Source organism: Schistocerca americana, chromosome 1 (genome assembly GCF_021461395.2).
Source record: "Schistocerca americana isolate TAMUIC-IGC-003095 chromosome 1, iqSchAmer2.1, whole genome shotgun sequence".
In the NCBI taxonomy this organism is placed as follows: Eukaryota; Metazoa; Arthropoda; class Insecta; order Orthoptera; family Acrididae; genus Schistocerca; species Schistocerca americana.
In genome coordinates this window covers 1251185040-1251761755 of record NC_060119.1, presented here as the reverse complement: position 1 = coordinate 1251761755, position 576716 = coordinate 1251185040, and the positions used below count along the sequence as shown (strand labels likewise).

The 576716-nt window shown below is 44.8% G+C and overlaps 1 protein-coding gene and 1 non-coding gene across 4 annotated transcripts; both read left to right on the top strand.

Annotated features, from left to right (window-relative positions):
• Positions 1–60152: 60152 nt before the first annotated feature.
• Positions 60153–60225, top strand: Trnaa-ugc. Its single transcript has one exon. It is a non-coding gene; the product is annotated as a tRNA-Ala (tRNA).
• A 107264-nt stretch (positions 60226–167489) lies between these two features.
• Positions 167490–431051, top strand: LOC124620099 (paired box protein Pax-5-like). Of its 3 annotated transcripts, none has more exons than XM_047146771.1 (9): positions 167490–167590; positions 263781–263946; positions 313515–313712; positions 376705–377057; positions 406963–407048; positions 411490–411766; positions 416246–416341; positions 425710–425826; positions 428815–431051. In XM_047146771.1, the coding sequence occupies exons 1-9, from the start codon at positions 167536–167538 to the stop codon at positions 429126–429128; spliced, it is 1662 nt and encodes a 553-aa protein (XP_047002727.1). In that variant the 5' UTR covers positions 167490–167535; the 3' UTR covers positions 429129–431051. The 3 variants fall into 3 exon arrangements, with proteins under 3 accessions (XP_047002727.1, XP_047002735.1, XP_047002741.1); XM_047146779.1 differs by having other exon boundaries at positions 425710–425837; positions 428815–428945; XM_047146785.1 differs by having other exon boundaries at positions 425710–425837; positions 428818–428936.
• The last annotated feature ends 145665 nt before the right edge of the window (positions 431052–576716 follow it).

The window sequence follows — 576716 nt, the reverse complement described above, 5'->3', positions numbered from 1 at the left end:
CGAAAAAAGGTGCCCCAAATTTTGGTGTTATCATGAGCAGATCGAAATATAAATAGTGAACGAAAGGAACAGGAAAAGAAGAAAGATCCATGTTGTGAGGGCAGGTTGAGGAAAAACAAGAGCTGCTAAGTAATGCTCTGTTTACGAATATACAATGCATCGCTTCCGAAACATAAGTTCATCGCCGGCCGTTGTGGCCGAGCGGTTCTAGGCGCTTCAGTGCGGAACCCCGCTTCTGCTAGGGTCGCAGGTTCGAATCCTGCCTCGGGCATGGATGTGTGTGGTGTCCTTAGGTTAGTTAGGTTTAAGTAGTTGTAAGTCTAGGGGACTGATGACCTCTGGTGTTAAGCCTCATAGTGCTCAGAGCCATTTCATAAGTTCATCAGTGTCGACAGTCCTCAGGAAGCTGTGTTAAATTTCCTGTTATCCAATTGTGACGTCTCTGTTTGTTGACTTAACAAAGGAACTCAACGACGCCGTTGCTTCTGTCTTGGAGAAGAACGGCAGTAGCTGCGAAGCGTAGTGGTACACCGGGGGCCGCTGCTGCGGCTGAGATGCCACCCAGGCGACAGCAGCGGTTCCCACGCCACGCGCATGCGCATACCCAATGACGGATAGACGCCCGCGCTGGCGCGAGATGCAAATCGACGGCGGCGGCGGCGGCGGCGGGGGCGGCGGGGGCGACGCGCCATTGTGGCCGGCCGCGCGCTCCCCGCATACCCAATGGCCTTATCAGCGGCGAGGCGGCGCGCCGCGGCCGCGGCCGCACAGCAGGTCCCACGTCCCCGCTCCCCGCGGTCTGCCATATTAATCGCCGGCGCTGCCAATCTTAATATGCTCGCAGCACGGCTCTGCTAGTTAGCGACTGCTTGGCAAGGGCCAGCGTGTGAGCGCCTTCCAGCCCAGTCGCGCGGGGCACAACCGAAACGAAACTGGTGGCTGCTGGCTGCAGGTCGCAAAGCAGTTCCAGTTGCCCAGCTGCGGAAGTGCCGTTCGTGAAGCCAATACTCGATACAACTGCGTAGGTGGGCAGCATGCAGTCAAACGGCACCAGAAGTTAAATCTTGGGCAGAGTCCGTCACCGACCAATGGCTAATCAGCTGCGTTACTAAATACGTAAAGACTATTCGTAGTATTTAAAAAAAAATTGTTAAATATTAACTTATACCGAAGAAGGTTATTCATTAAGCAGTTCATTATTTCGCACAAATTTTTGATTATCAGCCTGATGTTTCGGAGATTTATTGCAATCCCACCGTTTTGCCGATGACTATGGAGCAACTAATTACTTCCTTGGTGTGCGAATCTAGAGCAATGATGGGTGGGCAGGAGAACTTACGCGAATCGAGAACCTGATTCTCAAGAACCAAAAGGAATGGAACGCACGTCCGAGAACATTTACCACTTAACGAGTAAGCCTAGCTACTAGGGGCACAAGACGCTTCAGCAACGTAGTCGGTTGTACTCGTCAAGTTCTCAGTTCTATCGCCTACTTTCTAGCGTGCATGCATCCGTAGTGTGTGATTTCGTGTCACCTAGTGCACTCTTAAAGTAACTAGCTTTATGTAAATGAAGCAAAGCAATGTCCGTTTCTGAAGTTATTTTTTCGGATAATATTTTACTTTTTCGATGAGCTCATGTTGATACAATTGTAATGTATGAGCGAGCCAATATTGCTTTTTTTTATGAATCTTTCAATGTAACATTCTTTTTCACATATCACTTGAAGCCGTTTCATCAATTCCCGTAGTAACAGATAGCAAACGGTTACGAATACGCTTGCGAGAACCTGTAGGAGGACAACCAAAAACTAATCTCGTGCTCCCTGTAGCAGTTAATGCAAAATGTGGTATTGAAATACTAGACCTCGGTTCTCGGAAAAAGGTACAAGAACACGTTGGAAAAAAATATTCATCGTTCTTTGTTCTCGGATTGCCCAATACTCTTTTTTTAAAATCTCATTTTGTTCGCTTCATCTGCTACGGGCGGACGTCGTAAGACGTCCGTTTAGGTTCGTTGTTGATCGATTAACCCAATTTTTTTTTATTACAGAGCGCAGCTAACCCTCTGACCGAACACGCTGAGCTACCGTGCCGGCAGTATTAGTCTGGACACAGGTCACAAATCAGTTGAGATCGGAAGTCGTCAGTGCCTGCCATACTTCGAAGCAAGGGTGAACTTTTCCCCCGTACGGGTACCAAACACTGAACACGACTTTTTCGGTAACCGTGCTCTGGCAGTCTACATATCACCGACGAAATGAGGCTGAATGTAGATTGCTCGACGTTGTTGGACAAGAATAATCACAAGCAATGATGTACGGCATGCATACGTAATAGAAGTGAATGGTGTATTTTTAACGGAAAACGGTACGGATTTCACGACATGGGAAACCAGGATAACAGATGTGAAAAAAAAGTCCTTGTTTGACTCTGGTCTGGGTCCCAACGTAGAGGTCAATATCGGACTTCCACTAATGCACATTTTGCACCTGTTATTCATGCTGCCTAAAAAACTGTTGAGGAGTCATTGAGGCATATTGTGCCACTCCTCTCGTAAGTTGGTTTTCAGTTCATGTACGTTCCAGGAAGGGGTATTCGTTGAGAAAGATGTCTGCCAAGAGCATCTCAGGCACGCTCCAGAGTGTTTAGCGCTGATGATTACGCAGGCCGTTCCATACGTTCAATATCTTCGCTTTCCAGTGTGTCCGATAACTCAGCAGTCCTGCAACGACGGGCATTGTCGTCCGTTAACAAAAGGTCGGGACCTATCGCACCCCTAAACAGACGGACTTGATCAAGACTAATGTCCCTGCAATACTGCTGTGTTGTAATGGTACCTCGCGCTTAGATATGCAGCAACATTCCACTGTGCACAGTGCCTTCCCGTAGTGCCTAGGCCGTACCGATGACGTTCACGCACAATTTGCGATGTGTAACGTGTTCTCCACTCTCTCCGCATTAACGCGCCACTGTGACGGGGGATTCGTCAAGAACATAATTTTGGATGACTGTAGCTGAACCCACGATCACTTTCTGTTCGACGACGTGGTTGAGTGCGATGCATTTGACAGGCTTCCGAGCATACAGACCAGTCTGATTCAGTCGTCGCGAAATGGTTCTGGAAGAGACACGTGTACCGGTCGGCAGTGGCTTCAGTGTCTACAGCGACCTGCCTAGGCGTGAGATGACTGGTCCTTTTCGTCACTATGGCTACGTACCGATCCTCTGGCGGCGAGATGGTCCGTCTACGTCCAACCGTATACTTCCGTATAGCATTTCTATCACGAGTGGCCTTTTTTAATTACGAGAGGACACTTTTGGACACACCCATTGCTATCACCAGCAGTAGTGACACTTTGACCAGCTTGAGCCGTCCAACTGCTCTTCCACGAACGAAAGCACTCAAATGATGTCTTGCGGACATGTTACCGTATTACGCGGAATATTGCACTAATCGGATCCACAACTACGTTCGTCAAACATCGTACTGCGTGAACTGCCGAATGCATACAGAGCGTTCGTATACAGGCTTCGCTGGAATCAACACGTCCCGCCATCTACATTCCTTTTAGTATTGTTGGTCGGGTGTTCCGGAGCAATTGGCTGTTGTTCCCTAGCAACTGTCATTTGTTACTTAGCAACTGTGAAGCAGTGTAAATTGAAGAAATATCTAAGTACGAGTTAATAAAATCTCTAATTTAAAACTGTGAACTGTGGTCGGGGAACTTTCGAAATTATTTTAGAAACGCGTATGTATCCGTTCTGTGGAACAGCGAAACTGGAGTTAAGAATAGGCATCTGTGTGGTTCGTGTCCGTGGGCTGCGGCTACAAATACGCCACCTTGGTGCGCCCAGGACGACCGAAGCATACTGCTAATAAACACCGAGATGACGCGTGACGTCAGAGTGGAGGCGCCGAAGAGAAGCGTGGCGGCTGCTGTATCTTTCCATCGCTGCCAGTATTATTATGAAGTAAACTAGGAATATTTGTCAGACTGTCGAAGGATCCAAACAAAGACTGCATTGAACAAATTCCTTGGCGTTTCATTACTAGCGCTTGTTTTAGTGACCAGCGAGATAATCGGTTCGACTATAAATCAGACTTTTTTTTCAAATGCATTGCCCCGAATTTATTTCTAACCGATGTGTGTGGAATACTTGGCAGTCGGGGGCAGTGAGGGGATGAACGCTCTTGCTTCACTCGAAAGAAATACAAAAATCTTGCGGCGCGAAGTGGCCGCGTGGTTTGAGGCACCATGTCACGGATTACACGGCCTCTCCCGCCGGAGGTTCGGGTCCTCCCACTAGTCCTAACTTATCTTAAATTAGTTTAAATAATGTGTAAGTCTAGGGAGGAATTCACACTCACACATTCTACAAAAGTCTTGAAGAAACTGAAATGGCATTTTCTGAGGAAAGCCTGCATTTTGGTACCGCTGGGACAGAATCTGGAAAATTTTTTCACTGTTTCAGTTGGTTCTGCTTCTCTGATCAGGAACCATTATTGTAGCCAAAAATGGTTCAAATGGCTCTAAGCACTATGGGTCTTAACATCTGAGGTCATCAGTCCCCTAGACTTAGAACTACTTAAACCCAACTAACGTAAGGACATCACACACATCCATGCCCGAGGCAGGCTTCGAACCTGCGACTGTAGCAGCCGCGTGGTTCCGGACTGAAGCGCGTAGAACCGCTCGGCCACCGCGGCCGAATTATTGTCACCAGAGGAGCGGTTGTAATCAGTTATGAGATTATGAGACGTACCCTATCTCCGAATGATATATTTTTTATTATGTTTTTATGTTTTGCGTTTGAGGCGGATATGGATAGTCGCAAAAAGCATTGTTTATCGTCTATTATGAATTCAAATTGGAATCCTCGTCTTATAATAACATAGTTCTGTGAATTCACCGCCAGACATGTTCTTCTTTGAGTCGTCTTTCAACTCCGCCGAAATGGATTAGTTTCGAAGAATCTCTCCCCTGTGTCTCCTGGGGAAGTTGGAAAATCACTCCATTGAATAAGCTGGCTCTAAATTATCTATTCGCTTACTTAATGGTTTTAGTAAAAACAAAACTGAATGAACTGCTGGAGGTGGTATAACTTCTTTAGGTGATGATATCAGTGTAATCTCTCTATGTAATGGACGATAGACAGTTGGAACGTACACGCTTGAAAGCATTTTATACTTGATTGTGCCGCTCTACTTTTATTCTGATCTGTTCTATTGGCATATGACGTTTGTATGTTTCGCAAAACAGTCACCAAACGATAAATAGGTTTCTATAAAATTAAACCTCCAAGAGGCTGAGCACTGATCATCTGGGTCCAGGTCGTAGCGTCTGAAGGTGCTCGTTGTTGGGAAGCCGAAAACCGAAGCGCGCCTGAAACGCAAAAAGCAGGCGGGCACGCTGCGCGCGGTGTCCGGTGGAGGCATACGCCACCTGGGGGCAGGGAGCCGAGCCGACGGCGCGCCGGCCGCGGTGGGTTTTTCGAAGCGCAGCCGCGGCGGATCAGGTTTGCGCTGTGGGCGGAGGAAGCGGCCGGAGCAGTGGCCGGGCCGAAGGCTGTGCGGCCGCCGGAAGCGGCAAGTGTTTCCCTGTCCGCGACACGGACTGCCACTCTGCCGCCGCGCGGCGCGTCACCTGCCCCACGCACGCCAGCCGGTGGACTCACCCGCAGTCAGGTGCCACGTGAAGCTAAGTACTGTAAACCCTCTCTACGTGGGAACAGGACTCAGCTCTGCCGTTTTAAACACTTTCCTTTTGTATAAATTTTTATGTTAGTGTCAACTGATGCCCACAGAAAAAGAAACAACCTAAACGTCACCTAACTAATCTTACAGTCCGTTCTAGTTACACAACTCCAAACTGAACACACCAACGTTCACAACTTGCAGCTACCAAAAAGTAGGTGGATGAGTGACGTTATTTGGAAAACTCTTCCTCTCACCATAACTACTGCACCCGAGACCTTTTTCAAATGCTTACTGTATTTAAGTCCTCATTTCTTACACAGTTTCTACTCCTGATACTTCCATCCATGGTTCAGGATGTGCTGCATTAACCTATCCATTGTTTTAACAAGTTTTTCCATAAAGTTCGCTTCTCCCCAATACGACTCAGTACCTCCTCATTAGTTGTTCGATCTAAGAGCATTTCTCTGTGGTACCTCTTTTTACAAGCTTCTATTCTCTTCCTCCCTGAACTGCTTATCGTCAACATTTCACTTCCGTACAAGGCTGCACTCTGTTATTGCCAGAATTAAAATTATATCTTCTTTACTTTTCTCGCTGTCAGTTATTGTGCTGCCGAAACAAGAAAACTAGCCTACCACTTTTAATGTCTTCTTCTTTTTTCTTCGGGTGTAACTTGGTCTATATATTCACGTTTCCCCTATTTGTCTCTAATTTATGATTATTTTGGGTACTCCGTTTTCAGCCTTTAGTGTGTCACTTCCTAATCTAATTCTGTCGGCTTCACCTGCTTGTATTCGACGGCATCCCCATTACCTTTGTTTAACTTTTGGCGATATTCAACTTATTTGTCATGCCGTTTGGAGTCTACGACAGTTTTACAATGCCATCGGCAAAACTTAAAAGTTTTTACTTCTTCTCACTTTAAAAATGTCTCCTTAGCTTCTTGTACTTTTTAGTCAGTGGCTGGATTGAATAACGTGGGGTGTAGACTACAACCGTGACTCCTTTTTGTGTCCTAAGTCTCCCAGTACGGGATTCTGATTTCTGTGCAAGTAGTAGGGCCTTTTGCTACCCGTATTAATAAATCATTAATTGGAAAAAGATTAATAAGTAACAAGTTCCTATCGGGTCCGTTAGTTTTGTTAAGTACTGCCTTTCAGCTAGTCTATATTCACCGTGTAATGTGTGTGAATAAATTAACTGCTGAAAGTTACTGACATATCTCACCCAGGTTTTACAGCAGCTACCAATTGTTGACACGTTGGCTTACATTCAGTCACGTACCAATACCTATGAAACACGTAATTAACTCCGTCTTAGCAAGGAGTCCGTGAACGTATCGAGGAACGAGAATATTTAAATTTTCTCAAGACAAAACCACTTGAAATGTAACTCTTTCGCTCCCGAAATGCCTAATCGCGGTTCGGACACGTGTAGCTCTTGATGCCCTGCTGTTGCTCTCCACCAGTGTCCTCGGCCGTCTCGTGTTGAGGCCCGCAGCATCCAAGAGGGAGGAGAGAGGGGGGGGGGGGGTGAGGAGGACGAGTAATTGACAGTCAGTAGTAGTAGGTGTAGGTGAGTGGAGTGATTGGCTAAGTGAGCGCCTGTACGACAGTAAGTGACAACATTGCTTACAGGCGGTGGTAGGCCATTTATGTTTTGTGAAAGATTTGGAAGCCGTTCCGGATCGAAGATAAAGCGGAATGTTACATTTTCTTAAAACTAATGTTCTGTCATAATTTTCATTTTTTTCAGATATATGTATGTCCAAAGTATCTGTCAATCGCCAACTGCTCTTTAATTATTCCGATTATTTCTCTTACTGACTATCTTTTTGTGAAGTGTCATTTTCCGATGCAGTGACAGGGATTGGGGAAAAGTACAGGTGGAAAGAACGAAAATGATTCTTGCCAGCGGAGCGGAGTTCGTGCTAGTGGTAAGACAAATTGCGAACCAAGTCTCAGTACAAACGACTCGATGTTCTAGTCCATGTGTTGTCTGCGCAATCAGAAGTGAAGGAAATCGCACAGTGGCAGACGTTGATTGCGAAATGCTTGTACAATTCATACTTCGATGTAAGGAAACGCACCCCAAGTAAAAACAAACTGAATGACAAGTCGCATAGATAGCCTCCTTGGTTATGGCAAAAAATAAAAATTACCACCCGTCGCAACATCTGCAGGGTGGATTAGGTTTAGACAGGTACTTTCTCCCGTGTAACAGGCCACAGTCAGGAGGCTGGAAGTTAAGTGAGTACCTCTCTCTCGGAGCAGTCGCCGCGAGTCCGTCGCGGGGTGGGTGCGGTGTGGGCGGTCGCGCGCTGTGACGGCCGCTTCCTGCCGTCGCGTCGCATAGCCCACGAGCGCGGCCGGTAAAAAGGCGGCGCCCGCCACCGCCCGCGCCTCTCGGCTTATAAATCGGTTAATCGCGGCGGCGGCCGGGGCCGCTGACGGGGCCGGGCGCCGTGTTCATCACTGTCCGCTTGTCCGCCGGCTGCCCGCCGGTGATGCATCGCCCGCGCCGCCGCTGCCCGCCTCCGCTACAGCTTTTTTGCCTCTGCAAACGCAGCCGGCTGCTGCACTCGCCGTCCTTCACATCTCGTCTCGTATAAAGCGCAAAGTTACTGTCCGCGCGTGACAGCTGCTCTGCCACCACATAACGATCTCGGTATTATCGCCTATTAAAAATCTCATTTCGGGGCCTACTCTTTCAATTGATTTCAGAGCGGAGTTGTTTTCACAGTTCTCTGACAGGATATGACGGAATTTCGTCAGTTTTTGTTCACCGTGGCTGACCGTCCAGTAGACTTGAGCAGTTTCATGATTCTCATGCGCCGGCTATCTCATACCTTTCACAGTCTGCTATTCCTTAGACTCTCTCAAGCTACAAGAAACATTTTTCTCTCGAAAGATATTCTTCTGCTAGCCATCTCATTCACAAAATACGGTGATCCGAAAAGTGTTCATAAATATTATACAGTCAGGCAAACTGTTTTACGGTCTGTCTGGAATACTTGTTCATTAGATTTACCCATCAGCCATCTGCAAGAATAACGCCATATTATTCTAATGTTCAAATGTGTGTGAAATCTAATGGGACTTAACTGCTAAGGTCATCAGCCGTTAAGCTTACACACTACTTAAATTCTAAGGACAAACACACACACCCATGCCCGAGGGAGGACTCGAACCTCCGCCGCAACCAGCCGCACAGTACATGACTGCAGCGCCTTAGACCACTCTCTTCAAATGGTTCAAATGGTTCTGAGCACTATAGGACTTAACTTCTGAGGTCATCAGTCCCCTAGAACTTAGAACTACTTAAACCTAGCTAACCTAAAGACATCACACAGATCCGTGCCCCAGGCAGGATACGGACCTGCGATCGTAACGGTCGCGCGGTTCCAGACTGTAACGCCTAGAACCGCTCGGCCACTCCCGCCGGCAGACCACTCGGCTAATCCCGCGCGGCTATTATACTAATTACTGTTGTGCAAATTTTCTGAGCATTTCCGGAACGCTTGTGCGCAAAATTAACCAGTTAATTCTACATCTGCCTCATACACCTTTCAAAGAACTGTGAAGTGCTTGGTAGAGAGTACGTAGAGTGGTACTTCATGTCTGTGGATTCCATCCTTCAATTGGCCCCGACAAGAGGGTCCGGAGCGCAGTAGAAATTCAGTTATCGAAAGAAATTTCCGCCGTTTGACTTAGATTTGTATTTCAGTAATGATTTCGGCTTTGTAGCAATTCTCAAGTGCAATTTGTATCCTCAAAAGATGCCCGACCTGCCTAAATGACACGTCAGCATCAAAATAACATTTATCTGGTCTCATAAACGATGATATGTAATTTGAGGTATCAATTTGCACTTGGGAATGGCTATCAAGCTGAAATCATGATTGAGTGAAATCTATAGTCAAATGGCGTAAATTTCTTTGAAAAAATTGTGCGTCACTATGGTCCTCCAGAAGGAGAAATGTGTAGAAAATCTAGTGGTTAGAATGGCCAAGTTACAAAGAACGCACATGAGACAACATTTAAAACTACAGATTGTTTTTGAATGAGAGGGGGGTAAGAAATGAGGTGACATGTCGTAGCTTATTGATGGACAAATATGTGAACGCTTTGTCGTGAACTGAAGCTGGTCACGGCTCGTTAATAATGCAGGAACAGAGTCTGTAGCGGTAAAGTGTGCGACTTTGCCCTTCTGAAGCGTCCTCAACCTGCGTGGCTCCGCTCGGTGGAGACGCTAGCTTCCCACGGCGACGGCTGGCTCTCCAGTAGGCAGAGCAGCTGTGTTTGAGCGACACGAGGGCCTCGGTGCGGCAGATCCGGCTGTTTGCAGAGCGCGGCGGACCTGCCGGCCGCAACATTCCAGGTGGAGCGGGCGGCGCGGCGCAAAACACGGCTAATAATAGCGCTGCCCGCCGCTGCCGCTGCAGCCAGGCAGTCTGGCCGCGGCCGCGGAATGCGGTGATTCAGCGCGCCCTCAAAACCAAGGCCACGGCCGCCTCCTGCCCACAACACGCATCTGCGCACTTGCGACGCATTCGCTTTCCTGGTCCGCTGTATGCCTCTGTACTGGCCCTAATCTGCCAGTCCTAACGCGACACGAACGTCGAAGGCAGCAGAATTCTCTATAGTCTGCAACAAATACTTGTTTGCTTAAGAGCCTCAATAGCGTTTTTCAAACATATCGCCTTCTTCCCTCCAAATACTCCCATCTATGCCCCTGGATCTTTTCCGTAACACCCTTGTACAACAAAACTGTTGAGGGTTTCGTGGCTGTTAGCTTCTGTCTCCGGATCTTCGGCCAATCTTTTTTTTGGCGATTTTCGTAACGTTTCGTCAGCACGAGTGGCTCGCACTATCAAAGATTCAGCCTATGTTGCTGGTGGTGGAACACAGTCGAGACCCTTGCTGAAGATTATACGTAGGCCTACCTGTCGCGCCAACGTCGGATGGCCTCTCCCTGATGGAAACAACCGGTAAAGAATTTAACAGTACCACTCTGGATTACTCCGATGTCTACCTTTAATACCACCTGCTAGGGATCCCAAACACTCAAAACAGTACTTGGGAATGGGTCACACAACCGTTTTGTACGTAGTTTGCTTTACGGGCGCTACTCTTGCCCAGGCGTTTCCCAGTAAACCGTAGCCGACCATTCGCTTTCCCTACAGCTAATCTCATGTGCTCGTTCCATTCCACATCATTTCGCAGCGATACGCCTATATACTTAATCGTATAACACCGAAGGGGGGAAACGTTACATTGCTACTACACCATGGTAAATATTACTACTCCAAATTTTCTTCAGAGGAAGAATTAATTTGTAGGTTATGCATTAGTTAATTACAATTATTAGATGCCCAGTGGTACGTTACATACCAAATATCCTATTTTATACCCTGCTCAATGGTAAATTTTACGAGTGTTTAGCAACCTAGATTTAATCAGATATTGCGCTCGAACATTACAGGTATATTTCTCGTACTCATCGCCAGTAATGTGCCTTTGTAAAATTTGTGAAATGTGGAGCAGTGGATGCAGCGTTCCGGATGCACGCCTCCAACCGATGGCCCTTACCGCTCGACCACACTCGCTGTAGGACGTCATGCAGCACTGAGACGACGACTGTTGCGATCAGTATCTCTGAACGATCTGTTGTTAATGTGCTGCTTCCTCCCGGGGCACCCTACGAGACGCAGGAGTGGTTAGCTCACTGGACCCTGGAAGTCAGGAGCAGCGCTATTCTAAAGCCCCCCCCCCCCCCCCCCCCCCGCCATCCATATTTAATATTTCTGTGGTGGGAGACAAAATCTTAGAAATAAGGAGCTAGACAATTATTTCCATAATTAGCATACAAAACGTAATGTCATGATTTAATTGCAGTAGTTAACCACTCTTTAAAACTGTAAGAGCGATCAATCTGTTATTCAGGTTAGTACGATGGGCAGGCAAGTGTGGCATCCGGTCAACTTGACTGCACTTACTTATAGTCGTGGCCACAGAGATCGCTGGGGTTGGTAATTGATTCCAGACAGTTAGAGAGTCAAACAGTCTTGTTAAATAACTCCATGAAGCAGGCCTGACAATGACCATTGTGGAAGATGGCACACGTACTTGGGGTCTGGCGAATCGGGATGCTTTGTACTGTTTGCTGCCATAACAGAATCAATAGTATGATAAAAGAACCAATACTGCAGGATGTGTCCACTCCTCTGCAGACGTATTTGCTTCGCAAATAACTGTTTCATTTTGATTGCCTCGCGTGTGGGCAGGCCTTCCGACTCCGTGGAACGATTCCGTAATCCACTGGCCGTTGCTCACTTGGGCGCTGCCGCTCAAGAATAAGGGACTACTGCGATTTATTGTGAGTGTTCACTAAGGTGGCTTTTCCCAGCAAAAAGCGTTGCTGACCGACTTAGCGCTTCCTTCCGGTCTGTTGGAGCAACATATTCGTCCCTTTGCTCCGCGCACTGTATAACGCTGAGATTGGAGTGATATTTCATAACCGAGTATTCGTGCAGAAAAGGCAATATTACGCCTAGACAGCTGAGACTGCACACAACATGTTTTCGAACACCAGTACTATATTCAGATACTTCCGACAGGAAAGACTGTGAAATAATATCATCTACATCGAGGTCAGTACTCCGCAAGCCAAGTGACAGTGAATGGCAGAGAGTACTTGTGGCACCACTCATTCCACCTACCAATTCCAATTGCGTGGGAAAAATAATTCACGGTAAACCTCTGTATTAGCTCTAATTTCTCGAGTTTTCCTTCTGTGGTCACTACGCGAGGCGTTTGTGGGAAGAAGTTATGTTTTTTCTGGAAAGCATTCTCTGGGGTTTCAGTAGTAAATCACTCCTCTTGTAACGCCTGCCACTGAACTTCGGTGAGCATCTCCAATGACAGGCTCTACAAGTGAGGCATCGTGCATCACGGAGCGATTTACTGTTGAAATTTCGAGAGAATATGAATAGGGAAGAGTCGGGCAAAATCTATCTTACCCCTCCACACGTCTCGCGAAATGACAACGACTAGAAAACTCGAGAAATTAGAGCTAATAGAGGTCTTCACCGATATCAGCGTTTTTCCTGGAGACATGCTGTGCCGAAAGGCGGTGTGACGCAGAACTGGGCGTATTTCTGAGACGGCAGCAGGGCACACGTGTGGATGGGCCGCGGCCATCGCATCGTCGGCGCCGCAGATGGTTATCGGGCGCGGCTGCCGTTGGCCGCAACAGCTGCGGACCGCCGCGAGGCCCGCCGCCGTACGATGCACTATCCGCCAGCAGGGCGCTACACTTGCTGCAAAGGCCTGTGCCGTTGGGAGTGACAGCTGACGACACAGAGCAGTAATCTCGGCGGTGACGTCTGTGGTACACATATACTGAGACACGTCTCGCCCTAAAGAAGAGACGTGAAATGGTAGCACCAACCCATATTTCACTTCCTATATTCTCGCTAAAGAAGGGAAACGAAGCGTTTGAGATGTAGATTCACAGGAGAATGCCGAAAATAAAGTACACTCATGAGATGAGAGATGAGGAAGTTCTCCAAAGACCCATGCCCCAGAAATTTTAGAGCAGGGCTATCCAACGCGATTCCCCCAGGCACCATAGTCCCTGTAAAATGTTCTGCTGCAGCCATTCAAACGTAAATTTCTATACCGACGATTTCTAATATTAAATAAAATTTAGAACAAAGCTGTTTTGTACACACAAAGCAGTACTCATTATTTCCCTGAACAAATGTAAGACATTAATTGTTGGGAATTGTAGGCAGCCACTTTAATCCCAACAAAACTTCGATGCTTGCAATAAGTTCGCTCTTTTTGAACACTGTTATTTGTATCCATAGCTTCTTGCTGTGCAGTTTTTTGGCTCTGTCTGTTATACCTTGAGAACTTCTGAGTCAAAGTTCAGTGATCGATTATTATTAATAAATGGTTCAAATCGCTCTAAGCACTATGGAACTTAACATCTGAGGTCATCAGTCCCCTAGACTTAGAACTACTTAAACCTAACTAACCTAAATACATCACACACATCCATGTCCGAGGCAGGATTTGAACCTGCGACCGTAGCAACAGCGCGGTTCCAGACTGAAGCGCCTAGAACCGCTCGGCCACAGCGGCCGGCATTAAGAACAGCTTGTACGAGTTACACACCAGAGTTTCCAGCAAACTTGCAGTGCCAAACCTCACAATAATTATGTGACTGTAACTCTGGTGTCTGCCCGAACAAATAAGGAAGTTAGACAACACTGTTGTGGAGGAATGCGTGGTATCCCTGAAAGTAGTAGAGCTTGTCTGACAGATGGTATCTCAAACTCGAACCGTCCTCGAATTGTTAGGCATGGAACACTATACGTATTAACGTCAGAATGGTGAGAAACAATACCACTACAAACACTTTTGTGATTAAGCTTCGTGGCGAGCTGGTGAGACACTTCTCTCTAATTTAGGAGGGCGGCGGTTCAAATTTCAGTCTGGCCGCCCACATTTAAACTTGACATCGTTTCTGTAAACTGCTTAAAGCAAATGGCGGGGTAGTCCCATTCAATAGAATACGACCGGTTTCCTTCCTCAATGCGAACTTGTTCTTCGTCTGTAAAGACCTCATGGTTGAAGCGACTTTAAACGCTGGTCTTTGACCACTTCCCTCACTTGCTAAATAACTTTCTTGTTTTGAACGCAGCGAGAACAATTTATTTTAACATTCTAAGGTCTCCAGCTGTTGTAGAGAGGCAGACGAATTCGATTAGCAAAATGTTGATTGTTCATGCATCAAGTACCTTATCACACGAAATAGTGGAAGACAATACTGATGAATTTTAGAGGTTATTAGGGAGTTAGGGGGAAGAGGGAGTTACAGTGGCTTGATATTTGGTAGTTTTAAGATCAGCAGCCTACATCTAGTTCACTTGCGTACATGTTAACGCACACGATTTAACCATAACTACACCACAAGCGTGACAACGTATTCCAATTGCGATAATTATAATTATTATCCAGAATTTGACCTCCATAACATGTAATCAAGTCAAATGATCTTAGTTTTCAGTTCCAGTGCTATTGATTGCTACGGCGGTGGGAAGAACACAGTGAACCTATAACCGTACAATTAATTTAGGCAAAAATTGAACAGTGACGAAATCTGTTAGTTGTGGACACGAATTTTACCAGTAAGACACTGCTCGTGATAAACATTCGTCGTTGGCAGTAAAGATGTGCCTGCTTCTAAAATGTAGCTGGAAGGACTACGAACCGAGTAAAGGGACGGTGGGCTAAAAAAAGTATCTCGAACCGCCACAAGTACATGGCCTGACATAAGCGCGTTTTCATCAGCCGTTCTGAATCAGTAAAGTGGAGTGCGATGGTCTGAGAAAGCCATTCCCTGCTCGTGTAGTTTGCGTTTCCTTGTGGCGATTTCCGTTAAGGAAACAATAGCTGTTGCGTGATGCTCGATGTTAATGGCCGCGCGGAAGACAGGTTCACGCGCCTCGGGGGCAACATCCGAGGGGTTTAAAGGGAGTCGTTGGCGAGCCGGGGAGCGTTAAAACGGCCGCCTTGTTTCATTCGCCAGGAATTTGTCCGTTGCGCCTGCCGGTCGGCCGGAAGTGTTTCGGCGAGGGACGCCATCTGTCGGCAACCGACGCGGCGTGGCGCGGCGCGACAGCAAAGGCGAGCGCACGCGATCTTCCGTAACGACCTCTGTACGAGCGCGGGCTGGCTGCGAAGGCTGCACGTGTTCTCTGTAGTCGCCAGAAGGCGGAGGATGCGGAGGCAGCTGGCTTGTGCAGGTGCTTTCAGCGGCGTAAACACTCATAAGATCTGTATTTTAGTGAGGACAAGATTTGGCAGACGAGACATGAGACCAATACGTGTAGTGGAAGGGTATTGTAAATGTTGGTGACTATTTTTTTTTCATCCTTGTTCTTAGAACCCACGTTAGGCACAGCACAGCGGACAAGTCTTCCCATCGTAAAAAAAAGGGAAATTTCTATTCTATGTTTGTACGTCTCACTTTCTTGCGGTCTTCTTTTTTCATTGCGTCGACTGCTAGTTGAGCATGTCTTGAGAGGGAAGAGAAGTTGTATGTGCCATGTAATGAGGAAACTGGCAGATTTTTCCCGAAACTAGTGCTGTGTTAGTGACTGAGTTTATACTTTGAATTCAACCCTTAGTGATTTGTGTTTAGGCTTATAACATTTCGAATTTTTTCGTTTCCGGATGTGTAAGTCTCAAAAGTAAAAAAATTACAAGTAAAGCGTGAAATTTTGTCTTCCCACAATCCAAACGAACTCGCGTTGATAATCGGTAGATCTTGTACTTCTTCGATGCATTCAGCAATTTCTCCTTTCTCTGCTGCTCCAGGATCGTCAGCATAGTCAAATGCAAAAGTTGCAAGCCACAGCGTGATCAACTATAAACCCCACCGAACATAAATGAAATCCTGGCGCAGTGGCTTACCATGCCTTGCCCTGTGTTACTTACGCATCATATACGAAGTGGCTGACGATGGTGAGCACTTGGGAGAGTAACGCCGCTTTCACACTATACGGTTTTGACCGTACGGCAAAAAGCCGTACGAGTTTTAGCCGTGCCTGTGTTGCTTTCACATTACACGGCTTTTTGACGTGACCAGTTGTTGGTGTCTATTCAGTTTGCTTAATGTGTGTATCAAGATGAACCGTAAACGAGTTGTTGCTTTGTGGTTGCTTCATCGTCGCCGCAAAAGAAAAGGTCGTCTTTTGTGGGTACACCCCATTAACCAGAGAAGAGACGAAGTGGGTTTATTTTATACACTCTTTGAAGATTTGAGGAACGACGGAAATAAATTCTTTAACTATTTCCGAATGTCTATTACCTCGTTTGACGAATTACATAGAAAACTAAAGGATGTGTTACAACGACAAAACACACAATTCCGCAATTGCATCCAACCTGTTCAAATGCTGGCTATCACGTTAAGGTAATTTAATACATAAAAACTAGTTCTGTTTATTTACTTATTTATTTGTGTTTTACATTTTTATTACGCTCAGATTATGAAGTAGAAAAGTCAATATCAATATCAGCAGTTGAAACCAAAGAGTTTGTAGCAGGACTGACTGTACTGTCACTTTGTGGCGACAGGCTCTCTGCAAAAACGTTGTAGAACTGCGTTGTTGATGGTGGGCCTTCATGGCTACTTGTGGAAGGCGAAGGGTATGGTGGTGGCACTTTATTAATTCGTTGATAAGAACTGCGACCTTGAGAAGTCTGTAATGGTTGTTCGAGAAAAGTAGTTGGGTTTGGTGCAGCTGGAGGAGGACGAATCTGATGCGTATGGTAAGAGGATATTGGAGCAGCATTTTCCATAGGTGAATAAGAATAAGCTTGAAATCTATTATTATAGGGCATGGGAGGTGTGTAATGGGTAAATGGAGGAGGTTGAGCTGTCAATATATTTCTCCTTTCATATATATTTTCTATAACTTTGAGGACTCCCATCTGAAACTGAAGATAATCCTGTTCATCAAATTTTTCCAGATGAGGCTTCAGACTAAGTAAAAATGACATTTTGCTGCAAGGTTTGTCTTCTTCCAGAGCTCGTAATATTTTCATTTCGATTGCATCAGGTTTTCTATGTTTTCTGTTTGTATGGCACTCGCTTTTGGATGTTTGTTGTGTGGGTGCTGTATCAAATGGCCCAGAAACATTCTCAGTATTTTCGACGGAGCCCTGCGTTTCTATATCTTCTTCCAGTCTGGCGGTGCGTTCCGATTGAAAACTGTCCTCCGTCTCTCGAGCATCATACAGCTTTTTTAGAAACTGCAGCTGATCAGAATATACATACTTTTTCATTTTCTTTGCTGCTGAGCCACTTTTTTTCGCAGCTTGAATTTTTATGTTTGACTTCACAAAGGAGTCTCGTAGATTGGTCCACCTCCGTATTACTTCTATACCTACATCAAAAGAAAACAAAACTGTATGAAAACATTTTAATTTTGTATAGAAAAAAGCAAAACTGTAACAAAAAATGTCCACTGCAAACTAAATGTCACTGATTTTTTTTCGTTTTGTTCAGGTATCTGGCAAGCGGTTGTTCCTTCACTGACTTACATTTCCAGTACAGAATTGGGATTTCTACAGCAAGTAAAGTGGTTAATGATGTATGCACAGCAATTTGGTCATCACTGCGGGAAGAATGTATACAAAGACCGACCAAAGAGGTATGGGAATCAATAGCGGCTGGATTTGAACGTACTGCTAATTTCCCCCACTGCTTAGGAGCGGTGGATGGAAAACATATCCGTCTTACTGCCCCATTTAATAGCGGATCAATGTACTTCAATTACAAAGAATACTTTTCTGTGGTTCTGATGGCTGTAGCGGATTCCAACTACAGGTTCATTTATGTCGACGTAGGAAGTTATGGCAAAGACTGTGACTCTTCAGTGTTCAGACGGTCCAGTTTATGGAAGTCAATAGAAAGTAATTCCCTGGAATTTCCAGACGTCCAATGTCTGCCTGGTACGGAAGGTCCAAAAGTACCCTACTTCTTCGTGGGAGACGCAGCATTTGGCCTACACACGCATTTGCTCCGGCCTTTTGGGGGAACAAACTTGACAGTTGAGAAACGTGTATTTAATTACCGTTTGTGCAGAGCAAGGAGGTATGTGGAATGTGCTTTTGGCATCCTCACCAATAAGTGGCGGTTGTTTCACCGACCTTTAAATGTTCATCCAGATTTTGCAGTAAAAATGGTTAAAGCTTGCATTGTTTTACACAATTTTGTACGTCAGAGAGATGGATTTATAATTGAAGACACCACATCCTTCACTGGTTTGGAAGACTTAGCCCAAGATGCCAACATAAGAGGAGGACTGACAGCCAACGCCATAAGGAACACTCTTTGTAAATATTTTATGACAAATGCTGGAAGCGTGTCATGGCAGATGTCAAAGATATAAATTAACAAGCCTTTTCCTTTTTGTAGATTGTTTGTGAAAGCCTGCGACTGTATAGTAAATAGTTTTCTTTATAAATAAATTACTGCTACCACTCACGTTTTTAATCGTTTTGTTTATATTTTGTACGACGCGTTTCGGGAAATAATTCCGATCTTCAAGTGCGTTTTTTTCTCTAAGTTTTCATTATGTGTAGTGTTTTTTTATTTGTGAGGTCTTGTGCGTGTTTCTCTTATAAATTACAGTAAAGAAAACAGAATGCAAGACCTGACACATAAAAAGACACCACACATGATGAAAACTTAGAGAAAAACGCACTTAAGGATGGGAATTATTTCCCGAAACGCGTCGTGCAAAATATAAACAAAACAAAAAAAACGTGACTGGTAGCAGTAATTTACTTATAAACAAACGATTTACTTTTAGAATAAAATTTATAACGTTAAATAAAAACTGTTTAAAACGTATTAAATGTAATATTAATATATTAAATAAATACTTACCAAACGCATTTTTATCTTTGTCTTCCATCTCATCAAAATCTTGCTTCAGTGCTACGCAAACTTCCCGCCAAGCATTCTTTGTAGCAATACGATCTCTATACGCATCTAGAGTTTTGTCCCACAGAACAGGTCTTACTTCCACCAAGGTTATCAAAAGTTCAGTATCAATTTCATCCATTCTTCTACACTTTTCAGTAAACAAGAATAAACACAAATGAATAAAACGACACTACAACGAACTAGTCGACGCCGTACGGCTCAAAACCGTCCAGTGTGAAAGCATGCACTTAGTCACGTAGGCCACTGTTGTCGAACTTGCCGTACGGCGACCGTCTGTTGTAGTGGCAAGACACGGCTGCAGCACGGCACGGCAGCGGCATTTTGCCGTCGCCGTATAATGTGAAAGGCGCCATACATTTCTTCACACCTACAGCCGTACGGCTTTTTGCCGTACGGTCAAAACCGTATAGTGTGAAAGCGGCGTAATGGTACGTTCGTGTCGCTGTAGCTTAGTATGAAATTAAATTAAGGGAGAAAGTCTAGTCCAGTGACGGCATATTAGGGTTCCTGGAGGAGCAAGATTCAAATTGGACCCGGCCATCCAGGTTTTCGGTTAAAGCAAACACCAATATTGTTTCTTTTAAGAGCATACAGCCAAATTCCCGCTTGATGCTTGTGCTCTCTCTCCGTGACGTCGTCAAAGACAGGTCGTTAAAATCTAATCTTCCTTTTACTTGTTTTTACCCAGCAAGCTGTCGGCCCTAAGCCCCTGTCCGGCGAAAGGAGCACGTGAGCTCTGTCACAGCCATTCACTCTACTACTTATCACACAGCCTGGCGATCATAAACGGCAAACAGGTACTTGTCCTACCCTTGATGACCGAGCACTGCTAATGCACAGGTAACAGGTAGCAAAGTGGTTGAAATGGCTCTGAGCACTATAACACTGAACATCTGAGGCCATCAGTCCCCTAGAACTTAGAACTACTTAAACCTAACTAACCTAAGGACATCACACACATCCATGCCCGAGGCAGGATTCGAACCTGCAACCGTAGCTAAGAGGTAACATCCAGATCGAATGTTTGTGTCCTGAGGCACGGAAGAGGATCTAAGGCAAAACAATGCGACGTTTCATGTAACGTTCGGTGTATTGACTACTTTCCAGTTTTCACGTATCGGCACTAGCACCAGGCTGGAAAACGTGGAGGAGCTGGAAACACAGGAGAAAGAGAGGGCTCTATGATAGATAACGACGTATCCCTCGCTTCCAGCTAGTGGCTTCACTCAAATCTACGCCGGCCGCGGTGGTCTAGCGGTTCTAGGCACTTCAGTCCGGGACCGCGCAACTGCTACGGTCGCAGGTTCGAATCCTGCCTCGGGCATGGATGTGTGTGATGTCCTTAGGTTAGTTAGGTTTAAGTAGTTCTAAGTTCTAGGGGACTGATCACCTCAGAAGTTAAGTCCCATAGTGCCCAGACCCATTTGAACCATTCAAATCTACGTCTGTATCAGTTCTCCGCAAACCACTGTGAAGTGCACGGCGTAGTGTACTTCTCACTGCACCAGTTCTTAGGACTTCTTCTCGTTCCATTTACGTGTGAAGAGCAAGAAGAGTGACTGTTTAAATGTGACTGTGCGCGCTGTAACTACCCTAAGCTTGTCCTCAGAATCCCTACGGCAGCGGTACGTACATTTCTAAGCATCATCATTTAAAGCTAGTTCTTGAAACTGCGTAAGAACGCTTTCTTGGTATACTTTGCGTCTATCTGCAAGCGTGTGCCAGTTGGGTTCCTGCATCGCTGCGACACCATCCCACGAGTCAAACAAATGTGTGACCACTCGTGCAGCCCTTCAACTTCCCATTTTAATCCTATTTAGTGTGGGTCCCACACACTTGAGCAATATTTTAGGCTGGATCGCACGAGTGATTTGCAAAACTTTTCTTTGTAGACTGAGTGCATTTCCCTATTATTCTACCAATAAACCAAAGTCTGCCATCTGCTTTACCTACGACTGAATCCTTGTGTTCCTTCTGTTTCACATTTCTACGTTGTGTTACACCCAGTATTTGTATGAGTTGTGCGATTCCGTTTGTGACTCGTTGATGATGTAGTACAGAACATTACAGTTTTTCTTTTCTCGAAATGCACACTTTTACGTTTTTGAACATGAAATTAAGTTGCCAATTCTTGCATTACTTCGAAATCTTACAAAGACCTTGCTGAATATTTGTGCAGCATTTTTCAGACAGTACTTCGTCACAGACATCTGCACCATCTGCGGAAAGTCTGAGGTTACTGTTAATATTTTGTGCAAACTCATTAATATACGACACGAACAACAAGGGCTCCCAACACACATCCCTGGCCACACGTGGAGTTTCTTCTATATCTGCAGTGACTCTCCAGCCAAGATAACATGCTGCATCCTCACTACCAAAAAATGCTCCATCCAGTCACAGATTTCGCTCGACGTGAGGCTGGTAGCGGCGGAGAGGCCGCAGCTGGCAGCCTAGTGTGTAGTGTGTAGTGTGTAGCGTGCCTCGGCGTGTGTGGCGGCGCGGGCAGGCGGACGCCGGGGGCCACCGGCGCGCGGGACGTCCTAATGGTGGCGAACTGGCGGGGGCGGCGGGCGCGGGGGCACGCCTTCGTTAGCGGCGAGCGTGCCGGCCCAGGGCAGGACGGGGGCTCTGCCGCCTCCCAGGCCGAGTGGCGCGGCTGCCCGTAAATCAGGCGAATGTGAGAGGCCTGCTCCGTGCTTGTATGTCAGCTGCTTCTTCTCCCACACTGGTGCTTCGCCACTGGTATGTATTTTTACATCTCTTCTCGATTCGACACTGGCAGGTAGCTAAACGCTACAGCTACAGCTGACTGAAGATTTTGACGCGACATCATGTTTATGGGAAGTTAGTTAGTAAAATTCCGAATACAAAAATCGCAAGAAGAAGGAGTTGGCAATCGGAGAGCTGGCCAAAAAATATAAAGATGTTGATGTTGAAAAATTACAGCCGAAACGAGACCCCTCTACAAACAGTCTTCTCTTTTGATCCATTATCATCACTGGAAATGCCGCGATCGCAACAGGGTCAGCCGAATTCAGCAATTATCGAGGAACAAGGCATTCAGGTGTGTACACGAGACAAAGTATATAGACTGTCTTCGTACTGTAGTGTCTATAAACAACCCGTTATAGAAACAATTATGCACAAAAGTAATTCTGCGGTCGGCAACGTTTTTTCCCACAACATCGGAAGTTACATGCCGTAACACTTGAACGCTCCTTGAGACTGACGTTTGAGGTGGCCGAGTGTCGACGTCGGGGAGCCGTCCCCTGAGTGTGGCCAGGCGCGGAGCTGCGTCCGCGGGAGGCGGGACGGCGGCTCCGACAGCGATGATGAGTGCGGCCGTACGTCAGGCGGACGGAGAAATCGAAGGCTGCGGTAAATGGGAGAGAGCTCCGCGCGGCCGGCCCAGCTGCGCGCAGAGCCGGCGGTTCTGAATGCCCGTGCGGCGCCGGGACGCGTGGTGGCTGCCCGGGGGAGCTCTGGCGGCGGCAGCGTCGGAAACACGAGGGCCCGGAGCAGAGTCCGACGAGAACGTGGTGGTAGCATGTGTGGAAATGTCGGCGCTGCGGCGGGCGTCCACCAACTAGCGCCTCAGTCTGCAGTAGGCAGGTGTGAGGCTTGAAGCAGGCACCATCAACACTCTTTGTTTCTTTCCTTTCAGCTTTAGCCTCACTAACTAGGGCTCCTTCTTCAAACTCAGTTTGCATCTTTTACCGAGCGCAGTAGATATTTTTATACGCTCGAGCTTTGTTTTTTCTTTGTAGGAAAGAAAAGTTTCAGATTATTGTAAGCTGGGAACAATGGCACAGACGGAGCTAATGCGATGCTCTAGTGGCGTCTCGCTACGTGTAGGTTCACGTTTCTTCAAAGTTACTTACGTTACATTACATTGCAACTCATGCGTTCCTCTAGTTGATATCTTTTGCAGCATCTCACATACTTCTGGGATCGTAAAAACGCAGCTAGTACAACATACCCTTGTTCTCAAAGAGGACCGTCATAGAGCAAGGGTTGACACACTAAGTGTACAGATGGCACTATCGAACTTTGAATAGTCGTCCAGGCAACACGATGTTTTATATTTTCTCCGAATCTTGTGAGACCAGCGGCTGGACGCTTTCTGTAGAAAGGTCCCAAGTTTCTATAAATGACCACCCGACACATTGCTACATCGATAATGGCCTCGATTCTGCTGACGTTGAAAGAGTGAAACAATTACTTCATTTATACATTTGTGTGTCAGTGTTATGTTGTTTGTGCCAAAAGAGCTGTATGCGATCAGTACAGTAATGTGCATTCTCTGAGTGAAAGAAAAGTTGCGCTGTTGCGAAGGACAATTTTCACTCACGCCAGTACAATAAACACGCTTACTTCTTTCGAAACGGCAGTAGATAAAGTGTTTAAAAAACCTGTAATTCTAAATCCACCAACTGTTTCATGTGTAGAGGGGTGGTATCAAATTTCTTACTGTACCACTGTCTTCTGCGCGAAAGCATTGTATTTACTCTGAGCTGATAAGTCATGGGATACCTCCTAACATAGTGTCGGTCATTCTTTTGCTCAGAGTACAGCAGTAGTCGACGTGGTGCCGACTCAACAAATCGTCGGAAGTCCGCTGCAGAAATTCTGAGCCACGCTACCTCTGTAGCCGTCCATAATTGCGAAATTGTAACCGGTGCAGCATTTTGTGAACTGTCATCTCGGTTATGTCCCATAAATGTTCGATGGGATTCTTGTCAGCCAATTGGGTGATCAGATAATTCGCTCGAATTGTCCAGAATATTCTTCAAACCAACCGCGGACTGTTGTGACCCGTCGTTGTTTGGGAAATGAGCCGGCCGATGTGGCCGAGCGGTTCTAGGCGCTACAGTCTGGAACCGCCAGACCGCTACGGTCGCAGGTTCGAATCCTGCCTCGGGCATGGATGTGTGTGATATCCTTAGGTTAGTTAGGTTTAAGTAGTCCCTCATTAACTTCGGTGGTTATTTCGCGCTGCGTTACTTTGTCTGTTAGCACTGACAGGTCTACACAAACGCCGCGAGTCTCTGTCGATGGTGAAGGCCATCGTCCATTGTGTTGTCAGCGGTGAGAAGTGACTCCCGAAGTTTGGAATTCACGGCACGCTTTTGACACTGTGGATCTCTGAATACTAAATTCCCTAACGATTCCAGAAATGGAATGTCCTATGGGTCCATCTCCAACTACAGTTCCTGAGTGCAAATGACAGCTCCGCCAATGCACTGCCCTTTCCCATACTGTGTACGCGGTGTTACCGCCATCTGTATATATGCATATCGCTTATCTGGTGACTTTTGCCACCTCAGTGTACTAACGATATCGAGTAATGTACAAAGTAGCTGACGTGCGGACCGCGCGTCTGATTCCTCACTAGCTTGTGTGAACGCTGTAGCGTATGAAAGATCAAGGCGTTACGTCGCGGGGTCTGTACTACTTTTGCCCCATAACGTGGTATGCTCGTAGTGTGCGCCGCATCTCGCCAGACATTCCTCAGCCTCGTTAAAGCACCTCGCGGCGACCTCACATTCGCACGGCCCGCCTAACAAGCTGGCGGTGACGCCTAAATAATGCGGGCTGCCGATGCCAGATAGCGGCTATTTGCACTCGGCATTCATTTGCGAGTCGGAACCAGGGCCGCCGGCATGTAGACACACTGTTCACTGACGCGTAATTACTCCGCCACACAGGCAGGCTACGTACACCTCCCGGCCGGGCGCGCCCGCAGGCCTAGGCCCCGTGCAGCTTCCACAGTGGGACGGGGAAGGAGCGTATCAGTAGCACACTGAGCAGTAAACACGGTGCAGTCGATCACGGTCAGAGTATCTTTGTACCACTTACTAATTTTGTTTCAAATGGCTACTTGCACTATTTTCTTCTAAAAGTAACAGTTTTATTAACTCTGTGGTTTCCAGCTAATATTTCAGTGTTCTTTCCACATTCTTACACCCTCTAAAGCTTGTGAGTATCTTTTATTGGCGTTGGCTATGAAGAGAGCTTCTGACGACAGTGTTTTAAACTGAACAATACGAGGTCTGTACAAATGTCTTGATAATGTCAAAGTACACCTGCAATACTGAATTAACACTGTTTGTTTTTACTATTAACACCGGTTTTCTTCCGGCATGATCTAAATTTACCCAGAGCATTAGATATAAGATAAATACTTTGTTCTGTAACAGTGCTCTAAAATTATCCTAAACGACAGCTAACATTATACCTTTACTAAAATAGAAATTTTACTTTTACAGGGCGTAGTTAGTATAAATATTCACTTTCTCAAGCTCTCAGTATATATAGGTGCAAAATGTTTAAATTTCTCCCGTAATGTGAAACTTATTTTGTGTCTAGTATTTTCAAAAAATGGAAAAAAGTGGTACCAAGTTGTTTCGATTGACTGTACTTCTTATGAAGCCGTGCTCATTCCGTCAAGGATTCTCTGCTGCACGAAACATAATGATACATCAAATTTCAGCGATGAGTTGGCGATGCAGACCGAATCTTTGCTTTCCAAAGGGTTCGTTCTTCTAAATGAGCCGTCCCACTACGCTTAACAGGCAGTTATTTTATGTTGTTGTAACTCCCAGAATTCGCTTTACTTTCTAATGCAGAAAAAAGTTAATCAATCATTCGTTCTTTTTCTCTGTTATTACCCACAATTTTTTCCACAAAGCCATTGCGAATTTATCACTTTCTCTGCCGTAGTACCTAGTTCTCCGAGTTCTGATTTTACGTTGGATTCGTGGAAGGACGCTATTTTTCGGCGTGAAACCTTTACAAGATCTGCAAAGAGCCGAAAAGGTATTAATCATTCAAAAAAAGAGTAAAGTATGCACCAGTGTAGATGCGACGTCCTGCCTCTATGCCCTACAGCTCCACCATATCCTTTTTCCTCTCATTCTGCTCCATATATTATCAATGTCACCATGCCCTTTTACCATATTAAAACCTGGACTCCTTCATGGGCATTTGTAAATTATAATCGATGTTAGGTCGTTTCGTGAAATCGAAACTTTATGCTTGTAGTCAGTGCATTAATTAGAAAGGAAAAATAAGCTCCAGTCTTTTTATCCTTTGATCGAATGTAGACTTTGCAGATACCATCTTGCCATCGGGTAGAACACGCAAATAGCGAATTTGGTCTCTCTAGATAAGTTTCTACAAGTGGAGAAGATGTTATGACTTTGTTTCTGTTTCAAGGAGATGTATTTTCACCGATGATTTCCTACTTTGGCAGTGTCTATCTGGTATTGAAAGCGTTCGATAACAACGTCTATTCCTGAACCTATCAAAATTAGTCGTTTTCCTTTGGAGTAACGCAGTGGAGAGCACATCAAGTGAGTACTGGCTCTGAGCACTATGGAACTCAACTGCCGTGGTCATCAGTCCCCTAGAACTTAGAACTACTTAAACCTAACTAACCTAAGGACATCACACACGTCCATGCCCGAGGCAGGATTCGAACCTGTGACCGTAGCAGTCGTACGGTTCCGGACTGCGCGCCTAGAACCGCGAGACCACCGCGGCCGGCAAGTGAGTACTACAAGATGAGTACCGTTTGGGGTGTGTGTAACGGACCTTCTGTGATGCCGGAAGCCTCACGAGTCTTTCCGCTGACGGAAGTGTGGAGCCTAAACCGAAGGCAAGACACTCTATTGAATGGTCACGTATTTGACAGTCAATGTAAACAGTAACAACCGTCAAGCGTGGTCGATTGTACGCCCGGAAGGGTTAAAGGAGTTAATTGCAGTAAGGGCAGTTGGGAGTACTGAGATTCATCCGAAAAATCTTACGGAAATGTAATTCATCCTTGAAAGAAGCGATTTACAAACACTTGTATGACCGTATGTTGAATACTGCTGTACAATGTGTGTCTCTTACTGGGCAGAATTAAGAGGGGAAATCGAGAAAAAAAACCGGAGTGTTTTGTGACAGGTTAGCTTAGTGATCGCCAGAACGTTACGAAGGTGCTAAGTAAAACGTAGTGGCACTCACTGCAAGAGAGGCGCTGTGCAGGAGAGTCAGAAAACATCTTACGCTTAGTCCCACGTACATTTCCCTCAATGATCACGAAGGTCAAATTTGAGCTTGCACAGAGGGCTATGGGTAGCAACACCTCTCCTGTATTATTAGCAAATCTGGAGGTGGTGTAGATATTAAATAATACTTCCGTTAAGACAAGTACTTTCCCTGCGGTACGAAAATCCTTTCTCTGTATGTGGCGCAGAGATGAGCAGTAAATAGAGATGCGAACGTGAGCTGTGCTGTGGGGTCTCGTAATAGCAGCCAGCCCCGCACCGCCCCGCTTTGTTTCTGTCTGCGAAACCCTCAGGCGGTCCGCGAGATTTAGGACTCCATTGTGAGTGGCCGCCTGTTCCCCGTTAGCTACCCTCTATCGTTCCAAATACTGATGCTCGCTATTAATAACTGGTCTGCAAAACAGTACTCGCCATGAATTCGTTTAGGCCAGACTGCACCCACAACTAACGAGACTTGATGACATGCCGAAGCAGGGAATTAAGATCCTCGTAAAAATTGTGTCCCACGTAATCCGTCTGGAGGCTTTCAGACTGTTGTCTGGGACAGTCTATGAGTCTATCTTGAAGTCCACTTGTGTAACATCCCTGCTGCAAATTAACCTGAGTGTGTCACCTTCGGCAGACAAAGCGTGTGTGTATGAAACGTCTTAAGTCGTTTCCCTGGTGCCCTCCTCTGTAATGTCTGGTTGAATGAATATAACCACCACATCTAACATAACATTTCCTAGATAGGCACCGTAGGATTTGCACTCTTCGTCGCCTTATTTATAGCGTTATTTAGAATTTAGTTCTTACTGGACACACACACACACACACACACACACACACACACACACACACACACACACACACACATGGCGCCTAGTGCCTTCCTGCATCCCCGTCTTCCTCCGTTCCTGTCTTCCTCCTTATCCCTCAGCCAGCGACGTGAGGCAGTGGTCAGTACACTTGATTGGCATTAGGGAGGTCGATGGCTTAAATCCCAATCCGGTCAACCAGATTTAGGTTTTCCGTGATTTCCCCAAATCGCTTAAGTCAAATGCTCAGGTGGTTCGGTTGTAAAGAGCTTGATCGATTGCCTTCCCCATCCTTCCCCTGCCCGAGCTCGTTGTCGACGGGACGTTAAGCTCTAATCTTTTTTCCTTCCTTTTCGTTCTTCCTCCCTTCCTCCCATTCTCTGTCTTTCTCATGATGGCCGGCCGGAGTGGCCGTGCGGTTCTAGGCGCTGCAGTCTGGAGCCGAGCGACCGCTACGGTCGCAGGTTCGAATCCTGCCTCGCGGTCGCAGGTTCGAATCCTGCCTCGCGGTCGCAGGTTCGAATCCTGCCTCGGGCATGGATGTGTGTAATATCCTCAGGTTAGTTCGGTTTAAGTAGTTCTAAGTTCTAGGCGACTGATGACCTCAGAAGTTAAGTCGCATAGTGTTTCAGAGCCATTTGAACCATTTTTTTCTCCCGACGGCAGCAAATGGTTTGCTGCGTCTCTAAGTATGTGTTCTTCGAAATCTGGCGTATTTATAAACAGAATACTGCGTAGATCGTCGGCCTTTCTTTCTAAATTATGAAATTAACTTATATTACTTGTTTTGTATGATGTTATTTTTTTCACCTAGCTCCAGATCTGTTGTACTGATCTGAACAATGGATTACGCCATCTTGCTGGAAGTAAACTGTAAAGGGTCCAGATAAAGTTAAAAACAAATGGTGCATGGTGCGAGGTGTGTGCAACTGTTATGCAAACAGCCTTCTCAAGTAGCGTTTCGTAAATGCGACTTCTAGTATCACGTTTACAGAGAACGGAAGCAACAGAGCGGAAACTGAGAGCTAATCTTGCAAGAACTCATAAAGGAGTGGAAAACTGGTATTATAAAGCGATACTGGTCTGTTCTGAGATCGGATAATATCTTTGTAAGTGGTTGTCTTTTTGCTGCTATGTAACTTAAAATTATGTATGTGATAGTGCAGTTAAAATGTCTAACTCCTTGAAGGGTCAACACTACATACTATTCCTATTGTTCGCTTTTGTGCAACGAGTAATTTCTTTCTAAGTGATGAGTTACTCCTGAAAACTACTCCATAGAACATTATTTAGTGGAAATATGCAAAATACATCAGGAGGTTGATTCGATTGTTTCCAAGAATAGCAATTATACGAAGAGGAAAAGTAGCTGAAAGTGACAGTTTGCGCAGCTCAGTAATATGCTTCTCCCAGTTCAAGTTTTCGTCCACAGGTACACCCAAAAATTTGGAGCATTCTGCTGTGTTCATGTGCTACGTCAGTCGTTAGTAGGTCTGTTTTTTTGTACAGAATTGAACATGGTGTGTTTTCTCAAAATTAAGGGAGAGTCCATCTTCGGAGAACCACTTAAAATTCTTTGAAAAATATTTTTGACAGTCTCAGCTGTTGCTTTCCCTCTAATGAAATTTATTGTCACAATAATTTCGTCTGCAGAAAGCACTAATTCTGCTTGTTGAGTGTTCCTTGGATTGTGATTCTCATACCATATAAGAAATAGGAGTGGGCGCAAAATTGAACCTTGTGGGACTTTCTTTGTGATTTCTCCCGAGTGCAAAATTTTCTCTCTTTCCAAGATTGAATTTTTCCATTCTGTTTGTTAAGTATGTTTCAAAGAAGATACGTAAAGTCATCAATTTCATAAAACATTCTAATAGATTATCATGATTACGCAATCAGATGTCTTGGAGAGATCACAAAGAAACCAGCTGGCGAGATTTAATTATTTAAGGCTTGCAATATTTGGTGAGTGAATATATAAATAACGTTCTCAGTCAAGCAACGCTTCTGGAGTCCGAACTGTGGTGTATTAAGTAAGTACATCCAGAAGAAACGTTGGTTTCAACAGTGATAGGTTATTCATAGTATGACGCGGTACCATACTTACTAAACTTTCACGTTATTTGACCGTATTTCGCCATGATTGCTGTTGATGAATTAAGGGTGAATTTCGGATGTGATTCGACCAAAATGAAGGAGTGTTTGTTTTTTCAAGTTTTATATTGAACGTGGTGGTAGCCGGCCGGAATGGCCGAGCGGTTCAGGGTGCTACCGTCTGGAACTGCGCGACCGCTACGGTCGCAGGTTCGAATCCTGCCTCGGGCATGGATGTGTGTGATGTCTTAGGTTAGGTTAGGTTTAAGTAGTTCTAAGTTCTAGGGGACTGATGACCTTAGATGTTAAGTCCCATTGTGCTCAGAGCCATTTGAACCATTTGAACGTGGTGGCATATGTCTGCCCTTTTGTCGAGACGTAGACATTAGGAGCAATCGCGAGCTTGACGGTGTGTCTTGCAGGATGTGTTCGTTTGTTGAGAACAGGTGACTTGGATATGATCAGCTGACAACTTGTTGGTGGAAGGATCGCGATTAGAGCCTGATTGGCCAGAGCGAAGCTCAGGTTCCTAGTCGATCAGCATGGCGTGGGAAGTGTGTCGGTTTTCGCTTCCGATTCGTTTCTCACTTCTCATGAGAATCCGCTGAATCTCTTACTACACGACTGTAATAGACAACAGTTTAACTGCTGACAGTGATAATATTCCTAATCCTGGCTGGTGGAATCGTTTAATCCGCATTTCCCGATTGGCAACCCGTGTGGCGTAACTTACGAGAGATCGGAACAACGCTTGGAATCAACAGGCGTGCACCACTAGCAACAAGAGCTGTCGTGCTGACACCTTGTCGGCGACGCGCAAGCACCGTGTGTCCCGGCTCGTTACCCGGCTGCAGGTGGTCGTGAGCGGCGGTCACGCCCCCGGGGCGCCCGCGGCCGGCCTCGCCCTTTGTGGCCGGGGAGGACTCTGGCCTCGCCTTTCGGCGACAGGCCGGCTGTCACTGGCCGCGCGCGGATAGATGCGGCTTGTTTCGCGGCACAATGCGGCCATTACGCGCACAAAGGCGCGCGCGGCGTGTCCGGCCGCGGCCGCGGCCGCCGTCGCAGTCGCGCTCTCTGTCGCGATGCTATCGGCGGCGGCCGGCGAGCCGGGCCGATCGGCCGGCCGGCCGGCAGGCCGCTATCTGCGGCAGCCATCTGGCTGCGTCTTCATCGGCCGAGGCGCTGCGCTGCGCTGAGGCCGGCCCACACCTGGAGCTGGCGCCCTGCCTGTGCTGGGGCCGCTGCCACCGACAGCGGCTCGGCTGGCCTGCGCTATTTTCCTCTTGGCTCGAATATCCTTTTTCAAATACTGAAACTATCTGGGTAAGATCAGTACACGTAGTCGTAAATGGAAGTTAATCGTGCACGATAAACAGCAGAGAACACAGATTTTGATACGTGGTGCTTCAAAGGCTGACGAATATTTGGTTTGCAGGTCTAGTAACTTCAGGAGGTACACTGAATGGACCTTAATAAAAAGATCCTAATGATACGATTTGTAGTTAGAAGGGATAGGTTCGTCGGGCACTTCCTGAGGTAGTGGAGGGTATGAAAACTGAAGAGGGAGGCCAACGTTCGACTGCATAAATGAGATTCAAGTGGTTGAAGTACTTATTCAGAGGGAGATTTCGCTTTCGTTGACAACGATCATGAAATCCTGTAGACATTTAAATCAATGTGACCTATATCTTTTTTTTTTTTTTTTTTTTTTAATTTCGCTCTAACATCTTTCCACTTACTTCCAGAGTTCCACCCATTTACAAAGTAAATAATATTCCAGTAATCGTGTTTCTTTTCCCCTAAAAATATTTAAAGGTGTTGTACTTTTCAAGATACGATCACTGTTACAAGTCTCGTGCGTTAATTCGAATATCTCCGTATATTTTCAATTTGTCAGAGGCAGCCGAATAGGCTTTCTGTGAACTAGCTGGAAACAGTTGGTAGTGTTTATGGTATTTTTGGAACGTTACTGGAAAGATCTTGTATTTTTCTCTATCTTAATAGGGTCATAATTATTCTTAGTGGGCTCACTTGAGCAATCTGTTTCCTAGATTCACACACGGCTCCTCATTTGTCTTCCCCACAAGCTATTGTTTACTAATTTTGGTCCTTACCGTCAATAACTTTGCATTGAATACAGAGCTGTTTCAAGGACGTAAAAATTCTTCATGGTACTTGTCGTTGTAAAACATCGTGTTTCGCCTAGTTATTTAAATTTATCCCTTTGAAAAACGTGATGTAGTTTATGGCACTCTGTAAAAAAATGTAGTTGCATGAACAGAACTAAAAATGTATTCATTGATGTTAACACTAATCATATACAGGGTTATTACAAATGATTGAAGCGATTTCACAGGTCTACAATAACTTTATTATTTGAGATATTTTCACAATGCTTTTCACACACATACAAAAACTCAAAAAGTTTTTTTAGGCATTCACAAATGTTCGATATGTGCCCCTTTAGTGATTCGGCAGACATCAAGCCGATAATCAAGTTCCTCCCACACTCGGCGCAGCATGTCCCCATCAATGAGTTCGAAAGCATTGTTGATGCGAGCTCGCAGTTCTGGCACGTTTCTTGGTAGAGGAGGTTTAAACACTGAATCTTTCACATCACTATGCGTGAAACTTGCCCTCACGCGTTCAACCGTTTCTTCGTTCACTGCAGGCCGACCCGTTGATTTCCCCTTACAGAGGCATCCAGAAACTTTAAACTGCGCATACCATCGCCGAATGGAGTTAGCAGTTGGTGGATCTTTGTTGAACTTCGTCCTGAAGTGTCGTTGCACTGTTATGACTGACTGAAGTGAGTGCATTTCAAGCACGACATACGCTTTCTCGGCTCCTGTCGCCATTTTGTCTCACTGCGGTCTCGAGCGCTCTGGCGGCAGAAACCTGAAGTGCGGCTTCAGCCGAACAAAACTTTATGAGTTTTTCTACGTTTCTGTAGTGTGTCGTGACCATATGTCAATGAATGGAGCTATAGTGAATTTATGAAATCGCTTCAATCATTTGTAATAGCCCTGTATATAGGTCTACATATCCTGTAAACTGAGTAGTCCCACATCATTTCGATAAAAGAATCGTTGGTATGATGTATGGAACCTACAGCTAACATAGACGACATTTTTCTGCCATAATTATCTCCTCTCGGAGAAAATTTTGCAGAAAAATTCATAAGATGATTTCCACATTGGTTTTCGCTAGTTGTCCACAGTTTCGTGAAGAGTAGGCTTGCCATTAGCGGATAATTTCTTCTTTCATACAACGAAACGTCTCCTATTTTCTCTCATTCACCTAGTGCAAGTCTTTTTCCTCGCTTAGAATAGAATATTTCCCGTCTTTCTCCAGTTAGCTTATGGCTGCTGAACATTTACCCGAAAAAATTTGCTTTAGTTTTTTTTTTCTTATCTCTCTTAGTTTGAAATGATTTAGTTTTTTAATAGGTGGTGTCTGATGGCTTCTAATTATTTATTGAAACTCACACTGATCTATCACCAACTGCTATGGTGAATCCCATTGTATAACCAGGCCTGTTTCAGTTATGTCAGGTCATCATTGGAAACGAAAATGTTTTATAGCATGAACGTTTGTGCTGCATTCAAGTCGTGATGAGTGTATTCATACACAAATGGTGCTTAATGAATGTTATTGGTGGCAGAGGAATGTCTGTTAGACTGAAACTAGTTGCACAACTAAAGTGATTCGTCGAAACAACTGCAGATTCAGTATGTTTTTCGAAAGACTATTTTATCATAGATACTTTTTTATATCGGTAGACTAATCTAATGTTGAAATGTGTGTGAATTCCTAAGGTACCAAACTGCTGTGGTCATCGGTCCCTAAACTTACACACTACTTAAACTAACTTATGCTAAGAACAAAACACACACCCATGCCCGAGGGAGGACTCGAACCTTCGTCGGGAGGGGCCGCGCAATCTGTAACATTGCGCCTCAAACCACGCGGCCACTCCGCTCGGCTGTCGATAATCCATTTCACCATCTACGTATCTCCTTTCTCCTACCTCTGTAGAATTAAATTAAAATTTGTCGAGTGTTTGTGGTTTCATTTAAAGTTTTAATTTCCGTTTTATGATATGACAACAGTGAATGTCTGTGCCCCTTTGCCCTCTTCCTTTTGTGTAATTTTTATTTTGCTTTTCGTAGTTTTAAATATATGGTTTCACATTCAGTATTTTAATTTTTTCCGATACACAGAGACAGGGTATAACCATAATGGCTCCATTTTGGATGTGTGGTGTGATACAAGTACTGTAAAAAATTCAGTGATGTTGTTTCCACCTTTCGGCATGTATCGGGATTCGATTTCCCTTCTATCGCATTTACATTTGTTGCCGTTCCACTGGCGCTGTTTCCGCCCAGTGGGCGGCCTGGCGGCACCTGTTGGTCGCCGCTGCCACTCGTGGCTGCAGAGCAGGCTCGCCGTCGCCAGTGAGTGGCCTCAGGTGGGACGGCGCTGCTAATTGCAGCAGCAGAGGACTGGACAGGGACAGCTATCGGCTGACGGGCGGCACACCTGCTGCCCGCCGGCCGACTCCCACAGACCATTCTCACGGGAACCCAGACACAGGGTCACGCCAAATCAGCCGCCCCCACCCTGCAGAACGGCTCCTGCCGCCGCTGGTGCCGCATTCCTGCAGAGCAGCGAGCAATTTGTAGCGCTGCTGCAACCAGCGGCTACGCGAGATCCATGTTGTCACTACTCCACGAAATAGGGAAATCGCACGCTCTAAGGAAATAGCGGTTCGTATTCTTCATAGACCATGCAGTGAGTGTCACACACGAACGTATAGAAAGTTGTGGCACGATGCGGGAGAAAGTACTTTTGAGGGATAACTTACAGATTTAGAATGGAATAACTGAGTGCAAAGTACAAGTTAGGTGAAACGGAACTGTTAGTGAAAAAAGGAGCGTCCGGTGTATTGGACCAGATTTGTGACGATTTAGTATTTCTACTCAGAAAGAATGCAACACGTCTTCCTTTTTACCATTATGATTGGATATATATATATATATATATATATATATATATATATATATATATATATATATATAGGATCAGCATGGGAAGCAGCATCGGGCGCTTCAGGGGATATGACGTTATACATAGTAAAACTGCAGCGCGAGAAAACTGTATCGAAATGCAAATACACCTGCAGAGGACTGATTAATGGTGCATGGAGTGGCTGTTGACCTGAACGTTAATGAATGTAATACATTGCGTATAAATAGGCAGAGAGACCTGTTACTATGCAATGACACTATTGGTGATAAATAAATAAAACGGTAACAACCGTAAAATATCGAGGAATCAACGTCCAGTGTGACCTAATGTGGAACGAGCACAAGAAACTAATTGTAGGGAAAGCTGATACTAGGCAGATATTTATTGGAGGGATGGTAAGAAAAAGTAACTGATCCACAAAAGACGTGGCTTACAAAATAGTCGTTAGATCGATTCTTCAGCATTGCTCGTCATTGGCGGAACGTTAGCAGTTAAGATAAACAGAGCATATAGGAAGATCGGAAAAGATTGGTGTCTTTCTTGCCTGGCTCCGGCAGCAGTCGTCAGAGCATTACGATGGTGCGCATGAAAGTCCTGTGGCAGACGCTGCAAGAGAGATTTGCGCATCAAGCTGTTGTTTGCTGTTAAAATTCGAGAACGTATTTCGCAAGAATCATCAGACAATATATTAATTTCGCCTATATACACTTTGACAAATGAACACGTCTGAAAGATGAGACAAATTAGAGGTGAAAAGCAGAATAGTCCTTCCCAACAGTATTCGCGAACAGAATAGGGAAGTGGGAGAATGATAGCGGTGCTAGAAGCACCCGCAGGGAGACAGAGTAAGGCAGCTCGCCGAGTACATAACGTGCAGCCGATGCATCCAGAAGGTGAGATAATCGTGAACGCTGCTCCTACGGACGACATTACTGACTGTATCTTGATTAGCACGTGGAATGGCAGAGAGCTGGGACAGCTGCCTGGGACTCTTGAGCAGCCGAGATTCACAGCGCGGCCGGTGACTGACGACTGCAACGGGAGGTCCGCGGAGCGTGAAACGCGCCGTCCACGCCGTGCCCTCGGCAGACTTTCCTCGCTTTTCACGGAACGGAAGGGAAGTGGCCAGTCACGGCCGCATTGAGCGGCGCCGGCCGCCGGCCGTTCCCATCGCCGATTCAGGGAGGCCGCGCCTCGCCTTGCCTCCCTCCCTCCCTCCCTCCCTCATTCTGCCCATTGACTGCCCAGTGCCCGGGATGCTCTGGCCGGCACCTGCTGCTCAGCTGCGGCTCCACCGTGGCCCTCGCTGCGGAATGCCCAAGTGCTGACTGTGGCGTCAGTCAAAACAGGCAGGAACATACACGTTCCAACGATGCAATAGCCTGTGTGTGGTTACAAACTGCCACTGACTTAACCACGAAGTATTGCCCCGGTTAGCACAAAAGCAGGCACCACCTGCAGGGGGACAGCGACCGTTAGAAATGAAAATTACAGAGCAGCCACAAGAGGTAACTTTCCAGTCTAAAATAAAACAGCCTGTTGTAATACGAAAACACAATAAGAGCAATAAATTGAGACAGATATACGCCATTTTTATGGACATTAACAGACACAAGTCCAAAATTCATAACAGGTAACTAAAACAAATTTAAAACGACAGAGTAAAATTATAAATTGATATTATAACCCCCGCTATTACGGGCGTTAATGTATACATATGTCATGTGTGCAACACGTTATTAATGCCATTAAAATTAGAGCGCAATATATAGAAAGAAAGAGATTTAAAACATACGTTATTTATTTGCCACGTAAAGAAATTTTCGTCTACCTACGAACGTAATAAATTTCAAATTGCAAGAAACTTTCATATTTAAGCAAGACGGCAAATAGTACGACCGTCTTAGCAGTGCGGACGTCATAAATATGGTCAAGAGTCGTCGCTTTTTCAGCTGCGTTATGAAGGACATTGTAATCTTCCAGTGCTTTACGGTTGGAATGCAGACGACCATATTTTAGGTGAGATTCAAGATAGCATCAGTTATTCTCACCGCAGATTAGGACTCAACGTTGAATGTATTGGAAAAATTAGAAATCTTCATAGAAACGAAGAGGAACCCACACAATTTGTTCAGCGATCACAACGAGTTTAACGGTTGTTCGATGATGTATTATAGAAAAGCGGTTCTCACCTACTCATTAGCTAACGCTGTAGTGCTGTAACTATTATACATACACCGTCCGCCCCGGAATGAATATTACCCATCATTTCACAGTGAATAACTTTTAACTGCCTCCTTTTATACCCATATACATGTACGATTAATTGTGTACTTATTACTCTTGTCTGTCTGATGAATGTTCTTCGCATATATCGTTTGTTTGTAAATAGTATACAACGCACTGTATTTGTCGCATGTCATCTATGTTTACACGCTGACATTATTTGATGTTTAATAAGCATTGTGCTGCACTGTATCATAATGGGAACAAATTATTCCAGCTTGTATATAACCACCACCTCGAGCTAATAATAGTGAATCAGATCTGATATCATTGAAAAGAATGACGGTTATGATTTTCTCAGTGCTGCCAAGACTGCTATTAGTATCTTCCCGCATCAACGCCTGTGAAGGCGGCAGTTACAATTTTATTTTATTCTATTTTATTTTTTTACTATTTGCCTTCTTGTTAAAGCATGAAAGTTCAATGCGAATTGAAATTTATTCTTCATAAGTTCACGATATACGTATATTATAAATACCTCCCCTGCCAAAACCCACGCTTACTTACAATACAGATCAATTGAATTGGTATAAGTAACCTGTTACACACATTAGATATGTATATTAACATCCTTAAAAACGGAGATTACAATTTCCATCTGTAATTTTACTATATATCACAAAACGTTTTGCAACACACCGGTTCCCAGAACTCCTGAAGATAGACGTTGACTGTCGATATTGTATCACAGACACAGTTCGAAGATGTCACTAAAACGCGCCCAAAGATGTAAACAACCATGCATGAGCAGCGCCTATTAGACGGGGTTTGACACCTGATCATTTTCACTCATTCCACCAGGAAGGAGGTACACGGCTCGTGTTGTTGTCTGTAGTTCAACCATACCTAAACGGTCAATACAGCGGTTCCATCGCGTCCGCATTGTTACTTTGTGCCAGGAAGGGCTGTCAACAAGGCAAGTGTCTAGGCGTATCGGAGTGAACCAAAGCGATTTTCTTCGCGCGTGGAGGAGATACAGAGAGACAGGAACTGTTGATGACATGCCTCGCTCAGGCCGCCCAAGGGCTACAGGTTGCATGATGCGCAGCTTCACTCCCGACGTCCATGGCGTGGTCCATCTCTGCAACCATGACACCATGCAGCGCGGTACAGATAGGCCCAACAACATGCCAAATGGACCGCTCAGAATTGGCATCACATACTCCTCACCGATGAGTGTCGCACATGCCTTCAATCAGACAATCGTCGAAGACGTGTTTGGAGGCAATCCGGCTGGGCTGAACGCCTTAGACATACTGTCCAGCGAGTGGAGCACGGTGGAGGTTCCCTGCTGTGTTTGGGGTGGCATTATGCGAGGCCGACGTACGCCGCTGGTGGTCATGGCACCGTAATGGCAGTGCGATAAATGAAAGCCATCCTCCGACCAATAGTGCAACCATATCGGCAGCATATTGGCGAGGCATTCGTCATCACTGACGATAATTTACGCGTTCATCGTGCACATCTTGTGAATGACTTCCTTCAGGATAACGACATCACTCGACTAGGATGGCCAGCATGTTCTCCAGATATGGACCCTATTGAACATTCTTGGTATAGACTGAACAGGGCTGTTTATGGACCACATGACCCACCAACCACTCTGAGGTATCTACGCCGAATCGCCGTTGAGTAGTGGGACAATCTGGACCAGCAGTACTTTGATGAACTTGTGGATAGTATGCCACGACGAATACAGTCGTGCACCAATGCAAGAGGACGTGCTACTGAGTATTGGAAGTACTGGTGTGTACAGCAATGTGGACCACCACCTGTGAAGGTCTCGCTGTATGGTGGTACAACACGCAATGTGTGGCTTTCATGATCAATAGAAATGGCGGAAATGATGTTCATGTTGATCTCTATTCCAATTTTCTGTACAGGCTCCGGAACTTTCGGAACCGAGGTGATGCAAAAGTTTTTTTTTTTTTTAATTTTTATTACATATATATTACTCGGGTGATCATTCGCGCCGCGCGGAAAGGCCGCGTGGTTGAAGGCGCCATGTCACGAATTGCGCAGCTTCTCCTACCAGAGGTTCGTCCCTCGGGTGTGGGTGTTGTCCTTAGCATAAGTTACTTTTTAGTAGTGTGTAAGTCTAGGGAACGGTGAACTCAGCAGTTTGGTCCCTTAGGAATTCACACACATTTGAACATTTGATTATTCATGGATACAGGAGTCGCAGTGTTCGTATTGAAGGCACTTTGGAACGTCGGGACGGTCATCTGAGACTCGGTCCAGCTCACTGGAAGGCTGTGTAGTTACTGCCATTGCGTCGAGCGCCTCAACTGTTTGTCGGCGCCAGGGGTTTCATACAGTTGTGTCTCGATTTGCTCGGGGAGAGGATACATGAGAGTGGTGACGACTCGCCCGTGCAATTCTCTCATCCATGGCGCTTAGGCAACGACCTAGTGGTTTGTTTGTCAGCAGCTAGCTGTTAACACTTTCAAGAACTTTTAATACATTTGTCGGATGTCTTTCATTATGTTGACACTGAATTTATCTGTTTCTGTGTCTTCTGTTTGCAGTTCAACAGTAATACGCCTGAGCAAGAACGTAACGCGAAGTTCAAGCGTGCAGTATAGCACAGTAATAACTATTTGAGTATTTCGTTCCATAAGTAACCGCATCGTGAGGGCTGTGACTGCTGATAAATAGAACAGTTTAATGCGTCAGTCATTTGTCAATTGTCCTATTACGCGTTTCGACAGTTCACACAATCATCGTCTGTGCTCTGCACTAAAAACAGAATTGTAAAAACACATTTCTCTGCCTGAATTATCGAAACGCTTATTGGGACAATAAATGACTTTGACGCAGTTTTTAAATCGTGTCGTATTTGTAGTAGCCTCACGTTCTCAGCACGCTAACGAGACAGAGTGAACGGTGGCGCGTCCAAAGCTGTACCATGTTGACAGAGAAGAGCCGCACGAGGAATATGCGTGTTCTGTGTTAATTTGCAAGAGCAGCAGTCCTTTTTTCATGTTTTCAGTCCTTTACTGCTGGCTAATTTATATTTCACATTACAGTCCGAATGCAATCGGTTGCGAGGTACATTAATTAGACTGGACATATCGATTGCCAAAACGGACGAGGCATCATCTCCTTCGTAATGGGTATTTAGCTACAAATGTCAAAATTTTATCGGCGTACGGAAAACAAGTGGCATGAGATATCACTTTTGCAGTCAGACTATCAGAGAATTTAAGTAGTATTACTTACGCAGTCCTAGGCATTTTAATGGTTCGAGCTGTAGTCCTTGCAGGTTTTAGCAATGTAAATGGCTGCTTCTTCTTCTTCTCTCCTTTGGAACAAGTACAGCTAACAGATTTTTCATTTCAGTGGCAGTATTTCCTGATTTTAACGCGGCTGTGTGACTGTCGGCTCCTTTATTTCTAGACAAGTGCCCAATCGAGCGAGACACGGCTACAGCGCGGTGGATAATTACTGTTTACTGTTGCTGAAAGGTCTGGAGTGGGTGCTGCAGTGACGCCGCACTGGTGGAGAGTCCGACACGCGGCGCGCCCGCAGTCGCGTGTAAGCCGGTGGCGGCGGGGCAGGCCGCTTTCAATTACAGCGTCTGCCCCGGCCGCGGCTCTCGCCGGTCACGAAATGCATAGCGCGGTGCGGGCCGCGGGCTGTGTGGAGTGTGGAAGCGCCGCCCATTACCGGCCTTCACGCCGCCCGACAGCTCGCTCTGACGTAATTTACACGATATTTGTCGACGCCCCGGCCGATCGCGCCCGCGTCAGGCGTCAGGCAGGGGTCCGGCACCGCGCCAGCTGCGCCGCCGCCGGCGGCTGCGGAGAAACGCGTCGGCCCTCGCTCGATACCATCGCCGAGAACAGCGGCCGTAAGGCAGGGCTCGCACAGCTGAGCTGCCACAATCCCTCCCACACTGAAGTTGTCGTCTCACGTATCTCGTCCTGCTCTTTGAAACCGTTTTGTAATCTCGAGGAGGCTAAATGCTACCTGTGATTACTCCCTGCCCTCACTCCTATTCCAGACTTCTAAATGGGTCTCGAGGTATTTCGTATCACTAACGTAATGTTTACGCGATGCGTACATAGTGGAGAAAAGTAACCTTGTAAATTGTTCTATAAACACAGATTTTTCAGAATTTCTGAAGTAGTTGTTCACGCGGTGTTCGATATCTTCTTAACACACCCTTCTAACGGACATTGTTGAAAGTCCATGTGACGCTTGCAAACCTGAAATGGACAGGAAAAAATATTATGGGGGGCTGAATTCCTAGTTTACGGCCGGCCGGTGTGGCCGTGCGGTTCTAGGCGCTTCGGTCTGGAACCACGTGACCGTTACGGTCGCAGGTTCGAATCCTGTCTCCGGCATGGATGTGTGTGTTGTTCTTAGGTTAGTTAGGTTTAAGTAGTTCTAAGTTCTAGGGGACTCATGACCTCAGATGTTAAGTCCCATAGTGCTCAGAGCCAACGCAGTGTGTATTACTGATTACGGTGATCGATAGGCAACTCTGGTTTCAATTAGTGGCTCAGAACTGCGACTGTCACTGTCCCACAAAACGAAGTGAATTTATCCTGCCACACGTTCCTCACTACCAAATTAACAGGCCGGCCGGAGTGGCCGAGCGGTTAAAGGCGCTACAGTCTGGAACCGCACGACCGCTACGGTCGCAGGTTCGAATCCTGCCTCGGGCATGGATGTGTGTGATGTCCTTAGGTTAGTTAGGTTTAAGTAGTTCTAAGTTCTAGGGGACTTATGACCACAGCAGTTGAGTCCCATAGTGCTCAGAACCATTTGAACCACCACCAAATTAACAGAGGTCATCAGTCCCCTAGAACTTAGAACTACTTAAACCTAACCAACCTAAGAACAACACACACATCCATGCCGGAGGCAGGATTCGAACCTGCGACCGTAGTGGTCGCGCGGTTCCAGGCTCCTTTTCATCACTTCCCCACATTGTCTTCGTCTTTTCCGTCATCGAATTTAGCGACTACCAAGTACTATTGTTGTCCGAAAAGTTTAGTTATCGAATTCTGTTTCCATATTTTGTGATGCGCCTTTCGCTGCCATGTGGTACGTGGTATCGATATTTATTTACAGTCTCATGCTGCATATTCTTCCATACGTTATGTGTTTGTTCGATATTGACCGTCGGCAACTTGGTCATCGGCAAAAAATTACGTACAGTATCGTTCTTCAACTTGACTTTACTTAGACGGGCAGAGCTGCATAAGTTAGCCGATTTCCTCTAATAAAGATGATAAAACGATCGACGAGGCCTGTTTAGGAACAGTACACTCTACAGGATTTTAGCAAGTCGCTTTGTCTTCTCTAGCGTCGTCATGTGCTACTCGCTGAAAGTTACTGCTAGTTTGCGGGGGAAGGTATACTGGGACATAAGTAACCGCCGTCGCGCCAGGTGGCGCACATTTTAAAGTGCGACGTGGTTTGAAGAAACGTGACGATATAAAAGTGCCACTCCAGCAGAGTCCATGCGACGAGACAGGAGAGCGGCTGGAGTGCTAGCAGATGGCGCGGCAGCTGCGACCGAGTCCGCTCCATTTAGCGAGTTCCGTCACAAAGCTGGCGCCAGTCAGCTGCGCCGCCCTCAATCAGTCACCGGCACACGTTCGTCTGGCAACGGAAGACCTCGCCTCAGCCATTACAACCTGGCGGGCACAAAAGCTGCCCATAATATTTTCCTCTTGACTTCTATGGCCAGTACTAGTCGAGAACGTTAAGGGGTTGTCAGGCATAGACCTTTCAGTTCGCAGATTCAAAAATCATTGTCATCTCTTCGATCGTGATGGCTCAATGGCCGTGCCGCGGTGGACACACCGGCTCCCGTCAGATCGCCGAAGTTGAACATCGTCAGACGTGACTGGCACTTGGATGGTGACAATCAGGGCCTCCAGGTGCTGTTGACTTGCAGGGGTGCACGGAGCCTCCTGATGCCAACTGAGGAGTTGCTTGGCAGGATCACGAAAACTGACAACGCTCGGGAGAACGGTGTGCCGAATCGACGCCCCTCAGTATCCGCATCCAATGTCGTCAGTAGGTTGAGTATGGGATGGCGGTTGGGCAGTACCGTTGGGTCTTCCGAAACCTGTCGACTGAGGTTAAGTTTTTAGTTACATATGATTTTACGGCCTGGGCATCCTCAGTTTAGATACCTGATAGAAACAGCTAATCGGACTGCCAAACGTTTTTTAGAAGATTTAGTTTTTAAAATTTTTAAAAATATTTCCACTTTTTAATTAGTTTGATCATGATGCCTCCCATGGATTGTGTAAACACCCAGTTGCGAGGAATTTCAGTGTTGCTGTCAGTCTCTCGTGAGCGGATGTGGATTTTCTCGTCACAGTATCCTTTTCTTAGGCTGCGCGGATTACAGTAGACAATAACTTTAAGTACACCCTCTCTCATCCATACTCAGAAACATTTACAACCCTTTGGCTCTCTACTGATGTTATTTAACAGGTTGATGTAGGCGTAGTGTCTGCTTTTCAGAAGCCACTTTTTACAGCACTTCTAGCGTTTATGCTGTAGAGTTTGTTTCGGGTTTTTAAAGCAAGTAATTAGTCTGCTCAGCCACCACGTCTGCTTCAGTCGAAGCCGTGTTCAGAATTGGAGTGAAGTTGTCTGTGCAGCGCATGTGCGCAGCTACACCGGGACGCGACTGGTTTGGCTGCGAGTCCGTGTGAGACAAGAGTTGTGTCTTGTGAGACGTTCATTGGGCGGGCGGGCAGCCTACGCGGCAGGGGCCCGCGTGATGGACGGCCGACCGAGGCTACACGAGCCCTCATTACGGGCGGGCGACAGCAGCAGCGCAGCCCACCGGCCCGGCCCGCGGCTCCGGCCGGCTCATTGCTGCGACAGGTCAATCCCAGGCGTGCTGGCTCTTTGTTACTCGGTGCCCGTTCCCTGTGACGACGAATAGAAGCACTCATTCTCTTTCTGTGCAATGAGCAAAGATCTGTTATGTGCCGTCTGTGAATACTATTTTCTCTGTACAAAAGGCGCAGTCCATATAGCAGTAAGTCACAGTGTGACAAGTTCTATCACTGACGTGTGTAATGTACTAGCGTGCGCAACGTAGTACACTGATATTCGGCTGCTCCTCTCCGCTGAAATATACTGTGCAGTATTGAAATAGCACCTTAGCATTGAAAGAAATGAGGATAACCCTGCCTGTACCTTCATCCTGTATTCATTATTATGTCTCTGAAACATATAACTTCATCTAATTAATTTCTTTTTCTTTTCAGGTAAGTGCCATACAGTTTGCTTCTCTTCGTGAGGTAAGTGTGGAGCTGTTTGTTAGTTTGGAAATACGTATGGAGAGAGATATTTTGAGTGTCTTAAAAACAAATGGCAGGGAGGAGACTCACATCATACCGTGCAACATGATAGGTCTCGTTCGGTCGATTTTTCGCCAGCATCGATTTGAAAATACTTTGGCCCAGTAACAGGCAGCTTTTAGCACCGGAGGCTCTTAAAGAACTATGTGGGCGTAAAAAAATTAGGTCCCTTCGAGGTCCTGCCTGTACGTCAACCAGTGGTGTCCCCCCACCCCCACCCCCACCCCTTACAGGGGCTGTCAGTAAGGCCAGACCCTACGCCTTACCTGGCAGCACGTATTATAGAGTTATGGCTGTATTACTTAAGTATTAACATCAAATCTGCAGAGAAAATAAAACTCAGTTTTGAAAGCGGGATATTTTAAATTTCTAGATCTTCTGTCACTTTGTTTGAAACAGAACTACCAAAGCAAATTTTTTCTGTTTTACCTCCTGCTAAAGAAAAGACAATATTTTAAAGCTACACGACTCTGCATTTTGTGATTTAAAAGAAGACAGCCAATTAAAAGCTATAACTGTGGACGTATTTTTGGAAGAATGTGAAGCGAGCCACAACGCTGTTGTTGTTACTGGCTCATTTTCGGGAATACCTCTGGCTGAGACAGTCGCAGTTTCCCCCTCGTTGTTACATCATTAAATATGTCGCGCGGCCTGTCTAGAACCAATATATTTCCGAAGATGACTTTTCTCGTATTTTCCCGAACGTGTCAGGGCACAGTGGCGGCCCCCGCTCGCAGTTTTGCTGACGCGCCCTTGGGTGTTTACAGGGAATGGAGGTGTGAGTGTTTTGGGAGCTCCTTTGTTCCGGCCGGCCGGACAGACAGGCGGCGAGCAGACGCAGGCAGGCAGGCAGGCAGGATGCGCCTCGGCCGTGGGAGAGGCGAGGCGCGGCGCGGCTTGCCCAATGTACTGTGGGGAAGCGGAGCCAGACTTAATGTGAGAGCGGCCTTGCGTGCCTCGGCCAGCCAGCCAGCCAGACAGGGCCCGGCCGCAGCCGCGGAAGCGGCGTCTCCCTCCTGTCCGTGTAAACACTGCTGCGGGAACGACTCTGCCAGTGTACGGTCCACCTAAACTCTCTGCCGCATTTCAGTGTTTAGTGTGGTGTCAGCTTGCAGTTTGCTTTTGAGAACTTTGGCTAAAATGAGGAAAGTGATTTTCTTTTAAGGAAATGAAGTACTGGACTGATCAGGCAGTTAGTTCGTTCACGGAGTACAATAATGCTCCAGCAATAATCGTGTCTCACTATTTCGAACACTGCACATGATCTTACATGTGAAGGTGTGTAATAAAACAGTTTTGGACGGACAGATATTTTAAAATATCTGTCCTTGAACAATCTCATCCTCGTCCTCCTCTCACTACTTACCAGTTAATTGACACTCGTAAGGGAATCGTTGTTTCTCTTGTAAGTAAATCGCTGTTTCTTTTGATTAAAAATTTTACGAAGGTACTGACAGCCTCACATCATCTTGCCGACTGCTTTATAGACACTATTCAAGTGAAGCAACTGATACCGAAAATCCGATATTTTATGGAGGCATTAAAATTGATTCTGGGCCAACATGTGAAAAGGGTAGAGTAAATGGCTCCGAAATTCCATTTCCGACTACCGGAAGTTTATCGCATGTGAACGTGGTGAGTGTTAAAGTTACAACTATCGGAGAAGAGAATGACAACGCCAACAATTTGTAAATAAAGAAATGGAAGGTTTACGAAGGTCAGTGTATACTTTCGCTAAGATTTATGTCCAAATGTAAATTACTTAAGCTACGCGTTATTACTCTAATTTTTGACACTTATGTCGCATGGTGGGTCTGCCCACACGTGTCACAACACAAATCGAGGTGGCTATCGTCAGTCTGTCTTCGGATTCTTCTGTAAGCGTCACCTCTGGCACTACCTTGTGTTTCTAGCTGCACCAGCGGCGCTCTGTAAAAAAACTAAATGGAACAGTTATCAGGTCGAAAGAAGTCAGGTACACTTATTCCTTCCTATCACTGTTACTAGACCATGGATTTGGTGTTCAGACCACTTTTTAAGTTGATATCTTGTTTAATTAGAGTTAATGCTTAGTTGTGGAGTTCTAAAAATTCACAGCTTTCACACGAACTATAAAATACAGAAAACACGTTGTCGCTGAATATCCTTCCATATTTCCTATTTAGTGGAGGATTTTTTCTGTTTTAAAGAAACTGAAAGGACTATATCATAGAGCGGTTACTGGGAAGAAATGGATAGAAACTCAGGATTATCGACAGAAAATGTACTCGTAATGTCACCTCCTTAGCCGCAGACATTTCGCGAATGACATATTTAGAACTAAGTGGTCTATTCTGAAATGAAGTTTCAGCATCTCAACACGGCAGCTGTGTGGAGTGCTCAGCGGTTTTACCTTCTCCGCCTCTCGCCCCCCCCCCCCCCCTCCTTTTCTGACGCGCGTGTGTGTGTGTGTGTGTGTGTGTGTGTGTGTGTGTGTGTGTGTGTGTGTGTGGAGGAGAGCGGCGTCATTAGTCGTATGACTAGTATCACGCGTCCCGCAACGATCTCCTCTTGTGCCAAACTTTTCTTTTCGTGGTACCCCCCGCGCCCAACGCCCTTTCCATATCATTAAGTATAGCACGTCCTGTAACCCGTCGGGTCGAAGCGTATTGCGATCTGGCTTCAAATGGCTCTGAGCACTATGGGATTTAACATCTGAGGTCATCAGTCCCCTAGAACTTAGAACTACTTAAACCTAACTAACCTAAGGACATCACAAACTTCCATGCCCGAGGCAGGATTCGAACCTGCGACCGTAGTGCGATCTGGGGTCTAACAGATATCTTAGTTCATAACCAGTTATAGGGCGGCCGAAGTAAAACTGGCCGGAGAAGTGATTTCGTCACTTTGTGACACCGTAACTTAAGCAGCAGAGAGATCACTGGAAATCGGGACGGACACGGCTGAATGTGATAGGATGCATAGACACGTGACAGCAACAGATTGTTTGTGTGGGAGCTGTCAGGCCAATTTTTGTTTCGATTACACTGTACAGGCACCAAGTAGGAATACCTATGGAGTGCGCATGACCTATTGCTCACGTCGCAAACATCAGACCGGAATTGTCAAATGGTTCAAATGGCTCTGAGCACTATGGGACTCAACTGCTGAGGTCATAAGTCCCCTAGAACTTAGAACTACTTAAACCTAACTAACCTAAGGACAACACACACATCCATGCCCGAGGCAGGATTCGAACCTGCGACCGTAGCGGTCGCGCGGTTCCAGACTGTAGCGCCAGAACCGCTCGGCCACCAGCGGCCGGCTGGTCGTCCAGAATTGTCACGTGATTTTATTATAACGCTATTTACCTTTTTGAACTATGTACGAAACATTAGTATTTGATGTGTTTGTACAGTTTATACACTCATATTTACATGTAGCAGGATTGTCGAATAATTGTTGCTGCCACGGACGGAAATCTGAGTACCTGAAACAGGAACATTTAGTTCTCATAGGTTAAAGCATCACGTAGTCAACTGAGCTGGAAGGCAGTGTACGTCGACGACAGAGATGGTGCTCTGCATATCTAAATGCTCGATCCATAGATATTCTTACTGTGTGAGTGTAAGTGTATCAGGGACCTTGTGGAAGTGGCAGCCACTGATACGAAGCAAACTTCCGGTGAAAATTTGGCCGCAAGCTCTCCGCGTAGTACGGGGTTCCTTGACAGCAGACGAGAGCGGCCGTGTGTGCGGACAATGGGAGAGGCAGGCGGCCCATCGGTATTATACGGCCGGCCGGACGCTGCCGGAAAATCGCCGGCCTCGCACGGCACGCGATGGCGGCCGGATAGCGGCGCGTGATTGGCGCTGCGTGCACCGGTCTGCTCTTCCTAGCCTTCCCTTCCCAGCAGTGCCGCTGCCGCTGCAGAAACCGGGCCGCGGCCCATTGTCTTCCTGCAGGGCGTGGCGGCCCTGTCCAATGTGTCGATACATCCCGCCAACACCCGAACAACTCGCGCGCTCCAGCTGGAAATCGCCTCCGGCTCCCACATTTCGAGTTGAGTGCCTTGCGCATGAGGCACACGTTTTTCGTCCGACCATGTACGTTGAGTGTCTCGCATAACCTGGACGCTCTTGTCCGTTTGTAAGCGCTCGCAGATCTCGAAAAGGGGCACTCCATTTGTGATGGTACGCTGAGAGGGCCAAAATTTTAACTTCTTCTTCTTTTTTTGTTCTAATGTACGAGGCTCGCCCTTAAAGCAACGCACCTCATTTTTTTTTGTCAGCCGAAAACAATGCTACTAATGCGAAACGTTATTTATGTATTATTTAGGTCTCCTGAGTGAGCGCACCAAGTTTCCGTCACTTCCGGCAATAGCGTAGCTGCAGGACAGTTTCTACAATGTGATGTACGTTACAAGCCACGTGGCATCATTGAATTTCTCGCTGCAGAGAAAGAAACTGTGGGGCACATTCAAAAAATGGTTCAAATGGCTCTGAGCACTATGGGGCTCAACATCTGTGGTCATCAGTCCCCTAGAACTTAGAACTACTTAAACCTAACTAACCTAAGGACATCACACACATCCATGCCCGAGGCAGGATTCGAACCTGCGACCGTAGCGGGCACGCGGTTCCAGACTGACGCGCCTAGAACCGCACGGCCACACCGGCCGACTGGGGAACATTGACTAACGCTTGTGCAAAGTCTACGGAACATCTGCTGTCAACAGAAGAAGCACAGTCAGTCGCTGGGCACGGAGGGCGAGGTCATCAGCAGGCGGTACGGCGGAGCTCCACGATCTGCAGCGGTCGGGGAGACCAACCACGGCCCTCACACCTGACACACCTCCCGCTGACTTCCACTCGTTTGGGCCATTAAAGGATGCCATTCGTGGAAGACTTTTTGAGGACAATGAGGAGGTGATTCACGTAGTGAAGCACTGGCTCCTCCAGCAGGACTAGGATTGGTACTGACGGGGCACCAGACGCCCTGGTTTCGCAGTGGAGGAAAGCCAAAGGACGGGATGGAGATTACGTGGAAAAATAGGGTGCATAGATAAAACACCATGCCTTCGTGTGTGTAATTCTCATCATGTTCAGTACAGAATTGTTGAAGAAAAAAATGCTACAGTGCATTTCTTTCTGGGCAACCCTCGTACTATAAACCTATTTTAATGGAATTATTGAATTTTGATGGAATTCGAGAACACTGAAAAAGGATTGCACAGTGATATGGCTCCTTTTCCACTTCCAGTGAATGTTTTGGCAAAAAATGGTATAAACGAAAGTGGGTCCGCAGCTCGTGGTCGTGTGGTAGCGTTCTCGCTTCCCGCGCCCGGGTTCCCAGGTTCGATTCCCGGCGGGGTCGGGGATTTTCTGTGCCTCATGATGACTGGGTATTCTGTGATGTCATTAGCTTAGTTAGGTTTAAGTAGTTCTAAGTTCTAGGGGACTGATGACCGTAGATGTTAAGTCCCATAGTGCTCAGAGCCACGAAAGTGGAGACCACCATCGCGGCACAGGTGCCGGACCGTTACCAGATGTCTGCTGACAGGCCGGGCGAGCCTACACAGTACCTTGGCATTAAGCATATTCCTTGACACTTCTCCGACAAGTTTTATTACAAGCTATAATAAATATCACATCACTGTATTGCTCTTCCCAAGGTCTCTAGAATTCCTCTAAAAAAATTAACGTAGATCGTTTGATTTTGTATCTCGCTTGTTGTCCGTTCAGAAAAATACTTGCAGTTTGCTTGCAGTCACTAACTAAACAGCTTTCTTCGACGTCTCGAAGAGTGTATGAAGTATTAGGGACACCATGTTCAAAAGAAAAGGTGCGAAGGAACACTGTGAGAATAATTGAAGTCTTTATTCAAAAGTAATCACCAGAATCCTGAATCCAACTATGTTACTGTTTCACGAGTCGAAGGATTCCCTTTTTCCAGAATTCCTGTGTCCTTTAGTTCGTCGCACGAGTTGAAGCGTTTCCCCTTGACATCTTCTTTTAGCGAGCCAAACACGGTCGTGGCGGGACTGTGGAACGGATGCTCAAGCTCCCTCCACTTGAACACTTGGTGTTGCCTCGGACGTGTGCCGACGCGCGTTATCGTGGAGCAGAATCATTCCCTCCGCGAGCAGCCCAGGCCGTTTGCTCTTGATGGACTTGCGTAGGCTGTGGAGTGTCTCACAGTACACGTCATGTTAATGGTTTTTCCGTGTTCGAGGAAGTTGATGAGTATCGGACCTCGGACGTCGAAAAAGACGGTGAGCATTACCTTGCTTGCTGAGGGCACAGCTTTGAACTTCGCAGGGGGAAGTGACGACACCGGTCACTAATCTCGCATGTCTAGATGTTCCCCCAAAGCGGCATTTGCAGATTTCAACCGGTTTGCTTGGTACGACGTTAAGTGCCTTTGCATTTGAAAACTCCTTACATACTTCTAGAAGGAAGCCGCACTGCACGCATACCCAATGTCGAGATCATTCTGAAGCACTGCAAGCATCGCTTTACTATGCTGGTCTTTTTTTTTTATGCACAGAAAATGTGAAATTCGATCAATTCTGTACGTTTGATTACACTGGTTCGTTTTGAGATTTTTAATTATATTTGTTGTAAAGCGATATTTCAGTCTTGTTATCTATGGTTCGGAATTTTTTGTAAACATGAAATACAGCAGCAGTAAAATTGCCTGCAGCCAGTCGCAACTTTTAAAAACATCAATACAGTGTCAAGTAAGTAAGCAGGTATGCGAGAGCTTCTGTGAATATTGAAAGGCAGGACAGGTCGTGGGTCGTGTCTGGATACCTCCAGCGCTAAGAACATCGACAGCGAAAGGCAAAGTTCTGGGTCCGAGTGTTGGCCCGGTACACGGTTTTAATCTTCCAGTACGTTGCAAGCGGTCTGGCTGAAAGATAATGATGAAGAGCACAAGCTACAAGTGCCTGACCTAATGTTATGTGTTGGTAAACAATAAACAGCTGGCGTGTGGCTTCCACACTGATGCCTTTCGATTTCACGCCGTTTCAACGGGTTGTACATCAATTTAAGTGCTTGTTTACTCAACTATCTTTTCATTCGGACTGATGAAATAGCGCGGCACTGGTTCCAGGCTTTCTACGGCAGAAATATACAAGGTGGTCACACGGAGTCGAACCCAAGACGTCTGCGTCAGTAGACAGCAATACCAAACAGTTAACACTGGAAGCACTCCGCAGAACGTTGAAACCTACGGTGTATGTAGTATTTGCGATATTTGTACAGGAAACAGTAAAGCTTGTGAAAGTTCTTTGTTCTATACATAGCTTTCTTGTAAGCTGTTACAACCTGTCACTCCCAAGCTACGCCTGTCGTTTACGATTGTAGCGAAGGACGTTAGTGTGCTACAGCAAACGATTCTAATTATGTATATCAGCGTTCTACAAGAGATTCTCTCACTCACACAGTTCATCCCTTATATGTTTGACGTCAACATTCTACGTCATTTATTGCGTCAACTGGAAGTTTCCAATAGTACTTTACCTCGGCTCAAGTGTTTAATATAACGCTAGCAACAAAATTAATATCCGCACAAGAGGCCTGGGCGGTAAATGCAGTATTCCACTTACAGAGAAGTGGTCGTAATGACTGGTACAAGGTACGCCGGCGCTCATAATGTTCGCTTCAGCATTACCGCGGCGGTCATAACTGTCGAGGGGCTGACAGTGGCGTAGTATTTTCTTGTCGAGAACGACACCGCCCTCTAATGATGCTGTAAAAGATACACGCTCGTAATTAAAAGTGTAAGCGGTATTGCGCCGATTCAATATCGCAGGTGGCATTAGGCAGGGGCAGGGCGGCCATCGGACGTAATTGGCCGGCGGTCCATCTACATACGGCGCGCGGTCGTGCCGCGTCTGCGCGGAACATAATGGAATGTTTGTGCCGGTGTCAGACTGGGACTTGTAACTTAATTATCGGGAGGGCACGGGACGGGGCGGGAGGGCGCAGCGGTTATTATATTTAATGACGGCGCTGCAGGCCAGCTCATTAAGCGCCGCCATTGTCTCTGGCCTGCTATCGGCGCGTCATCGCCGCTCGCCGCCAGGTAGTCGCCGGGCCCGTCTCTGGCTGCGATTAGCGGCTTCTGGCAGTCATCCGCTGGCGAGCTGGTTTCAACGGCGTAACTTGGCAGTTTTTGTTACACAAAACATTGTCGTATTGACTGGTAGAGAAGACTCGGGGCTCTATTAGAAATCGAGCCCCGTACTTTTGAATTAGCAACCTCATTCTTAACCTGCTGACTCAGGACCGTTTCTATAAATATTTTAAGCCGGACGGCGGCTTGTGACTCCTAACACCACCCTTCCGATAACCGGGAAGGTTGTTGCAGTGTTAGCACACTGGACTCGTATCCTGGAGGATGGTAGTTCAGGTCCCATTCCGACAGTCCGTGGTTTCCAAATCACGTAAGGCAAGTGTCGGGATCGTTCCTTTGAAAATGGTAGTGTCAAATACCTTCCCCATCCATCCGCGTTGTGCTACATCTCTATTTAGTGTTGCTGACAGGAAGTTTAGCCAGAAGATTTATTTTTCTTCTCTTAATAAAACATTTAGCCCTCCTGGAACCACCGATGTATTGCCTCGGTGCCAACTATGTAGCGTCAGTGAGACGTTAAACGCTTGGCTGGGACCTTAGAGATTGTATCGTAATTAATACCGAAAATTGAGTGAAAGTGTACAACAATAAAAGTAAAAACGTTTCAGTAAATGTGTGTACATAAACGAGCGAATATTTGGTTACGAGCCGGTACTGACTTAAATAGATATGATTGTCCTATCAGTACAGACGTACCTGAAACGTATACTTTCCGTTATAGTTCCCTTCTGATTGGGCTCAAATTTCACCAGTCTCGTACCTGTTAAAGGAGGCGTTCCATGTGTCGCCCTCACATTTGGATGCGACGCTGCACTCTTCTCTGCAGTACGTTTCTCCAGCAGAAAGATGCAGAGAATTGAGAGCAGGTGATCGTGGAGGCCAAGGTTCCAATCCTGCCTCAACCATCAATTACGGCGGATATTGGTGTTTTAAAAGTTGATATACATCAGCAAAATGTGCCGGTATCTAAGTATATATGTGTCATATTTTCTAGCCCTGGATGATGGGTGACATTTGAGCTCAGTAAGATGGGAAATTAATCGAAAAGTTAATGTTAAAAATACATTTGTACTTACTGGGATAATATTTCGTTCTTGAATCCGATTCGTAATCACACATTCACAATTATCTCTCAGAGAGTTCTTTTGAGAAAGCATGTACACTATACTAGCTATACTAAGACGCTTTTGCTTCTGTATATACCTTCACCCTTGTTCGTCTTCGTGTTTTTTGTGGTACAAGCGTCTAGTTAAAATTTACTCTCTTAATTATGGAAGTAGTATGCTTTTCATTAAACACTGACATTTTATCTTGACACTGTCCTTGGTAATGCTCTGAAGTAACTGCGCCCAAAAGCGACAGTTTTCGACGATTTCATTTCACCTTCAATAACTCATTTGTAAAAGGAAGGATGAAATGGTTCAAATGGCTCTGAGCACTATGGGACTCAGCATCTTAGGTCATAAGTCCCCTAGAACTTAGAACTACTTAAACCTGACTAACCTAAGGACATCACACAGACCCATGCCCGAGGCAGGATTCGAAACTGCGACCGTAGCAGTCCCGCGGTTCCGGACTGCAGCGCCAGAACCGCACGGCCACCGCGGCCGGCGAAGGATGAAAGTTTGTTGCGAACAAAAGTCGTTACGTGAACTCACACTTTTCTACTTAAAGGATTTTAACCGTGTTCTGAAATGGCATCGTATCTCAGAGAGAATTCGATGGTAAGTGACTAATTACACTACATAGTGCAATGTGCGGCGCACTGCGTATGAAGCAGTGCTGGTTTTGAAGTATGTGCTGACGTAATACGAAGACTTTTGTGTTCGGTGCTGCTGCGATGTTTGGGGCGGCCGCACTTTCCGCGGAGAGAGGGAGTGCCGGCCTGTCGCACTCCAGATCTGGCCGGGATCTGTTCTATTCCTGGAGTCGCGCGTGGCTGGAACGCGCCGGGTGCCGAAACCTGTCCGGGCGGGCGGGAGGTCGCCTGTATAAACAGGGAGGCGATTTCACGGGCCATTTGTTTCAATAAGCGGCGCGCGCTCCGCGTGTCCGCACACGGCCGGCGTGCGCTACCCGCGTTTCTCCCGCGTCGCGGGGTCAGCCGGAACGTTCAGCGCCGCGTTGTGTCCGAGCGGCTGCGCGCCGGGTCCGCTCATACTGGCGGGCCAGCCGCTGTCCGCGAGCTGCGCTGCTCACTGCCGCTCCTGTGGACAGTACCCGCGCAAACACTGCGCAAATGAGAAGACCCTGCGCATGTCCGGAGTCTTTATGAAAATCCTCCTTACTACACGAGCCTCTCCGGTTACTGTTCTCGAGGTGGTCTATCTTCGTTTTTGGGTATCTACATTCCGAGTGATTAACTTTCACAAAGATATTAACTAGATACAGGTCGATATCTTTACAAGTCCAGAAAGGCAGAATTAACCAAACCAATATTTTATACATTTGTAGTGAAATGACGTGAATGATGATACCAAATGAAACACGAGAAAAATAAATTAAATAGACTCCTTTCAAACTCCATTACACACCTTTCGAATTATTCGAGAGTACAGCAGCCTGCCGTTAATTTTGATTCCAGCAATTGTTTCAAGGAGCTCCCTGATCTAAGAAGACGGTGACCTACAGACATCATAAAATGATTGTGACAGACGCAGAGTTCGGAAAACTGTCTGTGCCAGTTTCTGGCCATCGAGTTTTGAAACGACATTCGACATCCTCGCCTAGAGTGTGTACATGCCTTCACATTATACATGAGAAACTGAACGCGAATGACTAAAGGTTTCAAATGAAACTTCACTTATTACGTGTTTTGTTGATATTTTCCACTTTGAAACAGAATTGTGAATTTTCCTAGGATCAACAATTCTGTGTAGATAATGTTTAGTAGATTCAGCTTTATGTGAAATAAAAACACTGGCCGTAAAATCCTGTTGCAGATCTTCAGTAATTTACTGGTAGTCTAACTACTACACGGTGTGCTCATACACTGCATAATCCGGAGAGTTTCACAATACTTCGATATACAGGGTACATTACATTCACGTCTGTTCATTAACACACCCAAAAAGCTTCTGTCTTGTTAAGATTACACGTCACACCATCGCAGAAAACCACAGGTATCAGCTAGATGCTTACATTTTGACGTCCGTACGTAAGCGAATTGGTTCAAATGGCTCTGAGCACTATGGGACTTCACATCTGATGTCATCAGTCCCCTAGAACTTAGAACTATTTAAACCTAACTAACCTAAGGACATCACACACATCCATGCCCGACGCAGGATTCGAACCTGCGACCGTAGCGGTCCTGCGGTTCCCGACTGTAGCGCCTAGAACCGTTCGGCCACTCAGGCCGGCTAAGCTAACTGAAAGGTACAATATTTATGATACAACGTATCAGACGGCGGTATTTCCTACGAACTAATTCAATACTTATATAATCATCGTTTTTATATGGAAACATTATCGTTGTTTTTGCGTTTGCAAGTACTGGTAATTTGAACTCGGAAGCTGTTCTAACAGTTTGCTAAGTAGATAAATATTTCAGACTATGTTTTCCCCTGGAAGAGGTTTTTTGAACGTCGGGCATTCTGTTATTTGTGCAATAATACAAAAGGAGTAGTGGTGTTAACAACTTAACAGCTGAAATATGTTTTGTAAGTTAGAATAACCATGCATTTTAATTGTTTGTGTTTCAATGTTAACTCAGTCCAACAAATTTGAAAAAATGTGAAATGTATTCCCGATATTCCGTCTCCTGAGTTTCCTCACGAGATATAATTATTATAAAGGTAATTACTTTTTGTAAAAAGTAACTCTGCAGATTCGATATTTCGTCAGTTTGCTTTCCATTTCTAATGTGTGTAATTTAGATCGTCATTTACGAGTTTCGGTAATGATCAGACTAGAGTGAGTGCCATTGTGATTTAAACTGCGCCCTAATCTGTTAGTTTTGGATTATTGGGTATTTTTAAACATGGCAGTAATACTGTTATGCCAACAAACATTGCTAACTGAGGGAATATAAGATGAATGTTATTATATTAAGTAAGAATAGTTACCGGAAGTAGTGTACAGAACATTATCATTTCAGTTGTAAGTGTTATTTGTTAAATTAGAGCGTAAAAATGTCAACTGAAGACATCGATACCCAGTAACTAGTGACTCGGTGCTCGACAAAAAGACCACAAGACTTAGTGAATCGACCGTTACCTGGACTAAAGCATTACAGTATATCGGGCAGTGAAACAAGGAGAATGAGTTCTACATTGCCAAAAGGTACATCGAGAAATTGATGAAAGGTGCGGGGATAAGCTCGGTGGAGCACGTTAAGAGGAGTACTTATTGCTGTTAGAGGACCACTGCTCGCTGAGCAACAAAGCCAAAACGCGGTGCGACTGGAAGACCGTGACGACATCACGCTAATCGCTGCTCACTACTAGCCGAGGATGTTTGGCTGACCTGGGTCACACTAATACCGTGGTGAGGGGAAGAGGTAGTGGGACATTGTAGAGCTTTTGTGACTTATGAGCCGGGTACATTATTATTCTGTAGCCAGTTACTCTGCTGATGTGGTTTGTTCTGAACAGACACTTCTGGTCGTCACAAGAAAATTTCTAAGGCTAACAAGTGTCGGTAAGCAAATGCATCGGACGTCGACAGCCTTAGCCATTTGCATGTGAACGTTGAGGCAAACGAATTTCCTCGGAATATTAGCCGCTTGAATGCAAGGACCGCCCATAAGTCAAAAGATGTGATGGCGGAACACGGTTTTCGAGTATGCCGGTCAGATTTTATGGCAGCCTTCTGGTTCAAAAGCCAACATTTGATATTACCTGGGCGCTCGCTGAGCGTTAACAGCCTGCGGGTCAGCAGTAGCTGCGATGTGATGGACGGGACGTGTGGTCGCCGCCGAGGCGCTGGTGATGGGCGCGATTAGGAGTAGTCGCCTGTCGCCACGACGGGCCGCGTGTTCGCTGCCTTCCCAGGCTTCCGCCGGTAACTGACTTAGGAATTCTGGCGCAGAGCTTTCACGAATGGGCGATGCGCCAGGGCGCATCCGAGCGGCAAGTCTCGTTATAAATTCTCGTCCCAGGCTGGCCATTACAACAGAGTGTGAATGCCGAATACGATAATGTCTGCCGGGAGCGGATAATTTATGCAGAGCGCGTCGCCGCTGTTGGCCGAGGGATTAAGAAGGGCGCGCGCTCGCTTGTCGGAACATGCGCCGGCGTCATTTGCAGCGCGCGTGCTGTGTACCTTGTAGCGTGTAGCGCGTAGCGTGCTCAGCCGCCGCCAATTACCGTCTACTGCGGGCAGACTAGGTGTGCTGCAGGTTAGGGCATGTGGAGCCTATCCCGTAAGACGAAATGTCTTGTTCTGCGATGTTCAAAAGGAAGAAGTTAACACACTGGCCCAACCTTCAAGCTATTCTGCCTTCCTCGCTGAGAAGGCGTAGCGCCATAAACATAAGCTGGGACAGTGCAATTTTAGATTGTATTGTAAATATAGGTTGTCGAACTACTAAAGCCACTTCAGTTACTTATCGCTGTCAAGTGCGACCAGCTGTGGCATTTTAAAATATTCCAAAATTCGAATGTATTGGATGATGTTAAAGCTACATAACTTCTGTTCGAACAAGATGAGACACGATTGAGACATCTTCTATTTGCCGATAGATATTATACGAGTATAAAATTACGATTATGCGTGTAAGCTGAAGGAAGAGCGGCACGTTTTATTACAGGTTCATTAAGTAACCGCAGAGCGTTACGGAGGTGCCCAGCCAACTCCAGTGGCCTTCCTAGAAGAGTCTCCGCGCATATAGCGAAAAGACCACCAACATAAAATTAGAGAGTTCCGAGCCCACACAGACGCTTACCAGAATCGTTCTTCCAGCGAACCATACGCTGGTGGAACAGAAAAAGTGGTAACTGGCACTGGTACGCAGACTGTCCTCCGCCACACAGAGTGAGGTGACTCGCAGAGATGTAGATCAGAGGCGCATCGCGTACTCTTGTTGGGGGAGTAATCCTTCCGTTGTTCTTTTCTGAATAACCACCGAGGCGTTTGTCTTTTTCAACTTCTAAAAATTTTTTTCTATTGCCATTTGGTGTTAATCGTTTAACTAGAGAAGTGACAAATTACAGATTTGGTATAATATTTCGTGTTTACAACATAGACATTGGAAATTACATTAAGACCAGTTAAAATTCATGGTACACTTTGTACACTCATACATCCAACACAGTTCGGATATAACATCTCACGTCGGATCCTTTGTATCTGACTTATAAATGAATGTCCGCTTCTTGTAGAAACATGACAATAGTGACATAGTTCGTTGCGAACATCTGCCGAAACAGGTCCGACTTCGATGTAGGGTAGGGAATTCCATCTCTGATCAAGGCCCTGAGAAACTTGCGGCACTAGCACCCCATCATGTGGTTGAGGTCTGCATCTCAGATGGGTGGACTTCGCAGTACAGAGGTGACTTAACTTTCATGCTATGAAGATGTGAAGGATAGAAGCCGTGACTCAGCGGGTGCGCTTTATAGTAGTTCTATGACGTCGAAAGAAATTGATTTGCGAGAACTAGACTTTTTGCTGAATGTAGCTTAATGTCTTCCTCTGGACTGTTGTGAGATCTGTCACGTCATTCTTGAAGAACGTGTTTCTTTACGCCGACAATAAAATCTGTACGTGGAAGACAACCGTAGTTAGGTTGGCCATCAATCACACTTTGTTTCGACAGGTGGTCCGCCAGCTCGTTACATGTAATACCGGAGCGTCCTTGGTCCTTAATAACTGGACATGTTGACTTTCACTCTGGCCGATTAACTGGCAGTTAGTATTGGAGTCCCCACTGCTGCTTTTCTAGGTGTCCCAGGGCACTCCTCGAATCTGTGACAATGAGGTGTCGTCGATTTGATTTACCCCATAACGTAGGGCCTCTTTGTTTGTTAGAACTTGGGCAGTGAAGGTGCTGTGACTGGCGCAACGCCGCGACGCACTACGCAATATGTGAAGACTCTTACGGTAATCGGTAGATTGGCTGCCGCGAGTAATGAGTATAGTGGGCAGTGGCACTGCAAATGTAGTGTGTGGACAGCAAGTTGGAAATGCGGGTCTCACGGGGAGCGTGTCAGAAATAAGTCCCTGCAGTCGCACTTTCCTCTGTCTCCTCGATGGCTCATTCGGTAGAGCGTCTGCCGTGCAAGCAGGAGATCCTGGGTTCGAGTCCCGGTCGGGGCACACGTTTTCAATTGCCCCCGTTGATATTTATCAACGCCTGAGAGCAGCTAAATGTCTGGATTTCTACAGTGTGGGTGGCTTTGTTGTTAATATCTATCTATCAGTTTCCACTGCGTAGGCAACGAAAACCTCGTAACTCTATTTTGTTAAATTTTCCAGGTGAAGCAAATTTTTTCTTAGAAATAATATAAAGTTATACAGAAAGTTGCTGTAACTGTGTAGTGGAAGCCTAATTACCGGCAGATTAGCGAAATCGTTTCACTTTCAAATCTGTCTTTAATTATCGAGTATCGGTTACTGGTTACGAGTTTTCACAGACAGATGGAGTTACGAAGTTTTCATTGCCTACCGTGTATATATACTGTAGATACAAAATCTCGCCAGCATCCAGCATGTGCTGTACAACTGTTGCTTGTTACAATGATCGTCATATGAAGATATTACATAATTTGCTCAGAGACTTTGTTTGTTTTTGTTTTGCATGGGATTAAGTCGGTGTATGGGCAGATGCTTTAGACAAAAGTGGTGTTAACATGAATGCCCAAAAATGAAATAAGTGAACAAAATACTACAAGCATAAAGTTAAAATGATCTAGTGTCTTACTTCAATTTTACGTTAACACATAATACAGCCATTGCACGGGCAAATACTTTTAATGAAAACTGCCATTAAAATGAATGCCCAGAAGTGAAATAAAATAAATTATAGTGTTCGCAGAGAACTGCATCTGTCTGTATGGTCATGAGCTTTACAGTTAAAAACAACAAGAAAATAAATTAAAATGAACAGCTGATTTTTTCTTTTCTTCCATTAACTCGATGTGGAATGTTACTTAAAGCAGATTCTGCTTATTGCAGGAAATATGTATAGAGGTATTGATTTATTTTAACAGTAGAAGGCTTGAACATTTAGACGTATGGTACAGGATTTAAGCTGCGGTAGAATATTTACATTGACATCAATTTAGTTATGAATGAGGGTGATAGAGGGGGGGGGGAGGGTGCATTGATGAGGTGGGGGTTGGTTGACTTGGTTCAAATGGCTCTGAGCAGTATGGCACTTAACATCTGAGGTCATCAGTCCCCTAGAACTTAGAACTACTTAAACCTAACTAACCTAAGGACATCACACTCATCCATGCCCGAGGCAGGATTCGAACCTGCGACCGTAGCGGTCGCGCTGTTCCGGACTGTAGCGCCTAGAACCACTCGGCCACACTTGCCGGCGTTGGTTGACTCATTAGCTGTTTTGAACTGGTCAGTCTTCGAAATTCTGAAAAAAAAATTGCTTCTCAATTCAGTTTCTTTATTTAATATGTAGCCAGATGCTCTATTTTTATTGATAAAGATTTCAGTTTCTTCATGGTCCGGTGTCATACCTTTGTTAGTGTGATGAAGTATTTAGAAGTTCTGTTCAATGCTGTTTGCAGAATGATTGTGCTGGGCAAGATGTTGACAAAGCTGGATTTGTCCAGTATAGAAGCTTGATTTTGCCTACTCATTAACAAACATTGCCAGGTGGGAAAGAAATAGCAATCGCAGATAACAATCTTAAACGAAATATATTTTTGTGATTTTCTTCGCCCCACAGAATTCTCGATTAAGTGTTTATCCAAGGTAAATTGCTTGGAGAATGCATCACCTACGTGTGCCACTTTACTTTGTAATAAAGTCTGAGATATTACACTACGTATGTTTCGGAAACATTCTTGCTTTTTGCAAGTGATGGGCAGAAGATCTAAGCACCTCCTATAACGATCCTGTGTTTGTAGTTCGTTCTTCTTAAACGTTTCGTATGCCAAATACGCACGAATCTTGGACAGAATCTGTGTTGCAAGCTACGCCTTTCAACTTATGGGTAGTACGTGCCTGGCCTTTTAGCACTTAACTGCCGATCACACTGCAACGTTCGTGACATGCATACCACCACTCGCTGAGGCGTTTCAGAAACAGCGGCTGAAACTTGCGCAGAGAATCGCCAACGGTTCCTCTGGCGCTGTTGTTGAATCCATCCACGTGGCAGGTGTTCACGCTTAGCACTGGCGGCTGCACAAACGCAGGCGAGAGTGTTGGCAGAGTTAGAGTGTTGTGTCGCGCGAGGGAGATGCGTTCGGTGGGCCCATTCTCACGGCTGCCGCAGACCGAGTGGCGCAGTTCCCCCGCTCATTAGCCGTGTCAAGGCCGGCGCGGCCGCTCCGGAGACCAGAGCAGCGCGCGGCAGGCACCGCCAGTAGACAATGAGCCGCGTTGACAGCCGGCCGGCTGTGCTCTGCTGTTGCGCCACCCGCCGCCGCCGCATAACACAATGGCGCATTAAGAACCGAGTGCCGGCGCAGCGCATGCGCACTGGAGCGGCCTGCGCCACGCACTGCGCGACGAAATGTAGCGCCAGCGGCTGGCGATGGGAGGAAGCCGGTTCAGAATCCACATTTTGGTTCCTGTTGTTTCCCCTCCATCTGTTGAGGCGAATGACGAAATTGTTCCTTTAAAAGGAAGCGGCTGAGTCTCTTCGATATAAGATGTGTTCTCGTCATTGACTGAAAGTTTAACTCGGTCATCTCTCTTTCATATGACCATTTCGAGCCACGCAAGTTGTATTATCTCAGGAGAGAATCTCAGCTGTATCAGGAATGATTAACACCAAATGTTCAAATGTGTGTGAAATCTTATGGGACTTAACTGCTAAGGTCATCAGTCCCTAAGCTTACACACTACTTAGCCTAAATTATCCTAAGGACAAACACACACATCCAAGTCCGAGGGAGGACTCGAACCTCCGCCGGGACCAGCCGCACAGTCCATCATGACTGCAGCGCCTCAGACCGCTCGGCTAGTCCTGCGCGGCACCATTTCGCAGTTCTGTAGAAGTCGTTATACGATAGGTGAAGAGTTGCTGAGTGAGATTTTGTGTTCACCACTTACGTAGTTATCCTATAGAAAATCATAATCCAGTTCCTCAAGTAACGTAAATAATGAGGGCAGTAAAGAATCTGGTGGTGGGTCTATGAATACTGGTAGGCTTTAGAGTGCGTTCAGTCGTGAGCAGCTTGCAGCCTCAACCACATCTGAGACTCGTCTCGTTCAGCTTGAGATGAACCGAATAGCTATGGCCTGTTGGCCGGACAACAAAATAACTCATGTTATTAGACTGACTAGTTACGTGAAAACGTTTTACGAAATATGCCGGTGTATAATAACTCAGGTCCAAAATTTTCTGCAGTTCGAATAAGTGGCTGAATCATTGTACTCAATAATATCTTCTGGGTAGGCCTACTGTAAGATGGTTTGCTGATGCCTTCCTCTGACCAATCAGTTAAGTGTGACTTGAATATCTGAGACATAAAAGGAAAGGAAAACTTGTTGGACGCCCTGACCCCATGAGACACTGCGCAGAGGTTCCAGACCTACACCAGGACCCTTGCGCAAAGTCTGGCGATCGCGAACTGCACCAAACTGAGTCCTTCGCCTTGCCGACTGGATACTGCTGATAAAATTACTTCCGCCACCAGGATTCGAACCAGCTTCCTACAGATCGAGTCTCTCGCACTCGGCGTGCGTTGACATCTACGGCCACGAAAGCGTGCCTGCAACGTACGATACATAACGACAGAGGCGACGTAGTGGTGACACACACGAGCCGCGTTCAGGGGTGCACTGGTCGAGTCACTCAGATCCAAGTGTTCTACGGTTCCCCTCCATCGTGTAAGCCAGATAGTGGTACCGTTCCTTTGACAACAGCACACGGCTGATTTCCTCCTCGATCTCTGTCCAATTCGAGGTTGTGCTCCGTCTCTGGCGATCTTAAACCGAAATATTGCGTTCTTGTCCTTCGGTACGTGTGCTAGCGGGACGTAGGTTCCCTCTCACTCCTATGGATGTGACTACACGGTAGCGACGTCAGATACAGCAAGCGCGGTGGTTTTCTGGAGAGGAGGAGGCAGCCGTGAGCTGCAGGCCGGCGAGCAGCGAGGCCGCCCGAACCTGGGCCAAGCGGAAGCCGCGCCCGCTTAATGGCAGTTGATGCGCCGTGACGTCACCCCATCCGCCCGCCGCCGCGCGTGCTCCCAATAGCTGCCGTGCGACTGGCTAAGTTTGCGCTGTGTGTGACAAAACTGCGTGCAAGACCGTGACTCGAACCTGCTTACCTACTTTCCCGGACAGTGCTCTACGCCGTACGGACTGCCGCGAAGTTCCGAGTCGGGATAGCTCATATGGAAAACGACACGGCCCATTTCCTTGACAATCACAGATTGCTCTCTGTCTCTAATGATCTCGAGGTGGAAGGAACTTCTTCTTGAAGTGTCGACATCTGGACATTTGCATCAGCCCTGAAACTTGCTGGGACAAGCTGGTACTTGGATTCGAGTCTTGGTCTTTGATAAATACATTGAATACCGCGTATCTTCATCTTAGTTTCGAGCACATTCGTTATCCGTTCAGAGGTAAACGGCCGAATTGCAATGACGCCTATTCACTGTAACTCTCCCAGTATTTCTGACAAGTTCTTTTAACTGGCCTTACAACGTTAGAAAACAAATACTTACACAGACCCTTCCGTTTTGTGCCCTTGTTCGTTTCACCATCACCAGCCGTTACACATCCGCTATTGTATCTCTTCCAGACATATCGAGCTCTAAGCGTTGTTGCCGGCCACGGTGGCCAAGCGGTTCTAGGCGCTACAGCCCGGAACCACACGACTGCTACGGTCGCAGGTTCGAATCCTGCCGCGGGCATGGATGTGAGTGATGTCCCTCGGTTAGTTAGGTTTAAGTAGTTCTAAGTTCTAGGGGACTGATGACCTCAGATGTTAAGTCCCATAGTGCTCAGAGCCATTTGGTTTTTCTAAGCGTTGTTACTCAGCTGATCTTCGTGCGATATCACTCGCTTTCCAATCTGCAACAATCTAAGAACAGTTTTATGCACGTAGCAGCAGCCTCGGAAGGAGCTTATTTCACATTCCCAGATGGTGTGTAATCCAATATTATTTCCTACAGGTATGTGATGCGTACGTTTTGTATATTTACTCCGGTGAGATGAAGAGTGGCATTGGGTAAGGCGCTGTTCTCGTATCTAGTCACTCGTATGTGGGACTGACCTGCTTTTCGTGCACCACTGCTGGCGAACGGCGCTATAATAGTTACAAAAGACCAGCATCAATCATCCCGAATTTATTTCGCAGCTAAGCTAGCAAAGCGCCGTACCGACTGGTGGTTCGTGATTCGGCTGTAACACTCTTTTTGCTCGTCAGACGCGCATGCGTGATACTCACCATTCTGAATCCAAAGTTTATCGACTTTTTCACTTTGGTTTTAGACAGTTGCAGCGAACTTGTGAACATTCCGTGAAAGCCGTGGCTGTTCAGAAACGAGCAGTAATGGTCCTGCGACTGCTCGGACAGGGGGAAGAATGGCCGGAAACGTCCTTTTCAGCGTTAGCGGCGACTTGGGCATCGGCTGCGGAGCACGGCCGTTGTGGGCAATTACACAGATTATGTTAGCGGCGCGCTTTTTACGAGCAGCCGCCATAATTAGGCATAACTGGGCCTCCCTGGCCGGCGGCAGGTCGACGACCTCTTCCGATTCTGTGAGCCGCTTCCTACTTTCACGGTATTAGCCGCACAATGAGATCGGAAACCTCGAGCGTGCATTGCTCCTGCAGCGTCGCTGAAGCCTCTCTGTCGCAAAGAAAGTGGGCTGAAAAATTGCGAATGTGCAGAAAAAGTGCCCGGCCTGTCAGATGCCGGTCGGTTCCGCGAAGGAGGCGCTGTGCGGTTGGCCTAGCTGTAGCGACGCCGGTGTCTGTTTGGCTGACGCTTCATCACGCAGCCTGTGGCCAAGACTAGAATGACAGAGGAGGGTGACGAGGTAGCAGAGAGCTGTGTTTGCTCTGCATTTCACTTCCCGTCTTCAGAATAAACGTCCCGATTCTCAGGCGCACCAAAAACGTTACACACTGCTACACAGGCAGCATTAAAGTTTTTAATCTGATCACATAAAATGTTTTCTACCAATTGCTGCCAGGGAAGATACATCGTGAAATGAATGCACTGAAAGCAGTCAGTGCACTGAAATCACTTCTCTTTCAAGCGTGGACGTGCGTGGTAAGTTACTCTAATTACTTAAGAGACTGATCTCTCGTCAGAATAGTTCTGAGTGGATTGAAATTGTGCAGTCGCACCTCATACTTATCCAGCGGAAAAATTTCGTGTGTTCTGTGTCTGCATCTACGCTCAGGAAGTCACCTTACTGTGTTTGACGAAGGGTATTTCTGGTACCACTATAATTTTGCTCCCTTTCCAATTCTATTCGCCACTCGTGTGGAGGAGGAAAGCATCCGTATCAGGTCTGATTTCTCCATTTTCTCGTCATAGAGACGTGTGTAGAAGGAAGTTATATGTCGGCCTTCCCTTCTTGGAATGCACGCACTCGGAATTTTGTTAATAATCTTTCCGCTGATGCACAGCGCCTCCCTTGTAGCGTCTGCTGCTGGAGACGATCAGCATCTCCCCAACGGTCTCACGCCGAGTAAGCGATCCCGTGACGAAACGCGTTCCTCTTCTAACGGTTTTCTCTATTTGATCAATGAATACTACTGGAAAGGTTCCGAGACCGACGAACAGTACCCAAGAATCGGTCGAATGAATGCTTCGTGAGCCACTTCTTTCGTCATCAGTTCTTCCAATAAATCTAAGCCAAGTAGCTATCTCCTTTTTCTTTTACTAGTTTTAAGAGGCCGCACTACTTATTGAGTAACTTTTAGTGCAACTTGACATATCCCACTAGAGGACCTCCTTAAATAACAACAGATACTGTATCAACACAGCTGGGACCTCCGGTGCTACACATCATGAACAGCAATTGCGCAGACAGAAGTCCACCGCCCTATGGGCTGAGGCTAACCGGGACGTCTGATAATATCGTACAGTTACAGCTGCTATGCCTTCTTTGCATGTATGCTATCGTTAACTAGACAGAAGCACCTACATGGACCGTGGCTGCGCATTGGTAAGACACCGGAGGACGGCGTTTCAAATCCTCGTGTGATCGTCCACTTTTACACTTCCCTGTAACCGTTTAGGGCAATTGCAGAGATGTTACCCTATAGGCCAATTAACCTCATCGTAAATGGGATGTTAAACCCTAAGGTTCCTTACTTTTTGTTGTAATTTCCCTTATAATTATGTAATATTGCGTAACGTAGCGCTCCGTGTGTTGTATTATTATTGAGGCAGAAAAGGACAATATTGAAAGAAGCAACACATGCGCACATTATGAGGCAAGTACTACAAAGTACGACTTCAGCATTTATGTGGTATCAGCTGGGAACCAGGCGTTGCTTGGGCATACCTTCTGTTAGTCCGTCTCGTTCATTTCGCTCTTCTCTTCACCTGTCGCTGCCTAACCATCTCCTGCTTCCCCTTCTCTCTCCATTATTTCTTACCCCCACACTATTTCTTTCCAGACTGTAACTGATATATGTGCCAAACTTGGTTGAAATTGTCCCAGGGGTTTGGGATTCGCTTTTTACCCGTGGTTTTACCCACGTATGCACATGTCGAATATGTTTCACTTATATTTAACATATTTCACACGTATGTGTACACATATTTCACCCGTATCTCCAGCGAATTTCGCCCTGCAGTTTCATTTTCACGCAGCTGAATGTTTATGAAATATCTCCTAAGCTATGTGCTGTACAATAATATAATTTTGCGGGTGCATACAGTGGTATATGTGGCTACTATCTGTGGAATGTGTTGTAAATAGAGTGAGTAGTAAAGAAGTGAAAAATTAAGACGTTATGCATGATGCGACAGTTTCTCATGAATCTCCAGTGTTTGCGGCGTCACGTCTCCTAAACTACATATATATAAATAATTTTTGTAGGTACATTCAGCAGTGGCAGATGTGGATAGTCTCTACGAAAGGTGTTGCGAATTATGGTTGGTAACAACGAAATAATAAATTTAAACGTCTTACATGATGCGACAAATTTTCGTGTATGTTTGTTTAGGACATTATATCTCCTGAACTAAGTGTCGTACAATGACATAAATTTTTGTTGCATTCAGTGGTATATGTGAATACTGTCTGAAAACTGTGTCGCGAATATATTAGTAGTACAGAATTAATAAATTAAAAGCCTTGCTTCATATGGCTAGTTTTACTACTTGAACAGCGAAAATGCAATAAGCGATAAACTTTTTTCCTTTCGCCATTTTGTGGGGGTCGTCAGCGAGAAAAACATTCGTAAAGATTTGAAATTGTGTAAAATTTGTTGCAAATCTGTAAGCGCTTTTATTTTGAAATGCTGGATGACTGAAATACTGTTATTCGGGTTCTTACCGACGCAGCGATAATTACCAGACAGAAACTGATATGTGTGCCAAGTCTGATTGAAATCGGCCCAATGGTTTAGGAGGAGATGCGGATACATACATAGACGTACATCAGTTCTTATAATGCGTATGGCTACAGAACGCGCGGGGTGTATGATCGCTTCGTCATAGTTCTCAGATCAGAAGGGAATGCCAAGGCTGGTGGTCGCGGAGAATCATCAGTGTGCTCTTTCTGACGGAAGTACAGGCCGCGGAAACGATACGAAGTGGAGTCAGAGTGGCGGCCAGGTGAAAATAAATAACACACACCGCGGGAAATATAGCGAGCGGAAAGCCTGGATAAGAACGCACCAGCGTCGCGAATTCGCATCGTGGGGGAAGTCATCAGGCTGGACAGATTTCGGCGAATCGATGGCTGTGGGCAGTGTCTCGCGGTGGAAGTCGGCATAGCCGAGGAACGAACACAGAGCAAGTTACCTAAGAGTCTGCCTATTCCGCAATCGCTTCCACTAGTAAATACGCAAGAGTACTTGGGTAGGGCCAGCTTCGTATTAAACTGTAAGTTACCTTCTCGTTCGTAATCATGCCCAATTGAAGCATTTAGCTGTCGTCTCTTGTATGATACGATTCATAGCACAGCTACAGAAATCCATTCCTCCCACAGTCATCTTGTTGATATTGCAAGTAATACTCTCCGACGAGCCCATGTAAAAGCAAGATTTCACGAAGCAATTGCAGCTGGGTGATTACTAGCAAAGCCTTTGCAACAATCCGTATCCTCCGTCCAAATACGTTGCCAGAGCACCGAATGATACAAGATACTTTTAAAATGTACGAAGACCTACAGATGGCAGCGCTTGATGCCACTGTGTACTGAAGACATGTGATCCTATCAGCCCACTCGGTAGAAAGCCCAACAATTCTGAACATTATATGATATAGGAATATATTCTGAACATTGTCTCATTCCAGAGGGTGTTCCTGGGGCCTCGTTTTGTTTCAAGGGCAGACAGGAAGAATATCCTCACTGCCCTGTTCGTATGTCTTTAGCACAATTTTCTGTTGTTGAGGTCCAATACGCACCCTGTCGTGTAACTTTCTACTCCGAAATACCAATTATCTGAACCTCCATACGCAGTCTCATGTGTTTGGAGAGATTTTTGCTATATAGTTACGAGGCCCTACATTCTTTTTGAGCTGATGATCTGGAATGTGAGACAAACGGGATGTGCGCAAGTTAGAGAAAACTGTATGTAGTGCTGGCATCAACCGCCTTCAGTGTGATGAGCGATAAATCGCTTGTGTTGCTGGGCGGCCCGGAGAGACCAGTTAGATGACGGCGCATTGTCGCAGAGTGTGTCGTACAGAACTGAAACGCCGCCTGACGTATTTATTGGAGGCAGTCGCCGGTGACCGCTGGAGCCTGGCTGGAGGCGGCCGGAGCGACGTTCGCGGGTATCGGTGCGGGCGCATCTCGCCGCTAATGCCCGCCGATGGCCGCTAATAAATTTTGATAGCGGGCTGTGCCGCGCAGTGCTGCGCTTGCGCTGCGGTTCCGCGACCCCGCGCCAGCGCCGGCGGCCGGGTCCCCGCCGCCAGATGAGATGGTATCGCCGCCGCTGATGGTACCCGGCCCGTATAAATCAGCTGCGAGGCACCGTGTAATCCGCGACCATAAATCGCGGCCACGCGCGCCGCTCAGCGCCCCTAATCTCGGGCCGGGCCTGCTCTCTTCTTCCGTAATGCGCGGGTGGCCGCGGCGCCCGCTACGAGAGGACCTCGGGGCGGCCGCCGGCCATAAGCCACGCTGCACATGTCAGCCCAGCCTCCCCCCCCCCCACCCCACTGTGATTTTGTAAATTTCTTAAGCCGCCTTCCGCGAGACCAACATCGTCCCCGTGCAAGTTGGCTGCGCCTGTCTCTGGAATCGTCGGAACGGGTCAATGAGCTTACGACAGAATCATTTCGATGCCTTACTCGAGGAAGATTTACTGAGGATTCTAAGGAGTCGATCAGTAATTAGCAACATATCGTACGACTGCCTACCACGCGGTTTCCTACACTCCTTATTTTCATGAGGCCATTATTTTTCTCACATTTCAAGCAGAATATCTTTCTGTCGGAATGTTTTTAGGGTCGTTTGAAGTTCTTCGCAGTCATGAAGAGGGTACGCGACAGTAACAAAACTGCCACACAGAAATAAAGCGTCCTAGACAGAAATTGGAAGCCTCTAGGTAACGTACGGGGTGGCAGCTCGCTGAATCGTCCATCCTGCATCTGAGGGCAAATTATGCGAGAGCCAGAGAAGGCTGAGGACGGACCACGTGAAGAATTGCAGCTGTGAAGAAATGAATAGCACGGTGTTTACTGCTGCGTGTAGTCTGGTGGCATATTTGATATCTGTTGTGTCCGTCCAACCTTCATTCCTGACGCAATAACGTCAAAGAGCTGCTGATTCTACTGACCCGTATCGTTGGAGCCGGAAAAAAATTTGATGAACAACTAATCGTGAGTGTGATCTTAGACGAATCTTTGGTATTCATAGCTGTGCATTGGTAATGGTGACGGGAGATCAAGCACGGGAAATATCTACATCTCCATCTACCCCGTTCGTTGCCGTAAATGGTGGATCAAAATCAGAAAGTGCGAGATAAAAAAATTCCTTATTTTGCCCTGGAGGTCATTACTCGAGGTACAAGTAGAACGTGATGATACATGCCTTGTACTGGCACGTTGGCTTCCCGAGTTCTGGAAGTAATACACGATGCAGAATGCATAACGTCCGGCCATCTTGATTTAGGTTTTCCGTGATTTCCATAAATCCCTCCAGGCAAATGCCAGGATGGTTCCTTTGAAAGGGCACGGGCGACATCCTTCCCCATCCTTCCCTAAGCCGATGAGACCGATGACCTCGCTGTCTGGTCTCCTCCCCCAAACAACCCAACCCAGAATGCATATATTTTAGTATTTCCGACAAGAATTTGCTGAGAATGTCTGAGACATTCTGAACGGACAAAAGAAACTTACAACAAAGGGCGCATCTTAAGTTTAAATACTCTTTATCTCCCCCACTAATACTATTTAATAAGTGCCCCAAACCGACGAAAAATTTTCCAGAATCGGTTGAACAAGGGCACCTCACTCGAAGGTAAATACTTTTCGTAGAATTTGTAAGCATCCTTCATACTTCCACCCCTAGCGAGGCGAGAGCTCGCAAGAACATCCTTCGGGGGTGGCACAGTATAGGGGAGTGCTGTGCGTAGTCGGATGCCGGATAATGAGGTTCAGGTAGGTGTTTACGTCGTTGACAGTACAATGTGTATGGGTTACTTTTTTTATGTTTTCGAATTTATGTGAACAGAAATGCTAGACAGCAATTAACATAAAATCTTAAATTTGTGAGCGACGTGGTGCAAAAACTTACAGGTGAATGATTTTGGGAACTGTCGCACCAATTACGAGCCTTACCGGTAGGCTAGGGCATAAGTATATGCAGAGAGTTGTGGCCAAATACAGGATTTCAGTCGCCATTGAAAAGAGGAGACAACGAACAAAGCCATAAGTCGCCCATCGTCCGCTTACAAATACACTCCTGGAAATTGAAATAAGAACACCGTGAATTCATTGTCCCAGGAAGGGGAAACTTTATTGACACACTCCTGGGGTCAGATACATCACATGATCACACTGACAGAACCACAGGCACACAGACACAGGCAACAGAGCATGCACAATGTCGGCACTAGTACAGTGTATATCCACCTTTCGCAGCAATGCAGGCTGCTATTCTCCCATGGAGACGATCGTAGAGATGCTGGATGTAGTCCTGTGGAACGGCTTGCCATGCCATTTCCACCTGGCGCCTCAGTTGGACCAGCGTTCGTGCTGGAAGTGCAGACCGCGTGAGACGTCGCTTCATCCAGTCCCAAACATGCTCAATGGGGGACAGATCCGGAGATCTTGCTGGCCAGGGTAGTTGACTTACACCTTCTAGAGCACGTTGGGTGGCACGGGATACATGCGGACGTGCATTGTCCTGTTGGAACAGCAAGTTCCCTTGCCGGTCTAGGAATGGTAGAACGATGGGTTCGATGACGGTTTGGATGTACCGTGCACTATTCAGTGTCCCCTCGACGATCACCAGTGGTGTACGGCCAGTGTAGGAGATCGCTCCCCACACCATGATGCCGGGTGTTGGCCCTGTGTGCCTCGGTCGTATGCAGTCCTGATTGTGGCGCTCACCTGCACGGCGCCAAACACGCATACGACCATCATTGGCAGCAAGGCAGAAGCGACTCTCATCGCTGAAGACGACACGTCTCCATTCGTCCCTCCATTCACGCCTGTCGCGACACCACTGGAGGCGGGCTGCACGATGTTGGGGCGTGAGCGGAAGACGGCCTAACAGTGTGCGGGACCGTAGCCCAGCTTCATGGAGACGGTTGCGAATGGTCCTCGCCGATACCCCAGGAACAACAGTGTACCTAATTTGCTGGGAAGTGGCGGTGCGGTCCCCTACGGCACTGCGTAGGATCCTACGGTCTTGGCGTGCATCCGTGCGTCGCTGCGGTCCGGTCCCTGGTCGACGGGCACGTGCACCTTCCGCCGACCGCTGGCGACAACATCGATGTACTGTGGAGACCTCACGCCCCACGTGTTAAGCAATTCGGCGGTACGTCCACCCGGCCTCCCACATGCCCACTATACGCCCTCGCTCAAAGTCCGTCAACTGCACATACGGTTCACGTCCACGCTGTCGCGGCATGCTACCAGTGTTAAAGACTGCGATGGAGCTCCGTATGCCACGGCAAACTGGCTGACACTGACGGCGGCGGTGCACAAATGCTGCGCAGCTAGCGCCATTCGACGGCCAACACCGCGGTTCCTGGTGTGTCCACTGTGGCGTGCGTGTGATCATTGCTTGTACAGCCCTCTCGCAGTGTCCGGAGCAAGTATGGTGGGTCTGACACACCGGTGTCAATGTGTTCTTTTTTCCATTTCCAGGAGTGTACGTGCGATAAATCAGCCTGGTTCCAGCCTTGCCGATGGCTCTGAGCACTATGGGACTTAACTTCTGAGGTCATCAGTCGCCTAGAACTTAAAACTAATTTAACCTAACTAACCTAAGGACATCACAAACATCCATGCCCGAGGCGGGATTCGAACCTGCGACCGGAGCGGTCGCTCGGGTCCAGACTGTAGCGCGTAGAACCGCACTGCCACTCCGGCCGGCAGCCTTGCCGATGGCCAGATTTGTATCATCTGTCCAGTTTTAAATTTGTAGGCCAGATGATCCTGAAGGGGTTAATGGCTAGACTTGGAAATGAATATTCAGCCGAAACTGTGCTCTAGTGGAAAACACAAAGTAAAAGGATATTCTAAGTTATGACAGCCTGTGCAGTATATTTCTGTCATTCAGTAACTTTATTGCGGACGTGGACCGTGTTTCAACTAAAATATTGCAACCAAAATAACTGGTGGTCGTGCCCGATGCCAGTGACTGATCACCTATCGCCTGTTGCCCAGACAGATCTGCTGTCACATTCGTTTATTGCAAGTTAATCTCACGTGATAACAGGTTTCTCAGCCATGATCTATACACATTGTGCACCAGTAACGCAGTGTTCAAAAAGGCGGTACCTTCCACTCCTCAGGTGTTAATATTCTTATTTGCCCTGGGCTTGTTACCCAGCACTATCGTGGAAATGCCCGCTCTATTCTGATGGCTGCTTAATCCATTCAGTTGTAACACAAACAAACCACTAAAATATCCGAGGTGGACTGAAGGTGTATATGCGATAAGAACGTCCTGTTAAAAATTTACTTTTGTCCCCTTTCAGGAGAGCTTTGCGTACCTAGGAAGGTGACCCAGAAGACGGTCGTCCCTGCTGCAAATGAAGACACGTCCGAGGTATGTGCAGGGGCCAGCCCACAGATATGCGGCCGCAAAAAGGGCGTGACTCACGCCGCTTTAAATAACGAGCCGCGGAGGCTTTTTGCGAGCGGCGAGAGCGTGCGGCGGCCGCCTAACTGTACGGCGCGCCGCGCCATTCTGTGCTGTCCCCCCCGTCCCGTGGCTAGCTGCGCTGTGCTCGCAGCGCCGAGCATGAGGGAATGCGGCGCCGCTGCCGCCTCCAGCTGACCACGTCCCCTTCGTGGGAGTACTCTCCAACTGACGTGCGTGAAGCTGTAAGCTCGTTGTCGAAGTAGTTCACGGTTAAACTGCCGAGCGTCCGTGTGCACCGGGGCACAATATGTTGCCATCATTTACAATATGGCGTCAGCGTGCGCTTTTTTCCCTCGCCTTCTCCCTCTGATCGGCCGCTCCATCGGCTGTCTGCGCCAGCATCCCTGCCCCACTCCACCCGTCGACGTAGTGTTGCGTCCGAGGTTCGCGTGCTGGTGGCACCTCTGCTGTTCTCCCACCTGTTCGTTGTTTGGTATCTCATTACTCTTCTTGACCATTCTAATAGCGGAGTCCCAGGGCTTACTAAGGATGTACCCGCCATCACGATTTATCAGCAGTTCCCTTACTCGAATCTCAATTGATTCCTTCGTGGCACAGTTCCAGAAGTTGGACGTATGTGTCAGAACCTTGGTGGGGTCATAATCCATTCCGTGCAATTCCGTCAGGCAACGCTCTGCCTTTGGCGACTCTGTTGTTTAAGTTGTTGCAATCTGGTGTGCCATTGGCGTTCTCGCCAATGACCTACAGTACAAGTCGTCTGACACGGTATATGATAAACCTCGAATTTCCGTACTCCAAGGTCGTCTATCACGAAGTGTACCCGTTTTTGCTGGTGGGTGGAAGACCTTCTACACTGGGTGTTTCCGGAGAATGCGTCCCATCTTCCCAGATAACGAGCCACAAGAAGGTATAAATGCAATGGCCGCGTTCTCCTGAGTATCTTCTCCTCATTCCGGCGATTGTATAGAGGGTACAGGACGTAGGGCTCTCCGAATTTACCACTCTCTGTAGCCATCCTTCCGGAGTACCGCTCTCGGATGAACAATTTCTTGATTGATGCTTCCGTTGTCAGAGAGGGTGCGAGCCCTATGTACCAAAGTTTTGAGCACGCTGTTCCTCTTGAGTGGACGGTGGCAGCTACTGGAATGTAAGTGCAGGGCCATGTCTTCTTTAGGTACACGCTGTGGCCCAAAGTGCCGCCCGCTCTTCTTTTAACCAGCACGACTTGAAAGGGGAGCACTCTATCCACTTCGACCCCATGCTGAAACTGATATTCTGATGTATCGAATTGTGTGTAAGGAAGTCGCTCAGCTTCTCTCTTCCATGTGGTCATATGACGAAGGATTCCAGGGCTTCCCCGTGAAATATTCCATATACGTATTGCGGACGACTGGTCAAAGTAGATTCCCCCCGGGTACTCCTTCTGCCTGCTCGTAGTAGCCCTCTTCGGAAAGAAAGTATGTCGATATTAAGACGTGTGTACAAAGAATGGTCGTCTCTGAGTCAAATTTCTGGCCAGTAAGTTCTGAGGACTCTCACAAAGGCACTCTGGTAAAAAGAGAGACAATATCGAAACTCACAAGGATGTAGACTTCTTTAAGCTTAGAGATGTTAAGGCGTCTCACAAAATCCACAGAGTTGGGCCCTTCCTCACAACGGAAGTATCAACCACGAAAATGAACGTCTGACAGCGGTTTTCCGGTAGAATGGCTACAAGGAGTGACAGGAGAGCCCAACGTGGTCGTTTGCCGAACTATTGTGCCCGTTGGACACGGACAAACGGCAGTTCACCCGTGAACTCTTTCGACGTGAAGTACGCCGGGAGGAGCTGACGAATCACATGTAAACTCGCTGTTTACCGACTGTTTACGCCAGTGCCACCTATTCCCGCACTTTGTCAAAAGTAGGGAGTGCTATAGTGGTCTCACGTCTGTGGAGCTGTTAAAGGAGATACAGAGAAGAGCAGTGTAGTAAGCGCCAAAGCACCACGGAGTTACCAGCCTAAATCCAGTTGCAGACAACGTAAATGGCGTTGTGGATGACGGTGTGGTTTACTGTTAAATTTCTGAGAGCGTGCATTCATATATATATATATATATATATATATATATATATATATATATGTGTGTGTGTGTGTGTGTGTGTGTGTGTGTGTCAATATTTGAAAATAGCTTTCCTACAAAGTTATTCAGAAAAGCCATTACCATGAAAGATCCAGTAAGCCATAGATAACTGACGGAATTAAAATCTCGTGTAAAAGGAAGAGGGAAATTTCTCGCTTGAGAGAAAGGGGGAAATTTATATAACGGCCAGAAAAAGTAAAGATACGACGTTACTTACATAATATAAAAAATACTATAGTGTTTTGAGGAAAGTCATTAAAATGTTCAGAAGTATGCACGTCCTGACAGAAATAAATAAATAAGATAATAAGTTTAAAACTATATGGGATGTAGTCAGACGGGAGACAGGGACAGCCAGTCAGGCAACCATAACAACTAAACTAAATGACTGTGTTGTGACTAACAATCCATAAGTTGTTTCTAAATGTAGCAGCAAAAAATGGGATTAAGTGGTTCATTTGAAGAAGCAAGAAAAAAATTAAAAATGTCATTCCACGAAACTTCAAGCAACTGGAAGTAATACTAGTATCCTTCACTGAAAATAATGGAATTACAGAAGTTAAAAAAAAAAAAAAAAAAAAACACGAAAGCTCGCATGGGGTGGAGGGAATTTCAAACAGTATTCCGAAAAGTTGTTTTAACTTAATAAGCAACGTCGTTAGTGATGTATCAGAAGCGCAGGGAACTTTTCCAGACATATTAATATATGCAGTTGATAAACCTCTTTACAAGAAAGGTGACAAAGACTTAAAAGTAGTTACCGCCCAATTTCCCTGCCAATATTTTTTCCCAAAATATTCGAAAAAGCAATGTACTCAAGAGTAGGCTCACATTTAAGAAAAAAATAATTTACTTAGCGTATCACAGTTCGCATTCTAGAAGGGCACTCGACGGAGAATGCTATTTATACAATCACCCACCAAATATTATGAGCCTTTAATATTAAAATATCGTCAGTTGGTATTTTTTATGAACTTCCAAGGCATTTGGTCGTGTACATCGTGTTACACGCTTAGAAAAACTAAGTTTTATGTAATTGATAGCTTTACACAATTGGTTTGAATCATACTTAACAAACAGACTGCAAAAAGTTGTAACGAACAATTCAAACTATGATGTATACAAGCAGACTGAAGCGAAGAGTGAAATTTCTTTTGTACCACGGCCAGGATTTGCACCAGGATCTCCTGCTCACTAAACAGATGGGCGAACCACAAGGCCGCTCTGGCACCGTGGCTTCGCATAACTGTGCGGTCTACCCTAGCTCGCCTCCCTCACCAATCCAAATTTCTGTTCACGTCTTAGCTCACGCGGTGTTCCCACTAAACTCTAAAAGCGTTACAAAGTCTCTCGAACTGTATTGGAAGCCACTTTTTGTTTAAAAACTGGTACCGTGGAAACAAACATTGTTTTTAAGTGTAGTTGCATGAGTAGAACTAATGATGGTAGATAACATGTAAGCTGACTTATTCCACACCATTTTGCTTTAAAAAGTCATTCAAGTGATCTGTGGGACATGTAACTAACGAGTCTGGCCATACATCGTGTAGTCCAGATTTCAGCTCGTGGATGCAATTAAGCACTGTCGTGCACGTGTATAGATTTAAAGCGCTACTTAACCGTGAAATCAAATCAGAGCCGCTTAATTACACCCAGTTCCTGTCGCAGCTGGCTCTCCGTGGTGAACGTTAGCGGTGTGGTCTTCATTTAGGGCGCGTGACTCATCCTATTGTTTAATGGTTATGGACACATAGCATATTTAAGGCTTCAAACAGCACATCTTCGGCTCGTGATAGAAAACCTCGAATCGTTATCTGTTCATTTGTGTTCCTGGCTTTCGTTCTCTAAAGAAACATTGACAAAATGCTCGTACATTCTGTGGCATCTTTCACTGTTTCTCTCCTATAATGCTGAATGTGTGCTGAGAAAGTAGAAATTGGGACACAAGATAGCCAAGGACACTTCTACAGGTGTGTTTAAACAATTGAAGTACAGTTATCAACAACATGAAACGAACTCATCCACTTGGTTAGTTGCGAGAAGCAATTTGTCACGAAATATGGGCCACGCAACGTCTTTCCAGTTTTCACAACATTCAGTATTGCCACCGCTGAAACAAACGTTAAACGCCAGGTAAAATCCACAACTCACTCGAGTGCTAAGACTTGGCTGTAGACCCTACCTGGCTACTGAACCAAATAACTGAATAAAACTCTCGTTAGCATATCGTTTCAATATTTCCTGTGCATGCCGCGACGTCGTGTTTCGTCGAATTGCACGGCTACTGTCTCATTTACGGTGTGTCTACTTTCAACGTCAGCCAGCCGAGAGCAAAAACGGCAGAGTTTCTTTGGATTACAAACCGAAAGACGGTCGAAACTGCGACGAGATTGGGAAATTCCTACTGTCTCTCGTTGCTGACTGGCAGCCATTTCTTGTCAAGTTGTGACGGGGCAGAATCTGAGTTACAGTCACACTGCTCCTCTCTCCTGCAACGCTACTTTTGTCCTTTAAATACTATACTCCTATTTTTCAGTAAGTGAAACCTCAGCTTTCTCCAAAAATGTATGACTATTTTCTTTTTTTGTGACGCGCTAATCCACGATGCAAGTATCAACAGGTTTCGTACCACTTGTTTGCTTGACAGTGTACTCTTTTCGTGAGGTGAGGATGATGAATGACAAACTATCATCAACATTTTTTATGATTCTGTACGTCATTTTCTGCAGCGACTGCACCGTAGTCATATTGCCGTCTCTTTGTCAGACCTAAAACTTAATTTGCGTCCGGTGCAAAGAAACTATGAAAGATATCTTTGCCTCACGAAGTATTGAAGGTTTCTAGCTCTGTACTTTCACATCGTAGTTTTTCACTAACGTTTGCTTACTGTAAAGACTTTTAGCAAGGGAAACTATGAAAACTTCGTACTTATCTGTTAGTCTGTGTGGTGTGTAATCGGGCCTGGCTTGATCATAGTGCAACTGAAATGCCTATGTATAAAATGCATGTCTGACTATCGGCTGTTTTTATTTTAAACCCAAATATTAACCGGTTTCAGTCATGGACCATCTTCATGGGTAAGGTGTAAAATATTTTAAGCTACCACATTGCATCTGTCATTACTTAAATAATGTGTAGAGCATATACAAAGCAATGACAAATATAGTGTGGTGGCCTAAAGCATTTTAACCCGTATCCGCGAAGATGGTCCATGAGTGAAACCGGATGACACTCGGGTTAAAAATAAAAACAGCTGATGGTCAAGCATTCATTTTATACTTGACGTCTGTTGCCACTCACATTACCGAACGAGGTGGCGCAGTGGGTAGACAGTGGACTCGCATTCGGGAGGACGACGGTTCAATCGCGCGTCAGGCCATCCTGATTTAGGTTTTCCGTGATTTCCCTAAATCGCTCCAGGCAAATGCCGGGATGGTTCCTTTCAAAGGGCACGGCCGACTTTTTTCCCCGTCCGTCCCTAATCCGATGAGACCGATGACCTCGCTGTCGGGTCTTCTTATCCAAAAACAAAATGGTTCAAATGGCTCTGAGCACTATGGGACTCAACTTCTGAGGTCATTAATCCCCTAGAACTTAGAACTAGTTAAACCTAACTAACCTAAGGACATCACACACATCCATGCCCGAGGCAGGATTCGAACCTGCGACCGTAGCGGTCTCGCGGTTCCAGACTGCAGCGCCAGAACCGCACGGCCACTTCGGCCGGCTCCCCAATAACAACCCAACCCAACCCAACCCCAGTCACATTCCAAAAATGTTTGAAACGCGTATGTTGCAAGACAACCAAATCGGCACGTTCCGGGTTGAAAACAGTTACCATGGATGTTTGCTCATCTCTGTCAGTTTGTGGAATCCCTAGCTGAAGTATTATGGGTTTGCTCTCGTTCTGGTTTACAGTACGGTCACTGATTCTCTCGTAGACCGATCTGATCGCCAGACTTACGCCTGTGCTAGTAAATTAAACTGCTCTATTGTGATACACAGGGTAGTTACAGTTGAACCTTCGCTACTTGAGACGGGCCCCATGGAAAATGAGTGATTGTAGAAGAAAGAAACCTCGTGGAAACATTTGTATGGACATACGGAAGACATATAAAGAATAAACCACATATAAATTTCCACACGAGGGGGTAACATTTGTTAACTGCGTACCTCGTATGCATTCCAGGTTACAAACGTTGTTCATTCTGACAACCATGTGAATGGATGGAAGCCTGGCACCGTACTAGAGATTGCTGTACTGCTGTTCGAAACCATGTTCACTGCTTGAAGTTCGCACATTGCGCCCAGTATTCTGAGTTATGGCAACAGTAACTTTTTGAACAGTTTGTGGCGCAATTGGCCGTCAGCCTCTCCCAGGAACAATTCCCAAGCCGCCAGCTTATTCGAACTTCCGAATCATGTTCTTCAACCTCGGTGCGGAAAGAGGACCTCTCCGTATTACTTTAATGCGTCGATTTTCGCGAAGAGCAGCAGCACTGTTGACGTTGTTTTGATGAAACATCTTTACGAGTAAAGCACGGCCCACCTTGTCCAGATCCATGTTGACACAGTGAGCACGTGTTTCAATCCTACGCTGCTGTGCCAGTCCCGGCGCCAAACGGCAAGTCATGAAACTGACATACTAACATCGCAAGTCCTGCAGCGGACAGCCTGAACATTATTCCTATAAAAGTTTAGTACCCGGCCTTAGAAGATGGCCGGCGGCTCGACAGTGGCTTGATGTCGGCTCTGCGCTGAGACGTCGTTTCCGTGTGGTACAAGTTTTGTTTAACAGCTGGTATTTATTCTCACGTGTGGCAGAAGTGACATTTGACGTAGGACGCGATATTTCGAGGAGATCCAAGGTTCAAATAAGGCGGCTAGAGTGATCAAAGTTCTGAATTTCAATCGGCCGCCTCTGGCTTGGAGGTGTCGCCCCCCTCCTGCGGCGTTCAGCGGGAGCCGCGTCGCGCTACGTCACGCGCCGCGCATCGTCAGCCGAGCTGGGGGAGCAGCGGCGACTCAGCACACGCCGATTACTGCGCTTCGTTGAGTGTGGCTTACCGGCGGCTGTTTTCAGCTATTGTGGCTAGAGGTTCTGGGCCGTCTCTAACGCGAACTTTCAGCGTTTTAAGACAGTTCGATTAGTAACTAAGAATTTGACTGTTAACCACTAAGAACTATCTAGTGGGGGAATCAATAGTTATTTCTGCTACTAATAACGGAAAGAAGTAGTAAGCTGTACAAAAGCCTTAGCTCTGTGTCTGCGTTTAAAAACGAAGCTCCTGGAGCAAACAAGCTGGCGATGCAGACAAATACTGCTGGTGGCGAGAGGTCTGTCCTCGGCTGTAACCTCACAGTCACGTCGCTTGGGCGAGGCGGTTCTGAAACGGCGAGCGGCAGAACAACTGGTGCAACGCACTGTTACATTAGAAGACCTAGTACCAAAACGAGCCAGCATGGAGGCCAAAATTGCACAAGTAGTCCATGACATCGTGGGAGAATTGCAGGACGAGCTCAGATAGAAAATGTTTCGACTGCAAAACGAGCATCTTTCAGAAGCCAGATCCGGTCCTTAGTGGTGTGCAACGTGATTCAAAATGACCAAAACGAAAAGCTTCGAATTAACCACAAATTCAAATGGCTCTGAGCACTTTGGGGCTTAACATCTGAGGTCATCAGTCCCCTAGAACTTAGAACTACGTAAACCTAACTAACCTAAGGACATCACACACATCCGTGTCCGAGGCAGGATTCGAACCTGCGACCGTAGCGGTCGCGCGGTTCCGGACTGAAGCGCCTAGAACCGTCTGCCCACCGCGGCCGGCTAGTTTTCAGTCTGCGCTGGCTCAAGTGGCGAAAGTTTAATAACAACCATCCTGTTTATGTAGTCGAGCGTCCTACTTACAAGTAGATTTTGTTCTTCTGTTGCATCTTGACACACGGCACGGATTTCACATTAATATCGGCAGCTATTGTATGGCAAGTACCAACAGCATATCGTAGAGTTGCCCTCCGTTCATCGAAATAAGTGTGTGTGAGAACTGGACGTAGTTTTCCACCAACTAGCTGCCGTATGTAACTCCATATGAGTGTCATCCTGCCTCAGTATCACTGTGACTGTGAACAGTTTCAACGCGCCATCGAAGTTCACAACATGCGCCACCCAAGTGCGGCTTATGCGGTCACCGAGGTCGCAGCCATCAGCACGAGACTGGCGAGGCATGGGTGCTGCACGCAAGAACAGCTGAGTGTGTGGGGGATGACGTGGCGCGTCTCTCGCGAGCAGCCGTACTGGGGCGGGCGGTCGCTGGAAGCGGCGGCCGCCCGTGAATGGCGCAGCTCTGTGAAGGCCGATGTTCCAGAGCGTGACCGCGCTGGAGCCTCCAGACGGCCAGCTGTGTGCGCGTCGCGAGTGGTCAGCCAACCGGGAACACCGGGAAGATCCCAGCAGACGAGTTCCGTCCAAGACGTTTGTCGGCGGATATGACTTTCGAGAGACGATGTGCTTGCCGTGGCTATAAAAGGATTTACCTGCACGATCGGTTTAGTCCCTAGCAGTCTGCACTACAGATCCCGTCGGAGGTTCGAATCCTCCCTCGGGCATGAGCGTGTGTGTTGTTCTTAGCGTAAGTTGGTTTAATTTAAATTAAGTGGTGCGTAAGCCTAGGTACCGATGACCTCAGCAGTTTGGTCCTATAGTCCTTACCATAAATTTCCAGTTTACTACAGATCCAACCACAATCCGTCCAAACCGTACAATGTGACCTTGGTTTGCTACTTCAAATATTCAGTGTGGACCTCTCCACCAACTGTCTCGAGTGATCCTACTGGACAGAAACGCACGGTACTTACTATGCTGGCTGTCTTAGGGATACACAGTGAGTGCCTTGTAAAGTTGTTTTTATCAGATATTTCCGAAATGGTAGGGAGCTAGGATCTGGGAATGGTAAGATGCTGAGCATAAAGAAAATTATCCTTTCAACGTATTTATTTACCACTGAGACCAAATTTAACATCAACAAGGATGAGTTACACTTGCTCACCACAGAGGCCAAAATTTAAATTACAGTTTCTACAATAGTATAGAGAATTTTAAAACCAAATGCTCCTTGAGCTCTGTAACATTAGAAAATCGCTTCAGAGACACTTACTGGGTCTCTCAGAAAACATGTACTTCTATACAGGCTTTGAAATAAAAGAAGTGTGCATTAGCAAATTAACAAGCATAAGAAATTATTCACAAGAGCAACCAACGACAAATGAAGGGGCTGAAACTCATGAATTCACCAATGTACGGTAACTGGCTTGAGCTCGGTCCGCGGCCCGAACCTTGCTCGATTCAGTACTGACTCTAAAGCACACACAAATAAAATACAATAAATTTACGTGAAGAAACAAAATGGCAAATAGCACACTGGCCTCCAACCATAACAGAGAAGATGAGGGCAGGCTACGGAGTACGATTGTCCTGCAAATAGCAGGGTTACCAGAGTAGAATTGTCGTAACTAAATACATTAGTACACACACGTTGGCCCTGTAACTACCAACGAAAAACGTTAAAGATACCTAAACCCGGAGAGTAAACGCATCAATTGTGCAGTTAAAGGCAAATGTTTCTTAATCATAGTTAACTGACAATCAAAAATTTTAAAGATGCCTAAATCTAGAAAATGGACGCATCAGTAGTGCAGGTAAAAGTAAGTTGTTCTGGACCTCGTACTCACAAGCAGAATAATGTAAAATAGAAGTCCTCTTACAATCGTATAAATGTTTAACTAGGGTACGTTGTTATTACGGGTAAGCTGATCCACGTTAATGGCTTCGGCGAAAACAAGGCCAGCTCTAAGATCCATAACAGATTAGGACAAGAACATCAGTAGCAGGAGCAGAGGAATTTTCACGAACCGCGGCGGACGTTTTACCGCCCACAAGAAATGGTTGTCACTCTTATTCCGGCGTCAGGCCTGGGAGAATGGAGGACAGTTTATGTGGCCATGTCTACCAACCAAAGCAGGAGGAAACAGGCCTTGTCGAGCTTCAGAGTATGGCCCGCTGTCGCACAAGCGGCGACTCACCAGTAGGTTTAGGCACGCTCCTCGGAGTAAACTTCCGCCATGCAAACCCGGCGAGGCGACCACCACGTCCAGCAAGCTCGGAGACTCCTCCTCAGGCAGTCGACCCCAGGAATACCGCAACTCGTGTGAGCTGCACGCGCGCTTAAATCCCGCACCTCCAGAGGGGCCAGAGAAACGCTAGCTAGGTAAGAAGACTTTTCACAAACAAAGGTTTCGATACGAGCACCCGAACGGCTCATTTTCAGTCTTAGACCTCACAAATGGTATCATTATCGGTTTAGACTACAGAGTAACTTGTTAACTGAAGGAGCCTGGAGAAATAACAGAAGTGTAAACATATCTCAGCACATATTTGTTTCTTTTCAGACGTTGTACTCGATGTTTTCTGGTGGAAATCCAGAACGCGTCTGCAGGCACCTGCTCGTCCACTGCCACTGAATTCGCAGGTCTCGATGACAGTGGCTAGAGCGAAAGGGCACATTACACGTTCGGAAAGCAGACGCGTAATAACTGCTGGAAGACCGGCACGTCCTTAGTGAAGCGAGTTGACCCCGTGCCCGTTTTCTCCTTCGCTTTGTTTTTGTAAGTCTTGCAGGATAGGTAGAAAGAGAGCAGTGTGCAGATTGGCTGTCCGGCGGATGACGCAATGATTCCATCCCAGTAAGCTTTCCGGGAGTGAGATGCGGCGAGTGAGTGGGGAAATTAGACGGTTGTGCGGGGAGTCAGCTGCGCGGGTGGCACGCGGCAGCGCTGCAGAGCGGTTAATTCCCGGGCATCGGGTGCGAGACAGCCAGCAGGCAGCAGGCAGCAGGCAGGAGGCTGCGGGGTGTCGGGGGCGTGGCCCCGCCCGGCCCGGCCCGCGGGCAGCGGACCACCCCACAGCGACGCCCGGCCGGCTCCTCTACACTGAGGCTCACTGTGGACCGCGTCAAGCTTCACAGCATTTGGCAGTGATCTTCGCACTCTTATGCACTCAAAGTTGCTCCGTTACTCTTGAGTGGGCTTTGCTTGCGCTTAACGGGCCACCCCCTGTCTTACTTTTGGCTAATTACTCATCAATTTATCCCGTTCGTATCTCTCTCTCTCTCTTTATTATGATCTTTTTAAAAGAAGAAGAAGAAGAAGAAGAGATGTATGCCAAAGTCTTCAATTCCTTTGAAGTAATCTTAGAATCCTGCCCATCTTACGTGAATCGATTACATGTTTTTCTACTTTGCTGTAAATTCTTTTGCTGTTTCTTTTTGCGAATACAGTCCCCATAATCGGTTGTTAGTGTTTCCTCAGGAACATGGTTCCGACTGCATACGAAACTAGTGGTTTTCTAACAGTTCTGTAATAACGTAGCCTGGTGTAGTGAATATTATTTTTAGTTGTAGACTGCTCGCTACGTGTGACAGCCTACTTGGGCTTTTGGAATCTTTCCAAAAGTACTGCCGTGTCCGTACCTTTTATTATCAAGTTCGCCTCTGGGTACTTAAATTTTTCTACTTGGTTCATGTATCTGGATTTTTTCTAGAATTTTACTGGGGAATATTTGCTGTTTCTCATTACCGACGTTTATCTCAAAGAATGTCTGTAAGCCAGTTTGTTCTCCACCTTTTTTTACTATCGTTGTACTTTTCAGTAGTTTAATTTTCTATGTAACTTGCTTGCTACGACTTTTGAAATACTAATGCGACGACATTGTCATCCCATTTTATACGCATAGATCTATAAAAAACTAAAACATTGACAACAAACCAGGGCCATGTATTTGCTCGTAATCGTTCATTCTTATAACATATACCTGTCAGTGAAATGGCAATATTAATTGCACGGTGAAAATGTTTCCCCTACGATATACAATGCGTGGAGCGATTTACGGAGAGCAAATATAGTTAAAGGGATATCATATGGGTGTTTATACATGGCACAAGAACTGAGTACTAGTCCCCTGCATTAAGTCAAGGTTAGTGCCCTTGAATCGAATGCTGAATCAAGTGCTCTCTTTCGACAAGACCTCTTTTCCTTTCACGATTCTCTCCTTTTATAAGTTAATTGCTCCATTTCGCTGTTATAAAAACTCCTGGTTCTAATATAATTATCTGAGAGCACCGAAAGGGATTGTGTAGTCTATTCACGAAGCTCGGTCTTCGTCTCTCCTTTCGGCCGTCCTCAATCCACGGGTCGGTGTTTGCCTTTGTGAGTACGCGAGATCCGGCCTTCGCTGGTGGTGCAGAAAAACGAGTCTCGGAATGCGGGAGAGGGGGCAGAGCCCGTTCCGTTACGTGGGATGTGTCAGGAGGTTAGCTAGAACAACGCGGGGAGAGAAAAGCACCCAGCAGTCGCCGTTCCGTACTTTGTGAGGGGACGCCACTGTGTGTTTCTGCACGACGAGTGCTCCGTCTCGGTGTGATGTGAAATCGCTGACGCGAAACCAGCGCCCACGAGTTCGAGTTTGCCAACGCGATATTATAGCGGTTGAACTCGCTGCCGGGTTGCTGTATGGCCTATGGTCCTACACGTGTGACGTTCTGCAGGAACACGAGAACAGTGACTGACCAACGCGTTATTGCCGCTCTCCTGTGTTGGAATATGAGCGTGAAGCTCGAGGCGCACCGAGCGCAGAGGAACCACAAAAGATAATAGTATAGCCGAGATGGAATTATTTACTAGCGTAAATCTGCAGTGCCGTTGACACCTCATCATTGCAGCATCTTCTCACTTGTTGAAAGAATGTGTAGCAGAAGAAAGTAGCAAAAAATGGTTCAAATGGCTCTGAGCACTATGCGACTTAACTTCTGAGGTCATCAGTCCCCTAGAACTTAGAACTACTCAAATCTAACTACCCTAAGGACATCGCACACATCCATGCCTGAGGCAGGATTCGAACCTGCGACCGTAGTAGTTGCGCGTTTCCGGACTGTAGCGCCTAGAACCTCTCGGCCACCCCGGCCGGCAAGAAAGTAGCAGACGCGAACTCGACTAGATCTGCAGATAATAGACATGTAAACACAAAGATCCACTGTGTAGATATCGGCAGCACTCGTTATATTTAGGCTGACATATATACGATAGTGGTGGACACTAATTGTTTTTTTATGTCGTATAGGTTTGTAACTATTGTTTAACTGGTCTCAATTAACAGAATGTTGTCAGTTGTATTTCGAAGCGAAGGTCTGCACTATCTAGAAGGGGGCAAACAGAAAAGAGCTGTGTGAAGCAGGCTACGCAGGAGGAGCAAACAACAGGCAGCGGGCAGAAGAGGTCCCGTGCCTGGGCTGGCGGCGCGCCGCCGGAAACGCGACCAATTAGGGCGGCCAGCGGAAACCGGCTGATGTATCCTCAGCTATTGGCGAAGAGCAGGCCGCAGCAATTACCTGCCGTGCCGTGCCGTGCCGTGCTGCGCTGCACGCCGGCCGTGCAGTCACCTGATTGCGTTGTCACTCGAGGGGCGAGCGACTGCTGTGTACTCGGCACGTCAGGCGCTGGCGTCTGAGGGACCGGCACAGACAACATCGCAGGTCTCTGTACAGGGGAAACAGCTGTTCCTCTGCGGTCCCACATCCATTCGAGAAGTCCAGGGAAAGGTTACTGTTTCCTCCGCCCAGAATATTTCCATATACATTTCGTGTTGGCTGTGTGCATTACGCGAAAAATACACTAAAGCCACTAAGTATTTTTCCTCCTCTTAACACACTGAATAGTTCTGAGGGAGCAAGTTCGTTCTTCTTCCAGAGATTCCCACTATTCTACCCTCGAAACACCTTTTTATCAATTAAAGTGGGCGGTTGAGATTATCTCAGGTCTTCACTCATACAGACTTAAGGAGTATCGTCCGCTTCGAATCCCGGCTGTGGAAGGAATTTTTATTGGGGAGCAAGGGGAGCTACAGTGTAGGCGTGAAGCATTTGCGTCAATGTCGTGGATTAAACTCTAAAGATCACCGCATGCTATCACGGAGTGTTGGTGTGTCTGTGTGTGTCAGTTCATCCATTGAATGGTGGGAACATTAAGCTCGGCCGCCCCCTTCGTTATGTTCAAGAGGACTAGGTTTTGTGCTGCCACAGGATCTCTTTCTCTCGTTCTCTCTCAGGCGCGCGCTCATCGTCAAAAACGAGACGACATGACTCTAAAACTCCGTCCTAATATTATGCATTTGGTGAAGTTTCTGTTTCTTACACCAACTGAATATAGAGGGTGATTCAAAAGTAACTGCACACACTTGGTGTGTGTGACATAGGCACCAAAATAAGACTAAAATATTACGTAAAGATTTGTCTGCAATTGCTTTATCACCGAGATAGGTGGCAGAGTATGGATCACAAGTGGCGCACAAACAACACAAAAGTACTTCTTGGTGATTCAAAAGTAACTTACAAGCTTCATGAGTGTAATATATCTATCAAAATAAATAAAATGCTAAATACAGTTTTTGCTGAAAGTGTTTTATATCCGAGATATGCAGCAGAGCAGGAATGACAAGCGCATCACGAACAATACGAAATTAAGTCTTCTCATATAGCAACGACACGGAAGGGGCCCGAAATTCTTCACAACTATGTACTATAAATGTACATCAGAACATGTTGAGAATGATGTCCACGTAGACGAAGAAAGTGACGTTCTCAATATGTTATCGCTGTCGGAATGTTGTAGGCCCTGTTCATCTCATTCTGCACAGCTACAAAGCCATTTTCAGTTCGGTGCTGTAGTTGTGCTATGTTCTCAACTGCAACACCGTACACGAGCTCCTTGAGACAGTCCCTCGGGGTTAAGATTCGGAGATCTGGCGGGCCGGGCAACTGGTTCCACTCGACCTATCCACTGATCGGGATAAGCAACATTGAGATACTCTCTTGTCTCCCGCCTGAAGTGTGCAGGGGCGTCGTCGTGCGTAAGCCATACATTGATTCGTTTAGCGAGTTGGACATCATGAAGCAGACACCCAATTTATGTTCCAAAAAACTGTCGATGTACTCTGCGAGTCAAGCGCTACGGAACGACATGCAATCCTAGTAACAGATCGTCCACTGTACCACAACAAATGTTCACTGCAACACGGTATTAGTGTACTGCTGCTGTAGTTAAATGAGGATTCTCAGGTGCATGCTACGATCGTTGATGGTACACGCACGGGTCAAGAGGCTCTCATCCGTAAAAAGTACCCGACGACCTAAGAGTGGGTCAGCAGCATCGCGCTCGCGTGACCAGTGGCTGATATTCTGACGTCTAGAGTAGCCAGCAGGGGTCAGCTCCTGTACCTTCTGCAGGCGAAAAGATGGTAATTGCCGTCTCCGTAACAGGCGCCATACAGTTGATTGGGGGAGCCGTACAGTGGCACTTACACGGCCGACAGTTATGGTCGGATCTTCATCTACCATTTCCAGGATCTTCTCAACACCCATGATGTAATGCCTACCACGAATGACACTATGCATCATAACTCAGAAATAAAGTAATTTCAGACAAATCTTTATTTAACATTTCAGTCTTATTTTGTTGCATAGTTACTTTTGAATCACCCTATATAGTTTAACTAGTTAAGTTTTGCTTAGTTTCTTAGTGACAGTTGCACCCAGTAGGCGTCATCAGCTGAACAGATAAAGATCCTACCACATTTAATCGTCTTTTTCTTTGAAACCTTATGGCAGGTAAACTGTGTGACCCTTAAATTCGCAGGACCAGTGACGTACCTATGTGTCTGTGTTTTGCACCCAAAGCTAAAAGATCTCGGTTGAGTCCCGATCTGAACACAGATTTAATCTGTACGTAGTCCTCATTAAGTCGCACATTGCATTGCAGAGTGCCAAACTCATTGTTGTGCCTTTCTTTCTAATCGACGCTTGGAGTCCAGCTTTATATGACAGGCCACTCTATACAAAGATGCAGCGTTCGTGCCCAAGCATTGCCTCAGACAGGAATAAGCGTGGCGCTGTTAACATTTGGTACGACTCGAAGTTGGCTGGAGAAAGCAAAGTAAGGAACGGCCGCGCTGCCAGACACGACGCGACAGCAGGGGAGCGGCTGTGGGCCGGTGGCGCCCTAGATCCCGGAACGCAACTTCCCCCGGAATTTGTTTCGTTTCGAAATGGCGCCGAATCATTTTTCGCCCCCGCCAGAGATGGTTATCGTGGCGCATGCAGCGGGAGTTGGGAAACGAGTCGGTGGCTAATAGTAATCAGGGGAGCCGGCCGTGCATGAAATCGCCGTGGGTGCCGTGGCCGCACCAGCCACCAGCCTTTCCTCGTCACGGCTCTGTCACCCTGCGAGCCAACGGCTGGCCGGGGGGCGGTGCCGGCAACTGCCCACTGCTGGTCCCTGCGGGAGGCGCTCGAGTGGCCGGACCAGCGCACCAGTTTTAGTTGCTTGGCTTTAGGACGTTCTTTGCAAGTGGACGGACTGACATTTCACAGTATCGCAGAACAGATTCTACCCTAGGCAAGACGCAGTGTATGGCTGGCGTAACGTCTGTTGGCCCGGTATTCCAGCCAGCATCTGAGTAGATTTTAGGCGATTTGCAGTCTTTTTTGTTTATTAAATTTATAGGTTTTTGATTTCAGGGCCATGCAGCCAATTATAATTTATGCATGTTAGTAAAAATTGTCAATTTTGGACCCGCCAGGGTAGCCGAGAGCGCTAACGCGCTGCTTCCTGGACTCAGGTAGGCGCGCCGGCCCCGGGTCGAATCCGCCCGGCGGATTAACGACGAGGGCCGGTGTGCCGGCCAGCCTGGATGTGGTTTTTAGGCGGTTTTCCACTTCCCGCTAGCTGAATACCGGGCTGGTCCCCACGTTCCGCCTCAGTTACATCTGAAAAAAAATAACGAGATCGCACTATTTCACTATTTACACTGGATTCAGACAGCTGGGGTGCACTGATTCCATCCCAGGGGGGTACGGGGTGCCCGGCCACCCATACGACTAACCTTACCAAATCCGTTGTAACCTCGCCGACCCTGCGATCACTGTGGGACTATGGCGTAAGCCAAAGAAAGAAAGAAAGTAAAAATTTTCAATTTTGACTATAATCCGTGCACAGAATTTAAATTCGTTTATAACGGAAGAGAGAAAATTTTTATAAAATTTGTACGTGTAAACTACTCTTAGCGATATACAAAAGATAAATTCAGCCATAGCAAAAGGAGTATCCTTTTTTTATAACTTAAGTGCACACACTGCACTTCGTATGTCCGGTTTGTCTTTTGCCGTATTTGGTTACTGAGAGCGGTTTGCGGTGCCCGTCTAGCCAAACATCGCACCTACAGGCTTCTCCGTTTACTGAAATAAAACCCGAAAACTGCTAGAATGAGAAAGAAATACAGAACGGAGTTGAAACGATTCCTCGAGAGATGCGTACATGAATTTGGGCTAATTTGACGTCAACGTGACTTTGAGAAGACTGGAATGGCGTTTGGCCACAGAAATGTGATGGCAATAGTCTCGGGGCGTCAGAGCTCCATACAGACGGTCCCTCATAAAGCAGGGATATTATGGTAAAAGGATAAGGAGGGAAGTGCAAACTGAATTAGTAGCTCGATTTAGCTATGTCTTGTTTGGGATGTATTTATTGACAGCATCCGAGAATACACCTCTGTTCGTCAGGTATAAATAAAACCTCAGACTTATGTGATGGACAGAGGTGTTCGCTTCCCATGGGCAGAGGTCTCCCGTTTCACGCCCCAGGCACCGTCAGTCTCTCGTAACGTTTTCTGCATCTTTTGTGTAATAGTCGACCAATCGATTGACTCTTGTCTTGATCTTTAACTTCTTACTAAACAGACTGCTAATTGAAAGCTGAGTCTTCAATGGAAGCAAATTTTCCTTCCGTGCCTGTGCTATTCGAATAAAGATAGCAAAGTAGCAAGAGCAGTAAGAAAGATACGCGCTCGATGTTAGCAAAGAGAAACGTCATTGTTTCGTCTGTAAGATATAGTGATGCTGGATCAAGGTAAAGATGAGAAGCAACAAAGTAAAAGCCATCTGTAAAAGAAGAGAAAGAGTGAAGATTAGAGTTTAATGTCTTGTCAGTGACACAGTGCACTAAACGCAGCTATCGAGCGAGGTGGCTTAGTGGTTTGCATTCTCGACTCAAATTCGTGATGACGGTTCAAATCCGCGTCCAACCATCCAGATTTAGATTTTACGTGACTTATCGAAATCCTTCCATGCAAGTTCAGGGTGGTTCCTTTGAAAGTGCACGCCGTTTTCTGTCTCCATCCCGGAAGATTCCGATTTCGTGCTCCGTCTCTGTTGACCTCGATGTCGACGGGACGTTAAACCCTAATCTTCCTTCCAACTAACGCAGCTGGGAAGACTGCAGTAGGGATCGAACTGGTATTGCAAAGGAGACCGTCTAGGCATGCAACGAAATGATTTGTGGAGACACTGGAGAACCAGATTCGGATGGCCGGACTCCGTTCAACTGTTGCGACAGCTTGACCTGCGGCTGGCGTCTTACTCGGTAAGAAGAGAAAGTCGCGTAAAAGAAGCGACTGCGGAATGCCTGAATGAACCGCGGCGCGCGGGAAACGCGCCAGTTTGCTGTACGAGAGGGGGGAGGGGGGGGGGAGAGCTTTCCGGGAGTGGAACGGATCGGATCGCATGGCGACCAAAGAGGCTCGCGGAACCAATCGCAGAGCCGGCACTCCGCCCGCCTGCAGCTCGCTTCGACAAGCGGCGAGCGGCGGGCGACCTTCCCGCCGTGCGGGAAGACTTGCACGGTGCTGTCACTTGATAAAGCAAATAGTGGCTCTCTTCAAATGTGTGTAAATCCAAGATCATGTCTATGACAAGCAGCTAGCCCTAAATGTGGAAAAATGTAAGTTAATACTGGTGAGTAGCAAGATCAAACGTGTAACGTTCGGATACTGTATTGCTAGTGTCCCGCTCGACACGGTCAAGTCGTTTAAATATCAGGGCGTAACGTTGCAAAACGATATGAGATGGAACGAGCACGTGGTAGGGAAGGCGAACGATCGATTACTGTTTCTTAGGAGAACTTTAGGAAAGAGTGGTTCACATGTAAAGGAGACCACATATAGGACGCTGATGCAACCTGTTCTTGAGTACTGGGATCTGCACCAAGTCGGATTGAAGGACGACATCGAAGCAATTCAGAGGCGGGCTGCAAGATTTGTTACTAATAGGGTCGAACAACGTAAGTGCTACGGAGATGCTTCGGGAACTCAAAAGGGAATCCTTGGAGGGAAGGCGACGTTCTGTTCGAGAAACACTATGAGAAAATTTAGAGAACCGGCATTTGAAGCTGACTGCTGAACGATTCTACTGCCGCCAACAGATTTGCGCCTAAGGACCACCAAGATAAGATAAGAGAAATTAAGGCTCATAAGGAGCCATATAGAGAGTCTTTTTTCCCTCGCTCTATTTGCGAGTGGAGCAGGAAAGGAAATGAGTAGTAATGGTACAAGGTACCCTCCGCTACGCACCGTACGGTGACTTGCAGAGTATCTTTGTAGATGTAGATAGTATCCGATTACAAAATTAGTGATCATCTTGACCGTATCATAGCGTTTAAATATTCGAAGCTTATACTAGCCAGCGGTACGAAACGGAACGAACACGAAAAATGAGTGTTATGGAAAACGAATCGAAGATTTAGACTTGTTGAAAGGGTTCTGGGAAAATGCGGTGAACCTGCGAAGAAAATAGCATTCAGTAAGCTAATGTTGCTAATGGCAGAGTACTTCTGCAGCTTTTGTACTTCGTATCAGCCAGATGTGACATTAGTCATGAAGAGGATTCAAAGACGAACTGCAAGTGTAACATGTGGAATAGTTCGTCGCAAGTGTACAACAGGGATGCTTGGGAATCTTTGGATGAAATGCGATTCACTCTCGCGAAAGCTTGTCGTGTAAATTCCGGACGTTCAAATCAGTATTCCCAACACAGCGGGCAGCTGAAGGCTACCATACTGTAAAGTGTAGCTTTTTCTTCGCAACTCGACGAGTGGTGTTCCAAAAACAGTGCTCGACTATCGTTTCTAAGGAGAAAGACTATTACGGAGAGTGACAGAATTGAAAGTAAAGTTTAATTTAAGCGAGAAAATGCGATATGACTTGGTCTTTAAACTGGCGCCGCATTGACAGGGCTGAGATGTTTAGATACGTACGGAGGATATGAGAAGGCTCTTGCAAGTCGAGTCAAGAAGGTGCAAAGACAGAGCGGTGACGTAATGGGTTGACTGCGGAGACTGTCGAGAGCTGGTAATGGGAATGTGTGCTTCGCGAGAGGATGGCCGGGAGGGGAAAGGCGCCGCTGCGGTGCGAGAGGGAGTGGGTCTTATCGCTGGCGGCATCGCGCGATAGCGGCCCAGTTCGAGCCCGGGCGCGGGGCCATACGGCGCGCCTCGTGAGCTTGTTAGCGTGCCGGGCCGCTCCTGACACCGCGGCCCACACTGTGGCCGCGCCTCTGCCAGCGTTCTCTCAATCCCCAGGCTTACTGAAAAATAGCTCCTTACTTGTACCTGCCATGTGGAACATCCGTTCTTGGGAGTGGACCAGTGCCTGCTTGTCTTGTAAGTGCCAAGGACAGAAATACCAACGTCAGTTGTAGCAGCAATCATAATTAATTCTTCAGCTACAGATTTTCATTATGAGTAAAAAACTCTGTCTTACACCCTTCTTAATACGAGCACTTCGTTCTTGATCGTCCACTCTTATTATTCCCTCTTGGTTGTTGTACATATTGTATATGACCCGTCTCTCCCTATAGCTTACCCCTACTTTTTTCAGAATCTCGAACAGCTTGCACCATTTTATATTGTCGAACGCTTTTTCCAGGTCGACAAATCCTATGGAAGTGTCTTGATTTTTCTTTAGCCTTGCTTCCATTATTAGCCGTAACGTCAGAATTGCCTCTCTCGTCCCTTTACTTTTCCTAAAGCCAAACTGATCGTCACCTAGCGCATTCTCAATTTTCTTTTCCATTCTTCTGTATATTATTCTTGTAAGCAGCTTCGATGCATGAGCTGTTAAGCTGATTGTGCGATAATTATCGCACTTGTCAGCTCTTGCCGTCTTAGGAATTGTGTGGATGATGCTTTTCCGAAAGTCATCTTGTACCTTGAAACGTATGAAGGTCTTCTGCCATGGAATACTTGGTATGTACGTATTGAACTGAGTATCTTTAACGTCGTACCACTATTCCCTGTCTTGGAAAGGGAAATTTGTATTAATTGCCAGTAGCTTCTATTTAAAAATGTTTTGAACATAATACATCTACTTAATTTGATTTCCCTTACTGATTCCTGGTGTGTAGTAGAGTACCGAAGCAACACATAGATTATTAAATACAGCATTGTTTCATGGCGCAGAAAACAATGCGACCTGCTGGGATCTTAAACACGAACAGCTAACTTTAGTAGGCGCTACTGGCGCACGTTACCGTCCTTAACAAATGTAGATGTTTGCTTGTGCTGCTCACTCTGACAACAAGAACCCGGAATAATGCACCACAGATAGATCAAGAGACGTGTGTAGCTGGAATACAACGACACAACTTTTGCACGCCGTTCACGTTAGCGTGTCATTTGCTTTCGAAAACAATAATACGTATAGCAAAAGATTCTGTTTAGCTCCACGTTTCTCATTTGCCTCGAGTACACAAACTGCTTCCCACACCGAGCGAGTAGCTGGACTGCAGCATGCACCTCGCTGTACTCTGTCACAATTGCCATTGTGTCCTCTCATGGGTTTTCGTCGCCGAAGGAACTCTCCGTACCCGTAGTGTAACCTGTAGCGTTGATGAGTTGTATTCGTTCTCAGGCGCTGACTGCGATTCTTTACTTTACTTCTCTGCTGACTGGGCCCAGTAAAAAACGCCAGAGCAACTGAAACTAAAAAAAAGACTAGAAAAATATTTTTCCTTGAGAATGATAGAGTTCGACATTCGTGTTTCCTATTTCTCTGTTTGGCTTCGGGGAATATTTCCATTTAAATACATTTATATGCCTCCCCAGCGGAATATGATCGGAATAGGATGTGGCGGCTTGTACTGCATTGTTATACATCCTGTTCTACGCTATGAGTGTATGCCATGCTAGAACAACAACTGTCTGGAGGTGCATTACAGATGATTCGTTTCTATTACTTTGATGATGCATGAAATACACGGACCTGGGGGAAGAAAAATGAATTGAAGAGCATCTGTGTGATACATGGCGAATTTTCTCACAAGGCCTTTCGCTGGAGTTTGTCAATTGTGTGGGTAGCGCATTACTACCCTTCGAATGGGCCCTCTCACAACGCGCGGATACCCCTTGATCTTCTACAGTTTCTTGTGTCATTCCGACTCCACACCGGCTCCGCTTTGTTGCTCACAGTTGATTTGTGTGTCGTGGGAGTGTCTTGAGAGTTACGTCTTTCGTACGACAGCTTAAAGTGGATGGACGAACCGTATTTAACCGTATGGGCTGATCAAACTTGACGGCATAGACCGTATAACGGTGACTGGCTACTTTCACTTCCGTACCCTCGGTCAATTTCTGCTGTCGCCAGCGCTACGCTCGAACTGCTGATGACGAACTTCTGAATGAGCTCGTTACTTGGCGGTCATCGCTTTAGACTCCGCGTTCCAAAACTGCAAAGTGACTCGAGTTACAAATCTGAGGAGCTCACTGTCATGGCTGCTAAACAAACCGTTTGGCGTCGCAGCAGAAGGTCATTCCGACCTACGACTCTCGCAATAAGAGGAAGTTTTCCTGGTGACTGGACAAAATAGCACCATAAATCATTCGGAGTGTTTTCTTACGAGAAACTGTCAAAGTCAAACCCGCCGTGCAGTAGGGCAGAAAAAGTAGAAACGTTCTGTTACTGATTGTAACTCGGCAGGAAAAAAAGTAAAATAAGTGGAGCTGGAGGTGCGACCCAAAGAAGTGGCTGTGAAAGATGTTTGAATCGATCAGGCGTTAAGTGTTCTTGCTGACGTCGCAGCGGCGGCGGCGGTTGTGGCGGCGGCGCAAGAAACCTCAGCTGCTACGTCACGCGGCGGCGAATTATTCTCCTCATAACCAGCCGGACGGGGTAGTCTAGCAGCTGCCCTCTGAGGGTGTCTTCGCCTCGCTCGATGACGTCCTCAGTTTCCTTCTGACTTGCAGCGTTCTTTCATTTCTCGGTCACCAAAAGTTTTGGGCGAAAAGTGCCTCAGATTTCAAGCTCGTTGTTGCCCCCCATCGCCTTAATCCTCTTTACGGAAAGAGGTTCTTAGGTCTACCTACTAGCATTCCTACGTCGCGAATGAAAGGCAACTAGGCTAGAGCTCATTTTCCCGTGCGTAGCGACATCGCTACAGAAGCTGCATTCGCTCGACTGGAAAAGTAATCGGCTGTGGCTTATTCGAAGCCACCGGACAGCCATTCGTCTAAATGGACTCCAGGCGATATAGGAAACGTATATGTTGACGATCGGCCATCGACCTGAAACCATCGCTTCAGTAGCCGATGGTGCACCTTGCTCTGTTGGTGGCAGGACGTCTGGTGAGCCTCTGTTGTGTCGTTGGCTTTCTAGAGGAAAGTTGGGCCTCTGTAATGTGTGCTCCAGTAGCTGTGGCTGTTGACCACCACTGCCGATGCGGTACTCCATTTTTTTCCAGTAGGCTGCGGCACCACGAGATTTCTTCGAGTTGCGTAGTCACTTTTCGGATGTTTGTTAATCTGTTTTTCTTCTTTTTTTTCAAAACTTCTTCAATCTGTACGCGATCTAACCACATAATTAATGGAGCGCTCCTTCTGATGACTACGTTTGAGATTTCCGTATTTTATCTGTGCTGTTTCTACAATATCTGAGCAAAGGTATCCAGACACCTATTACTTGATACAAATAATGGGTGAGTCCTTCCTTCGCCGTTATGACAGCTTGAACTCTGTTGGAAACACTTTCAGTGAGATGTCTGAATATCTGTGCAGGAATGACAGGACATTCTTCCTCGAAGAGCCGTATCGAGAGCAGGTAGTGATGTTGGGCGCTGGGGGTCTCGAGCGCAGTGGAGGTTTAAATTCATCCCAGAGGTTTCCGTATGTCCATCCTTTTGACAGCAGGTCTTGCGGACGCGGTCGTTCACTATTGTAAGAAAATGAAACGCCAACAACTGCCAGTTGATGGTTGTATTGCTGACACCACAATTACAGATAGTCTGCGTAAACCAGTTAATTTGGCCACTGATACGGATCGTGGTAACCCGTTAAGCATCAACTACGGTCTGAAGATGGCGCATTGTAGTGCTGGAACTGGTAGAAACACAGCCGAAACTGGTAGCTACATAATAAATAAGATCATAAGGTCGGCGGTGGGCGTTTCATTTTCTTATATTACAAAGGTGTTCCATTGGGTTCAGGTCAGAATTCTGGGCAGGCCAGTCCATTTCAGAAATGTTATTGTCCACCGACCATTGCCTAACACATGCTGCTTTATGGAGCAGTGCTTTGTCATGCTGATGCAGCCATCATCTCCGGTCTGTCGCATTAAAGTACCCAAGAACAGAATGCTGTACAATGTGTTCATATCCATCCGCATTTAGTGTTTTGTGAAGGTAACCAGTAAGAAGACCCGAAAACTCTAAAACCACTTCCTCCATACTTCACTGTTGGCACTAGACACGGTAACAAATAACGTTCTGCATCCTATCGCCCAATCCAAACTGTTGCAGAGGATGGCCGCGTGATTCATCACTCCAGATCACACATTTCCAGTCATCCACTCTCGCATAGCACTGACTACAGAAATGTGTGACTGTTCGATGACTGTACGCCATTGTTTTTAACTCGCTGCGCACAGCAACTGTGCTAGCTGGACTGGTTACGTAGTAGCACTTTGGACTCGCGAGTGATTCCTGCCGCCCGTTTCATGCGATTAGTTGCAAGCACCGTCCGCAACACTCGGCGGTCCCTGTCCGCCAGTACATCAGACCTGCCTGGTCTCAGTTTAAACGTGGCTGTTTCTTCGCCTTTCCACTCAATCCAATAGTCGACTTAGGCAGCTTTAAAAGCATTGGAACGCCCCTCACGAATTTGTGACTCGGGTGATATCCAGTGAGTAATCCACGTTCGATGTCATTGAGCTGTGAGCTCGACCCATTCTGCTGTTCCCGACAACCCAATACTTCCCACCTCATCTGATGCTTGCGGGTTCCGCTCTCGTGACATATAGTGGTCGGTTGTGTTGTACATAGGTGTCCGGATACTTTTGATCGGATAGTGTAGTGTTCTGCTTCGCACTCGCTCTATGTACAGATATATCTGCACCATGGAAATTACCGTGCTGCGTATGGCGAACGTTACGTAGTTTGCCACTCTCATTCACTCCCCCCACCCCCCTCCCCCTATTCTCCACCCTACTCCGCTCAAGGAAAATACGCAGGAAGAAAGTGCTCCTCTGTATGGGCTCGGATTTCTTTGATATTAACGTCACGGTCATTACGCGGGATGTATGTTGAAGGAAGCAATATTTTTATTGACTTATCTGGAACGTAAGCACTGGGAATTTTTTGAGTAAGGTTGTCCGCGATGCGCATCGTCTTCCTTGTAAAGTCTCCCACTACAGTTTGTGGTCCAATTCATTATAGTGATACTCACTACCGTGACAAAAAATGCATTTCTTCACTGCATCTTCTATCATTGTTTTCTGCTCATATGTCTTGGTAAGAGTTCCAGACACTCGGGCGATGGAGAATCTTTTAAGCGACGTCTTTTGTGCACAAATTGCACCATCTGAGGATCCGTCTAATGACGTACTTATGCTACTGTTTAATATTTCTGCACGTTGTTATTGACATTAATTTAGCTGAATACAGCCGGCCGGGGTGGCCGAGCGGTTCTAGGCTCTACAGTCTGGAACCGCGCGACCGTTACGGATGTGTGTGATGTCCTTAGGTCAGTTAGGTGTCAGTAGTTCTAAGTTCTAGGGGACTGATGACCTGAGAAATTAAATCCCATAGTGCTCAGAGCCATTTAGCTGAATACAGTCACGTTTAATGAGGAGTACATACTATAGTTCGCGTTTGGTGACATGGTAGATAGGATTCTCGAAGATTCCTCCGTTATAACTGGGAGAAAGAGACGCGGTGAACTAGCGGCACCTGACGGGTAACGAGTGAGGGTGTTGCACGTGGGGGCGGTGCGGACGTCCGGCGGAAGGGGCGGCAGGTGGGGCTCGAACGGTCCCACGGGGGCGGCCGCTCGACCGCGACGCCACGCTGCCTTCTGCACACCCCACAATGTTCCCTCATAGCTCGCTCGCGCTGTTACACAACTGGTTAATTTTTTAATGCCCTTTCAGCTGTTTTTACTGACACTTTCGGCCGTTAGGGCATTATCAAAAAACATTAAGTACGAGCAGGCAAGTTCTGAATCTACATCTGCACCACGCAAGTCATCTTATGGTGTGTCGCATAGGGTACTTTGTACACCATTGTCAGTTCTCCCCTTTCCTGTTCCAGTCACGAGTCGTCCGCGGTAAGAACGATTGCTGTTAAGCCTCTGCGTGCGCTCGAGTCTTCCTAACTTTACCCGTACAGTCTTCCCGCGAGCTACACGTATATCAGGCGACTCTTCTGGGAACGTACGCTCTCGGAATTCAAGCGGCAAATAACGCCGTAATGGGCAACGCCTCCATCGTGGATTACGTGTTTCACTATGACGTAACGTCCGAAACTGTAACCAGCAACAAATAAAAGAACCCATCTGTAGAACAATGTAAATTGACACTCGCTGAGAATCCACAGGCACTTTTATTGTGGTCCAGTTACTGCTGACTTTTTTTTTTTTTTTTTTTTTTTTTTTTTTTTTTTTTTTTTTTTACTGCTTGGGAAGCAAAGCAAAACATCACATTCCTGTGGCCAAGGTACGTCCTACAAACTTCAGGCTAGCTATGGAATGGAGGTCTCTTATCAAAAGCTCTTTTTGAAACATTTTAAGTATTCAGTTTCATCATTTCACCAAGTTTTTGGCAAGACGTTGACCGTCGAGTAAAATGCCGCCAACTCCCTACTTTATATTACACTTCCAAATTTTCAAGTTACTGAGCGGAACTGGCAGCTATTCTCACTGTGTAAAAAGTAATGTACGTCATACGGCTCGCATCTGCTCTTGTGTTCCTCTCTTCGTAGTGCTTAGGCCCGCCATTACCACCATCACGCTGCCTAGTAGGCACGGCCTATTTAGAAGTGACGCGCCCTCGGCTTCTTCGACCATGAAACCAACCCATCCTGGCAGTCAGTGGAGCATCTACAGCCAGTGTCGAAAGTGAACGGTGCGGCATGAGATCTTGCACCCACACAAAACCATTGCCAGAGGTGAAACTGATGTCGGGATAAACTTAAGTAGTCACGGGGAATACAACCCCAGACTGCACTTGTATGTACGGTCAAATCTGTCATATAGTAGACACTCGACATAAGCACCGAGTGTTGCTCTTGAAACATCGAGACGGTAGTCCATATCATTCCACATTCGAATCAACAGGTCGATGTTTGTTGACTCGACTGCTTTAACATTCGATTTCTCAGCCATTAAAGAGTAACTGCCGTAGATGGGACAAAGACTCTGTCATTTATACACCCCACAGAAAAAAAATCACGGGTTGTGGGGTCCAGCCATCTTCGTAGCGAAAAGGAGTGAACAAGATATCGTTGCCTACCTCTTCCAGTCCAATGTTGTGAGATGGTGTTTTTAAGAAGTTTTGGCCTTCCCGCCTTGTGGACTTCCGAGGGCTCCGTGTGAACGCATCTCAGATACGCTCAACACTTTCATTAGATGGGCGTGGCCGACCAGTGCTCTCCCCTTTGCATAAGCAACCAATTTGCAAGAATTTTGCACGCCGGTCATAAATCTCCTCGTGCAGAGGCTGCCTCTTGCTGAATCGAGGCGGAATACACGTTGCATTTGAACAATGGGTGACTGACTTCACGCAGTTCCAGCACACTAAATTGGTGTAGTTTCCATGTTGTGTCAGAACTTTGAAACTTCCTGTATCCAATGACACGCGCAACGTGTTTCTGCCTTCTGCAGTTTGTCTGTGATACAACTGAAATCTGTTCTTTCTTTGCCGGCCGCGGTGGTCTAGCGGTTCAGGCGCTCAGTCCGGAACCGCGCGACTACTACGGTCGCAGGTTCGAGTCCTGCCTCGGGCATGGATGTGTGTGATGTCCTTAAATTAGTTAGGTTTAAGTAGTTCTAAGTTCTAGGGGACTGATGACTACAGATGTTAAGTCCCATAGTGCTCAGAGGCATTTTTTTGTTCTTTCTTTTTGAATCACCCAGTATTTCCGTAGTATGCCACAACACTGAAGTAACAATCATTGATTACTGGATTACGTAGGCTCTCCTAACGCTAAAAACATGTTTCCTTCGCGGCCAGACCTTTATATATCTGCGAGTCCGTGGTTCGGGATCTCTGACTTGCCTTCAACTCGCTCATATGGCTCATCCGTCTTTCCTAGGCTCTGTCTCGGCACAGTCATGGTCTGTTGCCTTCTCTTGTCTCGATTTGCACCAGGACGCCATTTGAAGGCGTTCCCCAGACGGGAGGTACCAAATAGAAGCCAGAAATTTCCTGACACCATCTAACGAATAAACTTCCACTGCAGGATGGCTCGATATCCAGTCTGATACTCGGCCGCCTGACAACTTTTCGTGCAAGCCCATAAAGCTCCATTATAACAATTTTGAGGGTTTTGGAAAGAATCAAAGTTTTTCTCTGTAGCCTACGATAGTAAAAGTAACTCTGGCCAGTATATCAGTATGACGTAGATCAGAATAAGCTGCGGAAAAATGTGCTGTGTTGATTGACACTCAAAAATTTTTTGTTGCTGTACTAGTATCTGTGATACAAAGTAATAAATGGGCACGACTGCTGCGTCTTCTGTGCTCAACATTCGCTGGGCACAACGCGAAGATCGTCCTGTCCTTATGCGCAGACTCCCAGGGAGCTGCCTTCTATGCACTGCTCAAATGGCTCTCAGCACTATGCGACTTAACTTCTGAGGTCATCAGTCGCCTAGAACTTAGAACTAATTAAACCTAACTAACGTAAGCACATCACACACACCCACGCCCGAGGCAGGATTCGAACCTGCGACCGTAGCGGTCGCTCGGTTCCAGACCGTAGCGCCGAGAACCGCACGGCCACTACGGCCGGCTACGCACTGTATAGACCAGACTACAGAAGCCGCCGCGCGGCCGCCGGACCTGGGCACTACAGCTGCGCCGCGCATGCGCAGTGCGGCCGCAGCCGCAGCCGCGGAAACCGCTAGCTCACCGCGACCGCCGCTTTTTCCTCTCCCCGTCCTCCTCCACCAAACCTCCCCCGCACAAAACAAAAGAATCTCATTTGCGTCCGGCGTTCCACCGCATTTCACACCACATCCTGCCCTTTATTTTGTCTTTTTTCTGCTGTTCCTTCGCATTTTTCAATCCCTAAACGCTTTGGGGACAAGAGATTGCCCTTATTGGGAAATCTGGACTTAGTAACCTCTGCCCTCAGACATACTGTTCGCACTAAATACCACGTCACTAAGACTACCGTCGCTGACGCGGGCAACGAACTGTGAACAGTGAGAGCTTCGTGAACCAAGTTCGTGCAACGCAGCAAGTTTGAGTGTATTTCGTGTGATATTAAATAGCAGTGGCGGAGCCTGAGACGGTGTTAACCAATCAGGAGCGTATACGTTATTCTGTTAACAAGTACGTCAGCCTGTGGTATAGCAGTTGAAATAATGAAGTGAGGAAGAAATTTACGATGTTACGTTCCGTCGACTACAGCGTCATTAACTAACGAGAAGGAGAATGAGGAAGGAAATCAAACGTGTGTCCTCCTCCAAGAACCACCTCGAAAAAATTCATATGAAAACGTAAATGTGGACGGGTGGACGGCGATTGAAACCACTGTCCTGCCGAATGCTTGCCCAGCGTGCTATCCACTACACAGCAGTCCTGGGTTCTGCAAGTCTGATTTTCAGAGCATTCGCGTACTGAGTCAAAGAACTAACTCTCAAGACCTGATGTGTGGAGAGGTCGGACTTGTTTGGAACGTAGCTTTATCGTCGAAAGTTTCAAATCTCGTGGTTACATCGTGTGACTAATGACGAAGTGATGATTGTGAAGTCCTAATCATCATAAAACATAGAACAACAGCGTATTTTCCGAAGCAAGAAGTACAGTTTCGTTATACTTATTGCCGAAGGAAAAGTAGAATGGAAATGTAAGACTAACCGGAGACTAGTTTCACGATCGCAGAATCTCCGAAAGTGGTTTCGACTTCAAAGGCATGTCCACCCTCATTAGAACAGCGTATGAAGATAAAAGCACTTCCTGATGGCGACAAACCGTCTATGTGGCGTTGGTTCAATTAAAAAAAAAAAAAAACAAGAAGAAACATTTTATCGATCTAACTAAAATTACTCATTGTAGTCTAGCTTTCTGTAGATCCCGAATGCGAACGCCTTAAATCTTTCAGATAACTGTAAAGCAAATACAGACAGGATAGCAGTACAAATGAAGACTGTAACTCTTGCTTTACGGGACGCTGTTAGTTGGTGGTTACGTTACAAATGAAACTGCTCAGCTCGTAAATGTCAACGTTCGGTCAGCTCAGAATAACGAAGTGTATCATTGGACATTAGCATGAGCTGGAAATTATAAACGGTTCAAGAATGAATGAGGTGGGCTGTATTTAATCGCGATCAGATCCGCTCCGTCCGTTATTTAGCGTGGTAAGAAACACTTGCCCGCTGCGCTGTTTTCCCTTCCCGCCAGAAGAGAATGTATGACAAGCACCGACCCCTGGCTGACCCGTGCCGACATTTCACGAGTTTCTGCGCGAAACAGTGAAGCTGCCAGGCGACGCCGCCGTCGCATCGGACACGCGCGCGCCGGGGTGGATCGGCGAGCCGCGGCTCTCCCGGGCTGATCGGCGGACGGTCCGCTTTCTAAAGCGGAGCCACCACAGCCGCGCACAACTGAGACGAATTCCAGCTGTGCACGCTAATGCTGCTGGTAGATATCTGCAGGCGCGCCCAGCTTCGCGTGTTTACCGGTCAACATAATATTGTGAGCGGCCATTCACCGCGAGAAGGAGCACGCCCAGGTCACGTGCAGGTCAGGGCGCGCAGCAGTGCAGGAATTCAGCAACTGCTGTGGAAACGCGGAAACCAGACGAGAGTAGCTTTAGAAGATACAAGTTGAAGAGGCTGACGAATCTCGCAGGACGAGGAAACTGCCTGCGTGGACACCGCGCAGGGAAATGATGTCAGTGAAGTAGGCGTGCAGAGGAAGGCGACCGGTAATGATTAAATAATTTTTGGTGAATGGGAGGCTTCGGTGACTGGACAGTTGAGGCAGGATGTTAGTAGAACTGTTCGCTGCTGACGGCGCAGAGATTTGTCCTAAATGGTCCAGTTACGGTGCGGCGGTTAAGTAGACTTAAAACCGCTGGAATTTCCTGGCTCATCCAAGAGCGCAGAGCTCTGAGGCTAGTCTGCACTATAAAACAAAGTAGGCGCAGTCTTTTGTGTGAACGGTAGCGTAGTAGAATCGTAGCAACGGTACGTACAAAAGGCTAATTAGTAAGATGATGATGTTACCATGACAACAAGTAGCGCAGTGGAAACGAAATCACTAACGTGGGAGGGACAGACTGAAACTCCGTCGCAAAGCAAACATACACACATAAAAAAAAGTTTTGCATCACCTCAGTTCCGAGAGTTCCGGAACCTGTACAGAACACTGGAACAGAGACCAACATAAACATGATTTCCGCCCTTTTTATTGCTCATGAAAACCACGCGTACACACCGGTACCTCTAATACCCAGTAGCACGTCCTCTTGCATTGATGCATGCCTGCATTCGTCGTGTCATACTATCCACAAGTTCATCAAGGCACTGTTGGTCCAGATTGTCCCACTTCTCAACGGCGATTCGGCGTAGATGGCTCAGAGTGGTTGGTGGATCACGTCGTCCATAAACAGCCCTTTTCAATCTATCCCAGGCATGTTCGATAGTGTTCATGTCAGGAGAACATGCTGGCCACTCTTGTCGAGCGATGTCGTTATCCTGAAGGAAGTCATTCACAAGATGTGCACGATGGGGGCGCGAATTGTCGTCCGTGAAGACGAATGCCTCACCAATATGCTTCCGAAATGGTTGCACTATCGGTCGGAGGACGGCATCCACGTATCGTACAGTCGTCACCAGTGGCGTACGTCGGCCCCACATAATGCCACCCCAAAACAGCAGGGAGCCTCCACCCTGCTGCACTCGCTGCACAGTGTGTCTCAGGTGTTCAGCTTCACCGGGTTGCCTCCAAGCACGTTTCCGACGATTGTCTGGTTGAAGGCATATGCGACATCATCAGTGAAGAAAACGTGATGCCAATCCTGAGTGGAAGATTCAGCATGTTGTTGGGTCCACCTGTATCGCGCTGCTTGGTGTCGTGGTTGCAAAGATGGAGCTGCCAAGGATGTCGGGAGTGAAGTTGGGCATCATGCAGCCTATTGCGCAGAGGTTGAATCGTAACACGACATCCTGTGGCTGCACGAAAAGCATTATTCAACATAGTGGCGTTGGTGTCAGGGTTCCTCCGAGCCATAATCCGTAGTTAGCGGTCATCCACTGCAGTAGTAGCCCTTGGGCGGCCTGAGCGATGTATGTCATCGACAGTTCCTGTCTCTCTGTATCTCCTCCATGTCCGAAAAACATCGCTTTGGTTCACTCCGAGACGCCTGGGCACTTCCATTATTGATAGCCCATCCTGGCACACAGAACAACGCGGACGCGACCGAACCGCCGTATTGAACGTCTAGGCACGGTTGAACTACAGACAACACGAGCCGTGCACCTGCTTCCTGGTGGAATGACTGGAACTGATCGGCTGTCGGGCCCCCTCCGTCTGATAAGCGCTCCTCATACCTGGTTGTTTACATCTTTGGGCGGGTGTAGTGACGTCTCTGAACAGTCAAAGGGACTGTGTCTTAGATAGAAGCCTGCCGCTGTGACAGAGCGGTTCTAGGCGCTTTAGTCTGGAACCGCGCGACCGCTACGGTCGCAGGTTCTACTCCTGCCTAGGGCAGGGATGTGTGTGCTGTCCTTAGGTTAGTTAGGTTTAAGTAGTTCTAAGTTCTAGGGGACTAGTGACCTCAAATGTTAAGTCCCATAGTGCTCAGAGCCATTTGAACCATTTTGTGATAGATATCTACAGTCAACGTCTATCTTCAGGAGTTCTGGCAACCGGGGTGATGCAAAATTTTATTTAATGTGTGTAATAACCATGTAATAACGCCGTTGAAGAAACGAAGTACGTGCTGTGAAGGGAAGGCGCTCCTTGGATATCTATCACAAACAAATTATCAGAGATACGTGCCAACTTAAGATACAGATATCGCTATTCTTCCACTGCAGGCATGGCGAGTCGACTTTAACGCTAAAGGTTTCTGTAAAATTGTGCTACCTCGTCCAGTTGTCTTCCACGGCTCTTGAACTCCCAGGCGGCGAAATGAAAGAAGCTTGTCCCAGATTGTGGTGACGATAAATATTAATACGCTTTCCACGAGGAAGAAAACGCCGTTTTTAAACTAGAGTAATTTGTAGCTATTGCCACCATTTTGAGTGACTTATCATTTCCTCTCAAACTAGCGGCAGGGGATAATTTCGTTAATGTTTCAAATTGTGGTTGAATTCTCAAGTAAATCTCGAACTTAGATTTACTGGGAAATTAAGGATGCGTAGGGTACTGAGTTCTGATTGATTGCACATTAATTCTTACGCGGCTCCTTCTTTGTTTACAGCATCGTGCGGCTGCCCACGTGTGAGTCTCGCACGTGGCGGTTGTGGGAATGTTAGTAACAACTGAATCGTATGTTTCTAAGTGCTGTGGATTTATCACGGCGAATTTCATTATATGTAACCCTCGTTTGGTACAAAGCGTAACAGTATTTGTGAGAGCCGGCCGGTGTGGCCGAGCGGTTCTGTGCGCTCCAGTCTGGAACCGCGCGACCACTAATTCCCACATTGCTCAGAGCCATTTGAACTAAGTATTTGTGAGACTTCTTAGGCAAGAGAGAGAATTAGGCTGAGTTGGGTCGGACTGTAAGAGAACTGGCCCATTGTAGTAGGCTAATCTTATCTTGTCAGACAAATCTCCGCGCATTTACTCCACAGTATTGTCACACACTCACTTTGAAGACGGGTTCAAATGGCTCTGAGCACTATGGGACTTAACTGCTGAGGTCATCAGTCCCCTAGAACTTAGGACTACTTAAACCTAACTAACCTAAGGACATCGCACACATGCATGCCCGAGGCAGGATTCGAACCTGCGACCGTAGCGGTCACGCGGTTCCAAACTGACGCGCTTAGAACCGCACGGCCACACCGGCCGGCTCTTTGAAGACGGCTATACGGTCATCAGAGGTGGAACACCGGAAGAAGAGATATTGCTGTACCGGATGCATACCTGAAAGGCGGAATATACTGTCCGCTGGGAAAATTTCGAGAAACACGTGAGAAGTTTTATTTACGCATGTGCGACCAGGTTGAGAATTCCACACGCACAGTGTTTCGCCGACTGGTCTCGTCGTCCTCGCTAAGTGCTCGGAGCGGCGGTCACCGACACTGCGGATACGCCTGCGCGCGCGCGAAATGTTTATTCGTGTGCCCAGTGGAGAAGAGACGCGAGGCTGTGGGGATTTGTGGCAAGCCGAGACACGTGCTGGGCTGCCGGGGGACTGGGCGAGAGCGGGCCGGGGCCGGGGCAGGTCACGACTGCCCGGCTGCCCGGTGAGCATCCGGAGCGAGCGAGGCCCGCGGCCCGCGGCGCTGCCAGCTTTGTCTCTAATTACAGGCGTATCCAAACAAGAGCTGCGACTGCGGCCGCGGCCGCGGCTGTGCCTGCTCCTGCTCCTAAGGCCGGCCCGCACGAACCCACCGCCGGCTTTCGCAACGGCACGCCATCCGCCGCGCAATTAGTAAATGATATTTTACTCGCAGCGCACGAATTTTATGTGGGCCGCTTTCCTTTCCACGGCTCGGCCCAGCCCCGCCCCGCCTGGCTAGAGCACACTGCCGACACTTGCAGTGCGAGCCGAGCGGCTGTTGTCTGGCTGGCGCGGCGGCGCGATGAACCGGCGAGCTAGTGCTAGTGCTCGGAGCAAACTTCTCTCCAGCCCAGCCCTTTAATCGGGTAAAATCTTCAACTTCCTTTCCTGTATTACTTAACAAAAGTCCTCGGTTTGCTTCAGTTTCCTTCTATTTTCTCCCTATGTGCATCATCTGCGAACGTGTGCGATCCGTCTCTTCTGAATGAAGGCTTCTTCTCTCGTCTGCACACGTAACACTGTGAGGTGACAGACACTGCCTTTATAATTGTTATATGGCCAATTGTCATTTTGTTCAAATTACTCTGATCACTATGGGACTTAACTGCTGTGGTCATCAGTCCCCTAGAACTTAGAACTACTTAAACCTAACTAACCTAAGGACATCACACACATCCATGCCCGAGGCAGGATTCGAACCTGCGACCGTAGCGGTCGCGCGGTTCCAGACTGAAGTGCCTAGAACCGCTCGGCCACCCTGGCCGGCGTCATTTTGTTATTTACGCGCAGACGCCAGGAGGGGATAGATGATGCTGAAGGCATTAGCAGTTGACCTTGAGCACAAAGAAATGTAATTTATTGTTAAAAATAGGCGGACACAGCTATTCCTGATCGAGTACACTATTTACGACGCATGACTGTCAACAGCAGCAACCGTACACTGAAGTGATGGAAGCCACGAGATACCTCAAAATATCGTGTCGTACCTTGTTTTGCTCGTCGTAGTGCGACAGCTCGACGTGACATGGACTCCAAAAGTCGTTGAAAGTCCCGTGTAGAAATATTTGCTTATGCTGCCTCTGTAGCAGTCCATACTAGCCGGTGCAGGATTTTGTGCACGAACAGATCTCTCGAATACGTCCCGTAAATGTTCTGTGGGATTCATCTCGGGCGATCTGGGTGAGCAAATTATTCCATCGAATTGTCTAGAATGGTCTTCTAACCAATCGAACACCTTAAAAAGTCGATCGGTGTTTGGTAACAAGTAGCCGAACATAATTATTTCTAGTCAGTGATCGGTACAGTGGGACCAGAGAACCCAGTCAGTTTCATGTGAACACAGCGCACACAGTCGATTCTTGACAGACTGGGTGCCTGGTTTCCTGGGGTCTGCGCCAGACTCGAATTGCATTGCTTCTTTTAAACAAATCTTGTAACGCAACTACCTGTTTGTGTTACATGTGAGCGAGTGATACGTAAGAAGTACCTGCAAAAGATACAAATCCGGGAATGTGGAACTTGTACGAGGTGAACCAACATCTATGGTTGATGTAATTGAATAGTGAAAATTGAAACGAACAGCTGTATTGTAGTTCAAACGTCGTTTATCCAAAAGATGCCACCAGTTTCGGCACGAAAAAGTGTAATCTTCAGCACCAAGGGTAATCTGCCATCAACGCATGACAAAGACCAACGGAGTCTTCAAGTGGAAACAGTACAACTTACGAAGCATGTTACGCCAGCACGTGCAACCCGGAAAGTCGAGTGGAGCGGGGTCAAAATAACTGGATTCCGTAATTTCCAGTAACGAGCCCAACAGTGACGACACGACAACATGCTTAATAAGTTGTACTGTTTTCATTTGAAGACCCCTTTGTTTTTTGTCGTTCTGTGTCGTACGTTGGTCGCAAATTACGCTTGGGACCTGAAGATAATGCTTTGTCGTGTCGAAACTGGTAGTGTGTTTTGAATAAGCGATGTTTGAATTACAATGTAACTGTTGATTTCAATTTTCATCATTCAAGTTCTCTTGTCTGGCTGCTGTCCCACTGTCCTAGATGGACTGCCAGACTTAGTGTCGTTGTGGTCACGAGTGGAGCCGACGAGAGTCGATCCGCAACGTGGAATGGGAGATCTTGTTCTGGGATGTGGTATACGAATACTGGACGTCATTTCTGGCAATCACTGTGGTGACGTTGTAATCTACAACTAGCCAGCCAGCATCCCTGCGGTTTCTGTTTCACTAGGCGGCGGCTCGGACACAGAAGTAGGCGGACGGAGGAGGTAAAGAGCGCGCCGGAAGTGACGCAAGCGGCGTCCCGGGATTACGGCAGTGGCAGCGGCAGGGGCAGGCGTTCCCACAGGTCTGGCGCCTAATCTGTCAGTTCCCAGCGAACAATGGCACCGCGGGCCTCCCACGGCGCTCACAGCGAGCCAGCTGGACGAGGCGGGAAGGCAAGGGAAGGCAAGGGCCACCCGCCACACCGAGCCTCGAAAGCCACCTCCACTCTCCCTTGTAAACGAGGACTGGCCATAAAAGTTTCAGTCATCGCCTCCAACATACAGAGGTACGTTATGTTGTGTTTCTGTTTACAGGTGATGGCTGCAGTCGCAGCAGCACTGCACGCCGCTGCAGGAGAGAAAGTAAAAATGGCTCTGAGCACTATGGGACTCAACTGCTGAGGTCATTAGTCCCCTAGAACTTAGAACTAGTTAAACCTAACTAACCTAAGGACATCACAAACATCCATGCCCGAGGCAGGATTCGAACCTGCGACCGTAGCGGTCCTGCGGTTCCAGACTGCAGCGCCTTTAACCGCACGGCCACTTCGGCCGGCAGAGAAAGTAAAATGACGTTGTCCTCCAGTGCAGCGAAATGCGGTAATTCCTTTTCAGCAGCAGCCGAAATTACAGGGCGTTTCAAAAAGAATATATTTATTAAACTATAAAGATATACAGCTATTTAACTAGGCATACATATTTACGAATTCCTCAAGTTTAGATTACATATGTTCAATATGTCCTCCCCCCAATCACATCGATACTCGAATACCTCCCGTACTCGGGTAAGAAGACCATCGTCACTGGTGTTAATCGCATTGCGGATCCGGTTCTTCAACTCTTCCAGGTTCTCTGGTAGTGTTGGTGCGTAAACGTCGTCCTTAATGAAACCCCACAGGGCGTCAAATCTGGTTATAAGCTCCCGTCCCCTTGGGGATTATATGGGTTCATTAATGATTATTGTGTTACATTCCTCTCGTTTTAGTTGACCGTGTACATCGAGACTTCGTTCATTGTTAAATGCAATGGTGTGGTACTAACTGATGGAGACGCATTAAGAAATGGTAAAATTTAATTTATTTCCTTTATCACACTGCACAAACATAAACACTCTATAACTCAAACTGTGTGCCACTACTATTAAACATAGAGATAAATCCATCGCTACGCACCCGCCTTTGGCTCACGCAGCCTACACCTTCCACAGCCTCTCAACAACTGCATCTGCTTGCGACTCTCTGCGCCACTGGGCATTGTCGCCCTCCAAAGAACAACCACTTACAAATACTACACACCAGTAGCCTCACATGGTGACTGTGGGGGCCAGCTGAGAAGTCGTCGGCTTTTTGAAGACCAACTCAACGGCTCGGTAGAGTTTCATTCAGATATTCACACCCTTGGCGAATCCAGTGTGGGGGTGCCCTGTCTTGTTTGAGATGTGAAGAGTTCCTCGTTCGCCCTCGGAGACAACCAGATTTGTAGCATGGTAAGATACTGCCCACTATTAACCGTGTTTCCATCAAAGAAAAACAGATGAACTTTGGATGAATCTCGTACATGTTCAGTGTGCGCATGTGGCTTCTGAAAGCCACAAGTTCGAACATTGAATTTGTTTACTTCTCCACTAAGGTGCAAAGTCGCTTAATCACTGAACACGATGCGTTGTGCTCGTCAGAAAATGCCACAAGTTTGCGTTTGTCGTCATGTGTGGCTTCATAACCAACCGTCGTCTCAGAACCCGCCAGACTGTTGTTTCAGACAGTTGTAACTCCCGATTGGCACGACCAATTGATTTGGTAGGATTACTTTGGGACGCTGCTGGAATTCCTGCGACATTTTCGCCAGAAATAACAGGACGGCCAGAACCGTTTCCTTATCATACACGTCCTGTGTGCACAAATTATCGATACCATCTGCGAATGTTTCATCCATTCAAAGGGTTTCGTACCTCAACGTGAAACGTCGTTGTTCTGTAGTCACGGAATTACACTTCGCAAAATCGAGAACGCGCAATGATTCCGGCCGCGGAGTAGCCAGTTTGCAACACGTGACGGTAACCAAGCAATCAGAAGGCAACTCATATCGAGTGGCAGTGGATGTAAACTGAACAATGTATTCGTCCCTCCAGTGACAGAGCTGCGGCGCAAACTTTTGACAACACAATACTTTATAATACGAATATTGTTTTTGAGACACCCTCTATTGCAACTGTGTCAGGACAGTCCAGATTGACAAGCAAATCCACTGGTCCTGAATGCGATTTACCGCACGATTCTCCAGTTTGCCAGTGTGCTAGCCGTTTTGTTTTGGCTGCTCTAGCACTGTGCTACTGTACTGTGGTGCAGACTACTCCACCATGTGAGATGGCTGCAGACATGTACCTGCAAACAAGCAAAAAATTAGTTACGTGGCTTTATTTTTTCGAGTTGATAACGAAAATTTTATTCCTACCAGTGGTATCCACATATAGGCAGGCCTGCCTTTGCGACTATTCTCTTACACCTTCCCTTCAGCTACGTTTTTCATTGTTGTTCCGTTGTCTCGTTGCAAGACGTTTCACTCCTTACTCGGTGAATCTCTTTCAAAAAAGTGGTTCAAATGGCTCTGAGCACTATGGGACTTAAGTGCTGAGGTCATCAGTCCTCTAGAACTTAGAACCACTTAAACCTGACTAACCTAAGGACATCACACACATCCATGTCCGAGGCAGAATTCGAATCTCTTTCATCTTCGACAGTCTTCTGCAGCACCTCATTTCAAAGTTTTCACCGATTGTCCGCGTTTCGCGCACTAGCACATGTACACTCAAAGCTTAGCTTTTCGCGTGTCTTCTTCTGTTCTTCAGGTATACACCATATGTTTTGATGTATGCAGCAGTTTGTTTCACAGAAAACCCATTACCTTTGCCGTTACGTCCGTCTTGGATCTTCTCTCTTTTATCTGTTCTGCTTCTTAGCAAAATTCATCGACCTCTTCAGTATCCTTCTGTCCGAGTTTGACATTTAATGTTCCTGCAGGGGAGTTTCTGCTCCGCTGCAGCAATTTTCTTCTGACTGTATAAAAGCCCAAACATTAAACTTATTTTTTTTGTAATATAGGGCTCTTTAACGTCTCACCTACACCGGTGTCGTTTAGCAAAAGCACGGATTGGACAATGGCAAAACTGCTGCGTCAGCTGGTGAACGAGTGTTGACTTCATCTAGGAGGGGTGTAATTCATCACAGGTTTGTCGACGTTCGCCCCAAATCGTTTGAACAAATCATACGAAAATCAGCCGTAGTTATTATTCCGTCGAGAGACACATTTGTTTCCCTGAAAATATATTGCCTATTTAACAGTATCAGATCAGTGTAGACGGTTCTGTTTTCTGTCTTGCTTACACCTTTTTCTGGAGTATGTCAAGTTATTGTGCTTTCTTCTCAAGTGGTGCTTCCCGAGTGAGAAAAGGTGTAGTTATTTATACTTCCAATCCAGGTCGACGGTGTGAGAAGTGGGCAGTGGAGGAAATGAACCTATTGTAGTTGTATTGAACAGTTGCCTAAATGAATTTAGAGAAGCCACGGAAATTCTTTTGTTTGACTCTGCCGGGCACCAGATAAGAAGCCAATGTGTTAACGATTCCCCTCCGTCTCGCTGGAGAAATTACTGTCGTTACAGAGATACCAGTGAGAACTCAGTGAAGTAAGCGTCTCGTACGAAAAAAGAACAATTTAAAATAAACGTAAATAAGCGGTTAAAGTCTCTGTTGATCCTTGCGGTTACGTTAAAAAATATCCACTCCAGTGGTTCTTTTCTTTGGTGTGCTGGATCCTAGTACTAATTGAAAAATAATACGTCCATCTGTACAGAGAATAACGATGCTGCAATGGGGCAGATAGCGCACCATTTGTACGGGTCATCCGGAATCTCCGTCTGGAGAAACAGCATCATTAATTACTGCTGATTTCGTGCAAGAATGTCGAAAAACTGAAACAACATAATTGGCAAAATTGGTTTACCTCTGTGTTTAGGCCGGTCTTCAGCGCCAACAGTTGTGATTATCACCCAAGTAGTTAGGCAATTACATCTGATAGAAAATTATCGCTACACTTGCAATCATCCGCAAACCATTTAAAACTGATTAATCACTGCGTGCCTTTGCAGCGGGGGTCGGCGGTGCCGTAGCGCCGAGTTTCCCAGAAGCGCGGATATTACAGCCCAGTCGGCAATTACTCCGCCGTTGGCTACACTATCATTTCCTCGCGCGTGCGTTTAGTCACGCCTCATTTCTATTCCCGCTGATTTATACCTTTTGTGCGCCAAGTGCACGGCAGTTGACTGGTTCGATCGCGCAGATAACATATTTGAACTGCGATCAAACTGGTGGAGAATTAATCGCGGTTCGGCGCAGATAATTTTTCCGGAGTGTGCGTATCTGCCGTACGTGCCGTTCGGGCGTGGCGCGCTCGTCGCAACGACTACTTAGTTCCGCCTGCGGCCACCAGGATCGCTTTGGGGGGCGTAGAGTGTCATCTAGCGGGCGGCGTGTGAACTCGCACGCCTCCACACTTGACCTGAAGAGCGGCTACGACTGAGCTTTAGGCCGACTGTGTCGCACAATGACAGACTATTAATTTCCGTGCGCCGGGTGCTCTGCCGGGCTATTAATAATAAACAGGGCTCGCTGCCGCTGAATGGAAAAAGGGAGGGGCTAAAAACTGTCGAGAGCTCGCATAAAATGCGAGATAAAAGCATGCAGAAGCGCAAAGTAACTGATTAATGATATCTAGTTGACATAACCCCTTTAAAAAGTTTTCTGCTGCTGAATTACCGGCAATGAATGAATTAATTGAGCAGCTAGGGCTCTATTGTGAATTCATCAGCGATATTCGCTTCCAAATAAGTTCCTGCAGCGCAAAGAAGAACCCTCCCTTGGCGTTTCAGGATCAGCGCGCATTAGTGCGCTTTCCGGGTGTTTCTTCGAAATGTCAGAGGCTGCGTGGCTGAGACAGACGTGCCAGAGTGTAGCGGCCAATTAAACCGATCCTTATACTCAGAACTGTGAAATTAGGCGATCGCCTTTTAATTATACACGCGTGCGAAGTGTTTGATATGAAACGGTAGCAGGTGGCTACAAATAGGGCGCAGTAAATATATTGATGTGAAGGGTATGAAAATCAGAATTGTGATCAGCAAAAGGGAAAACAGTGCTTCTTTTTCAGGTGGTGATTCACCATGGACCAAGCGTTTCTGAAAGCAATGCAGTTTAGAGACTGCTTGTTGTGAAAGGTATAAAGAAAAAAAAGGAGTATCTCGCTTTGGCAGAGATGTGGGAGGAAATCGGGTCTGATATGGTTATGGCAACAACCCTGACATTCGGCTAAGTGGAGGATCTAGGGCAGGGTGATGGGACGAAATGTTGCCCAGTTCGAGTACGATCACATTTAACTGATTATAATTTTAGCAGCCGTTACAGACGTTGTGGGATAGGTTACTTGCTATGGAAATTAGAACATCGTTACTGAAGTGTCAGCGTGGTGTGAAAGCTCGCAGAGGACCCACGGCTGAGGGTTTATTCTCGGTGAGCGGACAGAAACGGACGAGTCTCAGAAGAAGCGAGAAGGTGTGTTACGTAAATGAAGTGATTAGCTTATCTGCGTGTGTAACAGCCGAGACCTGTTCATAGTAATCTGGTGCAAGCCATACAACTTGACGATGAAGACTGTTACTTGCCGTTTAGCTAGCAGTAAATCTAAATTCTTCAATTGAGATAATCAAGTATCTTTTAGAACCAGTGATTAATGAAGTACTTTTTAATATTATTTCGTTGATACGGATTCCTAAATTGTTACTTTATGTTAGATGGGAGGCTGCTGAACTTTCTACTCTGAAACCTAGGAGGGGAACCATAGTCTATCTGAGAACAATTTGTCTTTTGTATTGTAGTTGTACAACTCCAGGTTTACGTGAAACTGATCTGTATCATCAGCAAGGAAAACCAGTAAGGAGTAAATGTACACGGAGTGAGAGTAAGAACTCAAAGTCTTTTAAAGCCTCATTTGCGAAAAGCGTGAGTACCTAATGACGTTCTGCTCCTATAGCGGAGCTTAGGTACCAGTCAACGGCTTCACGACAATGTCAGCTGTTGTGATTTGTGTGTAGGCCAGTGGGTCCCAACCTGGGGGTACTAACTACCCCTCTGATAGGTAAAATGGCGATTTCTGAGGGCTAAAAACAAAAGTGTTCAATTGTGTTTCGATCACGAAATTAAGTTATTTTCTAAAAATCATTACCATTATCACTATTTCGTAAGACTGTAAAACTGATTACATAAGTTATCAATGATTACATTTTTTTTTCCAAATACCATCATTAACGCGTGACAAAATGTGGTGGGGGCAATGGCCTACGAAAGGAAAGTATGAACGTACTCCTCACATGGTGTGAACATATTCCTAACATAGTCTACCCACTACCCATATACTTTGTACGCCGTGCGTCTATGACAGTAAAAGGGCTCTGAGCACTATGCGACTTAACTTCTGAGGTCATCAGTCTATGACAGTGAAGCTGACACATATGCATCATATATGCTTAAATAGACCATGAAAATGCCTCGCAGTAATAAACGAACTAATTGACGGCACAACACAACGGCAACTGTGTAATGGCTACTACATCGCTGTAGGATCTAACAGTTTTATTTTATCATTATTATTACAACTGTTTGTTGTTCCTAGCGACAGTGGTCAAACACAATACTCAGCAGCCTAAAGTGTTCCAATTTCTGCCACTTCAGAAGTGAGGAGTCCGGTAACCAACTGGTTTACATACGATAGATGTAGTGCAGAATTTCAACTTGGTTGTTTTAATTGGGGCAGGGTGTGAGTGAAGAAAGTATCGCTAGGGCGGCGACTGGTGCAGGAGGTGTCTTCCCTCGAAGTGGATAGTTAGTTTCTTTTCTGGGAATGAGTTGTAGGTAGCTCTTACAATGCACTGATAATTGCTTCGTCATCCTAAAAAAAAAAGGCTTGTTAGAAATATGGAGTACAAATAGTCTCTTCGGCTCTTTAGTTCGTGGTTTACTTAAGAAAACTTGTAAAAACTCAATGTCGTTTCATAAATTTAAAAATAAAAGCGTGCAAAGAAAATTATTTTTCACTCTAATGTTTAATTAGGCGCTAATTTTGACGGGGACAGGATGTAGTAGTAAAAATTAGCTTCTAATTGTCTCATGGGAAATGGTCTTAGAAAGGTTGCGAACTACTGGTATAGGCAGTGTGTAACAGGAGTTAACCTTGTTCAGTTTGAGTGTGCTAGGCTTTTTATGTTGCCAGTAATCTTACCGGGCATTCAAATTAGGGAAAATGGGAATAACTTTATAGTATCTTAACTGAACACTTGGAGTGGTTTGAAATAACAAATGCACCATATAAATTTACAAGTGCCTACGTTAAATACGAAGTGCCACAAGACTCTGTCAAAAGCAACTTCCTTTGCAGGATTACGTAATGCATCACGAGATAATGGAAGCGGGGCGGTGCTGCAACAGAGAGAAATGACACGAGTCGCAGTGTGGACGGTGCGAGGGCGCGCCGTCCCGTCCCGCCCCCACAGGCTGCAGGGAGAGTGCGGAGGCGGACTACGTCACCAGCGTCCCAGAGGGCGGCCGCCAAGTTTTCCCATCTCGCGCGGGCCGCCACAGATTAGACGCCGGCGCCGGCGCCGACGCCGACGCTGACGGATGGCGGCACAGTGTTGTGCGGAATTAAAACAAGGCCCGCATTTCACGGGCGGCGCGCGCCGCATGCATCAGCCGCGGCTCCGGGCCGCCGACAGCGCAGCCCCGAGCAGGGGGTTCCGGGGGGTAGGCACAGGTGACGTGTCGCTAACGGAGAAATACGTTTTTCCTTTGTACACGAACTGCATTACAGAAGGTAAATTTATTTCGCAAACCTGGGTAAAAATAGTCTGAAGATGACGAATAGGAAAGTTGTCGAAACGCTGCCGCAGAACGACGCCTTGAATCGGCTGATAACCCGAGAAAACTTAATCATCGACATTCGCTGCGAGAGCCTGCATTCCCGTATAGCAATGGTACAGTTCAACACCCAGTCATCACGAGGCAGAGAAAATCCCTGACCCCGCCGGGAATCGAACCCGGGAACACGGGCGCGGGAAGCGAGAACCCTACCGCACGACATCGAGCTGCGGACTCAGATTAAGTATTAGGACACAGAAGAGCTTCTGAACACAACAAATATAAAAATGACGCCGATTAATATAAGGCAGAATACCTACGTACTGCACATAAAAATTTGGCAAGAAGCATTAGAAGAGAAAACTACGTGGGATGCAAAATTACACTAGAGGAACTCACCATGGTAGGTGTGAGAACGAGAGACAGCCGTTTTTTCGGGACCGCACACAGACTTGTTCTGAAAACTCCTATGGGATTAACCCCTTCAGCCTCAGTGGTTCCTGCCACAACCCAAGTAATTTTGTTTCGAACTACCAGTGCTTTCAGCACGAAACAACCGATGCTACGAAAGCCCCGAATTGAAAACAAACTGAATAAAATGGTGGGGTGTGGCAGAAACAACTGGGGCTCAAAGGGTTAAGGGAGATGTTCTGGAACTGTGCTCTGTAGGGGACAGTGCCGGCCGCTGTGGCCGAGCGGTTCTAGGCGCTTCAGTCTGGTACCACGCGACCGCTACGATCGCAGTTTCGAATGCTACCACGGGCAGGGATGTGTGTGATGTCCTTAGATTAGTTAGGTTTAAGTAGTTCTAAGTTCTAGGGGACTGATGACCTCAGCAGTTAAGTCCCATAGTGCTCAGAGCCATTTGAACCATTTTGTAGGGGACAGCGTGCCGAGTGCGACTCATGATAAAACCGGAAAGAGAGGAACAGCAAGTACCTCTGCACAGGTTGTGCACAGATATCGGTAATGTCTGTGGTAGAGCGTGTAAATGGGGGATGAAGTCTACGGAAAACTGAGGCATTTAAGAGGAGCACTTTGTGTGGACGAACAGTGCACTAGCGGCATAGATAATAATTTGTAACACATATTATCAGCGGTGTTGGGTGTGGCCAGAAAATAGCTTGTAACCGTGCTGCAGGACAGGTTGCACTGAGAAATAACTGTGAAGAAAAACATTCGATACGTTGCGCCCTTTCCGAGTTAATTAGCATTGAAGTTGTTGCGCTTGCAAATTCAAGCGACCCGCCAAACACAGTTGTTATCAGCTGTTCTCATTGCGTAGATGATGGCGCTTGAGGCTGCTCAGCCTTCGATTCGAGTTCTATCTTTACTACTGTCTCATGTCCAATTTCTTCTTCGCTTTCTTGTTCGGTTTTAGGAAGTCAAACAAAGATCGTTTGGAGGAACTGTCTCTGGCGGACCGCTTCAATTAGCGCGTGCAACGCCCTGATTGATTAATTCAACGCTAGTTAACTCGGACACGGCAGAACGTATCGAATTTTTTCCTTAAAAATTATTTCTCAACATGGCCTACCCGGCAAGACCCTTACAAGATATTCAATCTGTTTCTGACTACCCTGTATATCTTCCCTGATCAAAATGGAGATTACGTGGCATCACTTGAAAAGCATCTCTGAAGGGTGCATCATACCTGCTTCCTTTTCTAACGTAATATACGCACTCAGATTATTGCCTTGGCAAAAATTACTACGTTTGCTGGTCTACCATGACGTCTCGCGTTTGAACAGCATTTTATGACTCGACAGAGAGCAACCACTTCTAATTTCATAACGTTCGCTGTTCTTATTCTCCCCCTAAATAAGTAAGCTGTACTATCAGCAGAAGGAACGTGTTTCTATATATTAAAGAGCGTCATTTGAGGTGGGGGGGGGGGGGGGGAGGAAGGCCAATCAGACCAAAATGGAAGTCAGTAGCTCATAAAATTACATAATAGAGTCTCTTCCAGTTCGCCTCGAGCAATTCATAATAAAGTACACGGGCTGTAAACAGAAGCACACAGCTCGCCGTTCATTCGCTGCCGAGAGATAAAGAGAACAGCGGCAGGAGCCAGGGTGATCGCAATGTTACAACTGGATGACCCATCCACTAAACTGTTTGCAACATAATCGACTTGATGAATGAGATATTACAGAGAATAGACGGAAATCGAAGCGCAAATACTTGGGCTCCTGCCTCGCTTTCGCCTTATGCCGCCCCTCCCGCACTGGCACCGCCCGCTTCAGGACTCGCTGGGCGTTATTCAGTCGCTTGCCACGGGTGAGGCTCGCCTGTCAGCGTAGCACCCCTCGGAACACGGCCCGCAGCCGACACCTCGGCCCCAGACGCGGAGGGCGCAGTAAATTCCCGCAGAGTGGCGGTTAGTGCTGCCAGCTGGCGGCCGCGCGCGGAACCACGCACCGGCGCCGCGCTATTCCTGGGCCCGCGTCGCCCCCGGCGTCGCGCCGCCAGCGGGAGAAAGCATCCATAAAACGAGCAGAAAATTGGTTCCGAGCTGTTGGAGCCGCTTGGAGTCGAACCAAGGACCGCACACGCGGTGCCAGGCGCGCTAACTTTAGCCGCGCCGCGCCGCGCTCCACTTAGCACGCGACGTCGGCAGCCTTGTTTATATCGGAGTTCTCTCTTCGCAGAAATAGCGCACCTTCCCGTTTCTTCATTTCTGACGAGTGGCTTCCAAACTGCAAGGTGGCTTTTACTATTATTCGATACTGTACGGTTGCTTTCGAATTGTCTCTCTCACCAGAATGTATCAGATGGTAGACAGATAAACACATTTCAGGGCTGTATGCAGAATGAGATGCCACTTGTTTATTATTTCCTTTGCGACGTTGGCCATGCCTGTCGTGCTTTGTGTTTGGGATCACAGCTTGCCGTTCTGTTTCTACCCCACTGGTAATACCCGCGTCAGAATACAGATCGCCGTGACGTCACGAGACACACCAGTCTTTTCGTTTTAAGTGAGTTACAAGCACTTTATTTGTAAAGAATCTTATCCCGCGATATAAAGTAAAACCCAGTCCACAGCTTACCTGCTGTCATCTGTTTGCTTATGAATGAAACGAAAATTTTGCACTTGATGTTTCCTTCGCAACTGTCAGTACCCATCCTTTCTCTTCGCTTTATTTTAATTTTTTATCTTCATTACGTACACGACAATAAAAAAAAACGTATTTGGTTACAGCATTTGTGGTAGTGTTCTCTGTACATTTATGTATTTGCAGTAGGCACATCAGTTATAAGGATGACTATTATGGTTATCTGGTCAATTTGTCCATTATGTAATGAACGTGGAAAACGATAGCTCGCAACACTGCATGATGATCTGCGGAAGAAACAATCATGTACTGAGATTTTCGCTAACTATGCAGTGGCATTGTATTCTTGTACTCAGCATTGCAACCATTCATTTCCATGTTTCGGTATCTTTAAGAAATGTAATATCAGCCATAAAGTAACAGTGAGAATACATCCTTAATTCTATATAACGACCATGACACAAAGCAATGTAAAAGATAAGACTGTGTTTTCGACATTAAATAGTAGAAAACGAAATATTGTATATTTACCAAAATTTTTGTAAATTGGGAATTGTATTTGTAGGTTGAACTTTATAATTTCAATAAAGTATTGATGAAGGAAAAAAAGGAAAAATTTTTGTGATCAAAATTATGACTGTCCAGAATCCATGTTGACAGTTTCTGTAACAAAAACGATAATCCTGTGTTGTTCTTGTGCAAAAAGAATATTTGTAGCTGCAAAATTTGCATCAGAAATGTACCCTCGAAAGCTATAGCAATTTGCTATCCAATTCTTCCGCTCACACGTCCCCGAGTAATCACCTCCCGACGGTTTGAACACAATTTAACTTCTTGAGTCCTCGTAGATGAAGCCTGTACGTACTAACAAACCTCGTGTCCTGCTTTCACATCATTCTTTGTTTTTATATTTTTAAGCGAGAATGTTTAACACCTGTCGCTGGTTTTTTCCAAGTTGCAGCGGCTCGTACTTCGACGACGGCCTTCTTTGGAGACCTCTTACAGTGTTCGCGTGACGGACGTGTTCCCACCGGCTTGTAGGTGTATCTCTTCATTCTTCCCTCTATGCAGCAATCCTTCCCCATGCTATATTCGACCATCTACTTTCATTTACGGTCTCGTAGTCTCCTTAATTCTGATTTGCTGTATTTCGTACTTGTACGGCGTTTCTAAGAAATCCAGAAATGGACCACATACAGGGAATCCAACGAAGAACCCTGCGATTTCAAGATTATATATCTCGAAAACTAAGATTAGTGTTCTTCACAGATGAAGCATACTTCAACTTGAATAGTTTTGTGAATAAACAAAACTGGCGATTTTGAGATCCCGGAAATCCCCATTTGTTTGAAGCGAAACCACTGTATTCTCCCACAATTACTGTTTGGGCTGCGATATGCAGCAGAGGCACTATTAGCCTTTTTTCATGCGAGAAATGATCACTAGGGAATGTTGAGTTGCAATTTTGGAACAGTTTGTCGCCAAATAACTAAGATTGTGTGATCGACATGACACCGAGTGGTTCATGCAAGATAGGGCCAGACCACACCGCACCGAACAGGTGCGTCACTTTTCTGATGAACGCTTTGGGAATAAATTCACTGCGTTGGATTATTGCAAATTGACGGGCGCAGGGATGGATTGGCCTCCATGTTCGCCCGATCTGACTCCTTGTGACTACTTTCTGTCGGGCACGTTGAAACACACTGTCTACACTCTACAGGAATCATTCCACCACGCTGTACATGTTTGAAGTGGCGACCTATGCGGCATCTGAATGCATTTATGATGAGACACTACAGGATGTGATTACAGATTTCACTGTTCGTTTGCGACGCTTCCGTACTGCGAGTGGTCGACATTTCGAAACGGTTGTGACGTGATTAACACACCCGTTAACTGCAGACATTTGGCTGCAAGTGGTTAATGGAAAGGCTAGTTACGTTTCTAATATTTACTAAAGTTCATATCTAGTCAGTTGTCGACCGTGCACATTTTGTGAGAAAGCAACACTACTCTCTCTAATAATGGTTCTTTTTTCCGTTTTCAGGTAAGTATGCTGATTAGTGGCTGCTACACTGTATTTTCGGTAAGCCGTCGTCTCTCGCCTGGTATGGAGTACGTTGTCCGGACTTGGCGCTGGTTAAGAGGTACAGTACTGCTTACGCATCATTCCGTGATTATGTCGAAGGCTAGTACGGTAGAAGCCTGGCATTTGTTTGAAGCTCCAGCGACGGGAGACTGTTTCATCAGCCAACATTTGTCGGATTTGTTTGTGTAGTCTCTCCTTAAAGTCACCTAATGAAATATGAAATCCGCTGCGTAGAAAAATAAGACTCAGCTGTACTGCCTCGTATCTGTACATCCACCGAAGTAGCCGGAGGGCCTGGGTTCGCTTACCTCTCCGTTGTCCACATGTGTTCGGGGATAAGCAGTTTCTTTATTGCCATGGACTGTGCCTCACAGGTATGCATATGGCAGGAGTTTTGAATTAAAATTGACCAGCTAAGTGTGCTTGGTGTGAAAAGGATCGTAAACTTGTTACATCCAATGTAAATTTTCGGGAAGCTTTGTCACATACAAGAAAAAGTGGTGCAAGGATGTAAAGTCCTGTGGTGTCCTCCATAATCCCTTGGGGTTGTAAAACCACAATAAGACAAAAATGCAGCAAAAACCTAAAGGGTGGCATCAGGATTCGTTCCTTTAGACTGTATAACCATCCTCGTATTTCTGCATCGTGAAATGCCTCTGAACCCGCGTTACCCCCCTTCTCTTTGTCGCAAGGAAATTTTAACTGTAATTTTCTTCCATTCACTTGCCACTGTTGTCTATGTGTATGTCTCATTGCCACATGCTGATTTAATTTTCACGGTCGACGCATGCCGCTCTGTACGATATTCCTTTACATCGCTTTGGCCATTTATTTGTTCTTGGAATTTATAATTGGGATTTTAAGTGCTGATCATATTGGCCGTGTTTATACGCACCCACAAAAATTGCAGTTCATAAGCTTTACTGTACCCCAGACTGAGCTTACGTGATCGTTCCATTCAGTACGTCCACTAATTTTTAATCCACAATGTAGTTGCGTTAAACGCCTAACTTCATTTGAGATTCATCACACCTTTTATCTTTCTTACATCGCGACGATATGTTCCCAGTACTGACATATTGGCTGGTAGATGTCTCGCGACCAAAAATGGGCCAGTTGACGAGGGCAGTGGAGTGCCTTTATCTTCCTTGGAAAACTACTGGAGCTATTCACAAGGTCAAAAAAGTGAAGAACGGTACTGTATACCACGTATAATATTTTACTAGCTGGTTTATTCTCCTTTACTCACGAGGAATACGGCCGAGGAGGTGACAGACGTGATTTAAATGTACTGTGAATTCATGTAGTTCCAAATCGCGACATCGTCCTTCAAGGCACGTGTTTTCCTTGGAGGCGCTTGTACCAGCAGTGTGTTGTTAATGGTATACATAGGTACGAATAACGGTTTCTGTTTTCTACATTACATAATGCGGAAGTGCTGTTAGAAGTATCACGCATTGCGTTAGCGTGATTACTTCAATCGACTGGAGATCTGGAGCATCAGATCATATGCGAAGTGGCACGTTTCGTCACTGATTATTGTTTAGGAAGCGCGAGAACGTTGCGGAAATGTTCATCGAATGCGAGAGAGAGGCTCTTTACATCGACAGCGTACGTCCCAAGGAATGTCTGGCACCTTATTACTTCCTCCGACATGCTTCTCGCGAAATGAGCACGACACCGAAATTAGGTAACTTACAGCGCATACAGAGACTTACCGTGACAACAATCATGGGATGCCTCCTAATACCGAATCGGACCACCTTTTGCCCGGTATAGTACATCTCGACGTGGCGTGGTCTCAACAAGTTATTCGAAGTCCGATGCAGAAATACTAAGCCATCCTGCCTCATTAGCCATCCATAATTGCAGAAGTCTTGCCGGTGCGAGATGTTGTACTCGAACTGACCTCTCGATTATTTTCCATAAATGTCACTTTATGTTAATGTCGTGTGATATGTGTGGCCAAATCGCTCAAACTGTCCATAATGTTCTTCAAACGAATCGTGAACAGGTGGGGTCTGGTGACATTGCGCATTGTCAACCATGAAAATTCCATCGTTGTTTGGAAACATAAAGTCCACGAATGGCTGCAGGTAGTCTCCAGGTAGCCGGACATAGCCATTTCCAGTATATGATTGGTCCAGTTAGACCAGAGGACCCAGTCCATTCTATATAAACGTAGCCCACACCATTATGGAGCCATCACAAGCTTGCACAGTGCCTTGTTGAAGACTTAGGTCGACGGCTTCGTGTGGTCTGCGCCATCAATCGAACGGTTGTTGTTGTTGGTTGTTTTTGGGGAAGGAGACCAGACAGCGAGATCATCGGTCTCATCGGATTGGGGAAGGACGGGGAAGGAAGTCGGCCGTGCCCTTTGAAAGGAACCATCCCGGCATTTGCCTGGAGCGATTTAGGGAAATCACGGAAAACCTAAATCAGGATGGCCGGACGCGGGATTGAACCGTCGTCCTTCCGAATGCGAGTCCAGTGTCTAACCACTGCGCCACCTCGCTCGTTCAATCGAACGCTACCATCAGCTATTACCAACTGAAATTGGGACTCTTCTGACCAGATTGCGGTTTTCCAGTCGGCTGCGGTCCAACCAGTATGATCATGAGCATGAGAAAGCCGCTGAAGGCGATTTCACGCTGTTAGCAAAGGCATTCGCTTCAGTCGTGTGCTGCCAGAGCACATTAAAGCCAAATTTCGCCGCACTATCCTAACGGATATGTTCGTCGTACGTCCTACATTGATTTCTGTGATTATTTCACGCAGTGTTGCATGTCCGTTACCACTGACAACTCTATGCAAACGTCGCTGCTCTCGGTGTTTAAGTGACGGCCATCGCCCATTGCATTGTTGTTGGTGAGAGGTAATGACTGAAATATGGTATTCTCGGCGCACTCTTGACAGGGGGATCTCCGAATATCGAATTCCCAAACAATTTCCGAAATGGAATGTCCCATGCGTCTAGTAGCAGCTACCATTCTGCGTTGAAAGTCTGTTAGTTCCGGTCGCGCGGCCATAATCACGTCGGAAACCTTTCAGCGCCAGTCACAGATGACAGCACCGCCAATGTACTGCCACTTCCTACCTAGTGTACGCTATTTGGACACGTGCATTTGGTATCCCACGACTTTTGTCTCATCGTTGTGGGTTCCACAAGTACTGTCCGCCACACATCCTAAGACGTAACGCAGAAATGTTGTACCGTAGCAGAAACGAAGTTTGATTGATACGTTGTCGTCGGTTGCTGTATTTCCTTGTGAACAAGAAGTTACATTTTCCTTCCTTTGCCTTCAGTAGGCAGTGTTCGTAGCGGCGACACTGCTCTCAACAGATACCAATGTGTCAGCAGTCACAGTTCTGAAAAGGTGCGGCCCGTTTTCGCGTGGCCACGCAGAGTTTGCCGCATCGGGATTCGTGTGACGCCTGCCGGACAGGGAGCAGCGCTTTGATAGCTGGACCCCGCCGCCGTAAACCTGTCGGGTAGCGGCTGACGGGGACTGGAGTGGAGTGGAGTGGAGTGGAGGTGTGGTGTGGCGAGGCGCACGGGCGGCTGCCGAAAAACGCGCCGCGCGGCGGCCCGACCCCACCGCCCATACCAAGCAAGCGGCGCTCACAATGGCGCGCCCTAACGAGCCACTTAAATAATCGCCGTTATGAGGACGCCGTGTCGCGTCGTGTCGCGCCATGTTTACACATGAAGCGGCGCGCTTCTTCTGGCTGCCGCAGGTGTCCGCGCCGGCTTACGCATTCAGATCCCAGGGCACGGCTTACCGAAAAAACGTCGCCGGCGCTTGAAACAGTAAACAGCAGCGATACATCTGTGACTTTGGAGACAGAGGCCAACAGCATTCTGCCTCCAGTATATCCTCCTCACGTGTGTCGACACCCAGCCCCGCACTCCTGCACTCCCCCTTTTCGACATTATCGACTCGTGATGACTGGGTGTTGTGTGATGTCCTTAGGTTAGTGAAGTTTAAGTAGTTCTAAGTTCTAGGGGACTGATGACCATAGATGTTAAGTCCCATAGTGCTCAGAGCCATTTTAACATTATCTGTCATCAACATCTCTGGTGTGGTAGGAGCTATGCAGTAGTGGTAAGGTGGCGGGCTAACATTTAGACACCCTTTAAAACAAATTTATTAACAAACAATTGTTAGTCAAAAGTTATTAAATACATATTGTCCTACCCCTTTTATTTTTTTCTTCTTTTAAAGGGAAGCCATTGCAAGTCTTACTTGTAACTGATAAAATACCGGTGTTACAGTAGTATCAAATTTGAGCCCAAAGCAATTATAACAACAATTAAAAGTCTCCCCTCAAGCTCGGGAACTACTTGTGATTAAAACGTTTAAAATCACGAATGCTATCTTAAAGTGTGTGTAGTAACCCTTACGCAAATTTATAATAACAAACTGACAGCAATTCAAACCTAAAAACAGTATTCAGATAAATCCAAGTTAGCAGAAGCACTTAAAATACACAACAATGAATTATAGCGGGACCCTCTTATCACAAGTTTTGTAGTCACCAGTTTTTCTCGTGCCGCAATTTAAAATTTGCTCATTTACTGTACAGGAGTACCGAACAATTTCAAAACAAGCTTAGGTGCAAAACGTCTTCAGATGATCGCCAAATTAAGAGACGTGAACTATTCAATTAAAAAAGTTAATTACTTAACTCAAGAACAAATCTACAGCATTAGAATTCATACGCTGCTGCCTCCGTGGGTTTACAAAGCCGTATTATTGCAATCTTATTTTATTTCACACGCCAATCTTGCGCACGCTATCTGGCAATGCATTAAAGAAATCATCAAATTGGCGTGATACGATCTGAAACATAAATGAGCTACCACTGGTCACGCACATGCATACAAAATAATGGCCCCACCAGGGAAAAGTCACTGACAACCTTGTAACACGAACAGTTAAAACAAACATAAATAGTGCAATTAATGACGCCCCACTAGACTCGATTACAGTTTCATAAGACGAACAACTAAAACACATAGAGGGGCAAGTACTCAATAACAAAGTTACTCAGTTTCACGCGCAGTTATCGGGTACTCACGTGTAAATGCAAGCAGGGCGCAGCGACAGTATAGCGACGGCTGTACAGACCTCCAGCTGATCTCCTTCGGGCAACACTAGGATTATGCAACCGAAGCGGTCTTGCATGCGAAAGGGGAGCTCCTTTCCAAATTACAGCTTTCCAAACAACGGCTCGCAACCACCACCAGCTGCGGCCAAGTCGTTTTCCGGACCCCTCTCGCCACCTTCTTCGTATCGCTGCTAACTCAAGAATACTTAGCTCTTCGCTACTGCCTCCCTGGTAAAGAGATTCTGCACCACCAGCGATTCCACCAGAGAGGCACAAAGCCGAACAGTACCAAAACTTTACGGAAGGTTTCGACACACGAAACAGTCTCTTCCCTCATATTCCTCCTACTGAGGATAACTTGAAGGACAAGGGGCCTGGGAGTGTAGTATTAACATTCCAAGTCAGAGCCATTATAGAGTGAACGTTTTGGCTGCATGGCACTCCGCAGCTCCCGTACACTTGACAAGCCACAGTTATTATTACTTTCCTATTGCTTTGGCCTACTAAGCACCACATGAAATAAATTACGTCTTCTGTTTCTATCATTTCTCTCTTTCCAGTAGTTCCTCACTCTTCCCCTATGTTTTTCTCTTCTTTCTTCTGTCCACGCTGCGCCTTTTCCTTTCTTTTCCCCTAGATGCTATTGAAACTTTTTACTTTTGTTCTGGCCTTTTCTCTTTCTCCCCTTTCTTCCTTCGTTGTTTCTGTTTCTCTTAGGCCTGCTTTAACCTCTTTTTTATCCTTGTCGTTGATGTTTTCGAGTTCCTGTCAAAAAAATTAAATATTCTTTTGTCTATCCTCTTTTCATCTAGCCGTTTTAGATGTACATAGAATCCAATTCCTCTCTTCCCTATTGTGCTTGATATTGGTTCTATTGTTTCAGTACTTCTTAATTCGTATTTCTCATACTCATATTTGGGTCCCAAGACTTTCCTGATTATTTTTCTTTCCTTCTCTTCTGTGTCACATAGTAGTTTAGCGGTATTTAACGAAAGACAACATTATTGTTATTTTGAAAACAACACCTTTGTAAGATGTCTACAAATTACTGGTTGTTCTAACATCGTCGGGAGCAACCCATTATCAGGAATTTTATGCGGGCACTAACCGCACCCATATTCACGACATGCAGCTTAGCGAATGTCAGCGGTACTTTTGTTAGGGCGAAACTTGAAAAATTTAATAAGGTTGATAGATATTTACGTGTTTATATTTTCCAAGTTTTCCCCGCGAAAAAAGCAGCGGTGACAGTTGGTGGGCAGTATACGTGATGCCAACTCGGATGTGGTTAGTGCCAGTGTAAGATTGTTGACGATGGCCTAGTGGTGATATAGATGTCACAATCGTAAAAGAAAAGGTAGAGAAGGTGTTGGACACTGAAACAATTCCAGACAACTAGAAGATTGCATTAGTTCTTCCACGTCATAAATAAGGTGACATAACAGATATCTATAATTACAAAGGAATTTCATTACCATCCTTAGAATACAAAATCTTATCGAAAGCTCTTCTGAACATGTTAAATCTTGAATTAAACAAACTGAAGATTATCAAGCTGGATTTTTAGGGGTAACAGACCCTTTCCAGAGCGAATTCTAAACGTTAAACAAATAATTAGGTACATGAAAACACCAAATAAAAACTTAATACTAGTATTTGTTGATTTTAAAAAAATCTTATGGGTCGTAGACAGAGACTCCCCTCACCATCACTTTGAAGGAATTTGCAGTACATAGGAAAAGTCTTTTAAGAATATAATCTGAAGTTAAAGCCCTTGGAACAACCTCTAGTCCCTTCCAGATTCTATCAGAAGTCAAAACAATGCGACAGTTTGTCACCTCTTTAGTTCAACTGTCTACTGAAAAACGTTATATGAGAACGAAAGATAGAACAAGAGAAAATAGATAACTACATAAAGCTGTGTAGATGAAAAGAAGCAATAAATTTTTTGGCGTTTGCAGACGATCTCGTAATATTAGATGGAACCTTAGAGAATGCGAAGAAAAGACTAGGTCTTCTGAAGGAGACAGCTAAAATGGCACATCTGCAAATATTGTTTGAAAAGATGTTAAATTAAAGCATTATAATATAGCCTAGGTGTAAAACCAGAAGTCCTCCATGGTTGAAAACACTACTTTTATTTCGATGGAAAATGGCGTTAGGAAATATGAAATACACTGCTGGCCACCGTAAATGCAACACCAAGAAAGACAAGAGGTAGCACAACAAAATTTATTTTGTAGATAACATGTTGACCAAGTATCAAATGATTACGTTTACTGACGTCTGTGACATGTGGTTCCTGAAAGAATCAGTAGCCAGAGTAGCCGCCATTGTTGGAGATCACCGCTGCCACACGTCTCGGCATTGAGTCAAAGAGACGTTGGATGTGTTCCTGGGGTACAGCAGCCCAAGCAGCTTCCACACGTTGCCAAAGATCATCTGGTGTGGCAGCTGGCGATGTAATCTGGGTCACTCGTTGAGCAACCATGGACCACATGTTTTCTATCGGTGAAAGATCCGGAGAGCGAGCCGGCCAGGGAAGCAATTCAATCTGGTTATTGACGAAGAATCTTTGGACAATGCGTGCCACGTGTGGTCGCGCATTATCCTGTTGAAATATGGCTGTGGCCGAGCCCTGAAGGTAAGGAAGGACAACTGGCTCCAGCACCTCGGATATGTAGCGCCAGCTACTTAAAGTACCGGCAATGCGTACTAGAGGCGTGCGAGTGTAATATCCAATACCGCCCCATACCATAATACCCGGTGCAAGACCAGTGTGACGGTGCATAATGCAGCTGTCCAGCATCGTCTCTCCACGGTGTCTCCACACTCGAATCCGACCATCGTGGTGCTGCAGACAGAAGCGTGCCTCGTCAGTAAAGACAACGTCATTCCATTCTGCCGTCCACATCCGTCTGTCATCACACCATTGGTGACGGAGACGTCTGTGGTTCTGCGTCAATGGTAGACGAAGCAACGGACGTCTTGCGGACAGACCACTCTGCTGTAAACGGCGTCGAATGGTACGCGCAGACACTGGATGATGCGTTACAGACGCAATGTGCTGTGCTATGGTTCGGGATGTCACTGAGCGATCCGTCACTGCCATGCGCACAATTTGCCTATCAGCACGTGCAGTGGTGCACCGAGGTGAACGCGATCGACCACGTCGGTCCGTCGTACCCTCCTGCATCCAACGGTCACATATCCGCATTACAGTTGTTTGGTTTCGTCCAACACGACTAGCGATTTCTCTGTATGATAATCCACAATCTCGGTAAGCCACTATCCTTCCTCTGTCGAACTAGGATACTTGATCAAACGATGTTCGCTGTTGTCTACGAGGCATAACTGATCGTCTTGTGAAACAACCACAAGGTAAACACACGTGCCGAACGTGCACTCGTCGAAATCGCCAAGCCTTAAATGGCGCTATGAGGTGGCGCCACAGGCGCGCGTGATGTGCGTCTGCGCTGAAATTCTAATCAGTTGCATATCTCATCGCTGCAAACCCATGGTGTAAATTTCACTTGATTCGGATGCTTCCTTCAGGGTGTTGCATTTACGGTGGCCAGCAGTGTAGATACAATAGAAAGAAGAATCTCGCGAAAATGTTAGGTGCAACCAAGAACAAAGATGGGAATTAGATCTGGAGACAAATAAGGAAATATACTCATTCTGCCCTAAAATAACAGATGATATCACGAAAAGACAGTTTAGACATCTAGAGAGAATGCAGGAAGATTGATTAACGAAGAAGATCCATACATTCCGGCTTTGGAGTAACGTGTGTCATTGAAACCACACAATCTACGGTAGTACAGGGATTTTACAACTGCTCCTCTGAAATACAGATGTCATATCTACAACGACACCGTAATTGCCTAGGTCAGTTTCCGTAGTTTTTCGAAGCACGTCGTAAAAGTTTCCGTGATTTTTCTAAGTACGTCATAATCGTTACTTAACTATTCTAAAGATTCGCCGAGGCAACAAAAGTCATTTTTATGGGGTTTCACTGAACCTTGGTTAACTCGTCGACGAATTATCTCGACGAAACTTTCTGTGGAGCAGAGTTACGAGCGTCGAGAACCAGATCGACGCGACGAGGCTAATTCGGAAGCAAAATGGCGAGATTTAATAAAAGACACTGCGTGACTGGATCACGTCAGAACTGGATCTTGCAGGACGGTTGTTTGAACCTGGCCCTTCCTGAGAACGAGACCGCTGCGCCGAGGACTATCTGTACAAAGTTTCAATAGTGATCACGGGAACATGAAGCAATCTCCAAACACCCCGGCGGTTTTATTGGACGTGAAGCGCTTCAGCTTGGCCAGCCTGTTACGGGGGGACCAGTCCGCTGCCTGTGTTATCGCGGTGCCTGCCTCCCTCCCTCCCTCCCTCCCTCCCTCCAGAGCCCCGCAGCCCCTGCAGTCTGGACAGTCGTGCAGACGGCCACGGCCGCGGGCCCACAATTCACTTGTGGAGCAGACGCTCCGCCCCGCTCGGGCCGGCGCGCGAGATGCAGTCGTAATGATAAACACATCCATTATTTTCCGGCTTAACAGCCGTTCGTAAATACACATCGATTAGTGTTTATAGAGCGGCTTACACCGATGGTGGGCGGCGATAGGCGCGCCTGTTATTAGGGGCTCGCTCTGCCGGCACGGCGGTGCCCGGCCGCTGCGCCGGTGACAGGGGGCGGGCCCGCCTCGCGCTTCGTTTCGTTCCCTCAACGTTGGCGCGCTCGCCGCGCCACGCCGCTCCGAGATTTACATCGCGCGCTCTGTCCAGGCTTCACACTACTTACGTGACGGCAAGCGGGCACTTCCAGAGTAACGAGCGAGATTTCCAGCAAGCTCAGCCTTCTGAGGCGACAGCGCTCTTCACGCTAATTCAGATCTTTTTCTAACGCGGTATTAAACACGATATTTCTACCGAACGAGGTGGGCAGTGGGTAACACAAAAAAAAAGTGGTTCAAATGGCTCTGAGCACTATGGGACTTAACTTCTGAGGTCATCAGTCCCGTATAACTTAGAAGTACGGAAACCTAACTAATCTAAGGACATCACACACATCCACGCCCGAGGCAGGATTCGAACCTGCGACCGTAGCAGCCGCGCGGTTCCAGACTGTAGGGCCTAGAGCCGCTCGGCCACCCCGGCCGGCTGGGTAACACACTACAGTTGCATCTAGGAGGACGGCGGTTCAAATCGCCGTGCGGCCGCCAAAATATGTTTCTTCCGTCGTTTTCGTAAGTCTTTTAAGGCAAACGGGGTGGTTCCTCCCAACTTGTGCTGCGTGTCTAATTACGTCGGCGGGACCTTATCTTCTTTCCTTTCTCCTTCTAAAGACCTCTGTATTTTCTTACTCGCTTCCAGTGAGAAGACGATGTGCACACATTTCGTACTTTAAATTTGTTTCTCTTAAACTAATCTGATAATGGGCAAGTTATTATAACAGTTAGCCCTACCACCTTGTTTCCAACAGTAGTCCATCATGGAAAATTACAAGAAACAGTAATAAAAACGCGGAAAGCGCCCGTATTCGAAAAAATTACAACTTGGTATCAGAAGGGATAACTACGAACCTCAATAAACGATGCAAATCATGCTTATGCATTCCGAGGAGTTTCTTGTACTTGCTAGTAGCTATATACGCTACCTGGCACACGCGCGCTACAAAATATTTACAGCAAAATAACCAGCCGGCCGGAGTGGCCGAGCGGTTCTAGGCGGTATAGTCTGGAACCGCCCGACCGCTACGGTCCCAGGTTCGAATCCTGCCTCGGCCTTGGATATGTGTGATGTACTTAGGATAGTTAGGTTTAAGTAATTCTAAGTTCTAGCGGACTGATGACCTCAGAAGTTAAGTCCCATAATTCTCAGAGCCATTTGAACCATTTTTCAAAAACAACCGTCACTGTTCTCGGTTCACGAAGTGAAAATTAACGTCGTCCATATGATGATCTAACGTTTCGTACTTTACCGTTGGACTTTGCCGGTTGCTGCGTTGGATAATACGTTTTAATGTTTATGGAGCTTTTTCTATGAAAAGAATTCTCCGTTAAAAACCCACTCTCAGTTTCATGTTATTAATATGAGAACTGCACTCCAGCAGGGTCCCCAGTGGAGGAACCTCGGGAATTGTGCCCGTGTCCTCTCCAAAATCGCGCTGCTTGCGTCAAAGTAACAATACTGAGAGTAGTTTCCTTCCAAAACACAGTAACTGTCACAAGTTTAACACACCCTACCGTTCTAAAATTAACCACAACTTTTTAAATTTTAAATTAAGTTCTCTTTAATTAAACGTGATACTGTATTCGATTCTACTGATAGGAGAAAGACCTGAATGTGTCGTAATCGTACTTACAATGCATAAGGGCTGGGAACTTCCGATCTAGACGACTGACAGGTGCAGATGTAACATCTCTGCGTTTGTTTCCCAGTCTCCGACGTCCACCTGCTATGAGAGCGACACCTTACTGCAATGTTCAGAATGGTTCAAAATGGTTCAAATGGCTCTGAGCACTATGGGACTCAACTGCTGTGGTCATCAGTCCCCTAGAACTTAGAACTACGTAAACCTAACTAACCTAAGGACATCACACACATCCATGCCCGAGGCAGGATTCGAACCTGCGACCGCAGCAGTCGCACGGATCCGGACTGCGCGCCTAGAACCGCGAGACCACCGCGGCCGGCAATGTTCAGAATGCATTTCACTTTTTAACTAGGAGGAGCCGCTTTCTGTGCGTGATCTCCAGTCTGACAGTAAGCTCGATGTGGTCCCCCTAGACTGGCAGCCGCCGGCTAATTGGTCATGCACCTCCCCTGGAGTCATCGGCCCGTGCAGCCACAGGAAGCTTATCTGCTGTGCTGTGCTGTGCGCTGTTTCACGCTTACTCGCGCGACACCCTCGCCATGGGAGCGGCCGCTGTCTGCACGCCGCCTGCCCAGGCGTAGCGGCTGCTGTCGGCCGTCAACACCGCCACCATCAGTCAGCACTGCCGCCACATTTGTGACATCACCAGTTGCGAGCTATGCTTCGCCCGGAGGACTGCGCCACGGCGCGTTTCGTTGATCTGACTGCGAACGATACTTCATCTCAATATCCCCTCCATTCTGTTGCATCACATCTGCACTCAGCAAGTCCCCTTGCGGTGGGCGGCAGGGAGTACTTCTGACACCACTATCACTTTGCCGCCATCCTATCCCATTCGCGAATGTTGCGTAATAAGGAAGACCGCCGATAAGCAACCGTCACGGTCATTTCACGAGATGTGGAGGAGGTAATATGTTGCCCGACTCCTTTTAGAAAGTACACTCTCGAAATTTAACACCTCTTCGTGGTGTATAACGGTCTCGCGCTTACTAGATGAACCCGTGATGGGATGCGCCGCTCTTCTTTGGATCGTCTCTATCTCCCCTACTAATCTTACCTCTTAAGGATTCCAAACTGATGAGCAATACTCGAGAGCCCCCAGAGCGCGTGTTCTACATGCCACTTCTTTCATGGATCAATTGCATTTCCTTAGATTTTCCTAATAAATAACAGCCTCTCATATATTAGGTTGGTGCATAAGTTGGCAGCGCTTTTGTTTTGTATGTCTGTATTCCGCTTGCTGTGGGTGTATTTATCGATTGTCATTTTTTTATTTGCAGTTCACTGTTGCTATTTGAGTTTACATATTGTCATTTCTTTAATTTTATCATATTTTGCAGCTTCAAACGTGACTGTACTCAATACACTCGAGGTATGAATTAAAAAACGCCTTCAGTCATAACTTTTCTTGTTTTATTCAGTACACGAGCGTTTCGGACCCTATGGGTCCAATTTCAGGTGTAATTCGTCATAATAAATGCTTTATTTTTTCTTTTGAATGAGATGAAATGCCGGCCGGGGTGGCCGAGCGGTTCTAGGCGCTGCAGTCTGGAACCGCGCGACCGCTACGGTCGCAGGTTCGAATCTTGCTTCGGGCATGGATGTGTGTTAGGTTTTAGTAGTTCTAAGTTCTAGGGGACGAATGACCTCAGAAGTTAAGTCTCATAGTGCTCAGAGCCATTTGAACCATTTGAAGGTTTGATGTTAGCATGTATTAAGAGGAATTACACCTGAAGATGGACCCACAGGGCCCGAAATGCATCGTGTACTGAATAAAACAAGGAAAATTGTGACTGAAGGCGTTTTTTAATTCATACCTCGACTGTGTTGTCATTCTGTCATTTGGAGATAGTGGGTGGAGCTGTGGACGCTAGAAAATGGAGTGTCAAGTGGAAAAATCGGAACATTTCGGACATATTGTTCTGTTTGAGTTCAATAGAGGGGTGACAGCAGCAGAGGCAGCCAAAAACATTTACGCCGTGTCTGGAGATAATGCCACTGGACGGAGCACAGCAAGAAAATGGTTTCTCGTGTTAAGGAGGATCGTTTTGTCATCAGTGACTCTCCTGGTTCAGGAAGACCTTCGAGGTTTGATGAAGGTCGTTTAAAGGCATTAATCCACAATGATACGCATCAGCGTACTCGAGAACTGACAGATGTGGTTAACCGTGATCAACCCACCGTCGTGCGACATTTCTGTGCAATGGGGAAGGTCCAAAAATCGGTTGTATGCCCTAACGCAAAATCACAAAAATCAGTGGTTGGCCATATGTGCATATGTGCTTGCTTGTCATCAATTGACTTGTGAACGACACCGACGAATGATATCCTGTGTTGTTACTGGTGACGAAATGGCGTCTATATGCTAACATAAGCAAAAGAAAGGAATGGCTGAGCACAAGCAAAGCAGCAACTGCCAGTAGAAAGACATGCGTGCATCCATCAAAGATCTGGCGGAACAGCGTCAGTCTGGTGTACTACGCAGTCCCAGAACAACGACCAGGAAGACGGCGTGAAGCAATGCTGCTCCGCGGTATCTCCCGCCCGCATTCTACTAAAGCTAGACTAACAACAAATATTATGCAGGAAGTGGGTTGGGAAGTCATTCTGCACCCACCTTGCTCGCCTGATCTTGAGCCCTCAGATTTTCACCTTTTCCGCCCTGTATCGAACAACCTTCAAGGAATGTCCTTTTCGGATGAAAATGCGCTCCGAACATTGCTGGACGAGCTCTTCGCCTCAAAACCACGTGATTTCTACAGTCGCAGAATTGAAAGTTACCCGGTGTTGGCAGGCTGTTGTAAATAGTGAATATATTATTGATGACTTAGGTCCCTGTTTATGTGTATCTGTTGTGTTTATTAAACTTTCAGAAAAGCCTCGCAAACTTATGCACCAACTCAATATTTCACTTACAACTAACGTGGCATGACCACTGATCTTTAGGTCGCTCTGGACGGTTACTGCTAAGTATTTTACAAGCGTTACCGTGTCCAGCGCTTTATCACCCAAAGTATCATCCAAAAGTAACACCATGTATTTATGCCTATTTGACTATTCCACATGAATTTTTATCTCAAGACATACAGTGACTTATCTTAATGTGCTGTTTATGATGGTACGGTGGCTAAATCGAGATAAGGCAGCAGATATAGAACGTCACTGCTGTGTGGATCGTGACATGTCGACAAAGGTTCAAATGGCTCTAAGCACTATGGGACTTAACATCTGAGGTCATCAGTCCCCTAGACTTAGAACTACTTAAACCTAACTAACCTGAGGACATCACACACATCCATTCCCGGGGCAGGATTCGAACCTGCGACCATATCAGCAGCGCGGTTCTGGACTGGAGCGCCTAGAACCGCTAGGTCGACAAAGGAATCTTGATAGTGACTAAGGGAGCGAAATTAAGTAATCAACAATGAAATAAAAAACAGAATGAGATTTTCTCTCTGCAGCGGACTGTGCGCTGAAATGAAACTTCCTGGCAGATTAAAACTGTGTGCCGGACCGAGACTCGAACTCGGGACCTTTGCCTTTCGCGGGCAAGTGCTCTACCATGAGCACTTGCCCGCGAAAGGCAAAGGTCCCGAGTTAGAGTCTCGGTACGGCACACAGCTTTAATCTGCCAGGAAGTTTCATTTCAGCGCACACTCCGCTGCAGAGTGAAAATCTCATTCTGGAAACCTCCCCCAGGCTGTGGCTAAGCCATGTCTCTGCAATATCCTTTCTTTCAGGAGTGCTAGTTCTGCAGGGTTCGCAGAAGAGCTTCTGTAAAGTTTGGAAGGTAGGAGACGAGGTACTGGCAGGAGTAAAGCTGTGAGGACGGGGTGTGAGTCGTGGTTGGTAGAGCATTTGCCCGCGAAAGGCAAAGTTCACGAGTTCGAGTCTCGGTCCGGCACACAGTTTTAATCTGCCAGGAAGTTTCAAATAAAAAACAACTTCACACAGGGAAACGACTCCTTTCAAGAGCTGTCGACCCAGGTAGACTCTGCATCCATATCCGTGACAGGTCTCGTTGTCGAAGCAATGCTGAATTTTAACCAGAAACGGTGAAAAGTAACAAGAAGCGGGCGGTATAGCTTAGCGCTATGGTCAGAGATATACAAGAATCTACTGTAAAAATTGCTCTGACTTTCCTGCGAAGAGTGAAACCTTTGCAAGTCAGGACTGACTGGAAAGAGCAGAACAGGTAAGGGGAGTCCCAGGCGACGGGTCTGCTCGCCTGCCATTAACCGGCAAATGTCAGCTCCAAGCCGGAGCGGGCGGCCCCCCTGGTGAGTGGCGAGTGCTGTGCCCACCGTGCGAGTGCGGTACTCTCCAGCGTCCAGTTCTTGCCGTCATCCTTCCTGAGGCTAGAAACACGCCTACCGGCAGCTGTTATTTCTGTCTCTGTCAACATGCTTCGACAGTTGACCAACGCTTGTGTGGTCCACAAGTAATGTTACAAGGCCCCAACGCAGTTGGAAGGAGATGGCACAGTGCAGTACTGGAGTAACAGCTCAATTCCATTCTCATACTTTTCATAAGGCTTAGGATTTCGGTAAAGGTGCCAGTAACTAAAGTCTTGTAACGTAAATCGTCGGTGCCGAAAACAGAAGGCGATGGGAATGCGTGAATCCCGCATCGTTCTGTAAGAAAAATCGTGGAGGACGTAGCATTGCTTGCCGTGACTCATTACGGTGGCGTAATGATTAGGACAGTGGACTAGTAGTAGGGAGGATCAAAGTTAGTCCTTATAAACAGTTCCTCCCACAGAAAAGGTGACTGATTTTATATTTGCGGAATCACTATTGCCATATAAGATCTGTTGCAGGAATTAAGTAGCGTGATGCTTCGACTACCTGCCGTTTTAAAAGGAGGAGCGCTGGCATTACAGACTGCTAGTAGTAAACAAGACTGTAACAGTATGTTTTGACTTCGGTCGTGTAAAGAGCAATGGAGCAGCATGCGAACATTGAGTTTTGTTTTAAAGTGGGTAAGAGTGTCACAGAAAAGCTTGAAATGATACAGTGTGTTTATGGTAGTGACGAAATGAGACGTAAAAACCTTTTTAAGTGGAGTACAAGATTTCGTGATGGCAGAGAGAACATTAAAGACGATCGACGTCCAGGAGCAGCAGCTACAATTCGAGTTGATGAAAATGTTCGAAAAGTGGTTGAAATTCTCCGAAATGACTGTTGTGCATCTACCGGTTTAATTGAGGAGCTCACTGGCATTCTAGAAACAACTCTGCATCACAACGTGACGGAAAATTTGAGCAAAAAGATCTGTTGTCGCTTTGTGCTTCACTCACTCACGGAGGTCAAAAACATTGCAGAGTGGAACACTGCAAAGACATGAAACAATCGGTCGATGGGGACCCAGATCTCTTGTCAAGCATTGTAACAGTGTATGAAACATGGTGTTTTCAGTACGAGCCACTCACAAAGCGCCAGAGCTCGGAATGGAAAGGTCCAGAACCTCCGAAACCGAAAAAAGTGCGAATGCAGAAAAGTCGTGTCAAGACATTGCTCACAGTTTCCTTTCATTCCAAAGGCATCATTCATAGAGAATTTGCTCCAGACGGTCAAATCGTGAATGCACATTATTACATGGATGTTCTAACTCGTTTATGGACGATGATTGTTCGGGTGAGACCCGAACACCGCAACCAAGAAGATGGTGTTTGTTGCACGACAATGCTCCGGCGCACAAAAGCGTCATCGTACGCCATTTCTTGGCTTAAAAAGTTATCGTTGCGCTTGACCACCATTCTTATTCGCCTGATTTGACTACGTGCAGCTTCTGGCTATTTCCCAAACTGAAAATGGCGATGAAAGGACGTCGTTTCGACACGATTTCCTATTTGGAGGGGTACTACAACGGCCCTGAAGGCGATTCCAATTGTTGAGTATCAGAATTGTTTTGAACAACTTTTCCAACGCTTCCATTTGTGTATCGACTCACAAGGAGACTATTTTGAATAAAAAAGGCACGTACACCACAAACAGCCAACGTCTTGTATTTTCATGTCATTCACCTTTTCTGTGGGACGGAGTGTGCGTTACTTTGTGAGAATTCACGATGGTTCCTCCACCGTCGATTTGGAACACCATCCGAGTCCAGTTAAAATAGTGCTCCGCCTCAAGATAGAATGACATTGACGTGACAGAAACTCAATCTCTCCATTCTTCTTTCCTTTCTTCCCATATGTTACCGACAACTGTACACAACACTTCTAACAACCTCATTGCTTTGAGCAACATATCAGTAATATTCTAGAGACTCAGCTTCCCTTCGTGAAGGTGTTAGATTGAAAGAAATGCCGATAACTGTGCAATAAATAAAGAAGCAACACCTTCAATCGTATTGAACTCCGCTAGTGGGAGGGCATTTCGAACATCTGTTATCTCTTGCGACATGTCGCAAAACATTCTGATTCATATACATTTGCTTTACGCTGTGCTCCATTCATTGCTGGCGTGTGTAAAAACCGTTATTCATTGCCGGCGTGGCCGGTCCAGTTCCTCTTTGGTGGCAGCAAGGCATTTAAGTACGATTTTCCTTTTTCTTCTTTGTGGCGTTGCACCTCACCTTTCCGTGGTCTCTTCCATTGAAGACGCTCGGCGTATCCGTTTTGGTTGCTAAAAACGACCATGGCGACTCGTGTCGGTCGTTCTTGGAACTCTCGCGAGAGTCTTTGCCTTTGAAACTCTGTAAGAGACACACGCGTTTAAAGAACAGCCCGTTACAACAGATGCTGCAATCTTGTCTGAGACGTCTACTTCGCCTTTCCCTTGCAGTGAGAAATCTTTTGTTTACACTCTGACACACACACACACACACACACACACACACACACACACACACACACATTCTTAAATTTTGTTCGGGCAATCACCAACATTGTTCCAGAAACAATTTTAAAATAGTTCAAACCCCAATTTACGGTTGAGCTTTTCAGGAGGTTTCGTTTGGTTTTCAGATGAATGTTGGAATTACAAATTCCGTCCTAAACATTGTCAACTTTTTAAATTCTACCTGGAGCAATTACCTCAGAAATGTATTAAAAGTAGTTCGAATCCGCAGGTTCCTAGCAATGTTTTCGGGAGATTTACCTTAGTTGTCAGGCGAATGGCAGAATGGAAATTCCGTACCAAATATTAGGAGCTGGAACCCGCTTAATGCACTACCAGCTTGTTACGATGTTTGGCTGAAAAGCTTCTCACATGGGTAGGAAGTTGCAACTTAAAGATGAATCGATCCAACGCTTATTTACAAATATATCAGTTAGCTGTTAACATTCCTGTACAAAGAGTATTTGCACAGGCACGAAGTCAATTGTATACGACGCGTGGCGCAGTAAATTGAATGTTCAGCAGTGATTCCCTCTTTTGGGACAGACGTGCATGATCTAAGTTTCGTTACCAGTAACATTCTCAAGATTGCTTTTTTTTGTGCTCAGCTTCTTTCTGCAGTGTTTGCTACAGACGTTCCAGATTATAATCCGTAACTCGATACCGTCTCACAACTAAAATTTTTACCTTTTCAGTTTAGTTTTAAGCGAGAAATGGAGGTTTTGCACTTAGATTTTCGTAATTCTTCAGCACATCCTTGTTAATTGCAGATATCTATCAATTGTACGAAGACAGTTGATAAATATTATTTCCACGTGTTGTTTTATGACTCGTCATGTCGCGTTATTTCTCTCACGTTTACTGACACATTCCTGACAAAGAATTGTCATGGTTGCAACCATTTAGGATCCTTGTTGAGTGAGAGCGAGACACAGTACTGTAGTTCGATGTCCAGCCCGCACGGATGTCATCAGAGCCTACGTTGTACAGACACGTATCGCAGGAACCACCCCACTGTTATTTACTGAAATTACAGGCTGATCCAGCTCGGCCCTTCCCAGATCAGAGTCTTAACCGCTCCGCCAGGTCTCTCCATTATGTACTGGTGAGTCGCGCTATTCAGTTCCACACAGCTGCTGTCCTCTGGTTAGTGATCCACACGCCCGCTGCCGCCGATGGCAGCGCCCCTGGCGCCAGTAACGAACGCCTTTTGTGGCCGCCACTAGGGCGGAGTGCATCGATTATCAGCAATAAACAAGCGGCCGCCAACATCGAGTTTCAGCGGGCATTAGCCGAATTAAAACCACCCCCGCCCCGCCCCGCCGGTGTGCCCGGCTGTCAGCCGCCGCTCACATCCGTGTGTACAGCGGGCGCGCGCCACTCAAATTCCACCGAAGCCACTTTCTGCTCGTTTCCGGCCGTCCCCGGCAAATTCATTACCGCCGGCATCGGTGTTCGGGGAAACAAGGACGTAAGCCCAGATGCGAGTGGAAGTGTCGGTTGGACTCGCGGCGCAGGCATTCCTATACTAGCGTCTGCAGCAGCCGTCCTAATGGGTATCTAGCGGTCTGCCCCTATTATATTTTCTGGAAGTGAAGACGATTTTCACTTCTGGCAGGGCTTTGCTCAAGGGAAAAACGTAAAGCTGCTTCTTCTTCTTCCGGAGCACAAATTTAGCTTCCCTCTCCTGCCGACTGCTTAAAACAATACACACGTCGGAGCAAAGCAAGGTCTTACCACCTGTAGTGGTATCATTCCTGTTACGGAACTTCGGAGCTCAAACTAATCGTCACGTTGATAATTGCTATATGTACAACTTCAGTCGACTGCCAAAACTGGCAAATGAAACATTAGTTCCGAAGTCTGCCTTGAGCTTCTGTGTAAATAACGTAAACGAATTTATTCGTGAAGCATCTAACACTAATAGTGGTTGCTCCGACTAATTTTGTGCTGTGCGCTATCAAACACTGCGTGCATTCGAAGTGGAAAAAACCTTCAATAATGACTTAGCTATGTAATACACTACAGTTAATATGAAGCAATTGGAATAGTAGCTGCCAGTGTAAGACATTTAGTGCAGCTACTACGTGCCTGTTGGGAATTGAACGGATACAATGAGTTATTCAACGAAGACTGTGTATGTTTTTTTCTGTTCAAGTTTCTAATGTCGTCATTGGTTTGCCCGTGGGATGGTTCTAGAAACTGACCGGTTACAAACATAACTCACTCTTAATTAAATTGTTGTTTTTCGTGTTTATACTGGAGCCACAAAATATAAATGTAGACATCGTATGAGAACTGAAGAGCTTCTCAGTTACAGATATAATCGGGATATAAAAGCGAAAAATGGCACAACCATGTTCTCCGAATGGGCAACGAGCGGTTGCGTAAATATACTACTGAATACCTTTAAAAGAAGTTGTTTTTCCGAGTGGGCTGTTTCTTTATTTTATTACTTGTTTATTTTTTTAAACACCTCATTACTGACGACTACCTTTGTTCGCCCCCTGCACATTTTCAAATTATTTGGTAGTAAAGACTTCAAGTAAAACAAGAAATAGTACAAATATAAGACAGTATTTAAGTACATGTGTCAAGTACATCACACAATAAACTATTTATTCTTGCAGTTTGGGGGAACAAAATCATGTGATAGCGTCCCAAACAGGAGTGCAGCAGAACTGAAGTAAGTACATGATTCCCACTGAAAAAGCTGAATATATGTAAGTCTCGTATAGTATTACCGTCAAATAGCGTAATAACTTACTATTGCAGATGTGAACTTCATGTGTAAAATTTTAAAAAGATGCAACCCGTATGGCAGTTTTGTCGCCGTACCAGCCTATGTAACATATTAAAGCACTTCAGCGTAATTGTTGAACAAGGGGAATATCTTTTTATGCTTTCTTATGTTTTTGTTTTTATTGTTTCTTGTTTTACGGGAAGCGACCCGTAACTTTTGTTTTTGATATTAGCATCACGTAACTAGTTAACGCCCATAAGGTGAAAATAGCTAATCGCAAATCAAGAAATAAAGTGATTATTTCACATAGAAAAGCAGCCTTCTCAGGAAAATAACAACTTCTGAGAAATTTACAGCGGGTGTGGACTCGTATCTTAAAAAGTCTATTGAATATCGATCGACAGGAAAAAAGATGTTTGGGAAGAGCAAGGACTGATGGACCATAATACTCGTAGGCCTGCGTCACGAAATAATCGACGACAGTATATTTTACGTAATTACGTTGTGTTTCTCGATTGAAACTGAACGTCGGAATTTCGTAGATATGTTTTAATTAGGCAGTCGATATGTTCCTCGCACTCCATTACCACACCTACTGCACCATCTATGTGAGAATGTGTTTTTGTCTTGCTCATGCACGGAGCAATATGAACCGCCAGTTCCTTTCATCTAAACTGAAATGATGTAAACTCCCGAACCACTTGTTCCTCATTTGAAGCCAGAGCTACTTGCTGTTGATGTAGTAATCATTATTCCATCTTAGCAATGCGTGCCGTAATGCGTTGCCGTAAGGAGTGCTGAATCTTGTGATGGTGTGGTTTGTGGAAACTGGCAGCAGAATAGCGTCCTTTTCCAAGCGTACAGTGTTGCATCCAGCTGAGTTCTGGATGAAAATTCTACAAATCGTCCGGTAGGAACACGTGGACGACGTCGCTCAAAGGACACCACATATTTGACGTAGGCTACATTGCAGGTTATTTACACAGGTAACCGAGAGTATTTACAGAATTTAAATCATCCCGGTAGAGTTTCTCCGGAAACATTGCTTGCCTGAATGGAAATCGTGAGCACACTGTGGGGCCGCGGGTAATAATCAAATGGTCGTTACTTCGTTATGAGAATATTCTTAAATTGTCTGTGTGTACTTTCCACATACCTTCGCCGTCTAAGGCAGGTGCCTGAAAATTAGTTTTGCTGTCCGCCAGGAAGCGCTGGAGACCATAGTGACCACAATTTCCAGTGTGCAGGTCACATTACTCTTTGTGCTCACTTACTTGCTACTAACTCACCGGGATCAGGAACTATGACTTTAAATAAAAGTTTTGAGTTTTAACTGATTGATATCTTCTGTACAAGTTCACGTGCAAAAAATATGTCCTAGTATTGTAACAAATATCCATATCGCAAACAAAACTATTAACACTTCGGAGGCGACCTCTACGGGAAGTTCCAATGAAATGGCCTATCGCCGTGACTTCTAATCATCAAAAGTGGAAAATAATCTCGCCACTTGCCACGCGGCTCTGTCAGCAAAACAGGCGGAAATGTAAGCGATCCAGGACGGTGGGCAGTCCTCGCGAGCTCACTTCCTACTTTTACCGAAAACGCATTAAGTCTGCCCAGCTCTGATGTCGTCAATGGAGCAAAGCACGCGGGCGTTTGAGTGACGCAGGCAGATAATCTGTGTGGGAAGCGTGTGCTGCCACTGCCTCTCTGGCTGTATTTACTACATTGGGGCGCAGGGACCGCCAACCGAACGTCTGCTGTCAACCGCCCTAGGCACACGTAGCAGTATCTAAATGACCCTTATCTCGGACATGTATTAAGTAATAGCTCGGTCGTTTAACAATTTACAATCTTCTTAATTTTTATATAAATAGAGTTAAGCTTGCTCTAGTTACTGAAAAAGTTTTAGATCGACTGCATTTAAATATTGTCGGCTAGAATTTTTAGAAAGAAATGGACAGCACATCATGGTCTCAAGTGTCTCTTTAATATTCCTTGTAATTATTGTTATTTACAATAAAATCTTGCAACTTGGTACATTTTTTTTTATTTCATGAATGTAACTATGTACTCTAATTAGAACTTTCTATTACAAATACAAATGATCTGCCATGAATAAGTTTTTTTTTGTTCTAAATTTTTTTTCGTAAGTAACTTCAAAACTAATAGAGGTAGCTTATTGGTGTCACATATTTAATAGTTTTACATGAAACTAAGGCTACATACGCATTTTAAGTTTTCTGAATTTAATATTTAGCGGTTTCGATTTTTCGTAAAATTTGGAAAGTTGTGGTAAGATCTTAAGGGACCAAACTGCTGAGGTCATTGGTCCCTAAGCCTACACACTACTTAATGTAACTTAAACTAACTTACGCTACAGAAGGATTACGCCCGAGGGAGGACTCGAAGATCCGACGGGGGGAGGCGCGCGGACCGTGACAAGACGCCTGAGACCGGACGGCTACCTCACGCAGCCCGATTTTTCATGAAAACGCCGATTTTAAACAACCCTCTGATCAAGTTGAGATCTGTCAATTTTAATTGTGACATACATTTGCGTATTCTGAGCAGTTTTAGGTTTCTAGTTTTAATACTAAGCGTCACTTTTTTCTCTTAAGATTGTATGGCTTGCCTAACATATTAATTTCGTGATTCTGAGACTTTACAATACTAACATTAATATACTCAAGCATACACCGACCAAGTTTAGAATAGTTATAATTTTTAATTTCACTCATAAATTGTGGTGCAGTCCTTCGTATGTTAAGCACAGGCGCGTTATGATGACGGGGCGCTGGTAGTAGTGAACCGGGGTAAGCCCCGATAGGCCCGCTCGCCTCTCTACCTCCTACAGTGTTACAGCGCTTGTTTCGCCTCAACACACAACGCCCTGTGTTCCCGTCAAGCAGCCCACGTACAAGCTGTTTGGTTGCTTTTCCTTAAAAACGTTGCGATACACACTCATGTCCTTATTCTGCGGCGGCCGGAGTGGCCGTGCGGTTCTAGGCGCTACAGTCTGGAACCGAGCGACCGCTACGGTCGCAGGTTCGAATCCTGCCTCGGGCATGGATGTCCTTAGGTTAGTTGGGTTTAAGTAGTTCTAAGTTCTAGGCGACTGATGACCTCAGAAGTTAAGTCGCATAGTGCTCAGAGCCGTTTGAACCATTTTAAACCTTATTCTGCACTTGTTGACTCTCAAATAAAACTGCGGTTTTCGGTGGTACTGTAAGTCGCCTCGGAAGTGCGCGGCCGCTGCCCAGCCGCTGGCTCGGTGGCGTGGGCGGGCGCGCCCGGTGTTTGCAGCGGCGCCCTCCTTGCGCCGTGATTAACGAGCCCGGGCCGCGGGTTTGTCGCGTGATTAATACGGCGCCGGCCGTCATAGCCGTCGCGACGCCGACGCCGACGCCGCCTGGGCCGAGCGCCGCGCCGCGCCGCGTATTGATCTGTGTCGCCGCCGCCGCCGCCGATGAAGTGCTAAACTGGCCAGTGGCACGGACACTCGCCAGCCCGCGACACCTGCTGCCCCGTGGCTGCCCCGGCCGCTGCGGAGGGCGCCTGCACCCGAGACCACAGTCCTAGCGGGCTCCGACCGAGTGCAAAACGAGGAGGCCATTGTCGTCTCCTGAGGGTTTTTAAACAAAAGCAATCAAGAAACTTGTACCTCAACCCTCCCCAGACGCGAAGGTGGTCTTGCCGACCCACAGTTACCGTTTCGGCCTGCTACATTTCCACGAAGACCCCGTTACCTGCGTAAACCACACTTGCGGTTACGACTGTGCGGTTTGCTCTATCCTGTGCCTCTTCGTTGATGTGCAGCAAACCGTCGACTTTTAATGTCGTCCACTTCTTCCTTCCACTCCTTTTCCTCACAATCTTTCTTCCGATGGCTCTTCGTTGCAACTAACTCTACGCATCACATTACCTAGCCGTTTTCTTTATTCTGATCATTTCCACTAACTTTCTTTCCTCAGCTCCTCATAGAAGTACATCTTCCTTCCCCAAAAAATGTTCAAATGCGCGTGGAATCTTGCGGGACTTAACTGATAAGGTCATCCGTCGCTAAGCTTACACACTACTTAACCTAAATTAACCTAAGAACAAACACACACACTCATGCCCGAGGGAGGACTCGAACGTCCGCCGGGACCAGCCGCAAAGTCCATGACTGCAGCGCCATAGACCGCTCGGCTAATCCGGCGCGACTTCCTTCCCCATTCTGTCAGTCTTCACGTAGTAGTGTTTTCTCCTTTTAATTATTGACTGTCTGTGATTCACTGCCATACGGTATTACTTCCCAGACCATACACTTGACGAATCTCGTTCTAGCTTCAGTGGGTATCCGTTTTGCTGTCAAAAAACCTGTAACCTTTTCAAAAGCTCTTTCGCCCATATGTATTCTACCTCTTGTTTCCTCCACAGAAATTTCCGCCACTAAAATATTTTCTTGAAAAATCTTTCCAGCCAATGATATTTTGGCGTAAGATTGTCATTCTTCCCTCTTTCGAGCTTATGCTCAGTCTCTAATAAAATAATTGTTGGCGGGAAGTTACACCCAAATTTTTCTTTTTTCTTTTTTTTTTCTACGAATAGCTGTCAAACTGAATGAGGCGCGCCGGCCGGAGTGGCCGTGCGGTTCTAGGCGCTACAGTCTGGAACCGAGCGACCGCTACGGTCGCAGGTTCGAATCCTGTCTCGGGCCTGGATGTGGGTGATTTCCTTAGGTTAGTTAGGTTTAATTAGTTCTAAGTTCTAGGCGACTGATGACCTCAGAAGTTAACTCGCATAGTGCTCAGAGCCATTTTTTTTTTTTTTTTAATAAGGCGCGACAGTTGTCTGAAATGCAAAATGGAACTTTTGGCACTGTTCACGGAATTTGCTATGAAATAAACTTCGTAATAAAAAACTTCCTATCGAACCGGACCGTCCGAGGCATTCTAGTACGTTTCATCTACCAGCGTTCCACAAGACAGAACCTCTTTCCTACATTCGAAACGCCTCGTTTATGTCGTCCTGGTCAAGCATTTCTAGGTCTTGAACTTTTTGCATAATTGCGTATTATATAGAATTTATTCGTTTTGTTTTGTTGACTCAGTGACGACACGACTCACTAAGGCAGCAGGGAAAACTGCCACCGGTGTGCGAAAATAATACGAGATAATTACTGGTCCCTCGGCTGTCGAGGAAATTACAGCATTAGCAGGCTTCGTAGTATAATCGGACCCAGTGCTGACCAGAATGCGAAGCGGTCGAAAAGGAATTACTTACGGGTCGACACGACTCACTGGTAAGCTGAAGCATCGACGAAGGTGCAAATACGCAGTTGGGAGCAGTCAGTTCTAGAATTTTCCTTTCCGAATTAATAATTCAGTGAATAAATATTCCATTCGATTCCATTTCCGGGGCGCGCTAGACTGGGGCTACCCTCTAGACGAATAAAAGCGCGGTCATTTTCAGGCGCCGCCGGCCGCTGTGTCAACAGTGTCCGCGCTCCAGCGGAGCCTGACGGCGGCGAGTGTCGCCGAATGACGAGTGTTTCGTAATAACGGCTCGTCGTCAGTCAAGGCGAAAACGCAACTTATCTGTCTGGAGCGGAAAGCGTTTCTGGACATCTCTTCTGTTGATCTTGACAGCAAATGCCAAAGCGATTGAAACTGTACAGAAGGGGACCATCGGGTGGAGGCGTGGGGGGAGGGGGGGGGGGGGCGTCGCATGTTGTGAGAGTCCTATTGCGCCATACTTTTCACAGCAATTTGTTCTACAAACATTTCATATTAATGAACACAAATGTCATTTGGGAAGCAAGCCCTATGCGATAGGCAGCAAAGACAGAAAAATGCGAACAATAAATGTGTTTACTGTTGATGCAAAGACCTACATTTCATTACTTTTCCAAATAATCACCTACACCGTCGAGGGATTAATTGTAGCATGTAATCGGCATTTTGCACGCGGGAGAAATTGCCTGCCTGTAGCCATAATCAGTTGGTAACAATTTGTTTCACTTGATCGCTGTCAGGAACTGCCATCATAATAAGATTCTGTTTTCTCCAATCACAGCATCATAATTTTCCTCATATTATTCAGTCACTTTTGTTGGTCGACTGCTGCGCTCCATAGCGCGGGTGTTCTCACACCCTCAGCTGAATGTGAAATTCACACCAGCCTATGAGTTCGCCAGTTCGTGAATAGCCCAAATGTTTGCTGATGTTATGTGTGGAACAAACGCTACGACCCTTTAGTTTTTACTCGTTCTTATTAACATCTGTCACTACTCCTATACCTGACAAATCATTGTAAATGGGCGGGTATTCCTAGCTAATCTAATACAACAACGTCTGCATTATGCGCGCGCCATATAGCTGATAGCAAGTTCTGTCAATGCAATTTGTTTTCCAGGTGATTTGTTGCGAATAAAAAGAAAAATCAGTTAATGGACCTTTTTTATGGATCCATTAAAACATCGGGTTTCCATTGTGATGCTATGATTTAGCACTGTAAAATGCGTTTATTAATGTCTAGTTTCTCGCTAACCAAATGACCGATTGGAGCACTACATCTATATCTACGTATGCTCCACAGCCTCTCAACATTGCGGGGTCGAGGGTACTTCGTACTGATATTAGCACTTTTATGTCCTGTTCCATTCGTGAAATGAGGGGAAGATGGTTGTCTATAAATGCCTCAGCTTTCCCCACGTGAGACATATAATTGTTGCAGCGTAAATATTACGCAGTCTTTCTCGAATAATGGTATCCAAAATTTACGCGATAGGGTTGTTTGGGAACAATATCTCCTTTCTTCCAAAGATCCTCATTCTACGTTCGCCGAGCATCACTGTCAAACTTTCAAATGTGTCTTATTGTTAAAGGGCTGTATAAAGTGAGGTAGCCTATCCTCAAGTCATTCAACCTGTACATACAGCAAGTGGAAAAAGAAACCAAGGAAGAATTTAGACAAAAAGTTCAAGTTCTAGGAGAAGAAATAAACACTTTTGAGTTCGCCGAAGGCACTGTAGGCAGAGACGGCAAAGATCTTGGCAGATGGAATTGTTAGTGGCTTGTATAGACGTTGTAAGATGAGCACCAATAAAAGTAAAAATAGATTAATGGAGTGCAGCCAAATTAAACCTGGCGACGCTGAGCGAAGTAGAGTAGGAAATGATTCTCTAAAAGTTGTAGATGAGTTTTGCAGTTTGGGTTGCAAAATAACTGACGATCAAGGGGAAGGCAAGGGAAGAATAGAAGTTTTCGAAGTATGGTGGTACAGTAGTGTGTTAAGGTTACGTGAGAAGATTGGGTGACTAATGAAGAGTCACTCCGTCAGATTGGAGAAGAAATATAGATTTATCGCAAAACTTGACTAAATGAAGGCATAAATTGATGGAGGAATCGTTAATTTGGGAGTGGTGGGAAGTGTGGCAGGTAGAAATTGTAGAGGGAGACCAAGGCTGGAATATAGCATGGAGGCTCTTGTATATGTGATGTGTAGTAGTTACTCAGAGACAATGGCGCTTCCACAGGTTACACTAGCTTCCAAAGCTGTGTCAAACCAATCTTTGGACTGAAAACCGTAAAACGGGAAAAATAAATACATACAATCCGTGTTGTTGCAATCCTAGCGGCGTACCTCTGAATTCGACGTCCGCTGTCATTAGAATTTGATACCCACGCCAGATGCTCGAGTAATAGGGCCTACTCTGTAACTGTTCGACGCAGCTGTTGTGTACGATTTTTATTACAGATGTACCGCACTTTGCTAGAACTTTCCAATGAATCTAAGCGTACCATTCGGCTTCCCTATTACAGAGTTTAATTGTTGCTCCTACTTCACATCGCTTCTCAGTTCAGCCCCCGATACGTGTATAGTGTTAGCTGCTAAAGATGTTCGCCACCGATCTTGTAATAGGATATTAGCAGGTCCTTTCTCTGTCTGTGAACACTGCATTACATTTATCCAGATTTAAAGAAAGCTGCCAGTCACTAAACGAAATGGAAATTTTGTACCGAATCTTTCTGCGTTTCCTTAGATGGGTAGGCGACGATACTTCCGTATAAACACCATCGTTAGCGGACAATCTGGTAGTGCTGCTAAGTTTAACAAATGCTAGATTTGTATAACACGGCTGAATGGGCACTTACTAAAGTGCAGAGAGTCGAAGTCAGCAGTTGCATCAAAATTTGGGGAAATTATGCCTTTATATTTGTTACCTGTCGTTTCGATCAGTACGGAAGTGCTCCGTGTGCTTATGTGAAAACTATTGGGGGGGAAGGAGAAGATCTTTTCACGAAAAGTTATTGAGAAAGTTCAGAGAAACAGCACTTCCGACATAGTGCAGTACGATTCTACTATTTCCAAAGTTCAGCTCTCGTTAACGCCGAAAGGACAAAGTATGGGAGTTAAGAGCTCGTCCGAGGACCTGCAGTCGCTTACCCTTCGCTCCATCTGCGAGTGGGACACGAAAAGGAGTTTTTATCGGCGACACGCAGCACCTTCCGCCGCTGACAGTACGGTGGTTTGCGGAAGGCGGAAGTTCTCGGGGGATATGGAGAGTGTGTCGTCTCGGACCGAAGGCGGGACTTTTCCGCCAGGTTCGGCCGGAAAAGCGGCGGAACGCGGTAGCTCCACCTGTTTTATTCAATGTCTGGCTCGATGCGCGGCGCCGAGACTTCAAAGTCCGCGGGGAGCGGCGCGGGCCGCGGCCGGGCCCGCAACATAATGACGTCTGGTGTGGCGGGGCCGCCGTAATGTACGGCGGCGGCGGCGCTCATTCAAAAGTGGGGATGTTTGTGAGCGCGGGGGAGGCAATAAAGGGCGGGCCCTCAGAGTGGGAGGATTAGCGGCGCAGCCGGCAGCCGGCGCCCCTAAGTGGCTTTCTGGGCGCGGCGCTCCTTAATGCTCCGGCGAGGGGTGGGCGCGCGGAAAACCGGAGCAGCCGCCTGCGGTCGCCGGCGAAGGCAAAGGCACTGGCGGGCAGCGCGCTGCAGCGCTCTGACTCACTCGAGGGGGAATTCTGCACCTATTCTGCTTGGAGCGTGGCGAAGAGGTTTCGCCGGATAAGTGATCTGGTACGTGTCAGCTGCACAAGTTCAACCCACAGCTCTTCCTAACTGGAGGGATCGTGCCACTGGATCTCGCCATCAGAAGAGCTCAGCCTCGATTCAAGAAAAGTTTGACCACCTGGAAGTCTCTGACTGGTGTCCACTAGGTTGCGACGAAATCTATATACCGGCGCCGTTGCCTTGATACTCCGAAAAGCATCTCGTGCGACACTCGTGTCCTGCGCAGTATTACTGGGAGTGGCTTATATAAGTGCGGCGCAGTTGGTTGAGCTAGAACTATAGTGCGCGAACTTGGGGTCACCTATTACTTTTTAGTTTATGAAGAAGCCTCTGAAAGTGAGAGATTGGTATATCTAATTGCCATGCGGAGGGCCCAACTCCGATTCTCGAAATTACTGGAGACTAGGATGCATTCGGCGTTGGGAGGCCAATTGAGGAACTGCTCGAGTGTAAAAGTGCTTCCGAAAGGCGACGACGGCTGGGAGAACAGCCTGTGGGCTTCATGACCCTCCATGCACTGTACAAAAAAACAAACACGCTCGCGCGCGAGCACACACACACACACACACGCACACGCGCACGCACACGCGCACACACACACACACACACACACACACACACACACACACACACACACACACACATGCGCGCGCCGGCCGGTGTGGCCGAGCGGTTCCAGGCGCTTCAGTCTGGAACCGCGCGACCGCTAGGGTCGCAGGTTCGAATCCTGCCATGGGCATGGATGTGTGTGATGTCCTTAGGTTAGTTAGGTTTAAGTAGTTCTAAGTTCTAGGGGACTTATGACCTCAGCAGTTGAGTCCCATAGTGCTCAGAGCCATTTGAACACACGCGCGCACATGGAGAATTCTTATTTTTATCTGAGACAATGGACAACATTACATTTGGGATACACTCTCTCATGAATAGGAATGTACAGGGTGGTCAGAAGCAGTCTGAAAAGCTTGTAAGGATATTGCAGGATATTTTATACCAAGAAATAATTGTTACAAAAAAATTCGATACGCCGCGCCGCTTCCGATTTAATTGCCGTTAGGCGATCAGGTAGTTGCGCGCGTAAATTTAAGCAATTGCACGTGCCAAAATGCTTTAATGCACGGAGTTACCACTTGCTCAAATGCTCATTACCAGCTAAAATATGCCTTTTTCGGAAGTTATAAATTCAAGCTAGATGAGCAAAAGCTATATTTCCTCGGCTGGAGAAAACCGAACGAAGGAAACATTTGGCAACACAATCTCTGACAGGCTGCTCGAGCCGTGCGGTTAAAGGCGCTGCAGTCTGGAACCGCAAGGCCGCTACGGTCGCAGGTTCGAATCCTGCCTCGGGCATGGATGTTTGTGATGTCCTTAGGTTAGTTAGGTTTAACTAGTTCTAAGTTCTAGGGGACTAATGACCTCAGCAGTTGAGTCCCATAGTGCTCAGAGCCATTTGAACCAGGCTGCTCGAATATTCTTAACAATATTTCATAACGCAACCTACCTTGCAACGCTCTCATAAGCTTTCCACATTGTTTCTGACCACCCTGTGTGAATACTACAGTCAGGCACCCAAATGGAAGGAGGAAACAAAATAAGCTTCACACGTTGAGAGGGTATGCAGTGTTATTTCAGCGATTAGAAAATCGAGTTAAATTTACAAAGAACTTGGGAGTTGCACTCACTCTGGCGTCATGCTTCCACTGTTTAGATTGGGAAGGCTGCCTCAAAGTCGTTGTCTCGTTATCACGTGGCCTTGATAGAGACACGTGCCACTTGTGGACGAGCATTTTTCTGTTGAAAAATTGCACCGCGATACTGTAGCATGAGAGGTTACACGTGAGGACGAAGGACGTCCTTGACGTAGGTACCTTCAGAGCTCCATCAGTCATTATCAGGCGTGATCTGATGGCTCCCCATACCACAATGCCAGGAGTAACATCACCGTGCCTCTCAGAACATCGCCAGAATCGGATCACTCCCCAGGTCGCCGCAAACAGGCTGTGATTCGTCGCTGAACACACTGTGACACCATGTAACTATTTCATGTGTACAATCGAAGTTTAACTGAAACACTGCGTAATTTACGAAAGATGTGCTAGTCTGGAGGCGTTAGTTATCGAACTGGTACGTTTAATTAATCTTTAATTTTGTGAGTCAACATATAAGTGGAATTATATCATACCAGGCACCGTACAAGTTTAGACACTCTCATCTGATTCAGATACCTTTCCATAAAGCCCTTCTACACTGCACCATGAAGCACTGTAGGGCCTATGAACGGATCATGACTTCACTGGCCTCTGTATCACAGAGCACTGCAACAGCTGAAGATGCTCTGCGTTTGCGCCTTACGGCCCTGTCAGTTTAACTTTTCCCTGCCTTTCCCGTTGACACAACGGCCGACGTTGTGTAGTCATACAAACTATGCTGCTCAGTTGTGTTGGCTCACTCTGGAGGAACACAAGTCGTGAAACAGTGTGTCTCATGACAGGCTTTAGTAAGCATAGCGTCACCTTTATGCATGTTGTGGGAAATTGTATTGGCTCATTCTAGAGGAACACAAGTCGTGATGTGTACAGAGACTTCAGCAAGCGTAGCGTCACCTTTAAGCATGTTCGACAAAGATGCCAGACCAGCGCCCTGCTGGCATCCAGGCCCCTGGTGCTCGGCCTGCTGCCGCGCTCCAGTCCCTCCTCAACCCCGTCCCATACCCCAGTGGGCTGTGCTGCGGCGGCTGCAGCCGTCCCCTGGGAGCCAGTCTCCTGTCATCCCATCAGCGCCGTAATGGCACGCGCGCGGAATCGAACCGGCGCCCCCTACCGCTGCCGGCCTGGTGCTCCCCAGACCAACCGCTGCTGCACACTCCACTCGCGCTGCACGGACGCTTACTCTCCTAAACGCTGAAGTAACATCCCGCTGCCCACTCGCTTTCCCATCTTCTGCAGCAGTGTCAACAAGTAGTGAAGCTTGCCACGATCCGATTGATGTTCCAACGTATTATAACAGCTTTCGTTGTTTCTTGACATTCAGTCTATGGCCAGAACGGCTAATGTTTAGCTGAAATGTAGCTTTTCGACACAGTTCAGGTATGAGATACTCGGTGCCAAGGGCAGTGAGTAACACGCATCCTCTTTTCCAAATTGCTCACGATGCCAAGCCGGATCAATAACATGTGGGAGATGAAACTCCAAATATTCTGCATCACTGTGCACTCGTTTTATCAGCGCAGTCAGTTTCGTAGCGCTAGTCACACCGTAGTTGGAAAACCACATAAGCCGATTTGAAGTGAGGCAGCCACGCTAGATTTTGATGAGGACTGGTGTGATTCTGAGGCCGCTGGTGTAATGGGAGCTGGCTCCTGGATCCAGTCGCACGGTGTTACACGGGGCCAAATTGAAACTCTAGTTTGTTTTGACAAAAGAGCTGCCAGAATGGTAGGCAGAACTTTGTCATTCAATCATCATTACTCTTGATGAGTGCGTTCGGCAGGTACAAAATTTGTAACAAGCTAATACGGTGCGTCGGGTCGAGATATCGAGCTTGGGTCATCCAAGAGCGACACAGGAATCAGAGCTGGGGCCAGTTGAGACCGACATCCCTGGAAAACGGCTGCAGTTTGAACTGTGTCCCCGGGGCTATTACAGGAATGATGCCGGGAGCGGAGCGTTCGCCCCGTGGCTTGCTAAAGCCGTACCCTAGCCCGTCACTGGGACACCTGTGTGTGCAGGAGTCTGTTACAATCGGCGACTCCATTCGCCCGCCGGCCTGAAAAGCAGCCGCTGAATGGGTCCCGGCCGCGGCCGCAGCCGCTGTCCGTCCCTCCGTACGGCTTGCTCTCGCGGGAAGAATGCGGCTGTGGCTGTGGGTGTGGGCCGTAAATAAGCGGACAAAGGCGGCCTACCTGCCCGCGGCTGACGGATGTGGCGGCAAACCGCCCTCTGTCGTAGGCTGCCTGGACCCACTGTCCGCAGCTCGAAGCCCGACAACCGCTGGGGCCGGCAACTCGCTGCGACCTGGCCCGTCAAACCGAGTAGCTGTCAACTCCAAGACTGACTTGACTGAAGCAGCGGCCATCCTGTTGTACTGTCTGTCTCCAGGCCAAGCATAGCCTTGCGCCACATACTTATACCGTAGTTTCAGATTTATGGAACAGAAGCTTTGGAAGAAAAGTAGATACAGCGTCTGGCTGCAACTGAATTGGCGCCTTGTTGTGATCCATTGCCAAATGGAGGAACCAAGATCCAAAGCGTCAGGGGAACAAGCTACATCTAACAATGTAAAAGCTACAAGGTATATCTCCCCGTGCTTGAAGAAAGAAGAAGGCGTGAAATGTAGTCACATTTGCGAATGTGGACAACCATCTGCTGCATAATGGAATGACGAAAATGAAAATTTTTGCCGGGCCGAGACTCGAACCCAGATTTCCTTCTTATCGCGGGAATGCATGTCTGTGGGAATATTGCATTGTACTTCTGAAAAACACAGCCGGCACCTGCCTTAAGGGAACTAGGAAACATCGGAAAAGCTAAATGTTTATTGCTGTACAGGGATCTGAATGGCAGTGGATCTGAACTACGACCCTACCAGCTCACCATCTCGCCTGGCAGTATTGTTATGACAGTGAGATCATTAGAGGCAGAAAGTTGGATGAGGATGGAGAAGGAAATCGACCAGAGCCTCTTTTTTAGGAACGCATCCCGAGCTGTACCTGATATGATTTAAGGGAACCTCGGGAAAGCTAAACCGAAACGGCAAAGTAAAGACGTTGGTGCTAATGGGCTCGCGAAGTGTTGCAAATGCTTACAGATATATTTCTGCTGTGTTTAGCATGCTATGAGACACTTAATTAAACACAGATGTGAAGCTCTGAAAAGCGGCAGTATCAGCATAGTATTCCATAGCGTCTTAAAGAAATACACATGTCTGTGCTGGTGAAAATATTGCAGTTTGTCAGGTAATCGCCTCTTCCTGACCTATGTATTTTCGATTGTAGCTTTCGAAGCGAAAGGAGGAGTAAAGAGGCCATTTGTAGCATTCCGGGCACTTTACAGAAAGGAAAAGTACCGATGAAGGTGGTCCGGCTGCAGTAAACAGTTTTGCATGTTGTGGACCTGTTGACGTTACCCCATACCGTCGTAGTGCTTGGGACAGCGTGGATAGTGCTGTGTACAGTGCCCGTAGGGCTAAAACGGAAACACTATACGAGGCATCGCCTGCACCGTGCAGAGCAGTGCAGTGTCTATTTCGCATCGGAATTGGATTATCCTCCGCAACTGCCGAGGACGAAACGGTTCCACTGTCTGACTAGTGCGCGGTGCAGCAAGTAGCTGCGAGCTGTCGACAGAGCCAACTGGAACGGTGTCGGCGATGCGCGATTACCGCGGGCAGCGGCAGCGGTCGCGTGCGGCGGAACAGCTGAGCGCCGGCCTCGGAGTGACCGGGCAGCCGTCGGCTGGCCTGCCGCGGTCTCGGGTTGCAGACCGCCCGGTAAGAGTGTCCGTGTGAGATCGCCGGCGCGCCGCCGATCACAGTGGTGTGCCTTACAGCGCGCCCGCGCTCGCGCTCTCACGGCCGCCTCCGCCTCCGCGACAGCCGCGGCCGCACCTGCTCCTCCTTACAGCTTCCCCGTGCTGCCCGCTTACCGAGCCCGCCCAGTGTCGGACCAGTGTTGTAGCCAGGAACGGCTCAGCGCTTCACGCTTAACGGGCCGAACTCGGCAGATATAAAAGGAACTTCGCTAGTACCCCATGGCACTGTTGTAGCGCCATTACTGTTCACTGTACGTACAAACGACCTGGTGGATAACGTCGCGACCTTCGTGACGATCCTTATTGACGATCCTTCAGTATATATATCAAGATAACAACTCCAGTAAACTGTTGCAGAGTCAGGAAGACCTGCAAAGGACCAGTGCGTGCTGCAGGGTCTGACACTTGACCCTCAACGTAAATAAATGTAACGCACAGCGCATGAAGAGGCTGATATCAAAAATGGCTTGGAGCACTATGGGACTTAACTGCTGAGGTCATCAGTCCCCTAGAACTTAGAACTACTTAAACCTAACGTACCTAAGGACATCACACACAACCATGCCCGAGGCAGGATTCGAACCTGCGACCGCAGTGGTCGCGCGGTTCCAGACTGTAGCGCCTAGAACCGCCGGCCACTCCGGCCGGCAGAGGCTGATAGACCCATTACTGTTCGATGGCGCTGTTGACGATACATTACTAAAAAGAAAATGTAATTCATTCTCGAAAGAAGTGACTCGCTGTGCGTCCGGTTCTTGAGTATTGGCCGTCAGTCTGTTACTCTTACCAGGTAGGATTAATGGAGGAGATACGGAACGTCCGATGAAGAGCAGCGCGTTTCTTTACGGATTAGTTTAGTATGCGCTATCATACTGTAGTGGCTGAAGTTAAAAGAGAGACATTGTAGATCACGAAGAGTTTTACTGTTAAAATTCTGAGAGCGTGAGTTCCAGGAAGACGCAGGCGACGTATTACTGCCTCCCACGATCGTGAAAGGACATTCGAGGGAATCAGTGCTCATACGAGGTTTATCGACAGTCGTTTTACCCACGAACCAGGAAGTTGTGGAAGTGAGATTTTTACCAAATCCATCCTCCACCACATAATGTCTTTCGCGGGGTGTAGACGAAGGTGTAGCAATTTTCGGTTGTTAATCTGGTCGAGAGATAAGCTGCTGCGATCAGATCTTGGACGTGGTTCATTTACATTCGCAGCCCTTCATGGCAAGCTTCCTTTTTGTGCAGTGGGAGAGGTACACCATTCAAACTGCTTTTGTTTTAGACGCGGCACAGAGTCAGCATATAGTACTCGAGGAGAGCTCTGAAATGCATCGTATGTTTCGTGTTTTCCATAGTTTCTTAAAATTACATACACCTATTTGAGAGGGCAACCACAGGTCAGAGACACTGTGAACAGCACTACAAAACCCTCGACACTCAATAACTATTTAAATTATTATAAAAATTATAACAAATAGAAAAATAAAAAACGATAAGTTGTTTCCAAAAGCAGCATAGTTTTTATAGGCAGTTTTTTGATTGTTAGTTCTGAGAATTCCCAGCAGTAAACTACTTTTTGTCGTCATCGCCCTTACCATCAATTTTGTGTTTTCATTCACGTCACATGGTATCCGAACGACAAGAATATTCCGATGTAGCAGTCGCATTCATCATAACATCTTCGAAACGACTGATCAGTTAAAAGCCTAGAAACTGTGGTAACGACAGACGAATATAACGCTTCGTAATTACCCCGCGAAAGACACAACTTCATAACTGATGATACTGGGTCAAAGTATACGTATTCGTTTATGGATTTCTTTTTTATCATCCCAAGCGTTTGTGTTTAAGTCATCCAAAGTAGCAACAATAGAGTCCCCCTGCCATCACATTCGCGATTGTGCACTTGTAGGCCAGAAACAGACCGTGAACAAATAATTTATATCGCTATGGAGGACTCGGTGTTTTAGCACTGCGTAGATCTGCGGCGCGCGTGTGTTAATTTAGTACTAAACTATAAGTAACAGGGAACACGTCGTTACTGACGAATAGGAATATTTTCACAATATGGAGCGGCATGGCGTCTCTGTGTGTTGCTCCGATCAGGCTTACTTCACGAAGCATCAACGGACCTGACTCGAGAAACGTTCCTGTCTGCTAGCTTCGGCTACAAAGCATAACGTTCCGCTAGCTGTTCGTTTCTGCGGCTTATTGACGACCAGAAAACAGGTTTATAACATCTTCACTTGATTTACTATTCGCTAGTAGACTCCGTCAGAGGTGATATGACGAATAAGCTAATTACACCCTTTGTCACAAATATTGTCTCTCTAATTAAGGCTCCGAATCCGCATTCTACAGCAAGTAGAGCTTCATCTGGGGCAAGTGGTGCACAGTTTTTGTTGTTTCCGTAAATGTCTATGAACTTCGAAATAAGTCGTCAAACTCTGCGTTGTCCGTAATAATTTCGACAGCTCGATATGCTAACCAAACCAAAGCATATTTGGGTTGCTTTTAGGTGGATGTAATAAAAAGTACATTGATCAGACTAAGTGTTAAACAGAAGGATATTGGGAAGGAAAGTCTAGGGCCAGCACCACTGAAACGAAATCCGTAAAGAGACTCATTAATCTGCTTAAAAAGATGCGTCCGATTATTTTGAAAAATAAGTCCTTATTTTTAACGTTAACAACCTCATTTTATAGTTAATCGTACGGTTTGTGAAACTGACAGTGACGCATGTGGGAATCTTGCGAACTGCTCGAAATGCCCTCTGATTTTCGTACTTTCCGTATCTGTGTTGAAGGAGGCAGCCGTGTTCTGAATGAAGTTTTGTAACGCCAGCGGTGGCGGATGTTGATAAGCGCGAAGTAAGCGGCGAGAATTGCGCGTGATTGACGGCGCAGGTGTGCGTGCAACTGCGGGCCGCTTATTGATCACCGCCACGACTCAACAAGTGCCCCCCTGATACTAAGCCGCCCCCGCCGCTGCCGGCGGCCACCGTGTCGACGCCGACACTTAGCTCCCAACAGCCCTTGCAAGAAGGTATTCTGATCAGGTATCCTTTGCGAGCACCTGTTTATACATCAACTCGCCTCTTCAGCCGCCACTGTGCAAGCTGTAGATCCCTGTGTAAGTAGTGATAGTGGAAGAAATTCATATCTCCAGAATTTGCCTCATTAGGGCCAGGAGAGATGATGGCTTAGGCTACATTTCCTGCTAAGACATACTCTGCATAAGTGTCTAAGATTTTGTCCCAAGGTTAGGGCCTGTGACGCTGTCGTGATTCGTCTGCCGGATGGGTACATTAAGATAGACGAACTCTTCGTGCTTTTGAAGAGAGGCAGACTATGCACCCGTAGCAGCTTTCATACCTGACTTTTGTCATAAATATCACATACATTACACGCTACACAGATAATGATCACAGTCACTGAGGCGACGAAGATAACATGGTTGAGTCGTACTCATATTGCAGAGAAGAACAACCGTACGTCTTACTTCGGCATGTCCCAATAACACCGTTAGAAGGGAACATGAAGCTCAACTTCTACTTCGTTACTAGTGGGGAGGCAATTGTTCAAGTCCGGCAGAAATGTTTCCTAGCGATATAAACGGGCCGACCGTTTTGGCCGAGCGGTTCTAGGCGCTTCAGCCCGGAACCGCGCTGTTGCTACGGCCGCAGGTTCGAATCCTGCCTCGGGCATGGATATGTGTGGTGTCCTCAGGTTTGTTAGGTTTAAGTAGTTCTAAGTGTAGGGGACTGATGGTTCAAATGGCTCTGAGCACTATGGGACTCAACTGCTGAGGTCATTAGTCCCCTAGAACTTAGAACTAGTTAAACCTAACTAACCTAACCGAGGCAGGATTCGAACCTGCGACTGTAGCGGTCTTGCGGTTTCAGACTGCAGCGCCTTTAACCGCACGGCCACTTCGGCCGGCTGGGGACTGATGACCTCAGATGTTAAGTCCCATAGTGCTCAGAGCCATTTGAAACATTTGAATACTCATACTTGCGAAAAATGAGAAAGCAGGAGGAAGCCACCAGAAAAAGAAATTAGGAGACATTCTACATTTATAACTACAGCTCGCAAATACACTGGCGGGATAAAGTGCAACAACTTCAAGGACACGGTCATTTTATTGACAAGTGAGATGGTAGGTATTTTATCTTTGTAGGAGTATATAACAATAAATTCAGACCCAATGAAACACACGTCACAGTAAAGGGTGGCCAAACAGGTACATTAGTGCACAGTGTACCTACCTCTGGCGGCAACGCAGGCGTGTATATTCTCGCGTGTAAACGCTGTTGAAGGTGTGGAATGGCATCCAGCACTAAATTGTCCCAAACATGATTCTTGCAAGCTCGGGAGAGCGAGTAAGTTCCCACTTCATCATGTCCCATACGTGTTCAATTGGCGAGAGATCTGATGATTTTGGTGGTCAGGGCAGCTGATGTATGCTCCCAAGAGCACGTAACGTCACATCAGCCGTATGTGGACGTGCATTGTCCTGCTGAAAAAGCACATAATTTTGTCGAAGAAAGGCAGTAGCATGGGAATAAAGCCTGCGCAATGTAGTGGGCGCTGGTTCCTTTACCCTGAAGCAACATCAAATGTGACCGCGAGTCGTAACTCACGGCCCCCCACACCATAAAGCCTGAGATGGGACCTGTGTGTTGTGGGCGAATACACTCTGGAATAGGCAGCTCAATAAGTCTGTGCCACACACGTTTATGTCCATCATTCGCATACAGACAAAGCCCACTCTCATCACTGAAGACCACAGAGCGCCATTGCAATCTCCGCTGAACTCATTCACAAGACGAGAGTAGCCCTGCTTGGTGGTGTCGTGGTGTCTGTCAGTCGTAGCGTGGCCAGAGGCACGAGTGATCTTAATCCTGCTGCAAACAAACGCTTCCCAGTGATCCTTGACGACGCAGCAGGTCCGGAACGTGCCAAAAGCTGCTCTACAGGTATCGAAATGTTCCACAGACCTCTTTTGAATGCAGCGTCTCACCACCTATACATTCTGCCCAACAAGTTCAGCATTAATGAATCGATACGTTCATCTAGCTTCCTGCAGGCCCACAATGCGATGCCGTTCAAATGGCCGAAGCTGTTACGCAGGACTTGCTACTCATCGGTGGAGCACGTTTGTACCCTAGAATGAATGTTGGAAGCGCTGTTCACCTTTAACGTCTACAGAGTCAAAACGGAGGGTGCACAGACAGGCCTCCTGAGCGCCAACTGATCGCCGATCACCGTGATAAGTAAATCATTATCGTTACAACCGCTCAGTATGCACATATTATACCCTGGTGCCACGAACACAGTCCTCTACCAGTGACTAAGCTGGACGGTTGACCTGCTATCAGCCGAAATAAGCGAAGAAAATATTATACTACCCTAAGTGCATGCTGGAAAGGACGAAATAAATGGTTCAAATGGCTCTGGGCACTATGCGGCCAAACTCCTGTGGTCATCAGTCCCCTAGAACTTACAACTACTTAAACCTAACTAACATAAGCACATCACACACATCCATGCCCGAGGCAGGATTCGAGCCTGCGACCGTAGCGGTCAGGCGGTTCCAGACTGTAGCGCCTAGAACCGCACGGCCACTCCGGCCGACAGGACGAAATAGCTTGTACGTACATCGCAAACGACTGTAGAGTGTATGGTAGAGGGTACTTTGTAGCACTACTAGTTTTCCCTTTTCTGTTGCACTCGCAAGTAGGTAAAGTAAAAATTATTGCCTGTATGCGTCTGTACGGGCCATAAGCGCTCTTATTTTGTCCTCGCGATGGCTACATTGATTACTGGAAAACAGTTTTTGAGAGATTCTCCGAATTGAAAAGCTTCTAATTGTGTGACAAGCGGACAGGGTCGAAAGGTGATGCGACGTTTCCTATACGGAGGACGCAAGCCGCGTTTGACAGGAGCGAGCAGTTAGGTGTCGCAACACGCGCGGGGGTCGAAGCGGGGCCGTCGCCATGACAACCCTGTGTCTGCCGTGGGACGTACGGCGAGGGGGGGTGGGGGGCGGGGCGCCCCCCCACCCAGCGCGGCGTGCCACGTGACGCGATCTTTGGCCGGCGGCGGGCCAATGGCGTCGCCGCAACCCCCGGCCGTGCCGTGTGACGGCGCGCACCCCACCCCACCCTAGCAGAGCCACCCCAGCGCGGAGGGCGCCAGGGCGGGGTTTAGTAAGAGAGGGAGAGAGACGAGACAGAGAGGGGGCGAGGGAATGCGAGAGCGGGTGACACCGCGAGGAGATTACGCTCACGGTGGCGAGGGCGGCTAAAAAGGGAAAAGAACGAAGGAGGAGGAAATATCTGCCGCGGCCGCGGGCGGCGTTTTTTCGTCGGCCGCTGTGAATGTGTGAGTCAAGCGGTGAGACGGAGAGGAAGGAGACGGGCCCGGGGAATCTGTGCTGTGCGGCGCGGCGCGGGGGTCCGGGACCGGCGCTTGGCTTTTATTATTATCTGGCTGCGTGTCGTGTCGCCCGTTCCGCCGCTCCCGCTACTGCCGCCCCCACCACACACTCGCCCTCTCTCTCTCTCTCTGTGTCGCGCTCCCCCCGCGCCCCTTCCCTTCTCTCTCTCTCTGTCCGTCTCGCTCGCTCGCTCGCTCTGCGGTCCTCTCGCTCGGGCCGGCCGGCTTCCGCGCTTGGAGGGGCGCGCCTGGGCCTCTCGAGAGAGTCGCGAACTGAATGCCACCCCGTCAAGTGGCAAAGTGCGAACGCCGCCGCCGCCACGTGCCGGTCGTCGGGCCGCGAGCAGCGCCAGCAGCCAGCGCCAGCGGCAGCGCCAGCAGCCAGTGCGACGCCGGCGACCGCGGCCCCGCGCCGCGGCGCGCCCAGCCACGGCAGACCTGCTGCCCGCCGCCCTGGAGCCCGGCCTCGGCAGCCTGTTCGCGCTGCGCGGGCCCGCCATGGACCTCACCACCGCCTACCGCTACAACCAGAACATGATGGAGTACTACACCTGTAAGCCCAGTGCACCGCGCTCTCACGCTAGCACAGGCCGCGGTCTCACACCAGCGTCGGTCACAGTAGCTCGTTTGTGTGGATACGGACGTGGCACGGTCTGCAATACGCCAAAAACCACAATGTGATACGTAAGCTCTAAACATTCTTCAGAAGACGAATTGACGACACTGGATCTTCCGAAAAATGTATAAATTTCAAAACTTTGAACATAGCTGCTAAGGTTCAGTGACCGTGTCAGAATTATATTGGAACAAATAAGCCCTCGGTCACAAATATTAAGTCAAAATTGACCTGGGTTCGACGCTTCTATGAGCGTCGTCTTCAGAATTAGACTAACTGTTCTAAAACATATTAGGTATACAGTACATTAATAAAATTAAAGTTTGTAATGTACTGACTGGGCCGGCCGAAGTGGCCGTGCGGTTAAAGGCGCTGCAGTCGGGAACCGCAAGACCGCTACGGTCGCAGGTTCGAATCCTGCCTCGGGCATGGATGTTTGTGATGTCCTTAGGTTAGTTAGGTTTAACTAGTTCTAGGTTCTAGGGGACTAATGACCTCAGCAGTTGAGTCCCATAGTGCTCAGAGCCATTTGAACCATTTTTTTTGTACTGACTGGAAAAGATGCAGTACTTACAAGTCACGTATTAAAAAAGATCTGATCCGGAAAGGCTCGCCATCTCACAACTGTCCATGACGTCGCCTTTCCGGCTCAGATCTTTTTTAATATGTGACTTAGCGGCTCGCCATCTCACAATTGTTCATGACGTCACCTTTCCGGCTCAGATCTTTTTTAATATATGACTTGTACGTACTGCATCTTTTCCAGTCAGTACAAACTTTAATTTTATTAATGTACTATATACCTAATACGTTTTAGAACAGTTAGTCTAATTCTGAAGACGACGCTCATAGAAGCGTCGAAACCAGGTCAATTTTGACGTAATATTTGTGACCGAGGGCTTATTTGTTCCAATATGTTTAAATTTTATTTACCACATTGCGATGCTCAGTTTCCTTTTTTTGTCGTTCTGTGGAGTACGGTTGAACGTCATGTGCATGTCCAGACCGGTACTGTACCGTAACTAGGGAACTGCCTATGCCTGACGTTGATGTGTGATAATTGAATGCCAGCAGTAAGAAGGGCTTTTCCTTGCAACGGATGATCATATAATTTTTTCGATTACTATCTGCAAGGTGAGGGGCAGTAGAATCGCGTGTGAAAACACTACATAGTGGATTATTTTCCGCGAATCGAAGCCACAGTTCAGGAGTAGGACCACGCATTGATAGCCTACCCTGGAAGCGATGCGAGAGTCGTCATGGGACGACTAGGCGCAGCTGCAGGTCGTGCGCGTTCGCCGTACGTCTCTTTCCTGGCCTCTCCTTCCTGAAACGTAGCCCCCCCTCCTCCGGCGAAGCTGAACGCGTCACTGTCTATTCGCTTGTCAGTCAAATTACTTCTGCAGCGTGGCGGAACACTTGCTAGTCGTCAGCACCCTCCTATGATTTCAAATGTGTATGAATTCCTAAGGGACCAAACTGCTGAGGTCATCGGTCCCTAGACTTACACACTACTTAAACCAACTTATGCTAAGAACAACAGGCACACTCATGTCCGAGGGAGGACTCGAACCTCCGGCGGGAGGCCCACAATTTCGTTCCTGTTATTTGCCAGCCCCCCCCCCCCCCCCCCCCAATCTCAATCCTGACTGAATTACTTTAATTTTAGATGTGCCACAAATTTTCTTCTGATGCCCGAATCGACTGTTTCCGTACATATTTCATTTATAAAGCGTCCAAACCGCACTGCTGCATGTAAGGTGAGATTCCGTAATTCTTGCGCGAATGAAAACTTTCTTGTGAATTCAAATTCGTTCTCAACACTTTCTCGACAGAGAAATAAATATTGAATCCCAGATCTCATAAGGAAGACAGTGAGATAAGAAGAGAAATTACTGTCCCGTACCTTAGACGTCTTTAGACGCTTTCAAGAGTAAGCGAGGTCCTACTTAACGCAGTACTTCGCCTTGTATTTATTTATTTATTTTTGCTACATCTTCAGTGAAGTGGAGCACGATGGTTCTTGTTAGTCATTGTTTATCATTTTATTTGTATATCCTTTTATCAGTTTATTTGGAAAATATGATGAACCATGTGCTAGGCTCAAGATCTTTTTTCATCTATTCGTACAACATTACATCAATCCAGCGGCTCCTATTACAAATCGTCTCGGTAGACTTTCTTGCGACATGTGAAGAGTGAAAATATGAAACCTTCAAACTGCCAAATTCAAATCTGCGAGAAGAGTCAATAAATAAATAATCTCTTTTTGTACATAACTTACTTACACCAAAAGATGGAGAAGATATTCTCATACCACAGAATTATTCTGCTCGCCTCATCACTGGAAAAAATAACGAAACAAATTAGGAAAACTAATCATTTATTAAGAATGTTCTGTGTGCCATACCTAGGAACTGACTGGTTCTGACAAGTCTCAGAAAGTTTTTGTTTCATCTGCCTTTAATACCGAAGCACTAACGTTCATTTGTGTAATAAAAGTGGGGAAATATAGCAGTAATGTTTTAACTTACAGAACTGTAGTCGACAATAACTAATTGTCATACCTTTAAAAAATTTTCAGGAGAATAACAAAATTAAAAGAAAAATCTTTGAGTATTGAGTTCTGTTTCTTACACAATTCCATTCTTGGGATAAGATATTCGAATGATTACTGTAGAGCTCCGTGCGGTGTTGAGGAAGAAATGGATTTTCATATCAGTTTCCAGACACACACCTATTTTGTGTGTTCACTTTTCTAACTTTATGTACTATTCCTGAATTCCAAATTGTCTCTTTCGATTACTAATATGTATTTATTTCCACAAAGAAAAGCTTGCACGCACTCTGCTTACCAGACAATTGTGCGTCACCTAAATAGAGGAGACCATGACGAGTCTCGCTTAAGAGGGAACCACGGCTCGGCACGAATACCAAGTACCCTCTAATAATCAACGTTTTAAACGTTTTCCCCGTCATTTGATACTTGGAACAAGTCTAGGAAGTTGCAACAGAGTACTGAAAAAATGGTGGTTAGAACGGTTGACGTTTCCACGCTTTATTTATTTCCACGTTATGGGAATTTTGCTATGGTGCTTGTAAAATATAAAAGCATTTTGTGTTCTTGCAAAGTGAATCTAACACTAGTAGCACCACCCGGCCGTTTATCAGAACCGTACTGCAATATACTTGCACCAACAGTGCTTCTTAACGAGACGCTGAGCGCCTGTAACGCGTGCTCAATTTCACTAACGTGGTAACGCTGCCATACCAGCAACAGTGCCTAAAATTGCAGTACTAACTTAGAAGTATTCCGCATATGTGGAAAAGAGAACTAACCAGTAGAGGCGGCTGGAGAAGATGACGTGCTTTGAAACACTGGTTTTACGGTGAACAGCATTACATATAAGTTGCGCTAGAGTAATTTCGGCGTAGCTGTAACCCGCCGTGTCCCTTGTGTACGATGCCGTTTGAACAGTCTTTAAGTAGCTGTCAATCTCTTAATCAATGCTGTTTTTCAAGAGTTTATAGCTGTTCTTCAAGGGAAATGACGGTTTAAAGGTTCGTTATTGCATATGCTATGCGGCATTCAGCAGAAATTGGACCTGGAAAGGGAATAGAATTATTGCGTAAGCGTTCTGAAATAGGCCTACAGTCGTAAATACAAATATTTGTTTCAACCCTTCCGGTTACTGACTAATGGTTTAAAATTTCTGCATCTGAATATATATTTCTCAGAAATCTTTTTTAATGTTTTCTGGAACCAGATACGTAAGTAGGGCAGACGCGAAAATTGAACTTGTTAGTTATGAGTATGTATTCTGTCTTCACAAAATGATTACTTTTCTTGTGTCACGTCTCTTTGTTGAAAGGTCAAGAAAATGTTCGGATAACGAACTTATGGATTGTGTCTTCAGCTGTTACGCGTCAGATTTAATGAACTTTCTGGAAGTAATTTTATGGTTTAAAAAGGAGGAAGAAATTTCTGAACTTGTACACGTGAAATTGCAGCAATGTGTGGCGGTGATACATAGGCCAAAAAATAAGTGGTAAGATAACTCAATGAAATGAGGATGTGTTAGGCAAAACGAAAAAGTAGTCGGTGAGGGATTTCTGATGGAGAAATGGTAAAGACCTATTCTGTGGCTAGCAAGCGGGTAACCAGCTAGCACAGAACGGGGAAAATATGTTATGGGACAACAAACGTTGCACTGTTTGTAGTGGACGCTGGATGTATTGCATCAGAGAGATAGGAAGTTTCGCAGGATACATACGACACTAAATCAATCAAAACGACCATTAATAAAAAGAAATACCGCTACGAGATTGTCATGAAATTGGATTGAGGTTCCAGTACCGACGCCAACGTGTAGACTGCCTCGATATAGTTGTCATCAAACAGTGAAATGAAAATATATCACATAACGTGGTCGACTGCTCAGCTCTCCTACATACTGATAGCTTTTAAATTCGACAAAGTTTATTGTTAATTCGCACTGAAACGGGCAAATAAAACTTGCGTGAATTTGTGGACTTGTAAGTTTATTTGTTTACTCTCGGTGACACCGACTGGCGGTGTTCCATGTGCCAAAATATATAGTGCTCATGCATGTACTACACTTGTAAAATATTCAGACAGTTTACGACAATGCTCGTTAGAATACATCAACGAGGCATGTAGCGCAGTTGTTAGCACCCTAGACAAACCCGTTTGTGGCCATCCTGATTTAGGTTATTCGCCATTTTGCTAAATCGCTTAAGGCCAATGCCGGGATGATTCCTTTGGAACGACACGGCCGATTTCCTTCCGCCTCCTTGACACAGACCGAGCTTGTGCTCCGTCTGTAATTGTCGACGGGGCGTTAAAAACTAATCCCATCCTCAGCATGTCAGATTAAACACATTTCAGCCGTCTAGATTCCTATCTTATTTTATTTAGCAAGCAGTTTCAGCGTTTTTATTGCGCCATCTTCAGGTCCCTGACCGACGTGTAGGAAGGTTCTACCTCGGTTGTCATCAATACAGGGGCCAGCAGTACTGGTCTTGTAGATTTTTGCTATAGCTATTCTCTGCAGCCGAGTTTAAAGTGTGCGGTATTTAGCGTGGATTAAAGACTCTTAGCCGTACATTTACAATTGGAGGGTGCGGCACTTAGCGTCCTCCGTTAAGCGGTTATTGTTCTAACACTATACGATCCGTGTAGAATAGGACACTTCGAGGATATTCCGAAATTTTGAAATGCCGTAATTAATTTTTTTACTTATAATCGGTGACTCTTCGTGCGGTTCCCAATGAAGATTTTTTTAAACATTTCTGCTATAATCTCTCACGATTCAGACAAATTTCACAACCATAACTAAGTGTATGTGTTTGATGGATGCTAATAACTGAATGACACGTAAATCCCTCCTATAGAATCATGTTGCAGGTAACTTTCGAGTATACTTTCGACAAACCGAAGCCTATAGTTTGACAGTTAATATAATTAGATGGATGTGTCTGTTGAATTTTGTATCACGAATCATTGTCGCATACCCGTCATTACAAATTAGAAGCACTGGAGACACTGTACAGGAACATTCTTCGATGCGGATCGAGCACCAGTTTATGCGGACGGGGGTGCTTTAGTCTACGACCCGCGCGCACTCAAACGAGTGAGAAGCGAAATGGATGAACCCGAGACAGTGATTACAATGGTTGCCAAATTTCGGAGCGATTTGTTAGCTGCAGGGATAGCTAATGAAATTAGCGGCTAGGCTAGGCGAGGCGAAGTGAGGCAAGGCCGTGCTAGGCCCGTCCTGGCGGTAAGCACCACGGAGGGCCGCCGCTTTGCAAACAGAATAATGGGCGATTAATCTTGCGGCGGCTCCGGGCGCGCCTGTAATCGCGTCACTCATTAGCGCCGGCCTAATCAATCTTGGCCGACGTCTTGTGCCGACAGCCGGCCGTCGCGCCGCCGCCGTTTTCAGCCAGCAACCCGGGCATTGCTTCCGGACGCATCTTTGTCCAGTCGGAGATGTGACGTTGCCCTACGAGTGACTGAAAGGTAGCATTTGGTTTATATATAGATATTGTATCTCATACACACAAGCAGAACGCTAAGTAACGGTATGTATTCTTCCATTTTTATTCTATTTCCAGTTCCGGTTAAATAATTTTCACAGCACGTACGAAAACTCGAGACGTGTGGCATTGGTTGTGGTGACTGAGTTTCTTTAAGACAACCGCACATGATAGGCCGTGTATTACAATCCCAAGGAAGAAGCACTGTAATTTTTCTAAAACTCGTTATAATTTCTACCATCCTAAACACGACAAACCTGTAAGTAATAGAATTTCCTGGTTACTGGATTGTTCGAAACAAAAATTAATGTAAGGCACGTTTGATAGTCTTATTATCTTTGCTGCCCACTTTCGTTTGAGACAAAAGTTTTAAGCATCTGAAACTCAGAAACAGAAAATTGCAAATTTAAACCACTCGCCGCAGAAACGGATGAAACCAAACGCTGTAGCCGGCCGAAGTGGCCGTGCGGCTAAGGGCGCTGCAGCCTGGAACCGCAAGACCGCTACGGTCGAAGGTTCGAATCCTGCCTCGGGCATGGATGTTTGTGATGTCCTTAGGTTAGTTGGGTTTAACTAGTTCTAAGTTCTAGGGGACTAATGACCTCAGCAGTTGAGTCCCATAGTGCTCAGAGCCATTTGAACCATTTTTTGAACCAAACGCTGTAGCGTCTGCAGACACTTGCTTCATATTTGCTGCTAGGAAGTTCTACCGATGATGCGATCAGGCAGGTACATCTAGTAGATGGAATAGCCAACATATCGGGACTCAAAATACTAACTGAAGGCACAATTTTTTTTACAGATGTACACACATATAAGCACAACAGCAGGACTGAAAAGGTTCCAATATCTCGGAGAAATCATAAAAGAGAACGAATCAGATCATTTATGTTAGATGCGCTGATTAGTAAAACGGACAGTGTAGCTTAGCAAAGGATCTTTGTAGCAAGAAATATACCTCGAGGTATCCAAAATTGTCCGAGTAACGTGCTACTGAAAATACTTTTTACATTTAACATTAAATTAGAGAGGACAGGAAGAAAAATAAAATGAAAAAATGACATGAAACCAGTACAGTAAAACAGATGTGCTATGAAGACGCTTATAGAAGTTGAGAGAATATAGTAGACTGCCCGGTGCTACGATTTCTACAGGATTTGTTAAGACTAGGTTAAAAAGGATTTTTATTGCGACATCCAAAAACTGAGGTGCCGCTTTAGAAGGACTAGTGAATGGTCTAGCGAACACATGCCAGTGAAACGTATCAATATCGAATGATAAATAATACGTTTGCCCATACAAATTGGCACACAATTTTATTGTCTTTACAACGCAAATCACTATTGTGCTCAGTTACAGAGCTTTGATGCTGTGTTAACGTACTACTTTTTCTGATAAGCATTGGTTGAAGAAATCTAATCCGTGAGACTATAAAACGTGCTTCAAACGGCCCTAGTAGTGCGACGAGGTTTTGAGCACCTTAAGGTACGAGGAAATGTAAAAAAAGTATGTCTTTTGAATTTAATCAGAAAAATTGGTAATAGGTTTTTACGGTTGACAATGATTGTCGAGTGTCTTGTCGCCAACTACAAAACAGCACTTCCGTTGAGCAGCTGTAAGATGCAGTACTGTTTACTACTGCCATTCTGAACTGCTGGTAAAGTGCTGTCGTTTACCTCAAAACTGCTATCAGTTGTCGTTTGAAGAGTTTGTATTAAAGTATAATTTACCGGGAGGTATTTACATACAAATACGTAATAAATCATGCTATACCTTTGCGATTTAAACAGTTTGAAAATAATCCCATGTGATAACTAAGTTATCTCGGCAATTTCGCGGAATGTCCATCTTTACGGAGAGAGAAATACGCTTGAGATATAACTGTCTGATGCCAGTACATATGTTTTCCATTTCTCTTGTTTCCCTGGTAGTGCTTTGTCTTAAGTTCCGTTTCAAACGACAAATTTATGGAATTTATTGTTTGGTATGTGTGCCACTGCTTTCTCACCGTTCATGTCTCTAATCGTGCCTCACTTTGTGTGTATAAACATCTGCATTCCTGTAAACACTATATCTTACGAGCTTATTTATGGCAGAGAAATATTGATGTATTGGTACCTTTTTTGGACGATATATTGTTAAAAGAATATGAAGTACTGATACCCGCTAAAGGGTTTGTATTTGAAGTATAATGTATGCTGAATGCAGTCCGGCTCATTGAAAATGATAGTTTATTGAAATTACTGAGCAATGAAAGAAACAGATTATCCCACTTCCTTCTTAATGTTGCACTGATTACTCGAATACTCTGCCACTTTTTTTTTTTTAACTGTAAAAGTTAATACGGCTTTGCAGACCGAGTAATCCTCAGCCAGAAAGATGCTATTTTCCTTTACGTCCACAAATGAGTATTTTTTCATATAAGCGTCATGTGAGTTGCTAAGGCTTTTTTTTCTCAAAGGAACCCTACAAAAATTCCCCTTTGTAATTGGTATTTTCAAAAATGTGCTTAATATGTTAGAATGAATCGGTTACTGATGCTCAATATTATGTCTGTCTTCTGTCGCCGAAATGAAGAAAAGTTAAGAAAGTCCCTATGTCAACTAACGTTAATACGGTAAGTACTATCCCTTTTGTATGATTTCCCTGGACATAGTACCACTTGGATTTCGCTGATACGGTTCCAGGATTCTTTGCATTTTGCTTAACCTTGTGTCTAATACTCTACAGGAGAAGATACCATAAAACCAGAGTAGACTGTACCCAGAAGATGTCGTCAACTCTTCCTGAAAACGCTAAACGAGAACTTTTAGTTGAGGAGTAATAGGTTTTCTACTAATGGACGGCCGTTTCAATCTCTCAAAGCGTATTTAGTTCTCTGTAGATTCAACCGTCCTGATTATTCAGCGAGTGACGATTGATTTGTTAGCACTGATACTTCACGTTAGAAGAACTGGAGCCATAGTTTCTCTTCAGTTACTTCTTGCTACGCGATTATCGTCATCATATCTATAACCATTTCACGAATGGAATACGAGTTCCGGAATCGAAATAAAATTTTCATCCACCTCCATCTGCCCACGCTGTGTTGGTTAAGTCAAACTACCAACACCAGTAAATTTTTTAGGCTTCCTTGGAAGCGATGTCCTAGCCCAATCATTGCTTATGTGTAAACGACGGTTAATGTTTGCAACAAATTCTGTCATACTAATTATAACAGTTGATAAATTAGGATTTTTTTTATTTGTGCTGTGTGATCACGATATTGGTTACAATAGCGTATTGTAAAATTCTAGGATGTTATTATTGCTCTTGCTAAAGATACTTAATGATGTTATGAGAATTAACACTGTTAAACAATACTACTGCAGCCTACATCCACTTTAACTTGCCAATTAAACTCAAACTTTGGTCTCCCTATAGTGTCAAACTGATTATTCTTTGATGCTGCAGGAAGTGTATTGTTAACGTGTTTCTTATTTTAGTTAACTTTTGCTTGTCATAAAGTTGTTTTAAACCCAGCTCGCTTCTCTACTCCTTCATTAGTAACTCGGTGTACCCATCTGATCTTCAGCATTTTCCTGTAGTGGCACGTTTCAAAAGCTTCTGTTGTCTTGTCGCAACTGTTCATCGGCCACGTTTCCGTCCCATAGAAGGCTATACGCCGTACTGATGCTTTCGGAAAATACTTCCGACGCTTCAGTTTATATTTGTTATTAACAGATATCTTTTTTTTTTCATTTTTTTCGATTTGCTGTCTGCATTTTATACAGTATCTGTCTACTTATGCTACCTTTAGTTATTAAATGCGGAAATAGCAAAACTCTTCTCGTACTATTAGTTCGTAATATGATTCCTTCAGCACCACCTGACTTAGACTGACCACTGTCTGTTACCCCTGTTTCACTTTTATTGGTGTTCATCTTATATGTCCTTTCAAGGCATTATTCATTCTAGGTAATACAGTATTGACAAGATTTTCTCGATTGCAGCGTGCGTGAATTTAAAAACAATATTTGTGCTTAGTACGCGAGGATTTTGTATCTTGCGACACCGTTGCAGGTTTAGTCCGCAGCTCGTGGTCGTGCGGTAGCGTTCTCGCTTCCCGCGCCCGGGTTCCCGGGTTCGATTCCCGGCGGGGTCAGGGATTTTCTCTGCCTCGTGATGACTGGGTGTTGTGTGATGTCCTTAGATTAGTTAGGTTTAGGTAGTTCTAAGCTCTAGGGGACTGATGACCATAGATGTTAAGTCCCATAGTGCTCAGAGCCATTTGAACCAACGTTGCAGGTTTGATGAAACCCTAGTTTTCGAAAGCAGTTTTTGTGTTTTCAGGAAAAGACTGCAGCACACAAAAGGTGAACGGTATCATTTAAATACGAAACTGTATTAAACTTCTATTTTAGGGCTAGCCAGAGTTGAATGTATGAATGGTGCAGCAAGTTACAACACTCTCGCCCGCCCACTAGGTCGGCTCATCCATTCCTTAAGTTCAGAGTACGCTTGCTGCTCCTAGCGATGTAAGCACTGTCTCGAACGATCGCCTATATTGCCAGGCGCCCGAATTCTTGTCCTTTCGTTGTGCTGGCACAGCACCTCCTTTATAAGCTGTGGCGACGTCTGAGGAGGCAGTACTTGCACGGGACTGTGAATGGGCTCCGCCGATTCGCCAGCTGGTGGGCAGTGGGTGCCCTTGAGACATCGCTGGCCCGACAAACGGTGCCCTCGCGAGCGGCGGCGATAAATCCGAGACAAAGGGAGCAGCAAGAAGACGGCAGGAAGGCTGACCGCGCGCGGCGGCAGGCTCATTGACGAAAATAAAGCCCCGATGCGCTACGTGCCCGCACTCGCCAATGGCCGCCCGCTGGGAAAAAGCCGGCCCGGGCCGGAGCGGTGCGGCGCGTCGCCTCGCGTCGCACGTGTGTGTGTCTGCCTGCCTGCCTGGCTGCCTGGCTGCAGGGGCAGCGGGAGACGCCGCTCGCCCGCCGCCGCAGACGGCTCCATCCGGCGCGCCGGCCGCCGTCACTCACTGGAGGAGCCTGACCGCGCCCAGCTGCCGCGTTACGGGGTAATGAAAAAGGGGGTGGTGTCAACAACGTGAAGCTAGGTCTGATGGCCGCAGCGCTTTGCTAGGCACGCCTTTGCCTTCTTCCGAACTTTGAACTGTCCTGCGCAGCCAGTTATACGGGAACCTACAGTTTAACGTTCAGGGTGCAACTCGATATTTTCACATTAGCAAACATTCCCTAAGACGATAAAACTAATAAGTGGCAGATCAAAGTTCTAGGGCTGGCGGGCGACCCAAACCGAGACTCTTGGATTTGTAGTTTGACTCTTTACTACTGAGCCACCGACTTACACGAGGGAGGAGTGGAAGAGCAGAAAGACAACGATGGGACAAGACTCTCGGATGATTACAGTGAATCCATTAGGAACAGGAGACCAGAAAATGCTAAATTCGTTCTGTAATAAATTTAAATTAAGAAAGGGCGTGAGGCAGGGATGCAATTTCTTTTTCTCTCCTACTATTCAACGTGTACGTCCAAGAAACAGTGACTGAAATAGAAGGAAGATTCGGGAGTGAGAACAAAATTCAGGGTGAAAATGTATCAATGAAACGATTCGCTGATGATGTTGTTGTCCTCGCTGGAAGTGAGGGTGAATTACAGGACCTACCGAATGGAATAAACAGCCTAATGTTAATAGAATGTGGGTTGGGTGTAAACACGAAAAAGACGAAACTAGCGAGGAGTAGCAGAAATGAGTTTAACGTGAAAAATAATTGGGAACCTTGTTGTAAACAAAACGAATGAATTTTGCTAAGCAAAATGACATATGGTAGATGAAGAAAGTAGGATATCACAGGGGAAGAGAGTATTCCTGATTAAATCAAGTCTAGCAGCAACAAACGTATCTGAGAATGTATAGCAGAAGCAAAGCAGTTCGATGAAAGAGTATCGTGCAGTGTTGGAAAACCGGAAAAGAAGAGAATCGAACCGCTTTAGATGTGTTGCAGCAGATTGTGAAAATTGAGAAGTCGAATAAGATGAGAAATGAGGAGATTCTCCGCGGAATTAACAAGGAAAGCATTACATGGAAAACACCGATTACAAGAAAGGACAGAATGATATGATCTATTTTAAGATCCTCAAGAAGTAACTTCCATGGCACTAGAGGCAGTCGCAAAGGGCAAAAACTGTAGAGGAAGACATAGATGTGAACGTCTGGATGTTAGTCTTGATTCCACGCAACCATATCCAGTCACGGCGGCGTAGACCGAGCGGTTCTAGGCGCTTGAGTCTGGAACTGCGCGACTGCTACGGTCGCAGGTTCGAATCCTCCCACGGGCAAGGATGTGTGTGATGTCCTTAGGTTAGTTAGGTTTAAGTAGTTCTAAGTTCTAGAGGGCTGATGACCATAGATGTTAAGTCCCATAGTGCTCAGAGCCATTTGAATCATTTAAACGTCTCCAACAAATAATAGAGGTCGTTGGGTGGGGGGGAGAAACCGGAGATACGAAATGTAAAGTCGGTATTCCAGAAACACAGCCATCTCACAACGGATACACATTACGCCTGTTCTCAGATTGACGAGCTAGTAATTCGTGCTTATCTTGCAGTCCATATTCTAGAAACCACCACGTGGAAACTCATTGCTGTAAAAAGAATCTCCTGGCACTGTTCACGGTTATTGTCTGCGTAAGAAGACATACGCCATACAGCATTCGCGAACAGTACACTGTTCAGAGAATCTATGATGGTTTCTCTGCGACGCAGACAATTGAGCCCTGTACGGCGGCTCACCGCAGCAGGACGCTGTGAACTGTGCGAAAGACAGAGTAGTCTGGATGTTAGTCTTGATTCTACGCAACCATATCCAGTCACGGCAATGAAACAAGTTGGAAGAACGCATACGTGTGGTGGCTACCCGACGTTCCACGGCCGTAGACACTTAATTACGTGGCGGGTTTGCGGTCACTGGCAAAACCGCGGAGTCGCTTCGTTTATTTGTGCGAGAGCTCAGCTACACGCAAACCCGTCGCCTCATCTTCAAGTGTGAGAATGGATGTGAGCGAATGCCAAGACTTTTAGTTTCGTGGTTGCTTTATTGAGCATTATTTTGTGCCAAAGTGCAAGTGAAAATTTCTTTTCCCTTCCCGGCAATACATTTCTGAAAGTGTATTGCATTCAAGGATCAGTAGTGATACAAACCAAAGTTTTGTGAGCAGATTGAGAAAGTTGCGAAAACTTTTGACAGGTTCTTGCTGTAAAAAGCTGCAGGAGAAGATTTTTGTAAATCAGTTAATTGTTAGAGTAGCCTGTTAATCCTGTCAACAAAGGACAAAAATATTTCTCAAGTACAGTACTGAAACATTACAGAAACTGTGCCTACGTGTACTTTATGCCTGACATAGTACGCACCTTCCAAAATATTGTTTGTGCGGTGAAAAATAGTTAGTTACGGAAATCGTTTTCTGTTTATTTTCCATCGCTCATTTACGCTGCATTAAATCGGATTTGGAGTTAGCTCACGAAATGTTGCAAAAACATAAATTTATCACTCAGTCGGCAAGTTGTTTTACGACGTGGCAACGTCGGTAGGTGATTTATTTCACTGATCGCCGAGAGTTACAAAAATATGAAAATTGCCATAAGTCAAAGCAGTAATTTTATGAAACAGTGACTACTGTGAATTACGTTTCCGCAGCAATAAATAACGGAAGAGATCGGTGTTACGCTAAAAACGGACGGTATAATATCTTCATATTTGTTGCACGAGTTGGTGTCAAGTATCAAAAAATATTATTCGTGTTTTTTTTTCTAAATGAAGCTGAAAATTCACCTATTTTTGTGACCGTCGGTGGACAGACTATTTCTAACAGCGAGCTTTCAGAGAACTGTCCGCATTACGCACACCCTGGAATGTCTGCTAATCCAGTCCCGTATGAATAAGTACAAGAGTTTCGAAATCTATTCAAGCGAACATTGTTCTTCTAGGACAAAACTAACGCATCAAATTAAGCAGCAGCTAAAGGTGTCAGTTTCCAAGTTATTCTTTGCATTCGAAACATTATAAAGCTTAATCACGAACTTGATCTGCAAATCGTTACTATCATTTAATATTTATGTTGCAAACACTTTTGTTTTGCTTCCTTATGCAGCATATCTTATGAGCCTCTTTAGTATGGAATAATCTGCGAATGAATGACATCGTAGAGGGAGATTTGATATTGCATTCTTGCACAGTAAACCATTTGGTATAGTCTCTTCAGTTGTGATATTCGAGGTCATTACTAATAAAAATCTTCTCTAAATCGCGCTCCACAACTTTCATAGAAACACTTTCTCTGTATAGCTACCACAAAGCTGTTGAAATCTGTATTGATCTGCAACTAGCTTCGACTGTATTTCATCGCATGGCAAAGATTAAAATCTCAAAATGATGTATCTCTCACGTTTATAAATTTAAATATCTTTTTAGTGCTATGAATGTAAGTGGACATGGAGTATGGCCTTACATCATCTAGCCCATAGCACAAGTTTCAACATATGTCATACCATGACATACCTAGTTCTGTTTACTTGCGCGATCGGCAGAGGACCGCGCGACTTCATAGTTAAGGCTCTCCATCTGTATCTGTCCTCTGCTACTTCCCTCCAGTTCTCCACGACTCTTGCCTACAGCTTGTCTGTTCTTAATCTATCCACCAATCTCTTCCTTTGTGTTCCTTCTGGTATATTGCCTGATTTTAATTTTAATAATGGCTTTCACGTTTTACGTGCTGCAGGCTTTTCCTAAAATTAAAAAAAAATTGCTCCGGAAAAGAAAGGTTTGACTAAATGTGAAAAATTGTTGTAAGGGACGACATGGTCATTTACTTAGAATCAAATGTTCTATCGAAATGTAAAAGCGTTGCAATCGGGAAAATCCTGTCAGTACTGCATTTCGTCGTCTGTCTACTACACACCATTGTCAGTAAGTGAAACGAAATTAAGCAGAAGTTAACTACATTTTGATTCTGAAGTCACTGAAAAATAACACAAATTTCCATTTCCAAGACAGGTAAAGTTGGTAATACATTAACGAAACTCAGTTAATTTTCAAATATCAAATGTACCATGGCAAAAGACCTTCTGTTTCAATATTGTTCACGTCCGACGAAGTATGGCTTAGCCGTTCACACGACATGTAACTACTTTCAAAAATAAATAGAATTTACTTGCCATTAAAATCTGTAACTGCATAATTAACAGTATATTCCAGTAGCTTTAATAAGTAATACAATACTCAAACGTGTAGAACTCACAGTGTTTTCAAATGCTACAGAAAACAGAACTTCATGTGTGACAACAACAGAAACTGTGGAAAATGGCGGAAACTGCTTATAGAGGTCACCATTGTGAATTCGTTCATTTGATTCTAAAATCGGTCACTAGACTGAAGTACCGACCAAGAAACATCACGTGTTCCCAGTTACACCGCCCTCCAGATACAGTATTCTCCCACCCATATACTTTTGACTTTGTTTCGAACTGTAAATACAGCAAATACTCAGTGTAATATTTTGTATACCAACTGAATAATATGACGTTATTCGAGGTTATTTTGTAGTCTTACTACAGTTATTGGTAATTATAAATGGTAAATTACTTGTAGCGATAACTGCACAACGGTGTCCCACATGCCGCAAACATTGAAATGTCACGCTACCTCGACAACAGGTATGTTGTAATATATGAAATGACGTACGATTTATATCAGGCTCCTGCGTTTGGTTACCTACTACCATGCAGATCATTGATTGGTGAGAAAGTAAAGCAGGGAAAATAGGTATCATACACAAATGAACTTACTCGTTCTTCAAAACAAAATAAATTCCCCAATTTTTGGCAGTATGTTGCGATAACTTATGGAAATTACGTATGAAAACACTTAAGGTTAGTGCACTGGTGGAACTAACATAGCTCCCCAGGGGCGCACAAAGGTGTCCTGTTATCAAGGTTCCTGTTATTCATGAACAAGAGCGCCGCTTTCAATTGTCAAAATTAATGAACAGTGACTGCGTTTCTTTTGGCGCTTGTACTTCACCTTATTCCGTTTTTTGCTACCTAATATATAGTAAACCGTTTTAATAATCTCTTCGAACTAGAATCCACAGCCTGTGATAAAATTACTGTGGCTCGTCCTTTTTCTCAATATTTTGCTGTGTTTAGCAGACAGAAGTCGATATACCTCACAGGGTGAGCTGATTTCGCCCTGTACAGTCATTTCCTAATGGTCAGGTCGTACAGGCAACTCAGAAATATCACGACTACATCTGTATCTGTACAAAAGCGCATCAACTATCCGCACATATTCTGCAATTCGTTTACCAGGAAACAGTGCTTTCCCATGGCTAATCACAGTCAATCACTTGTAAAGAATTGTTGCTGAGGCAGCGTTGGTTGAACCACACCCTACCTTGTTTGAATCATATCGGCCTTCATCTGGAATTGAAAGTAATAGTTTATTTATACAGTAATAATTTTCTTAATAATATTAGATAGGCTATACCAGCTTATTAACAAAGAAAAAATAATGAATAGGTAAGTAATGAATACTTACAGGGATTTAATTACTTACACCTCTAGTTTGACTTAAGTTACGTACATTGCTGTCCGTATGTACTAAGTGGTGGACAATTTAGGATTTCGTCATATGGTTGTTACTGGCTGAAATATTTGAACCATCACTGTATCCTTAATAACATGTCATTGAAAAACTACCTGCTTGAATGAAATATCATGATCATCATGAAGCGCAATATTTTTCAGCATTACTTTGTTCTTTCGTTCTTTCGAAAGCCTTCTCACTTCGTGCTCCTTCAAACTATCTTAATCTCGAAGAGGAAATTACTTTTAGAACGAAGTTTATAGATATTCCGTTTCTTTACATCCGCCTGCTGTGTTTCCAAATATATATTTCTGATTCCAAGTATAATGTTTGACAGAAATAAACCTCTTTCTCATCGCGTTTATGTACTATCTGTCTACTGATAGACTCTCCATTAGGCCCAGAGGGAAAGTCCATCGGCTGAAACATCAGTTGTATTCAGTAAGAGTTATTTTACAGTAAGACGCGGCACCACGCCCAAAAAAGTTTTGTATTAACAGATTCTGGCCGCGGAAGCCTACGAACTGGTACGTTTCACAGCTGTTACTTACTTTTCCAAATTACGATATTTAAACCACGATCATCGAAGGACTATCTCCATATCCTTACCAGCATCCGACTAGAAAAGCGAGTCAGTTGGACATTTTTGCGAGTACCTACGTATAAAAACAGAATTAGAAGAACAAAGGGTCTTGAACTGCTTTAGATACACGTACATACAAGTACTGACAGAGAGCGAAGTCTCGTTAACGGCAGGATGAAATGCGAGGGCCAGCCCAGTACATCTATAATAGATTAGTCGTCAGAAGACTTATATACGAAGGAAACATACATTACAGGGCTTCGGGAGAAAGTAACTTGAAGAAATACAGCAACAAGTTTTTTTTTTTTTTCATTTTTGTTGATGACAAAGCAAATTTTAGACATTCGCTCTTCTTGCCTTGGGTTAATGCAGTTATTTATCATCATTTTGTAGACTGCATTTTGAATTCCATGGCTGCACTATGCGAAATTACCGTTCCCCTAGTTTCCCCGTTTCCTATTCGCATATTAACGTCTAGTTTGCCTGCACGAGTAGATGCTTATTTCCGTAATGCAGTCAAACAACCTTTTAGTCATTTAAGTCTTCTAGTTTCGTCCGGCGTGTTAGTTGATCGAAAAGTCAACGGCTTACTTCCGGTTCCTAGTGTCCAGCGGGTTCATTATTTCGATCAGACATGTCGCCATCATCAGGTGGACTAACGTGAGCACGCACATTTGTATACCAAATGTTAACAGCTTAAGTGGCCGACTTACACGTTTAATTTGCTGCGAAACTGCATCTGATGCAACTTATAATTTTGTTTCTGTCCATAGATTACAGACGAATTCAGTTGCGCATAGAAATTAATACTTAAGGCGGTCATACTTACACCAAGCATGTGTGTAGATAATACGACATGAAGCTATATTTAATCATACTCTTTACATTTGATTTGTGTTACAGTTATGTGTGAGCTATCATAAAGGGAGAACTGAAGCTAATGTTACCAGCGCAGCGATTCCACCACAGTTATTACTTGAGCAGTAAATGAATTTTACATATACTTTGATGACTTTGGGACCGTTATAGAAAAGGCCGAATGACATATTTTACATAGGATTGGCTCATTACACAGGTCAACCGAAGACTAAAACAAGTTGGGGACGAAACGTGATTTAAAGTTGACAGAACTGTTATAGATGACTAGCTTTTACGGGCGAATAACGAAAAATTAAATTAGGAACTTTTCATGGAACAGCTCTATTCGATCACTGAGGATGTGTGCATTTGCGTATGAACGCAAGAATATTCTCCTGGGAGATTTATCGTTCTGCCTTGTTGGCCAGTTCAGAAATGTTGCTCGTTGCTCTATTTCTTGAAACGATTTAATCAGTGGCTTCGGTGCTCGAGTGCCATTACCGTGTACGGAATTACGCTGACGTGAGAAATAGTGAAGTATATCGGGAGTGATAAAATTGTAGGGATGAAATTTGTTATTTCCAGACGGAAAGAAGTAAGTACACAGTGGAAAACGAAGAAAAAAATGAAAATCCCTATCGGAATGAAGCAAATAAAAGCGCGTCTCTCGGAAGGGAAGCTTTCAGTGGGGCAAGGTTGTTGGCGCAGCCTCAGTTGGCTCTCCGACGGAGGAGCCCCGCCGACCCGAAGGTTGCGAGCGACCGGAAGGCAGGAATCAGGGAGCGAATCTCGGTGCCGGATTAAAGAGGAAGGAAGAAAATGTAAATGGCGTCGCAGAGAGCCGCGGCCGGCCGGCGACGTGGCAACCCCGCAGCCTCCTCCCTCCCTCCCCCCCCCCTTCCCCCGTCCACGACATCGACTCTGCCGACATAAAGAAAACCAGCCGCGGCAGATCTAATTTACTGGAACACCAGCCCCAGCCCGCCGTAGCGCGGCGCCTATTGGTATTCTGCAGCAGGCGGCGCCGGCACCCCGGTAATGGAGTGGTGGCGATGGTGCAGCGGCAGCAGGCAGCTGCCGCTGGTGAAGGCGGCGGAGCGGCCCACTTCTCCGGGGTCACACGACGAGCGCGAAGACTCTTGCCTGGCTTTTGAGTGCGCGTGCTCACAGCTCGTTCAGATGGTTCAAGTGGCTCTGAGCACTATGGGACCTACCAGCTGAGGTCATCAGTCCCCTAGAACTTAGAACTACTTAAACCTAACTAACCTAAGGACATCACACACATCCATCCCTGAGGCAGGATTCGACCCTGCGACCGCAGCGGTCGCGCGGTTCCAGACTGAAGCGCCTAGAACCGCTCGGCCACACCGGCCGGCTCACAGTTCGTTCCCGTTAGGCCGTTATTACACTATCAAATTTCTTTGTCAAATATATTTGATGGTGTAATAGGAACTTTGTCAAATGTCGTCCAATATTTGATCAAATCTAGGGCCTCGCTGTAGTTTTGATCAAAGAAGTAGCTTGTCTTCTGTTCACTGCAATGTGACATGTTACCACATGGAGCGCTAGCATCGCTGCAGCGTTCTGTCGCCTGTAGTGTTTTTATAAACATTGCCAGTAAATACAGTTGGTCTGTGCCGACAACTACAAAATTAATAGAGATGTATGAAGCTGATGAGGCGCTTTACAAAGTTAGGCACCCTGAATACAAAAATAACCCTCTCCTGTAGCAAGGAATCGGAGTGTGACAGTGAGCCTGTCTTCTGCAGATGTAGCAGTACTTAAGTGAATATTGTGCTTTGTGATATGAGGATACACTTCACTGAGCACATACAGAAATGTATGCTCATCCGTTCTTAAGTAATTGATGTACGACTTGACGTCTTCCACTGTAAGCTCACGTAACAAGTTTTGTCGAATGCTTTTATCGTGTCGTCATAAAACCCACGGCTTCATCCAGATTAGATTAGTTTTTCGTTCCATAGATCCATGCTGAGGAGATCCTCGTGGATGTGGAACATGCCAATCTTTTTTAAGCTGAAATAACAATACTAATAGTATGAATTAATACAATACATCATTTGTTTCTATTAAAAATTTCGTCAATGGAGTAGGAGTTGGCCACTAGAAAGTCTTTCAGGCTCCTTTTAAACTGATATTTATTTGTAACTAAATTTTTTTTCCTGGTATTGTATGTATGAACTGAGTTGTTTGTTGGAAAAAGAGATATATTATTTAGGACAAATTTCATTAAGGAGTAAATATACTGTTTCATTAAGGAGTAAATATACTGAGAGGCAGTAGTTAGTATACCCAGTTCTTTGAAGAGGTTTCTGCAGGACGTCCATGTATTTACTCCACAAATAATACGTATTACACGCTTTTGGACTCTGAAAATTTTTGTTTGACTTGAAGAGTTACCTCAAAATATTATACCATATGACATTATGAAATGAAAGTTGGCAAAGTATGCAAGCTTTTTCATTTTTATGTCTCGTATGTCTGCAAACACTCGAATTGCAAATACAGATTTGTTAAGGCGTTTCTGCAGTTCTGTGGCGTGCTCCTCCCAACTGAATTTATTATCAAGTTGTAATCCCAGGGATTTAAGACTGTCAACCTCGTAGGTATGTTTCCTTTTTTTCCCCCACTTCTTTTCCGCATGTGCACACAATGCAATTGCTGTACGTGCAACTGCTGCGGTTAATAACAAGTTGTTGTCAGCCATCTTGAACTTCGACGAAAAATTTGATGACAGTGTAATACCCCTTCTAGCGCTACGTCAAAGATCTTTGTCAAATATATTGGACGGAATATTGGATCACATCTTCCATCAAATCTTTGAGAAATTTGATAGTATAATACCGGCCTTAGTAGATAGCTATATTTATATCATGTACTAGATAAGGAACCAATATTCACGAATAGGTATATATTTGTAAGCCAAACGCTGTTTGTTGCTGCATTATCGGTATTCAATTTCTCTGAAGCGTTTCGCCTCGTATATGAAAGATATCTTAAGTGGACGTTAGCTATTTTTGCCTGTCCTGACGAGGTCTATGTTATCTATCATGTAGTCGCAGCTTGAAATATTCACTTCTACTTCACACGTGAGGTAAACACAAGTTCTTGCAGAGAAATCACTACTTAATCTTTATCAGGTTGAGTACCACAGCTGACACTAATTTTGGTGCATCGATATACATTTATTGTGTTAAGACCGGTGACGTTCTTAGAACATCTTCTGGTTGGTGATTTATGCTAAAGACATGATATAAACGGTCTGGTTGTCGTATGCAATGTTTCTGGATTTGGTCTTTGGCATTAATTATGTCAACCAAATCATTTATATCATGACTTTAGCAGAACTCAGAAACTTGAAGACGTTTTAAGAACGAAACCGGTCATAGCACAATAAATCCGTAATAATGCAGCTTAGGTGGTTTTCAACAATCATTAAATAATCATTACAGTTCTCGTGTTTCGTATCGGAACTCGTGGCCAGATCACAAATGAAGTATTCACATCATATAGCAAACGCAGAAAGAAGTCTGGAAAATTAAGAAAGCCGAACATTCCCGCACGAGTACCTGGCGTATATTCGTTAGATGAAGTCGAAGTACATCTTTTACCCTACGACCACATGACAAAAAACACAGAAGACGTCAGTCAGTACAGGCAAAAAAAACAGCTTAACATCCACATATGTTAAATATCGCTACTGACGCGAGAAAAAGCCGTCCAGTAAGAAACCAATTTTTATGTTGCTGCTGCGGAAAATCGCCACGCCAATAAATATTTTCAAAAAATTGGGAAGAATAAATAAATTTAAATGTTTGACATAGTTGGCCTACTGGAAATTGGCTATGCCTCGGGAGCCATTAACATAGGCCAACCCACATGAAAATAACATTACACTTAAGCAAACACGCCTATAAACAGAGATGCACATTCTCCTATTCATAGCCTATCTCTCTTCTTCCATATCGTCTCCTCCTGTAAGGCATGGCTGTGTGCTTTGTGCGGCTGCCAACCATTACCAGTAACAACTTCAGTAGTAGTACATGAAAAATTAATTTTGGCTATCTCTGTGATAGGCTATGAATACAACAAAAGAATCAATGTTGAGGCGTATAAATAAATTAAGAAACTAGATGAAGCTAGGAGAATAATGGATGGACTGTAAGTAACCAGAACTTACCCCACAGAGTTAAGACCAACAGACTGTGGCCCACAATAAGAAGGCATTTTTCGGAAAAAAATAAATTACGTGTACACTAAACCGAATAATGTTTTAATGTAATCAGGCAGTCGAAAAAAAATTGCACTTTAATGGAAAGTTAAAATATTAGAAGAACGATATGGTGATCATATGATTCAAGGAGGTAACCCAAATCGAGGACAAAGATGTTAGCGCGGGCCGTAACGTCTGAGACGTTGATTGATGGACTGATTGCTGAGCTTTCACATATTCGTATACATATGTAACAGCTCAAAAAGGAGCAGCGCATCTCAAAGTCAGTTGCAAATTAGAGACCACAATCAACGGATACTTACGGTGTGTTGGCTGCGGCATCTGCAATCTGTTTTTATTAGTTGAGAATAATATCTGGCCCCCGATCTCTCTCTCTGTATCTGTGGCTTCCCAATATAATTGTAAACTCAAACCTTGTAGCCAAATATGAAACGAGTGCTCCATACCATTCCTATGCAAGTTGTACAAAATGCTGTCTGCAGTAGAGCTCCAGAAGCTTAGTCGGTTTTGTGCTTATCCTTGGCAGAGAGGATGGAAAATGGAGAAGAAGAAAGTGGGTCGGTGGGCTATAGAGATATTAAGCTGATTTGTTTGATTGAATGTGACTTTTTGACACAGATACCTCTTCTCACGCTCTGTATACAACAGCTGATGCTCTGCTGTTGACTCTGTTTTAAATCATTTGCATTTGAAGTAGTTTCTGTTAATCTTACACTTTTTATACTATAGTGCTAGATGTCCAGACATTAAGTCCGATTATTTAAATTTAATTTTAGCGTCGCTTAACTTTGGCATTGATAGATGGATTTATAAAATCGACAACGAATTTCTACATCGACTTAGGTAGCGTTATAGAATCAAAACCACATTGACTTTACTTTCATGCGTGAAAAATCTTCGTAAGGTTTTGAAGTATCAAGCATCTTTTTTTTTTAGCATGTGTTGGTATTATCGGAGGAACAAGTATGTTTTTTTAGTAATTCACGTTCTTTAATTTTGTAAAATGTGTATGTTTAAATTTTCTTTACGACTTCTTGTTTCAAAACTGTACACTTTTCAATATTTAATTTTTTTATTAATGTATTACAAGAATGTAAAATGCAGTGTAGGGAAAAATTGAAAGCATTTATAGATTTGTTCTACGTTTGGACAAGTTCGTAAGACGACTGGGGTGCAAGACTTTATAAAGAGTTACTAGATAATAGATACTGAGATGTGAAACAACCATAAATCACCTCTAGTAGTGTTTACATACCTTAAACCGTTGAGTACCTCACGAAAAATAATGTTTTATTAAAGGACAAGTGTAAAAGAAGACATCCAGGCTTAAACGGAGAAAGGAGTAGTAATTTGAGTGCTTTCACACGGTGCGCCGCAGCTTGATAACACTTTCTTGGAAAATCAAAGCTGTTCCTGAGTTTAGGTTTTTCACAGTTTGAGTACTGTTACTGTTCCTTTTGTATTGTGTATGTTGGCGCAGCATGCGGATACTGCATATCCGGAAACATGATCAAGGAATTTACGCACATTTGCCTGTGTCATAGCAAATGTGCTAGAGGTGTTGTCAGCGGGGAAAGTAGGTTGACTGACCGAGGCTTAAAATTATGTGGTATGCACTTTATATACTTGTGAAGTGACTTCAGTTATCGTGTCTTAAATTTCTGATAGCATTAAGAGAGTTTGTTGTCAAGAATAAGGTGTTACAAGAATGTAAAATACAATGTGGGGAAAAAACTTAAAGGGTTAATAGAACTGGCTTAATTTTCAATTTTACCGATGTATAGAATTACTGATAATTACATGATTGTTATACCTCTGCTGATTGCTGTAAGTAATGACTTAGTGTACATTATGAAGTCGTACCGTTCCATGTGTTTGAACTACTTGGCGGCACTTGCAAACGTTATCAGATATCTCCATCTTGTCAAAACAAATGCAGACAGCGTTTGGCGGTCTCCACAAAGAACAAATATTAATTACATTACAGCTGTTCTAAATATGAAAGAAAATACTTTTAAATGTAACCATATTTACATCTGAATGTGTATGTGAATGTAAAACGACTAGTTCCACGTCATTCCGATTAATCCTACAAATGATTCACGGCACATGAAACTACCAATCAATTCTCTATAACTGAATTTGGGCAAAGTATTATTTGTTTTAAATTTTGTATCTTTGTAGGGACCAAGGTTTCTGGCTTTCATCTTTGATTTTTGTCCAGTTAGTGCTTATCGCAACAAAATCACTAACCTTGTACTTGAAGCCTTTCTTCTGTCATCGGTTGAAGCTAGCTCAGTTTTCTTCTTGCCCCTTATTCGTTTGTAGTTTAGCAATTTCCTCAGTTCACAGCATGATTTAATAATTTCTCTTCTAATAATTTCGTGATGCAATGATTAGCCTGTGTTTGCATCTTAATTCCTGTGAAAAGTTCAATTGGTGTTTCCCCAATATTAAATTCATGACACGTTGAACTAACGGTAGCACTTTGTGCCATTCGGTAGGACTGTCAACACTAAGCTTAACGATGGTCATAGTTGAAATAGAACTGATTATCTAAGTCTGTCTGTTGCTTGTAAAATACCCTTTTCCCAAATCCTGTCAAAACTACGTAGGTATCTTGCAATCTCGGAGCATCCATTGTCTGACAGACATAGCCAATTAGCGTCCTCACAGGTCGTTATTTACTTGAACATTTTTCAATGCAAAGTTGTTAATGCTCTTCGTAACAGCGTTTGCATTGATTGTAGCCGTTTTTTATTCTTCTCCTTCGTGGATTTAGATGAGATATGGTCTAGCTACTTGCAACTGTTCTTGTGGTTGCAATGACTGGGCCTGTGGCCGCTGCCACAGTAGTTGAAACACTTCCAGTTTAGTTTCCAAGCCGTGCTTTTAGTGTTTCTGTTCCTTGAGTCTTTTGCATCTTTGTTATTGGTATTCCCGAAAACTTTATTGTTATAATTTTTGTTATTTCTTTCCAGCAATGAGTTAACAGTAACCCCCCCCCTCCCCCCCCCCCCCCCCCCCCACTCGTCCTTAAACGCTTTCATATTTCCGGCACCATGAAGCCTGATTCGTCTGGAATAACGATTCTTTATCTGTATCAGCATTACGAGAAAATTCTTGGAGAGACTTATTCCATTCCTTCTTTCGTCAGAACAGCAGTTTGTGGATCACTGCACCACTTGTCTTAACGGCGAAATCCTCTTGCAAAGCTTTCTTCAGTGCAGCGCACAATGTAATGCCCTTCGCGTCCCGAATAAAAAGCTCAGCCTAGCCGGAAAGCAATTTTTTGTGAAAACAAACGACTGTAGTTGATTCCAAACCATTAAAAACCCTTTTCCTCGAAGTCCAAGATCCATTTTTAAATGGATATCCGTCGCTGCCGTTAAATGACTCAAGAGCACCTCAACGTCACGAAACGACAGAGAAAATTTATATTGATTCTGTGGATGCGTAAGAAATGTGCTACGCTTCTACAGGCCCTTTCTGCATCGGAATCTTCCTTCGATTTATTTTCCAGTAGACTCACTCTTTTATCACTACCCATTTGGTTTGCATCATGTTCTTCATCGTAGACGCCATCAACACCCCATCACATTCTATGTTGTCACTAATTTTCAACCCAAGCGTGGAATAACTAACAACAAATTTCTGCAATAATTTCGTTTTTTATCCCACTATCTCTAAACAATATATTGCATATTGCTTCCAATCCCGGTTCTCAAAATGACTGTTCAGTTTAAATGACTTTTCATCTTTAAGATGGTTAGCTTTTGATTTAAAAATAAAGCCAGAAAAGTCTCAAGCATTTCCGATTTTTTCTGTAATGGGTAATTGCTTCGAAAAGGCTATTCCCAACGCAAAGCTTGCTTTTCATTTTGCTTTAAGTTAAAATTTTATATTAACTCTGTACTATTAGAACGATAACTAAAGCTAATATGAATAAATAAACAAAAACCGGCTTTAACCGACGCAGAGGTTATATTTTCATCTATTTTATCGATTTCGTCTAACGTCTCTGTTTCTAGATATTTTATCAGCTCCTTTCACTCTTCCCAACGTTCCAAAACTGCCCAAGCATATTTGTAATAAAATCTCTAGTGCCGTACTTAGACCCGTCGTTGCGAGTTCCATCTCGTTTTCACATTATAACTTGTTTCGTCTAACAGTTTTCGTTTCGTCGGAGACTCCTCCTTTCGTCATAGTAAAATTTCTAATTGCGTCGTTCTGCTATTGCTAATCGTTGTTAACACATGGATCCTCGTCGTAGACCCAAAATCCACTTAATTACACGATGCTACGTCGTCACAGCGAGAACGGCGCTCAGAAACGTTCGTCGTCAACAGACGGCTGAAACTGCGTCGTCACTCGTTCACTCGATTGCAGCGGAGTCCCCGAAATTTGTATAAAAAACGATTCCGACTTTAACAAACTCTTAACAAGGAACGGAACAAAAAGACAGTACAATACAAGTCGCGTCTTCTCTTTTACCAAAGCTTCCCCATGAACACACAAAAACTGCTGTCGTCCACTGTGGAAACTGTGTTTTCGAGGTAATCTCAAGTGCGATTCCGACTGATTCTACCATATCTGTGTTCTGATCGGGACTAAGTTCCAGGCCGTTTGAAAAATTTAAAGACGTTGACTCAGAAAAGCAAAGGAGGGAAAAAAAGAAAGAAAGAAAACGAGTTGACACAGGGGAGGAATGTCCCCAATGTGGAACGGTCACCTCGTTTAAATGCTGCACACTGACGCTTGATGAAAAAATAAATTTCGGCAACCGATTTTCGCTGTCATACTTACATGTTAGGCCACTCCAAATATGGATTTTCTGAGCGTCACTTATTTTACAGCAATGGTGTCTAAATCAGCTATACCGATTTCGTAGACACTTTGAACTGATGTCATCTGTACCTTCATAATTTATTTTAATAAAGAGATAATACGATTTACCTAAGCGTGTCTGTTAACTCACAAGGAAGAGAACTAGAAAATCATTCAAGAAGAGATGATAAAAAATTTATGCAAGCCAAATAATGCATTTGAAACTGTTTTACTACACCTGTTTAGATCAGGCGCATCGTGGGAATTGGTGCGAACGGTATTGTAGTTAAAGTGGCTAGATGTCCAAGTGAGTAAAGATGGATCCTGTTATTATCCATAGAAATAAGTTTTGAGACTAGCGCACTACTGTGTATTATCCAGCTGTGCAGGATATAAGCTTGTTAACAGGCTGAATTTATGTGCATTAATCTCTTCTCATCTAATAAAATAATAAAATGGTCTTCTCTTCAGTTCAACGAATAACTTCATGATAAGTCCTATACTTTTTTATTTTCTACACTTATCACCCCTCCGCATCAACCAGCACGTTAAAACCAAAGTGTGAACTCAACAAGCCAGTCACGACTCACATACGGCAGAGTGTTTTCCATGGAGCAAAAATCGATTGTGAGATCTGTAATGCGGCAGCAAAACTCGTATTTCCGTAATCGACATCATTTTACAGGACCAACCGCAAACAGTATTGGGGGAATCGATTTACAAAGAGTGCTAAGCCCAAACAGTATTTGCGAGCCCATATGACCGCCCTATTAATATATTTTGTCATATCGTATAAAATATAATCGACATGCATTTAAGCTGCAAGCCACTGTGGCGTGTAGAGAAGAGGGCATTTCACATTACATCGAATATTAGAGCTTCTACTTGTTCCATTCGCGTCTACTGACTGCTGAAATGCATCTGTGCGCGTTGTAACTAGTCTGTTATTGTCTTCACCGTCTCTGTGGTTACAATATGTACCAGGATGAAGAAAATGTCTAGTTTCTGTACTTAATTACTTCTCCTTTTTGTTACTGTGTAAGTAGATTTCAGCGGGATGGTTGACGTCTTTCTATAAGCGGCTGCCATTTCAAATTTTTCAGTATTTCCGTGCCACTCTTCTTGAGTTAAACAAACCTGTCACCATTCGTACTCCCCGTCTTTGTGTAAGTTTAGTATACCTTTTTAGACCTAATGGGTATTAAATGTCGTGTGACTAGGGCCTCCCGTCGGGTAGACCGTTCTCCCGATTTAACGCCACTTCGGCGACTTGCGCGTCGATGGGGATGAAATGATGATGATCAAGACAACACGACACCCAGTCCCTGAGCGAAGAAAATTTCCGACCCAGCCGGGAATCGAAACCGGGCCCTTAGGATTGACATTCTGTCGCGCTGACCACTCAGCTACCGGGGGCGGACAATGGGTTTTGGCCTCAGATATTAAAACAATATTCTAGGATTGGTAGCTCTCTCGTTTGTAAGCCGCATATTCCCAGAATCCTAGTAGGTGGTTCACATAATTACAGTGGCTACTGAATGCTGCACGCATTCTATTGCTTCGTGTAATAATAAGAAAGTTGAGTGGAATTTTGACAGCTGTAGGTAGTTGGTAGAGTGTTTGAAGTATTAGAAAGAAACACTAAAGCAGTCTCTGCTAGGTGTCGGCGGATGCGTCACTGACGGATTTCGCGGCAGTAATACTCATCTTGGGGAATCTGAGAAAACAGCCACAGACCGCGAGAGTGCGGCATCGACCCGAGTCGACGTTTCCCCCCGTGCTTGTGGCAGAAGGTCCCGCCCCGCCACCAACCCCGTCTCCGCCCCGCCTAGACTCGTCGCGCGCGCCTCCGGCTGAGCCGGGCTGACGCTTTGGTCAGCGGGGGAGGGCAGGGGGCAGGAAGACCGTCGCGTCGCCGTCGATCATTAACGCGTGTCCCCCGGAGCGGCCACCTGCTGCCGAGGCGGAGGCGGAGGCGGAGGCGCAGGCGGTCAGCGCCGGAAGAAACCGCCGCAGCGGCCGCCCCCGCCAGTCTCCGCGCGCCGTCGCCGTCGCCGCCGCCGCCGCATGGACCACAGCCACTACGTCGGCTACCTGCTCGCCCTCCTCAAGATAGGTACTCCGCTCTGCCTCTTCTTCATTTGGTTTTGTCAACCTCATCCGCTATTCTATTTTCTTCTTCTGCTTCTACTACTACTACTACCGCTTCTGCTTTTCTCCATCTTCCTACTTCTTTTTTCTCTGCCTCGTGATGACTGGGTGTTGTGTGATGTCCTTAGGTTAGTTAGGTTTAAGTAGTTCTAAGTTCTAGGGGACTGATGACCATAGATGTTAAGTCCCATAGTGCTCAGAGCCATTTGAACCATTTTCCTACTTCTTCCTCGTCTTGTACGCCGTCTGTAGCATTACTGCTGGCGCCACTGTTAGCCCCTCTTCATCCCGATATCTTCCTTAACTACTAATGTTTTTGTCAGTGAGTCCGTGTTACACCCACACATTTCCAGCTCCCTATTATCTTTGCTAGATGTCATTCTCTGCATTCTTGGGGAAATTTATCTATGTTTTCTTCCAGTTTCGTGTTTTCTGTAAACCAGATCAGTAGTAGTATCTTCATGAAACATTTGTTAGCATAGCCTGCTTTAAATCCGACTTTAAACTAGAAGGACAAAAGTTATAGCATTACTCTGCACTCGATTATGCGATTATCCGCGTTCAGTTCAGTACTGAGGCTCGTTCAGCAACTTTACGTTCTTGCTGTACGTCTGCGCTTACTTGCATGAGAAACAGTCGCGCCACTGATTGCCGCTTCGCTTTTAGGAATCGCTAAACTTTTTGCAGAACGACTGTTCATTTTATCGGTGATACTATTTCGAGCCGCGAGAGTGCCTGTGACGTAAAAAGCCTATGTGATCCGCCTCCCGACAAAGCGTCAGCGATCGCATTATGGGATTCTCGAAGCACCGTCGGAGATGGTCCATAGCAGTAGTAACTTGTATCAGAGGTTGCACTGCCGTGCGGCTCAAAGGGCGGAGTCTCAGGTTCCCAGAATGCTGCGACAAAGCATTGTGACATAGCTGCGTATGTGCAGCAAAGAGGAAATTTTTGCGTGCTGTCGGCGTGTGAATCAAGAGGCGAAGCACATGCTCACGTGCACGAAGGTGTGTATCGACCGCGCGTTGTCATTCTATCTACCGTGCAGTTCGTCAGATGTGGATCAGCACAACAGCAAAAAAGTATTTATGGTGGGCAGATGGGTTTTATCAACGTTGTTTCTTTCTAACGCCACACCCTACCGTCTCGCTTCACAAAATGGAAGAATATTTGAGGAGGAGATCATTATTGGCTTCCAGAATATTTCTAACACTTGTGTAAAATTCATTTTACTTAATTTCCGTGTCTGTCCCCTTAATTGGAACCACAGTAGTTTGGTGGTCACAGATTTCCATTACTTGCTTATTTTCTTTGGTTATGGGTTATAAAGTAAAATCTGAAGCTCTGTCAGCTTTCCCGACTCTTTTAAAAAATGTACTCCACTCGGCTCCTTGTGTTTAGCAGGCGGGTTACCTCTTAAACCCTATTATCGAAAAAAGTGATTAACTACCCACCTATTTTTGTGTTCATTCTGTGGTATAAGTGTTTAATAATATTCTAAGAGGATCTATAACTCTCACTACCAGTCATAAACATTTTAGTTTCATACTCGTGCCGTCGATTATAATGTTGGCCACTCTCCTTGCGACGGAATTAGCTGGTTTTGGCAGGCCTACAAGCAAATGCACCCAAACTCACACATTCCCACAGGCAAAGACTCACGCGCCATTAGAAAAAGTTATTACTTGTAAACATAAAAAGTAATAATTTTAAAAATATTGCGATTATTATTTGTTATGTGTCATAGAGTGAATAACAAAACTGTACTACAGATATCAAGCATAACTTATTTTTCCGTAATTCCATTCTATTTGGTAACTGGAGAAATTATTATTACTGCATGAAGTGCAAAGATTCCGTTCGCATGATCCCCGATCATTTAGATTTAGCACCTGATAAACATTTGTAGTCTAATATTATTATTTGGGGAATTAATTTTTTTAAAGTCCAATCATGTTCCGTCAAGAGAACAGCGCTAGCACATCCATTGACATCATTACTGCATCAGAATAGTTTCAATGTTAGCTATTAATTATGATACAAACTGACTGTTCTCATGTAAAGAAAACAAAGAAATTAACATTTGCAAAAATCCTTCTCCACTGCTCTTTTTTATTCGACCATAACACCAACTCTTGCTTCTAAAGTTTGTGTACCATTATGAATTCAGTTTAGTTTGATTAAACTTTACGTACGATGCCAAGCGATCGAAATATAAATGCGAGGCACGATAACGATTAAAATAATGCAATATTGTAATAGAGATATTTCATAGAATTTGGGAAAATAATTCTGATTCTTTTTACCGCTGTATAATCTAACACGTGGTACGATTTACGTATGTTTGATCCTGGAACTTTGTTTCTGTTTCCAATCTAGATAATATCGACACCTGTAGAAAAAAATTATGCCTTTCAACTCGATATTACGGAGAACTTTTATTAAAAAAAAGTGGCTGTGCCTGAGAAATCGAAGTCAGAATTCAAAGCGCTGAGCACACACCTTGAAATAGTTTGTTGTGCATTGTGCCGGCCAAGTATTTTGTAGGGTATAACGTAAAGGTGGCGGAGATATTTATCTGGTATATTGCATGATTTATAGTTTGATAGTTTCGGGACAACATGTACACCGAGCCTACCGTACGTGATATTCTCAGTAATTATATCAATGTAGTTGTACCACAAGACGCTAGCCCTATTTTTTCATTATAGACTTCTCGAGTAGAATGGTTGTCCTTCCCCCTCCTCCTCCGTATCTTCCTTGTTCCCATCCTCCTTCCCCCTCTCTCTCTCTCACCTCTCCCTCTCCCCCCACCCTCTCTCTCTCTATCTATCTTCAATCCACTGTGGAACGGTTACTCTTCTGTACCTGGCAAGCGAAGATGTAGGCTTAAACAATATTGGATGTAACAGTGTGAGGCATGAAAGGAGCAACTAGAAACTCCACGGTAACGATTTTTTTAGTGTTATTTCACTTTTATTTTCTTGCCATTGTATGTATATTGATATGCGTTTAGTTTTCCGCTCTTATTGCGTATTTCTAAGCAACATATTTCGTTATTCTCGACGTCAACGTTTTTCATTTTCCTGTTGTTCGTTCAATATGACAAAACTGCTTTGGCAATAATGCACTAATGCGATGCGATTTTATGTTTTTGGCGTAAGACCTAATCACTAAAACCGATACCGAATCACGCTTGCATTGATGGATTCTCGTTCATCAATGCCCTGTATATATTAAGTACGAGGTACATCGTTTGTATGCAAACCTATTTTCGTTTACTTTAGATGTTTAATTTTCTGAGTTGTCATTCATTTTCCTGTAATGTACCACTCAGTCAGAATGGAAGTAAACATTTCGTGGTTTGACGTGGACACTTACGAGTGCCGACAGCAGAGTATTTCAAAGTAATTTTTCCGACTGGAGGTATCTGCTTCGAGCACTGTGTATAACATCAAGTTTGCAGTGCTCGACCAGTTGTCCAGCTTTACCTGTGGAGAGACACCCTTCGGTCGCGGCTGAATGGCTGTGGTCGGCGTCGCTCGTTATAATTTTCGTACCAGTCTGCAGCGGGCCCAAGGCCGCCACAAGTAGGCAGGAAGCGACGTTGCGTCAGAAGCGAGGCAGACAATGCCAGCCAGGAGCTCAGAGAAAACCGGTGTCCTTCTCGCTTGCTTAACCTCCTCATGTTTGCTGTCAAGATTTTTCCAACCGAATCTCGCGAGAACTTAATTGAGTCTTTGAGTGCAGTCGCCGAATTTTGAGACATTGAAGAAAGGTGACCACAGAAACTCAAACAGGTAGTTCTAGACGCCTCAGTGAATTGAAGTTCTTTTCTCTGTCTTGTTCTTCCATAGCGATAGAAGAACTGACGACGTAATGTACAGTATACCCTACAGCGAAGAAAAAATTTACAAGTATTTACTCCCGTATTTTGTCTCAGATCAACTGTGCGCAATGGTTTCTTTGTCTTTTTGCGATCGAATTCGCAGTTCTAAGGCTACGAGACACTTTAGCGTGGAGACGGGTATTGTGTGCTTCCGCAAGTATGTTGGCTTATCGTAATCCATTTGCTACTCGGCGAACCACAAATGCTTGTTGTGTCGTCGCGCAGTTATACTGACATGTATGTTGGTTAACATGAGGGTCTAGAAGTAACGTCTGCATTGACAGTCTATAAAGTAGTAGCTGACAAATTAATTAAACATCTGAGGTTCATTGTATTCACTTGCTAAACTGTCTGTTGATATATATATATCTGCCATAATGAAACGTTGGATCTATATGCATCTAAATTTTAATGACATAGCGTGAAATTTATTTATGCCCCCAATATATTTTCTCATGACGTCACAATTCATGTTATTTTATAAACGAATGTATCGTATGTGTAATTCTGAAATTTTAGGTACCACTAAGCAATGGCTTAAAATCTCCTTAAATAAATTGTAAGGCCACTGTTGCCCCGTTTGTTCCTACGTTTCTTTTGAACGGAAAGTGGTCTTTCTCCCCGGTTGGCTATAAAGCTGTATACAAAACAAACTGTTTGGAGTAATCAGCCCCCTTTGTAGCCTGTTTTTCTCAATGTGGGCCTTAATGTATAAAAATTCATTCCGTTATTAAATCTGGAAGATAGATAATGGTCAGTTGCCCTGTTATTTTCGACTGGAGGGGTGAAGCTTACCACAAGGGTAGCCAGCAGCAGATTGACCGGACGCAGAAAATAACAGAAGAGCGTGTGGCGTGGAGACGTGTGGCCTACGTACACTGGTCCAGTCCCGCCATTAGCCGCAAAGTGGCGCGTTAGGCGGAGAGATAGTGATCGCCTTCCGAGTGGCGCGTAGCCTGATGAGGGCTCGAGACCAGCGAGTGTCTGGCTGGCTCCCCTCACATGTGCGGCTTATTAGCCGCTAATGGCGAGAATTACTGCGAGAAGCTGCGGGGCGCCACGCCCGCTTTTTGGAGGGAGGCAGGCAGGCAGCGCAAATCGCGTTACTGTGGCGCCAGTGGCGCGCGCGATGCGATTATGCCGGCTGGCGGCGCGGCGCTAACTCGGGCGTCCACACAGGGGCCTGGCGGCAGCGCGCTCCTCGCGGCACCGCTCTGGGGCCAGTATTACTCTCTGCCAACTGTCTGCACGTGAAAGATGCTCTACACTGTACCAAGCGGCAAGCCCAAAGCATCCGTCCCATAATGCTGCGCAAGGTTCGTCATCCTCCTTATGAGATAGGCCCCTACGTACCAAAGACCTTTATTTGCTTTACAACGAGAAGTCGCGAAGGAGATATGGAATCTCTTGAGCTTTAATCATTTTTTGCAAAAACACGGGCAGACCTGAACAGGAAGGAAACACATGTACCTTAGCGCTGCGTCAACGTCTTTTTGTAACTGCACATAAGGAAGACTCGACACATGGAGTAGGGACTACGCATAAAATCCGGATTGCAGATAGATAAGCAATAACCAAAGTAATAAAGATCAATGTTAGCTGATTCCTCCGACAGCACTTTCCTGTAGTAACAGAACATCAGAAAAGTGTTTCCTATTAATAAAGATTAGTACAAACCAATTTAACAAGTAGCTGAACATCCATTTCGCAGAAGATACAACTGAAGAAATGACAGTGTCTTTGAGACAAGATCGGAAAAGACGAACTGAACAAGAAAGATATGATGAATATTCGGGCGTTCGCAAGGAAAGTTTTACTCAAAAATGGTTCAAATGGCTCTGACCACTTTGGGTCCTAACGTCTGAGATCATCAGTCCCCTAGAACTTAGAACTATTTAAACCTAACCAACCTAAGGACATCACACACATCCAATCCCGAGGCAGGATTCGAACCTGCGACCGTAGCGGTCGCGCGGTTCCAGACTGAAGCGCCTAGAACCGCTCGGCCACACCGGCCGGCCAAAGTTTTACTCGACGAAGGATATCTTCTCCAACATACATGGCCCTCAAATAGAGGAACATATCTATTGAACTACACCTTTGGACTATTATTTGAAATTCTGAAGATAGCAGGGATAAAATACAGGGAGCGAAAAGTTATCTACACATTGCAGTTGTAATAGTGGAAGGACATGAAAGGGAAGCAGTAGTTGAGAAGGGAGTGAGACGGGCTTCCAGTCTATTCCCGAAGGTATTCCAAGAGTACGTTGAGCGAGTTGGCAAGAAATTTGCCAGAAATTTTGAAACGGAACTCAAATTTCACGAAAATGCATAGAAAATCGTTAGGTTTGTCTGTGGCATCATAATTCCGTCAGAGATGTCTAAGGACTTGGATAGCATTTGAACGGAACGGAGAATGTCTTGAAAGTAGAATATAAGATCAACATCAACGAAAGTAAAACAATGGTAGTAGAATATAGGCCTAGTCGAATTAAATCAGGCGATGTCGAACGAATCAGATTAGGTAATGAAACACTAAAAGTAGTGGCTCAGTTTCCGTATTTGGGCAACAAAATAACTGATGATGACCAAAGGAGAGAGGATATGAAATGCAGATTGGATACAGTACGAAAAAATTTTTGACAAAGAGGAATTTATTAACGTCTAATATACATTTTAGTGTTGGGGTCTTTTCTGGAGGTATTTTTGTGTAGGATAGCCTCTCTGGATATTTCAGATAAGAGGAATAGAGAAATTTTCGAAATGTGGTGCTACAGAAGAATACTGTAGATTTGATAGTAGATCGGATAACAAATGATCGCCGGAATGGATCTGTGGAGAAAAATTTATGCGACAAGTTGACTAAATGTAAGGATCCCTTGACAGGATGTATCCTGAGGCATGATTGAATCCTCAGTATGGTAAAGGAGAGTAGTGTTGAGGGGGGGGGGGGTAAAAATAGTAAAGGGAAGCCAAAACTTTACTACAGTAAGCAGGTTCAAAAGAACGCAGGTGGCAGTGGCTGCAGAGGCTCGCACAGGATGATCTAGCATCAAGAGCTGCGTTAAAACAAACCTCGGACTGAAAAGCGTAATGGCAGCAACACGTTTGAAAAGGAGAAAAGTACAGCAATCAAACGTGTGAAGTCGGGAAAAATAGAAAGGAAGAAGCAGGAGCATTTGGGAAATACAAAGCAGTAAACTGGAGTTAAAAGTTAAGCGTGGATGGGAGTGATGTATTAGACAGATGTGAGGTACCGGGAGAAATATTGCTTACATTGGTTGGCGGACAGCGGCAGTACACTGATGACTTTGTAGCTCACCGCTGAAGGAGCAGTGGCGGCGAAAGAACGTTTGCAACTTTTGGATAAAGGCAAAGGTTGGAAGACATAGCATGGCCATAGAGGTCGTTGGGTGTAGCAGATGGAAATAATGGAAAGCGACGAAGAATAGCTAAGTAGCATTGTGAAGAACAGTACTAAACGGAGCTGAACTGGGCGGAAGAGTGGAGCGCGCCAAGACTGGGTAACTCGGATCAGGCAGCGACAGGGGCACACCACGAGTCGCGGATCGCAGAGGGTGGCCTGCGATGGGCGTGAGGAGGCTCTTGTGCCGACGGGGGCCGGCTTGTAATTCTGGCGGCAGGCGGGGCGACGCGACGCGCCGGCGATTATCTGTCGCCGCTTTCCACAAAGGAATGCCTCCGGCAAGTGTCTGCCGTCGCCGTGCCAAGCGGTCTCCAGCTGTCGTCCCGCCATAACAGTTAGTCGCGACTGCTCCGTTCCGTTCTTTTTGCGTAACTCTCATACAAACACTCCTTTTTGCGAATGGGCACCGTTGAATGTAACACAAAATTCTCTTGAACCGCTAGTAAAAGTATATCACGTATATCACGGATTGCCGAAGTATAGTTAAGTCAATACAAAAGACAAAAACCTGGCCAGCGAGAATCCTTATTTATTTATTTTTGCTTTCTAGGGCAAGAGGATATCATGTGTGGTGTAGGGGTAGCGTCTTTGATTAGTAATCAAAACGTTCTCGGTCCCGGATTTGAATCTTGCCACCGCTTACATTCTGAATAAATATCATCAGCAGTTGCGCCCGAAGACGTCCGGCATAAGAAGTCACGCCTGATTCAGCCATCGACCTTGTCAGAGACGGCGGGGGAACGAGCACAGATTCGGAACACTCTGTTACCCTTGGGGTAGGAGAAGGCGGAAGAATCGGCAATGATCAACGTTATGAGGATGCAGAAGGCAATGGAAACCACTGCATTAAAGGCACATAATGTGTATATACGGGACATGTGATCGATAACTGAAAAATGTCGTGATGGTCTCTCCCTTGGCAAATGATTCCGGACTAGTCCCCCATTCGGACCTCCGGGAGGGGAATGCTAAAGGGGAGGTGATCATGAGAAGAAGATTGAATAACTAAGAGTGGACGACCAAGAACGAAGCGCTCGGATTAAGAAAGGTGTAAGACGGGGATGTAGTGTTTCACCCCTTCTGTTCAGTCTATACGTCGAAGAAGCCATGACCGAAATAAAAGAAAGGTTCAAGAGTTGAATTACAATTAAAGGTGAAAGGATGTCAGTGATAAGATTGGCTGATGACACTGCTATCCTCAGTGAAAGTGAAGGAGAATTACAGAATCTACTGAATGGAATGAACAGTCTAGTGAGTACAGAACATGGATTGAGGGTAAATCGAAGAAAGACGGAAGTAATGAGAAGTATCAGAAATGAGAACAGTCAGAAACTAATCATCGGGATTGGTCATCACGAAGTAGATGAAGTTAAGGAACTCTGCTGCCTAGGCAGCACAGTAACTCATGACGGACAGAGAAAGGAGGGCATAAAAAACAACTGGCACTGGCAAAAAGGTCATTGCTGCTCAAGAGAAGTCTATTGGTATCAAACATGTAACTTAATTTTAGGAAGAAATTTCTGAGAATGTACGTCTGGAGAGTACTGCATTAGAAAAGGAATATGTGGAAAACACTGACGTGGAGAAGGATGAAAGGACATCTGCTAAGACATCAGGGAATGACTTTCATGGTACTAGACGGAGCTGTAGAGGGTAAAAGTCGTAGAGGAAGACATAGATTGGAATACATCCAGCAAATAATTGAGGACGTTGGCTGTAGGTGCTACAATCTGATCAGGTTAAATAAATAAATACTCTGAGATGAAGAAGCTGGCACAAGAGAGGAATTCGTGGCGGTCCGTGTCAAACTAGTCAGATGACTCAAAGAAAAAAGGAAAAAAAAAAGGAAGAGTGGCGTCTGACAGCGGTACATTATTATTTAGAGAGAGATTGTAGCCCACACGAAATCCTATCAGCAATCGTTCTTCCGGCGAGCGGATCGCGACTGCAGCAGAAAAAGGGCAGTGGCACTGGTACTCAAAGTATGCTCCGCCACACACCGTAAGGCGGTTTGTGGTGTATAGATGTAGAGCATTTGTGAGAAATATTGGCATACGTTTTTTGTATAATACATATGCACAGGTTTTTAAAATTATAAAAACAATCGGTTGGACATTTCACTTTTAAGTTAAATGTTTCTTTTTAAAAGCATAAGGGGAAAGCTAATGTTGGCTGGATGTATCGGTACAAGCGGGACAGAATACCAGGGCTGAAAATCAGGGATAGAGCGGTAGGGTGGCAGGCGTCACCTTTGTGGAGAGGACATGCGGTGAGGGAGGGCTCTGTAGCTGCTAGGCGCACAGTCCCTAAAAACCTGTAGTTACTGCAAAGAGCAACACCCTGCCGCCATTGGTGAATCTCACCGACCCCATCGGTATTAGCACTGGCCGTATCGGACGAGGCCACAGCACACGGTGCACAGATATTCCACGATCCCGTCTTGACGGTATTGAAAGAACGCTCGGAAGGAAACAGTAAGTAAAGGAGCTGAAGTGTGATTCGAAAGCAGCGCGCGACTTATCTTTTCGGCAGAGCGGTGATGTCATACGCCGCTTTCGAGTGTCTGATGCCGCGCGATTATAGGCGTGCGTGAATGGAGAGTTGTCCATTGTTACGTTAAAGGATTGCCACCGGGTGGGCGCACAGATACTGTCGCGCAGCTTGTGAAGAAATCTGTGTGAAATCTTATGGGACTTAACTGCTAAGGTCATCAGTCCCTAAGCTTACACACTACTTAACCTAAATTATCCTAAGGACAAACAGACATACCCATGCCTGAGGGAGGGCTCGAACCTCCGCCGGGACCAGCCGCACAGTCTATGACTGCAGCGCCCTACCCACACCGCTCGGCTAATCCCACGCGGCCCGCGCAGCTTGTGTCGGCACTGTCACCGTACTGGAACTGCACTTTTATGAGACCGTAATTCACCGTTCAAACGGTTTCGATTCGAGTACGGTACCAGTTCAACAAGTAGCCTTATACGTAGATGATCACTTGTTCCTTCCCATTCGTGTTAGACGTTTTACACTTTCAAATCTTCGGCCAGCCACCTTACTTCAGCTCCGTCGACAAAATCTCGGCGGACTTCCTTGTCCAACTGAGCTAGAGCACTCTGTACTGTGCCCACCCAGACTACCAGTGTTACAATCTCAGGTTCTGTAAATGGCGCCTTCACTTCATTTCCGTGCCGCAATGACACATTCACCAGAATGTAAAGTTTCGCTGAAAAGTGTGAATTTGCGACTTGTTAATGTTCTAAAATTCACTGTTCAACTAATGGTTTGCCTTTTACTGGGATAAACGCAATAACGAGCGTATCGGTTATCGATCCTCCTACAGCTAAGAGAGCGCTGTTTTGGCCACAGACGAGCCAGTTGGGTCTGATCGACCGCCCTGTCATCCTTCAGCCAATGGCGTTAAGGGGATGCGGTATGGAAGAGCGTGAGGTCACGACACTTCCTCTCCCACCAAAGACAGTGCCTGGAGTCGAACATGTGCCTTCGGCATGGCAGTCTGCACTGTCCACTTGGCTATGGAGGCGGACTCCTTCACCAATCACAATGAAAAAGTTATTTTTCATATAGAAAGGCTAATTTTCCGCCACGCGATGCATTTGCTGAATTCTGGCCACATACATCAAAAAAGCTTTTAGGAAGCCTTATGAATTCAGAGTTCACTGGCTGACAAACGCTCTTCATTGTCCAAAACGCTACTTGACAATACATACAGAGATTAAGTTCCTGCAGTGTATACATAACAATATTTCATACAGTGTATGCTACTTTTAGTTAATAACGATATTAACGCACAGTTTCTCTATCTCTTAGTAACTCATACGCTTTTGTGAATAATAATTAATCATTTCCTAATTTTTGGAGCATAATTTAAACTTGATTCATTCTTACACTGTTATACAAAAAATGAAGTCTTACAGTTAAAATAAGTTGAAATTATGGTATATTAGGTAAAATCAAACACATTTGTTTACTCAGGAGGTATACTGCTGTAAATCAGTATAGGTCAAAGTTACAAAGAAGTATTTGCAACATAATCCAAAGTCTTAATGCACAAGGTACCGTGAACTTGTTAATAGCAAATCTTTCTCTGAAATAAAGACCCTCAGTCAAATGCAGCGCAGTAGTCACAAAAACAAATATTACCATCTGATTAAAGAGAATTTTGAAAACATAGCCCAAGAAGTAATTTTTTATTTACTAGTTAGTTTTTGTCCGTAAATTGCATAAAGGACAGGAAGAGCGTTTATTTGCTCTAGGAGAGATCCCTGATTCAGTGCAGATGCTCCTCTCTCCTACGTTTGAGTGGGGAAACTGCATCAGCGTGGCGAGTCGGTCACTTTTAACCGCGGCCCTCTGGGTACAGGTCGAGTGTCTCAGCTGGCGCACCGCTGGCTGGTGTATCGACGAACGCTACCGAGTGTTGCGGGCTGGACATGCGTCATTCTGATGTCCCGACTCAGTGTCCAGTCGCTCACTGCAGTGATCCCACCCAATCTGTGGAGAGCGTATGGAGGATGGGACGTGGGAAAGCGTTAACGAGGTGTGCCAGCGTCACGTGAGGCGCCGATACGTATCGCTTTTCTAATGGCAGCGCGCCCCTTGCGCCTCGCTGCTCCCAAAGGCTTCCCCAGGTGAAAGTGTGGCTCTGGCATCACGAGCACCGCTCCCAACCCGGTCCTGCTGTATTGCCCAATGCTGCTAATGTCTGGCCAGTTCGCTGCGCAGCTCTGCATGTTCAGAAGTCTACAGTATGGATCGGAAATCTCCTGGAGATATTTTCTGAGTATGTTGGTATGAGCGACCCTGGTTTCAGGAGGCTCGTAATGGAGTAATAATGCAATTCTACCAAGAAGAAAAAAAAAAAAATTGAGGAAGGGGGGGGGGGGAGAGTGCTGTAGGAAATCAAATAAATTGGAATTACACTGCCACCAGAGATCACACATCCGTTATCGTTACAGCGATTCTGTAACAAATACGTACGAAAAATCCGCGCGCATAGCCACGGTTTGGGGGAGAGGGGTGGGGGCTTCTTTGGTGCTCGGTTCCTATTCGACCTAGGAGCAAGGGATAAAAGGTTGTTGTTTCTTATAGCCCGGATCATCGGCCGTTTGTGTAGCCATTCGAACACATGTCTTGCTGTTACAGTATGTTAAGCAGGGTTTGTACGAAAAACCGGAACTGGCTCCCAGAGAAATTGTGCGAATCGATTAATTCCTTTTCCAGAAGATTTTAATTGGGCTGAAATTACTGCTCATCTGACGGCGTGATTTGAAAGTGTGCCTTTCGGATTTTACGTGCAAACTCAGCGTTAAATAACTTAGGACGGGGGCAAGACTTATGGCTCAAATTTGGTCCGTCAGTGTATCGGATCTTGTTCTAAGATAAGTTTCAACCGTTTGAAAAAACCTTACCTCGTGTGGATTTTACGTTCAAAAATAAATAAATAAATAAATAAAAAAATAAAACATTATTCTGGGACGTTTCTGAAGCGCGCCGCTTCTATACTTGTACGAATGGGTTCAAGTTCTCCATGAAGGTAGGTTAATGAATAAAGTTAAAAAGATTTTTGTATATCCAATAATCTTTATCAGTCGGGATTTTAAGTGCAGAAAACATGTTTTTCTAAGGAGGTTTCTGAAGCGCGCCACTTCTGTACTTTAAACTGGTACGAATCGGTTCAAACTTTGCACGAACGTAGATGAATGGATAAAGTGAAAATGAAATTATTTTTAACCACTAATCCTTATCCGTTGTCGAGGTACGATGATTTAAAATCGAAGCCAAATGTCGCAAGTGACTTGATTGCGCGGAAACAGTTTAAAGTGAATCAGGTAAATAAAAAGTTGGTTATTACGATAAAACTGAAAATTCGCTTTCGGACATCTAGCTTCATCCGGATTCTACGACCTAAAGAGAATATTTTACCCGCGCCACTTCTGTGTTTCAGACTTTTGCGAATCGGTTCAAATTTCGTACGAAGGTATACAAATACACATATTTAACGGTCGTCATGTTGTTTTGTGAAAGCGTTTTCCTTTGCCACGACATAAGCAACATGTTTGAAAGGCATTAAAAAAACCTATACCGGACCAGTCGCTGACCGGGTCAACAAAAATCTACGAGTACATCGGTTGCCAAGTATGGCAACTAATGTCAGAATTACGGTCGTAGATGTTGTGAACCAGAATAGCACAAAAAAGACGAATATCTCCTGGGCAGAGTTAGGGATGTAAAAGAAGGCAGATAGCTTTTCGACATATCTGGCAGCTTGGAAGGTATTTAAATCATAACAACTTGACCTATTCACGCTTTTTTACGAGTTAACCCTACTTACCCAGCGCAGTGAGCTGTCTTAGCTGCAAGGTTTCGTGCACCTGCATCTTGCAATTTATAAGCTACATTTCCTGGTCCTGTGGCCAAAACGGCAGCCGTAGTAAACAATATAATTGGAATGAGGAATCGAATGCCTGCCTCGAAGTGCGGCATATTTTGTTTACCCTGTATAATATCGGACGGCTGAAGGGCATACATATAATAATTCAAATGGTTCTGAGCACTATGGGACTTAACTTCTGAGGTCATCAGTCCGGTAGAACTTAGAACTACTTAAACCTAACCAACCTAACGACATCACACACATCCATGGCCGAGGCAGGATTCGAACCTGCGACCGCAGCGGCCGCGCGGTTCCAGACTGTAGCGCCTTTAACCGCTTGGCCACCACGGCCGGCCATAATATTTCACAGGGTGGATTTGGTTTCATGTTACTTTACTTGACACGATGCATTATTTTACATTACATGCTTACTAATACTAACAAGTAAAAAATGCGCGAATATGTGGAGATGTGATTTTAATGTCTTTGAAGCTGCCATGTAAATCGAAAAGCTAGTTCTCTTCTTTTACATTCCTAACTCTGCCCAGAATATATGCGCCTTTTTGTGCTGTGATAGTAGAATTTTTCATTTTGGTACCAAAATACTCTGAAAATATCACTGAACAGCGTCCGAAATATTGTAGACGGAGTCAAGTTTCACTCTGTACATCCACACACAAAAAGATAAAAAATTCGTGCACTCGGATTTCACATAGCCGTTCCCTTCATGTTATCGGTTCAAAAATGTTTGTGACAGAATTTCGTTCTGCGCATATGTTTCCGCTGGAAGTCGGACGTCAAAGACGTGAAGAGTAAATCGCGTAACACTCGCCAGAGAGTATGACGGGAGAGCAGCAGACAGCTGTTAGCCCGCAGAGGGCGGGATTAGCGGAGAGCCGCGGCCGGCCGCGGCCGCATGTGACGCGCGCTCTGCGAAGCTGGGCTCGATTCGGAATTTGGGAAACGGCGCGGCGCGGCAGAGCCTTAATTAAGATGACGCGGCAGCGATGGCGCGATACGGCGCGGCAATTATCCGCCGCTAAGTCGGCTGCCTGTGCGCTGCCGCTGCCGCTGCCGCATGATAGATAGATGGCCGGGGCGCCAGATAATTCAAAAGCCCTGCTGCCGCGCCGTGCCGTGCCGTGCGCTGCAGCCGCCGCCGCGGCCGTGTGTGATTGCTGCTGGCCGGCCGAGGCAATCACGCCGCCCGTAAAAGCCGGACGGCCGCGCCGCCGGCCCGGACTGCGCGTAATTTAGTGTCGCCGGGCGGCGCCCTACTAATTGGACTAATTAACTCCGTGACACGTCTGCAGTGCGAGATGACACCGCAGCGGCCGCCGCCTCGCTTTGACACGGCCGGCCTCCGGATGCTGACGTTAAAGCTAACACTAACACTACCGCCGCCGGCGAGTTCTCGGAGTGCCGTGCACGCGTGGCTCGCAGCGCGGGGTAAACGAGGAAAAGGCACGTCCGTTGGCGCTGCCCGTAGCTGGTTGCCGTTTGCTGTCATTACACAAAGGAATCCCAGGTGCTGTCGTTTCTGACCAGCTGTCTGTTGTGGCGTCTTACGAGGAACCACTCGAGTGCGAGGTCGCAAGTTCAATCTTCAAAAATGGTTCAAATGGCTCTGAGCACTATGGGACTTAACATCTGAGGTCATCAGTCCCCTAGAACTTAGAACTACTTAAACCTAACTAAACTAAGGACACCACACACATCCATGCCCGAGGCAGGATTCGAACCTGCGACCGTAGCAGCAGCGCGGTTCCAGGCTGAAGCGCCTAGAACCGCTAGGCCACATTGGCCGGCCTTCAATCTTCAGTAAGGCTATTTTGAGAGTGCTGCGTTAACAATTATGAGAGGAAAAATGTTAGCTGCTTATGATTCACCACGTGCGTCAGGACGACGACAGAAAATGAGTGTCCGCAAGGTGCTGAGATCAAGCTTTTACGGGATATATGTATTACACTTCACAAAATGGACATCGCCGACATTCAAGAAATATTCAGAACTTGCACTATGAACACCGAATAAAAAATAGCACGCCACAGTGATCACAAAAGTTCGCACCATCGAGATCGAAGGCGAACTCCCTGGGAGTTACAAACCGTGCAGGACCTTCAGCTAGGTGTCCACTGTTAAAGAACGCATATAGTGTGACATTGGCGTAAGAGGGTGATGACAACTGGTGGAATGTAAGGTCATGCAACAGAATGCGAAACTCTCTGTCGTGGAAAGATTCGTGAAACTACCTGTCCTTTAATGTGTAGCTGCAGATAGTGCGTTAATATGTTTTATAAGCTCGGAAAAAACAAAAATCGGAAGACTCAATTTATTCAATCGTTCCAGGCGCTATGAACTGCCATATCAGCCGGGGATTAGCCGAGCGGTCTAGGCGGCAGAGGTTCGAGTCCTCCCTCGGGCATGGGTGCATGTGTTTGTCCTCAGGATAATTTAGGTTAAGTAGTGTGTAAGTTTAGGGACTGATGACCTTAGCAGTTAAGTCCCATAAGATTTCACACACATTTGAACGTTTTCGAACTGCCATATCAAACACTTTTCAGAAAAGACAGTATTCTCTAAAGGAGTGTGATATTTATACGAAGGGCAGAAATCAAGCGAAGGCAAGTTATTTTGACCAGCTATTGGCCAAAAGCAGTCCTCACAGCTTACGCCCATTTTCCCACTCTTGCTTGCTGTGACGTAAATATTTCCTTGCGTGTTCCAGTTCTGTAACACTCAACTTACGCAACCATCGACTGCTTCTCTTAAATCACTGTAATCTATATCGCGCGCAATTTGATGTGCATAGCGTAGTAGGTCATTATCATGCACATCCAGTAAATTGCATCGAGCATCCTTGAAACGCGCAACCACCAATTTTTGAAACAAGTGCGCTTTGTCCTCCGTTGAATACACGTAAATTTTCTTATGCACTACGCGGTCATATTTCTGCGGACTTACTCGAAATGTGTTCATAATTGCTTTTTAACTGTGCTGCGGATGATCTTCTATGTACGTAACTATGTTTACTACCCGCTCCTTGGACAACGACTGTCCTTTACTGCGTTTGACTAGAAATAGGATTTGTGGCTCCCTGTCCGACAAGGATGATGAACTACATGGCTCGATATCTCTTTCATTATCACTTTCATTTGTTAATACTCCTCGTGTATATTTCCCGCACAGTCGAGCGTATACGACACCATAAATACCACTGAGTCATGCCGGCCGCGGTGGCCGAGCGGTTCTAGGCGCTTCAGTCCGGAACCGCGCTACTGCTACGGTCGCAGGTTCGAATCCTGCCTCGGGCATGGATGTGTGTGATGTCCTTAGGTTAGTTAGGTTTAAATAGTTCTAAGTTCTAGGGGACTGATGACCTCAGAAGTTAAGTCCCATAGTGCTCAGAGCCGCTCAAGCGGTTCCTTTTCAGCGAGCGACCTGCTACAGTCGTGTTCTTGTGCTTCACCAGAAAATGTTGTGTACGAGATCTGAGAAAAGATAGTGCTGCACCTCGACCCATTTCCGCAATGAGTTCAATTAGTGATTTTCGTCTTCAATGTAGGATTATATGATTTCACATAAATCTGTATTCGTACCTCCTACTGCCCCAAACACTGCTGCAAGTCTTTTTCCCGAGGCTACACAGATTTTGATCGTGTCGAAACATGGTCATCGAAGTGGATGAAACGTAAAATCGAGTTGTTCGCATGCGACTCAGATTGACATAAAATGCTAATTACTACAATTCTGTATCAATCATATTTCCCTCTAAGCGGATGGTGTCACAGTGGGTATGAAATAAATTCTCACTAACGCTTATAAGCCCCTGTTGAGAGCCAGAAATGAAAAGTTATTATCATCTCGCTCCAAATATAGCCCTTGCTTATGCAGTCTGTTATGACATGTTGAACCATCCGTTCAACCGACCAGTGATGACTAATATGAAACACAATCTTATAAGACGGCATACTGCTATAATGGTTAACCAACTGAGCTAGTCGAACACGCCTCACGCTCCGAGAAAGTTACAGCTCGTGGTCGTGCGGTAGCGTTATCGCTTCCCGCGCCCGGGTTCGGTTCCCTGCGGGGTCAGGGATTTTCTCTGCCTCGTGATGGCTGGGTGTTGTGTGATGTCCTTAGGTTAGTTAGGTTTAAGTAGTTCTAAGTTCTAGGGGACTGATGACCATACATGTTAAGTCCCATAGTGCTCAGAGCCAAAGTTACAGCTCATCATCTGTCCAAGTCTTCCGAAATCCATTCCTTAAGGTCTCAATCAACATTCACCAATATAAAATAAAAACAATACTGCAGTGGTGACGGATATGTGATGCGCTTATGTGGAGAATTTCGATGCTCTAACCGCTCACATCACCAGTAAATTTTGGCATAACGGGGAAAATAATGTCTTGTCTAGGAAACAACAGTTCCACTACTGGGGCGTTAATTGTCATACGTTTCTCTTAACTGTCTCAAATCTTCCGGCAGAAAATTTAGCATCATATTTCCGAGTTTCTTGTGCAATAATCTCGTATTCGAGGAACAGTGGACATTAGAACGTTCGCCAGGATCGCGTTTGAAAAAAAATTCCTTCAGTTATTGCTTCAAATGTGCACTGAATATACTTTTCTCTATCGTTCTGTGAAAATTAGTACTGTTCGAGTGATGAACTTAATGAACTATGAAACAATTCGTCTAAGGAGTGCTCGAAATAACATTTTTTAACTTCATCAAAACAAGTGAATTGTTTCTCTCCGTTGTATTAATCAAGAGAAGGCGTTTTCTGTTAATCTCACGTCATTTCATATTGTTCATTTGAGTTTTGACTTTTACGAGGGGACAGTGTTTGGTGTATTTTATGGCCTAAGAGATATTTTTAATATGCTCTCGGTAAAACGGGCAATGAGGTACATTCTAGACACGTTCTACGAGCGGCTCATAGGTAAATGAAATTTCGTGTCATTGTGAATACTCTTAAGACTGTTCTGCGTGGAGTGACAGGAGTTCCAAGACATTGCTGCAACACTTTTCCTTATTCCACAAGACATTGTTTGATTCGCATTGAGATTAGTTTAGACTAACTGAATACACGGAGGATGTCCGAGGCCTCCACAACATGTAGTGGACGTTGGTTAAGCAACAACTTCCCTTTCCGCCTCTTTTTTTTTTTTTTTTTTTTTGAGTAACTGGCAAAGAGAAACGAAAAAGGCAAGCCATCATTAAAGTTTTTCACAAAAATCTATTTCCCGATGAAACTTGACCATGTAATCTAGGAAAGGTACATTCGCCCCTCCGCATGGACTGCCATAAGGACAGACGCAGGGCTGCATTACGTTGAGATAGTGTCTTAAACTGTGTACCGCGCAGACTGCTGTAGACTTTATCCCGCTCCGATATCTGGGGCACGTCAACACGCAGGAGCGCATAGCTGCCTCCTGCCGCTCTTATTAGGCCGGCTGGGACGGCGGGAGAAGAGGCGCGGAGCATTACAGGCAGCGCGCTGCAATTACTTAGGGCCGCCGCCATTAGGCGCGCCGAGCGGCCACCATTAGCCCTATTTACAGAGCGGCCGAAACGACGGCGCTCCGTCCTGCCTCGGGTTCACTTCGTGACTCCCGTGCCGGCCACGGCCGCCGTCGACCAATGTGCGTGGTTTCCCTCCTTCTGGGTTCGTTTCAGCTCGTCCTAATACTGTCTCACATCTGTCTGTTGGATCAAGTATTCCAGCTATGATTTCAAAAGGACGATTGGAGCTGAGGAACAAGTAGGTGTAGGCTACCCTTTTAAAATCTTTGTGATTTCCACGGCTCACAGCTACCTGTACTTAACATGTCTCTAAAGTACCTCCTATCCGTTGGCGAGCAGAAGGCTCCCATATTCGTCCGTTGCAGAGGTTCTCAAACTATGGGACACTCGTGACTGAGAATTAAGTGGAGAAGAGAAGACATGGTTTTCCACGAAGGAGGGAAGACGTCGATCTAAGTCCGAAATGCAATTCCTCTTCAGATACTCATAATTTTTTCTCCAAAAACCTCTGTGATTTAAGAACGAACAGCTCTCCAACGAAAGTAGCCACTTGAAGTATCACACTATGTTTCTCTAAATTCAGGCGAATCCATCGTATTAAAATTTGAGTATGATGTCACGATGAAATGAACGTATTTTCTGTGGTTGAGATTCACACAAATCTTGTATAGGCCTAAGTTCTGGTTAGAACTAAAAACGTCTGTGATCTTCAAAAAACGTTTGTAATATTGTTATTAGTTCTTCAGTTAGTATTCTATTTATTTATTTTAACTGTAATTATGGAAAAAGAAAATCTCAAGTTCTTTAGGACAGACTTTAAAAGAAGGTATCTTGAGATGCTCAGAAATTTGCGAATTGTATAAATCCAGAATAAGACTGTACAGGAAATATTAGATTTCGCCCAGCGTTTTGCGTCTTAAATGTCGTATGCGAGTATTATACTGTCAGTAATTTCATACACTGTTACAATATTTCGTTGTAAACGAATATATTGATTTCATTCACTGTTTCGCAGCTTACGTTTATGTGTTACAAAAGTACATTATCCACTGTTATTAATTTCTCGCAAGCGCACAAACAGAAATGTTGTCGGCTAGAAGAATCTGAAATAAATATGATTCAAAGTGTGAAACACAAAAACCACTTGCTAGCAAATAAATGTAAAATATTAATTTTAAAACGACGCGAGGGTGTTTGAGGGAGTGAGAATGATGATTTTTATGTCATGACACTGGGGGAGGCATGCAGATCCAAATATTTGTGAATCTCTGGGCTAAATGAAAGAGCGTACTGCGTGCTGTTGTTCTTTTTACTTTCACGGTCTCTTCATAGTTTCTGCAGATTCTTTCTGCTTTTTGCTTCCTCATTTACAAGAACTGATTTTAAATAACATAACTGAAAGTTATAATGTTCTGCCATTTATAGCCATGCACATCTATGGAAACTATAGTTCACTCTCCAACAATAAAATATGTTGCTCCCTCACTTATAAAGTGTACTTTTACACTTTCTTTTCTTATTTCCGAAATTTAATGTTTCTGTGTCATCATCATACATAAATTTCTTCATACTGTTCATAATGTAGATGCATTCTACACGGCTATAAATCTCTCCTATTCGTTATCTTCCTTACGATACCGAACAACGTTCCTTATCATGGCAACTGTTCCTACGTTGTTTCGTTCCACTTTCCGTGTCGTTCACATTGTGTTTAGCCTTTTCCGAGACGGTGTTGAAAGGATAAAAGGTCTTTCAGTAAGAGCTTTGTTGATACTCTCTGCGTTTTCTGCGACCCATCGATTCGCGGTGCTTCCCCTCTTCTTCCAAGTTGTCTGACCTGTCAGCTCTCATGCAGTGTTATTGCCAATTTTCCGCAATTTTCACATCGTCCGAAGTTTTTCGTTACTCGCTGCACGTACCTCTCGCATTCCCGTCCCTCTCTTTTTTGACACTGGAGCGTTATTAATTAATTAGTTGTATCAGCTTTAGTATTCTAAATAACTGTATCACCTATGCCTATAAGTTTCTTTGGTAGCAGTAGTTTGTCCTTAGAAACTGAAAATGCAGAGAATCTTTGTCAACTTTTTAGGATGGTCCCACAAAGCCATCTCAGTTCTTGGTACTTTTTTGTGGGTTTGGGTTCTAGGATAGTGTTCGTGTTCTTAAAGCATTACTTGCCTTCCTGCCACAAATAGAAGCCACTACAAGTAAAAAAAAACGGCTTTTTAATTAACATTCGTTTCGTCTTGGACGTTGTATATCGATTAGTTGGTGCTGAGTCTTATTACGATCTGTTCACTTGCTGGCACTCGAGCATTTCATTGTGTGCTATGACTGCAGCCGTGTAATTAGCCACGTTAATGTGAAGGACAGGAAAATAGTGAACAAGTAGCAACGTGGAGTCATACTGTACATCGGTGACCTGTTTTCTGTGTAATATTGCGTGTCTAAATGATTTTCTTTTTCTTTTTGCACTACATGCTGCACGCTGTTAATGGAGCGAGAAGTAGACTTTTACGCATAACGTTCTCCTGTTTTTATGTCTTTCTTGGGAATCCATTGCCATATAATACGAGCACTGAAGCTGCACCAGTGGCACCTGTATTAGCAAGACAGTTGCTGATAAGCGCTGTGCCTGTGACTGACGCGCCCGCCCCTCCCCTCCCCTCGCCTGCAGTGCCGGGCAGCGATCTCGTGTCGCTCTGCCCCTCGGCCAGCCTCGTGCAGGTGCGGCCCTCCACTGCAGCGCTATCGGAGCGCCATCTGTCGCTCAGATAGCAGCTTATTGCCTCTCCAGCGGCCCCCTGCTGCGGTGTGACTGCGCGTAATTCCGGCAGCACCGGCGCTCTTATCGACACCGCCACTCGCCTTCTGCAACTGTTTTCCCACGCACTCTGAAAGCTAATGAAGTCGTCACCGCGCTAGCCGAAGTGCCTGCCGGGCCGATCTAGTTCGGTGGGTCCAGCAATCCCTTGACTTGAGCTCTGTTTATATGTATTTGGGTGTCAAGTCTGCCCTGTTCCCAACAGTTTTGTTTGACAAGCATTGCATTTGTATCTAGTCAAGGTAATTACGCATCCAGCGATCGGGTTTGCCTGAACCAGTGTGGCAAACCGCCTCAAACCCACAGCCACCAACCCTGCGCCCCCCACTGTATCACGCAGTTTGTCGCCGTTACACGACTGGATCACATGAGCGCTCACCGGTCTGTAGTCCGATTAAAATTACTTCACTGTTGTTTACAATTCATGCGCTGGAGCTGATTAGCTCCAATCAGAGCACTCGGTGTCACACCCGAAACGTTCGCCGTCGCCAAACTTCCTTAACAGTTTGTCAGTTCACTTGCAGTTCCTTGTCTGTCATTCTTTCTTGATGTATTTGGATCCCGAATAATCGGTCTGGAACTTTCATTTCGTATTTCATCACACATGATAAACGCACCAAGAGCAACACACACACACACACACACACACACACACACACACACACACACACACACAACGACGCTAAAGGAATACGCACGTTTCATACGCTCAGCACCAACCAAACACTACTAGATATTTCCGCACAAGACGCGATTCAGTGTCACATATATAGCTATCATAATCACATAAAGCGGCTTACATTAGATAAGCTTCGCATGACACTGCGTGAAGCCAAATTATTAAAGGCTGCAATTCATCGTTGCAACTGGATCACTACTCTCGTAAACGTAACTACCTAGTTAATGTTGTCTCGTAGCGCAACAGCATAGAAACCTGCCATATAGAAGGACATAGACTTTTTTATTTCTAGCATTCTTTTTTCGTTTGATATCTGCCTGTGCCGCCTATAATCTCGAACCAAGTGCGAGCGAGGACTGCTCATCGTTTGTTAACGCGCCAGCTCGTGTAGCCATTGAGAGGATAGTTTCAGATAATCAATGAGACCGAGTATGTAGAGTCTTGAGTTTTCTCGCAGAGGTTAGCTTTAATTGCTGTGAATAAAGCGATCGTGATTTTAGTTGTGCCGCTCATTGTTGACCACTGTATTCTCGGATACATTGCGTATCACGAGATTATTGGTTAAGTTACGACACGAATTTAAATCCAGTTCTACAAAAAGCGTCGTCTGCCCTAGTCCAGTCACTGGTCCTTTAAAGTCAACAGTCGACAGAGCATCTCCCATTTCCGACGTACCTCGGGTCGTCGGCTACCGGCGTTGCTCCACGTTACACATAAACATCATTTGTGGTGTGATCCACCGTGTTTGTGTCTCATCTCTAACGAGCGGTAGCCTGCAGCCATTTGACAACACTGTAGTGTAAGTGACAGACATCAGCTACCGAGTAATTTTAATCGGACTATAGGTGTCAGCTGCGTGCTGTTGGAGGAGGTTGTCATACCGCGCCGGCGTGGCCTCGATTTAATTCGGAGACGAGAGCGACGTCTCGGTGACGTTTGCCGGGCAGTAATTGCGAGGAGACGGACGCTTGTTGCGGCCGGTGGGGGCGGGCAGGTAATCTCGGCGTAATGGCCGCGCCGCGCCGCCCCCAGAGGAGGCGGCCCGGCGCAGCCGCTAATTGCTGCCGGCCGCGCTGCCCGCACACTGCTTCGCCGTTGCCGTTACTCGCTTCTGGTGATACGACCGTGCATCTCCGACATCATCATCATCAGCAGCAGCAATTTGATATCCGCTGCTGAACAGTGGCCTCCTCTTCACTTCTGCGTACACAGCGCTCTTCAGCTTTACGCATCCGTCTGTCTCGCGTGCGAGTTCCTCCTGTCATCTACCCGCGTCAGACTAGCTCATCGATTCCGTATTTTCTTGTATTTTTGCACTCCAGCGCAGGACTTCTCTGGTCCATCGAAGAACCATTCGCCTGCCTACCTGTTTCCCACCATTATTACGTCGTCATTTCCAAACTGATCACTGCTCCATTTATCTGTTTTCCTACCCTCCTCTGAAATTCCCAGCAACTTAGGATACTCTAGCACCGGAATAACAATGGGAACTTGTAAACGTGTTCAAATACATGATTAACTGTCGTGATAGGTAGAGTCACGTTTGTTTGATTCTGAATTAGTTCACCATAACGCATTGCTTCTGTGCAATGCACGTTGCGCTGGTGGCCGTCAAACGCACGAGAGGTGCTCCTAACGGAACAAAGTCTACGGATGTAAAGGTTATTTCGGGAGTACCCCAAGGAAGTGTGATAGGGCCGTTACTGTCTGCAGTTATACAAATGATCTAATACAATGCGTCGGAAGATCTTTAAGACTGTTTGCAGATGATGTGGTAGCAACACCAGAAGACGGTAAAGATTTGGAGAATGACCTTCAGGGAACTGATGAGATGTGCGTTGGTTGTCAGTTGACATGCGTAAATACGTCAATAAATGTAACAAACTGCGCTTGGATACGAAAAGAAAGCCACTATTGTGCAACTACGCTATTGTTGGAAAATTACTGGAAACAGCAACTACAGTAAAATATCTAGGAGTATCTATCCGGAGCAATCTTAAGTGGAATGACCACATTAAAAGTAACAGTAGATAGAGCAGATGCTGAAATGAGATTCACAAGAAGAACCTTAAGGAAATGCAATTAATCCACTAAATCAGTGGCTTACAAGGCGCTTGTTTGACCCATTCTGGAGAACTGTTCATGAGTCTGGGATCCCTACTGTGAAGGACTCATAGAAGAGAGAGAGAGAGAGAGAGAGAGAGAGAGAGAGAGAGAGAGAGAGAGAGAGAGGGAGAGAGAGATAGAGAGAGAGAGAGAAGATCCAACGAAGAGCGGCGCCTTTCGTCACGGAATCGTTTAGTCCGCACTAGAACGTTGCGCTACAAGAGAGGCATTTTGCATCACGGGGAGGTTTACCATTCAAATTTCGAGTGAGCACTTTACGGGAAGGATCGGACAACATATTACTACCTCCCACGTACGTCTCGCGAAGTGATCATAAGGAGAACATTCCTGAAAAAAGAACTAATACAGAGCCTTGTCGACAATGTTCTTGCCACGCGCCATTCGCGAATGAAGCAGGGAAGGGGTGAACAGAAGGGTGCCAGAAGTACGCTCCCCTACACGCCATCAGGTGGCATGTGAAGTGGTAATGTACAGTGTGCGCGAGAAGTCCCCCTACCGCCCTGTATCGAATATTAATTGATTTGATTTGTTTTAGAACATGTACGTACTTACGAATTAAGTGTCCAACATATAAGAACGTTCCCCATCATGCTGTAAACACATTTTCATACGCCTTCATATTCTTCTTGAGATATTTTTGAGCATGTGTGATGTTATATTCCGTAATGCATCTTCAGCAGCACTGCTCAGTTCTTCGTTTGTAGCATAGAGACTGGCAGGTACATGCGCGTCAGTGACTCCCCGTAACGAGCTGTCAGGCGTGGTCAGGTCAGGACTTGCTGGTGGCCGTTTCAAGGGAGCTGGTGTTCCTGATCAGCTGACAAGTGTTCATTCGGGAACTCGCACGCTGCAAGAGCGTAGTAAGGAGGTTCTCCGTCTTGCTGCAACCATGTGCGTTCTGTGAGGCCTCTTTCCTCAAGTTGTGGCACTAACCATGTTTGTAACTTGTGTAATTTGCGCCGTTCACAGTCCCTTCAAAAAAGTGCGGTCTCAATAGATATTGTGATGTCATCGCTTCCCGTATTATTACGTGAGACTGTTTCCTTTCAAACACGACTGTGCAATGAGGATTCTCATTGGTCCAAACGACAATATTTGCAGCACGTGAGCTGCGATAAATCGGACATTCATCTCAAAACATAACATCGGCACGGTTCACCGCATTTGGAAACAGAGTTAACAAAGCACGTCATGCTAAGACTCGCTCATACCGGTCTGTATCCGAAACTCGTTTGCGAACTTCATTCGAAAAGGTCTGCCTTTAAGGTCTTTCTTCATGTGATCTCGCATTGTTGTCCTCGGTGTACCGATTTCCGGAGCACGTTTGCATGTCGACTTCATAGGCATCGAAGCAGAGATTCCGGGATATATTTCTTCTCTTATCTTCTTTCTTCCACTCCGCGGCCTGTCTTTAATACTGCTAAATGCAAAAGCACGTCTTTCCCAATGCAAAGGTGTTGCCTTTCGTGGTGCAGCCTTATTAAATATTTCCTGGAATGCTCCCATAATCTGTCTCATTGTCTGCCCTGTGTGTTGCTTGTGCACTCACAACATTCATCACTAAGCGTTCCTAACGACTATATGCTTAACTTTAAATTTGCTCTCTTAAGTTGTTTCCATTAGTTGTTGGTGTTCCATCAACACGTAGTCTTTCTTCATTTTCCCAGCCAAAGCATTCAAAACTTCATCTATAGTTGGAAATGAAGTCCCATGCTTCTTGTCAGAGCATAGGGGAACGACGTGGGAAACCCGCACCACCGTACTAGGCAAGGTCCTAATGCAGTTGGTTTGCCTTTAATTTCCTCCGACCGTAATGGGGATGAATGATGACGATGAAGACGACACAACAACACCCAGTCATCTCGGGGCAGGTGAAAATCCCTGACCCCGCCGGGAATCGAAACCCGGGCCCCGTGTTCGGGAAGCGAGAACGCTACCACGAGACCATGAGCGGCGGACTTTATCTACAGTTACTGAGAAAAATTTGGTGACGTGGTATCACCTTGCCTGACTCCGCTTTCAGATCTGAATTTTGTACTCTCTAATGGAAGCTGTAGCGGTGAGGTATATATAGCTGAGTATACCGACTTGGGTTGAATCAGTACCTTATTTCACAAAAATTATTTGCGCAGATTTTGTTGACACTGAAGCAAAAGCCTACTAAAAATCTATCGATATGAAACAAACTGAATGAACAGCGTGAATCTTAAAAAAGTTACATGGTATCATAATGTTTTATAATATAATATATTCTAAAGGTATCCTCGTAGTATATGCAACTAGTGCTGTAATACTTAGCATTTTCTTGATTGAAAATCGAGGCATATTTTACCCAATTATTTAACAATTACTAAGTAAACTATTCTTAAAAGTGCCCTTGATTACATTAGTATAAAATTTGACACAACCTATCATCGAAGCATAAATCGACCAAAAAATATCAAAATTAAATGGCTGTAGGAAGTGGTATCATTTAGCTACAATATAGCAGGTCAGCAACTGGAAGCAGTTAATTCCATAAATTATCTGGGAGAACGCATTAGGAGTGATTTAAAATGGAATGATCATATGAAGTTGATCGTCGGTAAAGCAGATGCCAGACTGAGATTCATTGGAAGAATCCTAAGGAAATGCAATCCGAAAACAAAGGAAGTAGGTTACAGTACGCTTGTTCGCCCACTGCTTGAATACTGCTCAGCAGTGTGGGATCCGTACCAGATAGGGTTGATAGAAGAGGTAGAGAAGATCCAACGGAGAGCAGCGCTCTTCGTTACAGGATCATTTAGTAATCGCGAAAGCGTTACGGAGATGATAGATATACTCCAGTGGAAGACTCTGCAGGAGAGACACTCAGTAGCTCGGTACGGGCTTTTGTTGAAGTTTAGAGAACATACCTTCACCGAGGAGTCAAGCAGTATATTGCTCCCTCATACGTATATCTCGCGACGAGACCATGAAAATAAAATCAGAGAGATTAGAGCCCACACAGAGGCATATCGACAGTCCTTCTTTCCACGGACAATGCGAGACTCTGGAATAGAAGAGAGAACCGATAGAGGTACTCAAGGTACCGTCCGCCACACACCGTCAGGTGGCTTGCGGAGTGTGGATGTAGATGTAGATGTATATGTAGATGCAGGTACTAGAGGAGCATATTGTAACAAATGGCTTTTAAACTAAATTTTAGAAAAAAATTAATGTAACGTAAGTATGAAAGATTCATCGGCTGGCGCCAATTAATGCATACGTTACGCCACTTTGAAACTGAAACCAATGTTAATGCCCAAAATGATTTTACTTGAGGTGTAAAATGTTTCCAACATTAACAACCGGTTCCAGATAAGAGACAAACTATTATCGATATAACCAGCTGCTGTGTGAGATGTATTCTGTATCGAGATCAACAGTACAGGTCCTATCCTGCGAGTAACGCCGCAGCACAGGAACAAGTTGCTACACGACCAAGAGGAGCGGCACGTGTTGAACTGCCAGTTAAAACACTGCGTGAGTAGTGAGTCGAATATAGGCAACGGATGCACCCTGGGAGTGGTGGCACGGCGACACAGTACGTGTGTGCCGCATGCGCTACGACACATGGCGTGGGGAGACACGTCTGTCCAGCGGAAGCGGTTTATGGCTGGTCGCGCGGCGGCGCGGCGTTTTTCTGTGCGCCCTGGGCAGGCGCCGGAAGCTGGCACGATCGGCGAACTATTTATGCCTGTTAACACGGCCTGGGCCCGCTTTTATGGGCGGCGGGCGCTACGGACACGGGCAGGGTGGTGGATGCGGAGGAACAGAGGGGAAGGACGATCTTTTTGCGAGTGCCGCGCACCCCATGTGTGGCCTACGACACGCCTCCCAGCAGCTCAGCGAGTACAGCTTCCACACAATGAAACTTTCTGCCAGCACTTTTTCTTCAATTTGAGTGGAAAGTACATGCGCTCCTAAGATATGCCAGATCCGGTACACAGATAATTTCTTCCCCTTTTCCGTGTTAGATAGATTGTACTAGGCGCTACAGTTAATGGTAATTAGCTTGACACACAGTTAACCTTTCATAAACGGAAGAGCCATTTAGTCTTCGTCATTAACCGCCCACGGTTACCGCTCGTCGTAGCCTATAAAAACGAAACAGTAAGTTTTGCAGATGTGTACCCGCGCATTGTAAATCACGGTAAGGTATATGTAAGAGGGTACTTTTCGGTCTGCTAGTTATGCCTCCTCCTGTGTCTTTCACGGGAAAAGTGAATAGGAAAATGAATTGCTGGATTTGTGCGCTGTGCGGTTTTCCGAACCTTATCTTAATATCGTTGTAGAAATGGTATGTTGCAGAATTTAAAAGGATGCTCCTCCATCCCTTCCCGGAAATATTTTCTTGAAAATTACCAGTTAATCTGTCTGTTCAGGCATGTGACATTTCTCCGACGTTTTTCGCGCCTTAGAGTTTGTATCATTCGTGATGTTCCTCTTTTGCCGGCCGGAGTGGCCGAGCGGATCTAGGCTCTTTAGTCTGGAACCGCCCGACCGCTACGGTCGCAGGTTCGAATCCTGCCTCGGGCATGGGTGTGTGTGGTGTCCTTAGGTTAGTTAGGTTTAAGTAGTTCTAAATTCTAGGGGACTGATGACCACAGATGTTAAGTCCCATAGTGATCAGAGCCATTTTTTTTATGTTCCTCTTTGTACATTTAGTTTGAGACGATACGCGTAAGTAATTTGTCCCAACGTGTATCACCCAGACGTATTTGAGGAACATGGAATTTCTCAGTTGTCTGCCACATTTTTACTCTGTGTGAGCGTACCATCTGTGTATATAACAGGAAATGTTCTGACTAAACATCGGCCAGGCTAAACTGCTATGGATAGAAACACGAAATTTGGAGGGGGTGTTGAGCTTATACTGTCGACATCGTTTAAGAAGGAATGTTTCGAAATTCCACTACTAAGGCGGTTAAATTTGGGATGAAAGGTATCTTTTGAAAATATGTCGCTATTAAAGCAATTTTGATGCTAGAACCACCAAAATTAGTATTTGATTTCTCGGTCAGAAAAAAAAAAATACATGATTCAGCATTTTTGGAAATTCAAACGTTAAATGGATGAAATAGTGGGTGTATTTTTGAAATAAATCATTATTAAAGAACTACTACAGCATTTTATAAGCTACATCTATGAAAATCGGTATTTGACATCTCGGTTGAAAATATAAAAAAATACAACGTGAAATAGAGGAAAGTTTTATGAAAGTGTTCCAATATGAAAGCATAATCGCTTTTTGGTCAGAAATAAGTTCGGAAAAGACCGTGCTTCTATGGCCTTAAATAGCGTGATAAGTGTAGAAGGTGTTGCAATTTGTGGACTAAATCAAAGAAAGCTATTCAACAGACAGACGTCAGAATTGCATAGAAAAAGAAATGTATCATTAATGCATTAATTTTTCAATTAGGCCTAACATATGTTTTTAAATTTATTTTCGTTGTACAGTAGTTACGACGCCAACTAATCATCACTGGTGACAAAACAGGTACCACGCTTAAATGCGTTAAGATGTCAATGTATATCAGAGTGGAGAGAATTCGGTACCAAGTTTAAGACTGGCGCTGATAACTACAGAACCACTTACCCCGTTTGTCTCTCTCTTTTTTAACTCACTCTATGAAATTAAACTGAACCCACTGGAACGCTTTAATTATGCAGAGACTGCCAGCCACCTAAGGGAACACTAACTCTTTTATAGTGTGTAGATTTACACATGACCAATGGCAATATGCAAATTCGATTAAAGGACAACAAAAAGTAGTCTCTGGAGACTACATAATCTACGCGAGCCATCAGCGGCCGCTAAGCTAATATCACATATATACGGACTCTAATGACTCAGTGACTACGTTTCCTGATTTCTCCACACGTAGAGTGATGTGCTAATATTTGCGTCATGTTAAATGAAGTCCTGCACCCTGATCTGTAAGACTTACGCAGCTGTTTAATCCGTTATTGTGTATTTCGCCTGAGTTAACTTGCAAAGACAGTCGGTCGGTGAACGTCTGAGCGGGATTTTGACGCGGCCCGTTAATCTCAGCTTTTACGGCAGCATGGAGACTGGCAGTGTGCGCCGTAATTTGCCCTCCTGTTTCCTGCGCACCCGCCTCTAACGGCCGCCCTTGTGTTGCGCCACCGCGTCACACAGCTTGAACACAGTTCACTGTCCACCGCTGAGCTTCGCAACTTGTGTCATTAGAGTTCCAGGTGATTTCCTGTAGCCTTACACAACCCAAATTTCATACATTCTCATACGTTACCTCAGTGGGAAGAAGCGGAAACAGCACCCTTTGGTTTGGTTACCCATCTATTACTTTCCATAATCTGATAGATTATTGTACTGCCTGCAGGAATTGCGGGAATACCACCCTTTTATCATCGTAAAAAAAACATGACAACATGTCCAGCAAATAAACTAAAAAGAAATCGCTAGTATCAGACAATATCTCAGACTTCGTAATCTTCATCCTCTGAGAATTCGCGGAGGGCCTCGTTACACACTCACAGTGCACTTTTCGTGTTCACGTATTTCTGAGTAATCTTACATGACGTACTTTGGCTGTTACTGAGAATAAAATCGGTTCTGCACATAACTTGGTAACTGACCAAAAGCCGGCCGGAGTGGCCGTGCGGTTCTAGGCGCTACAGTCTGGATCCGAGCGACCGCTACGGTCGCAGGTTCGAATCCTGCCTCGGGCATGGATGTGTGTGATGTCCTTAGGTTAGTTAGGTTTAATTAGTTCTAAGTTCTAGGCGACTGATGACCTCAGAAGTTAAGTCGCCTAGTGCTCAGAGCCATTTGAACCATTTGAACTGACCAAAACAAGTTTATAGAACTAATCTTACAATTTCCGTTAACATAACATAATTTCCTTTCTTCAAATGGCTCTAAGCACTATGGGACTTAACATCTGTGGTCATCAGTCCCCTAGAACTTAGAACCACTTAAACCCAACTAACCTAAGGACATCACACACATCCATGCCCGAGGCAGGATTCGAACCTGCGACCGTAGCGGTCGCGCGGTTCCAGACTGAAGCGCCTAGAACCGCTCGGCCACACCGTAATTTCCTTTCTGTTTAGTATTCATTTGTATTTAGAATTCCGACAAGTAATACTTGTTGCTTGTCTCCTTTAAATTAGTTCTTCAGACCCAGCAGTGTTTGACTGATATTCAGTGCGCACTTGATCTTGAGAAGTGATAGTTGGCAATCTGTTTGTGCGTTCCAACGACTGCTTAATTTTACTCTGTAAATTTCCCTCTTTTAGAACTGTCCGTAGACTGCAGTCACTCTTTGTGTACGGTGCCTTGCTAAAAGCACTCACGCACTGAGGAAAATTGCACATTCAGTCATCCTCAAAGTTCGGTTAACTCTGAGATGTTTTGTGTTTACGGAAAATCATCGCGTCCCGTTTTCTTCGAATTTTTGCTTGTTGAACCGCAAAAAGCTACTTAAGCTTTTTCAGTTGCATTTTTGGCACTAGAAGCTTAAGAGAGAACGAAGTAATGTTTCTTACTAACAGAAATACAGCTCAGTGACAGGTAACACGTACAGTAGGCTTGTTAATTTTAACCAGACGTCGAGCTCTGCAAGTATATGACGCGGCCACAGGAAAACGTCCCACGTATTTTATTTGAGCGCAGTCTTCGCGAGTGTGCGATATTGGCTGTCGGCCGTTTGCAGCGCAACTTGTCAAACCGGCGGCAGGCTGTCTTTGGCGTTCCGCGCTGGTTGGCAGACCTGGTGACAAATGAGCGGCGGCCACGTACGCGCATCCGATTTACTGCGGCCAGCCGCGCAGCCACTGCTGCCACCTGTTTGAGCTAAATATACCGGCGCGCGTAGCGGCGAAGACGTGGCTGGCTGCCGTCTGAAACCAGCAGCCCGTGAGGCGCGGCGGCAACGGCTGGTTGCAGTAAAGTAGAGCCGCGCGCAACCAGGGGCCGCTGGGACAGGTCAGTCGCGATCACTGTGTGTGCAGGCGACGCGAAAAGCCTCCGATGTGAAGCTACTGCGGGTAGCGCGAACCACATTCCCTAACTGTCTGAGGTGAGGAACAGTAAAGCAGTGGCACCAGAACTGCGGTGGAGTAGCGTTTTGTTAGAACTGTACTGCTCTTTCACGTGCAGGTTGCAGCAGGAGCCTCTCTGTATGACTACGACATAATACTTTTCAGATTCTTTTCTTCATAAATACAGCTGAATAGACTTTATTTACATCATACGCTGCCTTCATGTTCTGAAACTGAATCCCTCTGTTCTCATCAGTTGTTCTTATAGCGTTGCTTTCGTGAGAATTTCACAGCAGAGTTGCCAATTGCTAAGTGACAACCTAAAAATTCACTATTGTTGTGTTCTTTAGTGGGAAGGCTCTTCATGTTGGCCTATCCTCTGCAAGGCTGTTCATCTTCGAGTAACTACTGCAACCTACATCTGTATGAACCTGCTTACTGTAATCATCACTTGCTCTCCCTCTACAATTTTTAGTCCCCCCCACACCTGCACTTCCCTCCATTATCTAAATGACGATTCCTTCATGCCGCAGTGTGCGTTCCGCCATCCGATCCCTCCTGTTAGTGAAGTTCTAACATAAATTTCTTTTTTTCCCAATTCTGTTTAAAGCTTCTATCCTCTTCTTGTATGAACTGCTTATCGCCAACGTTTCACTTCCACGAAAGGCTACACTTAACACCAATTCCTTCAGAAATTCTCTTCTAACTTTTAAATTCATATTACATGTTAACAAACGCCTCTTTCTCAGGTATGGTTTCCGCTCTATAGCCAATCTGCATTTCATACCCTCTCTATTTCGGCTGTCATCAGTTATTTTGTTGCCCAAATACCAAAACTCAGTTACTGCTTTTACTGTGTCATTTCATAGTATAATACACGTAGCATCGCTTGATTTGATTTGACCACATTCCGTTATCCTTGGTTTACTTTTCTTGATATTATCTTCTAATCTTTCTTTCAAAACACTGCGCTCAACTGTTCTTCCAAGTTCTCAGCTGTCTACGACGGAATTACAATGTCATCGCTAAAACTCAAGAGTTTTCATTTCTTCTCCCTGTACTTAAATTCTGTTTCCAAATTTTCCGTGATTTCGTTTACTGCTTGTTCAATGTACAGTCCACAAAAAAAAACTGTTCGCGTGGGAAATGGCTATGTTCCAGATCGGGAATTCTCGTCGAGTACAGCCACGTGTCAAATTGGCGACACTTTCGCTCATCTTGGGCAATAGCGGTAACATTATCGTACCAGTGAGACGTACTATAAACTACACTGGAAATTAGGAACAAATAAACATTATACACGGAATTTAGGATGTGATTTGACCGGCCGCGATTTAGGATCTGATTTGACCGGCAGCGCTGTATGAGGTCCGAAGGAGGTGTTAGCCACGCTCCTACATTATCTCACGGTCGAAGTGCGTGGTCATGACTCGCTGAATCGAAGTTCGGTTTCGCCATGTGGCCAATATATAATGTACTGTCCCCGTCGTGGTAGGTGCCAACGGCCTTTCTATGGTGTACCTTCTTTTGTTTTGACGCGTTCGATACTGGTGCATATTATTTGAAGTCTTTAAGAGCACTGTTGTAATACGAGACAACAAAAACTGAATCACAAAACTCACAAATTTATAAACAAAACTCATCAAAGTTATTTTAAGAGAATTCCTTTTGTAGGAGTGAGAGAATATTAGCGTTTTGAGGAGTAAGTGATTCTAATCGAAGCGGAGTTCCAGCAAAAATGTATCATTTTTCCAAGTTCATGTTTCAAATTTGGGATAGAAAGTAATGATTGTTCAGTTGTTTGACACAAATTAACTAGTAATGATACACCTCTTTCCGACTTACGTCCTCAAATGCAAGCGCCAGGCTCAACAGCAACCACTTTGTCCTTTTATTGGGAAACACGAAATTTCTCCATCGCTTAGAATTTCGAAAACAGTCAGGTCCAAATTAAGTTGCCGAAGACAAAATTTTCTTTCAAAGTCTAAAACTATTCACGGAAGCAGAAGATAGAACGGGGAAGCAGGTGCATCAGAAAAAAGGATTACGATGAAATTGGGTGTGAATAAATGTTTAACGATGAGCTCACGAATTTTGATATCGAAGTAAAATTAGTAATATGCTTGGGAAAATAAGTTCAACTGTTCGGCGTAATGGGTCGTAGTAAGACGTTTAAATTCTGTCAGACTGTAATTATTAAAATCCGGTTCGACGCATATAGCGATCCGATAAGAGATAAGCAAGTAATAAATTGGACGACCTTACAGTTGACAAGACAGGCGTACAATATGGTTTTTGAACGAAAATTATGGATCGTTTCTCCCCACTTTTCAAGTAAAATAGAAGTCACTGATTTCGGTTGCCTACGGGTATGAAACTGTATAAAATGCAGCCTCCCGTGTGCATTTCATGGGACCGTTTAAAACGCTTTATCTCCAAGGAATAGAAACCTTGAGGGAATACACTCAGGCCAAGTAGTTACATCGTTTTCCAAGTAGTTACATCGTTTTTGATAACGAGGTTATTTCGAGCTGTCTTCTTGAGGACAGTGACAATGGAATATGTTTGAAACGGCCTCTGAAGGAAGGGGCTCTTCCCATGTAACAGGCATACACTTGAAGACAATGGCGTTGCAATACATCAGAAGTTCGACACACAAGGTGCAAACAACGGAGTAAATGTGAGTCGACTGGTATCCGACCAGGCCCCACAATCAGCAGGCCGCACCGAGAGCCACCACCCGTTTTAAGACTGGCTCTGTTGCCTGTTGACGTCGTTCCCTGGCTGCTGCGCCACACTGAGTCTTCTGGCTGTGAGCATTCCCTATTAAAGGGGCTCGACGCTGGTCGTAGGTTGTGTTCCAAAACTGAACAGCATAAAGATAGGTGTGATGACACATTCTCCAGGACCTGACCATAGTTTTGTAGGACAATGCTCAAGTACGTACAGTGCAAGATGCTATTGATTTGTCTGACTGATGGGGCTGCTAAGTGCTATACCACCTACTGCACTCCCCTGACTTAAGCCATCGTGAATTCAACACGATTTCTAAACTGAACGAAACACTTCACGACATTCGCTCCAGAACTGCTACAAATTCGTCGGGCAATAGACCGCGCCGCTCGAACTGTCAACACAACTCACACTGCTAAGAGTATCCTACGGCTTTCACATCGCTGGCAACGGGTTATAAACAATGCTGGTGACTACTTTGAAGGTCATTAAGACTTTGATACATGGATCTATTTTGTACGAGCTGTAAATAAATAGTTACCACTATTAAAGTTCCAACCCTCGCAGATAGCCTGTTTCCGTCCAGATATTTAGTAGATTATCGTGTAAAAATTTGAAGCTAATTTATATATTTATACTCTTATTTGTATATTAAAAATATGTCGCTTTCGTCCGTCCGATCGTTTATTACAGTATCGCGTAAAACTCTGAATAGAATCATTCAACAACTGTTAGAGATTTTTGGTAACAACGTTAAACAACGACTTGTGATTGTATAGTAGTATAGGTCTTGTTTGAGTACGTTTCCTGTAAGTGCAATAGAAACATCGTACTTATACTACAGATATAGTCACACATAACACTGTATAATGAATAGACGGGCACCTGTCGACGGCAATAAGCAGCCGAAACACGTAGTTCCAAATGAAATTTTGGTATTAGAATGTGACTGAATCAGGAAACCGTGTTGTTAACAAGTCTGTAAGACAGTCACAGTTCTTAAATAGTTCAAATGGCTCTAAGCACTATGGGACTTAACATCTGAGGTAATCAGTCCCCTAGACTTACAACTACTTAAACCTAACTAACCTAAGGACCTCACACACATCCATGCTCGAGGCAGGATTCGAACCTGCGACCGTATCAGCAGCGCGGTTCCGGACTGCAGCGCCTAGAACCGCTCGGCCACAGTTCTTATCAATTTCTGTACGTGTAATGTATGTTGAGCATAAGACGCCCCTGAAATGGTTAGCTGGCGCCGGTGCTGAGGGTAGAGAGGACTCGGCTGCAAACGTCACCGGCTGCTGAACGCGTGGACAGACGGCGACACACAGGGCGCGCTGGTCCGGAAGGCGGCGCCTGATCGCATTAGGCGCGCAACAACTGCCAGCCAGCTCTGGCGTCGCCGACATCTGCCGCCACTGTGCTACTGCTGCCCTCGCACGTTGACCTCCGAAAGATGCAACACGCTAGGGCAACACGGCCTCCAACAGCGCTAACCATCCTGGGCTCCGAGAGTTTGGCGTGAGTAGAGATAATCCTAGGCAGAGTAGCTTCTGAATATCAGAATCTGGGATCGGGCTGACCACGTCGCATGCTGAACACGTGCCCGCAGAATCCTGATGTCTGCAATCGATATCGTCACCCAACAATCAGTCTGTGCGCCACCTGTAATACATTTAATTAAGAACTTGGAAGTCTTCGACTAACCACGCTGTCTCCAGCGCGGGTTGGTGTTCAATGCATCCATATTTGTTCCCCATACAGCCATCCGTGAATATTATTTACTTACTAGTACCAACAGTTCCATGGCGTGAACGTCTATATTGAACATCAAGATTTAACCTACCTGCTTCCGTTAAACCTCACTGCTAGTCCAGTCACGACATTTACAGGGTGTTTCACAATTCTTATTACAAGCTTGTAGGGTTTGTAGCGGGGACTTAGCGAATAGAGCTTTGGTAATCAAGCCATATCCGGAAGTTTACCGTTTGGATATAAAATACATTTGAAGACGATTGTTTAAACGGCTTAAAAACACCCATGAGCAGTTTGCAAAACTTGCAGTGTCTAACATAATCAGCATTTCAGTACTGGGCACATAGCGATGTGAACCCGAAACTTATGAAAAGCTTTTGGAAAGCATGTGATTTGACGGCGACTGATTAGCCTGAAACCGGTCGTTGCGCTCGAACTAAACGCTATATAGAAACGCGAAATGTGGGTTATTTTCTAATTCTAGCACGGGTAAACCAAAATACATGAAATGAAACTTTCCGAAGAAGCACGCACACTAGTGGCTGCGCTAACTGAAAACGGAAGTGCAGTTTGGGTGACAGGGCGGCCCACAGCTGGCGTCTCAGCCAGCTAATCCACTCCAGGAGGCCGGCTCCTGCAGGGGTGGCGCCGTCGTAGGCGAAAATGGAGAGGAGGAGGAGGAGGAGGCGGGGGCGAGGGCAGGGGCAAACAAATCCCTTCTCCGCGGGTAATTACAGCGCAGCTGCGGTAGTGTTGGTTACGGTCGCCTCCCGGCAGGGCCGTCCTCAAAGGGCTGTCACGTCCTAGCGATGCAGTTACTGGCTCAGTCTCTCAAACACTGGCAAGCTGAGCGTACGTCACGGGTCTGACATTCTCGCTGCAGGCCATGCTTTGGTCTCTCGTGAGGGGAAAAAATTACATGTTTCACACAGATAGCAATTCCAAAGTACGCTGGGGGATATACTGTAAGTGTGTAGGGCCCGCGCCGAAGAAAGGTTAATACCCATCACTGAGTGCAACACAATGAGGTAAGCTAAAACTCCAGGTACTGGGTCAGGCAACGTTGTTTGCCTTTGGTTTAGATGCCGTCGTAAGATCTTTTCTGGGTGTACACCACGGAGATGGTGGTCCAGTCGTGTGTCATAGCGTGGTCGCACCGAAGACCGAGGGTCCTCGTCGCTGGAATATTGGCTACAGAGTTTTGCATTAGTTTATGTACAAGTTATGTATGCAAGAATAATTGAATCAGACTGTGACACTGTCGGAGCTTGAACTGGCAGCCGGCATGTCAGTGGACGCAGGTCGGGCCAGGAACGTAACTCAGTGAATGAGGATCCAGTGATGGATCACAGGCCACGTGGAACACCTTACGTCCAAAGTACGTGGCCCACCATTGGCTTGTTAATGCAGCACAGTTTCTTGTTAGGGGTGGATGTCATAAAATGGGGCAAGGATACGTTATCGAGTTTATGGTAATTCTCGCCGCGGATCAGTCTGTGCACATGATGAAACATACAATGGTACAGTGTAGGGATGTACTATCCTATGGAGTGATCCACTTCTAGCGGGACCACTCACAGGTTCACAGGAATCGAATTGCTCAGCAGTGATTGTCGCAACAGGCTGATGTCGACCTGATCGACTGACCTTTCGAGCGCCGCACACGAATTTCATTGAAAATTTTGGGGTCTAAAGTAAAGCGACACATAAACTTACACAGGAAGACACCTACTCCACGAACACCTGGCCCACTTTGGAACCTAGTGTTGGATACAGCCGGCCCATGTGGCCGGAGCGGTTCTAGGCGCTTCAGTCCGAAACCGCGCTGCTGCTACGGTCGCTGATTCGAATCCTGCCCCGGGCATGGATGTGTGATGTCCTTAGGTTAGTTAGGTTTAAATAGTTCTAAATCTAGGGGACTGATGACCTCAGATGTTAAGTCCCATAGTGCTTAGAGCCCTTTTTTTTATTGGACACATGGGAGACTTTCACGGACGACGAGACATATCTACAGAAGTTGACTGCCTCCATACTCCGTCAGACGAGGCAGGCAATAATTGCCAGTGAAGGGTGGACCTCATTCTACGAGGGTTGGAACTTAAATAGTGGCAACTGTTTATTCACAGCCGATACAAAAGAGTTACATGTTTGCACCTGTTACTGTCCTTCAAAGTAGTCACCGGCGTTGTGTAGAACCCGTTGGCAGCGATGTGGAAGGCGCAGTATACCGTTTGCAGAGCCTGTTCTGTTGATGGTGCGAATGGAGCGGTCTACTGCCTGTCAGTCTCTGGAACAGTTCTGAAGCGAATACCACGAAGTGGTTCCTTCATCTTCGGAATGAAATCAAAGTCACAAGGACTTACGTCCGGGGAGTATGGTGAATAGTACAGTACTGCCCAGTCCCATCGACCGAACAGAGCAGCTCCAGCTTGCGCGTATGCGACCGCGCAGTGTCATGCAAAATGATGGGTGGGTTGCGCAGAAAGTGTCGTCCCTTCTTTCGCAAAGCTTAATGACACTGTCGTGCTGTACGACTTCTGGCACATTCAATCTTGATCCAACTCCGTTGTTCCTGTTCGGAAACATAGTGACACCGCTACGCTAGACCGCTCGCTCACAAGTGATTGTGTTTCCCTCGATTGTGCGCACGCCGGTGACGTGGGACGGGCGAGTCCATTTGCTCGGAGGTAAGGTAGATATGTCAACAACGTGTGCTTATTATACGAGGGCAGCTCAATAAGTAATGCAACACATTTTTTTCTCGGCCAATTTTGGTTGAAAAAACCGGAAATTTCTTGTGGAATATTTTCAAACATTCCCGCTTCGTCTCGTATAGTTTCATTGACTTCCGACAGGTGGCAGCGCTGTACGGAGCTGTTAAAATGGCGTCTGTAACGGATGTGCGTTGCAAACAACGGGCAGTGATCGAGTTTCTTTTGGCGGAAAACCAGGGCATCTCAGATATTCATAGGCGCTTGCAGAATGTCTACGGTGATCTGGCAATGGACAAAAGCACGGTGAGTCGTTGCGCAAAGCGTGTGTCATCATCGCCGCAAGGTCAAGCCAGACTGTCTGATCTCCCGCGTGCGGGCCGGCCGTGCACAGCTGTGACTCCTGCAATGGCGGAGCGTGCGAACACACTCGTTGGAGATGATCGACGGATCACCATCAAACAACTCAGTGCTCAACTTGACATCTCTGCTGGTAGTGCTGTCACAATTGTTCACCAGTTGGGATATTCAAAGGTTTGTTCCCGCTGGGTCCCTCGTTGTCTAACCGAACACCATAAAGAGCAAAGGAGAACCATCTGTGCGGAATTGCTTGCTCGTCATGTGGCTGAGGGTGACAATTTCTTGTCAAAGATTGTTACAGGCGATGAAACATGGGTTCATCACTTCGAACCTGAAACAAAACGGCAATCAATGGAGTGGCGCCACACCCACTCCCCTACCAAGAAAAAGTTTAAAGCCATATCCTCAGCCGGTAAAGTCATGGTTACAGTCTTCTGGGACGCTGAAGGGGTTATTCTGTTCGATGTCCTTCCCCATGGTCAAACGATCAACTCTGAAGTGTATTGTGCTAATCTTCAGAATTTGAAGAAACGACTTCAGCGTGTTCGTAGGCACAAACGCAAGACCTCACACAAGTCTTCGCACCCGAGAGGAGCTCACAAAACTTCAGTGGATTGTTCTTCCTCATGCACCCTACAGCCCCGATTTCGCACCGTCGGATTTCCATATGTTTGGCCCAATGAAGGACGCAATCCGTGGGAGGCACTACGCGGATGATGAAGAAGTTATTGATGCAGTACGACGTTGGCTCCGACATCGACCAGTGGAATGGTACCGTGCAGGCATACAGGCCCTCATTTCAAGGTGGCGTAAGGCCGTAGCATTGAATGGAGATTACGTTGAAAAATAGTGTTGTGTAGCTAAAAGATTGGGGAATAACCTGGTGTATTTCAATGCTGAATAAAACAACCCCTGTTTCAGAAAAAAAATGTGTTGCATTACTTATTGAACTGCCCTCGTATAAAATTTCATTTTTTATAAATTTGTGGTAAGATCTTACGGGACCAAACTGCTTAGGTCATCGCTCTCCAAGCTTACACACTGCGTAATCTAACTTACGCTATGATGGACAACACACACACCCATGCCCGAGGGAGTACTCGAACCTCAGTCGGGGGGGGGGGGGGGGGGGGGGGGGCGTGACAAGACGCCCTAGACCGCGCGGCCCGCGGCCAAAGTGTACTATCAGCGACAATAGTAGATTCCATTGCATAGTGTCTCCACAGCAGTGTTGCCACTATTTATGTTCCAACCTACGTATCTAAATCAACGTAAATTCATTGTATTTTAAGTTTTACATCTACATTTACATATATACTCCGCTAGCCGCCAAGCGGTGTGTGGCAGATCGAGCGAGGGGAAAACGACTGTCCGAACGCGTCAGTACGAGCTCTAATTTCCCATATCTTTGAATGGTCATCATTGCGCGATATGAAAATTGGTGGTAATAATATATGCTGTGCATCCTCGGCGAAGATCGGATTTTGGAATTTAGTGAGCAGACCCTTCCGTTTAGCGAGTCGTACATCAGCAAGTGTGGCCCACTTCAAACTTCCTATGAGATTTGTAACACTCTCGCGATAGCTAAATGTACCAGTCACTAATCTTGCCGCTCTTCTTTGGACCTTGTCAATCTCTTGAATCAGACCCAACTGGTAAGGGTCTCATACAGACGAGTAATACTCTAAGACTGGAAGAACTAAAATATTGTAAGCAGTTTCCTTTGTTGGAGGACTGCATCGCTTCAGGATTCTACCAATAAACCGCAATCTAGAGCTCGCCTTACCCGTTACTTGTGTAATCTGATCGTTCCATTTGAGATCATTTCGAATAGTCACACCCAGATACTTGACGGATGTTACCGCTTCCAAAGACTGGGCATTTATTTTGTAGTCGTACATTAATGGGGATTTGCGCTTTGTTATACGCAGTAAGTTACACTTACTAATATTGAGAGATAACTGCCAGTCATTACACCACGCATTTATTTTCTGCAAATCCTCGTTGATTTGTTAACAAATTTCGTGTGATACTACTTTCCCGTACACTACAGCGTCATCGGCAAACATAGTATTGAATTGGTGCTACTTAACACTCAATACACATAAATTTGAATAGAACACAAACAAGTCAATCTGAATCGAAATAGCAATTGTATCCTAACACGGGACAGTCAAGAAAACAATCTCGAACAGTATAAGAACAGGTAAAGTCTAAAATAATAATAACATTATTCGCAAGCCCAAGGATTTTTCTATATTAGTCTTCAGAGAAACGACCACTGAAGAACGTTCATTCAGTGTATTTATCTTTAGATTGCACGCCTGAAGGATTGTCCTCAGTTAAATTTGTGAAAGAAGAAGTCGTGGGCTGAGCATCAAGACAACGCGCCGGCACATCCCGCATTGTCTGTTAAGAGGTTTCTAGCAAAGTGCACCATCTCACTGTTAGACCGGCCACCTTATTCGCCTGAACTAGCACCACGTTACTTTTGTCTATTCCCCATGGTCAAATCTACATTAAAAGAAACAAGATTTCAATGCGTTGAAGCAGTGAAAAAAAAAAAAAAAAAAAAAAAAAACGCTGCATGTGTCATCAAGGAGTTCGCATGGGAAGGCTTCCAGCACTGCTTCCATCAGTGGAATATTCCTATGGAGCATTGTAGGCATAGAGGAGACGAGTATATCTAAACAAGTATGTTTTTGAGGTAAAATGCTTCCCAGCAATAATCCCATTACTTTGTAGCCAGACTATTTAGTAATTGCGAAGCATTGCCGGGTTAGATAGTGATGAATAATCTCAACATAGGCAGATGGTGATGGTAGCATGCTGCCGAAACGCCTAGCTCCAAATTAAATATGGATATTAAAACGTGAGTTAGAATCAACGTTTGTTGTAAATATATGTAGATACGCATATTTTAATCGTATCGCACCAGGTCACGTAAAGTAGCGTCGCTCGGTTACTAGAACGATTAAATTTGGGAATCACAATAAAGGATATGGCCTAATTAATCTACCTGAATTGTATTTTTCTTTAAAGTATTCAACGCGCATTTGACGGCTTTCTGTACGGTAGATGCAGAGCTGCATCGTTGTTTGGTTTGCACATTAAAATGCCTTACTCTCTAGTTGTGTAAAGCGAAGGACCTGCAACCTTTATTACAGCTACTGCAAAGAAATAGCTAAGCTGATGAAACCAGCCTTAGGTTTGGTGATTTCTGTGGAACATTTAACTGCGAGTAACCGACAATAAAAGTTTGTAAGAGTTGCTGTCATTCTAAATATGCTACAATGCGCGGAACCCTTTAACGAGGAAACTACAGCGAAGTTCAATGAATAAGCAGAGACAGTACGTACACAAAAAGACGGTGTGTAGCTGAAACAGCAGTGAAATGCTTCCACGAGATGGTGGATGATGGACACATTGAGTTGCTGCCTGAGAAGTGGGGAATGAGGTCGGGGTGGGGGGATGGGGATATAGATTCCAATCACCCGTCTGTCGTCGGCATTGTAGCTACTCCGTGGCCAATACGGACAGTGTTCCTTGGAAGGCACGTGCCAAGGAGCTCGTACGATGTCACTACTAATACGATCGTAGACGGACGCTTCACAATATTATAGAAAAGTTTCATTTTATGCTTAGTGGGTATTACATGGAGATCCGTAGGACACCGAGGCTTTGCTATAAACTACTGTTTTTAAACAGCATGTTCGTTGTCTCTGATGTGCGAAACAGCAATTATTGTACAATTTTGGTAAACATTTTTGGAATACAGTGATCAATAGATTATTATATTTTGACTAAAGTTCAGTCTTGATCACACCATTTATGTTTCAATGACATAGGTAACCGGTTTCGTAGCAGCTGAGGAGAGCTCCGCCTACCATCCTAAGGGAGCCATGGGTCTGATGATGGTTGTGTAAAAATAACCGAAACCGGTTACCTATGTTATTGAAACATAAATGGTGTGATCAAGACTGAACTTTAGTCAAAATATAGCAATTATTGTATTGCACATTATGTGAAGCGCTTACAATATTTGTCGTCAGCTGGAATTTAGTGCTTTTGAATGTGTCTGAAAATAATGAACGTACCTTAAAATATTCTTTTAGTATTATAGTACACTGATGTATGTTAAATACTGTCAACACGGGACACAGAAACACGTAATTACAAGTGAATAGAAAAAGGCAAACGAGTAAATGCTTTTTGAAAGTAACCAGTTGAAGTGCTTGTAGATGTATTGCTTTTCGCGTGTTCTGGACTCACCGTGTGACCCAGCTGCGAGTCGAGGTTCCCACACACCTCGAGTGTGGGCTCGTGTCTCTAGAGGTGTAATGGTTATGTCGCTCGGGTGAAACGCCGAATAATGCTGCGAATGCGCAGGCCTCGTGCAGCGCCGCGCACGCCTCGTCGATGTCGCTAGATGGTGTGAGAGATGTGAACATTGTGAAAGCAAACGGAGCCTTTATCTGTCGCGGCCCGATATTGCCACAGACGTTCAGTTGCCCCGCTCTCGATATATCGGACACGACTCGGGAAAATATTTCAATTTTTGGCGAGAGTGAAAGTTTTTCATTAGCGGAATATATCAGAGCGCAGGCGATGCTATCTGCGGTCCTATTTATAAACGGGGGAAGCGGGACCGGCCGCCGCCGGTCGACGCAATTGTTTTCCAAATGGCCGCTCGTTACTCGTCGGCGATTATCTCTACCAAATAATTAGAAAGGGCCGTTAAATTACGGCAATGGCTCGGCGTTTTGTTTTACGCCGACCGAGTGCGAATTCGGTCATTCCCGCGCGAGCTAAATAGTTATTGTAACACGTGAACAACGGGAGCGAGGACGCGGGGTCAGGGGCCGTTCCGACTGCAGTGCAACTGCGATCTAAGCCCCGAGCTGGGCTGCTTGGGGCCGCCTGCGCGGCGAACCGGGGCGTCCAGCCTGGCGTGTTGTTTCCACGTATTAGGCGTCACTGTACGAGGCGAGGTGGCGCTGCGGCGGAGAGTCTGAGGACGTACGGAGGTCGAATCGCCTTCCGTCCACCCTCAGCTAGGTTTCTCGTCTCGTCTAGCACATACTGGCCCCATTTCTTCAACATCGTCACTGCCTGTCTTTCTCTAGATACATCGTTGTCCTCAGCCTCTAATGATCCCCCTGTTAACGGTTAAACATATAGGGATAACGTTAGAAACTACATGAAATTGACGAACACATAAGGTCAGTTGTGCCCACTACAGTTTTAGGAGATGATTCTAGGGAAGCATTGAAACATCCTCTTAGAAAAATTAGTGAATTACTGTGCTCGTAAACCTCTACGTTATTTGATTTTGAAACAGTTGAGCAAAACTGAACGTACTCAGACATTTCTCTCCTTACTTATTCTGATCATCACTAAACTGACAAACCTATACCTTTCATGAATCACTTATCTCGCAAAAATCTTCGTTACTCGAACTACTGCAACACAGCGAGCGCCAATACTGCCCGCTAAATAAAAGATTCTAACTACTAAAGGCACTAACTGCTGATAGGCATAGTTAGCAAATGAAAGATTTTGATAGAGAACAAACATAACTGCGCAACGCTACGCGCTGTTCACATCGAACTGCCCAACACAACAATAGCAAATATTCCAACAATGCCAACCAGCCACAGACGGCACACTGCACAGCCAGTGATTTTCAAACAGAGCGCTGCGTGACGTTACCAACATATAAACCTGAACAGCCTACTTACAGCATGGCGGCCCTGTAAGGGACAACGTGTATAGAACGCTTGTTCGATCAGTTCCTTGTACTGTTGGAATTAACAGTGAACTCGCAAACTGCGATCATGTTTCCGCATCAGCTGTAGAATATGTCGGAACAAATGACAATTTGGAAGATGCGTGCTCACCTAGCCGAAGTTCAGGTAACCGCCCGCGACCAGCAGAAAATACAGGTTCAAGGCCCGGTCCGGCACAGATTTTCATTTCTTTTTAAAAAAATATTATCCTACATCGGATGTGGCATCAAAATCTTAGTTTGCGAGTTCATCGTTAATTGAATGCGGCTGTTGATCGTCAACGCAGTGTTTTGGACACTGCACGGGCAGTACTGTTGGAATGTTTTGAATTCCAGACTGGTGGCATTAAAGGAAGACATCCACGCAGTTCATAAGCTTTCTGCTAGCTTTGGTCATGGTCTTTTGGATCGGTGCGAGAGAGCAACGAAAATACTCCCTGAACTAACATGGGAATCCTTGGAGGGACGACGACGATCTTTCCGCGAAACGCTACTGAAGAAGTTTGCACTGTGTGTGACTGGGGAACATTTCTACTGTTTCGAACGATTATTTCGCATAAGCACCGTAATGACAAATAAAAGCCGGCCGCAGTGGCCGGGCGGTTCTAGGCGCTACAGTCAGGAACCGCGTGCCCGCTACGATCGCAGGTTCGAATCCTGCCTCGGGCATGGATGTGTGTGATGTCCTTAGGTTAGTTAGATTTAAGTAGTTCTAAGTTCTAGGGGACTGATGACCTCATATGTTAAGTCCCATAGTGCTCAGAGCCATTTGAACCATTTGACAAATAAAAGGATATTAGGGCTCATAAAGAGGCATAAGGGCGATTATTTTTCCCCCATTTTCTTCGCAAATACAACAGCAAAGGGAATAACTCCCGGTGGCGCAAAGCACTCTCTAATGTGCACTGTACAGTGACGTCCGAGTATGTGTTGATGCAGAATGAAACGAGAAATTCTACGAAAGGAAAGGCATCTATAGAGTACAAAACTACTTCTCGTTTGGTTCCCCGTACCTTCTTCCACGACACTTTGTAAATCTACGTGTTTGTATTGTGGGCACGAAGTGCATCCATTTCAGACAGCGTCAGTGGCGTAGCGAGGATAGGGGGAGGGGGCAAGGGGATCTATCATATCCCGGGCGCCGCTTGTAGAGGGGCGCCAAATAATCTCCAAGACAAACAGGATTTTTCGTATAATATGTTGTCATTAGAGAAAATTATATATTTGTGTTTCTGAGGTTTGGGGGATGGGGCGATAATGAAATGTAGTGTCGTACACCTGGAGCCGTGGAGGAGAAGGAGGGATAGGAGGGAGGGCAATAAGGCGCCTATTGGCGAGGGGGCGTGGGGAAGCGATAAAGTATTGTTGTCCTGTCGCCAATTATGTTCACTACATCACTTTTCAGTGTACTTCAGCTCATGTGATGTACCTTGGTCAACCCCAGGGAGTAACTAATTTGCAAATATTTGAATACATTGTGTATAAAGCTTAGTAGTGTTAGCGTCCCAAATTCTCATTCAAGTAAAATTTTCATTTATCACGGAGTAACTTTTTTGTTTCTCTCCCTTTTTTTTATGACTGTGTCTGATAGAACAAAATCAGTTTTGTTTCCTATTATGTCCTTTATCACATAGTCAATTCGATCACCAAGGCCAGATTACTCCTAACAGATCAGAGTCGCTTGGTAGTTTACATACCTGAAGTACTTGCACTGCGTTACCGATGTTGCGATGTTCATCAACCGCGAACATTAGGGGGCGCTACTACTACCTTCAGTGGCCCACTTTTGGGGTTTAGTTTCCCTCGATAGCACTATCATCAACCTCAGAGCACTCACTCAGTTGGATATGGTTTAGTTAAACATTACCTGAGTTCAGTATCCTATCCGTGGAGATACAATTAGATAACTTCAAAGAACGAAAATGCAACGAATGAGAATCCAAATAAGGATTCTGCGTAATGAAATAAATGTTAATGAAACACAAAAAGTTTACGTGAGACATAGTGGCAAATTTGCCTCACTTGTGTTTAAAAAGACAGCCCGATTATTATTATTACTTTTCTAAAGATAGACCTACGAACGGCACCATCAGTATCTCATTCGGTACAACGTGACTGTGGCTGTGATCAGAGTGTGTGGCACAGACGGAACGATCGAATGGTGTTATTGATCGGGTGACCCTGTCTGGAGGTTTTCCAGCCTCCTAGTGCATTTTTTTTATTTGATCTACTTTGCCAACAGACGCTTCGATGATGATCAGGACAACAGAACAACAGTCAACCCCCCCCTCCCCCCATATGTAGTGGTACGAGGCGTGTCCAATGGGCGTACACGACTCCACACCAAAACATGACGTAATCATCTTGATAAGGGTGGCGGCCTGCGGTACAATTAAACTTTGTCCTCGTTGACTCCACACACGCATACGAGTGTTGTCGGGGTCTCATCAGAAAAGATCGCATTGTCTCACTGCTGCCTAGTCCAGAAACAGTGGTTCCTTGTTCATGTGCGTTTCTTGTTCATGTGACAAGAGCCCCTCTTCAAACCCGATTCAGAGGAGGAGCCTTTTGAGAAGTCTTCTGGCAATAATCCCTGTTGATGAAGCCCATTTCGTATCGTTTGTGTTGACGCCTGCACTCCTGGAGCTGCTGCCGCAGATATGCAGCATTTTCTAGAGGATTTCTGCTTGCAGTTATACGCGAATGTCGGTCCTGCACACCTGTTGTTCTTCTCCCGCGCCGCTTCTGAGATGATCATGAACTCATCCTATCACCAGAAAATCCGTTTCTAGAGAGATCACTCTAACTCACACCAACATTCGCTGCGACGTGCATCTGTCTCATTCCCTGCACCTATAGACTAACTATACGTAGCTCCTGATCGCAAGTTATTGCTGCGCCATCGTGAAGGAACAGAACTCTCTTAATGACAGATGGCACAAGTACTGCAATGTTTGCAGGTGACGCATTGCATAGACTGCACTTACTGCTCCCTCACGGCAGGGATATGGACTGTTTAGGCTAGAATTACCATTGTATTGACATCATAACGTGTTTTCGAATCGCTACGTTCAGTATTAATGTTTCGACAATATGCAACGTTTATTTTGACCACTGTGTTATCATAACCAAAGTATCTTCTAAAATTGTGCAATTTCATTTAAATTTCAAATATTACTGTACTTAAGTCGAGAGACCGATGCTTAGGAGCATTTATACTGGTAATAGCTGGAGGCGAAAGACGGAAAACGAAAACCGACATGACCGAACCGAGCTGTTCGCTTATTGGAGAGCATCGTGTTACCGAGGTTACTTGGTCCACAGAAGACGCGAGCGGCACAGAGAGAGCGAGCCTGACAAAGGGCAGCGCCGTGACATTTGTGAAGCGTCGCGGCGTCGGCGTCGGCCCCTCCCACGGCGCGTTTTTGCGTCGCGCCAGCCTCGCCGCCCCGCCCACCCACAAATCGCGGCATGACGCACGGGCCGTGACGCGTTCATTACTGGCCGCCAGCGCCGGCCCCGGCCCCATATTGCAGGACGGCGGCGGCGGCGGCGGCCGGCGTTTTTGCCCGCCACACAGCCACTGCTTCAGCTGCTGGCGCGTCTCTGACTGCCGAGTGCTACCGGGCGGCGACTGCTGTAAACACTCTCTCGCAAATGTCCACTAGGGAGTGTATCCTGACAAAACGAGTTCCTCAGAGAAGTAGCTCGTGATGTGGAACGCAGAGCTCTCAAGTGGTGCGCTGATTCCGTCGTTTGTTACAGCGGCGAACAGGAAGATTTGGACGATGCGTTACGTAATCTTCCGTGTAATTCATAATACTGAAGTGAAACACGAGGGCCAGTAATCTCAAACATTGGTGAAGTGTCTTAGAACGAAATTAGTATTTTTAAGGCAAGCAAATACCCACATCAAAAAAGTTTTGCATCACCCCAGTTCCCAGAACTCCTGAAGATAGACGTTGACTGTGGATATTGTATCACAGACACAGTCCTTTTGACTGCTCAGAGATGTCACTAAACCCGCCCAGAGATGTAAACAACCATGCATGAGCAGCGCCTATTAGACGGAGGGGGTCCGACAGCCGATCAGTTCCAGTCATTGCACCAGGAAGGAGGTACACGGCTCGTGTTGTCCGTGGTTCAGCCATGCCTAGACCGTCAGTACCGCAGTTCGATCGCGTCCGCATTGTTACTTTGTGCCAGGAAGGGCTCTCAACAAGGGAAGTGTCCAGGAGTCTCGAAGTGAACCAAAGCGATGTTGTTGGGACATGGAGGAGATACAGAGAGACATGAACTGTCGATGACATTCCTCGCTCAGGTCGCCCAAGGGCTACTACTGCAGTGGATGACCGCTAGCTACATATTGTTGCTCGGAAGAAGCCTGACAGCAGCGACATCATGTTGAGTAATGCTTTTCGTGCAGGCACAGGACGTCGTGTTACGACTCAAACTGTGCGCAATAGGCTGCGTGATGCGCAGCTTCACTCCCGACGTCCATGGCGAGGTCCACGACACCATGCAGCACGTTACAGATGCGCCCAAGAACATGCCGAATGGACGGCTCAGGATTGGCATCACGTTCTCTTCACCGATGAGTGTCGCATATGCCTTCAACCACACAGTCGTCGGAGACGTGTTTGGAGGCAACCCGGTCAGGCTGAACGCCGTAGACACACTGTCCAGCGGGTGCAGCAAGGTGGGGGTTTCCTGCTGTTTTGGGTGGCCGACGTACGCCGCTGGTGGTCATGGAAGGTGCCGTATCGGCTGTACGATACGTGAATGCCATCCTCCGATCGATAGTGTAACCATATAGGTAGCATATTGGCGAGGCATTCGTCTTCATGGACGACAGTTCGCGGCCCCATCGTACACATCTTGTGAATAACTTCCTCCAGGATAACGGCATCGCCCGAGAAGAGTGGCCAGCATCCTCTCCAGACATGAAACCTATCGAACACGCCTGGGATAGATTGCAAACGGCCAACCAGTCTGAGGGATCTATGCCGAATCTCCGTTGAGGAGTGGGAAATCTGCCGGCCGGTGTGGCCGTGCGGTTAAAGGCGCTTCAGTCTGGAACCACGTGACCGCTGCGTCGCAGGTTCGAATCCTGCCTCGGGCATGGATCTGTGTGATGTCCTTAGGTTAGTTAGGTTTAATTAGTTCTAAGTTCTAGGCGACTGATGGCCTCAGAAGTTCAGTCGCATAGTGCTCAGAGCCATTTGAACCATTTTTAGTGGGAAATCTGGACCAAGAGTGCCTTGATGAACTTGTGAAGAGTATGCCACGACGGATACGGGCATGCATCAATGCAACAGGACGTGCTACTGGGTATTAGGGGTACCGGAATGTACAGCAATCTAGACCACCACATCTGGACGTTCGTTGTATGGTGGTACAACATGCAATGTGTGATTTTCATGAGCAATAAAAAGGGCGGAAATGATGTTTATGTTGATCTATATTCCAATTTTCTGTACAAGTTCCGGAACTCTCGACACCGAGGTGATGCTAAACGTTTTTTGGTGTGTGTACTTTGCTCGCGCCAACACTTTGTCAATACAGGGACGAGAATCGGTTTCAAGTAAGTGATCATTCAACATTGGGGTGACTGTTGTAGAGGTATTACCTATCAAATGAGAGCAGAATTCAGCCATCGCCTCGAACCTTCACAGTTCGACGTTGGCTACAGGAATTGGGCATTCGAATGCTGGTGACAGTTTCTAAACTCCTGATTCCTGTCAGTAGCCAGTAGCCTGTTGATAATAATGAAATACAACTTGGACCTTCGTTTTGTTCAGACATCGTCGCCTAGTCCTTTTCTTAATGTAATATAGCATTTCTGGCCACGGGCAGTATAGAACAGAACATGAACTCGCTATTCACTCGTTCTCGCATGCGGAGCAGTAACAAATGTGGCGACCTGCGCGGATCTCAACTTGCTGCGGAGAAATTCAGGAGCACAGAGACGAGCACAATGGAGCACATTTCACCCGCCGTGGAATTTTCCCTTTTCTTTTTTGGCGTGCAGCCTTCCGACTGCCCGTTTCTTCCTGCCGCTTGCCAGCGTCGGATACCGACGCCCGCAGGCCGCGCGGCGCACAACAAAGCGACCTCGGGGAGGCACGCACCTGCTGCGTGGGCGTGGCGCCGTAATGAGGGGCGTCGCGTCGCAGCCCATGAAGCGGCGCAATGGCGCGCGCCGGACCACACGCCTCGCGACGCGGCTAATGACGGCGCGCCACAGAGGGCCACTGTGCAGCGCGCGCTTTCATGTCGCCGCCGCCGCCGCCGCCGCCGCGCTCGCTTATTTCCGACTGCACAACTATGCGGCGCGAGCCCGGCCCGGTGTCGGCAGCTGCCTTCTGCCGGGGGAGCCGCGAGCCGCAGCCGCGGGCCGCGCGGAGAGCACTGCCGGGCGGCGTGTCTGCCCAAGGCGCCGCTGTAGTTCGCGCGGCAGCGCTAATAAACTAACCGGAAATGCTGAAAATGAAACGAACATATGCTACGAACGAAAGGGGTACTAGATGCAGTAAATCAGAGCTCCGCATCTGCTTTGTAATATAGTTGAGAACATTTCGGCGATTGGCGGCCAATTTCACACTTGCTACAGTTTTCGGGTGCAGTCAGAAGCACTTATAGGGAAAGAAAACTGATGCGTAATAGGAAAAGATGGAAACTGTTGAACCAGTGGAAGGACTGAATAGTGTAGAAAAAAGGAAAAAAAGTAAATGATGTGAATGTTTGATGTTGTTTTTGGACATGTATGGAAGAAGAAAATTACCGAACAGTCAGTTTAATAAGCCACAGCTGCAAAATACTAACACGAATTCTTTACAGACGAATGGAAAAACTAGTAGAAGCCGACCTCGGGGAAGATCAGTTTGGATTCCGTAGAAATACTGGAACACGTGAGGCAATACTGACCTTACGACTTATCTTAGAAGAAAGATTAAGGAAAGGCAAACCTACGTTTCTAGCATTTGTAGACTTAGAGAAAGCTTTTGACAATGTTGACTGGAATACTCTCTTTCAGATTCTGAAGGTGGCAGGCGTAAAATACAGGGAGCGAAAGGCTATTTACAATTTGTACAGAAACCAGATGGCAATTATAAGAGTCGAGGGACATGAGAGGGAAGCAGTTGTTGGGAAGGGAGTGAGACAGGGTTGTAGCCTCTCCCCGATGTTATTCAATCTGTATATTGAGCAAGCAGTAAAGGAAACAAAAGAAAAATTCGGAGTAGGTATTAAAATCCATGGAGAAGAAATAAAAACTTTGAGGTTCGCCGATGACATTGTAATTCTGTCAGAACCAGCAAAGGACTTGGAAGAGCATTTGAACGGAATGGATAGCGTCTTGAAAGGAGGATATAAGATGAACGTCAACAAAAGCAAAACAAGGATAATGGAATGTAGTCGAATTAAGTCGGGTGATGCTGAGGGAATTGATTAGGAAATGAGACACTTAAAGTAGTAAATGAGTTTTGCTATTTGGGGAGCGAAATAACTGATGATGGTCGAAGTAGAGAGGATATGAAATGTAGACTGGCAATGGCAAGGAAAGCGTTTCTGAAGAAGAGAAATTTGTTAACATCGAGTATAGATTTAAGTGTCAGGAAGTCATTTCTGAAAGTATGTGTATGGAGTGTAGCCATGTATGGAAGTGAAACATGGACGATAAATAGTTTGGAGAAGAAGAGAATAGAAGCTTTCGAAATGTGGTGCTACAGAAGAATGCTGAAGATTAGATGGGTAGATCACATAACTAATGAGGAGGTGTTGAATAGGATTGGGGAGAAGAGAAGTTTGTGGCACAACTTGACCAGAAGAAGGGATCGGTTGGTAGGACATGTTCTGAGGCATCAACGGATCACCAATTTAGCATTGGAGGGCAGCGTGGAGGGTAAAAGTCGTAGAGGGAGACCAAGAGATGAATACACTAAGCAGATTCAGAAGGATGTAGGTTGCAGTAGGTACTGGGAGATGAAGAAGCTTGCACAGGATAGAGTAGCATGGAGAGCTGCATCAAACCAGTCTCAGGACTGAAGACCACAACAACAACATGGAAGAAGAGACACCACGCGGAGTCCGCAGCTGTGATATATTGCGAAAATTGAAGGTGGAGAGGGGCAGAAAGGAATGGAAAGGGAAGTAACTAACGCTATTAGCTGCATCAGGACTCAAGCGGAATCAGCGCCGACAAGTGAAAATATGGGACTCGAACCCAGAATCACCTACTTACTAGGTAGCTTACTAGGCATTAACCACTGCACCATCCAGAGACAGTGTTTATCGTAAATGCGCGGACTATCTCGGCACATCTGCCACCCATCGACAGTCCTACTCCATGTCTTCCACGTTCGCTAATTGTGCCAGGAGGTAGAACCTAACTGTGCACCCGCACTGAAGGAGGCGAGGAGGATTCATTCCTGAGACAGCAGGTACTACTCATTCATATAACTGATTCAGCTCGATGGGCAATGAATCCGCCACCTTCAACGAGGCGGTCCGCGCATTTCCGATAAACACTGTGAAACAGGAGATCCCGGGTTCCAATCACGGTCCGGCACACATTTTCACGCGTCGCTGCTGATTCCGCTTAAGTCCCGACGCATCTGACCTCTCTTTCCTTTCCGTTCTCCCCCCTCCAACTTCAATTTACACAAAAAAAAGTAAACACAGCATGTATTTGGGCTCGTGCTGCGACAGTGGTGTCATATTTACCATTCACAACTATCAAACCTTAACGTAAGAGGCCCATACGTCCTGCATTCTGGGTCCAGTTTTCATAACTTGACATGTAGTTCATTGTAATATGAGAACCTCATAACAAATTTCAAAGATCAAGTATTTTTGAAGAAGACCTACTGTCATCCTGATCAAAATTTTAAATCAGATTCTAGATAAGAATTAAAAAAAAAAAAAAATGAAAGTAGATAAACTGTGCGATAACGAATCTATGCGTCTTGAAGAAGCAATCCAAACAGGAGAATTGTTACAGGCTACACGTTCGAACCTGGGTTGCATAGTTGTGTTCGTGGTATGTTACCCTGGTGATTCCGAATTAATCGCTGCGTAACGGTTACAGCTATCCGTCTACTATGCCTGCGTACATCTTTCAGTCTGTGTGATGTATCCTTCTGCACATACCTTGGCATATCATACTTATTGACACATGTCAGCTATGCAACAAACTCTTTTTGAGCAGCGTAACGGGTACGTTTTTATTCCCAAGTTCAGTGCGGCTCTGAATTTACTATACAGTTGAACGAAACAGCCAGTGCCGCAGTGAACGCAACGTGTAACTGAAAGTTCAACACTACAGTGTAACCGGAATTCTCTGCAAGAAAAAAAGTAAAATACGAATTTCCATTTTGCACACAAAAAGGAATAATAATGTTGTCTCAGTTGTGTGTGTGTGTGTGTGTGTGTGTGTGTGTTATTTCTCTCTCAACTCGGTACGAGAGATTTAAAGTGAGTGCGCAGTGGTTCTAACTAACGAGGAAGGGCGCCATAGTTTTTATGGAGTTTCAATTTTTGCCCCTGTCTTTGAACAGAATACATCGCTCACAACGGCTACAGCCTTGCTCTGTGATATCCTTTCACCCGGAGTTTCAAAACGATTCCGGAACCCCCCTTTTATGTCATATTTTCTGTCTACCTGTTGACCGACAAAGGAGACAGGGTGTATCCCCGCCTTACGCCCTTTTAATACGAGCGCTTGTCTCTCGGTCTTCCATTCTTCCCTATAGCTTATAGATGTTCTAAGGATTTCGATCATCTTGCACCACATTGAGCAGTCGAACGCGTTTCCTTTCTCAACAGTTCCTACGGATGCGTTTCAGACACAGGTACATTCGACCAGTTTCTCACACTCATCTGTGCACGTAACCCTCACTGATGCTATTGTATATTGACGTGCAACCCAAGGACAGCGGAACCCGTGCATACTGCGGCCTTGGCGAGACGCGACGGCAGGGATCAGCTGGTGCCGTGTCTGGGACACCGCAGCCGCAGCGCCGGTCTCCTCTTGCATAATGTGCGGCGCGTGCAGTTGACACGGCCTGCCCTCCTGCGGCAGCCGGCCCGGCAGACTCCGCGCCGGTTCTCTACTCCCACGGCCGCCGCGCGAGCGAATCGATCCTCCGTGTGAATGGAGCGCCATTGACTGCCGCCGCAGGAATGCCGCCCCCGCCTGCTCCTCCCCCTCCGCCTCCTCCTCCTCCTCTTCTTCTTCTTCTTGCGGTCGGCCACGACCGCCGCAAAAACACCTGCCGGCTACCGCGCCGCAAAAGCCGGCCAGGAAACGCAGGCCCTGTGCGCTCGCCGGCACGGAGCGGGCGGCGGCTGCGGACTGCGGACTGTACCGTCAGTGAGCCGATGGACTGTCCGCGTCGTCTCGAGTGGAGCGCTCGCGACGGAGGTGGCAACGCCGCTCGTCGACACGGCTCACTACGTAAAGGTCAGAGCCGGCCGCGCGCGGGGGAGCGCCACAGCAGAGCAACACTCGTGACGTCGGCAACACCCCCGCTGGTCCGCTACACTTCCACTTCCACGCCTGCTGAACGCCTCCCTAAGCTTTTCTGCTGCATCTTACTCCTGTTTTCTAGCTTTTGGTCTAGTAGGTTAGTGCAGCTGCCTCTAGACAGGGGCCCTGGGCTCGATTCTCGGTCCGATCGGGGATTTTCTCCACTGGGGACTGGCTGTAAGCATTCGCCTCATCTTCTTCCGACGCGCAACTCGACGAAGTGAGACTTGCATCTGGTGTTCGAACAACACCAGACGGAGTCTTTCGGCCAACAGAGCCGCACCATTATTTCATTTTTTTCTGGGGTCTTCTTCATATCTTCTGTTACATCGTCGTGATGCCATCTCTTGGAATCCATCTATTCGCACGCTCACTTCCATTTACTTTCGCTACTGCCACAGTTAAGTGTCCGCCTGCAGTCTGCCAGCTAGTGCATTTGTCTTTCTTCCTGTCTCTTCTAGCAGCTCTTTCAGCAGCCCTCAGTTTTTGAATGATTTTCGCATTAAAAGTCCGTGTTTCATTGTCATAAGACAACTATTGTCATAAGACAATAGTTGTTTTACTCACTTATTAGAAGCTTTCCTTTTGAGGGTCATCACAAGCTTACTTTAGAAAACTATATTTCGTTTACCAAGAGCACTAAGCTCAAAAAAAAGGGGGAGGGGGGGTTCAAATGGCTCTGAGCACTATGAGACCTAATTTCTGAGATCATGTCTCCTAGAACTTAGATCTACTTAGACCTAACTAACCTAAGGACGTCACACACATCCATGCCCGAGGCAGGATTCGAACCTGCTACCGTAGCGGTCGCGCGGTTCCAGACTGTAGCTCCTAGAACCGCTCAGCCACTCCGGCCGGCCACTCAGCTCAATTCGTTCGCCATACACCCTGTCGTTCTAAATATAAAAACTCATCAACTTGCACTATTTTCTTTTCGTTGCGTTGTTTATGTATTAATTTATAACTGATTTGCAGACCTGCTTTCACATTAGAATCCTTTCAGAACACCAAAAACAACTGTCAAACAAAACTGATGTTTCGACCGTCTTTGCAGTGGGTCTCTTCAGGGCGACAAAACTGCCTTACGTACGACCATCTCTCCATCGGCATCTTGACTTTGGAGTGTCCAGTGTTGTACCACTATGGTGATATCGGTCGTCGAGTGCCTACTTCAATAGGACAATATACAGGAGAGACCTTCACCAGACTTGACAGTCCACAGATACTCGAAACGTGTTTTTGCTTATAGTTGCTTTTAGTGTTATTAAATGACGCGGCGCAGTACACGAAGTCGGATATCCAGTGAGTGCGGATTGTGACGGAGTGCGAGTTGCGCCCCTCGGTCCCAGCCCCCGGCTACGGCTGCAGGCAGCCACATTACCATACGGCGGGTCGCTTTCAGAGGGCTGGCTGGCCCTTTCTTGTCGCCCGCCCCCTGCGCCGCCACTCGCTCGCGAGCGGACGGAAAATGATCATCACTTTATCATTCCCTACCCTGCCCTACCCTGGCCTCGCCTACCCCTCGGCGCTGCGCCCCCCTGAATTTTTTCTCCATTCATTAACCGCGCCGAGTGCAGTCGTTTTATGGTAGCTGTGCTGTTACACCGTTAAAGCACTGCCCTAAGCCCGCAGAGGAGAGGATAAGCGCCCAGGCTACAGACCTCAGCAGCCAGAATCTGTCGCAGATGTTTATTTCGCTCGGGGTGCGATCTAACAGCTACCAGCAAGCGCAGCAGGGCTCCCGGGGGCAGTTAATCTCTGAGCGCTGGGGGAGAGTCTGAGGAAGGGGGCGTCAAAAGCTGCCGTATGTGAAGGACCAGCTGAGTGGCACTTTCAGGTTTCTTGTATACAAACGTGTTCCGACAAGAAACAAATAAGTGGGTGAAGATGTTCATGCAATCAAGTTGATGTAATCAAATGCCCAACAACTCAAAACAGAAATACAGTGAAGATGGCGATGTAGAGAAATATGCTGAACAACGGCTCAGCGCTAGTATTACGCACGAATTGGGTGTAATTAAATACGACTGTACGACGATGAACATAGGAGTGGAAGCTTAACAAACAGAAAGGAACGGAGGACCTGGGATGTGTAGCTAAAGCTGTGTTTGTTTTATTTTTCCCTAAAGTTACTTAACTGCGAACATGTTTCCAATCATACACTATTGCACCCATTTACCGCTTACAGCAGGGAAATTAAATGACCCACCCGACACCTATCATAAAACTGCACAGGAGCTGCTTACGAATTCACCCCTTTAAGAAAATCAGGAAAGTTGTAAATCTTGTTAACGGAGGAAAGCGACCTGGTGGTCGCGCTTCTCTGAAGACAATGCTGGAGTTTCTCGGGACTTGGAGAAAAAAAGTAAAAGAAAGTAGACAGTGTCTTTCAGTCGTTTTGGATTGGCTGAGTTTCTTATACGTTACAACACGTTTAGTGAAGGGAATCTGTAAATGTCGCCAACATTTAAATGATTCCTTATTTTCTGATGTGCAAGGCGCGATATACTGGAGCAAGATTTCCTCTAACCGTGGCATCATATATCGGACACGACCGTATGACCTTTCGCAACAACATGAGATGAAAAAAATAACTTAATATTGCAGTGGAGGAGGGAAATGCCATCTGTGCTGATTTTGAAAGTTTCTGGAAACCCTCTGTTCTTATGTAGAATGAAAGTGTTGTTCAGTAATGTTGTTTTTCACTTGGTGTTATGAATGGCAGCTCTACTTTAATGCGGATAAACGCAAGGAAAAGGAACGCGGTGGTACTCAGTTATAACAATTCTGGCGAACATTTGGAGCACGTCACATCGTATAAACGTTTAGGGGCAACACTAATGAATTACATGAAATGGATCGATAACGTAAAATGTTTTAGATTTATTGGAAGAGTTCTTCGAAAGTGCATTGCAGACGTAAAGAAATGGCACAAAAGAGCGTATCGTGACCGATTATAGCAGCATCCTTGAGACCTTACCAGACAGTCACGAACGAACTCAGAGACGTGCCACTAGGATCATAATTAATGGTGTAGTCCATACGGAAATAAAAGGTGATTCTTACAAAGAAGAAACCCATAATTTTATTCAGGGACGGTCTCACAGTGAAAGTTCTCTGCAAAATACCGCACGCAAGTGTAAGAGACATGTTTAGGGAACTGAATGGGGTATGTTCGAAAGAAAGATAGAATTACAAAATTTTGAAAAACACAGCCCTCAGTCGCGAACACTGCAGCAGTGGACACACGGCAGCCCCTAGTGGCTTGCACCTCTCTTGCATTTTATTTTAATTCTGACTATCTGACGCTGTCAGGTATGACCGCAGCTTTCGTATTTTTTGGCACGTTATGCTATAACATTTAGTTTTAATTTTGTCCGAAGAAGGTGTCCCTTATGACACCGAAACCTAGGTTACAAATTAATTGTGTTCGCGACTGAGGGCTGTGTTTTTCAAAATTTTGAATCACTATTCCCTTCGATCAGTGCGCTGATGGAACAGCACATAAAATCACCAATATTGGTAGGAAGTAGTCACGTCACTGCGATAAGAACGTCCATGCGATAGCTATGTGTCGAAGGGGTGGGTTGGGGGGGGGGGGGGGGTGACAGGCGCTTCAGTCCGGCACCGCACTGCTGCTATGGTCGCAGGTTCGAATCCTGCCTCGGGCATGGATGTGTGTGATGTCCTTAGGTTAGTTAGGTTTAAGTAGTTCTTCTAAGTCTAGGGGACTGATGACCTCAGCAGTCAAGTCCCATAATGTTTATAGCCATTTGAACCATTTTGAAGGGGGAGGGGGGGGGGGGGGAGAGAAAGAGCTAGACCTGGGAGTATGGAAAATTTTGAAGATTTTGGAAGACGAGTGGCGACTTGTAAGTTGCCATAAAAATGTTCCAGTTCCGACTCGATTAAAAACCTGCGTAATACCGTCTTTTAAATCATTTTTTTTGCAAGAAAAGGACCTGATTACACTATTTTTTGTTTCATTTCTCAGAGAGCTAGGGGGCAGGGGGCGCCGCCCCCCTCCCCGCCCCCTCCCCTTCTCGTTGGGTATGGACGCCCTTGCACTGCGTAGTATATCTGTAGATGATTATCACTTAGGAATCATCAAGGAAATTGAAAAGGCTCAGATGACGCGTGATTCGTGTCAAAGAGAATGAGTTTGAGTGATATTCAGCAAATTCGAATGGGAGACTCTGTGACAGGGGCATTTCATCACGCACCTCGTAATGGGCTAGTTTCTAAAATCCTAGAGCCTTTCTTCAGAGGCCAGTGACGTGGCGCCGTTGTTGCGGCAGCAAACTAGTTTCGCACGGTAACACAGATGGAAATGCAAAGCCGCAGAATACTTGAAATGTTGCCTGTATCTTCGCAGTATGGAGGCGGCGACCCCTCTGTGCAAAAGCGACGGCTCCTCACAGCCATAGTATTCGAGACGAGCGCTCGGCAGAGTGCCACGGGCGAGACACGGGGCGCGGCGCATATTTCAGCCGAGCCGAGCCGAGCCGCGCTGCGCAGCGCCGCACCACATAATGGCCGCTCTTTTCCCCCGAGATGGAGACGGCGCTCTCTGAGAGCAGCGGTGATTAGCATGCAAAAAATGCGCGCCGCCGGAGCCGGAGCTGGAGGTGGCTGCCTGCTCGAGGCGGGCGCAATTTTTAATTCCGTTTCTGGAGCAGGCTCGCTCTCCTCCGAGGCACCTGCCACGCGGCAGCCGTCTGCAGGCCCGGGCGACCTCCCAGCTCAGACGAGGCGCGCGTGGGCCCGTCTCCTGCCGAGGAAACCGCGTCTCACTGCTGGTGTTTACATCTTACACATCGAGCCGCCTTCTTCATTATTTCCAAATACGAGCTTGTGAAGAAAGATGGCTCCACTAGTTTAGTGATAAACTGTTCTCTGTACAGTGGAAGATGAACGAGTGTCAACACGTAGCTATAATGGTCAAAACAAGTCGACCACAAATGTCAAACGGTTAAGTTCATGCCGACGTATTTATGTCAAACGGTTAAGCTTATTCTGACATATTTTGAAGGTTTAGATTACGGCATCAAGTGATTCTCTATCAAAGAAAATGATAATAAAACAACCACTGGGATTATATTTTATTATTCACGTCGTAGCTTATGATTAGTCCATTACCTCGAATTTTTGAAGACTCGATGATAATTTATGTGATGGCAGCTGGTGGTCAGTGAAAACTATTTATTCAGGCAGCAGCCTGTGCTACAGCTCATGACGTTCTTTAAATTTTTTTACAAGCACAGGTCAACACCTACATAAAAATTGTTGTACTTTTCCGCTGCCTCTCCAGAAGATCGTTTAAAAAAAAGTTCACATTGCAGATGCGCGGGCCCTTCTGGCTGGAGCCATAACGAGCCTAGTCGTTAGCTGGAGAGCTTCATCCGCGTGCCCTTAATGCCTTAAGCCGGCCTGCAGACAGTAATTGCTGCTCTCAGCTCCAGTAACCGCAGCACGAGAGCGTATTCCTCTAGGCTAGACCATCTCTATAAACATCGAACTGCATCAAGTGGTGGAGCGTGTGGAGGATGTCCATGACGGCCAACAACGCGTTCCACTTTTATTCATACGACTTCAGAACTCTTATTGCTAAACGACTCTGTTTCTCTTCCCGCAAGACCAAGTACTGCTCGTCCCCGGGCCTCCTCCAGCTGGCAGCAGCTCGTAATCTGGTGTCCCGAAGATACTGATTCTCTTCCAGATTCGTTCCTCGGACTCTCCTGGCACTTCGTCTGAGAATCTGTGAAATGTATGGTAAGCCGCTGCTCTGTTATACTTTGGCGAAAGTCGACGTCTTTCGCAAGTGTGCGCGCAAGGATTATCTTATTCACTTTATAAAATTATCGTTCTTTATTAGATCTCCGCCTTCGTATTCTTCCTTGCCGTAGAAACAAAGTAAAATCTCAGATATGAGAACACCATTTTTAAGTTTACATGGTTGTCCGTTGAAGCGTAATACGGTTACTGTTATGGTGTCCTGTTAAGAATGGAAACAATGTTGCGAATTTGATAAGGACTAGCGACATAGTCTTTACGCTGATCGAGACCTCAATTAACCTGTCACTTACGGGGAAAGTGCTTCTGAGTGACAGCACTGTCGTGTGCGAAGATGGCGCGTTTGTACACAAACTGGGTTGTACGAGAGAAAAAAAACAAACTGAATGAGGACTGGCCATTCCGCAAAAATATATGAGTGTTGTCTCGTAGTGCAAAAACATGTCATGTTATTAAAATATTTCAGTTGTTTTGTTGTATTTTCAGGGCGTCTTGAGTATTAATACTTGGATGACTTGGCGGTCTAGTGATAAGGCGCGAGCTTCGAGGGCGTAAGATCGCGAGCTCGAATCCTGGTCGGACACTGGAATTTTTCTGTCCACTTTTACGCTGGCTTCCGCCTCTCAGTGATGTGAAGTCGTGCCAAGAACGACAGGTGGTGGGGGTTCCACGTGAAACTGTAGGTCCCTTTTCCCCGGGGTTGGTTAAGGCGTGCGAGTCGCCGAAGTGGCGTCCAATTGAAAGAACTTGCGAACAGCCAGCTGAACATCCCTCTTGAGGGACGTATAGCCAGTGACGCCATGCGAATTTACGTTTACTGTCAAAAGCGGACTATTTTGTTCCACACATAATATTGGCTATAAGGAACATATTGTTGGTTGTCAGAGTATACATAGGGTGACCCAACAGTCTGTTAACATTTGAAAATTCAATACTTAACGGAATAATGGAGTTAGGTAAAAGTTGACATACGTGCGTGAAATGACATAGGATTTATTTTGAAACAAAAAAAAAAAAAACTGAACAAAGTGGCCGACAAATGGCGCTTCATCTGGTACGAAAATAATAATTAGCATAGCAGTTGATTTATAACAAAAAATATGTTCTTTATTTGTATAGGTTCCTCTTGATCCATAAATTCTACAATTCACAATTACAAGTTTCGGCCATGTTCATATTTGTTCCAAATAGAAACCATATCTAGGTGCGTAGTAAGTGTCGGTGATGGTCTGGAAGCGTCCAGTATATGTACAAACAACAGGCCAGTAGAGGGCACTAATGCCATGATACATGGGGAACCAGTACCGTAAGTTCAATACTTAAAATTTAGTTTTCATTGTCACTAATTAAAATTACTTCATGTGGCAAAGAGAATGTCTGACAATAAAATATCATCGGACGTAGAAGATTTGGAAATACTGCTTCGGCTAATTGACACTAGTTTGTTACAACACTTTTTATGGGGATGAGATCGTAAAGATGCTTTAGCAGATCCTTCATTCTCAACTAAAGCTTTGCTACCAGTACAGACTCCTCCTCTCACTACAGCTGATTCTATACAAAATTCTCATGCGGCGTCACTGCCGTCTGTGGGTCGGTTTTTGCCGTCGTTTTTGGTTTTACATTCCAGGCATGTGTGTCAAGTTCTACCTTTACTTAATTTGTTCTGTGAATTAATGCATTTTCAAGTGTTAACGAACTTTTTGGTCATCCTGTGCAACGAATGAGTAATGTAAACATAAAGTTTTAAAAGTCTCTAGGCAGATTTTAGCAAATAAATACTCTGGTTGGGTTGAATGCCGTGCCAAACATTCTGTACTGGGTGGACCGGAAGTGGGGATGGTGAACCATGGGTGGCGGCTGACCAGAGGCGACTTTGGACGGGAAACTCACGTCTTTCACTGCGCTCTCGCAGCTCCAGAGGCTATTTCCTTCAGCTCCCTGAGCGCAACAACTCTCTTTCGTCGTTTTATGTTAATTGCACATAAAATATCACAAATAACTCACATGCTGAGATTAAGATAAACCGAAACTCTCTGGACTCAGGAGAAAAACTGTTCAGAATAATGAAACAAGGCCAGTCAGGCGACTTACAAAAGGTCAGCACTGATAAATTATGTAATAAGGCATGTATTCTGTTCCATTCTATGTTAGCGAACCATTATATTACGTGAAACATAATTTAATTAAATTAAGTAAAGGAGAGAGCCTGTAGCGCTGTCACTTGCCCCCCCCCCCCCTCCTCCCCCAAGTTTTGCATAACACTCTTCAGGAGGCGCAAACCTCCGCTCCAGATTTCCGCGCCTTCCTTGTCTCACGTTCGAGCTTGCGGGTCTAACATCGATTTGCTCCCTGCAGTATTAACAGATATTTTCCTGCACCTTCTTTCATGGATGCTGACCATATGGTTTTTCTTTGCTAGACAGTTTTCAGAAGTGATAGTCGTGGACACGCGTCAAATTACAGTCTTCACCTGTCACCTCATTCGATATCTTCACTGCTCGGAGTCGTTTGTACACACCAGAAGTTTCCCACCCACCACATGAAACAAACTGGAAGCTCGTCTAACTTATGCTGCTTTTGCAGTGCCAATTTATTCACCTCTTCTGCTAGCTCCTTCAATACGAGGAAGTAACGATCGTCTGGATTCAGTAAATTGAATAAGGATTTTTATAATGAAAAACATATATTGAAGTTTATTTTATTTCTGTACAGAAGTCTTCTCCGTTATTTGAGCATTTTTCGTATGTATCCACGGGCATTACAATTCGGTGTCGCCAGTCCATTAAGGGAGTTGTTCACAGATTCTTAACCCCGGCATAACTCCCAGAATGGTTCCCGGCCAGACAGTCTTTTGAGCTTCGTGAAAGGGCCCCTTGTAGCTTTTCGGTTACTTTTTAAACCTTCTGTATTGTGTGGCGAATGTCCAATTAGAGTTTCTTCATCTACATTTGTTCATCCTCTGTTGAACTTTTTTCAGTTCACTTCCTCACTATTCTGTCGTGCATTACCGTATCATCGTACACTTCCTGTACTTGGCTGCACATTTATGCTGGTTTCAATTTCCGAGCACTCAAAAATGGAATGACACATCTACAAGCTCGCAGTCGGCAGGACACAGTTCGTTTCAACCAGTCAGAGAACTCGTTTGGCCTGACGGTCACACAGCGCTGAGATGTCCGCCTCGGACAGAAGCGTGTTATCGGTGTCAGTTCTACATCTACATTTATACTCCGCAAGCCACCCAACGGTGTGTGGCGGAGGGCACTTTACGTGCCACTGTCATTACCTCCCTTTCCTGTTCCACTCGCGTATGGTTCGCGGGAAGAACGACTGTCTGAAAGCCTCTGTGCGCGCTCTAATCTCTCTAATTTTACATTCGTGATCTCCTCGGGAGGTATAAGTAGGGGGAAGCAATACTGTATATTCGATACCTCATCCAGAAACGCACCCTCTCGAAACCTGGCGAGCAAGCTACACCGCGATGCAGAGCGCCTCTCTTTCATAGTCTGCCACTTGAGTTTGTTAAACATCTCCGTAACGCTATCACGGTTACCAAATAACCCTGTGACGAAACGCGCCGCTCTTCTTTGGATCTTCTCTATCTTCTCCGTCAACCCGATCTGGTACGGATCTCACACTGATGAGCAATACTCAAGTATAGGTCGAACGAGTGTTTGGTAAGCCACCTCCTTTGTTGATGGACTACATTTTCTAAGCACTCTCCCAATAAATCTCAACCTGGCACCCGCCTTACCAACAATTAATTTTATATGATCATTCCACTTCAAATCGTTCCGCACGCATACTCCCAGATATTTTACAGAAGTAACTGCTACCAGTGTTTGTTCCGCTATCATATAATCATACAATAAAGGATCCTTCTTTCTATGTATTCGCAATACATTACATTTGTCTATGTTAAGGGACAGTTGCCACACCCTGCACCCAGTGCCTATCCGTTGCAGATCTTCCTGCATTTCGCTACAATTTTCTAATGCTGCAACTTCTCTGTATACTACAGCATCATCCGCGAAAAGCCGCAAGGAACTTGCGACACTATCTACTAGGTCATTTATATATATTTTGTGTGCGGTTAGTCGCCGGCCTACCCGCCGACAGCCGGACTGACTGTGCGCCGTGTGTGTCCGCAGGCCACGGCGGGGTGAACCAGCTGGGCGGCGTCTTCGTGAACGGCCGGCCGCTGCCCGACGTCGTGCGCCAGCGCATCGTCGAGCTGGCCCACAACGGCGTGCGGCCCTGCGACATCTCGCGCCAGCTGCGGGTCTCCCACGGCTGCGTCTCCAAGATACTGTCCAGGTAAGCCGAGCGAGCCCGCCTCTGCGCCCGCACCACCTGCCGTCCGTTTCTCTCTAGTATCGTCATCTCTTGCAGCCCAGCAAATCAGTTCCCTCCCCAGTGTCTCCATCGCTCCCTTCACCCTTCTAATACCGAGTATTTTTTGTTAGACTGAGTACCATTGGGGTCTTTAGCGACCCCAACGGAATTCAATTTTTATTAAGGATAGTTTTAATAATGGTAGGATAAAATGACATTCCTTATTTTTTCCGCAATCTAAAACATGATGTCAATGACATTGCATTAAATTAAAATGCATATTTTTAAAATTATTTATTTCCGTATAATTTACAAACGATTCTCATGAAACTACAAACATTTTTGATTAAATTCCGATTTGACATTTATGACGCATTACACTTACAGCAATAAATTGCAGAGTGGTTTTTACACACATTTTGAACATTTATCGGTGAATTTTCTGTCCTCAGACCTTTTGCAAAACGGACACCTTCTTCTTTTTTTGTCTGTACTGTTGATGGAAGTAGTGGGGAAATAATTTGATCTGGCTTTCTTCCAACGAGCTGCTTTCCTAATTCTATGAGAAATGCCCGTCTCTTGTAGTTGGTACTTTCTGCCCAGTCTGGTGTAAGATGTAGCCATATGATAAATGCATTCAGTGCACTGATATCAATCGTTTTGTAAAATAATACCACTGGCCACCTTCTGCTCATCCTCTTTGTAGTGCACGTTCTAACCAGCTTGTCCATAGTATCTGCTCCTGATTTTGTTTTATTATAATCCGGAATCATTACTGGCTTGCATTCTTCACGATCTTCCACTTCCTTCCTTGAATTCATTGTACTGAGCAAAGTTACAACTTTTCCCTTTTTCAGACAATATGAAACAATTGGAACCCAAAAATAGATGAATATTTGACTCGACTCCTAAGGCTAGTGAAAAAATTGTCAGTTGTTACATTTCTGCCACTGTTTTCTAAGCCTTTCACCATACCTAAAGCAACTCTCTTGCCTTGACAAACTTCACGAGATTGATTTTCTTGTCGACCAGTGTAAACTTGGAGATTGAGAATGTAAGACGTTGCACTATCACATACTGCCCATCATTTCAACCCATATTTCCCTGGTTTTGAAGGAATATATTGCCGAAATGGACATCTGCCACGAAATGCCACAAGCTGTTCATCAATTGTTACGTTGCTGTGAGGAAGATACGCTTCTTGAAATGTGTGTAGCCACACTTCAAATACTTCTCTAATGGGAGCCAGCTTGTCAGGAGCACAGTTGTGACGTCTCACATCTGCGTCATCAAATCAGATGCACCTTGAAATTTGCGTAAAGCGATTTCTAGCTATTGCTTCACTAAAAATGGGTCTACCATCCTCTTTGTTCCACAGATATGTAACTGCTTCATTATGGGCCTTGTAAGCACCTACTAGGATATAGACACCGATAGAGCACTTCACTTCAATGGCATCTACTGGTTTCCATTTACTACTATAAACAAGAGTACCCTCTTTGTTAGTCCACTCTATAATTACATCAACAATGTTTCTCCTAAGAAACAACTGAAAAGCTGATTCTATGGTGTCTACATTTTTCACTGCGAATTTTGTTGGACCTGGCTTTACTCTCATTATGTTCCATCTCTCTTCTCTTCCACATGCTTTTCTCAACTCGTGTCTGTGCCAAAATTCTTTGTTTTTAGACCTACACAAAAGGAAAAAAATACAAAGGGTGTACCTTGGCGCTAGACCCTAACGCACATTTACAAAAATACGATGTGTACTAACATATAACAGTCAGAAATATGTGTTACTTCCTGTTCAGGCTGGACATCTGGGCTGTCCAAATCTTCTTCTGAACTTCCGTCTGATTGAGGAATATTCTCTTCTAAGACGTCAATTTCTCCATCGCTGCATGAGACATCAGAAACTATATCGCTGATATCACTATTTAATTCTCCAGATAGAGGATTATCCTGCAGTAATATTTCAAGCACTTCATCTTCGGAAAGGTGATGAGACATTTTCCACTAAATGCAACACACACAGTAGTAGTATCCACTTGTATGGAACAAATAACTGTCGGCTTATAAGGTATTGGCAACAATCACACGTTACAACAATATTTACAAGAATAAAACGAAGGAAATACAGAAACAGTTATGGATTCAATGCAGCATTATTGGGTAATTATACCACGAGAGAGAAATGGGGTCGCATTTAACCCCAGTGGTATTCAGTGGTTCTCTCTTGATTTTCGGCAAAACTAAATATTTTCAAAACGTTATATTAATATATTACGAACCCATTACTTAATTCAGGAAAAGTCCAAATTTTTCATAATTTTTAGGAATAGCAAACAAGGAATATTTTACAGAAATACATGGCCTGGGGTCATTAAAGACCCCACGGTATTAGAAGGGTTATTAACCTTCAGCGTTTTAAATGCATGTACCACTGCTGAAAATTAAAACAATTTCACCAAAAATGCCTCAGGCCGGATTTATTTACCATAAACATGTTGCAGAACAGTTGTGGACGTCCTACAAATAAAAATTAATAATCTTCTGTTTACTCCTTCTGCCGTCAGACCATTGTTGTCTTCAGCTGCTCTAAATAAAAGCATTCAGTAACTGGTTACATGACTTACTGTCATTTTGTTCAGTTTTATTTTCGGTATGCCGAAGATACCTTATTTAGGTCGTATTATAACTGATTTTCACAAAGACTGGTTCTGTCAAGATCCTGTTACAGTTCACTTGCACTACATGCAAACAATACGATGCCTTCAGCAAAACGTAGATGTTTCAAGCAAGTCTCATTAGCTTGTATCCCTTCTCCTCCTCCTCTTCGCCCGCATCTCGTGGTCGTGCGGTAGCGTTCTCGCTTCCCACGCCCGGGTTCCCGGGTTCGATTCCCGGCGGGGTCAGGGATTTTCTCTGCCTCGTGATGGCTGGGTGTTGTGTGCTGTCCTTAGGTTAGTTAGGTTTAAGTAGTTCTAAGTTCTAGGGGACTTATGACCACAGCAGTTGAGTCCCATAGTGCTCAGAGCCATTTGAACCATTTGAACCTCCTCTTCCTCTTCCTTCTTCTTCTTCTTCTTCTTCTTCTTCCCAGTTTTATGATTACATAAGACGCTTGAAATTTTCACATAAGCCATGTTTGAGAACTTCAGAACCATCAAAATCTCCCATTTTAGATCATAATTTTATTTTCGGTACCAGTGTGGTAAGTGAAAATCTAAAATAACAGCTCTGACTCAAAGTAAACCATAAAATCTTTTGTGCAAGTACAATATGCTATTTTAGAAATTGTGTGTCTGATGCTTCTCATTCACTAATATTAGTCCCAGAAATAAAACAGTTATCTAAGGCAGCAAATTGTGGCGGTTCTTAAGATGTCATTCATTAATTTTATCAATACAGAAAGTAAAATTTGCAAAAACTGAAAAAGAATCTAAAACCAACTTTAATGCACGTAGAAAATCTTTTTCTTGTGGAATTATGCGCTATTTCAAAAGCTTCAGATGTTTTTAGCATTCGTTGGTGACAGTTTTCTGTACGATCATGAAATTTTTCGGTGTTAGGAACGAAATCTTGATAAACATTCCTTATTCCCTTCAAATTGCTATGTATATAAGACGCTATTGAATTCAAAGGTGCTGATGGCTCATGTCAGCCTGAAGGTGCTGTATGAGGACGTATTCTGTGGAACTCCTCCATCTACGACTGATTACATTTAACTACACGTAAGAATGGGCCATAAACATCCAATGCTTGTGTATAAAAGTGAAGCTAGAGTAGGGGAAAGTAGAGTTACCATAGTGGAGCAGAATACATAGGAAAGGATAAGACACCAATACGGGTAGCAAAAACGAAGTGGCTATATTTCGCTAAACGAGAAGACGAATCTTCAGACAGAACTTAAGGCTAAGAGACAGTGTTCGTTCCATAACATTGTTACTCGATGTTTCGTATCCAACACCGGGAGGCATTTTGGTAGGACTGCCAGATTTACGTATCTGCATACAGGATACCACAGACCGTCACGTGATGTCGATAGCGTGATATCTCTGGCTGTCGCCATCGTCATTGATTAAAAGTAATCGATCATCATTCTGCTGGCGCAAATTCGAGATCCGTATCTTATCTAACTTCACACTTTTTCGTTCTCTGTTAAAATTATTGTGGTGTTTGTGAATCTGTACGTCCTCGGTACATATGCACGCGTGACAATGCGTTGTCTTTGCTATAAACGCTCGTCTCATTGAATTTTGTTTCGTGGTTTCAGTCTGGAAAAAAATGCTCTTCTACTGCCGACTTGTCAGAAGGCAGGTTAGTCCGAACATACAGAGATAAACGGCGGCACGGGACTTCACACTGCGGTGACAAAAGTCATGGGATACCTCCTAATACTGCATGGGACCAAAGCCATGGGATACCTCCCAATACCGCATGGGACCTCCTTTTGCCCGCCGTGATGCAGCAGCTCGGTGTGGCTTGGACTTGACAGGCCGCTGGAAGTCTCCTGCGGTCTCTGTAGCGGTCCGTAATTGCGAAATGTTCCCGATGCAGATTTTGTACACGAACTGAGCTCTCGATTATGTCCCACGAGGGTTCGATGTGATTCATGTTTGGCTGCCTGGGTGGCCAGATCATGCGCTCGAATCGTCCACAATGTTCTTCAAACCAGTAGAGAACAATTGTGGCCCAGCGACGTGGCGCATTGTCGTCCATAAAAATGAAGTCCACGAGTGGTTGCAAATGGTCTCCAGGCGGCCGAGTATAATCATTTTCAGTCAATGATCGGTTCAATTTCAGGACAGGACCCAGACCATTCCATGTAAACACCACCATCTTGCACAGTAGCTTGTTGACAACTTGGGTCCTTGGCTTTTTGCGGTCTGCGCCACACTCGAACCCTACCATCAGCTCTTACTAGCTGAAGTCTGGACTCATGTGATCAGGCCACGGGTTTTCAGTCGTCTGGGGTCCAACCGATACGGTCACACGCGCAGGAGGGGCACTGCAGGCGATGTCGTGCTGTTGCCAGAGGGGCTCGCGTCGGCCTTACGCTGCCATAGCCCATCAACGCCAAATTTTGCGGCACTTTCATAACGGGTGCGTTCGTCGTACACTGAGTTCTGCGGTTACTTCGCGCAGTGTTGCTTGTCTGTTAGCACCGACCACTCTGCGGAAACGCCTGTGCTCTCGGTCGTTAAGTGAAGACCGTCGTGGTGAGAGGTAATGCCTGAAATTTGGTATTCTCGGCACGCTCTTGACACTGTGGATCTCGGAGTATTGAATTCCCTAACGATTTCCGAAATCGAACGTTCCATGCGTGTAGCTTCAACTACCATTCCGCGCTGAAAGTGTGTTAATTCACGTTGTGCGGCCATAATTGCACCGGAAACCTTTTCACGTGAATCACCTGAGTACAAATGACAGGTCCGCCAGTGCACTGCGAACGCGATAATACCGCCCTCTGTGTGTGTCCATTTCGGTATTCCACGATTTTTGTAACCTCGGTGTGCTGCATCTTACAGAAGAGGGACGTTGATATTAGGAAAGAACTTTGAGTGGGAGTTGTAGGTGCAACTGTGGATACCTGGCCCCTCGCCGGTGGTTAGTGCACACGTGCGAGCTAAAGTGTGTCGGCACGTAGACGGCGGCTGCGCCTCTGCCTGTTTGCTTTGGCAGGTCGGCCGCGGCTGCCACGATACGCCCAGATGGCCGGCGCAGATGAGTCGGCCTTTGGGTCTGCGCCGCCATTAGGACGGACGGGAATCTGCGGCGTGAGCTAGCGCGGGCGCCCGCGGCCGGCGGGTTTTCGTGGGCGAGAGGAGGCGTAAAATCCCCTAATTGGGCGCCGCCCACGCCTCCCGCGTGCCGAATCGCGGCACACACAGAGCGCCGTGCAAATTGATAAGGCCGCGCCGCGCCAAGCCGAGCCCAGCCGGATGGGCGGGTGGGGTACCTTCGCGTCCGCTCTAGCGGCGCTGCCCCGCTGCTCCTTAGCGCCTCGCTGACAAAGTGTTCTGCCACTTTTATTGAGTAACTTCCTGCCTTACTCAGAAATGCACATTCGTGTAAGCGTAATACTCTTCTGACTGGTTTGATTCGGCCCGCCACCAATTTCTCACCTGTACCCAACTCTTCGCGTCAGGGTAGCGCTTGCAACCTACGTCCTCAGTTATATACAGGACGTTTTTTTGTCTTCCTCTACAGTTTTTAACGTCTGCAGCTCCCTGTAGTACCATGGAAGTTACTCCCTGATGTCTTAACAGATGTACTTTCATCCTGTCCTTTGTTCCTGTCAGTGTTTTCCAAATATTCCTTTCCTCGCCGATTCTGCGGAAAACCACCTCATTCCTTACCTTGTCAGTCCACGTAATTTTCAACATTTTTCTGTAGTAATACATGCTTCGAGCCTTCTCTTTTCCGGTTTTCCCACAGTCCATACAGTACTGTGCTTCAGATGTGCATCCTCAGAAATTTATTCCTCAAATTAGGGCCTATTTTTGATACTAATAGACTTCTCTTGGTCTGGAAAGCACTATTTGCCAGTCTTAGTTTGCATTTGACGTCCTCCTTGCCCCGTCCGTCATTGGTTATTTTGCTGCCTAGAGAGCAGAGTTCCTTAACTTCATCTACGTCGTGATCACCAATTCTGATGTTTAGTTTCTGCCGTTCTCATTTCTGTTACTTCCGGTTACTTTCCCGTTTCTTCGATTAATTCTCAGTCCATATTCTGTACTTATTAGACTGTTCATTCTGTTCAAAAGATTCTGTAATTCTTCCTAACTTTCACTGAGGATAGCAGTGTCATTAGCTAATATTAACACTGATATCCTTTCATCGTGAATTTTAATTCCATTCTTGAACCTTTCTGTGTGTAGATTGAACACCCTTTTTAATCCAATCACTTCGTTTTTGGTCTTCCACTCTTTATTGTTTCCTCTTGGTTCTTGTGCATACTGTTCATTACCCTATAGCTTTCCCCAATTTTTCTCAGAATTTCGAACATCTTGCACCATTTTACACTGACGAGCACTTTTTACAGGTCTACAGATCCTACGAACGTGTCTTGATTTTTCTTTACTCTTGCTCCCACTATCGGCCGGTACGTCAGAACTGCCTCTTTTGTGCCTTTACCGTTCCTAAAGCCAAACTGCATTATAATGGTAAGAACCATAACGTTTATAAATCGAGTCTGATAAGCAGCGCTTGGATAAATTACTGTCGGCTGCTGAGAAAAACGCGTGCGGCAGGAGTATTGCGAGTGCTCTAGAGCAGAAAACTACACGCCATTCCGAAACATCTATACATTATAACTGTGATTGATGTGATCGTGTTGGAGCGAAGCAAATTTACGACATTGTCTCACCTCTCCAGTGCACTGACACTTCTCCAATACCACCTGTCGAATTCTCCGTTTATGTGTATATAGTACTAGTGAGTCGGTACTGGTACTGTATACTCAAATACATTCTTTCTTGACGGGGAACGTTTCGGTTTCGTCAGTTAAAACATCGCCAGTGGTACGGTTGTCTCGTCCGTTTCCTGCTTAAGATACGGGTATGATGTCTGTATGCAGGTTTCACTAAATTTGTGCCTCACGATGATTTTAAGTGATGTAAACAAATTATTATTATTATTATTATTATTTAATGAAAGATGTTTCGGTCACCTTCAATGAAGAATGGTTCAAATTGTTCAAATGGCTCTGAGCACTATGGGACTTAACATCTATGGTCATCAGTCCCCTAGAACTTAGAACTACTTAAACCTAACTAACCTAAGGACAGCACACAACACCCAGTCATCACGAGGCAGAGAAAATCCCTGACCCTGCCGGGAATCGAACCCGGGAACGCGGGCCGGGAATCGAACCCGGGAACGCGGGCGCGGGAAGCGAGAACGCTACCGCACGACCACGAGCTGCAGACCAATGAAGAATCCGCGCCATTACGTTCCAGTGCAGGTTGATTGTCATCTGCATCAACGGAAACTGTATAATACACTTTTTTTCTGTAAGAGCCAACCTATATTTTGTACACAGCCACGGCCTCAAAATGTCAGTTTTTGACAAAATAGCATAGAACAAATGTCAGGTTTTTCTGGTTTCGAGACCTATGCTACTGCTTCAGGAAAGCGTAAATATCTATGGAAACTGTTTGAAATAACTCATTGTTTCAAATAGTTTTACATCAGACCGAGAGCAAGACACTTAAAAAGAAAAGAAAAAAAGTAAAGAAAACTTCTACTGATACCGTCATCAGGATTGTTCTATTCGAAAAATATGTTTGAATTCATCCCAGCATAACAAACATGTATACATAAAAATGAAAGTGCATATCTGCGCGTGAATCTAGAAGTGCTGTAGAATGATGGCATCGTGGTGTGCTGGGCCTGTACTTTTCTACTCACCATTCTGTTAACACTTTGTCAACGTCTTCAGAGGGCGTTATTCATGGAACCTATCCAGTATCTTCGCCGGCCGCGGTGGTCTAGCGGTTCAGGCGCTCAGTCCGGAACCGCGGGACTGCTACGGTCGCAGGTTCAAATCCTGCCTCGGGCATGGATGTGTGTGATGTCATTAGGTTAGTTAGGTTTAAGTAGTTCTAAGTTCTAGGGGACTGATGACCACAGATGTTAAGTCCCATAGTGCTCAGAGCCATTTGAACCATTTTAGCCAATATCTTCTTTTCCTCCATAAACACAACTTTCATGGATACTAATGAAGTTCCTTAGTTTCGGAAATATGTGTATGGGAAGTTGCAGTAAGTTATGGGACGCAGTTGGGTAACGTTCTCAGCAATCGCCCATGTTTCGACGGGACAACTCCCCGTCGTGTCAAGGCATTGTATATGACATGGTCCTCAAATGTTGCAATATCGGCTCTTATGAACGACATCACCCGACTGTCCTCCCACAAATTCTTTAAGCCAGAGAAAGCTCGAGTTTCACAACATTCAGGAGCATTTAAAATAAATAAGAAAACAGTGAAAACTTAGCTATCTCAGTATGATTAGAGAATTCATTAATTCAGTAAACAAAAAAATATCTTGAGGAGAAGATAGTCACAAGTATGACTCGTAGTCATATCCTAAGCACATCACAGACACGACACTCGCTTTACAAATCTGAATTGCAGCTACACTGTTATCAGCAGGAACTGCCCACGTATTGTACTCTGAATAACGAAAGAGGAAATATTGGGGCTAACAGCCGCAGACGCACGGCACACAAGGGGGCTGACCTTAGCAATACCAACGCATTTTTCGTCGCACGCATTACCAAGGAAGCGGGGGGGAGGGAAGGGGGGGAGTACTTTATGCCCACCCCAAAAAAAGTTAAAAAATCCACACTCTTAGCAATATCAGTTCATTTTAAATAACGTATACTATCAAGCTGGCGGGTACCGGTACTACGTTAACACCATAAAATATTTTGAAGCGGCAAATTTCGTTGGCTTTTGTTGTGCAAGTAAGGTCCTAAACCTGAAAATACTGAACAACATCGAATGTGGATAGTGACATCTACTACTTAAACTCAAATTTTTGGTTTCAGTTAACTGAAAAATTTTAAACATTTGCGGAATCCGGTAGAGGAATTAATTGAAAACAATAAACATGTTATTTTGTTCAAAATTTTAAAATATAAAGTAACCAACTAGATACAATAATTTCAAGAGGTAGGCATAATGTAACCCTTCCTTTGGAATCGCGAGGCTTAAGGATCTTCTCCCGCTCTCCGGAGCAGCGGGTTTCAAACCCCTGTTGCAGTTTGCGCGTTCAGAATTTTCAGTCGAATATATGAAGAGGATCGTGGGGTATTTCCTTCAACAAGACTGCTGGTGATTCCTTCCTCTGTCCTAGGACTAAATGAACTGCTGCTACTCCTAAATGCTTAATGTTTCCACAATCATGAAAATATTGTTTCTTATATTTTCCTCTTACTTAAAAAAGTTTCGGTATTGTTGTGTAATTATTAGTGTTTTTTATGTACAAATATGTAATATATGCAAAAGTGTATGCATGCTATGTACGACTATGTGGTCACTGCAGTTCTTTTAATATATCTCTCGCAAAAAGTAAAAGAACGCACTGCTGATAAGGAAATGTTCAACCTAAGCGTATACGATTTTCTTTTCTTACCATGCTGACTTGGAAAACCTATGAAATCATACCATATTTTTGCTGTCTCGTGATTGTCACGTTTCACTACAGACGAAAGTATAGATTTTTCATCCACGGTGGCAGTGAGCGATTCCGTTCCTTCCCATAAAAGAAAGGCGATTCCTCTTCATAAGTTGCGCTATTCCCTGACAGAGGAGGGAAGAAGGAAAGACACGTAATCGTTTGGCTGGGAGGACGGTTCCTCCACGGTGAGACGGGGCCGTGCTATTCTCATAGGTTCCCCTACGCTGAGGTTGGAAGTCGCAGCAGCCTGTTCTCAGGAAAACCGACGCAGCTGCGGTGCTGATCTACACAAGTCCGAAAATAGCCCGGCCCGTGTAGAGGCCCGGGGGAGCCGCTATCGCTGTATCACATTAATCGACAAGAACAAAGAGGAATGGCTATTCAGTTCGTGCCTCTCGTAATTTAGAATCTGCGAACATCGAGTATCTCAGAGCGGCCATCTGCGCCGCCGTATTATTCCAGATGCTGATTACGGCGCGGCTAAATTAATGGCTCGCCAGATTAACACCTATCCCGTCCCATCCCACCCCATCCCATCCGATACTAGCCGTGAGAGGCACGCGCTGGCCGCAGCGGTACAGTCTCTCCGCCGTGGCCGCGGAAAGCGAGCGGCGGGCCGAAGCGAACTGAAGAACCGGTAGCCGTACAGGGAGGGTCGGGCGCTCCTCCTGCCGCCTCACAACGGCCCTGTGTCAGCAGGATTCCTGTGCGTCAATGCGTCTGATTTACTTGACAAGGAGACACCTGGAAGGACGTGGATGTTCTAAACCTCAGAGCAAAGCCTGCTTTGAAGCAGCTGTCTACGGTAGTCTATCCTGCACAAGTCTCTTCATCTCTGCGTAACTGCTACAACCTGTACCCGTACGAAACTGCTTACTACAATGAAGCCTTGGTCTCCCTCTACTACTTTTACCGCTTAAAATCCCCTCAGTTAACATACAAACTCTTTGTGGTCACAGTGTGTCCTACCAACATATCCCGTCTTGTAATCAGTAAGCTATAAAGCTATTTGAAGCTATTTATTCCTCCATTCAATTCAGGACCTCTTCATTACTTATCCGACCTGCCCATCTAGAATCTGCAGTCATGTATAGTACCACTTTTCAAAAGTTATTATTCACTTCTCGAATGTACTTTTACGTTCATCTGTCACCTACAAGAAGGCGACACTCGAGTCAAATACTTTCAGAAAAGGCTTCTTAGCTGTTTAATTTGCATAGGGTTTATCATTTTTCTGTTTTTTTTAGAAAAGTTTTTCTTTCTGTTCGTATCCTCTTTGCTTCTGCCTTAATCAGTTATTTTTCTTAACAAACAGCAAAATTCATGTAATACTTTTAAGGTCTCATTTCCTAATCTAATTGTCTCAGCGTTGCCGGACGCAATTCGACAACATTCCGTTACCATAGCTTTATTTAATTAAAATTCATCGTACTACCTCTTTTCAAGACTATTCTTTTCGTTCAATTGGTCTTCCAACTCCTTTTCCGTCTCTGACAGAATTACGACACCGATTAACATAAAAGTTTTTATTTCTTCTACGTGAACTTTAATTCGCTTCCCGATTCCTCCTTCATTTCCTTTACTACTAGCTCTGCGTAGAGATTGAGTGAAATGAGGGGAGGGGGGGGGGGTATCTTATAGTTCTGTCTCTTGCTTGCTGATTAACTGCCTCCAATTCAATTCCATCGACTCAGTGCCTGCGTCCGGCCATCCTGATTTAGTTTTTCCGTGATTTTCTTAAATGCCGGGATGGTTCCTTTGTAAAGGCATGGCCGACTTCCTTCCCCCATCCTTCACTAATCCGAGCGGATCGATGACCCCGAAATCACCCAACCAACCAAACGACTCATTTGCGCGTAACTGCAGTCTGTCTTCTGTACAAATCGCAGATGCCGTTTCGTTCACTGTATTTTATCCCTAATAACTTCATAATTCCAGGTAGTAAGAGTTATTTGGAGATAAAACAGCGTCTGGCAAAAACAACGGTGACTAACCGAGGCAGATTTCCCTGTTAATAAAAATGGTTCAAATGGCTCTGAGCACTATGGGACTCAACTGCTGAGGTCATCAGTCCCCTAGAACTTAGAACTACTTAAACCTAACTAACCTAAGGACATCACACACATCCATGCCCGAGGCAGGATTCGAACCTGCGACAATAGCAGTCGCGCGGTTCCGGACTGAAGCGCCTAGAACCGTTCGGCCACACCGGCCGGCTTGTCCCTGTTAATATTGGAAACTTGGAGCGCCTCGCTTAACGCGCTGGAGGGTCGGTTACTCGTGGTCAGCCCACAGCGGAGCGGAGCGGTGGGCCAGTTGCGACAGCGCAGGGAGCGTACCCCGGCATAAACAACCGTGGCGAATCGAGCACGGGAAAGGAACACCTCCAGGAAAAAGAGAGAGAGACGGGCGCGCCGCCTCGTTGTCCGGAACGAGCGGTACCCGCCGAGTGTACACAGGCCGGCGTACGCGGGCAATATTTTAATGATGCGCTGCGAGCGCCTCGCCGCCCGCCCGAGACGAATGCCGTGTTGATAGAGCGGCCCGCCCAGCGCTAAATACCTGCCGCTGGAGGACGGCAATTAGGAGGGCCGCGGCTGATTGATTCCGCTGCCGATACCTGCCCCTCTGGCTCTGGCCTGTTACCCCGTCTGCTGCCAGCCGCGGCAACACTCCGCTTACCGGCTGGCAGTAGGCGTGTGCTCGAGAGTGAGAACAGTTGAAGGCATCACGCCGAGCGCTGCGGTTGCAAGTTGAGCGTACATTTCACCAACGCCGTCTGCTATGAACGCAAAAGTCCTTGTACTGGTCAAATATTTACATGAGATAATTGAAGAAAACTGAATGGAAAGTCCTGCCCTAGCTGTAAGAAGACGTAAACTGGAAAGAGCATGGGGAATAACGAAGAATATTTACAAAGTGGAACTGGAACGACTCTACGCATACGCTTGTTGGGTTGCGTTGTTTTGGGGAAGGAGACCAGACAGCGAGGTCATCGGTCTCATCGGATTACGGAAGGACGGGGAAGGAAGTCGGCCGTGCCCTTTGAAAGGAACCATCCCGTCATTTGCCTGGAGCGATTTAGGGAAATCACGGAAAACCTAAATCAGGATGGCCGGACGCGGGATTGAACCGTCGTCCTCCCGAATGCGAGTCCAGTGTTTTACCCACTGCGCCACCTCGCTCGATATACGCTTGTCTAGCACTGTGTAGTAAATAGGACAAACTAGAAGTCTTGAAGAGAGGAGTTATGAGGGACATTTTAGTTTAATAAGATGCACAGGAGCCTGGAAAATAAGCAGCATTGATGAAATATTCGTACTGAAATCATAAGATAAAGAAGACTGATTTTTTTTTTCGACATTCGAGTGTCTCCCGCAGTAAATATTAGCAACTAGCTGGATCTTAAAAGTTAAAAACGATTTACAGATATAGCACATTACAGAAGAAGAAGAAGAAGCCATAGAAAAAAAGTTTTCAGAAGGAAAGCCGTAAAATTAGGTGATCAAGGCAAATTCGATACAGAGGTCTGGAATGATATGATGAAAATAAAGAAACACAGAATGTTGGAGGAATAGGAAACAGCAAATCAAAAATCTTTGAAATTAGCACGTGTATAATACCCCCAGAAGATACAACGTTTGACGACCACATAGTTAAAAGCAGGATACTTTTAGATTAGTGCACACCATTCTAATCTACACTATGTGATCAGAACCATTCGGACACTCCCAAAAACATACGTTTTTCATATTAGGTGCACTTTGCTGCCACCTACTGCCAGGTACTCCATATCAGCGGCCTCAGTACTCATTAGACTTCGTGAGAGGGCAGAATGGGACGCTCCGCGAGAGGGCAGAATGGGACGCTCTGCGGAACTCACGAACTTCGCACGTGGTCAGGTGAACTTTGCACGTGGTCAGGTGAACTTTGCACGTGGTCAGGTGATTGGGTGTCACTGCGTCATACATCTGTAAGCGAGATTTCCACACTCCTAAGCATCCCTAGGTCCACTGTTTCCGATGTGGTATCGCAGTGGAAACGTGATGGGACACGTACAGCACAAAAGCGTTCAGGCCGACCTCGTCTGTTGACTGACACAGACCGGCGATAGTTGAAGAGAGTAGTAATATGTAATAGGCAGGCATCTATCCGGACCATCACACAGGCACTCCAAACTGCATCAGGATCCACTGCAAGTACCATGACAGTTAGGCAGGAGGTGAGAAAACATGGATTTCATGGTCGAGCGGTTACTCACAAGCCACACATCACGCCGGTAAATGCCAAACGACGCCTCGCTTGGTGTAAGGAGCGTAAACGTTGGACGATTGAACAGTGGAAAAACATTGTTTGAAGTGGCGAATCACGGTACACAATGTGGTGATCCGATGGCAGGATTTGGGTATGGCGAATGCCCGGTGAACGTCATCTGACAGCGTGTGCAGTGCCAACAGTAAAATTCGGAGGCGGTGGTGTTATGGTGTGGTCATGTTTTTCATGGAGGGGGCTTGCAGCACTTGTTGGTTTGCGTGGCACTCTCACAGCACAGGCCTACATTGATGTTTTAAGCACCTTCTTGCTTCCCACTGTTGAAGAGCCATTCGGAGATGCCGATTGCGTCTTTCAACACGATCGAGCACCTGTTCATAATGCACGGCCTGTGGCGGAGTGGTTACACGACAATAACATCCCTGTAATGGACTGGCCTGCACAGAGCCTTGACCTAAACCCTATAGAACACTTTTCGGATGTTTTGGAACGCCGACGTCGTGCCAGGCCTCACCAACCGACATCGATACCTCTCCTCTGTGCAGCACTCCGTGAAGAATGGTCTGCCATTCCCCAAGAAACCTTTCAGCACCTGAATGAACGTATGCCTTCGAGAGTGGAAGCTGTTAGTAAGGCTAAGGGTGGGCCAATACCATAGTGAATTCCAGCATTACCGATGGACGGCGCCACGAAGTTGTAAGTCATTTTGAGCCAGGTTTACGGATACTTTTGATCACATAGTGTATATCTTACAGGGCACCCACTCTTATAGTCGTTAATGAATTTGAATTATGCATGCTAAGCAATTGTGAAAGTATGAACGTTACAAAGGCATACTTTCCGGTGAGAATTGCAAAGCTAAGACTACCAGTTGTCAAAGTTAGTCGACGGGTTGGAGTAGTTTAATAATTTGCCTTCTCTGAAATGTATTGTCATCTGACTATATGACGATTGTAGTGACTGTTTGTCTAAATCAAGAACCGAAGAATCCTAAAGATCTGAGGATACATTGACTAACGTGAGATAGTGAAACTTATCATGAATCTCAAGTATAAACTCTTGCTCATCGTATGCCGGAGCTGTAAGTGACGCTCTCCGTAATATTCGTTGTGATAGGAGCAGAGTGGAGACACCACGCTGCGCTGCCGTGAAGTTCGGCGCCACCAACGTATAATATGTTAATATGAGCGTGAAAAGGAGGAAGAAGTTATGTCTCTTGTTGAATGCAAGTCTGTCTTGTGATTTATCTCCTCTGTCAGTCTGTCGTGCTGTTGATGTAAGACAAAGATACACGTGTAACTCAGCTGTTCGTCATGGCTTTTACTACAGCGTGAGCGATAAGGTATGCGAAAATCCATCAGAATCTCCATTATTCCTGCATATTTCTATCTTTAATACAAGGACCTTCAGCATTTTACACTTTGCTCCCTATGCCCATAAGGGAGCGCGTTTACCAGATACAACTGTGTTGGGCGTTAATGGAGCTCATTCTTCGCGACTGGAGCTGTCGAAAGAAACAATTACTGAGGTGAACGGCTGACTGACGCTACTGACTCCACATTGCAGACGGTAATTACGGTTCGGAAATGTAAGCAGATCTATACCTAGAGACTTTGTGGTGATGGTACCAATGCGAAAACGCGCGTCGAACAGATACTTTCAGTTATAACATTTCCGCTTGATTCATTTGACCACTTGAGATTGTTTGGTTCTTCGTTGAATTTACTTCATCGTATACAGTACAACTGAAAATTTCGGCATAATTTTGTTGTAAATGCATCTTCTGACTGCTATTCTGCTCTTCCTGTAGAAGGACTTGTCACTGAGATAATTATGTTTACACTAGGGCGTTAGTAGATATCGCGTATGTTACTTGCGCAAGAAACGATATTGCAACCGTGGAAACGAAATCAGCTTCTGCGAATCTCTTCGAATGACATTCTGTTTACTGCAGGCAGTGATTTTGGGAGTACACATAGCAGGGTTGTGTGGGAGAACACTATAGAAAAGCAGACAGTACACTGTAACCAGTGACAGTTTAATATCGTGTGAAGCCTCTTCAGGTACATGTTTCCTATAACTCGAAAGGAGTCTCTATGAAATAAATTGTGAATGGTTAAAGCGTACAGTCTTGTTTCTACACTGTTTTACACTGTGTATTTACGAATGGTATACTTTAAAGAGGCACTAGGGTTTTTCTGCAGAGGATTGTATCTGGCCACAAAAGAGTGGTGAGGTATCCCGCGCTTGGAATGGGACTGGTGGTACGTGTCAGAGGCCTAAGCAGACACGATACGCTTCTCCGCCTGTATCCGGTTAGCGAGTGTGCTGCCCTGGAATTGGTTTGATTCCAGAGGCGGCAGATTACGGCTCGCATTCTGGGATCCGGACAGCCACTCCAAGTGTAGAGTCCGGCGGCAGAAGTCAGACGGGGCAGCGAGAGGACGGGGGGGTTGGCCCATTGTGAGGGCGGCGCGAGGGTGCGAATGGAGTGAGTCGGGAGGAGTCCATAAGGCAGCGGCCGCACCTGGCCCCGATGTATTGTGCTGGGCCGGCCGGCCGGCACAAAAGCGGCCTCGGCCGCCTTCTGGACGCTGGACGCTCCCCCGCGGCCACTGCGCTTCTGGACACCTGGACGCCGAGGACGCTCTTTCTGCTTGAGCGCTCATCAGTCTCAGGTAATCTGCCAAGGACGACTTCGTCCCGAGCTGGGGATGAGGGACGTAAAGTATGAGATGTAATTGGAACCACGATACTGCATCTCATTGTTCCCATAGACAAACCAACTTGGATGGAAATCGTTCAGGTGCTAGGCTGTCAAGGGATCGAAGCCTGAGCCAGCGTAGTTGTGCCTCCATGGGCACTACGTTACTGAACTGGAATATTTTCGTAAACGAAGCACAGAAAGCTATCGTGGAATTTCTTCTTTTCCTTATTTTTCGATATAGTCACTTGGTACGTGGGCACTGTATGAACAAGTTTCATGGAGCCGTCACGGAGGCAGCCAAGTCCTCACCACCGTCTAGATTTTTACACCGGAGCCGTAATGATGGTCCGGCGCCCGCATCTCGTGGTCGTGCGGTAGCGTTCTCGCTTCCCACGCCCGGGTTCCCGGGTTCGATTCCCGGCGGGGTCAGGGATTTTCTCTGCCTCGTGATGGCTGGGTGTTGTGTGATGTCCTTAGGTTAGTTAGGTTTAAGTATTTCTAAGTTCTAGGGGACTGATGACCTAAGATGTTAAGTCCCATAGTGCTCAGAGCCATTCGATGGTCCGGCCGGCCGCTGAGGGCGAGCGGTTCTAGGCGCTTCAGTCTGGAACCGCGCGACTGCTACGGTCGCAAGTTCGAATCCTGCCTCGGGCATGGATGTGTGTGATGTCCTTAGGTTACGTAGGTTTAAGTAGTTCTAAGTTTTAGGGGACTGATGACCTCAGAAGTTAAGTCCCATAGTGCTCAGAGCCATTTGAACAATTTTTTTCGTAATGATGGTCCTCGGACGCCTTGCTTTATTTTACGAATCACATGACAACCACAGAGCATCCCAATCTTCACTGTGAAGTGGGTGCGTAATTGTCGCGGTTTTCACTGTGCTAAAGGTTCTATTTTGATGTTTAAAAAATTGTGTAGCGAATATTTGTGTTGATACTCCGTGAACTTGCGTTTCGTTTAGGATTCATAATGGTGAGTCGATCTCCCATCTCAAGTCACGTTGTTAAGGGCAGATGGAGCAACACGTTCTGCTGTAAGGGTATCAATGACAAAAGGTTGCTTCGGTAGCAGCTGTACTGGCCGCTTCCCGTTTCTCCTCCTTTTTCACACACTCAGCCAGTGCTGGTCGTGATAATATTAGGTGCGTCAAGTTACGATAAAAGTATACGTAGCTACGGGGAGTTAGCAACAGCCAAGAATGATAATCATTCGTTACGCAGGCGAAAAGTTGTTAATATGTGCGACATTGTTTGCAAGTAAACCGCGTGCCCAATGCTATTACTCGCTGCGCGTAATAAGCGCTATGCTTTGCACGACATAACCATTCGCTCTATGGGAGAAGCCACCAGTACAACACAGCTACGTAACTAAAGAAATTTGTAGGGAACATAGGCTGACATTTGACTGAAAATAATACTTTATGCTTTCAAATGGGTCATTAACCCATTAGTTTATCATATAGGTTCTTTCAGAGGCATTTTTACAAATTTATTTCGTAGTAAGAGTAACCAGATCGGAGCAATACGTATTCTCATCAAAGAAACTATTTCAGTTAATATGCTGTCAAAAACCGATCGGTATAGCTTTCTCTCTTAAATAACATAGATAGTGCTTCTTTATTTATTGAATAAAGCCCGTAATATTTGCAGTTAAGTTGTTGTGGCGTAATGGCGGCTGATGGTCGCTAACCAACAATGCTTTTGGGGCAAAGCTTTGCAAAGCTAGAAAAATTCTTATTATTCAATTCCATATCACAGGAGGGAAGTGAAGGTAAAGGAAACCATGACAACTTGAAATTAACAGTTGACGTATTATCCGAACACGCTTACATGACAGATACTGCTTCGTTTAATGAGATACGCTAGTACAGAGATGCTCTCTCTCTCTCTCTCTCTCTCTCTCTCTCTCTCGCCCAGCAGCCGAATCAGAGCGAACAAAAGTTAACACATTATATTACTTTCGACGTTCTGTGATGTTACTGTCTCTGTCACACGCCCTTTCTTTAGTCCAACACTTTACACTGTATTTCATTCAGTATTTATCGAATTACCAGTGGACGACACACAGAGAGGAGCTGACCTCACACAGTTCGCACCTAAGCGAAAATAGAGATTCACAAGTATTGTAAAGGCAGTACAAAGTCGTGGAGACGTCTCATATTCCTCCTGCCTTTGACCAATGCATCACCTTGCTCGCTACTTGTACGAACAGCAAGTGGGGGTGGTCCGAGAACTGCCCCCCGAGGAACTACGCTATTGTTTTTCTACGAGGGCGATTTGGGGCCACCGTGACACACCACCCGCATCAGTTCTCCTCCTCGGGGATAAAGTGGAGTGTCAGCCAGTGTGGTGCGGCAAATGAAGAAAGCGCGTGGCCGTCTTCGCTCCAGATGTAAATGCGCGGCCGGCCACAAAGGGCGGTGGCGGCGGCTGATGCGAATTGTGTGTCGCGCCACGCGCCGCTCGCCGCTGCCGCTGCCGCCGCCGCTCCCGGGCGCCTCTTTTTAGCCGCGATGATGGATCGGCCATTGTGGGCCACGCGGCCGCCACCCACCCACCCTCTCCCTGCCCGCTCCACTGCAGGCGTGCGGCGGGCCACTCCGGGCGTCGCGTTCCACGAGCTCACTCAAACAGCGGACGCAGTCTGCCTCGTACTACGCTCGGCGGGCCACGTCACGCTGCGTCGCAGGGGGTTCACAGTTCTACAGTATCTTTTTCCCCTTGCTGTTCCATTCGCGTTAAGTGGGAAGGACGAACTCGGGCTCATACAGAGCTGTACCTACTGTCGAGTTTTAGTATCGAGCTCATTACGCGAGGTACTTGTTAGAAGAAGTAATGTGGCCCGTTCCAGTATGTGGAGAGCCTCGGCTCATACAGAGCTGTACCTACTGTCGAGTTTTAGCATCGAGCTCATTACGCGAGGTACTTGTTAGAAGAAGTAATGTGGCCCGTTCCAGTATGTGGAGAGCCTCGGCTCATACAGAGCTGTACCTACTGTCCAGTTTTAACATCGAGCTCATTACGCGAGGTACTTGTTAGAAGAAGTAATGTGGCCCGTTCTAGTATGTGGAGAGTCTCGCTGTTTCGTCTCCGCGATGCACAACGTTGACCTTCTAACGTGTCCCACACTAGCTTGTTGAGTGTATCCGACACTCTCTTCTACTGACAAAACAACTCGTGACGACCGTGTAGCGCCGGACGGTGTGGCCGTGCGGTTCTAGGCGCTACAGTCTCGAACCGCGTAACCGCTACGGTTGCAGGTTCTACTCCTGCCTCGGGCATGGATGTGTGTGGTGTCCTTAGGTTAGTTAGGTTTAATTAGTTCTAAGTTCTAGGGGACTGATGACCACAGATGTTAAGTCCCATAGTTCTCAGAGCCATTTGAACCAGCCGAACCGTGTAGCCATTTTTAGTATCTTGTTTATCTATTTCAAAATGGTTCAAATGGCTCTGAGCACTATGGGACTTAACATCTGAGGTCTTCAGTCCCCTAGAACTTAGAACTACTTAAATCTAACCAACCTAAGGACATCACACACATCCATGCCCGAGGCAGGATTCGAACCTGCGACCATAGCGGTCGCGCGGTTCCAGCTGTAGCGCCTAGAACCGCTCGGCCACTCCGGCCGGCCTTATCTATTTCGTCAGTCAAACTTCTTACTGATCCCACACTGGCGAATAAAACACAGGAATTGTTCGAGCGAGGCATTTAGAACCGACGTTTCTTCTTCCGCTTACGCCATAGACCCGCAGCGAGCGCAGGGGCGGCGTGGTTAGAACGGATTTGGCAAGGTTAGTTTTAGAGGTGGCCGGATGCCCTTCCTGCCACCACCCCGTACCCCTCAGGGATGGAATCAGTGCACCCCAGCTGTCTGCATCTAGAGTAAATCGTGAAATAGTGCGAACATGTTTCAAATGTCTGCGACGCGTGTAACTGAGGCGGAACGTGGGGACCAGCCCGGTATTCACCTAGCGGGATGTGGAAAACCGCCTAAAAACCACATCTAGGCTGGCCGGCACACCGGCCCTCGTCGTTAATCCGCCGGGCGGATTCGATCCGGGGCCGGGGCCGGCGCGCCTACCCGAGTCCAGGAAGCAGCGTGTTAGCGCTCTCGGCTACCCTGGCGGGTATTTATAAGCGACGTTTATAGTGCGTAAATTACTCTTTAGGACTCTTCGGTCTGTCCAGCGACCGATCGCCGGCGTTTCTTTATCTTCAAGGTCAGCTGTTAATGTGTGCATCATTTGCAAATTTCTCTGCATTCTGGAACAAGTTTGTAACGGCGTCACCTCCCTGTTTATAACTGCGTCTTCTGCGATCAGACTCATAGTCCTGTAGCCTTTACCCGCCTGTCACTAAAGGGCATCGTGAAAGGAGTCGGCCCGACTGCTCCGGCGCACATCCGCCGCCTCACCCGCTCGCTGAGCTGCTGTGCCCATCCGCAACTCTTCTGCCTATGACCTCACAAACGGCCGCAACGGACACTCGCTCAGTCGTAGTCAGCTAAGGCTGGGCTCGAAAATTTCCACGACAGATTTCCGCTGTTGGGTCACTCGCACTACACTGCAGAGTTCGCGGTTTCATGTTTTCTGTGCCCCTTATCCCGAAAGCTGATGAGCCAGTCTTTAGGTAACCACATCAAACAGCTTCCTTTTATTACGACGCCAGTAAAAAAATATGAATACGGAGAGACTCCGAACTTCATAGCGTATCTGCTTTACATACCTCGAGATCTGTCTGTGTAAGCGCCACGAGAAAGAAATACTCACTAATTTGTTAACCAGATGTTCCATACACCGCTTGCACGAAATCTACGGTAATTATGTGGAACGTGTCGGTTTACAGGTTTTCGTGTTTGTGATTTGTTTGTCGTTATAACAACATTAAATAACAAAACGGCTTAAATTTCTAAAACACCACTATTAGCCTCTGACGGTATTCGTGTTTCTAGCGAAACACACATATCATCATCATCATCATCACCTGTCTTTGTTACAGCTGCTGCTGAATCCTGCATCTCATTATCTAGTCTTGTTCGTCACTCAGTCACCCGGCTGTAGTCTTCGGGTATTAATTCAAACTTAATAATAAAATAAATAATTTACTCTTATATACTCCATATTACCCATATTAATTAATAGAGATCTGAGACTAGGGTTCTATCAGACATTGCTGGGTAAATTATCAAGGACTTTTAGTGGCTTTCGAGCAGCCGCCGATATTTTTAAATAGTGTGTAATGACGATTGGTTTTTCTCCCAGTCTTTTATCTGTAGACACTGCTATTCATCTATAACCGTAACGCTTTGATAAAGACGCATTTCATCAGCGAATATACAGGATTAGTCGCGTAAAACAAAATACACTTTTTATTCCGTGGACAATTCCAGATATCGAAACCTGTCGAGAACGAGTACACAGATTTCTTCTTTGTTGGGTCATCTGACTTCTGACTGGTTTGATGCGACCCCCACGAGTCCTCTCGTGTGCCGAGCCCACCATCTCAGAGTAGCACTTGCAACCTACGACCTCGGTTATTTGCTGGATGTATTCCAGTCCCTGTTTTCCTCTACAGTTTTCACCCTCTACAGCTCCCTGTAGTACCATGGAAGTTATTCCGTGATTCCTTTACAGATGTCCTGCCATCCTATCTCTTCTTCTTGTCGCTGTTTTCCGTATATTCCTTTCCTCGACGATTCTGAGTAGAACGTCTTCATTACATACCTTGTCAGTCTACCTAATTTTCAACATTCTTCTGTAGCACCACATCTCAGGTGCTTCGATTCTCCTCTTTTTCAGTTTTGCCGCAGTCTTGAGCATAAAAAACAGTGCTCCAAATGTACATTCTCAAGATTTTCTTCCTCAAATTAAGGCTTATGTTTGATACTAGTAGACAGCTATTGACGAGAAATACTCTTTTTGCCAGTGCTAGTCTGCTTTTTATGTCCCCCTTACTCCGTCTGTTATTGGTTATTATGCTGCCTAGGTAGCAGAATTCCTTAACTTCATCTACTTCAAGATCACAATCCGTATGTTCTCATTTCTGCTACTTCTCATTACTTACACTTCGATTTACTCCCAGTCCACATTCTGTACTCATTAGACTGATCGTTCCATTCTGTAATTCTTCTTTACTTTCACTGAGGATAGGTATATCATCAGCGAATCGTTATCATTGATATCATTTCACCTTGAATTTTAATTACACTCTTGAACCTTTCTTTTATTTCCGTAATTGTTTCTGTCGATGTATAGATTGAACGATAGGGGCGAAAGACCACATCCTGTCGTACACCTTTTTTAATATAGCTGTTGATGTGCCGCTTGTTAACGTGAGCGTTGGAACATTTCCAGTCTGAGAGCTTTCGAATGTTGTTAAAAACTACATTAAAAAGTCCTTTTTAAAATCATGTGTTGCTTGAAGAAGAAACGTTGCTGTGCTGGATGCACGCCCGAAAGATGATAGAATGATACGTTTAAAAACATGCAGTGTCTCAGTATCTCGGCTGATATAGTAGATACCGACATAAGAAAATTACGTGCTCCTCTGCGTACTAGTGTCAGTAGCCGGAAACCGTGTGAACTCGCCCACGAAATAAAAGAGCCTTCAGCGTTACGCAGCTGTTCCTGAACTAAACGCGAAGGTGCAGTCGGAATGCATAACTCCTCGAAGAGGCGCCAACAAGATGAGTGTGGCTGCACGGCACGGCTCGCAAAATGTGCTCGCAACATCAGTCTGCTACTACGCTGTAAAGACAGATTTCTTCCTCCCGCTACGTAGTGTACGTCGCCCCCCTCCTCTCAGCCCCCTCCGCTCTCTCTCTCATTCTCTCTCTCCCTCTCCCCCTCTCTGCCTGGGAGGCTGTGTGGGAGGCGGCAGCTCAAAGTTGTAGCAGCTGCTATTGCGGCGCGTCCCCGTGTCCAGCGTTTTGTCTGGAGTCGGCCCCGGGAGCTGCAGCGTCTGATGGCTTAATGATGGAGCGCGCCGAGCCGTGAAACCCGCCGCTGATGGCCTCGTGTCATCATCCCTTGTCATCAATTTTGCGACCCGCCGACAGCGTCCCGACCGCCACGTGAATCATCAAACATACGCACCGCCGCGCTTCCTCTCCACACAATCCGAGTTTATCACTCTCTTCATTACATCACTTGACTCTTTATCTCGAAACAATCTGCTTCTTCCCTAACCGACACTGTACTTTCGAAATTGTGCGACACATTATGAAAGCGTGCACATTACTGATGTAGCAGTTGTACGAAAAACTGTCGTAAGACATACAGAGTGAGAGAATAAAGGAATTGTAAGTGCTACCGAAAAACTGCCTGAACGGTTCTGACGTACTCTTTATTGTTCGACAGCCTGCAACAGTTAGTTGCAATTGAGAGATGAACGTCACAAGTCGCACTGGGTATTGTCCGTTCTGCATCGCTCAATGACTACGTAATTACGATATCATCTGCGTTATGTCGGGAGTATATATAGGTACGATGAGAAAAGGGCGTTTCATTTGCGTAAAAACAGAACCACTTATTGATTTGTGATATTGGCATTAAAGTTTTGTTCCCCATAAAAGGAGCGACATGTGTGCAGAGCAGTTTGGTTTGCCACATTGTCTACTAGGGGTTTGGCTGTCTTTCACCTTGTAGCTGTTAGGATATTCACACTTAAACGGCGATAGACAGGCGAGAAAAACGGGATATTCTGTCACAAATGAAAGTGTAGCGAACATTACGACTAGTTACTCCGCAGTGTCAAATCTGTGGTGAATATTTTTTCTCCTGCTTGCATTGAATAATATAGAGTGAGATTGTTAATGGATTATAGGACGATAATCATATCCCAAAGTTCAGCACGTGACTGGGGAATGGACGCAAACGCCAACGCAACAGCCTCCAGTACAAGGCTCAAGTAATTCACAAAGAATCTATCTTACGATCCAATGTTTTCCTCGACGATCATACACCATCAACACTTGTCCTGCAATGTTACCGTGTGAGTGCTTCATACTGCCTCTGACACAGAAAGAAAGCTTAGAATTTAACGTCTCGTCGACGACGAGATCATTAGAGTCAGCATGCAAGCTCGGTGTGGGGAAGGAAATCGACCGTGTCCTGCAATGGAAGGACCTCAGCATTTCATTTAAGCTGTTTAGAGGGTCCGCGGAAAAGCTAAGCGTTGATGGTCGAACAGCAGGGATTTGGAACCCGTCCTTTCGAGTGCGGATCAGGTGGAGCACCTCGTTTAGGAACAAACGAGTCGTCGTTGAAAGAATTATTTCGGTATTGGCAAAAATACGGAAAATAGAGACTGGTTTACACGTCTCGAGTCCTTGTGGCCCCACTGGGAAAATGCTTGTGCGTTTTCTTGACTTGGAAACCAGCTCGCGCAACAAGTTTCGTAAACGTGCATCCGTAGCGTTTAACTGCTAACTAGAGCTACGGTACCGTTTGGTTTTTGCAACATGTAAACGTAATGGCTAGGGCTGCAAGGCTCCACGAGTGTCAGAGAAACATTTTAGAACTAATTGTTTTTCAAGATTAGTCATTCACCGATTGCTATACGTGTCTTCGGTCCTGTCCGAGGCCGCGTGAGGCTTCATGTTGAGGAGTCCGCCTCCTTGTCGCGCCACTGTCTTTCCGCCGGGTTTGCCTCAGCCAGCTGGAGTGTTGGAGACTCGTCTTTCATTTTTCACCGTCTCCCGTCTGCTAAAGGTCATATAGGGTACGTTGCCCAGGGACCTTCGAGGACAGGCAAGTAGAATTTGCCAGTAGAACTATTGAAATATCGCAGAGGCACTTATCTCCAGGTCAGTGTCCTAACCTCTCCAGCAATGGCCAGGACCTTTGAGACCGTGCCACCCTTAAGCCTGGTGACCACTCGTTCCTTGATAGGAAGTGAACCGAAAGATATCTTGATGTATACCAGTTTCCTTTAGGCCTTCTGGTAGCCAGCTGCTTCGATCCCGAATCTTTGAAATGCTGATCGAGCATTTTATCAATTGAGCAGCATATTTGTCCAAATGTAAATGGTATTTAATACAATTGTGAGCTGCCAAGTGACGCGATACTTGTGTAGCAGCCGATTGGATAGATGTTGATGGGTATATATTGATCTAAATGAGTCCTCTAAGAAGTGGACGCGGCCCAAGTGAGGAGACTGTTACGTGCACTTAGTAAGACCACGAGAATGGAATTAAGTCCAGAGGCTGTGTTTAGGGGGGAGCTGGAGCCCTGTGGCTGCGCAGGCAGTTTGCTCAGTTTGGTGGCGACACGGAGCGCTCCGGAAGCTGGCAGCGGCGCGAGTTGCGGCGGGGCCGGCCGGCAGGGACAGCAGCGGCAGGAAGCCCAGCAGGCCAGGGCCCACAATGGCGCGCGCTTCCGAGACCACTAAACTTGGCCGCCGTCTTACGGCGCTCGAGATTCAGGGCCCGCTGGACACGGAACGCCGCTCGATTTCCCGGCCTTCTGGACTGCGCGGCGCTGCAGGCGACAAGGAGCAAGGCGGAGTCGTGTGCAGGCAGTGAAGCAGTATCTGGTGTGTCCCAAGGCACAGTGTCAGGACCGTTGCTGTTCGTGTTACGCATTGGTGACCTTGCGGGTGGTTTCGGTTGTACGTCAGCTTATTTACTGCCATGAGCAAATTGCATCTGGTAAAAATTCTGGCAGTAATCAGTTAGACTTTGACATAATATCAACCTGATGCGTAAACTCGTAATTACCTCTTCACGAACATAAATGTAAAGCTGTTCATTTCGAAAAACACGTAAGTTGATATCATTTGACTATAGAAGTTCAAAAATGGTTCAAATGGCTCTCAGCACTATGGGACTTAACATTTGAGGTTATCAGTCCCCTAGAACTTAGAACTACTTAAACCTAACTAACCAAAGGACAGCACACACATCCATGCCCGAGACAGGATTCGTACCTGCGACCGTAGCAGTCGCGCGGTTCCGGACTGAAGCGCCTAGAATCGCTCGGTCAATGCGGCCGGCGACTATAGAAGTAATGAGTGACAAATAGAGATGGTCATATCAATGAAGAATATATGAAACATTGTATACGGATATGGAGTGGAACTACGTAGGTCACTTGTATATAAGGCGAATTCACAAGCTTTGATTCATTGGCAGGATGTTGGGAAACTGCTATCCGGTTTGTGTACAAAAGAGATTAGACATAAAACACTTGTGCGGCCCATGCGTGAATATTCTTCTCTTGTGTGGGATACCTGTCACGTGCAGACGGCACGGGAGACCGAGCATAAGTACAGAAGGGTTGTGCGAATGTTGACAGCGTTGTTTGACGGCCCACATCGTGTTAGAGAAATACGCACTCGAAGATGGCGTAGATATTGAGATGTCATCTTTAGAAGGCTTCAAGACTGATCTTTCACGATAGAAACCACGAATAGTCTGCAGCGCCTGGCAGATAAAATTAGGCAAATGAGAGGTTATTAATGTAAGGTGCATTAAGAATACCCTCTGCCACGCATTGGGAAACGTTTGGAAGGTGAAATGCAGATGTAGATTTATCTGCATAAATCGTCTCATTTGCCAGTGTGGTTAAATTATTAAGAGGAATTTGAAGCAAGGAGAGTGCCAGGCTAGAAGGCGCGGTTTCGACAATCACGCGGCAGGAAGGCGTGTGGCGGTGGGTCAGTTGTAGCGTAAGCCGCAGCCGGGAGAAGAGCTGTGCGGCTGGCGGCCGGCCGGGACCCGGCGCCGCCCCCGCCGCCGCCCCCGCCACCCCCCGCCGGCCTTCCTTCCTGCTCCTAACGCAATCACCAGCGCCGGCGGCAGCGCCAGCGCCGGTAATGCTCTTTTTATTCCGGCCGCGGCGCTGAGAGCGCGGACCCCCGCTGGGGGCAGGCGCCCCGGGTCCGCCCCCGCCGCCTCCGCACACGGCCGGAAGCCGCCCGCATTATCGTTATGCTGCTCAATTTGAATAACGCGAATTAATTTTTATAGCGGCAGTGCGCGCCGCTCCGCGCATCTTGGCGACCCCACGGCCGACCGCATGTAAATCATATTTTTATGCGTGCACTTGCTGCTGCCCATAACGCCGGCCCCCGCTCTCTCCTTGCCTTCCCACAATGAGCGCCACTTGTGGCCACCACGAGGCCCGTATTTTTCCTTTTTCCTTCCTCTGCCCCTCGCCGGGTCGCTCTACTCGTCTGGCGCTGTAACTTAACCTCAGCAGAGAGTGTGGCGACGATGCTGTTGTGTTCGCCAGCGGACGAGAAGGCAGAAATGATCGGACACGGCTTCCACTAGGTGCTCTGTGTAAAAATGGGAAACGTAATGTAATGCCCATGACAAAGATTATAAGCCTCGTGGAAAAAGGTTACGATTTTCGTGTGGAATATTTGGAACACGCCACATCGTGTAAGTATTTAGGGGTAAGAACCCATACCAGATGGGACGATCACATAATTTCACTATCAGGGAAGCCGAATGGGTACTTTGATTTGTTGGAAGGTCCCTTTTAAAGTGCAGTTCATCTGTAAACAAAAACTCACGTATACGACACTTGACCCAGCAATTCTAACGTAAGAATATGATTCCAGTGTTTGGAGTCCGTAGGCGTATTCATTACAGGAGACATAAATTCAGAGGCGCGCCGCTATTACGAGAACAGGTCGGTATCACTCTTGCGACAATGTAACAGAAATTCTCGGATAACTTAAATGAGAACCTGTGGAAGGACAGCGGCGTCGTTCTCTTTTAAGAGAAAAACTTCGAGATGAAGAGTGTGCGTCAGTTCTGCCGCATCTATCATACATCTTCCGAAGGTATCGCGACGGTAAGAGAGAGCAGAACGCTTACAGATGCACGTTAACAGTCATTTTTCCTCTGCGCGTATGCAGATGGAGTAGGACAGGTTATCAGTAATGCTGTAGAATGATGTGCGGAGTATGTTTGTAGATGTAGATGTGGCCTTTGTGCTTTCTGTTCGCTTCTCTTCACTTCTCTAGAATAGATAAAAGCGTTGCATAAGAAACGCTCCTACAAAACATCGAAACATTGTTATAAATCTACAGGACACGCCAAGTCTGATACTACAACGAATTACGAAAAGTCGATATAACATATCTGAACTGTTGTTAAAAGAATTCCAGAAGGTTTAGACAAGCTACATAGGTGTAACCCATTCCTAGGCTGCAAATCTCTACTATTCGTCAGAATGGAGGACGAGGAAAACGTGTGGCGACGTCAGATGCAATGAAACGAGATTAAATATTACTTCTCTTATTCCTCAGAACAAATCTTGTCACTGTGTCTTCCGCGGCGGCTGGTGGCTTCGTAATCTAGAGCAGAATCTGCTGAATCCTGAAGCGAACTTAGTGTTGCCGAAGGTCGCTGCATGAGCCCAGAGTGCAGAGCAGTGGCTTGCATTGTGGTGGGTTGCTCGCCCGTTGGTTGAGAAGACGCGTCTCGTCTCTTCGTGTGCTACAGATGAGGTTATAACTGCGGCTTGTGAGTATATGGCTCGTAAGCTGTGTTGAGAGTACTCCGCCCTTCTCAGGTCACCGCCCGTGTTGTCCGCGATGTCGAATGCCTGGCCCGCTGTTGGGTAGGCCGTCTGACTCGAACTGGAACGGTGTCGGTAGACTCGTTGACTGTCCACCGGTGGCAGCTTCTTTACTGGATGCTGGTTCGTGGTCACACGTGGCTATGATTATTGGTAATCGCTTCAGGTGACAAGGGTACAACCAATAATTATCTTGTAGTCGAAGCTCTTTTGTCTGTGTTTGCTTTAACAATACATATGTTTGTGGATGGTTTCCGCCTTTAGCTAAACACAATTTTGTTTCTTATCCCATACATGTTTCACTGCATCCTCTGAGGGCTTTTAGTTTATGGCTTTTTAACCACACGGTATGGTTTTTGCCTGATGTTATTCTTTACAGTGACTGATTTCTTTCACAGTTTGCCATGTTTTCTGTTTTCCTCCTCTTCTCCACTGTGTTATTGAGCTGTCACTGTCACTGTTTCACTGTTCACCAGCCAGGGGGTTGGAGTATTTATAACGCGGAGAAGCGGCTATGCTGTACGACATCATTTGTAATGACCAATTAGGTCTCGCTCACTATGACTCGCCAGTGGTCTTCAGTTTTGCTCTATTGGTGTAGTCAATTTGTTTCAGTATCATAACTGCTTCGTCAAATCATTGATCGGTATTATTGCGTCCTCCCTAGTGTTTCTTACGTAATTTTACGAGTGTAAGGGAGGCAAGTTGGTCTGCACTTGCTTACACTTTTCTGTTGAGCTCGTTCGCACTTGCACATAGAAGTGATTTGTCGCACTCCACTCCTAGTGACCGGCTAACCGTGTCGAAATGTTTACGCCTACCGGCTGGTTCGTGTTAATAGTTCAGTGTGCTTGAGGAATGCCGGGCTGTAGGCACTTAGAAAAATTTCCTCTCTCTCGTGGCCTTACTGAGTTGATGAATAACACCCTCCTGTACTTTAATAAACTTCGTCCCAAACTGTGTTCCTTCCTTGTCCGCTGATTAACTATCTTGCATATTTACATTTATTCCGAACCTTTAGATCCTTCACAACAGAAATCTTTCCGTAGTTTAATATTATTTTCGAAGCTGCCTCTTTGTACGTTATATCCTCTAAAATCTCTTAGTTGCTAGTGCGATTCCATTCCATGGAGATCTTCTTGCATAAGTGATTTAAAGCCTTAGACAAAAGTAAACTATACAAAGAAAAGCTAGCTTCCGATAACAGTAATCGTTGATGCACTGATCATAATGATATTCCGTCTAATTTTCTCTTGATCGTACGTGCTGGAACATTTGATCTAACGAAATTTGAAAAAGTGTGGTTGTGGCATTGGTACTACCATTTTGTATTCCGGTGTTTCGATTTTTCCCAGGAGTTACTGAATTTCACACCATAACTTGTCGGTTCGCACCACCTGAGCTGGGCAAATGATGACTGACCCCTTGATACTAGGGTGAGTTAATACATAAGTCGCAAACGCCAGAATACCGCACACCGTTTTAAATTTCGCGCCTATGTGTGTCTAGAAGGTAGCAGCACATATAGTGCGGAAAGTAGCCGTTACACCTATACCGCGGTCGGACCAAGATGGAAGATGTGTTACGAGTATGTACCCGACTAGAACAACGCGATTTTTGTCCCCAGAGCACGCCCATAGCGAAATTCTTCCTGTACGTGCTTAGAACTTTGTTTCATTGAAATTTGTGTTCAATTGAATTCAGAAAGGACAAAAATAGTCACAAACAAGGAGCGGCCTGGCCGCCCTGGTTATCCAGTGCTGGCACATTCTTTCATCCCATAGGGGTATTTCGCTACCACCAAGACAGATTGATCGTGCGAGTTGCAGCAATTTAAGGAACCAAATAAACCTGCTGCAGCCCGAGAACTCATTCGTTAGATGCGAACGGTGCCCCAAGAATTTTATGCTGCAGACTCTTAACACCTTGTCGAACGATGGGGTAAGTGTTAAAGTTTGTTGAAAAGGAAAATAAATTTCAGGCTAGTACACCCGGCTCTGATATCTCTATCCGTTAGCGACTTATTTATTGACTCACTTCGTAGAATTTTTAAGATCTCTTATTGACGTAGTAACGTGCGAATCCTTTTGTTCTTAAACAAATGATACATTGCTAGTGTGACACTGGAGCCACTTATTAAAAAGCTTTGTTTGACTGGATATGGATGAATTGTGGGACACTGGTATCGAGAGTTTAAATCCGCCACTGGAAAATAAGTTAATATTTATCCTAGTCTGATCTAAACAAATCTTGACCGAAGTAACGCAATAGAAAAATGGCATAGTAGAGGTAGAACGTTCGTAACCCTGTTCGAAATCCTGGTATTGTACTTAACTGTCCATGTGTGGCATGGTGAACTGCTTCCTGTACGCTTTCCAAGTTCCATTCTGGCATCTCCCAAACTTCTGACTAGTTCGCCTAGTAGTCTGGCTACGGCTAGTTTCTCATCATATGTCCTTAAACAATTTTTTGTCTTTCCTAAACCTTTGTTTAGCGTTTCCATCGTTCCTGTCGCACAATGCTTGCAACTAACATTTCCTGTTCCACATTCGTCTACAATGAACGTCATGATGGGGAAATAACTATGCCGAAGGGAACGCGGAAATCTATCCTACTGGTATCACAGACTAGCGAGCCAGGTAGACCTTATTTGCAGCAGTACATCTTCGCTCAATGTATTAGTATATCACGTAAGACTACAAATGTTGTCAAAGTTCAGAGAACACGGAACGTATGTGATTATGTGTTGCTTCCAGTGCCTAGAGAATACTCGATAGATTAGCACATCGCAGACTTTCTTTTAGCAAAGTGGCAATCGAGCCCCGTATTTGTCGGCTTTAGCGCCGCCTGCAGCCTCCTTTCAGAGGCAAGTTGGGGGGGGGGGGTTGGGTGGTAGAAGTGCATTCCCGCCGAACCGAGTCGGGTGGAGTGGAGGAGTTTTTGGAGCGCGGCACACGGACTGGCTTGCGGCCATTGTAGGAGCGGCGGCGGCGACGCACAAAGGCCGTGTTTTGCCAGAGTGCCGGAGCCCCGGCCTGAGTGGATATCGGCGAGATGGCAGGCGCCAACAATCTACGGTTTGTTTGAGCCACGAGGTCGTCGTTAATAATGCAGCGGCCGGCGCCGCCGCCCGCAGTCCAGGGGCCTTCGCACTAGCCTGCTGCAGCCGACTGCCGCAGCGCCGGTTCTTTTGTTGATACCTGTTACGCTTCCAGGTGGCCCCAGTCTGCATGGAATCGCATCACGAGCACCCGCAACTGAGCCAACTCTCTTCCGTTAGAAGCTGCTCGATCTCACAAACATAACGGCATAACGGATGATGGACTGGCGGGGAGGAGGGGGGATGGGGTGGAGACGTGGGGCGTTAGAAGGTTCAAATGGCTCTGAGCACTATGGGACTCAACTTCTGAAGTCATTAGTCCCCTAGAACTTAGAACTGGTTAAACCTAACCAACCTAAGGGTATCACACACATCCATGCCCGAGGCAGGATTCGAACCTGCGACCGTAGCGGTCTCGCGGTTCCAGGCTGCAGCGCCTAGAACCGCACGGCCACTTCGGCCGGCGGCGTTAAAAGGGCTTTGGGGGGGGGGGGGTGTAGGCAGTCTTTTTAACTTTAGTTTTCTGTGAGGCGAAGCACTTAGTGCTAGCAGGGATCCACATCCACACCGAAGGGGGCGCTGGGGCCTCATATTACTGACTGCTAGTGTGTTTTATCCTGTTGTAGCTACTACTGTTTACACTATTTACGTCCTAGTTAACTCCAAATGTTGGATTCAGTGTTAAAAGTAAGATATATCTGTGTTGTCATTTACGTAATATAAAATTTAAAGAATGTCTGGTGGTTACAATCTTGCCAGGCTAAGTCAATCAACACCAAAAATAATCACATAGTGGCAAGCAAATTCTCAGTTTTTGTTTTAGTAATGACGGGATGGACGAAATTAAATAAAAAAAGAGATAGCAACGTGAAAATAGTCGACAATGGCCGCCCACATTTCATTACGTTACAGAACTACATCTACATGATTTCTCTGCAATTCGCAATTAAGTGCCTGGCGGAGGGTCCACCGAACCACGTTTGAGCTACTTCTCTACCGATCCACTCTCGAACAGCGCACCGCAAAAATGAAGTTAAATCTTTACGTGCGAGCTCTGATTTATCTTATCATGATGATCGTTTCTCCCTACGTATGTGGTTGCTAACAGAATATTTTCACTCTCTGAGGAGAAAGTTGGTGATTGAAATTTCATGGGATGTCGTGCCCCAGTGGAAAATGTCTTTGTTTTAATGGCTGCCACCCCATATCGTGTATCATATCTGTGGCATTCTCTCCCTTATTTCGCGATGGTACAAAACAAGCTGTCCCTCTTTAGACTTTTTCGATGCCCTTGTCAATTCTATGTGGTGCGGATCCAAACCGCACGGCAACAATCTAGAAGAGGACGGACAACCGTAGGGTAAGGAGTCCCTTTAGTAGGCCTGTTACATTTTCCAAGTGTTCTGCCAATAAACCGCAGTCTTTGGTTTGTTTTATTCACAACATTATCTACGTGATCACTCCAACTTAAGTTATTCGTAATTGTTATCTGTAAGTACGTAGTTGATTTTACAGCCTTTAGATTTGTGTGATTTATCGTGTAACTGAAATTTAGCGGATTGTTTTTGTGGTCATGTGGATGACCACACTTTTCATGATTTAGAGTAACTGCCACTTTTTGCACCATACCGATATATTGTCTAACTAATTTTGCAATTAGTTTTGATCATCTGATGACGTTACATGACGGTAAATGACAGCATCATCTGTAAACGATCTAAGAGGGTTGCCCAGATCGTCTCCTAAATCGTCTATATAGATCAGGAACAACAGAGGTACTATAACATTTCCTTGTGTAACGCTGGATAATACTTCAGTTTTAATCGGTGACTTTCCGTCAGTTATTACGAACTGTGACCTTTCTGACAGGAAATCGTGAATGCATTCACACATCTGTGACGACACTCCTTAGGCACCCAATTTTATTAGAAGTCGCATGTGAGGAATGGCATCAAGAGTCTCCAGGAAATCTAAAAATATGGAGTCAGTTCGAGGTCCCCTGTCGATAGCACTCATTACGCCATGATTACAAACAGCTAGTTGTGTTTCATAAGAACGATATTTTCTAATTCCTTGTTGGCTATTTGTCAATATATAATTTTCTTCGAGGTGATTCGTAATGTTCGGGCACAGCGTACAGTACAAAATCCTACTGCAAATCGATGTTAGTGGTATGGGTCTGTAATCTATCGGGTTACTCCTATTTCCTTTCTTGGGTATTAGAGTGACCTGTGCAAATTTCCAGTCTCTGGGTACGAATCTTTTTACGAGCGAACGTTTCAATTTGATTGCTGAGTATTGAGCTGTTGTATCAGCATATTCTGAATCGAACGTGAATGGTACACAGTCGGATGTCTTAATTCTCGAACTGATTATCCCTTAAAATCATTCAGTCAAACAAATATGACTAACTACCATGGACCGTTCACTCATAGTTGTCAGCTTGTTTTACATCACAGTATTTAGGGTCGTTTCTTTTAAGGCAGATGTTGCTGCTGTAGACAGCTCAGAAGAATGGCTGCGAGGGATGGGATGGGACGGAAAGGAGGGGGGGGGGGGGGATATTCTCCCATCACTCTCTCCACCCCGCGGCTGTCCACGGCTGTCCGTCTGAAAAATATTGCCTTGCCAGTCATCTTGATTGGCAGCCTTGTTGTGTGTCATTTTTTGCTGATTGTCGTCACACAGTTTCGTTCATTTTATTTCTTTTTTACAGCTCCACTTCCAAAAGGCAGAATTCTGGCGAAACATGAATGCAGAGACAACATCCACGTTATGAGCAAGAAACGGACGAGAAAATCGCACCAGTGGCGATGTTTTGACTGAATAAAATTCAAGAAACACATTCCAGTAGTTGCGTGAAGAGTTCCACTATTAACAAACTGTTGACGCTGTATAGTTACTGATACCATGTTCACAAATGGACAACGACATTATTTCGGAAATATAAGCGCACTGGAGACGTTAGACGGTTCAATATATTTACGTCGGCCAAACCTTTCGTGTCAATCACAATTACAGTTCTCACTCAGTTGCAATCATGAAAAATGTTTTTATAGTAGTTCATAGTATCCTGGTTAGATAGCGTCACTCGACTCGCAATCGCATTCCTGGCGCATTCTTCATAGCCGCAGATAATAATCGTTCATATAGCCCAGTGCACGAAGACCAAATGATATCGTTTGGGGGAAAAATTCGTGTACAGTGGTAGGGGAAGAGGGGTCGCTGGAGTATCATGAACAAAATACTAAAAATCTTGATCGATGGGGTGTCAGCGTTGGGGGGGGGGGGGATAGGGGGTAGAGGAGTATGTAAAGGTCACTTTTTTGTTTTGCCTGTACATCTCGAAACCCGCGGCTTCTGGTGAAAATGTTTTTCAGTACGAAATTAAACTACGTTAAATTTCCTGCAAAAAAAAGATAATTCATTTTTTTCTCTAGGACTAATAGCTTCCACGTTGCAGGTGATGAAAAACTAAACAAAACCATTGCTGAGCTGAAATCAGCAGTTCTGGAGGTTGATCGACAGCATCGATGTTCCGACACTTCAGCGGGTCATGCAGAATTTCGCTATTCATCTGCGCCACATCATCGCCAATGATGGCAGGCATATCGAACAAATCATAACTTAAATCCGAATATATGTAGTGGCGTTTATATGTTGAATAAAGTTTGTGCACTCCGTAGTTTAGAAGTAATTTACTTTTTTTTCATATAGCTCAAAAATTGCCACCCTGTATGTTCATATCACGTATCCGCATAGGTCTCCGCAAATTATCATGACATTTAGTGCCGTGTGGTTTTTCAGCCCTTTGTAAGCTCTGCTTGTGTTGTTTCCTATAACGCACTTTGTATTTGGCAGGCATCATAGTCCGAACCACGAACGATGCCGGTTCGCGCAGGTCGACAAATGGACGGGGCTTGCAATGTTGCCGTTTCCGAGCGACAGTTGCGGTTCGTGCTTAAACGCGGCTTTGCTTTTGATGTAAGCGTGTCTCTCGCAAATTGCGTCTCTCACTTGCTTGTGTAAAATTTGTCGCTGACCGCCACCATCAGCTGTGATAGCTCGCTCCGAATGGAATAAAAATTCACTAAATAACTCGCCACGATCACGTTTAACGCTCGCACTGGACAGGGCGCTAAGAACAATACAGAACGTTCATTGGCTGCCGGAGATGGAAGTGCGAAGAACGAGCCTAAACTCGACCGCCATCGTTTCTGACTCCGACTATAGCGATGCACGAGGGTTGTGTTATAATGCGGCAGTTCGGCTTTAATCGTTTCTTCTTCTGTAATAAAGGAAACATTTCTAATCAGGGCCTATTTGTGGAAATAGTCGATTATTCCTTAGCACGTCCTGTTAATGACTGTTATTATTTCAATTACTGATTTCTACTCTCGGATCACGTTAACTGTACCGAAAGTAGACTTTGTGCGACGTTCAAACTAATTAGCGTGGTGTATATTACAAGTGGGAAGCGGACGGAACTTAGCTTCAGGAATATTTTCCTGGATGTAAACACTCTTTTACTTTAACTCATCATTTCGAAAATTGTATAAGCAAAGAGAGCGTCAAACGCAGTAATAATAAAATTTAAGTTGCGTCTATTGTGGCTGTTCACTAGTCATGATAAGTCGGAAGTTCTCCGAATCATCTCCTGAAATATTCAGTAAGTTCTGGCTCGATCGAACGCCGTGCACTTTACAAGGAAAAGTCAGCCTGTGTCTTGCGCTGTAAAGAAACACCAAACAAGAAGATTCTGCGCTCAGATTCCCCGAAGTTTCTTTTGCCAGCCTCTTGAATATTTCATAAATGCCCGAGATCTCGGTGTTTTGCCAGCATTTTCTTCCGTCGACATTGATCTGCTCTTGATATATATCTGATAAGCAGGAAGTTCCATGTTTTGTGTCCCTTTTTTATTTACGTGCTTCTTCACCACGAATACCTTGTACTTCAGTATCATAACCGTGGTCTTAGAAACCAGTACAAGAGCCGATGCAATCTTCTCTTGCTTTCTTTCAAGTGGCTGCGTGGAAATTCCGCGAAGTTTCAATGAATGTCTTTCTCGTCATCTTCTGGCGAACATGTTATAATTCTTATTCTCGTGGATAAGAAATTTTAGGTGATCGTCGGATAGGCTCATGTACTGCGAGTGAGCCTAGAAAAAGAGCGTAGCAAATATTCACAGCTATCGTGGAGTTCACAGCGTTTGACGGGCAGGTGCAGAAAAACCTTATGGCATGAATAATCACAGAAATCTGGAGTAACTCACATGCGGATGTTAAGACTTTATTCAGAGCTAATAGCCCTTCTATCACATCCAATAATGATTACGTAAGCAACGAACCAGTTTAGGGCATAATGGATAGAATTGCTTGAATGGTGTTCTGGATTCACTGGGTAAACGTCTAAGATGACCCGCCACTCTCTCTCCGTCTCTCTCTCTCTTTCTCTCTCTCTCTCTCTCTCTCTCTCGCTGTCTCTCTTCCTTATCGCACATATCTCTATCTGAACACAGTTGACGCTCCTTGTGCTTTGCTGAACGTCGAAGTTTACCAGTGGACAGCACAGCCTGCTTAACACCCAATAATCTTAGCAGGTGTAAGAATAGATGCTGCCATACCTTTGTACCATATTTATACTTTGTCCATATGCAAACAGTGCTTTGAATGCGGTTTAAGACAGGTAACCGATACGATTGTTCGCTATTTACTGCGGCCTAGGAATCAAACTGATTCGTTGTCGACAAAGTGTTACGTTGGGATGACGAGTGTGAAGTGAGAGCGGCGCCTGAGGTTGGCCGGCGTGTGGTCTCCAGGAAGTGGCCGAGAGAGCAGCGGGTGAATCAGAGTGCGGGCTGCCGGCTGCCGGCTGGTGATGACTCAATGACTGTGCGGAAGCGCCGGAACTGCGGATGCCCGGCTGGACCCCATAAATGGTTGCTGGGGCGGCGAGCAGCGGCGCGCAGGCCGCTCGCAGCCCCCAGTTATAGCCCACAGCTCTCTCGCCGGCCCATGCTCCTTACTGTTTATAAACAACTTGACGAGACATCGCATCTTGTTCTGCGAACTGTGTGCTCTACGCCCACAAGAAGAGCCACTACTTGTACTGAGTTATAGGTCAAGGAGAAAACTTCCATGTAAGGGTAGAATCCCGAGATAATCGTTGGGCTACGAGAGAGACTGTTTGTTCTGTTCCAGCAGAGGAATAGCCTAGTTTCCTGCAACACGTGTCTTATTCACTACGTCCATACAAACATGTCGACATACACTCTCATGAGCAAAAAATTTCCCGGGCAGAAGTTTTCACACGGTGAGAAAGTATTGTACTTACCCATTTAGACGTATAGGTAGGACCTGCTGGTCAACGCCGCATGAGTGATTTACGTGGCATGTAATGACTGTGTGTGAGGTACAGCACCACTGACGCTGCAACAGTGTGGGAGCACTGATTCAGTTCTGCTAGCAGGTCCGACGTTGCTGTGGAGAAAGAGATTTGTCACCAGAAATGTACGATGGGAAAGAGTTGAAAGAATTATTGGTCCACCTAGTGGACATTAGTCACTGAACAGTATACTGGTACGATGACAGACTTCACCAGCGTAATTTACCAAATAAATGGCTGTGACTGGTAGAAGCTGAGGTCCGCCCTAAATTCTAGTTGATTCATTAACCAGCAAAACCTTTCTTGACATTTGTTGAGAACAACCGAACCTCTGCATTTGTGCTTCACAAAACTCTTTACCTAAGTAGCAGAGACTTTGTGCCATCGATATAGTTTACGATAGTCCTGTCAGTTCATGGAAGCTATGCGGCTGTAACGACCGTAGTTACATTCCTCTTCAAGGAATTATCACTTTCATTTCATTACCTTGGTTTCTGTCCGATGTGGCTGTGGAACAGAATGGCATGTTCTGAGAACGACACAAAGTGCTTCGTCGGGCCCTCAATATCTGGCTGTGTGACTCAGCGTGTAAGATACGCAACTAATGTTGGAAAGGAGTGGTCTGCAAATAACAAGCTGCCTGTGATTTCCTAGAGTCACCTCAGGAGCCACCAACGTGGTGTGAGAAAGTGATATGGCATGTGGTGTGACAAGCACACGGCTGTGATGTGACGTGTGTGTGACGACAGTAAAGATGATTTGATATTAGGCTTCTTTTGACGTTGAAGATCTTCTGCGTTTTATGTAAATGAAAGTAGCTACATCCTTCTCTGTACTTATTTTCTCTGTAAAACATACTTTTCACGTAAAAAATTAAAAATAAGAACGCTGTTCCGTGATTCAATATGCAAACTTTCGATCTTAAGGAAACTATTCAATAAAAAATTAAATCTATTACTCCCTATAGTCTTACCTCACAGCTTGCTAATTAACAGGCTCTCTTTTCGTTTTTATGAATATTTATTAAGATACTCTGAAATTAAGTAACCGACCGCACATTCTTCAAAAATCTTGCAGTGAATAATGTAGTCTCTGGCCAGTTCACATTTGATGCATTTTAGGTCATATATTGCTGTGTACAAAATGTAACTAACATATCGAAATTGTTTTCTAAAGCTGGAAGGAGAGCCATACCTCTTTCCAGTCTTGAGTCAGTACGCTGTATGTATAGACAGTGTGTGGTAGCCCGTAGTTGGACTTTAAGACACCATGCTATGTCCAGTGTTTCTATTTCATATGTGTTTTGCGTTGTGGCTAGTGTCTCTATTTCGTATATGTTTCATGAAGTCAGTTACAGTCACACCCTAAATTAACATTGCATTTTTTCGAGATACGTTGTCATCTTCATAGATGAAGATAGTGAACATAACGGAGATACAGGGGTGGACAATAATTTGGAAGCACCAATAGCAAAACGCATTACCATGCCTAACACGCCGTAGGAAAACCGTTGGCATTCAAAATAGCTTCCAGTCGTATCGTGATGCATAAACAGAGATCCTGTGTGTGGTTTTCAAGGGAATCTTATACCACTCTGCCTGCAAACTAACGGCATATCCAGGTAACGATGATGGAGGTGGATAGCGACCATGCACCCTTCTCTTCAAAGTAAACCACAAAGGCTCAGTGATATTGATATCTGGCGACTGGTGGCCAAGGGAGATGTGACAGTCCGCACGAAACCAGTCCTGGACTATGCGAACTGTGTGGACAGGGGCCGTGCCGTCTTGTAAAACAGTACCACCACTAGGGAGCAAACGGTGTACCATGGGATGGATCTGATCAGCCAAAACGGTGGCACAATACTTGCCAGTAATGCGATCTTGCAGAGTAACCATGGGCTCCTATGGCGGCCCGAATCATCACTGAAACTATGTTTCACTATTGGGACGTTAACTTGCCAGAAGTTGGAAACAGTGTCAGGAGACCAAATGACTTTCTTAGATTGGTCCACAGCCCAAGTTCTATGGCTTCGACATGACGTTTTCCTGCTACGGACATTTGGATCACTGATGAGTGGTTTTGGAATTGCAACTCACCCTTCAATTCTCTGTTTACAGAGCTCTCTTCGTGTCGCTTTGTTGCCGACAGTGTTCGCGAGTACGACATTCAGTTCTGCAGTGATTTTGCAGCTGTCGTCCTCTTGTCGTTCGTCACAATCCTCTTCAGTGACCGCCCGTCACGGTGAGTCGACACAGATTTTTGTTCGCGTTGTGACTTAGCGGATGGTGTTTTTCCGCTTTCTCTGTGTGCGATATAAATCGTCGATACGGTGACTCTTGAAACAACGGACACTTCGGCTGCCTTGGTTACAGAAGCACCACCATAAAACCACCAACAATTTGCTCAAGATCGAATTGATGTAACTCCGACGTAATGCTCTCACAGCTGCGAGGAACGCTGTTCAGATCACGACTGATACTTGTAACGTATTGAGGACACTGCACGGTGTCATTCGTGAGCAAGCGCAATAGCGCAGCCTGCAGGTTTGGCTAGCCATCTGCATTTATGTTCAAGCGTACATTTCTGCGGTGTTTCCACTTTTTTGTCTAGTACCTGTAGGTGAGCATGGCCTCACCATCGATAGGCGACAATTTCATAGCATTACTTCATAACAAATTCGTTTCTGTTCCGTGGTACATGAGGCATTCACCCTTCACAGAAACGTAATGAAATCAGTCTCGTGATGTCTATTTACAAATGAGCGAATACTCAATATTAATTTTTAAGAGGACGAAAATCAGCAGAATGCGTATTTGGTACGTTAACATAAAAATTAGAACTATCAATTCACAACTGTGTTGCAACCCTTGGAAAATTGATCTTACCTTTCGAGTTATTTACATGTTACACCAAGTTTTTCCGCTTTGTGACGGGACATTCTCAATACTTCAATGAGGCAATACCGTAATAGGAAATAAAACAAACGATTAATTGCTACCACAACAGCCATCTCCAAGATCTATTAAGGAAAGTCTTTCGACATGTTCCGGAAGTTCTCTCTCATTTCATTTCAACATAGCTACTGCATTCTTTAAACACTTATATGTATAAAATTTTATTTGCAGTGATGTTCCAAATGATGGTTTAGGTGCTTAACTGTTGCCAAGCGCTGAAATAAATTGTTTCTGATAATGATTGATTTTATCAGATGAACCTGTTTTATGATTTCAGTTAGGTCTGAAACTTTACAAATTCTCACAAGTGGTAGCTGTCATTAAGTTCAGTATCATTATCCATTCAAAGCGTGCGGTACCACACTTCACCCGAGAGTAGAAGCAGCAATGCGCTCCTTGGACGTCGCTGCGCGTCACTTCGGAACGCCACCTCTGTGTGTGCTGAACTGTTTGTGAACCCGGGGGCGGCTCGAGACACCACCTCCCCACCACGCCACCTGTTACGTGTACATTGAGGCTAAACTGTGTTGTTTCCGTCGCCCTATAGTCACTCATCTTAGGCACCTTCTCGTCCACCACCACATCATCAGGAAAGAACAGATTTGTGCACCTCCCCCTCCCCCCCCCCTGCCCGGATCATTTATGTAAACAGAAAATAACAGCGGTCCTATTGCACTTCCCTAGGACACCTCTGTGATGAACAAATGGTTCAAATGGCTCTGAGCACTATGGGACTCAACTGCTGAGGTCATTAGTCCCCTAGAACTTAGAACTAGTTAAACCTAACTTACCTAAGGACATCACAAACATCCATGCCCTAGGCAGGATTCGAACCTGCGACCGTAGCGGTCTTGCGGTTCCAGATTGCAGCGCCTTTAACCGCACGGCTCTCTGATGAACACTCGCCGTCGCGGACGACATAATAGGTTGTATTACTGAAGAAGGATGCATGACTGTTGAGGGACAGTGTCAGCCCTCTGCAGTACTTCTACTATGGCCGCTTGATCCTTCTCCGCTCCAAACGTGCTGATGCGTTTGATTGGGGCCACTGAATCTGTTAATGGTTCAAATGGCTCTGAGCACTATGCGACTTAACTTCTGAGGTCATCGGTCGCCTAGAACTTAGAACTAATTAAACCTAACTAACCTAAGGACATCACACAGATCCATGCCCGAGGCAGGATTCGAACCTGTGACCGTAGCGGTCGCCCGGCTCCAGACTGTAGCGCCTAGAACCGAACGGCCAATCCGGCCGGCAATCTGTTAATGCTCAGCTGACACACAGAAACTTTTGTCAGCTTTTGGTAGCATTTAGGACGAACTTCGAGAGCTATAGAGCAGTTTGCGATACCAGCCGTCGGTGTCGCGTCACTTTTTGCAGAACATTTTTAATTTAATTTTTCTGCAGCGTTGTCCGTTGTTATATTTTCTCTCGTAATGTGTATCGTGGTCTCTATAGAAGTTATTTTTAGGATAACGGATAAAGTTTCGTTTGCGGTAAATGTTTATTTTATTGCGTTATGACTAAACACCGGTGTAACAACCCGAGTTGTTTTCCAAAGGACCAAAATCTCGTAATTAAACAAAGCCAAAAACTTGGCGTTTAAGTCTTCGTGTTGGTTGGTTTGTTATAGTCAGATGCGTAGGCGTGTTCGTTACATCAGTGGTGACATAACGAGTACCAGGTTGTTGCTCCAAGCAGTAATTTCCTGCAGGTCTTACCGAATATCGGCCGGGAAACCAGAATCGCGGCGGAGCGAACGGTGCTGCCGTGACAGGTCGGCGCGACCGAGGCGGCACGCGTCCGCCGCGAGAGCCGGCTCGGCTCCTGCTCTCTGCCTCGGCTGGAGAGGACTGGAGAGGACTGGAGTGGAGTGGAGTGCAGTGCACTAATAAGCCCCGTAATGAGGTTGCCGGCGGGCGCGTCCTCCGGGACGCCAGCCCTTTGTTATGAAAATCGGCGCCGCGCTCGGAGTTTGTGTAAAATAATACGGTTTGTAAAGTTGTAATGCGGTTGGTTTCGGGCTGCGGGCTCTCGCGGCGTTTTCGATATTGGGCGGTAGATGGCAGAGCGGACGCGCGCGCCGATTAAGCCGGCTTTGTGGTCCTAACTGCGGCCGCCATTGTCTACCGTGACGTCACAATCAGCGTCGGCTGCGTCCGCGGCGAGCCGCCTGCAGCCGCCAAGTCAAGGGGCGCATTCTGGAGGCCGCCTACGAAGGACCTGAAGCCAGCTCGTCCGCGGTTGTACAGCGATAACGCCTCACAAGGGAAGGCACTGCGGTCTACACCTCGTCGAGGTAGTGAGAGGCAAAAAAGCTGGCTCGTTTGGAGCACATTAGTGAAGGCGAAATGTTTCCTGCGGCTAATGGACTACTAGCGTGTAGCTTTTGTTAGTGGTTGCACCATCTCTCCTCAGAGATTGGTCCACACTTCCCTCAGTCAGTCCTTTGGTGTCCTATCAAAGATTGTGAACTATCCGTGCCTCTCCGTCAGAAAGTTTTAATTGTCATCTCTCGAATCTGTGGTTGTTAAATTTAAACCGTGCGTCCTTGGTGACTTTAGTTTTATGGGCGTTAGGCCACGGTTCAAGTCATATTTTCTACCTAAAGTTCTGTATTCTAATGCTCGAGACATCACCAAAGGCTATAGATGGTACAGTTTCAAACTTAAAAAAGTTCAGCCGAAACGTTCATACGTATCCACGTGACGTTCGGTTCGTGACGTCATCACCGTGCTACCTAAGGATAGCACATTTTCACCGACGTGTGTTATGGAGGCTGTAATGAGGAAGAGATGGCGGTCTTTGCCTTATTTCAGACAAAGGACAAGAAATTTTATTAGCAAACTGATGGTGTTACTATGGGGAACCAATTCAGCGCAGTTGTTTTTATAAGGAAATAATTGAAGAAACAGCCCTTCAGACGGTGAAGAACAACCGTCATGTTCGTTTCGGTACACTTTATATAGCCTCATGGAGAAAAAGATCTCTAAAGAAGATGTAAATTTTCTGAACGATGGTAACTATTTTATAAAGTTCACTATGGAAAAGAGAAAGAAGTCAAATGTCATTTTTGGATGTACAGGCACGTAGAAAATCAGACGGAAATTTAGGGTACAAAGTCTGCAGAAAGCCCACTCAAAGGGATAGATACCTTCGCAGACAGTCCAGTCACCATCCCAAGCAGGAAAGAGGAGGGCTCTAACATTGGTGGACCAGGCTAATAGAGGCTGTGAAACACAATACTTGGGAGGACGAACTCGATAATTTAAGAACTGCTTCCAGAAGAAATGGTTACTCAGATGACGAGATTAATGACGCAGTACTCCCTAAGAGATCCGGAGCTTCAAGTAAAAAGAACTAACAAAAGGAAACCTTTGCTCTCATACATCTCATCGGCAGGATTTTAAGACGACATCAGGTCAAGTATACTTGCCAAGTGCTAGAAGAAGCATTGACACCCGCCTTGAGAAACACAAGAGCAATTGTCGTCAGGAAAACACGGTTGAATCGGCAGTAGCACATCATGCATTGGCGCCAGCAAACCGCCAAATTCATTTCTTCGACGCTATTGTTTCATCAGGATCCAATAATTACTATGCTAAGATTTGCAGAAAGCCAGTAGAAACTCTCAAACACAAAAATATCATTAACAGAAAAGAAGGACATGAATTACGCAAGTCGTGGATCTTAGTGTAAAATAAACCAAACAGTATCAACTCTTGGGGACTGATGACCTCACATGTTAAGTCCCATAAAAAAAATACTCAAATACAAAAGTATCAACTCTTCCCACCTGTAAGGTGCTTAGCACACCACACGTCGGTGTGACTGCGCGATCTCAGGGAGAGCTGTGATGACGTCAGGAACCGACCGTTGCTTGGTTACGTACAAACAGTTCGGGTTGCTGAGCTCGTTTTAAGTTTCTACATCTACATTTAAGTGCCTGGCAGAGGGTTCATCGAACCACCTTCACAATTCTCTATTATTCCAATCTCGTATAGCGCGCGGAAAGAATGAGCGCCTATATCTTTCCGTACGATCTCTGATTTTCCTTATTTTATCATGGTGATCGTTCCTCCCTATGTAGGTCGGCGTCAACAAAATATTTTCGCATTCGGAGGAGAAAGTTGGGGATTGGATTTTCGTGAGAAGATTCCGTCGCAACGAAAAACGCCTTTCTTTTAATGGTTTCCAGCCCAAATCCTGTATCATTTCTGTTACACTCTCTGCCATACTTCGCGATAATACAAAAGTTTGAGACTGCTATCTCCGTCTTAACAGCCTCTGATGATGACACTAGCATTGGAAAACGAAATGTTGAGCAGGGCCGGCCACTGGTGGCCGAGCGGTTATAGGCGCTTCAGTCTGGAACCGCGCGACCACTACGGTCGCAGGTTCGAATCCTGCCTCGGGCATGGATGTGTGTGATGCCCTTAGGTTAGTTAGGTTTAAATAGTTCTAAGTTATAGGGGACTGATGACCTGAGATGTTAAGTCCCATAGTGCTCAGAGCCATTTGAACCATTTTTTTTGTTGAGCAGGTAAATATGCCTTGGACCATGGTCCAATTCCCATTAAACCAAAGTCACGAAGAACGCAAATATTGGCCATGGAAGCCTGCACCGTGTGATTAAACCGTACGCCCTAAACCACATGTGTCCCAAAGGTACAAAGAAAATCTAATCATGTGGCCTCTTGAAATAATACAGTTACTTGAAATGAACTTGAGTTTGTAATACTTTATTTAGAACAGGTTAAATGTCGCCCATGACTCATTAACTGAATCTTAGCTTGTCCACTTTTAAATCCAAAACTACCGTAACTTGAAAGCGTTTATTTTTGCATAATAGAAACGTACAAAATCTCAGTCACGCGTAGAAATACTCTTCAAACTTCTGAGTAACTGTTCAAAGTTGATGACATTCGCACCTGTACTCATTGTGAAGTAATGGCGTATGTTTCGTAATACGGTTTCTGCTCGCTTGTGTTTGTACAAATAGTAATATGTTGCATGAACGCAAAATGAAATGAAATGGTATCGGTTGCACTTACAGATATGTTTATCTTGAGCACTAATATTGTATTAATTTCCTGACTCATTTCGACCACTGGCCATCTTCAGACCGACACCAAGTAAACTCATACAGTGTATCCCGATCAGTGTGGACGGTACAAGCCATTAATGAAAACTTCCTTATGCGTAAATAAGTTCACACTTGTGATTTGTACCGACAACGTCATGAAGATGGCCAGTGGCCGAAACGCATCATGAAATTAATAAAATATTTTGTGGCAAGACAAATACACAATTCACTTAAATTTCAACAAATTCTCATGACGAAAGAAGTATACATTCATGATACTGATAAGCGATACTGCTAAAAATATTCCAAACCATAATCAGCTGCACGCTGCGGCTAATTAGGGACGTTTCTTGTGGAATCTTTCTACCGCGGCCGGTGTGAGCAAATCGATACGACCGTCCACTTGTAACACATTTTCTGCTAGCAACGGAACCACTCCTACTCAGGCAACCCCACATTATCGCCTAGTTTGAGCAATGTTGCTGTATATAGGAACAGTCAACAAACTAGGATCACAGACGACCTGACTATAGGACCAGCGTGACTCTATAAGAGAGTCCTCGTATTTGGATGGGGGGGGGGGGGCGGGGGGGGGGGGCATGTCGTTACCTTACAATAGGTGGTCAGACAGAGCAATATCGCTCCCTAGCAGTTGTAACCGTTGCTACAGAGCCGTAGCAGCCGCCACTTGCGCGGCGCCCCTCTGTGGCTATGGCACCCAGAGCTCGTACATAATTACAGCGAGGAAGCCAGAGGGCGGCGGCAAAAAGCTCTGCGGCCGCCACCAGGGCATCAGGCGTTTCGCTTCCCACACTTCGCTATCGTGGGAACTATTATCGACATCACTCTTCATACCTTAGTGTATGGTGCGGCAGTGTGTTGTCCTCACAGCCCTTGAACGGATAATTACATCTTTCAGTTTTCCACTCAAGTTATCGAAAGTCGACCTATATCTATATTGATGCTCCAGCGTTACCTCTATAACGCTACTAACACGCGAATTTCCACTGTTATTGGCATTCTTATCTCATTTAGTATCTAATTTGAAAATGCTGTTCTCATACGATCAACACCAGAAGTGAAATTTCTGAAGGAAAGAACTAATTAAGCTGAATTGCTGAATACTGACAGTAACCAGATGTTTGGATGCTGCAACCGTGTCCGGCGGTGCAGCTCGTCTCGGGATGTGATTGCAGCAACGTGCCGCTAGAGGTGGCGATTGGGTTTGGAAATCAGCTGCGCCTCCTCAGCTCAGCAGTTCTGTGCTAACCCTCTGCAACGTTCGACAGAACTCGGTATTGAGAAACTGATTTCGTCCAATATTACTCCATGCTTCACGGCGTGCCAGACAAGCCGTGTAGGTCGACATCGAGTTTGACGATGTTGCCTCCTATATTCTTCACTCACTGCTGGGGTTAGGTACACTTATTCAACATCTTCTCAATGGATTTTACAGCGACACTTCCCTGTACAAAAGATAGTATCAAACACCTTCAAATATACAAAAATACCTGCTTCTCAGTCACCTCCCATCTTATTTTCTAGCTCTCTCTTGGCGACAATAACGTAGCGCCTCTATGAATATGGAGACGGAAGCGTTTATTCAAATACAGTTTTGCGAAAACTACCTGTGAATGAAAAAGATGAGAGTGAAATACAAGAAATGGTGTGGAATACAGCGCGCGCAATAGCAATAAAAAGAGATACCCAATAGAGGTGCACAGCTGGACGGATGATGTACGTACAGTCACATACACAAACACTATTCACGAAAAAGTATTCCCAAAACAAGCGAATTTATTCGTGAGTAGTACTTTGCAGATGACATGCAGTCAAAAACAATAAAAAAGCACACAAAAGACGACCAGTAAAAATCAGTTCTCACAAGCCCTTAATTCCGGGTGAGCAATCAAAACAAATTAAACAAAATGTTGTAGTTTACGGAAGTAGGATGGAAAAAACCACGAACTTTGTATGACTTTTTACGGAAATAAATCGAGAGCCTAAGAGGATGACACATAGGTACCAAACATTCCTGGATAAATAAAAAAGAAATACGTTATGTTTTCTGTAAGGCTGACTTTAAAAATCTCAAATTTAACTCGCAAACACGGAAATGATACTAACAGGATCTTCCAGCCCGAGCAAGACGACGGTTGGATTCGCAGATTTCGGCCAAGTCATTTGTGCTTCAGGGTTCTCGATCTCAAATGGTCACATTTTGCCTTCTCTGTTGCTCCTGAAACATTGTACCATCCTGACGGAAGAAGCCAATAAGAAAAGCAGCACGTTTTAAATGCGGGTGTCGCTTGTTGCGCAGGTACTACGAGACGGGCAGCTTCAAGGCGGGCGTCATCGGCGGCAGCAAGCCCAAGGTGGCGACGCCGCTGGTGGTGGACGCGATCGCCAACTACAAGCGCGAGAACCCCACCATGTTCGCCTGGGAGATTCGCGACCGGCTGCTCGCCGAGGGCATCTGCTCGCAGGACAACGTGCCCAGCGTCTCCTCCATCAACCGGTGAGTACTGCACGGCTGGGCGAGCGCTTGCCGTGAATGCAATTGTCCGTGATAGTACACTGTCTGGTAAAATTAAGCGTCTAGAAGGAGAGGGGGAATTTAAATGGGGCTTTGTGTTGACTAGACAAAAGTCAGGTTAAATGAACAGTGAAACTGGTAAGACCAGCACACTGCTGGACCCCTCGCATTAGGATGTTGTGTCCATTCGGGCTTGGATGTATATACCGATTCGATCACTGAGGGTACCATACAGCAGCCGTATTCTGTCCTACAGTTACTTGGCCTTCTTCTCTTGTAACTGGTCTTCGGAATTCTTGATATTAGCATTGAGGTGAAGTTGACGCACAAACTTGTCCAATACATGTTCTGTCAATGATATACTGGACGCTATCTTGTTGCGCAAGAGCGTACCCGATAACGATGCAGGTAGTTCATAGAGACTCGTGCCGTGTGTGGAAAACTGATGACGCGTTGACAAATGGTATCAGCATACTGCATCTTCAGAGGTAGCGTATAAGGACTTAAGATGTTTCGGATGCATGTCTCGTTAGAGTTACAATCACTACCGGATATGACGCAGACTAGTACTAATACCCAATGACTGGCTACACCATGACGTTAGGGTTCAAATGGCTCTGAGCACTATGGGACTTAACTGCTGAGGTCATCAGTCCCCTAGAACTTAGAACTACTTAAACCTAACTAACCTAAGGACATCACGCACATCCATGCCCGAGGCAGGATTCGAACCTGCGACCGTAGTGGACGCGCGGTTCCAGACTGTAGCGTCTAGAACCGCTTGGCCACTCCGGCCGGCTATGACGCTAGGGGCGACACCGATGAGATGCTCCAAAACATTGACAGAATGTGTCCTCTGCGCCATAATGCTCGACGTGTTCAGTTTCTGATAGAGCGGAGTATATGCCTCGACGTCAATATAACAGTTGCTCTATTTTCTTGAATCATCTGATTCTAAAGCTAGCCTTAATAGTGAATCTTCTGTGTATACTCTGTTTAGTGTAAATTTGGGTAGCCCTACGGACGGCTAAAGATGGAGCTATTTAATTTGCACAACAATATGGCCGGCTGAAGATGGAGATATTTAACTCGGAAAATAATAAGATAATGTGAATACGAACATCATAAATGAAGGCAGCTGAGTCAAGTTTTACAAAAACATATTATTGGTGAAATAATGTTTCAGAGGGGACATATTTTTGAAGTACACATATCGCACATGTATGAGGCATGTCATCCGGTACTTTATTTCATAGATCGCGACGGAATGAAATAGAAAAACCATGAAGATACTATATGAGAGTATTGAGTAACAGGCGACATTATTCTAACAAAGCCAATTTGCACCCACCTGTAAGATGTTCCTAGAAGTTTCTCGTCTTCCCGTAACTTCACAAATTTAAATAATTGCAGTCCATTAGTTTCCTTCCAGTGCAGAAGGCGTGAGAGTGCCTGTTGCAACACGTTCATGTATAAGGAACTGTGTAGTCCAAGTTTTGTTGGAGTCACTGTCGGCGTTTATGAACCACGTGTTTATGCTTTCCGCTATGCTGCCCGTAGCACGACATCGATCTCCACCAGAAAACCGCTTGATGTTATCGCGGCACTTTACAGTCTCGGCCCAGCTGAACATGGCGTAGTCTTGCCTTCCTGCTGCCACTGTGTTGACTCAGCCGCAGGTGGGCCTGCAATTGAGCGTGAAATCCGCAGCGCGGTTACTTGGCATTTCACAGAAACGCGGAACATCGACAAATGTGTCGAGTAACCATCAGGCTTAAAGGGAATTGAATTTAAAATTTTTGCACTGTTATGGAGTCGGATATAAAATCATTTTACTGGTATCATCAGCGAAGTAAACATGTATGTAAGCGGGCATTTCGTTCGATGGTCGGCCGTTGATGAATAGCGGGAAACAAAGCGCCAGGGGACAGATACTTACGGCGTTACTTCGGTGCTCTGTGTTAAACTATGTGAGTGGAGAAATGCCTGTTATTGAGTAGCTAATTCAGAAACTTTTTTGCGTGTTGGTCGATAGCTTGAGGAGTAGCCTGGTTAGGTTTTGATGTGGAGAAGTGGGAGGCCCTGACAAGTGCGGGCCGGACCACATGTCGCGGAAACGTGACACCTCTCTTCTCTGTTCTACTCTGCTCTGCGCTATCGCACCGAGGGGATTTATTTTCATGGCTCACGACAGCCGAGCTGCCGCGGAGATAGCGGCGCCTGCAGAACGCGCCGGTCGCTCCGTAAATGGAAATCCGGCGCCCTTATCTGGTGGTGGGGGGAGGAGGAAAGGGTGGCGGGGCGGGAATAAGCCCTTAATCCTGTTAACCGGCCGCTGAGGCGCGCCACGGCGCACTTCAAACGCGCGGCCCGGGCCCGATCGGGCGGCAGGCGGCGGGCAAACAGCGGCGCGCGCGTAATTGGCGTGTGGCGGAGGCCCGGCTCGCATCGGCCAGCCCTGCGCCTCTGCCTGCTGCCGCCAGCCGTCGTATCGGCCATCTCGTCTGCCGGGCCACAGCCGCGCCGCACCGCGCAGCGCAGCGCCGGCCGTTCCGAGTCCTCTGCCGGGGAGAGGAGCGCGTCCTCCTCTAAGGACAGTTCGAGCCACAGGCGCCTTACTTAGCCTGTTATTCCAGGCTGCGGCTTCAGTTTTTGGATCCCTTATCAACTAGGCCACACAACAGTTGTAGTGGTCTTCGCTGTCAAGCCTGCCGTGATGCAACCACCGCTGTAGACTTTCCCGTATGAGTCTCTTAATCTCTGCGTATCTACTGCAACTTACATCCCTTTGAACCTGCATACTAGTACACCTTAGTCTCCATCCCCCGCCCCCACATTTGTGCCCATTACCGAATTTGCCGATACTTTGATGCCTCAGAATTTATCCTATCAACGGATCTTTTCTTTTAGTTAATCGCTGTAAATTTCTGTTCTCGCCTGTTCGATTCAGTACCTCCTTATCTGTTATTCTTTCTGTCCAATCTTCAACTTTCTTGTGTAGCACCACACTTCAAAAGCCTCTTGTCTGTGCAGTACATCATCAGTTATTACGTTGCCAATAGCAAACGTCATCTACTACTTTTTCCTAATGTAGTCCCCTAATCATCGCCTGATTTATTTCGATTACATACAGCTACCCTTGTTTTCATTTTGTTGATGTTCATCGTATAACCTGTTTTCGAGACACTATCCATTCCGTTCAACTGCTTCTCCACGTCCTCAGACTTGCTGTGCTAGGATCGTGACATATCGTTATAGCACTTACAAAGGTGAAACACAGATGCTGCGGGAAGTCAAAACAGATTTTTTGCTTGTAATGGTGTCAGGATCTTGTAATGTATCTTTTTTTACTTGTTACATTATTGACGTGTTCTGCCTAGAGCCGTCATCGGATCCAAACTTAGAATTCGCGAAACAAAATTCAGCGGTATTTCAATAAAACTCGCACTAACCGTTCACACAGCCCTCTGCGACGCATTGTCTCAGATATAAATTAAAATTACTGAGTAAGTCGGTTCAAATATCGGCGGCCGTGCCTGGTAAAGCACTGAGGTGTTCAAGCCATGCAGCTTTACCTTTCCTCTTCTTCTTCTTCTTCTTCACGGATGGATCACTTAGGACCACGCGTAATCAACATTCGTTGGCCTTCCTTTTCGCCAAGTATTCCTTCATACGCAACGAATGGGCTGGCTTTCGTTAAGTAGACCACTTGTGTCGGTTAGTTTTTCTGTCTTCTTCCTCAAAACCCCGTGTGTTTGTGATTTTTCTGATTTCATTTCTGTCATGTAGATTTGGAGGCCCTAATTCTTTCAGGTCTTTTTCCGTCTGTTTGTACTAGTTCGGTCTTGTAGTTTTCTTCTTCGAAAGTGTATGGATTTTGTGCGTTTACCTTTATTTATATAAATTAAAAATAACTCAAATCGCCCTTTGCTATCCGACAGTGGTTCATATTTCGCAACCAGCTCATCAGTGTTGAGGAAAGATCAGAGATACTCGGGCGCCCGCGTAAGGTATCGCCGCCACCACGCGCGCAACACGTGGGCCCGTCCACTGACACGAGAGTGACGGTAAATACTGCGGTCCGACACTTGTCCCGCAGTTCCTCGCTATTTTCTGAAGCCTTCGGTACACGCCGTTTAATATTTAATAGTAAAGTGACTAACCTTGCCTGTGGTTACGTTTTTGACTCCAGTCGCTGCCTGGACTATTTTGAGCGCGCTTAGGACGACTGTCGCTACACTCTGGACTTTACTTCTGGCTAAGTGGTCTCTTTTCGAACTCCGCCGACGTCGACGGTAAGAACTGGCCGTTCTGCCGGTCTCTGCGGTACTCCCAGTGCGGCGGATCATAAACTGTGTTCTACTTACGCAGAATGGCATAGAAAACATTCCCTCCCGACCGCTGTATTCGGAAAGTTTCATGGTCGTAAGACAAATGTCTGAAGTACAATTACACTCCGAAATATTTTCAGTTGTGACTTCCTCTGACTCACTATCAGCTCACCCGGTATTTTGCTACAAGAACTGTACTTACAATGGTTGGGGTTTGAACTGTTCACTCCACCCTTCATTGAAGAGAATAAAACGTAAAAAAAGAGAATAAGACGATTTGGGGGGCGTCCAAGCATTTGTAGAGGTAAAACACGATAAGGAGCCAGTAATAAAAGGTACCATTACATGGATTTGACTCCAGGTGTGGAAGAGGTTTCCGGATTTTTTCAGTTTGTCCGCATCATAACTTTAAATTAATTTAAGCTTTTAAAAATATGCAGGGTTCCTAGTGGTTGCAGCGTTGTGTTGACAGGCAAGTTGCGGAGCTCGGGCAGGGAGATTAGTGGACCTCTCCTCCACCTTTTCTGGGCACAAATTTAACTGGGAGCAGTTTACGAGCCACCAATTAGGACATGCACACTGTCTTTTCTCCGCGATTCATAGACCATCGGCGACTGGGGGACTACGGATGTAGATGCAAATCTCGGCATGTAAACTGAATGTCGAGTACAAGGGCGCGGGACAGACTACGAGGAGACGTAACAGGCTAGGCTGCGCGAGACCAGCTGTGGGCTGCGATGCTATCTGCACCCCCGAGATGGCAATCGGCCCCCGGGCGCTTGTCCATTAGGGGCAGGGGCAGCAAGTGGCGCGATTATTAAAACACGGACAGATGGCGCCCCCCCGGGGGAACGGGCAAGCCAACCCTCCACCCCCACCCAGCAATCTCGGCGGCCCTCGCCAGGGGCCCGTTTGTCCCGCGCTCGCTCTGGGGAAATAACTCTGGCGACGTAATAAGCTCGACGCATATGTGTTGTGTTGTAGCGGCAAGTGCGGGGTCGTCAACCGAGAGAACTTTATAGCGCTCTGTTTTTTTAATTTTTTTCCTATTTAATTTGTATCGGCTTCTGTGAATGCAACGGTATCATGGAACCAAACATGGCTCTAAAATAATATTTCAGAATGAACTGTATTCCAGACTGATTTCTCTTTAGATTGACGATTCGATAACAACTAGAACCCTATGGATGTAAGTAGCAGACGGAAAATTAACACCAAGAGGGATTTAATAACGTAATAGTAATTTTTATCCGAACTATACATAATCAGTTGATGGGTTGAAACATCCCCTTAGGAAAATTTATGTTTTACTGTGATGGAAAACCTCTACATTATTTGATTTTCAAACAGCTGAGCAAAACTGAACGTACTCAGACATTTCTCTCTTTACTTATTCTGATCATCACTGAACTGACCACAATATTTTTAGCGCAACGCAATCAGACTTTCAATAATCCCTACAAAAGAATGGCCCTGACTAACAATAACCTAAACCTTTCATGAATTACTTACCTCACAAAAATCTTCGTTACTCGAACTACTGCAATACAACGAGCGCCAATACTGCCAGCTAAGTAAAGGATACTAACTACTGATAGGCATAGTTAGTAAATGAAAGATTTTGATACAGAGCAAACAATGTATTTACCTTAATAATATTCAAATGTCATCATGTATATATGAGTTTATGGTATACAGTATTACAAATTTACTCTTTCTGATGGGCACACGTCCAGATCGCCCGCTCTCAAAATTCTGCCATCTCTCTCCTCACATCCACCACTGCTGGCGGCTCACCTCCAACTGCACAACGCTACACGCTCTTAACATCCAACTGCCCAACACTACAATAGCGAATATTCCAACAATGCCAACCAGCCACAGACTGCACACAGCACAGCCAGTGATTTTCATACAGAGCGCTACGTGACGTTACCAACATAAAAACCTAAACAGCCAACTTAAGGGTTAAACTTCACCCGATAGGATAACAGTTGCTTGTACTTTCGTAATAAGTAAGGGACAGACGTTGAAAAACATAAAATCATTTTCGCTACTTCTCGCAGCCGCCAGGGAATAAACCCTCAATCTGTTTTACATGAGTAGTTTTCCATCACGGAAACTCAAACGTCATGCGATGTGGATCCTAAAACCAGCCATTCTCTACTAGGGATAAAAACAATCGCTTTCCAGTTACACTGGTTCTCTTCGACTTCATTTTAATTCGACTGTTACAATCGCTCAAAATGAACCGATTGTAGCTTTCCAACTGCTATTACTTCCAGTAAAAAAAGCAGACTTGCAACAAAGACCGAAAAATTCTAGTATGGGTTAAGGAGCAGGAGACCACGTTCGATATGGCATTGAGGCTGCGGTAGAAATCAGTCTTATGGTCTTCAGCAGATTTTGCGAATATGAAGCAGATGGGCGTGGCGACAATGAGAGCGAAAGGTCACAAGTTGATGACTTCCCAGCACCATCACGTTTGGATGGTGTCAATTTCTCACAGTGAAGCAACCCAAAAGTTAAGGGTTCCGTTATTGACCCAAGTCTACTGCACATCAATAAAATATAGGTATGTCATTCAAATTTACCTTCTCTTCCAAGGACCATTGTGGTTGTTTTCTCTTTATGCGATGTCACGAGTTTCTTGCGCCTCCTCCAGTTTTTAACCTTTTGTAGCAAACGGAGCATTGTACTTCACTGCTACCACACTTAGTACAATACTTCCAAACTAGGGATGGTGTTATTCTGCAATACAACTGATGTGCAAGGACGACAACGATAAGCTACTGAATAGACAAGGTGCAGGTAGGTCTTGCACATGCCGCGCGGAGTGCCCGGGTGGTTAGAGGCGTTATGTCACGGATTACACGGTCCCTCCCGCCGGAGGTTCGAGTCCTTCTTCGGGCATGTGTGTGTGTGTTGTTCTTAGTGTAAGTTAATTTAAGTGGTGTGTAATTTTAAGGACCGATGACTTCAGCAGTTTGGTGCCTTAGGAGTTCACACTCATTTGAACAAGTCTTCCACCGTGCACATACTACAGCGCACGGAATAGGTACATTATTGTCTCTGCATTGCTCTATGATCACTTTTCCCAGTTTTCAAATTATCCAGTGTCAACGGCCTTGCCGCAGTGGTAACAGTGGTTCCCAGCAGATCACCAAAGTTAAGCGCTGTCTGCCTTGGCTAGAACTTGTACGGGTGACCTTCCGCATCTGCCAAGCACTGTTAGTAAGTGGGGTGTACTCAGACCTTGTGAGACCAATTGAGGAACTATTTGATTGAGAAATAGCGGTCCAGGTGACGAATATGAGAACGGCTGGGAAGGTGGTGTGTTCACGTTATGCCCTTCCCTATCCGCATCCAGTGTCGCCGATCGGCGTCCATCGGTACCGTTGGGCCTTCCGAGATCTATTCGGACGGAGTTTAGTTTTAAATAATCCAATAACTAATGAGGAGGTATTGAATAGAATTGGGGAGAAGAGGAGTTTGTGGGACAACTTGATAAGAAGAACGGACCGGCTGCTAGGACATGTTCTGAGGCATCAAGGGATCACAAATTTAGCATTGGAGGGCAGCGTGGAGGGTAAAAATCTTAGAGGGAGACCAAGAGATGAATACACTAAGCAGATTCAGAAGGATGTAGGCTGCAGTAGGTACCGGGAGATGAAGAAGCTTGCACAGGATAGAGTAGCATGGAGAGCTGCATCAAACCAGTCTCAGGACTGAAGACAACAACAACAACAACAATCCAATATTTTAGAGCAATGGAAATTATGCGAACAAGCATTACTAATTGTAAAAAAGATTTATCTGAAAAACAAAAATTTAGCGCTGCTGTTATGGCAAACTGACATGCCTGTTATTTTACCAGGTCATTAGAAAAAAATATAAAAAAAACTGTTATAATCGAGATCAAACAAATACCGAAAAATACCGTTTATTCAGAACTAAAATACCGGTAACCGGTCGGTTTCTCCAATTCCTATTCTGTACCAAACAGCCTACTCACCTTCCAAGACAGAAATGAGTAACTAGTAGGAAGCTGGAGGTATTCATAATGCTGTCCGTTTTTCCGAATGATACCACAGTGGCGCTCCATATCGTAGAAATGAATCCTAGGGAACACAAATGGAGTTTCCTTACCTGCATGGTGCTTTATATCGCATTGTCTGACCGATGATTTTATTATCTTTTTGCAGACTATGACACATGAAAGACATTATTTTTACGGAAAAAGCTAAAAGTGACAGTTGTAACAGAAGTTCCGTTCACTGAAGAGCCGTTAAATTATGCCGGTACCCGAGACGACATAATCCCCCCACATGCGTTCGTCTTGTAGCCCGTTATCCAGTCTAATAGTCTAGTGTCAAAACAGCGACTTAGTTTGTTTTAAATTCGTTTTGTTTTCTAGGGTCTAGGAAGAGTACCATATTACCTGTGGTCCTGTTTGCTAAACGCTTCCACCAGTTCATTCCTCGGCGGCAGCAGTTTCGCACGCTTGCTGTTAATTTGCCTACATCGTCGATTTTTCACTTGAATATACTGTCACCAGAAAACCGCTTCCACTCTGTACAAATGTGGACAAATGTAAGGTAGAGGACATAAAGTGAGGTAAGTCCTGCCATCATTCCATTAACAGTGTTACTGATCTGAGTTCCGATCGCATCGTAACGGTTAAATACGTATTGGAACGTCGAATAGCAACTGCAACCTTCATCCTTAATTATTTGCAGGATGTATTCCAATCTCTGTCTTCCTCTACAATTTTTACCGTCTACAACTTCCTCTAGGACCACGGAAATGATTCCCCGATGTCATAACAGATGTCCTATCATCCTGTCACTTCCGCTTGTCAGAATTTTCCGTATATTCCTTTTTTCGCCTCGTCAGTCCACCTAATTTTCAACATTCTTCTGTAGCACCACATTGAAAACGCTTCGATTCTCTTCCGTCTCGGTCTTCCCAAGCGATATTAAACACACATGAGAGAGGGCAAACCGAACCTTTAAAACAGCGGTAACGTATTCTGCATCTGTAAAGGAAAATCCAAACGCGATAATCGTGCGACTTATTCTTCCTGCTGGAATGTTGATTCTTGGACCAACATTTCTATGGAATCTGTCCATCTATTGACATTCACGCACGTCCCGGAGAGAAACGAGTTTATTTATTCTTCGTGACGTCATTCTGCGTGATTAAGACATGACGTAGTTGATGATAAATTTTTATTTAAATTTTTACTTACTTTACACTTATTAGTGTACAATGCCGGAAACCACTCATTTAGAAACCAATCAGAGATCCTAATAATTATCTAGGAAAACCACTTTTTTGAACTCTGCTGGAAAGTGTTTTCGGATTTATTGACAAAATAGTGATAACTCACACACAACACGGTTTTGATGTCAACTGTGACGACTTCCATCATCTTCTGTAAAGAGCAGCGCTTTTTTTGTTAAATCTCGTGTCGGAGTAAGAAACATTCTGTACTTCAGCTTTCCTATATTGGAGTTTCAATTCGTGCGCTTCTTGGAGGAATTAATATTGTTTAAGGTCGTATACACCATAAATAAACTTCAGCAGTTTGACCGAGAACAAGGGTATCGTTAAGAGACACACTGTTACATCGGTACGCAGACACTTTTAAATAACGACATACGCTCATTCAATCCCCCTATCCAGCCCCTGAAAGTCAGTTATCGACTCGCAGTGAGAACAGCCGGTCAGTTATTGGTACAATACGTAAGTGCGATGCAGCTGTACGCCAGAAAACTACTCGAACATGCAATAGTCGGAGAATGTTTAGAATTCCCGAGAGGCCGTGAAGGAAGTTGTTATATTAAGTCCGGTAGATTTAGTCCACTGTGGGAAGTAATGTTAGATGCACCGTCATATTGTTTTATATTCTTACGAGACAATCGCGAAAGCATTTCACAATTCCATAACCGGTTCCTCCTAGTCAGTGGTCATCATCAAACTAAAAGCACTTACACTGGAGAGGTGACGGGACGTTACCGTCGCTTTGTCAACGTAAGAATATCTTAAATATACCCCGTTAGTCCAGAAAGTTTGGAAACGCGATTCATAAAAAAGTGTATCAGGTTTCTACATAGTCTCCCCCAGTCGAACACATCGATCAAAACGTTCATACAACCATGTGAAACTGTCAGGAAAGTCCTTTGGGATGTTGTTCAACCAGCTTGAATGTCTCAACTGGCTTGAATGTCACTTATGTCGTCAAAGCGTTGACCCTTCCTGTGAGTTTTATAACTGTGTCGTTTTGTGGTTGGCTGGAATTGATAACACCAACTCTCGTCAGCCACGATGATTTTTTTCAGAAAAGAATTGTTCGCGTTTCGCATATCACGTAAGTGCCGGTTATTATTCAGGACTTGCGGTGTGCGAACCACACGTTGCACACAGTCCGTGTCGTCTTCAAAGAATTCTGGACTATGTCAGCTTTGTGTTACAAACCGCAGTGGAGATGTATACTTTGTGGTTGACATACTACAGCCGAACGTCCACTACGTAACACTGCACTCTCGCAACTGACTAGTCGAATGCACATCTATTGTTTTCAGTTGCATGTTGGAGCTGAAGTTGCTTAAACGCGCCGGCCGCTGTGGCCGTGCCGTTCTAGGCGCTTCAGGGGACTGATGACCTCAGATGTTAAGTCCCATAGTGCTGAGAGCCATTTGAACCATTTCTTGGAAGTTTTGGGATCGAGTGTGTGTATATGTGTATATGCATACTGATGTTGACAGAGCAACGGGAACTTTCTGGCACCGCTTGCAAGCGTGTACTTTTAGTCCGATGATGATCAGTGACTGGTAGGAACCGATTACGGAATTGTAAATCGCTTTTGCGATTGCGTCATAAGGAAATAAAAGAAGATAATCAGTCAGTCAGGCATCCCCACTGAGAATACGTCATTCCATAGTGGATAACCTAGGTGGTGATTTTCTGAGGAAAGTATTTGGTGAATTTAGGCAACGGGTGTTTCGGAAGAGAAATGTATCGATAAGACAAGTGAGTGAGGGCGTTTATCGAGGCTTTCAGATGCGCGTCATTCTCCCACTGCCTCGGTGGCAGGAGGAACAGAAGGTGCCCCGGTCGCGGCCGGCCGGGCAGCGCGGCGCTGTGGCCGACTCCCGCGCCGTTCCCGCGGCGCCTCCTGGTGGCGTCGGCGTCGGCGTCGCGGCGTGCCGCCATTTTGTGGTCGCGGGGAGGCAAACGAGCGCGACGGCGTCGAGCGGCCGGCGGTGGGGGCGGGAGGCGGCCGCCCGTCCCCTCCCCCCACTCTCCGGCCGCCCCTCTCCCACGGGAGCGGCGGTGGGGGAGGGAGGGGGCCGCCAGGGGAGGGGGAAGGGGAAGGGGAGGGGGAGCGGCGCCGCGGCGCCCCGGAGGGCAGCCGCGCGGCACTCGTCCACGGCTGCAGCGAAACGCAGCGAGAGCGTCAACTGTACAGTGAACAATGCTGGCGCAGGTCCGACCGGGCAGACAACCACTGACCGCGGCAAGGGAGAAGGTGTGTCGTGGAGATCGAGCTGACTAGTTAGTCCACTGTGCAATCTACCTCACACGTTAGTTTGCGGGAGCATGCAGGAAAATTAGCGACGAATGGTGCTAAGTTTGGTGTAACAATGTTTCCTCCGCGCCATAAGGTTCTCCGGTTTCCTGGCGCGTCATTTCGCAGTGACCCTCCGGCGTTTCGGAAGGACACTGTTTCGTGGCATTTTCTTCCGGTGAAGTGCCGGTGTCTGGCATAAGGTCTCTTTGTACAGTCATCGGCGGACATTGAAATCCCTGCAGCCGCTTCCAAAAAGCGCTTCACCGCCATGTATTTACCTAGCCGGCAGCCCGGGCTCGCTGTTCACCGCTGACCCACGGAAGGCGGCGTGGCGTGTCGCGGGTTGCCCACCCCTGTCACAACTCACTAAATTTTGCGTCACACATACTCCGATTACCTTGTGAGTAGCACTGCCTCAGAAACCACTTGTTGTACAGATAACAAAAGAAAAAAAAACAAAAAAAAACAACAAAGAAACGCTACTACTTTTACCATGTCGTGTTAATTATTTGCAGTTTCCTATTGTCCTGCCCATGCACCGTGGCCCGACGCCTTCTCTGCTAATGTTTCCGTACCTCTACGTCGTTGTAACTAGAGAACGATGAAACAAGCAGGCCGTGGGAAAAAGTCGGAGACGGAGCTATGAGATAAGGAAGGCATGGAGCGACGCTGGTGTGCAGTGCAGTGACGGCCAGTGAGCGGCCAGTGCACCGCGCTCCCTACCTCGAGGATGCGCCCACTAGCCGTGGAAAACACCGGTCACTCGTGGGGGGCACTGCTATCGGGTAACAGCCATCAAGTTGGACGCACACGATCACCAAAAGCACCGGGATACTGGTACTATGCGTTTCCTTCCTGGAACTGCTGAAGTACTCAGCTCTGATAGTTGAGGGCGATGTAGCACCTGAGTCGAGATGTCACACAAACGACGGGCAAAGCTGACACAGTTATTCAGACTCGGGAACCTGAACGTCATTATGTGACGACGATTTTCTACATTTGTTGAATTCTTTCGGAAGAAGGGTTCTCGTGATGCGTAGAGACAGGGTACAATCGAATTGACTGTCCGGAGGAATAGGAAATTAGAAACAGAGAATTGCGGTTTGTCTAATATTTGTCCATTACTAACAGGTATTCTGACCTTACGCCGTCTTCGCGTAAGAAATAAATAGTGCACACAAAGAAATAGGTGTCCGTGACATCAAGCCTTGAAACGTAAGAATATTAACCACCGCACAGAATATTTGCTCATTAGGTAAACAGGAAATGCGGTGTATCACCATTACAATCATTCGTGAAATATGCTGCAACCAGTCTGTGGCTTTTATTTACTAGACTGCGTTAGAAGTGCACCCGCTCGGGTAGGCGAGCGTGGTAACGCACCGCTTCCGGGATTCGGAGAGATGAGCCTGCCCCGCCTCGAATCCGTCTCGTGGATTAGCGAAAAGCACTGGTGAGCCGGCCACACTGGATGTGGTCTTCAGGCGACTTCCCACGTCCAACTATATACATACCGGGGCGGTACCGACATACGGCCTCAGGTACACACTACGCAAACTTTTAGGCAACGTTCTCACACTTGAACGTGGGATTTTACTCTAGACCAGGGGTCGTGAAGCTGCAGCCCGCGGACCTCGTGTGGCGCATATAAAATATTCGTGCACTCCGCGACTCTTAGCCGTGTTGTATTATAATGTGCATCTACCGAGCAACAGCCGAATCCGAAAACATCAACTCACGTTAATAGCTTCTAAGAGTGTACTTTTCCTTCTCAGTAACAAACAAGAATTCTTGCAGAGACAGCAATATTCTAAGATGTGCTTAATTTTTACTGGCGACGGTGAATTCGGCCATGAGCTAAGTAAATCTGGCTGCTCACCTCAGGAGCAGAGGGATGAGTAGCGCGGCCAGAGGATGTGAGAAGGGGGAGTGTTTAATTGTTTGTTTTTCAGTACTGACAAGTCACGAGCGAGGGCGGCTCCCACTGATTACCTGCCGTGGTATAAGTTTTTCGCGGCAGTACATGGATTCGTGAATGCGCATAACGGAAGTGGTCATCTTAAAATGTGCTACTTGTTTCTAGCAAGGAACGTGAAATTAATCGAGGCTGCTACAATATAGCGCAACAAGTAGAAGAAAAAATGATATGCAAAACTTTTGGTACAGATTTGTGATCATGTCCCGTACTTCGTAATGCATCTAAATGGAAGTACAATTACTGTTATTAATCAATCATCCGCTCACACAACAACACTTCTACAGGAAATTACAGTGTCGCAAGTTTCGGTTCGCAGCAATATGAGAGAAAAAGAGTCTACACCACGTGTTTCGAATGGTGCCGATTTTTAACGATCAGTATTTGACTAGTGGCCAACGTATCGCGTACTATAGCAACTCTAGGCTCATAACATACTAATTTATGTAGCTTACTAATTAATAACAAGACTGGTTCTTACGCGTCTCGAGATGTCCCCCACGATGTCAGTATAGGCTCTTGGGCAAAAACGTTTGATGACCACTGCTCTAGATGCAAAAAGACAAGTTGCACAGATTGCGTCACGATGTAGGGTCACGAATCACATGCGCCCACCAATTGCCACTACTGTCACTAGCATTGCCAAAACCCATATACCAATGCCGACCCCGTAGACAAACGGGAAACGTCAAAGAAAAAGAATTCGGGTACCAGTGTACAGGGACATAAGAAGGCAGAGGCCATGAAATTACAATGTAAATAATGTTTAACGTACGGTCGACATTTTTCAATACAGAGATCACATGTCTCCTTCTTACGGTAGCCATTATTTACATTGTCATTTTATGGCCACCCTCAATTCATTTCCCCATATACTTGTACCACACTATAGTAAAGCTGCCATATGCTTGCAGGATATTTCACTATTAACACGAGAGATGAGTACTTGAGATCGCGTTTCCTCCGTTACGTCAGGACGAAATGTTCTGCATGGCTGTTAATATCTCCACTTTGAATGTTCTTTTCTTTCGTGCTCACTAGTTTGTTTGTGGACGATACTTATCTGTTACCTGATGATGAGGTAATAATTCGAATACCAGTTAACAACGAACAAATATTACCAGAATAAATCGCAATTAACTTTTGTTTCGCCCTTAAGTATGAAACTGTTCTACTGAGCAGTTACAAAAGAATGTGTTTCCACGAGTGAGAGAACAGTTCTCGTGCAAGTCCAGGGCTGAGGAGTGGGTGGGGGCGCCGGCAGAGTTGGGACGTCCACTGAGGGCCCGGGCGGCGGCGGCCGGCGGCCAGCATGACGCAGCGGCTGCGTGCCATGCAGAGCGCCTTTTTGCCCGCCGCTGTGTAATCGCCACTTCCTGCCGCCGGACAAGAAGTGACTGCCCTGCTTCCTCCTCAAAGTGGCGCGCGTCCTATTTCCACACGGCCCGCGCTCGCCGTAGCCATGGGAACCGCGGGACGTGACCGGCGGCGCCGCGTACCTGCTCGCGTGCTTCGGGACCGCCACTGGGGCCCGGTTCGGCCATCCGCGTCAGTCGCGCACCACTCTAAACACAGAACTGTAGCCGCCTCGGGTTAGAGGGTTGCTTGGAAACAACCTGCCGTAGTGTACCTGGGAGTGACAGCACGTGACTTACTTAGTGGAACGATCACACAAGTTCAATCGTGCAGCTTTGACGTCGTTACTGGGATATTGCGTAATTGTAGTTTCTGTCCGAAAGAGTCTGTACATAAAAATACTTGTTCGACGTCCTTGAAAGTATTTTACGAGTCTGTGTCACCAACACTGATATCAAATAATTGCTGTTATTGCATGGAAATGAGGAGCGGCTGAGCCTATGGAGTTTACATTCCAGAGCCCAATTCACGAATAGAAACAACCTTATTCTTATTGACATGGGAGCATGATAAGCGCTTGCAAGTTGTGTGGGCCTGTTATTTAACGAGGAACAAGTATATATTTAGAAAGTAAGATAATTCACAAATTGGGTTTATTAGATGATAAAATAGGACACAGCATATCTTTTCTCTCTTTTACAAGAGAATTTCGAGAACTGCCTTGCTCGGAGATGCGTTACATGTTATGCTTGTTTCTAAACAATATGCTTGAAATGTGGCCTGTAAATTTTCAGGGGTCGAGTGGTTGAGAGCGGGTTGGGTCTCAAACGGAACGATTTCGTGTACGACCAGAATATCGACTTTAAAAAATACGAAGTCCTTTCTTATCGGAGAATGCTGAATAAAGAGAACGCACGTCAATACACTTGCCGAACAAAATCTGAACTGATGAAATAAGAGTTATTAGTGGACCCGTAATCAGTTCTTCCTGAATGGAGTTTGAATAGGAGAGCGGAGGGGTAAGGGGAGGGGGAGAACTTTTGCCATACGTCAGCTTGAGGCTTGGGGAGGACATACACACGTATACTAGTGGAGCAGATCGCAGGATAATTGATTGTTTAGTAAGTTTCTTGTGACTTAAAGGAAAAAAATACATCTTCTTGCATTGAAGTGTATTTACATAATTTAAAGCAGACCGATGGTTCTGTGTAAGGTTATCCAAGCTAACAGTCTGAAATTTTGTCCAATGTCCGTCTCAATGTGGCTTTTAATACTTTCCGATGACACGAAGGTCTACAAAATTATCAAGAGAAATAGTTTCCATCCAGCGGTGGAGAATAAGCTTTTAATTTAGCATATGCGTCTCACTGAAACCTACCGAATTTTTAATTCTGTTGCACTACACTTACAGTGTTTACGGCTACACGACTGACACTTTGTTGCGGTGTTGATCTAGGTCCGGGCGGTGCTGGACACTGAAAAAGAACCGCGTAAAAGCACCGCTGTACGTAGTCCAATAGGTGTCTCTCTCCCGGAAGGACGACTGATAAATGTGTTGTAACGTAAGGCTGACTATTTATTGGATTATCCGAGAAAGCGGAAAGGCATTGTGTGTTAACAGGCAGAGAGGGAGAGGGAGGGTTGGGGGAGTGGGGTGGGGGGGGGGAGTGGGGAGAGGAATGAAGAAGAGAGAGAATTGTGGTTCACAGACAAGTAGAGGGTGCCTTTTGGCGTTGTGTTGTTGTGGATCGTGGTGGTGGGTAGGATACTCGGTCGCCTCCCCTTTAACGCCGGAGACTGTGTTAAGCAGGGGAACAGCCATGGCCGCGGCGTCTCGGTCGCCCTGGCCGAGCCGATAAACAGGCGAGACCAAGACGCCGAGCCGTGCTCAGCCATGTTGATCAATAAGACGCCGGCCCGGCCCCTGGGGAAGTGAAGTGCGGGGGCGGCGCTCGAGACGATGGGGAGGAAGCGGACGTCGCGCCGCGCCGCGCCGAGCCGCAGGCAAAAACCCCACGAGTGGCGATAAAACCCGCCCACCCGTCTACCCACTCTACCGCTCTCTGCCGCGGCCGTGGCTGCTTGCTCTCTCTCTCTCTCTCTCTCTCTGCCCGAGCTGTCCTCCACCGGGGAGCAAATGGCTGTTCTTCACTTGTCCTATTCTCTGATGTTACGACATCAGCCCTTCTCATACTGTTGTTGGTCTCTTGCTTGTTCCCCACTACATCATTTGCACGATTCCTGTCGACGTGGTACGTAACTATTCAGTTTGGCGTTGTGCGTACGCGTGTACAGATTACTAAATTACACACTCTCTTGGATTTAACGAGAATGGACATACGAGAGGTGATATTAAGTTTTAATAATCACTTCGAACAAACGAAGTTGTTTGATGGCATCTACATCTCCGCCCCACAGCTGTGTAGTAAGCTGCTAGAGGAACGAGCAGATCATTTGCAGTTTGTCAGTGGTTGGCTCTGGGCACTATGGGACTTAACAGCTGTGGTCATCAGTCCCCTAGAACTTAGAACTACTTAAACCTAACTAACCTAAGGACATCACACACATCCATGTCCGAGGCAGGATTCGAACCTGCGACCGTAGCAGTCGCGCGGTTCCGGGCTACGCGCCTAGAACCACGAGACCACCGCGGCCGGCGTTTGTCAGTGGGCTGGTTCTTCTAGCAGCGTGCTACAGCGCCGTGGGGTGCGGATTTCAAAGTGCATGAGCATTGCAGAGATTGTAAGTGCAAACAAACAATTAATTACATGATTATTTTATCAAAGCCGTTATTATAACTTTGCAACTATCCCGCGCACCTCTCTGGTGCTCTGGTAGAAGTCAGTTCTCGTGCGCTCCGTATCATCTATTTGCTTACTTTAAAATCCAGTCAAGTTTATCATCTGCGTAAAATTTGTTGTTTCGTACTTTATCCGTGGATTTAGAAAGCGCCAAGACGCTTCGGAATTTTTATTACTGGTAACAATAATATTGATAAAGCACCTCGCAGCTGCAGCTCGACTATGGATGGGGGGCAAAGGGGCACGACTCTCAGAGACCTGAGCACTAAAAGAACCGAATTCCCGAGTATTAAACAGCTTCAAACATCTTTATAAATCAGTTAATGTGTTAAATAAGCGATGTTAAGCCTATCAGCGATAAAAAGTTTTTAAAAAAGGTTGAAGTTATGTCATAAAATGTAAGCAGCATTCGTCTGCTGTATGTGGTACAGTGTCACATCTGCACAGTGGAGCCGGCCGCTATGGCCAAGCGGTTGTAGGCGCTTCAATCTGGAACCGCGCGACCGCTGCGGTCGGAGGATCGAATCCTGCTTCGGGCATGGATGTGTGTGATGTCCTCAGGTTCGTTAGGTTTAAGTAGTTCTAAATTCTAGGGGACTGATGACCTCAGATGTTAAGTCCCATAGTGCTCAGAGCCATTTCAACCATTCTGCATAGTGGAAGTTTTTAAATGTCAAGCATACATTTTATATTTCCTACAAGAAGACAAAAACTAAGGTTATTGAGTTAAATGGGCATCATGTATAATAAACCTGCTTATATATCTACATCTATTTATCCAAGATGTTTCACAGTTGATGTTATGCATTTATATAAGTTGTAGAGGGAACTTAGCAGAGAAAGTTTCATATAGGAGCCCATGTCCTGAAACTACAGAGCATCGAACTTATACGCGCCGACGCTTGTAAACGTATGTATAGAGAGGGTGACTCCGTGACGATGTTACAAACTTTCAAGGATGATGGAGACGGAAAAATGTGTCAATTTGAGGCACGGAATCCTCGTTCGGAAACGGATGAGTCGAAAGTTACAAGCAAAAATAATTATGAGACCTCTGACAATGGAATACAAGTAGAGATACTGTTGTTGCTAAGAATTTAGGGTTTGCAACCCCCAGAGGTGGTAGTATGGACCAAGGCAAGAAAAAATGTACAGTAAACAAGGGCTCTAAAATGCGTACCTAAGGCGCTATGGCAACCTTTTCATCTTCGCTAGTGTTACTTTTCCAGACCTGGGTTCCTATGTAAAACGTGGTCTAATAAATCCCCTCTACAATCTTTAGAAGTATGTAACATGAATTGTGAGGCACCCTGTATATTTCGCAAGTCACTGTGAAGTGCATGGCGGACGGTATTATCGACATTCTGTACTATTCCATTCGAGTATTGAGCAAGAGAAAAATGACTGTCTCTACGCCTCTGTACGCGGTTGTGATAGTACTCCTACAATTGGTGCTGAAGTCACCACTTCGTCAAGGAAATACGAAAATTTCTAGTGTACACCTGTATCTAAATTTATGATTTACTGGACTGCGGTGTCCACAGCTGCCTTCAAACATCGCAGCGGCGCCTCCGCCGTGTTCCACTTCGCGAGTTGCTTCTCTGACGTTCCTTTTTGCGGCTGGTGATTGTTTTCTGCGCCTGAAGGCCTGCTCATTGTGTTTCGCTACACTACACTTAGACAGATGGAATAAAAACTACTCGTTTTCCACCCATCCTGTTCATTGAGTAGTGACTGAGCTTTTCACCTTTGGCACCAAATATTTAACTTGTTGTAGTCTCCAGTCCGAAGACTCCACGTTAGTCTATTCTGCCCAAGCGTCTTCATTTCTGTATGCCTACTGTAAGCTCCATCCATTTGAGTTTCCGTACTGTAATTGAATCTTGGTCTCCCTGTACTATTTTTGCCCTCTGCGCTTCCCTCCGTTACCAAATTGACTATTGCTTGATCCCTCAGGATGTGCCCTATCAACTGACACTTTCTTTTAGTCAAACTGTGTCATAAATTTATTTTCTCACCAGTTCGGTTGAGTACCTCTTCATTAGTTACCCTGTCTATACATCGTATACATCATTCTTCCATAGAACCACATGTCAAAATCTACTCTCTTCTTGTACGAACTGTTTTTCGTCCATGCTTCACATCCATACAGGCCTGGATTCCAGACCAATGCCTTCAGCAAACAGTTCTTGACGTTTTACTGGGTATACAGTATATACGAGGGCTACTCGAAAAGGAAGATCCGATCGGTCGCGAAATGAAAACCACAATGAAAGGCAGCAGTTTATTTGCGGCAGTTTGCTACACCTTCCAACTACCTCACTGCATAGTCGCTGCCCCGAATTAGACATTTGTCGTGGCGCTGTACCAACGTTCCAACACCCTCACCATAGAAGGCAGCCGCCTGTGTTTTCCACCACATTCCTGCTCTAGTCAGCAGTTCCTTGTCTCTTGCAAAACGTTGTTTTCATAGCCATTGGCTCAATGTGAGCATAGATTAACATCAGAGGGAACCAAGTCCGGGTTCTATGGCACGTAATCACATACTTCCCATCGAAAACGCTGCAGGAGCATCTTCCTTGCCCCTGCAGTGTACGCCTGAGAATTGCCCTAACGACTGTATTATTCCCTCTGCAGAACTCTGAAACCATTCTGAATGCCTCTACTATCGTCTCTTAAGTTTTCGAAACGGATAATATATACAGATTTTTTCGGATTTAGCATCCTCCGTGTCCTCTGTGTGTCGAACGAACGCTCTCGGAATTGTAAGTTTTCCGTGATGCGCAACGTTTCTCTTACGGCTTCTGCCACTGTTTGACGAGCGTTTCCTTAACGCACTAGCTCCTACCAGACCAAACTGTGATGGAACGCTCCTTCTTCTTCTGTCATATCTCCTCTGTTAATTCTAACTGGTTCTGTTTGAAGCTGTAGCTGCTTCTAGTCTGGCCAGCATATGATATATCTTTAAGCACGTTCTACGTTTTGTGCTACATTTTACCTATACTTCCCTGTTTATTGCAAGGCCGTTGTAAAATCTGTAACGAAGTGGTGGCTTCACCGCTAATTATAACGATTTGTCCAGCCGGTTATGTAAGTAGAGTTTTTTTGTAGAGTTTCACATTACTGTCAGCAATAGTAGATTTCATCTTGGTACTTGACAAACAAAATCGGTGTACCTTGCGGTACATGCTACGAGGGCTAGAACTTTAATAATAGCAACTATTTATTTACTGCTGCTACAAAATAGATACGTGTTTCAAAGTTTTACTGACCTCCAAAGTCGTCATCAGCATTGTGTATAACCCGTTGCCAGCGATGTGGAAGTCGTAGCATACTCTTATCAGTCCCAGTTGTGTTGACAGTTCGAGCGGCGCGGTCTGTTGCCCGACGAATTTGTAGCAGTTCTGGAGCGAATGCCGTGAAGTTTTTTCTTCAGTTTAGAAATCGGGTTGAACTCACGAGCGCTTAAGTCAGGGGAGTGCAGTAAGTAGTATAGCACTTAGCAGTCCCATCAGTCAAACAAATCAGTAGCAGCTTGCACTGTACGTGCTTGAGCATTGTCCTGGAAAATGGTGGTCAGGTCTTGCTGTTCATTTTTGGAACACGACCTACGACCAGCTTAGAGACAGGTGTGATGACACTTTCTGCAGGACCTGACCATCGTTTTGCAGGACAATGCTCAAGTATTTATTTGACTGATGGGGCTGCTAAGTGCTATACCACCTACTGCACTCCCCTGACTTAAGCTCTCGTGAGTTCAACTCGATTTCTAAACTGAAGGAAGCAATTCACGGCTTTCACTCCAGAACTGCTACAAATTCGTCGGGCAATAGACCGCGCCGCTCGAACTGTCAACACAACTGGCACTGCTAAGAGTATCCTACGACTTCCACATCGCTGGCAACGTCTTATACAAAATGCTGGTGACAACTTTGAAGGTCAGTAAGACTCTGAAACACGGATCTATTTTGTAAGAGCTGTAAATAAATAGTTGCCACTATTAAAGTTCCAACCCTTGTATATACAGCGTGTTGAGAAATTCTCTTTACAAACGTCTAGGAATCGTGGAGGTGAGTGAGTACACAATATTTTGAAGAGGAACGCATGTCCGGAAACGTCATCCAAAGACGCTGCAGAGCGTCAGAGATATAGGCGCCGGCGTCTGCAAGTGTATTACATTCCGTGATGATGTTACAAATTTTGAAAGATGATAGAGAAGGATAAATATATCAGTTTGAGGTAACGATCCCTGTTCTGAAAACGAACGAGTCGATAGTTATAAGCGAAAATTCTTGTGATACTTTTGGTAGTGCAATAAATATGCCGATACAGTTGTTGCTAATATTGTAGGGTAGGCTACGTTCAGAGGTGGTAGTATGGACCAAAACAAGAAAAAATGATTAGCAAACATTTGCTTTAAAATGGATGCCTCGAAGAGCTATCAGCACTTGGTCAGTAGAGGAGCTGTATTTCACACTAGCGAAGATAAACAAGAGCTCATTGCTCCTCAGGTATGCGTTTTAGAGCTAATGTTTACTAGGCATTTTTTCTTATTGTGGTCCATTCTACCACCTCTGAAAAGTTGCATACCCTACGTTCTTAACAACAACAGTACCGATACATGTATTCCACTGTATGTAAGAATGATCTTCGCTTGTAACTTTCGGCTCATTCGTTTCCTTGTCTCAAATTGGTACATTTATTCTTCTCCGTCATCCTTGAAACTTTGTAACATTGTCACGGAATTATCCTCTAGATACATATATTTACAGGCGCCGATAACTATATCTTTAATGCTCTGTAAGCATCGTTGGATGACGTTTCCGGCCATGGGTTCCTACTCAAAATATTATGTACTCATTCCCCTCTGCAAGTCGTAGAAGTTTATAACGGGGAATCTCCGAACGCCCTGTATACTGACCACATGCTGTCGATCTGTGGCAAATACTACTCGAGAAGAGCTTTGACGAGCAGAGAAGGCGCGCAGGTCAGATAGCGGCCGCCAGGTAAGAGGAGAAGGGCTCGCACACGCTAGTTACGCTGCCATCTCAGATAGCGCCGGCTGCTCCCAAAATAAACACGGGGAAAGCGCACGGCGCCGCGCGGCGCGTTAACAAACGGACCGCTCCAGGGAAAACCCGTGTGTCCGGCCGGGCAGCCGGCGCTGCCGATCGCGCCCCCATCTGCGCGATAGCGGCCGAGCTGAGCTGAGCTGCGGTGCCAGCCGGCGACGGCGCCCGGCCCCCGGCGGCCCACGCATCTCGCAGTCGAGAGCCCGCTGCCGCGGGAATATATGGAATATGCGACAGCTTGACTGCTAACATTGCGTCACTGGCTGATTTTACATGCTGGTCACTGACCAAATTATCATGGGCCAAATTCGAAACATCTTCAACCTGATTGCAACCTTTCCACGAGTTCACTAGTGCCCTTGTTCGGGCTACAGAAAATAGCGTTAGCATTTCAGGATCACAGGAGAGGATACCGTTTGGTATTAACAATGGGGACAGATGAAAGGGGTGCGGTGTACCTTATCGTTTCCTGGTCGCGCATATAGACTAGTCGTGTTCGATACTGCGGTACCTGGGCCAGCTTCCGGTTGCACGGGGAAGGGACTTTTGTTGTTCCTGGAGATGATGGGCCTGTCTTTATTCTGATCCTCGTAAATTGTTGGTGACAGGAATCGGCTAAACTGATGCCAAGGGCGTACGTGTTCGCCGTGACGGCCGGTGCTTCCAAAGTACGTGCAGAGAAACCTCTGCAAGTTCTGACGGGAAGCAGCACCTTACAGAAGTGTATTCTACATCTACATCTACATGATTACTCTGCGTTTCACATTTAAGTGCTTGGCAGAGGGTTCATCGAACCACAATCATACTATCTCCCTACCATTCCACTCCCGAACAGCGCGCGGGAAAAACGAACACCTAAACCTTTCTGTTCGAGCTCTGATTTCTCTAATTTTATTTTGATGATCATTCCTACCTATGTAGGTTGGGCTCAACAAAATATTTTCGCATTCGGAAGAGGAAGTTGGTGACTGAAATTTCGTAAATAGATCTCGCCGCGACGAAAACCGTCTTTGCTTTAATGACTTCCATCCCAACTCGCGTATCATATCTGCCACACTCTCTCCCCTATTACGTGATAATACAAAACGAGCTGCCCCTTTTTGCACCCTTTCGATGTCCTCCGTCAATCCCACCTGGTAAGGATTCCACACCGCGAGGCAATATTCTAACAGAGGACGAACGAGTGTAGTGTAAGCTGTCTCTTTAGTGGACTTGTTGCATCTTCTAAGTGTGCTGCCAATGAAACGCAACCTTTGGCTCGCCTTCCCCACAATATTATCTATGTGATCTTTCCAACTGAAGTTGTTCGTAATTTTTACACCCAGATACTTAGTTGAATTGACAGCCCTGAGAATTGTACTGTTTATCGAGTAATCGAATTCCAACGGATTTCTTTTGGAACTCATGTGGATCACCTCACACTTTTCGTTATTTAGCGTCAACTGCCACCTGCCACAGCATACAGAAATCTTTTCTAAATCGCTTTGCAACTGATACTGGTCTTCCGATGACCTTACTAGACGGTAAATTACAGCATCATCTGCGAACAACCTAAGAGAACTGCTCAGATTGTCACCCAGGTCATTTATATAGATCGGGAACAGCAGAGGTCCTAGGACCCTTCCCTGAGGAACACCTGATATCACTTCAGTTTTACTCGATGATTTGCCGTCTATTACTACGAACTGCGACCTTCCCGACAAGAAATCACGAATCCAGTCGCACAACTGAGACGATACCCCATAGGCCCGCAGCTTCATTTGAAGTCGCTTGTGAGGAACGGTGTCAAAAGCTTTCCGGAAATCTAGAAATACGGAATCAACTTGAGATCCCCTGCGCATGCGTCAAAATTCAAGTTCACAGATGGACCACGCTTCTCGGCGGCAGCGCCCTCGCTGGTAGAACCGCGCAACTCAGCTGTCCTCTGCGTTAGTGGTCGCCGCGGCCTTTAGCGTACTCTCTTGTATTCAATTGGAACAAATGGTGGAGGTGATGGGGTTCCACGCACTGTCCAACTGCTAGCCGCTATCGCATCTCATCAGATTTTCCGCCAGGCGTGTTTCCACGGATTGTTTAACATTGGAGTCCCAAAAAGATATTTCTGTGGTCAGTATCATAGTTCCGTCATACTCCATTGAATGTCCACTGGAAATACAGAGTTCGGTGACAGTGGACTTGCTTGGTTGCAAAAGACGAGTGCAACGTTGATATTCAGTGCAGCCTTCTTTGGATATTCAGTGCAGCCTTCTTCGACAGTGCGTGCGGTCTATCCTATGTAAGCCATACCACACTGACAAGTTATTTTGTAAACTCTGGCCATCCGTAATAACAAGTCGTCGTTCGCTGATAGCTGAAGGTCTGCAATCTTGAAGGATGGGCGGAAAATCACTTTCACCTGAAATTTAAAGAGGGTTCTTGTATTTTAAATGAAATATTGCCCACAAAAGGAAGAAAAGCTAAGGATTTTACCGGCGTGTTCTCCTCTTTACGCGCTTCATGATTCTCGGTTTTAAAAGACAGTGCCTTGTTCATCTGGTGGGTGGAATATCTATTTTTTCTGAACACTGTCTTTAAGTGGGCGATCTCTTTAGGCAAGATATCAACGTCTGAGACAATGTGAGCTCTGTGTATGGTTGTTTTAAGCACGCTCACAGTTTGTGACGGGTGATGACAACTTGACCCTTACAAATACAGCCCATCATGAGTGGGCTAACGATAAACGGAAATCCCCAGAGAACCATCATTCTTTCGTCTAACCAAGGTATCCAAGAAAGGCAGACAACCATTTTTCTCTGTCTCCATACTGAACCGAATATTATTAAGAATGTAGTTGATGTGATGAAGAAACGCTATCAATTTATCTTCTCCATGGGGCCACACTATGGAAGTATCGTCCACGTACCTCCAAAATACAGTTGGCTTAAGGGCAGTTGATTCAGGCGCTCTTTACTCGCAATCTTCCATTAAAAGGTCGGCCATCGAGGGACACAGAAGGCTGCCTACGACGACGCCGTCAGTCTGTTTAAAATGTTCTTGGTTGAACATAAAATAGGTTGAGGATAGAGCATGCGAAATAAAGCAGTGATGTCCACCTGAAATGCCTTGCCGATTATTGCCAAAGAATCTACGAGAGGGATCTTTGTAAAAAGTGTTACCATACTAAAGCTAACCAAATGATCAGAACTGCTTGGACATAGAGCCCCCAGCCTGTTGATAAAGTTAGCTGAGCTACGAATGTGATGTTGGCATTTTAACATCAAAGAGAAGCGAGATGTTTGGCTAAATCACATGTAGGAGCCGCAGTGTTGCTCACTATTGGACGTTATGGAACACTTTCCTTGTGAATTTTTGGAGGGCCATACATTTTTGGTGGTATACAACGATGTGGTCTTACCCTCTTAATAATCTCATAAGGTAAAGAAGAGGAATTCAGTAGTGCAGAAGCTTTGCGTTGCACACGTCCTGTAGAGCCGAAATCAATCTTCCTACAGGTAAAGTCACTTAGCGGACGATACATCTCATCGCCATACACACTACGCGATAGCAAAACGGTTGCATTACCTCTATCAGCCTTCGGTACCACTATATGAGTATCCTCTCGTACCCGTAGTGCAGTCGTTTACAATGTCTTTCTAAAGTGTGTTTCAAAAGCCAGTATTTCGTGGTCCTCAGTCATCAATCAGGATTTTGTTTCCAGTACGGAAAGCCTCCAAGAATAGAAAGTGCGCTCCCATGGATCATAGTGGAATTACGCTCCGGCACTTTCCGGTTCTCTAGGCGAACGTTACCTTTCAGTGAGCGTGAATGTGCTCGATAGGCGGAGCCCTTACATCAGATCGTGAGACCAGTGGTAGCTGGGCGGTGGCGTTTCACTGAACGAAACGGAGTTCGTGAGCTTTAACTAAAGGAAATAAATTCTATTTGGTTCCGTAGAAACTTGAGTGTTGTATTTTGTGAGACGTTTTCGTTTATTGACATGAAGCGGTATTTCAGTTTTGTTATGCGGAGATTACGGCGTGATTTGCTAGCAGCCAGTAGAGGCTATGAGCGAATTGTTAGTGGTGTACATATTCCGGTCCGCTTGTTAGATCTCGGAATATTTCTGAAAGTAGCTGGTTCTTAATTATGTAACTTTTGAGCCACTGAGATCTTTAAAACTTTCATGCGGGTCAAAGGGAGGATGGTGACCCGTACTGGGATTGTCTAGTAGTGGAGAGAATCAATGCAGGTCCGCTAATAAACGCTTCCGAGGAGACATATGCGGAGCAGTATGTCACTTAATTTGTCTCGCATGCCGCACATGGCCGCGAATACATGGATTGGCGCCTCGGCCACGGTGTGATTTCGCGTGACTGTAAGGAGCTCCGCTGTACAGACAGAAGGAGCATTTCAGCTCTTCGGTCGGATCGTTCAGTATGCGAGAGAGCATTACGGAGATGGCACTACAGTGGCAGTGGTAGGCGCTGCGGGAGAGATGTTGCGCATCGCGGATTAACGTAGTGTTCAGATTCAAAGATCGTACACTCCAGGAAGAGTCAGTCAACATAGTACCTCCAATATGCGTCTCGCGAAATTGACATGTTGTTGTAGTTATTTGGACCGCTAACTTATTAGCTACGACCGAAACAAACCTAAATCGTGTCGCACAGATCATTGGTTGGTCTGTAATGGTCATTTGATGACAGAACCTGCTTTGAGTATTGTCAAATGATCGGAACTGCTGCTTTGCGTCTGATAATAGATACTGATGTTGATGTTCGTTGACGTTGCGGGTTCGCGCCAACAGCCTCCTCCCATATCTCTGAAAATGCCCTTCCGTTCTCCTGTCGAGAATGGCTGCCGTAGTAAACAGAATAAATCTTGCGCTGCACAGAAAGAGTTGGAACGGAGAGAAAATTCAGCTGCACCGTATAGCGGTGGCGAGGCTAGTGCAGGACGCTGTTTCGGGAACAGAAACAGCACAAACTGTCGGCACGAGCATCGTGAGAGCTCCCTTTCCCCCGAGGCGTGCTCTGTACGCGCACGGCTGACGCCGACACCGCTTCATATGTTGACCGCTCAGCCAGCGGGGCAGGAGGAAAGAGTCAGATGGAGGCTGCCCAAACTCCTACGATCCCAAGCTCGTCGCGATGCATTCGGCAACCTCGTGATAAGGAAATTCACATTGTAATTGTAGAAAAACTAGTGTGCTGAGCTGAACGCACTTGAATTAAACTTCCGTGTACGACAAAAGTTTGGTTCTTAATATGACTATACCATACTTTGAAAACTGTAATTTATAGGTAGCTTCACGTCGGTACATGACATAGCAAGCTGACCTCATTGGCCAAGGAAAACGTCTGTCGTCAGTGAACAGCAGCAGGGAAATCGCTAAACAGGGAGAGACAGTAATAGTAATAAGCGACAGTTATCGGACCAGCGTATTCCACTCGCTTCGTTCCGATATGTGTCTTGAGATCGCGGCTGCCAACGGGAACGCCTATCGCAACTGCACACAATCTGGCAACCGCCGGCCGCGGCGCTACCCGAAAGATCACTTTCGCCACAAAAGCGGCGGTGGAGTGCGCGTGCCCCCACACACAGCGCCGGCCGGTGTCAGGCCGATAACCATCTGGTGGCGGCGGCGGGAACTGGCCGGCGATCAAACGCGGCCGATCTTTCTGGTGGCTGCCCGCAGTCCCAGGCACGCAGCCGCGCGCGACCGCGCCGCCGGAAGGGTTGCATAACTGCGGGGGTCACGGAGAACGTGCGCCGGGCGCCCAATCTGCGGCGCGTAATTGCCGCATGCGCCACTGACAGGGAGCGCTGCAGCCCTGTGAGGTGGAAACCACATGTTCGGCCACGACAGTTATCATTTACTGACTAGATTAACACGATGCGTTTCGTCAGCGTAACCTGTCCCTCGTATCACATCAACTACTCTTAAGGAACCTGGTATCAGCTACAGCGATAGACGGGAAATGCGTATTTTTTCATGCGGAACCAAGTGGCATGATCAGCACTAATGGAATGATACGAGATGCCAAGGTATGAGTCAGGGCTGCTTATTGCCACCACTAATTTTGTATTGTTGCACTATGAAATGAAATGATCATATGGCATAGATGGCCAGGAGTACCCACCTGAGGAAGTTCAGCCTCCGAGTCTTTTCAGGTGCCGCATTGGTTGACTTGCGTGACGATGATGATGAAATGATGAGAAGGACTTGACAACAACCACTCCCCGAGAGGAGAAAGTCTCCGAACCGGCCAGGAATCGAACCCGGGCCCGCTGTAAGGTAGTCGGACACGCTGACTTCTCAGCTAAGAAGGACTGAAGAACCAACGAAAGAAGGACGTTGGAGTTGTTTGTCATGGATAGACGATCATCATGATATGGCGCTATATCAGTGGTCGCCGGAAGTGATCAGGAATTGCGTTGAGTGATTTATGAAATGGAACGTGTACTAGCTGATGGGTACAATATGCACACAACGAAAGAAAAGTATGCTACAGGTTTTAATAGCACGTGGACAAAGAGTAGACTCTTGAAGAGGTAGATGGGTTTTGCTATCTCTTAAGAAGGACAGATAAAGAGAAAAGATACAATAAAGACATAACAGCAAGGATTACACGAAGCAGAAGAGCCCTCTATCAAATGAAAGAACTGCCAATTTTAAAAGATACAAGCTTGGATACAAGAAAAAGCTTCAATAAAGTGTATGTTTGGAAACAGCTCTGCATGGGAAGACGGAAATTAAATAAATAGAGACCTTTCAAATGTGGTGTTAACCGTAGATCAGAAGAATTAACCGGTAAGGAATGAAAGCGAGGCAACCAGGAAAAATGCCAATAAACAACATAACGAATTCAAGAGACAGAGGGTAGTTGCTGCAAATAGCGTCCTGAATGTTGGAAGGGAAGAGATACAAGGACAGGTCTAGATATAAGGTAGACCATTTTTGACATTGGATGTAACAGTTAAAGCGGAAATCAAGAGGATACCGGCCAGCGGAAGGAGTGGAGAACTGCATCAAACGAACCTTATGGTTTATGATGAGCGAAACAACAATACGACAGATCGTTTTATTCATTTATTGCGTGTGCGCTTATATGCCCCGGAAAGATCCGTAACGTCACGTTGGCGCAAAAGGTCCATTATGGTGTTAGAGTTCGCTCTAATTATCGTATGTTCAAAGCAAGAAAAAGGCTGAATGTTGCGTATAAAAACGTGGGTCACTTGAAGCGAGTCAGAAGCATATAAATCGGATTCCATAAATTACAATTTCAGGTAAGAAAAATATAAGGAATTTATAAATATACTCACACATCCAAAATTGAAATCGAAATCAGTTTCTGCCTGGAAATGACCAACTACGACAACATCTTCTTGCTCCTTGGACAACCTCTCGTGTTCGCAAGAGTCGGTGTAACATAAACACTGACTCAGCTGTTTCGTTGTCGACACCTGTCGACATTCAGTCATTGTTGCCCCTTGTAAGTATCCCTGTTTCATTGGGTCGTACTTCGATTTCCCGACGTCCGTTGGTATCCTGTTCAGTGATCTCCAGGTGGTCCACTCCAAGTTGTGCCTGGCTGGTAAATATTCTGCTATTTGAAAATGACTTCAAAATGGTTCAAATGGCTCTAAGCACTATGGGACTTAACAAATGAGGTCATCAGTCCCCTAGAACTTAGAACTACTTAAACCTAACTAACTTGAGTACATCACACACATCCATGCCTGAGGCAGGATTCGAACCTGCGACCATAGCAGCAGCGCGGTTCCGGACTGAAGCGCCTAGAACCGCTCGGCCATGTCGGCAGGCGAAAATGACTTCTTTTGGCTGTCCAAAGTTATCTCTGGCGGTAACGAACTGCGTAGAGGTTGATTCGTTCAAATGCAGAAGCAGTTGTGATCATCACTTGTCATTAAGAAGATCTTCTTGAAGACCGACTTTGAGCATTTTATCTGTTAATAGAGCGAAATCAGAAACGTTATTATAGAAGTTTAGTACTGTTTTGGTTGAGCGCTAGTGAAGATGGGCCATACGGCAGGCAGGACATTAGGTGATGCGAATACATCGGAATGATTGCTTGCCGGAAAGAGAATTCGACTGAGGAAGTTGTAGAATTTCTTTCATTTCTACATGACATTTTGATATTAGGAGGAGAGTCGCGCGTGCGAAAGTGTTCAAATACCTCATTCCAACTTCAGTGACGGTTCATTTTTTTGCATGTCGCATCCTTTCCAAGTGGAATACGCTACTCTCGCACACAGCACCAGGACCAGTTCGTTCACATTCGTATAAACTCGCTACCACAGGAGAAGCTTCTTTAAAAAATTCAGTGTCGTTATTCTCGTATTTGAACATTAACTACACCAGTAGTGAGAGACTCTCGTGTTTAGATTCTGCACAGCCCTCAATTACAACTTCTTTGTACCTCTCTGAGATTACTGAAGGAAGAGAAACCAGTGCTCTTGTACTGGTCAGCGGCTATTTTGATCTAATACTTCGAACAAAACATTTACGTAATAAAAGAGTCTTGATATGGATTGGACGTGAACTGAACATCAAAGTAAATTGTGTGATACAGGTGTATGGAGAATTTGACATTGTTACTGGTATATATTTGGAAGAATGAAACTGCCCGGGAAATTAAGACTGTGCCCCGAATCGAGAATCGAACCTGGAACCTTGCCATTGGTGGGCCCTTACCGACGGAACTATCCAGGCACGGCCAATGACAGGCCTTCACAGATTCACTTCTGGCCTCCTGCTTTCCAAACTCCACAGAAGCGTTCCTACATACTTCGCTTAACTTGCCCGCTCTACTTACTTCTAAAAGTTGTAAATGTCGGCTAAAATCTCGGAACATATTGACGGTGGTAACACAAATCTTCCCGCAGTTATAGTGGCGACGAAAACGTAAGTTACCTGGCATTACTTTCGCTAGGAAGAAATATTACTGTTGTGTGAGTGCAGTGTACTGAAGGTAAGTTGAGACGGTGTTGTTGACGTGGATAATCTGATGCGGGGCAGGTGTGGGAGAGTTGTAACCTTGCCGGCCTGCGTGGCGCTGCGCTGCTGCGCTTCTCGTTTCGTCTTGCTTCGCCTGGGCGCTAATCCGGCGGCGTTAGCGAGCCGTCTTGGCGGTCGCCCTTTAAGTCTGGCCGGGAGGAGCGTGGCTGTGTGTGTGTGTGCGCGCGCGTGTGTGTGCCGGCTGAGATCAATAGCAGCCGGAGCGGAGCGGAGCGGAGCGGAGCAAGTCGCGCGGCCGCAAGACGCCACGGCAGGCCGCGCACTCCGGGCCGGCGGCGCTGTCAACAGGACACCCGCTCTGCGTACACACTGTGCCCGTTGTGACGTCATACGGTCACGCGTACTGCAGAAGTATGGAGTCAACACTATTTCTCGCAGCTCCCCAACTTTGCAACGTTTTCTTTTTTCCTTGTTTGTCACCAGGCCCCCACGTTTCATGTTCTTCTTAAGTTTTCTCCCTGTACATTCAATATCTTCTCGTCCTTTAGACAGGTGAAACTGAGACTGAAACGGAGCCAGACATTTGATTCGTCACCGTTAAAGTTATTTAATTTATTGGTTCAAAAATGGTTCAAATGGCTCTGAGCACTATGGGACTTAACTGCTGTGGTCATCAGTCCCCTAGAACTTAGAACTACTTAAACCTAACTAACGTAAGGTCACCACACACATCCATGCCCGAGGCAGGATTCGAACCTGCGACCGTAGCGGTCGCGCGTTTCCAGACTGTAGTGCCTAGAACCGCTCGGCCACTCGCCGGCCACTTTATTGGTGTTTTTGCTCATATTTCAAGTAATAAGCGACCAGTGGACCAACGGACAGAATAATCTTATTTCGTCTGTGTAAACGTGCGATTTGGAAACTGCCAGTGTTTATGACGCAAGTGAGAAATTAAAAACAATTATCTGTATCAGTCAGTTTTATTTTCTTTCATGACGCCTTGGGAGAATTACACCCTCATCTAGGTGGATCTGTAGATTATTTGGGAATTTATTCTCATAGGTTAGACAGCTGTTTGCCTTTCTTTTCTTTTCGGAGATTTTCTTCTTCTTCTTCCTCTTCTTCTTCTTCTTCTTCTACTTCTTCTCCCTAGCCTGTTCCCATCTCTCTATGGGGTCGGCACTGTCATATGGGTTTTGGTGATATCTTTCTGAAGCCCTCCCTCCCCCTTCCCCCCTACCCTCCAGGGGAATTTGTCTACTCCATCTGTCTGCGTCTAGAGTGAATCTGATGTTCAGCTGTGAGAACGTTTTCTGAATGTTAGCATAGCTTGTACCTTATGCTGAACGTCGGTACCAGTTTGATATTTACCTAGGTGGCTGTGGGAAACTGACTAAAATGCGCGTCTAGGCTCACCAGCCCTCGTCGTTAATATGCAAGGTAAATTCGATCCGGGGCAGGCTCGGTTTCTCGGATCCCGGAATCGGCGCGTTAACGCGCCCTGCTGTCTGGTTGGGCTACGCTTTATTTAGGAGATCTGAGGTGGTCACAAATGAACACTTGTATCACTGAATAGCAGTGTGATCCACTAAAAACGCATCGTGGATGGAAATAAAAGTGACTAATACAGATAATTTTTTAATTTGTCTTCTATAAAGGACAGAATACTACGTGAAATATGCAGACATACAGAATGTTACAAACACGTTAATTTTCGCTTTTAATTTTATTTCCGTAGGTGCCAGTTTAACGTACATAATATATAACTTTTATGAGCGTATAATGGACCCAGAGTATTAAAATTATTTTCACAAACTTTACAGTTTCAAAGTTCAAAAAAAGCCCAGTTCGATAGTCTTGTGTTAACTAATAAATTAAATCTTGTCATGACATGAAGCGGTACTCCGGATGCTGCAAGATGTTTCTAGTTTTCTGATCGTAAACTGGTTTCTGAAGTCTTGAAACTGAGTTTTCATGAGTCAAAGGGGCAGAAAACGTGTTACCATTCTTCTTACAGTCTCTATTTCTGCTGCCATACCAGCGTAATACTCGGCCTCCTGTCTGCGTGGAATATTTTTCCATACGACGGCTCAAACACAGCAGTTATAGTTGCAATGTTGCCGCTGCCTCCGTGTTGTGTGTATACGTCGGTGTACGACGTACACGTCCGTTGTCGCAATTCCGCCTCTGTACGCAATGGAAGAAGGCGCAGCAGCGATGGTCTGGAAGGACAAATTCACGAAGATTATCCAAGAAGGCAATGGATGACCATTAAATTGCGTTGGAGAAGATCGATCGAGGACTACAACTAGCATCAGACATTGCGACCGACCAAATACTTTGCAGTGAAGCATTCGGAAAACTGCTCAAACAAGCTGCGTCGCTATTACCATCCCACAAGCCCACACAACTGATATAATATACACTTAGAGAGCCTGAGACAGTTATTAAATAAAAAATGGTGTCTTTGTGTCACCGGCTCACCGCGCACTGCAAAATGTGAACAGTGTAGATCGTTACACACTGCTATACGCATATGAGCAACCAACTAAAAAAATGTGGAAATGATATTCAGTTTAATATACGTAACCTCAAATACAGGAAAATGCGTGGTCACTTGATGAATTGCCAGTTGGGTTTTGTTGTGGAATATTCGGCGGGCTTTCGTTAAACGATTTTTCAGACATTTCGCTAGCAACGGAGGGTGAATCTATCAGTCATTCATGCTGACGAAACGTCAGAAAAACCATGAAAAATCACCCACCGAATGTCCAGAGGCGAAGGTCAACAGGCAGTGTAAAATTCCCACTTCCAGTGCAGTGCAGTGCACCAACCCAATATAATCTGCAGGTAGCCGTTATTTAACGATCTTAATCTCTTACTCCTTGAATAGTTCGATGTTAACTGTGGCCAGGATCTTGTATTGAAAGACCTTTTCTCCGAAGGTGTGATGTCTGGGCACACTGAAAATTTGCTCATAAAAACAATTTCTACAAAATAATCTCAAGTGCTTCTCATAATTGCGTATATTATGCTTTCATTTACAACTCGCACATTCCAGTTAACCATTGCTTACAGATTTGAAAGGTACAACATTTTGGAATAGAACTTACAAGGGGAGGCCGCCAATTGTGAAATTCAGATTCGATTCATACTGCGCATAATAAAAGCTCATGGCCAGAGGCGTAATGTGGCAAAGCAACAAGATGCACTTCTCAGCCGTTGTCGAGAAAATCGACAGTTAAAAGAAACCGTAGCCGTGAAATACTCTCTATGCTTAATAATTTTCTACAGCGTCGTGGCGCAGCGGTAAGCGCTCGGGTTCGTAATCCGAAGGTCGCCGGATCGAATCTCGCGCCATGCAACTTTTTTTATTATTATTTTTTTTTAATTCAAATGTACACACACACACACACACACACACACACACACACACATATATATATATATATATATATATATATATATATATATATATATATATATATATATATATATATATATAAATTTTATACTTGAAATAAATCCAATCCATCGTCCACCACCAATTGTCTTCTCCGATTTTTGCCGATATGATACGATACTCGTGGTATGCATAAAACCTGACGAACGATAGAACAATTTTTCAGAATGTCAATCAGGTGTTTCCCAACAGATAATTTAAAAAACAATTGTTCTTGTAAAAACGCATCGTTTATCAGATGTGCTCGATGTCGTACTGTTTTCTGCTTTCCATGTTTCTATGATAACTATCACTCTGGTTCGTGCGATGCTCCAGCTACTTCTGGTCACTAATTGTTAATTATGTGCTAGTATATACCGAACTTTTCAATAAATTGTATCCACTTGAATATTATTTGTGATATTGTGTTTTATTTCAAGTATTATTTTTCCACGACAAACAACTTTCAACAACTTATTATATGCATAATTGTTGCAACTGATTGCCGGGAATATATATATATATATATATATATATATATATATATATATATAATTTGAATTACAAAAAAACAAATAATAAAAAAGTTGCATGGTGAGGGATTGGATCCGGCGACCTTCGGATTACGAACCCGAGCACTTACCGCTGCGCCACGACGCTGTAGAAAACTATTAATCGTAGAGAGTATTTCACCGCAACGGTTTCTTTTAACTGTCGATTTTCTCGACAACGGCTGAGAAGTGCATCTTGGTGCTTTGCCACATTACACCTCTGGCCATGAGCTTTTATTATGCGCAGTATGAATCGAATCTGAATTTCACAATTGGCGGCCTCTCCTTGTTAGCCTCTGTAGCTCGAGATATACAAGAAAATGCCTTCTTCTTTTCGCGTGACGTCGTACCGATTGTCATCCTTTTCTAGAATTTCGTGGTATGGAGTGTATTTCTGAGACAGGACGTCAGCGACACTGAGTAATATCCATCCATCAAGTGCCGCAAATCGCCGATACATAACCAGATGCGCTGCGGCCATCCCCAACCCATGATACATGCATAAAAATGAGAACATTTCCTCACACAGTAGAAGGGCCGAAATGAACTACCTAACAGAGAAAAAGACGGCTAGAGAGACAAAAGGAATAATACATGGTGTTGGGTGAAGTTATATGTCACACCTCAGGACGCCAGGTAGCAACAGTGTACGTACACCCTGACCCGCAATGAAAGAATGCGCCCAGACTGTTTTTTTTTTCATCTTTTTTTAATCTCATTTTGTTCGTTTTCGTTCGTTGCAGCTGCTCGTGGCGGACGTCGCAAGACACCCGTTTCAGTTCGTCGTTGATCCATTAACTCAGGTTTTTTTTTTTTTTATTATTACAGAGGGCAGCTAACCCTCTGACCGAACACGCTGAGTTACCGTGCCGGCAACTGTTCGACACTTACTCTTCTGGCTGGCCCCCGTTAGGCGGTAGTGCACCCCTCGACAAGCTTTTTCCAGCAGCTTCTCTGTTGGCGGCTGGTAATACATTCCGTTTGCTCAAAAGTGTTCCTGTCACTGCCGCGGAGAGGGAGGCGCGCCGGGGGCGTGTCAGCAGCTGGGCGTCAGCGGGCTGACTTAGCGCTGCCGTGTGCAGCCGCCGCGACCGCTGCGAGTTTGTCAGAGCGCTGCGCGCCGACAGCTCGTAAAAGCGCGGCCACGTGGCGGAAGCGCCGCCACACGTGGGTGGCCTTCCTGAAGCTCCCTGTTACCAGTTTTTACCCGCTTACCAGCGAGGCTGGTGACTGAGACCGGAAATCAGTTTGTAGCTACTACTCAGCACTGGAGTACTGCTGAAGCCTTTCTTACCCAAGAATACACGCGTATGTTTGGAATATTCCACACAACTGCCTTTATTTTTGTTATTCATATCGACTTAGAAGGGCTGTATCTCCATCTTCAGGCTGTTCAGTGCGATCGGCCATGGAGTGCATCTACGAAATCAGATATCGCACTCATAGAAGATCCACGCCACAACTTTAGAACCGGATGACTGGAGGAGATGAAACGTCCGCTTAGGAAAATTTATGAATGACTGTGCTGATAAAGCTCTTACATTATTTGCTTTTCTAACAGCTGAGCAAAACTGAACGTTCAAATGGTTCAAATGGCTCTGAGCACTATGGGACTCAACTGCTGTGGTCATAAGTCCCCTAGAACTTAGAACTACTTAAACCTAACTAACCTAAGGACAGCACACAACACCCAGCCATCACGAGGCAGAGAAAATCCCTGACCCCGCCGGGAATCGAACCCGGGAACCCGGGCGTGGGAAGCGAGAACGCTACCGCACGACCACGAGATGCGGGCAAACTGAACGTACTCAGACAGTTTTCTCTTTACTTATTCTGATCAACAATAAACTGACACACAATATTTTTAGCGCAACACAATTTGACTTTTAATAATCCCTACAAAAGAATGGCCCTGACCAACAATAACCTATACCTCTCATGAATCACTTCCCTCACAAAAATCTTCGTTACTCGAACTACTGCAATACAGCGAGCGCCACTACTGCCAGCTAAATAAAAGATTCAAACTACTGAGGGGACTAACTACTGATAGGCATAGTTAGCATATGAAAGATTTTGATAGAGAACAAACAATGTATTTACCTTAATAGTGTTCAAGAGTAATAATATATATATATATCAGTTCATGACATCCAGTCTAACAAATTTACTGTCTCCGATGGACACACGTCCAGATCATCCGCTCTCAAAACTCCGCCATCTCTCTCCCCACATCCACCACTGCTGGCGGCTCACCTCCAACTGCGCAACGCTACGCGCTGTCAACAGCCAACTGCCGAACACTACAATAGCGACCAGCCTCAGACTGCACACAGCACAGCCAGTGATTTTCATGTACAGCGCTACGTGGCGTTACCAACATAAAAACCTAAACAGCCTACTTACAAAGAGACTAGCTAAAGTTACACTGATACGCCTTTGTAAGAGAAACTAACCCTGCCTCGAAAATTTAACTTAGAATCGTCGGAAGAAAGGTGACATTTTTCTCACGAAACCCTGTTGCGTAAATTAAGGGGGACCTCTTTGAGAAAACACTTCTAATGCCTCCAACGTACTTTCTCGCGTAACCATCATGAGAATAACATGAGAGGAATTATGGTGCGTAAGAAGACATACAAAGAGTTTTTCCCGGCACCATGTTCGATTGAAGTACCCTCGCCGGCCGCTGTGGTCGAGCGGTTCTAGGCGCTACATTCTGGAACCGCGCGACCGCTACGGTCGCAGGTTCGAATCCTCCCTCGGGCATGGATGTGTGTGATGTCCTTAGGTTTGTTAGGTTTCAGTAGTTCTAAGTTCTAGGGGACTGGTGACCTCAGACGTTAAGCCCCATAGTGCTCAGAGCCATTTGAACCATTTGAAGTACCCTCCACCTTTAGTTTTCTATGGATTGTGAACTAGCTATGTTTGTACCGATGGGACTATCCTGGACAACTGAGATGTTTAAACTGTGTGAACTATGGAGGTGCGTACTATCGCATTTGTTGATGAACCGAAATCCTGTTTGGAAAAAGGTAACAATACCCTTGAATCAGGGCTGATTCTTTGTGTGTGTGTGTGTGTGTGTGAGAGAGAGAGAGAGAGGGAGAGAGAGAGAGAGAGAGAGAGGAGTGTGGAGTGGAGTGGCGCCGTGTCCAGCACTGCCGGCCCTGGAGCTGGCGACCGCCGCTCCCAGCCGTCCATTTGATGGGGGAGGCAATGGCCGTCATTCCGGCGTCCCGGCCAAGATGGCGGCCGGCCCGCTCGTAAAATCGGGACATAAACCCGGCGGCGGCGGCGGCGGCAGCGGGGGCGGCGAGCTTCTGGCGCCTCACCTCCGGTGTCCGCGTCCCTCGGCCCAGCCCAGCGGGAGAGGAGCGAGCTCGCCCAGTGTCTACTGTGGTCGAGTCGTGACTGTGTACGCAGAACAATGGAAGCGGCGCATTACACCACTCCACTGCTTTTCTTCCTCTTCTCGTCTGCTTCACACCCCCTTCCGGGTCCGCCTTTCCTTTCCTTCACTGTGTATCCGATGTCACCGCTTCTGTCTGCTGTCTGATGGAGCAACAAAGCGAAGTGAGTTAGCTTTACACACTGACTATCCACTGGACAGTCGAAATATCTGTTTGCAGTTGTGACTCGACTGAAGCTGTGGATCATATGCCAGCGTCCCACAATGAGAATTGTTTAGAAATCGGAAAAGGTGGGCTTTTACGCGGAGTCATTTGGTCGTTGTCTAGTTAGTTCGACTAGCTTACTTCTCACAGAGGTGGCTGTCGTCTGGAATTTCCCTTTCGGTAATGACGCTATATGGGGCAAGAAGGCATGTGACGTCGGTGGAGGGTACTGACACATAGGGTGACCTTCGATAGTTCATCCGTTCAGAGATATCATACGGTCCACTATGGGTTCGTATAGTCAATGTGGGAGATGAGCATGCGTTTCCAAAAATGTACATGTGAAATTTCAGCTACAGGTTTTCATGAAAGAGGCTAAGAACGTCTTGGAGGCTCAAACGTAACGTTTCCACAGGAAAGGCGAAGGCAGGATTAGATTAAAAAAAGCTTGCATGAAGGCAAATGGGCGGCGATTTATTTCTGTTATCGGTTTGAGAACGTGAAGTACTCACTGCTGCCCGATTAAAAATTCAGTGTTTTATTCATTTTTATTTCTGTTTATTGAGAAAATCAGCAACCAGTTACACAAAAGAAATTTTATTTTCTTTACCGGTTTCCCGGCTTCTATTGCCCCTTTCAGGAAGTTATAGTTATGGCATTATTTGCGAGTGTCAAAGTCGCAGATAACGCGATAACTGTAACCTTCTGAAGAATGACACTAGGCTCTGTTAAAGGAAATAATCACATTATTTTTTGCTTTCAGTTTAAAATGAATAAACACGTACATCAATCGATCTGCGGGACGAAGCAGTCAGCGTGCCACACGACAGATCTCCTCTTGTTGAGCTGATAGGACAATGGTTCACCCAGCCTCCGCGGACAAATTGGTAACCGCCACAAGTAGAAGAAGCTAGCATTAGTGACCGGAGGTCAGCGCCACCTCCAACAGTATCAGAGGGCGAAGCGCAGGGCCAAAGTCGCACAGTGTATGCAGCACAAAGGAGTTAAGCTGCATTTTAATTATGCGACCTCCGCAGCCATTTGTATGGCGAGGCTACCATGACGGTGTAAACGTACCTGTAGTATCTACGTGTACATACGTACGGCGCAAACCGCTGAACCGTGCGTCACGAAGCTTATCAGTAGCAGCGATTTTCTGACCTGTTCCGTGCGCGCCACAATCTTTGCGATCGTACTTCCGTGATTCCTATACGAGATATGCGATGTTAGCAGTAGAACTGCCGCACAATGTACCTCGAATATGGTTCTGTAAGTGTGTTCTATAGGTTTCGCGAGCACTACGTCGTATTTGTGCGAAAGATTCTAATTTAAGTTCCCCCGTGTTACAGTCTTACATGGCCTATCCAGACCAATGACGATATCAGCAGCGATTTTCTGGATTCTCTAGAAGTGTGTTGTGATGCCTGCATTATATGGATGCCAAACGCTAAAGCAGTACTCCAGAATTGGATGCACAAACATCTTGTATGCGTTTTTGTTTCAGAAGCGTCTTTTTATGAGACTTCCTTTGCAAAAGCACCACACTTTACCAGAATGCTTCCAACAAATCAGAGTTACATTCGTCTTCGCTATTAAATACTGCATGTGACCGCCTCATCTCATATTTGTTCTTCGTATCTCCCCTAAATGCTTTGACCTGTTTCAGGTGTATAGTCTTTTAAGGGGGGTAGGACGTCAAACGGGCCGACTTGGAGCAGGAGAGCCACCACAGGACATTTTAATTCCTACTGTCTATACTTTTACAAATAAATTCATAAAAATTTGTGAGCATGACCAGGAAGGATTCAGGATTCACATTCATAGCAGTGGAAGTTCAAAAACATAACAAAATAATTTTTTTTACATGTGCGATTTCATCATTTTCTCACTTGCTATTGGCTGCATTTGTTGCTATAGGTACACTTCTTCATAAGCGAGAGAGATTCTTCGATGAATTTTCCACAGCATACAAGTCATACTTAGAGGTGTATGAAACTCTAGAATTTTCCAAATCAATTAAAAACTGTGCTAAAAATTGAGATAATTAAGTATAAAATTTCAGTTTTTTCTAAACATGAAGTTTAAAATGTAACGGCTGATTCATTTTTTCATAAATTAAATGAATTCTAGAGTCTCACACACCTGTAAGTATTGTTTGTATGATGTGCAAAATTCATCGAGGAATATCTCTTACTTATGAAGAAAAGTGTACCTATAGCAACAAATGCAGCCAAGTGTAAGTGAAGAAACTGATGAAATTTCACATGTACAAAAAATTTGTTTTGTTATGTTCTTGAACTTCCACTGCTATGAGTGTGAATCCTGATTCCTTCCTGGTCATGCTGACAAATTTTTATGAATTTATTAGTAAAGGTGTAGACAGTGGAAATTAAAATGTCCTGTGGTGCCTCTCCTGCTCCAGGAGACGTCCTACCCACTTTAATCTGAAACTACCAAGTTTTTTCTCCTTCTTATAATTGTCTTGTGTTTATCGACTTTCAAAGACAGCTGCTGTTCCTTACACAACGTGGAAATTTTATCAAATTGTTTTTGTGTCCAGCTACCATACTGTCGTTTAGAGAACTAGAATGTCAGGGAATCATCATAGTGTTGATTGTCCTCTACGGTGGTTGTCAATTTCATTGATGTTGGACTGTCGTCCTCCGGGCTAACGTTCTGGACCCCGTTTTCATCGAGCCAGTCTCATACCTGCGAAGACAGTACTTACGATCGTATCTTGGTTATTTGTCGATCTCTCTTCGGGTATCTAGGAAGACTGAACGTAGAGTCGCGAGGCCCGAGTGAGGCGAGAGTGTGAGAAGCCAGCCCCGGGCCGTGTTTACGCGTTTGCCTGGGGGCAGGGGGAGCGGCAGTGAACGCGGCCCCCCGCGGCCTGATGGAGTGCCGCCACTTCATGCGGCCGCAGCTGCCGGCTGCGTGCGCCACGCTACCCCACGGTCCCCAGCCAGCCAGCCAGCCAGCCAGCCAGCCCTGCCCTGTGCCGCCGTGGCGGGCAGATGCCGCGGCCTCATAACGGCGCGCCGTGCCTGCCGGCCGACCTTCCTGCCCGGTTACACGCCATTCTTCCTACACCTACATCCGCGTATGTACGCAGCAAGGTACAGTGCATGGCACAGGGTACTTTATACCGCCTCAGTTCTACTCGCAAGTGGAGCGAGGGAAACTGACTTCCTATTTCCCGCTGTAAAAGCGCTAGCCTCATTTCTTTTCTCCTGACGGTCCTTAGGCGCGGTGAAAGTACGGGACAGTAAAATCGTCCTGGAATCTGTCGGAAATGCTCGTTCTCCAAACTCCTTCAAATAGTGTATCGCGAGAAGATGGTACCCTTCTTTCGAGGTGTTCTGTCTAAGATCACGGAGATTTTCTCGCTGATCGAGCCCCACAGTAACTTACGTAGCAGGAAACCTCTGAACTGGTCCCATGTCTTCTCTCGATGCACATCGAGGAAGGCTAAGTACATTTTGAGAGGTACAGCGTATAAAACACTGTATCACCTCCAATGGCAGTAGTATTACAGTGGGTACACCGATATCAGGATTGACTAACAGACGAATGCAAGTCGCCGGCCGAAGTGGCCGTGCGGTTCTAGGCGCTACAGTCTGGAGCCGAGCGACGCCTCCGGTCGCAGGTTCGAATCCTGCCTCGGGCATGGATGTGTGTGATGTCCTTAGGTTAGTTAGGTTTAAGTAGTTCTACGTTCTAGGGGACTGATGACCACAGAAGTTAAGTCGCATAGTGCTCAGAGCCATTTGAACCATTTGAATGCAAGTCGTTCTTGTGTGATTGGTTGTTTGATGGCAATGTTGTTTCACTGGTCGAACATCCGAATCGGTAGGCATTTCAAGAAAGACGCGTATCTTTTCGCATAGACTTTGGGTCGCTATAAATCTTTCCTGTACACACCGTGAAGGTAGAAAGCGCCACCCACTGAGCTCTGTTAACGCTCATTTTCCCATCACTCCACTCGTAAGTGTAGCGGTGAGAAAGTTTGACGTAGGACAAAGTAGAAAATACTATCATGTAATTTCGTCTGGTGTAAGTGATAAACCGGGCGATCAAAAAGTCAGTATAAATTTGAAAGCTGAATAAATCACTGAATAATGTAGATAGATAGGTACAAATTGACATACATGCTTGGAATGACATGGGGCTTTATTAGAATTAAAAAAAAATACAAACGTTCAAAAAATGTCCGACAGATGGCGCTTCATCTGATCAGAATAGCAATAATTAGCATAACAAAGTAAGGCAAAGCAAAGATAATGTTCTTTACAGGAAATGCTCAATATGTCCACCATCATTCCTCAACAATAGCTGTAATCGAGGAATAATGTCGTGAATAGCACTCTAAAGCATGTCCGGAGTTATGGTGAGGCATTGGCGTCGGATGTTGTCTTTCAGCATCCCTAGAGACGTCGGTCGATCACGATATACTTGCGACTTCAGGTAACCCCAAAGCCAGTAATCGCACGCACTGAGGTCTGGGGACCTGGGAAGCCAAGCATGACGAAAGTGGCGGCTAAGCACACGATCATCACCAAACGACGCTTGCAAGAGATCTTTCACACGTCTAGCAATACTTTTTTTTTTTTTTTTGGTTCTAATAAAACGCCCATGTCATTCCAAGCATGTGTGTCAATTTGTACCTCTCTATCTACATTATTCCGTGATTTATTCAGTTTTCAAATTTATACTGACTTTTTGATCACCCGGTATATTACCAGAAGTGAAAGATGGAGAAGGAACACCCAAAAAGACGTGACGGAGGAGCACCGTATTTACAACAGACCCTGACGGATAAGGCAGTGATTTAGAGCTCCATTCTTTAGACGCATTAAGTAACGATTAAATCTCTGAGCACAAAATGCACGTTGTTTGACGTGCTGGTTCAAATGGCTCTGAGCACTATGGGACTTAACATCTGAGGTCATCAGTCCCCTAGAACTTAGAATTACTTAAACCTAACTAACCTAAGGACATGACACACATCCATGCCCGAGGCAGGATTCGAACCTGCGACCGTAGCGGTCGCGCCGTTCCAGATCGACGCGCCTAGAACCGCTCGGTCACACCGGCCGGCTTGACGTGCTGGAAAAGAAGTCGATTGTTTCAGGAGCCCTATACTCTCAGTAGTTATTGTACACATTCTAGCGTATAGTAAGTACAGTTCACGCAGAAAACTGAATTAAAGCGATGTCATACAGTGGGCTTTTGTGTGACCGTTGGATCTTGTATGCCGGTGCAGAAACTGTGAGTCTAGTCAAAAAATGGCTCTGAGCACTATGGGACTTAACTTCTGAGGTCATCAGTCCCATAGAACTTAGAACTACTTAAATCTAACTAACGTACGGACATCACACACATCCATGCCCGAGGCAGGATTCGAACCTGCGACCGTAGTGATCGCGCGGTTCCAGACTGTAGCGCCTAGAACCGCTCGGCCACTCCGGCCGGCTGAGTCTAGTCAGCTTGGGGTGTTTACGAGCTCGGTGTGTAGAGTGGGTGAAGTGCGCGCATTACGGGAGAGAGCGCGGTAATGGGATCACGGGATTACGCGCCACGAGGCGAGGCTTAGCTCAAGTGGCTGGCGGGCGGCCCTGGAGCAGGCCGCGGCTGCTGCTGCGGCTGCGGGCCGCTCTGAAAGCCGCGACCCGACCCTCACGAGGGTGGCGCGCCGCGCCGGCACAAAGCGCTTTGTTGACTAACAGTAAGCGATAGGGGAGCCGGCGGCCGGCGAGGGCCCTTTACCTGTGCGGCGCGCGGGCTGCGCACTTCCAGCCGACATCCTCCTCCCTGCTCCGTAAACATGCTGCGTCACACAGGGCACTCACCATTCCCTAGCTACAGCGTCTTTCATGTCTATTACGTCTGGCACAACATTCCCTACGAGCAATGTTACTAACAACTTAACGGCAGCTCACACAGACCAGAGGATATGTCTGTGACGCTCTTGGCAAATTCCGACTGGTTTTTGTGTCGTGCTCGTAATAAAACTGGCGAACACGACAAGTGCTGTAACGTTCATTTACACATTAACGAAAATACTTATCTTTTACTGGATAGTGTTGTCCAGGGTTGAATGTCCTCGCTTTCACTGTTTATAAAATTACTTAGTTAATGAACATTATACTGATGATGTACAGAAACGCTGTCGGTTTCCCCACGTTTGTTTGGTAAACAATAGCCTCATTATCCTTCCAGTTAAAGCGGACATACCGAACTAAGGATATTAAATAAAAAGCCATCAACATACTGCGATTGTAAACTAAATTCCTGTTCCACGAAATTTCGGTCGAATCGCCGGATGTCAATAACTTGCTGCCAGAAGTCGGCAGTTCACCCGAAATTTATGGAATAACCTATTCGCCGTGAAAATTTTAAAATTCTCAGCTTAGTCTCATTTTTACACGTACAACTACATTTCGTACGTCGTGGCGCATTAGCTTCGCGTTTTCGCTTTTATCACCAGAGCGCCGCACGCACTCCTCAAAGACAGACCACGAACGACCGACACTGTGCACCCTTTATGCTTTTACACATTCAGTGGAACTCTTTTGAGAGTGCGAATCATTTATCTCCACACGTCCATACTAGTAGAAACATTCTTTTTTTCTTTTACAGTCTCAGGCTTTCTGTAATTAGTCATCCAAAAAAAGGAAAATGCCTGCAGCACATACGCTTTAGGGATTTTCATATTCCCAAATATTAAACAGTACTCCGTAATATGTGGAAAGAAATTAATCTTTGAAGTCACTTTTGATGACTCTCTTAACTCCCTGAATGCGTCCAAAATACGAAGTAGTCAGCTGATCTCCCATGTTGCGCAAAATAGGTTAGAACACTGTTCCAGAAACAACGGAAAACGCGTGCCAAATTGAAACGAACGCAAAATCTCAAAGACTGGCGATCTCTTACAGAAGTTCGAAATTCAGCGCGTACTTAATGCGAGATGCTTATAATAATTTCCTCAAGGAAACCTCGTCTCGATACCTGGCAGAAAATCCGAAGAGATTCTGGTCGTATGTAAAGTATGCTAGCGGCAAGACACAATCAGTGCCTTCTCTGCGCAATAGCAATGAAAATACCCTATCGATGACAGAGTTACTTAACACAGCCTTATGAAATTCCTTCACCAAAGAAGATGAAGTAAATATTTCAGAATTCGAATCGACAGAAGCTGCCAACCTGAGTGACTTAGATATCCTAGGAATAGTGAAGCAACTTAAATCGCTTAATAAAAGCAAGTCTTCCAGTGCAGACTCGATCAGTTAGGTTCATTTCAGAGTATGCTGATGCAATAGCGTTATACTTATACTCAACAATCATATACAGCCGCTCTCTTGACGAAAGTCGCGTGCACTAAGACTGGAAAGTTGTACAGGTCGCACCAATAGTCAAGAAAGGCAACAGAAGTAATCCAGTAAATTATGGGCCATATCATTATTAAAGTCGATTTGGGAACACACATTATATTCGAATTTCATGAATTACCTCGAAGAGAATGGTCTATTGACACTATTGACACACGGATTTAGAAAACATCGTATTTGTGATACACAACTACCTCTTTATTCACAAGTAGTGTTATGTGCTATCGATAGGGCGTCTCAACTTCATTTCGTATTCCTAGATTTCCAGAAGGCTTTCGACACCGTACCTCACAAGCGGCTTGTAATCAAACTGCGTGCTTATGAAATATGGCCTCAGTTATGCGACTGGGTTCGTGATTTCCTGTCAGAGAGCTCACAGTTCGTAGTCGTTGACGGAAAGTCATCGGGTAAAACAGAAGTGATTTCTGGCGATCCGCAAGGTAGTTTATAAGCGATCTGCTGTTCCTTATCTACATAAACTATTTCGGAGATAAGCTAAGCAGCAGTCTTAGGTTGTTTGCAGGTAACGCTGTCGTTTACCGGCTAGTAAAGTCATCAGAAGATAAAAAAAATAGCAAAACGATTTAGAAAAGGTATCTGTATGGTGCGAAAATTGACAGTTGACCCTAATAACGAAAAGTATGAGGTCATCCACATGAGCGCTAAAAGGAATTCGTTAAACTTAAGTTACACGACAAATCAGTCAAATCTAAAGGCCGTAAATTCAACTAAATATATAAAAATTACGATTACGAACAACTTAAATTGCAAGGAACACATAGAAAATGTTGTGGTGAAGGCGAACAAAAGACTGCGTTTTATTGGCAGAACACTTAGAATATGCATCAGATCTACCAAGGAGATTGCTTACGCTACGCTTATCCGTTCTCTGTTGCCGTTCTGCTGCGCGGTGTGGGATCCTTAGCAGATGGGATTAACGGAGTACACCAAGAAAGTTCGAAGAAGGGCAGCGGTTTTGTATTATTGAGAAAGAAAGGAGAGAGTGTCACGGACATGAGAGAGGATCTGGGATGGACATCATTAAAACAAAGACTTTTTTGTTGTGGCGAGACCTTCTCACGAAATTTTAATCACCAACTGCCTGCCCCGAATGCAAAAATATTTTCTTAACGCCGACCTACATAGGGAGAAACGATCATCATAACGAAAATAAGTGAAGTCAGAGCTCGCACAGACTGTTATAGGTGTTCGTTTTTTCCGCACGCTGTTCGAGAGTGGAATAATAGAGAATTAGTGTGAAGGTAGTCCGATGAACCCTGTGCGAGGCACTTAAGTGTGATTTGCAGAGCATCCGTGTAGATATAGGTGTACACAAGCAACAGATCGCTTAAAAAACTTCGTCCAATTCTGGATTGTTATTCGTTGGTCACGGACCATTGCCAAGTTGAATTATCACAGTCGATAGCAAAGAATCAAAGAAAAATCGCACAATTTGCGACGGGTTTTGTTCAGTCTGCTCGAGAATGGAACGTAGAAGACTAGCTGCAGTGGAAGCCACTGGGAGAAAGAAGGCAGATTGCGATCAAACTTCCACACAAAATTCAGAGAGCACACGTTTCAAACAGAGTTAATGACCTTACTGTTTCATCCAACACACATATCGCGAACTAACCAAGACGCCAGAATTAAGTAAAGTCGGTCTCGTAGTGAAATATACCGTTATCTGCCCCCCGCCCTCCACGCCTTCTGGGTACCACCCGGGAATGGAATAGGAAGAGGTGAAATTTATGCTGACGGTAGTGTACCCTCCGCCACGCAGTGTACGGTAGCCTGCCAAGTACGAATGTAGACGTAGATGTATTCGTCGACATTTAGGCAACGACACAAGTGGAGAGTCCCCGTATGGCCGCCGTCATCGTAGTTCCTTCCCCCCAGGTGCTTCCCGAGTGCGGAGCGAGCGGCTATTGTTTCCGGCGCTGCCGGGAACTGGCGCCGCAAGTTGGCGTCGCCGCCGGCGCCGGCCATAACTCGGCTGTTTACCCGCGGCCCACCAATCACGGCGCCGCCCTAATGTGTCCCCGAGGGGCCCTCCGGGCCAGATTGTTCCGCCGCCAAGTTTTACCTCCCCCTTTCTTTACGATCTCCGCCGCTAGTGCCGCCGCCGTCTTAAACTTTTCGGAGACATTCATTCTACGCCACTTAACATTAATTGCCATTTAGTATTACGCTATCAATTAGAGCGGCGCCCGAGGTGGGCTGCGGAGACCGGAAGCGGAAGACGCGAGTGCGTCTTCCGGCGGACCGCGCCCTGGCCGCGGAAATTTTAAATTAACTTTATTTCCGGCGGGCGATTTCCGTCGCTAATGCGATTTGCCGCCGCGCCGTTGTGTTTTCCGAGAGAATCGCCGGAGTGTCTGTCTGGTGACGAGCCCGCAGTAAACCGAGTCGGCAGTCTGTGTGCAGCAGGTGCCTGTGGGCAGTGCGCAGCGGCTAACGACCAGGCCGCGGCTGCACAGAACACGCAGTGGTCGTGCGTACGACAGATACATGCTGTCTGCACCCACCAGCGGTAACCGAGACTGGCAGAGGTTCTGGCAGGAGCTTACAGCTCTGTCGGCAATACGTTCTCCTAATACTTTTTGGTTCCGTTATACGTATCTCCTGACGCTACCTTTTCACACATTTCGCACACCGCGGCAATGTGCGAAGCAGGTATTCGATTGTTGTTCTCAATATTGGCAAACGAGAAAAGAAAATGACGTAAGTGTTAACACAGAAGCATACTTGAAGGTAAGTGGACTGACGAAATACGATGTGTAGCGTTTCTCCTCAGAGCTGGCCGGGAGAAGAGTGCGAAGGAAACACTAATTAGAAAAAGACACACGGTGATAGGACATCGGGGGAATAACTGAATACTATGGGAAGTTGTAGAAGGCAAATATAGTGAGAAGCAGATGAGCTGAAATTGCAGCGCTCCACATCAAAGCAGCAGAAGACTGATGACTTTATACTGAGGATAAAATGCTATACTCACTTAGTGCCTTAAATAATTTTTCATCGATCGGCATTATGAAAACTCGCATGACGGTGCAGATGAAGCTCCCAAATGAGCTGCAATACTTTACTGCGATGTTTTCTACGTGTCTAATAGGTTTCTTAATACTGTACACGCCGGATGCATGAGGGTGTAGGTACTTGGTAGCACTCTCGTAATGTCAGAGTGATATTCTTATCAACATGGAAGTATTTTTACTTGCGTCACATATCTAAAAGTGTTTGGCGACATGAACCACTCATGCTTATTTTCATTTCATCAAACCTCTTTTATTTTAAGTGGCAGTGGCTCATAAAGTAACTAAATTAATATGATACACTATACGAAAATTCTGTCAGAAGTTAATCAAAGTTTAAAGACGCACAGTTTTATGCTGGGACTTACCTGTATTGTGCACAGTGTATTCTTCAAGATTCTCATTGTTTTTTTTTCCCACGAATGTTCAGAGAGAAGTACTGGGTGAGACGGACCATGTAAAATCGGCTGTGCACGAAGAAAAGAGTCAATGCAAATTACATATTTCTTTTTGGAATATGCTGTAGTGAGTATAGAATTATACTAGTAAATATTTTAGCCGGAAATAGTTTTATTTGTTTATTGATTGAACATGGGCTTTTCTAATGAATTGTTGGTTCTGTTCAAAGTTGCAGGAGTTGGCTTAAGAGTAGTCGGTTTCCAAGTGTAATCTTGGAAGTTTTAGTGGGAGTGGAGTCCGAAATTGTGACAGTGAAGGAATTGGAGTTGTGCAGGTAACTCTGCTCTTTCCATGTGCTGGAATTCACTAGGAATTTTGATGAGTTTCTAAGTTTTTTGGTTGGCCTGTTCGTTAGATTGAGCACTTCCATTTGTTGGCACATGCACATCTTCCGACAAATAAACCTGGTCCGGGACTGCGGCAATATTCAGTGGCATTATTCTACTTGCCTTGAAGTCGCTTCTACCACTTCGAAATTGAAAACGGTTAATTATCTTCGCTAAATTATTTATCAAGGAAGCGCTGCAAGCGTTGTAAAAACAGCTCTTTAGTTATTTGAAAAATGAACCATCCAGGGGCTGCAACCAAACTAGAGGCAGACTCTTTAAAATAGTCCCTTGCTGCGCTGCTAACTCTAAAGTTTCAAAACAGCTTGTACGAGAAGTTTGTCCACAATATACAGGAAATACTTTTCCACCTGCTTTCCTGGGCGTGAAATGGGTTTTTAACCAGAACCAGTTATTAAAAAACCCATGTTATTTAGCACTCCCTCAAAATATAAATTCAACTTCCATTAGCACCTAAACTAAATTTAATTGTGGTCCATTTCTCCCACATGAAAAACACATGGTCCATCTCTCTTGACTTCTGTCTGAACGTAGCGAACTTAGTGGCTGTTTTACGTTAGTTTTTTTTAAAAAAAGAAACTGCATCGATACATCGATATTATGCTAACTAACAATTAAAATTAAAATTACATAACTACACAATAAGACTTTTGGGCTTACCAGAACAGAGAACGTGATTTTGCTCGAGAACTAACACAAAAACCACAGCAACACTTTTGCACCATGTAGGTCCACAAAAGAGCTCCCTCAGAAATAGCGTGAGCTACTCACTAGTGGCGGATTTGTGACATAACGCCGTTGGTCCGTCTCACCCAGTGGTCTAGTTCCCCCCGACTTACCCTGCTGCATTAAGAACGAACGCACATCCGATTCGACTGGACCCAGATGTAGGGGTGGTCGGTTTCTGGGCTTTTCATTTCCTCCTACCGTATCGATTCTGTAACCACACTCGTGACGTGCGTTTGAGTAGCAACGCATTTGATAGCTCCCTCGAAAGTAATTTGCCCCTGTTTGATGTAAACATTACCGGTTTGTTTTCCGATACGATGCGATACGAGACGGGACGAGAGCAGTTAGCTGCGAGATTAGGGCCCCACTCGATGCTGAACGGCAAACCTCTGCCGGAGCAAAACATTCAATTACGGCCGTGATCGGTCCGGGGCGCCTAAATTAACTGCGTCCCGCCGGCAATCACGGCAGAGCCGCCTGCCGGCACTCGAGCCGCCTTATCGGCGGCAGATGCCGATTATCTCTGCCCGCGACAGATGGGCGCGCACCCCGGCCTCTAATGAGCCCGGAGGCTGGCTGCGGTGGCGCGGCGTGAGCCGGCCGAGCTTCCGGCCAGGTCTGTGTCACCGTGCACAGTCCGCAGCTGATGTACACCACACGTAAACTGAAGGTGGAGAGGGGAAGAGAGGTAAGGGGAGGGATCACTGCTGTCAGCTGCACTGGGACATTACGCGGGATCGGCGGCCACGAGTGAAAATGTGTTCCGCACCGGGACTCGAACCCGGGATCTCGTGCTTATTAGGCAGGTGCGGTAGCCACTGCGCCACCCAGGCCAGAGCGTTATCGCCGCTGCACGGACTGCCTCGCGCCAGTCTCCCACCGAGCGCCACCTACCCGCAGCCCCTGCCCATTTCCACCATATTCGCTCTTCAGAGATTCTCACAGGAGGTCGGACGTATTTGTGCATCCGCACTGAAGAAGGTGGATTCATTGGCCAGCTGGGAGAATGAAATTGTATGAATGTGTGGTGTGTGTTCTTTTGGATATGCAAAGCAAATTGTTACTCAAGCTTGAAAGATTACCGTCAAACCTCCTTGCCTAGGGACGTCAGATGAAAGTTGATGTGGTCAAGCCCTGAATGAAAATTGCGCAACGGATAACTGGGGAGGGGAGCTTAAGACCGCTACCTAGAGAGCGTGCCCTATTCTGTACGATACTAGGCAAGGGGCAGGAGGGCTCGCACGCTGATATCTGGGTCCCTGCATTCTATACCTTTTATTTTAAATGAATTCCTTTAATTTGACTTCTTTGTGATTTTTAGGGTATGTTAAAGATTGATGACAATTGATTACCTATTTATTTTAAACATTATCACTCGATTTTACAGCGATTGCAGCAATTGTGCCAGTTTACAGATATTACAATCTTACAACTTATAGCTCGGGTATATTATATACTAATCTGCACGCACATTTCTACGGGAAAGAAGGAATTGCGTTGGCCAAATGTATACCACCAAAGTCTCCCCAATATTTTACATAGGACATCTACTACGTGAGGAGGATAACGGGCAAACTGGGGACCAGATACAGTAATGCAGGGGTCAAATTTCCGAAATTAAACGAGAACATTCATTTCCTTACACAATCCGAAGCTAGAAATAAAAGAATTAGTAAAAATATTCAAATACCTCTCTTCCATGCGTGAACATTGAGACAGACGCACTGAGGGCACGTCTGCTCACTTACCCGTCTTCTGTAACACTCCCAGAATGTGGCGGGCACCCGGAGGTCTCCCTGGGCCCCGGTGGAGGGGGTGGTCGAACCACTTGGCCGTGACCAACCGCTCCACCCCAAATCTTGTGACACTGGAAAGTCTTTGACTTTTACCTGCCTGTGATGTCTCTCTGATCCCCTACCCAGCAGTGAGGTTGGCACTACTATACTACAGAACTACTTCCCAACAAAGATTTGGCCACGCTTTACGGAAAGGTGTGAGGAGGATAAGGAAAGTTCATGTGCAGATTCACATTCACGTACCAGAAATGCATAATACACGATACATGTAAATACGTATTACGTAGCCTGACACATTTCTTTCCACCCGTCCACATGGGTTCTGTTGCACTCGCGGCCGGCCGCGTCGTGTTATAAAATTGGCGGCGGAGCCGCCTCTGTTTGTATTTCCCGGTGCGAGTGAGCAGCAAAACCCGCTGCTTATGGAGCGGAAACTACTGTACCGTTTCAAGCTAACTGAAAATCCTCTTTGGTCCCAAAACGGTTAAATATAAAGGAGGGGAGTTCTCATCAGTTCATTGTCAAGTTAATTCTTCGGTGAAGTGTACATAAGTTTTGTCTGAAGCCTTTTCTTCGTTTCCCCACAGATGGCGCTGGAATCGTAGGAATAGAAACGCCTACACAATCGTAATTTACGACATGCTTCTCGGTGGGTTTCGAATATCCAGTGTCACGTGGGACCCCACCTCGATGCTGCCACGGTACGACAAGCCAGTATTTCGTCGCTTCTAATTGGAAACCCCATTTGCAACGTTGTATTCCTCCGACATATCGAACGGGGGACTACTCGACGCGCCAACGTGGCCGTGTAGCGAACTACGACGTATCGTAACAGGCAGTACACTACAACCGGAGCCAAAGTATTGTGTAGATACAGAACATACAGCGGCTCCAAACATTACAATACAATTATTGTATGCACCCATATTCTGCCGTAACTATTTCCTCGACCCCCTCTCTAAAACCGCATTCCAATCCCCCATGACTATTAGATTTTTATCTCCCTTTATGTAATGAACTACTCGTTTAGTTCCTCATATACGTTTTCCATCTCCCTGTCTTCGGCTTGAGACGTCGGTATATATATCTGACCCGGTAGCGTTCTCGCTTCCCGCGCCCGGGTTCCCGGGTTCGATTCCCGGCGAGGTCAGGGATTTTCTCTGCCTCTTGATGTCTGGGTGTTGTGTGATGTCCTTACGTTAGTTAGGTTTAAGTAATTCTAAATTCTAGGGGACTGATGACCATAGATGTTAAGTCCCATAGTGCTCAGAGCCATATATACCTGACCTGTCGTCGTCGGTGTTGCTTTGTTGTCGATACTGATGAGAACAATCCTATTACGGAACTGTTCACAGTAACACGCTGCCTGCCCTATCTTTCTGCTGATAACGAACCGTACTCCCACCAAACCATTTTCCGCTGCTGTTGATATTACCCTATACTCAACTGACTAGAAATCCTTCTCTTCTTTCCATTTCACTACTGTAACCCCCCACCGTATCTACATTGAACCTTTGCAATTCCCTTTTCAGATTTTCTAGCTTCCCTACCACGTTCAAGTGTCTGACATTCCGTACCCCGACTCGTAGCGCTTTATCCTTTCGTTGGTTATTCAGTCATTTTCTGATGGTCACCTCCCCCTTGGCAGTCCCCTCTCGGAGATCCGAATGGGGACTATTCTAGATTGTTTTGGCAATGAAGACGTCATCACGATGCTTTTTCAGTTACAGGCAACGTGTCCTGCGGTTATAAATTATGTCTTTATTGCTGTACTTTCCATTGCCTTTGCGTGCTCATGACGTTGATCAGTGCCGATTCTTCTGCCTTTAGGGTTACTTTCTCACCGAAAGGGTTAAGAGAGTGCCCTGAACCTCTACCCTCTCCTCCGCCCTCTTTAACAAGGCCGTTGACAGAACGATAGTGACTTCTTATGCTGGATGCCTTCGGCCGCCAATACAGACGATTTTTATTCTAAATTTAACGGGTAGCTGGGTTCGAATTCGGGGCCGAGGAAGATTTGCTTACTAGTCATAGACACTACCCGTAGACCACTAATACGCTTCTGTTATTTATTTATATCTCGTCCACGGATTTTTGTACTAAGGTGTGATTTTGTCTCATAAGTTCACGTACGGCTATGCACGCATTTCTCTACAATTGTTCTTCCTCACATAGAAATAGACCGTGGGACAGAAAAGACAATAACGTCGGGGAACTAGATTCTGTACACGCGGGGTGGGGGGACTGAAGCGATGACACACGCTGCAGCGGTGAACAGAGTGCAGTGCGCACACCGGCCCGACTGTACCAAAGTTTGCAGCGCGCGTTTTTCGCGCACCGCGGGGGAGGCGGCGGTAAACGAGATGGTTGCGCGGCCGTAACATTTTTGGAGCACAAAGCGGCCCCGGGGAGCGCTGCGACTGTCAGGTGCGGGCCGCCGCGCAGTGGAGCGCGTCGCGACGCCGACGCCGACGCCAGCCGGCGGCGCGCATTTCAGGCGCCATTGCGCGCTGCCGTCGCATATTTCGCGGGCCCGCGCCGCTCTGTCCTGCCCTGGCCAGGCCGCCACACTAATGAAAAACCGGCGCCCGCCGCAGCTTCCGTTTGTTCGGGCCTCCCGCGCCCGTTTATATTAGAATCTCATTACGCGGCGACAGTAAAACTGCCCTGCCCGCCTCTCCGCCGCTGGCCCCAAACAACAGCGGGAACAAAAAACAACAACAACGACACAACTGCTGCCGCCCCCACCCTCCCCGCCGAACGGCAGGCGGGCGCGCGCCCGGCTAAATAATATAAAAGCGCGCACTCGTCGCGGCCATTCGTCCGTAATTTATTCGCACATTTCACAATCGGGGCGTTCTCATTACGGACCCCGCGTTTAGTTCGGCGCCGAATATTTAATTATTGGAAACACAACAATGGGCGCGCGTCACGCCGGCCGGCATTAATTATGATCATTGGCGTCGCGTCGCAATGGAAGCGGTGTTTTTGTGCGCTCCCTAATGCGCTGTTTGCCCGCGACAACAAAGTGTTTATGGCGGCGCTTCCTATGCGGCCGCAAACACTGTTTGTCATCCGGCGGTCGCACTGTCAGAGCATCCAGGCCAACGCGTTTCGCGATTGTTATTGTAAATAATTCCGTCAGAAGCGTTCGGCGCGATGTATGCTGGTGAAACAGTGCCCCGCACGCTACTACTGTTGCTTATTTCCTTTATCGCCACCATAATGGAAATGGCGTTTCGTAATGTCCGTGACGATTTTATAAGTGATGACAAGTGAACTGAATTCAGTATACTACACGAATGGGATGAATACCACACGTTTGACACCTTTTTGGCCATCGTAAGGTGCCGTTGCGGCCATTGCCGAGCAGTGGTTGGACGGTGAACCCGTATTTCGGACGAGATGCTACGGTTGTTGGTACTGTGTTTGGATCTATGAGAGCAACATCGCCGTCCACTCAGGTGCTTTTGACTTTTTTATTTCTCTCTTTAAATGGAGGCTACTTCTGATTTCCTTCGTCTTTCTGCTCACATAAAATTAGGGCTTTGCCCCTTGAATAGTTTTTTTTTCTTTGAATATACTTACTTTGTCATAGTGTTTACCAGTCTGGTCATACGTGCGTTGGGACAGTTGCATAGTGTATCACAGAGCATGGCTGCAAGAAAATATTCTCAGCGATACAATGGTCTCACAACTACTTGTTTCTTGCTGCAATCAATATGGATCATGACGTCGATAAGTTCTTGCAACAACTGTCTAAGCCAATAAACGACACGTTCAAGCACTGAAAAATGATACCTCAAGTATAGTATCGTCTGGCTCTAACTTCATCGTGCTAATCGTCACATCTTGCACAACTGATGCACGAGAAACTCTACTAATGTTCAGTCACTGTGGTGTGATAGATTGTGTTCGATAAGTAAATCGAAACTAATGAGCAATCACACGGAGAGAAGGAAGGACGAAGTAGATAGAAGTGCAATAACAGTAGACGTGATGTTTTGTATTTACTTACCTGATTATCATCTTCTGAAACAGTAAAATTTACAGGTTAATCGGTGTCAAAATGCTACTCTTGAATTAATCTACATTTTATTCTATATTCCGCGTTTCATTTTGATGAGTGTGTCTCAGTGTTTTTTTTTCTGTTAATAGCGTGTATTGAAATTTCTCCCTGTTCCGTTTATGAATACAGCCTCTCTGCGAGCTGTTATCTTAACTTTGTATGCACGATTTCTGCGGAAAAAGTGCGTGTGGAGCTGAAGAATATTCGAAATTTATCCCTCTCAAGATGGTTTTTGACATTTACTAAGTAGGTTGTTGCAAAATCTACTGCTTCATTTTTGTAGTGTCTCCATTTTGGATTTTTCGACGCCTTCTCGCCGCTCAAACAAGCCTGCGATCATTCGCGTTGTCCTTCCGTATGTATGCTGGACATTCCCAGTTAATCCGATCTGATGTGGATGTCACATACAACAAAATCTAAAACACCACAATTGTATGTCATTAGGATATTAACAATCCCTTGGGTGGATAGTGATTATAAAAAATGACAAAGATGTGTTGGACTTTGAGCTGTTCGTCATGTTTCAGATGCTGAAAGTTGTGAAGCGTTGTTATAACTAAGAATTGTGAACCACTTGCTTCGGTCTGCCACTTCACTTTTCAGACGTTTCCTGTGTCATAAAGATAGTTCTCTCTCTCTCTCTCTCACTCTCTCTCTGTCTTCTTTGGTCGACTGTCTGCAGCATTATTTGCGTGACGTTACGCGTCCGCTGCTCTGCTGTAAACTGGACAGCGGCCTGGAAGGCTTACCCCTGCGGTAGCCGCGGTGCAGCCAGCGCTACAGTGCTCAGACAGCCGACGCTCCGACCGGATTTGTGCCGTCGCCAGTCAGCTAGTCGGAAGGATTTCTGCTGACTACCTTCTCTTCAGTTACCTGTGCTTCAGGTCTGTCAGTGAGAAAGAACTGGCCCCCTTTGATTACCGATATATGCTCACACAAGTGGTTTCGGCAAAATTCGCATTATCAGTGCTGTATGTGTATGGTTTATTTCCTAGGGTTCTTATCACTTCAGTCATCCTTATGTAAATACGAGTATAATATTAGGTCCAACAATACAATATTCACGAGACAACGTAATGGTTTCGTTAAACGGTATTTATGTAATTAACATCAATATCTACGTAATGTCGATTATTTGCCCTAATGAAGTAAGGTGTCCGTACAGGTAAACATAGAATTTCAGCTCAGCACTTACACAGTGTTTTATGGTAGCTGATATAAAACTAAATATAGCTTCGAAAGATTTTGCAAACGTTCGAGTTCAAGGGCACGTGGAATACACTCTCCTACAGAGAGAGTCACACGTACACACACACACACACACACACACACACACACACACACACACACACACACAAAGTGCGTGCACCGTTCTTGGTTGTCGGCCCATTGGTTTTCGTCCTACTAGGTAGTGGCTCCACCATCATGACTTCAGAAAGGAAATTACGCGGTTTTTCACGGGAATCCGTTCCAGAAACGTGATAGGCCGTAGAGTGAGAAGCTTTTCATGAACTGGAAGGAAACCACGATGCTCCAAACATCTGCTTGATCTGTTATAGAGGCCTCACCACAGACGTCCTTTTGTTTGGCATTCGTGATCAGGAATAGCCAACTTCTGTGGTTAACAGAACTCTTAAAAGCCGAACAACTTCTCAATATTTTTGTTCTATTTGATTAGAAATTTTGAAGTCAGTTGTTTTGTGTTGCACTCGCTTGTTTTTCATCTGTTCTCCTCTTCCTCCCGTAAACGCAAGAATGCTCGAATGGTTAACCGCTGCAGCGAAGGAGAGTCGTAGGTAACCGGTATCGATACCCTACCTGCTCATGCGTGAAGATTTTAGGCGATATTCCTGCTTTGTTACCCTCGGCCGGCAGCTACGCCAAGTAATGGCCAGATGGCGTGGTTTGCATTGCACTTTAAGGAGACTGCAGGGTACCAGAGAGACGTACTACCAGAATTGTCACTGGTCTGTTGAGATCTTCGGAGGGAAGAAGGCGACCTTATCGCTAAACGGTATTCGCGCTTTAGAGAACAAGCATTTGCGACACAGTGCAGAACGATTCTACAGCGTCGAATCTTCGTCTCACCTCACGTAAGCAATGAAAGGAGAACGTACGGCCTGTACAGAGGCTTACAGTCACTCATTTTTCCTGTTGATGTACACTGAAACGATTAAGAAGAAACAAACAAGTTGCGTCTTTCTTCACTTTCCACGTTTTGCTGTTTTAATTCCCGCAAGTCGTCATTCTTGCTTGTGTGGCCGTTTAAGAACTGTTTCAGTATACCAGACCCTGCGCCACGAACAGGAAACAAAAAAATGGTTCAAATGGCTCTGAGCACTATGGGACTTAACATCGGAGGTCATCAGTCCCCTAGAACCTAGAACTACTTAAACCTAACTAACCTAAGGACTTCACACACATCCATGCCCAAGGCAGGATTCGAACCTGCGACTGTAGCAGTCGCACGGTTCCGGACTGAAGAGCCTAGAACCGCTCGGCTACCGCGGCCGGCGAACAGAACACAGGCAGTGTGATTCACAGCTGTGCTAGAACCAGCAGGGCTGCGACACCTGCGGTATTTAACTGTTGTCATGTCCTCCTCCTGTTTCTGTGCGTCACGTCTCGTTCTAAAGAGAGACAAGCGACTTCTAAGTGCTCGATTTTTCTCTTTGTGTAGTGCTCGGCCACTGTCGTTTGAACCTCAAACAGCAGATGCACTGATAACGACAGGCAAACTCCAAATAGTTCAAAGGAAAATATCAAATGAAGAGTCCTGGCGCAGGAGAACCATATTATCCTAGGTACGAGACAGGGACTTTTCTGCTACTGGTTCGTATTTATTTGGATTCAGCTCGAGGTCCGAGTGGAAGCTCGAAGAGTTTCCTCGGCGACACGCACGTGCCTTCCCACACGAGCGTCAATGGGCTGAGCGAACTGCACTGCTGACCGCCGCTGTCCCCGTGTCCTGCCTCGACACGCCGGGCGCCAAAGCGAAACACGCGGCCGCGCCGCCGGCAAACAAGTTGCGAGCTGCTGGCTGCTGCCTGCTGGCCGCTTTGATATTCATTAGGGAAATTGATGATGGATTGGTCGCAGCGCAGGCGCGGCGCTCGTATTAATCACGTCATTACTTAATTGAAGGGTTGCAGCGGTGTCGCGTTGCAGGCGCCGCCGCGCCGCGGCAGCTCCCCGCTCGCGGGTCACGTGACCGACACCCGCCCCGGCGCTCCGCGCGCATGCGCACTCGCCGCGGCGTGGCGAATGTTTTGTGCGGCGCGGCGCGTGGCGCGCACGCCCGCCGGCGTCGCCACAGCACCCTCTGCCACGCTCTGGCCGCAGAATTACTCGCCCTCCCCTAGGCCCTATCTCTTACGAGCTGAGCTTCATTACGTCTTTGTATCAAAGAACTGACAGCTTGTGATCCAACTTGTGCGTCGAATAAGTCATGGAGGAAGTGTAAGCAAATTTCAGAAGACAGATAAAAGTGCAAAGGAAACTGGTTCTGTTCCGAAGGCTCGCAGATGACACGGTCTCTCTTGCTGGATGTCGACAAGTCTTGTTGAACGGATCGAGTAACATTCTTGGCACAAGACATTGCTTAAAAATAAACGATGGAAACATGGAAAAAAATGAAGAGTAGGAGAGTGGCGCACTGATGAAAGGTTTATTTCTTAAAAGAATGCTACTGGTATCAGATATTAGTCTAGAAATCAGGGACGTGTACGTCTGGAGCACAGCATTGTACGGAAGAGAAACTTTGGTCGTCGGAAGTGTGTAGAAGAAGAAACGGCAAGTGTTTGAAATGTAGTGCTGACAGAGATTCTTACAAATAAAGGTAAGGTCAGAAATGAAGAAGTACTAAAGAGATTGGACGTCCTTTACCGGAGAAAGGAACGGGTTAGTCGGACGTCTCCTATGAAATCCGTGGACTTAACGTGGGAAGAATCAGCAGAAGGTGGAAAAATAACAGCTGCAAATAAAGACTGTAATTTGCAATATCCAACTCAGATTATAGGGGAGATCGTGTGCAGAAGTTGGGTGCAGACGAAACCAATGGCATAAGGTAGGAAAACATGGCATGCTGCATCAAACTAGCGTTAAGACTCAGGAGATAAAAATAAATAAAATAAAAAAATGATGAAGAGGTCGTTTGCCATACAATTTACTTCAAGTTTCATGTGGCTGCAACTAGATTCTGTCTTTGTTTATGTATTAAATCAGTCTATTCAGTTTGCAAGTGTTGAACTAAACTGACGTATTATCTATTAAGGTGAAGTCTTCGTAAGGGACAGGTTCGTAAGTGAAATTGTGAGGGCGTTTCGTGAATCGTCCTTGGATGACTACTCAGTCTGTGGAGTACTTGCCGAGAAAGACAGAGATTGGTGTCTCGCTGCGGCACACAGTTTACATCTGCCATCGTTTATCACCGTTTCGTCATCGGTTTTCCAACCCTGGTGATCTTTCAGCGTCCTCAGGAAACACAGAAATAATAAATCCATTCTGTTCTTGTTGCTGATTTTACAATTTATTGGAGTACATGCACTTCAGTTCGTAAAAACCATTTTAAACCAATCGAACCGCATTCACGAGATGCCTCAGTCGGCGTTTAAGCTTTGCTGGTCCTTCGGCGTCGCTACTGTCGTTTTGGATGACAAGAAACGAACTGGAGTGCCGCCGTTGCACGTGTTAGCCTGCCGTGATAGGGTGACGCCGAAGCAAGTTCTCCAGGAAAATTGCGTGGCGGGCGGGCGTGCGGCAGGCGGCAGGCGCGTGGCGGCGCTACCTGCGCACGCGGCCGGAAGTCAACAGGTGCCGCGGGCCACGTGCGCTGCACGTGCCGCGCCGCGCCGCGCCGAGTGGCCGCACTCACCAACAACGTGCTCATTCCTTCCTTTTTCATTAGGAGTTCATTCCATACAGTACTAATCTTTCGAAGAGCAGCTCCCCGTCTTTTTCAACAATTGACGTACATCCACACTATAGTGCGCACATCGAACGTGGCCTTCTTACTGCTAGGAGCGAGCATGGCGGGAAATCGTTACAGCCAAATGTCTTACAACGCTATCCCGAGTCATTATTCTCCCAAGTGGCCCGCACCGAAGGTCTCTGAGTAATGTTCCAGTCTACATCCCAAAGAAATTCCCTAAGATATGAAAACGACATGTGAAACTGTAGGCCGGAGTGTAACTCGAACTCGGATCCCTGCTTTTCGCAGGCAGAGTTGTTTAGCCCATATTACGGTGACGCAACGCACGGGTTGTTGTTGTCGGCTGCTTCTTTTAGCATAGCATGTGGTATCTGGACTTGTAAAACTGATATATTCACGTGCTGAAATGTCTGAAAGTTTGCCTGTTTTCATCTCCTGTATTAAGTATTTTGTACGTATACTGTACAAGTGTTGATACTACGTTTTTGCCCCAATGGCGATCGGGCTACAGTGCTGACAGAGGTCTCGTCTTCTCTTGCAGAATTGTGAGGAACAAGGCGGCGGAGAAGGCGAAGCACGTGCACCAGTCGCAGCAGCAGCAGCAGCAGCAACAGCAGCAGTCGGGGGCGGGGGCGTCGCCGGCGGGCAGCGGCGCGGGGGCGGGCGCGGGCGCGGGCCCCGGCGTGTCGGTGATCGCGCACGCGCCCTCCGCCTCCGCGTCGGCCTCCGCCTCCGCCTCCGCGGCCGCGGCCGCCGCCGCCGCCGCCGCCGCCCACGCGCACGCGCACCACGACGCGTCGCGGCCCGGCGCCTACAGCATCAACGGCATCCTCGGCATCCCGCAGCACGCCGACCAGCCGACCGCCAAGCGGAAGCGCGACCACCACCACGCAGGTACGTGTCCCGACCACCACCACGCAGGTACGTGTCCTGCCACGGTCGCCACTTGTAAGGAGCACTGTGTGCCAGTCGCACGGCCGTTGACGCTGCAGGAAGCTTAGCGTCTACTACTGACTACTGGATGAAAGTCATGTGTGCGAAAACCCGGTAACATTTACCTAAATGGAAACATAGTCGGTGTTCCCGTAGAAGCTTTTATTTCTCACACTGAAGTTGTCTCCGTTTTCAACATTCGACGTTGTAAAATAAATACATAGGAAATCTACATCAGCTTGGTCACCTCATCTCGCAGCTATGTTTATTTAACTGTACAATAACGGCGAGAAGTCCTATATTCGTCATTAATTGTCAAAGTCTTTCAAGAAGTTCATCTTGACGAAACAGGATGTATTGATAATAACGCATGCAATGGAGTAAAACCATGTAATTGTAAGATGGCATCCTGCAACAAAAACCGTACTCCAAAGGTGTTCGCTAAGTATGATCGCATTCATTGACAAGCAACCATCTCACCGTTATTTTCTGCTGGGGGTATCCAGTGCACTCTATTGTCACACTCCTGTCAAGTTGACATTCTTACACCCTAATGACAAGAGAGTTTATACAAGGGCGATGTACTTGAGGACAATATTATGGAAAAGGAAGAGGATGTAGATGAAGATGAAATGGGAGATAAGATACTGCGTGAAGAGTTTGACAGAGCACTGAAAGACCTGAGTCGAAACAAGGCCCCGGGAGTAGACAACATTCCATTAGAACTACTGATGGCCTTGGGAGAGCCAGTCCTGACAAAACTCTACCATCTGGTGAGCAAGATGTACGAGACAGGCGAAATACCCTCAGACGTCAAGAAGAATATAATAATTCCAATCCCAAAGAAAGCAGGTGTTGACAGATGTGAAAATTACCGAACTATCAGTTTAATAAGTCATAGCTGCAAAATACTAACGCGAATTCTTTACAGACGAATGGAGAAACTGGTAGAAGCGGACCTCGGGGAAGATCAGTTTGGATTCCGTAGAAATATTGGAACACGTGAGGCAATACTAACCTTACGACTTATCTTAGAAGAAAGATTAAGAAAAGGCAAGCCTACGTTTCTAGCATTTGTAGACTTAGAGAAAGCTTTTGACAATGTTAACTGGAATACTCTCTTTCAAATTCTGAAGGTGGCAGAGGTAAAATACAGGGAGCGAAAGGCTATTTACAATTTGTACAGAAACCAGATGGCAGTTATAAGAGTCGAGGGGCATGAAAGGGAAGCAGTGGTTGGGAAAGGAGTGAGACAGGGTTGTAGCCTCTCCCCGATGTTATTCAATCTGTATATTGAGCAAGCAGTAAAGGAAACAAAAGAAAAATTCGGAGTAGGTATTAAAATTCATGGAGAAGAAGTAAAAACTTTGAGGTTCGCCGATGACGTTGTAATTCTGTTAGAGACAGCAAAGGACTTGGAAGAGCAATTGAACGGAATGGACAGTGTCTTGAAAGGAGGATATAAGATGAACATCAACAAAAGCAAAACGAGGATAATGGAATGTAGTCAAATTAAATCGGGTGATCGTGAGGGAATTAGATTAGGAAATGAGACACTTAAAGTAGTAAAGGAGTTTTGCTATTTAGGGAGTAAAATAACTGGTGATGGTCGAAGTAGAGAGGATATAAAATGTAGACTGGCAATGGCAAGGAAATCGTTTCTGAAGAAGAGAAATTTGTTAACATCGAGTATAGATTTAAGTGTCAGGAAGTCGTTTCTGAAAGTATTTGTATGGAGTGTAGCCATGTATGGAAGTGAAACATGGACAATAACTAGTTTGGACAAGAAGAGAATAGAAGCTTTCGAAATGTGGTGCTACAGAAGAATGCTGAAAATAACGTGGGTAGATCACGTAACTAATGAGGAGGTATTGAATAGGATTGGGGAGAAGAGAAGTTTGTGGCACAACTTGACTAGAAGAAGGGATCGGTTGGTAGGACATGTTTTGAGGCATCAAGGGATCACAAATTTATTATTGGAGGGCAGCGTGGAGGGTAAAAATCGTAGAGGGAGACCAAGAGATGAATACACTAAGCAGATTCAGAAGGATGTAGGTTGCAGTAAGTACTGGGAGATGAAGAAGCTTGCACAGGACAGAGTAGCATGGAGAGCTGCATCAAACCAGTCTCAGGACTGAAGACCACAACAACAATGACAAGTGTCTCTGTCCTTTCTTTCTCCTCCTTCCTCATTACGCTTGAGCCACACGTTTGCTATGTCAACGAATTCGTTCTGGCTCCCTGTACCACCTGCCTCGTTGACATTCAAGGTGCTAGTTGTCTCTACTGCTTTTCTGTTCTAATGTTCTTCTGAATTATTTTTCTTCTGATAATGGCGTTCCATAGTTTTCTTTCGCGTCGTATCGCACCACCTAATCTCCAGTTTAATATTTTGTGGTTCCGTAACACCTGAAAGTTAAACGTTTCTAGTTTGACTTTTTCACCTCTTCTCGATATTTTCTCTTCTTTGTATTCTCATTCACTTCTAGAACAATGTTGCGAGACTAGCAGATTTACTTTCTAGAAGAAAACTTCCTTTCTCATTCCTGTCTTCGTTTATGTCTCTTCTAATATGACCGCTTAATAGAACCCGCTCTTTCCAATTTTCTCCGAATCTGATACTTACCAGCTTCTGCCTACGTTTCTACGTTATCTTAATCTTTAAATCGAACATTCGTCCAAAAAAACAGCCTTTTCCATTAACATGTCCTGTAAGTTTACACACATTCAGTGGAAAGGACTTGAGACAATTTGGATAATATGAATACAGCGAGCACAATCAACATACTGTCTCGTAACAGGCAAAGAAGGTTATTAAGGTAGTTATCTAAACGTTCTGAAGGGAAAGAAGACCATAACTACCGCATGCCCGAAAAAGCGTGAATTATCTATCATGCTGGGGGAGCCTCAATGATATATTTGGTCTTATAGGTCGCAAACTCATTTGTCAAATTTATTTATCTCGTTCACTGGTGGTATCCATTCGCTTTCTGTTACACTAAGTTGGTAACAGTGACTTTACGATAACAACTTCAGTATCTGGCATAATACGTTTCGTAACGGCAGCTCTAGAGGCTGGCTGAAATTCAGTTGCTAGAACTGAATACTTTTGGAACTTATTCACTGATTAATATTGTGTGCAGCATCAGGACTCGAACTCAGAACCTTTAATTTTTTCCAAATAGCTACTGGTTTCGAACGTGGAAAGTTCATCGTCCAATAGAATTATACATTTTACAGAATGTCTCTTGATTTTTCATTACACTTGCTCAAGATACGTTCTATAAAACGTATAATTCCATTGGACACGTTAATAGGATTTGTCGACCTGGAGAAAGCGTTCGACAGTGCCGAATGGTGCAAGACGTTCGAAATTCTGTGAGAAATAGGTGTAGGGTATACGGAAAAACGGATAATATACAATATGTACAAGAACCCACTAGGGGATAATAAGAGTGGAAAGCCAAGAAAGAAGTGCCCGAATTAAAAAGGATGTAAGACAAGGATGTAGTCTTTCGTCGCTACTGTTCAATCTATACATCGAAGAAGCAATTCAAGGTGAAAGGATATCAGTGATCAGATTCGCTGATGACACTGCTATCCTCAATGAAAGGATGGTTCAAATGGTTCAAATGGCTCTGAGCACTATGGGACTCAACTGCTGAGGACACAAGTCCCCTAGAACTTAAAACTGCTTAAACCTAACTAACCTAAGGACATCACACACATCCATGCCCGAAGCAGGATTCGAACCTGCGATCGTAGCGGTCACGCGGCTCCAGACTGTAGCGCCCAGAACCGCACGGCCACTCCGGCCGGCTTCAATGAAAGGAATAGGATCTGCTAAATGGAATGAACAGTCTAATGAGTAAAGAATATGGATTGAGAGTAAATAGAAGAAAGAGTGAAGTAATAAGAAGCAGCAGAAACGAGAACAACGAGAAAGTTAACATCAGAATTGGTAATTATCAAGTAGATGAAGTTAAGGAATTCTGTAAGCTGAGGATATAAAAAGCGGACTAGTACTGGTAAAAAGAGCATGCTTGACCACGAGAAGTCTACTGCCGCAGTACCAAACATAGGCGTTAATTTGAGGAAGAAATGTCTGAGAAATTGCTGTTGGGGCACATAATTGCATGGCAGTGAAACATGGACAGTGGGAAAACTGGAAAAGAAGAGAATCGAAGCGTATGAGATGTGGTGCTACAGAAAAATATTGAAAATTAGGTGGACTGATGGGTAAGGAATGAGGAGTTTCTCCGGAGAATCGTCGAGGAAAGAAATACAGCGAAAACACTGACAATAAGAAGGGACAGGACGGTAGGACGCCTGTTAAGACGTCAGGGAATAGCTTCCATGGTACTGGAGGGAGCCGTGGAGGGTAAAAACTGTAGAGGAAGCCAGAGATTGGAATACATCCAGGAAATAATTGAGGACGTTGGTCGCAAGTGTTACTCTGAGATGAAGAGGTCGGTATAGGAGAGGAATTCGTAGCGGGCCGCCTCATCTTAAAGAGTAGAGATGGACATCGATAATGTGGAGTAAAAGTTAGCCTCAGACTAGTTCGACATGAACCAGGGTTGCGGCAGATTCTGTCTTCAGAGCTGAACCTGTGGTACCACTAAACAGAAACAGAGATAAGGGAGCCAGTAGTGCGCCGTGTAGTTTGACCGGTGCACCAGAGGAGGTGCTCGCTGGCTGTGGGAGGCGGCAGAGCTGGCTGGCGGCGGCTTCGGTGCGCGGCTAATGAGCGCGCCGTGTGCGCAGCTAATGGTCGGCAGCTGGAGCCGTGGAGCCCCCTGCACTGCGCGCTGTCGAGGCCTGCAGTCTCCAGCGTACACGACCGAGGCAGGAACCACTCAACAGGGACGATGTATTGATTAAAGCTGCGTAGCTAGTTGTGAAAGAAAAACACTAAACATTGGAGAATATGTTCCATTTTTCCACTCATTAACGTCTTGTGGCGTGATTTTTTGGGGTAATTCATCGGTGAGAGAGTACCGATTGCATGAAATGGTGAAATGTTGTTCATCCACGTTTCACTGTCAGCTTGTAGACTCGTCTTCACTATGGGTACATTCGCTAATGATATTTCTTAAATGTAGTCTATTACAATCTGATCAGAATAGCGATGACCACATCATCATCAACACTAAACGATAAAAAAATAAAAAACCTTTATTGCTCAATAGTAAAGCTGTCAGTGGATCAGAAAGAAGTTCGATGTGTAGTCGCAAAAACGGTGTAATCATTTGACAAATAATACAAAATATCTGACAGGCAGAGAAGCAAAGTGAAACATGTAGCATAAATTATTTCTTCTCAACAGCTCGTTCTGTTCCAAAAACCAACTTTTAATTAAAACTGGAAGCACATGTAGCTAAAAAAATGAATAAATAAAAAACTAAATTTAAGTGTTTCACTAAGAAAATGAGTAGTGTTAGTGACATAAATGTTAATTACAGTTCAGTTTAAGCCAGTGTGGTATTTAGTAACTGTAAATTGGCCGTATGTAGCACTACTCGCAGCATATCTTGTGTGTACTACCCATACACTGACTCACACCTTACCAGTTCGATAAAAATCGTGCAAATGACGTACGGAACTGTTCAAAAGAATCTTTGCCTGTCTCAGACATAGGTGATTTGAGTTGTATATTGACGACTGTAGTTTTCTTCACAGGGGCAACAACAAAATGTTATCTGAGTGGCTGTTTTATAATAATTCTCACCGATAGAAAATGATATCGCACTGAAATTATACATTGTTATTAGCGTCATAGTATTACCTATTTTAGCTACATAGCCCCAACTTTCTTATGGACCTGGTAATCTGTGTTATCCTAATTCGTAGTCAGCAAGAAGTTTTTATTCAATCAGCAGCTTATCCTCATGATCATGACGTTCTGTAAATTCTTACAAAATACGAGGAACCATCTATACATATCATGTGATTGATACACATAATAATAATAACAGTAACGTCCAAAAAGTCGTTCGTCGCATGTATATGCCGGTAACAACAGTTGTAGTAGAAGTAGAGCTGTGAAGACGGGTCGTGAATCGTACTTGGGTAGCTCAGTCGGTAGAGCACTTGACAGCGAAAGGCAAAAGTCCAGAGTTGGAGTCTCGGTGCAGCACATAGTTTTAATCTTCCAGCAAGTTTCAACAACAGTTATACTAACAGACGGGAAAAACGCGGTACTTCTTAATCGAGTTGTCAGTCCCGAGAGGTGCGACATTGGGCCATCACGATCTCTAATCTCAGGACTCAGACCAGACTGCCCGTGTCCAGAAATCAGTGACTCACTACACGATAACGTCTCCAGCTGAAACAAAGTCGCTGCCGCTTGGGGCAGAGGTTACTGCGAGAAAGTTGCTACCGAATGCATTGTCACCTGTCACCCGTTCGTTCCACACGGAACTGAGAGCAAGAACCAGGAATCGCTGCAGCTATTTCACCGAGCGGCGTGGGATACTGTCGCGGGAGATGAACAGCAGTGATGTTCCGGACTAGTTCAAGGCGGGATGTTTGGTTGGTTGGTTGATTTGGGGGAGGGGACCAAACAGCGAGGTCATCGGTCCCATTGGATTAGGGAATGATGGGGGAAGGAAGTCGGCAACGCCCTTTCAAATCCCGGCATATGCGCGAAGCGATTTACGGAAATCAAGGGAAACCTAAATCAGGATGGTCGGACGCGGGTTTGAATCGTCGTATTCTCGAATGCGAGTCCAGTGTCTAAACACGGCGCCATCTCGATCGTTGGCGGGATATCTGAAATGAGAGCAGTAATTAAGACGGCATCACCTTTATTTAAGTATGTTCTGGGTGCTGCGACCAATACAACTGAAATGGGGCATAGGCGTACTCGCACGGGTCACGCCGTCGGCCAGCGGAGTACTCGGAACTCGCCGTGAGTCGTGGCTTCTCCTGCGATATCGCCACTAGTATGGACGAAGCGCACTGGCGGCAGAGGAACGCGGCCGCGGCTAGAGCCCGGGCCCTGTGCGCTGGATGCTGGAGGCTCCAGCACGCGGCTAATTGGTGGGCGGCGCCGCCTCAAAGGCCCGCCTCTTAATTGGCCCCCCGCGGCTGCTGCTACGCTGGCCTGCACTACCTGTCCTCCTCCTCCACTGTCCCTCTCACAATGACAGCGCGAGCAGCGAGCACGGTGGGAGGCCGCCTGTCCAACTGTCTCTCCTCTCCTCTCCTCTCCCTCTCAGCTGACCTACCTTGTATGAGGGAAGATCGGAAAGTAACGCACACTAATTTGATTACCAAAAACGTTTAACACGTAACAAAACAAAAAAGTCACCAATGAACTTACATGTTTATCTACTTTTCTACAGTCAACAACGTTCTCAACACATTTCTCCTGTCATGGTACCAATTTCAATATGCCCTGTTCGTAGAAGTACATATGATTGGAGTAGTCATCTGCGGATTGCTGATTTGACAAACGAATCTGTTGCAAAGCAGGAATTTCTGCATGGGACCAAACTGACGAAAGGTCAGACGTTGCGAGGTACGGACTGTATGGTGGACACTGGAGCACCTCCCACCGAAATTTGGCGATTTTCTCACAAACAGGAGCAGCAACTTGAGGGCGAGCATTGTCATGAAGAAGTTTAACGCCGTCAGCATTAATGTTGTGAACAATATCGTACGCCGCACTATTGGAAATGTTGAGCTGCTGCACACGCCGGTCGTTCAAAATTGCTGCCTCAGTGGCTACAGCATTCTGCAAGGTTGCAGCGTGGTGAATCACTAAGGTCCACATCTGCTACCCGGAGCATGGTGAATCACTAAAGTCCACAACTGTTACCTGTATGTGGAGCGTGGTGAATCACTAAGGTCCACAACTGTTACCCACATCCGGAGCGTGGTGAATCACTAAGGTCCACAACTGCTACCCGTATCCGGAGCGTGGTGAATCACTAAGGTCCACAAGGCACTCACCTGGAGACATCGCAACGGTCCATACAGTCGTCCCCATGCATGCCTCTGTGCTGTGAATTTCACTCGGTTTATCCCTTTTAGCCCACAAATATCGAACAACACTTCGTTGCGCTTCACAAGTTGGTGACAGTAACATGTGTGCTATGTTTGTTTAGTAGTTCAGAGCTCTCTCGCAAGAGCTGCACATGTAAACAACGTACCCTCTGTCGCGCAAACATCAAACTAGTCGTGAAATTTCAGCATCCCAGCTGTAAGACCAGAGAAGAAAATAATTGTCGTGCGTTACTTTCCGATCCTCTCTCGTATTAATATCTTTGCTCTCTGCCAGTCCCCACCGCCAGCTGGCGCTGCAGCGACGACGTTACACACTATGTGGGCTAACCTTCTGCAGGGGAAAGAGTTTGATAGGAGAAGGAAACAGCTCTCTGAGGGTACGATATGTCGCACGGAATCCTGGGGCACGAGAGGCACAGAGCCCACTCAAGGAGGCCGAGGCAACGACTTACCTCACCCGTCGGTACGTGCAAGGTTTCTACTAACGCTGGAAGAAAATTACGGTGTGTGTGTGTGTGTGTGTGTGTGTGTGTGTGTGTGTGTGTGTGTGTGTGAGAGCGAGAGAGAGAGAGAGAGAGAGAGAGAGAGAGAGAGAGAGAGAGAGCGTACGCGTACTTGTGCGAGGGAGAGAGAGAGGGGGGGAGGGGGGAGAGAGACAGAGAATACATACGCAACCCTCAACTTTCGTCTTCCGTGTTCATTCTTACCTGGTTACTTTTTCCCAGTGAAGTATCGATCGCTTCCAGCTCACGATTATTACTCGCCAATTTGAATCTCCGCTGTGGCAGTGGAAACTAGCTCGTGGTTGTCATTTGAAGTTTATGACAGTAATTCGGCTATCACACTTAGGACGTTAATCACTTTAAAAATCTTATCGTTGTAAAACTGGCAGGTTTCAGGACATCAAGTTTCATCTTCAGACACAGACACACCAAGGCAGAAATCAGAATAGAAGCTAAAGTTCGTAAACAAAATAAAATGAAACCGAAATGAAGCAGCTGTTGCCAGTAAACGAAGGCAGCTTTCCTCCCCACTTTACCTCCTCAGATTTTTTTCACTTTATCGGATAAAAGCTGCGTGTGAACGCTCTGAAGCAGTGACCGGAGACAAACGCGGAAAGGGAACAGGAGCACAAAGTGATGCGCCTACTTGAGTAGGCGACGCTAATGTGGTATGTCGCAAACTGAAACGTTGATCTCCTATTTTTTTGTGGATCATCAGCAGTCCGACTGATTTTATGCGAGCCGTAACGATTTCTTCTCCACTTCTCATCGCTCCATCTCAGAGTAGCACTTTCACCCAACGTCCACAATTAGTTATTATATGTGCTCTAATATCCCTCTTCTCACACAGTTTTTGTCCTCTACAGGTCTCTCTAGTAACATGGAAGTTATTCCATTGTGTCCTAACACAAGTTTTAAATCATTTGCTGCGTCTTTCCTTAGTTTCATGTCAGTACATATTCAGTTGACAGTAGACATTTCGTTACATTCAGCAGATCTTACAAATCTTCGTCATTTTTGCGGAGATTTGTTATCATTGATATTCAAATAAACCCTGAATTTCTATTGCACTTCCGAACACTTCTTTTATTGATTTCATTCCTGTTTTTAATGGCTCTGAGCACTATGCGACTTAACCGCTGACGTCATTAGTCGCCTAGAACTTAGAACTAATTAAACCTAAGGACATCACACACGTCCATGCCCGAGGCAGGATTCGAACCTGCGACCGTAGCGGTCGCTCGGCTCCAGACTGTACTGTTTTTAATGTACAGCTTCGAAAATAGAGCAGAAATGTTGAATCCTTGTCTTCAGACTTGTTTAATTGGAAAATTTCTCTCATTTTCTGTCATTTCTATTATTCCTTTTGGTTCCAGTAAATATTGATTGTTCTCCGTATTTCGCTATAGCCTGTACCTATTTATCTCAAGTTTTCGAACGTATTGCACGATTTTACGTATTCGAACTATTGTTCCAGGAGACAGATTCTTATGAATGGGTCTTGATTTTTCTAGAGCCGAGATTTCTTCATCAATATAAATGTAAGAACTGCCTCTCCAATGCTTTTATCTTTCTCGATCGTTAACTGAAGGTCTCTATTATGTTCACGGTAAACAAAACCACCACAGTTGTAAAATACTTAATTGACCGAAATCATGCACGACAGAAGTCGCTATATTTTACCTCAGTTTCAGAGTCTGAGCCCCATCATCTGGTGTATCTGAAATCTAGCAGCAGTAGGACGTCGTGTCTATGCTCAAACAACTTGTAGGCAGACATCTGCCGTAGGTGGACCGTCAAACAACATCGCAAATTGTTGTAACTTGGGATTCTTTGCAGCAACAAGTTGGGATGTTTGTCAGTCCACCTACGGCAGATCTTTGCTTGGGCATGGACGTGACGTCCTACTACTGCTAGATTTGAGATACACCTGATAATGGAGCTAAGCCCCCGAAACCGTTGTGTCGTGCATGACTTCGATCAGTAAAGTATTTGAAAACTGAGGCGGATTCGTTTCCCATGAACATGGTACAGAGCAGTTGTGGAAGTCCCTCCAATAAAAATTTATGATCATGTAATAAAGGCCGTTGTTTTGCGTATTGTTGTGGTCAGCAACTTGGATGGACGGTGAGCTGTGAAGGTAGTTGTACGGTAGTTGCTATCCTAGGGATTACGTGGACGGTATCGTGCAAAGCGCCCTCCGCCTCGGTCTACCCGCTAGCGTCGGGCGTGGTGGGAGGCTCTGAGTGCAACTGGGAGTCGCCAGTGTGTGGCGTGGCGCGCGGCTGATAGCGGCCGGGCCAGCCGTGGCCGCAGCGGCCAGCGGGCTGACAGCGCCGGAGCCGGCGGCGGCGCTGATCCCCGGCCGCCGCGTGTGCCCGCCAGATAGCGGCCGCTCCGTGCCGAGCCACGCGTCCTCCCAGGGGACCGCAGGAGCGGACCAGCCGGCCCGGCACAGGCCAGGCCACGGCGACGCGCTGTAACCGCGCGCTCGCCTCGTCCGCTTATCGCTCGCAGGTGCCGCGTTTACACGCCGAAAAACTTTCCGACGGCGAAAACCTAATTTCGGGCACCGTCTTTCGCTTTCGTATTACGTAGTTAGCCCTCTCTGAACGCATGAAAAGCAGGTGATCGTCGAGATTTTCTTTTCCAAGTAAAATAGAAAGTAATTCTAAATCTGACGAAATAGTCTCATTCCTTACGCTATTATTGTTAAGAAATCATATTTGTGCTCACATCGGGCGCTCCAGGAACCGCTGTTCCAGGTCGAAGGATCCCTTGCAGCTGGGAATTAAGGAAGTCCTCTTATTGGACCTGCAACAAAACAACAAAACAATTTTGTATTAGGTATTTTCATTATATTTTCTGCTAACACACATAGGTTAATTGAAAAATATTGAGTTCCAAGACAATGGTGACGTGTTGACACATATTGAATTTTCTTTGCTCAAAAAATCGAGAAAAAAGCTTGTTCCGAAAATCCATTTTTATGAAGATCGCAAAACAGATACGTAAGCTGATAGGGAATACAATTTATAATGCCACCACCAAATTTCGATCAAAATCATGTGCACCGTTCTCAAGTTTTCTTTCCAGAGAATTTGAAAAACACGGTTTCGAGAAAAACGTGTTTAAGGTTTTTGGTTACATTTTTCGTAGTAAAATTAAACCCGTCTCTAGTCAGCGACCCCTGGCCCACACAGCAATCCTTCTAGATCGAAAAGGAGGTCCTCTGTCTTCTTCGTGGCCTTGCTGGTCCTGCAGGCCTCTTCTGTTGTCCGCTGCTCCGATCGCTCGACACACTTTTCGTCCTCCCTTGTGCAGAAGTTCAAACAGGCTAGGCACATTTCAAGTTCGCGCGCGTTCGTTACGCCTGTTAGGCCGTCCTGAAATTAAATGCTGCCACATTGGCCGCGATTTCGCCTATTTTGTCCCCGTTCTGAGTGAGACACTTTTCGCAAATCGCCTTGTAACACGAAAAAAAGAGTTTCTGGTGAACTTGGGATGAACACTGTAATAAAGTACTCATCTCAAGCCGGCCGAAGTGGCCGCGCGGTTACAGGCGCTGCAGTCTGGAACCGCAGGACCGCTACGGTCGCAGGTTCGAATCCTGCCTCGGGCATCGATGTTTGTGATGTCCTTAGGTTAGTTAGGTTTAACTAGTTCTAAGTTCTAGGGGACTAATGACCTCAGCAGTTGAGTCCCATAGTGCTCAGAGCCATACTCATCTCAAAGCACATTTTAATCAAAAAAATTGAGTTTTCAGATCTGTTTTCCGATCGTCAGTTCTGTTATACGGATTGTAAATCAGCTGTTGAGGTATAACATACCATTTCCTGACCGGTACTGTGTACTAATTGCGCTCGCTATTGCGGTTGTTAGAGCTAGTTCCAGGGTTGCAAGGGAAAGAAGTTGTTAGGAGCCAGTTGGAGGCGTATTTGAACTGCTAGCGGCCTACGTATGCCGGACCAGTGGTCGGGTCTCGGAATGTTCCTCAGAGTGGTTAGATTGCTACAGGTTTTTTAAATATTACCTTCGGAATATTGAAAAGTTTAATCCTGTCTCTCGGGGCAAAGCGAGACTGCCGACCCCGTTTAGATTGATTTCACGTTTGTAGCAGGGCAGAGAATTAATCTGGGTCTGCGATTAACTCTCCAGTATGTTGCGTAAGGTGTCATACGTGCCGTACGTGGTCAAGGGTGCGTGGATTCTGGCGCGGCCTCAAATGGATTTCGCGTAGCACCACTGAAGCTCCGAAACACGGACGAAAGGAACGGTTGAACGGTTCACTTGTTTCCGGTTTAATCAGTACAATGACCACTCCTTTTCAGTCAAATACGGGAGGTGGGCAATTTATGTCTCATTCTAGTATTTATGCCTCTACTTCACTGCGCAAGAAGTCACTCCGTACTGGCTAGTGATGTTTTTAAAAATAAGACGGAAGATGACACCTCCAGCACGTTGCAAACATTGTTGAGCTTTTGTAGTTGAGCGAAAATCTATTGTGTAAGAGGAAATGCGACTGCTCGAACCGTTTCCAACATCAGCATTGGAGCGTTTACATGACCAATCCGAGACAGTATTGGCAGTCAGTTAACGTAAACCGGTTTTCGAAGCCCAATGTAATAAACGTAGTAATTGTTGCGCAGAATAACCCTCATCGCCAAGGCGTACAGTGTATAGTTCTGCGGACATCGTATGGTTTAAATCCTGGCGGACAGGTCGTACGTGTCTGACAAGAGTGATTTAAGACTTGCTAATTGGTGAAATTAAGGACAACTTCCTTTAAACACACAACATACTGGCGATAGCAGAAGAAGGAACCCGATTATTTCCCACTACAGTGTTAGTAACAGACGTCTGGATCATATTATGTCTTCCAAATATTTATGTGTCATGCAAAGAAATGGTAGGGAATGGCACGGGCACGTAACATCGGTACTAGTGAATGCGAATAGAAGACGTAGTTTCGTTGAAAGAGGTCTGGACAAGGGCTGTTCACTTGTAAAGGAAATCGCAATGCAATTGACACCGACCTCCTAAGGGAGACGCGATCACCATGATAAAATAAGGGAAATCAGAGCTCTTACGCAAAGATATAGGTGTTCGTTGTTTCCGCGCGCTATACGAGACTGGAACAGTAGAGAATTGTGAAGGTAGTTCGATGAACCCTCTGCCAGACACAGAGTATCCATGTAGATGTAAAGTAATTCAAGAACCCTCAGATACAAAAGTACTGAGATGCGGTTGTAGCAGTTCGGGAACTCATCAGCATAAGAAAGTTGTGCCCTCTTTCGTTGCATTCAGTGAATCCCTTATCGGCCAACTCTTCATCATTAAACCCAGCCATCGTTCTGCTGTGTATCACTGTTGACGCACAGCTAACAATAACGGACAACAAAACCCTAGACAGGACAGAATGCAAACTTGAGGGCAAAGGAGTAAATCGAGTGTTACTGTTGTCAACAGCAGCGCGTACCGTCGACATTTGCACTGTTGTGCACTATTTTTCAGAGTACTACAGATACAGGAAACCGAATGAGACTCTGGATCCACTGTACCAAAATATTTTGGAGGCGTCGCTGAACAACCTCTAAAAGTTTGTCATGGGAGTTCTGGTTCACCCCGCATAAAACTCGCATCAACAATACCATTCATCTGTGTAATACTCGTCAAATTTCCGCAAAACTGAGTAATCTTTATTAAGAACATTAAGCAGTTTGATGAGCCACGCTATATATAAAAGAAGTCGTAAGAGATAATGCTAGGCAGTGAAGGTCGTAAGTTCTTTCACGGTCTGAAAAGAAAAAGGCTGTGTTTCGCACTCTTTGCTGCCGGACAAAGCCTGTCCCCTGCTTCTCAGTACCTTCCGCTACTCATGTTCACCTTACATAACGCTGTTTTCAGTAAGCAAGTAGCTGCGGAACATTTCCACGGTGACTTCCAGACACTGTGCCCCTTCACTGTTTGCGACAGCAACCTGCGTAACATACCGAGAATCCATCGCAATACCCATTCAGAGAAGGACATTTCGCAAGTGAAACTAAAAACTGACGGCGAAGCAACCCGATACAAACGGAAGCCCGACACGCGATACAGGCGGCGAAGGCTGTGTGAAATTCGCGGGCCGACACCTTACACTGGTCGGAGCGCCCGTTGACTGGCTGTCTGGCCGACCCGCCGGCGGATGGAATTCGTCTCGCACTGTGCGAACTTCTGGCTTCTGCGGCCCCACTGGGGCTCTTACAGGCCTACAGCCGTGCCTCCGAGTAATGTGGCAGCGAGCACGCGCACGTCTTGCCCAGCTGCTTCTGATGGCGTAGTTAATGTTTTCGTGCCTCCGAAGAGCCGAGGCAGTGAAGGACACTCGACGCAGTTTCTGTAGAGTCCGTCATTGTTGTTGTTTTGGATCACTGTAATGTTTTAAGGAAACCCATCATGTATTCGGAAACCTTCTTCAATTTTTCAGAGTTTTTCAGTCATTTGTACTTAATGAGAATCCTGGAATACTAGTTACGAACAGTTAGGCAATGCATAGTCACAACATGCAGGAGCATTTTTCCTGAGACATTCCGGGCTCAACTCCCAGAGAGCGTAGCACATATATTTGTGACACAACCGACCTCAGAGAAGCCGCGTGCAAGTTCTGGTGCAGACGATTCCATTTAGGCCAGCTGAAGTAATTGTCTGTGGGACTTTGCTACTGTGGTTTTCACTCCCAGTGTGACGCAGCACTTCCATGCTAATCTATGCTGCGCGAGCTTCTTTATCTTCGCGTAACGACTGCGACGTACATTCATCTGAACTAATTTTAGTCAATCATTGGGCTCCATCTACGCAATGTTTGCTCTCCACACTTCCCTCTGTTATTAAATTAACTATTCCTTCAAGCTTCTGGATGAGTTCCATCAAGAATTAATCAACTAGTCAAGTAGTATCACAAAGCTCTTTTTTGTGTGATTCGATTCAGTACGTCCTAATTAGTAATTTTCCCATCTAATCTTTAGCATTCTTTTACAGCACCAAATATCAATAGCTTCTATTTTCTTCTTGTCTGAAATGTTTATTGTCCGCGTTTCACTTCTGCAGAAGGCTACGCTACCTTCTCTAACGAGATGCTAACACTTAAATATGAGACACTGGGAACCGCAAGTGCCCAAAGCACCGACACTAAGTTAAAAAAAAGTTGTGAAAATCATATTTCTACGAAAACCACCAGTCTCATAGGTTTGACTTTTTTTAACAAGTCTCGACATCCTATACTTCATTTGAAAAAGTAATGTACCGACTTTTTATTATGAGTTTTTAATTAATATTTAGGATTATTACTATTAATGTTAATTCACAAAATTTTCGCATATAGCCTAGTCACAATAGTGTTGTTTTGACAGCTGTGAAGTTTGTAACTTAACGGGAAACTGGAATCAGAACATAAAGAACAGATACTAAATGCAACGCATACAACTAGGATATGTTACAACACTTCATGGAAATGCACCCACTATCGTGTTCATCACTGTCATGTCTACCTAACGCAGCGTGAAAGAGTACTCTGTTTTACACTTTTCTTCAACTACAAGGCTTGCAGGAAATGCATTCTGTAAATTGTAATTCGCGACTTTGTGAAAGTCAGAAAATCTACTTTTTTTTGTCATGAAGATTCGAAAACTGGCACGGTACTTTAACCTTGCATTTACCTCGTTGGCTACATAGGGCATCCACTTCCCTGCTCTTTCCGTCAGATCACTCTGTTTATGACATTCATATACTCTTCAACACTGTTCCTTTTCTGCTTTCTGACATATTTTTTGCAATTCATTTCATCCCTTATGCGTTTTCTTACTACATTTTTTGCCATTTCATTATTAGATATTAACTCTTTTATTCTTTCTGCTATGACTTTCTTGCTATTGCCAGTCTTCATTTTGTATGTTCTTCAACTCTGGCATCATCAGTTATTTTGCTGCTCAATCAGAAAAGCATCTATTATTTGTAATATCTCTTTACCTAATCTAATTTTTTCAGCATCGCCTGATTCAATTCCGCCATATTCGATTACCCTTGTTTTCCTTTTGTTGAAGTTCATCTGATGAACTCTTTACATAACACATGCTATTCCATTCAATCGGTGTTCCGAGTACTTTGCCATCTCAGACAGTCTTACAGTGTCATCGGCCGATTTCAAAATTTTCATTTCTTCGTCCCATTTGAGAAGTTGAAACAAAGGTACGAACTGAGAAAAGAAATTGCGGACATAAAGAAGACTGCGAAGCGACTGAAAACGCGTGTAACGGAGAGTTGCATTCTGAGGCACGTGTTTTGATCTGAGGTAACGGTAACGGAACCGCGCGTTTTCCCTACTGCTCCACGTGGCCCCTCTTCCTCAGCGCACTTCCTCTGGCCGGCCAGTGCTGCGCATCTGTGTAGTATCGTTTCTCCTTGAGCGCCCGGGCCGCCGCCGATGCAGTGCAAGCGCAGCCTTGGGCGGCAGACAAGCAGGGTGGCTGCCTGTGGGCACAATAGGCGGTAGGCGGCCGTGCCTAATGGCCGCCGCTTTCCGGAAGAGCCTTGCGCCGCTCTTGTTCTTGCGGCCGACAACACGCGGCTGCCCAGATCTGGCTGATGGATGGCAGGCGCCGGTCAGCGCCGGCCCGGGACGACCAGACAAAGCCGCTTCCAGAAGCGTCCTCCTCCTCCTCCTCAACTCCCTCGTCTCACACGAAGGGGGAGAGCGCCGCACCGTCACACCCGTGCGCATTACGACGCCCAGCTTAACGAAACTCTACATTTTGATTTGCTAATGTGGCCAACTGGTTTAAAATTGCTAACAGATAACTGCTTACAGGGAGCGAAAGGCTATTTAAAATTTGTACAGAAATCAGATGGCAGTTATAAGAGTCGAGGGACATGAAAGGGAAGCAGTGGTTGGGAAGGGAGTGAGACAGGGTTGTAGCCTCTCCCCGATTTTATTCAGTCTGTATATTGAGCAAACAGTGAAGGAAACAGAAGAAAAATTCGGAGTAGGTATTAAAATCCACGGAGAAGAAATAAAAACTTTGAGGTTCGCCGATGACATTGTAATTCTGTCAGAGACAGCAAAGGACTTGGAAGAGCAGTTGAACGGAATGGATAGTGTCTTGAAAGGAGGGTATAAGATGAACATCAACAAAAGCAAAACGAGGATAATGGAATGTAGTCGATCAAGTCGGGTGATGCTGAGGCTATTAGATTAGGAAATGAGACACTTAAAGTAGTAAAGGAGTTTTGCTATTTGGGGAGCAAAATAACTGATGATGGTCGAAGTAGAGAGGATATAAAATGTAGGCTGGCAATGGCAAGGAAAGCGTTTCTGAAGAAGAGGAATTTGTTAACATCGAGTATAGATTTAAGTGTCAGGAAGTAGTTTCTGAAAGTATGGAGTGTAGCCATGTATGGAAGTGAAACATGACGATAAATAGTTTGGACAAGAAGAGAATACAAGTTTTCGAGATGTTGTGCTACAGAAGAAAGCTGAAGATTAGATGGGTAAATCACATAAGTAATGAGGAGGTATTGAATAGGATTGGGGAGAAGAGGAGTATGTGGCACAACTTGCCAAGAAGAAGGGATCGGTTGGTAGGACATGTTCTGGGGCATCAAGGGATTACCAATTTAGTATTGGCGGGCAGCGTGGAGGGTAAAAATCGTAGAGGGAGACCAAGAGATGAATAAAGTAAGCAGATTGAGAAGGATGTAGGTTGTAGCAGGTACTGGGAGATGAAGAAGCTTGCGCAGGGTAGAGTAGCATGGAGAGCTGCATCAAACCAATCTCAGGACTGAAGACCACAACAACAACAACAACTGCTTACAAAACAATACAGTATACACACTGTCTGTCACTTCCCGCTGCAATTTTTCCAATCGGTATGTTGCTATTCAGTGGGCGCAACGCATCTCGCAGGTTCTCACACGTTCCAAAAGCCTCCCATTTTTCGGCGGTATCACGCGCCGTCCTGTTCTCCGTGAAAATCCTGCCGTCCACTGTCTTCTCGCAGCCGCTGTAGAAGTCACTCGGGAATTCTCATTACAAATTTCTAGGACCGGTGGAGGGCAGTGAATACATAATATTTGGAATAGAAACCTATATCCGGAAACGTTGCCCAATGACGCTAAAAAGCGGCAAAGTTAAAGGAGCCGGCGCCTGTAAATGCACGCATCAAGAAAAGTTTTGCATCACCTCGGTTCCCAGAGTTGCGGAACCTGTACAGTGTACTATACTCCGTGATGACGGCTTGCACGAGCTCCACTGGACGCACGGATGCCCACTTGAATGTTCCCCAGAGCATGTCGGAGCCGCCGCTAGCTTGTCTCCGTCACGCAGTACGACTGTCAAGGAGATCTTCCCCTGGATGACGACGGATTCACGGCCTCTCGTCGGCATGATGGGATTCATCAGACCATGAAACTCTCAGCCACTGCGCCTACGTCCAGTGCCGATAGTCACGCGCCCATTTCGGTCGTAATTGCCGATGTCGTGGTGTTAACATTGGCACATGCGTGGGTCATCGTCTGCGGAGGCACACCGTTGGGAGTTTTAGGTGCACTGTGCGTTCAGACACACCTGTACTCCGCTCAGCATTAAAGTCAGATGTTAGTTCCGCTACACTTCGCCGTCTGGCCTGTATTACCAGTCTGCCCAGCCTGCGACGTCCGTCGTGTGCAATGAGGGCTGGTCGCCCAACCCCACGACGTCTGGACGTGGTTTCACCCTGGTTTCGCCACGTGTTGAAGACTCTCACCACAGCACTCGTCGAACACCCGGTAAGCCGTGTACTTTCCGAAATGCTCGTGCCGAGCCTCCGTGCCATCAAAACCTACCGTCGGTCAAACTCAGATACATCGCGCGCCTTCCACATTGTGCACACGGACCGGCAGTTCACTGATACTGCAGGCACCGTGCGTGTGTCTGACCAGCAGTCATTCCTCTCCAGTTGGTGCTACTGTCGGCTGGACGGGTGTAAGTCGATAGCAGACCGACTGGCTGATCAGTGGGTGCCGCGTAGGTGACCTACCTGGGCCAGTCTCGAAGATTGCTTCTATGTCTTGAAAAATCCGCAGGGAAAAAGAGTGACGTCTCTTGTTTGGATGGGCGGCCCGGCTCCAGGCCAGACAATTGCTGTATCTGCTGCTGTACTTCCACAGGTGCTCTGCGATCCCAAAGCAAATGCGGCACTTGCTGTCAATCGCATTCCTCTATTTCCATTTTGTGCCTACAATTGAGTATGAGGAGATTACATTAATGAATTCTGTATACTGTCAGACTCAGCCGTACGATGGCTCTGTTCTCGGTTCGGATGTGCTGTGAAACAGAATGTATTTTGATCGCGGCGCAAGAAGCGTCGCTAACGCAAGGAACGTCTGTTTCTCCTGTGAGTGACGCCTGGATTCCCACGGTTTCCGCTCCAGCGGATCTCGGCCGCTTCCGTGATCCAGGACACGACGAAGGCAGCCGTCACTTCTGGCTTTGTAGTCCTACGTCGCCAGCGTAAGACGCGATATTCCCCAGCCACTCCACAAGGAGTTAAAAACGAAATACCGACTGTACTAGTTAGTTTCATGCATGCGCGACAGCTACATGTGCACAATGCAAGAAATGGAAGCACGCAACAGCTTGTATTATAAATTAACGGTTCCTTCACTATCATTCGGATAAAGGACATGGAGGAAACAAAACTAGTGTTTTGAACGTAAAAGATACAAAGGCTTTAGAGAGATGGGCGATCATGGTGCAGTTATTCGAGAAAGGGATCGACTAAATCGCACTTGAAGTGTAAATTGAACGTTCCGACAAATTGCTTGATGTGGGTGACATGGTCACTATAAGCGAAACAGCGATCCAGTGTTTCAGAATACGCGGAAACCAAAACAGTCTTTGATCGCAAATTTGTTTTATACATTGCAAATACCTCTTCCGATCGTTACGATCATCATCAAAATTGAAATGAAACAGGCAAATCTGCCATCAAAGACTGTTTTCGTTTCGACGTATTCTCGTTAGATAAGGGGAAAGAAATAATGATTTCAGAGTAAGCTTCCATTGAAAGTACGTTGTAGAGGTATTTGACGCAAACATGGAGGAAACAAAACTAGTATTTTGAACGTAAAAGATACAAAGTCTTTAGATAGATGGGCGATCATGGTGCAATTATTCGACAAAGGGACCGACTACATCGCTCATGAAGTGTAATAGACGGCAAATCATCGAGAAAAACTGAAGTGATATCAGGTGTTCCCCAGGGAAGCGTCCTGGGACCTCTGCTGTTCCTGATCTATATAAATGACCTGGGTGACAATCTGAGCAGTTCTCTTAGGTTGTTCGCAGATGATGCTGTAATTTACCATCTAGTAAGGTCATCCGAAGACCAGTATCAGTTGCAAAGCGATTTAGAAAAGATTGCTGTATGCTGTGGCAGGTGGCAGTTGACGCTAAATAACGAAAAGTGTGAGGTGATCCACATGAGTTCCAAAAGAAATCCGTTGGAATTCGATTACTCGATAAATAGTAAAATTCTCAAGGCTGCTCAATTCAACTAAGTACCTGGGTGTTAAAATTACGAACAACTTCAGTTGGAAAGACCACATAGATAATATTGTGGGGCAGGCGAGCCAAAGGTTGCGTTTCATTGGCAGGACACTTAGAAGATGCAACAAGTCCACTAAAGAGACAACTTACACTACACTCGTTCGTCCTCTGTTAGAATATTGCTGCGCGGTGTGGGATCCTCACCAGGTGGGATTGACGGAGGACATCGAAAGGGTGCAAAAAAGGGCAGGTCGTTTTGTATTATCACGTAATAGGGGAGAGAGTGTGGCAGATATGATACTCGAATTGGGATGGAAGTCATTAAAGCAAAGACGTTTTTCGTCGCGGTGAGATCTATTTACGAAATTTCAGTCACCAACTTTCTCTTCCGAATGCGAAAATATTTTGTTGAGCCCAACCTACATAGGTAGGAATGATCATCAAAATAAAATAAGAGAAATCAGAGCTCGAACAGAAAGGTTTAGGTGTTCGTTTTTCCCGCGCGCTGTTCGGGAGTGGAATGGTAGAGAGATAGTATGATTGTGGTTCGATGAACCCTCTGAGAAGCACTTAAATGTGAAATGCAGAGTAGTCATGTAGATGTAGATGAAACATAGTGCGAGTGTGCACGAAATGTGATTATTTACGTCTTCTCTAATCCGACGACGCGTGATTTACAGTTGCTGTGCGTAAAGAAAGCGCGATCTAGACGTCTCATTGCAGTTACAACAAGGTTAGTGTTTTACGTCCCATTGACGAGGAGGGCATTGGAGACGGAGCAGGGATTTGCAGACAGAGACAGTGCAGGAAACGGACTTTGTCCTTCCCAAAGGAGTCGCCTCGCCATTCGCCCTAAATGGCTGGACATTTATTTATTTATTTCATTAACAGTACAGAGTAATCCAACGCCTTGAAATGTAAGGTGGGTCGGATGCTTCTAAATCTTACTGGTATACAACTGTTAATGCTTTTTAAAAATGGTATAAAGAACATAATATATAAAGATTTCTCTAAGGCTACAGAGATCTGAATGCTTAACAGTTGTTAAAGTTGTTCTATATAATTTGTTTCTGCCTAGTTTATGAGATTATAATTCATATAATGCGAATGTCAAAGAAAAAATGTATTGCAATAAGTGTAGTGAAAAGAAGTTGCAGTACATAGAGGGAAGAGACAGGTGTTTGACATCCTATGCTATCGAATCCGAGTCAATTTGACAATCTGGCTAAGTACCGAAAGAACTCGGCAACGACGATTGCTGGCGTACTTCAGTATGAGACGCAGTTGAGCTAATTCTACTTCCGCAATGTCTTTGGGAGCGATACGTAGGCAGCTGCAGAACATTCATAAAGTCATCACAGAAAGCTGCTTCTAAAAATAGATTTTCTCTAATACCTAGCGTGTTTCTGCGAAAATCTCGTAGTTTAAATTTTTAAACAGTTGTGTGGTTTGGCATTCCGTGGCGCATTTTATACCATACGCTCGATTCCACCATTAATGCAGATTGTTTCGTGTTCTACATGAACTGGCGATATTTCAGCATTGGTTGTACTAGGCCTTTGTAACCACTGTCTGTCGTAGAGTAGCCCCATTCTCGTTCGTATTCCAATGAAAAGTGGCCTTCTCTTTTACCTACCCGCAACCAGATCAACATCTTCATGGTATTTCATATCCCAACACTCTTCATAACGCGATAAATTTTTGGGGTAAACTTGATGAGCTTTATGTAAGTCTACAGGCTTTCGTGGCCGTTGTCACTGAAGTTAAAATCTTCTGGGTTATGAGGCTGCGTCATGTTTCTTCTAAAATGTTCGACGTTTCGATCCCTCTGCTGGGATCTTCCTCAGGATCTTTTGGTGTCCACTACTGCTAGAACACTTTGATTGACATATTTTTCCGTGTCATACAGGGATGGTTTCTTTAAAAGATCACTGTGCTCCATTTCCTGTCCCTCACTTCCGCAAACATAGTTTGCGTCATCGACGTTGTGCCGATCAGTATGCACTAGAGTTGCATTTGGGAGGACGGTGGTTCAAATGCGGTCTACCTAAACCGCTTAGGGGAAATGGCGGTATGGTTCATTACGAAAGGTCACGCTCTATTTCTCTCCGTTCCGTCTACAATGACCTTTTTCTCAGCTGGACGATTAGCCTTAACCTTACATCGTCTTGGACTTGATATGCCGGATCGACAGAGGTTACATATAATAATATCCACCTATTCAATATGTACCATTAGGAGGAGCGATGGTATCGCGTTTGTCTTGTGATACACTGCAGCTACACAGCCGTCTCTTGATGATATTAACGCTCTGCCCTATGTAACAATTCCTGGAGAGCTGTTGTGTTAAGTTGGACACGCCCCACCCGTTGACAGTCCCACACAGAGCCGACGCACTGTTAACGGACCTCTTTGTACTTGCACGAAGTGGTAATTAATACGTAGTCGAGGCGTCAGGGAGCGTTAATTCCAAACAGCGGGCAAGGAAGAAGGGGCGAGTCTTACCTCTGACCACCCGACCCCCTTCCCCACACGCACGCTCACGCACGACGTCAAGACTAATGGAGAAGGGGCACCGTGTAGGCGGACTGAGTGCGGCCTCCTGAGCGGTAGTGCGATTACTGCCTCCTGGCACACTTACTACTCTGCTGGAGCAGGGCAGCACTGTGTGCTGTCAGCCGGTCGCCTGGGCACCTCCGCTCCAGAGGACGCAGCCAGGCACCCTTTGCGGCGTCAGCTCGATTCCATCTAATAACCCCGTGTGACACGCGACCAGCGGCCGCCCCCCTGTTTTTCAGAAACGCCCCCCTTCCCCCTATAAAATCCCACTCGATCATCATCATCGTCGCATATAACACTAGCTCAACACCCGTAATCCAATTCCGCGCCGCTCGGGGATCGGGGTTTCTCCCTCGCGCCAGCCGGGCCGGCAGGCAGCCAGCCGGCATCGCAGCCGGCGCGGCCGCCAACAATCTAATCACAATTTTGCAGGCGGGGGGCGGGCGAGTGGGGCGGCAGCGCTGGTCAATTGAAACGTGTGGGAGGCGGGGGCGGGAGTGGCGAGGGGCGGGCTGGCGGCGGCGGCGGCGGCGGGGGCAGGGGCGCGCGCATTGTGTGTGCCGCTCCCCACACTTGTTCGGCGCATTATTTTAATTGGATCGCCGTCCGCTGGGACGCATTGCAATCTATTGAGGCCGGGATTGGGCGCCGCGATGTGTCCGGCCGGACACCCCCGCAAAACACCCGCTTTGTCTCGTCGTTTTGTCGAGACACCCACACACGTGCGCGCCCGCCCTCTGTCCGCCGCACGGACACACGGACGAGGCCGCGGCTTTAATTATCTTAGTATTAACGAGGACGCGGCCCGATGTCCATCCGGGTGACCTTCTCTAATTAAACGACGATAAGCCGGGGGTGGGCGCGACGCCGACGCCGGCTCGAGCGCCGGCACCCTGGGCGACGCCGATAGCAGCGCGGGATTACGCCGCAAAGTAGGTCGCGGAAAGCCGGCCGTGGCTATCGCAAACCTCATCTGCCGCGGCCTCGCCCGGGCCGCCACTGTCTGCACTGCCGGACAGCCCTTCTTCTTGAACCGTAATATTTTTGCTGCCCTCCCCTGCCTCCTGTGCGTCTCAACAGTGCCGTTTTTTTTATTACCTTATCTGGGATGGCGTCATAGTAGAGTATGGTAGCCAACACGTAAAATTTTACCTGTTTAACAGGTAGTCTTATCTGGAAGAGACATATTCGAAATGAATATGTTTAAAGTCTTACCTGTATTACGCAGTTTTTAAAAATGCAAGAACTACGTCAAAATGCATCAAAATAAAAAAATTCTTTCTTTTATTTTCTTCCACAGACGCTCCCATGTAAGTGCAGAAAATTACATCAGGCATATGCCCACCTCCTTTCTCTCGGCAGCCAATTACTCGGTCTATGAAGTTCGTGAAGACCCTTCCACAAACATCTCTGTTGGTGTCGTTGATGATACGTTGAATTTCTACCTTATTTGAGAACTGTTTGTGGCTTGTTTTCTGTAGACTTTGGACTTCAAAAAACTCCACAGAAAGAAGTCACCTGGAATAAGGTCACAAGTTCTGGGATGCCATTCCAAGTCGCCACAAACTGAGATGACAGACTGAGTGATTTTTTTCATGGTGTAGGGTTGTTGTCTTGCAGAATGTGTGACAAGTAGCCCGGTGCTGCTGAGACGACATATTGGCTGTATCCGTTTCAGCCCGAGAAGGCTAGAAGTTCTTTCTGACCATTTCACGACAACACTCACCGCCAGCACCGTTGCATTACCGTCGAAAACTTCAAAAAAGAATGGGCCGATCACACCACCTGCCCATAGGCCACACCGAACTGTGGTTTGCAGTGGATGCGTGGGGCTCTCTTGGATCACCCCAGGCGTTTATTGACCCCAAATACGGCTGTTTTGTCGGTTAACGAACCCAAACAGATGAAAATGTTCTTCGTCACTGTAGTATATTCTTTTTGCAAAATTGTTATCCTCTTCTTGTTTTTAGAGAATCCACTCGGCGAAATTTCTCCGTCTGAAACGATCTGTGGGTTTAAGATATTGCGTCAGCTGGATCTTGTATGCATGCCTATGTAGATCCTTTTTCAAAATTCTTTCCAAGGAGGCTTCGTAATACCCAGTTTTTGAGAACGACGTTGAAGCGACGTGTGAGGTCTCACAGCCACACTATCCTGCACCAATGCAATGTTTTATTCCATACGAGCCTTACGGTTTCGTCTAGGCGATTTTATAGTTGCAGTGGACCCGGTTTCCTCGAATTTCCTTGTCTACCGTACAACTGTTGATGGTGTAGGAAGATTATGATGTTCGAAGATTCAGCGAAGTCTACGAACTGTCTCTGCATAGTAGCCGCCGGTTATGTAATGTGTTTTCACAACGTTAACTCATTACTCCTTTGTGAAACCTTCCTGAAACACACAAACAACGATTGATCAAGTAATAGGAATGACACTCGATATTAAAAGTAATAAAGACAGTGCTGTAAACTCGATAACACAATTTCACTACTCAATTTAAAAATTTCGTAGTGTATGAAAGACCTTGTAGTAACAAATAACATTTTTATGCCAGTCCGTGAACTGTATATACTGCTCATCGAGCAATCACGTTAACCGTCAGGCTACCTGAGCACGCCTCCGGGTATGACTCAGTCTTTCGACGCCACTGACATGTCCACCTATAATTTCCCTTTATTTAGTAACTAGCCTGTCTTCGCTACTCCCTTCCAATAAGTTCAATGTCCAAGTCGGTGAAGTCTTATCGTTCTCACGTAGCGAGTATTTGTTTCTGAGAAATACGTTCAGGTATCCGCTTTCCTCTTGTAAACGGTTTAAATCATTCTATAGTTGTGCGCTCAAGTATTGGTGGACAGTAAGAAAGAGTCAAGGGCAATTTTACCGTTCTCCTTAGTGATTTGGCTAGATCTGTTTTCACTTTACGTCTGACGTGCATCGCTGCAAAACGTCTTAAACGAGATCGAAGTATTCTTTTCGAGTAAAGTACTTGGGGAAACTCTGAACAAAACTTGTTTGCGGAAGAAACATAAGAAAAATCTGAAGCCGTTTCTACAGAAAAGAAACAAGATATCAAGGAGTGGGTAAGTGTTAAACTACAACCCCGACGATCATGGCTTCAGTTTGTCGTCGGTTTATTATTTTTTTGTGTCACTTTTTACTTCTTTCACCGCTGACAGTACTTTTGATGTGCAAAGAATTCACTGTGGTTCGGTGTCCACCTTAGACTCTAGGTCTCTTCATAACTGGCTGGGTGAGTCACTTCAAACGTCGGAGGAAGATGGGGTTACCTGCTATAGGAGCGTGCGTAGTAACGCACTGCGCTGTTCGAATAATGCTTCAGGCATTATTTTAATGTAAAGTTGCAAGTTAGCTTGTGGTGAGCCTTAATTAGGGCTGACTGATTTACATTCGTCAGTATCAAAAGGAAACAATTTTGATATCCACTATTATCAAGAGGATACGCGTTGATACTGTGGCGCAAAGGCAACCGAATGTTAATGTATTTTGATTCTCGTGCATATCAGTATATGAGGTGCCAAATTTCTCACAAACACAATTCCTAACGAAATTATGTGACAACGCCTCCAAAATACGTGAGCAGGGATAGGAAGTTAATCTATAATCACGAACTTAGAAAACAATGTGCTAAGCTGTAACAAACAGATTTATTACCGCAATGACAAAATTAAAACTTGGATTTTGACATAGAAGCTTACAGTGGGTGAAACTTAGTATTAAGAAAAGAAATCCATCCTCACCGATGAAATTCCTCAGACATGCAGGTACTGTGATCACCGATTCCTGCCAAGTATTCCACAGCAGAAATAAGATGACAACGTGTGAATTATGACTTATTTGTAGTTGAACTACAAAAAGAAAAAAAAACAGATGAAAGGGAAAGGACCTAACGGGCTTTCCAACAAGAGTGGAGGGGCCAAAAGGGCCTGTCACCTTTTGGCGTACTGTACGCGAAAACAGTAAAAAGAGTGGTCGCGGTAGGGGAGAAACAATGGTCGAACACAGGAGAGACTAAGGTTGGTGCAGTAAATAGGCTGCAGCACGTAACGTCACCAGGATACTCCGGCTGTGAGGATGACTGAAGGAAAAGTGACTTCAGAACGGAAGGACGGGGAAACGTCTCCAGCACTTTAGCGCCTCTGCGTTAGGGTGACGACGCGGTCTGGCGCAGGCGGCTGTGCACACCTCTGAGACTGCTCTGGCTCTACTCTCTCTCTCTCTCTCTCTCTCTCTCTCTCTCTCACACACACACACACACACACACACACACACACACACACACACAAAACGTACGCGCTCGCGCTTGTGCCCCTGCAGGAAGTGCAGTTAAGCTGCGCCGCGCCACCGTGTTAGCATAAGTGGACGCAGCAGCGGCGGAGCGGGCCAAGTTGGGACACTTAATCTATCAGGGCGGCGCAACACATGTTGTGAAACAGCGCACAATGCTCCCGCGAGAGCGCAGCACGGCTCCATTAGGCCGGGCTTGGTCGGGGGTTCCCCTGCTCCCCCGGCGGCGCGCCCTGTCCCTACCACTGTTGAGTCACGACCGCTTCTGCGACATCGTTGGCGTAGCCACCAGGCCCCTCGGTTGTTTTGAAAGACCGCCACATTACCGGAACATAATTAAAGAAACCGACGCACAACGGATGATACTGGTAACAGCTATTCTAGTCGGCATAATTCACATCTGAAAGTGGAATAATTCAAGAGAAAGCGGTCACATCGACAAATTATGTGATATAAACCGTCCTTTGTTTAGAGAAAGCAAGACACACAGCCGCCTTTCTACATAAACACATAAAAAACATTGAAAAAATGTAGAGAACACTGATTCATAGGCAATAAAATGACGTTCTAGAAGCATGCCAACTGGTGAGATAGGGTGGTGAGATAGGGTTCTTGGTCGTATGCGGATCGACTTAGATTAACACTGTTTGGTCTCGCACACCTGTGAGCCAGAGTGTGGATTTTAGGCGGTTACTGACAGCGGACTAGGCAAAAAGCTGTTAGTCCATGCAAACCGCTCAGAAATACAACCCACAATTATGATACGACATTTGAGACGTTCATTCCACAAAAGCAAGCAACGAGAATAATATACCTTCGCCCTGAATACGTCCTTCAAGGACTTTGATAATTACAACCTTTCCTTCACAACATGTGTATTCGATACTGAAATTTTTCTTAACTAATTCGTCAGCGACTGATAAAGTCTTGAATATTCAGCCACAAAAACGTTTCATCATTTTAAGAATAACATAAAATATCTGAAAGGTAGCAAAGCAAATTTTAAACGCAGCCTAAAATGATATATCCTCGACAGATAATTGTATTTAATAGTTTTTAATTGAAACTCGTGACGTGTTGTTAAAAAAAAAACCAGTAAATTTAAGTGTATCAGTAGTGACATTAGTAGCGTTAAAGACTAATATGTTCATTCTTATTAAATTGTATACCAATATGCTATTTAATAAAATGTCAGTGGCTAGTTAGTAGCAACACTTACAAAAAAGAGCTTACATAATTTCGATAAACATTGTGCAGATTATGTACGGAACATGAAGATAACTGCGAAAATATGAAGAAAAAACCTTACATGATTCTCGTAGGGATGGCACACACAACATTCCGATTCGCCTTATGTTAGAGTGAAGTGACAATGCGGTGACATGATCGAGATCCTCTCCTATAAATGAAATAAAATGCTACACACGGTATGAGTAACTGTCCAAATCTTGCGTACTGAGAAACAGCGTATGTAAGAGAAAGGAGTAAATAAGAATTTGAGGCTGCTTACCTTCCAACTGAAGGTCTCTCTTCCGATTGCTAGACTTGAACGTCCACTGCGGTCAACGACGTCACTAAGGCCTGATCTCAGCTGCAGTGGCTCCCCAGTGTCTAGCGAGGAACCGTTTTCTGAAGTGCTAGTGTCCAAGAAGGAACCAATTTCTGAAGTGATTTAATGTGGTCCCCCAGTATCCAAGAAGGTACCATTCTGAAGTGATTTAAGGTGTCAATGGTGAACTTCAATCTGGGTGCTATGATCCCAGTCAGTAGACAGCTCTTATGCACTACAGATATTGTGTATTGGAGATTGCACACGCTATCCCGTCTGGTAACACGTACTAGGAGGGGACAGTTTGTGGTGTACTTTTTGTCACGGGTCACAAAGTGTGTGCCGGTGAAGGCTGACGGCGTTTTCTTGTTTCAGACGAGAACCGCGACCTCAACGGACACCCAGATGACGACATCAAGAGGCAGAGGACGCACTACAACGGCGAGCAGCTCTACTCCAACGTGAGTACACGGCGTGCGCTGTGCGCTAGCAGTAAGGCCAGCAGGCCTTGTCCCTGGGTCGTAGCAGCCTCGCCTGACAAGCATCGCCGTCTTTCATAGCATGACGTAGTAGAAGTTCGAGTGAGAAACATTTTAGCCCGTATGACAAAGGCGAAAGTAGTATCGTAACACAGAATTATAGCAGCTAACTCAGGATTTGTTAAATTTTGTGTCATGATACTCTTCGGTGATAACGTAAAATTCGACTAATCACATTGCTAGTTTCGTTTTATTGATTATCATTAGCTGCGTTTTGTCGTAACTTTCAAAACATCGATGGCGATTCTGATCCACTAAGAATAAATTACTCATTAAATTTTTTACTCTTTGTTAAAGCAGACGAGTGGAGAAGCAATCCTAGTTGCTGTCAAACAGTGTTGTGACATATTTTATTGTTCCTGCATTCCATTCCATTTCAGACAGATAAAAAACTAGCAGCGCAAGGAGAAAAGAACTCCAAATGTTCTAGCATCGATTCCTCTGTGCAGTTTATTAATTTCATTGTGCTAACAATTGCAAAAGTGTTTGTAAGGGACCGATATTTTAAAAAAGCATCTACATCTGCATCTATACTCCGCAAGCCACCTGACGGTATGTGGTGGAGGGTACTTTGAGTACCTCTATCGGTTCTCCCTTTTATTCGAGTCTCGTATTGTTTGTGGAATGAAAGATTGTCGGTATGCCTCTGTGTGGGAGCTGATCTCTCTGATTTTATTCTCATGGTCTCTTCGCGAGATATATATGTAGGAGGGAGCAATATATTGCTTGACTCCTCGGTGAAGGTATGTTCTCGAAACTTCAACTAAACCCCTTACCGAGCTACTGAGAGTCTCTCTTGCAGAGCCTTCCACTGGAGTCTATCTATCATCTCCGTAACGCTTTCGCGATTACTAGATGATCCTGTAACGAAGCGCGCTGCTCTCCGTTGGATCTTCTCTATCTTTTCTATCAACCCTATCTGGTACGGATCCCACACCGGTGAGCAGCATTCAAGCAGTGGGCGAACAAATCTACTGTAACCTAATTCCTTTGTGTTCGGACTGCATCTCCTTAGGATTCTTCCAATGAATCTCAATCTGGCATCTGCTTTACCCGTCGGTAAAGATCACTTCTAATGCCTACTCCCAGATAATTTTTCTTTCTTTGTATTCGCAGCACATTACACGTGTCTACATTGAGATTCAATTACCATTCCCTGCATCATGAGTCAATTCGTTGCAGATACTCCTGCTTTTCAGTACAATTTTCCATTGTTACAACCTCTCGATGTACTACAGCATCATCTGCAAAAAGCCTCAGTGAACTTCTGATGTCATCCACAAGGTCATTTAAATATATTTTGAATAGCAACGGTCCTACGACGCTCCCCTGCGGCTCACCTGAAATCACTCTTACTTCGGAAGACTTCTCTCCATTGAGAATGACATGGTCGTAATACGTGGTGTCGTTCAAGCAAGTACGAAGGGTTACACTGAGCCAAACATTAATTTCACCATCTCACTGCATGTAAAAACTTTTTTTAAAATGTAATTCAGTAAAAGGCGACGCATCTGGAAGCGGCTAGGGAAAACTGTTGAAAACCGAGAAGACAGCGGGACGTAGCCAGGTAGAAGTTTGTAGAGGGGAGAGACTTGATCTGAGCCGTCAGGTGTTACGCAAGCAAGGACTGCGACGTGACTGGTGGACGGTTTTTCTTATTTCTTTGCTTTTCTCTTCTTTTCGTGCGCCGAGAAGCGAAATCGATTGTTTGCCGGCGTAACTCTCTCCGCCTGCCGCTGCCGCGGGATGCAGCGCTTCTCGCCAAAAAGTGTGCAGCCGCTGGCGCAGGTACGGTGGGAGTGCCGTGCGACCCTCTGGCCGCGCAAACACTTGCTGCAGTGGCGGGACACCGCCTCCTCTACTGTCCAGTCTACATTAAACGTTCGCTTGGCGCTTCACCCCTCCTCATACTCACATTTTCTCAATTTCTTGCTCGCAGCTCGCAACTAATATTCATTCCTAGACGCAATACCAAAAAAATTCCCGAGTGTTCCTGTATCACTTTAATTGGGATAAAATCAAGTAAAACAGTTCGTTCTAAGTGTTTTTTTGTAGTTATTCAGACATCAGACGAGCACGTCATATTGATAGGGAATTCTGCTTGTCTGTCTTGACATCATCACCTTTTGGACCTCCCGCATTTATATGAAGACACTGCTGCGCTCCTCTGCACCCGAGAACTCAACAGCGCCCATATAATCTCTGCCTTATATTTATTACGAGATGTAAATGTTTCAGGCAGTAAATTATGTGTTAAAATCTGCAGCCGACAATTGCCTTCTACATTTACTCTGGAGGATTCCACGAGAGGCAACGTCTTCTTTCTTCTAATGATTCTTTTCCGTAATTTTCAGTAACATATACGTAACGCAACGGCCCTGATTGAGCCAGCAGGTTTCTTTCGATATATGTTCTAGATAATCTCGTAGGTATTACTTTATCACAGTAGTACTCATAATCGATTTTGTATATATGTCAGCTTAGCCAACAAATTCTTCCAAAATACAGAATTATATGGTGGCGCCATTATCACTGTCGACAGTAATGCTTTCCTTACCCTTCTACAACTTCGAAAGTTCGCTGCAGGATGTTTCACGAATATGTCACAACAGTCAATATTACGCCGTGCCCGACAGCCGCGTTAAATTTTTAGAAACAAGTAATTTTTTTCTATCGAGTTCCGTTGCCGTTTGAAACAAACATTTATTTCATTGTCGAGCAACCTCTCACGAAAATACGTTACATCCTTCTGTTACTAGTACTTCGTTATCCATACAGAAGTGTGAGACGGTCAACATGTAACGGTGTGTAAGATTCCAGCACCCCCTATACTCAGTTAAAGTAGGTCAGCATATATCTTGAAATAAAAGAAAAACACTCGCAACGTTGTCTGTGTCCTACAGTCATATAATGTGAACGTCTACGTGACAAAAAATACAAATGTATTGTCAATGACATCTGGCTTTTTGTAACAGTGTAGCTCATTTTTTGGTGATCTAACAATTTTACAGAGCTACCCGCTCTATCTGATAGCTGATTTGTGAGCAATTAATCACTCAATATCTTGTTTCCTAAATGATTCAATTGACGAAGGCCCTTGTTCGGCAATAGGGTGTACATAAAAGGGCCAAATGTTTGCTGTGTTATTCATAGGAATAAACCAGTCTGCTGAGATACTGACAGAACTTTGCAATGAGATGTTCTGTATTTAATGGTATCAGGAAGCCCATCAAAAGCGGAGTGCCTCATCAGTATTGCTGTGGATCTTTGCGCAAATATAATTCGGAAAAACGACACGAAGATATTGGTTGGTAATGTAGAGCATATGGAGTGCAAAAATCGGGTAAAGAGAGATGGACTGGATAAACCTACACTCTTACGCTAATTTTGAAAGTTATGTCGTGACATTTGTTGACCACGTTTGGGAAAGGTGGAAGGACAGACATTCACAAGGTATTTATGACAGTACAGCTCTTTTCAAGAGCTGTCGAATTTCAAAAAAGATCTTTCCTACTTTCTTGAATCCGGCAGTACTTTTGCGATAGAACGTTTTGTGCAAGGTTGCGAGCGAGGGTGCATCACGTACTCCATTAAATGATCTTTAGCCGTGGTCCATGGGCACTGTCAGATGGTACGTCTATAGACTATGGTTCGCGCTAAGTCACATCAAGACCATCTGAAAATGGTTAGTTTGACGAAGTACATTGCGGGAAAAAATTTGAACACGGTATTCTTACAGTAAATTGGTGAAACACTTGTCGTTTCTTAAATACGGTATGACTTTGTCGTCAACGAAAGAGCAGATATCGAAAGTTACGACTGTTAATTATGCACTAAATATTCCTCCTCTTATGTAACTCATTTGTGAAATATCTTTATGCACACATTATGTGAGATACACTTAGTGTACCTTAAGTCAAAATACGGTTCTGACACGCTTTAGTAACAGCCAACTCTATTAATCATTCTTGTGAATACTTGTCGTCCAGGCTGACTTGTTGGTTCTTGTTCGTGAATAATTGTTTCAGGAAATATTGCATATTGGAGAGTTGGAGAGGATACTTGATATAAATCTGCAGGTTTTCATGGCAGTTGTCGCTGAAGGTAAAATCTTCCAGGTGATTAGAAGTACATACTGGATCTCGTGTACCTGGGTGGCTGATTGTTTACACACTAGAAGGCGCCTGAGGAGGGTCCCAGCGGAGATGCCGAGAGGCCGAGTCTGGAGGAGTTGAAGAGCAGTGTGACGAGGCTCGATCACGCGGAAGATTTTACCTTCAAGGATACTTGTTAGTGAATACTGCGGCCGTGTAGTGTTTCTCGTGTACGAGCGAACAGTGCGTGACCGTCTGACCCTCCGCAGTTGTGGCCGGGCAAGTGGAGCATCAAGGACGAGCACAAGCTGCTGTCGGAACTGGGCAGCAGCGCGGGGTCGCCCTACTACGACGGTGGGGGCGGCGGAGGCGGCGGGGGCGGCGCGGGGGGCGGCCAGGGCAGCCAGGGCTTCGCCGCGGCGGCTGCGGCGGCGGCCGCGGCGGCGGCGGCGGCTGTCGCGACGTCGTCCGCCTCGGCGGCCGACCTGTACGACGGCATCGCCTCCATGACGCAGCAGGCGCCCGTCTACACGCCCTCCCCGCTCGGTGAGTACACGTCCAGGCGTCCAGCCTGCTCCGTCAGGTCTCAGCAGGGGCCACACACCTGCTGGTTCTAAAGCTACCTGACCTGTGCACGGTACACGGACGGGTTGGGTTGAGGTCGTCGTCACTAATTAACGATGTCAGTTTGCCCTGACTGAGACTTCCAAAACTCTCTCACCACCTCACCATCGGAAAGTACATTACGCAAATATTACAACGACGGACAGCGAGTGGTTAACGCAGTGGACTCAGACGTCGGAGAGAAGGGATTGCATCCCCATCGGTCCACTCAGGTTTGGGATTCAGAACTTTCCCTAATTCGATTGAGACGAATAGCTGGGTGGTCCTTTTGAAATCGAGACGGTCGATTCCCTTCCACGTATTTATCTTATGCAAATTTATGCCCCAACTTTGATGGCCTCCTCGTCAAACTTTAGCTTCCTGACGTAGGTATCTCCGTCAGATTCTGTGAACAATATTCGTTTGGACATCACCCAAACGGAAACATCGTGCTTTAAAATAGGATAATTACTGTCGCCCGATATTCGAAAATTTACGTCCTGTCAGGCGCATCGAGAAAACTTGATAAATGATATCTTACTAATTGTCGTAAGAGTTGATAGTTGGTGTGCAGATCTGACAACAGACGGTTTAGGTAAGGTAGTCTGCTTGCACACCTTACCAAGTTCCCATCTAGATGCGCGGCGTTATTTGGTGCGGGAAAGGCAAAATTAATAGCGTCTGGTAGCTTCAGAGGACTAACACTGTCCTGTGGGTTGATAATATCTTCTGTTACACCAGTAAATCCTCTAATATGCAGGGAATTGAATTCCCATGTATAAAAGAGCTTCAAATTTATGATTATTTCACAAATATGAATTAATATATGCGTCTAAGCGAGAAAAGTTAAAAAAAAAGGTTTGAAATTATCTATAAAGTTCGTTGGAAGTCGCTAAGTGCTCTCATTATCAAACACAGCATAAGTACCGTCTGGGTAACTTGTGCTCCGTTTTAAGCAAAACCTAGTTTTTCACGCCGCATCTCAGTGTGTATGACATCGTATCACCCAAATTGTGCGTCGTACAATGATACAATTTTGCAGGTACCTTCATTGGAACATGTGAATACCTCCTTCAAAATTTGTCACGAACAGAGATAGTAGTAAAGAAGCCTGATGCTGTAGTTTTACTGTGTGAACAGCGGAAAGCGATAAACTTTGTTCCTTTCATCATTTTGTGAGAACTGTCAGCGACAAAAGCTCTGGTAAAAGTTTGAGATTATATGTAAAATCTCCTGGAAGTCGCTGAGTTCTGCAATCCTCAGATACTGACTGAATATAAAACCGAGTAGTTTGCGGGGCGCGAGCAATGCTACCTCACAATATACACACAATATCTCACCGTTATACTTATTATGTTAAACCTTTATCATAACATTATTCCCCTTAATGAATGGACTATGGCAGCATTTTGAATTGTGATTCCGGCAGTAATTACCCTGAAATATCGATTATCAAATATTTGTTGGCCTTGGAAGCCGTTTGATAGGCAACTCACAACTGAGGCCGATGAAGCATGAAGCAGGTTAGTTGTTTAGTAATACAGGTAATGTCTACGCCGCAGCGATTTGGGTTCCTGCACGAATTTAGAATTTTGAAGTTGAATAAGCACACGTAAACCAAATGTTTAGCTTAGTGTATACTGGGCAGTGTAATTCATTTTCACCGGTTTCTAACTTGTTTATCGTTCGTCTAGTATATTAGCCCTTTGTTTGTACCATCTCACGCTCGTCTCTGTTGTAGGGAGAGAGTAATTGTCAAAGAATACATCATGTCGCATTTACGAGTCCTACTACACATAAAGAGCGGAACATTCTGTAGTTTTGCAGTAATAGCTGCTCACGTAATGGCCGCCAGGCGAAACCGTACTTTCCCCTTGTAAGCGCAAACTGCCTACCTGCCATTCCATACCAAGAGGTGACCTTTCCTACGTGAAAACGAGTGTTTTACTTCAGCGTGCTGTGTCACTGACCAACGTTATTCCCAGATACTTTTTCATACGTATGTAGAGAACAATTTTCATTCCCTGCTGTGTCTCCTCAAGAACCCTGTAAAGTTGCAATGGTATTACATAACTGGACCGACTGTTCAGCTTATCGCTCAGATTCCTACCTAAGTACATTATACATTTAGTTACTCATGCATTCTGTTTAACGTAGTTTATTATAGCTGATTTGAAAGTTTATTTGTAAACTTTGTGGTAACTTCTTTTTAGTGCACCTTAGTGTAGATGTGAATGAAGATTAGAAATGTTGCATGTAAGCATGGTGGCATTCTTTTTGTCTGACTGATGCAATTGTTTTGTTTTTGGAATGCATAATTATTTTACTATATTTGATTTGTTTACTTTTTATTCGACGCCCACGCAGTGCATCACAGAGTTTGAGACGTTGGCATATTTATCGAAGAATTTACCTGATTAGCTTCTATTTTGGAATCTTAATGCCATACAAACAAGTCGATGGCTATTTCCTCAGACAATTTTTTGCTGATAACGCATGACGAAATGCGCCATGGCTGTATCTGTAAATCAGTGTTCTTGACTGAGAGTACGGAATTACTGCAACGAAATGTATGCAAGAAAATAAACACAGATGCTTCATTTCTGTGTATTGCCTTTGTCCTTGTCGCCATAATATGTAGGTCTTTCCTGATGCATTTGTTTGGAGCTACTATGAGCCACATGAAGGTCTCAGCACCCGCTTATTAAACTTGGAGATGAACCACGAACAGATTAACGCGTTATGCGGAGCTCTCGGAAAACCGAGCAGGCAGTTAGCGTGACGTCATTAAAGCGATTCGCACTGTTTGTTCTCAAGGGAACGGCAGTGGTACCTGTCATGGAGATGTTGAAGATTTCAAAGCGACATTATTTTTGAAAACATTAATCGCAATCATTACACTAAATACCTAGCGTGCTGCGACGTTCGTACGAGTCCTTCATTTTGTTGCTGAGACATTTAGAACATTTTTCATCGAGTAAAAGGGCTCGGTCGTTAAGGAAGGATCTAGGGTTTTAGAGTTCACGTGGCAGTCCGGGCACCAGGTCTTGTGTACTGGGGGTAAGTGTCGAGGTAGCTGCTGGAAAGGACTATCCTTGTCCGCTGGAGCACAGTCTTCCAGCTGTAATGATCTCGATGTTGACTACTCGTTCAAACACAGTCGAGAAAGAACACCGTCCAATTTACGTTTGAGAGTGTGGCTTCAAATCGCTATCGAGCGCTGCAGTAAAGTGAGCGAAGCATTAGTCTCTAATGCAGGACGTAGGCGTTCGAGTTCACGTTACGTCTGGCCGAACAGCCTTCCCCCAGTTCGCGTAGTTCACCAGATGCGAATGGCCAGTATGTGAGGATACGCCGGATTGCGTCATGCAGGTCTTCGGTTGCTCACAGAAAGAGAAGCGCCGAATGTTTTCACTACAAAACCATTTTGGACTCTTTACAGATATCTGTAATCTCACCTGACCTAGGTTTATGGTAACCATGGACAACGAGCCAGAAACCAGTACGCTTACACAACTTGATTAATCACCAAGCCACATTAATGAAATCTGTTTTTTCCTAATCGGACCATCGTGGGATTTCTTCCCCCCAGACTAACAGATCTGTGTGAAACAAATTCACGTCTGACGAGAAATTACGAAGTAAAACTACACTGATTATGGGTATCTTTATGCTGGTGCTGTGCTGCTTCCAATGGCGCGCCGTCTGTAAGTTTGCGCCACTTAACACTCAACTTCTTTGAAAGTGGCATAAACAGCACTTATCGCTTGCTTCAGGAGCGCCAGTTTCCGTGGAGAGCGTAGAAAACTCCCGGGAGGCAGCCATTAGAGGGACCACAGCTACGACATAAAGATACTCAGGGCCAGTTTTATTTTGCTACCCAATTTCCTGTCATACCTACTGAATTTTTCCCACACAGATCTGCTATTCTGGCAAAAGAAAACAGAATCTCATTTAAGGAAACAATGGTGATATCTTTCTCTCGGTGACTAATTAAATCCCGAAAACGCCTTGGTATTTTATCATGAGGGTCTGGTCGCTCTCTGTGCGAATGAAACGAGATTATAAATATATTAAAGAAGTCGAAAGCTGTTTGTCCAGAAAAAGCATACACAAATGACAGGTTGGGGCACCCTTACACCTGACACGTCTTATAAAGGCTTGCTGACACAGGTTAAGGGGGAACATACTACATTGTGAGCAGGGCATAAGTACGGCAGCTGTCGATCGAAGTCGAATCGGATCGTGTACCTGAGTGGCATAGGCGCTGCGGGAAGAGAACAATAGGAAGACGGCTGTAGGTGGCAGGTAGGCCTGCGACGTGTGCACTGCGCGGGCGTCGCGCACGGGCTGTGCTTGTGTGCTGGCGGTAGCTGTCTGTCTGGCAGTAGTTGTGCATCCGGCGTGTTGTGTGTGCGACAGGCGGCTCGCTCACTCCACTGGCGCCCATCACGATGCAGGAGATGAAGCTGTGCCCCAGCGCCGTGCTCGACCCCTCCATGTCTCCGTACCAGCAAGGTGAGTTCGCCTGCCAGTAGCAACTGCTAGTGTACACCAACCAGGCGCGGCACTTGCCGCCCACCAAACAGGTGAGTCAGCCACGACTCCATCAACAGTAATCTAGCCCCATATTGCATAAGACTCTTCCAACGTTTATTATTTCACATTCCAAAATCACAATAATGGACAAAGCAGAATTCGATGAGCAGTTACTGGCCTACTGTAGGACGATTACTTCACATAACAACGTAGACTTATTGCGTTCTAACGTTGTAACTCAGTGGGGTGTGTGAGTAAGAGCAAATTTACGACCGTAGTTGCGATAAAGAATATTTTCGTACATTAAGTATATCCTCTATATCTTTACGAGAAGGCTGCAAAAAAATTGACTAAGTGCTTCCATTACTGTTGAACTATTCGTCGCGTCGTAAAGGACATCAAGAGCAATTACTAAGAATGGATGACTAAGAGAGAAGACGTTGAGGTTGAAAAGAGCTTAAGGCAGAGATGCAGTCTTTCTGTCTGCTGCCGAAACTGTATGTCGAAGAAGCAATTAAGAGTTTAAAGGAAGGATTCAGAAGTAGAATTAAAAGTCAATTTGAAAGGCTATCCGTGACAAGGTTCACAGAAGACATTAGCATCCCCTGTGAAAGCTATGGCGATGGCAAAATTATGCGTGACGGACGAAACAAGAATGACATAAGAAGCAAACTATCACAAGCCAAGAGAGAAATCCTCTCCAAGCGAACTTTGCTATACCGAGTGTAGGACATAATTTTTTTAAATATAGAAATTTTTGACAATAGCCTCTGGAGCACTACACTGCACGGAACGACTAATAGAGTAGACTGATAACAAAATAAAATCAGGTGGTTCGCTGCAGAATCGCTTTCAAAAGTGATTTCTGGAAAACGCTACTCTAAAATCAAAGGCTGGGTGGCAGGACATGTTTCAAAACCCCTGGAAATATTTGTGTTGTTAGAGACAGTCGTTGATGGCAAAAATTGCAAGGAAAGTCAGAAAATTGAATATATCCTACAAATAAGTGAGGAACTCGGTTTGTGTGGTACGTTGAAATAAAGAAATTATCACAGGAGTGTAAATCGTGTCAAGCCTCATCAAACAAGTCAGAAGACAGCTGACCCATATTCCCTTAAAAACCATTTCTTTACGTGTACAGTAAGGAGAGCCAGTTTCGTATGTACGAGTAAAAGAGCTGAAAGTGGATCGGCTTTGGTACCCGCGTACGCGCGGGCCCCTGGGTAGTAGGCAACCGCGCGTGGCACGAATTAAAACGGGCTGCGGCGGGCAGCGAGCGGCGGCAGCGCCCGCCAGAGCCGGCCGGGCCGGGGCGGACGGCCGCATTGTGCGCCTTCTTCCTGCCGGCAGCGCGCCGGACGTCCGCCGAGCCGCCGTCCATCTCCGCCCCAATATGTGGCCGGCCACGTCCATAACCCGCCCCACACGCCGCCTCAAAAAGCCGCCATTCGCCGTCGCATGTAAATTCACCCCCTCCAGCCGCGCCACTCGCCGCGTTTTCCAGCCTCTCTCTCTAGCGCGCGCGCCGTATTTGCATGATATATATACGCGCGCCCGTATTTCCTGCCAGATATATATGTAGTCGCCGGCGGCCAGATTTATTCGGTTTCGCAGATACACGGCTCGGCCGCCATGTTTTGTTAAGCGGCCAACAATTGCCGTTCCATATGCCCGGTCCTCCGCCTGAAATATTCAGCACTTTTATTCCTTTTGATCTGTGCATGTTTCATGTGCTGCCCTGTTCCCTTTGTGCCTGCTCGTTAAGTAATTCCATTATTTATCGCCTAACTGGAGTTTCCCGAAGAGCAGCGCGCGCGGAGAACAGCCAGAACGCACTCGAAAAATTGTTTGTCTGCTGAAAAATTCAGCGGCGCCGCGATTGGCCGCCGTCGTCCGGCCTAATTCTATTCCGCTCGCATTCGCGCTCCGTAACTGAATTAAAACACGGAAAACCAATCCGGCGCTGTCATCCCTCCCGGAGGCTTTTTTTGAAGGCGCGTTCCGAACGCCGCATCGGCTCACCTCCAGGCCGCTGTATCTATTAGCCTGCCTGTCGCGAGTGATTTGCCTAGTCCACGCCGACGGTTTGATTCTCGTATTTTTTGTTGTATTTGCAAATTTAGAAAAAGTTGTTAACAATTCTGATCGGAACACATTTTTTCAGATTCTGAAGTTATTGGCGTTAAAGAGTAGGAGCGAAAGGTTATCTTCAACTTGTACAGATACCAGACTGCAGCTATAAGAGCCGAAGGACACGAGAGGAACTGAGACAGGATTTTAGCCTATTCTCCATGTTAAAAAAATATGTAAATTGAGCAAGGAGCGAAAGGAACCAAGAAGAAATCTTTAAAGGGAATTAAAGTTCAGAGAGACTAAGTAACAAATTTGAGTCGAGCTGATGACATTGTAAGTCTGTGAGAGATGGCAAAAGACTTGGAAGATCAGTTGCACGGAATGGGTAATGTCTTCAAAAGAGACAATAAGGTGAACAACAAGAAAATTAAAACAAGGGTAATGCAGTATAGTCGAATAAAATGAGGCGATGCTGAGTAAGATAGATTACTATTTGGGAATCTTAACAGTAGTGGCCAGCAAAATATTTGACGATAAACAACGCAGGGAAGAGGAGACTAGAACCTTGTGGAACTTGGTGTTCCAGAAGAACGCTGAAAATTAGATGCGTAGATCGAATAACTAACCAACTTGTACTGCATCTTATTGGGGAGAAATGAGCTTAAGGTACAACACGACTAAAAAAACTTCTGAAGTGATTGGTTGACTGAACCTCTACATCTACATCGATACTCCGCAAGTCACTGTACGGCGCGTGGCGGAGGATACTCTGTACCATTAATGATCATTTCCTTTCCTGTTCCATTCGCAAACAGACCGAGGGAAAACGGTCGTCTATATGCCTCCCTATGAGCCTAGTTTCCTGTATCTTATCTTCGTGCCCTTATGTGCAATGTATGTTAGCGGCAGTAGAATCGTTCGGCAGTCAGCTTCGAATGCCGGTTGTCTAAATTTTCTCAATAGTATTTCTCGAAAAGACACATTTGTGTCATCACGTAGTAGTTAATTTTGTGATGTAGGGAAGAATGGGGTGTAAAAATTGTAGAGTGACACCAAGGCTTGGCTACACTAAGCTGCTTGAAATGGGTGTATCTTGCAGTGGTTGTGTAAGAGACTCGTATTGAACAGACTGGCGTGAGAACTGCATCAAACCTTCGGACAGAAGGCCGCAGTAAGACAGAAGCGACATTCAGATTCGTTTTCTGCTGGTAACATGGACATAAATAGGTGTTACATGTTTAGTTCGCAGTTTAGTAATATTTCGAATATTCAAAATGCGGTTGTGTAAAGTTCAATAATATGTAGTTACGGAATGTAAACTCAGATGTGACGAAAACAATTTTGAAAACGTAGCGTTGAATTCACGACAATTTGCCGTTTCAGAAATGCTTCCAACTTTGCCACAATTTATCCGTCTTCAGACCTGCTGTGATGAGGTAATGGATTCACCTGAAGTTTCTTCTGGTTAATAACGTAGACTTTCCTTTGGTTCTTGTGCCATCCAGGATACTAAACTCTGTCTTGTTGCAGACTTTTGTGAAGCCCTTTCCTACTTCCCACATGAAACCATTGAGGGAGGCATTGAATGTGAATGTGAATGTGAATGTGAAATGTAACTCAGGCACTGTTTTCTCCATAAAAAAAAATATCCTGCAGTGACTCTTTGCTTTCCCTTTCATTCCAACTCTGCGCGCTTCGAGGTCGCTCATATCGATACTCGAGGACAAATGCAGGAGAACAGTTTTCCACAAATTACGTGTGCAGAAGTCTCGTTATTAAATCAACAAGAAAGTATTACGTACCGAGTATTTCTGAATGTTTTAAAATAAACACTGGAGCAATGCTGTTAACAGTCGTTAAGTGGTATAGATAATCGATTCCTGAAAATATGAAACAAAATAATATCGGCTGTAGGAGGCCAGATGCTTTACAACAATAAAGCACTTTAACAACTTTTCTCATGTCTTGACCACGCTTTTTATTATTAACGATTGTCATATTGAATGATTTTATTGGCGAACGCTTCACTCCATTGTTATGGAGGAGTAGGGTAGAGGAAGCCCTTCACACCGTAGAACTGTTTGTCACTTCTCACACGTAGTGCACTTTTAGATTCCATTCTTTTGTGTTTCCTCTCCAGTTATCCTCCCATCCTCCCCTTTTATACCAAGAAACAAAATTTCTCTCTTCGAGATTCCACAGTTGTGGTATAGAGTATAACACTCGTGTTCGTCCTTCACATTTTCACACCTTATCTGCAGAAGCTTCGGACGAAACAGCTGACCAGTGCAACAAGTAAGTAAATTAAAATTGATACTTTTACTTATTTGTTAATGATCTATGTGAATTAACAGATTTGTTTTGTAGTACTTTTCGCAGGCTTGTGTATCCTACCAATGCTTGTGTTTTTTGTGTTACTTGTGCTCTGTGTTATTGTGTGTGTATGCCTTGTGCCGTCCGCTACCAGCCGCCATTGCAATTAACGCTTAGTCACAACCCGACTGCGCCGCAGGTTAAGTTTCTCTAGAGTCCGACTGATAACCATCTGGACAGAAACTCAGTCATTGCTTTAAAAGCTGACATTACGAGTACCTTTAATACATTGTGGTGCAGCATACAGACTAACTATGGGCACTGATATTAGCTGCATTTATTTTGTGGGCATCATAGGTTATCTCAGTACGAGTCGATAACCCACGTCAGGAAACTATCGCTTAAATTTCTCTTTACATCACTTGATCTATTCTTCTTATTAAACCAGTGCCCTGCATGTAATTTTTTATTTTCCCTCAGCATGGCCGTGCGTACCTAGGTAGATATTGCATGCTTGGCTTTAATTAAATATTGCTCTGGACTCTCATCCCGAGCAAACAAAATGTATTTGTGGTATTAAGTGCAGGTCGATTGCTTACAAATTTTCTGCCTTATTGATCTCAGTTGTAAAGTTGTAAACGTAAAAGCATAAGCAAAAAACGATCTCGGTGCTTTAAGTGCACCTGTTCTAAGGAAGACTCACGAACTCAAGTCTTACATTGCAAGTACAGTATCTCTCAAAATCATATTTTTCCCCTTCAAAATCAACCTTCTGTGTGCCTCACGTTCTTCATTGACACTTCCAGTCACTAATAAACGCTTGTTCATCTGCTTACTTTATTGTTTTAAAAGATATCTCTGGGTATTTGAGCATAGAGTACTTAATTAATTTCATTCGACACTTCTGAATACTTCTGAGTATCATCACTAGTGCCACTAATCTTACTCTTATGAGATGGGACTAATTTTTGTTTTTCCGATTTTGTGAAGGGGTCTCATATAAATATTCTACGGTTTCTTTCGTAGAATAACTTTACGATCAGTTCGTCGCTCGCAATAGATACTTTTTGTCAGATACTTGTTCTTCCATGACTGCACTATTTATTTGATTTGAGCTACATTTAAAATGTGGCATCAAATTGTGATAAGCATACTGTATCTCCTTACTGGCTGTCACATATGTTTCAATAGAAAGGATATCGAGTGTATCAACGAGGTGATAGTTTCTTAAACATTTAGAAATTCATCGCAACCTCCATACAGTGTAATCAATAAATCAGTATCTTCATGTTCACCAGAAAACTGTTGCACTATAAACTCCGCCGAAACCAGCGATGACCTGACGTGACGTAGTCGACGACAAAATTGGCTGTGCCGAATCGTGTTTCCTCTTGGGCCCTACCAATGCTTCCAACATTTAATCTTATTTAAATGACAAAGGTGCGGTAAAATATTTTTTGCAAAATTGGTCATTGTCCTCCTATAAGTTTTAGTTAACTTCTTCTTCTTTGCGGTAAGCTTTCACTTTAGTTAGTGTCAGCAAATCCTTCCTGGCGCCACAACCTTTTACTTCTGTATGTGTGGAGAACTTGGAGGAGAAGAAAACAGAAAACGAAGCTCTTCGTCTCTTGTCACTTCGCTCTATCTGTTGCTAATCCTGGAGGAATAGTGCTGTTCATTGATTTCCAAGTAAGTGCAGTGTTGCGCAGCTGCCACATTGCCATCACAGCCATAAGGAAAAGGTGTTCTGGATTATGACCTTTCAAGGGCTTGTTACTGAAACTTTGACTGTGTCTCTGAATTTTTCCTCTCTTCCTCCCACCTCTCTCTCTCTCTCTCTCTCTCTCTCTCACACACACACACACGAACTTTTGATGGTAGTTATACGATAGGAACTATTCACTATTTCTTCCCTTTCCCGTCATACAACACCCGATTTTGTCAGACGTAATCGGTTTGTTTCTATTAAAATTCACGAATGTCTCGGATAGATTTATACTTACATCCAAATAAGTCGGTAGATACACAGCGACCTAACGAGTGAACCGTCGTCCAGGCTGTTGGTAGTAAACCCTCCGTGTAAACTAGCCAGTATTCACACCGTCATACCGAGCGAGGTGGCGCAGTGGTTAGACACTGGACTCGCATTCGGAAGGACGACGGTTCAATCCCGCGTCCGGCCATCCTGATTTAGGTTTTCCGTGATTTCCCTAAATCAGTCCAGGCAAATGCCGGGATGGTTCCTCTGAAAGGGCACGGCCGACTTCCTTCCCCATCCTTCCCTAATCCGATGAGACCGATGACCACGCTGTCTGGTCTCCTTCCCCAAACCAACCAACCAACCATTCACACCGTCATCCATACAAGGAGTGAAAGCAGGCTGCACTAATAAGTCGAATAACATGAAAGGGAGGCAGTCATTGAGAAGAGAATGAGACAGGTTTGTAGCCTATCCCACGTTATTCAATATGTACATTGTGCGAGCGATAAAAAATATGAAGTAGGAAATTGAAAAATGAATTTTAGATTAGGGAGAAGAAATAAAAATTAAGATCTGCTGCTGATATCGCAGGTCTGTCAGAGAGGCGAAGGAATTGATGGATCAGTTTGAAGGGAATATATAGTGTCTTGAAAACAGGTTAAAGTATGTGCATCAACAAATGTAAGAGAAGGATAATGGCACGAAGTCGACTTAATTCGGGTGATGCTGAGTGATTGCATGATTCAAACATACATTGCAAATAGTGCACCAGTTTTGCTATTTGGGCAAAAGATGAATGAGAATGGCAAAAGTAAGGAGGATATATTTTTTGATTTGGCAATAGTAAACAAAAACAAATATGAATTTAAGAAGATCCGATGAATATATTGGTTAACTAGCGAATCGAGTTGGACAGAAAACAGCTTTATGACACAACTAAAATAAAAATAAGGGACAGGTTGGTAGGACACATCCTGAGTTGCGAGAGAATGATTAATTTAGTTTGCGCCTCGTAGACAAGCGTGCACAGTTGCAACAAATCATTGTTCGGACTGAAGACCACAAAAGTAGACGTCAGATACAGTATTCTGCTACGGTTGTAGACTGTGTGTGGATCACTCGCTGGCTCATCGTGTGAGACGGAGGATGTGTAGAGGACTGTAGGGCGGCTAGGGAGGCGGCGGCTGGTAGCGGCGCGGCGGGGCGCTGGGACGGCGGACGGCCGCTCACCGCGTGTCCTCTGCGGCGCAGAGAGCGGAGGCGGAGGCGGAGGCGGGGGCTCGTACCCGTCGCCGGGCCCCGGGGGCGGCTCCAGCGCGAGCGCGAGCGCGGGCTCCGAGCCGGTGGGCGCGGGTTCGTCTCCCGGGCTGCCGCTGTCGCTGCCTGCCGACCCGCCGCCCGCGTCGCCGGGCCTGACGGTGCTGCAGCCGGCCGGCGCCGCCCACGCGCACGCCGCCGCCGCCCACGCGCACCACGCGCCGCCCCCGCCGCTGCCCTACGCTGCCGTCCTGCCGGGCTTCGCGCACTACTCCGCAGGCAAGGCACTCACTTTCACGCACTCACCTGGTGACTGCCCACAGTCATGTTGCTCGTAGCTCTGTGCTCGTCGTCCCTGCCCAGTCGACTCTTCCAGTACGTCGTGGCAGCTGAAAATTTGTGCTCGATTGGGATTCAAACGAGGATTTCTGCATTTCGCGAGTTGTCACCTAATCTCTTACGCTGTCTCAGCGGGCTCGGGGCCCGACGCCAACTCTCGTCGTGACTTATATTTCCACCTGTGATTTTTGGGGACTGCACTGCAACCAAAGGTTCTCCCACGGGGTGTCAGGGAATCGGAGCATATTGGGAACTAATCTGATGAATATCCGTGGCTTACCCTGCCACAACGAATGTATATATTCATTTAATTAAATGCAGTGAAATGAAATGAGTGGGTCGTTGCCCATCAAATCATTGTAGATACAGTGACGTGAGACGCTATCAGTGACCCTACTGAGAGGCGCTGGACTGAAATAAAATGAGTATGTTTTGACAAATGAAAATGTGTGGTGTTTGGAAGAAATGCATAGCAATATCAGCGACATTGAAAGCTTGAATCAAGGCTCAAGGAATAACGAGAAAGTCCTGTTATCGAGGAGGCTGTGTGTGTGTGTGTGTGTGTGTGTGTGTGTGTGTGTGTGTTTGTTTTCCAGAAAAGGTCTGGAACGCGTGGAGCAATCTCCACCGTTCGTAGCAAATATATGACTCGCTATATGGAAAAATATATTTAATGGGATAACAAATGCCTAGTACCCGGAACAGTGCAAGTAGGAAGGAAGGGGGTGACATGTAAGCATAGCTGTGGCATACCTGGAGGAAACTCAACAAAACTCCTATCGCATAGTGTCTACTGTCTAATAATAACAGTAATAATGATAATAATAATAACAATTCTATGAGAGGTAGGATACACATAATTGGTGACAGGCAGGCTGCGTGTAACTCGTTACCTCCTTATGAGATTGCAGTGTCCAATTAAACGTGCTTTATCCTTCACGATCAGTGAGTCACAGTGGCAGTGTATTACGTACCGTAAAGTGGGTCTGAGTTCGCCATATTTCTTCCACAAGCAATTGTATGTTGCTTCCTCAAGAATGGGTTCACTCAAAAATTTATTTAGTCTTGCACCTGGAGGGGACATTAGAAATGTTATATGTTACCATATTGTGTATTTAACAATATTACAGTGAATTTGCAAAATATTTCATAGTGTGTTTATGCGCTTAAAACATGTAAATAAACAAAGTGTGTTTTTATTTTATGTGCCAATTTCCTTATTATAGTTGTGTAATGTAGGATTTGGATAAACAAGTTGCTGGTAACTGCGCTTAATGAGCTAGTTGATGCGGGCAGTAAGTAGCGCAGGTTCGAGAACGCAGCCCCGCGGAGCCCCAGTCCCGGTGTGTCGCCTGACGGAAGCCTGTGTGTTTTGTGTCGGCAGTGGGCGCAGGCGGCGGCGCCGGCGTCGTCCCGGTGAGCGATTACTCGTACGGGCCGCCATACTCGCAGTACTCGTCCACGTACGGCTCCTACGGCTACGGCGCCGGCGGGTTACTCAGTAAGTAAACAGTGAGTATTCCACGCTGGCAGCAGCGGCGGCAGCGGTTCTCAGTTTGTCGACGGCGCCTCACACAGCACTCCGCACACAGCACTCTCGCCTGCACCACTCCTTTCTGCCAGCACGACACTCTCACGGTAACTTCTTCACACGTACGAGACTCATTCACTGTATGTGACTTCCTTTCTTTCATCTGGTCTGGTAATATGCGTGGTGTTTCCGTCATGAAGATGATGCACACTTGCAGGGATGGTAAAAAAAATAGGTCCAAAAATGTTGACTCACACGCTATAAGCCAAAGTGAGAAAATTTCAGGTTTACGTTAGTCTTATAACGAAAACGAAAATAACAGTAGACACATTTGTAATACATTCAGAACAGTTGTTAAAAGTGGCGTCATTCACCTCCTTCCGAGGCATAAAGTCGTCACACATTGCTTTGTTAGGCATGATCCTATTGGAGTGACATCCCCTAGCCGTCCTCCGAACTTTCAGTTCACTTACCCAGCCAGTTACAGGGAAACCTGTACTTGTAGCTCAAGGAGGACTCCAAATTACATTTAACCATAATAATTTTTACATATACAATACAAAGGTGAAAGAAGAGAAAAATGACAGAGAAACATTCTTGGACCGAATAAGATTTGAATACAGAACCTATGGAGCTGAAATGCGACACTTACACGTTTATTTACTCATACTGCAACCACAGCACAGGAAATCGCGTGCATTGAACGGTCTATGTCACTTGGTACTTTTGTCGTGTTAGGGCTGGATCGAACATTTTGTGGCAAAAGTTTCGTTTCCTGAAATGACTGATATCATCTGTAGCCATTATAATCTATATTCCAAAGCTTCTCAGAATTTTTGTAGACACTTCCTCTCTTCCCGTAAACTTCTTCTATTTATTTTACTCGTTGTTCAGTGAAACTATGTCGGATGAAAATTCCTGCGTGAATTCACGTGGATGCTGGAGTTCGGTCGTCCAACGAACTGCCTGTGTTTGCTTTATGTTATAACTACTACTACGTTTAGGTTACTTTAAGGGGGGTAGGACTTCAAACGGGCCGACTTGGAGGAGGAGAGTCAGCACAGGACATTTTAATTTCTACTGTCTATACTTTTACAAATAAATTCATAAAACTTTGTCACCATGACCAGGAAGGATTGAGGACTCACACTCATCGCAGTGGAAGTTCAAAAACGTAGCAAAATACCTTTTTTTTACATGTGAAATTTCATCGTTTTTTCACTTATTACTGGCTGCATTTGTTGCTATAGGTACACTTTTCTTCCTAAGTAAGAGAGATTCTTCGATGAATTTTTCATAGCATACAAACAGTAGTTATAGGTGTATGAAACTCTAGAATTTTACTAAACTATTAAAAAACTGTGGAAAAAATTGAGATAATTAACTATAAAACTTGAATTTTTTCTAAACATGAAGTTTAAAATGTAACAGTTCATTAATTTTTTCATAAATTAAATAAATTCTAGAGTTTATTACGCCTGTAACTATGGTTTGTGTGCTGTGCAAAAGTCATCGAAGAATCTCTCTTACTTAAGAAGAAAAGTGTACCTATAGCAACAAATGCAGCCAGTAATAAGTGAAAAAATGATGAAATTTCACATGTAAAAAAAAGTGTTTGTTACGTTTTTGAGCTTCCACTGCTATGAGTATGAATCCTGAATCCTTCCTGCTCATGCTGTTAAAGTTTTATGAATTTATTTGTAAAGGTATAGACAGTGGAAATTAAAATGTCCTGTGGTGCCTCTCCTGCTCCAAGTCGGCCCGTTTGACGTCCTACCCCAATTAAGCTCTTCATCTTCAATATTAAAAATGTCCTTCTTCTTTTTTCGTTATGGTGTAGTAGGGTATCACCGTTCTGAGGCAGTCACTAGTCCAAAGTGTATGCACATATCTTTTCCTGTTTTGGCACTTAAGATAAAGAATACTATCATACATGACACGATGACAAAGTATTTTAAAAACACTGTTCTCCTGCAACTGAGTGGACGTATAGGCTTTAATCCTGAACAAGTACAGCTTTCATTGCCACATGATTTGATCTACAGTTAATAAATTTGTAGGCAACAATATTGTGGCAGAAATGTTTTGAAAGTGGTGTTGATAAAACCGACGCTTCGATCCAACTCTGTAGCCAGTGAGTAGATAAGCCAGCCAGGGCGAGAGCGGCAGCTGTCGGATAGAGGAACCACGGCCCCAGAGGAGGCCTCTGCTAACTGCAGGTCGCGGAGAGCTGAGGCCATGGCCGCTGGATTCTCCGAGAATGGAAGACGTGTTTCTGGGGAGTCGTTGGAAAGATGCAGTCGTAGCAAACACGAGGCGGCAGAAATTACTTTCTAAGACAGGGGAGGTTTTTGGCTATTTTCAGATTGTGGAATAATTCCTTGGGACAAGACGAATCAGAATTCCTTGCCTACTAAGGTTGCAATGTGTGTCCTCTTTGTTTGCGAACGAACCGTTTTATAGCTTTGAACGTTCTCCAATGCATGTACAACTGAGTCACACGTGAAATTTATTATGATGACTAGTTGTGCACCTGATGGGTGCAAACTTCTAGTGCAGCATCTGATGTCATCTGACCTCAGCCCTAACAAGGACATCTTGAATAACACATTCCTAGCACACTGTTATGGCTTTATTAGCACGGTTCCCCTCCAGTTCTGGTAACATGTTCAGCGAAAGACAGTCTTACAAGGCTTACAGGGTGTTGTTCCTTGTACAAACAGCAAATCAACGTGAAAATTTCAGTGTGATTTTTCTCATTTACTTGAGACGATATACAAACAGTATACGTTTCTAATATCCAGTGCTAATAATATTACAACTGTGTTTCAAAAGGCGAAACCCACCTCTGTATATTGCATCATCGTAGGCTTCCGTTTGTAGTTCGTTATAAACTTAGGCGTGTTCTAAAATAAGCCAGTAGGTACCTGTGTCTGAGACAGTGTGTGCTTTCCACAGCAGGCGCTCCCTACTATCCGTACGGTGGCTGCGGCGGAGCCGGCAGCACCAGCAGCAGCTGCAGCAGCAGCAGCAGCAGTGGCAGCGGGGGCGGCAGTGGAGGCTGCGGGGGCGGCGGGGGCGGCTGCGAGCCTCCGCAGCTGCAGCTGCAGGCGCACCTGCTGGCCGCGGGCCGCGCCAGCTGCGCCCACTCCGAATCGCGGTCGCCGCTGGCGGCCACGAGGGCCAGCTCTGGCGCCAGCGCGGCCTCTCCCACAGGCAGCGCCAGCGCCGCCTGCTCCAGGGCCCAGGGGCTGGACCTCCTGCTGGGCTGAGGCGGGAACTCCCAGCCGGTCTGGTCTGAGCCTCTCACCAGCGCCAGGCGGGGTCTCCACCTCCCGGGGCCTGACGCCCTGCCTCTGACCTCACACTGCAGAGCCTTAGTCCATCAGAGGCCGATCGCTGATCTCACACTGCTTCTGGAGGACCCACGTCATCACGGTCACCGTCACCGCTGACGGTCTCGTACCAGTCTCCCCCACCACCTGCCACAGTGCCCCGTACTCTGCGCGCTACCGGACTGCGCCACTGATCTCATCTGCTGCGGTCTTTCTACCGAACGCGAGAAAAGGCTGTCTCGGCACTTGCTGACTACTGGACGACTAGTCAGCACGAGAGGAAGAGAGAGTCGCCTGGTGCTGTACGTACGTCCCACTGCTACCACGATGTCGGTGTTCGGAGTGTGGAGGCATAGGACCTTTGGTGACTGCACGGCAGTTACACTCTGAACTGCGACCTTTCGTGTCTGTGGAGTACACCACTGGGATACACTGTCGATGTGAAGACTACGGCCACAAAGCTATACCTATATACAACCGGAAGTAAAATTATGCGACCATCTTATACATATATAAATATTAAAAGGAAAGTTAGATGATTTTTATTTTTTGTATACAGAACAGCCAAAGACTTGATTTATCATATCCCTTATCATCATAATCCTCTTTTCCATATCATTATATGTACATATTAACGAATGTTTCTTTTTTATATAATATATAAATATTCCTCACAAATCTCGCACTTGCACAAACAGTAATCCTTAATTGTGTCGTTAAGGCCTACTTGCATCCCACCTGGAAGAACCTCTAGGTAAATGTTTCTGAAAAAAAAAAGAATAGCCACCTTCATTAGCTCAGCAGCTTCTCATTTAAACACAGTATGAGGTACTTCAGGGAAAAAACACAATCCGGTACATGTAAACAGCCCAGGAGGTAGTACACCAAAGAAAAATTCTTGAAATTAGTTTGTGGGCTGAGAAATTTTGACAGTAGAGCTCATTGTGATAACAGAACTGCAACCATCGTAATCACCTTACTTCCAACAGGAAAGAGCAAAAATTAATGAGAATCAACAACAAATTTCAGTTTTCCTCCCACAAGAAATGTATGTTACAAAAATTTTGTAGTAATGTTAAATGAAACCAGAACACAGTCTACTGCCTGCAAGTACTTAATTATGTCCTCTAAGGATGTATTTTTTGAACTATTATAGTACATAGCAGGTACTCTATGGTTTCTGAATCATTATAACATTAAAATTAAGGCCCCTAAACGTATACTGAGAAGGTCCTTGCAGGTGGAGATGCAAGTTCGTGCAATTATCAACATTTTTTGTTTTTAATTTGAGCAAACAAAAATAGGCTAAGTGTAAAAACTGTTATACATGAAGTGTTGCGGAATGACAAAAGAAACACTTTTACTAGGCTTTCATTGAGTAAAAACTGAAGCAATTAACATCCCTAGTCAGAGTGTCTGTCCCAAGATACAGTTGCGCCTGCAAGACAAGTGGTTCTTACACACGCCTCTATGTATACATTATTTATTGCTTATTTTCTTAATAAGTAAAACAAAGTGTAATATTTTATTTTTCATTTTTACCAAAGAGATGTTAGCAATATTCCCTTGCACATAATATGCGAGTAAATTTTTATTGATAAAAAACTAAGATTGTGACCTATATCTTTAAAATTAATTTTTATATATCTGAGAAAGAGAAAAATCTTAATTGAATTGTTATTATGTTTTAAGATTGCGATAGTTCCTTTTGCCCCTTTCATATTCCTCGACGATCGGTTGATCTTCGTTTCCAAAAATTTCCTGCTCCCATCTTCCCAATTCCTAAGAGCATCAGTCACTTTATCTGGTATCATTTAGACTAGGTTACATAGCGTACAGTTATTGTAAAGAAATAAAGAAGTTTCTCCCTAAATTGCTTGTTCCACTCATTTTCATATTAATGTGTTTTCTGCATGTACCATTCAACTATTGATATACCAGTATCTCGCGTGAGTTGATGTTTTGAGTTTGAACTGTTACATAGTGTACAAAAGACACTAATATACTAATGAAGTCTGACATAATCACATGGAAGTGTAGAGTCCCATTGCGTAAAATTTGTAGAATTGTTCAAACTCAACTTTTATTGTATTATTACCTTATCCTACAATCCGTTATGGAGATTTTAATTCCAGCATCAGTGTTTTTGTAAAAAAACAATTGAAAACTGAACATTCAGGAAGTGTCATCTAGCAGTCAAACCTATTCAGTTGGCTACACTGCAGGTGTAAGCGCATATTGCTGAAGGTGAGGTTACACAAGTCAGCTGTGTTTTGTCACAGTTTTATTAGGTTTCTACACAATTTAATGTTTCCATCTTAGCCGCACGTTTTTTTATGTTTTGTTTACTAGTTTAGCGAGACATATCTGTTCCCTTTTAGCTGTTTCTCTGATCATGTCTGTTAACGATATTAGCAGTAGTAGTATATGCTATCACAGTCGTTCATCATAGACAAGGGTATCGTCAGGAATGTCCCAGAAAAGTGTCCTAGGACCGCTGTTGTTCTCTGTACACATAAATGATTTGGTGGACATGGTGGGCAGCAATCTGTGGTTGTTTGCTTACGATGCTGTGGTGTATGGTAAGGGGTCGAAGTTGAGTGACTGTAGGAAGATACAAGACAACGTAACAAACTTTCTAGTTGGCGTGATGAGTGGCAGCTAGTATTAAATGTGGAAAAATGTAAGTCAATTCGGACGAGTAGGAAGAACAAACCTGTAATGTCCAGATACCGCATTACTAGCGATTTGCTTGACACAGTTAAGTCGTTTGAATATCTGGGCGTAACGTTACAAAGCAGTATGAGATGGAATGTGCATGTGAGAACTGTGGTAGGGAAGAAGAATGGTCGACTTTGGTTTATTGGGAGAATGTTAGGAAAGCGTGGTTCACCTGTAAATAAGACTGAATGTAGGACGATGGTGCGACCTATTCTTGGGGACTGCTCCAGTGTTTGGGATCTTTACCACGTCGGATTGAAGGGAGACATCGAAGCAACTCGGAGGCGGAATGCTTGATTGTTACCAGTGGGTCTGAACAACATGTGTTTCGGAGATGCTTCGTAAACTCAAATGGAAATCCCTGGAGGAAGGGCGACATTCTTTTCAAGAAACACTGTAGAGAAAATTTAGAGAAACGGCATTACAAGCTGACTGTCAAATGATTTTAGTACCTCATACACTCATGCGATCAAGAGCATCCGGATATCCCAAAAACAAACGTTTTTCAAAGTGGGCGCATTGTGCTGCCACCTACTGCCAGGTACTCCATATCAGCGACCTCAGTAGTCATTTGAGATTGTGAGACAGGTGACTGGGTGTTATCTGTGTTATACGTCTGTACGCGAAATTTCCTTTCTGATGTGATAGTGAAGTGGAGACCTGAAGAGACACGTACAGTACAAAAGCATACAGGCCGACCTCGACTGTTGACTGACAGAAACAACCGACAGCTGAAGAATGTCATAATGGGTAATATGCAGACATCTATTCAGACCATTTCACAGGAATTCCAAACTGCATCAGGATCCACTGTAAGTACTATGACAGTTAGGCGGGAGGTGAGAATAATTGGATATCATGGACGAGCGGCTGCTTTAAGCCACACATCACGCCGGTAAATGCCAAACAACGCCTCGCTTCGTGTAAGGACCGTAAATATTGGACGACTGAACAGTGGCAAAATTTGTGTGGAGTGACGAATCACGGTACACAATGTGGCGATACGATGGCAGGGTGTGGATATGGCGAATGTCCGGTGAACGTCATCTGCCAGCGTGTATAGTGTCAACAGTAAAATCAGAGGCGGTGTTATGGTGTGGTCGTGTTTTTTATGTTTGTTGTTTTGCGTGGCACTAACACGGCACAGGCCTACATTGAAGTTTTAAACACATTCTTGCTTCCCACTGTTGTAGGGCAATTCGGGGACGGCGATTGCATCTTTCAACACGATCGAGCAACTGTTCATAATGTACAGCCCGTGGCGGAGTGGTTACACGACAATAACATCCCTGTAATCGACTAGTGTGCACAGAGTCCTGACCTGAATCCTATTGAACACCTTTGGGATGTTTTGGAACGCCGACTTCGTGCTAGGCCTCACCGACCGCCATCGATACCTCTCCTCAGTGCAGCACTCCGTGAAGAATGGGCTGCCATTTCCCAAGAAGCCTTCCAGCATCTGATAGAGCGTATGCCTGCGAGAGTGGAAGCTCTCATGAAGACTAAGGGTGGGCCAGCACCATATTGAATTTCAGAATTACCGATGGAGGGCGCCACGAACATGTAAGTCATTTTCAGCCAGGTGTCCAGATACTTTGGATCACATAGTGTACATACGAGGCTGAGTCAAATGAAAACCTTAATTTGTAATAACAAATCGAAATTTCGCACCGTTATCCTGTAAGTTGGTAAGCGTGCTACAAACGGCGTGCAGAATGGCCTGTAGGCGGTAGCATAGTGCAGATGCACACATGGCGTCACTGTATCAGTATAAAGATGGCCGCCCCACTTGCGACTTGCACCAGGGAAGAACTGCGGTCTGTTATTCGGTTTTTGCGTATTGAAGGTGCGAAACCTATTGAAATTCATCGACGAATGAAGGTTCAGTATAGTGATGCATGTTTGTCACAGCAGCAAGTCTACGAATGGAGTAGGAAGTTCGCAAATGGTGTGACTTCCGTGGAAGATGCTCCTCGTCCTGGTCAGGCACAACGAGTTGTGACTCCACAGAACATTGCAGCAGTAGAAGCCATAGTGAAGGAAAAGCGCCGAGTGACACTGAATGACATTGCAGCATGTTTACAGATTAGTCATGGGTGAGCGCACCACATTGTGCATGATGTGCTCCAGTTTCACAAAGTGTCTGCAAGATGGGTGCCATGGCAACTGACTCCTGAAATGAGAGAACGACGTGTTGATGCTTGTGAAGAACTTCTTCGGCGCTTTGAACGAGAAGGTGATGGCTTCCTTGCAAGAATCGTTACTGGGGACGAAATCTGTGTTCACTTCCACCAACCGGAAACGAAGAGAGCAAGAAATGGCGCCATTCCTCATCACCAAGTGATTTCCACATGTTTGGACCACTGAAAGATGCAATGGAAGGAAAGAAGTTCCGTTCTGATGAAGAGGTATGCCACGCAGTGCATGAGTGGTTGCGCGGACTACCAAAAGAATTTTTTTCTAGAGGAATTTATGGACTTTATAAGCGCTGGAGGACTTGCATTGAGCGTGGGGGAGATTATGTTGAAAAGTGATACAGTTTTGTACCACTTCTGCATAATAAATAACATTTAAAAAATATTTAAGGTTTTCATTTGACTCACCCTCGCACATTGTCTGTAAGGTCTAAAAAGATAAGAGAAATCAGGGCTCATATGGAGGCATATAGGCGGTCGTTTTTCCCTCGTTCTGTTTGCGAGGGGAACAGGAAAGGAAATGACAAGTAGTGGTATAGGGTACCCTCCGCCACGCACCATACGGTGCCTTGCGGAGTATCGATGTAGTTGTAGAATGCTTTCATTGATAAATCTAAATTTTTTTTTTTACCTTTATAGAGGCACCTGTTGATCTCATAGATCAACTGTCATAAAACAAAGGAAAAAAATTGCGATCAAATACAGTTTTTAGTTCCACTTACAGATTGGAATTTCTCTTTTTTTATTACTTGAAATGTCATTAATGCTGGTACACCATCATACAACCAGAAAAGTTACATTTAAAATCTTATCCCAATTAAGTCATGTTCTTTTGATAGTCTGTGGGTAAAACTGGGAGAGTTACTAGTGTTCTCAAAAGCCACATATCATTTCATTGGATGACACCTGTCGGATCCCCTGTCATAGCACCATCACGAATTTAGGTTTGCTTCTTTTCTCCATTAGGCGGACATTTCAATATGTGAATTCAGATATCATTAATGCATCATTTTTGTCCATTTTCTTCATATTCTCGTAATCAGCGTATAGTTATCTTCATTACCCATTATGATTTTATAAAAGTGTACATTATGCAACCCTTGTTTGGATCTAATTTCTAGCAAAAATTTGGTTTGAGAGAAATTTGTACATTTGGAGACAAGTAACATAGATTCTAAGACAAATTTACTGACTGGAAAGCTACATCTTATGATGAGGCTGAATTCTGTCAATGATTTTACTTTCTCATAGAATGGTAGCAAATCACACTAAAATCTAGTGGCTATGCTATCTATTCATTAACATAGGAGGAATATTCTAAGTTTCTGTGGTTAAATAGTGATAGCTGTTGAAAATTATGAAAGAACATTGTGTGTTTTAGAAAACAATTACATTCAACAATCTTTTAACACAACATTTTGGGGATGGCTGTACATACAAAAATTATGTTTAAAATATCCTACATATTTCAGCTGACTGACATCTTATAGTACTGTATTTTTATTAAATCATAATTTAGGGAACTGGAAGTTCACTGTGCAAAATCAAGAACAATATAGATATGAGTTAATATCTGCACACATCTGCTTAAACAGTTTGTAACACAAGCAGTCTGTTGATAGTCTCTTTGTGGCAGTTGACAGACATCACATGTATGCAATATTAGGTCTTTCAGAGAGTCATTAGTATGAAATAGTGAGACTATGTTAAGGGGTGTACATATTTTTGCCCAAGGAATTTTGAGAAGACTTGAGAAGTGGTCATCTATGTTAACTATAATATTTCATTCATATTCAGTTAGATATGGAAATAATGTACTGGACAACTATTTTAAGGCCATGCAAAAGTGACTTCAGAGTAAAAAAATCCTTTAAAGATGATCCTCTGCAAATTTAGCAGTTCATTCTATTAAAACTGTCCTACTCATATTCAAGAATTATAGAAATCTACAATTCAGACAACTTCAGTTGCAAAGCTGAATCGTTTTCTTTGATATGTTTGTTCCATTGAAATCATGGAATGAAAATTGCAGTGTTACTAAGAAACCTCTAAAGTAATCTAATAGTTAACAAATGTTTAATTTGTTTCGGTTTTTAGTTATTGTGATTGATAGTAATTGACAAAATATGTGAGTTATGTCATCATGGCCTTAGATCAACGGTTTCAGTTAGAGTGATGAGCAGTGGTTAGTTTCTGTTGATGCTATTGGCAGGTGGGATATGGTGAGTCATAGCCCACATCTCAATAGGAGAGAGTAAGAGAAACTGACTGTGCTGGTAGTAGAATATTTAAGGTGATAAACTGCCAGCTATGGGTAAACCATATAAAGCTAGCAACTTTTTTGAGTAAACTCAGATTTACAGCTATATTTATTTAAAAAAATTAAATATAACCGAAAATATAGAGTTTGAAAGTTGTTAAAAAAGGAAAGCTAAAGCAAATATGTTGTATAACGATATCAGAGGGTTAAAAATTAATATTGATGGATTTGTTTAGATGAACTGCAGTCCATAAATCATATAGAAGGCATATATTTGAACATCACATTACAACTGAAATAGATATGTTGAATAAGGCTAGATGTATCTTAGCATTCAGTTTCTGCAAATCAAGTATGGAAAAAAGGAGTTGACTGATACATTCTGAAGGAATAAAAATGTGAATGATTTTGCAATGATCAGCATTTTGAAGTTCTTGCTGCAGAATTAGAAAATTATGGAATGTTGATAGTAATAGCTGCCATATACAGAGCTCCAGTCTACATTTTTAAGGTATTCAAAAAGCAGCCTGAGACAAAAGTTATGAAATGTTCTCAACTTCTGAACAGAATGAGATAATACTAAATGGAGATTTTAATATTTTTTAGAACATGCCTTCTGTATAGTTAGTTAATTTGAGTTCCTGAACTCCTCTTGTAGAACTTGCAACAGGAGTTATGAGTGCCAGTGGCAATGCTATTGACAATATTTTCACTCTGAACTAATACAGCATAAATGTTACAGTTATCTATCTCTCAGATCATGATATTAAAATGGTGATCTTCAGTATAAGAGTATGTGACATGAGTGAAAAAACTGAAAAATTAAATGGGCTATAAATTAAATTAAATTAAGGAATCCAAAAAGTGTTTGTGAAATAGAGGCTGGAAAGTAGTATACAGCACACCTAGTTTCAATGAAAAATACAATGATTCTTAACATAGTCACTGGCTGCTTTGATGTTGTGGTCTTAATAAATTAACATTTGGAAGTAGATTATATGTTCCTAAATCAGAACATCATACAGTATTAAGACAGACTCTACATAGCATTATGGGACATAAACTACAACACAGTCAAACCATATTATAAATTGTATTGTATTGTAAAATTGTAAGTGAAGTTATTTGAGCATTAGTATGTATGTATTTTCAAAACAACTAAGTACTTACAGCAACGAAATAATTATTTGAAATTCAGTAGAAAATGAGAGAAAAAACAAATTAGGAAAATGAGAAAACCTCTTTGCAAGTGTGTAATGGTCTGTTAAAGGACAATCTCACAATTGTAGTAAATGTTAGTAACTCTTTTCTCAGTATCAGACAATTTAAGTCTGAACTGTTCCTTTCCAGATAGCCTACAATTTACTAGAAAAGCATTCCAAAACACATTTTATAAAATTCGACTCCATCCTACATCTCAAAAAAAAGTTTGAACTTTATCAACAGTCTTAAAAATATATGTTAAAATAATTATGATGAAATCAGTAGTAACTTTATCTAATATTCTTCAGCGAAATTTTCTACTATGTTATGTTATGTAATGAATTGTTTGACTGTGGTTTTTTGTGAAACTGACTTGAACATGTGATTGTTAACTCAGTTTACAGAAAAGGAGATTTAACATTAATAAAAATCACTAATGCATCTCATTATTTTCAAAAAAATTACGAGAAGATCATATAAAATAGACTTTACAAAGCCCTGGTATAGAGGAACAAAGTAGCAAAACATATGAATTCAAAAGTGACAGTCAACTGAACAGGCTGTATTTACTGTGACAGGTGATTCACCATAATTAGTAAAATGGAAGTTATTTCCACAGAAGTTTCATGATTTTCATCATATTTGCATGACACAAAGCAGAGATCATCAGTTTCATGTCGATTGCACAGCATCAAACGCTCAGAATTTCAGTCAGTCAGGGTGTACTGCAGAGTTCTATTATGGGTCCTTCGTTGTTTCTGATATGCAAAAATGATCATGCATTTGTATTGCCATGATATGTAAATTATGTTCTTTCTGCAGATAATACAGGAATAAAAAGTACCAGTCCTCTTCTTAAAATAGAAACAAACGAAATATATGAGATTATCTCTGGACTATGAATTGATTTTTACAAGATTCATTATTTCTCATAGACCTCCACAAGCTATAAAAATAATCTACTCAAACAATAAAATACAAGAACCAGAAAGTGTTGAAATACAGGAAATAGTGTTACATTATTGAGTGCACATGTTTGATCACACAAACATATTGATAAACTCATTGCCTGAAATTAATGATGCATCTTGAAACAGTGTTTTGCGGATTAAATACTGTCAAGAGATGCGCGATTCACTGTCTTAAGTGGCCATGATATGGAGTAGGTCTACACTATTTGTGAACTTCAGCAATTTATTCACAAGTAATTAAGAATAGAATCTCAAACAAATGCAATGCAACAGCATCTACATCAATGTCTTCATCTACATGGTTACTCTGCTATTCATAATTAAGTGCCTGGCAGAGGATTCAGGAACCACCTTCAAGCTGTCTTTCTACCGTTCCACTCTCGAACGGCACTCGGGAAAAACGAGCACTTAAATTTTTCTGTGCGAGCCCTGATTTCTCTTATTTTATCGTGATGATCATTCCTCCCTGTGTAGGTGGGTGCCAACAGAATGTTTTCGCAATCGGAGGAAAAAACTGGTGATTGAAATTTCATGAGAAGATCCCATCACAACGAAAAACGCCTTTGTTATAATGATTGCCACTGCAAAGGGTTCAAATGGCTGTAAGCACTATGGGACTTAACATCTCAGCTCATCAGTCCCCTAGACTTAGAACTACTTAAATCTAACTAACTTAAGGACATCACACACATCCATGCCCGAGGCAGGATTCGAACCTGCGACCGTAGCAGCAGCGGGGTTCCGGACTGAAGCTCCTAGAACCACTCGGTCACAGCGGCCGACTTGCCACGGCAACTCACGTATCATGTGTGTGGCACTATCTCCCCTATTTCGCGATAATATAAAACGAGCCGCCTTTCCTTGAACTTTTTCGATGTCATCCGCCAGTCCCACCTGATATGGATCCCACTTCGCACAGCAGCAACACTCCAGAATATTGCAGACAAGTGTAGTATAAGCAATCTCTTTAGTAGATCTGTTGCACCTTCTAAGTGCTCTGACAGTGAATCGCAGTCTTTGATTTGTTCTACCCACAACATTATCTATGTGATGCTTCCAATTTAGGATATTTGTAATTGTAATCCCTAAGTATTTCGTTGAATTTACAGTCTTCACATTTGTGTTTGTTATTACGTAATCGAAATTTAGCTGATTTCTTTTAGTACTCACGTGAATAACTTCACACTTTTCTTTATTCAGGGTCATTGCCACTTTTCGCACCACACAGATACCTCATCTAAATCATTTTGCAATTCGTTTTGGTCATCTGATGACTTTACAAGACGGGAAATGACAGCATCATTTGCAAACAATCTAAGACGGCTATTAAGATTGTCTCCTATATCGCTAATATAGATTAGGAACAATAGAGGGCCTGTAACACTTCCTTGGGGAACGCCGGATATTACTTCTGTTTTACTCGATGACTTTCCGTCTACTACTCTTGTGAGGAACGGTGTCGAAAGCCTTCTGGAAATCTAAAAATATGGGATTAATTTGACATACCCTGTCGATAGCACTCATTACTTCACGATTATAAAGAGCTAGTTGTGTTTCGCAAGAACGATATTTTATTAATCAATGATGACTATGAGTCAATAAATCGTTTTCTTCGAGGTGCTTCATAATATTCGAATACAGTGTGTGTTCCAAAATGCTACTGCAAATCGACGTTAGTGATATGGGAGTGTAATTCAGCGGATTACTCCTACTTCCGTTTTGGGGCATTGGTGTAACTTGAGCAATTTTCCAGTCTTTAGGTACGGATCTTTCTGTGAGCGAGCGCTTGTATATAATTGCTAAATATGGAGCTATAGCATCAGCATACTCTGAAAGGAACCTGACTGGAATACAATCTGGACCGGAGGCCTTGCCTTTATTAAGTGATGTAAGCTGGTTTGGTACACCGAGGATATCTACTTCTATGTTTCTCATCTTCGCAGTTGTTCTTGATTGCAGTTCGGGAATATTTACTTCGTTTTCTTTGGTGTAGGAGTTTCGGAAAACCGTGTTTTATAACTCTGCTTTAGTGGCGCTGTCATCAGTGACTTCACCGTTGTTATCGCGCAGTGATGGTATTAATTGCGTCTTGCCACTGGTGTGCTTTATGTGTGACCAGAATCTCTTTGGGTTTTCTACCAGATTTCGAGACAGAATTACGTAGTGGAAATTATTAAAAGCATCTCGCATTGAAGTACTCGTCATATTTCGAACTTCTGCAAAACTTTGCCAGTCTTGGGGATTTTGAATTCTTTTAAATTTGGCATGCTTTTTTCGTTGCTTCTGCAACAGCGATCTGACCCGTTTTGAGTACCATGGAGGATCAGTATCATCAATTATTAATTTATTTGGTCTATATCTCTCAATTGCTGTCTATACTATTTCTTTGAAATCATTCCACATCTTTTCTACGCTTAAGCGATCAGATCGGAGGAAGTGGAGACTGTCTCTTTAAAAGGCGTTAAGAGGATTTTTATCAGCTTCTTTAATTGCATGTAGTATCATTAGCACACAGTAGCAATAATACAGTTTTTCGTTTATATGTATCTGACGTAATTACAGAATATGGAAACTTTGTTGATAATTATTTTACTTGTGGGACAATAGGGAATGTAAGGTAATGTAAACCCTTTTCAGAGAATGATATTATTATTCCTGTCTATTTTTAATTATAAACAAGTTTCTTTTATTGTACATACTTGTATGTGATTGTAGATAAGCACTTGTTATGAAGAATTTAGTACGATACCTGATATCGTAAGAATTTTAGTGTATTCAAATTTAATGTAGCTTTTAAACATGGCTGCTGCTTCAGGATGTCTCATGTCATAATTCCATGGATGACAGTCGCACCTTCTGAATCTGCCAGACAACGCCAAAGAGAGGGAGTGAGTCTATGATTCACTATTAACGGTACGACTATCTTTGAGCTACCATAGAGGTGGCCAAAAGTTTTGTCTGTAGTTTGATAGTAGTATCATTATAGTCCACACCACCTTGTGATTCATTTCAAGTAAGTCGAGTGGGGTGATGCAAAGATTCTGGCGAAGCAAGTTGCACATTTTTGGTGAGATCCCGAGATGTCTGTGTGTGTAGGATAGTAGTGTAATGCTGGTCTTCTCAATTCATTCACAACGGAAAAGGAGGGCTATGATTTTCATGTACATAATGACATAGAGTTGTGTTTTGTAATTCTTTAGCTTTTGCTTATGACTGTGGTATTTCAACTTCATAGTTTACTTGAGCAGGTTGTGCACATTGGTAATCAAATCTGATCAATTCATTCCTGATTCTGATGGTAGCTTTCTGAAATAATCCTTTTGAAATATGCACGAGGGAATGGGAATCTTTGTGGGCCATGTTTTTCAGGACGCAATCTGCAATGTGCTGATGTTCCCCAAGTCTTAATCTAACAAGCCCTGAGCAAAAAAATGGTTCAAATGGCTCTGAGCACTATGGGACTCAACATCTGCGGTCATCAGTCCCCTAGAATTAGAACTACCTAAACCTAACTAACCTAAGGGCATCACACACATCCATGCACTAGGCAGGATTCGAACCTGCGACCGTAAACGGTCGAGTGGTTCCAGACTGAAGCACCTAGAACCGCTCGGCCACACCGGCCGGCTCAAGCGCTGAGCATGTGCATCCATTTCAGATTCCCTACTGAATGAGTTCTTTGTTTAAGTAATTATCTTTCCGTTGTGTTGATTTATTTCCCCAATATTACAAGTACTTTTTGTACAATCAATCCAAATGTGGAATTTTATTGCAATCTTTTGTGAATGTGTGCAAATGCTTGTGACGTTATAGTATCAGAGTTTATAGCCACGTGCTCTGTCAGTACCACATTTTTAATGATCTGCAGAGAATAAACTTTTTAAATGCCGTTCGAGCTATTCACCCTTGCTTTGATTATGTCTGTCCTTCTCCTGAATGGCAGCATACAGCAGCAACATTTAACACACAGACATATGCAATCTTTCTGCTATGAAAAAGTAACACTTTCGTGCAGTGTAATTAGTCTACAACGACGTAAAACTTCCTTAAACCACGTTCAGTTGCTGTAATCTCAATGTACTTAGGCGATTTTAAAAACCATGAACAGTCACTGCGTACAGCATGATTCTGAATGTTACGTTACACGACTGTAATCAGTACTGGAAAGTGTTGAAACATAGAGCCACACAGGTGGACATGCAGCCAAATTTCAGTTAGTAGTTTTTACATACTGTATTCTTAAATATAAAAATAGTGGAGTGAGCTTGAACTTACGCAGTCAGATAGTGCTACATTTTCTGCTTTATTCAAATATATTTACACTCACGCAAGAGGCAAAAATATTGCACAAGCTGTTCATATATGGAACAACTTTACTACACTAAAGGCTATGTATATAGATTCACTCAACTCACAGTCCTACGTTATTACACTTGACCGATACCAATTAAGGATATGAAATGTTTCAGCTTGTACAGTTTACTTGTTGTTAAAGAATTGTTTAAGTGGTCGGGTGTGTGGTGGGGGTAGCGCCTATGTAGGAATACATGGAGATGGGTAAGGCAGTTTAAAGAAGATGAGGCTACGATAAAACCTCATGTGTTGGCTGGACTTGGCGTGAATCTGTGTTGTGGAATAGTTATGTATCAGGTTGTAGTCCGTTCCAAATGAAACACAAACTGATTGCAGAGTGTATGGTTAAGACGTTTTCCAGAAATATGATTTCTTTACTTAGGAAATTTGCATGCAAAACCGTGAAAGACGATAGTATATGGCGTGAGTTCCAGCACAGGCTATCGTGTAAGGTTTGAATCATTTTCGTATGCCCACATTGAGATTTCGTTGCAGGGAACTTAAAATTTGAACTGAGTAAAGTAGCTTCGATATTTCCTCTTCCATGAACAGATGCTGTGTTATTGCAGTGCGTTTGAGGATGAATAACATGTATATCTTCACAACACTTTTCTGCACAGTGAATACTTTGTGTCCACGTGTTAAATTATGTCGTTGCTTATGGTATTCACGAGTGGAAGTATGCAGAGTAAGCCTGCGATCTCCCCTGAACTCGCCTGTCCCTACATTTTTGAAGGGAGAGGGCGCAAGTAGAACAAGGTTACAGGCGAGAGACGAAAAATGCGTGGTTTTGACAGCCCTGTTATTACTGAGCTGAAGAACAGATATAGCATGTAAAGTATTGAAGAGCAGGAGCCCCCATTCAGCTGTAGATGACAGTGGGGCGTAGTAGGCTATTAAAAATAATTTAAGAGACGATCGAAAATTGAGTTGATGACGATGAGATAGTTGTTTGTTTTCAGGTATCGGTCATTGACGTGGTGTAGGCCAACAGCAGCAGGAAAACCCAGGAACAGGGTCCGACGCATCCAGTATCATAATACAGTGCTGGCGCAGGGCAGGTAATAGGGAATACTGAGGCACTGAGCAGTGGTCTGAGCGAAAACGACCAGGCGTCGATAGTTGAGGGAGGAGGCAAAAGCCTGGCCAAGAACAGAGAATACCGCATTAGAGTCATCTGGAGAAACCAGGTGTACAAACCTCTTACGAAATATGCGAATTGTGGAAATTCTGCGGCGATGCGATCAATCCTGAATGAACTAAGCCGTTAGGCGAGTTAGCCTGTCGGAAAGTAACTGGGTTGCTGCTGACTTGAGATGGGGTCCACACTAGCGCTGTGCCAGTTGCTGCTATTAAGAGGCGGGAGTCACAAGACACGGCCTAAACATCAGGAAGAAGAAAGATAAACTAGCTGAACTGATGGGTAGAAAGGCAGGGGTTGAGGTAGCGGTGAGCGTGGGGTTCGGGGGCAATGTAACCGAATGTAGGACTCCTGTGATTACTGATTCGACGTGTAAACCTCTTTTAGGCTGGATACCTTGTTCAGACTGACTTCCTTAAAAGAGGTCCAGACAAATGCAGTATCCGACACACTCATTTGAATAAGCATGATGTCTCGGATTGTCAGAGGACTGAACTACAAAGTCAATGAACTTCTTATTACCTTAGGCAATTAGAATGTCAAAAAGATGTTGGTGTTTTACTACTGTCTAAGCACATGGATGTACAAGAATCCATAGGACTATAACATAACATAATATAACACACACACCAAAAAAGTTTTACTTTATCCCGGTTCCCAGAACTCCTGAAGATAGACGTTGACTCTGGAAATTGTATCACAGACACATTCCCTTTGACTGTTCAGAGATGTCACTAAATCGGCCCAAAGATGTAAAACACCATGCGTGAACAGCGCCTAATTGGCAAGAAAGCATTAGATTTAAACAATGCGTAACAACGAAAGAAAAGCTGGCAAACTTTCTGAAATACAGCGGACATTTTATCCCTATTTTTTAGATGACAAACACTCAGCCATTGTTTTTTGGCATAATGAAAGCAGTTTGTTATACACCACTGCCCATTAAAAGTGCTAAACCACGAAGATGACGTGCTACAGACGCGAAATTTAACCGAGAGGAAGAAGATGCTGAGATATGCAAATGATTAGCTTTTCAGAGCATTCACACAAGGTTGGCGCCGGTGGCGACACCTACAACGTGCTGACATGAGGAAAGTTTCCAACCGATTTCTCATACACAAACAGCAGTTGACCGGCGTTGCCTGGTGAAACGTTGTTGTGATGCCTCGTGTAAGGAGGACAAATGCGTACCGTCATGTTTCAGACTTCGATAGAGGTCGGATTGTAGCCTATCGCGATTCCGGTTTGTCGTATCGCGACATTGCTGCTCGCGTTGGTCGAGATCCAATAACTGTTAGGAGAATATGGAATCGGTGTGTTCAGGAGGGTAATACGGAACACCGTGCAGGATCCCAACGGCCACGTATCACTAGCAGTCGAGATGACAGGCATCTTACCCGCATGGCTGTAACGGATCGTGCAGCCACGTCTCGATCACTGAGTCAACAGATGGGGACGTTTGCAAGAGAACAACCATCTACACGAACAGTTCGACGACGTTTGCAGCAGTATGGACTATCAGCTCGGAGACCGTGGCTGCGGTTACCCTTGACGCTGCATCACAGACAGGAGCGCCTGCTATGGTGTACTCAACGACGAACCTGGGTGCATGAATGGTAAAACGTCATTTTTTCGGATGAATCCAGGTTATGTTTACAGGATCATGATGGTCCCATCCGTGTTTGCGGTGAACGCACATTATAAGCGTGTATTCGTCATCGTCATACTGGCGTATCACCCGGCGTGATGGTATGGGGTGCCATTGGTTACACGTCTCGGTCACCTCTTGTTCGCATTGACGGCACTTTGAACAGTGGACGTTACATTTCAGATGTTTTACGACCCGTGGCTCTACCCTTCATTCGATCCCTGCGAAACCCTACATTTCAGCAGGATAATACACGACCGCGTCTTGCAGGTCGTGTACGGGCCTTTCTGGATACAGAAAATGTGCGACTGCTGCCCTGGCCAGCATATTCTCCAGATCTCTCACCAACCGAAAACGTCTGGTCAGTGGTGGCCGAGCAACTGGCTCGTCACAATACGCCAGTCAGTACTCTTGATGAACTGTGGTATCGTGTTGAAGCTGCATGGGCAGCTGTACCTGTACACGCCATCCAAGCTCTGTTTGATTGAATGCCCAGGCGTACCAAGGCCGCTATTACGGCCAGAGGTTGTTGTTCTGGGTACTGATTTATCAAGCCCTATGCACCCCAAATTGGGTGAAAATGTAATCACATGTCAGTTCTAGTATAATATATTTGTCCAATGAATACCCGTTTATCATCTGCGTTTCTTCTTGGTGTAGCAATTTTAATGGCTAGTGGTGTATGACGCATAGTTGCGCCATCGTTTCATAAACATCAAATCAGCAGGTGTAGCAGTGGGCTGTGCTCCAAATAACGCAGCGCGAGGTCAAGGGCTTCTGCTGGGTCACTGCGTGGCACCAGTTCTCCTTTGTCGCTTCCGTCAGAGCAGTCCACTTCTTCCTGGTCTTGAGTCACAGCACCAACTAAATCAGCTTCAGTAAGGTTGTCCGCACATGCCCCGTCCGCTACCATCCACTCACCAACGTCTCCTTCACTAGCTTCTTCACATCCAGGGATTGTTTGTATCATTTGTAATAGATTTTCCTCTTCATTGTCAGCTAGGTTGTCCTGAAATTCAAGAGATGTCCGCAGTTTTCTGCACGATTTTCTCACAGTATTTTCTGAAATATTCTGCCGTGCCTGAGCGGGGCAATGAGCAACATCCTTCACATTGGTCTTTTTTATTTTGTCCACTAAAGGAATGCTATCGTCTTGGATCAGCATTCTCAAAATTGTTTTCTGTAAATCAGTTTTAGTGTTTGCAGTACTCTCTTGTCAAAAATGTTCAAATTTGTGTGAAATCTTATGGGCCTTTGCTCCTAAGGTCATCAGTCCCTCAGCTTACAAATTACTTAACCTAAATTATCCTAAGGACAAACACACACACCCATGGGGAGCCCATTGTCCCCAATAGTCGTCAATCTTTTTATGGAAGATTTGGAGGATATGGCGCTGAAGACGGCGTCCTTAAAACCAACCTGTTTCTGGAGGTACGTTGGCGACACGTTTATGGTGTGGCCTCATGGGAGAGAAGCTCTTGACCGCCTCCTAGATCATTTTAATTCCCTGCATCCTAGCATCAAGTTTACCATGGAGGTGGAAAGTGATGGAAAGCTTCCGTTTCTGGATGTTCTGGTGTACAGAAAGGATGATGGGACACTGGGACACAGTGTTTATCGAAAGCCTACGCACACAGACCGTTACCTGCATGCTTCTAGCTGTCATCCATCGCTCCAGCGCACGGGGGTCCTGCGGACGTTGGCGAGAAGAGCTTATGCCATTTCAGATGGAGAAAGCTCGACACAAGAATTGGACCACCTTAAGGTTGTGTTCAAGCAGAAAGGCTATACAGATAAACAGATCCGTCGTGCTTTCCAGTTTGGACCATCGCCTGAACCACCAGAAGATACCTGCAAATCGGTGGCTTTTCTGCTTTTTGCTGGGAGCATTTCCTCGAAGATAGGAAGAATTCTGAAAAGATACCACATCAAAAGTATTTTTCTTCCGCCAGCCAAGATTAGAGCGCTCCTTGGCTCTGTAAAGGATGACTTGGGTTTGAGGAAGCCCGGCGTGTACAAGATCCCTTGCCACTGTGGGAAGGCTTATATTGGTCAGACAATCCGGACCATTGAGGACCGATGTGTTGAGCATCAGCGGCACACACGGCTGCTTCAACCTGAGAAATTCGCATTGGCGGACCACTGTCTCACCGAGGGACACAGAATACTATATGACGCGACACAAATGGTTGCCCCTGCATCTCGCTGTATTTTAAAAGAATCCATAGAGATTCGTTTATCTGACAATCTTATTAATAGAGACAAGGGTTATCTTTTAAGTAAGACTTGGGACCCGGTGTTATCTGACATTAAAAAACAACGGTCTGTGTTTCAATCGCCGGAATAAAAAATTTTTTCTTTTATTTTTGACAGCGATATCTCGATTTCGCCACTTTCCACCACTGGCGGCGCGGTATGTTTACTGCGCTAGAGGGCAGCTACGGCACCTTCTCGCGCACGCGTTGTGGGTCTTCTGCGGCCTATATAGGGGCTGCCGCTTGCGCTGGGAAGTCAGTTCCGGCGAGATTGTGCACCAGAGCTCTCACCTGAAGATGGCGGCCAGTTGGACCGCGGAAATATTGTGTCATGAAGACGTTATGATCCGGCTGCATACCCGAGAAGAATATTATCAATTATTACGCCGGGAAAGCCTTTGTAGTCACGGCTGTAGAAGTGGTGTAACATTCGGCTGCAAGAACTTCGCCACAATTTCTCCATCGCATAATTCCACAGTGCTGGGGTGAGATGGCACGTTATCAATCAAAAGCATTGTCAGTGCTCATGGTTACAAAGCATTGCAAAATAATTAATGTCAAGTGCGATTGGAAACCAGTATTACTGTAATGAAAAGTTTTTCTGTATGGTGTGTATAGTTGCTGATAAAGAAAGGAACAGTTTACGGGCACTACTTTAATCTTTAATAGCAGGAGAGAGTTAATTTGAATCTGGATGTTTTGCTCAATAATCTGAAACGTTACCACTCTGGAATGAATATGAAATGTGTTATTTCAGTGTCATATTATTGCATTTGTGATGTGTATATGAGTGTTAGTCAAATTTGAAATCTTGTCAGGTGTCACTTAGTCTCGTATTGTCTTTGAGAACAATTCTGTGCTGAATTAGTTAAAGGTTGAGGTGATGACTGTAATTAGTAAGGGGAAAGTCTCAGTTATATTTCTGTGACCGATAATTTATGCTGCTGATATCTACAGCTACTCACTGCGTAGTTCGTCTGGCTGATGTAGGTGTTCGTTCCACTTTACTAAGAAAGAATTTATGAAAGTTTCTTTTGCAAGAGAATATACAAATACATTGAGAATAATGTTTGTACATTATTCTGGATAATTGGGCTGACGACCATTTTTTTATTTCATTTACGTAAACTTTTACTACTTTCATTATTTTCAAAATTATAGTCTTTTTTTCTTTCTATTAATTACCACAATACGAAGTTCATGTTCGATACCCTCTATCCGTTAGGTTAATGCACTGTCAAACTTTCATAAATTCGTCCCAGAGGGTAACGCTTAATGCATGTTAACGTCATATTTGGCATTCAACATCACGCAATTGCGTTATACTTGGCTTTCCTATGACAGGACTAGAAGATCGGTTATAAAGAAACAGGTAGCATGCAACGCCAGTAGTGTTATAACTTGACTTGTCTCGTCAATCCCTAACTTCCTTCCTAGCTTCTAATTAATTCTTTCAACCTCAGTCTACACAAGCAGTCTAATCAGTTATCCCTGAAAATATCTGGATCAAAGTACATAGGACAGAATATGACAAAATTGGAGACAGTTGAATAACAGACATAAGAATGACCGCTAACAAAATACTTGTGAGTAATGAAGCACATGTTACCCATTCATTCAAATTTTACTATTCTAGATCATTTTATGCAAGTAGTGATGTGTTGAAACTAGCAGACGATTCTCAATCTACCAGGAAATCAGAGTTACCTATGTTAAAGCAGATGAAGCTAGTAATAATGTGCTGAAACAGCCAGAGGTGTTTCACTCTATTAGAAACGTAAAAGATAATAATTTTAAAATAAATGAAGTATGTACAACTTACAGAGAAATATAGCTCAGAGAAGAAAAAAACTGCAAAGTAGAAAATAATTGTGACACTTCCTTGTAACCTTTTGTGGGGGAAGTAAAAGAATACTAAAAACTAATATCAGAGTACTCCCAGAAGTCTGATTTTAAATTATTTTATTTAACACCCAAGTTTCACAAGGTATGCTCTCTTCATCCACATTACAACAGTTAACTTCCATAACAGTAACAATTCCAAAAAAAAAATGGTTCAAATGGCTCTGAGCACTTGGGACTTAACATCTGAGGTCATCAGTCCCCTAGAACTTAGAACTACTTAAACCTAACTAACCTAAGGACATCACACACATCCATGCCCGAGTCAGGATTCGAACCTGCGACCGTAGCAGTCGCGCGGTTCCGGACTGAAGCGCCTAGAGTGGCACGGCCACCGCCGGCCGGCTAACAATTCCATTTCATTTGATCTCTTTTCTACTTTTGATAAATCCCACATGGCCTTTTACGTTCAATTTTATGTTAATTTGACCTGAAATACATTGTATGACAAGAAAAGACGCACAACGAAGAAAGTATCCAAATGGGACGATAATCGGTACATGTGATGTACATGTTCAGACAAACAAATGGTTTCAGTTTCAGAAAAACTGGATCATTTATTCAAGAGAAGAAGTTTCTCAAATTGAGCAAGCCACCAGTATTGCGTTGGTCCACCTCTACTTCTTATGCAAGCAGTTAGTCCTCCTGAGAGATATCGTGCCAAATTCTGTCCACTTTGAGCTTTAGATGGTCAAAATGCCGAACTGGTTAAGGACCATGCCCATAATGCCCCAAACGTTCTCAATTAAGGAGAGATCTGGCGACCTTTCTGGCCAAGGTAGGGTTTGGCAAGAACGAAGACAGGCAGTTGCGGGTATTATCTTGCTGGAATGCAAGCCCAGGGTGGTTTGCCACGAAGGGCAACATACAGGGCGTAGAATATCGTCGATGTACTGCTGTGCTGTAAGAGGGCCGCAGATGACTGCCAAAGGCGTCCTGCTGTGAAAAGAAATGGCACTCCATAGCCTCACTCCTGGCTGCCAGGCAGTATGGCAGGTGACAGCCAAATTGATATTCCACCGCCGTTCCGGGCGCCTTCACTGGTCATTGGGACTCTGTTCTAAATGGGACTCGTCACTGAAGACATTTCTACTCTAGTCAATGAGATTCCAGTCCGAATGTGACCGACATCAGTGCAGGTGGGCTTGCTGGGTGTACAGAGGTCAATGGTAGTCGACGCAAGGGGCCCTGTGAGTCTGCTATTAACGATTCTTGTGGTCACTGAAGTACCAGCTGCACTTATCGATCATAACTATGAATCCAGAACTCTGAGTGCCTCTCTGGTTATTGCTTGGTCTTCACATTCTGTCGTCTATCTAGCTTGACCGTTTCCTCCTTGACGCTGTTCAGCAACGGTTCACTCACTCCTACGAACATTGTTGAATAGTGACATTGCTCCTGTTCAAATGTGCAGCGACTCATCGATTATTTCAGTCGGCTTGTCTGAGACCAACTACACGTCTTCTCTCAAATACTGACATCTGCATATATTGTTCACGTGCCTGTCTGCGAGGCATAGTTGCTGTCCAGCTGAGTGCACTAGATCAAATTCACAAAGCCTATATGCCCTGGTATTGACATGCCCCCTGTTCACTATCCTTGACAGCTGTACAGTGAAATTGAGCTGCGGTGTCACACACTCATCCATCAGCCGCCAAAGTTTACAGTTTAGCATTTCCTGGCGATACCTGCATGAATATCAGTTTTAGGGCCAGTTTTAACTCATTCGTGGTGCCTCGTCTTTTTTTAATCTTAGTGTGTATGTCAGCCATTTGTTTGAAAAATTGCAATCAAATGGTAATAAATTACAGTCCGCTACAACATTAATTTATCCAATATATAACACATTTAGCTATCTTTCTTCAACCTGGTAACATATCATCATTACAAAACTGATAACTGAAATTCCGAGTACTCTGAACCATCAGGCTCGCAATTACATCACAGAATCATATTTGCATTGACAGATAAAATTATCACAATTGATAGCACAAAATAATCTCATCTATGTTCAAAACATGTACAACAATGAAATAATGAATATGAAACATTATAACTCAGAACACATGAAGTCCCTAACCCATCATCAGCTTAACACCACCATTAACATCAACGTATCTGTTGGAATTATCTTTAGAACCCATTATTTCAAACCTCGTGATACATATCGACGAAAATCATATACAATACCCACATACGATGGCCTCAACATAATGCCTAAGTTACAATGTTGTTCTGACCATAACTTCCATTCCACACTTATGTCCCCACAGTACATACTGCAAAACAAATAACTTTACAAATGACCACATCAACTCGTCTTCAAAATTTCTCACCTAAATATCAGCATAACATATAGCTTTCATAGTATGTTTACTGTTGTAGTCTGATCATTGGAATCATTTCTCTAATGAATGTTCATCGCAAGATGACACAGTGATAAAAAAAAAGAAGAAAAAGAGCTGATACAATCTGAAAGCTGAAATATCTCCATTCTCAACAAGGTTTTTCAGTCACAATTTTAGATGCTTCTACAACAATCACATTTACAGATGACTACACCCACAATGTTACAGTAAAATACCACTGAGTCTAACGTCCCATCTGTTAGCAAGTAGTTCATTAGACAAACAGATTTCATTAAAATGTACAATAGTTCCCTAATCAAGGGCAAATTTGCTGTATATTTACGTTATGAACTCAACTAGTTTTAAAAATATGAAATGCCCACTCTTCATACGATTTGTTCAGAATAGTCACATTCCTTTAAAAGAGCGTAAATATGTTCTAGGATACCTGATATTTCATCGAGATAGCATAATAATTTTGAAATATGGTAAATATTTAATCTTTTTTTTCCTTGAATTCAAATAATTAAAATATAGAGACGGATAAAAATTCTTATGTCATGAAGCAACATTTTCAAACAACCATAACAAAAAACATATTACTTTCCAAAAATAACAGAAAATTTCTCATTAAGGAAAAAGAAAATTTTTGGGTGTGAGGTCCGCCAGTTATGCAAAACACCGTTTTTCTCAGTACCCAAACATGTTTCGGCACCACTGTGCCATCATCAGTGGATTTTCGTTTTCATTTACTCTGCAATGTGAACATTTTTGTTAAATGCTTATAAAATTTTGTGCATTTTTAGTTCAAACAACAGATCATTTCTTTTTGTAAATACGTTTACACTTGGTGTGCATGAATCTTCTGGATCACTTTTGTGTTAATTACTACAGGTAGCTTGTCATCTGCAACAAAACGATATTGATGAGAAAGTTTTTTGCTGGGAGTTAACCTATCTTCTAGAATGTAATTTAGTTTTTCACGATGTTTTCGCGCCTATTTTCGTATTTACTTACGTTTTCGTGTGGCAAGCACTTCCAATCTCCATATCATGCTGAGATGTTGGTATGCATACGTAACTGTAACAAGTATTTTCCACAAATAACGTAGTAAAACACTTTTTCACTACACCAGAACACGGTGTGATTGTGGTTTGTTGTGTCCCAGCCTCAGTGTTCATTTGTTCACCAGAGAGTTCGGCGCCAAATTTGAAGTTTGCTTGCATTTTATCTGTGTGCGTGTGTGTGTGTGTGTGTGTGTGTGTGTGTGTGTGTGTGTGTGTGCGCTTGCTGTGTGCTTCCTTAGCTGTGTGTGTTGTCTTTTATATGGTATTCCTTTCGTGTGTAAATGGTGCGTCTTTGCAGATTTTAATGTATCTATTTTTCTTGTGTGTGTGTTTGTGTGTGTGTGGGTGTGTAGACTTTATCTGTTTGTGCTGTTTTTATTGGTAATGTTCCTTTAATATGTTAAATAGTGTGCCCCTGCAGAGTGTAGTGTTTTCGTTTAAGACCTTTTTTCCTTCAGCTATTGCGTTCTGTATATGGAAGTTTTCCTCAATGGTCAGTTTGTTGTATAGGCTGTGGCTGGGTTTTAGTATTCTTAAGTCTGCTTCTATTGTGGTTGGGTGGTGATTGTTGGCTATAAGGTGGTCAGCAAATGTGCTATGGGAGCTGTTGCTTTTTAAAGCTCTGAGATGTTCCGAACACACACACGCACACACACACACACACAAAGATCAAATGCAAGCAAAATTCAAATTTGGTGCCGAACTCTCTGGGCTGGGACACACCAAACCACAATCACACCGTGTTCTGGTGTAGTGAAAAAGTGTTTTACTACGTTATTTGTGGAAAATAATTACTATAGTTACGTATGCATCACAACATCTCAGCATGTTGTGGACATTGGGAGTGCTTGCCACACGAAAACGGATGTAAATACGAAAATAGGTGCGAAAACATCGTGAAAAACTAAATTGCATTCTAGAAGATAGGTTAACTCCCAGCAAAAAACTTTCTCATCAGTATCGTTTTGTTGCAGATGACAAGCTACCTGTAGTAATTAACACAAAAGTGGTCCAGAAAATTCATGCACACCAAATGTAAACGTATTTACCATTTATCATTTAACAAAAATGTTCACATTGCAGAATAATAAAAACGAAAACCCACTGACGATGGCACAGTGGTGTCGAAACATGTTTGGGTACTGAGAAAAACCGTGTTTTGCATAACTGCCAGACCTAAAAAAAAAAAAAAAAAAAAAAAAAAAAAAAAAAAAAAAAAAAAAAAAGGCTCTAAGCACTATGGGACTTAACTGGTGAGGTCATCAGTCCCCTAGAACTTAGAACTACTTAAACCTAACTAACCTAAGGACATCACACACATCCATGCCCGAGGCAGGATTCGAACATGCGACCGCAACGGTCGCGCAGTTCCAGACTGTAGCGCCTAGAACCGCACGGCTACTCCGGCCGGCGGTGGACCTCACATCCAAAAATTTTTAACTGCAAACACGGCAAATACAAGGAGCTGCAAATCAAAAAGATGGGAACAGAAAGTGTTAATGCCTTCTCCTTCTACTGAGACATTACATTTTATTTCCAACCATTCTTAATTTTTAATAAAATGGTTCTTAAATAATGGAGAGAAGAGAGATTGGCTGTGGAGGGTAACATGTGACTAGGTATGGATAAATAAGAGAATACATGCAGCATGGGAGGGTGAAAATTTCTAAAGTAATGCCACATTGGTTCGAGACCATGGGTTCACCACACTCAAATCATGAACAGGATTCATGATCCTCTGGTGACTGAAATGTTAGTGTACATGCTCTTCAGCATTGTTTTCTACAATACCCGCTTCAACAACTGTCGCCTTTCTGTGTATAAAAGATTGTTTTGTCTCTCCAGTACACAGAATTTTAGCAAAGCACACCAGTGAGGAGCAAAATAGTTTCCCCTTAACAAACTGCCGAGTAAAACTCCAGATAACTACATCACTTGAAACTTTGTCCTTACACACACATCTCTCCACACAAAAGTCGCCAACCTCAAAACAGGCATTCTCAAAATCAGTTAAATTATTCATTGACTTTTTGTTGTACTATCTAGTCAACATCTTGAAACTACCATCACTTTCATAACAAATACATTTGATATGAAGCTCTGCAAATTCTTCATACTTTTGTATAAAACTTTTCGTTGCAGCGTGTTTGTGAATCTTCTTTAACAGTCTCGTATTTTCGGCAAAAGATAAGTCTATTACTGGTGCCAACAAGAACCTTATTGGTGTCATCAAATGTATTTTCTCCTTCAACAACAAAGCAATCACCATAGTCATTGCTATTACTGTTGCATTATAATTTCATCTTAAAGCTTTGCATTTTTCATAACGCCTGTTCCCAACTTTCAGTTATCCTACCTACTTGTTTACTTAACTGTCTCAACAGTTCTACTACCATTAGTGTTTCGTACAAAATTAATTTTACTGCTATTGGCATATTGAAGTGGTTTGAAAGACATATAAATGAAACACCATGTACTAAACTTCACGTGCTTGAAACGATACATCAAGCTGTATAATTTTTTTATTATAAAGGATATTAGGAGCCTGTAATTAAATGACCTTTAGTACACATGGCCAGAGAAGGAAAACTTCATCTACGTCGGTAATTCCGATAAAAATCAATAAAATATTATTCTGACTTGTTCATCACTTGTTTTGAGACATTCTTTTTTGTCTTCTGCTTCAGTTAGTTTACTTTCTTCTGCCTTGGCCATTGCTTATGGAAGCATTTATGATTCTTAGTCAATAATATTTGCATTAACTGAAATGGTGCATATGTGTGTGTTTTTTTAAAAGTGATAATTATCATTCTCACAATTGACCAATCACAGCTTCCAGTTTCTGTAAGTACATCTAACGCTTTCCGGCATAACGGCTTTTCGACGGACAATAATCAACCATTTTCTACATCTGATGCTGATCACTACTAAAGGTAACAAAATTATTCAGATGTCTAAGAGCGAATAAAAATTACGCGTCTGTAATAATCAATATTTACTCGGTCGCGTATTAGAAACTGTGATCTTGTTATCCCAGCAGCGAACAATGAGTCCACATGTCTAGATTCTCAAATAATTTCCTTTACCAATGTAGCTCCTCTTCTTGGTTGGAGAGGGAAAGATGTACCGGCGACTTCGTAAGCAGGACTTGATTTTCATGCTGTACACGTTGCAATTATTTCGTTGTTTTCTGTTCAATATGAGCATTGAACTCTGTAAAAAGCAAAAAATCTGGGAAGAAAAGAACAACAGTTACAAATTTATTATCTTAATCACGGTTGACCTATAGCTGCACCAATAGGTGAAGAGAACAGAATCAACTTACTGCTTTTAAATTCGGTACATCCATTTCAGTAGAAACAAATTTCGTGGGCTTTCAGACTTGTTTTTATACATTTAGTTAGGTTTGTTGTAATTAAATTACAGTATGTAGGAATTGCACAAGATGGCTTATCCACATAATGAAGTGTGTTTCGCTGTTTAGCGGTGATCGGCTTCTGTTGCCAAAGGTAGACGACTTTGCGACGTGTACTAAGGAGCGGCAGGCATTACCTCTCTAATATTTTTCGTTGTATTACGTGAAAGTGGTAACGTTTTAGAAAGTTGCTACGCCTTGTGATGATGTTATTGCTGAAAATGGCACAGACTAATATTGTAAATGAGAATAATCTAACGGTTCACGGCGGGTCCGTTGATGTAAACACAAGGCGAGCACTGTAAGGTGGCCAGGTGGAACTGACGTGTGTATAGAGTCCAGTATTATGACCTCCGATGCTATTTCTGAAGTTAATACTATGAATTTTAATCCAGTAATTGACCAGACGCAGATTTATAATCCCATTGTCGGAGTAGATAAAATAACATTAGCCCTCACGACTAACTCTGTTACCACAGCACAAAATTCTCCTGCACTGATTTTGCAAAAAATAGAATGCATCTCTAATGACTTTTCAACACTAAAACCACGACAAGAGACCATGAATCAAAAATAACAAACTGTGAATAGTAACCTATTCTCTATGAGCTATAAGCAAGACATCGATTCTAATGATTTTCCTCCTTTAAACAACAAGAGGAGCAAGTCAGTGAACAAGTTGAGAATCAAACCGGACTGTTAAAAATGGCTAAACACGTAACAGTAATGTTAAGATGCGACTTGGATCACATAAATACCGAAATATCAGGTTCGCAGGTTCGCAGGAAACCATCAAGGGCTTTATTGCAAAGGTAAAAGACTTGTCCGAAAGTTTTGACACTTTGCAACTAGTGTTAAATAGCCTGGAGCTCACAGTGAAACAAGTAATGTCGCGCATAGAAAATTTATGTGCTGAGACTGAAAGCAAAATAGAGAAATTTTTAAAAGAAAAGGTTACTTAAATTACTGAAAAGTTTTAAACTGAGGTAAGGATAGCGATAGTTCAGACTGTCACTGAGGCAGGTGCTGAACAGGGCACCACAGGCAAAATATCAACAGCAATCTTGGTGTCGTGAGGAAAACGTTGACTCACGATCTGCTAAAATGGCAACAAGAGGTTCTAGGTAAATTAACAAGTCAAGGTCATCGTCTGGAGGAGGAATTACATACTGTGAAAGGTCAGATTGGTGATAACACATCACACAAAACTCAAGCAGATGGAACCAGTGACCACCATCATAGTCCGCTATCGCATGACGTATCCTCAGGTAGATAATTGCCGCAAAACTATACCAGTAGGAGTTTTGTGGAAGGACCCATCTTCACATCTGTTTTGTTGGAGTAATGTCTCTTCAAACACAGACAACTGAAGGTTCTTTAAGATTTTGAATGACCTCCGCTGTTCATATCAGAAAAGAAAACTGTGCATTCTGTTATTTTCATTAAATCTTTTAGAAATGTACTGCCCAAAACGTGGTCTGACCCACAAAAGATTCAGTTCATCGCAGGATTTGCTCAGGGCAATGCTGCCCTACGGGCTATCGCGACTGCAGGACGTTGTCACTTTTAGAACAATTTTAAAACAGCCTTTTTGACAAAATATTGGTCAAAATGCGACCGAGAAAAGTTGAGAAAGGAACTCGTTAATCCAGTACTATACAAGACTAGTCAAGGAAACACAAGAAAGCAACGTGAAAACTAGTTGAACAAGACTCGCTTCTGGGATGAACCTATATCAGATAAAGATGTGTTACGTATTCTGAAAGGAAAATTGCTGATTGGCGTTAAGGAAAAGCTAGTACAGGTACCTGAACCCAATTTGGAATACTCTTTGTCTCTACTAGACCCCAATGATTTAACAAGTGAAGATGCAAGGGCTAGTAATAATGGAAAAGATGTTAGGAATGGGAATGAAGTGGAACAAGACAACAGCGGCGCGTCAGCAGTGTGGCAACAATCATGACCGATCAGCTACGCTCGGCCAGATTTGTTGTCCCACCGCCTCAGATGGTGGTGAGTACGTAAATACTGAATCTCCAAATCAAAAGAGAAGGAGGAGGGCCGATGGCAGCCATTATCAGTGCTATTCCAATGCTCGAAACACACCACAGTTCAGTACAACACAAAGTAATTCAAACAACCAGTAGCATTCCAGTCAGAAGAATCAAATGTCATTTAATGCAAACAGTAACACTCAGCCGCAACAAAATGTTGAAGTAAATCGTGATGTTGACACTCGTTGGCGTAGTCAAAATCCCACAGTGATATTGTCGACGTCATACATGAGACTCGTCCTGTAGTGACTAGTTCAACAAACTAGCGTTGACCACATTCATCCCTTCGATGTTGACCATAGGATGGATTGGAGGGGTTAAATGTATGTTGGCTTATATTGCCTATTCGTCTACCCGACTACGAAGAAAAATAAATGTCTTTACTCTCGTCATGAATTGAAGAATTATTTTCAATAAGTGTATCAATTTAGTGACTGAGCCCATAAATTAAGATGCACATAGGCTTCAGTAATGCGCCTGCGCTACTTACAGTGAGCATAGTATTCATATTAGTTAATAATAATGTTAAGAATTTGAGAAATAAATTACCATGACTCATTAATTTTAGTTTATGAAGAGAAAATGCCTTGGTTGCAACTATATCAGAATGTATATCTAATTCTCATGCAAATGTTATTGGTGTATCAACAGTAGCTAGGACATAGACGGATAATTTATTATTTGATTAAAACATGCAATTGATGTGTCAGAGGATGAGCACTGCAACCTTAAGTATTGATTAACGGCATCGGAGTAATGGGCATGACAAGTTTAGTATGTAATTAAAAACACTTTTGTTCATAAGTCTACTGGTTAAGATAGGATGAAAAATTAATGGTTCTCTAGAAGGTATGAAAATGTTTTATATAACATTTGAACGAGTATATGTAAGATCTTCACACACAATATGGATAGTCAGCCAAATGCTACATCCTTAAAATATAATCAACCAAAGGACTAAGTGTTAGTAATCAGAAAGTTTAGGCTAAAGACGATACAAGCATATCTGCCATCTGTAGCTAAGGTCTAATGTAAATGAGTTAGTGTATAATTTAAGGATTTTATTTAACCATCATGTACCTGAATCTGAGTCAGTGAGTGCTCTGTCTGCGTTGTAGAACGAGTTTTCTGTCATGCGATTTTGAGTTTGATGAGCAAAATGTGATAAGTATTGCATGATGTGTGGAATATGAGTATCTAAAGTGAGCAATAATTATGCTCAAGCGAGCCTTGATAGTGAAGACTTCTAGTGACGAAATGGCTGTCATCGAAGTAAATGTCGAAGGAATGTTTCTGTAATGGACGATAAGGAGATAATTTCACTTTCTTGCTTTCATGAAATTCATGTAGTAAAGACTTTTATGGCTATAAGATGGTCAAACGATATGAGGAAAGCGTAATACCTAAATGATTATTAAGTAAAATTTGCTAACCGCGTGGGGATGAGTGAGACTACGAAGAAAATTAACAGTACTACCAATAACGGTAGAACACAGAATATCACTGCAATGTTGGAATAACCACATAACCCGCCAGGGCAGTCGACAGTGCTAATGCGCTGCTTCCTGGTCTCGGGTAAACGCGCCAGCCCCGGATCGATTCAAGTCTGCCAGCCGGCCTGGATGTGGTTTTTAGGCGGTTTTCCACATTCCTCTAGGTGAATGCTGGGTTAGTCCCACGTTCAGCCTATGAAAACCACTAGCTCTGGACGTCGATGCAACTTCCTGCAGGCCCACATAAAGAGACCTGGAATTGCCCAACTCTATTGTCCTGAAAAAGTCTCCTGGAGCTTCCTGGTTCAGACGACCGGTCCTTGGTCGTTCCGAACTGTAGTGAGATTCGTCGTTTCTGATCTCACGTTTACCACAAGCATCACTTCAATCCAATATGAATGAACTACAATTTAACTCAAAAATGATAAAGTGATAATCTAACAACTTTTTCTTCTTTCTAGAAAAGTATTGGAATTTTTTTGTAATTTTGTATTATATGTTAAGTGAAAGACTAAAGTCGAATAAAATGTGTGAAGTCGATGTGTGATCAGTACAAAAATGACTTAAAGTATGAAATACATGTCCTACAAAGACACTCCTAGCAGTGAGGGGAACATCTGATTTCATCGAGTAATATTATAAAGAAAATTCCTAGCCTCAGTTAGAGGGGGCAATGAAACGATACATGAAGTGGTATATATTTTTTTTTATCACAAATGATATTAGGAATCTGTAATTAAATGACCTTTTATACACATGACCAGAGTAGGTAAACTTAATATATGTCAGTAATTGCGACAAAAAGCAGCAAAACATTATTCATGCATTTTTGTAAGTTGTTCTTCACTGTCATAGACCAAGCAAAGTTTCCAGTTTCTGTAATTACTTGTGACGCTTTCCGGAGTAATGGGTTGTCGACTGACAATAATCAACCATTCTCATGCATATCGCTACTAATGGTAGAAAACTTTTTCACAGGACGCAGCTATTATTTCATTACAAACTCCGACGTACAAGCTCGAATAAAATTTTCCGCTCTTATAATAATTAATTTTAACTAGTTCACGGATTAGAAATTGCGAGGCTGTTATCCGGACAGCGGACAATGAGTCTACTTACCTACATTCTCAAATAATTTCCTTTACCAGCGTAACTCTTCTTCTCGATCTGGTTGGGAAAGTTTGCTCCTGTCCAGTTCAAAATTGTTTTTCGACAGTGTCGTCCTATTCTCAGTTCTTCCATAAATTAATTACGTTAAAAATCAGTCAATCTTATGCATTTGGCGTCCTATGTTTTATGTACACTGTGGACGGTAATTATATATGTCGCTGGAAAACACAATAACAATTTTTCATGTAGAAAACCACCAAAGTTGCGAATTTCAGTTCTTTTTATTTAACTGATGACCTGTTTTAGGAATCAGATCCCATTCCCAAACAAATAAAAAATGGTGTATTCCGTGATAGCATACAAACCATGTAATATTGTACACACTTGTGTCTAAGTCACATTTTTCATTGGCCATTGGCAGGACAAAGATTTCGTTCGGAAGACCTGAGAATGGATTCTGGTACCCGAAACCGGTCAGCAATTAAATAAAAAGAACTGAATTTCGCAACTTTTGCTGTTTTCTACATCAAACTGGTTAATGCAAGTTGTTGTCCTATTATTAACCCGGCATACTGGGAATCAAACATTTTATAATTATTGTAACAGTAAAATATTTTCTGATCCCACGTGATGTCAATAATTCTAACGACCGACTACCGTAAGCTCGCTGGTGAAGTTAATAATTGTCTTTGAAACTGCAATTTAATGTGTAATATTAAAAGTAGCTCCATAGTAGCGGTGGTGGAAAGTAACGTTAATTTACTTATTTTCCTCCTACAGCAGCAGTCTAGGCTCAGCAAAATTTCCTTCAAACCTTCTCAAATTTATGACAGGGCTTTTTTTCAGCTGAAACACATTTTTCAGTTTTCATATCTATTAATGGGAAGCTTACTTGCATACCACTTCGGTAAATAAGTTCTTTATCACAAACAAAAGATTCACACATTATGTATCTCATCTCTGACACAATTTTCACACAGTTTCATCAGTAGTAAACAATAATCTCTTACACCAAAGCTGATATTACGACTGACTTATAACCAAAACTATTCGCGTCACATGGTGCCTACTGAAGACCAAAGAGAACTGTATTGCTAAGCCGCATTTCGACAACCTTACAACGATTTAACTATAACCTGTGAAGTACACAGTGCACATTAAAGAATAGTAATTGCTGTGTTCCTATTAATTTTTATAAATTCATTTTGTGTTTGTTATTGTGCTTAAATTAACCGTATACACTGATCAGCCAGAACATTATGACGACAATTACCCTAAATGCCTGTATGTGCACCTCTGGCACGGATAACAGCGGCGAAGCGCCGTGGCATGGAAGGAGTGAGGCCCTGCTAGGTCTCTGGAGGGCATCACATCTGCACAACAGGTCATATAATTCCCGTAAATTCTGAGGAAGGGGGCGGTGAGCTTTGACGCCACGTTCAGTCACATCCCAGATGTGTTCGATCTCGTTCGAATATGGCGATTTGGAGAGCCATCACGTCAACTGGAACTCGACACGGTGTTCCTCGAACCTCTCCGTCACACTCCCGGCCTTGTGCCATGGCGCACCATTCCGCTGAAAAGTGCCAGTACCGTCGAGAAACATGATCGTCATGAAGAGGTGTAAGTAGTCTGCAACCAGTAGTCGACACACCTTGGCCGCCATGGTGCCTTGCACCGGCTCAGCTGGACCCATCGATGCCAGCGTAAATGTTCCCCAAAGCACAGTGGGGGCGACGCCAGCTTGTCTCGGTCCCGCAGCACAGGTGTCAGGGAGCTGTTCAGCTGCAAGACGACGGATTCACACCCTCTCGTCATCTTGAAGAAGGTATGGGGATACATCAGGCAATGCAACGCTCTGCGACTGCCCCAACGTCCAGTGCCGATAGTCACGCACCCATTTCACTCGTAGTTGCCGATGTCGCGGCGTCGATATTGGCACGCTCATGGGTCGTCGCTTGCGGAGGCCCATCGTCAGGAGATTTCGGCGCACTGTGTGTTCGGACGCACTTGTACTCTGAGCAGCATTAAAGTCTGATGCTAGTCCCGCCACAGTTCGCCGCCTGTCCTGTTCTCCCCCTCTACCCAGCCTACGACGTCGGACATCTGTAAAGAGGGGTGGCCGCCCAGCCCCACGAAATCTGGGCGTCGTCTTACCTCGGTTTCGCCACGCGTTGAAGACACTCACCCCAACACTCCTGGAACACCCGACAAGCCTAGCAGTTTCCGAAATGCTTGTGCCCAGCTTCCCTGCCATAACAATCTGCCCTCGGTCTAACTTCCCCCTTCTAACACGGATAGCACACTCACTGATACTACATGCACCGTGCGTGGGTCTGACCAGCAGTCATTCCTCGCGAGGTGACGCTGCTGTCGCCTGCATGGGTTTATATCGATAGTAGTTCCGTCGTCGTAATGTTCTGATCAACGTTATGTTCCACATCTCCTCCTAAAACACTGGACCGATATCAGTCAGACTTTTTACACATATCATTTAATGTCTGCAAGGAATCGCTGTGGGGCTGAGAACCACCCACCTATCGAAGCAGTGTGGGTGGGGGTGAGAAAACAGTGTAGCCAAAGACGAGAGAATACCTATAATTTAGTTATCCAGTATTTGAGAATGAGAGCGCTTAGATACTTGTAACAAACTTTACACATAATTTCAAACTCTAACTAAACCTTTTCTGCCTGATGACCACCACAGAATGATGCTCTTCGTGCAGGAAACTCCGTGACTTGACTTACTTGACTTAATTCCTTTGGACCCTATGGGGGCATAGGGCATCCAGGAGAACTCGCCATCCGTCTCTGTCTTTGGCCATTTGCCTCAATCCTGCCCAGGTCTTGCCAACTCTTTTTGCTTCCCCTTCCACTGTCCTCTTCCATGTGCCCCTTGGTCTTCCTCTCTTCCTTGTTCCCCGGGGGTTTCCATTCCAATGCTTTTTTCTCGATGGCTCCATCTGGTTTTCTTTAGGTGTGACCCAACCATCCCCACTTTCTCTCTCGTATCTGGTCTTCTATAGGTATCTGGTTTGTTATTCGCCAGAGCTCCTCATTACATATTTTTTCTGCCCACCAGATATTCATGATGCGTCGAAGACATCTATTTATGAAGCTTTGTAACTGGGATGTTATCTTTTTATCCATTTTCCAGCTTTCACTGGCGTACAGAAGGACAGACTTCACATTTGTATTAAAGATACGGATTTTTCTTTTATACGTGATATTTCTATTTTTCCATGTTGGATGCAATTGTATGAAGGCAGCATTTGCCTTTTTAATGCAGTTTTTCACATCATCTCCAGCTCCACCATCTTCCGCCACTATACTACCCAGATGCAGGAATGAGTTGACAGTCTCCACCCGCTGCTCACCTATTAACAATGGCGCCTCCATGTTCCCTGAATTTACTCTCATTTCCTTTGTTTTACCTATATTTATCTTGAGGCCAGCAGTCTCTGCTTCTTCTTTCAGCAAGTTTAATTTAGCTTGCATATCAGTCAGCCTTGGAGCTAGTAAAACTATGTCGTCTGCAAAATCCAAATCCTCCAGACGTTCGTGGATCCCCCACTGGATTCCTCGTCTCCTGCCTGCTGTGACTCTTCTCATAACAGAGTCTAGAACGAGTAGATAAAGTGACGTTTGACTTTATTACTTCTTTACTGCAAAACGTTTTCGTGACACATTTTGCAGACAGTTTTCACATATATCACTGAATGTACCAGAAAAATTACATCTTCGTACGACGCTTAACTCAGGAGTATGATGTGGCAAACACTGAATGTGTCAAAAGCTACCGCACCATGCAAGCTTTTTGAATTTTGTTAATTCGTTGTTATTAACTAGATTCGCAACACTTTTCGCAAACGGTTTCCACATTTGCACTTGAACGTACCTAGAAAAATAGGGGAGGGGGGTGGAGGAGATGAACAGGGAGAGCGAGTGGTGGGGATCAACAGAGGGAGGGAAGGAGAAGATGGATTAGTGAATTAGTAGAAGACTGGAATAAATACATACCTGGGCAACGCCAGGTACTCAGCTAGTGGATAGGCCGGCCGGTGTGGCCGAGCGGTTCTACTCGCTTCAGTTTGGAACCGCGCGACCGCTATGGGCGCAGGTTCGAGTCCTGCCTCGGGCATGGATGTGTGTGATGTCCTTAGGTTAGGTAGGTTTAAATAGTTCTAAGCTCTATGGGACCGATTACCTCAGAAGTTAACTCCCATAGTGCTCAGAGCCATTTGAACCACTTTTTTTTTCAGCTAGTGGATAAACAAAATCTGGGAATTCGTGTGTAGTGAGCTACACTTGTTTTGCTCTTCACCTCCGCCCCTTTGATAGGTTCGTCGTTATTAACTCAGCGATTCTTTGCTGGAACTAAGTTACATGTGTACGAAGTTTGGTTAGAATCGCTCCAGTGGTTTAGGAGACATGGAACATACACGCATTTTTATAATATGTATGGATTTGAGCAGATCCACGTTATCTATTCCAACTGTCTTGTCTTTGTTCACAATCACACTGCTGTTTCATTGATAGTCTTCTTCACATATAAGTCGTGGTTTCATGTTAAAATACCACACGTCTTAGTTTTGTTGACGGTAGGTGATCACACATTTTCGTTTGTAATAAAATTTCCAACAAAATGTTGAACTATATCCGGATCCGTAATGTAATTGTCATTTACATGGATTTTCTGCAATACTCCAGCATACTGATCCACTTGCACATAAGAACCTCGTTTATCCGGCTCTCGTTAAACCAGATTTTTAGTTTAGCCGGATTCATTTTTTTTGTTACGTTTTCCACTATTTTTTAAAGCGAAAATGTGCGATTGCAGCTGGTACGGTACGGTAATGAACAGTTGTTATGTTGGCAGCACAGGTAGCATAGACATTGCCAGTGCTTCGTTTCCAGCTACCATTACAAAGGTCAGTGTGGATCTCTTCCTTACAGAGTTAAGAATCTGTACCGTTATTGTTCTTATGTTCCTGTGTCTTGAGTATGAGTGAGTGAAACGGCTGCGAAGCTAAAGAAAGTGGTTATTTTGCGGACAAAAGCTTGGAAGCACTAAAGAGAACAGACAAAGGAGAACTGCTGAAACACATAGCTGCAGAATACCGTGTAAGGACATCAACTGATAGACTGGAAGAAGAACCGAAATAAATGGAAGACTTCTGCTTCGAAAAAGATGGCTAAAAACGGATTGCAGGACTGCGGTACAACAAAGAAAGCAAGAAATGGAACACTGGATGAAGCACTATTCGTTTGGTTCAACGAAGAGAGAGAGCATGGTGCCCGGATATCCCGTCAAATCCGCAGGAGAAGGCGCTAAACTTAAAACAGCAAGCTATCTGAAGGCGATCCCGTCTGTCAAGGTCAGTTGGAAAAATGGAAAGCTCGTCATGGCATACGCCAACTATCAGTGATAGGGTAGATTTTTTTCGGGAGATACGGTGGCTGCAGACTTCAAAAAGGAATTTGAAGACGTTATTTCACCTCTGAATTCCTTGAAATGTTTGCAAGCATTCCTGGTTGCTTGGATACAGACGAAGTGACACAGAAGCCTGTTTGCCGAGTAACAGTATGCTGGTTACGACGAAATTTGTTCAAATGGTTCAAATGGCTCTGAGCACTATGGGACTTAACATCTGTGGTCATCAGTCCCCTAAAACTTAGAACTACTTAAACCTAACTAACCTAAGGACATCACACACATCCATGCCCGAGGCAGGATTCGAACCTGCGACCGTAGCGGTCACGCGGTTCCAGACTGAAGCGCCTTTAACCGCACGGCCACACCGGGCGGCACGAAATTTGTATTGCAACATATTGTACTGCAGAGAACGACAGTGATGGCGAATTGTACAACGCAAGTGGCGTCAGGGGAAGAAATATTGCTTAATACGGAGCTAATGGTACAGCTGGAAAAACTAATGGTCCGTCTGTATCATCAGCCGAACTGTTATTAGTGAAACTTCTACGCAATCGTGCTCCTATCAACCGACACACAAGTTGCAGTCGACTACAATAATGATAGAGTTTAAGTGGCAAGAAAGTGTTTCTCTTTAGTGCCAAAATAAAAGCATGTGTATTATGATACGTATAAGAGTTTTTGTGTTTAGTAGAATATTTCTCGATTATCCATATTTTCGGTAAACCTGGTATGGTTAAATAAGGTTCTTGAGTACAGAATTTTTGACGCCAGCCCATCGCTATTTATATTGTACAGCAACAGGATATTTAAATTTCCATGCTCAGCCGTTAGGGGTAAAACCCAATGGGACTCGGGGCAAGTAAGGCTAGCAACCTGCTTCCCTGGTACTTTAAATATGATGCTGGCAACAATCAGAGCAAAATGCCTCGGACCTTGGAGGTGACGGAGTCCCACCGCTAACTGACAGGAACGGGCAGCAACTCTTGGATTTCTGTGCCAGTATGGGCTTAGTAATCACAAATTCCTTTTTTAAACATAAGAACATTCACCGGTATACTTGGGAAAGCAGGGGAACCAGATCTGTCATTGACTATATAATAACAGATCAGGAATTCAGGAAGGCTGTGAGGGACACACGTGTATTCAGGGGATTCTTTGATGACACTGATCATTATTTAATCTGCAGTGAAATTGGGATTGCGAGGCCGAAAGTGCAGGAGGTCAGGTCCATATGTAGGAGGATAAGAGTGGAGAAACTTCAGGATAAGGAAATCAGGCACAAGTACATAACAGCGATCTCAGAAAGGTACCAGTTAGTTGAATGTAGTCAATTACAGTCATTGGAAAAGGAATGGACAAGGTACAGGGACACAGTACTAGAAGTGGCTAAAGAATGTCTTGGAACAGTAGTGTGTAAAAGTAGGAGGAAGCAAACAGCTTGGTGGAATGACACAGTCAAGGCAGCCTGTAAAAGGAAAAAGAAGGCGTATCAAAAATGGCTACATACTAGAACTCAGGTAGACAGAGAAAGTTATGTTGAAGAAAGAAACAAAGCCAAACAGATAATTGCAGCATCCAAGAAGAAATCTTGGGAAGACTTTGGAAACAGGTTGGAGACATTGGGTCAAGCTGCTGGAAAACCATTCTGGAGTGTAATTAGCAGTCTTCGAAAAGGAGGTAAGAAGGAAATGACAAGTATTCTGGACAGGTCAGGAAAACTGCTGGTGAATCCTGTGGATGCCTTGGGCAGATGGAGGGAATATTTTGAAGAGTTGCTCAATGTAGGTGAAAATACGATCAGTAATGTTTCAGATTTCGAGGTAGAATGGGACAGGAATGATGATGGAAATAGGATCACGTTTGAGGAAGTGGAGAAAATGGTCAATAGATTGCAGTGCAATAAAGCAGCTGGGGTGGATGAAATTAAGTCGGAACTCATCAAGTACAGTGGAATGTCAGGTCTTAAATGGCTACACAGGATAATTGAAATGGCCTGGGAGTCGGGACAGGTTCCATCAGACTGGACAAAAGCAGTAATCACACCAATCTTTAAACATGGAAACAGAAAAGATTGTAACAACTATAGAGGTATCTCTTTAATCAGCGTTGTGGGTAAAATCTTCTCAGGTATTGTTGAAAGGAAAGTGCGAGTATTAGTTGAGGACCAATTGGATGAAAATCAGTGTGGGTTTAGGCCTCTTAGAGGTTGTCAGGACCAGATCTTTAGCTTACGACAAATAATGGAGAAGTGTTATGAGTGGAACAGGGAATTGTATCTATGCTTTATAGATCTAGAAAAGGCATATGACCGGGTTCCTAGGAGGAAGTTATTGTCTGTTCTACGAGATTATGGAATAGGAGGCAAACTTTTGCAAGCAATTAAAGGTCTTTACATGGATAGTCAGGCAGCAGTTAGAGTTGACAGTAAACTGAGTTCATGGTTCAGAGTAGTTTCAGGGGTAAGACAAAGCTGCAACCTGTCTCCACTGTTGTTCATATTATTTTTGGATCATATGTTGAAAACAATAGACTGGCTGGGTGAGATTAAGATATGTGAACACAAAATAAGCAGTCTTGCATATGCGGATGACTTAGTTGTGATGGCAGATTCGATTGAAAGTTTGCAGAGTAATATTTCAGAGCTAGATCAGAAATGTAAGGACTATGGTATGAAGATTAGCATCTCCAAAACGAAAGTAATGTCAGTGGGAAAGAAATATAAACGGATTGAGTGCCAAATAGGAGGAACAAAGTTAGAACAGGTGGACGGTTTCAAGTACTTAGGATGCATATTCTCACAGGATGGCAACATAGTGAAAGAACTGGAAGCGAGGTGTAGCAAGGCTAATGCAGTGAGCGCTCAGCTACGATCTACTCTCTTCTGCAAGAAGGAAGTCAGTACCAAGACTAAGTTATCTGTGCACCGTTCAATCTTTCGACCAACTTTGTTGTATGGGAGCGAAAGCTGGGTGGATTCAGGTTACCTTATCAATAAGGTTGAGGTTACGGATATGAAAGTAGCTAGGATGATTGCAGGTACTAGTAGATGGGAACAATGGCAGGAGGGTGTCCACAATGAGGAAATCAAAGAAAAACTGGGAATGAACTCTATAGATGTAGCAATCAGGGCGAACAGGCTTAGATGGTGGGGTCATGTTACACGCATGGGAGAAGCAAGGTTACCCAAGAGACTCATGGGTTCAACAGTAGAGGGTAGGAGGAGTCGGGGCAGACCAAGGAGAAGGTACCTGGATTCGGTTAAGAATGATTTTGAAGTAATAGGTTTAACATCAGAAGAGGCACCAATGTTAGCACTGAATAGGGGATCATGGAGGAATTTTATAAGGGGGGCTATGCTCCAGACTGAACGCTGAAAGGCATAATTAGTCTTAAATGATGATGATGATGATGATGATGATGATGAAGTGGTTTCTGATGCTTCCCTGGCGATTTTCTCTGGTATTCCTCTTGATATGACGTTGTCCTGCGTAGTTTCGTCTTGATGTTGTGTCTTGCAGGGACGAACGCGGTGAATTTGCGACATACAGGGTTGTAAGAGGTCCATGATTAAGGAATTTGTTGCTAGCGCATTCGAGCATTTGTAATTTCGATGGATTGCTCACGCGCTGCCTGCGATATGTAAGCTATAAGAGTGTCTCAGACCAGAGAGCAGTGTTGACTGCAGTAGGAACTGTGTAGCAGTAGGAGTAAGTAGTTGCTAGCGAGCAGTCTGGTGTGTGGAGTTGGCTGGGCCGGTCGTGGGAGCGATGGCGGTGCCTGAGCAATGTAGTGTAAGGTAAAAGCAGCCTTGCGCATATGTAGTATTGTTATATCAAGTCCCATGTAAATGCTTTTAAAAAGAAATCTCTTAATAATAATCTTTCTTATAAAAAGTAAGTTTTGGCAATCATTCAACTCAATTTAAAGAACTTACTAATTTCTCCAATCCCTGGTCACTCCGATTATTGTAAAGAAAAATCAGTTGTTTCTTTTTTTACATGACAAATCTATCGGCCAGTATTGCACCGAGCTGTGCCAGGAAAATTTCTTATAGGAGCAGATATATACGCGTTATCCGGCGACCTTATTGAGGTAAGAATTTTCAATTTATTCAGAATGATCTTTCAGGGCCATGACGCAGCGCTGCTGACGCCCAAAATTTACCGGTTTAAATACACAGTCATTACTGAAAGGTTATAAGTGAGCGACAATTTTATTGAGAGGTTAGTCACATTGTATTATTGGTAGGTTACGGAATCTATTTATTGGGAGGTTACGCTAAATGTCAATGTTATAGTTATATTTTTTACTGTTGGGAGGTTTCCGAACTTTTCTGTTGGGAGGTTACACTAAATGTGAATATTATTTATAGTATTTTATTGTGGGGAGGTTACAGGGTGGTCGGAAATTCCCGTTACAAGCTTCTAGGGCATGTGGAGGGTAGTGAGTACATAACATTTTGAATAGGAACCCATGTCTGGAATCGTATCGTTTCCGCTCTACGACAGTTTCAGTTCAGATGTGTACCTCGGCAACGTCTGCCTAGGGCAAGAGAAACGTCTCAGAGTTCCCTGTCCTGGTATGCGACAGGGTAGACACGATGACGTGTACTACGTGAAGCGATCCCCAGATGTCACTTATTGTCCGCTTTGCTGTGAGACCGAGTCAATACCCGTGCATCACCGATAGGGGAAACATTGTGCAGTACACGTTTGCAGAGTACACAGACGTGCTCCTTCTGTATGGCGAAGCTGGAGGTAACGGAAGAAGAGCTGCTAGTCGGCTGTATCACGAACGTTTTCTACACCGTCCCACTCCATCGCACAAACTGTTTGCCCAAGTTACACAACGGCTACGAGAAACTGGTACCTTCACCGTGAGGAGGTTGGACTGTGGTGCTCCACGGCGACGCCGCACTCCCGAATTTGAAGAAAGTGTACTGCGTCGCACTGGAGAGAGCTCGTCAACGAGTTCGCGAACAATCGCGCGTGCAATGGCTGATAGTCACAGTACCGTCTTGGACGTCCTGCATGAGCAACAATTACATCCGTACCACTGACAAAGAGTACACCCTATGGGTCCAGCAGACTTTCCACAACGCGTCGCCTTCAGCACATGGTTCCTGCACCGTTGCATCGACGCGCCTCGGTTTCCGCGCCGAGTTCTCTTCACAGGTGAATGTAGGTTCAAAAGGGATTGTGTTCTGAATGCCTGAAATAGCCATGTCTGGGCGGATGAAAACCCTCATGCCACGCAAGTTCAGGGACTTCAAGACAGGTTTGGAATTAACGCGTGGGCAGGTATTCTGGTTGGTCACGTGATTGGACCGTACCTCCTTCCATCCAAGCTCACGGGTCCCGCATACTTAGTCTACCTACGACACGTACTGGACGCGTTCTTGGAAGCCGTGCCATTGAATGTCCGTCAGGAAATGTGGTTTCAGCATGATGGAGCTCCACCTCACTTTTCACTGGCTGTCCGGAGACATCTGAACAGACGATATGGTGAAAGATGGTTAGGCTGTGGTGGTCCAACCGCGTGGCCGCCACGATCGCCGGATTTAACCTCCATGGACTACTTCTTGTGGGGTCGTATGAAGAGTCTAATTTATGGGACACCTGTAGAGACAGAGGAAGATCTGCTGGCACGAGTTCTGGCCACTGCACAAGACACTGAAGAGACACCAGGTGGGATGGAGAGAGTGTACCAGAACATGCTTCGCAGGTACAAGATGTGTAACAACATTGGTGGTCGCCACATCGAGCCGCTGTTGTAATGCATCGGTACGTTGCGGCTGGTGCCGTAGATGCTGGGTTCTTGTTGTTGTCGACTAATGTAAACCATAAGGTGTAACAACTTGACTAGAAGAAGGGATCGGTTGGTAGGACATTTTCTTTGGCATCAAGGGATCACCAATTTAGTATTGGAGGGCAGCGTGGAGGGTAAAAATCATAGACGGAGACCAAGAGATGAATACACTAAGCAGATTCAGAAGGATGTTGGTTGCAGTAGTTACTGGGAGATAAAGAAGCTTGCACAGGATAGAGTAGCATGGAGAGCTGCATCAAACCAGTCTCAGGACTGAAGACTACAACAACAACAACAACAACAAGGTGTAAGTTGTAATGCAAATCCTTAAGTAAAAACGGAACTAGTCAGTATTCTTTTCAAATCGATTGCAACAATTGTACTGGGTCACGCCTAAGTACATTCCTCACGTGGGTGGGGATGAGATAATCATCTGCGTTGAAACTGTCGTAGAACGGAAACGATACATTTCCGGATATGGGTTCCTATTCAAAATGTTATGTACTTACTACCCTCTACATGTCCTAGAAGTTTGTAACGGAAATTTCCGACCGCCCTGTATATAAGTGTTAAATGCACCATGCATTTCCTTCTATAACACTGTAGACAGTTTCTTCTCTAGTTGTTCTTGGCAGTCCACTAGTATACAGCTGCTCTTTCTGGCACCAAACTGATTTGTGGTGCCTACATCTCTATGACATGAAAAATAAGACACATGCCAGTTTGAACACATCAGCAAGCCATGACCTGTCTGAGACCTGGCTAGCTAAGCATGCATAAACATCTTGGCACCGTACCTGATGTCTCACGCTTGTGGCGAGGAGGGTGGTGGAGGTGACGTCACAGTGCACTGACGTGTGCCCACGAGAAAGTTTTAGGTCTTCCTCACCTAAAGAACAAGGTATTACTAGATTGGAAGCTAAAATTTATAGCTACAGAATGGGTGTTGTGTTTGACCTTATGGAAGACCGTCTAAGTATATTAAATGTCAACAAACAGTATTTAGTATGTACTCTGCCGTACTCTGTGCCAATTGCTCCAGTGTGGTGTAAACTATCATACATCGGAGTACTCGCAGAAAATGTTCGATCCAAGGACATTTTCTACATTAGAGAATATATGAAAAACCTATTTATTAACCTACATTCGAGCTTGGATAACCTTAAAAAGGTTGGTTACATTGTGTCTAAATGTGGTTGTCTCAATATTGTTCATATAGGAACAAAAAAAGCGATATGGGGGGTTTAAAACTTATTAAATAAGCGTATTTCACAACCATTTCTTTACTAACGTAGCAAACGTAAGTTTGTATGGACAAATTCCGCTAAAATGTGGGGCGGAGTCTGCGGCGTTTATGAGTTTGTATGACGACGCAGTGATGTTTTCGTGACGTCATAGATCTGCAATTATACTGAGTGTACAACGTGGAGAAATGCAGCAGTTAGTTGAGAGTGGCAGTGATCTTCATGCCGTTACAAGTGGTTAGAGACATTGCCTTATGTGGAGTAACTAGTAATAAGGCCCGTACGATGTATTCAGTTAACTGTACCTACTGGAGAAGTAAAGAAGCCTATTAAATATTATGTTACCTGTTGACAGTTGTATCACATCTTTCTGATTATTCCTGGTGTGAGCATTTACTTGCTGATTGGCGCAGGCTTTTTTAATAAATTCAAAATGAAGTTGCATTTTGATTAAGATTTGCTGTTATAGAAAAGAGAGGAAAGTTACTGTACCATTTTCTAGAAAAAATAAATAGACAACTGAGGAAGGGACAATATTCGTATAAGATATTGTAGAAAAAAGGACGGGGCTCGAAGGTGAAGAAATGGGCATGGATCCACCGGAATTAGGAGTGGTCAACAGGAAACTAGAGGTAAAAGAACACATAAAATTGCGGTTCACAAATCAGTCATACACAACATCCTAGATCAGTTCAGAATCAGAGAGGATCCCTACAATAACCTTGAAAGCAGGACACAAAAGACACACAATCAGCAATGCACATCACCGACAAACGATCACAAGAGACGTCGAAGACTTTCAGGAAGACATGGAAGAAATAACACACAAAATACCATAAAGACATGTTAAAATTGTATTAGGAGACTTCAGTGCATAACTAGACCAAGAGAAGATGTACCAGTAAATCACAGGCCCCAACACAGCACACGAATCCACCAACAAGAATGGGAAACATAAACTTTAAAGTCATAATTTTAACTTAAAAATAATGTCAACCCAGTTTCAAAATCCAAGACGAAAACTCACTAACATGGAAAACGCGCAAAATCATTTGGGAAGAATTCCAAACAGATCACGTAGCCATAACCATCAAAAATATAAGAGAAATTCTAAACGTGAGAACATGCAAAGTATTCTTCGAGTCCGACCATCGGTTGCTACAAGTAAAAATTAGGCCAAGACCAACAAACAGAAATACAAGAAAGAACAAAATTATTAGATAGTACCCAGAATATTTGAAGATTAACAAAGGCAAACTTATTGAAAAAATTAATCAAAGTTCAATAGAAAATTGGGCAGCCTTCTCGTGAAGACAGTTCAGAATGCAATGAGCTGGGCCAGTCTCCTAGGAAACGAAAACCTAGATGGTGGACTCCAACTTGTGATCAGGCCACTGAACGTAGAATCCAGGCCTGGAAGAAATTTATCAGTAACAGAACAACAGAGACATGGCTGGTTTTTTACAAAGTCCAGAAACAGTCTTCGATAGATATTAGAAGAGTGGAAGAACTTACGGCAAAAATAGATTAAATAAAATGGAATTTAAAGAGGAATACCACGAGAAATTTCCAAAGAATATTCACAGAAGATGTAATGGGTTATCAGCCTCTAAATATCTGCGGAAAAAGAAGAGACGAACCTCTGGAAATAAATAGTAAATGAAACTGTAAAATTCTGAAAAACGAGGAAACTGTAAAATTCTGAAAGAAAACCTACTTTAATAACTCCTCAACTGCTAGAAGCCTGGAATACACAGAACCGCGACACTTATAAAACAGACACCTTCAGAAACCAAAACCAAAATAAAATGTATGGAGAAATCTCAGGCCCATCCGAGATACATACAGGGAGCAGAAAAGGGTGATCGTCTCTCACAACATGCTCTTGGGCAAAATTATAAAAAATGGGAAGAAAAAGTGAAAGGAATTCTGTTAGGAACAGCGTACGCAAACAAGAAGATCATAAAATGCCTGGAATTTGCAGATGACATGGAAATACTCAGCAACAGTAGGCAAGAAGCACAAGAACCAGTGGAATAAACCAGTGGAATACGTACAAGACGTCTCTGCCAAAACAGCTGTCCAGATGTAATCACGCGAGAAAACACAATACATGGAAAGAAAGAACAACAACAACTAAGCCATTTACATGAAAAATGGAAAACTTAACAGAGTGGAAAAATTCAAATATTTTTGGGAATGTATGCAAATTGGAGGATTAAACAAGGAATCTGACATAGAAATAAAAGCAAACTTCAGGAAACGTACAAACTGACATGGACGCACTACCATAAAAGAAATATTTCAAGACAGCCCAAAATCAGGCACTACAATACAGTCGTACTGCCAGAAGCACTTTACGTATCACAAATGTCCACAATCAGAGCATCAGGCAAAACAGAGACAGAAAAAATAGAACATCAAAACCTCAAAAAAATTTTAAATCAATACACAGAGATGGTTTGTGGATGAAGAGACCAACCAAAGAATTATACGAAAGCACAGACAGACTCACAAACATTATTAGAAAACACCGACTAGCATTCTAGGGATACATGCATAAAATGAAGAACAACAGGGCTCACAAAGAGGATTTTTGATGTAATACACAGTTCAATCAAAAACCCAATTGGTTTCAAGAAATAGAAGACCTAAAACGAGCAAGGATCAGTACTGAAGCGACTAATGAAAGAAACAAATTCAAAAATAAAATTATGAACATGAAATCTGAAGTAAAAGAAGGAAGGAAGGAAACAGGCAAAATATGGACAGAGAAACGGAAACAGGAACACAGAGAAAGAATGAAGAGATTTTGGGAAGAGAAAAAGAAGAAAGAAAGAAGAAAAACTAAATAATCACGTAACACTCAAGTTAACCACTGTGCTGGAGGCAAAAATGTTAAATAATAATAATAATAAAATGAAGGTAAAGGTGGGACATTTGCGTGTATTGAATAGGAGCTGAGGGTAAAAACATCAGGTGGCATTGCACTCTGTGTGATGCTAGGTGACGAGGCACTCGAGTTATTGGCAACAGTACTTCATTTTCCTTTCATAGTCTCAGTCTTCCTCTTCTGTCATTCTGAACTTTATCTGTCATCTCCATATGTCTTCAAATCTTGCGAAATGTTGAGGGATTAGGGAGTGTGAACATGCTGAAGTTAGCTAGTGAGAATATGAATGAAAGTCAGAGGGAAAGAAAGTTATTAATGATTTTGGAGAGTACATAAAATGAGTTTCATTGTTGAAGGAAGTAATTAACGATGAAATAAAATGACTTGTTGCTGGGCAGTGTCTTACAGTGTTGAAAAATAGAGAAAGAGTGCAAGGAAAGAGTACAAGAAAATTAATGGAGGAATAATGTGACTTGTAGTAGAAGGGGGTGTTACTGTGTTTAACATGGGTAACAGTTTTTGGAATAGTGGTGTCAACTTACTAGGCGTGTCTGGTAAGATAAACTAATTAATGTGTGGAAACTAATGAAGAGAAAGATAACTAACTGCACAATGATGCATTGCTGTAATGAAAAAATGGATAATGGAATTTTCAGTAATAGCATGGAAAATTATAGGACGTGACTTTCCTGAAATTAACTAAGTATTATGGTGATGAAGCTTCAGGAGGGACTTGGAATAATTGTCCTAACAATGACATGGTCAAACACAAATGTGAAGGTACAAGAGTGGAAAAGAGTGATGGTCCTGTAAATAATTTCATGATATTTTTGATATGATCCGTTCTATATTATTTTTCGAAAGAATAAACGGCCATTTGACTGTACCTCACTGTATTTCTCTTCTGTACTGTCTACATTTCTGCTTTAATGCCATAATCGACTACAATGCTAAAAGTTCTTCGACCACTAACAAGTCACATCTGGTACAGTCAGCTAAAGCTGATAAACAAAACTAGTTCGAAGATTTTGGGAAGCAATAAGGTCTGCCTACAATGCATGTGATTATACACAAAGAGGAGGGAGAAACTGGCAAAATAATGGTAGTCATGTTATGTTGTAAACTTTGTAAAAGAATGATTTGTGCAAGTTTTAAGTTTTTCTGAATAAATTTGAAAATATTGTAAAGCAAATATCTGAATAAGTTAAGTAAGTGTAGAAAATACTTCCGCTAGCAATATATTTTGCTAAAGTCTTTGATTTATTCTAACTTCGCAATTATTTTTCAAGAAATTTCAATTCGTGAAACTTAAGTACACTTATTAAAGAAAACTCGCTGTGAATTTACGAGGAGAATAATTAAAATATTTCAAATACAGTTCATTATGTAAAGAAAAAGAATAATTAAAATATTTCAAATACAGTTCATTATGTAAAGAAAAAGAATAACGTTAGAAAAAACATATGTAGTAATGTTTATTGATAAGGAAGATAGTATATAAAATAGTATTGTTAGACGAAATTATATTTTCAGAAAAATCAGTATACAACTGCATCGCCTACTATTTTAAGTAAAGATTGAGTGTTACCGACTAACACAAATAACACGCCATGACCATGCAAAAAAATTAGTCATGTTGTAGGAGGACGCAGACACTGTGTCGACCATTAGATAGGATGGTTCCACAAATATATATGGACGCTCTATTAAGCGGAAAGTATAGGAAAATTTCAACAAAAACGATGTAAGTAATCTGAACTGTTCTGAAAAAAGAAGTAAATTGCTATTTGAAAAAGAAATTGTATATTTTAAGATTTTATAAAGAGTGTCTGAGGAAAATAAAATCTCGTAAGACAATAGTCAGGCTTAGTTTCAGAGCTTTAAGTCTGAAGTAAGAATTACATATTTTAGTTTTTGATAACTATAGGAAGTATAGGATGTGTCGCGCCAATGTAAGACGGACTGGCGATCAGATAGCTTCGTACGTGAGTCGTGGGTCTAGCATCACAGATATGCTCTTACGATGCATCAGTTCCTAATAGTTATGACTGCGGCCGAAAGGTGTCAGCATCTTAGGGACTTTTTAACTGTATCTTCTGTGAACATTACATCTTCTGTTAATTATTCTTGATTTCATATTTTAATTATTAGTGTTAATAATGGTGCGAATGCAAAGTAATATAATAAATGAATATTGTTACGTCTATTAAGTGAGTGAATGGTAGCTTGGGAATTGTATCAGTACATAGAGAGTGAATCACACTCTCAGGGGAAATTTATAAAAGAGAGCTAGCCGGTTTATGATACCGGCAAAAGAGGGAGTTTTTTTATATTTGTGGGTTTTATAAATTTGTTCTTTTCATAATTGCTCATAGATGCTATCCAGCTGTGATTGGTTTCTAGTAGATGATGTGTGATTGTGTAGTTTAATACTGATATGACGTATGACAGAGGGTCAGAGGACAGTATGTTCACGCGTGTTTTGTGGGCTAAAAATTGCCTTGTGAATTCAAAATTAAGTTCGGATGGGGGTACAGGAAACTCTGAACACACGAAATGCGGGGTGTTTCAAAAAGAATATACGTATAACAAAGTATTAATTTGTCCAAACTGTCGATCGCTGGGCCTCAGACCGGCTACTGGAGAAACGAATACATAGTCTAGTTTATACTAACAGCTGCTATATGTCAGTTGTCTTCTGCTTTGCTTGGTAGCCGTCACATGTTTAAAATGGCTACTCCGCAGCAGAAATCATTTTCTGTACTCGCGATTGCACAGTGCAGTTCCGTGATCACAGTGCAAATACGTTTCAAGTTGAGGTACCAAATTGATCCTCCGAATGGGTGGAATATTCTTAGATGGTATCGACAGTTTCTAGATACAGGATATGTATGTAAAGGAGAGAGCCCTGACCGCTCTCATGTTCCTGAAGACGATGTTGCACGATTTCAAACTGATTTCCAACGTAGTCCCTCAAAATCAACTCCACGTGCCAATCGGGAGTTACAGCTGCCTACAAAAGCAATTTGGCATGTTTTGAGACGTCGGTTGGTTATGAAGCAGTACTAGTTACAGCTGTTACAAGCTCTGCGTCCTGATAATAAAGGCAAATGTGTGACCTTTTGTAACGAGATTCTTGATGCTATTGACCATGATAATACTTTCACAAGACGCATCGTGTTCAGTGATGAAGCGATTTTCCATGTTAGTGGTCAGGTGAACAAACAAAACTTTCGAATTTGGGGCCTACAGAACCCACATGCAGCCACTGAACATGCACGAGATTCGGCCGATCATCTGTTTACGGTCCATTCTTCTTTGATGGAGTCGCCAAGTGCGTGAATATCTGAATGAAACTCTGACGAACCGCTGGATTGTTCGTCAAGGAGCTGGCGATTTAGCACGCCTCAGCTGGGCTCCACGGTCACTGGATTTGAAATCTCGTGACTTGTTCCTGTGGGGTTTCGTTAAAGACAATGTTTATGCACCACCACTCCCACAGAACCTGGATGAGCTGAAGAACCGGATCCGTACGTACTGCCACAACATCAGTGACGAAGGACATGCTTGCCCGAGTATGGGAGAAATTTGAGTATTGATGTGATACTGTTAGTGTCGCTGATGGAGGACATATTGAACATCTGTAACCTGAACTTGAGAAGTTCGTAAACATGTGTGTAAAGTTTCGTATTCGTACATATACATACATACTTTGCTAGCATTCGCAACAATTAATGTCTTACTGGGGGAGATTGTTAATCTTCCGCTCAACCATTTGGGGGGTTGCCCCTTACAGCTCGCAGGGTAGCTGGCTTCATGTTCAGGGGAGTATCCTTAGCCTTTGTAGATCCCTCTACCAATTGCAAGGCAGCAGGTGATTTGTATTGGGTTTACTCCCTTAGGGAGACTGTCTTCACCACGCCTCTAGAGCCCTCCCTGCCCTATGTTGTAGGATGTTAAGAATGACAAGGGAGAGGGGTAGGCTTAGGATAGGATCGGACAGGAGACAGGAGATAGGTCGTTGTGGGACACGCTTCGTCTGGTTCCTTCCCATTGGCCTGTCCGGCATGGGTTGCCCTGCTGGTAGCTACGCATAGCCCTCCGGATCCAGAGCACGCAAACCTCCTCGCCTGCACGGACAGCGCTACGTTAAGGCGGTGTCCCCTGAGGAGTTATGTTTAATAAATATATGCATTCGAAATACGTATATTCTTTTTGAAACACCCTGTATTTTGCACAGTATTGACTAAAACTTGATCGTGGATTGTCGCAAAGTAATTGCGGACGAATGAGAAAGACAAACTCGAGAAATTCTGTCTTTTATGTTTTGTGTGTGAGAAATACAGACTAGCGGAATTCTGTTTCTAATGTGTAAACTGTAATTTTTGAACTAACTAAAATCCAGGTGGAATGTTGTGCAAGTCGGGAACGAGAACTGAACGTTCGTAGGTATCGAGTTGTGGAGTATTTGAGTGACCATTCTGTCATATGCAACCTGTTTTGCACTCATTTTGGTAAAGACATCAGTTAACTACCGTTAGCTGTCTATTATGGGTGAGTGTGATTGCGTGCGAGTGCTGAAACTGTAGCTTAAGATTAGCGCGGGTGTGTGTATCAAACAAGTAACAAAGTATTGAAGTCTTCACTCACAAACTGCCATTTAAAAGCTCAGTTAATCTGAAGCTAGAATTATTTTCTGCACACTCTAGACACGTACGGTGTGACAGATTTCACTAAACCTTTTGCAGTCGTTCGTTTTCTAACAGAGCAGCCGTGTGAACAGGACTGTAGGTGAGTGGGCATTATTCTGTAGGACGAACATTTAGCCTATCCGTTGCAACCTATTTTGCCTTAGCTGCGAACACTCAGTAGCTTCTGAGAAAATGACGCTCAAAGTTTCGACACACTTCATCAGTTGCTCGTGCAGCGTGTATCTAGGAGAGACGGTGGTGCAGTGGCTAGGATCACAGCTGCGATTTTTTGCGCCCTGTTTGCAGTTTAGTTTCTCCTTTGTTGTCGCGGAAGTATGTGACATCAACATTTTTTTGTGGCATAGGGGCATACAATAGAACTAATGATAAAATAAATGAACATTTTACATCCTATTAAAAATTGATTTTATCATCGCAGATCTGACAGAAATTACACAATCAACGGCAATTAAAAATTAGAAACATATAAATTCTAATATTTCGTTTTTTGGTTTGATTTTTACTTCCACGCTTCAAGGGATCCAGTGCGTTCCCCACGGCGATACCTGTCACAAAAACATTGTAAGTATAAACATTTGGAGCAGCATCAGCGACATGCATAGGGACATATGCCTCAGCTACATTTTTAGTTCGAATATAACTAGGAACACATCCTCGTTAACGCAGCTAAATAACTCGCGATCTGGCGATAATTTCGCAACAAACTACGGATATCGAAATATTTTCTCGAAAGCTGGAGCCTGGAGCTGAGTATGGATCAAGGTGTATGTTTTAACTCTATTTCTTCTACTTATGATCTCCCTTTGCTGTGGGATGAAAATGTAATTGGTGAATGGCAGTCTTCACCTGTCAGTAAAAGCAAACGTCGGAAGTCCAACATAGAGGCATAGACTTTGGCGGATTTACTTTTAACGAACAAATAGGTATTCCGATTTCATAGACAAACAGCCCACCGTATATGGAGTCATTGCTTTGCCCACTCCACGAGTCAACAATGTAGAGAAACGGCTCCAATTTCACGTAGGATCACAAAACGTTGTCCAGAAGCTGATGATAGGTTGCTTTCGTAAGATCTCTCGATTTTGTCAGTGTTGCGTACACATTCTGTTTCCGTTCAATCGATTGGTCTACGTATTTTTGAAATCTGGGACCAAATCTGTCACTGGCATATTAGAGATAAACAAAAAATGTCGGTAACAGTTTTCTGGGAAGTGTTAAACCAGTTCAGTTGTTATAATAAAAAGCTATTTTAATAATATTCGAAATGATTATTTCTGTTGTCAGTAATTCTGTGTTTGACGATGTCAGAAAAATATTTATGTTACATAGTTCCGCGACAACAGAAGAGAGAGAGAGGAAAAAACATAAGACTGGATCTGAAGACGGACTGTAAATTTTCGAAGCTGTGCTCTTCGGCAGAGCGCTACCAACTCACTTGGTTACGTGCTGCGCGGGCGGAGTGCTGAAGTGGCGTCAAAACTTCGACCGTAATTTTGTCGGAGACTAGAGTGTCGACGCCTGAGACAAAATAGTTGTCGATTTATTTTCACCCTTCTTTCACTCAGCCAGATTTGGCCTGTATCTGAGAGAGAACTGTGGCAGGTTACCCTGCTTAACCGAACTGAAGCTAGTTACAGGCAAGCTCGAAAAGAAGGCTAAGAAAATGATTGTGTAATTTAGCAATTTCAGACTAAGTATTAAATGATGTTACTAAATCGGCTGTTCAGTGTGTAATTCGATCCAACCTGCATTCAGTTTCCACAGTAAGACAATGTATTTGACATAACAAAAGATGGTAAACATCTCATACTCAAAGTGAGCACTATAGCCTGAGGTGAAAGCCTAGTTGAGCCTCGAAAGCTAGCCCTCACTTACTTACCAATTTATTACACTGTTAGCTCAATGGTGGCATAGAACGAACTACGAGAACGAACATGGTGGAGTACAGGGTCGGAGATCAAAATATCAGAGCAAGATGGCGGCTCTGGGGTAAGTAGAACGCACTACAAAAACAGAGATGGTGGAGTTGAGATAAGAGATCAGTCTAGCAGAGTAAGATGGCGGCTCTGCGGTATACACAATGAAATATGAGAACATGGAACAGGGCTCAGAGGGTCGAAATTCGGGTATTTTGACGCCCTTTGGAGTACAACATAATGAACTACAAGAACAAAGGTGGTGGATCAGAGGTCACAGCTCGAACTTCGACATGAAGATGGCGGTTATGGTGTTCATGCTGATGGCCGTTTCACTTTTAGTTCGTTGTGACTCGGAGAGCAATATATATGTGTATGTGGAGGCACATCATGCAGCGACATGAACTCCACAGCTCTCCTCGCTTCCACCTGACAATATCCAAGGAACATTTGGGCATACTGTCTTGGCCCAGAACGCTCTTTGCATTTCTACTGTGATCGTCTTGTGTTACTTGCTGTACTTCCAAATTCTTCTGGGCGATCACCTGCCACTCATTCTAGATGTGTGCAGTAAATTTCATCAGACTTATCCTAATTTCATCCGCTAGTTCATTAGCCTCTATCTCTCTCTCTCTCTCTCTCTCTCTCTCTCTCTCTGTGTGTGTGTGTTTGTGTGTGTGTGTGTGTGTGTGTGTGTGTGTGTGTGTGTGTGTGTGTCTGGTTTCTGATATCCTACTTTCTAGGGCTCAGTGTCACCTCCAGTACACATTCCGACGGAAATAGCGGATTTGGCGTTATCACGTTACTAGCTTTGTTATATATTGATTTCTTGTTGTAAATGTGTTGCGTGATCTAAGTAAATTTCATGTTCCTAATTTATATTTTTATTAGCTTCTTTGTTTTTTCCATTTGGTTATATCAAGTCCCTCAAATATTCAAACTGGTCCACCTCCTTCATCATTTCGTGTGCTGTTTTTAAATAAATTGTTGCATTCAATAATTTTCTCTTTTCAGCTTTGATTGTTTATTAAAAGCATTTCGGTTCTTCGAAGCTGTGAAGATACATATTTGACTGTTTAATTTGATTTTAATTATCAGTGGATTTTTTCAGAGTAAATTGTGTTGTATTTAATTTACTGAATGCGTAAAAAAGAACAAGAAAAGAAACATCATTTCACAGTGAGGCAGAAACTCTGTTTGGTTTTTTTAGCCATAGCCTCCTTGCAGAAAAGTGTTCAAAATATCACCCTCTACAGTCTCTCGCATTTTGAAAAATTCGTTAAATAACAGCCTGTAGGATTTAACAGTGAAAAGTTACTAGTACTTTGAAAATTCTGCAAGGTTATTAGTTATTACTACTTTGTCTGGGATGGTTTTGAAAAAACGAAATCTGTGATAACAGCCCATGTGAAGCCAGCACTACTGCAACCTATGTCAGTGAAATGCAGAACATACGACTACAACTAAGTCCTACGGCTGTCATTAGACTCTTTAGGGTCGTCAGAATTCCAAGATTGAACGTAGAGCCAGGCAAGGAGATTCCGTTTCACCAAAAGTACGCTTAGCTGGTCCTAGAAGAAATCTTCCGAGTTTCAAACTAAGAAAATGAAGAAGTAATATTTCAATGTAGCAAATATCTTAGATTTCGTGAAAGAACTATAGTCTAATCCTTGTCCCTAGTGCAGACAAGGTTCAACAATGAATGTACATACTTCACAGAGTATATTTGAAAATTAACAGTGAGGAGGGATCGGGCATAACATAATTCTCGTTTAGTGGTGCCGGCAACTGCATTACGTGTGCATGGTGTTGGACATACTCACACCATCGCTAATGTTAGTTCGTTTACCATACTCACTAGCCTAAAATGGTGAATCACTACACTACGAGAACTTGGGAAAATATTATTGCCTTATTGTACTACATTTTCTATTTTCGATTTAGCTGGTGTGAGGAGTACGGAGCTGAACGTAAGTGTGCTAAAGCTGTAGGAGTTGCAAACAGATTGTGTAGCTTTTTTTCGTATTTCATTGTTCCGCAAGAAAAAAGACTTGCAGTTACAGCTTATATTACCAGTCCGCCCCGATAGCTGAGTGGTCAGCGCGGCTGTCTGTCACGCCAAGGAGCCCGGGTTCTGTTTTTGGGTGGGTCGGAGATTTTCTCCGCTCAGGGACTGCGTGTTGTGTTGTCCTAATCATCACTTCATCATCACCAGTGGAAGGCAACGGGAAACCACCACCGGAATCACTTCCCTAGACGCTCATGTGGTGGACCCCCTCTGACGATGTTTCCCTCATGAGAAGACCTGCCTTAAGGCAGAACACAAAGTTTTATATTACCAGCAGCCTCGGAATAAGTTGAGGTTTGAGGACTAACTATACATATGTATGGGTGACTGCTAAAAGGTACCTACATAATATTTTTTACTTTATGAGACAACAGCATTTTCGCCATATGTAAGGGTTTACAAAATAGGAAACAACAACAAAGGAAGAAGAGGAACCTAAGTTGTTAACGTGATCCTAGTTGGTCAATACGATTGTAAGAAAAAAAAGAGGGTTTACAGAAGTTTGACAGTGAAAATGTGCCTCAGTGAAGCTTCCTTTCTACGTCTTGCAGTCAGTGTCTTTTATGTAGTGATTGACAAAAGATACGTAAGTCAGTGACTCGGCTCCTTTCAACACTTAAGAGTTAGTAACACTGTAAATTGTTTACTGCAGCTAGTTCTTTCTGCTTTTCTTTGTTTGTTGTGTAGTGCGTATTGTATTTATTGGTAAATAGTGGAGGTTATGTTAGTGTTAGTAACTTACGGTAATTATTACAAGATGAGTGAATCTTGCGATTTAAATGACAATTCATTAAAAAGAGGAAAGAGGAAACCAAATTCACTAGCCTACGAAAGGAATGTTACACTACTGGCCATTAAAATTGCTACACCAAGAAGAAATGCAGATGATAAACAGGTGTTCATTGGACAAATATATTACACTAGAACTGACATGTGATTACATTTTCACGCAATTTGGGTGCATAGATCCTGAGAAATCAGTACCCAGAACAACCACCTCTGGCCGTAATAACGGGCTTGATACGCCTGGGCATTGAGTCAAACGGAGCTTGGATGCCGTGTACAGGTACAGCTGCCCATGCAGCTTCAGCACGATACCACAGTTCATCAAGAGTAGTGACTGGCCTATTGTGACGAGCCAGTTGCTCGGCCACTATAGACCAGACATTTTGAGTTGGTGAGAGATCTGGAGAATGTACAGGCCAGGGCCGTAGTCGAACATTTTCTGTATCCAGAAAGGCCCGTACAGGACCTGCAACATGCGGTCGTGCATTATCCTGCTGAAATGTAGGGTTTCACAGGGATCGAATGAAGGGTAGAGCCACGGGTCGTAACACATCTGAAATGTAACATCCACTGTTCAAAGTGCCGTCAATGCGAACAAGAGGTGACCGAGACGTGTAACCAATGGCACCCCCTACCATCACGCCGGGTGATACGCCAGTATGGCGTCCTCGTTTAGAATACTGCTGCGCGATGTGGGATCCTTGCCGTGTAGGACTGACGGAGTACATCCAAAAAGTTCAAAGAAGGGCAGCACGTTTTGTACTATCGCAAAATATGGGAGAGAGTGTCACTGAAATATAATGGATTTGAGCTGGACGTTGTAACGCTGCGCTAGTGCAGACGATACTCCTTAAAGCCTGTACTATGGTAAGTTGACGGGCTTCACCTTGTGAGAAAGGATTTTTGTATAGAAATTGACCGCGTGTACCTGAATGGAGGCAAATCAGACTTACACCCACTCTGTAATAACAATGATACGTCAAGCAAGTCCGAAATGCATCTACACGTCAGGATGGACAAGAAACAACACAGAATATGCTACCAATTTGCTAATAATACGGTCGCGAGCCGAATTAGGCATTAACTGAGTTTCTTCCCTGTACAAGTTGATGTACGTTCATACAAAACAACACGTAATAACACTGCATAATATGGTAAATTTTGTTGTTGTTGTTGTGGTCTTCAGTCCTGAGACTGGTTTGATGCAGCTCTCCATGCTACTCTATCCTGTGCAAGCTTTTTCATCTCCCAGTACCTACTGCAACCTACATCCTTCTGAATCTGCTTAGTGTATTCATCTCGTGGTCTCCCTCTACGATTTTTACCCTCCATGCTGCCCTCCAATACTAAATTGGTGATCCCTTGATGCCTCAGAACATGCCCTACCAACCGATCCCTTCTTCTGGTCAAATTGTGCCACAAACTTCTCTTCTCCCCAATCCTATTCAATACTTCCTCATTAGTTACATGATCTACCCATCTAATCTTCAGCATTCTTCTGTAGCACCACATTTCGAAAGCTTCTATTCTCTTCTTGTCTAAACTATTTATCGTCCATGTTTCACTTCCATACATGGCTACACTCCATACGAATACTTTCAGAAATGACTTCCTGACACTTAAATCAATACTGGATGTTAACAAATTTCTCTTCTTCAGAAACGCTTTCCTTGCCATTGCCAGTCTACATTTTATATCCTCTCTACTTCGACCATCATCAGTTATTTTGCTCCCCAAATAGCAAAACTCCTTTACTACTTTAAGTGCCTCATTTCCTAATCTAATTCCCTCAGCATCACCCGACTTAATTAGGCTACATTCCATTATCCTTGTTTTGCTTTTGCTGATGTTCATCTTATATCCTCCTTTCAAGACACTGTCCATTCCATTCAACTGCTCTTCCAAGTCCTTTGCTGTCTCTGACAGAATTACAATGTCATCGGCGAACCTCAAAGTTTTTATTTCTTCTCCATGAATTTTAATACCTACTCCGAATTTTTCTTTTGTTTCCTTTACTGCTTGCTCAATATACAGATTGAACAACATCGGGGAGAGGCTACAACCCTGTCTTACTCCCTTCCCAACCACTGCTTCCCTTTCATGTCCCTCGACTCTTATAACTGCCATCTGGTTTCTGTACAAATTGTAAATAGCCTTTCGCTCCCTGTATTTTACCCCTGCCACCTTTAGAATTTGAAAGAGAGTATTCCAGTCAACATTGTCAAAAGCTTTCTCTAAGTCTACAAATGCTAGAAACGTAGGTTTGCCTTTCCTTAATCTTTCTTCTAAGATAAGTCGTAAGGTCAGTATTGCCTCACGTGTTCCAGTGTTTCTACGGAATCCAAACTGATCTTCCCCGAGGTTGGCTTCTACTAGTTTTTCCATTCGTCTGTAAAGAATTCGTGTTAGTATTTTGCAGCTGTGACTTATTAAGCTGATAGTTCGGTAATTTTCACATCTGTCAACACCTGCTTTCTTTGGGATTGGAATTATTATATTCTTCTTGAAGTCTGAGGGTATTTCGCCTGTTTCATACATCTTGCTCACCAGATGGTAGAGTTTTGTCAGGACTGGCTCTCCCACGGCCGTCAGTAGTTCCAATGGAATATTGTCTACTCCGGGGGCCTTGTTTCGACTCAGGTCTTTCAGTGCTCTGTCAAACTCTTCACGCAGTATCGTATCTCCCATTTCATCTTCATCTATATCCTCTTCCATTTCCATAATATTGTCCTCAAGTACATCGCCCTTGTATAGACTCTCTATATACTCCTTCCACCTTTCTGCTTTCCCTTCTTTGCTTAGCACTGGGTTTCCATCTGAGCTCTTGATATTCATACAAGTCGTTCTCTTATCTCCAAAGGTCTCTTTAATTTTCCTGTAGGCGGTATCTATCTTACCCCTAGTGAGATAGGCCTCTACAGCCTTACATTTGTCCTCTAGCCATCCCTGCTTAGCCATTTTGCACTTCCTGTCGATCTCATTTTTGAGACGTTTGTATTCCTTTTTGCCTGTTTCACTTACTGCATTTTTATATTTTCTCCTTTCATCAATTAAATTCAATATTTCTTCTGTTACCCAAGGATTTCTACTAGCCCTCGTCATTTTACCTACTTGATCCTCTGCTGCCTTCACTACTTCATCCCTCAAAGCTACCCATTCTTCTTCTACTGTATTTATTTCCCCCATTCCTGTCAATTGCTCCCTTATGCTCTCCCTGAATCTCTGTACAACCTCTGGTTCTTTTAGTTTATCCAGGTCCCATCTCCTTAAATTCCCACCTTTTTGCAGTTTCTTCAGTTTTAATCTACAGGTCATAACCAATAGATTGTGGTCAGAGTCCACATCTGCTCCTGGAAATGTCTTACAATTTAAAACCTGGTTCCTAAATCTCTGTCTTACCATTATATAATCTATCTGATACCTTTTAGTATCTCCAGGGTTCTTCCATGTATACAACCTTCTTTCATGATTCTTAAACCAAGTGTTAGTTATGATTATGTTGTGCTCTGTGCAAAATTCTACCAGGCGGCTTCCTCTTTCATTTCTGTCCCCCAATCCATATTCACCTACTATGTTTCCTTCTCTCCCTTTTCCTACACTCGAATTCCAGTCACCCATGACTATTAAATTTTCGTCTCCCTTCACAATCTGAATAATTTCTTTTATTTCATCATACATTTCTTCAATTTCTTCGTCATCTGCAGAGCTAGTTGGCATATAAACTTGTACTACTGTAGTAGGTGTGGGCTTCGTATCTATCTTGGCCACAATAATGCGTTCACTATGCTGTTTGTCGTAGCTTACCCGCATTCCTATTTTCCTATTCATTATTAAACCTACTCCTGCATTCCCCCTATTTGATTTTGTGTTTATAACCCTGTAGTCACCTGACCAGAAGTCTTGTTCCTCCTGCCACCGAACTTCACTAATTCCCACTATATCTAACTTCAACCTATCCATTTCCCTTTTTAAATTTTCTAACCTACCTGCCCGATTAAGGGATCTGACATTCCACGCTCCGATCCGTAGAACACCAGTTTTCTTTCTCCTGATAACGACATCCTCTTGAGTAGTCCCCGCCCGGAGATCCGAATGGGGGACTATTTTACCTCCGGAATATTTTACCCAAGAGGACGCCATCATCATGTAATCATACAGTAAAGCTGCATGCCGTCGGGAAAAATTACGGCTGTAGTTTCCCCTTGCTTTCAGCCGTTCGCAGTACCAGCACAGCAAGGCCGTTTTGGTTATTGTTACAAGGCCAGATCAGTCAATCATCCAGACTGTTGCCCTTGCAACTACTGAAAAGGCTGCTGCCCCTCTTCAGGAACCACACGTTTGTCTGGCCTCTCAACAGATACCCCTCCGTTGTGGTTGCACCTACGGTACGGCTATCTGTATCGCTGAGGCACGCAAGCCTCCCCACCAACGGCAAGGTCCATGGTTCATGGGGGGGGGGGGGGGGTAAATTTTAGAACCCAGAAAATCTACTGAACTGATAATTTCACTTTCTGTACTAATATGGATAAGCCATAAATACATAACATTACACTATAATGTTTACTACAAAACTTCGTACTCTCTACTGATCTGATTAAAATCGGGTATAGGTTACCCTAGAAATAGCACTTTCGAAACACACACACAATGTCAATTTTGATAAAGGTAAAACACTGATAAATTTTGGTTTCTATTTTGGCTTTGACTTTGCTGGTCAAATCAGTTTAGAACACTTCAGGATTCAAATGAATAAAAAGGGGGGGGGGGGACCCTGAAACTGTTATGATCACTGTATTAAAACAATTAATTACTGAAATCATTATGCCATCAAGATTTCCAATATATGATTTACTACTCTTTTTGTCTTATTTCCTACTCATTTAAATACCATTATATCTGTCTCGAAATAATTAAGCTTCATTACTAAATCAATATCAACATTATCTTCCAACTTTGTCAGACCTTTGTTATTCGTCTATTAGTTCATTAACAAAAAAAGTTCTTTAAACATCATTCTAACATAGCTAGGTCTGCAGGTAATTATTATTAACACAAACTTTAATTTTTCATCTCGGGACACTCGGATTGCACAACATTTGGAAAGGACCCTGTCTAGGTTAGTTGTGAGGATAATTAAATGATAGGACAGTTCTGGTAAAATTTAAGTTGTTATTGAACAGTATGGAACAAAAGTAACCATGGTCCATACGAATACAGTACTAAAACGTTCAACCTGTTCGTATCGATGTGGCGGTTGGCGGGCGGCGAGATGGCGAGGCACAGAGCACACATACAACCACAGCAATGGCTCTTGATGTATCGGCACTTTACTTCTTCATAGCGTCGCAATACTTTTCCATTTAGCGCCTATGGAAGTTTGCCATGCTGTGTAGGCGTCGGAACGGCATATCCGAGGCTCAATGAAACTACGTCTTCCAGGAGAGCCTCCCCGATCCAGAACGGGTTGCTCAGACCAATGCCCAACTCCGACTACTACTGCTGAGCCCGTTTGTACCGTGCAACGCCCGTGTGCATTTTCCCGCGCTCGCCTGCCATCCACCTTTTACCACTCCCTTACAAGCCGGGTATTCACCCGAGGTTTTGCACTCTACATATCCTAACACATTGCCTACGTATGGACCAGACGCACAATTACAACTTTGACATCTTACAATAGTTTCAACGTTTCTTACATTTCAATTCTGTTATAATATTGCTTGAAATTTGACATAAACATTAATATTCACATCGAAATTTGTTTACAGCTTTCTTAACCCAATGACATGAAAAAAAAGAAATGAAATCAGAACATCGATTACACTAATTTATCGAAAATCAGAAGAAAAAAAAATTATATGTACAATAGTACAGCGTTGTTGTTACAACGTCATTAAAGGAAAGGCGTTTTTCGTTGCGACGGAATCTTCTCACGAAATTCCAATCACCAACTTTCTCCTCCGAATGCGAAAATATTTTGTTAACACTGACCTACATAGGGAGAAACGATCACCGCGATAAAATCAGGGAAATAAGAGCTCCTACGGAAAGATATAGGTCTTCGTTCTTTCCGCACGCTATACGTGATTGGAATGATAGAGAATTGTGAAGATGGTTCGATGAATCATCTGCCTGGCACTTAAATGGGATTTGCAGCGTGTTCATGTGGATGTAGGCGTAGATGTATACATAATTTGAGCCCCTCTATGAGTAACAGATTCTACATGTTCTAGAAATTTTCTTTTCTCGTACAGAATTATGCGTGTTTTTTAAGGATTCGATCAACCCTCGGGGAAGAATTTCTGGGAAGAGAAAGTCTTCCCTTCAGAAGTGGGTATGTGGTTTTATGAAGAGCTGTAGTCAGTTTGCTGTCCTTGCAGCAATGCTGCATATCCGCAAGCACATCATTCTTCTTTTCCTCAATTCTTGCCCTGGAGTCTGCAGACACTACTACTAGCAAATGATCTGCGTATTCAACAACGCCTTGAGTCGCATGTGCCCGTATAACAGATTTAATGGATGTGCAATACTAAGATCGCATCACAGTAGACTATTTGTAGAGCCTTGAGGACAGCGCCTGGTAATCTTTTTGATTACGTTGCTGTGCGCTGCAAGCCGCTGCATCCACTACAAGAATGCGCAGATCTCTTTTACAGTTATCTGTGGACTCTGAGATCTCTGAGGTGAGCGACTATCGCAGGCCACCAAAGATTACCGAATGCGCCTGCGATGTCAATCATGAGGGCGATTGCACACTTCGTTGTCGAAGTTTCTGCAATCGAAGAGCTCTGCTGACCCCCATCATTTATAGACTTTCCTTTTCTGAAACCATATCGACACCGGTTTAGACCCAAGAGTTTTCAGTGCTCCTGGAACCGATCACAGAGTAGACGCTCCTGAGCTTTAGCCAAGACGATTAATATGCGGGTAGGTACAGTTCTTCTGTGATGCTGGCCGTTTATGCTTTCCCTACTATACTCTAGCTGCTTCTTGAGCGAAGAGTATCATCAAAATCTGACCGTCGTATTTGTTATCTACTTCACTTTTAAGTTGTGCGTGTATTTCAGTATCTGTGTTTGTCTTATCACTATATAGTAAGGCGCTTAGTAGATATTCTGCTGACTCCCTCCATCCAGCCATCATTGAGCCATTCTCTTTACGAATTGTGGACATGACAGTAGGTACTTTAATCTTTTCAGCCAATAACTTATATTGTCTTCCCTATATGTAAAATTCTAGTTTTAGTTTCGTGAAGCAATATTTTGTAGCGCATTTTAATTGCCCAGTATTCATGGAGCCTCAGAGGGCGCAATGTACGCCTTAAACCACGTTGCTCTTTTTCTTGATCTTACCTTCTGTCTCAGCGTGGAAAGTTTTGGGCCTCAAGGCGCTGTAGCCTGCTTGGATATAAATATCCTGTGACCTTTACAAGAGTTCACTCAGTAACTTCACACCCAAGTCTGCACTTACCGGAAGCGATTCCATGGGAAATGCTGCAATGTAGGCAACTAAGTCATCCCAATCCGTGTTCCTGATGACTAACTCACTCATGCTTTACTCTGCTTATCTGCCTCTATTGTTGCCACTCCCCCCCCCCCCATGAGAAGTGCTTTATGGTCACTGGATATTAGGTACTGGAGCACTTGCCAACTATTAATTTTACCTGCTGCCATGCAGTTTACTAAATTTAAATCTATGTTAGTGGCTACACCGGCTCGTCCCTCGAATCCACTCCGCTGACCTTCTAGATTTAAAACAATGAGGTTTAGTTCCTGTATTGAGTCCTCTAGTATCTCACCTCGTGCCTACTGTGCGACAGAGAGAATTTCGCAGTCGCATCTGTTGCCACAAGGAGACACACATCTCGTCCGTATAGAGGTACTGCCCTGAGTTTATATACATACGGTACGATGGGATGAGAGTACTGCATGTGTAAGCTAACTACAGCCCACTTGGTCTGTGCATCCTTCACTTCTACTGTGGCCATGTGCTTGCCACGTAGGTGAGCCGAGTCAGTCACAGTGAATTTCCTACTTGTAATCTCTACAGCAGATATTGCCTCATCGCTGTCAGTAACCGTTAACATACTCGTATATGCAGGAAAATGTGGGAGCCTATTGTTTCTACTGCATGGTACTTGCAAGCAGAGTGTATCAACAGTCAACACAACAATTAGCTTTCATATTTCAGCCACAGCCAGTTTACTACATGCAGCGTTTATCTGAAGCGATACTGACACGCACCGTAAGGTGGCGTGAGAAGTATAGATGTTGATGTGGATAAACGCCAAGGAAAATGGCTTAGTGTAGCGAAGAGGCAGGCGACGGCTGTCATTTCCTGCCGTCCAGCCGGTCTGGCGGTGGCGAGACGACCCACAGCAAAACTCCCCGCGGGAGTAGCGAGTAGCGGGCGGCGAGTAGCGAGTAGCGAGCGGCGGGTGCGCCGGGTAGCGGGCCGCGCGGCGTTTTGATTCGCGATTCCGTGTATACATTACGGGCACTTTGCGCTCTATTATAAAAGGCGTCCCTTTGAGGGCGGCGAAAGACTGGCTAAGTGGGCCGCCGTAATGGCGCCCGTTGCCTGCGGTCGGCTGAACAAAGGCTAATAAAGCCTGTTTGCCGTCATGAATATGGATCGCTGCAGCGCCGGGGGCGTCTCCACCCCCGCTCCGCCCCCGCCCGTACCCGTGCCCTGACGCTGGCCGCATTGTGAGCGCCGGCGCAAGTGCAGCGACTCCGGTGCCTCGTGTGGCAGTCCTCGTCCGGTTCGTTTGCGTGTCTACCCTATTGCTACCGTAAACAACAGGCTCACCGTAGCTACCGTAACACCACCTCTTCACTGCTGAAAGGTAAATTGTACCCATGTAAAAACTCCACCCTCAAATTGGAAGGAATTTCTATTCTCTGAAGTCAAGCGTGCAGCTGTTTAACGCTGTATTTCGACGAGAAAAGGAAATATCTCTACTCAGAATCACCTACAAAGCTTTTCAAATCGTTCACAATCTATCTCGAGTTGGAAATGTGAATGAAACACTGCTTGACAGAAGAGTGACTCGCTCACAACACACGGTGGGATATCAGTGGAACTTCATACACGTACACGCCATCAGCGTGTATGTAAATGATTAGAGTTGCAACTCTCTCTGACAGTTAGAACGACCACCAGACAGCACTAGTGTTTCTCGTCTTTAGCGTTGTTAAGAGATCTGGTAGGGTATACAAGGGGCGTGGGCAATATCAGATGTTGAGACACTTCCTGGCAGATCAAAACTGTGTGCCGGACCGAGACTCGAATTCGGGACCTTTGCCTTTCGCGTGCAAGTGCTCTACCCACTGAGCTACCGAAGCACGACTCACGCCCCCTCCTCACAGCTTTACTTCTGCCAGTATCTCGTCTCCTACTTTGCAAACTTCACAGAAGCTCTCCTGCGAACCTTGCAGAACTAGCATTCCTGGAAGAAAGGATATTGCGGAGACATGGCGTAGCCAGAGCCTGGCGGATGTTTCCAGAATGAGATTTTCACTCTGCAGCGGAGTGTGCGCTGATATGAAACATCCTCGCAGATTAAAACTGTGTGCCCGACCGAGACTCGAACTCGAGACCTTTGCCTTTCGCTGGTAAGTGCTCTACCATCTGACCTACCCAAACACGACTCAAACCCCGTCCTCACGGCTTTACTTCTGCCAGTAAAGATGGTAGAGCACTTCCCCGGAAGGCAAAAGTCCTAATTCGAGTCTCGATCCGGCACACAGTTTTAATCCACCAGGAAGTTTCATATCAGCGCACACTCCGCTGCCGAGTGAAAATCTCATTCTGGAATATCAGATGTTGAGTGATCACTGTGTAGAACGGGAAGATGCCGCCTACTTGTCTGAGACGTGTTATCAGCAGGTGACAGAGTTTGGAAGGGTACTTGTTGTGCGCGACCATTCGGCCAGCTGGTCGAATCGTTCCGTGTCCAGTTCTGTGGTGCAGCCTGGTTCGACAGTGGTCCGATGTTGGACTGCATGGGAAGGTTCGACCAGGCATACCCGTCAAAATTCCAGTCGACCACAAGAGATCACTAGCGTAATATTCACCAAGTGCATCGTAATCCCTTCACAAGTACTGTATTTCTTGCAATATTCTGAGTCATCCCGCACCACTTTTCAAAAACTAGCAGTAGCCAGACTAGGGAATTAGCATCCGATTCATAGGCTGCCGTTAAAACCACACCGCAGACTACCTCATTTGGAATGGAGCTGTGACTGAGACGCATGGACTGCTGATGAACAATATTGCATCGTGACCAGCGATGACTGACGGTTCTCCACTACCCGAGATGACCATCACTAGTGAGTGTGACGGTGAGATGGGGAGAGGCCCCATTCTTCCATTGTTTAGGAGAGGCTATAACACCAATAAACTATAGATATACGTATATTCCTTATAAGTTCGCTGTACAATAGTGTGTCTGCATAGTCAAGATCTTTGGTTGTGTACATATGTAACAACTGCGCTAATTATTTTGCCGTTTTAAGAAATTGTATTGCAACTGTACCTCTGGTTTTATATGTAATACTCTGTGAATGTAACAGTATGTAAAAGCTCTGTACATTTTACTGGTCCGTAAGCAGGGAAGCTAAATGTGAAACCTGTAGTAAAGTTCCGCCGCAACGGAAGTGGTTTGACGGGACTGGAAAAGCTGGACTTGACGCGCAAGGTGCTTGATTTCCTTGTGGCGAGTAGCAGTTTGTAACGGGTCATCCACCACTAGCATTACTGTTCCTCAACAGTAGTTGTCGAGACCAGTACCATTTTTCGAATTTTGTGCAAGTCAGTAGCATCTCAGCTGCTTTTCTCAAAACTTTCATATAATTTTATACACAATATCTTATATTTCAAGCTAAAATTTATGAAAAGCAATTAATTTATTTTGGATGTTACAGTCTATAAGTACTAGGTCTGAATGTATAGTTATAATTATTTTTTAAAAACATATGAAATTACGAATTATTTGGCACACTTAGAATTTCTATTATTAATTACACAGTCTAGTACTGTTTACTATGTATTTTTCTGGAATCATTTATGAAATAATAACAGAGATTAGTAGAACATCAACTGTCAAGAAAAACTGTAAACCCTTTGGAAAATGATTTTTACCGCAGAGCGAAGCAGTAGTAAGCGTGCCTCTGATGTGATCGGACCTATGTTTGTATTTTGAGCGAACAAGGTAATTTCGTCCTTCTTAATGTGAAAATTCAAAAGACTGTATGATACACTAAAACGTGCCAAAATATATTAAGGTAACAACAATAATTCTGCAACAACAAACTTTAAAACTATTTAGCTCAATTCAACCATGGGGACCTAAAATGTGAGAATTTCACCTGCAAGAATCATACCCCAGACAAGAAGAAGTGGAACGAACTCTTTGACGAAAAGCTAAGTAAACCAGAAAGCTTATTGTAATCTTCGCTCCTCTCAAATTTTCCATAAAAGACCTTGCTTATTGTGGACAATGACTGGAATTAGGAAGGGAAGGAAGGAGGAGATTAGAAGTTCGAGTCCTGACTGTGATACTGAGTGGTCAGCGGCAGACTTGATCAGCTACTGCCGTTAATTTGGATGTATAAATTGAACCAAGAACAGTTTGCGAGCATGCAAATTAGCCTCGGATGGAATTTAAAGTGGCCTATTGACCATGGTATTCTTATTGGCCCTGTTTGGTTAAATTTACGACGCTAAGAAGAGTTGTATCAGGAAGCGGCTAACATCAAGAACCATGGTTGCTTTACCGCCAGTTTTGTAGCCACTGTAATTTGCCACAAGCGCCGCCTTCAGCAGAATTGTTATCTAAATATGTACATCCAATGGACCAGATATTATGTATTGATAATAACCTTTTGTGGGACTTCTAACTTACGTGTGCACACCCGTGATGATCCTCAGTCACATTCCTAGAGAGGGTCATTTCCAAGTGAGTTAATTCCGAGTATCTTGTTTTTATTAAACTGACAAATTTGGCAGTAAAACATCTTGCAGGTTTTATTAACTTTGTTGAGTGTGAAGTTTGGTTAGTTTTCTGTAAATGGTTTACTCCATATAATTTTTCATCTCAAAGTTACCTAAAGTTTTTCATTAAGTAAGAAGCTGCCATTACGATAATCAATAACAAAAATATAAAGTTCTTATAGCTGTCTGTAAGTAAAATAAAAAGACAGCAGTATTGTTTCATTTTAAACAGGTTTGTAAACCTGTAATTGTTTGCTTCTTTGGATATGTTGTTTTAAAGTAGTTTATTAAGTTGTGTAGTCATTCACAAAGTCAGTTTGACTTTGAGTTCAATGAGAAACTAGTTGCTAGCTCCTGTTAACTGCTGAACTAATTTTGCATTATTCATTATACTTCAAGTTGTTACTAAAGATATTTCCAATTTTCTTAATTTTGTGTGTTACTATTTACAACTGATTATGGTTTTTCAAACCATAGCAGTGTAAGGGCTCCCATAAGCTAATTGACTTCTTTGATAAATGAAAGGAAAGGCTCCTGAGCTAATGTAGCAACCAGTATAGTCATTTATTCTGCACCAAAACTTCTCTTATGAATAATAACTCCACTTCCCATTTGTAAAGAGTAACTTCATGTGCATATTTCTGTAACCCGTAGTAATCAGTACTGTTCCAAAATTATGATCTTTTTTGAGATAGTTAATTAAAATAGTAGTAGTTGATGCTGCCGACAGTCAGAGTTTGTTAGTAATTTCACATGTCCTTCTGCATTTTTTCACTATACTGCACAGAAGTTTTCGGTAATAACAAGTGTTATTGTGAGACAGTGTCTACTGCTGCATTTATTGGCCATTCTATGTTCTGCATAAGAGTTAGCTTTTGTGTTGTTTGCTAGGGCACGTTAGTGTAATATTGAGAATAACTACGTTGGAAGAGATCAGTTTGTGTATCGAGTGAAGTTAGTTCCTTAGGTGAAATTTATTTACGCTTCGCCATAAAACGTGATGCCGCATTGCCTAATTAGGCTGGCTAACGCATGTACATATAATTACAGTTTATTTACGTATTAGTAGAATTAAGTTCAAAACCCTTTTGTTTTGCTGTTGTTACTGGTTCACTTGCTTCGCGATTACGAAATTACAGTCCGATTCCTTGCCATTAAGTACTGTCACGGTCAGACTGAACTCGTCACAGAAGGTTGACACTATCGGCGATTGCCAGTTTGGTAAGGGCCAGTAATGTTACAGGGCACAGCGGTGTTACTCCTGCATTACAGTTGGCAATCCGTGGAGTGTGACTTCAAGTCACCGCTGATGGTGACTGAGGAAACTTTGACAGCACACAATGGTTTTTTACTGGCATCCTGCGTCCTCGTGTGTTATCTCTCAAAGCGACAGTACTTTGTGCCATTTTTCAACAGAAAACTGCTCGTCCACATTTGGCACTCGTCTCTAGGAACTGTCTGCACGATTCTCAGGTACTCACATGGCCAGCAAGATCCTCAGATCTGTCCCCGATAGAATAGTTGGACCATTTAGGACTTAACATTGTCCCATTATCTGTTTCGAGGACATCTAGAACCAGTTACAACAGCTGTGTGCCAGCTTGTCTTACGAGAGGATACAGTGGCTTTATGACAACGTTCCTGTCAGAATCTGTGCGTGCACCCAGACTAGACGGTGTGCAACGGCATACTGATAAATGGGCTCTTACAGCTAAGTTCTTTGAAAGTTTGGGTCGGTTATGGAATCCCACTCTCAGACTATGAAGTTCAATTTCGTTTCCTCCTCTCCTTCTGAACGTCTCAGTTTTTTGGTGGCTAGCAAACTCTGAAGCAATACCACAGTGTCATCCTAGTCGTCGCTGCTGGATTCACAACAAGTCTGTGTGTGTCCAGCAGCTGTGCTACCACCGTTCGACAGTAGGGCAGTTTTTATTAATATTTAGTACCAGATTTTTGACATTATATGTAGAGTCACCCTTTAAATATTCTTTTCAAAAAATTTAATTGCGTGTCAGCCTTAACCATTAAAGAATAGTTACCTGTTACCTGCATTTAAAATGAAGTTAATGTTCTAAGGAAAAACTTACGATATGTTCCCTTACTATATAAAAAAATCTTTTCCTATATTATTTGTCCCTCTGCCATGAAATTGTACAAGAGTTTATATACTTCTATGTCTTCCACCGCTAAAAGAGATATAATGATTATTGGTAAAGCATTGGAAAAGGACATCAGGCGATGCATAAGTTTCGTAGTTTCTTAATACATTCTGTCACACCCGAAGAAAATTTGACTAACATCATCCTCATTGCCGCATTCACACGAGGAAAATGTGATCATATTGAGCGGCAGATGCTGTTTTTGTGGGCATCAGTCCGAAGACTGGTTTGCTGCAGCTCTCCGTGCTATTCTATCCCGTGAAAGCCTTTTCATCTCCGAACAACTATTTAACCTACGTCCTTCTGAATCTGCTTACTCTTTAACCTCTTGGTCTCTACGACTTTTACCCCTCACACTTCTAGTACCAAAATCGTGATCGCTTGATGTTTCAAAATGTATCCTGTCAACCAAACGTACAGTCTAGCTTCTGACGTTTGAACTAAGTACAGCTTTGACATGGTACCCACGTACCGTTTGTTTTACATTTTATGCAAGTCTTTTCCCCTTTTGGGCGTTCTGTATTGATGATGGACCATGTCTCTTTAGGCAGTTTGTAGTTTTAGTGTGTTCCGAAGAAGGCATGGTTATCCGCGCCGAAACCTTGGTCAACATACGGTTTCTATTTGCAGTCGACGCGGATTCTTTATAATCATTATCATCAGTATTGTTTCGTAGCACCACATTTCAAAAGCTTCTATTGTTTTTTTGTCTAAATTGTTTCTCGTGCTTGTTTCACTTCCACACCAAGTTATACTCCATACAAATACTTTCAGGTAAGACTTCCTAACACAGAAATATATATTCGACGTTACCAAATTTATCTCGTTCAGAAACTCTATTCTTGCCGTTGTCAATCTACGTTTTATACACTTTCTACTTCGGCCATCGTCTCTTATTTTGCTGCCCATATAGCAGAACTCATCTACTAGTTTAAGTATTTCGTTTCCTAAACTAATTCCCTCAGTGTCATCTGATTTAATTAGATTACATTTCGTTATCCTTGTTTTGCTTTACTTGATGTTCATCTTATATTCACCTACCAAGACACTGTCCATTCAGTTCAACTGTTCTTCCAAGTCTCTTGCTGTCCTTGATAGAATTACAATGTCATCGGAACAACTCAAAGTTTTTATTTCTCCTCCCTGAGATTAAATTCCCACTCGAAATCTTTCTTTTGTTTCCTTTACAGCTTCCTTTTCATACCCCTCTACTCTTGAACTGCCGGCTGGTTTCTGCGCAAGTTATAAATAGTCGTCTGCTCCCTGTATTTTACCTCTGTTACCTTCAGAATTTCAAAGACAGTATACCAGTCAACACTGTGAAACGCTTTGTCTAAGTCTAAAAATGCTATACAAAGGTTTCCACCTGACTTCCAACAGAATTCGCAGGCTCAGTATTGCCTCGCGTATTTCTACATCTCTCCACAATCGAAACTGACCTTCCACGACGCCTGCTTGTACCAGTTTATCCATTCTTCTGTAAACAATTCTTGTTAGTAGGTCGTCTATTCCCGGCGCATTGTTTAGACTTAGCTCTATCGGTTCTCTGTCAAATTATTCTCGCAGTATCAAATCTCCCATCTCATCTGCATCTATGTCTCCTTTCATTTCTATAATATTGCCCTCAAGTACATCTCCCTTGTATAGCCCCTCTATATAGTCCTTCCACCTTTCAGCTCTGCCTTCTTTCTTTACGACTGGTTTCCATATGAGGTCTTGATTCATATAGCTACTTCTATTTTTTCCTAAGACCTTTTTAGTCTTCCTGCAGGCGATGTCTATCTTTCCCCTAGTGATATGTACTTCTAAATACTTACATTTGTCGTCTAGTCTTTCCTGCTTAGGCATTTTGCATTTCCTGTCAATCTAATTTTTTAGACGTTTGTATTTCCTTTCGCCTGATTAATTTACTGTATTTTTATATTTTCTTTTTTTATCAGTTGAATTGAATGTTTCCTGTACTATCAGAGGATTGCTACTAGGCCTTGTCTTTTTACCGAATTGATCCTTTGCTGCCTTCGCTATTTCATCTCTCAAAGTTATGCATTCGACTTATACTGTATTCTTTTCCCTGTTCTTGTTAATCATTGCCTAACACTCTCTTTCTCACTCTCAACAATCTCTGGTTCTTTCAACTTATCCAGGTCCCACCTCCTTAGTTTCCTGTCCTTATCCAGTGTCTTCAGTTTTAATCTAGAGATCATAACTACTAAATTGTGTCGCCAGTTTTGTTTCTCCCGTTGACGCCATACACCTGAGTGTCCTCCGACTGGAGATTCGAATGGGGGACTATTTTACTTCCGGAATATTTTAACCAAGAGGACGCCACAATCATTTAATGAAGCAGTACAGCTGCATGCCCTCTGGAGAAATTACGACCATAGTTTCCCCTTGCTTTCAGCCGTTCGCAGTACCGGCTCATCAAGGCAGTTTTGGTTGATGTTACGAAGCCAGATCAGTCATCCAGACTGCTGTGCCTGCAACTACTGAAAAGGTTTCTGCCCTCTTCAGGAACAGCAAGTTTTTATAGCCTCCCCACAGATACCCCGCCATTGTGTTTGGTGCTGCATCGCTGAAACACGCAAGCCTCCCCACCAAAGGCAAGGTCCATGGTTGATGGGGAGGCGGTAGATATGTTGCCAGAATCTTGCGCGACTAAGTCGTAGGCGTGGCATTCTTACGACAAAGTTTCTTCTGTATCTACATTTTTGCTATCCAGGATCTGACGACGGAACAAATATCACTGCGGCATAATCTCCCCATTTAATTTCGTGACACTGATGGAGGTGTTTGGTCCATTGCGCCCTGTTTCTAGCTCTTTTAGTTGAGAGATATCGTCATGTGACGCTGTATCACATTTTACTGAACCAGTGTATGCAGCTTCCTTGGTCATGGTGTCTACTTCTTCATTTCCCTTTATTCCGCTCTGTTTCTTCAACCAAAATATGATGCTCGTCTTAGTTAGGCCGAAAAGCTCTTGAACTTCTTCTATAATGCGGTATGCTGAATAGTCGTTAGTGCTGTTAATATCATAGCACTTTAAGAGCATCAATGTTGACCATGAACCTGATAAAATGATGATTGCTTCTTCTTGAAGTTCTCTTGCATTTCTGTGTCCCTCTAAAATCGTTAGAAGTTCTGCTGCGAGTATGGACGTTTGCCATTTAGGAATGCACTTCCTACCCCATTTTTTTCTTTAGACCCATCCGTGTAAATCTGTCTCGAGGACGGCCATGCTGCCAGATTGTCAGTTAAAATTTTCTCATTCGGTGTACCTTGAATGAATGGAAGGCGCTCCTTAGCTCTCAGCTTCACGAAGGATGTGCTGAAATACCTAAAATTTAGTGAAGTGGCAGAGTATTCACGCAAAGGCAAAGCATCGAAGTAAAAGTCCGCTAACATCTGTAGTTTCTCGTTAACCAATACCTGTTTGCAAAACGTTTTGTTAGTACACTGTAGGGTGACAGAAATGGAAATGCTTCAACAGGAAGTTGGCAGTGATATATTTCCTGCATAGTTCTAGTGGCATTTAATTATCTTCCACCAGCAAAACATTAGTTTTAGTTGATTTGAATGCTCCATTACAACATCTAATGTCTTTAAACTTCCACTTATCTAGTTTCTCTAGTCTATTTTGTGTTTCTGAACCATAGCAGATGCATTCGTAGTCCATGAAAGGTCTTATAGGAACGCGACATACAAACTGATTTAGGTGCCCCTACCGCTGTCGCTTTAAGTAACCCGTAATGTTATAGATGCCCTTCATAAACCACGCTCGAGATTTGCATTAGTTAAATTTTGTACTGGGTTTCGTTTTCGCTAGAGACCGTAGTTTTCAAGTTATTAAAGAAAAACGTACAAATGTGACCACCAAACGCACTTCAATCCCACGTTCAGCTCCTAACGGTCAGGACTTTTACTATGTTGTTCGTGGCATTCCATCTTAATGTTTTCGTCTGAACGAATTATTTCCTACATTCGACCTTTGTTCTTCATGGACTGGGGTTATTACACTACCGGCTTAGCCGAGGACTTACAAATTGTAAAATAGACGTTTGTGTAAATTTTATCAGACAGTTTTCGAATTGTAAGAGCATAAAATAAACAATTACATCGTTCTATTCGTCAGGCCTTCTGACTACGAAACTACTGTGCTTGTAAGAACTGTCAACATAATCAGATGTAGTATAACATTTACAAAAGCCATTTTTCGTTCATTAACCTCATGGATATGTTTCAATTAATAATGTTAATGAGGTAGCTGATTACGCAGATGGTGTAATAGTCCAATGAATAGAGACCAAAAAAGCTCGAATATTGGGAAAAGTTCGTGTAGTCGGAAATTTTCATGCAATGGTCGGAGGGCTTACCACGAACAACATACTGAAAATCCTGACTGGTGAGGGATGAGTGTGGGGGTGGAACTGGAATTGAAGGTCACTTTTGTTCGTTTTTCTCGAATAACTCGAAAACTAAGCCCTCTATCAAAAACGTATCGCAGTACAAAATTTAACTACGTTACCTTTCCTACAAAAAGTCCTGTTCATTTTTTCTGTAGGTCTAATATTTTTTGCACAGCGAGCGAGAGAATATGAAAATCTCGCAAATGGTTTTTGAAAGAGTTGGGGATTGCATAAAACTCATTGTTAGGGGTAACTGATTCACGCTGTATGTCTGCTGTTCAACAAACGCCTGTCACAGAGCGAAGAATATTTGGGCACTTTCACAATTTTGGATCACATGTTTAATGTGATGTAACCATGTTATCTTGCAATGTATGTAAAGCCCTGTGTACTTGGCCACTCTTTTCACTGGAATTATAAATGGCCCTAATCTTGTATTCATTATTTCGTTAAGCCTATGTCTTGTATATACACCATGTGATCAAAAGTATCCGGACACCCCCGAAAACATACGCTTTCCATATGAGGTGCATTGTGCTGCCACCTACTGCCAGGTACTCCATATCAGCGATCTCTACGTCCACGTGATTACTCTGCTATTCACAATAAAGTGCCTGGCAGAGGGTTCAATGAACCACCTTCAAGCCGTCTCTCTACCGTTCCACTCTCGAACGGCGCACGAGAAGAACGAGCACTTAAATTTTCCTGTGCGAGCCCTGATTTCTCTTATTTTATCGTGATGATCATTTCTCCCTATGTAGCAAAGCGAGGAGAAAACTGGTGACTGAAATTTCATGAGAATATCCCGTCGCAGCGAAAAATGCCTTTGTTTTAATGACTGCCACTCCAATTCACGTATCATGTGTTTGGCACTATCTCCCCTACTTCGCGATAATACAAAACGAGCTGCCCTACTTTGTACTGTTTCGATGTCATCCGTCAGTCCCATCTGATGCGGATCCCACGCCGTACAACAGTACTCTAGAATAGGGCGGACAAGGGTGGTGTAAGCAGTCTCTTTAGTAGACCTGTTGCACCTTCTAAGTGTTCAACCAATGAATCGCAGTCTGATTTGCTGTACCCACAACATTATCTATGTGATCGTTCCAGTTTAGGCTACTTGTAATTGTAATCCCTAAGTATTTAGTTGAATTTACAGCCTTCAGCTTTGTGTTACTTATCGCGTAATCGAGATTTGGCCGAATTATTTTATAACTCATGTGAATAACTTCACACTTTACTTTATTCAGGGTCAATTGCCACTTTTCGCACCATACAGATATTTTATCTAAATCGTTTTGCAATTCGTATTGGTCATCTGATGACCTTACAAGACGGTAAATGACAGCATCATCTGCAAAAAATCTAAGACGGCTACTCAGATTGTCTCCTATATCGTTAATATAGATCAGGAACAATAGAGGGCCTGTAACACTGCCCCACCATTTAGACATGACAGCGCTTGGGGCACTCTTCCTCGATCTCTCTGTCCACCCTGGCTGTCAGATCTTGACTGTGACTCTGCAATGCAGAGATTCATGTGAGATGGTAACGGAGAAACTCAGAATCATCAGTTTCGATCAGTGACCGTTCGAAATCCCACTCCCCCACACAGCCCTTTTCTGTAAGTAGGACTGTTCTACAGAGTAATTATGTAGATAAGATATTTGTATGGTGCGAAAAGTGGCAATTGACCCTGAATACGAAAAGTGTGAAGTTATTCATATGAGTACTAAAAGAAATCAGCTAAATTTCCATTACGCAACAAGTCACACAAATCTGAAGGCTGTAAATTCAACTAAATACTTAGGGATTGCAATTATATATCATACAAGCGGAGTAACTCAAGGGTCCTATTTTGGAGCACAGTGAGACCGCTCGAAGTATAAAATCCCTTCAGGTGTTAAAGTATGGTAGCGTCTGTTCACCGCCCAGAATCAATCATCTCCATGATTGACTACCATTCCTTAGCGCAGGCAGGCCTGCCTCCTTCCAGAACTCACTTCGTCTGTTCACCGCCCAGAATCAATCATCTCCATGATTGACTACCATTCCTTAGCGCAGGCAGGCCTGCCTCCTTCCAGAACTCGCTTAGAAGTGTCGAGAATGCTCTCTTGAGCTCTTCACTCCAGAAGTCCCTGTCTCCACTTGACTCCCGTAGTGTTCTGCTACTGTCTGCTTTTCTCTTGGCTAAGGCCATTCCCACCAAAAATACACCGTCCTTAAGCTCTATAGACATGATATGATTCACGCTGACCACTTCCTGGACTGAACTAATGTATTAGAACAATATTTAAACAAAAAAATGTCATAAACATTCGTTTAGACTCGGATCATTTACAATAAATATTAGTTGTTTCATAAATAAATAAACCAGCATTCTTACCCGAGTATGCTCACGACAAATGACAACAGATTGTCGTTAAGTACTGTTTAAACAGTTATTTATGCTTTTTTGACAGAAATGTCTTTTGATTCTCTTTTCAGTTGTAGTATCCATTAACACATGCAATTTTTAATAACACTTGCAATCAACATTTAAATAAACTTACTAGTAAAATAGTAAACTGTTCATTAAGTAGCTAAAAAAGTACTACAATATGTGAGGTATTCATTCTGCATTTAGTAGCTGCGTAAATGTAGAGAATATGATGTTCTGACACACATTTACGTAATAAAAGACGTAATAAATCAATAAGTGGAATAGATATAAAAGTTGTTAAATCACAGGTTCATTGTGAAAATGTTTATTCACTATGAAATATGTAGTTCCGTAGTTTTAAAAATATCCAGATATGGTTTTGTAACTGGTGTGCCTCAGTTTCCTGAGATCGCAGATGTATTCGGATGTGCTCTAATATTTGACTGTGAGTTATTATCGAATCTCAAAGAGCTGTATCTGAGCCATCCTTAAGATTGTCTGATACTCAGCCATTTTTTGGAGCAACTCCTGCACAAAGACCACGCGAGTGACAGCTTCGGGATTTTCCCCATTTCTGGCGACGCTGTTAGTCTTTGTACCTGGACACGCTCGTACCTGTCACCTAGCCAGAAGCCGGAACAGCCGCATTACGCCCTGACACCTGGGCTCGCCAGCGTTCAGCCATACAACAAATTCGTCTTACTTGGTTTAGTACCAGGTGGCAGAGTAGCTCGCCTACAAACATACCTCCACTTTATGTGGCACACTAGCTTGCCAACTTTGCACATTAAGCCGCACCAAAAGTGACATAATAAATACATACATAACATAACAAATGGAATACCCAACTAGCATCTCAGAACAACAGAGTAATTATTTTTGTGGTGGTATATGAAACAGCGTATACCTCCTAGGATATGTCATGTTTGAAATAGAGAATTACTAAACTCATTTATCCATGGACAACAACATCTATTTTTATATATTTTCTTTGTTAACAACGGGTCCCCTTTGAAGAAAGGTAGAAAAATTGAAGTTAATTTGCCAAAATATTGAGTGAGACAGGCCGGCCGGCGTGACCGAGCGGTTCTAGGCGCTTCAGTCTAGAACCGCACGACCGTTACGGTCGCAGGTTCGAATCCTGCCTCAGGCATTGATGTGTGTGGTGTCCTTAGGTTAGTTAGGTTTAAGTAGTTTTAAGTTCTAGGGGACTGATGACCTCAGATGTTAAGTCCCATAGTGCTCAGAGCCATTTGAACTATTTGAGTGAGACAGACGTTACATTACAATATCAATAACCTCAAACAACGAAGAAATAAGACTTTAACACAACTGGCGTTTTTAAAATTTTTAAATTGAACAATTTTAAATAAACCAGCCAATTAAAATAATTAAAACGTTCTAGTTAAATTTCTTCAGGTGAATTGAAGCCAAAGACATTAGGAAGACCCCGAAATGATAAATGTCAACAAAGATATCGTGGGGATTACCCAAAGGGTTTATACAAAAAAATTTACAATAAAACTTAGAACAAGAATACAATATATATTAAAGTCTAAAAAGCAAAAATTTCCTATGCGAAGGCAGTTAATCAGAGGCCTCTTGGCAGACAACAAAATGTCGTTTTCAGTGCAAGTCAGATGACGTAAGATGCTCAGCTTGAGCACAGACTGCAAGTCGCGCTAGGAAATGTTCGAGAACCGTGCACGCAGCGGCAAGTAAGCCAGGACTCCAGGACTACACGCCGAGACGCTGCCGACACGGAACTCTCTCCCAGCAACTTAGTAACTGTTGTTAACAAACAACAAAGATAAGTGTCTGACTGGATTATACTGCAAGTAAAGTTATGGTTTAAAAATGATTGCATTTATAGAGCGTTTCCACTAAGATGTTACGACCTGGTAAATAAGCTTCGCTAATAGAACTGCAGAAATGGAGCTGTAATTTCTTCCAGGAAGAACTGTAAAAAAAAACTCACTAGAGTCTTACCATTAGCTGGAGTCCACAATATGCTTAGAAAGTCTGGATAACAGTAATACCAGAGAGCCCACCAACTTCTAAAACATCGTGAGAAGAAACATTAAATGTTAGAATGAGTGGTTGCCTTGGTTAAAGAAAAACTAGATTAGACTGATATAGCTATGCGTGACAACTGGGCACATTACATAGCCACAGAAACATTGACCATGGCAACTTTTTCGAGAAAGAATGCTGGCCAGCAGATTAAGACAAGTTAATCCAAAAACACACGGAGCTAAAATGACAGAGCCCAAAAAACAAGGGATGCATGACGGCTCAATTAACATAAACGTAAATACATGTTCAAACAGCTTGCGGAGCGGAAATCGGTGCGCACAGCTGAACAACTAGTTGCACTCAACGTAAATGAACCAGACCTTTGCCTTCTGCCAAGTCCTGGTGATGAAGAATGGACGAAGTCCTGGAAAAGACGTCGTGCCAAACCACACCGCGTGTCCTTTGATTCAAGCACTATTGTTGTCCGCTGGCTCCATACTGCACGAAAACTATCAGCCAACTGCCTGCAGCGTTCTCTGCAGACATCTCTCTCTCTCTCTCTCTCTCTAGACACGACTCCATCGGCCGCTGTTGAAGACTAGGCGAGGCAGCAACAACCACACAATGGAGTGATCCGCGTCCGTGGTGAGACGCCAGCTAAAAGTTGTCGGTAATGAAATCAGGCGCAACGGCTCAATATTTTCAGTTTAAATGTAACACGAATTACAAAATTACGGCATATTAATTATATGCCAAAATAAATACGTACATTTAAATGAGGTCCCGAGTCAGCTTTATCTTTTCACAAGTTTTTAACGCTTTTGCACTTATTTGGTAACACCTTTTGCTTTGACCACGCCGTAGCACACCAGTATCAGAAACACGGCACACGATCGGTGTTCTAGCATCGAATCCGCCGATACAAAATAAAATTCATCACCAGCCGACGAGACTACCGCTACGCCGACTTCACAAATATCTTCACATTCTTCCATCGATGTACCACAAAATTCATCACCAGCTGGCGAGACTACAGCTTCGCCGCCTTCGGAGACATCTTCATCAACTTCCTCTGATACAAAATCGTCTACATTACCTTCACATACATTACTATAATTGTTGTCACTGACTAGTGCCTCATTAGAATTCGTCACACATTTCTCCTCCTCCAAATTCAGGTCCATCTCCGCTTCTCTTTTGATCACAGAAGCTTGCAACAAACATACATTCATTCCAGCGTTCACTTCCCTATCACAAAATAAAATTTTCAGCCCCATATCCTTATCGTCAAATTTCTCTACATATTCTAACCCATCCTTGCACCCTATTTACTATCGCACTACTTACAATTATTCCTCATTTTATTCTCACTCCATCGCCAACGTTTGTGGCTTCTTTGCCGGATTTGCCACACCCGCAGAATTTGTAAAATAACGTGTCCTTTTCAACACCAGTGAATTTCACCATCTTCATATCTGAGAGGCTGCGATTTATAATTTCCTGACCTCGTATTCTGGCGTTGCATTTCGCGATACTGCTGCCCCTCGAATCTTCATTCCTGATTTTTATTTTTACTGTGAAAGTTTACGTTTCCATTTTTCCTGTGAAAATTATTATTACGGTGATAACAACTTTCATGATTATTCCCATTTGATACGCATCTCCCTCTCTACTGTTCCAATTATGTGATTTGAATTTCAACGCCTGTTCAAGTTTCTCAATAAAATATAAAAACTCATCAATGGAATTTGTCGGATTGTGGACAAGATCCAATTTTAAATATACAGTTAGTCGACTCTGGAGGTTTTTAATCTCCACCAACACTCCCAGCGGACGATTTACACTGAAGAGCCAAAGAAAGTGGTACACCTGCCTAATACCGTGTAGGGCCCCCGCGAGCACGCAGAAATGCCGCAACGCAACTTGGCATGCACTCGACTAACCTCTGAATTAGTGTTGGAGGGAACTGACACGATGAATCCTGCAGGCCCGTCCATAAATTCGTAAGAGAACGAGGGTGTGGAGGTCTCTTCTGAACAGCACGTAGCAATGCATCCCAGATATACTCAATAATTTCCATGTCTGGAGAGTTTGGTGGCTAGCGGAAGTGTTTAAACTCAGAAGAGTATTTCTGGAGCCAGTCTGTGGCAGTTCTGTACGTGTGGGGTGTCACATAGTCCTCCGGCAAATTGCCCATTGTTGTTGTTTGTGGGAGGAGACCAGACAGCGAGGTCATCGGTCTCATCGGATTGGTGAAGGAAGTCGGCCGTGCCCTTTCAAAGGAACCATACCGGCATTTGTCTGAAGCGATTTAGGGAAATCACGGAAAACCTAAATCAGGATGGCTGGACGCGGGATTGAACCGTCGTCCTCCCGAATGCGAGTCCAGTGTGCTAGCCACTGCGCCACCTATCTCGGTGGGATTTGGCCAAGTCCGCCGGAATGCACAATGGACATGAATGAAGGCAGGTGATTAGACAGGATGCTTACGTAAGTGTCACTTGTCAGAGTCGTATATAGACTATCAGGGATCCCGCATCACTCCAACTGCACACCATTACAGAGCCTTCACCTGCTTGAACAGTCCCCTGCTGATTTGCAGGGTCCATGGATTCATGAGCTTGTCTCCATACCCGTACACCTCGATCCACTGGATGCAATTTAAAACGCGACTCGTCCGACCAGGCAACATGTTTCCAGTCATCAACAGTCGAATGTCGGTGTTGACGGGCCCAGGCCAGGACTACCAGAGTGGCCCTTTGGCTCCGAAAACCCATATCGATGATGTTTCGTTGAATGGTTCGCACGCTGACACTTGCTGATGGTCGCAGCGATGTCGGAGATCTAATGTTTTACCGGATTCCTGATATTTACGGTACACTCGTGAAATGATCGTACGGGAAAATCGCCACTTCATCGCTACAGCGGAAATGTAGTGTCGCATCCCTCGTGCGCCGACTATAACCCAAGTTCAGACTCACTTAAATCATCATAACCTGCCATTATAGCAGCAGTAACAGAGTTCACAACTGCGGCAGATACTTGTTGTCTTATATATGCGATGCCGGCCGCAGCGCCGTATTCTGCTTGATTACACATCTCTGCATTTGAATACGCATGTCTATACCAGTTTCTTTGGCATTTCAGTGTATATGCGTCATCTTAGCTGGTCCACACATACAAAAATCCCGCATTGACCCAGTTCCGTGTTTGAAACATCGTCCGTTTAAGAACTCATTCTGAAGTCACGTTTGGTTCGATTCACACAGAATTTGTTCAGGAAGCAATTCTCTAGCACTTCATAGGTAGTAAATGAAGCACTAAATCTTTGATCTTCCGACATTCCTCTCACAAAATGATCTGTACAAGCAGCAAGAAAATCAACCGGACTGTAACTTCCATTATTTGCATAACACTTTGTCGTTCCTGAATTACACCACTGAACACCAACCACTGTAGTAGTCTAAAACACAGCTAAAGAATTTAATTCTCACCTCTCTTCTTTAAACTGCTGTTCATACTGCACAGATTCTTTATTTAATCGTGATTCAAAATGTTCTCTGTTGTTGTGCACCTCCTTTTCTCATTCTGCTACTCTACGTGACAAACTGTTAACAGACTTATTGGTCACGTCCTGAAGCGCATTTTGCCTCTGCACATAAATTCTCACTACGCCACTCAGTTCGTGATATATCTTTCCTAACATGTCCTAGAAATAATTTTCCACTGTGTCAACTCTGGATTTAACCGCGCGAACCTCCTCAGAAATTATGTCCACTTCTGGTCCTATAGCTTTTGAATCAATCATGCCTTCCACATCAGATTTAATTTCTGCTACACTTGTCTCTACCGCAGCTACCTTTGTTTTTATTGAAACTACCTCTGTACCCAACACCCCCATTGTAGAATTCAAATTTTCCAGAATTTCCCTTAACTATGGCACTGAATTATCCGGAATTACATCTCCCTTCACCGATCTTGGACTACCTGCGCTGTCTCTGTTAACACCATCACAGTCCAATTTTGGACTTGTAACACCCCACCCGTCACTTAGCTGGTTTTGGCGTGTGTTCACCCCAACTAATTGACTAACAGATCAACAGAGAGTGCAAAACTGCCGCAATATCGGATAACGAAAAGAAGTAATATGGCCCTATGACTCCTGATTGAACTGCAGTGGCAGCGTTGACATTAATTTATTCAGAATTGATCACTTTTAATTAAAAAGGGATGCACATTGATGTTATATTCAGCTATTGAACACCAGATGCAAATGTTGAACATAAAATTAATTAAGGAAGTGACTTGGGATTTCAACTACTTGATTGAAAAAAGATGCAGTCGATTAGCACAAATTCATTTTAACTCCTGACCTTCAATCATCACATTACAAGACTCTCCTATCAGGCAGTGGTAATAAATTGCGTTTGCGTGGAGTAAAGCGCATTAACTCAAAAGTAATTCCTATCGACTGACCCAGGCGTAATGCGAAGTGCGAGAAGAATTCTACAATACACGGCCCATGAAACCCTCATGGAAACTTTGCCGACGTGATCCAACAAATTAATCAGTGGCCGGTGCGGGCACAATATCACCGAATACAGTGTGGCGGAGCAGCATTGTTGTGTGGATGTCGGCCGACCTCATAGTGCTGCAAGACTGTGCTCGTCTATTCACTCTTAGCTATCTTGCTCAGTACATAGCTGAACCATAACTTTCTATCTCCATGCTCAATCGTTCCATTTGCTAAGTCCTAAACTGCAGAGATGCTCACTCTTTCTCAGGCAAGCTGAGTAAAGAACGCCACGTCCGCACTGTAGGCAAGCTGGGAACGGAAGACCTCTACTGAGACTTCTGCCAGTCCGCTCTTCAACTTGGTATCCCCTCCAGCAAAATCACTTACGCCAATTGCAGTGCAAGTCTCGTTAATTATGCATCACTTCCCAATGCCGACCAATGCCTGCTAAATTCCCACAAAATTTCCCTTCCTCTCAGCTTCTTCTATTTAGCTCCCCCCAGGCCACCCATCAAGGTTAGCGTCTGCACAAACACCAAGTTTTCCGGAATTCTGACTCCCAGGAGAGTACTTCCAATTCCTTGGTCCTACGTTCCCATCGGAGGCCAGCGTATTTCATGCTGTCGCTCTTCACCTGATTTATTTCAGGCTCTGTGGACCATGAATTCAGCGTGAAGTTGCTATAGTCACGAACACGCATATTTTGACCTCTGTTGACCGCTCCACCGTAGCTTTGCGCGGCTTTGTCACATGTTTCACAGAAAATGGGACGACGGACATTTATCAACAGGCATACAAGTTCTCCGTCTGTTTCCCGGTACACCAGCATGGAGTCGGATCAACCACCCACTCACTGTCTCTCATCTTAAGGCGGCTGGAGGCCGCGCACCGTTACCACTTTCTCAGAGCTTGAGCTGCCCTAAGCTGGCTATTGTCGCTTCCATTAGCTGTTCCCCAGCCAGCCATGGTCAACTCTAAATGTTTCCCTGGGGTAAACTAGCGTCCAGTAAATCGACTCGTTTCCACAAAGTTTTCATGTCGTGTGAATTACTTTAAAACCATCACCTGACATTAATTATTCCAATACGTCCATACTATACCCTCTACAAGATGCATTGTGCCTTGTCAGTCATTTTTGTTCAGCCCTACTGTTCGCTCAACGTGAGTTAGGTGATCTTTAATGACTTCATGTAAGGGGCATAGTTCTTGCCATCTTACAGACTAACTGGCTCCACTCACATTATCTGAACCACAGACACACTCAGTCACTGATGATGTCGCTGCAGGTTCACACATTTTCATATTATCGCTGCTGCTGCTCGAAGAGTCTATGCTGATGAACTCAAAGTCGCCGCAGTGGCCAGCTTTACTGCGGCCGCCGCTGCTCTCGTGCCGTGGTCCAAGTCTCCTCTGCTGCTGGCCGCTGCAGACCCAAACTTCACACGCCTCTACGTGGTCTTCTTCTTCTTTCTTGAAGTTCTGTGGTGAAATTCCCCACACTTGGCTTTCTCTACCAATTCTCATGCACACAACTGCTGCAAAATCCCGGATACTTCTTCAGAATCTTATGCCCGGAGCCACCACGCAGACTGCCTATCATGCAGAGTAGAATATCGGAAAGTGTTATAATTACAGCTGTAATTCGAAAGCGATTAGACTCATAACCCAATCGAGACCGCAATTGCAATGGTACCTAACGTTTACTGCTGGGTAGTTGCTCATCCCAAACAGCAGTCCATATGAGCAAACCGTTTGCATCTTTACCTATGGTTACTCATACTTTAGGTACTTGGGATATGCATGGCGCTGTTTAAAAAGAATAGTTCGATGTAGTCACAATGCTGAGCCACGCAGGTCTCCTTTCATGACCTGAAGCTAATTTGATGTAAATAGTAACCTCTAGCAGTGATTCTGCAGTCAAACAGTCTATGCACTGGTTAGAATTGCTAATTAATAAAATACACAGAAATATAAAATAAAATGTAAATGAATAATCTTTTGAAAGGTGAACCATTCTAAGGTCTGTAATTGATGTAGACAACAGAGAGTTATACTGAATATTTTTATTCAGAAAATGACATCACACATAAACGGAAAGTGGTCCTACGATATTCATTTAAATTACATACAGAAAATACCCTTATCAAATGCAGTAAAGTTACTCTGAGAGCGTTACAAGAATGGTAGCAAAATCCCTAAACTAAATGGTCATCAGTGATACGCAAAACCTAAGTCCATTTTGTACCACAAGATACGAAATTTTATCTGGCTCAAAACAGTTCGAATCTGAACATGATGCTTCACAGATTGTCACACATAATTCAAGGAATAGTAGCTCATACTCTCTCTCTCCTCGGTTCCGTGATACAAGTGGAATAAACTGGAGCACATTCAGACCTCCAGAAATACAAAGTCCCTTCAGAAGTTAAAGTACGGTACCGCCTTTTCACCATCCAGGCTCAGTCATCTCTATGATCGAATACCACTCATTACCACAGGCAGCTCTGCCTCCTTCCAGAACTCACGTAGAATTGTCCAGAACCGCTCCTTTGAGCTCTTTACTTCGAAAGTCCCAGTCTCCACTTGACTGCCATAGTGTTCCGTTAAATCTGCTTTTACATAGGTTGAAGGCATCTCCACCAAAAATACATTGTCCTTAAGTTGTACAGATATGATTTGATTCAAGATGACCACTTCCCCAGCTAAACTAATATTTTACAACAATATTTAAATAAAGAAATGTCATAAACATTCCATTACACTCAGATCATTTATAATAGTATAAGTATTAGTTGGTTCGTAAATAAATAAGCTAGCATTCTTGTCCAAGTGTGTTCATGATAAATAACAGATTGTTCTTCAAAATGGTTCAAATGGCTCTGACCACTATGGCACTTAACATCTGAGGTCATCAGTCCCTTAGAACTTACAACTACTTAAACCTAACTAACCTAAGGACACCACACACATCCATGCCCGAGGCAGGATTAGAACCTGCGACCGTAGCAGCACCGCGGTTCCGGACTGAAGCGCCTAGAACCGCTCGGCCACAGCGGCCGGCAGATTGTTCTTCAGTACTGTTTAAACCGTTATTTATACTTGACAGAACCGTCCTTTAGTTCTCTTTCCAGTTGTAGTGTCCATTAACACATACCTTCTTACAGGCATTTGCCATCAACATCTAAATAAAGTTACTGAAAAAATAGCAAACTGTTCATTAAATAACTACACAAATACGACAATACTCAGTGTACTCATGCTATTTTCATTACCTGTGTAAACGTGGAGAAGACGATGATCTGACAAACATTTGCGTAATGAAAAAAATATATATATAAGACGTAATAAACCAATAAATAAAACAGATACAGTTACGTAGCTTTCAGGGATGATAGATACAGTTAATGCTGTCATTTGAGACATCGTTTGTTGAAATCGCATGACATATTTAAAAGTTGTTTATGCAGAGCTTAATTGTCAGAATGTTTATTCGTAGTTTGATACGAAGCTCAGCAGTTTTAAAGATAGTGAGGTATTGTAGTGTAATTAGATGTACCTCATTTTTCTGAGATCCCAGATGTATTCAGATTTGCTCTAATATTTGACTGTGAGTATTTTCGAATCTCTAAGAGCTGTAACTTAGCAGTTTTTAAGATTCTCATACACTCATCTGTTTATGAAGTAGCTCCTGCATAAAAGCCGTGAGAGCAATAGCCATCCAAATTCACAGCTTCGGGGTTTTCCTTGTTTCGGGCAATGCTGCTGGCCTTTGTACCTTGTCTCCCTCATACCGTTCAGCTAGCCAGAAGCCGGAACTGCCGCAGTGTGCCCTGAGACCTGGGCCTGGTAGCGTTTAGCGTTAGAACAAATTCGTCTCACCTTGCAGCAATTGTAGGTGGTCAAGTAGCTCACCTACATATGCGTACTGTTGCAGTGTGAGTCTCTTTTATAACAGAAAATACTTTTAGCATGGGAAAAGACAGCAAAAAAAGTTGTTACTAAATAATTTGATTAGCAGTACAAGAATAGGAGCTGGCCAGTTACATAGGTGGCACATGCATATCAAATTTTTCATAATTCTTTAGTTGAGTCCCTCCTACACTGGAACACTTTGCTGCTACGAAAATCGTCAGAACAGCGAGACACAGCCAAATTTAAGAAACGGTAGATAAATTGTCGCTAATGTGTAGTGTAGAGCAATAATGTCTAATGATGAATTGTTAAGTTCAAGACCACATCGTCTGAATTATTGTCAGCATGAAACTTCCTGGCAGAATAAAACCGTGTACTAGTCGCGGCTCGAACCTCTGACAAATGGTTCAAATGGCTCTAAGGCGTCTGAGGCCATCAGTCCCCTAGACTCGAAACTACTTAAACGTAACTAGCCTAAGGACATGAAAGACATCCATGCCCGAGGCACGATTCGAACCTGCGACCGTAGCAACAGCGCGGTTCCGACTGCAGCGCCTAGAACCGCTCGGCCACAACTGCCGACGAACCTCTGAGATTCATGGGCACACGCTGCGAAGATGTGTGATGAGTTGTTTCTGGACAAATCGTTTGTGCACTTCCGTGTGAAGGTGAGGTTTTCATGTTTGGTTCCCTGTCCGTCACACAATTCTTATCTGACAGCAATTTTTAAAACACGTCATACCCGACTGCAGAGTGAAAATTCATTCTAGAAATTATAAATGTATTACTCTTGAATGGTAGTCCAAGCATATAAAGTGATCTGAAATCCATGTTTCAGTGTTTATGGAAATGGCAAACGGTCAGCTTGATTAATGTGAACGCATGGCATGGAAAACTTAACGACAAAGTCCACATATGTATATAAATGAAAGTGTGTGTCTATAAAGACACACTTTTCTCCATGACCAATCACTGCCACCCACTCAAAATTGTGGTGGTAGGTAGCCTTTGGTCTCCTACTGTTAGTAATGGAGTTTGGCCAAGTGGGTGGAAGTGGGTGAGTGTGGGTGGTAAAAATCGTTTTCTCACACATTGTGTTTATGAATAGCGTTTCATATGTTTTGAGTGGGTGTCAGTGAGGGGCTCAGATGTCTTTTGAATATTCTGGAAAATATCTTTTGGACTGGATTTTTCCAGAAAGTTCCAAAATCTTTGAATATATATATGACTGAGAATTATAATAATACTGCTGAGAATATGATGGTATGTATAAGAATTTCTCCCAAGCATCTGGATCAAATTGGTCCAAATCTGATACACAAACTCCTTGTCCTGAGAAGACCAACATAAGGGGGGTCCGGGGAGAAGGGGGGGGGGTTTATAACACTCCAGCTCTGTTATATATAGAGATGCACGTTTTTGAAGCCCCTGTTGTATAGGCTGCCAGGCAGATGGGTGTGTTGTATGGGAATACTATCGACCTGCCTTATCTACCAGTTTTACAGTGCAGTATACACATCAGGGGCAAGAAATGGTTTTTCCAGCCCCTGACGCGTAGGCTGTCCAGCACAACAGCCGTGTTGTGTCGAAGTAGTATCGGTTATTATCCTGCTTTGCATAGCTACGGGAGAAAAAGGGTTTCCAAGCCCTTGACATATTAGGTTGTGCTGCATAAGGGGCGTGCTGTGAGAGTGGTACCGTCTTGCTTTATCTGCCTCTTGCAGATGCTTGCCGGGCTACTTCTGCAGATAGGGGTACCGAGCGATGGATAGAAGAGGAGATGGAGAGAGGGGGCAGGAGGAGATGGATAGGGAGAGAGGGGGGGTAGAGGGGATGAACATAGGGGAGGAGGAGGGGATGGACAGGGGGTTAGGGGTGGAGAAGGTGGGCAGAAAGAGGGGAGCAAAGACGAGATGGACTGACAGGTTGGAGGTGGTTGTGGGCAGGCAGGGAGGCAAAAAGGGGGGTGGGGAGGAGATGGACCAAGAGATGTGTGCATTATATGTGGCTTACATGTAGACAGGCAAAGGTGCAGGGAAAAGGTTAGTAGCATTTATATAATGCCAACGAACGTTTCGAAGTCACAACTCCATTCTCAATGCGTTCTGCTGTTATGTAAGAACCTTCACTGCGATGTCAAGACGTCATGAACGCATATTTGTGAACTTCGTTCCTTTTGTGTATGGTATCTGGGGAAGCGTTCGTGGAGTGTAACCAAGTTCCTATCCAGTAGAAAGCCTTGATATTGGAACTGCGATTTTGAAACGTTAGTGGAATTTTATAAATGCTATTAACACAGTAGATCAGTTTCGTTATTAAGTTTTCCGTTTATCTTATTGTCTCGGTTTGCCGAGGGTAGCCACTGTGGCTGCTGTGAAATGCTCAGCTCGCGTGTGTGTTATCTGTTTCAGGTAAAGCGTTCTTACGAAATAAGCTCGGTGAGCCGCAGGGGTGCCGACCGTCCTTCGGACGCGGCGGGAGTCTGTCGATGGTTTGTGTAGAGCTTCCGAGGCGGCCAAGCACCGTGGCTCGCACAGCCCGCCAAGCCACACCGCTACATTTTTCTACTGGCCGCTGTCCTCATGAGTATTCATGACCAGCGTAGCTGATAGCGGGGAAGCGCCGCCTCGCGGACAGTAATTCCTGGCGGCGGCTCTAAATATCCGGCCCGCCCCCGCCGCGGCGCAGCCGACAGCGTCTGACTTCGGCCTAGAACGCACACGCCGCCGCCCTTCCCCAGAAAGGCCCGGCCGGCCGGCGGAAGGCCGGACAAAGAAGGGCGCCGCATTTTACATTGCAGATGCGGCGTCGCGGCGACGCGCAGGTTTTAGCGCGCATTGTCCGCCGGCCGGAAGCGGCGGCGTGTGTGAGTGCGGGGGCGGCCGCGCGCGTCGGCCGGAAGGGGGACACACATGCAAATGGGCGGCCGCTGCTTGGAGGCTCCACATCTGCAGCCGCAGCGTCGCCGCGCCTCTGGGGAGACCCTTTTAAGTCAGTGAGTTAGGTAGTGCCGCGTTCCGTTGCAGTTTTGTCCGACTTCCGTTTGAAGTAATGCAGAATCAGTCACTGTGCTGCATGCATCTGCTTGGAACGTTTCTGTGCGGATTACAATCTTTAGTTTGTAAACTTTGAACAAAACTCTGTCCTAAATTTCAAAACAAATTTAATTAGACTCGAAAGGAATTACTCGTAATGGACGGTGGGGGTTATGAGATGTGACCGTCTACCAATAGCATTTCACAGTTTCTAATTAAAATTAGTTGGATTACTACTCAGTTCCATTCAAATACTCAGCTGTATAAGAATGTTCTACGTTCAGTAATTCAGAAAGATCAAAATACATTACTGTCCATTAAAATTGCTACATCAAGAAGAAATGCAAATGTTAAACGGGTATTCATTGGACAAATATATTGTACTAGAACTGACATGTGATTACATTTTCACGCAATTTAGGTGCATAGATCCTGAGAAATCAGTACCCAGAACAACCACCTCTGGCCGTAATAACGGCCTTGATATGCTTGGGCATCGAGTCAAACAGAGCTTGGATGGCGTGTACAGGTACAGCTGCCCACGCAGCTCCAACACGATACCACAATTCATCTGGCGTATTGTGACGAGACAGTTGCTTGTCCACCATAGACCACACGTTTTCAGTTGGTGAGAGATCTGGAGAATGTGTTGGTCAGGGCAGCAGTCGAACATTTTCTGTATCCAGAAAGGCCCGTACAGGACCTGCAACATGCGGTCGTGCATTATCCTGCTGAAATGTAGGGTTTCGCAGGGATAGAGCATTCACACAAGGTTGGCGCCGGTGGCGACGGCTACAACGTGCTACAAGAGTAGAGCCACGGTGAGATGTAACGTCCACTGTTCAAAGTGCCGTCAATGCGAACAAGAGGTGATCGAGACGTGTAACCAATGGCACCCCATACCATCACGCCGGGTGATACGCCAGTATGGCGATTACGAATACACACTTCCAATGTGCGTTCACCGCGATGTCGCCAAACACGGATGCGACCATCGTGATGCTGTAAACAGAACCTGGATTCATCCAAAAAAATGACGTTTTGCCGTTCGTGCACCCAGGTTCGTCGTTGGGTATACCATCGCAGGCGTTCCTGTCTGTCATGCAGCGTCAAGGGTAACCGCAGCCGTGGTCTCCGAGCTGATAGTCCATGCTGCTGCAAACGTCGTCGAACTGTTCGTGCAGATGGTTGTTGTCTTGCAAAAGTCCCCAGCTGTTGACTCAGGGATCGAGACGTGGCTGCACTATCCGTTACAGCCGTGCGGATAAGATGCCTGTCATCTCGACTGCTGGTGATACGAGGCCGTTGGGATCCAGCACGGCGTTCCGTATTACCCTCCTGAACCCACCGATTCCATATTCTGCTAACAGTGATTGGATCTCGACCAACGCGAGCAGCAATGTCGCGATACGATAAACCGCAATCGCTATAGGCTACAATCCGACCTCTATCAAAGTCGGAAACGTGATGGTACGCATTTCTCCTCCCTACACGAGGCATCAAAACAACGTTTCACCAGGCAACGCCGGTCAACTGCTGTTTGTGTATGAGAAATCGGTTGGAAACTTTCCTCATGTTAGCACGTTGTAGGTGTCGCCACCGGCGCCAACCTTTTGTGAAAGGTCTGAAAAGCTAATCATTTGCATATCACAGCATCTTCTTCCTGTCGGTTAAGTTTCGCGTCTGTAGCACGTCATCTTCGTGGTGTAGCAATTTTCATGGCCAATAGTGTAAGTCAGTTGAGTCTCTGTTTGCCCGAATCTCGTGGTCGTGCGGTAGCGTTCTCGCTTCCCACGCCCGGGTTCCCGGGTTCGATTCCCGGCGGGGTCAGGGATTTTCTCTGCCTCGTGATGGCTGGGTGTTGTGTGATGTCCTTAGGTTAGTTAGGTTTAAGTAGTTCTAAGTTCTAGGGGACTGATGACCATAGATGTTAAGTCCCATAGTGCTCAGAGCCATTTGAGCCATTTGAGTCTCTGTTTGTTTGACGAGCATTGCAGCCCCAGCAGACGCAGTTGGCTCCCGCTCTCCTGACTATTGTCCTAATACCATTTTCACTATTATTGCTGTCATTGTGGATGCTTCCCCATGTAATGTATGAAAATTTTGTTGAACCTTTCCACATGACAGTCAGTTATCTTTTCCTATTACCTACAGGCGTGTGTTAACGCTTCTCATTTGTACCTCTTTTAATCACACAGTTCACACCGTTTACAATGTTAACCCATTTGTTTTATATTTTGAACATCTTCAAATCTGTTGAAAGAGGTACAAGACACACTACATTTTGTACTGCATAACTAATCTGAAACCACAAATGATAAATATAACAAGGTAGACAATGCCCACTATAGATGGAAAACATCCAAGCAGTGATACATGGTGTCTAAAATCTCCCTAAGTCACTAATATAGGCTACATAAAATGTTGTCAGGAACTGTGCAGGACAGTAGGTAATCATATGATGAGTAGATACCTGTATGTGTGGTACATCAGAATGATAAAGTCACTCTGTCAAAACAAAACAGATACAAAAAAAATGATGAGTATATAAAATTAAGACCTCAGTGCAAGAGACCCTTTAGTGTGGTTATATTTGAGATTAGTTCACTAGAAGGCGCCGATTTCCATGATTCGGCAACACAGTAACAATGAGATCACAAGGCAATTGGCTTTTTGTAATTTTTTGTATTTGTGCTACGCGAATTTCAGAGCTGAAATACCAGTAGTACAAAACTTCTCCGCGAAACTCTAAAACATTCTGGAGAAAATCGAATTTGAACTTATCCGAGAGTCTTAATTCCGTAAATTAAGGTACACATTTGGAAAGATCACATGGCTAAACAGTCCGGCTTTAGCAGCCGTGCAATGCAGACCTGTTGTGTGTTTCCGCCTACGCAAAGTGTCCGCTCACTTTCAGCGGCATTCAAGTACGTGTACTAGAGCCATGGCCAACCGTTTCCGAAAATGCACACTACGATTCACCTTCCGTTAATGATTACACCCGACCAAATGCATTGGAAATGGAACGCTTACAAAGCGATGAAGCTAAGATCCCATTGCCGAACATTTTGGCATTACGGTGGCCGTAAAAGTAGTTAATGACGCGGCGTTAGAACGAATACTTCGTGGGTCCAAACATGGACAACACTTCTGCCACTCCGACGACTTCAACACCATCACTGTCGATCACGCAGACTTGGGCATGCGCACCGTACGAGTTTTCGAACTACCATTCTAGCTCCCAGTGAAAGACGTTATCGCGGCTTTTCGCCCATGTGGCATTGTACGTTGTCATACTGCCCAACGCTGGGCGCACTTCAAAACGCACCCCTTTCTTAACGGTGTGCGACAGGTCACTACTGACTTCCGTTGGCACGTGCCATCTTATATAGACATCAGCGGTCTTTATACAAGGCAGCCACGCAAGATCTGTTCCGGATGCGGTAAAGAAAACCAAGTCAGGTCTGAGTGTCTTCAGCGGTGCATCACGCATTTGCCAACCACTGCCGTGGTGCCTACGACGACAGTTTTACCGATCACCTACGCATCGGCTCCCTCTTCTCCGTCCGCCGACCGTCGCCAGCCGAATCGCGTACCAGTGTTCCTTCTAGTTGCCACGGAGAACACAGTGGTCGACGCGCCAACACAACCTGACACTACTTTGAGGCCACTGTCAACAGTGGTGACTGGTGATATCCTCCCGGCCACCGATATGGACGGGCCGTCACTCATCGTCCATGTGACGGCCTTCATCCTGGACCGCCGCTACTCCCTCCCGTCTTGCGACACAGAGGGACGGACACGCAAACAACGTTCGCATAACGGCGTGAGAAGAGGCATCGTACGGTGTTGGAACGAGACAGCTGACTCCATCCCCCTGATTCTACTGAGGCTGTCCGGCCTGACGAGTTCTCCGAGAACCTACACGACGACAAGAATAACGACAACGCGATGCCGGATCTAATGGCGCCGGTGTATACTCTGCCAGCTAGCAAAGGACTCCACCATTACGACTGCTGCCGAGACGTTCTCCGCTCCTACGGAGATGGAGGAATGTACTGACGCCACAACAACGGCATTCTCAATGGTGTGGAGTGACCACGTCGGAAGATGACCCGAAACACACGCTGAGGACGGAGTTCCCCAGACGGAGACCTGGGTGCCTATTCTGTATCTTTCCACCACTGTTCCGATCGTTTCGGTGCTCAAGAGCACCGAACGGTCTAGTAGTCGAATAAGAGCCCCTGCGTTATTCAGTATGCATTTCGGAAGCGATACCGTTCGGAAACTTCCTGGCAGATTAAAACTGTGTGCCGGACCGAGACACGAACTCGGGACCTTTGCCTTTCGCAGGCAAGTGCTCTACCAACTGAGCTACCCAAGCACGACTCACGCCCCGTCCACACAGCCTTACTTCTGCCAGTACCTCGTCTCCTACATTCCAGACTTTACAGAAGCTCTCCTGCGAACCTTGCAGAACTAGCACTCCTGAAAGAAAGGATATGCGGAGACATGGCTTAGCCACAGCCTGGGGGATGTTTCTAGAAACATGTAAGTAATAAGGAATATTGCAGAAAAATCTTAACTTACATGAATAACAATGTCTCAGAACGTTTTGCATATCGTGTTGCATATATGAAGAGGAAAAAAAAATATATATTTGCACCCATCCGTGCACAAACCCGTGTCCTTTCATTTCGCATTCCTGTGCGCTAACCACTTCACCACGCCAAACAATGTGTGATCACGCTCAATTTTTGCACTATATTGGAGAGGAACGTAGGCTGACTTTGTTGCCAAACGGTGTTAAGTCACAAATGCGTGACAGTTTCGAAGCTTTCCAATATCAGGCTTCACATGACGGCTTTCCATTGTTATTTGAAAGTTGTAAACACGTTTCGATAATTAGTAACTAAACTATTTGTGGGAAAAAGTAGACAAAGTCACTAGTAACGTTAGTTCACTCTCATATAATATACGTAAGCACAGCCGATGTCTTGATATTTAACGATCTTTAAACTCTTATTTGAATAAAAGTAACACGTATTTTGAGAGAATATTGACCGAAAACGTCTTTTTTTGTAATCATTCACAGTAACAACCTAACCTAACCATATTTCTAACAAAGGAAAATAGTCTATTACGAACTCACTTTGCAATTGGATGCGTCCTCTGGTGATTCTTTAGTAACAAAATCACAAAATCCAAAGCTAAAACCGCTAAATATGTTTAAAATTACAAATTATAGGTGCACATAAACCACAGCTCACCGATCGACAGGGCCATACCGAAATCCAAAACCTCTCGGTACAACTGTCGTAAAATCGGTGGGAGGACCGTTCAGTAACAGGTCTCAGAAGCTTACTGAATAGGATATTTCGATAAGTAACCGAAAATGACGTCACTACCGAGACTAACCTACTACACCGATCGGTATCAACGATCCAGAATAGGGCCCCTGGTTACGCCGATGGCAACGCCGCCAGGTGGTGCGCGCCGATGGCTCGTCCCTTCTCACCCCCGCTCATGGGATCCCCGTCCACAGCGGGGCTCGCCTCCAAACGTACCGAATAGAAACATTTAATACTAACATCAGCAGCTCCCGGGTGAGAAAATTCAACTGCTGCAGGAGATGATATGGGCTTCAGACGGCGACATCGCGCTACCACGGGAAGTGCACTTGACCACACTTCCGGACATTGCTGACTACATCACTTACGCTTCCCCTGGCAACCATATCGGACGCCCGCTAGGGTATCCCGGTAGTTGACCTTCCGTCCGCCAGAGGCGTGGTGATCACTCTCATGGGGACGCATATCATTACGCTTTACCCCGCATCAGGATCCATCCGCGGACACAACAGATGACGCTTCTAAGCAGAAGAACTGGGTCCTTTATTTCTGGGGTGCTGTGACCTTTATTTGCTCGAATGTGATTATAATTGTAACCTGCACCCTGAACACAGAGCACCCCACTACAACACCTCTCAATAACTGTGCCTTGTCATCCATGGTGTACTGATACGTGACGTTTGGAAAGATTGCCATAGCGACGCTCCTGGACAAATTTACCAAATATGTCACTCTGCGAGGATTTGCAACATTATCCTCGTGCAATGAGAAGTCTGTCGGAGTCGTGTGCTGCGGAAGTTAAACATCCCCTACATCTACGATGCTGACTGCTTTCAAAGCGTTACCATGACATGGACCATCTGTGAACGGCGCTTGGCTAATTAGCGCACAATCTTGACTTGGTGGCTGGAGTGTGGCGGACCTGCTTTTCGACATACCTTGATTGTATACAGCAAGGAAATAGCTGCATGGCGCCAGCATTCTACGAACTGTTTCTACGCATTTTTCCGCGATTCAGACGCCCAGCTGCCCACCCCCAAAACCCAGAGCGTTTTCAGCAGAATTAAGGCACAACTCCTGCCACTGGGACGCTGTAGACTGCAGGGAGTCGGGGCAAGGAACAGACTTCAGGATTCGGTGGAACAGGAAAACCACAACATGCACCATATTGCCTCTAATGGGAAAGGACGACGACAATAACTCATAATCAATGCATCTGGCGCGTCACTTGGCAGGCCGTAATCATCAGTGCCTTTTAGACCACTACCGCACAGTGTACCCGATGGAGCTCACAGACACCCGTGCTGAGGAGTTGTGTTACCACATGTCACCCGCGCCCTCGCTTGCGACGAGGCAGACGAGTTGACGAGGGTTATGTGCGACAAGGTCCACAACACAATAAACAACGGTGCTGTGAGTAAGTCGGCTGGAGCGAATTGCCGATAAAACTTGATCTCGCCTTCCTTGCGCTAACGGCGTCGCGGTGGACGCCAGTGTGTCATGACCTGTTGAGTACCGACCGTGTTGTATGACCAGCGTTTGTCACGGGAGCTATTATACCAATCCACATTACAGCCACCTAACTCTACTTAGTCCGCATCTCGTGGTCGTGCGGTAGCGTTCTCGCTTCCCACGCCCGGGTTCTCGGGTTCGAATCCCGGCGGGGTCAGGGATTTTCTCTGCCTCGTGATGACTGGGTGTTGTGTGATGTCCTTAGGTTAGTTAGGTTTGGGTAGTTCTAAGTTCTAGGGGACTGATGACCATAGATGTTAAGTCCCATAGCGCTCAGAGCCATTTTAGAGCCATAACTCTACTTAGCGCAGATAATAAATTTTTGGACGACTCCTTGCGACTTGTTGCCAGAGGGTACTCCCATTCTATCCTTGGGAACAGACAACCCGCGTTGCGCTATTAATATATAAATGGCACAGGGAAATGTCACGATTTAAGCGCACTGCGAACTGCGTGCAGACTCCGCGCAGCGGTGATTGCCATTGAATTTGATAGCCACTCGACAAGGTGCGGCGTCGTTTTCTATTCTCCATCAGGGCACGAATGGGATTCCTGCCCCCTCCCCCTTTTCCTGCTGTCATCCGGCGGCTCTAACAGCAGTGGCGAATCCCTGATTCAGGGCAGTGGCCCTGTTGTGGAAGTGGTGACCATAAGCCAGTCGCTAAGGAAAGGCTGCCTATAATACCGGAGCCTGACCACCCACCTTTCTGGTCTCATGGTGTGAGAACACTCTTCTGGTTGTTGTGCGTATGCGGACGACCACCTCCTCTTACTCCGCAGACCAAAATGCACGAGGTACTCGTTTTCATCTCAAAGTGTGGAACTGCAGCTCGCTGTAGAATGAACGTGGCTAAACCCGCAGCGACACCTATTGCACACGGTCTCTAACATGACTACTTCGTGCCCTCCCCATGTGTACAGAACTTCTGATACCTTTGGATCACCGTGCGCCGCTCCGTCGCCATCAGATTCCGGCGTACCCTCCATCTTATCCAAAGACAATGCAGCTAAATCTCCTCCGTCGATTCGATACTTTACAATGCATCAACTGCCTCAATAAACGTGTGGCGTCAGAGACGGTCCACTCGCATGGGTGCTCCCACTGGATGCAGCCTCCAGGTTGCGTTCGGACACATCCTTACAGGTGGTACACTTCTTAAGGTCCTTTCCAGTGGGCGGGGGCCCTCGGCCTAGCCAACGTTCGACTCTAAGCTGCGGCTTTCTACGCGGCCACCATGCACAACCAGTTGAACGGTGGTGCCTCGCTCACGCTCGGCCTGCTGGACATTCTTATGCCCAAGTCCATATCCCTGCCCATGCTGATAGGCCACATCACATCCTACCTGGTGCACATTTCTGGATTCATCTGCGGCAACAGCTATGCTCACACTCACTTACCAAGCACGCGTCCACCTCGAAGCAAAGATGTCTAGACTCCACTACTGAGTCCCACATCTCGCAACAGTGTCCAACTCAACCATCCAGCCGGCCGGAGTGACCGAGTGGTTCTAGGCGCTACAGTCTGGAACCGCGTGGCCGCTACGGTCGCAGGTTCGAATCCTGCCTCGGGCATGGACGTGTGTGATGTCCTTAGGTTAGTTAGGTTTAAGTAGTTCTAAGTTCTAGGAGACTGATGATCACAGCAGTTAAGTCCCATAGTGCTCAGAGCCATTCGAACCATTTTTTTCAACCATCCATTGACATGGTGGCCCATGGATTTGACGTCATGTCCATCAGACGTTCTTTTACTCAGACATCTTGGCAACATGGTACCATGTCCAATTTGGAGAACTCGCCACAGGTCAACATTTTCACGCAAATGGATTGTCCACCTCGTGGACGATGATGCCTATCACCTGACTTGGGTTGCCACTGGAGAACTCTGGGCTGGGTCGACAGTTCGTTACCTGCTATCTTCGCATTTCGGTCCCCATTGATCTGTGGACTTCCAACCATTCTGAGGACACTCATTTCTCCGCCACCAAAAACCGTGCTGTTGGATGACTCAAGGGATCGACGATCACTTACTTGTGTACCAAAGGCGATAAATCACTCCTTGACGTCTGGCAGTACTTATAAACTGCCCGCAATGAAATCGAACACCTCCCGCTACCGAACCTTCTTCGCCAATTACCTCCGCAGAATCTTTGTTTCCCCCGCTCACCTGGAGTATCTTCAACAAGCGGTCGGCAGCCCCCCTCTCTGTTGACGACTCTGAGACTCCACACGTTACATTTCTATTCGCTCCCATTTTTTTTATGTACTTCATCAGGTCAGTCCCCCAGTTCTGCTGTCCCCACCTTCTTGGCTTCCTCCCTTCTTTGGTGTTCTCCTGCCCGGTGGTGGTGCCGGAGACACCGTCGCTAGGCCTCTCATGTTGATCCCTGCCCACTCTGCCACCACGCCCCGTGCGCTCAGCAGGACGATACCTGCAAGTCTTACCCAGTTCCTGTCCCTCCTTCTCTTCTCCCTTCTTTGGCAACGGCGCCACACCTCTTAGTTTTACTATCAGAGTACCTTGTCTACGAACGCTCGTATGTTTCTTGCCTCCATACCTCGATAATAAACAATTTTTTATGCTTTCCTCCCAATTCAATTTTTTAAAAAAGTTTCGCTAACGCAGGCCTATAAGGCGGCCCTCGACTTGGGGGAAAAAAAGGCACGGTGCAGACCATAGCGCTCTAGATTCTTATTTTCCGTTTTATTTGATGGAGTTGCAAACTTTTAGAAACATTTGTGTTACAAATTTAAATGAAGGTGCCTGCATTACAAGCAATTCCCTGTAGCGTGAAATATGTGTGTGTGTGTGTGTTTGTGTATTCCTAACGGACCAAACTGCTGAGGTCATCGGTTCCTACACTTACACACAACAAAACTAACTTATGCTAAGAACAACACACACACCCACGCCCGAGGGAGGACGCGAACCTCCAGCGGGAGGGGCCACGTAATCCGTGACCTGGCACCTCAAACCACGCGGCCATTCCATGCGGCGTGAAATATGTAAAATAGGAAAAAAATATATATCAGCAGCGTTCAAGATTGGTAATCGCTGCTTCAGTTCTCGTTCTGGTCATAATTCTATTTCGTTTTCTTCCTCTTCAGTTTGAATATCTCTGGTCACTGAAATGTAAAATTCAGTAAATATATGCTAGCTACCACAAATGTAATTGTAATTTTTTACTAAAGTACTCGTCTCCTTATGTCTAATTAAATGCTGTCTATAGAAACTCAATTTTCGCTGCAAATATAAATTCTTAATTATCTATCATTTATAAAAGGTTATTCATGAAGTTTTATTCAAAAATATAGATGCAACCTAACTTTTTGTATGTTTATGTATTTTATGCTTCACGGAATTGCTTGTAGAACATGTATCCTTATTTTAAAAATTTGTTACAGCCAGGAATCGAAACTAGGTCGTCGACGTGGCACGCAAGCATGCTGCTACAGAGCCGACTACCATAGCAAAAAATCTAACCTGACATAGAGAATTGAAGAGCGAACAATTTAAAAATCGATTTTCTGGAGAATTTTTGAGAGTTGCATAGAACTGCTTTGTGGGGCTGATATTTGGGTTCTGAACTTCACATGCCTTAAATACAGAAAAATACGGACATCACAAAAAGTTTTGCATCACCCTGCCTCCCAGAATTCCTGAAGACAGACGTTAATTCTGGACATTGTATCACAGACACAGTCCCTTTGACTGTTCAGAGATGTCACTAAATCCGCCCAAAGATGTAAACAACAATGCATGAGCAGCGGCTATTAGACGGAGGGGGTCCGACAGCCGATCAGTTCCAGTCAGTCCACAAGGAAGGAGGTACACGGCTCGTGTTGTCTGTAGTTCAACCATGCCTAGACGGTCAATACCACGGTTCGATCGCGTCCCCATTTTTACTTTGTGCCAGGAAGAGCTCTCAACAAGGGAAGTGTCCAGCTGTCTCGGAGTAAACCAAAGTGGTTATGTTCGGACATGAAGGAGATACAGAGAGAAAGGAACTGTCGATGACATGCTTCGCTCCGGCCACCCAAGGGCTACTAATGCAGTGGATGACTGCCACCTACGGATTATGGCTCGGAGAAACCCTGGCAGCAACGCTTCCATGTTGAATAATGCTTTTCGTGCAGCCACAGGACGTCGTGTTACTACTCAAACTGTGCGAATGGGCTGCATGATGCGCAAATTCACTCCCGACGTCCATGGCGAGGTCCATCTTTGCAACCACGACACCATGCAGCGCGGCACAGATGGGCCGAACAACATGCCGAATGTACCGCTCAGGATTGGTATCACGTTCTGTTCACCGATGAGTGTCGCATATGCCTTCAACCAGACGTGTTTGGAGGCAACTCGGTCAGGCTGAACGCCTTAGACACACTGTCCAGCGAGTGCAGAAAGGTGGAGGTTCCCTGCTGTGTTGGGGTGGCATTATGTGGGGCCGACGTACACCGCTGGTGGCCACGAAAGGCGCTGTAATGCCGGTACGATACGTGAATGCCATCCTCCGACCGATAGCGCAACCATATCGGCAGCATATTGGCGAGGCATTCGTCTTCGTGGACGACAATTCGCGCCCCCATCGTGCACATCTTCCTTCAGGATAACGACATCGCTCGACTGGAGTGGCCAGCACGTTCGGCAGACATGAACCCTATCGAACATGCCTGGGATAGATTGAAGCCGGCTGTTTATGGACGAAGAACTCACTAACCACTCTGAGGGATATACGCTGAATCGCCGTTGAAGAGTGGGACAGTCTGGACCAACAGTGCTTTGATGAACCTTTGGATAGTATGCCACGACGAATACAGGCACGCAACAGTGCAAGAGGACGTGCTACTGGGTATTAGAGGTACTGTTGTGTACAGGAATCTGACCACGGCCTGTGAAGGTCTCGTTGTCTGGTGGTGCAACATGCAATGTGTGGTTTTCATGAGAAATAAAAAGGGCGGAAATGATGTTTATTTTGGTCTCTCTTCCAATTTTCTGTACAGGTTCCGGAACTTCCGGAACCGAGGTGATGCAAAACTTGTTTTTGATATGTGTAGATAAACCAGCTTGCTCTGATGGTATGTCTTTATCTAAGTAGTTTTTCAGACGTTCATGGATGGCACTTAGAAAAATCGTGGTGGTAAGTGGAATCAATGAAGTGGTTCTTTAGTTCTCACAACGCTGTGCGTTTCCTTTCTTATGAAACGGAATCACTACCGACGTGGTTCAGTCCTCCATCCATGTTTTATGCTGCTCATATTTCATACATGATATCCAAACGAATATCTCCAGATACTCTGATAATTTCAACAGTAAAATGGTCAGATGCAGGTGCTTTGGTATATTTCAGTTTCGCTACAGCTTTTCGGACTACTTCTTTTAAGATGTTAAGTTCCTTCTGTGCTGGGATGTTTTCACGACCAAGTTTTCCATTTTTAACCATGTACACCTTCTTTCAGTATGTTCTACACCGATCATCAGCTAGTTCTAGGTTGGTTAGAGGCGTGCCATCTTCAACAGACTGTAGTAAATAATTGAATAATAATTCAAAACTGTGTATGAATTCCTAAGGGACCAAACTGCTGAGGTTAAACTACTTAAACTAACTTATGCTAAGAACAACACACACACCCATGCCCGAGGGAGGACTCTAACCTCCGGCGGGATGGGCCCTGCAATCCGCGCATAGTGCCTCAAATCACGCGGCCACGCCGCGCAGCTAGAATAATTCCGCTCTCGTGGAATTATCTCCACTTAATATCATGTCAAGCTTTTTAGAACGTTACTCTTGTAGCAGCCTCTATCATATTCTCTTTGCCCATGCTCCTAATTAATATTCTCGATTTCATCATGTTTCCGAATTCCACACGATCAATTCAAAATTCTGACTTATCCACCCACATTAAGTGATTCACCGACTGTTTGACATCGGTTCCGTTCTTGAATGAAGATCCACGAATTGTGGTCACTGCAGTGACCCGAGACTCCCTCTAGATCAAGAAAGAGCTTGGCTTCGGCAGATATAGCATGCATACACGCTACACACATTCATGGCACTCCTAGATATTTTATGCATCACTCCCGGTTCCTTTCTATAGGAACGTTTTTCCGGTCTTTACTTACTCTTGAAATCCGCCTAAACATTCCCTTGATCAATCTTCCTCTCATCCTGCGGGCTACATTTCCGCACTCCTCCATTTAGTTTTTATTTCGTGTTTAGATACGTCTTAACTTGAGTTTGTTTCCTTTTTCAAAGACTCGTGTCCCGGAATATCCCATCGTGATGAAGACATTTGAGAGATGTTAAACGAGCCAAATTTTGCTTTAAGCGACAGAGGCAACCACAGTGAAGTTCTTCTGTAAAGTATACCATCAATAATTAATGATAATCTAATGTGACCGCTCTTTATGGAATTTACTTCTGGGTTAAATGTATAAGCTTTGCATTTTCTGAGGCGATTCGAGAGGTAACTGTCATTATTTTTTCTTCCAAATTTGCTGACAGAGACACAATCCAAGCAAACAATACTCCTCACGTGTTTCATATGATGCGCAATGTAAACAGGAAATGCGTGTCTGTTATTTGTTACAATCAGTTTTTTAACAAGTGGAGTTTTATGTACCTCTGTCACTAGAGAGGTCCCAAAGAGCCTAGCGCGATGTTCGGTTTAGCGACATGTATTAACAGGGACAAGAAAACACGTGAATGGCCAGCAGTCCAGGATCGGGAGAGTAGCGCAGTAGAATTCGAGGCTCACCTTTTCGAAACCCCGCAATTTTCTCCCACTCGACGCACAAATTCTAACCTAAGTCATCCGACCGCCACCTCCTCCTAGGGATTGGAGGGAAATTTGAATTTTGGTGGTAAAGGAAAGCCACTTGGGCTATCTCTACTAACCTAAGAAAATGGTGGGAAACAAAGGGCACTTGGGCTAGCTCCACTAACCTAAGTCATCCCACCACCACCTCTTCCAACGGATTAGCGGGAAAATGACTCAGCCTGCACTGGGCCGATGCAGAGAGGGAGGAGTGTACTTTATTTATTTTGGAACAATTTATTTAGGGATGGATTTTGAGAGATAGTATATTTGTTACATTGATACAAAACACACGCTCTGACATGCTTGGGATCACGTCACACAGCCTACAGACCTGTAAACTACTCCTAAATTACCAAAATAACGCACTGCAAACAATTCGTAAATTACCGAAATAATTTCAGTACAAAGCTTACAGATCTGCCAACAATTCGTAAATAATGCAATACATTTATGTCGAGAGAGCCAAACAACTCATAAATTGTCAAGATAGTAATCCATCTAAATACTCTGCAAACACGCTTGCTAATCGTCAGTTGTTGAAATAATGCACCAGTCATTATCTAAACAATTAGAGGCAGTACTACCATGAAGTGTAGTCGCCATGGGGTCCAGAGTCCAACTGACCTAGTACACAGTACTAGGAGAGTGGGGTGGCATGCAGGTTATCCCACTTATAACGACCTCACTTTGGCACCAAATTTCACCACAGTGCTGTCCAAAACCATCGTGGAGACGATGAGAAAGTCGCCACAGCCCCTCTTACCTATATTTCATCCCTTCTATTGACGTCTCTTAGATGTGGATCAGAAGCACGACACCCCGCGTTGAAATCACGCGGTTTTTTGTGGGTCACAGAGGAAAACGTTTCAGACACACCAATGCGTAGTATACACACGAAAAAGCCTCAGGGGTTGGCATAAAACGCGTCAATGAAATCCTCCCTTTCTTTGAACGTTTGTATCCTCACATTCGTGGTCGAAAACTACAGTTTGCTGCATGACGAGCAACAGGAAAATGTTCTTGATAATATTTGATACTGATGACATCTCCCTGACACTTCCACACTTCTCTAAGGACATCATGAACTAGCAACCCCAGTGTTGTAACGGCGACCGGAACGGTCGCGGGGTTGAAGTGACGGAAAGCGCGGCGGGATACGCGGAGCGGCCCGCGAACAACAACACAACGAGAGAGGACGCACACGACCAACAAAGGACAGAACGAACAACAACAAGATCGAAACAACGGAGTCACAAGAAAACCTAACAACCACGTCCACTCCTGCACAGAACAAGAAAGTAAGTAAGCTGTCTAGCGCGAGGCGATGTGTCCAGAGACGTAAGCAAGGTTAGACTGGCTGGCTGAGCTTTTTTTTTTCTTCTTTATTATGATTTCATTCCCCTGTCCCATATGGGCAGGGGAGGGCTGTCAGCGGCACAATCCGCCGCTCTTCAGCCGAGTGACATGACAACTAATACAAGAATAAAATGCTACATGTATAAGGCGATAAAAAAGGGGAACATAAAACAGAGTAAGGGGAGATAATGGAGGTAAAAATACACTGACAGGGAGACGTTCATGGGGGGGACAATTAAAAAAGTCACCATAAAGTTAAAAACCACAGTTAGCGATTCTTAAAACACAAAGAAGACACTGAATGCACGTGCACAGGTTAAAAGTCGGCCACAGTATTAAAAACACTCCAGAACAACACAATTAAAACCCACTTGGAGCACACATGGTGAAGTATAAAACTGCCAGGTGGGACCAGCCGAGGAGAGGTCTGAGAGGATGGGAAAGGAGGGGAGAGCAAGGGACAGCAGGGGAGGGGTCGGGATGAAGAGAGCAGGGACGTCAGCACGTACACGAAGAGGCAGGACACTGGTGGGGCAAGAGGTGAAGAGGGAAGACAAGGCAGGAGGGAGGGCAGAGACACTGAAAGGGAGCACAAGAGAGGGGGGGAGTAGGAGCGGGAAGACGCTCGGGAAAAAGGAGGGGGAGGAGAGGGAGCCCTGAGGAAAATGCAGGAAGATGGGGTTAGAGTTGGTAGGAAGGGTAGATGTCAGGGTGAAGCTCATCATCCGAGAGGGGTAGATGGTGGAAGTTGCGTTTGGAAAGGAGGTGGAGGGTGTGGAGATGGAGAGGGGGTGGGACACAACGGTAAAGGCGCGGCAATGGGCTGGGAGTGGAGAGGAAGGGAGACACCAGTTGGTGTGGGGGATCAAGGCGGCGGATAATACATATTGTGCGGATGTGTTCAAGGAAAAGGAGAAGGTGGGAGAAGGGGATGAGGTCATAGAGGATGCACGTGGGGACAGAAGGCGGATGCGGAAGGTGAGGCGGAGTGCATGGCATTCGAGGATTTGGAGGGCTTTATAGAACCGGGGAGGGGCGGAAATCCAAGCTACACTGGCATAACAGAGGATGGGGTGGATCAAGGATTTGTAGGTGTGAAGCTTGGTGGAAGGATGCAGACCCCACGTCTGGCTGGACAGGACTTTCAGGAGATGGAGTCTGTTGTGGGCTTTGTTTTAGATGGTAAGGAGATGGGGAGTCCAGATGAGGTGGCTGTCGAGGTGGATAGGACGGCCATAAATGGTGAGGTAGAAATCATGGAGACGGAAGGAGCAAGAAGTGCGGCCTATGATGATCTCCTGGGTCTCGGAGGGGTTGAAACGGAGGAACCACTCGTTGCACCATGTGGTGAATTGGTCAAGGTGTGTTTGGAGGGTTCGTTGGGACCATTGAAGGGTAGGATAAAGGGCTAGGAAGGCGGTGTCATCAGCAAAATGGAGAAGATGAACAGGTGGGGGAGGTTGGGGCATATCAGCAGCGTACAGGAGATAGAGGAGGGGGGAAAGGACAGAGCCTTGGGGTATGCCGGCAGAGGGATAGAAGAGTTGGAATTGTGGATAGTCACATAGGAGGGACGATGGGAGAGGAAGGAAGCAACGAGATGGACGAAGCTGATGGGGAGAGCATAGGTCTGGAGTTTGAAGAGAAGCCCGGGATGCCAGAGACGCTCATAGGCGTTGTGGAGATCAAGGGAAACAAAAATAGCGGAGCGACGGGCTCGCTGAGCGAGAGGCAGGCTCTTAAATACTCTATCGGGGAAGCCGGTACTGGCTGCTGGAACCACGTGTTCCACTGTGGCGCCCTCACACTAAATGCAGGGCAGGAGGCGCGCGCCGCCACAGCTTACGGCGCGATGGTGCAGAGACCTCTAGGGGTCTTCGACGTCCATGACGTCTGGCGGGGATTCAAATTCCGCAGCGCACGGTATCAGACCCGGTGAACCTGATGTCACCCCTTCGGAGTGCAGTGCGACCGCTGTGGAGTACTGAGTGTAACTGCAAGGTACAGCTCAAAACCATTCGGCCCAATTTGAATATGATTTGAAGCAGCAATGGGTTCTTGCAGTTTTTTAGCTCCTGCTTCACGTCATCCTGTGGTGCGATCACGGAGGGGTGCGATATTGGCACATGCGTGAATAAAATGGCGAAGAATCTTTCTAAGAATCCCCTTTAAGGCAATAAGCTTGGTGGCAACCGCCTCCATTTATTGCGAAGTTTAAAAATATGCTCTTACAGAGAAAATCTTGGAAGCAGTACTAGGTGCCTGCAGGTAGGCAACCACTCGAAACACTTTAAGGTGCCAGGTGCCTTATTGCAGAGGAACCCTTTGCCTTTTTATTCATGTATGTGTCAGTCATGTCACACACCGCCATGATCATGTCACAGCAGGAGGGCTCGAATAGGATGGCTGAAAAAGCACAAATACCCTTTGCACCTTCAGATCACGTTAGATTTCGTCCCATGGTTTTGTACAGCTCGTAGTGGTTCCACTTTGCGCGAGAGCAAAGATCGCAATCGTGCTGCTCTCCAGGGGGATGACGTCATGTTCAGTGGGGGACTGCTGGCTCACAATGTCGTTAGAAACGGTCGAATCGTCCGGGGAAGTCAGCAGTGTCAAAGAGTATGGAAAACGTCCTCATGTTGCTCATCGTAGTGCAAACTGTCGTTTTCTACCGCGAAATGTTTGGGAACCAAAGCTTCAAGGCAAGGAATGATTTCATAGACGCCCCTGATGCCACCCTTTAAGGCCCTTTCGTGTCTGGAACATTTTCCTCGTGTATCGATACTGGTATCATTACAACACTAAACAATATCTTTATTAACAGAATTGCTAAATTTCGATCTGGTAAGTTGTTCTTCTTTATACATCGTACCTTCGAAAAGTAACCGTAGGTAGTGCTGAAGCAGCGGTCCCCTGGCACTGAAAGAGGCGCTGTATGAGATATTTCAGAGTTTAATTCGCGTTACAAATGACGTAAAAGGCATCTTGTTTCAACGAATGCGCAGTTGGACACGCACTTTCCTGCAAGACTCTCTCCTTTTTTGCGATATATTATTATTTCCGGTCATCAGACAAGACACCTGTAGAGAATAAAAGGCTGTGAGCGTATTTAAATAACGATTTTTAAAGACATTTTCACACGGTGGAACATAAAACCCGAACGAAAGCTTTAACAACCTGATTTAGAAAAGACGCTCAAGGAAAACATTTGGCTCCTCAGCTAGTGTTGAAATTTCCTCATATGATACTTGTCTTCTGTTCAGTGATGCGAAGACTGGAAGCATCGTGACCGTTATGAGACTAGGATTGGATGCAGTTGCATGTCCCACAACTTGCGTTTAGTAAATAAAGAACATTTTGTGCTGAACCACTGCAGACAAAAATGTGAAATTTGGTTAGAGGTTGTACGACTTTAACGCAGGCTCCTGTGGTACAAATTTTTTCAAAGTGCGTTACTATTAAATTTATTAGAATTTTCCTAAAATAAAAATTGCTATGTAGCATACACATCCTTGACTGGTAGAGAAGCTACATCTTTAAACACGAAGCACTCACTCTCATCGAGGAAGCGCTACACATGGGCAACAATGTCAAAGTATTGGGGATTCATCATGAAATAACAGATAGCAATATACAACAACCGTCAAAGGTGAGTAATTGAACATGGAGACATGCATTAATAATGTGTATGCTGCAGGGTTTCGTGAGAAATTTTTCTACGATTCAGGTTTAGTTCGAACATCAGAAGAGCCTGTTTTAATAGTTTCGTCTTATTTAGAACACCAACGGCCTAGCCGCAGTGGCCGGTTCCAGTCAGATCACCGAAGTTAAGCACTGTCGGGCGTGGCTAGACCTTGGATGGGTCACAGTCATGGTTTGCCGAGTGCTGGGGAGGCGTTTGTTGACTGAAGAGTAGCGGCACCGGTCACGAAAACTGGCAATGGCCAGTGTAATAAAACTCGTTATGATGAGATAGATATACTACCCGATCTTGGATTATATGAAGTGAATAATTCCGCGGTGAACACGTAAAAACCAAAGATCCACTACTACAAAGCTATGTTAAAATGTTTAAATGTCAAAGTTTATAAATACTTAATGCAATTACATCGATTATTATGGACTTCTCAAAAAAGATAGACAATTAATTCTATTTTTTTATGAAATGTGTGTCCCAAAGATTATTTTGCATAAATAGATCGATATATGATAGCAATTTCATTGCGACATGTTGTTAGAGGTATATATTTCTACTTTTGGGCAGTTGGTTGCACGAGTTGGAAGAGCGAGGATGGTTAACGTGTTTTGTGTGTTTCATTGATCTGTATTTGTGAAATGAAATTACTGAAAACACTGGGTGATCAAAAAGTCAGTATAAATTTGAAAACTGAATAAATCACGGAATAATTTAGATAGAGAGGTACAAATTGACACACATCCTTGGAATGACATGGGGTTTTATTAGAACCAAAAAAATACAAACGTTCAAAAATGTCCAACAGATGGCGCTTCATCTGATCAGAATAGCAGTAATTAGCATAACAAAGTAAGACAAAGCAAAGATGATGTTCTTTACAGGAAATGCTCAACATGCCCACCATCATTCCTCAACAGTAGTCGAGGAATAATGTTGTGAACAGCACTGTCAAGCATGTCCGGAGTTATGGTGAGGCATTGGCGTCGGATGTTGTCTTTCGGCATCCCAAGAGATGTCGGTCGATCACGATACACTTGCGACTTCAGGTAACCCTAAAGCCAATAATCGCACGGACTGAGGTCTTGGGACGTGGGAGGCCAAGCATGACGAAAGTGGCGGCTGATCACACGGTCATCACCAAACGACGCGTGCAAGAGATCTTTCACGAGTCTAGCAATACTTTTTCTTTGGTTCTAATAAAACCCCATGTCATTCCAAGCATGTTTGTCGATTTTTACCTCTCTATCTACATTATTCCGTGGTCTATTAAGTTTTCAAATTTATACTGACTTTTTGATCACCCGGCATATGTATAATTCTGCAGAAAGTCCACCAGACTTCGCATTGTTATTGAAGTAGTAACCCGATCATCCTCTAGACAATTATAGAAAGAAGAATCACAGAAAGGAAAGGAACATCGAGCCAACGACATAGAACAAAGAAGAGCAACAATAAAGATGAGTATTTTATTATTAGCACAACTGGTTATTAAGATTCGACTGTCCCTGTCACTCTCTGCAGTGTGTCACTATCTCTGTGTGACAAGTGCTGTGAAAATGTGACCAGCCGCTCAAATTACTAACTTACTGCAAACTTCAACACTGGACAACAAGATGGTGGGGACGGTCAGACCAGGAGAGGAGTGTGCTAACCACATGCACTCTGATGATGCCTAAGGACTGAGGATGACACGGCGGCGGTCGATACCGTTGGGCCATCAAGACATGTTCGAACGGTGCTTTGATTTGCATGTGTCATACACATAAATCTGAGATACTGATGCGAGAGTTCTAAGACCGGTATCAAAACACTGTGCACAGATTTGTTTATCTAATTACTAAGAATAACCTACCACTTTTCAAAATGATAAGTAAAGTAACCTTTGAGAAAATTTGCCTCACGTGAATTTATGTTTTAAAATGTCCAGAAACGTTCTTGACCAAATTAAACTGTATTTGACAAAAAAAATTGAAGGAGTCCAGATTACATACAATAATATACTCACAACATGCGCAAAAAATGGTTCAATTATCTTTCAAACAGTAAAAGCTACGTTAACTTATAAATACCCACGTATTTTGTGATACGTGTCACCTTAACACAACTACACAGAAACTTCTGTACATTGGTTTTGCACTTAACTATTTACGTTATTAAAATTTAAGCTTTGTAGCTTCAGTTTTCAGTGTACATTAAATTTGTTTAAATGACCAACGTTTGTAGATATTATTGAACAGAGGAGGTAAAAACCGTGGATTAATTATCTATACAAGTTTATGAACAATATTACCAAAAACAATACATGATTCTGAATTACGAACAATTTTCATAGCCTGTTCCAGAAGCGTATGGCTACGCGCCCATACAGTAGGTCTCAAGTAAGGTCACAGTGGCACTGATATCAAGGAATTATGCTGATGAATGACATCGGCGAAAACCGACTGCCGACTGATCTTTTCATACTAGCACACCAATATGTACGCAGTATTAGCGCAATCGATCTCAGTGCCCTAAAGTAGAGATTCTGTGCGAGAGTCAGTAGAATTCGTATCGTTTGTTTTCCTCGGTCGAATCGGCCTACGTTCCCATACTCAAAATATGGATTGTGAGTAGTTTTTATGTTCACAGGAGAGGAGTTTGTGATATCCTGAGGATGAGAAAGATAATTCAGGGGTATGTGCTGAAACCTCCATGTGGAAAACATAAGTTTCAAACAATTTAACAAATTTCATAGTAATTTAGTGAACTATCCCTTTATTCTGTATATGTATGTTCTGTGGCTGTCTAGTCATTTCAGCTACAAGTTTATATCTAATGCAGCTTGTCATCTGCAACACAGACAAAATCTGTATATAGAATTTTAGGTATAGATCATAGCCCCAAAAAATTGTGGGTTCAAGTGAGAAAGTTGGCGCATGTCCATTTTCACCTTTGAAATTTCAGTAGTAGATCTTTTTTGCATTGTGATAGATAGCTTCATTGTTCCCTGTTTTTGTTTTTATGCAAGTAGGGCGGTGTTGCTATTATATGAGATGATTTGGAAATATGGTTTGTGTGTTTCCACTTTTAAGTGCTGTAGGTACTTTAGAGTTTATGTTTGCCTTCCATGTGTGTCCTGAATGAAAGTCACTGAAAGTTAATTGACGTTCGTCTGTTTTACTGAATTTATTTGAAGTCGTACTGAGTGCTTTACAACGTAAGTACGAATCATGTCGAGTGCGTAGTAGAACATTTCTCTTTTCATCTCATATATTAGTGAAACTTGTCTAACTATTCCAATAACCAAGGAAAGAGTGTACAGCAGTCTACACGCTCTGTTCGAGACAGATATAGGTTGTAGAAGATTGTAACCTCCTTGAGCCCAATGAAAACTGACGAAGGAGGTTGGACGCACTGTGATAAAGCTGTCGACCTCGTTGACCATGGACTGTTGTCGGTACCACAGTGAACGCATCCTCAGGTGCACAGAACGAATAAATGGTAGGGGTAGACCCACTCTCCCTGCTGATATTAACTGACACCTGCGAACAGCTATCCACTTTACTTGCTTCTCCATAGAATCTATGTTGCTTCAGTATGTACGGATAAGGTGTCCAGTTTGTATAATGTCCTGACTCCCTAGTTATATCTTTTTTAAATGAAGGCCACTTTTCTGCTTTTACTGTAATAATTTTATTTCTTCATAACTATTTTCAGTATACTAGGCGAATCTCAAGTTATTTCGTGGTTCTGTGTAAATTAGAATATATAACATCATCCCCACTAACATAAATGTAATGAACTGAGTGAAGATTTATTTTAAATACTTTTAACTGCCTTAAAAACTGTGCCTTACACATATCGAAATAACAGTGCCTTTAAATTAATGTTTCCTATTCATGTTGGTTGGTTCAAATGGCTCTGAGCACTATGGGACTTTAACATCTGAGGTCATCAGTCCCCTATAACTTAGAACTACTTAAACCTAAGGACATCACACACATCCCCGAGGCAGGATTCGAACCTGCGACTGTAGCGGTTGCGCGGTTCCAAACTGTAGCGATTAGAACCGCTAGGCCATCCCGGCCGGCATTCATGTTGGTTCATAAATACTGTACTTTTGGTGTGACCAGTTGATGGCACGACATTTTCAAAGGTATTATATTGATCAAAGAGTAAAGCCAAGCATGGAATAAATGGAATAATAATTTCAGATACTGTGACTGTACATTTATGTGTGTATTCAAGAAAAACTTAAACAAAATAGCAAGTAATAAAATAGTATAAAAATAAAATAAATGATAAAAGTAAATATTAAAAATGTGGTGAGGCAGAATTATATTTTTAATTTTATTTTGTTGTATAGATGATTTGTGATGGGTCATCAGCAAAATGTGATTGATGTGAGGAATTTTTTGTTCTAGTATCTGTCTGCTCATTAAAAAGTGTATTTGGCTGACTTTCTGAAAATTTCTATTTCTTCTAACAAATTTATTAGCTTCCCCTTTTTTGGCACAATGCACAATCTGGAGCATTTTGTTTATGTTTTTGGGTGTATATTCGTTGTTTAGGAGATGTAATGCAAAGGCATTTGCATTGTTATCATTAGATCCTATGTGCTCTTTAAAATGTATCAGAAAGTTTCTACCAGTTTGCTCAACATACCCTTTGCCACAATCATCTCATCCAATTTTGTATACTTGTGACTTATTAAATGGGTCTGGTGTACTGGTGATTAACTTATGTATTACTAATATTATTGTCAGTATGAAACCGAATTATTTATAAAGGTTTTCATTATTTAATGAGAAATGATTCCTTAACAGGGCAGAATTGCGAATTTAATTTTTTTCTGTTTTCACTCGTTCTAAATTAATTTTATTCACGTCTTATTGTTACTTAATAACTAAATTTTCTAGTATTGCTAGTTCCCCATTTAATATCGTCTTCACCATGTTGGAAATTTATTAGTCTTCTTATCAGTGAGTGAAAAGTTGTCTTTTTGTCGGTTCTGGGTTGCATGATTTGTTATTGATTGTGTCTGTAGTAGCTGATTCATGAAAAACTTCAAATTTGTGCACTGAATTTTCCTTCTTTATTGTGATTTCTAAGATGTTAAGACGGTTATTTATTTCACTTCAAGAGGTAAATTTGACTTTATCATGCATACTAGTGAATTCATGTTGGCTATTTCTTCTTCTGTACTATTTAAGACGGTGAAAGTGCCATTAATGCAAGGTTTGTAATAAACGACTTTGCTGCTGTCTGTTTAAATTTCTCAAAAAAAATTACTTCAGTGTGACCAACTAATGCTTTGGTCGAGGTTCCTGCCATGCAGTTTTCCATGGATAAAACCATATGGTTGGAAGTATATATTGTCTTGAAAGCAAAAATAGTTATATGGAAAAGTGAGTTGTAATAGTTGAATAAACTCGTGAATTTCAGCTGGAATTAGTTTTTTATTTAATGTAATTGTTGTCAATTGTAATGATATTTTCTCTAATATGAATATTTGTGTGAAGGTTAGTGATGTCAAAAAAAAGAAAGTTTACTGACACCAGGAATACATTTATTTTTGATTTGGTTATTTAATTTATTTGTATTTTTTAGTGTGTGTTTTTCAGATGTGTAGAACAGGTTGAGTTAATTATTAAGTGTTTTGCTCAAAAATAGGAGTGGCTGTCAGTACTATTGATGGTAGATCAGATAGGTATGTCATTTTTTTGTGGTCATAATGTGGAGGTTCTGGGGTTCAAAACTGTGCATTCTTTTACTTCTTTATCTGTGAAGAAAATTTTCAACCGCTTTCTTGTGTTCTGAATTAAATTTGTATGGAGGATCATACATGACTTTTATTGACTTACTTATTTTCTTGTGTTGTTACTCATGTGCTGCCTCTAGCAGACTCTATGCCTAATGCAAAATGTGTATGTAATTACTTGTTAGTATTTCAAATTGTTTTTTGGTTGATTCTCATTTGGCAACTGTCTCTGTCGTAACATTGTATTTGCTCTGGAATAATTTTAGAGATTTTATAAATAATTTTGTTTTGGTCTGCATTGAGAAGCTGTGCCATTTCTAAGGCTATAGTCAATGTTTGCTTTGACCTTGTATTCTAATTACGATTTCTCTGATGTACATGAAGTCGTTTGAAAACGGCTACGCAACTGAAACATCGTAGTACACAAAACAAAAATAAAATTGATATAAAAAATGAGCTGGTTCTGGAAACTAATTTGCTTCAAGACGTTTATCATAGCTGTGGACCCTGTTGCAACTGCAATATTAGAAGTATGTACAATTATGCGGTGACTATATTGAAAACTGCTAGTAATGAATTAACAATAATGACTTAAGAGATCTGTCCATGTCTTATTTATTAAATAATACTAATCCAGAATGTCCATAGAAATATTAGATACCAATCAGTAATTCTAGAACTAATAAAGCAATAAGAATAATATTCTTTTAGTTTATTCTACCTTTAGTTTCTGAGGGATTAGTTATATCATCTAAGTTCACTGTGTAGCTGTTGAGTGTTCGCTGCTATAAACGGAAGGTAATCTGTAAACCTAGTTTATACACTATGTGGTAATCATCACATTTTCATCTCTGTATGGCTGACCCATACAGATATTAGTGGATCAAATTATCGTCTATGCCTGTCTCATAAAGGATTTGACAAGGACAAAGCCTCCAGAGGCTGGTGTGATACATGTTGCCCTACAAGACAGTGACGCTGGGTCCAGAGAAGCTAGTAGAGAGCAGAACGGAGTTTAGCACGGGTGTGAGGTGGCCTGCCCCGGAGCAGCCTGTGTCCACAGAGGTGCCGCCTCCACAGCCGGTCAGCAATCAGCATCAGCAGTAGGTCCAGTCAGGGTGGTCGGGTGGCCGGCAGGCCGGGGGGCAGCGCTGGGCCTGCAGGCGGCGAGTGCCCTCTGAGGGCTCCGGGCTGCCCACGAAGTCGCGGCCCTGCCGCCTGGTGGGGAACGGCGACACGTGGCCGTGGCTGGCCAGCGAGGCCAGGTCACAGTAGTAGCTGTCGTGCTGCAGCACGTCACCTGCGGCCGGAACACAACACAAGACTGCTGCAGCACCCAGGCTGTCTAGTCGCGACATCGCTGTTCGATTTATGAGGTGCATTCAAGTTCTAAGGCCTCGGTTTTTTTGTCTCCGGACTGGAAAGAGATAGAAACATGCGCATTGTTTTAAAATGAGGCTGCGTTCATTGTCAATACGTCCCAGAGATAGCAGCACCGTACGGCAGATGGAATTTTACCGCCAGCGGCGAGAATGAGAACTGTTTTAAATACTTAAAATGGCAACGTTTTCCTTACTTGAACAGCGTGCAATCATTCGTTTCCTGAATTTGCGTGGTGTGAAACCAATTGAAACTCATCGACAGTTGAAGGAGACATGTGGTGATGGAGTTATGGATGTGTCGAAAGTGCGTTCGTGGGTGCGACAGTTTAATGAAGGCAGAACATCGTGTGACAACAAACCGAAACAACCTCGGGCTCGCACATGCCGGTTTGACATGATCGAGAAAGTGGAGAGACTTGTTTTGGGGGATCGCCGAATGACTGTTGAACAGATCGCCTCCAGAGTTGGCATTTCTGTGGGTTCTGTGCACACAATCCTGCATGACGACCTGAAAATGCGAAAAGTGTCGTCCAGGTGGGCGCCACGAATGCTGACGGACGACCACATGGCTGCCCGTGTGGCATGTTGCCGAGCAATTTTGACGCGCAACGACACCATGAATGGGACTTTCTTTTCGTCGGTTGTGACAATGGATGAGACGTGGATGCCATTTTTCAATCCAGAAACAAAGCGCCAGTCAGTTCAATGGAAGCACACAGATTCACCGCCACCAAAAAAATTTCGGGTAACCGCCAGTGCTGAAAAAATGATGGTGTCCATGTTCTGGGACAGCGAGGGCATAATCCTTACCCATTGCGTTCCAAAGGGCACTACGGTAACAGGTGCATCCTACGAAAACGTTTTGAAGAACAAATTCCCTCCTGCACTGCAACAAAATTGTCCGAGAAGGGCTGCGCATGTGCTGTTTCACCAAGACAACGCACCCGCACATCGAGCTAACGTTACGCAACAGTTTCTTCGTGATAACAACTTTGAAGTGATTCCTCATGCTCCCTACTCACCTGACCTGGCTCCTAGTGACTTTTGGCTTCTTTCAACAATGAAAGACACACTCCGTGCCCGCACATTCACCAGCCGTGCAGCTATTGCCTCAGCGATTTTTCAGTGGTCAAAACAGACTCCTAAAGAAGCCTTCGCCGCTGCCATGGAATCATGGCGTCAGCGTTGTGAAAAATGTGTACGTCTGCAGGGCGATTACGTCGAGAAGTAACGCCAGTTTCATCGATTTCGGGTGAGTAGTTAATTAGAAAAGAAATCGGAGGCCTTAGAACTTGAATGCACCTCGTATTTTGTGTCAGATTGTAAATTTATTTGTGTTTCTGACATGAAAAAATCTCGCTCTGTGTCATGCCTATCCAGAAACTAAGCATGTTGAAAAATATTTCATACCAATTTCTTGGGTTTTCAGGCAGGTGAGTTTGTTGAAACGGTGCATTGTTTCTGTGAGTGTCACTTCCATTGCCTTGCAGCTACGTCTTCGCCAGAAGATAATGAGAGCGTCACTCATCAAAAGTGACACCACTTCAATGAACTGATTCATCTAGCAACACGAGAAGTGTATACTAGTTTAAGTCATTGTAGAGGGCAGTGCCATCATATGTACGTCACTCTCTCTATTCTCGACTATTTCTGAGAATCTGTAAGTAGTACTAGCATATTCTCGTATTATTTTGTAGCTTATTGTCGTAACCAAACGCCTTAGTACAAGTTTTGGGGAATGTTTTACCACGCTCGAAGGAAGCTGTGTCTGGTAACTGATAAAGGACACGTAATTAGTTCACGTAAAGAAACCGAAAGAAACTAACATATTACCCAGTAGGAAATACTTTGTTGTTTGTTGTTGTGGTCTTCAGTCCTGAGACTGGTTTGATGCAGCTCTCCATGCTACCCTATCCTGTGCAAGCTTCTTCATCTCCCAGTACTTACTGCAACCTACATTCTTCTTGGTGCCTCAAAACATGTCCTACCAACTGGTCCCTTCTTTTTGTCAAGTTCTGCCACAAACTCCTCTTCTCCCCAATTCTGTTCAATACCTCCTCATTAGTTATGTGATCTATCCATCTAATCTTCAGCATTCTTCTATAGCACCACATTTCGAAAGCTTCTATTCTCTTCTTGTCAAAACTAGTTATCGTCCATGTTTCACTTCCATACATGGCTTAACTCCATACAAATACTTTCAGAAACGTCTTCCTGACACATATACAGGGTGAGTCACCTAACATTACCGCTGGATATATTTCGTAAACCACATCAAATACTGACGAATCGATTCCACAGACCGAACGTGAGGAGAGGGGCTAGTGTAATTGGTTAATACAAACCACAAAAAATGCACGGAAGTATGTTTTTAACACAAACCTACGTTTTTTTAAATGGAAGCCCCTTACTTTTCGTAGCACATCTGAACATATAAACAAATACGTAATCAGTGCCGTTTGTTGCATTGTAAAATGTTAATTATATCCGGAGATATTGTAATCTAAAGTTGACGCTTGAGTACCACTCCACCGCTGTTCGATCGTGTGTATCGGAGAGCACCGAATTACATAGAGATCCAAAGGGAACGGTGATGGACCTTAGGTACAGAAGAGACTGGAACAGCACATTACGTCCACATGCTAACACCTTTTTATTGGTCTTTTTCACTGACGCACATGTACATTACAATGAGGGGTGAGTTACACGTACACACGTGGTTTCCGTTTTCAATTACGGAGTGGAATAGAGTGTGTCCCGACATGTCAGACCAATAGATGTTGAATGTGGTGGCCATCATTTGCTGCACACAATTGCAATCTCTGGCGTAATGAATGTCGTACACGCCACAGTACATCTGGTGTAATGTCGCCGCAGGCTGCCACAATACGTTGTTTCATATCCTCTGGGGTTGTAGGCACATCACGGTACACATTCTCCTTTAACGTACCCCACAGAAAGAAGTCCAGAAGTGTAAGATCAGGAGAACGGGCTGGCCAATTTATGCGTCCTCCACGTCCTATGAAACGCCCGTCGAACATCCTGTCAAGGGTCAGCCTAGTGTTAATTGCGGAATGTGCAGGTGCACCATCATGCTGATACCACATACGTCGACGCGTTTCCAGCGGGACATTTTCGAGCAACGTTGGCAGTTCATTCTGTAGAAACGCGATGTATGTTGCAGCTGTTCAAATGGTTCAAATGGCTCTGAGCACTATGGGACTTAACATCTGAGGTCATCAGTCCCCTAGAACGTAGAACTACTTAAACCTAACTAACCTAAGGACATCACACACATCCATGCCCGAGGCAGGATTCGAACCTGCGACCGTAGCGGTCGCGCGGTTCCAGACTGAAGCGCCTATAACCGCTCGGCCACTCCGGCCGGCTTTGCAACTGTTTGGGCCCCTGCAATGAAATGAGGACCAATGAGGTGGTCACCAATGATTCCGCACCATACATTTACAGTCCACAGTCGCTGTCGCCCTACCTGTGTGAGCCAGCGAGGATTGTCCACGGAGCAGTAATGCATGTTCCGTAGATTCACTGCCCCGTGGTTTATGAAACCCGCTTCATCGGTAAACAGGTAGAACTGCAACGCATTCTCTGTTAATGCCCATTGACAGAATTGCACTCGATGATTAAAGTCATCACCATGTAATTGCTGATGTAGCGACACATGAAACGGGTGAAAGCGGTGACGATGCAGTATGCGCATGACACTACTTTGACTCAGTCCACCGGCTCTCGCAATTTCCCGTGTACTCATGTGTGGGTTCATGGCAACAGCAGCTAACACACCAACTGTACACGCTTCTCCTGTGACGGGCCTGTTACGGACCCGTTTGCGTGCTACGACCATACCTGTTGCATGCAGTTGGCGGTAGATGTTTTGCAATGTGCGGCACGTTGGATGCTCTCTGTCCGGGTACCGTTCTGCATACACCCTGCAGGCTTCAGCTGCATTTCGTCGACACTCGCCATAGATGAGTATCATCTCCACCTTTTCAGAGTTCGAATACACCATGGTCACAGTTCCTACAACACTACACTATCACAGACGTCTGGTAACACGGTGTACTACAGTTGGTCTGCGTGCGGAGACGAATGCAGAATAACAATAGCAGCAAGCGCTACAAGCGGACACTGCGACAGCTAGACCAAACCACAACAGTGCACTACAGCCACACTCGTAAACACGGTCGTCATCGTAAACATGTCCCTGCAGATGCTGCTCGCCGACTGCGGCCCGTGTTTGTTACAACACGCAACTGAACGTCGGAGGTTTCAAGCGTCAACTTTAGGTTACAATATCTCCGGATGTAATTAACATTTTAGAATGCAACAAACGGCACTGATTACGTATTTGTTTATATGTTCAGATATGCTAACAAAACTAACGTGGTTCCATTAAAAAAACGTAGGTTTGTGTTAAAAAAACATACTTCCGTGCATTTTTGTAGGGTTTGTATTAAACAATTACACTAGCCCCTCTCCTCACGTTCGGACTGTGGAATCGGTTCGTCAGTATTTGATGTGGTTTACGAAATATATCCAGCGGTAACGTTAGGTGACTCACCCTGTATATTCGATGTTAACAAATTTCTCTTCTTCAGAAACGCTTTCCTTGCCATTGCCAGGCTACATTTTATATTCTCTCTACTTCGACCATCATCAGTTATTTTGCTCCCCAAATAGCAAAACTCCTTTACTACTTTAAGTGTCTCATTTCCTAATCTAATTCCCCCAGCGTCACCCGACTTAATTCGACTACATTCCATTATCCTCGTTTTGCTTTTGTTGATGTTCATGTTATATCCTCTTTTAAAGACATTGTCCATTCCGTTCAACTGCTCTTGCAGGTCCTTTGCTGTCTCTGACAGAATTACAATGTCATCGGCGAACCTCAAAGTTTTTACTTCTTCTCCATGGATTTTAATACCTACTCCTAATTTTTCTTTTGTTTCCTTTACTGCTTGCTCAATATACAGATTGAATAGCATCGGGGACAGGCTACAACCCTGTCTCACTCCATTCCCAACCACTGCTTCCCTTTCATACCCCTCGACTCTTATTCCTGCCATCTGGTTTCAATACAAATTGTAAATAACCTTTCGCTCCCTGTATTTTACCCCTGCAACCTTTAGAATTTGAAAGAGAGTATTCCAGTCAACATTGTCAAAAGCTTTCTCTAAGTCTACAAATGCTAGAAACGTAGGTTTGCCTTTCCTTAATCTAGCTTCTAAGGTAAGTCTTAAGGTCTGTATTGCCTCACGTGTTCCAATATTTCTACGACATCCAAACTGATCTTCCCCTAGGTCGGCTTCTACTAGTTTTTCCATTCGTCTGTAAAGAATTCGCGTTAGTATTTTGCAGCTGTGACTTATTAAACTGATAGGACGGTAATATTTTGTTATTGTATTATATAACTGTAGATAGTATATGACATTATACAGGGTGTAACACACCAATACTGTCAAACGTCTCTTTAGGGAGGGTGTGTTAAAGAAGAAACTGAGCATACGAACTCATGACCAGAAACGTCATCGTACAACGCTTCAGAGTATCTGAGATGTTGGTACCAACACCTGCGGTTGACACAGCTCTTCTTCAGCTGACGGGAGCTGTGACGCTGAGGAAGCCTCCTTCACTGCGTTTAGCTGTCTGTACAGTGTAGTCGTAACTCGTACTGACGCGTTACACACCAGCTGACGTTACGAATGATGTCAGGATCACTGGTCTGCGCGATCAGCCTGCGTACGAACTCACGTCTTCTGCCAGACGGTTGGCCTCGCGCCTATATCATGGATTCTGTGGAGCGTCATTTGGTCACATTCCCTGACATGGGTTCTGCAATTACTTTCTCAAGGCACCGTTTTCTGTACTTTGCAGTTTGTCGCCAAGCAAGGTGGTACATCGTAAAACACTGCACTTAGGGGAACCCTGGTTCAAAGTCCATTCCGGCTATCCCCCTTTACCTTTTCCATGATTTGCCTTAATTGTTTAAGGCAAAGCCGAGGCGGTTCCTTTCAAAAGAAAGCAGCTGGTTTCCTTCCCCATGAGTCCCCAATTTCAACATGTGTTTCCTATCCAGTGATTTCGTCGTCGACGGGACATTAGAACCTAACTTCCTTTTCCTTCTTAGTTATACCCTATAGGAAGGAATACGGAGTTTAACAAGCACGAAAAGACTATACGAGGTTACCAATTAGTTTAAAATGAAATGCGATTGCACCAAATACGATGCAATGTCATGTGGAAAGTGAGAAAAAGATTATGAATGGTATCAGTGATGAAGTCACATAGACGTTGAAACGCATGATCTTTTGAATAAACAGTTTAGCCAGATCAACAAGAGGAAAGTCTGTGGAGGAAAGAGGCACATTAAAACACGAACTTCAAACGTATGTTCGTCCATAATGAGCCAATCAGTTTCTGACTCCACGAAATTATACGAGTTTATTTTCTTACATGACACATAGAAATTGTCGCACTCAAAATACCCCTGACCATGTAGACGACAGAGCTTACAGTGTTCTTTGTAGGTGTAAATGAGATGCAGTTGGTCAGAATACACTGACAGGTCTGTAAGGGAAACCATTCGGAATTCGGCGCATATCCTTACGCAGTTTTTGTTTCAAATGTGCCTTCCTGTTATATCCCTGAAAATTGGCCATTCCTTCTGGGACAGTCCGTGCGTACATCATGTTCGGAATTGGGTGAAGTGAAATTAATCAGATATTGCGAAATAAATACAACTGCAAATACTGGTAACGTTAAACTCATTTAGATGATGAGGAAGAGGAATATACTACCTACAGAAGGGAACGTTTATTACGTATTTGTGATCATTTACTATTTCTTATGGGTCTTCATATGAACAAAATAGTTTATGCAGGATTCACATACGAATAAAACGAAACAAGATGAATATTCTCAAATAACGTCTGGGAATTCAGCCAGGTAACACTTTCAGCGACCGCCGATATTTCGGCGGGAGAACCCCCCGCAGTTTTCAAGGCAAACTGCAACGGAGAGGCGGCATACATGTAAATTTAAAACCTCGGTTCTCGGATTTAAGCAGGAAAGATAACACACACACTGAACACTAGTGCCACCAAAGATGACCAAAGTCAGAGCTATCGATAGTGAGACTATGAATTCGCAGGTGAGGTAACATTGACTCTGTCCCTATGTTTTTTGACAAGGGAGAGAGCCGGATCCCAAACAAAGTTTAAACAGAAACCTCCATCCCTGTTAACGAGGTTGCTCGATAATTTAACCTCAACTGCCTCCCTAATAAAACTGTGCCAATAGCTGGACGTGCATGCCAATATCTCGGTGTTATTATGTAACTTGGGGTGACCAGTATCGAAGCAATGTTCGGCAATAGCAGATCTACTTGGCTGCTGTAATCGTGTGTGCCGTTTATGCTCAGTACATCTGTCCTCCACGGTCCTGATAGTTTGGCCAATATATGCCATGCCGCAGCTACAAGGAATACGATATACACCTGCCTTACGCAGTCCAAGATCATCCTTAACGGAACTCAAAAGTGCTCTAATTTTAGCTGGAGGTCGGAAAACACGTTTCACATAGTATTTCCGTAAAATACTACCGATCTTGTTGGACGTGTTTCCTACGTAAGGCAAAAAGGCAATAGACTTAGGTGTTGACTCAGAATTATCATCAATTACCCGATGTACAGTTGATCGATAGCGCAACGCAGGTTCAAGCTATCACTATAACCATTTTGACGAAATGTAACTTCAAGATGGGACAGCTTAGCTGGCAAAGTCGCAGCGTCAGAAACGACATGTGCCCTGTGTACCAAGGTACGAAGTACCCCTTCGGGCTGAGCCGGATGGTGACAACTGTTAGCCTGTAAGAACAAGTCAGTGTGAGTACGTTTCCTGTAGACTGCATGTCCCAATGATCCATCATCCTTCCTCCTAACCAACACGTCAAAAAAGGGAAGGCAACCATCCTCTTCCACCTCCATCGTAAAACGAATGTTCGGGTGGATCGAGTTCAGATGTTCTAGAAAGACATTCAAATTATCCGTACCGTGAGGCCAAACAACGAAGGTATCGTCAACGTATCTATAGAAACAGGCGGGTTTCAAAGGCGCCGACTCCAATGCACGTTCCTCGAAATCTTCCATAAAAACTCTCCATCTCACTCCACAGGGGCAGCAATGACGGGTAGTATAGCCAATTGAAAATTACTGGAAAAAAGACTGACTCTGACCGTCTCCCTAGTCTAGGCTCCTTCACGGGTTTTCCCTGAAAACAGCTCCTCCATTGGAGCTACCAAATAATTTTAGCGGAGTGACAACTAACTGCAAACAAGAAAAGTATACTCTGTAAATTCCTAGATATATTCTGGAAAAGTTCCTCCGAAAGATATTACGCAAGCAAATCCTTCACTACAAATCTCTCCCACATAGCGGCTTTTCAGTAGCTCGTATTATTACAGAATAATCCAACCTGCTTGGAGGCAACTCTGTGGGAGACATCTGTAGGTGGACCACAGCTTAGGCCGTTACGTCAGCTCAGGAGCGTCCAGGATGCCTTGGCCGGTGTTTGCAGATACAGATGGCAATACTGAGCTTTCGCCAGTTGGTGCCCTCACAGTTGAGATAAGTGGGACGCCCTGTAGAGTCCTGTAGTGATGTACGTCTGTCCTACGATGGTACTTTTGTAGAACGCAGCTGGACACAGCGACTCACCCTGCATTAGGGGCCAGATGAGGGCGGCTAGCAGGGGCTGGTCGCTGTGGGCCTGCCGCCACTGGCACGCCACCACCACGTCCACCGCCAGCCGCAGCTCGGACCGCCGCCGCGACACCTGCGCGCCCCACATGCCTCCTGCAAGCAGACGCGCCCCTCTCTCTGTCTCTGGCCGTGTCTGTGTACGGGTCCGCTGCGTTACTCACTAGAGGCCGCAGCGGGGCCGCAGCCGCCACATAAAAAATCAGAAACAGAGAGGCTGGAGTGGCACTCGTAACGATACAAGTACCATTACACACGATAAACTGTAATCTTCCAAACACATACGATTTTTCCGTAAAAATATTGCATTGTAGTAGTTGGCAACGCTGAAGCGCTTGTCTCCCCTCACGATTAAAGCCGTCGGCACACGGACCGTGTTGTCGAACGTTAACGTTGAGCGTGCCAAGTTCAACGTGCTGCTGAACGCTCAGGAACGATGCCACTTGTGCACACGGTACGTGGGCCCCAACGTGTTATACGCGATCGCAACGCACTCCAGCGGCAGTTATGGGACGTTTCTAGTTCGTAAATCACATCGTCCACGAAAAGGAAAGAACCATGTCCAATCAATGAGGACACAAGCTAATAAAAGTTCCACTACAAGCAGTGCGGTACAAATTTGGAATACTTCTGCACATAAGATAAACATTATTTCATCATTTCCACATTTTAGTTAAACCCCAATGTCAGTTTTTAGCAGAATCTTTGCAACATGTGAATTACGAAGCGTAAAAGAAAAAGGAGCAAAATATCTTTATACAAGTAGCGCAAGCTGTCCTGTAGATTAAGCCAATCGAACAGAGTCGCCCCTCAAACAAACGTGAACTTACGTTTACATAACATCAAATATTATAGCATATACTTATATTAAACTAATAATAAAGTATCAGAACTAAATAAAAACGCGAACGTTAGGAAAAACAATTTGCGAGTGTTAGGACGCGAACCACCGCTCCAACGAAGGCGTTACCGGACAGAGACGCTACTCATTACACTAAACCAGCAACAGGCTACATTTTTAAAAATATTGTTTTACGATTTGCCAAAAACGTTAATCGTAGATAATTATATTGTTAATTGAAATTTAGTTATAACAAATTACACGAAGAACCATGCATTTTGGGTGGATCATCCTTGTGTCACTGTCTTCAAATTGCCTACTCTCATAATACGCTCGTTACAATAATTCTTTTGCCATGAATATGATGTTTCTCATAAATTTATTGGAACGAACCACACAACTAACAACGGGTTTTCCAGTGATTCTTAATTTGCTGGTGCTCAGAAACGGCATATATACATATAGGCTTGAAATGAATGCCAATATGGCGCCTCACAACTCTGCACTGAAGGGAGGCTGCGTGCGTGTGACGTAGGTGGCGTTGCGCCATCTCATTGGTCAAGGCTCAGAATATCTGACATGCCAGATATTGCTCTGCACGTTCGGAAAGACTCCCGAACGTGCTATTCCACGCAATGACGTCAGAAACTCGGCACGCTCAACGCTCAACGTTCGGATGCACGGTCCGTGTGCCGACGGCTTAAGGAACCGCGACATTCAACGTCCTTAACTATACGTACATGCCATCTAGCGGGTGTAACGAGAACTAATGTTGTGAAGTAACGCTAACATAGGAAGTCACGGTAAGATCCTGCTGCGTCGTGTCTTAAGTTGTAATTAATGATGCTGTAGATGTTCATCAACCGTGTTTGTGAAATATTCAAATGCTTATTTTTATTTATTTGGCAAAAGAATTATGCTACCAAGAATATTGTAAAGTTACGTGTTTCTCATTATAAGAAGACGTATATTTAATATTAAGAAATGTTCTGTAAATGAATCCGTGCAGACGTACTGGCGTGGTATATCCTAACTTTCTTTCAGTAACTGCAGTGGATGACAAAACTGTAGAATGCCGCATTTCTACATGAACAGTAGACAAAAAAAAAGTTTCAAATGGCTCTGAGCTCTATGGGACTTGACATCTGACGTCATCACTCCCCTGGAACTTAGAACTACTTAAACCTAACTGACCTCAGGACATCACACACATCAGTGCCCGAGGCAGGATTCGAACCTGCGACCGTAGCAGTCGCGTGGTTCCAGACTGTGGCACCTAGAACCGCTCGGACACTCCGTTCGGCGAACGGCAGATAAACAAATACGTGTAACTATTTAAGAAGAAGTGGGTTTGTAACAAAATAGATGTAATTTATCTTGTAGCGTCGTGGGTTCTGCAAAACTACGAGGTAGATGGTGCTAGCTATTAACGCAAAGGAGGAAGCAGTATTATTCAGAGCCACAAAAGTGTAAGCTGGGAAGTGCATTTCATAGTAGCATTTTCGACAGAGGATTGAAATTGCTCGCGACACAAGTGGAAGACTTAAGTTTATTTTTATATGTGATTTTGTGTAACTCGGGCTACACACAGGAAATCTATATTTGAGTTGTGAAAGCAATGCGCTATTATGATTTTCAAATTACGTAATAATTATTAAGTTATTCTAAAACCAAGAATGCTTTTACAGTCCTATTATTTGACTGTATAGGAAATGATACTTTTTTTCCTTTGAGAGTGTATGTTACATTAATTACATTTTGCAGTAAAAAAACTCTTAGAAATCTGAATATAAACATTTTCCAGGTACTTAAATGAAGCAAATATGTAAATTATGAACAAGCTACATCCCGATTACGTGGTGGCTGATGCTGAAAATAAGAACACTGTGCCGCAAGGTAGTGTAAAACTTCAATTGTTCTTGTTAAAACTACTGTGGTGAATTGTACATTACGAAAAGTCCCAATTAGTGTGTGTGTGTGTGTGTGTGTGTGTGTGTGTGTGTGTGTGTGTATGTGTGTGACGAAATAATACTCTACTTAATCAAAGTCAGTTTCAAGGATAGTTCAAACAGAAAGCGTAATTTCCTTTCAGATGCTGAGAAGTGATCTAATTAATTTCAACTTTGCTATGAAAGAAATGTTCATAAATGTACAGTTACAAAACCTATCACCACAGTAAGCAAAGAATCTTCTGTGCTTCGCAGGCTATTTAAATATTATTTATACGATCAGTGTCTGTAAAGTGTCTTACATTCAAAGTAATTATTTGTGTGTTATTGTATGCAGATACTCTCGTTATGCATTGATACACAATAAGTGCTCATGTTAGTTAATCATTTCCCATGATCGTCACCTCAAAAGCAATTCGTGTAAGTTAGTGACATGTCTACTTTCTATTTGCAATAACTATTTTATATGTACAACTTATCGTATTTTAGTGTGCAAGTGCTGTCTAATAAAGAGAGCGATCAGTAATTTTATTGTTGAGCAGCTACTGCACACGATCGCTTCGAGTTTCTTCAATTCGACTGCCAAACACGCTCATTAGAGCTATTAACACTCCTAATTAGGATATAACTTAAACGGGTGGGGACATCGCACACTTCAGCAAAAACGTGGTAGTGACTCAAGCACTGGTCCTCACATGACAATCACTGTCACACAGTATATCATCAGACATACGTAATTCTACATATTTTTAACTTTTTAATTGTACGGCAACAATGTTTTATAGATTCTCTCTTTGTCAATCTCGTTGGGTTTGGCGGTTCGTACCTGTTGATTTCTCAATAAAAGCTTCAAGTTAATTGTCCCTGATATACAAATCAGAATATGATGTTTGTCAGCTAGTCTTACAGGTGCTGCATGTAGGTAATGTTGACCAACAACGAATTTGCAGTTCAAAATCAGTCACAGTTTATTCTATCCTCACACAAATTAAATAGTAGGCTAGTGAAAACACAATTGCTGTAGTTATTCAGACCTAAAATGATTCGAGCCCTTACATAGTTGTTAGAAACACACACAAATTTTAAAACAATTCTGGTAATACTGCAGAATTGCCTAAATTGCAAGTGTTTGTAGTCCTGAAATAGTCTACATTTAGACCAGCACTATTTGAGATAAACACAAACCATCCGACACCTGATGAAATCATTCTAAGTTTCAACAGCTGCGAAAGTATTCACATTGAGGTCACGTAACAGTGAGAAAGAGCCACTGAAAAGCGATCAGGATTAAATTTCTAATTCTTTATTAATCCAAGTCGTTTGACAGATTTGTTTCCCTACCTTGTTACTATTCCTTATTGATTTACTTACCTTATTAACGCTCCTATTCCTAACAATTTTAAATTGGAAAAAATACAAACGAAAAAACTGCAGCATGTGTTTGAAAATCGAACATACATTCTCTGCTTCCCGTCCAGATCCCTTGACCGCTAGGCCAACAGCGCTTTCGTCAAACAGAGTTCACCTTATGGGTACGTAAATGGCGGACGAGAACGTTTCTTTCCTCGATTTCCAGGAACATATGGTTTACGAAACCTATATATGATAATGAAAAATCTTTAATTTTCAATTGCCAGTCATTACAGCCGACTATGAGTCGACTAGACGTCATGAACTTTAGTGGCGGTTTTCTCAAAAACGGAAGGGTGTTAAACCAAAATATCTGAGGGTCTTTCATTTTACGTTGTACACCAGAGATCTGACAAATATGAGCCGAATCGATCAGTGTCTGTGGCCTTCCCCTTGTGAGAGGCAAATCGCTCCTCAGTGAAATCAGCTCCTGTATTAATACGCAACTGATTTTAAAATATCAAAGATGTACCTGTAATAATGAGTCACGCGTGTTGGCTTTCAACAAGTCAACATAGTATACTTCATGGAAGACGGATACGCTAAGCGCTACATTAAAATCTTCACCTAATTGAATCCAAAATTTATTCCATTCATATTCAGAATTTATAGGTCAGTCAGCGACATAACATAAGATTTAAAGCACAATAAAAGAAACATCTCATAAGAATAAGTTACTGACAATGATTAACTTCGCGAAGTTTTGAAAAATGAAGATGGAGATCAAGAATAATCAACATCCCAAAACATTAATTGTATTAAACATAGTCACGATACGCACGCAGTTACTGTCAGATTATGCCAAAAATCACGATTAAACTATTCTCTATGCAGATGTCGACTCTGATCACTATTTATTGGTTATGAACGGTACATTAAAATGAATAAATTGCAAAAAAGGTAGGAAATGAAGGAGACTGGACTTGGATAAGTTGAATGAAGCAGAGGTCGTTCAGCGTTTCAGAGGAAACATTAGGCAACGATTGACTAGAACGGGGGAAAAGAATACACAGAAGAGTCCGAAAGGGTAGCTTTGAGAGATGAAATAGTGAAGGCAGCAGAGGATCAAATCGGCAAAAAGACAAGGCCTAGTAGAAATCCTTTGTAACACAAGAGATACTGAATTTAATTGATGAAAGGAGAAAACGTAAAAATGCAGGAAATGGAGCCGACGAAAGCGAATACAAACGTCTAAAAAATCAGGTTGATAGGAAGTGCAAAATGGCTTGGCAGGAATGGATAGAGGGCAAATGTAAGGATTTGGAAATATTAGTATCGCTGTGAAAATGATAAATACTGCCTACAGGAAAATTAAAGAGGACTTTGGAGGAAAGAGAAGCAGCTGTACGAATATCAGGAGGTCAAATGGGAAACCAGTTGCAAGTCAAGAACGGAAAGCTGAAATAACGTGGAAAAAGCATATAGAGGGTCTGTATAAGGGAGACGAACCTGAAGGCAGTGTTATAGAACCGGAAAATTACGTAGATGAAGATGGGATGGGAGATATGATATTGCGAGAAGAATTTTCAGGAGCAGGTGACATTGCATCAGAACCACTGACATCCCTGGGAGACCCAGCCATGACAAAACTCTTCCATCTGTTCTGCAAGATGCATGAGACAAGCGAAATACCCTTAGATTTCAAGAATAATGTAATAATTCCGTTTCCAAGAAAGCAAGGTGTGTATTATAAGAAGGTATCAGTTTAATAAATCAAGATTGCAAAATACTAACTCGAATTCTTTACAGAAGAATGGAAAAACTGGTAGAAGCTAACCTTCGGGAAGATCAGTTTATATTTCGAAGAAATATAGGGACATGCGAGGCAATACTGATTCTACAACTTTTCTTGAAAGGTAAGTTAAGGAAAGGCAAACCTATGTTTAAAAAATTTGTAAACTTAGAGAAAAGGAAAGGCCAACCTACGTTTTGTAGGCTTAGAGAAAGATTTTGACAATGTTGACCAGAGTCCTGTCTTTGGAATTCTGAAGGTAGTGGGGGTATAATACAGGAAGTGAAATGATATTTACGTTTTGTGAGACAGGGTTGTAGCCTATCCCCTGTGTTATTTAATACGTACACTGAAGGAAACCAAAGAACAGTTTGGTGGAGGAATTAAAAATTTAGGGAGAAGATATAAAAACTCTTAGGTTTGTCAATGACATTGTAATTCTGTCAGAGACGTCAAAGAACTTGAAAGACCATCTGAACGGAATGGATAGTGTCTTGAAAAGAGGATACAAAACGAACATAAATAAATGCAAAATAGGAATAATGGAATGCAGTCTAGTTAAGCAGGTGGTGCTGAGGGAATTAGATTAGGAAACTATACTCTGGAAGTCGTACATATGTTTTTATATTTGGGCAGCAAAATGACTGATAAAGACCGAAGTAGAGACGATATAAAAAGTAGACAGGCAATGGCAAAGATATTCGTTTCGGACATTTGAGATTTGTGACCACCGAATACTGCTTTAAATGTTAGGAAGCCTTTTCTAAAGGTATTTGTATGAACTGTAACATGGACAAATGAATTGTGAAACATTGACAATAAACAGCTTAGACAAGAAGAGAGTACTTTTCGAAAAGTGATGCTACAGACGAATGCTCAGTATTGATGGGTAGAGCATCTAACTAATGATGAGGTAATGAATGGAACAGAAGAAACAAGAAATTTGTGGCACAACCTGACCAGAAGAAGGGACCGGCCTATAGGATACATTCTGAGACGTCATGGGATCACCAATGTAGTACTGGAGGGAAGTGTGTGTGTGTGGTGGGCGGAGGGGTAAAAATCGTAGAGAGAGACCAAGAGATGAATACAGTTAGAAGATTCAGAAAAATGTAAGCTACCGTAGTTATTGGGGGATGAAGAGGCTCGCTCAAGACACAGTAGCATGGAGGGCTGTATGAAACCAGTCCTCTACTGAAGACCGCAACAACGACACCAAAAATTACGTGAAGATGCAACAACAACGGCTCACTCAGTCTCAGATGATCCTTCGTGAATTTAACTAAGTATCGGAAAACGCGTAACTTCAGTCCTTCATAAACGAGCGATGCTACTCTATATTCTCAACATAATAGCTGTGTGTACAGCTACGTATACATAGCTACTCTGAAAGTCACACTTAAATGCCTGGCAGAGGGTACAGCGAACCACCTTCAAAACAATTCGCTATTATTCCACTCTGGAACAACACGCAGGAAAAGCGAACACCTATATCTTTTCGTGCGAGCACTGGAGCACTGATTTCCACTATTTTATTTTGATGATCGTTTTCCCCTATGTAGATCGGCGTCAGCAAAATGTTTTCGCATTCGGAGAAGGAAGATGGTGATTGAAATTTCGTGAGAAGATTCCGGCGCAACGAGAAACGACTTTGTTTTAATGATTTATATCCCAAATCACGTATCACTCTCTCCCCTATTTGTCAATAATACAAAACGTGCTGCCCCAGGAGAATGTAGCAGCCGGCCGCAGTGGCCGTGCGGTTCTAGGCGCTGCAGTCCGGAACCGCGGGACTGCTACGGTCGCAGGTTCGAATCCTGCCTCGGGCATGGATGTGTGTGATGTCCTTAGGTTAGTTAGGTTTAAGTAGTTCTAAGTTCTAGGGGACTGATGACCTAAGATGTTAAGTCCCATAGTGCTCAGAGCCATTTGAACCATTTTGACCGTGCTGCCCGTCTTTGAACTTTCTCGATGTTTTCCGTCAATACCGTCTGGTATGGATCCCACACCGCGCAGCAATACTCCAAAAGACGACGGACAAGAGTAGTGCAGGCAGTCTCATTAGTAGATCTCTTGCATGTCCTAAATGTTCTTCCAATAAAACGTAGGCCTTGGTTCGCCTTCCCCACAACATTTTCTATTTATCCTTTCCAATTTAAACTGTACATAATTGTAACTGCTAGGTATTTAGTTCAATTTACGGCCTTCAGATTTGACTGATTTATCGTGTAACCGAATTTAATGGAATCCTTTCAGACCTCATGTGGATGACCTCACACTTTTCATTATTTGGGGTCAATTGTCAATTTTCGCACCATAATTTCTAAATTGTTTCGATCTTCCAGTGACTTTAATAGACGATAAACGACAACACCGTCTGCAAACAACCTAAGGTGGCTGCTCAGATTGCTTTTCTAAATCGTTTATATACATAAGGAGCAACAGAGGGCCTATAACAGTACCTGGTGGAACGCCAGATATTACTTTTGTTTTACTCAATGCCTTTCTGTCCATTACTACAAACTGTGACAGAAAATCTCTAATCAAGTCAATAACCACTCAATTTGATTACAAGCCGCCTGCTAGGTACAGTGTCAAATACCTTCTGTAAATCTAGAAATATGGAATTAATTTGAAACCCCTTGTCGATAGCACTCAACACTTCTATGTTCGAGCACAAAATACGTTCCAAAATCCTGCTGCATATCGACATTAATGATATGGGCCCGTAATTTAATGTGTTACTCCTCTTGTCTTTCTTGAATACTGGTGTGACATGTACAACTTTCCAGTCTTCGGGTACGAGTCTTTCGTCGAGTGAGCGTTTCGATACGATTCTTAAGTATGGAGATATTGCATCAGCATACTCTGCATCTAACGTAATTGGTTTACAGTCTCGACCGGAAGACTTGCTTTTATTAAGTGATGTAAGTTGCTTCACTACTCAGAGGATATCTACTTCTAAGTTACTCATATTACCAGCTGTTCTTGATTCGAATTCTGGAATATTTGCTTCGTTTCTTTGGTGAAGGAATTTCGGAAGGCTGTGTTTAGTAACTGTACTTTTGCAGCACTTTCATCGATAGTATTTCCACTACTGTGGTGCAAAGAAGGCATTGATTGTGTCTTGGCTAGGGTAATTTGCATACGACCAGAATCTCTCTGGATTTTTTGAGAGGCTTAGAGACAAAGTTTCGTTGTGGAATCTATTGTAGGCATCTCGCACTGAAATCCGCGCTGAATTTCGAGCTTCAGTAAAAGATCGGTTATCCCGGGGATTTTGCGTTAGTTTAAATGTGGCATGCTTTTTTTGTTGTGTCGAAAAGGAGACGGTGGATGGCGTACGTGGGTGTCAGTGGAACTCATCAAACAGTCCTCTGGCCACCTTGCAAAGCTGGAATTTTGTTCGATGCTGCGTTGCGCGGGGCCCCAATAGAAAAGTCTGCCCTAAATCTGGAATCGAAGTGTACCACTCTAAACCCGAGAGATAAGTCATGTCTAAAAACTGCGCCTCCTCTATATGCTCTGGGCCGAGTGTGCACCAGGCAAAAAAATTCTGCACAGTACCGGCCAATGGCGTAATTGTTAAGTTGCTGTTATTGTCCCACGAAAGAACTGTACATAAAGCGCTCTCCAATCAGCCTGCATCCTTCCTATGCTGTTTTGAGAACAGTCTGGGCTGCCGCTAACCTACGCTGTTGATTCCCATGTTAGCCCACCAATCAGCGGTCTTCCCACATTCAAATTTCAGACAGATGGTTCCAAACCTTCCAGCCTGAAGAATGTGTTTTTTAAGAGTGCCCAGTAAGCTCCTTGGTGAAAGAAACCCTCATATCACCTGGACTTGGAGTCAGATGACGTAACGCGCTTTAATCCGGCGGAGAAAAAGCACAGGAAACAAAGCTGAATAGGTTGACTTTCTTTGTGCCTGGCTACTAGTCAGTCTCCTCCGTTAACCATTTTAACGTTTTAGTTGGACTCGTGCATTCCGCGAGATCCAGTTGGCAGTAGATACAGGCGCCCGGGTAGCTGCCATGTTCCTTAACTTCGGGATTGCATTTGATACAGTTCTGCACAGCCGCCTAGTTAATAAAATACGAAAATCAGACCAAATGTGTGCGTGGACTGAAGAGCTGTAGCAAACAGAACACAGCATGTCATTCTGAATGGAGAGAAATCTTCAGGCATAAAAGTAACTTCGGGTATGCCACAAGGGAGCATTACAGAACCATTGATTTTCACAGTATATATGAATGACCGAGTAGACATCGCGGCAAGTTCCATAAAGCTTTTCGCGGATGATGCTGCTGGACCAGCAGAGGATCGACATTTGGTGCAGGGAATGGTAACTGACTCTCAACGTAACCAAATGTAACTATCGCAAATAAACAGATGGAAGGGACTTTTATTGCACGATTACACAACTGCAGAGCAATCACAGAAAGCATTTACTACCACGAAATATCGAGGAGTATGTGTGCAGAGCTGACTGAAATTGAACGACCATATGAAACCAGCGACGAGGACTGAGATACATTCGAGGAATTCACAGGAAGTGTAGGTCACCCAACGAAGAAGTTATGGTAGCTTAGAAACCCTCGTTCGACCTGTACATGAATACTGCTCTTGAGTCTGGTATGCGTACGAGACAGGACAGATAGAGGAAATAAAGAAGATCCTAAGAAGAACAGCACGTGTCGATACAGGTTTATTTAGTAAGAGCGAAAGCGTTGTGGAGATGCTCACCGAACTCCAGAGGCAGACGCTGCAAGGGAGGCGTTGTGCGTAACGGTATGATCTGGTGATGAAGTTCCGAGAGCGTACGTTCCTAAAAGAATAAACCATTGTATAGATACCTCCTACGTATAACTCGTGACAATACCATGGAGATTAAATTAGACACTGGAGCCCACACGGAGGCTTACCAGCAACCATTCTGCGCCTGAACCGTACGTGATTGGAACAGGAATAGGGGAAAGTGACGCTGGTACTTAGAAGTACCCTCCGCCACACAGGGTAAGGTGGCTTGCGGAGTACAGATGCAGTTGTAGACGTAGATGTCTATTTAGCCGCGCCTGTCTGTCATGTCTGAATGTGACTGAGTCAGCCAGCCTACCCAATATGAAACACCATACATTCACTGTTTCAGGAAACACTCTGAAATTGAAAATCTTTTGCTACGATGGGATCCAAAAATATTTGAAAGAGTTTCCTTACTCAATACTGCAAAACATAGCTAAGGGACACAGAGAAGGACGTGTTCTGGACTTTTGCGCTGCTCACACAGAAATACTGGTGTGAGCCTCATTAAAAGGCAATAAGAAACCTGTTGTTGGTGGCTAACCTAGGAAGAATATTCAAACTGCGAAACTTGCTTTATTCGAGGTATCGAAAGTATTGAGAAACGTCGTAATATTGTGTCGCACCCCCTTTTGTCCGGCGTAATGCAGCAATTCGACATGGCATGGACTCAACAAGTCGTAGGAAGACCCTTTGCAGAAATATTGAGCCATGCTGCCTCTATAGCCGTCCATAATTGCGAAAGTGTTAGCGGTGCAGGATTTTGTGCATCATATGAACTCTCGATTAGATCCCATAAATTCTCGATGGGATTCACGTCGGTAGATCAGGATGGCCAAATCATTCACTCGAATTGCCCAGAAATTGTAGCCCGTTGACATAGTCATCGTTGTTTGAGGACGTGAGGACTATAAATGGGTGCGAATGACCTCCAAGTAGCCGAGCATAACCATTTCCAGTCAATGATCGTTTCCGTTGGACCAGAGGACCCCATTCCGTTCCATGTAAACACAACCTACATCATTATGGAGCCACCATCAGCTTGCGCAGTACCTTGTTGACCACTTGGGTTGCGACGGGGCGGTAAACAAAGAAGTGCGGTTGCAGCGTGTTCACACGAATGTGCATATACAAATGTTGGTTAAATGTGTTATTGCAAATTTTGGCTCTCACATTAAATCTCAGGGGATGATTTCCACACTTGGTGAATTAGTTATACTATTCCACACCCGCGCATTTATTATCGGTTTTTAATTAATTATTCACTCAGACTTGAGTACAGTTTATGCTAGGGAACGAGAGTTAGGCGATTATTATATTAAAATCAGTTTTTCACGACACAGTTCAATCACTGTTTATTGGCGTTGTCCTTTTCTTTCCCACAATGAAATTATCACTGGTGAGACGGTTTATAGTTTTACTTCAATAAAAATTTGAGTCCGAGCCCCCAATAGCAGTAATGTAGGCTGCTATAATCGAAAGTTATTCAGTCAATTCGAACACAACCACAAGTCCCACTATCCTCTTTGTTCTAACAGTTTTGGCGCGAAATCACAGTTCGCCACATGTTCACTTACGACGAAGCATACCTCGTAAATCGCACTAACAAAAATAATCGTAGCACTTTCATTTCACCAAATATATGCTTGCACACTTCCACTATTAAACAATACTCTTTGTCGAAATAAATCGGCGCGAAAAAGAATTGTCAAACGACCACATGGGCCACCCTCAAGTGGGACTCGCTCGCCACCCACCCTCCAAAACGACTGACCAACGACTCACCCCTGACCAAGATGGCCGCTCGCTTATATAGGCACGGACATCTATCCCCCTGGTTATGCAAGTACCAGTCTCACCAGTTAAGGGTACAAATTTTGATATCTACATCCCTCGACAGAAATAAGTACACCATCGGAACCGCGCTTAAGAGTACATCTTATCTTCTGTTTTACATTAATTTCTAGGATTATTCTATCGCCCGTAAATCAAATTTTAGTTTTTGCAAAATTTCGCCATTTAGCACAAATTTGTTTGTTTATATCTGTGCTGCAAAGTTTTAACATAGAACTGAATGTAGCACCGTTTTTAGACGTAATCTATAGCGATCTACACATTGCGCTGCTCAAAATCTTCATATCTATAATAATTAATTAGTTATGGGCGATAAATGTTAATAATAATTTGCAAATAATGAAAACTATTGCAAGTTAACTGTGTAGTACAACTTAACTAGTTTAAAATACGTGTGACGCCACCCAAAATATTATATAGTGCCGTTCTTTAGGTGATGAATTTTTTATTGAATTTTATAAACAATTTTCCCTCAAACTTTGTTTATTGCTCTTTACGGGCTTCATTATTTATGAATCTTAACATATGACTACGGTACTCGATCCGCTACGACGAAACGTTTTTAATGAGTGCTCGCTCGACCCTGTAAGTTGTTATTTACTATTTTTATTAATCTTTCAATATTCGTGATGTTAACCGATTGTGAGGTTACTATAACGTTTGCGTCTCGTGACTTGATATACAGATCGATCTTTCAGAAGGTGCATATTGCTGACCACAATCCACTGCCGCATCGCTCTTCACCGTAAGTTACATAGTTTTCGCATAATGCGCGCAAAAACCAAACAACGCCCCAAACTGCGGGCCACGTGGCGACGGAAGGCGTCCCACCGACCGTTGCAAATCTCGCGCGGGCGCGCCACGCGCTTCCGCGAATCACGCACCATGTAGCGCACTCACTCTCCACAAAGCAATCCTTGCCTACTAGAAAACATTCATCTAGTAACGGGGGTTTGTACCGTCACACGGGTCCACGGCATCGTGAGGTCTGCGCCACACTCTAACCGTATGGTCAGCTCTTCCCAACTGACATCGGGATTCACCTGACCGGGCCACGCATTTCCAGTCTTCAGGGCCCAACCGATACGATCACGATTCCAGAACAGGCGCTGCAGGCTGTCGTCTGCTGCCATAATCCATTAACGCCAAATTTCGCCGCACTGACCTAAAGGACACATCTGTCGTACGTCCCACATTGATTTCTGCGCTTATTTCACGCAGTGTTGCCCGTGCGTTAGCAAAGATGACTGCACAAACATTGCCGCTCTCGGTCGTTAAGCGAAGGCCGCCGGCCTTTGGATTGTCCGTGGTGAGGCGTAATGTCTGCAATTTGGTATTGCTGGCACAGTCGTGACGCTGTGGTCCTCGGAATATTGAGTTCGCTAACGATTTAGGAAATCGAATGCCGCATGCTCTAGCTCCACCTACCATTCCGCTTTCCAAGTCTGTTATTTCCCGTCGTGTGGCCATAATCACGTCGGAAACCTTTTCACATGAATCAGCTCAGTACAAGCGATAGCTCCGCCAATGTACTGCCTTTTTATACCGTGTGTACGCGATACTTCCGCCATTTACATTTTTGCATTTTTGTCACCTCGATGTAAGACTTTAAAGATTCATTTGTACAGAAATAGCTTGCACATATTTTATGATAAGCTGGATCATACAAGTAGTTAATGTGTTCAACCAGAAGAGCAGTGCGAAGAACGATTAGTCAGAACTATCCCCGCGGGTGCACAGTAATGGTGCAAACGCTGGGACAGTGTCCCTCTCGGCACGAGGCGGAAGTACGGTGGACTTGTGGGAGGCCTATGGTGGGCTGGCAGCCCGCTCCAGCACACAACACGGGGAATGACTCCCCAGGCTCCTCGTCTGAGGCAGCGCGTCCAATTGTGAGTTGTTACAGCAAACAACACCTGGGGCTACAATAATCAGACGAGTGTTACTGTCTGCCTTTCGTTACATCATCTCGGAAAACTACCAAGTAAATTCAGACTTTCTGGGTGGTAGCGATGCTTCAGTATATTCCGATGTACATTATACGTATATACAGTATCTTCGCTCTTGCCATTCTCGTCTTCACTGCACAAATACCACTCCACTGTGAACTTCCTTGGTCAATTCTCACTGAGAAACAATTTTAGAACAACTAGGGAGCTTCCTGGAGACAACTCATTGACGACAAGACGTCGTCAAATCTAGAAAAACTTTCTACAAGACTGTGAGCAGCTCAAACAGTGACGGTAACATTATCAACTGCTTTATATTGCTTTTACGTTATTATCCCGGCCACTTTAATTACATGAAACACTGATGGAATCCAGATAACTATTTACAGCCTCTTTTGTTTTGAATAGACGTCAAGTACTAACTTCAGTAGAAAACAGGTGCTGTGCATTGTTCTGATGTTGACTCCGGTGTTGAAACTATCCACTCAATGCTCCGGTTAGTCACCAATAGTGGTATGAATGAAACACGTTCTACTCCGTGACACGTCTGCTTTAAGCTCCTCAGTTAAACGTCAGGGCTGCAGCGGTCGCTAGAAAATGAATGTGAGTTTGATGCCAGGCCGGCCTATTTCCGGGAGCGAGGAGTACAGTTTTACAGCTTCGAGCGGTAGCTGGGACACTGGTGCGCCAGCTGCTTATGTAAAATTTGCATTCATTCATAACTTTTAGTGTCAACCGTGAAAACATTATATTACTGAGTGTCAATATCGTGGCCACAACAAAGACCCGTTGCCGAAGAGTTGTCACGACCACAGCGAGAAGACACTTTAGCATAGTTTTACTGCTTTGTGAAGCCAAAGACTGACAGCAGGAGTAACTGGTCGGTCCCCCGTTGTTCAGCCGCATCACAACAGAAATAGATCGAAAGTACATTTTTATTTTGTGTCGCACATTGTGTTATTCAGATACTACGTCTCAGCATCGTGATGACCGCGGACACCTAGGGACTCAGTAACTACCACAAAGGATCTGTTGAACACCTGGACCGACTGGTGCCAGGAACACAGCTGGCGATGCGTTCCACTGTGCACTGTTTGCTGGCGCGTACCGCCCCCGTCCCTGGAAGGTAGGGAATGCAGCCACGACCACCGCCGTGGCATGATGGTAGCCGGCCGCTCAGGGGCCACGGGCATACCGGAGCTTAGCGCCGGGTGTTGCAGGGTTCCGCCGCCGTCTCCAGCGACAACTTTCTCATCTGGAATTTCTGGAAACTGAAGCGCTGGTGTTGTGCTGTCGTTATCCAGTGTCTGATTGCTTTGCTACTCTTAACGACAGCCGGCGGCTGTAAAACTTGGGTGGGCGCGTCCGCCGCTGTTACCTCCAGATTCTGGTTTCTGTGGTATAAGACAGTTGTCAGTACTGGTTGGCAACACATACAAATACGGATTCGCTATTCATAATACGTGCCACTAATTTAAATAATTATGTACCGCAACCCCCTTTCCACTTTTTTCCCCTTCTCTGCAGCAAATGAAAATCCAAGATGGCGAAACTAACCCAGTTATGCTAGTGAGAAAAAAATCTAATTACTCAGAACTATCCAAAATATGGTTTGTAAACCCCCTCCCTCCCCTTCCCTCTTCTCTCCATTCCCCCAACCAGAGCCTAGTATTTTAGCTCATAGCAAAACGAAACAGCCAATTACCCTGCAGTATTTTACAAGGCATTAAACTGAAAAAACAACTGTGTCGAAGAATTTTAATTAGTTAACAAAAATGTTATTCATTAGGTACTTGAAAATTACCAGAAAGGTGGTTATTGAATACAGTAATATGATGGCCAAGCCTACCGGGATGGCTGAGCGGTTCTAGGCGCTAGAGCCGCGCGACCGCTACGGTCGCAGGTTCGAATCCTGCCTCGGGTACGGATGTGTGTGCTGTCCTTAGGTTACTTAGCATTAAGTAGTTCTAATTTCTAGGGGACTGATGACCTCAGAAGTTGAGTCCCATAGTGCTCAGAGCCATTTGGACCATTTTTATGGCGGCCAGTCGGTTTGAGGAAAAAACCTAAGATATAAACTACCTTCGGTTAAAATTTAAATTTACGATCAATTACTGAAATTTTTGTAAGCGAAACAGTCATTGCACATGTGAGCTCGACTGAAAATTTACGAGGTTTTAACAAGTTTGACAGTTAATTATCATAACAAAGAACACTGAATACTTTGCAATAATTCAAATCAAAATTAATTTACTAATTCCAACACGTAACGTGAAATTGATAGAGAAATGTTGCTTCGTTATAATGTTCAGTGTTTCCAGGTCTCACTAATTCTTTCTAATAAATAAAATTCATTACTAGAAATATAACAACTGAACACTGAATAGGCTGCAGTTAGCAACAATTAGAATAGGCAACGCCAAAAGTACTAAAGCCAAGCTCACACAATAAATAAATAAATATTTAAAATTAAGTAACACTGTTGAATATTATTATGCACTGTTTCTTTGCCTGACTAGATTTGATATGTAATAAGTTTCCTTCTCAAAATGGCAAGGAAGGTAGTTAAATTTACTAAATGTAAATAATACTTTCAGTCAAATAGTAAAGTTTATGTTCTCATTGAAATAGCAAAATTTGAGATTTAATTTTTGGCTCCATGAATGTTTTCGTATTAGACTTTCTTTCTGTTTTAATAACGTGACACAGTTATTATAATGATATGAACAGGATCCTACTGTCAGTAGTAATGATATAGGAAAATTATTTATACTGAGTAAAAATTAAAGTATACAGAAACCGTAGTATTAAATACTGATTCTACCATGATGGACAATTTTTTACATCCCTAAACATCTCTTACCTTGAGGTAGAGCTGCTGTAGGTGCAACCTGATGATTTGATGACAACAATTACTATGCAAAGGATTTTCTTCAATTTATGAGCAAAATTTAATATGCCTGAATACTTAGTAATCTTGTTCTATTAATACCCTTGAAACTCTTCTCAAATAAATGAAATACTGTGGCTCACACCTCTGACTCTTCGATATCATCACACTGACTTGCCTAATATTTTATCACCATGACGTTCACACATATTCTGCACACGCTTTCACAGTTACTCACATCTGACCTCGTACACTGTTAACTCATATCTGTTCTCTTTTGCAGTCCCATATACCATGCTGACGATACCTTAGAGATTGTTATGATACACTGCAAAGACCCTTACTTTATCAGCATATCTACTACTTTCCTGATAACATTGTTTTTAAATAGCTGGTGATAAGTTTATTTTACAATCCTCCAAATCATTAGAATTGACAAGAAAATAATAAAATATATGAATTTACAATCTGAAGATAATATCGAAAATGCAAAAGGAAATAATACGATAATTATGAACAACTGATCTCTAGTGATATAAATTGTATAAAATGGAGTCAAGGAGATGTTGTGATCTATGTTTCCGTTGCTTATTACAAAATAGACTGTCTCACGAGTCACATTCTACCCCCATGTACCATAGACCTTGCCGTTCGTGGGGAGGCTTGCGTGCCTCAGCGATACAGATGGCCATACCGTAGGTGCAACCACAACGGAGGGGTATCTGTTGAGAGGCCAGACAAACGTGTGGTTCCTGAAGAGTTGGCAGCAGCCTTTTCAGTAGTTGCAGGAGCAACAGTCTGGATGATCTGGCCTTGTAACACTAACCAAAACGGCCTTGCTGTGCTGGTACTGCGAACAGCTGAAAGCAAGGGGAAACTACAGCCGTAATTTTTCCCGAGGGCATGCAGCTTTACTGTATGGTTAAATGATGACGGCGTCTCTTGGATAAAATATTCCGAAGGTAAAATAGTCCCCCATTCGGATCTCCGGGCGGGGAAACTCAGGAAGACGTCGGTATCAGGAGAAAGAAGACTACGTTCTACTGATCGGAGCGTGGAACGTCAGATACCTAAACCGGGCACGTAGGTTAGAAAATTTAAATAGGGAAATGGATAGGTTCAAGTTACATATAGTGGGAATTAGTGAAGTTTGGTGGCAGGAGGAATAAGACTTTTGGTCAGGTGAATACAGGGTTATAAATACACAATCAAATAGGGGTAATGCAGGAGTAGGTTTAATAATGAATAAAAAAGTAGGAGTGCGGGTAAGCTACTACAAACAGCATAGTGAATGCATTAATGTGGCCAAGACAGACACGAAGCCCACGCCTACTCAGTAGTACAAGTTTATATGCCAACTAGCTCTGCAGATGATGAAGAAATTGATGAAATGTAATTATTCAAGTAGTGAAGGGAGACGAAAATTTAATAGTCATGGGTGACAGGAATTCGAGAGTAGGAAAAGGGACAGAAGGAAACATAGTAGGTGCATATGAATTGGGGGTAAGAAATGAAAGAGGAAGCCGTCTGGTAGAATTTTGCACAGAGCACAACTTAATCATAGCTAACACTTGGTTCAAGAATCATAAAAGAAGGTTGTATACATGGAAGAATCCTGGAGATACTAGAAGGTATCAGACAGATTATATAATGGTAAGACAGATTTGGGAACCAGGTTTTAAATTGTAAGACATTTTCAGGGGCAGATGTTGACTCTGACCACAATCTATTGGTTATAAACTGTAGATTAAAACTGAAGAAACTGCAAAAAGGTGGGAATTTAATGAGATGCGACCTGGATAAACTGACTAAACCAGAGGTTGTACAGAGTTTCAGAGAGAGCATGGGTAGCTCTGAGGGATGAAGTAGTGAAGGCGACAGAGGATCAAGTAGGTAAAAAGACAAGGACTAGTAGAAATCCTTGAGTATCATAAGAAATATTGAATTTAATTGATGAAAGGAGAAAATATAAGAATGCAGTCAATGAAGCAGGCAAAAAGGAATACAAACGTCTCAAAAATAAGATTGACAGGAAGTGCAAAATGGCTAAGCAGGGATGGTTAGAGGACAAATGTAAGGATGTAGAGGCTTATGTCACTAGGGGTAAGATAGATACTGCCTACAGGAAAATTAAAGACACCTTTGGAGAAAAGACAGCCACTTGTATGAATATCAAGAGCTCAAATGTAAACCCAGTTCTAAGCAAAGAAGGGAAAGCAGAAAGGTGGAAGAAGTATATAGAGGGTCTACACAAGGGCGATGTACTTGAGGACAATATTATGGAAATTGAAGAGGATGTAGATGAAGATGAAATGGGAGACACGATAATGCGTGAAGAGTTTGACAGAGCACTGAAAGACCTGAGTCGAAACAAGGCCCCGGGAGTAGACAACATTCCATTGGAACTACTGACGGCCTTGGGAGAGCCAGTCCTGACAAACCTCTACCATCTGGTGCGCAATATGTATGAGACAGGTGAAATACCCTCAGACTTCAAGAAGAATATAATAATTCCAATCCCAAAGAAAGCAGGTGTTGACAGATGTGAAAATTACCGAACTATCAGTTTAATAAGTCACTGCTGCAAAATAAAAAAAATTGTTCAAATGGCTCTGAGCACTATGGGACTCAACTGCTGTGGTCATAAGTCCCCTAGAACTTAGAACTACTTAAACCTCACTAACCTAAGGACATCACACACATCCATGCCCGAGGCAGGATTCGAACCTGCGACCGTAGCAGTCGCACGGTTCCGGACTGCGCGCCTAGAACCGCGACACCACCGCGGCCGGCAAGTTGCAAAATACTAACGCGAATTCTTTACAGACGAATGGAAAAACTGGTAGAAGCCGACCTCGGGGAAGATCAGTTTGGATTCGGCAGAAATGTTGGGACACGTGAGGCAATACTGACCTTACGACGTATCTTAGAAAATAGATTAAGGAAAGGCAAACCTACGTTTCTAGCATTTGTAGACTTAGAGAAGGATTTTGACAATGTTGACTGGAATACTCTCTTTCAAATTCTGAAGATGGCAGGGGTAAAATACAGGGGGCGAAAGGCTATTTACAATTTGTACAGAAACCAGATGGCAGTTATAAGAGTCGAGGGGTATGAAAGGGAAGCAGTGGTTGGAAAGGGAGTGAGACAGGGTTGTAGCCTGTCCCCGGTGTTATTCAGTCTGTATATTGAGCAAGCAGTAAAGGAAACAAAAGAAAAATTCGGAGTAGGTATTAAAATCCATGGAGAAGAAATAAAAATGTTGAGGTACACCGAGGACATTGTAATTCTGTCAGAGACAGGAAAGGACTTGGAAGGCAATTGAACGGAATGGATAGTGTCTTGAAAGGAGGATATAAGATGAACATCAACAAAAGCAAAACGAGTATAATGGAATGTAGTCGAATTAAGTCGGGTGATGCTGAGGGAATTAGATCAGGAAATGAGACACTTAAAGTAGTAAAGGAGTTTTGCTATTTGGGGAGCAAAATAAAATGATGGTCGAAGTAGAGAGGATATAAAATGTAGACTGGCAATGGCAAGGAAAGCGTTTCTGAAGAAGAGAAATTTGTTAACATCGAGTATAGATTTAAGTGTCAGGAAGTCGTTTCTGAAAGTATTTGTATGGAGTGTAGCCAGGTATGGAAGTGAAACGTGGACGATAAATAGTTTGGACAAGAAGAGAATAGAAGCTTTTGAAAAGTCGTGCTGCAGAAGAATGCTGAAGATCAGATGGGTAGCTCACATAACTAATGAGGAGGTATTGAACAGAATTGGGGAGAAGAGGAGTTTCTGGCACAAATTGACTAGAAGAAGGGATCGGTTGGTAGGACATGTTCTGAGGCGTCAAGGGATCAGATGTTTAGCATTGGAGGGCTACGTGGAGGGTAAAAATCGTAGAGGGAGACCAAGAGATGAATACACTAAGCAGATTCAGAAGGATGTAGGTTGCAGTAGGTACTGGGAGATGAAGAAGCTTGCACAGGATAGAGTAGCATGGAGAGCTGCATCAA

Excerpts from the sequence above, each read along its gene's own strand:
- LOC124620099 (XM_047146771.1), top strand. The coding sequence starts at position 167,536 with ATGGACCTCACCACCGCCTACCGCTACAACCAGAACATGATGGAGTAC. Across the intron at positions 263,947-313,514 it reads GTCTCCAAGATACTGTCCAG|GTACTACGAGACGGGCAGCT; the intron begins GTAAGCCGAGCG and ends CTTGTTGCGCAG. Across the intron at positions 416,342-425,709 it reads CATGTCTCCGTACCAGCAAG|TGGGCGCAGGCGGCGGCGCC; the intron begins GTGAGTTCGCCT and ends TTGTGTCGGCAG.